Genomic DNA, 574,744 nt, shown 5'->3' on the forward strand with positions numbered 1-574,744 from the left:
CTCCGGGGAGTGTTTCAATATGAACTTGGTTAACTCGGAGCCACATGAAGCATTCATCACGAGCTGCCATGCAGGAGTGAGGTGCTCACCGCAAGCTAGGCAGCATTTTATCTAGAAAGGCACCTAGGGAACATCTTCGCAGCGGTAGCGACTACCTATTTGCTGCTATTTTTGAGGCTTCATATCAAAAAATCTCCAAGACTCACTCAAATCAAAGCACCAGCGACACGACTTCAGGTTGCTCATCAAGATTCAAGAGTCTTAAGGACAGAAGGTGTTGCATGTTGGGCTTGTTTCCATGCGAGACATTTGCAATTTGATTTTGAATTAACTTTAGATAAGCAATAATGTAAATACAGTAATAATGATTTAATGACTTTTTACATGTTCAATAGTGTGACTTACAGATGAGACTTTTTGAAAATCAGCATTATGTCATTCTGATCCATTTACTGCTGAAACCTAAACCAACAAGAGACATAAATGCAATAGGTTGTGATGAAGAAAATAGCACACCTTTTGCTCCAAGGGTCACGTGCCTTCCCCTTTCATTCCATTTCCCATGGTTATCCAGAATTCTTTTATCTTGTTTGTTACTGTCTGTCAACCTTTTGTTGTTGCACCTTTGCTATTTGCATCTGTGTGCCAGTCCTCGTGATTCAGCCACCTTTTATTCTTTGTTGTATTACCCTCTGTTACTGATTAGCAACCATACAGAAGTTAACCAATATTCACCCTTGTATTTACATACAGCCCTCTCCCTGCCCTCTGACCCACTTTCTGACCATCCCTATAAAATGTGGACTCTCCAGATGCTATTGGTCGACTGACCTTCACAAACTCATGCTCTGTGTTGGTAAGCCCACCGTAGGCCGGAATACCAATAAACTGGTGGGAGAACAGGAGCTCCTAGCAGCAGAAATTTAGAAATACAGGCATAGTATAGAGTATAAAGCCACACACGTTTCCAGGCGTCTCATTTCCGCTCGTCACGTCCATGCGGAAAACATCACCCAGCCTTAAGGTGAGCCATTCAGAAACAGCAGTCCAGCAAGTTTGTTTGTTTTTTTTCAGTGCACACCAAATGTTCTGTTGTTGACTGCAAGAGTGAGCACGAGTCTTCATGCACTCCTAGCATGTGAGCATCTGAAGTTCCAGGGGAATACTTTTATTTTGATGACAGTGTCACTGCAACAGCAAGGAAATCCTTTGTGCCAGCTATTAGTTTTGATCATATTCCCAGTGACTAGAGCTCTGTGGAAGGCTGCAGGAAAAGCAAAAAACTTTGAGACCCAGTTGACACCGATAAGCAAGGTCGAGGTGTGTTACTGCATTTTCATGCCACCTTTTGTGCTTCAGTGAAACCTAAACTCAGCCAGTGTTTACAATCCTGTGCTTTATTCCTTTCTGTGCTCACATTTACTGCACTGATACCACTGAATTCCCAATAAAGCTGTTCTCATTCACATATGCTTCTGTTTCTGTTGAAAGAAAACAGAATCAGTCTGAAAAAGCAACTGAAGCGCAACCCATTAGGACTATATGTTGACCAATAGCCACTTTGAAACTGCAGCTCAGCACCACTAAAATACTGAATTTATAACTTGGACGCCATTTGACAAACTTGCTGTATGTATATGTTAAAAATAAAAACTGTGCTGAGAATTATGCATTATTATGTTTCAGTTCCGGTGCAGTCAAGTGTTCTGAGCTGTCAATCACAGATGCAGAGAGAGTCTTCTTTCTGAAGGGGGGGGGGGGGGACAGCTGCAGCTCCGTGGGATTTAAAGCTACAGACACTGAAACAGGGTACCAGCAGTATTTTCTGGTGAAAAACTGAAAGGTGCACTCTGGGAACACTGTGAGGATTTCAGTAATTGGCTCAAATAGGACAGAATATGGAACCCTTCTCAGCAAATTCTTACTTTTCTTTACTGTCTTCCAAGTGTCTATCTCCACTGTGACATCTTAAATTTCTCCCTTCCCTCCATCTCCACTCTCCTCATCCCTTTATTTGCTCTCTGGAAGTCTCAACACTTCCAAACTTCCACTTTAAAACTCTGGCAGCACACCAAGCAATACTTGCATAGTGTTAATTACAGTAGCTGTGGATATCATGGGAGCACGGTTACTAGCTGTGGAGTTGCTTTTAAACACCAGCAACACAGATAAAGTCAAAGATAAAGTTCAGAGTGACTACTTACTTGTTTGCCTTCCGTGTGACAGTAAATAAATATAAAAAATCAGTAATTCAGCACTCTATCAGGGACATATTGTGGTGTTCTGCCAAACAGAAACAGAATCTTTCACCTTGGTTTGTGCACATGGGAACTGAGTCCTCATCACTGACAGCTATAAGAGAACATTTTATTGGCAAAATGAGCATCGTTACTGCAAAAAGCATAGCATTTGGTGTCACCGTAAAAGCCAAGTGTGCTTTTTTCTATTCCTCCTCATCAGGATATTCAGTGTGGGATTGCTCACTCCTTCTCCTGTCATACCTCCGTTCCTTCCCCTCCTCTCGAAACAAATGAGGGATTAAAACAGAGTCGTCTGGAACAGAAGACTGCGATGGGAGAGGAGTAAGAAGATGACAGCAGCTCGCTGAAATCCACAGGATATGTATTTCTTTTGTCTCAGGGCTAAGAAAGTACAACACCCACTCAGTAGCTCAGCTTGATCTCTCTCTTTTTTATTATTTGCCATTTTCTTTTATGCTGTGTGCTGTAATGTTAAAATACTGGACAGCAGGGACATTTTTCATACATTAAATAATAATCACAGCAGATGGATGTTAATGTGCCGTTTCTTCATACATTGATGTAGGCAGGGATACATATCTTTGACGGCTATTATCACTAATGCCCTTCTTGTGCCAAAGTCAAAACCCAAATTAAAATGCAGATAAAAGAGGGATACATGATTAGAAAGGTGCAGTTATAATGGGAAAATCTGAGAATCTCTCCAAAGACTGACAAAAATTGGAAGATAGAAAGAAATGAAGTCATACCCAAACCAAAATTTGATGCCAAATAGTGGTTAAATATAAAATATTTTATCAACATTAAGAGTTTAAGTCTGTCAAAACATCACCCACTGTAAATCATACAGCAGGGGAACCACCTAAGTGACAAAATAATGTTACCACACAAAGATAAAAACTGGATTTCATATTGACTTTTTTTTTCCAAATAGCTTTAATGTGCCAATCCAGCATCCATGCATGTGATTTTGTGATGGGCTGTATGAAGCTGTCTGTGTAGTCCTAATCTATCCATTACAGGAGGTCCTCGATTTACGACATCCTTGACTTACATCGTTTCGCTATTACATAGGAACTGATTACAGGTCAACGTACAGCGTTTCATCATTAAGTCAGAACCGATTCAGTGGAACTAGTCAGTGAGCAGAGCGGATGAATACTGTATGTACAGTAGTCACACAGCGCTATAAGAAGGCTTCACAACTTTGTAACTTCCTCCCAATACAAAAATAATTGTGGGTAGCTGATATTATGGACTGTGACTGGTGCTTCAGTTGGTGATTCGATGTCTAAAAGATTTGATTGAATTCATTTTAGCAAATGTCTGTACTTAAATTTTGTCAAGTCTTACATGTGGTTTTTCCAAGTGGCAGAATTCACATATCAGATGACTTGTATCACATGACTGCTTATTGAATTTTAAATGCAACACGTTTCCTATTGCACTTCACTCCCCTCATAAAACCTCTCTGAGTTGATACCCGTTGGTTTATCCATGTATTAGTAAAGGATTTTTACATTTAAAATCAGAGTGCCTCGGACTCTCTATGGACTGCTGACCAATACTAAGGACTTCCATTAACAGGAAGTGGGACAGTTTATAATTTATTCATCGTTACAAGCTCCAGAACCTCATTTATCCCCCTGGATCTACCCTCCTAACTAACTAAATTTAGCACCTGGTTCATCAAGGTCAAGGCTTCTTCCAAAAGTTCACACGAAATGTTTGTCATGAGTCACATCAGTCTGGCTGTAACCCTTTTTTTTTGGTGGTGGGAGTTTGGATTGCATGATAGGAGCACGAAAATAGCCCAACTGGAAAGAAGTAATGTAGCGGTACCAAAAATGGATTGTTTTATCCTTTGTTGGTGTATCACACTTTATGATAACTGATATGGCATCTGGGGCGTCTTGCAACGTCCCAATAAAGAGACTTAGAATTAGTGGACTTGATAATGACAGTAAGGGTATACACAGATAAACTGAAAAAAACAGATATTTAGTGCAAGTATGAAAGCATTTATTGTGAATGCAATTTTGTAACACTCATCCCTAGAAGGACTTTTATGAGCGTAAGAGTTTGAAACAATGGGATGAAAGGAAACTAAACTGAGCACAGCAAGATACTACGAAACTAAATAAAATGAATGTAGCAGGATACAAAACGACACCCATGTAAACACTTTAAATTTAGAAACTACACTTCACTCCAGGTCCATTGCTGCATTAACTAGGATTTCTAGGGTTTCTCTCTTGAAACGTTCAGACAGCGAGATCCACAGAAAAAAAGCTCCCTGAGCAAAAGATGTTTTCCAGAATGGAGCCATGACATTGACCAATGGGAGCCCATAATGTCCTCTTTGTATGACCAAAGAATGGGTCACCTTTTGTGTCTTTGTCAGGCTTTTCGGAACACTAGAGAGACGCTATCAGTCATACTATTGTTTCTGTACATTCCTGTTTCCATTAGTTGGTCTCTTGCCGATGAAATCACATAGGATGTGAAAAAGATCAAACTGCGGTTAGTATTTTATGGTAAGAAATTCCGATTGAATAATTGCCTGCTTTGATACAGCGACTATCTTGTCAGATAGAAATACTGTGTAGATTTTGATTTTAGTTGAGTGGTGATAGTTACGACTGTAATCCATTTGGTGTTTGCTTTGTAAGTGGTCCACACTTACAGTAAGTAGCAACTTATAACATTGCCAAGGTTCTACAATGCTGTTTTTCTCATTCCCCCATTCACACACCAGCGGCAGTAGAACAAGATGCCCACCTGCCACCCACCAGACACTTCAGCAAGAGGAAGGGTTGGGGATCGAATAGCTCCATCAAGTGAGCCAAGACCACCCATTTTGACTGATTGCCTTCATAGTACAGCAATCTGTTGATAGTTTGTGTGATGTATTGAGAGATTTGTGTTTAAATAGAATAAATTCAGCACCTATACATCCAGATGTACCACTTGTGTAGATCCATGTGATATTTGTCTAAAATATGTAAATAGATAGAGCTGGAATTATGACTTAATTCATTTGTCAAACATGCTTTGGTTCAGTAGTCTGCAATGTCACGATTTGCTGCGTTGCCTTTGATTTGTTTCATTGTAAATTTACTATCTTTATGGTTTCAGGGAGATTTATTGTGTGATCAATTCATCAAGAAAATAATTCACAGATTAAGAGATGATGGAAATGAGGATGGCAGTTTTCACCCAAGAAAATAAATTAAAAAAAAAAAAAAAAAAAGTTCTCTTTTGGCATCTTGTTGGTAACGGTGGTATTGATGTAGTTTGGTTTTAATCTGCCCAGCACACAGAGAACACTCACAGTGCTACTTAATGCAACAAACATCAAAAGAAATGAACAAAAGAAACAGGGCAAAAAAAAATAATATAACAGCATTTACCCTCACTGTTGGCTTTTCCCAAAAACTCCAGAGTTCTGTGAGTCTGTATCTTTGAGCCTCGGGCAAATCATAGTTCCACCCGGAGGCTCTCATCGCAAAGACCCCCGAAGCCACCTTTGCAGTCTGCGGGCTGCTAAGTATTTTCAGTCGCTTTCAACTGTGAAAACTTTGCCTCTGAAACACAGACTCAGATGACATAATATATAATAATACAACTTTCTATACATTCCTATTCAAAATATTCTATTATTTACTGAACCAAACTTGTAGTCTTGCTCCAATCGTCCTTGTAACTGAACATGCTTACAGAGTGTGAACATCACTAATGTTGGCGTCTGTGTGTTTGACAACATGCATAAAACAATGAGGCTGCTCTGAGCATTAAGTCAAAGATCAAGTTCAGTCAAAGTTTACAGCAATTGTCTCAAAGGTCATAAATCAGATAGTTAGTTTTCCACATGACGCAGCAAATGTAAATTCCTGCTTTAGCGTAAAAGCCGCCTATTCACTTCCATTGTCAATCACCCAGAAGTAATTATTCATGACAGTTTTATACTAAACTTCCCCTTTTGCTGCTCTGTTTTACCAGCTAATGTTACATGGCAATAATTTAATCTCTCTGCCTCCAGCTTTTTCAAATTTTCCAGTAAATCAGTAAATATATGTCAAGTTATATTTGGACTTTTACAGTTTATAAACTTAGATAAATAATATGAGAATGGGCAGTCGGGGCCAAATGGTGTAGATAAGAATTTATAGCTTTACTGGTGGAAAGAATAAGAAGGCAGCATGGGCGATTATCATGTGTATGAAAGAAACCGACAGTTAAGTAAGTAAATACGCAATCAGGTTGAGAGCAAAAGTTAACAAACTGCCATTACTGCAGTGGTATCTTTATAAGACTATGATGCACTTTACCTCAGCTTTATCCATCAAATCTGACTGAATATCCTGTAGAACCTGTTGAAAATATCTTCACCGATAGGTTGTAAAATTTACTTCTGGGAAGGACAATATTTGGTATGTAAGTAAAGGTGTTTTGGTAAAGGAAAAATATCTAATTATATTATTATCATCCATTTATTTTTACATTTTTATACATCAACTTTTACTTTGGCGATTTCTGTATTTCTGCAGTTCTTCATTTCATTTTTCTGCATTGATCATCTAACTTAGCCAGACTAGAATCCAATCAAATCCAGATGAGCTCTGCTAAACACATATTAATACAGAAATATATAAATAAATGAAGAAATGTAGAAATAAATAGAACACATTCGGTACATACAGTACAATTTTAGCAATATACAAATAAGGAAAAAAATAAATGTAGAAATATTGAAGGAACCTACATTAAAGTCATTATAGGGAAGTGTAGAAATAAATTCAAAGCATACTGGAAGTGTTGAATTATGCATTTATGCATTTACTGATTTACAATAAATCTTTTTAATCTTAAATAAGTCTTTTCCATTTTTCTCATCAGAAAAAATAACACGTATATTACCAATTTCTTACTTTTTTTGTTCAGTCTGGCTCCATCAGGTGCCATTAAAGGCATCACCACATCCATTTACATCCTTTTAAGATGTACTTGAGCATCTACACATGTATGAGTGCCCACAAGAGGAGTTCATATGCATTAAAAATACATTAACACATATCTGATTACAAGTCAATTTTAGCGAGTTACAAACCACACAGTAAATGATTATTCTGCTAAAGAGGAAGAAGAAAGTGTTTATTGTGGTCACTGTGGACACCACATAGTTATCGTAAATAGGCTATGTATGACACTGGTCTTAAAACTGACAGTTTTACAGAAGGAAACTCTCATATTTATTGACTTACAGAAGCAATCTGTTCCCAGTAGCTTCCTCGGGATCTCCTCAAGTGCAGTTTCGTTATCTCAAATTGAGTGAGGCAACTATTCCATTAATCTAATCTGTGCTACTGACTTCAGCGCCATCACTTCATTTCCTGCCATTGTTTAGACTGGGTATGGGCTAATATTTTATTAATTCAGATTTGTAGGCTCAACTGAAAAGTAGTGTTCCATTAATGTAGCAGAGCTGACTACAGCCGCTTGCATCATATACTCGTCTGACAGGGAGAAAAAAAAAAGAAGACAGAACAGGCAAGAGGAACTGGCTCCAGGCCGGATGAACAGCAGAGATGATGTCCATTTCCTTTGTGATATCGCTGACTATCAAAAAAATAGCAATTGTTTTGAGAGACAAGATGCTTCCGTCTCGTGAAACAGGAGTGCACACAAATTCTCCTGGCTTCTATAATGAACGTGTTGAGCGGCTGTAATGCCTCGTTTTAACTCCATCCTCTGTGGGCTCCTTTCTGAGTGTCAACACATTACAAGTGTGATTCCACCACAGTGAATACTCTGTAAAGGGACTGAAGTCATTTCCTCTCTAATTACACCAGAAATAGAACATGATGGAGTACCTGTTTTGGTTTTTTTGTTTGTTTTGGTGGGGGGGTCTCTTTGTGTTCCCTCCTCACTGTGAATGCAGCAGTTAGTAATGAACTGAAAGACCAGGAGAAAAAAGGATGGAAAATATTTGCTCCAAAAAAGAGAAGATTTAATTTCAAATATTCCAAAATGTAAAGGTCTGTTTAAAGGTTTAGGTACTTTAGATGTTCAGATGCTTATAAATTATGCAATTTTATCATGGTGGCATTTGAGTAATGCTGTGTGACCACTAGATGTGTTTTTAAAGGCGCTGCATCTGAAACTCGGCCGCTTGGTGGGCATGTACTTGAGGCCAGTTGCCGGTGTTCAACTCCTGCCGACCTTCTTCTCCAACTATCCTGCCTGCCCCTGATTGGACAAACGCATCGACTCAGGAGCTGTCTGTTCCTGGATCTCAAGCTGGACCAACATGGCAGCCCGGTCGCAAACTTTCTCTTTTATTATGAAAACAGTTCAGCAAAAAATATTTCTAAAAGCAGTTCAGGTGAGAAATAAGCTGTGCAGTAGCTGAATGTGTCCTCGTTTTAGTTCACCGACGGCTAGTTTAGATGTTTGATGAAGGTTTCGTTTTGTGAGGCGTCGGACCTTGGCACGCCGCATCGAATTTGCATAAAGTAGAAGTCGAGTCTACTCTATGCAAATGACGTGCTGGGGAGACACGCCGAATCGCAGCTCGAAACGCACCACAACTGGATCAGCATGCAACATGGTGCATTTCACATAGACAATGAATGGGATGCAGTACATTGCCAGATATAGTGAACATGTACCTTAAGTGTTTCCAAATACCTGCACCCAACAGCAACAATAAAAACAGGATGAACACACATCTTTTACTTTGTAAAAGTCTTAGTGTTCTAATTATTGAAGGGAAGCTGTAAACATCTTTAGAGGTGCAGATGAATGCCAAAGGAAAAACATGAATTCTTGACCCCTACAGTGAGGGGATCCAATGGTTTTGTTTTGGTGGGCATTTTGCTGCCATGATTTGGATCCATTTGTCGCATTAGAGGGAAGGGTCACTGGCAGTTTACATGGAGTTCTTCTAAATGATCACTTTTATCTTATGATAATGCATTTCCACCTTCATGGGAGCGGTCTCTCCCAGGATTACAATGCACCTTGCAGAGAGTACATAGGGAAAAATGAAAGACTTGATGAAAATGATGTGAATCATATGCCACGGCCTTTACAGTCACCAGATCCCAACCCAACTGAATACCTATGGGAGATTTTGGATGCCGTCCCCACCATCAGAACCCTAAATGAGGAACCATCTTCAGACAAATCCTTGGAGTCTCTGGACCTCATTCTTCCAAAACTATAACCACAAACCATGCCTGTAAAATGCTCTTCCCCATACAGAACAACAGAGCTACTGGTTCCCAGTGACCATTGAGATCTGTAGTATCTTTCATCTGCCAATATCAGTTGTTTCCACATCTCTGTGGACCAGTGCATATGGTTTCTGCACCGCTGAGCTTTTTGCATATCCATTCATCTTTCTAATGAGGGGTTTACGCACTGCAACCCGAATGTAATATCCCTCTCTATGTAATTCTCAATGGGCTATCTTTGTTAACAGTATGATCCCGTTCTGCACTGACATTCACCTGAAGAGGAGCTGCTTTTTGATGTTTTCTTTCAAATTGCACCAATGCATGAGCTTCATAGTCCTTAAATGTGTGCTGTTGACCCCAATTTTAATAGTATTTAAAACTCTGGCTCACACAATATTACATTCCTATACAGTTACACTGCATCCTCAGTTATGTTTTGAAAGAAATGCATTGCCTCAAGGAAATGGTATGATGTAGTGGGACACATTTCTACTTTTAAACAACCACAAAGTCCAAATTAGGAGGTTGAAGGGGTAGTGAAGGCATGGGTTAGTCATATGGATTTTTACCCAGGAGACTGGAGTTTGTTTCCTATTTCGAACCAATATGAAAAGACAGAAGTTTCGTTTTCACTTCACAGGTTATACACCAAAATTACTTGGTTCAGTTTGGGAAAATATCATAATTTTGGTTGAACTACAACCCTGTCACATTATATTTGAAACTTGATTGATATTAGAAAGTTTTTGTCTGAGGCCATGGTTCTCTGTCGGAAACCAGTGGATTGCTCCCTCCCGGTTGGGTAAGAGTTGCTTCCCCAAGCAAAGGAGTTCAAGTATCTCGGGATCAAGTTCACGAGTGATGAGAAAATGGAGCGAGACATAGGCAGGTGCATTGGTGCGGCAGTAGCAGTAATGCGGGCGTTGTACCGAACTGTCGTGGTGAAGAGGGAGCTGAGCCGCAAGAAGAAGCTCTCAATTTACCAGTCCATCTACGTTCCAACCCTCACCTATGGTCATGAGCTCTGGGTAGTGACCAAAAGAACAAGATTGCGGATACAAGTGGCTGAAATGAGCCTCCTCCATAGGGTGGCTGGGATCAGCCTTTGAGATAGGGTGAGAAACTCAGACATCTGGAGGGAACTCGGAGTAGAGCCGCTGTTCCATTGCGTCAAAAGGAGCCAGTTGTGGTGGTTTGGACGTCTAATTCAGATCCCTCCAAGGAGACTTCCTTTGGAGATTTTCCGAACACGTTCGCCTGGGAAGAGACCCTAGAGCAAACAAAGAACCCGCTGGAGGGATTATATATCTCGTCTGGCCTGGGAACGTCTCGGGATCCTCCAGGAAGAGCTGGAAAGCGTTGCAGGAGGGAGGGATGTCTGGAATGACCTGCTTCGCCTGCGGCCTCTGCGACCCTACCCTGGATAAGTGGAAGACAATGGATGGATGGATGGATGGATGGATGGGTGGATGGATGGATGGATGGATGGATGGATGGATGGATGGATGGATGGATGGAAGTTTTTGTGATATGTCACAAACAAATGTAATCTGTGAGAAAATAAGTTTCTCTCAAAGTGTAGCTGAGAATGCAGTTTAGTTATATAGGAATGTAATATTCATTTATGTTTTCCCATTGAACTCAATGTCATTCTAGTCACTGTTTCTATTAAATCCAGCTGAGCACTCTTTGTGTCTGAAGCTCCTGCCATCCATCCCCCATCAACAATCCCACTTTTAGAGTCACTTCGATCTTTTCCCCTTTCCGTTTTTATACAAAATCCTAATCAGATGTCCCCTGCCACGGAGCATGATTGGATAATAATTGCTTTATTGTAGCATGCACTGCACCTGTGTGGAACCAGTTTCATTAGTTGTGTTTCTCAACTCATCTACTCAATTTGTCACCCGTCTGTACTTACATTACAATGTCACAGATATGCAAAACATGATCTAGCAACATCTAACACCATTCAGCCTGGCTTCATCTGCAGCCCGCTGACAATAGTCGGCAGCACTGAGCTAATTAGTAAAGTAGCTTAACACACCGGAGCTATTTCTCATTAGCAAACTTTTACATCGTGCAAAATTCACTCATTAGTTTTTGGTGCCATTTATTAGTCCAAGTGCTTTCTTTAGATCAGGTTGGATGTTGCTGTTTCTGCTGCACACCATCAAACCGCTCTTGGCATAAATTTGAAAATGCTCCCTGAACACTAACAAAAGCACAGGATGTGTAATTTACTGAGATATGTATACTGTAGCACAGACATTGTGAAATTTAATGGCACAAATTGAACGGCTTATAATGCAGATTTCAAAGCAAAACATGGAAAATTTGTGAAAATATCTTCATGCTCTTCTCTGATTTCTGAGCTGTTCAAACCTTTCAGTTTTGTTTTTGTGCAATTTGTTGATTTTCTGTCAAGTCTGGTTAATGAAAATTTTGTTAAATTTAAATCCATTTCTGAGCTAAATTCAATCTGACTGTGTGTAACGCTGTCTTCCACTCTGTCCTCCTTTACTTTAGCTCTCTTTTTTTTCCCTATCCGCCTCTCACACTAAACTCTGGCTGCCTCAATGTCACGGCAGCAAGGCAAAGACAATTAAGGTGTATAAATATGTAAATATGGTCACGGCAGCTCAGCGGGAGGAACGGCGTAATGACATTTTCTGCCCTCGTTTGGCTAATCCCCAAGACACCTCCGAATTAGAAACCTTAATGACAACCAATAACGCACAGATGGTCAAACTCTGGGGGCACACCGGCCCTTCTGATGCTGCCTGGGCTCCTTGCGGCATTGCTCTTCATGCCAACAATATGCACACATACACACACACACAGGGAACAGGGACGCAGAGATAAACACATGCAAACAGGCTAGCCAAGCGCTAGCATGCAGGGAAGCAGGCACATGATGCCGAACACACACAAGCACACACACACACATGCACATCACCTCGCCAGATGCCACCCGTGCCCATGGGGGTGATCATGGTCGTAACTAGAAGGTCAGGTCTTGGCAGGCCGTTTAAGGCCCGGCAAGGCTCTGCTTCCGTGTGTTTTTCATGCATGTGTGTGTGCGAGTGTGTGCGTTAGTGTGTGGAGGTTATTGTTTGGTGTCTCAGGTAATATGTCCGGCGAGGCTGGGTGGCAGATGTCGACCATCCGTCTTGCAAAGCTGACATATAGAAACACTCCCCGCAGTTGCATCTCCAGAGAGAGCATGAGTCAATGCAAGGAAAGCGTGTGTGTGGGATAAATGTGTGAGTGTGAGATACAAAAGAGAGCGAGAGAACAGGAGTACAGACAGAGAGCGAGATGTTTTGGCTGGTTTCCTACAGTAATTAGTTCAACCTGGCTATTTGTTCTTCCTACCTCTATTAGATGGGAAAATGTTTCTTTGGGGAGTAAGCAAGTTTTTGCAGAGGGCAAAAGGAAAGATTTCTGAGAGTTGGCACTAAAGTAAAAGTGCACAATATGTCACTCAGCAGATAAATGATATATCAAGGAATAACTGCTCTGAGAGTATAATCTATCTGATTTGTTACACTAGTTTGATGTATGACAAATTAATTGCTTGCGAGTGCAGTTTGTCTGTCCAAAATAGGTTAAATATGTCACCCTAACAATGGATGGATGAGATAAAAGCAATAACTGTCAAGCTCAGAAGGCACATTTTCCCCGTTTATCACTAAATGTTTTCTATGCAGTCAGTGTCTGATTTCCGCATACTCTACTTTGCTGCTAGTTGTTCGATTGAGATCTGCAGGAAACCTTTCAGAAGCAGAGCGCCTCTGAGTCATGTCTCCTTCTGCTGCAACTATTTTATTTAGTTGTGGGTTTGCTGGCATATTCAAAAACATCCTTGCAACTCATTTATGGTCTGTGTGGGAACAAGTACTTTGTTCCTGTGCTACGCAACATGATGTCTTATTTATTTTCTATTTCTTTAAAAGTTAGGCCATAGGAAAAGGGAAAGCCATAGCATTTTTTTCAGATGCTTCAGCTGGCTGAGAGGTGAAATAAACAAACCATACAACGCTATATTTGCTACATGTATGTCAAAATACAATCAATAGACAAGTTATTATTTGTTAAATACTGATTTCTGATCAGAGATTTTAAATAGACACATATTCCTATGCAAGCACAAGTGAATTTTGTGCTTTTGAGATGTCAGCTAGTTGGTCGAAAACACACTGTGGCCCGTTTACATAGTAGACTGACAAGAGGAAACTCTGGTAATGCACCTTGTGTCTACGGCAATAGTAAAAGGGCAGCATCTAGCAGAAACCATCAGAGTTGAAAAATGAAGCCAAGGGGGGGGGGGGAGGGGTTAATTAACTCATTGTTTCAATTATTTTAAGGCCTATGTCTAATTAATGACATGGCCACTTATACTGACAGATGTGTACCACCACAGGACACTCCATGGTCCAGGAACATTTTCATGATCATGTTTTAATTAATGGGGAGTGAGAAGGAGTCAGCTACTGTTAGGATAGTGACAGTTAGAACCACCATACCAAGCTTCAAAACCACCATTAAGAAAACCTACAGATGCTGTCATGCAGTTTTCATCCATTTTTATTTACAGTTTTTACATTGGTACATTGGTACATTTACAAGAAAGAATTGAAAGATCTACCGAATAATTAAACACATTGTGCAAAGAAAAATGTAGTAGCAAGGTGTTTCCGCAACTGGCTCCCTCATGACCCATAGATTTTAGATAGCAAAAATCCTATTTAAAAAAAAAAAAACAACAACAGCATATTCTTGTAAATGCTGTGGAGTTTTGTTTTGTTTTTTTTTTTTTTTTTACAAATATGAAACCTTGATGGATTAAAAATTCTATTAGAAAGAGTAAGTTTTAGCAAATACGTTATCGACAGCTTTTACTGTTGCGGTCGATAGGCAAAATGCATTCTTTTTTGTGTACTGCAAGTGACCTCAGAATGTGGCCATTTAATATAGATGTATCCACAAACAAAATGACCTTGTGCTAAGCACAGGCATGTATACGTTATGTACGGATACCGAATCGCGTCACCTATTTATGTAGCGGGCGGCGGGAATTGATGGGACTCGGAAACACCCCCATAATTTAATCAATTGTTCCTTGTATGATTTCCAACATACAACTCTTGATAAGTCCACAGCAGTCAATTTATCGGAAGATCGCAATCATGTGATCGTCAGCAGGCAGTTGACGTAGTGTTCACTTGTAGTCATAGTTACAGTGACGCCATGCTGCTATCTTGCAATGATACAGAAATCTTTAACAAATCCATGGATCCAGACTATAAGCTGTATCACTGCTAATCTAATCACTTGGTCCTTGTGTCATTTCTGACCTTCCCTGAAAATTTCATCCAAATCTGTTAGTATGTTTTTGAGTAATGTTGCCAACAGACAGACAAACCAACGGTGATCATCACATAACTTGTTCTTTGGCGAAGTAATAAACACAAATAGTAGGTACACTATACTATAGCATTGGATAACACGTTACATAAAAAAAAAACACAAAAAACAATGTAGATCTGGTGGTTCTCAAGATTTATTTGAACTCTGGAACTAAATCTAATCCACAGATGCAGATTTGTCAAGAGGCTAATTACAGCCACATCTCTCCAGCAATCACCATCCATCTCACGGGAGTCTCCAGGTGCCTCATTTCCTGTCCTTGCACTTCATTTTGCATCGTCAAGTTGAAAAAGACTTGACAAGAGTTCAAGTGTATCTCTAACCTTGTAATGTGTTCATTGTCGGGGAGGATGAGGGGGGTATATAGGGGACAGTGCCGCCACCATTCAGCCCTCGGGTGCTCACATTACCCATCTATCTTCCCTTTCACACAAAACCTTCACACACCGCGATGATATAATATTATTCTGGACGAGGAAGCCTCATTATACACATGTCGATAAATTATTAACGCACTTAACAAATCATCCGTCACCAGAATTTGTTTAAAAATTCATCAACTGCCAAATCACACAACGTGGTGGATCATATCTGCTCATTACAGAGCAACAAAGCTCTGATTTCAATAGGTGACTCTTTGAACAGATATGCTTGTCGATAGCTGGACAGTGGGGAAATAGTTGCACCTACTGTAATGTGCACTGTAGATATCTGTAATGGAAACAAAGCACATTTAATTGGTCTGTGAGATCAAAGCTTTCTAACTAATACCACTTACCAGAGAGCAGGATTACCGACTGTATGTTTACGCAACAGTCACTGGTTTTAGGAGTGTAAATCAAATTAGCACTGTATAGGGAGCGTACTGTGTCCAAGGAGAATTCCTTTTCATCTGTTTCGTCATTTATCCTGATTAAAGTCTTTTGTCCTTTAATATTTAAATCCTCTTTAATAAGTGAAACAGCGGGAGTCATACATTTGCAGAAACACACAAAGTTTGCAGAAATTGGAGGCCTTGTCGACACTACAAAGAGGCTTCATGAAAGGCGGCAGTCAGAAACAGACTTATACTAGATGGATTCAGGGTGCGTAGTATGGTTCAGGACTGAATGTGTGAATAAACATCAATATATCAAAATCAAATTATCTTAAAAACAAGGTTGCCAAACAAGAAATAAGTTTTTTTGTGAAAGTAAGCATGTTATTGTGACTATGTGTAAATGGCACCACTTCCTCTTACCATGGCAGCAACAGTCAGCACAGATTTTCAACTCAAATATCATTCAAACAACCTGAGAGTATTCAGAAGGTCAAACAATCTGAATCTAACTTTTTTGTTTTTATGTCTACCTGAAGAAAACTTTCAGATCAAGACAGTGTAACATCCCTAATATTGGTTTCTTTCTTGGAAAAACAGAAATGTGAGCTTTAGTTTCATATGTTTTCACATTACTGAAAAAAAAGAAAGTTTCATGTGGGAAACAGAAGCAACAATTACAGTGAAAGAGAGGAAGCAAGCCTGAAAGGCTTATTCAGAGACATACCCTATTTATACAAATATAGAAAGACATTATTACTCATCAAACGCCTGCCAGGAAACACTGTGCTCATTTAATACATAAGACAATACCCCAGTTTAACTTGACAATGCCTCTAGTAATTTCAGCTCAGACAATATCTTCTTTTGTTTTCGACGGTTTATGCTGGGTTTGAATCTTGGTGGAAACAGGACAAGAGAATTACCCCAAAATGTCATTCTCCCTAGACATGTCCTGCTGATCCTTTCAAAGGTGTTTCTGTAGTACCCTGTAACTCCATCTCTAACTCAGGGCCTTTTCCCAAATGAACGTAATTGGGATACTTCAACAGTGAGGTGTCTTGGGGGGCATCCTAATCAGATGTCTGACCCACTCTAAGTGGTTTCTGTTAATGCAAGAGGCCATGACCAGAGTGACATGTACTGTGTGAAGAAGCCCTACTTTATATTAATATGAGCTCCAATCTGACACAAGGGAAAAGGGTCAAAAACAAAGATCACCAGGTCCTTCTTGAGCATATTTCATCAAATCAGTAGTACCTGAACCAACATATCTTTAATCAGAGTGCTTTTTAATGGTCTAAACTCAAAGTAAGGGGGAGTCCTTTGACACTAGAAACAAAACTTTGATTGCTTCTATCGACATCTTGTATCTATTTTTACCTTTATCCAAAGCTCCCAACCAAAGCTCAGGGGTCGGAATCAAGCAGCAACCTCTATGGCTGAGAAATGAACCCTGACTCTGACGCCGTAACGCTTAAGTGCCATAAACTGCAGCTCCACCAATGACCACTTGAGGCTGACTCCAAAAGCAGGCTAATCCCCATAGAATTCAATGTTAAAATGGCCAACTTTGCAGCAGAAAGAAACATGTTTACAGCCTGATACAGAACATACCTTTGGTTTCTATAGCTGATATTTCTGCTCATGATACCTATATGGGGAGTGATTTTTTATACAAGTCCTGAGAGTGTGGCTGTTTTGAGTGACAGGTGGGTACCGTCACAAGACAATGCATTGCTCAGAAACGCTTCCATTGCTGACCTCTGCTCCACTCACGCTCCAGCTCTTTGCTCACCAAGTCAAATTTCTCGTATGTGAAATCGTACTTGGCAATAAATCCAATTCTGATTCTGCAAGGAGGGTGACGACCAGCGCCACCACACTGATCTTCAAAGCAGCTATTTAGGCAGATACATTCAACATGTGCCAAGTAGAGAACAAACAACCTTCTGACAGCAAGAGGAAGTTTTGCATTTGACTGAACAAGAAAAAATGTGAGAGCATTTTCCTGCACAAAACAGTCAGCACACTTGTAGATACAGTGTAGAATGATGAAATGGAAATGGAAGTTACATCACGTAAACATCTTAATAAACGATCTGTCATACAGAGATTATGATTCAGTCAGCTTTGTATTAAATCTTCAACCTGTTCCTGACTTCAAAATCAGTCTCTGTCAGAAATGAACATATTGTCAGTAAATCTCTCTACATTTAAATTTGGTAAATTTGGCTGCAGACTAAATTTATACGCTATTATGTACTTTTATCTGCTATTTGGTTCCCCTGGTAAGATTACATTCTAAGAGGGAATTTTGCGTTGGCGTTCACAAAAAACCCCAAAATGACATTTTATTTTTACTGCAGGTACAAAGTGCTATTAAAACTGCTGCTGGACCTCCTCCCTCATCATGTCTTCATCAAAGTCTGGTTCCGCGAGGATAAACACAAGCAGAGGAGCTGGTAGCATCACTATAGCTGCCCCCACATGGATGCATGAGTTAGGATGACAGCGGGACCCTGGAGCTGATCCATGCTGCGTGACAGAGGAAGGAACCTGAACACTTGATAAGTTTACAGGCCCTGGCAGATGCCTTGGACGGTTTGCAGCCTTGCCGTCCTTCGCATTGTTTCCCCAGTTCTGGATCCAGCATGAAACGACTTCTTTGTTCTCTGCTGCACTCCAACACAGAACCTCGTCCTTCCTTTCCACAGCGCTCTGGTTCTTCTTCCGTTCAGGCCACGCACTCATGTCATCTCCATTAATCTCTCTAACAGCCCTGTTTTGCCATGCTTTAGGCATTTCTCACAGCTCTGTGTCCTTCATGACAAATTCTTTGCATGTAAGGCATCTTCCTTTTAAATGTGGGATTACATTTTTTGTTTTTTTTTTCCTGAGTGACCTTTTCACATTTCAGCCAGATGTTTCCTGCAAAGAGCAAATGGCATTTTGGGGTTCTAAAGCTCTAGTGGATACATTTTTCCTTTGTGTTGTAAGTCAGATCATTATCAGTGATACTGAACCGTAGCACATACACCATCATGCTGACATCTGGTCGCTGTACCGGGGTTGGCCTTTGTGTACGAAATGATGATCAGTGCTTTGATTAAGGGAGCAGCACAACTGCAGGCCGCTATGAAAAGAAATCCCTTCAAACAATGGACAGAAAATGAGAAAACATTAATGTACGCATTTCAAAAACCAACAATGGGATGAAATGATAAGATTTCTTTGAACTAGCTTACTTTTTTATGAGTTTAAATGTTTTCCATTCTTTTTTGCAAATAGAAGACTATTGTATAAGGCTATGACCTCTTTCTCTCTCCTGTCACATCTGTTCTGCTTTCATGCTGTTATGTGTGTGCAAATAAAAATGAAACCAAATCAAATGTGAATTTCAAGCCACTACAATACAGTATATAACCCTAAACCCAAGCAAAATCAATATAATAAGGTGACTTTAAAAGGCCGGAAATTGAGGATAAAACTTGCTTTAGATTGAGTACCTGTTTCGGATGTTATAACCTTATTAAATGAATGGTATCCTGGATTATTTTCATACACACGGGCTGGTAGAAATCTCCTCCACCTTCTAGTAGGTTCAGTAGACTGTCAACCCCTATAATGGTGCTTTGCTGTCACCTCATTTAATGATAATGGAGTTACAATTTTACGCTGACAAAGAGGAAAAGAAGGCCACTTTTGAAGCTTAGGTGGATGGAATGGTTTGGGTTTCGATCCAAGGCACTTGAGTTTAAGTCCTTCCTCAGACCATAAATACAGTTTTATTTTTTCCATTGAAGCCCATTTTTGACTTCCATTTTAGTTTGTGTTTTTTGTTGGCATTTGGTTAATAAACCTGTCCAGGGTTTGTCCTTTTACCCAAGGGTCAGCTGGGATAAGCTCTGGCTTAGATCGAAGTTTGATAATCTGTATTTTGTCCAATTATTACATGCAAGTGTGGCTACTTGTTAAAATAGCTTTTCAGTGGCTTTTTGGACTTAATTTAAGTGACAGAAAACTTTAAAGGTTAGAGGGAAAGACTGACATAAAAGAAAGTGAAGGTCTTTACCACTCGGTCACCAGATCTACATCACATTCACGTGTAACGACTAACATCTACTAGCTTTTACTCCACAGTGGTTTACAAAGACAAACAAAAGATGTACATCATGCAAGAACACCTATTATCATATCAATTAAATGTGCTCCCTTGAAAAACATAAAGCTGCTGCAAAACAAAGAATGAATGAATAAAACAACACAAAGAGGAGAGCGCTCTGCCTCTTAAACGCTTCTATTTGATACACCTTCATTGTGCAACCAGAGTATAACTGTGCTACACATATGATATCTGATATGTCAGAAGGTTGTTCTAATTCTTTAAAAAATAATAAAAAAAAGAAAAGCGACCAAAATTGTATTTTTTTTAAAATTTGCAACAACAGCCTGATCCACCCTGATTGCAAATACTTGTTTCTTATCAGTTTGAGCTTGAAAATAGATTTAAATAATAACACCAGCTACACTGAGATACTGCAAACTCAGAGAAAAACAACATCTTTCCACAAAGATTAGAGAGATTTACACACAAAGATGAATAAATTGTTGTTTTTGCACTAAGTCAGGCTGTCACATTGCGAGTGAGAGCGCAGTCAGTTTACTTTAATCTTTCTTTAATCCCATAATGCAGAGGTCCAAGCTTGGCGTGGCTAATCAAAATGTACTTGTGCATGATAAAGCATCTGCTGCTACACATCAGCGGTTCACCTTTCAGGCTCATTTTCCTCCAGACTCGCTCAGTGCAGTGCTGCTGTTATAATAAAGAAATCATGACGGAGGAGGCTTCGACAGCAGCGGCGGTGCTGAGGTTGCAAGTGCTTTTCTGCATGAATACTTCAAGTGTCTCATTGTGAGAGAAAAGCTCTCCAAATATTTCCCTAGCCAGGGGTTTACACAGTATCTGTTTCTTATGGTAATTTCTCTAGTCAACCAGTCCCCGGTTACCATGGCAATCGCTCACTCTGCACGCATTTGGTTGGTTACAGAAGTTGAGCTAAGACTGATCAGCTGTGTCTGACTTACAGCCCATGTGGACAAAGAAAGGAGTAAAATAAGGTGATGTGATGAAGCAAAAATGCAAAAAATGTTGCGCTTGTTTTCAAGAATTAAAGTCAATAATCAAAACCTTTGATTTTTCAGCCATCAGTTGGCTTTTGAAGATAATGTGTGAATGGTTTCTTGGTGCACAAAATGCTGACCTGACCTTGTTAGCGCTGTTAAAACTTGTTGCTTTAGACTGAGCACCTGTTTTGGATGTTCTAACCTTTTTAAATGAATGGTATTGTGGATTATTTATGCCAATGGGCTGCTTGGAATCTCCTCCACCTTCTAGTAGGTTCAGTAGCCTGCCATCCCATATAATGGTGCTTTGCTATCACCTCATTTAATGATAATGGAGTTATGCTTTTACACTGACATAAAGGAATGGAATGCCACTTTTGAAGCTTAGGTGGATGGAATGGATTTGGGCTCCAATAGTGTCTCAGATCATAAATACAATTTTATTTTTTCATTTAAGCCCCTTTTTGAGTTCCATTTTTGTCTATTTAGTTTATTTGTGTTTTTCATTGACATTCGGTTAAGTTTAGACACCAACACTAGTTAGTTTGTTTAAGAAAAGTTATCAAAACCTTTGATTTTTCAGTAATCAGTTGGCTTTTGAAGATAATGTGTGAATGGTTTCTTGGTGCACAAAAATGCTCACCTGACCTTGTTAGCACTGTTAATGACTGACATCTATTCAGCCAAGCACAAGAACAGCACAAGCCTGTGTCTTGTGTCAAACCAGCACCACTGATTCAGTGTTTTTACAAAACTGCACTCCGCAGCAATAACTTACTCATCTGCAGTATCACGTTTAAACCCAATTTTGAAAGATCTGCTGACTAAAGCCTAATTCCAAAAGCTCTGGTTCCATGTCAAGAAAAAAAAGCTGGCAGTTTTATTTTGGGTTCATTTTTTTAGTGTGCAGGATTTTTATTTTTTTTATTTTTTTATTTTTTTTTGCAGAAAAGCTAACTCTGCTTTTAACTGAAAGGAATGAGAGCAGTAATGTAGCAGTGGATAATGATGGGGATGTTGCTCAGCAGCGAAAGCTCTACTCTGAAGAGGAGGAAGCTCATAGTGTTCTAAAGAAGATGTTGCATGTTATATGTCTGTCTTTTCACATGACAAAAAAAATAGACAAACACAAGCGAGACATAAAGGAAACACAAAATGACAAAAACGAGAAAAAACAACAAAAACATGAGACAAACGACAAAAGTCACACAAAAAAGGCAAAAAATTAAAAAAGACAAGACAAAATATTACAAAAATGGGACACAAAATGGCAAAAGAACAATGAGCAATCCAGTATTTTACATTATGATCAAATCATCTTGTCATGGTAAAGGTGTCATGGGAAGAGGTGGCGCATTCCATCCAGTTCCCTGGAACTGCAATAATTGCAAAATTACACTGCATTCACACTGCAAAATGAAAATATTTGACAAAGAAATGTGTTTTATGCTCCACAACAATGCAGACGTCTGCCTCAACTAAAAGTTTAATGTGTAAAAGTTCACAACAGCCAACTTTTTTGGGAACTATTCCTGCATACTGGAGCATCCTATACATAAGATATTGGGCTTTACCTTCTGCAACTTCCTGACCTTGGAATCTGGCTTGGGCCAAATGCACATCATGCAGTGCATACGTGGGAGGAGAGGCATGAACAGGTGAGAGGTTCCTTCAAATGAGGCAGCTCCAAGTAAGTTGTTGCTATTTTAGTACAAAACATGTCTTTGACACTGAGAACAGATGTTTCCTATCGGTTGCTTCTTGAAAACGTTCAAATGGCATTTTTAGTTAAAAAATACCAAAAAAAAAAAAATTCCATTACTTGCTTAGTCTATTCAGTTTTGTTATATTTAATGGCATGTTGTGATCATTTATGAAATGACATGCAGTATAATGATACTGAGCTTTATTTGAAAAGCACTTTTCAAAAAAAAAAAAACCAAGTGAGAAGAATACTTTATGTGATAACATTCAGATAAAAATATTCAGCACAATTGAATAAGTCAGTCAGGCCACTAAGAGTACAGAGAATAAATTAAACCAAATTAAGATAAAATGGGTGAAATCATCAATTAGAGAAGTTAAAACATTTTGGGAAGCAAAATCAAACAAGCAATGACATCAGTTAAATAGATCAATAAGTAAAGAGCCCATGTTGTGCTTTTGTGTTTTTTCTTTTTCATTCATTGTGTTATATTTATTTGTGCATATAAAAGGGCCCAAAGTAACAAAGACTTTGTACCTGTTACTTATCTACATCACTATGCAACACTTTGCATAATGCCTGGCTAATGGATAATTTGCTCTCAAACAAAGAATGAGCATCTTTCTTGCGGTCTGCCATTTTTTTTTTTTGTTTTTGCAAGATCTGCTTTTGCTAGATGTAGCTGTTGCTTTTGCAAAGATGTCTGCTACTCAGACATCTTTGAGTATTTAACCATTGTTACCTCACTTCTATTAGGTCATCTGACCAAGAGAGATTTCCAGAAATGAGGGGGCTGAGCTGGGCTTTAATGGCAGTCAGTAGAGCCCTGCCTGAGGCTCTGAGGCTGTGCTCTGGCTACTAGGACTGTATCAAATCAGCAATATACAGTAGCGTGGAGTCAAGTCATGAGGTGCTAAAAACGTGACCAGCAAAATCAATTCTGAAACTGACTGGTAAGCAGTGGAGGAAGGCTAAACAGGCCTTATGTGCTCTTGTCTGCTTTAGTTCTTTTGGAGCCTTGCTACATTTGAACGTCAAGCCGTGATGACAGGAATGAATTGTCTAACCTTCTCTACAGCAATGCAATACTGATTCTTGAATTTCTGCTCATGTGGAGGAACAATGACTGGACAACATATGTGACTTGTTCACCAAAACTGTAGCAAAAGGTCTGGTATTTTCTTCATCAGCTATGTGGGCGCCCCTGTAGAGACTATTTGACTTATTTCAGAATTGTTTTCATTTAGCTGGGGAAAGTTTGGAGACAGTTATGTCTATCTTCATTGTACAAGGTAAATAAAACCCAACACCATCTGTGTCTGGTTGCAGATATGAGCACAGTTCAGACAAGATAATGTCCATTTGTTTGCTGCTGTTGTCGTGTTGCTGTAATTGGCACAGCTGCTTCAAGACCAGCAATGTGACTGCCTAAGATTGAATGTATTCACCACCAGAACTTCTTGATCTTAGCTATGCTGCACCTATGTAGCAAAATAGCAGGTGTGACTCCTGCAGTGCTGGTGCAACAAAGAACTACTTTGCACATGCTGTGCCTATGCAGTGAAAATTGAACCCAGAGCGTTTAGATGCTAAAGACAACTTTGAGTTATTGCCTCCGATTGCAGAGGTACATACTGTAAGCACAGATGATTGCAGAGGATTGTGAGGAGGCTGAACAACACACACATGGATGCACGCATACACATGCATGCACAAAATCATGCAACCAACGATTTTCAGGGTCTTTAAAATCCTCGAGCGGTGGGGTAAAAGGCTCTGCATAATCCGGCCCCGGTTTGCTGTGCCACATTCATATCAAACAGCGAGCATTTGAAGACGCTGTAACTGTAGCTGCTGCAGGATGATTTGAGCCAGTTGTTGAAGCCTCAACGGCACGATGACAAAGGCCTCTTCTAGACTGTAATCAACTTTGCATCCCACACAGAGGCAGAGAGGCGAGCGAGCTGAAAAGATGAATCTGTTCGCTTCTGATCACAGAAGCAAGCCATGCAGCGGGCCAAAGCCTTGCCAGTTTGGGAAGAGTCTCAAGATGAAACAGTGAGATCTTTCTCTTGATCAGACCCTTGGCCTGCCCTCCCCGCCAACCCTGCACCTGCTAGTCACAGCCCCTGATGTATGTGTTCTCTTCTTCCCTTCCTAGTCTGACTCCCCCTTCTATCTGCTTCTCCCCCACAACCCTTTTTACTGCTTTTGATTCTCGGCAGCGACCTAGAACTCGTGCGAGCAAATCTATCGGAATTTCATCTCTGCCTCCCTTGCAATCACTTTCACGTGTGCACACTCTCACAGTCTCGTTGCCCATACGTTCATTCTCCGGTGTCCTTCTCGTTCTTTCTGCGCACACACACACGCACGCACGCACGCGCGCACACACACACACACACACACACACACACACACACACACACACACACACACACACACACACACACACACACACACACACACACACACACACACACACACACACACACACACACACACACACACACACACACACACACACACACACACACAGGAGCCCATTTTGTTATTTTTTCCCGCTACACTTTAATCACAGACACCGGAACTGTGCATAATCCAGACTAGACTCAAGCTGCTCACTCATTTTCTCTGTTTATCACTGTATGATAAACGAGAGAGACGCTTTTCCAATTCCGCAGCAGAAGCCGGCGTCGCAATCTTTCTCAGCGAATTAAGGAAGTTTCAGGTGAGTTGCCGAAAGCAGCCTGCAGACTAAATGAGTGCTAAATGCCTCTAAAGTAATTGGAGAGAAAGAGAATGGTATTTTATGGATTACTATGGCGAAACTGTCTGCAGCTAACAGAAAGATCAGAGGTGTAGAACGGTTAACCATCAAGGACACTGCAGAGGGGTAGCTGCTTGGTGGCACTGCAGCGTGAACCATAATCCTCGGGTTAAAGGGCAGTTTGTCCAAAAAATAAATCCTATTACCAGTTATAAATATAAAGATAAAAGGACAAGGTTTACATAATTCTCATCAACAAATTCCATTGAAAGACCAAACCCCAAAAACTGCAGTACTCCCCTTCTCAATGCTTTCCTTGTCCTTTTTTTTCTCCTACTAAAGACAGAAAAGGAGGATTCTTTAAGTGCCAAATGCCAAGGTCATTTAAAATTCTCTCTTTCTGTCTGTGTATGGCAGCTATAACATGGTTCGAATTGTGTAAAATCGTAGTTATATCAAAATTATACCAGTGCTGAAAAACACTTCAGGAAGAACGAGGAAATACTATGCAAAGCAAATGTTAAAGTTCCTCTCTGGTTGTTGATTTAACCCTTAAAAACTCATTTCTGCATATGAAACTCACATGTTTAGAAGGTTTCTTTCCATGTGTAAGAGGCAGCCAGATTCATCAACCCTCCACACTCAGGTCACAGCACCATAATTGCAGCCCGAGCACACCAGCTCACCTACGACTCTACTCAAACAGTGTAAACCTGCTCTATGCTATACAATGGCAGGTTGTAATGTTGGAGGAATTCAGCCATACATATTGAAACCAGAAACCGATTTTGAAGAAAATAATGATACCGGAAGCCCCACCCAGTGAGCTGATATGATTGGTTCCTTAGGTTTGTTACATATGAAACCCCAAATGTCTGAATTTGTGCTTTTGAGACTGAAATGGAAACACTGCTGCAATGGAAAACCAGTGAGTGAACGAACTAAAATGCAGACACCGACAATGGGTGTGAAATGAACAAAAAGCGCTCTTCAATCCAACATATGTGCAACAACCAAACCACAATCGAGGTAAAACAAAAGAACTTAGATCAGGTAAAAGTAATTTAAAAATCCAAAACAGAACAGAAGCATGGAGTAAATACAGGCAAATAATAAAGAAACACAGAAGACTTACTAACCTGCCAGTCAGGTAACACAGGGAAGATGGCACTGAGAAAACGGCTGGTTGATGGTAGAAGATGAACTGGAAAAGAACAAGAGGGAAATGGATGAGTATATGTATATATGGAAGGCAGGTAAGACCAGGAAGAGTAAAGACACCAAAGACAACGGGTGAGTACAAACACATGACAGGAAATATCAAAATAAAACAGGAAATAAATGAACTTATTGGCTGCTCCTTTTAGGCAGTTTGTCCTTCCCTTGGTTTGAAGAAACAAGTCAGAGTGGTTTCTTATGCTATAGCAGAATGATAATGAGGTGCAGCCAGACCAGTTTGTTCTACAGAATGGCAAGACATTGGGTTCAAATTTAGTCCATAGTAGCATTGTTATGAGATGTGCTCATGCTTCGAGTAATGGAGGGGCGTTTCCACAAAGCGCATATTGAGGCCTGCTTCATTTAGGGGAGGAGCCAAAAATGATGACATCCAATGCCTCGCTGGCTGGCTGGTCCACGTAACTGCTTCAGGAAGTGGTTCAGATTTTGCCGCAAGGTTTGACAGCAATATAAACCTCTCAGGCTCCCTTCAAAATGTGGGTTTTTGATAGAGAGTTGCAGTCAGTTGAGAGTTTGGATAGTTTGGATAGAGTTTTGATAGTTTGGAGAGTTTCGAGAGAGAATGAGAAATAGTTTGGAGATTTAGGAGTGAGGAGAAAAGGGTAGATGATAGAATGGAGCCAGCTAAGAAGAGGAGGATTTCCCGTGTGGGAAAACTTCAGTTTGACAACTCCTAATAAGGTAAGCTAAATCTAACGTTATTACTGATGCATTAGGCTTGCTGATCAAGAACTGTATTTTTCACTGTTTCCTATTTTATTTAAAGGTGAGGTGTTTATTGTGTGTGTGTGTGTGTGTGTGTGTGTGTGTGTGTGTGTGTGTGTGTGTGTGTGTGTGTGTGTAAGTGTGTGTCAAAAATGGAATCATTTAAAACCAAAACTGCTGACAAACTGTTATTTCTGAGTAAAAAGGAATAAAACCTCCTGTCCTGTACATATATATTGTCCAAATTACACAAGCACATTCAGTGCGATCTTCCTAGTTCCACAAGCACTTTGACTTTCCTCTGCCTACTTAAGCCCATGCCACTTTCCTAAAGTGACAGAAAAAACATTATTAACACCCTACCATATCATATGATACTATCATTTTGGGAAGATTTACATACATAGAATACATTCCAAAAATATTTCATTATATACATGTGATAATTTATATACAGAAATGATTTGGTCATACATTTCCTGAAATTCAGTCATTTCCAACAGTCATAACAGACAAAAAAAATCAATGCGTCACACATTATGTGGTTGAGATAGACCTGCCTGTGATTAGACACTTGGCCAGTAGGTGGTTTCGTGCTCATGAAGCTTCAAGAAATGAACCCTTTCTCGAACCAACTGGCTCAAGTGGTTCGATGCCTCATGAGGCTCCGTCTCACCATCACTAGCCCATAGCCACTCAAGAAATGTCACATTTTGGCTGCACAGCCTCACCTTTCTCTTGAGGGAGCAAAATATCTGCCTCTTATATACGGTGCTCAGTTCACACCTTCAGCACTTCAGCCCTACCATCAAACAGCATAGTGACCTAGTCTGTAAACAAACAACACCATAAACAACATCACTGTACACACTAGAAACTTGTCTGCATTTCTAAACGTCTGCTTTAGTGCTAAATATTTGAGGTCACAACTGAATGACACCTTTTGATGCAAAAGAAACATTCAACAAAAAGGCAAAATTCCTCCACTTGGTTAGGCCCAGTGATGTCACTCTGGCATCACCAATAGCATAACGTAACTATAAACAAAGGGGCGAACAATTAAACCACATTTGACCTGTAACTTAATGGAGGATAACTAAAATTAATTATTGTGTCTTGCTGTAATCCCCCCCATATGATGGATGTAAACTGTAACACAATGTTAACACAAACAAGCCTGGGACAACATGTCCTCCAATGTTACACTAGCATGATTAAATTAAAGCAAAATACACTTTAAAAATGGTATTGTGTAATATGTAGACCTAAAAGATGTCAAGGGACAAGTGGTGAGGAAAAATGAGAGTTCTCACCCATTTTGTCACAGGCTTTTACACATGCTTGTCATTTCACATGCTCCTAACATCTTTAGTTTTGACTGCTGCGTCTGCTTCTTATCAGAGATCAGTTCCACAATTAGCTTCTGCCGATGCCCACCTGGGGCCAGAACTACAAAGACCATAAATGCATTGCTGAGTCTATTCTTGTAGTTTATAAGACAATTTTAGCCTTATTCTTTCAGCTGCAAGCCTAATAGTGTCAAAGGGGCTTGAAAGAACAAATATGGAAGCATAATTCAAACCGGTACATAAGCTTACAGCAAATCATGTAAGGTCAACAAGTACAAAGCTTTAGTGCTTTAATCAGGGTCTGTTTTAAGATTATATCGCCATACAAAGGCCCACAGAACAATAAAATTGCTTTGAAATTGCTTGAAGTAAACAGGAAAAAGGCTCCACAGTGAGTCTATATCTGTCTTATAGGCTCGTCAGGGGAAAAAACTCTCTAAAAACTTCCTAAGAGACACTCTGTGCAGTCTCTGTGCACCGAAGCTCTTGCAGGAATAGTGACGCCGTTTTCCCAGAGTATTATTTGGTCAGTTGGTGTTGCTTTTAGCTGTTATTTCAAATATAGTTATGGATTAGTTACTCACACAGTTGCCTCACTAACCCCTGATCCGGCTTTATATTACCGTCCTCTGGTGTTCAGCCTCCACATGAGCTCTGCACCTGCTGTACATACCTCCAAGACATGATCAGATTTCACACTCCATCTCTATTCTGCCTCTGGATGAGAGCAGCAGAAACATTTCCACATGAAAATACCTTCCCAAATGTAGTCAGTAACCGCTGCACAACCTAGTTTCCATGCCATCATTCATTATTTATTCTTTCCTATGGGAACCACCATGATCCCTCCTGTGTTTGCAAAACACCACCTTCATTTTTTTAATTTATTTTTTGTCTGGACCAGAATTTGGCTTAAGAACACAGAAAATGTATATAATATAATATAATATAATATAATATAATATAATATAATATAATATAATATAATATAATATAATATAATATAATATAATATAATATAATATAATATAATATAATATAATATAACATAACATAACATAACATAACATAACATAACATAACATAACATAATATAATATAATATAATATATAGTGTTCCATAGTAAAATTTTTTAATAGTAAAATCACCCCTGCAAAAAGTCTTGATTTACATGTAATAATGCCCACATCAAAAATCTATATTTTTATAAATAATCATTTTTTTTGACAGTTCAACTTTGGACTGTCAAATTACACTATTTTCACAATATTTAAACTTAAATCTGCATTATTTTTTTTCTTCTTTTACAGGTATTTGCTGTTATTTGGAAGAAAATGTATCAATTAAGGATTGTCAAATGGTAAATAACCTTTTTAACTGTAATTGTGCAGATTATCACTATTTTTGTGTAACTGAAATTTGTTCTTTTACAAAGTGTGACTGTTAAATTAATTTTTTACTCAAAATAGGTTTTAAAAAATCCTGTAAAAAAACTGTACAAATATTTACATTTTTTTTGCTGTTTTTAAAAATATGACAGAAGTCCATAATATTTCACTGCATTGTTTTCTGCTGCTTGATTTTAAATTTTCTTTCTACTGATATTTTTGTTATGTTTTTTTGTTAAATACTGAACCTGTTCTACTAATTCTCAAATGCAACATTAGTAAATTTAACACAACAGTATGCATAGTGCACAGTAGCATTAAATGGTGGCGGATTGTATTTTAAAGTCTGATCCCAGTGCAGGAATCTCAGCATGCAAAGGATTAAACCCATCCTTTAAAACTTACAATTGCTTACTCTTCATTCCCTAAAAATCATCTCTCAGCACAAAGTAGCACTGAACACAGTGTCATTTGTTGAGTGTTATTGGATGCACTCGCACTTTTGGATGACATCTAGGTCCTCTTGTAGTCTTTTTGGGTAAAAAAAAAAATAGCTGGTCACTGCACTTTGAAGCAAATGTTTCTACAGTGGGGATAAACTGTATTTGTTGGGCCTTTTCTCATTTGCAGTTTTGAGAGATTTGCTTTCATTACTTTCGTGACTTTTGCAGCAGTGACAGTGAACGTTAGCTGACTCAAAATTAACTGCAGTGTGTCTGTGTGTGTTCATATTAAAGGAACATGTCACCCAGTGAAACAGATTGGCTCACCGATGTGTTTTTCTAAAATAGTTTTTGGCCAAAAATGATGGTTTCATGATATTTGTTAACATTAAAAAATACTGAAAATTGCCTGACTTTTCCTTCACAGAAAACTGGCAATTTATTTAATGCTGACACAGTAAAGTCTTCAAATATTCAAAGTTATACTTGGGCCCCAAGGAAATGAGGCAAAATGTACCTCTTTTGTTGATGTCACATAGTTCTTCTGTTCTGATTAACAGCAGAAAGGCCGACAACTATTTTTTACAGGCAAATACATATACAATAAATACTTGATTGTGTTTGAATACTGCTATATTTTCTTTATACAATATAAAAAAAAACCTCCACTCATCATCATTAATGAATCTACCACTGCCTGATTCAGTCCAATTATTCTCTTCAATCACTGTATATTTGTTTTGTTTCACTTTGGGTGGCTGAAGCCAAGTCGCTGCTTTTTTTTTTTTCTTCATTTTTAGCTTTGATCCCAAACGTTGCCCCATTTTGGACTTTAAAACAGCTTTTTGATGAGAACAGAAAGAGACAGAGAGAAATGGCGGTTAATGCGAGGACCACAGAGCTGCTTAAACATTAAATGGAAGGACAGCGGTGACACAAAAAAAACACAATCTTCTTTTCTTACGGCTTTGCATCTAAATCCAAATGGCAATTGTGTGGTCAACAAAACACTCAGGGGATTTAGAGTCGGAAAGCCCTCTGCAAGTTCTAGTCCCACTGCAATTTCAGTGGAGCTCTTCTCTGTGTTTGCTCATTGTTAGTTGAGGTCGTAAGATTTATTAAATTGTGAAATCAATGAATTTGGTGATATTTCTACCCGGAAAGGCAAACATTTAATTAAAGGCCTTAAAGCGTTATTGATTTATGTGCAATATAAACAGAAAACTCACAAATTTTGTAGTTACACATTATTCTGAGGAGGATTTTTATGCATTTTTAAGCTGATTCATTTGGTTTTCTGGCCCACAAATAACAGCCAGATTTGGTCCTGCCAATTATTCACAAGAAAATATCTGGCACATTGTTTTAGGCCTTAAGAATACCAACAGTATGTCCGGTTGAGAAACATTAAATATAAACAGAAATTTGCTCTAATGACATAAAAACAAATGGCAAAAAAAGAATAAAAAGAAAACACCACAAGGGATCTTCAAATTATTTTCTAGTGTCACAAGAGAAAACTGAACAGTTTGGTTGCCATTGAATGAAATTTCTGTTTATTTTAATCCAAATATGTAAAATTTGTTCTATGCTAATCACAAATTTCTCACTCTCTGTCATAGTTAAAGAACAAAATCACATTTTACTCCACCAGCCGTTCTTAAAAGCCATAAATAAGACATTGGACTGTGAGATTTATTGCCATGTATGCAAAATACTCTCCCGTTGGTGACATCGCATTTGAGAAATGGTTGTATAATGCAAAAGCTCCAAGGTCATGATTAGCATTTACAATTTAAAAGCTGACAGGAAGTTGGAAGTTACCATCCTTCCATATATGACATCGTACATGATCTCAGCTGTGGGTGTTACTGGCAGGCATTTAAATGCTCAAAGTAATCGCAACATGTGTAATGACGAGGATGCAGGGAGCCATAAGGTGGCTAGTAAACAATGCTGCAGAACTCAGACTCATATTTCCAGCTATGTGACTTCCATCATCCAATGCCACTCCATGCAGCTCTTCTTTAATACAGTGTGGATGACTGCGGATGAAGAAACCTACTAGCTTTGATAGATACCCATTTTTAACACCAATCTGCACAGCTGTGATGCATGAGTGCTTAAACCAGTGCATACTGGGTACTTCATCCACTGTGGCAGTTCAGAGCAGTGAAGTTTATCTCTGTATCCTGTCACTTATCATTTACATGAATGAATTTGGCAAATATGAACATATCACATCATGACAATAACAGCTATTGCAATGATCCAATTACATCCCTGCTGCTACTGAGATCATCTTTTTTTCCTCATGTATTAAAGTGGTTTTTACTAGAACCGACATTTTACAGTAGAGAGAGTTTAAAGAAAGAGAAAAGAAAATGCAGATTAATAGAATTTAACCACTATTAAATAAGAAAGAAATGGATCAAAATGGTCCAAAAATCTGCCAGCAGGTATAAAATACATGTTGTCTTTAAAAAAAAAAAATCAAAAATAATGCCATTTATCATTGCACTAAACTGTAAAAACAATGACCACCATCTGATTTTCATCTTATGTATAAGGTTCCATCAGAAAAATGAACCAAATCTAAGCTTAAAATTGCTCTGTTTATTCAAATCCCTTCTTTCTGCCTATCTTATTTAAAAATCTGGCAAAAAAAATCAGCAGTTTACACTTTCCCCCCAGTATTGGTAACAAATGTGTTTATGGAAAAAATGTTGTATGTATTGATTCCAGGTCTTATTGATCTTTTGTCAAATATTTTATTAAACTATTAATGACATTTTTGTTCCTTTTTATGATATATGACATTCTGAATGTGTCCTACTGCCCAGTAATATTATACTTAGGGTCCGAGCACCAGCTGGGACAACCACCCTATTGAAATCCATGGGTTCTTTCATTATTTTTTGCCCGGAAAACAATCTCAAAATTCAAGGCCTCAAAATACTAAAAAAAATGCATGAAAATTTGCACACATCAGGACTGGCCAAAAATGTGATATTTTGTGGGATTTGCATAGGTGTGAATGGTTCAATAGCGCCACCTGGAAAATTTCAAACAGGAACTATGGCCAATACGTGTCACCTAGAGCTAAGAAATTTGGTAGGCAAATGTAACTCCTCAAGACGCACAAAAATGGAATTGACAACCATGCCTAAAACACAACAAGAAATCAGCCATTTTAAATTATATGTCATATTTTCCACGATTTTGTGTCATTTTTGGACATTTTCAAGAGCTATAAACTCAAACAGAGTAACCCGGAGAGAACTCAGACTTGGCCAGGATGTACAGCAGGCACTGGTGATCAAAAGTTAGCAAAATGCTTCACAAAAGTCTGAGGGCGTGGAAATGTTGACCATCGGAATGCGGCCATTTTCAAATATGATTCATATTTTGGACGATTTTGTGTCATTTTTGGACATTTTCAAGAGCTATAAACTCAAACAGAGTAACCCCAAGAGCGCTGAAATACACTCTCAGTCACAGCGCCACCTGGTGGACATGCTTGGATTCACTGAACAGCAAGGATGCGAGGACCTAATCATCACTGCTCGCAGCTTGAATTTTGTATTGTACTTTTTGCCATAGTTGTGCTGTTTCAATCAAGGTGAAAGACTTTGTACTGCAATTAAAAATGAGCCCACAAGGAGTAGAAATGTGGTTGTACTGCTTTTACTTGAGAGAATTTAAGAAAAGCAATTAACTTGTGAGACAAATTTAAACTGAGATCATTGCACTTTGTTATCTCTGCCCATAACATGGACTTTTAAAGGTGTTTCCTTAACAATCAGTGCGTACAGGTGAGAATTATGTTATCAGACTGGAGCCGTTTCTGTTTCTTCTCTTGTTGTTTTTGCACTTGTTTGTTCAGTTTACTATATTTGCAGTATGGTTCATTTTGTTCCAACTTTTGCAATATTTCTTACGTTATGGGGTTCATTTGTGTTCTTTAAGGTTGTTGGACTGTGGTGTGAGTTAGTGTTTTTGGAGTAATTACGAATGTTGTGGAAGCAAGGATGAAACCGAAGTGTGGGAAATATGATTGTGTCAAGTACTTGCATGCATGTTAGTGGATGGTTTGAATCTAATCCCTTGCCTTTTTCAATATCTCCTTTAAAGTTTTCCATTGCCAATAACACATTATCTCCTGCCCTCTATATCTGGGGCATCACACACACTGACAGAGAGTTTTAACAGTCAGCTTATGCATCTGCACCATCAATTAGGCAATTATGCATGCACCCAGTCAAGTGTCCATCCAATCAGAGAGGTCAGGCAGCCTACTGAATCCTCTCAGTGCTGTGGCTTGGAGAAGATATGCAAATTTGCATGAGGGTAAATATACAATTAAATTAGGAAATGATGGTGCTTTTGGTGATGGGGGACCCTCAGGGCAATGTGCATCATGTTGGTAAAAAAAAAAAAATCCATGTTTAGCCATTACTGAGCCACTTTGCCAATCAATTACAGTAAAGGGGGCCAACAGCCTTAAAACACAACCACACAGTCAGTGTTTTTAAAAAACAAGAGGCGCTTGTTTCCGACACGGTGAGAGCCCGTCGGTGCACCCCGCCCCCCTCTCCACCACCACCACCAGCAGCAGCAGCAGACTCACTCACTGCTGCTCTTCCCTCATCCGCCGGGCTGCTGAGAGAGGAAACCGGAGATGGCGAGCATCAACATGGGGCCGAGAGCGCTGCCGCTGCTGCTACCGGGGCTCGCCTGGCTCCTTCTGGGCTTCTACGCGGCCGACGTCCGCGGTCTGAACGGCGACGAGGACCAGGGCCAGGACACCGAGTGCAAGATGAAGAGCGTCACCGTGTCGGCGCTGCCTTTTCTGAGGGAAAACGACCTGAGCATCATGCACAGTCCGTCGGCCTCCGAGCCCAAGCTGCTGTTCTCCGTCAGGAACGATTTTCCCGGAGACGTCGTGGTGGTGGACGACCTGGAAAACACCGAGCTGCCCTTCTTCGTCTTGGGTGAGTTTTTGCGGGGAGACGACGGCGCTTCATTAGCCGCTAATTGAACGCGTTAAAGCCGCGTTTTATTTGTTTATTATCACACCGGAGCATCTGTGTATTAGCTTAGGCCCAGCTACATGGGCATGTTTTCACTGTTTTTGAACATACTATGAGCCATTTAGCAGCAAAAATTAAAAGCTAACACATGTAGCTGCATATATATTTCACCATGAGTCGAGCATGGGTTGATAATTAGCTCAGCGGCTGTTATTGATTACACCCAGGTGCGCTCAATCAGCAATTAGCACTTCTTGTCGCTCTGAGGCCGTGTAGCGTCCTAATGCTACACCAAAATGATTTATGTTTATTAAATTATTGCCCGTGAGAGATGCATTTCTAAGAATTGCGTGTTTTTCTTGCATTTAATGTGAATTCTGGAGTATTTTCTCCCAGACTTTACACACGTGGTTCGGTTCATGTGGAGGAAACTAGGCTGCTTGCTAGTTTACACACTTAGCAAAACACGCAGCCAAACTCCTCTCACTTTAGCACAACTTTTACGTTCATGTGTTTCCATTGTTGTGGCTTCACTTAATGCGGTCCAACCTACTATATATCGCAGAAGTGATTAAAACACAACAACCTCGCACCTTCGTGAAAGTTTTACGGCACGGCTAAGTGAGATTTATCCGTGTTAAGAGCAAAACGAGTGCACATGAAGTGCACTTCAAAGCTGCGTGTAAATGCCAGTGAGTCTGGCAGAGAGGGGGGAAGTTTGCAGTGTGGAAGTTTTGCTGGCCTCTGTCCATGGTGCTGAATCCACTCTGTCACCTTCCAGCTGCTCCGAGGAGCCAGGAGACTCCATTCTGCTACCCAGAGCACTGAGTCACTCAGGGGGGCTTTATGAGGCTTCCATTGTCACACTCGTGCAGCCATTAACGGTTTTTAACGTGTTTTTAGTGGTGTTGTTACTCAGTTGCAGAGGAAAAAGCACACCTCATATGCAAGTTAGTGTTTTGGCTGTTTCATGTGTGTTTGTTGTTAGTTTTTGGAACAGTTTCCTACTTGAATTGCCCATAGTAGCTTCTTTTTTTTTTTTTTTTTACAGTGTTATTTTTCCATATGTAGTGTGCATCTGAAGTGACTTATAGTATTGGCAAAATTGCAAAATGGCTGTGTCCAATATCCAAATTGCAAATATTGTGATGCCCTGGACTACAAATCAGATTCTCCAGACACACTTGAACATGCTAGTTTGGTACAGACTGCAGCAAAAAAAAATCACATAAACATATATAGAATTTTTTTTCTCAGTAGAAACTAAATGGGAAACAATGGCTAATTATGTTAAAATTGTGGCTCATATCACAATATCAGTCAAAAATAAATCCAGCATGTTGTTTTGTTTTGGGTTTTTTTTTTGCACATCATTCAGCGGTAACATGCAGTGGCCGAATTTAATCAGTGTTTGAAAGTTATCACGCATTTTTCATGTAAAAAATTCAACAGAAATGCAATAATGCTACATTTTTGTTTATGTAGGGCTTTGGAAAGAAATTCAAGCTAAATGTAATTGTCAGCATCATTTTTGGGTGGTCTGTGGGTTATAAAGAGTTGTGAAGATTGCACAGATAATCTGCGACTTTCTTATAAATAAGCTGTTTGTAGAGTTCATAGATAAATGTGCAAATTGACATGGAAAGATGAAAGAATAACTTGCTTGTAAAGGACTGAAACTTTATACGTGTCCAGCATCTTAAATCCACAGACCACCAGGAATCTCCACCATGGAAATTCGAGTTTTTTTGCAACATGCAGTTTTCCCATAAGTATTGAGAAGAGCTCATATCTAATTCGCTTTGCCTCGAAACAGCAGCATTTAGGGTTTTATCCTCTCAGTTCTAACAACGCATGATGCAATGATCAAACTGCAGTATAACTTCAATGTATACACTCTATGGCGTCATACTGGGTTTCCAAAGAAATGCTCTTCAAGGAGAATTAGTTATGAGCAGTCAGTGGAGCTAGTTGTGGTTGATGGGTCAGCGGGTCTTGAAAGGCAACATTTATAGACATCTGAAAATGATTCTGAAGTAACACTTCTCAGCTAATCCAGGGCAAGCCATGTAAAGCCAAAGCCATACTGGCTTATTCTATGGGGGGTCGCAAAAAGCAATAAGGGTGGCAAAATAGTTTCTCTACCCCCATGAGACCTCTGTAAACTAGGAACCATCTAAAAGGGTTTAGCTTCAATGACACTATGATATCTGAGTTTATACCAAAAGCAAAGTTTGGGGAATTAGAGGATATTTTCTTTGCCAGTTTAGCTTTAAAAGTATCTGATCAAAGAATAAATGAATACACCTAAGAGGGACCAAGCATTCTCTGTACAGACACTAACTAACCAACGATTGTTTTCACCATCACTTATTCTCTTTATTTTTCCACAAACCCACTGATCTCTTAGTCTCTAACATGTCAGACAATAATGAAATGTGGAACACTAGAATTTCTCAGATCACAGGATGTGGTTTTCAACATGCTTCTTTTATTACAAACCAAGCTTTAAAGGTAGGCTTTTTATAATGATGTCGACAGAGAAAAGCAACAATGCAAGAATGCAATGTAAGATTCAGTAACTAGAAGATGTTTGGCTTTTTGTATGATAGATGGGACAGCAAGTGATGTTTATTTACTTATCGATTAATCTGACTATTAAATTGTCGCTAAAAATGTTGATTAATTTATTAATCATTTAGTCTATAAAATGTTAGAAATTTGTGAAAAATGTGCATCACACATCCCTTAACCTATTCAGTTTACTATCATATTAAACAGAAAAAAGTAGCAAATCCTCATGACTCAGATCCTAGAACCTGAGAATATTTTATATCTCTTCGCTTGAGCAGACAATTGCTAGTTGGATTACTCATCCTCCATCAGATAATCACTAAATTAACAATTACTAACTCATAATTGTCTCTTAGAACGGTACCTGTCAAAAGTTTTGGATTTCCTTTGAGAACACCTTTGCCTACTCTTTATTTTCACAACCAGATTTAAGAGTTATCTACTGCAGGTTTTCCAACAGTCTTGAAGAACATTTGCTGAGCACTTGTTGGCTGATTTTCTTTCACTCTTCAGTCCAACTCATCTCAACTCATATCCGTTAGTTTTAGGTCAGATGATTGTGGAGGCCAGATCATCTTTTTTTTTTTTTTTTTTTTTTTTTTTTTTGGCCTTTTTTGTCAGCTTTATTTGATAGGCGCAGTGAGAGAGAGAGACAGGAAACAGGGGAGAAGAGTCGGGGGAAGACATGCAGGAAAGGGCCGTGAGCGGGAATCGAACCCGGGCCAGCTGCATCGGGGACCAGCCCCTGTACATGGGTCGCCTGCTCAACGTGTTGAGCTATACGGGCGCGTTGATGCATCATTGCATCAACGCACCTTACAGAGCCTGAAGGTGTGTTTTGGCTCTTTGTCATGTTGTAAAAACAAATGATGGTCTCACTATGAACCAAACAGGATAGTGTGTAACTTTAGAACATTGGGATTGCCATGTTGGTTAAGCGTGATCTTGAATTCTGAATAAATCTCAGAAGTGCCAACAGTGAGAGTGCTTCATAGAACCACCATTCGTTCATCATCTCTGCGTCTCCCAAAGATATGGTGGTTGCAAACAAAATCTCACATCTGGACTGGTGTAATGGTTATTCCTTGTGATTTTTTGATCCAAGCAGTTCTCCATTGCTTCTTCTTGGTCTACCTCAGTAGTATTTTTTGTATCAGTTCCACCATGAAGGCCTGATTCACACAGTGTGTCTGCTACTTGAACTCTGGGAAACTTTGATGGCCGCCTCATGAGAGCCGGTTTCATCACAACGTTTGATTTGTTTCTGCGACTGAACTTGGAGAAACTTTCGAAGTTCTTGATATTTTCTGGACTGACTGACCCCGATCTCTTAAAACAATGATGAACTGTTGTTCCTCTTTACAAGAACGGGTTTTACAATTTCTTTTAGATTAATTGAAAAGAGCCTGTTTGCTGTGTACTAACACAACCTCTCAAACGCATTTTTGGAAGGCAAGGAAAGACTGCCAATGTTTTTGAGGCTCAGCTGTTAAATGAAATAATTCAATCATGAAACAGCTGGTTTAGTCACTGCCACACTGTATAACGTGTATTTGAGCTGTAGTTGAAGTAAAACTAAATAAGTCTTACTTACCTTTTTGCGATGGCCAGTACACTTTGCTAAAATAATTTAAGTATATTTAAACCAGTGGCATTCATTTTACTTGTTAGCTTAATTTGGATAAACTTAATTGTGTGTTAATAAATTAAAGCAATTCATTTAAGTTGGTCCAACAATTCCTTTTTTGTTTCAGTGCAACAATGTGCAGAGCTGTTAGGGCAAAGAGTGGCTATTTGGTTAGAATTAGACATCAATGTGTGTATATATATATATATATATATATATATATATATATATATATATATATATATATATATATATATATAAAAAAGAAATTAATCTTTTCTTTCAATTTCACCTAGCAATCGTGGTGTGGTGCTTTGGAGTCAGTTGTTTTTTATCAGTATGTTGGAAAGCACTTTAGCATCTAGAATACGGTTCCTGTGTCTGTTTTAATTAACAGACATACGGATGTTAGGGAAAGTCTTCTGAAGCTCCCTAATGATGTTTGCAGTATTATTGAATGTTTACACCATGAGGCTGCGATGAATAGGTTGAATAGTTCATTTCAAGGCCTAATTTAGACCACAGTTAATTCATTATAGGGGGAGGGAAATAAGTTAAGACAAATGCACAGCACAACAGATTCCTCTGGACTGGTGCTGCATATTAATGAGTCTGAATGTGTGTCTGACATTTCCGTATGTAGTGTTTTGCTTCAGGACACAAAACTTTTAATGAAAATTCACACCAGGGAGCCCAACACAATTCCACATTCGTGGTGCAAGTAGCATCCCCGCTACCCAAATATAAACACTGGAGCAGCTGCAGTCCCTTATTTATTAATTTATTTGTTTGTTCATTCATTTTTCTTTTTTGTCTGTTTGTTGCTTGATTTCCTTTGCTGTTTAACAAAAACTCCTTTGTGAAATAACGGCTGCCCAATTTGAATTGCAAACTAGAATGTTCACTCGTGGTATATATGTCTTCTCAGGAAGCAAAAGCAATTTAGGCTAACATTGTGTGACTATACTGATAAAAAGCAGTAACTACATTTAAAGCAGCGTGATAAGATGCCTGCTAAATGCTGTTGGACTGGAAGCACTAAACTCTCTCCAGCTGCAGTTTGGGATCCAGTTGTCGCACATTAGCCTTCTTTTTTTTATTGTTGAGTCTGCCACAACCTCATCATGATTAATGTGCTACATGGCTCCTCTCAGCATATTTTTATGTCCCTTCACTAGTATACATGGTGTGTGGGATGCTATGCCAGGTGCTGGCATCTGCAAGGCTGTCTGGGGGTAAATATATACAGTAGGCCAACTTGGACAACAGTAATGAGAAAATATTTGCAAAAGTCTATACAGAAGCTTGCGTTACTTTGAGGATTGGATGGGAATTTACCAGGTTCGGTAAAGACAAATAAAAGTAAAATCTCTATCCAATCACTAGTTTACCAATCAAGGAGGTAGTGGTTGCTAGGAGCAGCTAAAACCATTTTTCGTAATGATTGAAAACCTGTGATGTTTGTTGATTGATAGACTTCACATCTATTACACAATGAAATGTCAATAGAAGTAAAACTTTGCCATGATAAAGACAGACATGCAGGTCAGATTAATAAGTCAAAAATAAATGCAATCCAAGTTTTGACAGAATGTCAGCAGGAGCTGCAAATTCAGTTTCAGTTCCCTGGATCCATATGAGGGTCAATATGTAATTTCGGGACTTTTTTGTGACATAGTTGACAGGTATCACAGTTGACATTTTTCAGTTTCCAGGCCTAAAATCAACATGGCCGCCTATAACCAAACACCACATGGTATTTTTACAGAAAGATTCTTCTAAAATATTAGATGTACAATTGAGCAATATTGAAATTAAAAGTTATTTATAAAGATATTGTAGTAAACCTGTTGACATGTGATAAATCCACTAGTTTATATTAAATAACTCAGAAAGCCTTGGAGTCTTGCCAGTCTGTTCTTCAGGAGGAAATGACATCATGTGGAGCAGGTCATGTGATCTGGAATTAACACACTTCCTTGAGAGGTGTTTTTGTAATGGATAACTTAGTTGACAGTGATTTCTCGGACACAGATACAATTTGCTATTTTCCATATAAAATTTGATATATTGCCAAAAAAAAAATATCTGTCATGATTATCTCAACTTAATAAAAAGAACACAATCAAAGCAATTTTTGAATAAGCTCATTTTTTCATTGTTCAGCTAATTAGAAGGTGGTTGTTATTAAATTTGGATAATTATTTCGTTGACATTTTAGTGATATCCAGTATTTTTTTTTTTTAATCAATGTGATTGTTTCCATAACAAATAATTGTGGAATTTGTAAAGACATGATCATAATGAACACAAAAAAACTGTATTTTTTTTTACCTTTAATAAAAATGTATGCAAGATATATCCCATGTACTTCAAAAGTCCCTCAAATATATATATTGACCCATGAGCTTCTCCAAAGTGAAAGAGTTGTATCCATTTATGCACACAGCACAACAGTGCTGAATTCATTAACTACATGATTATAAATTTTCCCTGACATGGAGACAGGATGCAACGGCACGTCACACTTAATATTTTGTTTCACTTCAGACAGATGAGCTGTCACACTCAGAATCACAGTTTATAAGTTACAATAAATCATTAATAATTTGTATGCAGCGACCATCCTCAGGTTAAGTCCTGAGCTCCATCACAGCTGTGTGGGTTTTATTATTTTTTGCTGTTGATATAGTAGATTATCATTACATTATTATTGGATTACATGGACTGAATTGTCAATGTTTAGAAATTCATAGGTAAACTAGGCTATTAGTTATTGTGACAGCTGGATAGCTGTTTGTTTAGATAAAGTCTTTTCTTTTTTTTTAGTGCTTTAATATGTGTTATACGTTACTTGATGCATGGCAGTCTTGTGTGTGTGACAATATCACGCATATATTATAGCTCTCTCCGTCACAGTTGTGTGTTTGTCTGAATAAAACCATGAAGGACATTACTGTAAAAGTGATCTGTGTCTGAAAGACAGAATGTTTGCATTTTAACAAATTAATGAAGCAAGCAGTGTTGCATATCCCATGTCTGAAAAGGGCTTAATATGCTGCCATCTTTCTTGATTACATTTCGGTTATAAAAGTTAAAAGGAAAACAAGGTGTCAGAGCACTGCAGAATAATTCACTTCTTTGTCCAGCCGTAGGCTTACTAAACGTTTTTCTAAATATACATAATAAATACACTGTTTCCTACTTTACTTTTAAGTAGTGTAGGATCACAGACTGGCAAACAATGTCAGTTTGAAGCATATGGTATGGAGTGTATGTATTGAAAGTGGTGGAGTAGACGGTATTTTCGGTTTGGTGTCAGAACTTTCCTCTGCTATGGAAATGTGCCACAATAGCATCGCACTTTAACCGACATAAATTCTGCCTTTTTCGTGGCAAATGTTTGATGGTAAAAGAGGCTGAGCATCACTTTAAATGCAAGACACTTGCAGGTTTTGACTTAAGACCCTGACCACTTCAATCAGTTTAATATACAGTTCTGTAGCTTATCATGCAGTGCTTCTCTCAGCAGCAGCAGCGAGTCCTGCTGGCAACTGCAGTCCTCCATCCTCTTCCATGTCTCATCAGGACACCTTACACTCAGCTAATCCCCAGTAATTATTTGAGCTTTTGAAGACCCCAGAGACACATAGATTAGAGCATTTTTTAAGGAATGCTCTCAATGTTCTAGTTAAAGGTGAAAACGTAAAGTGGTAAGCCTTACTTTGGGAAGAAAAACAAAGAATGTCGCTATTAAGCATGCTGAGATGATTTTATTTTCATTAGCCAAACAGCCTCTTTGAAGTAACATCAATTAAAAAGCATTTCTCGTATTAAATACATATTTGTGTGCATGTGTGTGTGTGTGTGAGATGGTGACGGTGGTGGGTGCAATTTGAATCCAACACTTTTTCCCACCTTTTACAGTGGCTCACATTTTTCTCACCATATTGCTTCTCTGTGAAGCCTGTAAGAAGCAATTTGAAAAGAGGGGATTCTGTGACTGACAGTAAATTCTAGCTGCAGGACTGCAGCCACTCGTTAGTGTCAGAGAAGCCTGGCTACGTTATTAGAAATTTACCCTTTTGGTGTTGTGTCATAAATTGTTCGGGAGGTGAGGTAATAAAGTTGCCCCACGGGAGAGACTCGAGCTGTATTTGTTCTGGCAGTGATTTGCACGTCTGCGCCGCCGGAAGGCTTCGGGGGAAGTCAGCTAATAACTGCCTCCCATTCATATAAGCTTACTGGAACAATAATTTGGCTGGTACGATTCAGGTCCAGGCTATAGTTTTATACTGGTGGGAATTAAACTCCAGCGGTACTTGTTTGTGTCATGTCACCTTTGAGTTCTTGAGTGCAGTGCACTCTTTTTTAAAACATACATTTTCTTTCACAATTTAAAGTAACAGCAAAGCTGACTGGGCATCGAGACCTGCAAGTTGTTTCACCTTGTTATTGCCAGTGTGCAGTAAAAGCCCATTCACCTTTACTGTAATGTCAATACAAATATCTGCTTTTCCTCAAGTAATAAAACTGGACAGCATTGCTATTGTCATTTAGGTGAAATCGGACAAACACAACCACACCTTACATTTATCTGTATTGATGATTTTATAATTTACTAAACCAGTTTCACATTATAATGTGAAAAGTTTGTTACAACAAGATGTTTTTCCACAATATTACAAGGTATATTCTAGGGCTGTCAAAATTAACATATTAATGCTGCTAAATCCATCATCCTGATTAATCTGATGAAAAATTTTAATGCAGTTAACCCATCTGCCGTGCAGAATGACTCAAAATACCTGAAATGTCTCTGGCAACACATTTCGGGCAATTTGTGTAAGTAGACTTACCGTCCCACATTCACAAATAGGTAGTTGATCCAGCAGTGGCCGAACCAACCAACTCAAAATGGAAGATGCTAAAAATAGATTAAAAATGAATGATATTTAATCATGATGAATCAAAATTAATCCACAGCAACCCTTCGATTAATATGATTAAAAATTGTGATCGTTTGATAGCACTACTATATTCATTTTCACCTCATTACAACATTTAGAAAGATAGAAAATATGCTATTTATGTTGTAATATTATGAATGTTTCACATAACAATGTGGTACCTTCTATTGTAAAAGAGATGTTTGAATATAAACAGATGTAGCTACTGCAATTCACAAACAAATATGATAGTATGTTAGGATGTGAACATTGTGGAAAAATTGTTAACGGAAAGTTTAAACAACTGAAACTCTCGAAACTTGAGTTCTTTGTGCTGGATCAGACGATTGCTTAGTTTGAGGTGTTTCCTCCATTTGTTCCAAATGTTGTGTAACACTGTTTGCATTCTGCCTTTTGGTCATTTATAGCTTGTCATTGATTATTGATTCAAAAATCTACAGCATCTATGGTACCTTTGGCACTTTCATGACCACAGCAGGTATCCTCACATTTTCTGAATTTGACATTGACATAACAGCAAATTACTGGTATCCCTACTTCAGAATGCTTGTTTTCTTTCCTTAACCAGCCACAGCCCATTCTTTTTCATGACTCTTATTACTAACACAGCTATCACCCCTGCCCTTAAGAAGTTGAAATCCTTGGATTTGTTCTTTTTTTCTTATTTTTTTTGTTTTTTTTTTTTGCAATTATAGAACTGATGCTAATGATTTCTGCTCTGAACATAGGAACCTTTTTTTGATTGCAAACTATGGACGGCAGCGCAACCTCAGAAAAGTTGAAATGAGTAGCAGATGCCCTCTGGCCTTTGGCTGAAGTGAAAGCCACTTTCATTCTGCTTTTTAATCCTTGTCCAGTTGTGTGTATCGCCTTGAATTACCAAAAGATGAATTCAGGGCCTTTTCTTACAAATAACATGAGCTCACTAGCTGTAATCCAAGCCAGGGTTATTTGTCACACTTACTGTAACACTCTTAAGCCCTAGGCCAGTTTTTGAAAGCCTCCCCACATTCAGCCAGTGACATCTACACAGCTGTAAGACCAAGGAGTGGGTAGATTGAACTGCAACTGGATTCTGTGTCCACTTTAACAGGCCAGACTGAGATCTTGCAAAAATCAATGCTTTGACTTCCACCTAATCAAATCAAGGGTAAATAAAAGCCAGTAAACACTGATCTTAATGAATTTGCTCTAGATATTCGAAGTTTGATGATGGTCAACATATAATTGAGAGACTTATGAAGTCCATGGGATATATCTTGCATACATTTTTTTTATGTTCATTATGATCATGTCTTTACAAATTCCATAATTATTTATTATGGAAACAATCACTTATTAATTAAAAATAACTGGATATCACTAAAATGTTAACTACATAACTGTCTGAATTTAATAATAACCACCTTCTAATTAGCTAAACAATACTAAAATGAGCTTATTCAGAAATAGTTTTGATTGTGTTCTTTTTATGAAGTTGAGATAATCACGACAGATATTTCTTTTTTGGCAATATATTAAATTTTATATGGAAAATAACAAATTGTATCTGTGTTCGAGAAATCACTTTCAACTAAGTTGCCCATTACAAAAACACCTCTCAAGGAAGTGAGTCGATTCCAGATCACATGACCTGCTCCACATGATGTCATTTCCTCCTGAAGAAAAGCCTGACAAGACTCCAAGGCTTTCTGAGTTATTTAATATAAAGTAATGTGTGAGTGAAGTGTGGATTTATGGCATGTCAACAGGTTTACTACAATATTTTTATAAATAACTTTCAATTTTAATCAATTACATATATATAATATTTTAGAAGAATCTTTCTGTAAAAATGCCATGTGGTGTTTGGTTATAGGCGGTCATGTTAATTTTAGGCCTGAAAACAGCACAAATGTCAACTGTGACACCTGTCAACTATGCTACAAAAAATCCCGCAATTGTATATTGACCCAGAGAATTCAGCACAACAATACTGTTATCTGTTTTAATTTCATCATTACTAGGCTGCTGCTTCTTTTTAAAGCCATGCTCTACAAATCATAACATATACAGTCTGGTCCTGGCACAGATATTCAGCATGGATCAGGTTAACTTACCTTCTGTCCCCCTTTGTACTACTGTATGCACATAGCAGCTGTGTGGATTTAAATATTGAAGACAGACTTTATGCTGCTGTGCTGCCTTTACAAAAGAAACTGGTTGGAAAATCATCTTAATCATCAATAACTGCTGCAAGGAGCTCCGCAACACTGCTATATAACAGTAGCTTCTATTATTGAGAAGAAATTTCAGCACAGTATGAGGCCCTAGTGTGATACAATGCATTAGAACTGCGTCCCCCAGAGCAATTAAAACTGCTTTCATATAGTCCCGTCATAATGAATATGTTACAGAGACATCTAATTACTGTACATGTAGAGTGTCAGCGACACTTTGCTGAACTTAGTGAGCACACAGCTCATTTATTAACTGGATTTTCATGCTGAGCATAGTGCTTCTTTTCAATGCGTAGGTGAGTTAGATAATCTACCTATGCCTGACTAGAACTGAGGCCGGGCGCTGCTCGGAGGAAAGTTTTACATTTTGAGCCATTGTGTTTCTTTTGGCACTCATTCTTAGCAGGTGGAACTAACTTTTACCGTAAAAGTTGCTTGCTGAGGTCAAGAGGTGTGGAAAAAAGTATGAAAATGGATGAATACACAAGTTGTAATAAGATAGTTCTTCCAGAACAGAAATGATTAGTTACTGTAATTCCTGGAAGCATTTTAAGTAAAAATTACTGTTGCATTTATTTATTGATCAGGATACTTGACCTTTTAGGATTCCTGTGAAGTCTTGTGCTTATTGTGACAAAATATTAATTGTAAAGGTTTGTATTACTTCCTGACATTTAATTTTTTTTTATTATTCTGCTCACTGCAGCCCTCATGCAGACTACGTTCACCGTGGAAGAAGACTAAGGATTAAGTCAGTGATTTTAATTAGTTTTTAGGGAACATCTTATACAGCATCCACTTTTCAGAATGATTGCAAAAACATAATCCAAGCTAAACTCTTATTATAAAGCCTGGAGCTCAGTATGCAAAAGGAAAAATGGGACTTGAGATTTCACTGTTATTTTTCCTCAGAAAAACGCTTTTTTCTGAACTTTCCTGCTTCAAACAGTTGTCTTACTATGAGACACTGAAGGCTGTGTGAGGCAACAGTTGTAGACTCACTGGTCTGCTTGGTGTTTTGTTCATGGCTCAGCAGGTGTAGCTATACCCAGCATCTCCACACATAAACCTTTATGTTTGCTGTCATCTCCTCTTTTGAGATGGGCTAAATTTAAGTAAAGGCCTCTACACACTGTGCAATTTTAACAATCTTCTAAGTTCACAGCTTGCTACACTGTGAAACATGAATCTAATAATCTTTGGGCATGAGTAGATCTTACATTTCTGTTGACTTTGGACGCATTGTAGAATTGCAACATCTAATCAATATTACGGTCCAAGATAATCTTTCTATAGTTCTACATACAGTCCAATATATGGGATTGTTCTGCACACAGAGGAAAGTCAGAAGAAATAGACTGGAACACCTTAGCCAAAATGAGCTATTCTACACAGTTTACAGGTTTCTGTAATGACCAGTAAATCATGACATAAAAAACAGATGATAACGTCCTGGGGGATACACTGGTGAGGTAGAATACATAACTCCAAACAAGACCTTCACAACATTTAAAGTTTCTCTTCCTGGACCATATCCCAGAACTCCCAGAGGACTGCACATCCTCAGTTTTCACTCAGTGTTCTCATCCAGAAACGCCAGCAGGATTACAAATGGTCTGAGTCTTTCCTGGTACAATCGTGCAAAGTTTACTGACAGTTTCTTTTAAAACACATATAGTCAAGCAGTTGTACCAGAGGTTGGTAGGTCATGTTGATCATATTGAGTTCTGGTGAAATTCATGTTTTTAATCCTGAAGGTTGAAATTTTACAGCAGTTTAACCCTTTGAACCTCAAAAAATGCCTAAATTACACTGTTTAACATAGAGAAAAACTGTAAAAGCATACAGGAACTTCCTAAGAACTTCAGTAGAAGGTAACTGGAATTATGTTTTCTCGCTCTTGGTGCCATTTCACATCTCATGCAAGATGTTTCTTCAGTTCATGATTATCTGAAAAATCATCCAAATCTAAGCTTAAAATTGTAATCGTTCATCAAAATCATTTAATTTTAAACATATATCATTAAAAATTAGGCAAAATTAAACCCTTTGCCAAACTCTTGATTCTGTAACAAAACAAGACAAAACAATTCTGCGTACCTGTGATGGCATTAGTTACTGAGCTGCATATGAACAATCAAATCTCAAAAATTCAAAAACTGTTTTCCTGATCTAGGCTGGACTGCAGGCTGTGCACATTTAAAGTATGTAGAGCCACCACAGTTTTTTCTAGAATTGGTATCACCTATGAGCGCTTAGAAAAATGTAGCAAGTGTTGATTCCAAGCTTTTTTTTTTTTTGTACTGTATATTCAACTCTATTTTTCCGCTTATTTTTTTTTTATGATTTATGGCATTATGACTTGATTAATGAAGTTTTTGTACTTCTAATCATGGTTGTACTGTTTCTGACGAGGTGTAGGACTCTACTGCAGTGAAAGAAATGTGAGAAGAGCAGGGCAAGAGTACACTTTTCCATCTTGAATGTAAATGAACACGTAGTCCTCTCTAAACCTGAGGACTGCATGTATTTAGATAAATCTGAAATATGCATAAATATGTCTGGACATGATACAGGGAAGGTAAATTTATAAACTTACACCATAGCTTATGTCTGGATTTTTGTGAGACTCGTCCGTTTATGGTCCAGCTACATTAATATCTTTGTGGCTGCATAGAAGCGGTATGTACAACTCTTTCAAGATTACATTTCTGAATACGGGATGAAATCCCCTAATTTGATTGGTCACAACTGATATCAGCTCCAGTTATCTCTTCCATCTTTCTGTTCTTTCAGAACTGTGCCTCCTTTGTGGTTCAGATCTTACCAAAAATGTACCGGTCATGCCTAACATGCTTGTGGCGAATCTGCATATGTGCCGTGAATCCCCACAGCCGAATCCTCACTCTCTTTACCGCCCCCTTGGTGCCTTTGTTGCGGATAAATCTGCGATTAACACCAAGCGGAGATCAAGGATTGTTTTGGTGTTTTTCGCAACGCAAGGAATGGGAACTGTGGAGGAGAGCACAAGAGGAGGAATTAAGATGGGAGGAGAGCGAGGAGATAAAGATAGAGCGAGAAAGGGGCAGAAAAAGAGAGAGATTGTCAGGCATATAGCTGCTGGTGAATGGTTGCCATGGCAACATGATCGGGTGCTTAGACAGTAGTTCCAAAGAAAGGTGGCGTTTTTTATCACCACAGCAGGAGAAGACAGGAAGGAAGGAAGGAAGGAAGGAAGGAAGGAAGGAAGGAAGGAAGGAAGTAAAGATGTTTGAGGTGGCACCTTTAGCTCTGCACTGCAACTATCTGAATAATGAAGATCATAGAAAAACATCAAGGTATCAAACATCACATCATCACATACTGTTCAGCTCAGGGACGACTTACTCGCAGTTACAGCTTTTCACCTTCCTTCCTCTTCCGTTGTTCCTTTCACTTCTGTCTCCTAAAGAAACATGTCGCCTGTACATCAGAAGTAAAGCGACAGAAGAGAACAGTACCTCTGCCTTAAAGCCTTTTGATTGTCGGTTATATTTCTGTTCAGGCAAGAATTACTGCTGGAATGCTTTGGTGTACTATTACACATTTATTAAACATGAATGATAGTTGGAAGCCTTATATTGAAAAAGAAAAAAGTGTGTTCTTTAATTCTCAAATACAGGGTTTTTTCTCTTTTATTTCTTGTTTTTACATGGTTAGGGCTTGAGAACATATGTCTCAAAAGTGCTATTGAGAATAAAATATTGGCAATGAAAATATGGTTAGTTTGTAGTCTTGCTTACTTGTACTGATTGTTTTGGCACAGTTGTATGGAATCAGGACAGATTTTTAAGACTTAAGTACTGTTAAAGAATTTGGCAATGAAACGCCGGCATTGTAAAGAGATTCGTCACCAATGACTATTTTTCTGTTAATTAATCTAAAGACTATTTTACCAAATCATAGCTAATTAATAGTAGTGATTAGTAACAATAATCCAAAAAAGCAAAGTGAACATTTCATTTAAATGTATTTTATTTTTATACTGTATAATGCAGCACAGTGCATAATGTATACAGTTTACATATTGATGAACAAAGATAAGGCTGAAACTGGAAACTCCAGCACGAAAAAAAATACATTCATCAAAAGAAGGCTTATGATTTAAGTCAGGAGTGCAACTGAAAAAAGAAATCCAAGTTTATCTTAAATCCAGTAACAGTAACTGTTTATGCAGTTGTTGTTGTTGTTGTTTTTTAAGTCAAAGTCCATCAGTTTTCAACATATTCTTTCGAGAGAAACCAGGAAACATTGGAATTTGAGAAACTGGTGAAGACACTGGTAGTTTGAAGCAATGGATATTTTTTGCAGTTCTAACCTCACGCTATGAAACAAACAGCTCAGGGGTCTGTAGTCACATTTTGGCAGATGAACCACAATATAAAAGTTGTATAAGCAGCATAACATATTAGTTGTTGATTAAAGTTCCCTATAGAGTTTTCTTTTAAACCAGCAAGAGTTATGTTTACATTCAGTGTTGCTCATCAAAATGTAAACAAACATGGCATATGCGCTTCCTACCACACACACTGTTTAAATATTTTCAATCCAACATTAGACACATCCATGTATCTGTGTACTACCAGTCTTCTTCCCTGCTTCTTCTTCCTCACATATCTCAGCATGCCAAATGCAGATAAGTGGAATGGTGCGACACCAGTGCTACAACTGTGTGTTGTGTCAAGTGTGCGTCTTCTTTTTGCACGCAGAACATCAACAAAGCGGGGACACACTCATAGAAAAACAGCTCCATAGCACTGCAGGAGGACAAAACCTCTACAGGTGATTTAAATGTGTCAGACGCAGTGGAATAACAGTGTTGCTTGGTTAATTTTACACCTTATTGTTCGCAAGCATCTTGTTCCAAACAATGAATGTACGTGTGTAGATCTATTAAGTTATTACACTGAAATTATTGATATAACACGCATGAAAGTGGAATTGACAGATTCACCTGAAAAGAAAACAAAAACATCACCACCCTGCTGTTTTTTATTGAAAAATCTCACAAGTGTGCTTTGACTCTAGAGTCCAGATGCTGTTTTCAATAGAGCGTGTCAATAAGCAACAATCCAAAGCTCGATTATAGCCATTATGGTGTTAATATCTGCAAGCTTGTGACCTTTTAACCGGCAAAAGGGAAAGTCAATACCGTTTAAAAATGAGAGGCTGGCCACACAAAAACCTTCCAAAGCTACAATTAATGAATAGGAAGGAGTGATTAAAGGTCATATTAATGATTTGTTAGCAGATTTGGGTACATGAACGAAGACAGTTCAATTGTTCTTGCAGATCTTAGCACTGCAACAGTGATGGAATACAGAAAAATTTCTAATATTAAACTCATTCCCAAGTAAGTCCATTTTTTGGGAAAAGGAAGAGGTAAACAAATAAATCAGCAAACAGCAACAACAGAAAGGTGCACTCAAATACATAGTCGCATTCGCCAGATCCCTCGCAGCTTGTTGATACAGTTTTCAAAAAGTGTACTGCTGCCCATATGTGTTTTATTACACTGTCAGAGCAGGAGAGATCAGGGAAGAAAGAAGCTAATCTGTATGGAGGCTCACAGAGGCCAGTGGGAGAGGGTTAGATGCTGGGCAAACAGTCAGACGCTGGCTCGAAATATTTTTCACCCTTGTTTTAAGATTAGAGGGGAGTAATTTATGGCACCCCATGAACACGGCGGCTTCAAGAGTTCTTAAAGCAAATAAATGGAAAGATTGAGGAATCTTGTCATTTTGTGCACAGAAAGGCAGCTACATATAAAAAAAGAAACAGCTCCTCTGAGGTTTTCAGATTAGCTTCTGTTAAAGGAAACATGCGGAGATGTTCTCGCGTTAAGGGCAGCAGACTAGTTTCTTGGTTTCCCCTTCTGATGTCCTGATTTCATCACCCCAGTAAAAGCAATACATCTTAATTTGCTACTGTCATCACAGGCTGGCCTCGATCTGTCAGTTTCTCAACCTCGGGGAGAGGTGTTACATACAAAAAGGACACCGGTTCAAAGGCAATACGACATTCTAGCAGTCTTTTTTTCCCCCATTTTTTTAAAGAGGGATGGTTACTTTCAGGTTTGATTGAGCTCTGCAGACTTGCTTTCAAATCTCTTGATGTATAGGAATGTTTTTGTGGTAACAATACTAGTTGTCTGCTTGGACTGAACTTTGATGTTAGAAATGCATCAATAACCACTTCTTAGCTGACTTTGATCATCAGTTCAGTCAGCAAAATCATTCAAAAAGGCAACATGCAATCTCTTATTTTTCTTGAGATATATGCACACTGCCAGGGCCCCCCAAAAAAGTTGCACACTCTAATATTTTGTTGGGCTGCCTTTAGCTTTGAATATGGCACTCATTCGCTGTGGCATTGTTTCAATAAGCTTCTGCAATGTCACAGCATTTATTTCTGTCCAGAGATGCATTAATTTTTCATCAAGATCTTATAATGATGATGGGAGAGTCGGACCGCTGCACAAGTCTTCTCCAGAACATCCCAAAGATTCAGAGGTCTGGACTCTGTGGAGGACAATCCATGTGTGAAAATAATGTCTCATGCTCCCTGATCCACTCATTCACAATGTGACCCCATGAATCCTGGCATCATCATCTTGGAACATGTCCATGTCATCAGGGAAGAATAATTCCATTGATGGAAAGACCTGGTCATTCAGTATATTCAGGTAGTCAGCTGACCTCATTCTTTGGGAACATAATGTTGCTGAACCTGACCAACCCCAGATTATAACTCTAACCTCCACAGGCTGGTAGATACTAGCCATGATGAGGGCATCACTTCATCTGCCTCTCTTCTTACCCTGATGCCCCCATCACTCTGGAACAGGGTAAATCTGGACTCATTCAGACCACATGACCGACCACATTTGTTCCTCAAAGATGATGGGTCACCTCTGTCCTTCAGGCTTTAATTATGCATTAGACAGTTCTTAAAATGATTTTAGTAGTTTCAGAATTTTCCTTAGTCGTTTTCTTTGCTTGATGCAGGTCAATAATTTGACCCTTCTGAGACAGATTAACATAATTTACCACAGGATATGTCTTCCAACATGGTTGTTTAAGAAATGAGAAGCTCCTCACTGCATCAGCTAGAATTAAATAAGTTGTTGCAACTGAAACATATTCAACATTGCAGTAATTATCCAATGGAAGGCTCTTACCTATTTGTATAGTTTAATCCAGCTAGTTAAAGTTAAATCATTTTTTTGGCCATGCAGTGTATATAATATACCTGTATGTGATATCTATCTAAAACTGAATATCGTTATTAGCTTAGATGTCAGTGTAATACTACAGAATATAAATTATTGCACTTATAGTATAGTTAATTACGTTACACAGAAATATTAGTTGTGTTTTGTACTGGCTCCTGACAGAGTACCTGTTTCAACTCAACATCCTTTCTTTAGTCAAAATAGTTCCATGTAACTCGCCAGGGTCATACATTTATTGCCAAAATGATAATTATGATTATTTTGATCAGTATATAGATCCTATATCCTTATTCACTGTTTTTGTAGACAATGTTTTTATTTTTTGGCATTTTCACATGTAAATTTACAGAGCACTGCTTTTGCTTTCATGTTTTGCTATTTTGCTGCTAATGTACAATTATGTATCAGAATGAGACTTTAAATAAGACCCTTCTCCACCTGAATTCAGACCATCTTTTAGATGCAAAATATGAATAAAATTTAATCCAAGAACCTGTAAATTATGTTCTGTCAGACAGACTTTTCTTGTACATTAGACATGGAAAAAACTCTTCAGAAATAAATGGTAAAAAAAAAAAAAAAAAAAAAAAAAAAAAACATTCACCATTTTACAGACAGTTCTTTTCTAACAACTGTGTATGAAAAAAAAACATTTTGGACAATCTTGCTTCGAAAGTGGAAATTGTAGTACCATGGTTTCTGAGATCAAGCTTTGCACATATTTAAATAATTGATTTTCCCCTAATTTCCTTTCCATAATGACTTGTCCATGCTAGTCCAGAGCAGTGACCTGGTCCAGGCTATGCACATATAACATAGGCAATCGCCAGAACGTCGCTCAGTTGAAAACACTGGCTGTTGAAGACATTGAGCGCTAACATTTTCAGCTTGCTGCACCATTGAAGCAAACTTACTCATAAAACCATGTAATATTAAACTTCCATATAGTGCATACTGCTGTAACAGTACCTCAAACAATTTACCTGTCAAGCTAACACTATAAAGGTTAGATAACTTTTGCTACTTAAAGCACTGTGCCAGAGATTGTCTTCATCTTCAGGTACATACTGTGAAAGAGAAGCGAGGTCAGTATGAGCAAGGGTGCCAAGAAGGAAGAAGGATTTTTATTGGGAGGAGACCGACGACAAGTACAAACTGTTCTCAAGACCTAGAGCGGAAGAACATTATTCGTATTATACACACATTTTACCCCCACAGTCACACTCTATATCAAAGTCAGACTCCACAATGTAAAGCTCAACTTGGGTATCTTATATTATGGGTTACACAAGTAGTCTGACATTTTTGAGTTCATTTTTTGTGGGTAGTTTACTTGCTTGATATTTGTAGCTACCTACTGGCATATCTCAGTCTCCCTTTGGCATTTCCTGACCTTGTTATGTCAGTCTCTCAGTCTGAACCGAGGGAAATATGGTTGCTTAAGATCAATCAGTCAGAACCCAAAATAGGACACACACTTTATTTCCTCTCTGCTCTCAACACAGTTATCTAAAAGTAAAAATATGTTCATTGGAGCTCAGGTCAGAGGTGAAAGACAAAAATTTTCATGTGTTCCACTCGGTTGTGGCCTTGATATGTCAAGTGAAGCATGTTCTTTCCAACTAAAGTGGACACTGTGGTGGTTTATCTGTTCATTGGCCTCGTTAGTTTATGTATATGTATATATATTTCAAAAATATTTTATATTTGACCTATTTCAGTTTCTGATAAAGCTGTGTGGCAATGTTTTGTCACATTCTGCCACTGCCAACAGCTCATTTTACTAAATGGCTTGAGGACTGATACGTTGCACATTATCATTCCTGTAATGCAGCATTGATTGGGACTGCAGCCTAATTGTCAACTAAATGACACAGATTATGACGGGCATCACGTTATCATACACGTTCATTGTTAATAAATTACCACATTATCAGCCACGCATGAGAAACGTCCTGATAAAGAGCTGTCTCCCTTCTGTGCCCAGATAGCACGATTGAATGCTTGCTGCTGAGCAGAGACCACAGCTGATTGGCTGGATAGTAAAACATGTTTAGCTTCCTGACAAGTTGTTCATAAAAACATAGTTTTAAGAGACTGTACTGCAACAGTGTTGCCATTCAAATCTGTCATTTTAAACTGCCTTGCAGTAAAGAAATTACTGTCCTAATTAGGCCCCTGAAGTTTAGGACTAAATGTATCACCTCTTAAAATTTGATGGAAAAGTTTGCAGCACAGAAAAAAAAAAAGTTGTGAAATGTTCTTGGAGGACTCAACCTTAATGTGCAAAACCAAAGAGGTGACTTCATTTCTGCTCCCATCCTTCCTCCCACTTTGATACTGCACAAGATATCAGACAGACAGAGCTGTATTACTTTCCACAGGGTGCCTCGTTCTCCTAGTTTCTATCCATTTTAGCTACTGCGAGGAGCAAACAAAAGAAATGTGCAGTAGTGAAATGTCTCATATTTCTTTCTAACTTTTTTATTTTTTTTTTTATTTCACTGAGCACAGCACCGCTACATTTCCAGTGAGATGTCTCATAAAGTCACCTGGCCGACCGTGTCAAAGGCGGATATAGCATCTGGAAGTTTAAACCAAGTGGATTAATGGGAAATTTACTTTTTTACACAATGTCAAGACTGGCCAGAGGCTGGTCGTCGGGCTGTGCCAGACGGCTGTGAATGTGGTGTGCATGCTAGCTGCCCTAAGTTGATGAAATATTTACATGGTCATGAATTTTCAATTTATCAGGGATTGCTCCCTTGGGGAGCTTATCACCTATAAACCATGCAGGTGGTAAAAATAGTCTAAAAAGACTCTCTTTATTATAAAACTGACAATGGCACAGGGTGTGGAGGATTAAAAGGGTCAAAAGTTTAACAAGACCTTGTTGAAGAGCAAGTGCCAGGCTAAAATTTTAACTACTTTTCTAGTGAATTTCTGTAATATTTTACAAGAATACTTATTATTGCATTACTGTATAAGTGAGCAGGAACTGATCACATCTCACTATGGCCAAGTGTGAAACTTTTGTGAGTTTCAATACTAAATCAAAGGAAATGGATTATCTTCCAAAATAAAACTGCTGAGCAGGACACTGTTGCTGTTTAGAACATAGATTTTGCCATTATCTCTTTCTTAAGATCAAATACTTAAAAGGTTTCTTCTAAACAGATATCCTATCTTTGCTGTGAACAGAAAACAGAAGTAATGTTTAATTAAAGATGCCCTGTGGAGTTTAAAGTAAGGTTCATGTTTAGAGCATTGTGTGCATCCTTGGAGCTTGAATGTGCTGAATGACTGGGTTTTCTCACGAAATGTGTGCAGCGGTGTTTTTTTACAAACATTTAGCATTTTTATAGCCACGTTTTCTTGCTAGTAATCCCTTACTTGGCTTTTGTGGGTACACCACTTCACTTCTTTGTCTGTCATAGCCTACATCTGTCAATCAGTGAATTAGTGTAAAAGAAGAAAATAGGGATAAACTTTTCAAAACAGCACTCCATAGACGGTCCCAATCATTTGCCACCATGGCAACAACAGTGCTAAATACTTACTTAAAACTTTAGACAGATATTTTTCTGTGTAACTGAGTTTGCTGAATCAGTTTTCTACCTTTGTAAATATTGTCAGATTGTGCCACAATCTTTCAACAAGTCAGAAAAATATAAATATAAACAGCTAATACTGCCAAGACTAGTTGTGGGCAAAAGTATATCATAATGTTTTATGCGTTTTTTGCAGTAACCATGTACACCAGTTTGTCACAACATTAAAAATGTGTTGCCAAAACAGCACTGATCTGACAGGGCATATACACAGGACCTCTGAGATTGTCCTGTGGTACGATGGCACTGAGATGTGGCGCTGATGACACTTCAAAGTTTAGTTCACACAGATTAAAATATAGTTCAAATTCTTTGTTGACAATTTTGAAGTTAAGTTTCCTAAAATGAAAAACACAGATGAGTAGTTCACAGAGTAGTTTGACTCAATGGATTGGCAACTTCTGTCCTCAGCTGATTTTTTTCATTTGCCAAAGTGACATATTGTAGAAGTGCGTCATGGTCAAAAATACATGAAAATGGGCGCCCCTGTAGCTCAACAAGTTGAGCGGGTAACCCATAAACAAGGGCTATAGTCCCAACGCAGCAGTCATGGGTTAGTATCTGACCCATGGCCATTTCCTGCATGTCTTCTCCCCACCTTTCTTGTCTCTCTCTCCACTGTGCACCATAATAAAGGCAAAAAAATAACTTAAAACATGAAAATGAGTGAATGGGTAAACAAATCCTTTACTGCCAATGATTCCCCTGCATATCAACGATTGCATTTCGAGCTGCGATCCGGTGCGTCTCCCCAAAGCGGGCAGCAGCTCATTTGCATAAACTAGACTGGACTTCTAATTCATGCAAATTTAATGCGGCAGGCTGCCGTCCGACGCATTGCGAAACTTTCGTCACGCGCCTAAACTGGCCGTCGCTGAACTAAAACAAGGACAGATTCAGCTATTGTGCAGGTTATTTCTCACCTCAGATGCTTTCAGAAAAACTTTTCGCTGAAGCGTTTTCAAAATAAAAGAGAAAGTTTGCGGCTGCGCTGCCACATTAGTCCTACGCGTCTGCTGGACTCTCAAGCTGAAAGCGCTGTCATGTGACCCCCCTAGTGGCCGCTCCACTGTTATCACCGTTCCTTCTATCTGTCAGCCTCTCTGCTAACTAGTCCCAGAGCTGCCTACCTCTGCTGTCTCAAAGCATCAGCTTCACATTTGTCTGTCACTCATCCTCACCCAAGTCATCATGGCAGCTCTAGTGGCTGTGTACTCAGATATATTTATCACATACCATATCAAGCGTATAACCATTGTGAGATAACATATGAAAACAGAGCTCAGCAGACTGAATGTGGGAGGGCTCCATCCTCTCAAGTTGCTTACTACTTGCAAAAAAACGTACGACAGACGAAGAGGCTGGCAAATGTGAGGTCGCTAACCAGAGGGGATGTGATGTGGCTGCATGTGTGTGTGTGTGTGTGTGTTTCAAGCATTCTTTAAATAGGGTGTGACATTAAGCTGATGATTAAACCCCTTGAGGGTGACAGGTGAAGGAAGCAGGAGACAATGTTGCGAAGTAGTGAAAGACAGCTGACGTGAGGGGAAGCAGAAAAGATGCCAGAGAAAGGCGAAAGAGGACAAAGAAAAAGAGAAAAAAAAGTGAAGAGAGGGCAGTACGAGCAAGGATGGCAAGTTAGAGAAGGAGGAAAGATTTTCATGGGGAGGAGATTGAAAGACAAACGGATAGAGCGAGAGATGAGCCAGTCGATCTGTTAGATAAGTGGCAGTAATTGTCAAGGAGTCTGGGCCCAGGAGCTGCTGCTGATGAAGCTTGGCTTTGTTTGGACTGTGGTAATGTAATTAGCTTTAAGATGCAGTCATTCTCAGTATACAAATACTGAAGCATTTCTTATTTACTGCCGCCGTGTGCATGAGCAGAAACGCCAAACCAAAGCATTAAGCAGCTGTCTTGTGGTGAAATGTGTACATCGAGGCCTCTGCACTCTTGCACTTACTAGTCCAATTGATTGCACCACACATGCACTATTTTGTTCCTCAAGACTATGCTGACCTAAAAATACACCATAGAAGTGCCACATTTAATCATCCTGTATTAGACGTTTTTGCCTTATAGTGCTCAGAAAGCTGAAAAATACGTTTTTCACCACATGTACCAGGAGCTTGGTTTGTAAAAAGTCAAAGGCATGATATATTTCTCTAGCTGTCAGAGGCTTGGGAGACTTCAGAGCTTTGTGGTGGAACTGGATACATTTCTATTTTCTTCTTAGGGAAGCAGCTCCTCCTCTAATGGTTTCTGTGGACACCTCCTGGGTTTCTTTGTCTTTGGACTTGTTCTCACTGGGCATTCGCTGGCTGACCAAGAGCACGCAGCTTCCCTTTGAGACGGCAAGTTTGCACTGGCCACCAGCAATGTGCTGATACACTTGTGGCTCCAATTCTTTTTTTTTTTTTTCTCACTCACAATTAGGGCTGCAACTAACGATTATTTTAATAATTGATTAATCAGTCGATTATTTTTTTTCGATTAATTGATGAATCGGATAAAAAAAACAACACATTTTTAATTTCCGCTGCTTTATTCAGAAAGAGAAGATTTGGACTGACAGAGCAAATAAGATCATTGTAGCGAAGCCTTCGTCTTCAACCGTCGACACAGGCCTCATGTCAGTGACCATCATGTTGACGATGCTCTCAGTCAGGACAGATGCTTGCTGTGGTGGACATGATGTTTTGCTCATCATGAAGCCTGTCATTGTTTGCTGTTCATGAAATGATAAAGATAGTATGAGTATGTATTACAGCACAATTTACAACAACTCAGTAATTATCTTGTTTTATTTGCAGTATTAGGTTAAGGCATGTAAGTAGTCCAAAGAGCAAAACACAAAGTACGCATGCATGCACACACACACACACACACACACACACACACACACACACACACACACACACACACACACACACACACACACACACATACACACATATAGATAGATAGATAGATAGATAGAAAAAATAGATAGGACAAGCACCATAAAAAATACTAAATAAGTTACTTTAACTCCGGTCTAAATGCAGTTCATCCTGCCTCACTCCAACACAGACCAGTGTCTTCACTCAGACTTTGTGAGAAAATTAAAACTTGAAGCTTAATCTTTAAATTATTATCACCATTGTGGGCATGTTACTTTTATTTATAAATCATATTCAAACCCTGCTTAAGCTGATTAAAGTGAAATAAAAAGTTTCACACGCGCGCACACACACACACACACACACACACACACACACACACACACACACACACACACACACACACACACACACACACACACACACGTGTCCTGTCACTGTCATTAATCAGCTAACAAACGCTAGCATCAGGAGAGCTACCAGAGAGACTAACGTTACGTTTCCTCACTGTAAAACAGAACAAACGTAGGATAATGTAGTGACTTACCTGCTGTTGAGCTCCTTCATCCTCATCGGCGACTCCAACGTGTTTCCGTTTCAGGTGCTGCATCATCATCGTGGTGCTCCCGTACATCATATCACTTTTGTAAAGCTTGCATGTTACGCGTGTTTTTTGTTTTGTGAAGCGTGAAATGCTGCCACACTTTTGAGGATTTCGGTCTGACTGTTTTCTCCGTGTCGGTCATGTTTCACTTGTTGAATTTACTTTTCCTTTGAAAATACCGCCTCCACTCTGCATCCACCTCGCTCTGCAGGTGGAATTTTAGTTTTTTTTTTTTTTAACAAAACTTTATTTCCATCAGCCAGCATTGACAAAGCTCTGCAGGTGAAGTAGACGCTCCGCGACATGGAGAGTGACGCATGAATCGCGCGACACAAAGAATCGATAATGAAATTCGTTGCCAGTGCTTTTAATAATCGATTTTTATTGATTTTTTCCATTCGTTGTTACAGCCCTACTCACAATATTTGAACAACATCACTCCCCTTGTGGCGTTATCCAGAGAAAGTTAGGACGAGTGAACAAACTCGTTCAACCTCAGTGTTGTGTCTTAAACAGAGATGTGACTGTTTAATTCGATAAGACTTGGGGAGACTTTGAGACTTTGAGAGCTCGGAGACAAATATCTCAAAATCTGTCCCACTAGATATGTCTGTTGGTGTAATTTGGCTGAAACAATCTCTTAACCAAATACGAGAAATTGGTTTTAGCTTTCCTTGAGCTATCAGGATGCTCAGATGTGTAAATGGTTTTTTGAATCCACCATCTACACTTCGGGAGCAGTGAGCTCAGTCCGCAGCGAACCTAATGCAGTGTGCATGTCACCTTCACACATTTGCCTTACAACTGATTGAGCTCTGTAATGTGTTTTAGCTGCAGCCCCACCATGTGAAATAGCAGATTATGCCGTCCAATTGAGCTGACAGTGGAGTGTTTCACGATGCATCCATTTTTTTTTATTATTTTGCACATATTTGCACAGAGAGACCACACTTGATGTTAAATACACTGCTAGAGTCATTCATTCAAATCCAGCAAAGGAACTTAATGGAATTTATGAAATAATGGACATACATATGAGTGGGCTGCATGTTGGGGGAAAACCTGAAAAATGGTCCCAATTTACCCCCATTTTTGTACAAAAGTATATTTAAATCATCTTCAAAGAGTGATTTTAGTCCTGTTTTTCTGTTATACAGTTTCCAGCCTGAATAAATGACACCACATATTACAGGCTTAATTTCCAGAAACCGAGAGAAACCTGTAATAATTGAATTTGTGTGAACGGTAATGTCATAAATTCATAGTATGTTGAGTTGGAATATAATGTTCTATGTATCACATAGCTTCATTGAAGAGCTAAGGCAGTGTGAAATTAGATATTGCCGACCTTAAACCAACTTACAGGGCAATTTAGAGGAAGTAAGATTGTAATTTTGTGAAGTATAAACACTTTCTTGGATATAATTCAGTTTTAACAAGATGTAGGAGGATTATAGATGTAGGAGGATTATTCAGTAATTAGATTTCCAATACATGCAGAGGTTTGATGGTGTACTGTATCTGTGCACTGGCATACACTTTAATTTTTCAAGATGGGATATTTGTATATATACAACGCTTTAAATCATAATTAAGTTGAGGGATAGTGTCAAGATTAGTGACTCTAATTAGTGACATGCTCTGTTTGCTGTGTGACAACCTTCAAGTCTGGACATTGTAGATTTTCCTATTTCAATCTCTCCTCTGAACTCAGTAGTAAATTTAAAAAGTTAAACACTGTTGGTAGCATAATGTAAAGCACAATGTAAACACAATATATAACCCCAAACAAATGATTTTTTGAATATCCATTCATCCATCCATTTTCTGATGTTTTTCCGGAGTGGAGTCTCGTTGGCAACGAGTTAAGCTGGAGTTTGCGTTTGAGTTGTTCCTCTTGAACCTGAGGCTCGACAGTAGGTCAAAGCCTGAATATCTGTTTTGCCCTACCAATAACAATCCTAAAGAGAAATCAAAAACAAGCATTCTTATTAAATTTAGTTGCACAAGAACTAGTTTAGATGCCCAATCGTAGAAAGCCCGTGTCTTTCAGAAACAGGTACATGAAGCTGTATGCAGCCATACAGTGCTTTTCCTCTGAGCACAATATAAGCCAGTATTTTCAGTATTCTCAAGTGGGAAAAGATCATTTATGTCATTTAAAAAAAAAAAAAAAAGCAAAACAACACCAAAAAAAACACAACCCCAAGATTATTAGTCAACATTATTATTATTATTATAGCAACACAAAAATCCTCTACTACATCATGCACAAGCAGACATCCCACAAATTGTCTGCTCGGAAATAAAACTCATATTCACATTACAGGTTTAAAAATAACAAGATTATATTACCAAAGGAGCTTCACTTTTCTTTTAGCTTCCGCTGTCTTTTCACTCAAGCTTTCTTTCTCTCACTACCTCTTTACATATTGTCTCCCTTGATTCCCAGTTCTGGGATGAATTAAAGGTAAATCAGGCTGAACTTCCTGTAATCCAAACTCAGCCTAACAGATAATGCTACTGTTCTTATTTCTGTCTATATTACTGTTCATGGGACTTGAAACTGAGCAGCCTTTGCAACAATCTGCACTGCTGGACTGCTCCTTTTGTTTTTCGAGTACTGAAATTAACTCAGTGCCGTTAACTGCATCATCATTTTACATGACCTTTATTGTGCTGGTCCTCAAAATTACATTAGAAAAACCACAAGGATGCTGTTAGGAGTAGAATTATGGATGCACAGTAGCTTCTACAGAAACAGTGATGTGAGATCTTGGAGTGCACAGTGGTCTCTGGAAATTAACCATAGCCTCTGGGGATGAACAGTAATCCCCCGTCTGGAGATGCATGGTGTGTTCAAGGGGTGCACACAATATTCACAACCATTTAACATTTTTTTTTAATGATTGACAGCAGCCTATTTGAAACAATGGAAGGCTAAATGCCCAGTAAATCTGCAATACAATAGACAATGGAAGCTTCTGAGTTCACTGGACTGTTTTCAATGGCCTTTTGAGTGCTATTCCTAATATAGCACTGGAAAAAACACAAGAGTGCAGTTAAAGATGGTATTGGTATTGGTATTGGGAATGCATAGTACTGTCTAAGGATGCACGAGGATCAGGGATTTGGGGATTCACAGCTGTCTCTTTGGCTGCACAGTAGTGTGGGGTATAGGGAAGCACAGTGGTCTCGGGGAACGCATGATGACTGGGGTTGTGAGGATGCAGAGTATCTAGAAGCTAGGGAAATGCTGTGTTTTCTAGAGATGCACAATAACCTGGGGCCTTTATAGTCTGTAGCGGTTTTTAGTAATGGTTTCTGGGATTGCACAATGATCACTGGGAATTCCCAGTGGTCAGTATTCTCTACATTTTTTTAAAACTCACATTTATTGCAGTAAATTATTTGTGAAAATCACATTACAAAATGATGGTAATGCTTCTTAAAAAGTAGAATGCGGATTCACAATAATCTCTGGAGACACAATTGTCTGTGGGTGCAGGATGGTTGCTTGGGATGCTTAGTGATGTAAGATTTTGCCATTCATACTAACTTCTAATCAGTCCACTTTACATTTTCTTATAATATAGAACAGGTCAAGTGATGGATTGCAGCCATCAGTGTAACAGTATGCCTCTGACAACCATCTGTCTGCAGCAAAATGAAGCAAATCTGCAATAAAATGGAGAGTAAGAGCTTCAAAATGTTAGATAAGTCGGGTACAATATGAACAAACTAAAACTGCCTTAAAGAGAGAGAAGTGCACTCTCATGCAGTACTTGTGCTTTATTCAAAGACAGCTGTTTTGCTTTTATGGATGTGGTTCATATAGCAGAGGTAATGCGGTGGGAGAGCTGATATTAAAGAGTTATAATGAATTTTCTAAATATTTCCTTTGCTGTGCCTTTGCCCTTTTGTAAGATATGCCTAAACAGTGTGGTGGGTTTAAGATGCGTCCCTGAACATGAGGTATTTGGCTGTGATGGACTTTCCTGTGAATCTGTGGCTCCTCGGTAGAAGGTTAAGTGAGCATCTGCTGGTCTCAGAACATATGGCCATTAGGCTGTGTGAATGCCAGAGCAGGGTGGCAGGTGGAGGCCATTACTATTTATCAAACGGGACCTCATAACATATCCTGTCCGCAGAATTTATAAAAAGGCCTGGAAGGAGCGGTCCTGATTGAATCAAGTCTCAGACAGACAAGTCATTGCTGTTTCCATATTGATTGGTTTTGGGGTCCCTGTGTATCTACCTTGTGATTCTAATCTAGCCTTAATTTATAGATTCAGGTACATGACTTCCTCACATGAATGTCTTGTCAAACAGGAAGGAACGGCATCTTTAATTCAATAGGACTTATTATCTGATGTCTGACAGGCAGCTTTTAGAGAGGACATCCATGTTCACAGGAGAGCCAAGCAGTAGTCAGACAGATGTGAGTGCATTTACAGAGGTGCATCTATCATACATACATGCATACATGTATCCACAGTGACAGCTCAAAAGACATATAGACCTGTGTCTAATCAACATATGATTTTTGTCCTCCATTCACCATCCTCATTGTCATTGTTTCTGTTAGATTTACAAACCTACTCTTTTCTGATGTGCCATATGTGCTAACAGATGTTATCGTCTTGGCCCAGAGGAGGAAGACAGACGACCTGTCTTCACAACTGAAGCTGAGAAATTGTTTTTTTTTTTTTTTTTCCCCGTTTTGGTAGTGGAGCGGCTCTCACATTTGCATTCTGCACCACACTTTTCACTCCAGCTGCCTGCACCGTAACAATGGCTTACTCTCCCCCGACTGTCAGGAGGCTTGTTTTTAGGGAGGGAAAACATTTCAAGTTTTTTGAGGTAAGCTGACTGTTGGCTGAAGGTCTTTACTGAAGAGATACGCCTTCATTTCTGAAGTCTACAGAAAGCGGAGCTCGCTACACATTGTCAACTCGAATATTGCTCCAGGCAGCTTTGACAGAATTATTTTTATGGATCAAATTATCAACAAACATAAGAAAGCACTTCTCCGAGTCCCTACGGAGCTGTATTAATATGCCACAATCTCCCAGCATTCTTTCCGGACACTATGCCAAGATTGCAATTAAACCACAGCTTGCTTTATTTACAAGACCATCACGTTTAATTAATGTGCCTACAATTCAACAGCCCAAGCACCCCTCAAGAAAAGAAGTGGCGCTTTGCTTAATTACTGCAGAAATGAAATTTTAATAAAGCTAACAGAAGAACTCGACACGCAATCAGGAAGCCATTAAGTAGATGAAGGTAATCCTGCAGGACTGAAGTAAATTTAGAAATCAGCTGTGGAAAAGTGAGGGAACAACAAGACCAAGCACTCTGAAATTGACATTTGATTAAAGCTCGTCAAGAAGCACTGAACTCGACACTTAAAGTTTTCTGTTTCATCAATGACGTCGATATTTCAAGGAAGATTTCAAACAAGAGGAACATAAAATCATCCACAAAAGAGAAGGTCCAGGCACTCATCGTTTGCAAATATGAGGATTTTTAATGGAGGGCCAGGAACATTAAAAAGCACACCAACGCGTGTCGGCTTACGCCTTCATCAGGATGTGAATCCTCATATTTGCAAACGATGAGTGCCTGGACCTTCTCTTTTGTGGACTATTACTATTGCCGTTTCCCATGAGCACCTTCGTATTGCAGGATACCAGAAGCTCCCTGTTATTTCTTTTCGAACATAAAATCATCTTCATATTTAGATCTAACAGCTATATCTTGAGCCCCTTTTTTCCTTTAACAAAGCATGACAATAATGTGATCACAGTATATGTTATCTTTTCCTATTTTTTCTCTGCTTTTTTGTAAATGTAGCAGATCACAACTAAGGAACAAAGCATCATCTGCTATGATACGATATCTTGCTAGAAATGGCTATGGCAGTGCTGCTTGCTGCTGCCAACATGTATGTGGCGATTAGGACTGAACACTTGTCAGGCCTTAGACAAATGAGAATGCATATGTACGATATGACAATTAGCAGACATAACTGAGATGGATGAGGAGTGAGCTGTCACCGTAAAACCTGCTTTCTCACATAGGACAAAGCAGATGTGAAGCACGGTAATCATAATCTTGTATACAAGTCTGCTGCTTTAGTCCTCAAGATGACATTTCTGTAAAAGTTGAGCTTTGAGGGGCCCTAATTAACCTGGTCCACCATGATCCAAAAAACAGGATAAATGCATATTTTTCTCATCATGAAGTGCATGTAGCTTGTTAGAAACCTGAATGAAAATGAGACTGATTGCTGAAGGCACCATGCCACTGTTGTCTCTTAGCTCTGCCAGAACCGCACTCAGTCATTACATATGAATGTATGAATATAATGACTGTTGAGGCTTAGTCATTGTTACACAGACAAAGTAACTTATTCTGACTTGTCACGTTTTCTACAGTGCTTAACAGAGATGTCAGCAATAAGACATCTCAATTAAAGGACTGAATGCCATTTAACAGGGTTACACATTAATTGCATGTTGCTTTTGCCATTAATGCGATCACCATGGTGTCCAACTTGTTGTAATAATGAATGCCATCTGTATTGCTTGAAATAATTTAAATAATTTTTCTCAATTTTTTTAGTTATTATAGTTTTTATTCTATCATTCAACAAGTACATCTAATTATCCAGCAAGATGGGAAAAGTGTGTAATTTTATGTATGTTAGCTGGCTATAATGGTCACAGTATATGAGGCTCAGGTCTGAAGTGGGATGTTTATTTCCATTTTCACTGCTTTGCATAACAGACACATGTATACATGATATATATATATATATATATATATATATATATATATATATATATATATATATATATATATGTAGCCTCATAGCTGTATATGTGGAAGCAGGTAACCAGCTTTAGCTCGGCTTTCCTTTGTATTGAAACCAAAATTAATAAATGAGAAAAAATCTTGCTCTAAGTCAAAAATTTTCTTTAGAATGAAGCAGCTGATGTTGACTGCATGTGTTTGTTTCCCCCTAATGAGCAAAGATGCCAGCAGGCTGTCTGAATTCAAATTATTTATCAACCTATTAGTCATACTAATCCTGTTTGGAACAATTGTAATTTCCTAAAATAATGACATTTTAAGGATCTCAGTATGGCTGGAGCTGCTTGCTTGATATGGACACTAAAACATTTGAGGAGTGTTGAGGAGAGTGACTGGGAATTCTTGAGGGATAAACAAATCCAACCAGAGTGTACATTAGAGAAAAGCTAATGTAAAATGATTGTTTACAGTGCTTGAATAAGTGTTCAGATCTTTCACTGAAGATAAAAAAGCGAGGTCACAATGTAATAGTACTTTCAAGAGTAAAGTGCAAGAAGGAAAAGTGCAAAAGTTCTGTTAAAAAGTTAAATTACTTATTTGACAAGCTAACCGTTCTCTAAAGAAATCTCTTTATCCTATGCTTTATTGGCGATTTTACTGTAATGTGACCAACATTTACAAAATGAACAAGTGAAGTGATTGAGATTGTAAACTGCTGAAAACACTGTTTACTGAGATAAAAGAAGTCCATGGACCATGAACAGCAATGACTTTATACTTGTTCTTCAGGAGGTGGTTGCTGCTATTAGTCCCAAATTGGTAAACTTTATTTTCACAACTGCTGCACTAGGTTGCATGTTTTCCATTATAGTGAATAAGGAAGCATTTAATATCTAAATAAGCTCTTCACTGCGCATATTATTGTCATAATTGACTCTTTTAAAGTGTGCGATAACAGCTAATACTGATATGATAATGACGTGCTACAATTCAATTAACAATAAATAATAAACAAAAAAGCTCAGTGAATCAGACTGAATGGGGAGGTCCATGTCAGTATGTGTGTAAATTAGCTCAAGTCATTAGTGTGTTTACTAATTAGGCAGATTGAAATGCGTAGATTATGTTTGACTGATGCCGAGGAACTCAATGTTGCTGATGCTGAAACTATTCCCACTGCATTCTCGAAAAAAAAAAAAATCTCTTGGTAAAGAAATGCAGGCGTCCCAGTGCTGGGCCTAAGCTCTACTGAAAAAGTCTTGCAAATGAACGTTTGACATACAGAATCAACACAGTAACTGTTTACCTTGTTGGTTCTGTCTAATGCAGATAAACATGTCTCTGTTAAAAAGCCTTGCTGTTAGAAAGCAGCTAAACCCCACAGGTGTGATGAGGAACACAAACCTGCATGGCTCAAAAGGAGGAAGTGGAAAAATGTGGCAGTGCGGTCATGGACTTGAATTCTAATCTCACTCTTTGGTGCTCAAGTTGAATAGAAATTAGATTCTGGACCTTATCAATATAAAAGAAAGAAAAGGTTTGCAGTAGGACTTGAGGTGGTTTTTGACTCGTAGCTGTTCTCTGCTGTGAGATCTCCCTATTTTACTATTTCTAAACTGTATGTATGGATACTTTAATGAAAAAAAGTGGCGGTTTTGGTTTGCCACCTGTCACAAGCAACGTATTAGATGATTTTGAATGATTCATTCATGCATGTAATGGAAGTCACTTGATAGGTTTAGTCGCCGATGACAATTAATTACTGCTGGTGTTTGGATTTAGTCCCGTTATCTACATCAGTAAAGTTCTCTGCTGAGAAACTTTGTCATATATAATGTGGGCCTAATGTAATTAACAAGGGGCATAGATGGTAACTCAAGTGGGAGGAAAGCTTTTTCTTCACGTTTTTCTAAAGCTGTGGGGAAGGTTTTGAAAATATTGTCCAGTCCTTCTGTTCAGTCAGAGTTTCTTAATTAATTGCAGCTGATTCTGCTTTAATGTTTTGTAACTATTGTTAAGCTTTTGGCAGCAAAACAGAATTTAAAGCCAACTTTGAAGCTGTTTGCATTAACAGTAGCTCAAGGTATGTTTAAAAAAGAAAAATTGTTTTGGTATTAACATAGTTTAACTTTTGACACACTATATATTGTCAAGATCAACCATAAAATCTCAAAAGAACAGAACAGCAGCTGTCAAAGCTGTTCTAATTTTAAAGAAATAGTTTAATTCTTTTCAAAATCACGGTTAATGAGCCTCTTTCTTCAGCATGTAATAGATTTTTGTAATCATGTAAAAAATCTACTCCTAACTTGCCTGAAATGCCTCATTTGGAGGCATTCCAGGCTTTTCTTCTGTTGTTTATTTACATCATGTAACACAAATGCAGAATGCCCACCTAGCATCTGTTTTCACACGTCCTCAACCAATATCGAGTAGTTTCCTTGCTTTCATTTCCTGCTGAGAGCATTGTACCGATGCATATAGGTCTGAATTTACATTATGTAGCCAATGTTGTCTGACTTTTGTCACATGAGCTGACCAATCAGAGCAGACTTGGCTTTTTGGGAGACATGAGCTATAATGGAGTGTTTCAGACAGAACCAGAGAAGAGATGCTACAGCAATGTACACAGGAATAATAACATCATTTTTTTAGCTTTTGTTTTGACTTGACTTTGTGTCATTTTTTTTATGTTTCTTATCTGGATTTTTGTCTGTTACTATGTTATTTCATGTTGTTATTTTTCATTACAGAGTTGGGAGCGAGCTGAGGTTTATTGAACCCATGTCATTATTGTTTGCTCCCACATCTGCTGTATCACAGCTGTTCATAACTGAGATTAAAGGAGGTTACAACTTTCTGCTCTTGCTGCAATATTAATTTTAACTACAGCACTGCTGCTATTGACTTTGTTCTTGAAGTCTGTCACTGTTTTTCACTATGTATGAGTCCTAGAGACATGAAAACAAAGGTTGTATGCATTTCTGCTGTAAAAATGGGATGGTAACTGATTAGGAACAAGGTAGCCTCACAAATCACATGATAATCATGGTAACATCCCCTTCAAGTCAAAAGCTGTCAAACGTTTGGGGATATAAAGACAGAGCTGTTAAGACTGAAAACAGCAAAACTCATTAAACACTTTATTAGGAACACCTGTCCAATCAGCCAATCAAGTGGAGGTAGCCTAGTCAATAAAATAACACAAATATAGGTCAGGAGCTTCAGTTAATGGTCACATAAAACAGAGTGGAAAAAATAGATAAAATTTCTTTTTAGTGACTTTGACCATGGCATTATTTTAAGTAAGCGTTTTTGAAGCTGCTTACCTCTGGACTTGAAATGTCAGTGATTAATTTTTAATTAATTAATTTAAGTTAATAAATACATAGATTTAAAGAATATAATAACCAATAAGATAGAAGTCAAAGGACAAGAAATATATTGAAGAATTACTGTAGTACTTGGTTGCGCCAACAAATAAAGGCTATTGTTTAATGGAATGGAGTTCCAGGTGTGTTTGGTGACTGTTTGTGGGGGTCGCATAAAATGAGCACACCTCCCTGCTGTGTCTGGTTTAGCTCGCTATCTGATGCACTAAACTATGGCTTTCAAACTTTAACACAGGCCAGGAGCTGAGTGTCTGTCAACAGAGAACAGCTGCATCTGCTAATGATGCTAACATTCAGGAGTAGCAGAACTTCAGACTAACGTGATGAAGTGTATTGGCAGTGAGTGTAGATGCATTGTAGAGCTGGCAGTAAATACTGACAGATTTTGTGAACTGAAAAAAATAATGTGATAGTCTTGATGAACATCTGTTCCAGGTGTGCAGCTGGTTGCAGCAGCTTGACTAAAGTTAACTACTGAGAACAAATCACTCCATCATGTAGATCAGGTATTATTTTTATTATTATATCAAACACCTGTGAAGACATTAATCATATTACAGGTCATTTACTGTGGAAGACCGCAGCTGGTTTGCTGTGTTTAATATTTTGAATTTTGTTTGGCCAACCATAAAACAGCAATTTAATAGGAAGCCATTGTCATCTGATATTTAATTTAGAATTCAGCGACCTTGTGTTTATGTTATCTGTTCTTCAAAATCCAGCTGATTTTGTGGTGAATAAATGTTAATACCTAAAAACAGTTTTGTGAGCATGTGGGAAAATATCCACCATGATTTACTGATTTTCAAAATCCAATCGTCAAAGTTTGCATACTACTCTAGAGTTTACTAATAAAAAAGACATCCAGTGAGCAGCAGTTCTGCAGATGTAAACACCTGCAATGAGAGAAGTCTGAGGAGAACGGTCAGACCAGTTGATGTTGACAAAGAGGCTCTAGTAGAGCAGATAACCACGCTTACGCAGAATGAACAACACTTCTAACTTTGAGGTGGATAGACTACAGCAGCATGAGAACATGGTGGGTTCCAGTCCTGTCAACCAAGAACATAAATGTGAGACTGTAACAGGACAGTTGAAGATGGAAAAACAGACTGTGATTTGGTGAATCTTCATTTATGCTAGGGGTGCAGATGGTACCTTAGTTTGGCATCAACAGCATGAATGAATAGAGGCAACCAGTCTTGTGTCACGCGTTGAGGATTGTGGTTATGTAATGATATGTACCTTCAGTCATACTCTGAATGCTACAGTGTGTCAGTCTATTGTGACTGAACATGTGCACCTCTTGTGGCTTCAGATTACCAACTCCTAGTTTGTGCTTCCAGAACGATAATGCACCATGTTACAAAACAGAAGTAGTCTCAAACTGTTTTAATCAATATGACAGTGACTTCTTTAGGCTTCAGTGACCTCCTCAGTCACCAGTTCTGAATACAGTATAGTTCCCTTGGGATGTGATGGAACACTACAGTGGCAGCATGAATGTGCAGCTCACAAATTTGCGGAAAAGATGCAACACAATTGTGAATCTCAAAGCAACAGCTTATAATATCCCTGCCGCCATTAACTGACTGTACTGGGAGAAAAGTGGCACCATAGCCACTGTTAGTATTCTGTTCCTAATAAAGATCTGATGGAGGTGTGAAATTTTTAAGGATTCCAGTGCAATAGTTTAATGACTGATTTTCATTGAGTTTTTAAACATGTCAGATGGTCTCCTGAATATTTTTGCAAGTCTCATTTTGGTTGAATAGACTTAATAAGTGTTATTACTCTTTGTAACATTACCTTTCTCCTTGACTCACTTTTAGCACCCTGATTCTAATTGTTCTCTAATAGTCTACTTTTTTCCCCTCTTGTCTGTGACAGAAAGCAGTTGCACATCATGTCGATGCAGAGAGAGCGAGTAGACAGACATAAGCTAGCGCCTCCCGAGAGTCACAGCCAGTAAATATTAGGTTAATTGCTCAAGCACATTAGCACTTGTTCCTCATGGTCGTCATTGACTCCCATTAGCATCAATTAAGATTAGCTTTCCTTTAATTCAACAAGACGAGGGGAGACTGGGCTATGTTGCTGAGAGGAATCAAGCTTGGCTTCCTGTCACTCAACGGCGGGAAGGGCACGTGAACTGGGGAGGCAGCTGGAAAAAAAAATAAATTCAAGGACACACAATGTGGAATCATGACACTCTCAACAGTAGCTCTCGATGCTATTTAGTAATATGACTTCATTATATATGACATCCCAAATTGCACTCTTGTACATTGCTATCACTCCTAATGGCCGGCTAATTGTTAGTGAATGGAGAGGTATGGAACTGTGAGGTGCTTTGCAGAAATCCGCTGAACATGTTGGCATGTTTTGACATTGAAGTATTTGCTGTATTCCTAAGTATTTCTTGGTTTCAGTGTGGTAGGAGGAAGGTAGCTACATGAAAACTCCATGTGAATGTACGAGACAGTGCATTGCAAGGTGTCATTTGGGTAAAAGTTGAAACTTGATTTTTAGTGTCTGAGTACAACTGAAGTCTGCAGATTTTCAAGAGTATGAAAAGGTGGTGACATCTGAAAATCACTTCTCTGCAGAGAAGCATGTTGGCTCCATGCTTTTTTAAATCACAGTGGAGACCTTTGGCATTAATGAAGAACTGAATTTATCATGTTTCTTCTAAGTTAATCAGCTGGACAGATACTTACAAACTGTTCTTCTGTTCTATCTCTTAAAAGATGGTCTTCCTTTGATATAAAAGAATGGATGGGTTTGTCAGGTTTCCTCTGCATTGCCACCTTTGACAGATGTTTGTTTTGTACCTGCATCTCTGTAGCTTTAAGACAGCTATGTTTTCCTTTGTTTCTAACATGAAGTTGGGGGTGTAGCACTTGGACACAATTTATGGCTCCTCCCACCTTAGGATCTACCATCTAATAGTATTGAAATTACTTTTCAACACCAATTATCCAGTGACAATTGTACACCTGGTTTAGGTTGACTATAGGTGTTTTCCTTGTGGCTTTGTCCACTTTGATTCTTATGAAGCCACAGTAGTGTTGCAATGTTTGTCTGTTGCACTGTAAAAGCCTGTCCACTAAGCAGTGTGCTCCAAGCTGAGAAGCACCTGTGTGTGAAGATCCAAGTTCAACCAACAACGTCTGCGTTTAATACAGCTGTTAGTTCCAGTTAGTGCTAAGTCAATTGTGCAACAACAGTATCCAAGCATAGTTTTAATATCGTTTCAGTTTCAATATTGCGCCAATGTTCTGGGGACTCAGTTGCAGTGTTTTACATTGAGAAACAATGCTGTGGTTACTGAGTTACTGTGAGATGAAAGAGGTGCTCCTGATTTTTCCACTGGTGCCACCAGCTTTCTCATGTCGGCACATAATTTGGACACAGCGACTAATTTTTATCAACCTTGCATGTTTGCAGAATTTTTTCTTTGCATACCGTTTTGCATTGATAGTCAAAGAAAAGATTGGCAATGACTTGATGTTTGATATTTGCGAAATGTCATACGTCAAGTCACTGTTATTTATACAGAACATTTATGTGCCAAAGTTTATCCAGTAGAACAATAAAATTTGCATTATGAATCAACCTAACAAGTTAAAATATTGAGTTTAAGACCCTCCAATGGTATTTACACACTATGATTACTTGAGTAATTTAAATATTAGGGATTTAAACCTACAAAAGATTATATAAACTACAGTGCATCTGCTTATTGATACATGCTACATGCGCACTTTTTCTTCTTCACTGGTTAAGTTAGTAACTCGCTGCCTGCACCTGCACTCAGTTTGTTTTAGAACGATTACTCATAGACTGCTTTATCTTTGGAACATGGTAACAGCTAAATGGACATTTATTAGACAGAGAGAGACTGAAAAAGTCCTACTTTTACCCAAAATGCCTTGTGCAGAGGCTACCCATGCGGGCCAGAGGGGCATGAAAACAGCCTGATGATCATTATGTGGTTACATACAATTCTACCATTTTGTTGCAATCTTCAATTATTTGCAGATTATTTTGCATTTAAATGTCTTCCAGTGTTCCCTGTGTTAAGATGTAAGGCAGGGCTATTCAATTAAAAATTGACTCGGGCCGGATTTTCAGACTAAGAACATGAGCTGGGCCGGACGTTTTTAGCAGAAAGTGAGCAAAGTTAACCATTTAAAATAAACAAACAGATAACAAAGACACTGGATGTTTATAAACGTATTGCCACATCCAAAAGGACATAAACACAATAGAAGAGCAGTACTTAAACTAAACCTGTGCTGAAATACTGCTTCTTTAAATTTTACATTTCAAACACACAACTTCAACACATTTTGATAGGTAAATATAAGCACATGTTAAGGTGCATATGAACATAAAAACTAAGTGCAGATTAGAAACACCATCTTTTGTTTTGGTCACATCTCAAAGTGCATTAAAAAGTAACTTGCTTAACAGTAACTTTTCAGAACTTGAGACATTTTCCTTCTTTTGAAATAACAAAAAACAGAGTTTGTCCCTGTCCATATTTGGTCTCATCTGAGACAGTCACATCTTCAGTGCATATAATCAAAAAAATAAACAATGGGCACAGTGATAGTTACTATCCCTTTGAAATGAAATAAAGCTGACATCAAAGTGCATAATAAAGTGCAACTAAGTGAAATAACTGTCAAAACAAAATGTGTTTCTTAAATATTAAACTTCTAATAAGTGAACATAAAATAATCACATAAATACATAAAACTATCTTTAGTGTCTGCTACAGTACGCTGCTTTGTTGCACTTACCATGTCTCGAAGACATCTGTGGCCAGAATGTTTGACGTGTCAGACCTGTTTGACAGCAGATGTCACAATCGTCTTAACTTTATCGTCCGTTAAAACTTCATCCACGACAGCCAACATGCAGTCCTTCACAGTTTCTGAGTCTGTGAATGGCCTCTTTTTCGTGGCCCTTTCCTGAGCTGTGCAGGTCCGCTTCATTGTAGTACAGCTCCAGTTGTAAGATGCAGTCAAACTCTGAATTATAGCCGCTGTCTCATGACATCCCTCGGGAAAGTTTGTCTGAAACACGGCATGTTTTTTCAATGTAGTGTCTTCGGACATGATAATCTTTCAGCGTTGCAAAGCACTCATTGCAGAGTAAACGCATTGGTTTGGCGTTCGGACTTGGTGGTAAATAAATAAATACTTGTCAGTCCACGCAGGATTAAACTGACAGTTTTCCTCACCAATTTGTCGTTTCAGGATAGAAAAAGACATGCTGCTATTTTCGCCTGTATAGAACTGCTAATGTTAACTTTTCAAACGCGTCTCCTCAACACAATGCATTGTGGGTTAGTTGCTAGGTTACGGTAAGTGTTGCATTCAATGTTTGCAATAATGTTGGAATTTTTGTAAGAACTTGTCAGTGTTACTGAAAGATGTTTTTCTCGGACCCAAGTCCCAATCACTTGGCAGTTGCTTTAGGGCCACTCGAGGGTTGCTTTCGGGCCGCATGTGGCCCGCGGGCCACTTATTGAATAGGACTGCTGTAAGGGATCTGCAGGAAGCTAGTTTTACTGATATTAGTTTTACATAGATTAGAAAATATCAGAAATAGTTCAGCTAAAAAGAGAAACTGGAGCTGTGGAAAAATACATTTTTCTAAATGATATGCTGTCAGGTAGACTACAGATAATTCTACTTCCCATAGTGTTTCTTTTACACAGCCTATATTACTGACTTGCAGCCTTTCATTTAGCTTTCATTCAAAGCTTTAGCCACCAGTGAAGACATAAAGAATAACCCCAATAATGTCTCCAGGATGTAGAATTTTTACTTTCCTTCTACAATGGCACATTATCATGACTTTCTAAGGCTGTTTCTTGGATTTTTGAGTGGCAGTAATCTTAAATTTCATTGTCTTTCAGCCACTACAATCAAATGAATAAAAAGGATTATGAATTTTTCTACCTGAATTGCACACTTGGCCTTGCAGAGACTTTGACAAGGCACTTAAGCAGACAAATAATTTGAGACATTTTTTGTTTTGCAGCGGAACATTTCTTGGGAAATGATTGGCTTTGACCTGGGGGAATTTGGCCTTGTCTGTTTATAAGTCCTGACTACCGCCTTGTCTTTGTATGGACTTTATTTATTTATAGAAAGTAGCTTTGCTGATGACTGACAATGGTTCATAGACTGCAACACTTCTTTATTATGAAAAGTGCAGATATGTAGCTAGGTTCTCAGCAGGCAGGATGACTCATACAGGAAAAATAATAACATGTCGCTTTCAGGATGACTTGTTAAATTGCCAGTTAATTTATAAAGTTCATATCTGACAGGCTCTTAATTATCATCCTCTGACACCACACACTTTTTTTCCAATCAAGTGTCTACCTTTCACCATCTGCATCTTACTTAAAGGTGTCATCCAGCGAACTAATCATGTATTAAAAGAGGGAAGGACAGAGGGCTGTTGGCACTGTGACTAACACATATACATGTTATACATGAAGCCAATATATCTCCCTGGGTTCAAAGTAATTCCACTCACTTGTAGGATATTTTATAGTGCTTTTACAAATGAGGGCTATTAATAGGAATCAGATAATTGCATTCTATCAGTGAAGAAAAACATTTTGAATCAAGAAGTAGTCCCACACACACTGCTTGAAGAAGTGAAAGATACTAAATTTTATGAAAGACGATGATGAGTCATGGCGCCTTTGTCATAAGCATAATTGGTCTTGACATTTCATCACCCTGAGGGTTATTATTTCGTCTTCTGCCTGCAGTTGAAAACAGAAAAATAAATTAGGGTTCTGGGCTTTGACATCGGGGGAATCGGTTATGTACATGTGTGACTCTTTCTCAATAAGAAATTTCAAACAATTTTAGATGGCGAACGGCGTTCTGATCTGGAATAACTCCAAGGTCTGCCATGTCAGGAATACATAAATGCCTGTTGGCCTTATTTTATTTTCTAATTTTTCCTACACAACCTTTAAATTTTAGATGTAGGGTTGAAGTCTCAACCCCTTCAGCCTGAGTTTTTATTTTCTTTACTTTTCAAATTTACATCTAATAAAATGTCCCCATATTCAACTAGCAACAGTTCCACAACTCTACGGCCAAAATTAATAACTTTGGATGAGAAATTGGGAGAATTAAATGCTGAAATGACTGAAAAGCAATGTCTCTGTCACCAGGATCTGAGTAAAATTTTAAAAAATTCCAGGAAAAATGAGGTATTTTATCGTTTGCTCACTCAGAGCTCTAAATTATAGAGTAAGCAACTACCTCCTAACAACTGTAGACTGCAACTCTACCACATAGCATAGCATCACATCTTTTTAAGTTGACTTCTTTACTCAATTTGTCACTTTTTGCAACCTTTAAAATGTCTTCTTGTTGCATTTTAGAAATGGATAAAGCCTGATCCCGATACGAAAACCTTTTAGGGTGAAAGGGTTAAAGACTTGAGTACATTCCATGCTCACAATGTTTCATACAGATTGGCTAAAAACTGTGTGTTTTTATGTTTTTAAATAGAAACTTGAGTGATACCTCATCCACCATTATCGGTTCTTAGGCCAATGGTTCCCAACCTGGGGATCAGGGCCACTTGGGGGTTAGCAAGATAAATGTTCACAAAGATCACAAAGCAAAAGAAAAATATTCTAGTTTGTTACACTTTTTTTTTTAAACTTACCTTGAACTCATAAAATACTGGATGACTTTTCCTCACAAGGCCTTCAAAAGTATTCACATGAACAATCAAAAAAGGAAGAATGGCTTGGTGTCACCACTGCCAAAAATGCAGACTACAAATAGACATGCATTGTTTGAGATGAATCTTGACAAAAAAAAAGGATAGAAGCTACCATTTCATTTTATTTTTGTCTTTTATGAAGCATGCTTTTCGCTTGTGGGAAGCCTCGTTCCTCAATGGTAAAACTTGCAGCACAAAAATCAGCAAAACACTGGTTCCTCAACTCCATTTTACCTTGCAATAATAATAATACCTCCCAGATTCAATGTGAAAAATTCATGTTCAGCACTGTTTTGATATAGTTTCTTAGTATCAAGGCGCCACAATCTCAAAAACTGAATTATGTTGCTTAACTGAACAATTTAGGTTAAAACTGAAGAATCTGAAAACTCTTTCTGCTGCTGTAAGAGTTAAAAACACCCATGCCTGATTAAATAAACTAGATTTGAATGCACTATTTCAGTCGGAATACTCCCCCTTATTAGAATCACAGTCATCTTCTGTTTTGTTTACCATAATGGCTTTTCTGATTAGCAGTGTTAACCAATCTGCAATTAACATCTGCAGATGTATCTTCATTGAACGTGTGCATCCATGAAATTACCTTTGCAGTACCTTTTAGTTTCGAACACTCGGAGCACAATGCATAGTTTGTTTGCAGATCAGAATTCAAGGATCACTTAGCATCTGGTATATTCTGTCTCCTCTTCACTCATGTCTTTACTCACACTGTGGTCTTTATTAAGAATACATAAACACACTTATGAACTTAACCCACTGTGCATTTCTCAAATTACAGCTGACTCATAAAGTGATCATGCAGTTCTCTACTTTCATAGTTATAATTGTAGTTTCAATTGCAAGGAAGAGCGATGAAACATATCCATTTACTGGTCAGCTGTAGTAGTTTAAAATTCACTTCTTTGAATTTCTAGTGATCACTGGGTTTCCTCAGATGCCGTGAGACGGTGTTGAGCTTTAGATTTACAGCCATGGGTCAGGTGGTGGAGCAAGTTGTTTGATCTCCAGCCCCTCCACGTGCCAAGGCGTGTCTGGGCAAGACGTTAATTCCCAAGTCGCTCCCAGTGGCAGCCTAGTGCTTTGCCTGGCAGCTCTGCAGACCGTGAACCAGGGACATGGGTTTTGGCGAGTGTGATTTGTGGCAACTCCAACATGCACCCTACAGGTTTTCAAAGATCTGCAGCCAGTTACAACAGGACACCTCTGAGGTCTTTTGGAGTCAATGTATTGGCAGATCAGAGTTGTTTAGTTGTCAGCCAGACACCAACAGTATATTCAGCAGGGCTGGCCATAACTGTAAATTCAAATCAAGTTAGGAGGGGAGTGAATTGTCACCTATAGCCAGGATGCACTGACTTGGATACTTGTAATCTGTTGTGGTTTTTCTCAAACTAAGTTGGACAGTTACAGTTTCCTGAGTGCATACATTTTAGTTTGGGTGGCCTAAGTGAGAAGTCAGCCTCTAACAAAAGCAGTGCTGTTGCAGCAAGGTGCTTCAGTGTTTCACTTTTATTACTCGCTCCTCTTTGATGACTCTCCTCCAGCAGAGTGTCAGCATCCTCTCGGGGAACAGATGAGGATTTACTGTCATGATGCAGATTGCACAGATCCTCTCCCTCAGCTGCTTGTAACATCTTCAAACCAGGCTTACCACATCAGCTTCCAAATCTGGGTGCAAGAGTAAAAAAAAAAAAAAATCGCTAGAAGCAGGGATGTTGTTACTTATTTTGCTTTAGCTGTATCTGCCTTTTTTTCTTTGCACACAGATGAAAACTTCAAGAAAGTACATTTTAAGAAAAGTTCAGGTGAGACAAGGCAGAAGTTCAGCTTATGTCCAAGTATCAATTACAATACAGCGTTACAATATAGAATTTATACGAGACACATGGAAAAATATGCCATCACACAAAAACAAAACAAAAAAAATCAATTGTTCTTACCAAGGGTTTGTTTAAGAAGCAGTCAAATATGCCTATAACATTTATAGTCAAGAACTGGATGAGAAGGTTAGTGTGTGGTTGGTTATATTTAAACAATCAGACTTGATTTCCCCGTTTTCATTTTTCATGTTAAGGTGTGCTTACTTGCTGCTGGCAGTTGCTTCATGTTTAGTGAAAAGTAGTTTCAATCTTCTTGTTTAACTTATTGCAAAGAATGGAATAAGTGTATTTCCCAAGGGTTGGAATATACTCCTTTTTAGAAGGGCCTAATCTGTGACATTGGAACTCTTAAAATCCTAACTCAAGTAATCTGAAATTGAAGGCTTCTCTTTGACACAGTCACAGGAACTTGAAGTAAATGTTCATGCCAGAACAGCAGTATTCTCAGAATGATGGTAGTATAATGCTTGTGTTTAGCAGATATTACATTCACCATGTTCTTAGCATTAGCATGCTAGCATTTTGGACTCGGCACCTAACACGAGGGCTGCAGGTAGCACCAATTTTGAATAATCTCCATTCATTAATAAAACAAATAGCTATTTGGATTTTGAGTTGCACAGTTACTAGTGTGCTTATGTAAATTGCTGCAACAGTAATTCCCCACATCCAGCTTGTTTATATAACGTTGAAAAGTTGTTAAACCTTTTGACTGGGTCTGCACACATCACCCTCTTCTGTCGCCTGAAATAACAGGCACATAGTGGTAAAAAGATAGTTGGAGCTGGTCAACATGTAATGGATTTTTTGATGGCTCACCAGTCCACCAATGCAGCGGCAGCAGACTACAACACTGTGGGCGAGTGTCTTTTTTTTAGACTAGGGGTCAGAGAAGGCCAACAGCAGACTGATGGCAGCATTAAAGTAGGCTTCAATAGTTTCTGTGATAACTCACCAGGGGCACTGTGTTCCCTGTTTGCGCTCTATCAATCCGAGGCTAAGCTAGTGCTGTTGACTTGGTGAAGCTGTGAATGTTGGATGTTTCTAATAAGTTTTTTAGACATTATATCTTGTTGAAGAAATTTCACTCTTAGTTGTTCGAAGTTTGCTGTAGTGGGGTGTTTATTGGTATTCAGGCATACGTTGGACTTACCAACACAGAGCATGAGTCTGTGAAGGTAAGCCGAGCCAGAGCATTTGCAGAGGACACAATTTATAGGAATGGTCAGAAGGTAGGGAGGGGGGTGTATGTAAATACAAGGCAGAAGAGTGGTTAATTTCCATATGGTTGCTAATCAGTAACAGAGGGTAGTACAACAAAGAACAAAATTTAATTGAATCAAGAATTCTGGCAGACACCAAGAGGTAAGAGAGGGTCTGACAGACAGTAACAAATCACAAAAGATAGAAGAATTGGTGATAACTGAGAAATGAAATGAAAGAGTGACACTAGAAGTTAACTATAGCAACAGGTGTGCTATTTTCTTCATCAATCTGTTTCCACACATACTGCCCCACTATAGCTTTATTTTGAAATACTTCTTCGTCTATGCTTCCTCGATGGTAGTCACAATAAATTGGCAGACTCTACGGTTATATTATTGGCTTGTCCAGTGTTTCTCCTCTGCTTAGATCAGCAGTGAACTTGCTTAGTATGTCTCCAGTCCACCCTTTTCTAAAAAAAAAAACAAAACAAAACATCACATCAGACAGAAACTCACATCAAGTAGGTGCACATTTTTCTTCAGTAAGCTGTATGTCAGAGAATTCAGATTCAGCCCGAAAACCAAATTTGATGAAGTCACCAACTAATTGGCATTTAAAAAAAAATATTTTGGCAACCAATTTGGCCATTGATTTTTGCCGGCAGCATTGATTATCCGTTGCACCCCTACTAAACAAGAGTACAGCTGAGGATGAGGGAAATGTCAGTAGCTTGAAGGCCATTTTGAGGGCATTTGATCGTAAGTCAAAGTACTGGCCATGTTAAAATTTTGACCATGTAATGGGTTTTGAGATGCTTCACTCTGAACCAAAGAGTTGGGTCAAATCATCAACACCCATGCTGCTCCAAGGATAAAAATCTAATGAGTTGTTGAGGTTCTAGTGCCATTAATGACCTATTTTTGGAAAGCGGGACCTCTCTTAATAAACTGTATTTAATAGTCACCCTAGATTAGAAAAATCAAAAACATATAAAGAATTGGATTAAAAAAAAATCAAATTTCTGTCAGCAAAAATGCACCAGTCATAACTGTCATAATCAAAGGTTGTGCTCTCTAGTATGAGTAAGTGCCAGGAGTCACGTGGTGATTCCTAAAGCAGTTTATGCTTATGCAAAGTAAGCTGGCTTTTCCTTAATTAATACAACCTCTGAACTTGAAAGTCAATTTGCTCTCATAATAATTAACATTCACCTTGGCCCCATGGTGAGGTTTTGGCCCCGTGCAGATGACCCTGACATTTAGTTCAAAGGGATATTAATGTTGGGGCGGTATAAAGCACAGGCTCACTACAACAAATAGATGTCAGCGTGCATGTAGCTGATCAGAAAACTGACTCAGGATGAAAAGGTGACAAATTAGATTCTCCTCAGGGGTCCTAGATGAAACCTCTTTCTGTTGGCTGCTTTTTGAAAGGTCTTCTCCTCTGTGATCATGCACAGATATTTTGGGAAGCAGAGACGGATTGGAAATAAATAGCTTTACTCCAGTGCTTCATATTTTTTGGTGGGGAAGAGTGATGTAGGGTGCCAAAGAAACAACTTTAAGTCTGGCAGCTATGCCATACCTAAAAATGAACTCCTCAGATTGACATTTATTTTAAAGTGACAAAAACCAATAAATGCCAAGGCCAAATATGAATTTTTAGAATTTCTAAAAACAGACACAACCATGTTTCTCAGAGGAGAAATCTGAACACAAGAGACTGTAGGAGAAATTAAGGCCATTTCCTGGAATTGTTTCTGTGAATTCAGGGTGTTTAAGATTTTCAGAGGAGTTTAGGAAAATATATTATGTTCATAGTGAACTTTTAATACTGCACAACTCATGGGGAGGTGATTAAGGCAGATGGTAAGTATTCATGGAGCACGACATTGACATTGCAAGCCTGAAGCATACTGTAAGAAAAGTTTAGGCAATAAAAGCTTTTTGACTGAATAAACATTAGTTTGGAAATGATTTGTGCTAGAAAAAATGAGCATCAAGTCAGCTCTGACTTTTCAAATACTTAGTCATACCACAACTTTCTCCAAACTTTAATAACTTGGCTTAAATATAACTAGAAAAGACAAATTATGTGGTTTTTTTTTTTGCCACAAACAGATCCTGTCGGGGAACAGGGGAAATATGTTGCCAGTCATGACTCTAGCAGACATTTTCTGTGTAAACATTTTGTAAATAGGCAATAAAAGGTCAATAATATTTCAAATAAATAAAGTAGTACTGTGTTTTCTGTATTACATAAATCTAGTGGACAAGCATAATATAGGAAAAAAACCAAAGCTCTCTGGAGGCTACTCAAACATTGGCTTAATAGGGTAGAAATTCTGAACCTCTGATCTTAGGACGTAGCTCTAGTGGCTCAATGTCTGTCTTTTGCCACTATTAATCACGTTGATATTAAATTGCTTTTTATATCCACAATACCCTTTTAAATTCCGTATCTCCACTCACTGCTTCTGTAAATGTTGCCTGCTTCATTTAATTGAGTCTAAATACATTTGTCATATCATCTTGAATCACATTTCCTGTTCATATAGAAAAAGCACATTGCAGGGCCCAAGTCACTGGTGACTATACACCATCTTGTCTCCTACAAAAGCCCATTGAATGCATCACAGTTCTTTTTTTCATCAGCATGTGACCATCGTTGTCATCTGAAGATGCATCTTACGTTGTGGTGACAGTGGCATTTTCCTCAGAGATTCATTTGTGCGGAAACAGATGTAGTATTTGCATAATTCATCAGCGGCTTGTTTTGTGGATGGATTAAGGTAATCATTGGTTACAAGTAAACCTGTCTACCTGTAAACGGTAAACAGTGAGATAATTTGCATAAGAAAACCAGTTTTGTCAAACCACATCCAAGAATGAAATCTGAATACAGAAAGCGGGAATCTTTCTCCTGCATATCAACTGTGTATGCACATCCAACCACATAAACATAATGGAAGGCAAAAAAGACATAATACTGTTGCAATTTATTAATGGACTTTTGTAAATTTAGGAGACTCTTCAGATAAATCAAAGCAGCAGAGAGTGGGAACATTGACCTACTACTGCATGCATACTGACACTGACATAGTAATTAAAGACCAACTCTGGAGGAAATCAAGTTTTTTACCTTGTCAGCATGTCTATATAGTGTTTTCTTTTCATATGCTGAAAGACAAATCATGCACAGAATAGAAAAGTAATCAACACCATGACTAAGCATTTCACTTTGAAACTGCACAATCTTCAAAACATAACTTCTGGGATTTCATATGTCACAAACCTAAGGAGCCAACCCAGTCAACTTGCACAGTGGTTTATCGCATTGTTCTTATTCAGAATCGGTTTAAGGTTTAAACATTTATGGCTGAATATTTCCACTATAACAACTTGCCATTCTATAGCAGAGAGTAGTTTTGCAGTATTTGAGTCAAAGATGAGCTGGTGTGCTACAGCTGCAGTGAATGGGAATGGGTCAACAGGAAAAGAGATGCAGGGACTCCTCTCGCTGCAGAAGAAATAAGAAAACTACCCTATTTCTCATGAGTTTATGGTGTCAGTTTCTAGTTTAAAGACTTTTTTTTAATTCAACATGATGTTTACTTTGTATATTCTGATCTCATTTAGAGTAAAACAAACGATGAAGTGGAATAGACATTAGGGAGGGGCTACCTTGTGACTGAAAGGTCACTATGCCTTGTAAAATTAATAGAGGGACTTGTTTACACATGGAGAGTTCCATAAACTGCAACAAAACCAAGTAAAAGTCAATATATTTGTATGATCCAATTCATTTTGTTGAGTAAAGGCGATGTTTTGCAGGTCTCTGGAGCAAACAACGAGCTTTTCCTTTGCATCCTAATCACGGCTAAGCATGTTGAGTGTGTGACTTTGACACAGTGGGTGGTATCGGTGCACAAAGTATTACAGTTGCAATATCCCACCACGCAGCCTTTGTTACCGCTATGCTTCTGGCCAACACCATTTGAGCAAAACAGAAGGCAAACACCAAATACAAGCTTGTTGGCAATTTGTCGCGGGATGGAGCTTTGCATGTGATTTAGTTTGTTTGCTTAATATGTTTAGACATGGTGGGTCCATACTGAATGTGGGCCATAGTACAGATTATTATGAGGCCGCTGATTAGTTCTGATTGAATTACTCATACGTTTGATTTAGATTAGGCACCGGCATGGCTTTAGAGGTAGGAGACAGAGTCGGAGAGTTAGATGATGATGTTGGAGCCAAAATGTTTGTCCGCCCTCAATTTCTGATGGAGCCAGGATTGTCTCAGAGCCAAGATTGTTTAGCTGTGGTGTCATTTTGGGAGATTTATTGGGAAATCTCTGTACTGCTTGGCGTACAGCAGTTTGCTCCATGTCAGTCGATCTGCAGGGGAACAAGAAACACTATTTTCTGGAGAAAAAAATACAGTTTTTAGTATCTCAAAGGCTTCATTCACTCTAGCAGCTCATGCAAGTATTTATCTTTGCTTTGACTTTCTACTTCATTGAAAAAACATGACATATAAGTCATCTTTGAATGTTGAGATATGGACTGGTATGCTCAGCAAAACTGCGATGCCTTGATGAAGACATTTGTCTGACAGCCCATAATCACAGGTTTGCCACAAAGCATTTTCCAGTCATCTATAGGTAGATACTCTTAGGAAGTAATGATGCTTGTGAAACAGCAGATATTGGAAAACATTTCAAGATTTGTCTCAAAAATGTTTGTATTATACATGTCATCCTTTTATTTACAGCTACTGTATGTATTCAGAGCCCTGTAGCCCTCTCTCACAGAGCTGCATTGTTTTCCAAAAACACATAGCGTGTTATTAAAATAACACATAATATGAGCCACACCTTTGCACTGAGTGGCATGTTATGTAACAACTATGATCAGACCACAGTTTATTTTAACCTTTCACCTTTTGTGCTTATTAGAGCACCAAATGTGTTTTAGACTACAGCTGAAAATATCCCTTTTTCATTCTGGTTGAGTAACAATTGCTAAAAGCTACAGTGTCCAGCTGTTCTGAGGAATCAGTGAACCCTGTTGGGACAATGGGAAGTCAAAAAGTGTTCAGGCATGGACTGCTGACCTTTGGATTTTGCTCTTTTCATGGAATTTGTTGTCTTTAGCTACTTTTATTTTTTATTCTACGTGTGCCCTGTTGCCCTCACATTTTCCTGATAGGTGTTATTCTGCAAAACCGTCAATTTAGGTATAACAAAATTTTTATAAGAGCATTTTGTTGGTGTGAAATCTATATACAGTTGTCTTCGGGTCATGCTTGCATTAGCATCCACTGCTTCAAAACAAATCCCTCAAGTTTTTCAGTGCGACTACTACCAGACTAATAACTTCCAGTCATATTTATGAGCTCATCGCTGTGTGTCTCTGTAACTCCCCACCTCTCAACCTTTGCTTTTTGTGGTTTTTGTTATTATGACTGGAGATAAGATTAACTGTTTATTATGTGGTTGTTCAGGACGATGAGTTCTTCCAGCAGAATCCTTATTACTTGTTTTCTCATAAAGAGTAGAGCCTCTTATGCCAAATCCAATTGTATATCATTTGCAGTAAATTCCTTGACGGAAGCTTCTCTTACTGAAATTAGAACTCCTGCTATTTTATTTGGGAATAAATTATAAGAAACTGCTCAAAACCAACCTGGCAAAGGGAGGAAATTGGAATTTACTACCACATGTGTTGCCAAAACTTATGTATGGAAAAAGATTGCAATCAATATCAATTTCTTCTTGTCATCTGCATCACTGAGTAGCCCAATCACAAGCACAACTTCAGATAAACTACCCATGTGTTGTACATGAGTGGTGCATGCATAGTGCACTGCCAGTCAGAGCAAATATCAATAGGGCATTTAAAAAAATAATTAAATAAAAGGACCAAAGTGGCATTTGTCATACAATATTACACTGTCAGATTTGCATGATAAGAAGTCATGCTGAACAGCCACCATGATAAGCATGGCAGAGTCATGAGTGGAACCTTGTCTCGTCTATGCATTTAGGCTGTCAGCCTGATAGCAAGTGCTTAGTCTTCATTCTCTCTCTGCCATCTTGCCTGCTCCACTCTCCTCCACGACTCCTGCCTGTATCCTTGCATAATAAGGTTACATTTGAGAATGAGTAATGTTAGATGATAGTCTTGTGTTGCAAATATGCACAATAATGATGTATGTGTAAATGAGATAAACATGAAGTTAATTACTGTGATTCTGTTTGATTATAGAAATGCTCTAAGGCTATGAGTGGATACTTCTTCCTACTTATGGAAATGTAAGAATTATGGACATGCATCTGTATGTAATGTTACATGTTAAATCACCTAGTATCAACATTGCCATATAGTAAACGCCATTAATCTTGCATATTTGAAACCAGAAGGTACTCTGTCCCTTCAAAACTTAAGAAGGTATTTTACATATAAATGAACATATGTTTCACTCAAGCCACTACATACAATAGTCTCCAACGCTGGTTAAACCTGTTTGTGCTAGGTACATTTCTCTGTAACTCAAAGTATATCAGAGTTTTAATTTTGCTTTCTGTGGTGACATTTGTGCACAGGTACACTAGTACCAATCCTTTATGTCAGTCAGTGATGATTTCTTCACCAGAACTGAACAAGGAAGAAACAAGTAATCATGGAGTAGGCTATAGGTTTTGCTACAGAATGGGTAGATACAACAGCAACATAGAGCAGCAACCCTGGAAGCGTTGGCAGTGTTTATATAAAAACTGTCAAACAAAAGTTCTGCATCGCAATTTTTAGCTCTTAGATCTTACACATCAGCATGTGGCTTCTTTCTCTTCTTGGGGAAATGTTTTGACAAACAGCTTAAAATTCTCTCAAGTATGTTAGTATAATGTATATAGTGCAATCAGTGCACTTGTAGTGTGGACAGTCTGTGTTGACAATCATGGTTTTGGGTGGATGATATTGGAGGATGAAATTTACATCACTTTTGTCAACTGTATTTTCCAAACATTGATTGATGTAATGTTTTATGGTTTCCACAGTTTTCTGATGTTAATGTAGCTGGATAAAAAAAACAATCTCTCTCTATTCTCTTTTTGTCTTGTGAGGTGTTGCTTCCCGCCTCTACTTCCTTTATCCGTTGATTCTCATTAAAAAGGTGTCTGCAGAGTCATGTAATTGCAACTTCATTGCATTTCATAAAATTCTGTAGCAGCAGTTGCTCATTTTTCAAAATGTATATGTCAGACACACTGTAGGAGTTGGTGAGAGGTAAAAATCTTTTTCCTTGCCTCCACTATTTCACAAGGTTCATATTTAATCTGCTTTTGAAAGCAAAGAGGACGGGTGTCATAAAACTTGTATCGGAACACATTTCACACATGCATCGCCATATCCGTCATGTCCTGGCAGGTAAAAATGCTCTTCAAGCACGCAGCGTAAACCAAGCTATGATCCACTTGAAACACAATGAACATCAGATCGTCTCTTTTATTACAGCCTGTCAGCTGGAGAGGAAGACTCTGATCCGCCTATTTCTGCTCGTCAGCGCAGTTATTGAAAATCACCTTCAATTTGCTGCAGATATCGAGATTGCGAGGGGCAAGTCACTGTGTTCCATTTGATGTGACGATCACTCCGATCCTTCCTCTAGACAGGACGCAGGGAGTTGAGCCTGATGGAATCACAATCAGTCAGCGGGAAAGTACAAAAGATTCTGATAATAATCTTTAAAAATGGAACAGGACTGGGGATATATGTATGCAAGCACGCATGCCATGCATCAAACTGGAGTTGCTCCCTTAGCATAATTGATTGTAGAAGCGCAGACTGAGAGGGTAGAGACTATTTTGTGCCAAAAACTCGCATCCCATCAAGCTTCAAAGGCTCTGATGTGTCTCATATACAGCCTGAATGATTCCTCTGTACTCTCTGCCGTGGCCGTGAAATATCTAATATCAGTGACAGTAACTGTGTCAGAGCATAATGTGTCTTTCTGGGTATTAAGGTAACCCTCCCGCTTTGTTATTCTGCGCACAAAATCACATTGCATGCTTTAGAAATTGCCTGTATGGGGATTGTGCTTCTTCATTTTCGCTCTGACACCTCATCTTTGTTGCTGCTTTCAAAGCTTCACAGCCGGCAAATAGACTGAGAATCATCTTTGTTTGTATTAGAGTTTTGTCCCAAAAAGAGATTTCTTTTTCCCCTTGACCCACACTACAGCCCTCCTACTAAAACTTTTATGTATTCTTGTGGCACTGTAACTGATTCAGCAACAAAGAAAAGAGAAGGAATAGAAAAGCCCTGCTGCAGGCTTGTGCAGAGCTTCAATCAAAATCCTGGAAGCTAGTTGACATGCAGGGTGTGGAGGTCCCTGCAAAGTTATTGAACTTCTTTCTCCCGTTTTTTTTTTTTTTCACCAGCAGCTTTTTCATATTACCTGGCATAGCTTCTCTGTCTTTTTCCCCCCACCTTTTCTCTGTCCAAAGCTGAAGCCTGCAGTTTGAAAGGCTCACTGTCCCTAGATTAGGTTCTGCTGGTGTGTATGATCAGTGAACCGGAGCCGGCTTGCGGTCAGAGACGTGCGGCGGGGTTGCAGCTACATCCCGCCAAGTGGCTGGATGGTGATAAGTTCATTGTTGTGCCTCCTGCATGCCCCAGATAAGCCCCCGCACGTCGGGAGTTCGCTGCAGCAGCCACAACAGCGACAGCGGCAGCCCCAGTGTAAGCCGGTTACGGCTGGTCAGACTGCAGCATTCTGACAGATTGTCATTCCCACCTCTCAGGGTGCTTAGGGCTAATTTACCAGCCTGATTACACATGCAAACAAGTTTGCCGCATTTAACACACGGCGTTTGGATTCTCAAAAGACGTTGAGAACACACTGTATTTATGCACCAATATACAAGTCACACAAGTTGTGTTTACACACCCTAAAAAACAACTCTATGCAACCAGTAAACTGGCAGTTGGAACTCTGGAGCCGATGGGGAAAATCAGTGTAGGGAAGAGAAATCCTGCCCCCTCTTAAGCAAGGCACTTAAAAGGCCACTCCACAGATTGCAATTGTCATGGTTAGTATTACTCAGCCTGTGACAACTGCCACACAATATCTTGTGTGGCTGTGGAGAAGCCTTCTAAAATGAAAATAACATCTGTTATCTAGCTTAATGTTGAGGATTATGCAGCTGCATTCTGGGAAATGTAGGATCCACCTCTTTGGGGCATAATCATATCAGAGAGAGACTGGGTTGCGTTTACATCTAGTATTAAAGGTATAATTTAGTACTGTTGAACAATGTTTTAATTTTTTTCTGTTATGCAGTATAATTCGACTACAATTAACAATTATTTTTAATTTAATCTGTCTAATTGACTTTTCTTTGGATATACTAAAGTGTCTAAAAAATGTAATGTGTTGGAAACATTGCCTTAAAGCTAAAGCTGGTGTGTTCACTGTTTGTTTTGTATGAAGCTACTTGATCAACTGTCACTGCAGGCAAAGAAATCCAAAAAAATCCTAACATTTGCTAAAATAATTTGTGTGTCATTTTTGTGTGAAAAATAGCTCAAATTATGAATAGAGCTACTGATTTATATTTATGTTGACCCACCGCTAGAGCTATAATGATTAATGGATTTAGTTTTTAACTATTAAATTAATGGGCGACAATTTTGATAATCGATTAATCCCTTTGAGTAAGAAGCTTCTTAAATGTGAAAATGTTCCGCTTTCTTTACTCTGTGGACAAACAAGATAGTAGAAAATGCCATTATGGGCTTTGGGAAACATCAGTTGACATTTTGTCACTATTTTCTGGCATTTAATTGTGCAAACAACTAATTGAGTAATTGAGAAAATAATCAACACATTAATCGACAGTGATGGCAATTGTTAGTTGCAGCCCGATCGGCTAAACAATTAATCCATTTATTGATGCAGCTGTTAAGGATTCTGTCAATGATTCCACACTATTCTACTGATGCAGAGGTGCTGATAATGTGCAAATGTGTAAAGAAGAACTTTCGCAAGAATAACCAAATAAACCACCAACCTTGTGATTAGTGGATGACCTTCTTTTAATGCTTTTCCCAACTCAGGATGTGATCACAATGCAAGCCCAGACCTCCTCCAGCAGCTCACTGTCAGATCTAATGAGACTGGGATCCCAGCACATTCCACATGCATTTGCACCTTAAACATGTGTTTACATACGCTTTGCATGTAATGACGTGTACTCAAGGTCTGTAAAATACATCAGCTTCAGCCTGCATTGATTTTGACCGTTCTTTTAAAAAGCATCTCTCCAAATTTTCGCAAATGCTACACTTTATCACCGGAGAAGCTCTCCAACCAGCTTTTCAAAGAAGAAATATGCAGTATATGTGGAACAGTTTATCACCAGGAAGGAGCACAGGGCAAAGTCATCTTTACCTGAATGGGAAAAAAAAGAAAAAGGTTAGAATTTCTGTGAGAAAGGAGCAAGCTTTGACTCTAAAAGCAATACACTTCCACTTTGTTTTATATAATCCAATCAATATGTCCTAAAGCCTGCATTTCTTTTTTTTCTTTTTATTGGAATTAGGAATATTGGGCTTTTTGTTTTTGAGTGTAGCCTGCCACACTCAGCAGCTGCTTACATTGTTATTCAATCCATGCAGCATTGATGTTTTGTCTAAAGCCAGCCTTCCAGTGGATGGCCATGCCTAACTGCAGTGAGGGGGCTCAACTGACTCCAGAGTCATGGATTATACAAATCGCAATGCTTTCCGTATATCTTTGCTTTTCACTGCAGTGGGATAACACAAAGTGGAGAAACCGTAGCGTGGATGGATAGTACAAGGGTTAGAGATTCTGTTCTGTCCATAGCTAGAGCATGGCATTATCTTCTCCTTTGCCAGACGGCCATCTCCTTCTGCACATGAATAGGTAGTACGTGCGGAGTACATCATATATATTGTCTGTCTTATGTAGTTCACAAATTAACAGAGAAAATTTTAACTTAGAAGACAAAGTTAACGGAAATACATCACGTCATAGCTACATCTGATTATACACTAGTGAAACTGTAATTGTGAATATCATGCTCCTTTTCTGCCAACAGATCCTCCTAAACCAGTCCTTTAAGTCCCATAGAAGCTCCAAAGAAGGACAGGACAAGTATTTTAAGGCACTTCATTGCACTGAATATCAGTCTTACAACTTCATTGTGTTTCAGATGCAGTCTTAGTAATTGTGCGATACTGATTCCAACCACACTGCACAGCCCGAGAGTAAAAGCAACATTTCTTTCCAGGTTTATCCAACTCTTCAAGCACTATACTGCATCTTCTAATCTCAGAGGGTGCAGCAGATATTACTGGAGAGTGTCTTTCTGCTCTGTTGGAAGTCAGACAAACTTTCCCCTTTTGCTCTATTGCTCCAAGGGTTGCCATTAGCTTGAACTGCTGGTTGTTTGTGTGCATCACTCAGCCTCAACTCTCAAACTTGGGTCCTCATTTTATCATGTCTGTCGTTTAGAACAAGTTTTATTGTACAGGTTGTGCATTATTACAATAACTTGTACATGAATCAATGTGAATCCGTGGCTAATGATAGCTGCAATATGTTTAGCAGGTCAAAGACTGAACTAAATATTGCAAAGGAGCGCAGTATTTGACATTTGGTGTAGTAATCTGAATGGATTATATTCTGAATGAAGAATGGGATTAGTTAAGAGTCAATATTTTGTTCTACTTTTCCTGCAGTGGATGATATAGCAGCTCTTACAGTGGGTTTATGAAACATTTACATAAAAATAAATGGTAATCAGTTCAGGAGATGTCGGAGACAAAATAGTGTCACTAAACTGTTCATTGGTGATTTATTTCTATGCAATACCATTCAGAAGTTTGGACACACCTTCTCATTTAGTGGTTTTTATTTAATTATTTCATACATTGCAGATTAATACTGAAGACATCAAAACTATAAAATAATACATATGGAATTATGATGTAAACAAAAAAGTATTAATCTTCAGCATTAACCTTCAATGTAGAAAATAATACAAATAAATAACAAGCACTGAATGAGAAGGTGTGTCCAAACTTTTGACTGGTAGTGTATGTACATTTAATTTATTAGGCATTTTAGTTGTTTCATAATCCTAAAGACCTGCTTGACTCCATAAAGGTTAAAGATTTAAATGGAAAGAATTAAGAATAATTTCTCCATCAAAGGAACGACTGCTTGCCCTGTCAAAACCGTCGTATAATGCGCTTTGTGGCTCTAGAACCTTTTTTAGGTCTACGTTTTCAGCAGAATACCACCGCTCTAACAAATCACTGTTATTGCTAATATTATCAGAAGTTTAGGATCCGTTGTTTTTCAAATTTGGCCCATAATCACGACCTCAGGGGCTCCAATTTTCACCATTTTCTAAATCCATCTCTTGTGAGGTGCTTAAATGTACAGAAATGTGATACCAACTTCCTGGAGCACTCCCTTAAATGATGAAACTTAACTAATCACCAGCGGAGATGTGTCAGTCAAATTCTGCACTTTTACATCGCTGCCACAGCAGAATAGCATTATGTCATGTCAGGAAAACAAATCCAACTTTATTGTTCTGCAAAATTTGGTATAGCTACATAAAGCAGCGCTGGCAAGAGATGAAGTGGGTGGGATGTTTATAGTATTGAGTCAGATCAAGGAATTATGTAAGTTATTAATAACTGTCATTAATTCTAAGACTGTACAGAGCCATAGTTCTGCCACTTTATTTGCTCCTTGCTATCACCTCCATTAACCACCTACCTGCATCAGCACTAAGTGTGAATCAACACCCACGTTGGAAGTAACTAAAATGCCTTTAAACCAGAGCAGTCTTTCATCTCTTTCATTCCTTTGCTTGTTTTGTATTTTCCCCACGCTGTTTTGCTTTTTCTGTCACACACCTTCATCAGAACACTCGAACAAAGTGCTTATTTTTCATGCCAGGAGAAAAACATCCCGATCAAAGCATCATGCAGGAGATGAAAAGAGAAAGGAGCGGCTTGCACTTATTTCATAGCTGCACACCTCTGCACCTCGCATGTTGCTCGGGGTCACAGTGTATCAGCTACACACTGGCTCCATTCTCCCTGAGCAATCAACCATTATGTTTACTGTACTAATCAATATATGGCATAAACAACAGTTTATGGCCCAAACTGCAGAGGGTAAGTTGGTGTTGGATTGTCAGATTCTGATAAACAGACATTAGCGTTAAGAGAAAAAAAATCTTGTAAGTTTGTTTTTGTACTCAAGTCTCTTGATCTCAGTGAGGCTCCCTAATTAAAAGAAAAATTAAAAGAAACTGAGACGTGTTTGTGTCTCAGATGAAGAAAAAGATTTGAGCAACATCCCATGGCTGTTCTTTTCTCTTTAAGTCTGAAATTCTTCTGGCTGCAGATGTCACCCAGACACCCTTTCATTTTGCCGTTGTGGTTGGTTTAGATTGCGTTCTCCCCACCGAGGCCATTTCATTCTGTTCTTCAGACCGACTTTAGGGTAGCTTGAAAAAACACAGTCGCTCAATTTGACTGGAGTCTGTTCGCCGAAGCGGTAGCTCTGCCGAGGCAGGAGACTCTGCAAAACAGTGCAGGGTCATCCAGGGATAAAGGTGAACCTGGCGCAACACATTGTGTTTTCCAATCGAATGCCTTCAAGGCCACATTGCTGTCAGAATATTTACTGAAGCCAATGTCATATTTCTGCTGTTCACATTGAAAATTTTGTGGCAAAAGACAAAATATTTGCAGCTGTGATAACATTCCATGAATGTACAATTCTGTCTGTGTGGATTGCAAACAGTTATTCAGAGTTTTGTCTTCTTGAGTTCCTTCTAAAGTCCTTTAAAGAGCATCTTGTAGGTTGGTCACCCCTATGAATTAATGTGTAGAAAAATTTAAGTAAAGAGGTGTAAAATCTACATTCGTACACGTGTCGGAATACAGATTTATAATTATATGCCTGCTTGGTGTCACAAAGACCAGGAACAGTCGATGATTAATGGAAATAACAATTATCAGTGAGAAACTAATTAGTGGTGTGAGGAAAACAAGTGGAGAACAGAGAAGGTGTCTTGATGAGTGACTGACATTTAATAACATTAGCTAATGTTGTTACACCATGATAATATAATATTTGCCATCACCTACTAAACACAACTGTTTGCTATTTGAAGCCCTGTTTGCACGGGATTAGTATTATCCTGGGACCAGTGGTGATTTGTAATAATTACGGAGGATGTCTGTGATCTTAATCCCGCACAAAATCCCATGTCTGTGATTTGTAAAGTAAAAATTCCTCTGCAAATTACCTACATATTTCACCTAACACCATTGTCCTGTGATAATACTAGTCCTGTGCAAATCTGCATCTCAGTGATTGGGGGGTATTTTATTATTATTATCAGTTTATTTAAAAAGGGACCATGTACAATATTAAACATAAATGTTTCCATTTGATGTATTGCACCAGAGTTAGCTTTAAGCTAATTTCCATCTGCAGTCCCTTGGCAGGTCACAATAAAAACATCAAAACATTAAAATGTTTCAAAAAAGTACATGACACAGAGAAACAAGACATTATACACACACACACACACACACACACACACTCTTAAAAGCACACATGTACACACACTCACACACACACACACACACACACACACACACACACTCTTAAAAGCACACATGTACACACACTCACACACAAATGCCAATTAAAAGAACATTAATGGTTGCAGTTCTGAGTGTTTTTAAGCAAGTTTTTCTTTGTTGATAGAAGTATTAGGTTTTTTTAGGTTTTTTTTTTTGCGCGCGCCTTTTTGTACCTCTTTCCCGGTTGAATTATGGAGTCTGCTGTGGAAATTATTGACAGCATTTTTGGTTCAAATTCAGGGATCTCTGGTAATTCACAAATCACCACAGATCCCCAGGTAATACTAATCCTGTACGAATAGTACTTAATACAGATTCTTGGTACTTACCATAATAGAAACTGATGCACACTAGTTTAGAAGTTTGCAAACTTACTACAAGACTTAGAGCGCACAAGTTGCATTTTGATCGAGTTGAATCTCTGAGAGATCTGAAGATCATCACCTCGAAGCTGGTTTGCTGATGGTGGAGCTGAAGCTGCTGTGTGCACTAAAGGAACCAAATCTACCATTAGTCTCACATGTCCAGCCTCCGACATCCCATCCGGAATTCAATCCTGTCCCCGTAAACATAATCCTACTTTCTATGATAAGCACATCACACAACTGCATTTTTTTTAACAGATGCATGAGTGAATCCACCTCTCCTCACCTCCACAAAATGAATCCTGGCACAAAACCAGCTCTGTTAGGCCAAGTGTGGACTCTATGTCCTAATACGCTGGAGTCTGATGAACATGATGAAAAACCTGTGAAATGCAAAATGATTAGCAGAAAGAAAAAAAAGATCAACTTCCTAAATCACAGCTGCTCAGTCTCACTACCTCCCATGACTAGACTACAGAGGAAGAGTTGACTCCCTCGTGTGACACGATGTGGAAGGAAAATTAGCAGTTTCAAGAGTGTTGCTCAAAAATGCTTTCTTTTTCATCTAAATTTCTACCTTTAATATGTCATAAACCATATAAAACCACGCATTAAGTTTCCAAAAAAATGATTTATAAGAAACATTATGTAGAAATTCAACCTGCAAGTTGCATATTAAACAACATTCTGCCACCAATGCAGTGCCCTCCTCTGTTTTATCACAGAGCTGTTTTCAGTCCCGGTTAAAAAAAAAAATAAAATAAAAAATACAATTCAGCTCACTTGGAAGAAGTCAAACACTTTCAGGTCAAATCTCTGCTCTTTGCTTTTATAACTTCACTGTTGAAACAGGATTGGAAAGCTGAAAAACCACATATCCACAGTGCGCAAAGAATTGGAAAACAATGCGTGGACTGTGTGTATTATACACAGCTTTTATTCAGTTGTTTACTGGCAAAGCTGCCCACATCATTGAATCATGAGCTTCTTTCTTTAGCAACATGAAGAGGAACAACTAGTTATTCAGGCAATGCTGAGGTACCTGGGCTACTTGGCAGGCATGCTAAATTGCCTTTTGGGAGAGCAAAGCAATCCCCACGGAACACTATGTTTAAGTATTCAAGGTGACTTGAGTAGCAGGGTCACTTTAACTGTTTTCTCTCAGCCATTAAACTTTTTTCTTCTCAAGTTGGACTATAGGGCACTTGTAGTTTGACCTGATGGGAACTGGGCAGGTAAATTGGCAGAATAAGCCCCCGGAAAATATCATGTGTCCTTTAAGAAGAAGAGTGGTTTAGAATTCTGGCAGCCAAAAAAAAATCCTGCAGTCACTCATTTAGAATACAAAGAATGGACTTGATTTTACACTGAAATATATGATGAAAAAAATGGCACATCTTCTGCTACAGATTCTAGTGTCATTCCTTCATTCCATTTCCCATGGTTATCGACAAGTCTTTCATCTTTTGTGATTTGTTACTGTCTGTCAGACCTCCCTCTGTTACTGATTAGCACCCATACACAAATTAACCACTGTTCATCCTTGTATATACATCCCTACTCTCTGACCATCTCTATAAAATGTGGACTCTGCAAATGTTCTTGGTCTGCTTACCTTCACAGACTCATGCCCTGTGTTGGTAAGCCCACCGTATGCCAGAATACCAATAAACACCCCACTACAGCAGACTTCGAAAGACTAAGAGTGAAATTTTTTCAACATATATTTTACATCTGATTATCAAATTTAAAAAGATTAGCACACTTGCTAAACATGATGACACAATGCACAAAAGTAAGAACATATGAAAGCTGATCGTTCCAGGATGTGAGTGAAATGGGGAATTGGGGAAGATCTTTTCCACCATCAACATATGTTTCTTCATCTCTCACACATGGAGATTAAGCTGTTTTCCATATCCGTGGCTCTGCAGAAGAACAAATGGGTTAACCAATGAGACATAACGGAAATTGTAATTGCTATTCGTCTCAGAATGGCAAATGGCTTTGGTGTTTGTTTGGTTCATTGCACAGTGCGTGCCTTCTCAGCGAGGGCTGACGTGCGTGTTGAATTAAGTCAACATCGAGATGAGACGGCTGCATTACAGGAGAGCGGCGGTCCTGTGTGAATGTCTGCTTCGTTAATCTCATTCTACATGGAGGCTACGATTGAATTTTGCGCTACAGGTTGACGCAGGGGTTTCTTTGTAGAATACAAAGGCATATTTTCAATTCATGGTGTAGAAAATCTTCATTTTTGAGTACATAATGCGGCAGAGTTGTCCTATGGAGGGAATGTGTGTGCATGAGAGAATGTGTTTCCCTTTTGTCCTGGTGACTGAACAGGTTGATTCAGCTGTTTTATTTATGTCTCAGAGATCCGTCCCTTCAATTTAACACAATGGAGGCAAGTGAAATTGTGTTTATGGTGTTCACAGGATTGTAAATAATTGCATTTATGAAACTCCTGTCACTCTGTATATTCCACAAGCAGCCCACATAGTTTTACATTTGTTTACGGTATGTTAAAAGGTTAAAAAGTATGAAACAAAAGTTAATGCATCTTTATCTCTGCATGAAACATAATGACCGGGTTTAGCTACTATTCATATCTCCCCACACAGTGACGCTATATAGGCTGGTACAGAAATCAAATGTATTGTTAGACAGAACAAGACTTCACAGTGAGAAATAAATTAATTGCACCAAATTTACAAATATTTTTTGAATCCACATGCACACTTTCTCTGATTATATTGTTCTGCTAAAACCATTAGCTAATGGTCAAATGTAATGTTATGTGGTTGGTGGTGTTAAATATTCCAAGTTTTTCAGTTCAAGTTTAATCAAAAATGTCTTTATTTACAAAAAGAGCAAGGTAAATTGTTATAATTATGAACATATTTAGCCTTTAACAAGCCTTTTAAAGACATAAAAATGTGTTGATGGAAGTTACCACATGGACATCTTGGTCCTCGGTTATTATCCTGCTTTTCTAATCTGGAAAAGCAGGATAATAACTAAGCCGGAGTCTATTTGAAAGACTTTCATACATGAGCAGTAGGTGATATATATTTATTACATGCATGTATACTACTGCCAAGCATGTGCAGTCCTGCCCTTTTGTATTTGTCATGTTTGCCCCAGTTGTGCACAGGGGTTACAAAATACATTTTGCACAGCCTCTAGTAGACTCTTGGATGTGTAAAGTATTATACCGGCCTTAGACCGTCATTGCTTATCGGGACATTTATAGAACAGAGACACTGTTAAAGCAGAGGTATCCGGTAATTTTCGGCACCATTGGGCAAAAGTACCATAAAAACTTTCCAGTGTATTGTAATTCAAGCGGTTTGAGAGGAACCCAGACTTCTTCACCTCCTCTAGACTCTGTTTTCAGGCTTTAGAATTGTACTCAATCACACATCTTTTCACAACAGAACAGGTGAAGTAGTATAGAGGGCAACAAAACCCATGTCAACCGTAAGACAGAGTGGCAGAGAATGGGGTTTTTCCATCCCATGTGAAGCTTAAAATGAACCTTGGCTTCTGGCTCCACTGTTTTTGTGCATTTAAGCTCATGCATATAACTGTATTTGTCTGGGTAGGGTTAGGGTTTGGAGTAGAGAGTTGCAGCAGGAGGGATGTAATTCAAAATGCTGGCATTCTTTTTCCTTCTCCATAAATCTACATATTGCAGCTTTAGTGTTAATGGTATTAGTAACACTTGTGTTTTCTACCTTGACAAGTCGTTGTATCTGCTGTGAAGAAGGTCTGTTAGATCTTGAAACAAAACAAAGTGGACACATGCCGTGCTCATTGGTGTCTTTTATTCAAAGAAAATGTTCTTCCTAAAAGCATCAATTGTTAGAAATGACTGAGAACAGATGGGTTATATCAGCTGGTCTCCTCAAAGCAAGCATCTGTAACTCCACCTGTACACATCAGTGCATTCTGGATCTTCGCAGCGGTACGTAGTTACTTATTCCATTCTGTAGGTTCAGCTTAAAAGAACCAAACAAAGGTTCTTTTTGTAGCTGCAGTGTTAGCGGTCCCAGCTTTATTTATTTTGCCTCGGCATACAGTAATCCATTACGCCTCGACGTATTTCATTTAAACAGCTTAGCAACCTGTCGAATCCGCTTTTGAGGCTTCCAATCTTGGCAACAATGCGATCCATCTGCTCCGCCTCGCTTTTAATGGGAATGATCACATTCGCAGAAACTCTGCAGGGTGTATGACTTTCCACGAGTGGAATTTCTAATCACAGCCAACCGGGGTCAGTCTTGTTGAATCTCATCAAACCGAGCGCTCAATGTATTTTACAGCAGCTGCTTGTAGAACCTCCTGTGATCTCAGCTCACCTTGAAGTGGACCATTCTCCCTGTCCTCTACGCTTCGTGTCCCATACATAATCATCCAACATGAAATTTTAAAGGAAGAACTTCTCAAGCTGCCACAAATTACCATTTGCCGGCTGTCTTGGTTAATATGTGGAGTCCTGTGTTGGGTAGCTTGTTAGGAAATGGACCGACTTTGATTGATTGCTCTGTTTCCTGTTCTCATTCATGTAGAAAATTGGCAAGGCCGAACAACGCACACCTTAAAATGAGGCCAGAAGTGTTCCCCAGGGACATGGGAGAGTTTATGTCTGTGAATGACTTCTACAGCTTTTGTTCTCTTCATACCTTTTGTTTTCAACTTTCTTTTCACTCAGTGCTCGGGGGTTCTGAGATGTTGAAACAAAAGATGAATGATCCGACCAATGCCAAGACAAGACAAATATGAGAAGAAGCACCTGTTTACTCTTTTAAACCTTTCTTCGGGCTTTTTTTTTTCTTTGTGTTTCGCTCAGTACAGTGTTTTATTTATAAACCTCAGGATCATTTTCCCACCAACATCAAGGTTTTCTCTCCAATCATGCTGTTTACTCTCTGGAGCCATCGTGCTGATGAAACTGCTACAGAAGTTTTTTCCACATGCGCTCGGAGCGTTGCATATCGGCAGCACCGGCTTTGCTGACTGTTGTGGGTGGTGGTGCTGATGGTGGTGGTGGGGATGTCTTTGATAAGGATTCGAAACCTATTTGGACTGTTGCTTATACATGCCTGTGTAGTTCACAGTTTGGGAACCTGTGCACAGAGAGGCTGGAGGGGTTGAAGCAGCGGTACTGGGTTCATACCCTGAAGTCTGAATTTAGATTAGACCTTCTATCAAAAGCTCAACTCTTTATCTTCCTCATGTTTTCTATCTCTTTGCCTCTTCATTCCATTCCACCTCTACTCCACCGCTCTCGCTCTACTCTTCCCATTACACCAGCTTCGATTTTAATGCTCCCCCGCCTCTTTTTACTGTCTTTCCTTCCCTCCCTGCGATGACTGTGAGAGAAGAAGTAAGAGAGGGCAGCTTTTCCCCTGACACCGCATGAGGATGTGAGCGGAATAGCTTCAAGTATCACCACCTCTCGCCACCGCACACACACACCGCACTGTGGTGCCGTTAAATCCCAGTACAAACACACAGCTTTCGCCGCCATATGGCCCCGTCCCTCCCTCTTCCCTCTCCCACTGGGTAAACAGGCCTCAGAAAACAGCATTCCTCTCAGACCGTTGTTTACCTCCTGATCTCCTTTAATCAGATCTTTTTGCCTGTCTCATTAGTTCTGAATGCCTCTGTCGATACCTTCACATTAAACTCTCAACTGCTTGGGCATGCTAAAATTTAAAACAGACGTGGGCCTTATAGTCTTTACCCCTTGTGTTTGCTGTCACCACGCATGGTATATTGCCTTAATAAGACACAGGGCCTGCATGCTGAACACAGAAAACAATTTTATGTCGAAATACAAGGCATCCCCTTTAGCTCAGATGCTTGAATTGTATTCTGGTGAGGTACTGGCACTTATCCACAAATAGAGAATTAGAAATTGAAACAGAAGAGCAAAAACAGCAGTGACTGAGCATCCCAGAATATTTATATGAAATGGACTTGACATAATCAGCCTCTTATTCAGAATTTCTTCAAGGTTTTAGAGTATATTTTTCTTCCTTAGACAAACCTGAAACCAGAAATCAATACATTCTACTATTAAGTGTATAGATGTTTACTGGTGCCCAAAATATGCAAAAAATACATGACTGACGTGTCCTTTCTCTCTCTTTAAACATACATACACACTGTTCTGCACCTCTGAATAGTCACAGAATGAGTGTAAATTCAGAATTATTTTGAAAATGATTAAAAACTACAAAGCCCAGCTGTTTAAGCAAGCCACTTCTGAACATTTAACTATATATTTGTGACCCATTTTTGCATATTTGCATACTTAGTTTGCTTGGGGCTGAGTGCCACAGACACTGACAGATGGACACAGTTGCTGCTTTTTTGTCCTTTTTAAATAATAGCTGGCAATAAAAGAAGGAATAATTTCTTTTAAGTCTGCACTTCATTTTTAAGCTGCTTTTAAGTGAGGTTGAGGGAAATTTGCTGATCTGTTGCCAACTAAAAATTAAAGAATGTGGATAACTGCACAAACATTGTGCAACAGTAGCACAAATATAGGATTATGTAGTTTCAGTTTGTTATTCCTTCTGTTAATGTGACACTGAAGTTTATAACCGAAGGTTTCAGCTGCTATTCTGAACTTCATAGTTGCCAGAATACACAAACAGCTATATTTACGTCCCAGCTATGATTGATAGAGCCACTTCCCAGAGTTGGATGTGCTAAAAAGCTTTAGATTCAAATCATTACATGCTTAGACCTTCTGCAAGAAGCCTATCCAAAGAGAATATACAGAAAATATCACACAGATCAACCATTTGTTGATTAGATGCCCTAAAAACAGCAAAATGTACTGTATAATGAGGAACTAAAGCAAATTAGAACTGATGTCTACATAGACTGTTTCTATATGTAACTCAAAGAAATGAGAAAGTTTCAGATTTAAAATGAAGAGCTTGTGTTGTGATTTTTGAAGAAGTTATACTCATGTGCCCTCTAAAATTTACAACCATTCTGTTTGCTTTCTGAAATGACTGTTTACAAAGCTGAACAGGAGTCAGCTGTGCTTTGAACGAATGAAAAATAAAACAGGTGTCCCGGCGTAAAACAGGACTAAAATCGTGATTAAGGTTTGTTGTTTTGCAGTAGAGAGCTTTGTTCCAAATGTTCCCAGCACTGTGCAGTTCATACACATATTGACATTTTCTGCAATACAGGAAATACAAGAAGTGCTTGGCAGTAACAAAAGCAAGAAGAAGCAAGGGACAACATTTGGCCTTGTTCTTCATTGTCTCCTCTTAAGCTACTCTGAGGTTCATTTCTAAGTTTATTTCTTTATTTTTAAGTGGTCTGTAAAAGTCACAACTTTACTAGTTAATCGACATGTTTTCTCTTGAAAAACCTTTTTTAGAAAGTTGTTTATCTGTTTAGTTTATCTTTTTGAGAGCAGCAGAGCAGACTGCATGCAGATTACCAATGGAGCAAAATTAAAATTCACATCACAGTGCGTTATGGCCCCGACCAGCATGTTGTCACACTGGGGAAAACAGTTTTTTTGTGCTGGGGTGAGTAATGACTCAGCATAAGATAAAACACCTTGAGCCATATAAATCACTGCATGCATCTGCCCTCTGCAGGCTGAGAATCAGCACATGCTGAAATATATTGTAAGGCGTTAACGACTTGATCATAAAAACTTCCCAAAATACTTAATGTTTTTCATGTATTGTGCTTTGATCTCATGCTGCACTGTAGTTTTATGTAGGTTTTAGAAATATTCATAGCAATATAGTTGCAAAATTAAACACCCCTCTGGTGAAAATCATATTTTTGACAATACATATCTGCAGAGTATTTTTATGTGCCCCAAGACATATCGTGCAAAATATGGTCCCAGACCTTATTACAGGCTGAGTTGCATTCACTATTTTACAGAAGCAATAAGCCATTTAGAGATTAAACATTTAGAACATTGTTTCATGTTTGGGTTTTTTTATGCTAATGGCAGAGATAACAAAAATATGAAGCTCATGGCGACAAAATTATGTGAAAATAAAAGAAATGCATTCTGGCTTCTCAGCATGTAGCATGCAAGGTATTGATAAATATAGGAGGTAGAAAACTTGGGTTCAGACTTGCTGTTTTTGTCATAACAAACATAAGGAACCAGTTCTATGGCTGAATTGCTCAATTACTGCAAGAGCAGAGTTGAAGGTGAGCTGGTGTGCTGGAGCTGCTGAAAGAGGGAAGGGGTGCATAAAGAAAGAGAGAACGTTCTCTTCATAGAGAATGTTCTCTCTTTCTTCATCTACGTTGTTGACTTCATAGATTTGCACATTTTAGATGGAAGCAACAGTGTAATGTCTAAGCTAATTTAAGGCATGAAGGGATTATAAAAAACTGCTACAATCTAAATATGTATTTTGATACGCATTATTTTTTAGGGATTTAATCAATGACAGAGAGGAACTTTAAGGTCACAGTTTCCTTTTTTGCTTCTTTACGAGCAACAGCAGAACGTGCGATTTTCATGTCAAAGACTGTCAAGTTAAATTCTTATATAGTAACTCAGTGCGATCTTATCATAACCTGTATAAACCTGTAAATACATGACATATCTTGATAAAGAATGAGCAGACAGGAAGAGAGATGCACCATAACTGATAAACAGTGACTTTTTTCACATTCATCCTCCTGAACTTTCGACCGTTTCTCCCTGCTTCCTGTTCTGATGCTAAGCTAGTATAGCCACGTCTTGACTCCAGCTTTGCACTATATCAATGTCACACTTATGAGATGAGAGTGATATTGATCTTATGTAACTCGGGGAGCACTGCATGCAATATATCGTCTTTTAACTTCCTGTCTTCACTGGAGTTGGGAAAGTGTTGCTTTGCTATCTGCATTTTTGCAAATATTTAACCAATGGTGTTATAGTATATCATTGTAGCAGGAGGAAAATGAACCTTGGCCACAGTGACTGCCGTGTTGGTACTTTCCTCTAATGAAAATGTAATACAACAGAAGTTGTGGGAGGGTTCCCTTCAAAACAGATCCTAATGCAATGCATATGCATCTAAAATACAGGATGCACAGTGGAGATTGATGCTATTTTTAAATGGACTGATAGTATGTACTCAGTACTTACAGGTAGAAATTGAGCAGTATGGCCTGCAACGGGTCAATATTAATGAATAGCAATAATAATGTTCAGTTACTTATGGGTCAGTATATAATTGCGTGACTTTTCGTAACATAGTTGACAGGTATCATAGTTGACATTTTTGCTGTTTTCAGGCCTAAAATCAACATGGCCGCCTATAAACAAACACCACATGACATTTCTAGAAGAAAACTTTTCTAAATATTATATATACAATTGAGTGAAACTGAAAGTTATTTATAAAGATATTGTAGTAAACCTATTGACTACTTTATATTAAATAACTCAGAAAGCCTTGGAGTCTGGCCAGTCTTTTCTTTAGGAGGAAATGACATCATGTGGAGCAGGTCATGTGATCTGGAATTAACACACTTCCTTGAGAGGTGTTTTTGTAATGGGGAACTTAGTGGAAAGTGATTTCTCGGACACAGATACAATTAGTTATTTTCCATATAGAATTTGATATATTGCCAAAGAAGAAATATATGTCATGATTATCTCAACTTAATAAAAACTTAATAAAAAGAACACAAAACAATTCTTGAATAAGCTCATTTTATTATTGTTTAGATAATTAGGCGGTGGCTGTTCGAATAGTTATTTAGTTGACATTTTAGTGATGTCCAGTCATTTTTTATTAATAGGTGATTGTTTCCATAATAAGTAATTCTGGAATTTGTAAAGACATGATCATAATGAACATAAAAAACAGTTTTTCTACTTTTAATAAAAATGTATGCAAGATATATACCATGGACTTCAAAAGTCCCTCAATTATATATTGACCCTTATAACTAAAATTTTGAATAACACAAACCCAACACAAAACTTAATTAAACTGTATTTATTTGGTTCATTTCCTACTTTTTTTAAATTCAAAGAAACTCCTCAACCTGTATCCTTCACTGCTGATTGGCTATTGCTCATGACCCGTAACCAATCAGACATCGGGACATCGCTCACAACCACAGTGTGTTGACTACAAGTGGAGAGAGCTGACTGCATCAAAAATCAAAGTTCCACATTTTTTAGATTAATTTATTTAGTTGGGTATTTGTTTTTAAAAAATGCTGAATATTGTGTCTAATAATCAGTTAAATCCTAATTTAATATACCAGTCGGGCCTTTCATATGGACTCCCTTAACTTACTCATATGTGATGTGGACATGTATCCCCAGCTTTTGATAGAAGTAGCTTCATTTGACAATTACTGGAAATGCATCGGATGAAGAAACATGCAGTTTGTATTCTGTTACAATGCTTTAGGAAGATCTACAAGAAGTGTTGTATTTTCTGTAAATATCCATGTGTTTCTTTCCATTGGCAGCACATTTCCAAAATAGCTGTGCACATACTGTATATCTGTTACTACTTATTATACAGTAACACAAAATATGTTTACAAATTTAGCTCTAACTAACTTCAAATACATATAAATCAATATATAGCATACACTAGTTCAGCCTCAGTTTACCTGCCCATCATCCTTCCTGTAATACTGAAAAAAAGCTCTTTTCCTTTTATGAGTCTCTACATTATCATAATCTGAATAATCTCATATCCTGTTCAGCAGAATCTCAAATATTAAAGCCGATATGTGCTGATACTCATATTAGGGCCTTTATTTTTGAGTCATTTCTATGGTATCCATCATCATTCTGTCAATGCCAGACAAGCAAAGAGACACATGCGGGAAAAGGACAGAGGCTTCAAATAGACGGTGCATCACAAAAGTAAGACCTGGGTCATATTTGAGCTTCTGTGAAACCCCCCTGCCAGCAGTGTTTACTTCAACAGCCTCAGGGAATTTTAGTATGACTTGCAGATTATATAAGACTCAAGAACACATTGTTCAAAGGTCACCACCAAACATATTCAGATAGCATCACATGCATGAAAGATGTAAAATTTAAAGTTTTATGTCAAAGTCGCTTCCTAACCCTCAGTCGCTAAAAAACTCTGAGAAGTGGGTACTTCACAGCCCCCTCAGAAATCAGCCCCACTTTCGTGTAGATAGAGGACGGACTTGAAGGACGACCTCCATGTGGTCACATTGGAATAGTAATCTGGAAATTAGCACCCTTCTTCCCGTCATGCTCGTCCCCTCTCAGCCGCCGGGCTCTCGGCTCGAGGATGTCGTGTTCTCTTTAATAGTCGGTTATTACGGCGAAGTTTGGGGAATTCAGAATCAACAGCTCCAGAGTAATTTCTGCTTATCGCCATGCCCTCCGGTGACCGCGCAATGTGACGATTGTTATCACCGTCTCCATGGAACACAGTTTAGAGAGAGAGAATACACTTGTGGCATTATAACCTCTGGGAGAGTCAACGCAGACGCAAGCTGCATTTTGCAAGGAGTTCTGGGCTTTAGAAGATTTTTTGTTTCTGAATATCGAGCATGTGGGTGTAATTTATAGATTTATTTTCATTTTGATCAGTGCTGATTTATTCGTTTATTTTGTATTTCTCTGATATAAAGAAAGAGTCATGATAAAGATAACTTTTATACATTTTAATTCACATTTTTACAAGTTATTCAGATTTTTTTTGTGCTATTATTCCTCCATTTCAAAGAGCAGGATGGCTTTGAAAACAGGTTAGAATCAATCACAAATAAAACATTTCATTTCCAAGGAGCACCGTGATGAAATTCAACAGACACAAAAGCCTTGAGGCACAAGAGACAGTTCTAAATACTGTATGGACTGACTATGCTGTGCAAACAAACTACATATGAGAAACTCTCAATGAACCTTTCAAGAAGAACATAAGCTATGACTAATTAAATATATTTTAACATATTTATATATTTAATAAATCTAATAAATGCATTTATTGATAGACATAGAGATCTTTCTGTAAACCATTTACCTGATGACAGTAAGGACTGTGGTTTTATCCAAAGTAACAACAGGTTTGCTGCTGAATTTTTAAAACATAAACTTGTATTTTGAGAGCAAATCTGCGGCTTCAGTTCTGTTGCAATAGTAAGAAAACCTCGGTCTCAATCTTTTGTCTTTCATAATGCATGCACGCTGTTGTTGATAGATATTTTCATTTATTACATTATGAAAACACAATTGTTAAAATTTTAGAATGTTAGAGTTTTAACTACAGCGCCCATATCATGTAAAACATAATTTGATGTTTTGGAATAATATTACTTTTCAACCAACAACTAAGTGAGGAAAAGATGGTTTTTACCTTGCTGACATGTTTCAACCACATCTGCAGTCTTCCTCAGAGCATCATCTGACGTGTGATGACGTGTCGTTTTTATCAGGTGACCGGCCACCCATCATGTCAGACAGAATGTGAAAATGAAACAGCTGGACGACTCACAAGAACACAAAAAGACAAAATTGAACAAGAAAACTTAAAATCAGCCATCATGGACCACTGCAAAAGAAACAACTACATTATGGACTGGGACAAGGGGAGGATCATAGCATCGGAGGCTAATAAATACAAATGATGGATTAAAGAGGCCATAGAGATCAGGAAGCGGGCGAGAAGTTCCATGAAATGGGACAAGAGGGCCTACACCTTCTCGCATACCTGTGATTCCATCTTCCAGAGACCACTGGGCGGTGAGGGGCGTGGCCGGTCTGACAGATTCTGAGAGATCTGTCAGACAGATCACCTGATTAAAAAAAAAAAAGGACACGTCATCACATTTCAGATGATGCTGTGAGGAAGACTGCAGACGTGGTTGAAACATGTAAAGATAAAAACCATCTTTTCCTTACTTGGTTGTTGGTTAAAAAGTAACACTATTCTAAAGTAAGAAACAACAAAATGAACATAATCCACATATTTTGATGGACTAACAGAGATGTAGACTTACATGACATGAACCAGACTTGCATCATAACTCAAATCTGATTCCGATTTTAGCCCTGAGTCTGACTTTGATTGGCTTGATATCCTAATCAAAACTAACGGTTAAGGAATGTTGACATAACATGTGTTAAGCGAATCAACTCTTCTTTTTCATAGCAATGGATGTAAAAATGCATTTAGAAGATCTCTGATTATCACATATGAAAGTAAGATGTTTGTTGTGTAGCACTACGCTACTGAATTAATCATTTGTCAAGTTTGAATAACAGGTGTTGTAGTAAAGGTGCAAAATATTTAACAAAGAACTCAAAATGGATTTCACAATATAACAGAAACTGATTTTAAAAGCATCCAATGCTGCAGCTTGCGGAACAGAGCCTGGAGACAATATTGGAACTTTATTTTATTGTATTGGGCAGAAAGCTCAGAGACAGAAACTCCATAATCTCAACAAATAAACTATGTGCATAGTTAGATACGAAGAGAAGTAAATCAAACGCTTTTGCAGCGAGGATGAACTGACCAGTTAATGCGTTATTGTCACAGCAGCAGTCACAAAGACAGGCTGGAGATATTGTTAGCAGCAGCTCCAGTCTGAAAGCTCCCAGAGGGCCTGTATGAATCTGTTGCAGCTGCAGTTTAGCACTCGGTCCCTCGCCTTATCCAGGAGCATTCTCCAATAAGATGAACGATTTTATTCCACCACTGACACTTCACTGGGATGTTATTGCCTGGAACAGAACAAAACCTCCCTGCTGGGTGCTAAAAAACTGACAGTGTTATATTGCCGAACTCTCCCAAAAATTGTTTTCACACACGTCCCTTAAACTGCATCAAACAGACTGCTTTACTGTAATTTCTACGCTTCCGTCATGTTGCATAAATCTCGCCACGGTAGAGTATTAAATTGTAGTTCTTGAATACCGTGAGAATTTTCTAATTATATCAGTTATGCTTGAATGAGCTGTGGACTTTGAGATTCATGACTTGGAAGACGGATATTTTACTGAATTTAATGCGGTACAGTCGACCTGCTAATAAGATAAACGTAGAAAAGCTGCAAGAGCCATGACACACACTCTGTCAATCACTCAGGGAATGTCCAAAAGCTGTGTTGCAATACGCTGTAGTGGTGCTATCCATTTATTTATTCTTGGATTAAAGGTTGGGCTTTTAAAGTGCTGAGGACAGGCGCTACTTCAACTGAATTCTAAAGGAACTCCTTTAAGCTAAATAGTTCAGGGAATCTGCATTCAGAGGAGGTAAACTAATAACGCGGCGTAATCAGATTATTTTGATTCACTTTAATGCTGGTAGGTGGCCACTTTCCCTTTTCCTTCTCTCCTTCTCCACCACTCCCCTCATCTCCTCTGCAGTTTTCTCTCAACCTTCCTCCCCTTTCTTATTTTTTTCCTTTCTTTTCTTTTCCTTTCTTTCTTTTTCCTTTTGTTCTCCCGTTGCTTCCCTGCTGGGTGGCACTGTATACGGTACGGTGCAGAACGGCGGCGGTCTCATTAATCCAGCTCTCATGGCAAACTAGTCTCCGGGGAGAGAGCGCACACTTTTTAAAAAGTGCCCTGTCACACTCTGGCACGTGATTTGCATTTAGGTTAAACCAGTCAGGACTCTTAAATCTTATTTATGGGCAAAGGGAAGTCCCTCTTCACTGCGGCATGAGGGCATCAGTTATTGTCAGGCCAAACCTTGTTATGCTCTCACAGTTACACACACACACACACACACACACACACACACACACACACACACACACACACACACACACACACACACACACATACACTGCTGTGTCACAGTAAAAGCATTAAGTGTTTCGGTTTGTAAACACATTATAATCTATATTAGGGTTATGGCTATTATCCAGCATGCAAGCGCTTCCTCGTCCAGTAATAAGCGTAATGGACTGTCTGACAAAAGACGGCGTACGCTCTCAGCACAAGGTGAAGCGCTGTATTGTAATCTTATGCATGTACAGGTTGTGCACAAAATATTAATGGTGTCTGGGCTTGCCATGAATAGTTTAAGCCAGGTAAGTGCTTCCATAGATGGCGCACAGGGTAGGAGTTTTCATTTACATATGGAAGCTTTTAGTCCGCTACTTAAAGAAGGCATGAGAGATTAAACGATAACGAGTTTAAAGCTCCATGAGCAGCTCTTGGAAGGCACACTTGCTTTGAACTAAATGCTAATTGTTGCATGCTAGAAAACGTATATTGACAATGCTAACATACAGTGTTTGATGCATTAGGTTGAGCATTTGTTTCTTAGTGCAACTTCGTGCGAAACACTATAGTACAATTCAAGGCTGATTGAAATGTCATTAGTTTTCCCAGGTATTCGCTTACAAATCAACATGTCTGACAACAAACGACAGCAGCAGCTTTGAAAAGTAAATTATCTTGAAAATCTGGCAAAATTGCAACATTTATTACATTACATTTATTATTATTATTAATCAGAATCACTTTAGGGGGTCTTTGATTTATGTTGGAGTTCCGTTCCTACGGTGTGACGTAAATCGATTTTCGTCGTAAGTCGGAACTCTGGTGAAAATGCAACCAAAGCCATTATGTGCATCACGATATCGATCAGTTTACAGTATTTGTACAACTACAGTAATGAAAACAGTCATTCGCTCACACTGAAACACAACTCCGTAGGAAAATGCTGGCGAAAATGTAAACTTTAAGTTTGACTTACGCTTGGGAGCCATAATGAGGTTAGCAAATGTAGCATAATCCAATGTGGCAGCAAATTTAAACAAAACCGTCTAGCGCAGCGTGAGTACTGTACATACAGTATTCATCCACTCCGCTCGTCAACTAGTTCCACTGAACCAGTTCTGACGTAACGCTGAAACGCTGTACGTTAAACCGAGGACCGGCCCGTAATCAGTTCCAACGTAATGGCGAACCCAGGACTTCGTAAACCGAGGACCTTCTGTATTCTACAAAAAATAAAATAGATAAATTGGGCAGAATTTAAACAGTTTTCACCAGATAATGTAAAACAAATTTAAAAAAGGTCTGTGTTCCATGGCGCATCCAAAAAGCCATGAGTGACTCAACTCCAACCAGGAGTCACATGAAAAAGAATAAAGAGAATATTCAAATGAACTGGACTGAACTGCAGGCTATGCTTACACAGAGCAGACAGGAGAACAGACAACATGAAAACAAATTAAAATATTCATAGTAAAACACCTTAAGTATGTAGAGTCACAATTTCTGATATTGATGACACCTGTGGGCACTTGGAAAAATATTGTACATGATGATTGCAGGTGTTTTTCTGTTTCTTGGAAAGAAAATAATCACAAGAAGTTCAACTTTATTTTTTTTTCTCGTTTTGTGACATTTGACAATGTCAAACTTCATTTTTAGGCACAAGAGCATTTTAGAGTTTTCCCTACTTCTTGTCCTACTGTTTCCATAGAGGTGTGATAGAAAACTTAGTCCTGAAATGACAATGAGCCTATAGTGAGTAAAAATAAGACAGAACCAAATAAATGCCCAGAAGTTGTTTGGGGTTCAGAGAGTTAATGGTGATGCCTGATGAATGTCAGGGCAACACGTACATTAATTATTTCATCGTAAGGTGACCATTAGTGCACTATTTTTGTCAGGCTATTCCACTCTTGACCAATAAAGTCATCCTTGTAGTTGGGACAGATGACAAGTCAGGGGGTCACCAAAGTCAACACCGGGGATTGCAACATCTAGTCCTTTTAAAGAAAATATTGGCACTCAAAATCACAAGAGTACCTGCATCATCATGCCATTAACACATTTTACTTCAGTCCATCCAATAGCTGTAAGCATTTGGAGTTTAGTCTTGCCATAGGCATCCCTAAAGCCAGACCACACCTTTGAATGATTGGGCAAAACACTTGTCTTCTCTTCTGTTTGCCTTAAAGTCAGTAACTAGTACTACTTATTATTACCAGAAAGTGCATTTAGATGAATTCTATGATAGATTTTCTTCTTTTTTTTTGGCCTTGAATGTATATCGGACAGATTTTTTTAGTTTTTTTCTGTCCTTGTAGATGGTGCCTCTGGAACTAAATGTTTAAATACTCAAGGAATACTCTTCATTACAGTAGAGGCACTTTCTGGATGCAGATTAGGAAAATGTGCTTAAAATCGATATCCTGACAAGCTCCAAGAACACTGGTTTTTTATTTCCCACAGTGCAATAAAGTTTTTACTGTGTGAGACTTCCCCTTCCTGGTTAACACTCCTGCCATGCTCCCAATTTGTAATCTTAATGTTAATTATGTTATCTGAAAGGCTAAGCAGAGATAACCTCGATGACCTCATCTAGGTAATTTTTTTTCCCAGACTTGAAAAAACTGCTCCAGAGCCACAGAAAACATTCTAGTTATAGAATTTTTTTCTTTTTCTATGTCTTTAGCACCCCCAATGACTAGTTGATGTTAATGTGCAAAACTGATTCCTTTAACTAAGTATGCATCCACAAACAAATAACCCTTAGTTCTCAGTGATTTGCACCATTATGTTATATGTTGTTGTGCGGATAGAAGTGGCTGGCAAGCCTTATTTGGCTCATACTGCCATCACGATAATGCTACTGCCAATGTCACCACTTACTGACCTATTGATTGCTTTGATTGTAGTCTTATTGACGCAAGTTTATTATTGTTCACGCATTATACTTTGCATTTGTAGGGAGACATTTAAATTCACAGCTGTATTTCATTTCCTGTTTTGTATTGTGGTTAACTCTTCTTGCACACACTCCTGTGTGGGTGAAGGGCATGTTTTTCTCTATATATACAGACTGTCTGAACTCAGAAGAGAGAGTTTTTTGTTTAGTGTGACCATTCTTGGGTTCACAGATTGATGTGAAGAACCATAGCCTGGGCAGATTCTGCTTAATTTTGTATTCCACTTTTATTCCTCTACAAAACACTGTATTGATCCAGTCCAAGTGAGGAGCTGAAAAGACATAATACCTCTGTCTTATTTCGAGTCCTCACACTAAATAACCTGCCCTCCTTCCTCTGGTCTCCATCGCACCAGTAAGAGCCCTGAGACCCTCACTAAGGGGTACTCAGAGAGGTCTAATTTAAAGCCACACCTCAGACTGCACACAAAAGAGTAACTGTAGAGATAAGATAATCCTCAAAGCCGTGAATCAAACACGACCTACACCGTGCTTATTAATGCAAGTGCCTTAACTGCAGTCACTCAGTTCTGGGCTTTTTCTTTTGATCAGACCTAATCCTCATTATTATTTACGGACCGTGATTTTTTTTTTTAGCTTTTTTTCCAACCATCGCTGCTCTGCCACACGAAGAAACCAGCACATCATACAGACTTTGATCAATTATAAACTATTCTCTAATGGACTGTGTCCCTTCAGTGCACCATCCTTCCCACCACTCCTCCCTGCTCTGCATTGTGCTGCTCTGTTAAGTTCGTTGTAGCATCTATGTAAAACGAGCTTTAAATTATTTCTTAGCTTGTGTGCCAGTAGAGCTAGCATAATATATTTGGATAATATATTTATGTACTGCACTGGGTTATGCTAGCAATTAGTGTAATAGTCTATTTCTTTGGCTGCGGTTTCCAAAGTAATCCATAAGCAGTATAAGGATGCACGCTGTGTATCATATTTTAAATGGTGACATTAAAGATGCCTCAAAGAGAGCATTCCTCATTGAAATTTTAAACAGGAAAGAAGCCCCAACCAGCCATAATGAAAGCTATAAACCAGTGTTTATAGAATACACATACACTGGAAAGAAACATTAAATACTAAAATAAATGCCACTAGCTGTTCATGATTTACAACTGACATGTTTTTAGCTTTCAGACGATGCATTTTGTAAGTAGTCCAATGGGTTTCAAACAGTTTATTCACATTAAAATCACAAGATATACTGAAAATAATTTGAAACCAAACTGTTCACGATATCTTCTTATTTCTTTTGCCTGCAGTCTGGCAGAACTGTAAAGTGGCATTTCCCTTCATTTTCTACGTTGATTAGAAGAGAAATAAAACCCTAAATTTCATGTTCACAGCTGACTATCTCTTTGAACAGATGCTTTGGAATGAGTCTGAAGCAGGGGGTTAGACAGTCTAATTTTAGTGCATTAAATCAGAGAGAAAAATACAAAGCTGTCCACTCACTCTTCACAATGTACGAGGAAGAAATAATTATTCTGATAAATGCGGTGCTCTATGATCCAGTACATTTTGTAGTAGGGGAAGAAGAGGTGAAATGCACGAGCACATATCCCCAGCGTCCAGACAGGAAACCTGGTGGGTGAATGTCTGAATGTGGTGTGTATGTGCTACATGTATGATTCATCTTTTCACATCACAAACTGTATATTTCAAATCATATGAACATATAAGTTTTATGTTTTAGAAGGACGCTAAACAGGATATTTCTGAGAGTCGGAACATGTAGCCGTTTAAATAAGCTCCCGCAGTCAATCAGTATAAAGCAAATGATCCTTGTTCCGTGTCAAACAGGCTCAACTTAGTCGCTGAATGAATGAAAGAAAATAGGAGAAATACTTGCTGTTGCCCACATTGAAAAACTGTTTTGTCAATTAGATTTAGGGACTAAGAAAATATGGTGCAAGTTAAAACTGCTAATCCACAGACAGCATGGCCTTAGACAAAAGAGTTCACCATATACACATACACAAGTTCAGAACCCTGTAAGGAATGAGTTCAGAAATCTTGGAGACATCTAGGTTGAAAAGTTGCATATGATTACTCTACTACGGTGATAGATGAGGGACCACTGTATATGGTATATATGCAGACCTTCATCAAATCATTGCTTTAGCTGGTGTTATTGTACCTCAGACATACAGTACACTTTGTTCAACTCCAGCAGTTATCTTCCCCCTTAGTATAGTAGCAGAGTTCGATATAGGATTAAGTTTGGAGTCCCAGTTGCACTCTCCATGATCTCTGAGTCGATTTGCGTCTTCCAGTACTTCTCATATCATACAAGCCCGGCGCATCTTTGCTACTCTTCACACTTACGTAACAGAAAATCACCCATAAAGCTCTGTTATGCATTTATGATGTTTTCCATTTCTGCACTCTCTGTATGTTTTGGCGCACACTAATATTTCAAACAGCTAGGAGTGGAATGTATTATCTAGGGAACTGAAATATGACACGAAGCACAGTGTTTCTCATGCTCTGCTGCTTCCATAAAATCACTGTTTGCTCATCTTTAGTGCTTGAATTTTATCTGTATTTGTTTTTTTTGTGTGTTTATTTTTTGGTGTCTAGAAACGTTAGCACTTGAGGGAGTGGTTTCAGGCATAGGCAGGGAGGCCAAACACCCTAAGAATCAGAGAAGTGAAATGGATGCTTGTGTTTTTTTCATCTTTTTACATTCACTGATCAGCCACAACAATAAAACTAGTGAAGGGTGAAGTGTAGTGTAGTGTTTAACATTGAGCATCTCATTTCATTGCAATGTTCTGCCAGGAAACCTTGACCTCCGGCACTGATGACTTTAACATGCACGACCCATAGCAACAGCACTCCCAGATGGTGGCAGCAGCAGCCTCCCCCACCAGGAAACAATACCCCCTGCCACACAGCAAAATCTGCTCCTAATCAGCTCGAAGAACATGACCAAGAGCCCAAAGTGTTGACTTGACTGAGAATTTATGAGAGCCTAACCCAAAGAGGCCACACCTAACAACCCACAGGGTCTAAAGCAACTGTTTTACCATCAAGAAGAAGACAAACAAGATTTTTGGCCGGCAGTTTTCATGTTTTCTTCTTGATCACTGTCGATGAAAACACAGTTTGAATGAATTATTTACAGTAATGGGAAATGTCAGTGTCAAAACTGTCGATGGACCTCTCAGGTTGTGAATGCCCTGGAAGAAAATATGCTCATTGGGTTCTACCTGTCTGGGTGGATAATACCAATTAAATCTGTTGAGCCTACAAACTGGAAGCAATAGTCCACAGCTATGGAAGGGCCTTTGTCAGGCTGTACTAAGTGATAGTGACATTTACATTCAGTAAATGCTGACTGTAACATCAAAGTGAATTCTGCTCTGTTATATTTAGTTTTTGTGTTTTGTAATGGTCTGTTCAACCAATATATTTGTCCCCGAGATCTCATTTCATTGATTTAGTGAACATAGTGCTTTATTTTTGAGAAGATTTTTGTTGATCTCCTTGAAGGACCCAGTTGTTTTGATAGTCAATTGTTGTCATTTATTTAATTTTTTATTTATATATTTTTAGCAAGTTTGGTATGAATAAAACCCCCCTTTTTTGATACTTAAACCTGTGCTTATTCGTCCTTTTGCTGCTGAGCTCTTAAGAATGCATCATGTTTAACAACCTATTTAGTGAATCTCCACTCAAAACATAAGGTGTCCCCTTTTTCTGTTAAATAGCTCAGATTTTAGTGGATCTCTTCTGAGGAATTGGCAATGTTTGCTAAAAATTCTGTCCTGCAACAACAGAAAGCTTATCATTTAGTCGTCTTTGTTTGTCTTTTGTGTTTGGCAGAGATCTCTGGGAACTCGGAGGACATCCCTCTGGTACGCTGGCGGCAGCAGTGGCTGGAGAATGGCACTCTGCTCTTCCACATCCACCACCAGGACGGCAGCCTGAACCTGCCAGAGCCGACCGAAGACCCAGCCAACGATTCTACGAAAGAGGAGCTCCGCATCCTGCACATCTCTGTGATGGTAAAACTTTCTGTTCTGGGCCTGTGTGTTCACAAAGGAGCTAAAATGGAAACTGTTATGATGTTTAATAGTGCAGTTTCCTTTCTTTGACACACAGTCAAAACAACTTTTTAATTGGCCAAAATCTTTCTTCTGCAGAATGAAAATGGTAAACGGAGGAAATGGCTTTATTTTTCCTTTTCATTAGGATTCATCAGATATGTAAAATTCTTTTAGTGGGGTTGAGTTATTTACTCTGAAGCTGAAACATTCTTAGAGACATCGTCTTTGACATGAAAAAATGTGTTTGGATTCCAAACAAAACAGCTGACTGCACAGATTTTTCTATGATTTTTTTTTCTTTTTAGTAAAAGGTTTAGGGAGTAGATAAATCCTGCAGATGCATGTCATGTCACAGTGGCTGAGTTAGAGGCAAAAAGTGTTTCATTTACAAAGCATCTCTGTGTTAGAACGACTCTTCTGTGTCCCAATATACATGCTATCTCAGTCTGAACTTATAAAAATATCTCTGCCGCTGTCGCTCGGCTGCCAGATATAATTATATTGAACACATATTGAGTGCATGGCATCCACTCTCGGCTGCTGTTCTGCTGCCACAGGGCACAGACATTAGACACAAACTACGGCTGCATTGCAACTGTAAAGACATGGAGGGAGTCAGAGTGGACTCAAACAGTGGGTTTTTGAGTGATAAAAATGTAAAAATAGACACTTCCACTCTTTTATTTGAATGCATGCATTCTACAAACTACAGCAACAAGACATACATTTATAAAGTTGTTGTTTCAGTTGCAGAATGTAGATTTTTGCATGCCTGCACTGTATCAAACCTTATCTGCTATGTCGGCAGAGTAGGAAATGAAGCCTTAGATCTTGCAGCTTCCTCCTCTTGCCCGAGGAAATGTATATTTATTAGATCTTAGATATGCCACACCTACTCCCAGTGCCCTTTTCCAGCCCAAAGACATTACAACCATGCTTTGATGGATGATATGTATTTTCAGACATTGAAAGCACATTATGGCTGCATACACAAATGATTAGTCAGCTTGGGAAGACATTTGCCAGCAGCTACGTCTGTCGAACGGAGGCAGCGAGCCGCGCTTCAACCCACGATGAATGTCAATGACCTTCAGCCCTTGATATAATGACAAATAACTGACCTTGACTGTCCTCAGCATGTTTTGCATGCGTTAGCAAACATCGAGTCGATGGACCGAGCGCACAGGCTTGAGTGGTGACAACACTTTTATGTGGAAACGAGACAGCCGAGGCTGCAAGTTCTGCTTCTTCCCGCTTGCATTTTCCACTAATCTCACATTTTTACTCCCTGCTCGATCTGCATTTCACATCTCATCAACCTCAGGTCCGTGTCTTTGTGCTCCCTGCTCTACTAATTTCTCATCCTGAAAGTGCTGCCACCGGGGTGTTTTCACGAAGGTGTGGGTAGAGAAGGATTAACATGCAGATATGAGCAGACCGTGACAACAGATGGAGGCGGTGTTGCCACTACGCTGCCCAGGCCCCACTGCAGCTTGCCACCCGGCTGGAGGCCCCGACCTATAAATCCAAAGCCGTGTCACTTGTTCAGCTCCTTGCGGATACAGAAAAGGTCCTGTGAAGGCTGCTTTATGGGCTTTTTAGCTTGAGCACACACCTGTAACTGGACCTTTCCACTGTATGTCACAGGGGGCTGCAGAACAGCTGCAGTCAGCACAGAAAGATACAGCAGCGAGATCCGAGTTCGAATGTCTCAGTTACATTAGTTCTCAGCAAAATCTTAAGAATACCTTTTGGTATATAGTTATGCATTAAGCGGCAGCAAAAAAAACATTATCACACATGGATCGCTTTGGATTTGTTCAACTTAAATGCTATTTGCTTGCTCGTGGTTTCTATCAGCAATATTAGCATTTTACTTACCAAAGTAATTGCTGAAATTGGGCAACATTAATGCAAGTTGTCCTTGTATCTTACTTGTCAGAGTGTGGGATTAATGCACAATTAATTGTCACTCAATGAAGTAAAAAGAAAAATCCATCTTAGAGCTGAGGCACTTAATCAGAAATCGTCATCCATCTGTGCTGAACTTATATATTTTTATCATGCGAGTATGTGTGTGCATGGCTGTGGCTCAGGTGATAAAGCAGGCTGACCCTTATTGAATGGTTGCTGGTTCAAGCCCCTCAGGTGTCCTTGTACAAGACACTGAACCCACACTTGCTACAAAAGACATGGAAGCACCTTGAATGGAGGCTAAGCCATCGAGTGAATGAAAAATTATAAAATGCGTTGAGTGCTTACTATTTCTATTTCTCACATTTATGCAAAATTGTACTTCTGAAATGTTATGCTGGCCTATGTACTCTGAGTCATTTCATGTCATGCTATGATTTGTTGGTTTCTAGACAAGGGTGGTGGTTGCAGTCACACTGGTATTGAAGTGGTTTGTTCATTGTTCCTTGGACATATATCTCAGCATGAGTCTGGACACCACATTTCTCTTATTTACTGCTGACTTCTTTTTTCTCAGACAGACCATAATTGGATCTCCTTTTAGGCAATCAAACGCAATTGTAAACAAACCACAGTCTGGCCAGATAATCTAAACATTTAATTTCAGAATGTCAGGAATAACCCATCATTGCACAGAAACAGAATGTAAATGTGCAGCTATGGCAAGTACTATATTGAATCAAGACAAAAATTTTGTCTTCAAAGCCTTATAAACTCAAATTTGACACCCAGACCAGACACAAAGCTCAAAGCTATATTCTTGCCTAATTTACTCCATTCCTGACTGTTAGTTTGCCATTGAAATGCTAGAGGGACCTATTATCTACACTCCAAAGTTTTGTGCAACGAAGTGGCTACCAGTAATAACAATGAATACTTTGTTAGGAGTTTTTGTGTTCAGATCGGACAGCAGAACTCTCACTGCCAGATATCAACAGTGAACTTGAGTATAGTCCTCCATAGAAATGATGGTTAAACATAATTATTTCACATAAATCTATCTTCAAGATGTACTGCACGTACTAATGGAACGACAACTAAATATTCTCAGTTGTTTGTTCCATGAAAATCCACAAATAGTGCAGGAATTCCCATTACAGATTGCCTGTGGTAACATATATATATATATATATATATATGTCTTGTTTTGTCTGACCATATGTCCAGTACCCAAATGTATAAAGTTGGCAATGATATAGAACTGAAACAAACAGCAAAGCTAGAAGCTAGAAAAAGAATAGGACATTTTTGCTTGAATAATTACTTAAACAATTAGTTATTGAAGTGACTGTTGGTTATTTTGCCATTCAATACCTAATCAATGAAGTGACCTATTGTCTCAGCTCTAGACATGTATGTCGATAGACTAATACAAGTATGCTGAATGTCACCAGTCTAGTGTTTAAGGGAAATCATTTCTTTGCTTAATATCTGTCTCAAGGGCTGTGTTTTACACTGCTACAGTCTTTTTTTTTTTTTTTAAACAAGCGCACAATATGGGCTTTAACTGGTCCCAGGTCTCCATGACCAAGCCAGGTCAGCTTAGTGAGGAACATCTAATCTGCCACAGTTCACTGCCTGGCCGCCGTGCCCACCATGAGACTGTTTACGCCTAATGGATGAGTTGGGACTCCAGAATGTTTCGACTTGAAGACAAGCCAAACTTGTTATGGGCCTGATCCTAAAGGGGAATCAGGTTCAATGGACTGCACCAAAACTTGAGATCTGTCGCCAGAAAAGCACTGCAACCAGGCTGCAATCTTACCTGAGCATTTGTGTTATTTTTTTAAAAATACAAAATTAAATGAACAGAATTGAAGAAGTATAATTTCCATTGGTTTAGTCGAGTTATTTCTGAAGAGCTGTGTTCTAAAGTTGGAGATTTCCTCATGCAGGGTTCAAAGCTTCTCCCCATGCATTCACATGCAGCAAGGTGACTGTGGTGTCCTCCACTGGCTGTAGCTGGTCATTCATAATAGATGACTAACCTTGTGTATGTCTGTACCAACACCAGGTGAGACACTGGCAGTTCAAAGACACGTCCTCAACTTCAGCTTGAACCCTACAGGCACAGACAGTTACAAAGTAAATCCCAACACTCTTGCCGAATGCGGACAAATAAAAGCACTATATATTTAAAACGGCATCATATTTTCAATGGAGCATGACTGGTTTATCTGTTGAGACTCTTAAGCTCTAGTGTGTCATTTCTATACACATTTCTGCCTTTTTAATTTCCAACTTTTAATCAGCTGCTGTTTTGCCACAGGGCCTCGATGGATCAATCCAATCATCGCATATAGTACGGAGGCATCCAAAACAAACTGAGTCAATTACATTATATGAAAACCTAATGTATTCAAGCTTACGCATTAGATTTGATGTCTTTCCCCGTGTGAATCTCTTCTAGCTCTATGGTCTTTCCTCAGAGGCCGTAAAACAACTTTGTAATTTGGGCAAGCATCATAGTAAAAACCCAAACAAAAAAATTACAAATCCAATGAGAAAAAGTGAAAGCTGCAATTTTTTGGGGGGGAAGAGTTAGTCGATAACAATGTTTCAGCATACTGTAATTCAAATGGTCTGAGTGGAAACTAATCTTTTTGTGCCTCCTCTTAGCTCTATTAGCAGGCTTTAGAATATCTAGCTAATCACTTTGGATAATGACAGGTCTTTTCAGAGATGGGGTGTTCCCTCACATGTTGGAAAGCCAGATTCAATGACAGAAAGTCATTACTGGTTACTGCATCTAGCAATGTTACTAAATCTGGATTGTGTTCACATATAAAGCATGTTTTTATACTCCTGCTCGTTTGTTGGGTTGGTTACGTGTAATGTCACAGCTCTGTTAAAATACAGAAAGTTGAGGCTCACTGAAACTGAACGTTTGGCTTAAAGGTGCACACAGTTAGGATGATATGGCCAGATTTGGTTCATCACACTGTGCCGAAGCCCTTGAGGCACAAGTTTGCTGTGGCTCAGTACTGTGAAAAAAAAAAAAAAACTCTCACTGTGCCCACTCAACCCAAAAGGTGAGGAGCAGTCGAGTCTGTCAGAGCCGTATGGTGTCTGATGTTAACGTCGGCACATAGTGCCAGGCTGCACCTTTTGTTCTTGTCTGCTATGGGCTGGCTGAAATAGAAACCTCTACAGACACACCACAAGTTTAAAGGTTCATGTTTTAGCACAAGCACTTTTGTGGTTAGTTATGTCTCAAAAAAACAAAATCCATTTCTTAATTTTCAAAAAATACCAAATGTGATGACAACATAATGATGCATAGTGAGGATACAGAGGTCATGTTTTCAGCATTGTTCTTGGCATTTGTGAATTAGCCCTGACAACCCCCAACACATCACACTTAAGCAATGAAAATGATCTCATCTAATGTTAAGCAGCCTTTGGAAAATTGCATCATGTCCAGAATTTAGGCTCAGATAAAACACCTTAAATGTGAAATTCATGAGATTTGTTTTGTCTTCCCAGAAAGAGATGGTGTTTTGAAAGACTGCCATCTCACCGTAAATTTTCTATTGTGGAACTATAGCATTTAGTTAAAACCTCTCTCATTTGCCTAACAGCACAACAAAGATGGGACTTGTTGTCACCCCTGGACAAATCCAACTGAAGCTTTAATGGCAGATGGGGATAAATGAAAGTCAGAAGTCAGATAGGCTATAGGACAGGGGAAATAAACGTACCTTGAACATGACAGGAACCAAGAGGGTGACATGATTCCTCTGGGTGTTGCAAATCTGTGTATTGATCTGAATAGCAAATGTGTGTGTGTGTGTGTGTGTGTGTGTGTGTGTGTGTGTGTATATGTATGTATATGTGTATATATATGTGTGTGTGTGTATGTATTGAGAAAACAATCTTTCTCTGTTTTATATCATGTGTCACTGCAAACCACTGTTATTTTTCCTGAGAGTTTCGGTTTGAGATCCTTCATTTCTCTCATTAGTGTCCAACCATCACTGCAGTGGCACTTTATGTTGTACCACAATTCATTCCATAGTCTCGTGATTACATCTGTTTTTAAAAGAACTTTTAGTAGTTGATATTAAAGGAGAACACAAAATACTCACATACAAACAAACATTACCTGACAGTTTATAGGAAGGAATGATCTTTGTGGCACAGCTCAGCTTGTAGGATATTGACATTCATGAGGTGACCCTCCTAAAACCTGCGTTGATAACATTGATCGTATAAACCTTAAATCAATGTGGCCCTGACCACTTGTAAAGCAGTAGCCTCGCTTGAATCCCATCCTCCAGAGCTGCTCTCTGAGCATCACAGCATGGCGTGGTTTTGAAAAGCCTGCCTGAGCGAGACAAACCAATCCATAGCTTCCCTATGGGCAGTGAAGAAGGTACACAGCCCAAAAGCCTGGCCTGTTTGTAGCGCTGCTGAATCTCTGATGCAGACAACAGAGCACCACGGGTTGGTTTTACAACAAAAACAAAGCCACAAAGTGAAATTCACCATTTCAGTTAAAAAAGACAGGCTTTCTTACATTAAAGCCACACTAGTTTATATATCTGTAGTAACAATGGATAGAAAGCGTGCGTGCTATGGGAAAGTTGCTTGTACTAGAAGTTTCACTTTGACCAAGGCTTCATTAGTGGTTGATGAAAAGTGTCACCAACTTCAAGAGTTGTTGTTTTTTGCAAGTGGACTTAGAATTGGGTCTGACTTTTGTGGCCATTTTTCTGTCACTTCTTTTAATGTCAGTGGCTAAGCTAATTAAATAGACAGAGAGATGATAACTTTCCCTGCAAAAGTGTGCTTTTTTCACTGTTCTCATTATAGTTTATAATAGGGTGCAACACAAGACCAGTCTAAATCACTGCACACGTGATCTGTGCAGGTTTGAAAGTTATAGTGACGAATCCACACACTTTTCATTAAAACCTACAGTTTCTGTCTATGATATCAGTTTTACCCTTTTATTACTCTCATTACCCTTGGTTGTAAAGGGATAGTTCAGTGTGTTTTAAGTGGGGCTGTATGAGGTACCTATCAATCATCAGTCTATCACATACAGTAGAGTAGTTGGGAGGAGCAGAAAGAAGAACTTGCGCTCAAGCCAAGTGATGTACTACTGTGAACTTCAGCAGTCAGCATCGAAATCTATGTTTACCACCTAAAAAGGCCCTCTTAAAAATATAGCTCTGTGGAAATGCATCATATGTTTAGAATATTTGCACTAATTTACCTTTCCGATGGGGAACTGAGGCTTTTATATTGCTTTATGCTCTCTTCAAAGCCAACAGAGTCTAGTAACTTACCTTGTGGAATATGGAAGTTGCTGGTGTACCGCTGTTCGTCTTTGGTATTTTTACAGTTTAGTTTGGATCTGCACTAATATCTAAAACACCAAAGTCATGCAATAACACAAACAGTCTAATTGATCATGGAAGTATACTATTTTATCCACAGCAAAATGACTGTTTATGTCAGTGGAAGCTGGTGGCTTTGAAGAAAGTAATATAATTGTTTTAGTTCCCCATTGGAAACAGCTTTGTAAACAGTAAGGCAAGGAGCTGGAAATATTCTAAATATATTGTATGCTAAAGCTTAGATAAATTCTTTTAGCTGGCTAATATATATATATATATATATATATATATATATATATATATATATATATATATATATATATATATATATATATCCCATTCACAGCTGTTCTTTGTGTTACTTCTTTGGAGGTACCCTTGGTGTCCAAACTGGGGCTACCATCTTCTGTTGGTAATGCATGAATTATTGATGAATACCTCATACAGCCCCACTTCAAACACTCCAAACTATTCATCTAAGAAGTTGTTTCCATCAGAAAATAACTCTGACATCAGCAGACAGACAAAGCTACCAACTAGCTGTACATAGTGGAACATCTAGCCGCTGAAGAAATAATATTCCCAGCAGTGAACGGACACCCAAACAGAGCCAAAATGGGAATCACAGTCAAACACAAATCCAAATGTATGCTAATATCTCTCCTTGCTTGTTTCATCTGTAAATGTGTTTGCTGCTAACATGTTCGCCCTAACAACTTTAATGTCGTTTGAAGCTCCCAAGTGGCCAATTAATATAACTTTAAACTTGATGATTTAACTGTAAATGTGAGCATTCTCAGCTTGGATGCTCCTCTTTACTTTTCTTCCACTGATCAAGCATCGAAGCTTTCATGTAAGCTGAGTCGTCCTCACAGCGCTCCCATCTTTCATTTCCATTCTATTTGCAGTAATAGAGCACAAATTACACAGAACCCAACTAGCAAGCCATTAAGCCCGTGATGGTACAGTATAATCTTTCTGCTCCTGTATCCTTAAGCTACATCTCAGTGAGCACACAGGAAAAGTCAGTCAGACTTCATATGGCATCAGTATCAAATCATTTCCTCTCTCTGTGGGGATTTCAGCCAGGGCCAGTGTCTTATAAAGCAGACAGCATGCTTTTAATAAATCGGACTTGCATAGAGCTGAAACGTTACATGCTGCTTGGCTGGTTTATTGTCCCCTTGCAAATGTAGGACACCACATCGGCTTTATACTAAAAGAAGATGAGCCGTGGACTTTTAGCCCCAATTTAATTTCCTATACAGACAAGCCTGACTGAGAGAGAGGACATGGAAAAAACACTACTGAGGTAGCTGTGTCAGTACCAATGTCGTCTATCAGTTTTTTTTTCTTCTTCAAGCTGCTGCCATGCCTCTCTCCTAATATTTTGCTTCATTGCCAGTCACACCACAGAAGAACAAGAGGGATATCTTTCTATTGCCACATTTGATTTAATCCTCAAACAAGGTTATGAAAGAGACACGCTGTGACCTTTTAAAATAATGCAAATGCATGTTTGCATCAGACCTCGATGCATATTTATTAGCGGTATAGTTGTAAACATTATACAAATTTAATTAACAGATTAAAAGCATCGACCTTGCTCATATTATTTTGCAGTTGCATTCTAGATAGTATAACTGGCATGTCAACGTCCTGTATAGTTGATCTATAAAACAAAATATGAGCTGCAGTTTCTTCAATGTTGGGATTTACATATTTTAAAAAAAAACTTGGAGCTGATAAAAGTGTCTAAATGTACGTGGAAAAAAGTTCCCTCCAACTGAGAGAAAATATTCTGTATTTAAACTGTGACTACGTGCTGCATTTGGATGACATTCTATTCCCAGGGACAAGACATTCTGTCTTATCTCAGCTCGGTAATCATCTTACTTCCCCACACTAATAGTAATTGAATATCATAAGGTTTTATGCAGAACACATAAGCTATTATTTTCCTTGCGTTCTACCGTACACTTCTAATTTTCAGAGTATTTGTAGAATATTTGTGAAAACTGCTAGCACTCATTCACTGCCACCAAATGAATTAGTCACACATGAGCAAGTGCAAAAATTAGTTTTGGATTTTTGCAGATGGAACTTTGGGAATGATAGTCCCTTGAACATTTTTTGCCAAGAGACATTCAGAATATGAATACATATACATCAGAAACCCCGCTAAATGTGGAGTTTAGCGTGTCAAGATGCTGTGCATTCAGCAAGATTAAAGGAATGTTTAATGTCAGAGAAAATATAAAGCCAATGTTTTTTGAGAAACTGGAAAAAATGTAGAAAAACAGGAAGATATTTTCTAAATCACATGTGAATGCCATAGTGTGCCAGTCGTGATGGCTTATAATATAAATTGGGAGAAAACGATGCTATTTCACATAACAACTAATGATTATATTGCTTTTCTAGCTGCTCTTTGGTGCTCTGTCTTTCCCTTTAAAATGGCTTTAAGGTCCTCTATTGGATTCAAGCGCAGCAACATACTTGGTCAGGTCATACTGTGAACTTTTTCAGCCTTAAGAAACTTTTGCCTGATATTGACAGTATGATTCTAAGTGTCATCATGGTGGAATATTTCTTTTCTTTCTAGCATCTGCAGACTGGGAGTCTAGTATTTTGGTATATCCACAGATATTCATGGTGCCATCTGTAAATGTCATCTCCCGAACACCTTTTTTCACTAGCATGACCCCATATTGTCATGCTTTTTTTAAGAAAAAAAAATCATCTAGCAGTATTTCACCAAAGAGCAAACAAATACTGTTTCTTTGATGCTGTCCACAGAGGGTGATGTTATGCACTGTTCTTCTCGGTGTCTGGGCATCAGTGACACTCAGATTTTCACTGATACCCACTATGCCAAATTTGAAGCACGTGCCAGTGTTTTTCAGAGCTAGATGAATGCAAATGAGATTAATTCAGGAGAATCACCACTGCAGCTCTGATTAGCGGTACTATGGCTTATTCTATTCCTCGTTTCCTGCTGCAACCGTGTTTTTTTTAGTTTGTCATCGATCATCTTCTATCTTTTTTCATCTCTGTGAAGTTTCACAGTTGTTTTTTTTTTTCAGTTTCACAATGCAGACATGCAAATTAACATAGCCCATAGATCAAAAGATAAAGTTCTGGGTTTCGCAGGTCATTTATAACCATGTTTATGCAGTTAGGATATATAGAAATCACAGGTGTATCATTGTCAGTAATTACAAGTGTATTAGCTTTTGTTAATGCACTTGGGATCTGCATTTGCAACATGCTCTTTCTAAAGAGATTTTTTCTGTTGTTAATAGGGAGAAATAATCAAACTTAGAAATAACGCAGTCATCGAGTGATGATAAATTGGGGATCATTTGACAGTGAAGTGATATTGTATGTCTGCTGCATGTCAGCAAGAAAAAGCAGCATGGGGTCCTTACAACATATTGAATCACAGTACGATGTTATCTGAGCAAAACACTGACAGTGTGAATAGCACAGTAATTTTTCAGACAGCAGATGCATATATGATGCAAGTCCAGGGATGCATGTTCAACCCGCTTTCGATTTCAAGAGGAGCGTTGTCAAGGAGGGTTGGGTGTTCTTGGTAGATTTATGTGTTGACTCCGAACATGGCTGTAATCTGTGTTATTGTGTTGGTCTGAATTAGATATTACTCGCCAAGAAAACCTATAACTTTAAAAAAAAATCCACATTTTGAAAGGGCATGTTACCATTAGTATTTTATTCATGCAGGAGAGGCAGTCTTCATCTCATCCGAAACCTCCTGGCACAACAAATCAATACAAACAGAACAGAACACTATACGAAATATTATGGGAAGCCATCTGGAAACTTTATGCTGCTCCACAGGTGACTGGGACACAAAAGGAGGAGTAATGCAACAGACAAAAAGGCCTTTCAACAACACATATATACCTCAGTCGTCTGAATGAGGGTGTGTGCTGCAGCGTACCCTTTTCTCCCTTTTCTCCAGTGATTTAAGTCAAGCTTTATTTGCTTCTAGTGCAGAACAAATAGGAATTTTTGTTTGTTTGTTTTAATGGTCAATGCAAGCATAAGGCTATAAATAGTGAACACAATACATTTGTTGGGCACATCTATGTAAAATTATGTTAGTATCACAGTTTACTTTGTTCCAGTGGGTATTGATGCCCTGGAGAAAAATAAAAACTGTCGTCACTTCTGAATGCAAATTTCTTCTATATGTTTTACACATGTAATCATCAGAACAAAGTAAACTCCTAGGTCTGCTAGACATATATTAACATCCAATTTTCCTGTCAGCTAAATCATTAAGCACCTAAGCGCAAGTCCCACTATTACAGCAGGGTTTCTTTTCCTATAGAGGTAACCTTTTCTTGCCTGGTTTAAGAAGGAAAAACTAGCAGTTTGGCTGCCAAGCAGTTCTGCCTGTGGATACAGTGACATGGGTTAACAGGAATATTCTGTAGCTGGTTTATTCATTACAGCTGGGATACTATATCTCATTGTGTCAGAGGGTTACATCCAGAATTTAACCCCAGTAAAACCTTAATGGCATAGTTGGGTCATTCTGTGCATGTAAATCCTGTCAGTGTTGCTTTCTCATACTGGCTTTTGAACAAGCATGATCCTGAGCAGCAGCTGTACTATAGACTATTGGGTCAATATATAATTGTGGGACTTTTTGTAGCATAGTTGACAGGTATCATAGTTGACATTTTTGCTGTTTTCAGGCCTAAAATCAACATGGCTACCTATAACCAAACACCACATGGCAGTTTTACAGAAAGATTCTCCTAAAATATTACATATACAATTGAATAAAATTAAAATTTATAAAATAATATTGTAGTAAACCTTTTGACATGTGATAAATCCACATAAGATATATCCCATGGACTTCAAAAGTCCCTCAATTATATATTGACCCTAGTATGTGCAGAATTTCCAGCTTGCAATATCAAAAAAGATATGATGGTAGAGAAAAATGCACACTGATTCCTCACTTTCCACCCACAACAAATTCAACCAGAGGAAGCAATCATAGAAACAATACTTTTCTGTCTTTTTTTTCTCACCCAACATTGTGATGTGCTGCTCTGATTTATTACTGCAAAGTGAGTTTTACTTCAATCACTGTGTCAAACAATCAACTGCTGTGCTGAATCAGACAGATTTCATGTTATAAGTCTAGTTATTATGTTACATTTTAGTTGTTTTTTTTATAGTAATACAGCAACAACAGTGCAGTTTACAGTAGCTTTGTTGTTACATTGTTGTGTTATGGTAAAACAGCTTTACAGCCAGTATAACACCACTGTGTCTAGGAGATGCTTTCACAGCTGTCATTGGGTTTTAGTGTATCATACTGCCATTGGATTTTGTGCTATATCTGCTCTACTGTAGCTGTGTTGATCAGTACAGCTGCTTTATCATTTTCTTCCAGCAGCATAAATATTCATATTGTGGCATATTACTGCATATTAATGTATTCATGCATTTTACAGTGAAGGCTATGAATCTTGGATTTACATCCTGCAGGACTAAATGCTAAATATTGTCATCAGTATGCTAACATGCTCACAGTTGCACTATGCTGCTGTGTGGCCGATAATGTTTCTAGTTCTTGTCTTAGCTTAGCATTGTAGCACCATCAATTAGCACTTACCATGAAGTACAAAGGGCTTATTGTGTCTTTGTTACTTTTGCATACACGGTATTTGGTCATAAACTACACTGTTTGGACAATTTACAGTTTCGATTCAGCTGACTGAAAAGTCATCAAATTTATTAAAATTCCTCCAAAAGAAAATCACAAATGTCGACATCAAATATCATTCAATGTGTGCTGCTAACTTTTATTTAAAACCACAAATGTCAAACGGGAGAATACACACTCTAAAGTCAGTAGAAAAAATTAAAAAAACATAAAATAAAAAAAACATAGACAATGACTAGCCAAATTTCCAACTTATCGAGATATTTCAAAGTGGTGAACTGACTGACGTTCACGTACCTCTGTGTCACGCAAACAGACGTATTATTGTCTTTGAATGATAGCTGTACATGCTGGAAGTTCTTTCCAGCTTTGAGATGAATTGGCTGAACCCATTTTTTTTTTGCCATCAAAATAATAAGAAAGATGCTACCTCATAATCTGATAAAAACTGTCCACACTGTGGATTTCAAGACAGTGCAACATGAGTTATTTTTTAAAGTCTTTTCTAAATCAAACATATATCAGTCATTTCCAACTTTTACAATTACAACTGCGTTTACAGCCATAATAGAATTCACATTAATACCCCATCAACACACGGAGTCAAACTATCATGGCTTCATGCTATATTAGCTTTTATGAAATACACCAAATTGAATCAAATGATAAAATCCAGTTCTGTCATTAATTCTCATTTCCAGTGGAGAAGCCCTGGCGTGGTGTGTGAAATGGGGTTGTGACTTTCACATTTCTCAATGTCAGAATCAGCACCGGATCATAAAACCTATTGCCAAGAAATCCTCATGATTCAATTTTAATTTCTTTCCATTTCCTTTCATTGTCTGCATTAAATATTATACTTTGACAAAGTTAACCCTGGATTCAGGAGTTGGCATATAACGAATACATGAAAGGATTCAGTGTTTAAGAACTGTAAGTCTCCACTGTTAATATTGTAATAGGATGCCAAATTCAATTATTGGCCCTTTGGCAAAGATAAAGTTTATTATATTGAAAGCAAGAAACTTCTTTTTGCTATCTTGTAGCTGTCAGAGAGCCCGGATCTTTCTGCCTTCCTGCATCTTAATGCCTCACATCCCGAGACTAAGTGACAGATTGATAGCTCAGCTCGAATACCATGTCTACTCTGTCAGCCTGAGAAAGGCCATGTCTCCCCCCCGACATTCAGGACTTACATGACAGGAGTGTAAGTCATAAGGAGCGCTGGTGCCATTAGAACATCATCCTCATCCGTTAGTAAGTGGATTACGGGGCTGGAGCGCTTCCATGCTTTGATGTGTGGTTTGGTTTTATTGGCTCTATAAGAGAACACAGTCCACTTAGTCCCCACTTTGATTCCAAGTAATGCCTGGCGTTAAACAGTGTTTCTCCATATAGCCTGTATTAGCCCCGTCTACGCATGGGCGCTAATGCAGGTTGATGGGTTTGAATTACATTTGTCACCGAGGTACGTTCGTTTGAGAGCCATTTGAAGTACTTCACATCTTGTTCTAGTTTACTCGGGGATGAATGACACAATAGGATGCTTAACATGGAATTCTTGCTTTAATACTTAGATATTTATGCACTCACTTGAATTAGAACATTCCTCAACTCTGCTCTCCATGTTCATAGCAGCAAAAAGAAAATTGAACTCTTATGCCGCTATTAAAATGGTTTTATATGATTTAAAGACTAATTGGAAATATGGCATTATCTCAAGCAAATGTGAGTGTTAACGGCAAGTCATACTTGTTTTAGAGATACATTAAAGAGCAACTTAGCAGGACTTAAAAGGACAAATCTATATGTAGATCAGACATATTTTGCATGTCTCAATAGGAGGCCTGTTGGCTAGTTAACTTCTGCAACACTATGCAGGTGTTTTTGGCACGAAAAGTAAAGTGAGGCAGTATTCAAAATAATTTCATGAGAGCTTTTTTAAAAAATGTATTTCATGACTTCATACAGTGTGTGTTAAGCAGAATAAAGCATAAGCCTGTTGGAGAACTTTGTATTGCTCCGTCTCTTCATGTAGTCCCAGACTGACTCCATGATGTTGAGATCAGGGCTTGATGGGGGGCATACCGTCTGTTGCAGGACCCCTTGGTGTTCCTGTCATTCTTTATGACTCTGGCAGCATATGGGGTGGGTGAAGAGGGAGGTGGGTGGTTAAGAAACAGGCATGTGTAAACAAAAATAAAAAAATGTGATATACGGGAATGAGTTTGTAGAGGTTTAAAAGTCTGACCTTTTCAGCAGTATATTCAATGTCACATTCAGACAGTGTGTCTTTCAGTTTTTCACCTCAAAATACTCCAAAATTGATTAATTTCACTATGAGTGTAAAACCGTCTTCGAAATGGGCTGTTTCAGTGTCTGAAGCTCTGAAAACCACAAACCTGCTGCTGTCTAGCCTCCTTACTGGAAAAAACTTTCATTACATCTTTGACATCAAGGAGGAGAACAACTGACCTCATGGCAGACGACACCAGGACTTTCTATTGCGTCTAACTTTCTCTCTTAGCAGTCATTTCACATTTAAATACTGCAGTTCTTAAACTGGCAGTTTAGCAGTGCAGGTTGGTTATCTTCGTTTTAGGTTTTAGTAACCTGTGTTTCAGCAGAATATTTGGTGTGTTTTGCTGATGGCTGAGACATTTTACAGTTAGCTGAAGCAGATCTGAAAGGTAAACAAACCTGGCGGACTGTGAGGCAGCTGCTCATTCTGAATGGTTCACCTTACAGCAGTGGGCAGTGAGGGGGCAGGATTAAGTTTCCAGCTATTGGTTGGTTAGGTGTCAGGCAGCACGTGGATCCAACTGGACTGGCTTGTAAAGCTGGGACTCTATGTAGTTGTTGGGGAACTTGAGGGATCGCACAAGTAAAGGTCTATAACTTAACAACCTTTAGTTTACACACCTGCGTTTAATCTTGTAAAACCCAAATATCAAAAAAAATAGCAAAAAATAAAAATAAATAACTATAATAAAATAATAATTAGCGAAATAAAAAATACTGATGTATTTTTGTACCATTGGGTTTTACAGGGTTAAAGACTTGTTTTTATTTTCCTTTAAGGACTTAATTTTTCAATATTTTCGAGGCTGAGATATGTCACATTTGCACGTTGCCTTTTAAATTACGTAGAAACAACTTATCTTTTCATGTGTAATCAACTTGAAAATGTGTTTTTGATTAAATTTTTCAGTCATATTTGTCTCGAGTCATTCAGATCCAGTGTTCAGGCCTGACATATGTCAAACTTGTACATTTCTTTTTAAATTGTGTAGAAATTCTAGTACAAACAACTAATTTTTTTTATGTATAATCAACTTCAAAACTTGTTTTTTAAATTTTTTCTTTAAAGATTTATTTTTTTCTGTGTTTTTGGGGCTGAGATACATCACATTTGCACATTTCTTTTTAAATTGCGTCAAAAATATTACTAGAAACAACCTATTTATTGATGTATAATTGATGTTAAAGAACTTCAAAATCAAATCAAAAAATCTGAGTGATTTTTGATCAAAGGGATTTTAAACTTATGAGACCTTTAGCCAAATTACACAAAAGACAATAGAACTGAAGCATCATTAGATTTAAAGCTGAATCAACTTGTTGCACAATGAAGTTTTGAGTTATTTGTATATACTGTAAATTTACTGAATTTTTCCAGTTGGCCTGAAAACATGAACATTCAAACAGGTTTTTCTTGCTGTTCTTTCCTCTTGCTCATACTTGACATTCAAAGATCCTCTCCTGATGCAAGCAGAGGGAGACAAAATTCAGAAGTTAACAAGGCTTCAGTTGTCTGAGCTGGACAAATCCACTGGGTGTTTTCCAAAGTCACAGGCACATTAGTGCAAAATTGACTCTTTTTTTTTGTTACTGTTCTTCCAATGCGGCTCAACAGGGAATCACTGTCCAAGGACACACACAGAGGAAAAATTATACTGAAAACACAGTGAAAGGCTTCCAATTGATACGTCCAAGTCAGTCTACTGAAACCTCATATTAGCTCCACATAAAATCATCACTTAAATTGAAAAAGCTTTGGGGAATCACCCTTTAAAGGCAAGCATGAATAGGAAGAAATATTCTAGCATGCAACTAGTGTTTTCCACTCATGTCCACTCCATCTCCTTCTCGCTTGGACAAACATATCTGGCTGTTTGACTATTAAATGTTCCAAAATGATCAGAAGGTTCTGGCTAACATTGTCTGTCGTGCCAAGCGGGTACTGTACAGCAAGCTTATCAGAGCTTTTTTTTGTTGTTGTTGCTGAAAACAGCTTGTGTCTGGAGATTTTATTGATTGGAACAGTGATGCTTAAAGTGAAGGCATAGATAAGGAGCACACAATATAGAAATAGGCTATAGCCTGTAGAGGGAGGAAAACTGGAGAGTTAGATGATTCTTTCCTGCAGCTTTGTCTATGAATGACCGCTTTTAAAATACACTAAGTAATTTGACAATTTTTCAATGTAAAAGTATTGATCAGTGCAGCTTTAAGTACCCCACTTTTGATTAACTCGAAAATACAAAGCTTCATATTACCTGATAACATATCAAGGCACACTCCACTCATTGGAGAGAAAAGACAGTTTCTCTGTTTCCTATTTAGGTGAAAGGAACTATTGCATTTCGAGTACAACCATTGTCTGATTAAGGCTTCATCAGTGACTTTCAAAGTAATCATGACAAACCACATGACTCAGGCCTTCTCTCTGACCACTGTGCAATGCAGATTTACTGCAACAAGTGGCCCATATCATGGTGTCATTTGTTAATGTCCTTGACTGTGCAGATTAAGCAAACAATTTCTGCAAATAGGCCTCTACTGTTGCCAATTTAAATGAATACGAGCAGCTGAAATCCCATTTATATTCAGCCTCAGAATCCCTAATATGTTTGAAAGGGATGTTTTATGTAAATCACTGATTAAAATCCATTTTTCATTTCAACATTTTTGCTTATCTCTCCATAACTCTACTTGTTTGACTGAACTGACACACAGTTTAGTTCTAATTGATTTTTTTTCTTTTCGCTTCCGTTCTTTTTGAATTGGTTTCACTCAACCCTTGTTAATATAGTGTTTTATTCAAAGTATTACTTGTTTCAACTTGAATTCTGATTGCATGTAATAAGTTGGATGGTAGAAACGAACAGATCTGTGCACAACCTGCTGGGAGGAGAACTTATCCAGTTTGTTGTTGTAGCTGGTTCAATATATAATTGAGGGACTTTTGACGTCCATGGGATATATCCTGCATTCATTTTTATTAAAAGTAAAAAAAAAAAAAAAAAAAAAAAATGTATGTTCAGTATGATCATGTCTTCTGTAATTATTTATTATGGAAACAATTGCTTATTTATAAAAAATGACTGGATATCACTAAAATGTCAATTAAATAACCGTCCATATTTAATAGCAACCGCCTTCTAATTAGCTAAACAATAATAAAATGAACTGATTCAAATATAATTTTGATTGTATTCTTTTTATTGAGATAATCATGACAGATATTTGTTTTTTGGCAACATATCAAATTTTATATGGTAAATAACAGATTGTATCAGATTTTTACCCATTACAAAAACACTTCTCAAGGAAGTGTGTTAATTCCAGATCACATGACCTGCTCCACATGATTTCATTTCCTCCTGAAGAAAAGACTGACAAGACTCCAAGGCTTTCTTAGTTATTTGATATAAAGTAGTGTGTCAATCAAGTGTGGATTTATCCCAGTCAAATAACTTTCAATTTCAGTTTTACTGAATTGTATATATAATGTTTTAGAAGAATCTTTCTGTAAAAATGCCATGTGGTGTTTGGTTATAGGCGGCCATGTTGATTTTAGGCCTAAAAACAGCAAAAATATCAACTATGTTAAAAAAAGTTCCGCAATTATATATTGACCCAGTTGTAAAATTTTCCGACCGGGAAGGATTCGCTCTTATTTTTTAAAATCCATCTCCGTGGGCAGATTGCTGCGGTCTGTCTCTCTCCATGCTGTCACCTTGACATTTTCCTAAGCTTGTTTGACATGTTTCAAATTGCACATGTATCTGATTTTGATGTATTTGATTGAGCTCTGCTGACTAGCATCAGATTAGACACAAGGAAGTGCTACATACTGCACATGTGACATTTTGTCTCTACTGCCGTGCCTGCATGCTATCTCATCTTTCTTTTCTTTTATTTCTACATAATCATTTCAGCAACCTCAAAAATGAAAATAATGACATTAGATAAAGAATAAAACTGCCAAGAAACTCTCATCGCCTTTCTTCACGGAGGATATATGGGCTCAGATTCAAACTGACAATCAATCTCTCACTCTCCTGTGTTTTCACCGGCTGTGTGCTTTTGACTTGCCTTTGACTTTGATCCATATCCTGCTTCTTGGCAGGATTTTCCTGCTCGCCTCTCGCCTTTTCTGCTCTCTCTCTTTGACTCTCCCCCCTACTCGCTCCCAATTCTGTCTCTGTCCACCCTGCTAACCTGTCCTCAGGGCAGCCTCGTCGCCCTTCATCTGTCCATCTTGCGCCTTCTCATGGACCTCTGCGGGGGTAGATGCCACAGCATCCCTTTTACCCCTGTCCACTGTCTCATGAGTCATTAAAATCAAAGAGAAAGAGCAGAATGAAAGCAGTCACATGACCTGACCCAGTCATACGGTATCAGCGCTTCATGGAGAACATCTATGGGCTTTAAATCAAAGTCATGGTCGACTTCTATTTTTCTCTGAGCAGAGCTTATTCTCTTCTGACTTTTGCTACATTGTAGGATTGTCATGCAAAATGGCCCCATACTGATCACACTACTGCTTAAAGCTTCAAACTCAGAAGAGGACAACACTATAAATAACCCATAAATGGGTCAATATATAATTGAGGGACTTTTGAAGTCCATTGGATATATTTTGCTTCCATTTTTATAAAAGAAAAAACAAAACAAAAAACAAACAACTAATGTTTTTTTGTTCATTATGTTGTTTGACCACTTAAATCTGCACCAGAATGACTTTTCCAGTGTTTTGCCACCTTTTTTTCCCCTGCTTTTTCTTTTTAAAAGATGTCCAGATGCACTGTCCTCTACAATTTCAGTTAGTTATTCACATCTGGTTAACATTCCTGTATTTTAAAACTTTGCAATATATAGGACTGGTACTTTAACGCATTCATTTTGATTAATTAATTACAGTAAAAATAACGCATTTAATCGCACATTTTTCAGTTCCCTAACTTCTGGCACAATTTCTGGTAACACTGATGCACACTTCAGCCCAGTAGGGGGCAGTAATGAGCCTAAAATGTGTTTGCCAGCCGTGAAGAAGATGTACAGGATGAACTGAGTGATGTCTGCATAACTTTATAATCATTGCACAGAGCACAAGTACTGAGGCAACAAAATGCAGTTTAGTGTCAGACCAGAGGTGTAAAAACAGCAGTAAAGTGCATTTTAACCCTTTGATGCACAACATGGGTCAAAAGTGACCCAAATCCAATGGAAAATGGGTATCTCCTGACCCACGCTGTGCATCAAAGGGTTAAACAGTACAGGTGTTACAGTATATGAACGGAGAGTTATGCACACACTAAGCATATGAATAGTTGAAATGCACATCCAACTCCCCTAGACTTCATCTCAACTGACCTCTCCATGCGGTAGAACTGTGTAATTTTGTGTTCTGGGTGATTATGAGGTATCAAATCATGCTTGCAAGATGGTTTGTCCAGTTGTTTATGCAATGCACTTCCATACAAAAATCACACAGCAAGAATGTTGCCAAAAAAATCCAGACAATTATGAGTAATCATTAGTATTAACAACAACATTCTTCTCACTAAGTTCATATCTTGAAATGAGGCAGTTCTGCTATAAAAAAAAACAAATACAACAAGAAGCCAGATGGGAAAACAAAAAGCAGCCAGTAGTGAAAGATGTACTCTGATCCGAAGCCATCAGTGTGAGGTTTCTAGGAAGATGCTGCACCTGGCCAAGAATAGTTTGGCACATGTCCCCCATAAAACCACAGCTTCTAATTTTTAGACTTTCATATGCATTTAACAAATGAGATGTAACATTTTTATACATGAGATAAATTCTTGCACAGAGCCAGGGTAGCAGTCTCCCTTATTTCCTCTCTTGCAGCATATTTGAGACATTCAAATGTGGAGACACAAGCACAGTATTAATCATCTCATCTAGCTGTCAGTGGCAAAATGAATACGTGTATTTCCCAAGTTGTTAAGCCCCTTGTCCCCCTCTTGCCGTTTGTCAACCAGTTAGGTAAACCACTGCTTCATCCTCAGGGCTCTTACCTGAGTGCTTTAAGTGAGGATACTGTTTATAACTGCTGACACTTTCCACCTGGCCTTACATTAGTAGAAATCAGTCAGGAGCCATATTCTGAACTTTCCTATATATTAGTCTGAAGGTGAAATGGTTGCACGGTAGCATGAGAGCTGCTGTTATTTAAAAACACTGTAGGCGCTATTCGCTAAATCGTAGCTACAGCCTTTTTCAAAATGTGCTGTCAGCATCACGACTTTGACTTTGATCCACGTTCTACTTGGCAAGATTCTGTGACTCTGTTCTCGCCTTTGACTCTCTGCTGTCTTTCTCTCTCCCCTCTTCTCTTTTTTTTGTCTTTTCCTCTGCTCTAAATGCCACCCTCCTCCCCTCAGGGCGGGATGATCGCCCTTCTGCTGTCCATCCTGTGCTTGGTCCTGATCCTCTACACTCGCAGGCGCTGGTGTAAACGCCGCCGCATTCCTCAGCCCCAGAAGAGCGCCAGCGCCGAGGCGGCTAATGAGATCCACTACATCCCGTCGGTGCTGATGGGAGGCCAGGCTCGGGAGAGCTTAAGGAACTCCCGGGGTCAGGGGCCGAACTCCAGCGGTACCCTCAGCATCCGGGAGACACCGATACTGGATGGGTACAAGCAGGTTTTGGGTGGATGGGGGTGATGGTTGTGGGGTATTGTATTCTGAAACACTTAAACCCTGAAAACAGTTGAATGCCAGCAACCAGTTTGTGTTACTGAGAGGAACAGTTAGTGTGTGGCGATTGTTTTTCGAAATTTTGTGCAATTTAGAAAGTGGCTGTTACAGTTGCAAGCTCCAGCATTTAATAAGTTTTTCAGCTTAAGCTTCTGAAACTTTCTACCTTATCAGTACCTTCTGTCACACTTGGAAATCTTGACTCCTCCGTCTAACACAGTAGCGGCTTGTGACATTTATCTTAATTCAGAGAAGTCAAGATAATGTGATGCTAATTGATTTCAACCTCATCCCCAGGTATGAGTACGACATTACCGACCTGCGTCACCATCTGCAGCGGGAGTGTATGAATGGTGGGGAGGAATTTGCCAGCCAAGTCACCCGTACCCTGGACTCCCTCCAGGGCTGTAATGACAAGAATAATATGGACCTCGCACCTGGTAAGTTGACTGATGCACAAACAGCCAGGTCAGTAAAGACAGAGTGGATAATAAACATCCACAAACTTAAAGCTGCACTAAACTCTGTTTCTCATAGCAGCGTTGAACCACATGGACTTGACATAATGTGCAAGAAGTCACTTGTGGTCATAAACTCATAGATGATTTTTTTGTAAACTGTTTTTGCCCTGTGTAGGATTTGTAAATCTTTTTTTCCTTTACTTTCAGTATGTCCTCAGGGAGAACATTTACTATCCAACAGCTATTTTCAGCACAGAGCGCTTCGACAAATTAACTTTATGCTACATAAGGGCAGACGGATGCTAATGCTGCTCTTCTTTTTCATGATGCATTCTTAGGTATTAGCTTGCAGCTCTCTCAGGCAGTATGTTTGGATGCCTGTCAGCCTATTGTGCAGTTTTCTTGCCCCCAAGTGGCCAAAAGTAAACAACTAATGCAGCTTTAACTCTAAAGCTAACAGTGAGTGTTTTTTTCCTTTGCGTGTTAACACGTTTGTAGTTTTAACACATGGATTTCCTGTTTATAGAGCAGATGGCATGAAGTTTCCAATTGTTTAGATTAGTTTGTGCAATGCTAGAAAAGACAGACACAGAAAATCATCACCTGAAGTTCCATTCAGCTCTGAGCAGCGCTTTTGTTACTTCATTATTTAGTTTGGTTCCCTGCACCTTCACTGTTTTGGTCAAGTCCCACTTTATTGTTGACCTTATTTCTAGCCAGACCCAGTAGTGCAGCCATAGTAGTTTAGTGGGATGGCCAGTCTGAGACCAAAACTTTATAGGGTTATTCAAAAAGAAAGAACCGATTTCATTATGCAATATTTTAATAAGGAAAAGCAATAGAAAACTCCAGCCATATCACAAGGATTCTACTCACAATCAGCTTTTATTTCCTGTCTTACAAGTGTTCAATGTGGCCACCACCTGCAGCACAATGGGCAACATCAATGCGATAGGAGAATTCCTCCCAGATGCGTATCAGCATATTTCGATCCACTGAGGTGATCGCTGTTGTTATTCGATGTCATTTGATGACCTTAAACATCAAATAAAAATTGATTGTGAGTAGAATACTTGACTTTGCTGGAATTTTCTATCGCTTTTCGTTATCAAAATACTGTGTAAGGAAATCGGTTCATTCTTTTTGAATAACTCTGTATAATAAGCTTTTTTTTCATCTAATTATCATTTGATTAAAACCTTTGGTAAGTTTGGTAAGTTATGTTTTTCTTAAGAGTCAGTAAAGCTGATAAGATAATTACATGACATAGGTATATGTGGCGCAGTTGTGTTGTAAGTGTCCTTGTTCTGCTCAGAACACCCACATAGCTGAGACATCACATTACGTCCATCCTTTAGTTTCTCTCCTTTGGGTGCAGGTTTTGGGTCAGTCTTGCTTCGTTCAGCGTTTTGTACCACTTGTTTCCAGAGCTCTTCAAAATAGGTTTCATCCCTACAGTCCTTAGGAGTCTGAACAAGAGATTCAAGTAAATCCACAGCTGAACCCAAGACATACACACGTTATCTGATTTAAAAGAAAAACACATTCTTTATCTACATATAAAACAGATGCATTTTCATACTTTCCACTGACAATAATACAACATCTTGGCCCATGTGTGGCCCATTAACAGGCTTTATTACTGGTTGTGTGGGGTCTTCCCTTGACTTCACTTTTGGCCAAAACAGGATGCTGTTGTAAGTGAAGAAAATCTATACTTCCTTAATATGCTATAGCACCGGATGACCAAAAACATGACTCACAATCACTGCTAATGTGTGTCTCTTTGGGTTGTGTAGCTAGGAAACTGTTAGCTAATATGTTTGCAACAACTTCACCTAACTGACATTATTCTGCTGCTGTCAAGTGGCTGAAAATCAGTTATCTCTGGCTTAACTCTTTAAACTACACAGCGTTTACCACAAGAAATTGTTTTACCCAAGTATGAATGATTAAATCTGAGATATGCTGTCATACCAGAATGGTTAAATAATGCACCAGCATAACATTTGTTAATGTGCTTGTAGTGTTCTGTGTTGTTAATGTGCTTGTCGTGTTGTGTGTTGTTAATGTGCTTGTAGTGTTCTGTGTTGTTAATGTGCTTGTCGTGTTGTGTATTGTTAATGTGCTTGTAGTGTTCTGTGTTTGCTGTGTTGGGATAGCGGGTGAGCAAAGCGCTCCTTGTGAGTATGAACCTTTTCTGATCATTTAAAACAATAACTAGGGCAAAAGCTTTTACTTATTTAGAAATGAAACAATTGCTCCTCCTCATCAGTCCTGCACTTTTAATTTAAAACAAGTCATAAAACGGTCACATTTGCTCAGGGTGCAGGACAGTAAAATTACATTAAAACAGCTGGTGTAATTGCAGTGTGAAACAAAGTGAAATAAATTAGATTTCTAATTAAATAACGCATTTAATTATCTCTTACAAGTGAGTAGAAATCGTCAAAATGAATGTAGAGCAAAAGTAGAAGACACAAATGTGATTTTCACAAACATGGAGTCTGTAAATGCTTTGCCAGTGTCAAAACAGGACATAATATAACTATATATAAGGCGTCCAAATGGGCACCCTATTTACTTGATTTTATAGTTATTGTAAAAACTAACTGATAGTACGTTGGATATAAATATCAGAATTGCAGGTATCCTTTCAAAGAGTTTATTCTTAATACTTGAAATTATCCAAAAGCCTGTGTACCTGCCAAGAATTATTTTTCATAATCAGTGGACGTTGCAGTTGAGCAACACTCCTTTGGGAATTTTTGCATGAAGCGGCGCCGTTTTTGATGCAGGTATACCTTCTGAATTTCAATTAACGGAAGATTCACTGCTTGGATTCATCAAGAGATCGTTTATGGTGACAGTGCTCTGACACAGTGTTCCTATAAAATCTAAACAGCCCAACCCCTGAGCTGATGGAAGTGGAGTAATCCTGTGCATTATGCATTTGGGATGGGTAATGCAATGAACTAGAGAAATAGAAAATGCAGGCATCAGGCCCTGCACGGAATACTGAACAATATAAACACCGGAGAGGTCACTCAGAAAATGGCATTTGAATTTGGACTAAAATAACACAGATATTTTTTAGCTGCTATGACCTTTCTTTTTAGAATATTTTAGTAATATGCATATATAAACAAGTTAAAAAATATTGCTAGTATTATCTTGTGGTTGTCACTGATAAAATCTATAGTGCTTCGCTGTAATAATATTATGGAGTATACTTACTAGCATGGGTATTTTGCTGCTGGATCAAATCATTTAAATTTAACAATATAAACACTGACCAACCATAATGTTAACACCACTGACAGAGTGAATAACATTAATCATGTTGTTACAATGGCACCTATCAAGGGGTGAGAACAGTAAGTTTTTGGAATTGGTATGTTAGAAACTGGAATAATAGACAACTGTAAGGATCCAAGTGAATAAAAGGAAGTCTTGTGGGGTTAGAACCTACAAAAACGGCCAAGGAAGGACAACAGGTAAGCTGATGACAAGGTCAAGGGTGCCAAAGGCTCATTGATGCACATTTGGAGCAATGACTGGATCGTGTGGTTCGATCCCACTAATTGCTAAAAGACCCTAACACTAGCTATGATAGTAAGATGTCAGAGCACATAGTGCATCACAGCTTGCTGAATATGGAGCTGTGTAGCTGCAGACCAGTAATAGTGATATTATAATAGTTTATAATATAATAATATATAATAATAATATATTATAATAGTAATATATTTCCTGTTGGCAGTGGTCTATTTCAGCAAAATAATACGCTCTGTGTTGCTGTTCAGGAATGGTTTGAGAAACATGGCATAAACTTCAAGGTTTTGACTTGGCGTCCAAATTCCCCAAAATGTCAATCTGATTGCCTATCTGTAGAACATGATGGAAAAAGAAGTTTGATCTATGGAGGCCCAGCTTGGCAACTTCCAAGACTTGAAGAATCTGCTGCTAACATCTTAGTGCCTGATACCACAGGACACCTTCAGAGATTTGTGAAATCCATATCTCAGTGTACCAGAGCTGTTTTGGTAGTAAAAGAGGGACCTACACAATGCTGGGCACGATGTGGCTGATCAGTACAGATTTAGCTTCTGCCCAATGAAAGCCAAAATTGCTCATGTACTTACTTGCAGTGTGTATAGCTGAAAAAAAAGTTTCCATAGTCTTCAATTCAGATATATGTATTAAATATGTATTTATCATATTTTATTGGTTTTATCATTACATTTATGTGCTCCATAAGTAGTATTTGAGTCACTGATAAATAAACTGACATGAATCTGAGAATATACAACTGCCGCTATGACATCTTTATGTTAATTTGTTAAGGTTATCATAATTCTTAATTATTATTGGCTCCATTCTCTCCTAGGATTGTGCAATCACACTTATTCAGTAATCAAAGAGACAAAAGGCCAAGTGCAGACACTCATAATAGTTTCCATCATGTAGTTTTATGTGCATTTGTGCATTTTGAAGAATTGCGTCAAATAAAATCTGTCTATCTATCTGCCTGTCTATCTATTGCGGCAATTTAAAAAAAAAAAAAAAAAAAAATATATATATATATATATTTATTTATATATATATATATATATATATATATATATATATATATATATATATATATATATATATATATATATATATATTTATATATATATATATATATATATATATATATATATATATATATATATATATATAGGATCATTAATGAAATTTTATAACATACATACATATATACCAGCCTAGACCAAAGTGGAGGACAGGCTGACATTGCCATCACTAAAGTAATCCTGCTAACATGGAGGAAAATGCTTGAGGTGTGACTTACTGACAAAAAAAGAAATCCTATTTTTTGAGGTGAAGTATTCCTGCAAGGATGTCATCCAGAAATCGTGTGCTATGAGACTATGGGTTAAATTGTTTCCTTGGAACATCTTCTCATACTTACAGAAATAGATCATTTCATCCTCCAAGACTTAAATGTGCTCCGTTTATTCGCTTTATAAGTTTTAATTTCATGCCAGCTTTTCTGACTCTTTAATTTTGGCTGTTTGACTTCTCCCCCAGTAAACAACATGCTGGATGTGTTTTCTTAGCATTACTATACTTTGCGCTTGCTGGTTTTAAAGCACCCTACATCCAGCCAAAAGCAGCACATTTTTTTTTTCAAAATGGGTTCCATTTCTCTGCATTTATAATCGTATCCTTCTTGTCCACAGTGAGTGACAACACCAAGTTGGCCCTGATGAATAAGTACAAGGACAACATTATCGCTACGAGTCCCATTGACAGCAACCACCAGCAGAACACACTGCTTCCACACAACACCTCCACCAGCCAACGCAAACGTCTCTCCAGCAACACCCGTGGTGAGTCACTCTCTCCCATAGATTTGACACGAAAAAGAAGAAAGTAGATCACATTTAACGCCGCAGCTCTATTAGTCCTTCCCTACACCAGCAGCAACAAGCAGATCATTTCATACAGTAGATACACTGTTGTATCTTTACATGTATACATCCTGATCAGCTGTGATTTTAAAGGGGTCATTCAAATAATTCTAAACTGTTTTCTTATGGCACCGGTGACATAATGGAGATTACACTGAAATATTTCTCACTATTTATGGAAGGGAGCTACTGTGCATTTTCAAATTTCTGTGAAAAAAATTAAGTATCTTGACATTTTGTTGGAAAAAAAATATGTTTTGAGTTTCTGAGTGGGCATTCCAAATGGCATCTGTTGACTTAAAGCTGGTGTTGCTAGGAAGTGTGTTATCAACTTCATTTTTTCAACGTCAGACTGTACAGCCTGCAGATGCTATTACAAGATGTTTCTTTTCCTTTTTTTTTGTGATTTCACATAACATTGACTGTCATCTCTGATGTAAGTTGTGTTTTGTCCTCACAGCCATTCATCAATAAGCTAGATCATAGCTGTTTTTACACTAAAAGGTCCTGACATGACAATGCTGTTTCACCTGACGCAAGTGGTCAAAAAATGAGTTATTGTGGGTTTAAAGCTGCAGTACGATTAGGATGCAGACTAAGAGTACACTACTAGTCAAAAGTTTGGACACACCTGTGGAGTAGTGAGAGTGCCAAATTACAAAAATAAATCTATAAAAGAAGAAGCAAAAAAAAAAAAAAAAGTGGAAATATAAATATTAATCAATAAAATAAAAAAATCAATAATGTTGCTATGTAAAGAAATATGAATCAAAAAATGAATCAAACAAAAATGCTAACAAAATAGAAATATAAAGAAAAATAAAAATATGTTCTTTTCCTTTGCGTTTATAGCGACATTTAATGTTGCTTTTAAAGCAAAGGAAATATGCGTAGAAATATAGGAATGTCATTGTGTGCAGCTGCAGAAGGAATTCAGATCAAGGAGAAACATATTGACAAGAGAATTTATAAGACTTGCCTAAGTTACAGAACAAAATGAATACGATGGAGGATATGTTCTGTCATAATTACGGGTCGAACGGATTCACAATTGAATGTCTTTTTATTCATGACTTTTGCTGCACTTCTGCTGTAAGAGAGATTTGTATCCGAAACGTAAGAGTTTCTGTTCCCTGAACTCAGGCTCACAGGCTCGTTTGACACTCTCACTACTCCATACACACCTTCTCATTCAGTGTTTTTTATTTCATTATTTTGTACATTGTAGATTAATACTGAAGACATCAAAACTATAAAAGACTACATATGGAATTATGCTGTCAACAAAAAAGTGTTAATCTTCGGTATTAATCTACAATGTAAAAAAATAATACAAATAAATAAAAAGCATTGAATAAGAAGGTGTGTCCAAACTTTTGACTGGTAGTGTATGTGGGTGGGCCTTTAGTTATGAAAAGGAAATAACATAAAATCCTTTTTATGTCACTTGACATGACATCTAAAGGATTTACTGGTGAAATCTAAAGGATTTTGATGTCACTTGAAATGACTAGTATTTTTCTGAAGTAGAGGTGGCTGCAGTTTCAGGACCACATTTCTAGGACCCTTGTTTTTCATGACACTGCCACTTACTGACTTACACGATTGCCAAAGTCTGCCGCTTACATTTTTAAAGGTTTATTCTGCCCAAGATTCTCTTTCTCATGGACTTGAACTTTGTTGCTGAAAGTTGCATGTTTGGAAAATTGTTTTGAAATCAGGTAAAACAAAGATGGAATCGTATGCTACGGCCACTAGATTTCAAACACATTTAAAACATTGGAGAGTGACAAGACACAAGCTTGTCTCTCTGTGGGCACAAAATCTAACTATTTTATCATCCATGAATCAGATTTCATCACAAGTAGTGCTGAATATTCGTCCCTGCTTAAAAACAAAAAATACATTGTCTTAGTAGAAATTTAACCTCACAAATTCACAAAACAAACACTAAAAAGTTAAATTTTAGATAAAAACATGATGTTTTTTTTTTTTTAAACAAGCATTGCAGGTTGACTTTTAGGTGCAAATGGCTGCTGCTCATCTCTAATTGCCACTTGCAGCTTTTATCCATGCAGAGTTCATGATACACCTGAATGTGAATTGTTGAAAAAGTGAAAATTGATATTTTTCTGTAGAAATGTGGCCTGATATGGAGGTGTTATGTGTTCAACTCGTTGCAGCATTGTGATCAATGCCCAGCTGTGCACGTCCTTTATCTCTAAATGTTTATCTGTCTATACCGAACAACAAGTCACAGTGGGTCGCTGAATGCCACCGCAGGTTTAATCGCTGACAACATCATGAATGCCCTTTGAAAAACTCCCAAGGACCCCGGGACATTTTCAACCTGTTGTACAAAAGTTATCAATAACACAGTGAAGAATATAAGGCAATGTTATAAAAAGTTAAATCAAGATACATGAGGCCTTTGCGGGAGGCTGAGGATAAACTTGGTGATATATATCCATATTATCTTGAGAGATGAATACCTTTGAACAAGAAATAACAATGCTTGGTGTGAATGTGATATGAATGTGAAACCTCGACATCTTTTTGTTCGTTGTGGTCTTTTAATGAGCATAAGTGTAGCCGTTTTTCTCCTCATATTCCCATTCATGTCACTCTACATGTGTTTTGTGCTTCATTCATTTGCACTCATGCTGTCATCATCACAAACACCTTGTCTCTTTTCATGTCACCTCTGCCTGCACTAGCTGTGATAGTATAGGAGTTGTGCTGTATGGCAGGAGATTCACGAACACAGGAAATGGAGGGGGAGAGAAAGAGAGAGAGGTTACAGTTGATGAAATGAGAGACATTATCCCATTATGATAAACACGAGAAAAAGAAGGCAGCGACATTTTCAAAATGTCATTTTGGAAATTTTCAGTTGACCTCAGACCATAATTCACTTTCCTCCACACTTGGCTGTGCAGATGCTTTATTCTCTGCCCAATTAAAAACAATTCTGCCGTGCTAGTCGCTTCAGAGAAACTCTAGAAATAAACTTATTTTACAGCAAAAGAAAGAGTGCGTGGTGCACAGTGATTCAGAGGTCTTGTCCAAACTACTAGGAAAAAAATGGAATTATAAAGCTGCACTACACGAACCGAAGTACAAGTTTTTGCATTTTATTACAGGCAGCTCCCATGTATTTGTTCCACCAGTCATTTTCATTCATTCGTGATGATTGGAAACCCAACATGACTCTTGGGATAATTCTTGTTTTGTTTTTAAAATATAGCAAAATTCTTTCATTCTCTCTGTTTGTCTTTGTTTGACCTTGACTGTTTCAGCTCTTTCCTGCAGCCACTATAGCTTTTTCTGAACAGCAACTAGAGCTGGAATCAGAGAAACACAGTTGAGGAAAACAACATCCACGGAAACTCTCTTATCAATAATAGAGGGTGAGAACAAAAAGTGAAAGCCCCCAAACACCCAACAGAAAGCGGCACGCTAGGCACCACTAGCAGATCCAAATGGTGGTGTTGGAGTATTAAAAACTCGGCCCCTGGAAACCCTCTATCATAGTTGCAGTGCACTGCAAACGACAGAGTAATGTTTAGTTTCCCAGCTTGTCGATGAGGCTGCATGACAAAATAATGAAAGAGTCAAAAGGTTCAAAGCCATGTTCAGACTGGCATAAGTGCTGGTCAAAAATACTTCCTAATTCAGTTTTAATATTATTAGGGTCCGAGCACCAAGGATGCGTAGGACCCTATTGAAATGCAAGAGTTTCTTCTTATTCTTTTTTTTTTTTTTTTTTTTTTTTTTTTTTTTTACCAGCTTTTGAATCGCAAATTTGAAGGCCTAAAACTACTCAAAAACACGTGAAAATTTGCACACACATCAGGATGGTGAATTTTTTTTTTTTTTTTTTTTTTTTTTTTTAGGTGAATTGCACACGTGTGTGCCAAAATGGCTCAATATCGCCACCTGGAAAATTTCAAACAGGAACTATGGCCAGTACGTGTCACCTAGAGCAATGAAATTTAGTACACGTATGTAACACACAAAAACGTCTATGGCAACCGTGCCCAAAACCCAACAGTTGGGTTTTGGGCACAGCAGTAAGTTGTTTGAATTTGAATAGTTTGACTTGTGTCACATTTTGGATGATTTGGGGTAATTTCTGGACATTTTCAAAAGCTATAAACTCAAACAGGGTAACTTGTAATGGTAATTTGTCCAGGATGTACACCAGGCATGGGCGATCAAAAGTTATCAAAAATGCTACACAAAAGTCTGAAGGTGTTTAAAATGGCAGCCAGTGGAATTTCAACATTTCTCCATGAAACAGGAAATACTGTATAACTGGCCTGTACACGCTTCAGTCTGCCTCAGACATTACATGTGTGATCAAAACCCTGCCCCGATGACATTCACAGGCCAAAATACAGTCACAGTCATAGCGCCACCTGATGGATGGACAGGAAGTGCTGTCTAAATAGTCTTCTCCAATCTACCTGACACTTTACATGTGTGATCAGAGTCCGGCCTTCACCAGATACATAGGCCGAAATACACTCTCAGTGGGAGTACCACCTGGTAGACATGCTTGGATTCGCTGACCAGCAAGGATGCGAGGACCCATTCAACGCTGCTTTCAGCTTTAATATTATATTGATATTTTAAGACAGCAGTTTTTGGCAACTGCTAAACCTTGAAACTTGTGAATATTAATATAGAGTGGCTAAATTTGCTAAGCGACCACTGAAATGTAATTTAAGCAAACCAGAAGGGTCCTTGCATATTACAAACCAGCTACTGGCAGTGTAGTAAAAAGTGGATTTGACACGTTGAGAAACTAAGCTAGCAAGGTACCTCATTGAGAGAAGTATTTTGATTGGCTTTTCTCATCAGACACACTGGACAGTAATTTAGCGCCTAGCCTGCCAGCTACAGCAGTTTACCAGCTACCCCTGAGAATTACCATGTCATCCAGTTTGAAGCAAGAATTATCATACATGCAAGATGCCTGCCTGGATATTTATGTTTTAATGGTATGTTGACTCAGTCTGAAACATTTGGTTTAGCATTAGAGCTATGCTATTGCCTAATGCAAGGTTCAGACTGTGTCATGTTTTATTTATTTTTTGTTTTGTTTTTGTTTACAGAGTCATATGTTCTTGCTGTGACTTGCTGTAACACATGACCAGTCATAGTTGGTCATCCTTCATAATCTGCATCATGTCATTTGGAAGAAGGTGCCAGAGACCAATTACTGCAAACAAGGCTTGATACTGTGTCGTATGAACCAATGAAACTGGCACCACAAATGGGATTTTGGATGTAAATCGTGGTCTGTAGGGTTAGAGTGCCTTGTACACCCCACATCCACGCAAACTCACTGTTGTTGAAACATAGGCATTTATTAATTTAGCAAAACAAATTGTTTGCCTGCATACAAACATAATTAACAGCAGACAATGTTAAAATAACAGGCTAAACTATTAGAAAGCCATAGAATTCAAATGCTCTCTCATGGAGAACTAAGATATAGTGCTCCCACTTGATAAATTTTATGGTACTCATACTCTGCATTTTCACCAAATAACACTAAAGAGCCACTCTTTTGACATCTAGCGGCAACTTGAAAACATTTCTGTGCCTGCAGGGTGATCTAGGGGCTCTGGGTCTTTGTTGTTTTCCTCAAATAGTCCTTCTCTTTTCTTGGCCTCTTTCACTTTTTTGTGACAGCTTCAGTGAGAGTTCGGACAAGCTCTCGGTCTGCTTTGTTCCCTCTGAGCCAGCCAACCTAGTGACACCGCAGCTCAGACAAACTAAGGGAAACTCTCCTAATTAATTTTGTTACATTTTTATTTATTGCGACTGCAAGAACACAGAACATGCAGGCAGAAAGTAACGACGGGGGGAAAAAATCCCTGTGCATTCATTATAGCTGTTGTATCAGCTTGGTGTATGAAAATAGAAGGACTTGCTTCTGAATTCTCTGAACACACACTCACACATGCACACACCACTTTTGAAATTTCAGTGCTTCCAGGTACAGATTAGTATTCTCCCAACCCAGCTGCATAGGAATGAGGCTGTCTAAGCAGGCAATTAGATCTGCTTCATGCAGTTTTGAGTTGCTGTTGTTGGTGTTTCCAGTCAACTATTTTCATCTTTGTCATAAATATGCACAGACAGAGCTATTGTTGCCCTTGCAGACAACTTCTGTGCATATGTGAGGCGGACTCAGGTAAGGTAATGACTCTTCCCCTTTTTGCTGAAGATGCCCCAGTGCCTCTCTTCACTGCATATGTCAGCACATTTAATGGACTCCAGGGCTACTTCCAAAGCAACTAGAAGTACCAAAGTTGCCAAATGGGAGAAAGCAATGTCAGAGTGAGGGAAGAGAGCCTGGCCCAGGCCTGCAGACCTCCCCCATCAGTAGTTCATGATTATTATCACTGAGTGGGTGCATAATTTATTCCTAATTAGTGGCGGACCATGCAGAATAATTAAGGTAATGTTGTCTAAATTGGTGGACTCTGTTAATGCCACAGTAGAATTATTGTACTTTTCCGTACATAACGAGGCTTGCCATGATTACTGCTATTCATGAAAGAGATAAAAACAGTAGTGTGGGGCTAATAACAGACAGAAACCAAATGCCTTTGATAAAAAGGTAATTATAAACGCTCTCACATGGTGTATTCAAAACTGTCCTGTTTTAGTAAATGGTCTTTCTGAGCTCTTGTCATAGATTCTGCCCCGAAGTGACAGTTTCTCAATACTTGGTGATTTTTAATATCCAAGTTTGCTCCGCTGACATTTTTGTCTTAGTGTTCTTTAGCTCAGTTAATTCCTTGAACTTAGTCTGTTGTTTGTACTTTCATTGATCACAGCCAGTCTAAAGGACACACTCTTATATCATCTGTGTCCCAATTCAGACCTGCCTTTTTGAAGTTTGCCCTGTACTGACGTCTAATTCAAAGGTGAGCCTGTGTCCCAGTCAACAAACTCTGTTTGCCAGTGGTTTTCAGGTTTTGTAAACTCATGTATTGCTATGTTTGCTGGAGCTTGGTCTGCTTTTTACCATTTCGCTGGTCGTATTAGGTCATTTTTTGCTCATGGTATGCTTGGAACCTTTCAGCCTTCCGAGCTGATGAAATCACTGTGTTATTTCCTCTTCTTACAGAGTGTCACATTTGCAGAAGAGCAGTAAGTTTGATACACAAGCTAGATGTCCTTGGCCACATCTTTCCAGGCTTTTGAGGCTCCTTGGTATTGAATTACTCTTGCACATAACATTGTTGTCATATGGCATAGCAACAATACTCAGCACACAGTTCCCTCTCTGGCTCAGAAAGACTAATGTACGGACCATATATTGTATAAGTGCATGTATTCATGCCTTACAGCAAAGTGCAGACTCTCTGAAAGGCCTTATTTCTTATTTTTGTGTGGGTAGTATCAGAATGGATTCTTGATAAATGAATTCTCTGTATCTGTATCATGTCAGTTGTGCTCCTGAAATATGCTCTACATAATGTCACGTAGTTCAGATATTGAAATTCTGCTTCATTTGGATTTGAAGTAAGTGGCTTACGTTTCCATCACGCACTAAAATGATTCAAACCCCACTGTTCAGTGGAGATGTCCACTTCATTATTGAGTTTCTCACCAGATATCAGTGATTTATTTCAGCAGTTATCTGCAGATCTTATTGTCTGCTACAACTAAGACATGTTTTGACAGTGAATGTACAGTGTTCATTTTTGAACATTGCTATTGACACAGCACGTATGGACTTGAATGTCAGATGCTTTTTCCATCACTTTGGTCCAGACTGAATCTTTTTTTTTTTTTTTTTTTTTTGAACAACTGTTGGACAAAGTTTTTTTTACAGGCATTCATGGTCGCCTGAACACCTCTGGCTCTCGGCCAGCAGACTGAGTCACAACAAAATTTAGTACAGATGTTCACGTTCCCAAAACATATTCTGATAACTTTGCCTATTACTTTGATTTTTGAACACAAGATCCTGCAGTAGGTTTCATACAGTTTACCAGTAAATTTAACCCTTAGATGTACTTCCCAGATGTATTGTATGTCATCAGGCCTTCTTAAGCCTAAATTATACTCCCTTGTGGATGCGCACGCATCCAGCTGTGGACACCATGGATGTGTTGTTGTTGTTGTTACTTTCTCATCTGTTTGGACTCCACTGGGAGGACTCCGTTCCATACATGTGCAGTAGTTTGGCATTTATGCTTTCCACACAGGCACACTAGTCTCTTGCAAAGTTGGGCTGATGACAAAATTTACATTACGTACATTGTTCAATCTCTAAATGTGAGATTATTTGCTTTCATCTACTCACTATGAGTGATGCAGTGAGCAGAAGGTCTGCAGTGGATATGGCTTTGGCTCAGTGGCCTCTCCGTATCAGCAACGCACATCTAGCACTTTTCAGCTTCCTTATAATGTTGTTCTAAATATTATATGTGGCGTTTTCTTTCATTTCTATTGGCATCAGAAACAAACAGCCCAAGCTGACCAATCACAGTTCTCAAGTCTCCACCAAAGCCTTGATATGTGATTGCATTTATGATGAGGCATATATTACATTTGGTGCAGCCTGTGAGGTAACTTTCTTGCTTTTTTTACCTTGTCAACATGTCTGTATGGCGATCTTCAGATGTTAGATGACACATTGTGAGCGATATAAGTAATTAAAGCCATGGATGAGCATTTATACCTTGAAACTGCACTGTATAGATTCAGACTTCTGGAGTTTTATCCAAAACAAACCTAAGGAACTAATGCAGCCAGCTTGCAGGGAGAGACTTTTCTGTCATTGTTCTACAAGTTTTAACCTGTGTGCATGAATTGCTCCAATATTACAATTCGTCATTGTGTTGTGTAGTAGTTTAACAGGATTGTTGGTTGGTTTAGCTCGTGAGGTCAAGCCCATTTGGTTTTCTTGCAATCATTATTTCTATTAGTGGTCGTGGTCAAGTAACATTCAGAGCAGAACCACATACTGGCCTGAGAAATTTAGGCAGCAATGTAGCAATAAAAAATTAAACAATTAAAAAATAGAAGTCTTTTCAGAGGAATACAAGTCATTTGAAATTTGACAAATTGAGACTAGTGTAACAAAACATCCCTATTTTGTTTGATTTAATGCTTTGTGTCACATATAATCAAAGTGAGTGCATGCAAGATAGATTTTTGAATAGTGTCTAGTCGTTCGTTAATATTTTGTAGTCATCAGGGCGTATTTTCTGTACGTGAAAGTACCTTCTACTTCATTTGTCTTCACTGCATAGTTTTAGCAGCACATAGAATAATGTTCCAGAGGACTTTGTTCCCTGCCAGCAAACATATCTGGGGGGGGGGGGGGGGGGTGCAGTGAAAATTGCTTTATTATTAAATCAGTCGTGCAAAACTGCTGCTGAAACAACGGTGTCATCAAAACAGGCCTCCTACTTGTGAAGTAAAGCAGCGGCAACATCTGTGCTGTCAGATAGTCATGGCTGCCAATAATATTTACGCAGCGCATTCATATCTTCGGCGCATATTGTTCTAGAACCAACAATACGAAAAGCTGATGAAGCTGCTGTCATAAAAAAGTCCTTCTCAGTTTGTCACATTGACATTGCTGCCAAATGTGTTTTCATTCCCCCATTGTTTCTGAGGGATTGTCTCCAGTTTAATCAAATGCTGCCTCTTGGTTGGGGATTTTTAAAGCTCTTGTCACGGAGAAACGTTAGCATGAATTTTATTTCAATTCACATATATCCCGCTGAGGCAGCAAATCTTGGCTGCTTTGATGGATTTTCCCCCTCACTTTGTGATTCGCAATCCGCTAACACTTGTAAGACAAGCTTCAATACATGCCCTCTAAATACAGCTAATGCCTCAGCGAAAACACAGATGAAATGCATTATGTGCACATTGTATTGTAAGAGCAGTTTGTTTATCAAAGTGTTTGTACCTACTGTACGCATCTCATTTTTTAGATCATACAGTAGCTTTGAACGACAAACCAGTTAGGCTTCATTCATTGGTAACATTTATTACTGAATAGTAGGGGGATTATCCTCTCAAATAGAGATTTGCATTCTCATCTTCTTTTTTTTTTTTTACATTTATCTTTTACCCTTCTTTTTCTGTGGGATGGCAAGACTTGTGTATTGTCATTTACGGGAATAAAAGAAAAGCAAAAATAGCCCACAAAAACAGGAGTCATGTTGGTATTGTCCAGCAAAAGTCCACATCCAATTATGTGTTTATCTGTTCATTTAGTTTGCATGTTTTCCATCTCACATGTTGTCTCACATTCCATCTGTTTTCAATCCAAATGTAACCAAGCAACTAAATATCAAATCACAATTAGTGCCACCTATTTTACACGCAGAACTTTATAAAGATTTCACAGATGGCTCTAAGTATTCTCATTATCATCCGACACAAATCCATCAGGTATGAGATTTATGAAAAAAAACAAAAAAAAAAACACAACACTGATGGTTAGTTGGTTCCACCCTTTTAAATGTGACAGTGTTCATATATTCTCTTCAGAAAGATTTAGAGGATTAATCTCAGCAAGAGAAGGTTGTCCACCAACCGCAAAGTTGGCGGTTCAATCCCATGTCAGAGTATTTGGTATTTGAGTGAGCATTTTGCATGGCTGTTCTGCCACAACTGGTGTGAATGTGTTTGAATAGGTGAAAAGGAAGCTGTGTAAAAGGTGCTGTATTGCTTATAATGCTTATCATTTACAGCACTCCTGTTTGTAGCTGATACCATGTTTGTAGGTATATTAAGGGTCAATATATACTTGCGGAACCTTTTGTAACATAGTAGACAGGTATCATAGTTGACATTTTTACTGTTTTCAGGTCTAAAATCAACATGGCCGCCTATAACCAAACGTCACATGGCATTTTTACAGAAAGATTCTTCTGAAATATTTTATATACAATTGAGTAAAATTGAAATTGAAAGTTATTCATAAAGATATTGTAGTAAACCTGTTGACATGCGATAAATCCACACTTGACTCTCACACTACTTTATATTAAATAACTCAGAAAGCCTTGGAGTCTGGCCAGTCTTTTCTTCAGGAGGAAATGACATCATGTGGAGCAGGTCATGTGATCTGGAATTAACACACTTCCTTGAGAGGTGTTTTTGTAATGGTGAACTTAGTTGAAAGTCATTTCTGAGACAGATACAATTTGTTATTTTTCATATAAAATTTGATATATTGCCAAAAAAAGAAATATCTGTCATGTTTATCTCAACTTATTAAAAAGAACACAATCAAAATAATTCATGAATAAGCTCATTTTATTATGGTTTAGCTAATTAGAAGGTGTTTATTAAATTGTGATGGTTATTTAGTTGACATTTTAGTAATTTCCAGTCATTTTTTAATTAATAAATGATTGTTTCCATAATACATAATTATAGAATATGTAAAGACATGATTACAATTAACATAAAAACCTGATTTTTTTTTACTTTTAATAAAATGTAAGCAAGACATATCCCATGAACTTCAAAAGTCCCTCAATTATATATTGACCCTTAAACTTTATAAAATCTCACCTCTTCAGAAAATTTTCATTGATTAAATATTTACTAAGAGCTGTTAAATAATAATTAAATTAAAATTAAAAATAAGAATAAGAGTAATTAAATACTGAACATTATGTTTGCACTAAAAGTTTGCTCATACTTGTGTGAGATTTGTTTTCAGCAAGGAAAAGACTGTGCTGTTTTGCATTTCTGTGGTGTTTGAAATAGGTGGCAATAAATCAATTTGAAAGTAAAGAATTAAATTTAAATTTATACAAATGCAGTTTAAAGTGCTTTCCAAGTGCCTGACAAAATATAGGATGATGACAGAATAACGCACACCAAAACAATGGAATAATACAAAATATTTGATGGGTAGTTAAAATGAAATGAAAAAATATAGTTTAAAGGCAGTACAATTTTCAAAAAAACAAACAAAAAAATGCTAAAAAGTAAAATTATAAAATATTACCTGAATTAAATGGATCATATTAAAACAGTACAATGTTAATTAAATAAAAATGGAACGTAATTTGTAATAATTATTTAAAAAATAAATAAATAATGGGTTAAAGCATAGAAATGCGTAATATTAAAAACACAATTCATGGGTGAAATATTGGTTCTTCTAATAGTTGTTTATATTCCAAGGCTAAGTCAGTGGCCTGAATTTGGACTCATCAAGTGAATTAAAGTTAAACTTTATATGAAAGGCAGTGCAAATTTACTTTACTGTCACAATATAATTCTTTTAAATCTCGCAATTCTGATTCCTGAAATGTGTTCATATAAATGCTGGTGTGACCGTGTCTGTAGCCGTAGTTTGCTGTTAAAAATCTCTAAAGCTGCTGAAACTGCAGTGTAGCACCATCCTAAATTTCTAAAGAGGAAGTACAATAAATACTCGAGTTTTGTGCTGTTACTCAAAAGTCCACCATTCATTTATTCAGCAGCAAAAGCATTCTGCAGTCAAACATGCAGTGTACAGCACATGGAATGAATTCTCACTCTTTTATTGTGCCTCTGTTAAAATGGAAAAAAGTTTAAAATTTGTTCAAATTCATAGGTCCAACTGGATTCTCCACATTGTCATCTCAGCTCTTTTCAGTGGGAATTTTCACAGTCGACATTTTAACTTTTGTCAGTAAAAGCATAGGTACGTAATACAGGTGACATTAACTGTAGTTCATTTCCATCAAGCTGTCAAAGCATGCACAAAACTGGAACCAGCACAACTAAATTGAATATAGTAGTATTTAGTTTCCTGCTAGGTCAAGCCAATTTGTTAACAAAATGTATTTTAAATATCCACAGGAAAAGGTTTAGGCTATAAGGCAAACTTTGCATGGTTTTATTCCACAACCAGAGAGAGAGACAGAGACAGACAGACAGAGAGAGAGAGAAGTATTCAGCAGCTTATATACAACAACAAAAAGACAAAACAGGCTGTACAATACTATAAAATTAAAAACCATCTCCTAATTTTAAATTCTATAGATAGACTAAATGTATTAAAAGTCAGTATACAAAATATACATATTTTGCGACACAGTGATTTAAGGTGAGGACTGTTTCAGCAGATGACCATGCATTTTAAAAACTTGTCAGCTTTTTGTAGCAATTCTGCACCCAAATCTGCAAGTTTCGTCTCTCAAAAGTGATGTGACGTTTGATCGCTTAATGAAATGACTAAATCTAAACTTGTCAGCAATAAAAAACAATATGCTCAAGAAGAAGAAGAAGAAAAAAAAGAAAACAGATTTTTGTAGCCTTTAATACATGCTGCATTCAGTTTCAGCTTGGCTTCAGTCCCCATTAGCCTACATTTCAATTATTGACGAAGGCAAGTTTTATGCTCTGATCTGGTTCCATGCTGAATCTAGCAGCGGGTTCATTTCAAGTTCTGGGTGCCCTTTCCCTGCCGTCTCTGCGAGGCTAACTCGAGGAAAAAATTCCTCACCATTGGTCCAGAACTTCCCTTTTCTTTTTTCACTGGAGGTGTATTTTTGTGTGAATCCAACAGCGGGTTCAACTTTCTTGAACCCAGACGGGGACTCTGGGACGGAGGCAGACAGCGAGCCTCAGCTGGCCTTTTACACCGACCCAAACCGCAGTCGCCGCCGGAGTCGAGGTATGAGAAATGGTAACGCCAACAGCGCGTGGGGCTCAGGGGGTAAGGAGGACTCATACACCTACAGACAGTTTTATCGCCGTCTGATGGTATTACCATCGCCACGACGCATGACAAGTAAACTTTATGATGCGTATAGCAGATGGATGGTTCTGGTGTTGTGTATGCTCGTGGTTTTGACTCTGAATAAAGAAGAACTGGTGCATATGCTGGATAGGTGTGTGTACAGTGGTTGTGAGCATGTAAAGCTGATCTCAGTGCATCTGCATAAAAAATCTTGTTGATTGAAATCCAACAAGATGACGAGATCAGAGGTTTTCAGCGTAGAATATTTAGATATTAGTTGCATCTTACGACATGACACCATATTTTGAAATAATATTACACGCAAATATTATTTCTGAGGAGGATCCTGTGCAAATATTGTCAAAGTGAAGTGGTGCAGCACGCTTTAACTGTCAGCATGCCATGTCCTTGCAGCTTTGATGTTCAGTAATGGGGTGTTGAAAAGAGACGGTGGAGGAGAAAAAAACAACATACAAATAAAAAGAGACAATGCCCTCAAAATAATAGTCGTTGTCAGAAGGCATTACGAGCCTTTATGATGCCTCCAAGCCAATTATTCCCCCGTCATGTGCACAGGTGTCACAAACACGGCAAGGCCTCCAGAAGCGTAGCCAACACCTTTAATTAGAGCGATGGTTAAGAATAGAATAGAGTGCTTGCAACAGTGCCCTAACTAGACTGTTTAGATCCAGAGGAAAGGATGATTCATGAGACATGACAAAAATATTTCTTCATGTCTGAGGAATGACCAGAGAAGGAGGAGAATATTGATTTCTTTTTTCTTTTTTTTTAACTACATAATAACCAAATGTCTGCTGGAGATAACTTTTGTAACATTCAGAAAAATTCCGAAATATGTACTTTTAAAAAGAAGTCAAAAAGGTGAAATTATGCCCCACATCCAGTCTCAGGGTAAGTTACATGATTAAATAAGCTAGCTTTATACATAATACGATAGGTCAGCTTTCTACTTTGGCTTTTGTTTAAAGGATCGCCTTGGGCAGCTTTTGAATGAGAAAGTTCTGCCAGAGTAATTTAAAAGTGACAATGTAATCTGGAATTCTTCTGCTCGTGAAAAAATAGCCACTTTAAACAAAGCGTGAGTGGTTATATTCAAGGTCACGGTGATTCGTGTGTGTGCGTGTATGCATGGCCCTGTGGGTACGAGGTCACATTTAACACTTTCTGTGTTGCACTCTGGCGTAAAAGAGATAAGGGGAGGCGTTGGAGCAGAGAAGGAGAGCCAAGGAAAAAGGGAAGGTTGAAAAACAACCTCTGAACTGTTTTTATTTAGCACCATGTCTCTCTTTTCCCCACACATCCCTGCGTGGATGTTAATACCCTTCAAAGGTAAAACCTTATTTCTGTGCCACCGAGCCATGCCTAGTCTAAACCTCCCAAAGGCTTGAGGTTTTTGATCCAAAGGTCCTTTTCATGGGCGCTAAGCACATTTTTTGGCTTGTTTGTAAAATGACTCCCTGTGTAGGCAGTGTGTGTTTGTGTGGCTGTGTGCATGCATGTTTATGGTGCGAGGGGTTATGGGGGGAATAAAGGGCGACCACTGCTTCACATATCTCTACCATTTGTTGTTCCTTCCTTCCCCCACTCCCTCCCTGTGCATTTGTTTCCAACAGCAGGTTCCCCACGGAGCCCCATCAATAAGACCACCCTGACTCTGATCAGTGTCATCAGCTGTGTGATCGGCCTGGTTTACTCCTCTCACCTCGCCTGCAGCCTCTCGGTCCGAGTGATTCTCCATGTGCCGGAGCATCTCATCGCCGACGGTAAGACTTCACACCGGCCTCAAATTGTGGACGCAGTTTTTCCAAACACACTCCAGTGGACGCCTCGAAGCCCCAGGGGTCTGATCTGGCATTTTTCTTCCGCTCTCCAGAGAGTTGAGCTCACTATATCTCTCAAACCAAGTGCCTGCACTTTGCAGTCCAGCTGCTGATTTGCTTTGCTCTGTCAAAGACAAAGGTAAATGCCAGGTCGACCACCCCCTCCCTGGGCTTCCCGTGTCACGCCATACAACAGATGTGCCCTCAAAGCATCAGAGCACATTGAGGCTAGGTCCCAGTGACCACCCGCAGCAAACCCTCCATCACTCTTCCCCTTGTACTTTCTGATATGTTGAACTACATCGCTAATGAATTTCAATGTAGCACCTGCAGAAAAAAAAACGCACCATGGGGGCCAAGTGCTGGCTCCTGTTGGCTCATTGGCATTTTTCAGCTGTCACTGGAGTGAGCTGGCAGTCCAGATATATTATAGACTGTGACTGGGCTCACTCATCTATCATCTGGAGGTCTGATTTGATTCGAAGCGCTGCTGCTTTCCGGTGGTATACGCTGGCCTGCTAGGGAGACATTAAAATTCCAGGGAGGCATCCAGGGAGGGAACTTTGAAAGGAGAGATGAAAGATGACGAATTCGCCTGTTGAATTACAAAACTGGGATCGATTTAGAATGTTTCCATAAATGTCTCCACAATCTCATCAGACTTGATTTGATGTCATGGTGAATCAGATGAAAATCTGGATTCTACCACTGGGGAAAGAAGCTATTAATGCCAACAGCTGCGCATGTGTCTGCTTTCAAATACTGTGAAGAAAAGTACAGAAATGTAGAGTCACACCTTTCTCCTTGCCTTTCACATCAGGGAAAGTAATCATCTGGAGATGTTTGCGTGCTTATTCAAGGCAACAACAAATACTGCTGTTCAAGATACACAATAAAGGACAGGACAAACATTTCTTTGTGATTAACTTGCAGAGTCTGAAATAGAAATGTGACCGAGGTTTATCATCTTCGATTGTGTTCGGTGGGAGTAGGTTTAATATTACAATCTGTATCTTGTTTGAGAGATGTAAAAATAACATCTGATAATATTTCCGGGAGCGTCACGGTGGCCTGTGGTTGGGCATAGCATGCTAATACTGTTAGTGACTGGAGATCTCGGGACCTCCGTTGCATGTCATCCTTAATCTGCCAGAACCTGGACAATTCAGACAGACGCATAAAATTTAAAAAACACTCACTTCAAGGGAGGTCGGTTTTTTTTCTTTATTAGTGATTAGGAAGGAGAAATCCATGAAGCTTGTGCAAAGTGACAAACAAGCCAAGAGTTTAGAGATAAATGCTAACACAAGTGTGCAAAAATGCTTAGAGTGCTAACAGTGCTGATGTTTTTTTTGTAGTTTATCCCATTAGCCTGCTAGCATTTGTTAACTAGCACTATAAATGAATCAGATGCTGAGGAAAATACCCCTAATTTGGATTTCAACTATTTTCTGCTGTATTACTTGGCACTCGCCTACGTGCGTTTTTCTTTTTTTGTTTCTTAAACTGGTGAGTTGTGCAGAAGACTGGCGTGTTCATTTCGCTCGTGATCATTATTTAGTTTTTGCCATGATGAAAATGTGTATTAAATTTAGTCATTTATTTTTATTAGTTTTAGTTTTGTTTTAGTCAACAAAAACTTCAAGCTAGTTTTCTTCAGTAGCATTTAGTCTGGTTTTTGCATTTTTAAAGTTTATAACCTGTAAACACTTTGAGGCCACAGCAATCTGCATCTCTGTTTACGGTTACCATGGTTAAAGGTGTTATTTTCATTTGTCACAAAGTTCTTGGAAAAGTGTCAGCGTCCTTGTCCTTCCACTCAACAGTGACAACAGACAAAAGCTGCTCAGAAAATCAAGTTGTCAACACTGTTTCTCGTCTGGATTCAGGCCAATAAACAACAACACAGTTCTCCAACATGAAGACTATTTCTTTCGTGAACATCTGGAAGAAACTTTAGATGTCATTAATTGAAGCGTTTGGGAACAGAGTGGTCTAAGCCACTCTCTGTACTTTTTGAGAAAAATAGGTTCAACGTGTTGTGTTTTTAAGATTGGTCTAACATTCGAAGCGCCACTGTAATGCTGTATTTGGGTTGTGGGTTAGACCACTGAAGTCTAGACCATAAAATATAACAAAATTACATCAAACTCAGTTTGGTTTTTTTGTGGGTTAGACCCCTCTGCTTCTAACCCCCACAACTATGGAACTGACTCATTCTGATACCAACGTAAAAGATGTCCGACTAAGAGCAGTTAACGTTACATTACCCTTTTGAAAAGTTTGACTGCTGTCTGCTATATTTTCATCAATCAGACATCTGTTAGTACGTTTCTAAATGTATACTATATTTGAAGCATTTATGTTTAATATTAAAATCCATTCCATAAGGCAAAAACAGACATATTATGTACTTGTGGTTACCAGACATCAAATACAACATGGACAGTGCATCAATTAAAACTGAAGCACCGCTGGTGTTGTATGTGTGAAAGTTTTTACAGGCAGTTTTATGACTCTCCCTAATTAAGCAAACATGTCCAGCTATTTGCAGTGTGCGTTCTAGTTCTAAAGAAATCATCAAAAGGGATGGCACTCACTGGGGCACACAGAGGCTGCCAAAAAGTCATTAAATATGCTTGAGTTAGCAAATGCCTAGTGCATCCCATGTTTGATAATGGATGTGGGCTGTGGTCAATGAGTGTAGCTGCTAATGTGCAGAGATCACGGCAGATAGCTGTAGTGATCTCTGCAATCAGTAGGATTTCAGAATCTTGTGGGGTTTTTTTTTCCAGGCAGTCACAAACTGAGAAGGAAACATTTCACAAATCACCCCGTTTTCAACTGACTCCCCTTAGTTAACAGCGTTTGAGCTGTAAACCCTGTGAGTCCGCAGCCTGTGAGTGTATTCGGTGTAGCTAATTGATTACACCTTTTAAAGGAAAGTTCTGTGTTGCACCTTTCAACAACAGGGCAATTAAAGCATAAGTAGATGGGTTTGAAATGAAACAGAAACACTAACACATGCATTCCCTTCCTCATTATCCTCCATTACGGAAACAGAATGTTACTGGTGCTCAACACTTTTCTTCGGCTGATCAGATGCTCAAACTTTGAAATTTACATAGGAAACAAACAGCTCCACAGTGCATTAGTGCTGTCAAAATTAGTACTCACTGATGGTTGTATTCTTTCATTTTTACCCTTTTTCTGTACCAAAAGCTGGCTAATGATAATGCCAACAAACACGTAGCTGCGGTAATTTGCCATACATTTATTAGCACAGACAAAGTGTTTATCTGGTGCTGAAATTTAACACAGATTCTCTCATGCTGCTTTATTTATGTAACAATCACCGCTAATAAGACACGTGCGAAGATCAAGGCATAGAATTGCAGTTGGGGTGCAGATTCCTGGGGAGTTTAGGAGAAAACAGCTCTACATATGAAAATACTCACTGTCGGAGGGAGTTTCCACAGTTAGTAAATGGGCTAGAGTGTGTTGTGACGTTGTAGTCATCTAAACAGTATCATAGCTAGAAGAATAAGTTTCCTTGCAGGACTTTAACCAAGTTACTTTCCAGTTAATGTTCGAAGGCCATGTAGCACCATCATTCTAGCAATCGTGTCTCCAAAAATTTCCTTCAGAACATATTCAGAACATTGTTCTCATGCATAAATTTCAATTTCAGCTCTTGTTTGGTTTGGTTTAGGCACCAAAACTACATGGTTAGGTCTAGGAAAATACCTAAGTTTGGGTAAAAAATACAACCCTTTTGCAACATGATTGAAGTTTATCCTCAAATCCTAACTTTTGAGTCATCTAATATATGGCTGTATGGCTAGTGACAAACATATGTTGATTTGAAACACCTTAGTGATACAAAAGTACAGTGTAATTGTGTAGGGCTAATTTTCAGGAGGCAAGGTTCCATCTTATTTGTAGCTAAATTACATACATGCTGATTGTAAACTCATTAGCTCAGCATGAAATACATGAAAATACTGTTTCCCACAGCACCAATCAGAAGGAAATGAAGATTTCCTCAGTGAATCTGTCACCAAACAAATATACACCTACATTCATCAGTCCAAACTACACTATCATGTGCTGTTAATCTACCAAATACTGTGCGGATCACCATTTTTATCCATCATCACATATTTATCCAGACACCATGGATGATGTGCTGTAAATTCAAACCTCTGTTTTCTTCGCTCCTGTTGCATCAGTTTGGCTTCAGTGCAACAAAGCAGTTGCCTCGACTAAATGCCTGTGGTTACCGATAATAACAACCTACATGAATATTAGTCTCACTATTATTTCTTTCAGTTCATTTAAATGTTTCTTACGGTTTGCACATTTTTATCTTTCAGTTTTGTAGCTGCTGTCATCTTGGCTGCACTCCAGCTCCTGTTTTAATGCTACAAAATAATAATAATTACCTGACGCGAATAGTGCCATTGGTGTTGTTTCCACCTTATCAGTCTGTCTGTCAATGTGTGTGTTGGTGTCATCGTGGCAAAATTCCAGAGGTGGTTTGGAGTACTTTTTGTGTTTTATGTCTGTGAGTGAACAGATGTTGTCTGTGTAATACAGTTGTGAAACTTTACAGCTGTGTAGTTGGGATCAGAATGAAAGTCAGGTTTGAAGATGGATGGAGTCCAACCAATGAGTTCTGAGTAGTCTTGTAATAATGCAGGTGAGGGAATGACGCAGTAGTAATGTTGTAGCACTGACTACTGAGCACTCATAGTGGCTGGTGTGATCCCACTGCAAGATAGGCTCTCGTTCTTCTAATAAAACTGGGGAAGGCAGTATTTTTTAGGTGTCACTGGTCCAAAATATGTCCTTAAAGCTTCAGCATATTCCTATTCAAGGAGTCTGAGAGGACTAACCTCTTCTTGACTGCATTTTCATATTGAAAGACTGGATTGACTATAAATAGCAAACCAATGTCGACGCATGATAAGCTTCTCACCTTATTTTACGGTGCTAAAATAACACACAAAATGGTAGAGGTAGGGTTAAGGTCTGGGCTTCATTTTTTTTTGTGACTACGTGGTGTGCAATGACACTCCATGTGTGTTTTTAAAAATATATTTCTGCCAAGTGCAGCTTAAATATCACAGTAGGATCTAGAAAAAAGGCGGCTTCAGGTTTACAATGTTTTTTGTTTTTTTTTCCACGGTCAGGTTTGTTTAATCAGAATTTTTTTTTTCTTAACTATTTCATTTTGAAGGTCCCCTAACAAGGTTTACTTTCCTCCGAAGTGGCTCACTGTTCATTTCAGTTTAGAGCAATTCAATTTGGTGCATGCTATATTATATATTTCACTGAAGGTATTTTTTTAGCTTTGTTTTTGGAGCAGATTTTTTTGCTGTCTTGTTTTGTCTTACAGTTTTTTTCTATTCCTTCTCTCCTGCTTTTTCACCCTCTTCCCACCTGCCATCTTTTCATTGCCCCTCCATGTCTCTTGTCCTTCTATTTAACCCTACATCCAACTCTCACTCCTTCCCTCTTCCCTTGAATTCTGTGCTTTTCCCTCCTTCTGTCCTCCTTAGGATCAAGGTTCATTTTGCTGCAGGGGAGCCAGTTGGATGCCTCAGACTGGCTCAACCCGGCTCAGATCTTGTTGTACTACCAGCAGAATGCCAGCGGGCCCTGGGTCAGCGAGCTGTGTGGACGACGTCTCCTGGATCCCTGCGAGCACCAGTGTGACCCTGAAACAGGTGAGCTGAGAACGGTTCTGCACAGTACCAGGAGCAACGAATTATTAGTTGAAATGAAAAAGGTCTCAGTTCACTGATTTGACTGGTCTCCATCAGGATTTCAATGGAGAATACAGTGAAGTTACATTGATAAAAAGGTCCTAAAGACTATTAAAAAAAGAAAACTTATTATTTAAAGATCCCCTCTGGTAAAACTTTGAAAGTGCTTGGCCTTTTAAACATATTCATGTATTCTTTATATCCTAGAGGACCAGGGATGTCCCAATCAAGTTTCTTTTATTTTTCTTTTTTCAGCCTGATCTGATCTGAGTCGTTTAATATTTAGTGTCTGCCAGTTTCTACCATTTTCCGAGATAACACATACTTCAAATACAATAACGTTATTAAAATCCCACACATATACTTGTCAGTCAAATGCATCCGACGGAATCGGTGGCACGAATAAAGTTCTTCATCCAGCTCCCTCTGTTCAGCATTACAGTCAAAAGTTCTTTGCCTTCCAGACCAGTAGTCCTCTAACATGGTGCCATTTCTGTTTGTTGACTGGTGATACAAGAATTTTCCGCTAATGTTAGCATTGATGTCTCCTCCAACTAAGAGCACTGCAAGCGGTGGTGTTGCTTAGACTGTATCACTCAACTGTTGGTAAAACTCCTCTACTTCTCCTACTGGGAGGTTTTTGTGTGGAGAGTAGCAGGAGATGATGGCTGTTTAAGGCTTTCCCTTATACACTGTCGTGACAATGTGCTTACTATCTCTCATAACATTTGTAAGAAGGGGAAGGAGATGACAGGAGTTTTGGATGACACTACCAACACCAGCAACTGATGCTCCGGCTTCATTTTTCCAGGCAGATGCAGTAAAAAAATGTGTTTGAGCCAAGGTCATGGGTAATTATATCAGTTTCTTCATGTATGCGTCGGTGTTCTTGAATGCACCCAGATGAGATGTTATAAGTGTTGATGTGCTTGTTGAGCTCCTCGCTTGAGAATTGTGATGAGAGAGTGCGACAATTTAGAGTACCAATGAAATTGAGTCTCTTTGGTCGGGAGAGTCCCTTCATGGTTCTGACATCAGAAGATACCTGCCTGGAAGGATTTGGAGCGTCTTCTTCATTAGAAGTTGTTGGGACTTAATCACAACCATGTAGGGACTGAATAGCACGGGCTTCAACCGTGGAGCTGGAATCTGGAAACTTCATCATGAATTTCTAGTAGCAGAAATACTGTGGAGACTTGCCAAGACTATCACAGGAGCAGTTCCCCACTGAAGGGGGCAGAGTGTCCTAACCATTGACTTTTGACAGTTCGTCCGCTTAACAAACAGCTCTCTATCGATGTTCACCCACCAGTGCTATCACCATTCCTGCTTCCTGAATGGCTCTTGGAATAACCCTGCATGAGTGGCAGGTGGGTGCTATGCCTTGCCAAACGACAGTCCTTGATTTGGTCCGGGACTGCTATTCGCAGCTAACCCTCATATCTGAGGGCCATTCCTCTATCTGTCACCTGAGGATCCGGTGGATGGGAGTTGCCATCTCCACAGCACTTGTATATGCTTGACAACTGAATAACTCTGCAGTCCATGAAGAAAAAAATGGCATTTCTGCATCCAAGCTGTCCCTTAATGTTACATAAATGATCACAGACCTTGTTGCTAAGCTCCATGAAGGTACTGTCGAGCAGGTAGAGTTAACTGTGGCTCCACAAGCTCTAAAATCTGATAAAAACCTTCATTCTCTACATGCATGTCAAAACATGCATTGTACATTAGCTGTAGTACATGGTTGCATCACCAGGGAAATTTCTTATTGTTTACTTACCAAACCCACTAACAATAATCACATAGCTTAACTCCATTTCAGTGTCTTTTATCCACTGAGGCCAAATTGCTTTGAAATTCTATGACAAACTGGAAGCTCCACACACTACATTTTACAAAACAGTGAGTGGGCAGGTTTAGAAAGCTGTAGAACTCCAGCAACGTAAAGTGCATCTGGGAACTTGCAGTGTTCGACCCACTGTAGGCTCTTCACTGGTGACTTTTGTTTGGATGGCCACCAGTCACAGTCTCCTGCCAGCAACCTCTTGAATTGTTTACCTGTGTGACAATGACTGTATTCCATGCAGCTGCAAATGGAAATAGATTAGCCTAGAGTGTTCGACCTGATTTTCTTTAGGGGAGCTGCAGAGATGATCAGTTAGTTTGCATGACTCCACTGTCAACGTCAAGGAATGTCTTCACATATTGGTTGTCCCGTCTAATTTAAAGTAGGTTTTATGAGCAAAATCTGTGTATACATAAACTATGTTTGAAATTAAAAGCCATATTTATGGTGCATTTGTTTGCAGTCACTGGAGGAAAACATTTCAGAGTTTGCAAAAGTTAAGGAGTCATTTGCCAAAATGTGAAGCTGCTTGTCAGAGCATTGTCATTTAGTCACCTGGTGTGATTGTTCTGCCTGAACAGATTCAGATTTGAAGCATAGCCATCACATTGTTTACCCTGTTTCTGCATTATATTCCTCGGGAGAAAACAAAACAACTATGAAGTTCAAGTTCGACAGTAAAAACAAGAAAAGTATTAAAGCTAAATATGTAGCAACAATAAACAACTGAAAATTAACTTATGTCTCTGTAACTGCTAAGCAACCACAGATAATCGGTAGCTTATATTACCTGTCAGCAATTGAAACAGCAAATATCACCAATGCTGTTTGTGTAAACAGAAACTGATGCAAAAGGATGAATATGTATTACAGTAATGCCTAAACAGCACAACCACAGTTAAGGTATTCACATCACTTAAGGCAGCAGGACTAAATTGAAAGTTTCAATATTATGCTGTTAATTGTTCTGTTTTTATTCCCTGGTGTCTTGTTAGTGTTTAATTCAATTTATATTTAATTTACAATAATTTGATAGAGCATTTCCAGACGTGTTTTACTTTGAGAACTAAAGTATGATGAATCTTAAAGCAGCCTCAGCTCTGCATCATCGAGTGTATTTTCTACATTCCTCCACCTCTGCACACCCAACACGGCTCCTCTTGCACAAGCTGTTAATCAGCTGAGAAGGCACAACAGCCAACTAGACATGATGAATGTGATGTTAAATCGGTTCCAGCCACTTCTTGTTGATTTTTAGTCTAATTAATTAATTGTGACACTGTGGTACTGTCGTAGATTTGATGTAAATCTACTTTGTACACTGGGGGAATAAGTTTGTGTTAAAGATGTGCTTAAATTCAACCTTTCAACTGCTTTCCAGGTTGGATAAACTAATGCTTATAATAAAAATAAGAATATTTTTTAGGAGTTAATTTGTTTTGTTTAGCAGAAGTACACTGCCTGAAAAAAAAAAAAAAACACTGCCAAAAAAAGTCGCCACCTGGTTTTAGCTAAGCAAATAGGTAAGAGCCTTCCATTGGATAATTACTGCAGTAATGAATACGTTTCAGCTGCAACAACTTATTTAACTCTAGCTGATGCAGTGAGGAGCTTCTCATTTCTTAAACAACCATGTTGGAAGACATATCCTGTGGTCATGGAAAGGATGTTAATCAGTTTCAGAAGTGTTAAATTATTGGCCTGCATCAAGCAAAGAAAACAACTAAGGAGATGAAACTACTAAAATCAATTTTAAAACCGTCCAACACATTGTTTAAACCTGGAACAATAGTGATGAACTGTTATCTTCAAGGAACAAATGTGGTTGGTCATGTGGTCTGATGAGTCCAGATTTACCCTGTTCCAGACTGATGGGGGCATCAGGGTAAGAAGAGAGGCAGATGAAGTGATGAACTCATCATGGCTAGTGCCTACCAGCCTGTGGGGGTTAGAGTTATGATCTGGGGTTGGTCAGGTTCAGCAACATTATGTTCCCAAAGAATGAGGTCAGCTGACTACCTGAATATACTGAAGGATCAGGTCTTTCCATCAGTGGAGTTTTTCTTTCCTGATGACATGGACATGTTCCAAGATGACGATGCCTGGATTCATGGGGCTCACATTGTGAATGAGTGGATCAGGGAGCATGAGATGGATCAGCCTCCACAGAGTCCAGACCTCAGCCCCACTGAGAATCTTTGGGATGCTCTGGAGAAGACTTTGTGCAGCGGTCCGACTCTCCCATCATCAGTGTGACATGTTGGTGAAAAATTAATGTATCTCTGGACAGAAATAAATGCTGTGACACTGTAGAAGCTTATCAAAATGATGCCAAAGAGAATGAGAGCCGTACTCAAAGCTAAAGGCCGTCCAACAAAATATTAAAGTGAGCATTTTTTTTTTTTTTTTTGGCCTGGCAGTCTATATTAAGTCCTTTTCAGATATAGGATATGTTACATTGCTGCTTCCTCTAACTGTGATGAAATTCTGTTATTTAGGCATAGATTACGTTTACATTAATATTTGTCATAGTTTCATTTAGACATACTCACCACAGTAACAGGGAGCCACAGCATGTGGGTTGGACAGTACATCATGTGATGCATATTAATACAGTGATAAATAAAATACAAAGACTTAATCAAATAATAGCAGCTTGTCCAGTTAACTAATAGCCTTATTTATTTCCGATTTCCTAAATGCTGAAAATGGTGTCCTTTAGTGATTATCATCTAACTACTACTTCACCAACACAAGATTTAACTGCAGCTGATAGACTGTGACTTTGTGTGACTGTCTAATGAAAACAGCGAGATTTTTAGTTAGATCTTGATTGATGCTGTCTCCATGTTGGGGATTGGAAGAATTGTAGCGGTTGTTCCATGCGTGTAAATGTGTGCAACTTTCTCTTTGAAAGCACTTCTGTGTATTTTGCTGCTGTCTGACATCGCAGGTATTTAGTAAACTTAGAAAAAAGACTCCCACAAACAGCTGGAAATAATCTTTAGTCGAAACATGGATTACATTCATTATTAGTGAATGTCATTCATTTGAGCTATTAGTCTCTCTTTCCATCATGTGAAGTTTTATTTTTAGAGCTATCTCAGCTTGACCAATACTTTTGCCATTTTGGAAGAGGTATGGTAATGGTATTATGTCTGACCTAATAGGTTTGACTTTATAGAAACTTGACCAGGGTGCTTATTCTAATATGAACCTGACATTTTCAGCTGGTGTCAGAATAATATCGAGATAGAAGTGCATGACTGCAAGGGGCTTTATATGCAAGATACCAATTACAATGGTCTTAAGAGCTCAGTGCACTGCAGCTTGAGACATAAGAATCAAATACACAAAGCACAAGCAAATTAAGGAAACATCTTCACAGATTTCACAACACATATCACACACATCAAAAAACTAAAAAATCATACACACAGCTTATTCAGAAAATACGATCAAATAACAGAAATGCACTGCGAATAAAAAAATGAGCTGCAATTATGAGAAGCTAAATAAAAAAAGCTAAATATTGAAATGAGCTGTGAAATGCACAGGCTGCAATGGAAATGTTTCCAGTGGGCACTTATGGGTGATGAACTCAGCTGCAAAACACTCTGACTCAAGTAGTTGTTTTGTAAGCAGTGTTGGAAAAAAAAAACATGCAAGTTATTTTTGTCTTTTGTTTTTTTTATTTCGCTTTCATGTCATGGATTTAATTTAATTAGTTCATGACTCATGAAGTAAATGTAAATAAAGGACAGGAATAAAGGACAAACAGTCAACTTAAGTAGCTCCATGGGTCTTGATTTATTGCAACAACAAACCTTGGAGCAGTGTTTTCAAATCCTTAGTGCCCTCTGAAAACATTTCTGTTGTAATCTATGCTATTGGCATCATGCCTGTATTTGTTTTTTGTTTTTTGTTTTTTTTAAAGAAAAATGTGCATGTTGGTTCTGCATGTGCAGCATATTTTACCTCTAAATGCTACACCTGTGAAGTCAAATGTTCAAATGCGCGTCCTTAATTTACTTATGTATTTTCTCTGCAGTTGCAGTGCACACAGCTCCTAACCTATACACTGTAGCTGGATAACGGAATAATGAGTTTGAGTGATAGAAGAAGATGAAAGTAAGGCTGAAACAACATGATAAATTACACTTGAGTCATGCAGAGGAAAAGCAGAAAGTCAATAAGTTATGATTGATGGGACAATATATGAATCTTTGTGACAAAACAATGGAAAAATTGGAAAAGTAAACACTAGCCGAGCACAATATCACTGTATTCTTTCAGGCAAGCTTTACTGTGCTGTACTCGTATTGAGCATAGACTACACACGTAATAGCTGCATACATGTGTAGCAAATGAGTTTCCAATTTTAGCTGTTGATAAAGCTGCATGGAGAGGGCCATCGTTTTTAATTAATGCACAGCTTATGACTGCAGTCTGTCATTTCCTCCCTCTGACTTGAAATGAGGGCCTCGTGCAGCTACTGTACATTATGTTTTATTCAAGCCACAGATCACATTCAGATTCCAAATGATGAGAACATTGTGCTGATAAAACAGAATAGTAGAACATTTTGTTGTTTAACAAGCTCTTTATCGCTCTCTCTGCCTCTGAATACATTTTTGATCTTTCCAGCCTCCAAATTCACTCAGAAGAAAGTGGGAGCATGTAAAACAGAATGATATAATCCATCTTGTTATGATAGCAAGTTAAAAGCAATTTAATCTCAATCAATTTAAATGCAAAATTCTCACTCCATAGATGATCTGGACCATGCTGTGATTCTGCTTAATTTTTCTTTTAGTGGTGTTTAAGAGACAAGTGCATTTTTCTAATGTATATGGAAGATACAAATAAGCTCATTGAAATGATTGTGTACCATACATGAGTAGCCTTTTAATTTATTATTTTTTTTAACTGTTTTATCAGAAAACAGTTTCAAAGCAAGGTAATAAACAGGACGTGTTCTCTGTCCCTGTGGAGGTGTTGATGGTAGACTTGTGGCTTGGCAACAAACATTTCCAATCATATCACGTACAAAAATAGCCCTGGCTTGGAGTAAAAAATAAAGCTGTATAGTTGGTAGCAAACACTAAAAAACAATGAAAAAGTAAATGAGTTTCTTTATGAAAAATGCTTCAACTTTCAGATAAGATTAAAGTGAGATTGGGCTGATATGTTTGCTTAAAGTAATAATCGGTTTCAATTTTATAAACAGCACATAGATGCCACGTTGTGTTTTTTGTCGGAACTTATACTGATAATGTTGTGCAAAGGTTATATCTGTACCTGTTAATTACACTGAGAATAGTCTGACTCACTGGCTATAGACTCCAACTATGAGGGTGTTGCTTCTACCATGCATTTCTTGCAGCTTTCTCTTCCCCTTCTACTATATATTACTATTTTCAAAATCCCCTCCACAGCAGGAAACAGCAACAGCCACCTCTTAACAGCAACCTGCATGCTGAAAATGACAGGTTTTGTCAAAAATACGGATGTTCCTCTGTGCAAATGTACCACCAAAACAAATCCTGTGACACTGTTTTGCAGTGTCACAGCAGAATTCTTAATAATGAGGTCCAACCAGACCATTCTCCAGAGCTCACAAAGCACTGTGGATGTAGGTCTGGCTATGCAAGACTACACTAAAAATCTTTTATTTTTTCTGCTGCACTTGTATTTTTGCGACATAGTTGAACCATTTATCTAAATTCATGAAATGGTATAACTCAAATTTGTATTTAAACCTCTCCTCCAAAATGTCTGAGCTGTGTCTAAATATAAACTATTACTGTATAGTGTAAATAGCTCTTCAGTTTCCCCTATGTCAAGTTGCGTAACATGCCAGATATTAACATCTGAGCAAATTTCAAGCTGTAGAAAAGCTAAACAGTCCCTCCAGGATTTTGCAGGCTTTTTTCAAGATTGTTGCGACCTAAAATGCCAAAATTGCGGAAAAGTTACAGTGATTGGACAAAATTGCAAGGTCGCAATTCACGAGATTGGTTAAATTTGTGTTAATTGTTGCGATCGCAATATCACAAATTTCTGGAGGGACTGGCTGAAGAAAAGTTACTGAGGATGAACTTCATTGAATGTGAGAATACGGAACTAGCCTGAAGTCTCTTCTTTTTATGAACAGTTCATGGACGGTTATGCTGCGTATTGACAACAGTCAGCTGTGTGATACTATGGTAGAAGCTATCATACGATCTGAAGTTGTTCTATTAAATCACATCTTTTTTCTTTGACTTCTAAAGGATTTCCTTCCCTCCTGTGTTTGTAGTCACCATGTGTTGCTCAAAGGTCATTTGTCGGTTTCTCATGATAATATTGTAAGATCTTGACCTTAACATTTAAAATAGTTTGTAATCTATATTTTAACTTCAAATGGAAAGCACGTTGGGTCAAATGCAATTGTTTTAAATGTGCTATTTAAATAAGGGAGACTTGACTTGAAGCAACATCCCAAATCTTTCCGCTGCTGTAGTGTGGGTGATGCTGATTGCAAATGATTGTGTGCGATGTCTGTGCATTTTAATTGAAGCTGACTGTAGAAGTGGTGACATGACATGTGGGAGGGGGGCAACAGCACTGCCAAAATCAGATGCTGTTTACTCCAAGTACATCTGTTCATATCTCAAAAAAAAAATAAAAATGTTTACATCCCCAATGAGGACAGAATGAAACATTTTAATTTCACCTGCTGTCTTGGAAAGCCTCCGCCTTGTGTCTTGCTCATATTATGGTTGCAGCAAAAAATCTCAAATTCAAAGTGGAGGAAGTGTCTTCCTTGTTTTGCATCCATTATTCAGCAGTCTAACTCTCCCCTGGGCAATGCAGAGTAAGTTGTGAGACCTTTAAATGAATCAAAAAGCTGGTCTAGTGTGTCTCATGCCTGCACTTTTTGAAATAATTTCTGAGACTCTCCTACACACTCAAACCTCTGCTCTGCCCAATCCTTAGAATGATATATGGACCAGCAGCGAGGCGGCTTCAGCCATTGTATTGTATTTTTCCTCCTGATTCATTCGTAATGAAACCGTTGTGCATATGTGTGATTATGTGTGGGTCTCTGAGCAGGACACTGTGCGCAATGGCGTGGGTGAAAGTGTGTGTGGGCTGCGAGGAGATTTTCGAGGTGCTATAGATGACCTAAATCCAATCCTCTTTTCTACTGGAGGAGATACTGATGAAAACTGAGATGGGCTGCGACAATATCTGTGCTGCTGCTGCAAAAAGAGACATTAAAAGAAGCGGTGGATGCTTTAACGCGAGGTGCTTCCCTTCCTGCAGAGCTCTGAACCTGAGTGTCGAGGATGCTGATGTTTACAGGCTGTTTACAGCACCTTCTTTCCCTCCTCTCTGGAGGGCGTGTGGGACTTTTATGAAACACAAAGGGACATTTAACGCCTCTGGAGAAGCACATTCCCACATCATAACACACTGGCTTGATTAATGTGACTGCATAATAGATCAGGGTGTGGATATCTGCCCGACGAGACAAATCATTTTGTGACACAACAGAAGAAAAACATACTTGCGGTGTAGTTGTTGCTGCCCACACAACAGATCAAGAATGCCAGGCTATTTAAGGGTGATATATATACTTTTTTATTTTTTTGTATTGTTTTTTTCTCCACCCCAGTCGACCTAAATACAGTTCGGTTCTACAGTATGTGTTTTTAAAGGTGAGAAATAACAGAATAAAATGCATCAAAAATAAAGTGTGAAGCTTAGAATCTGGCTCGGGAGTGCAATTAGGGAATATAACACCTTGGAAGTGTAAAACAAGTTTGAGCCGAGTACCGTGACCCACGCAATGAAACAGCAATTAAAAGCAAGACGAGGCGTTGAGAGTTACTCCGCAGCTGCACAACAAATCTCCTCGCCCGCTCCGGCATTATTTATTTACTTTTTGGACATCGTTTAAACCGTCATTCAACATGTTAAATGAGCTTTCTACTGTCAGATATTTCAGCCCTTCATTACTCATTTAACAAAGCAGCAAAGCAGCAATTATGTTCCGAGTATTTACATGTTGGGAGAGCTGCCAAGGGAAAGTGTTGGAAAAGCAGCCATGTGATAGTAGAGAGTATATGAAAAGGCTTTTTCTCATTCAGGTGATGGTTCCAGGAAACGTTATGCGTTTTACAAGAATAATTACACAAGGTTGGGAGAGCAGAGCATGTACTTGCATAATGCAGCTAAGCAACTGTATAACTTAATGAGCTCTTTCACCCTGACCTCATTACTAAGAAGATCCTTAAACTTTGATTATTAAATAATTGTGATCAAGCTTTGTATTATGCAGCCAGAAAACTGTTTACAGACCAACCTCCTGATTCAGCACTAACCTGCCATAATATCTAACCAAATGTGTTTTCTTTCAGTTTTACCTTCAGATAAATTGGTGTAGGTCTGGGGTTCTCTGTCTTTTTGGCTAGTAAATCATGACCAGTCTTGCAGAGCAGCACTGTAACTACATCTTTACTCAGAAAAGACTGATAATGTAAGATAAAGTTCCTTTAATTCAATTAAAAAGTATAGTGTCCCTATAGTTAACTGTCAGGAAAATTCTTCAGTGGAGTACTAACTTCTCCAAATTAACACTCGGAGTCATCTCTCAAGTCAAAGCAAAGTTTTACTTGTGGCAAGGAGTCAACATGAACAGAACACAGGCTGAACAAGTGACTGACAAAGGTGGGAAACAGCAGAGCTTTATACAGGCGCAAGTTGTACAAACAGTGCAGCATATTGTAGCGACCCTCTGTGACGAATGAGTGAGACTTTATTCTGCTCTCTGGTTGTTTATTGAACCAACACACAGGCTACTGTGGGCCATAGCCAACACCAAAATAATTATGAAAAACCTTTAACTTAGCTCCAGAATTAGACGCCGTTCCGTTCGGCATGGAGCAACACACACACACACTACTGCTGACTCTCAGCCAATCCGAGGTGAGCTAACCAAACATGGCATGTTCACTGACATTAGGTAAATCTGAAACTGAACAAAAAACATTGAAACCTGAACATCAACAACAATACCAGTTTGTTACAATATTATCTTATCTTCTTGTAAAATGACTCATGCATGCATGGAAGTCGTTGGTAGTCATGACTTTTCTGCAGAACTGATCGATACCGTGATGCACATAGCGACTTTGTTTACATTTTCATCGGAGTTGTGTCTTACGGTGAAAATTGACTTGCGTTGATCAGTAGGAACAGAACTCCAACATAAGTCAAGGACTTCCTGTAATCATATGGGCTTGTATCAGGTTAGAAGTGGAGCTTCTACAGTCTCTGAGAAGCGCTATTTACTGGCAAAGGCACAAAGTTTTTGCTATCTCTATTTTTGTCTTGAGTAGAATTCAATAAATGACACTGAGATCCTTACTGGACCTGGTCTTAGAATTGACTCAACTCAAGAGACTCTCCTGAATACAAATATGATATCAAATATAAGCATACTTAAAAGGACAAAGTGCCTGAGTCATTTCTTTTTTATTCAGCTACCATGAGCAGGAAAATCGGTGAATACGATTTCCTTTAGCCTGCCAGGTACTGACAGTTGACCTTTTCCATTAACAGTGGCGTATACAAGCCCAGGGCCTGCGCTCCTCACTTGCCTCCTATTGAGCATGAGGGAAACATGCTGTACATGTTACCCCTGAGTAACCCTCTAAACCAAAGGTGAGGCCCCATCAATCATACTGAACAAAGTCAAGGCCGACATCTCTCCCGGGAGCTGACAGCAGAACAAAAAGCTGATGCTTCACTGTTCTTTGTTAACAGGCTTCACTTATCAGGATGATGGCAACACAGAGCATGCACATTGTTCTAGTCCCACTGGTGAGACATTGAGCATTTTAGAGATTCTCTATTTTTTTTGTTAAAACCAAATGTCTCTTGATCTCCCCTCAAAGAGTGACCCTGTCTGCATATCAAACAGTCCCACCGGGGTCCCGATCCTGAGGTTTAGAGACAGTTTTAGATGATCACAGTGCTTCAGTCTGTAGTACAGATGAGCAGTGCTGCATGCAATCCCATTTGCCCCAAAATGTTGCCTTAGGCCTGAAGACTAAGTGGATTTTGGGAAAATCACGACCCCTGACAAGCTTTGCTTCAGTAAATAATGATAGTGCCAAGTGTCTGTTCATTAGACTAATCGTTGATCTAATCACTTCTCATTTAGGCAGTGGATGTGACTCAGTCATTGGGGCCAGTCAGATATAAGTGTGAAAAACACCAAAATAAACTGAGTCTATTAGGTTCGACATTTGGAGTAATGATTCAAGGTTAACTTCAATGTAGTGCTTTGAGGGTGTCTGACTGTCTGCTCTGCTGTGCACATGAGCTCCAGGAACTAAAAAAAGTCCACTTTTGGGGAATGTAACAATTAGGCAACAGTAACTACAGAATTAGATTTTTACGATCCACTGCTACATGTGGAATAACATCTTGTAATTCCAAAAGATGCTGATGGCATGACAGAGCTGACTCATTAATCTCAACTTCAACCAGTTCTCTTACCCGTTAGAGATGGAGAATTGCCACCCTTTTTAAAGGCAGAGCATCTGTCTTCATCAATATCTTTTTCTTGATTTAATGGTTATTTCCTCCCCCTGGCAAACTAACCAGTATCACTGTAGCTAGCCCTGAACGTACTAGTGCTAATCAGCCAGAACAAATTAACTGACTTGCTAAACTGGTAATTAGCAAAGGAATTTGATAGTCAGATTGGACAAATTTGCAAGGCAAAAACCGATACTTCAATCTCAGTCTCAACTGCAAGTACCAATTACGGTTGTTACTCTGAGATAAGAAAAAAAAAAGCTGTTTTTAGATACAAAAAGTGATGTTCACCATAGCAGCTTTTGGCTGCAAGCAATCAGAGAACAGGCTCTAAATGTCTTCAGAATTCGCATTTCTGCTTTGTATGTTTTTTTCTGTGTATTCATGGAGTCAGATTACACAAAATAACTCCAAATTTTCACTTAACAGTTGCATTGCTGCATTTCCATTGCTTTGCAGAGAACATACATACTGTGTATATATATATATATATATATATATATATATGTGTGTGTATATATATATATATATATATGTGTGTGTGTGTGTGTGTGTGTGTGTGTGTATATTTAATGAGTACAAACTGCTGCCCTTCCTCGATTGCTTATTTCTCAGTTTCTTCTTTTTCATTCCTAATGAAAAGAAGATTGACATCATTATGTTTGGTAGAGCCGACCTTTTGGATGACCCTGACCACGTTCTTTGCCCTTTGCCTTCAAACAATCGATGTTCTGTGAAAAATCTTGCAGTGATATTTGACAGCTTCTTTAATTCCAATAGACAGATCACATCAGTAGTCAAAACTAGGTTTTTCTGAGTTAAAACTTTTAACTAAGGTGAAGGCCTGTCTCTTTCTCAAAGAATTTGAAAAAAGTAATTCATACTTTCATTTCTCTTCAGTTTGACTGTTGCATTTTTTATTTTTTTTATTTTTTGTATGTGGGTGTTCAGCAGTCGTCTCTTGAGAATCTGCAGCTGGAACAAAATGTGATTATAAATCTTTAAGAACAGGAAAAAAAGCTCGCATAACATTAGTACTAGCCTCCCACTACTTCCTTCCTGTCCATATCAGGATTGATTTTAAGATTCTATGGTTAGTTTTTAAGGCGTTAAATGGGTTTTAGCCACCTTATTAACAGAACTCTTACATCCTCACACCTTAGCTTAGACACTAGGATCAACCAACCGGATGTTCTTGGATGTTGCCTGGTATAAAAAATGTAGGTAAAAATGGGACCTTTGATGAGCTAGAACTTCTTTTGAACAGCCACCTGTCCCACATGGCAATATGACCCTTGAAAGTTTACTTTACTTCACGCTGAACAGAACCAAGATTTTGTGTTTAGATTGTGATACCTGGATTGGATGTAAAATCAATTTGGTTAAAGTTATTAATAGAGCTCAAATCTGTTTGTTAGCCTTGAGTTTCATGTTGCTGTCTTCTGTGGTTAAGAAGTTATGAGGGCTCAAATATTCTATGAAAGTTAATGTGAATTAAACAGGGCTTCATATGTACTTTGAGGGCCTGTAACTCAAAAGAAAACAATCATAAAATGACGATACAATTTTGCATAACTTCATTCAATCTACTAAAGTTAGTGTTCCAAACAAAGGGGGGGACGGGTTTGAGGCAATTATTGATTTTATTTACATATTTATTTATTTATTTTTTGAAGCTATCAGATAAATGACAATAGTTTTCCACTGCAGCAGGTGTGAGGTAGCATGAACATTTACAGGAACAGCTCCATAATTGACCCTTTCAGCCTTTTTCTGTTTTCTGTTATGGTGAAGGATCTGACAGCTTCGACTTCTGTTAACTCAGAGTGACCAACAACAAATAGTACTCACTAGATGTAAATCTATTGCTGTATAAGTACACAGAGAATAGAACAATAGAGGGTTGGTTATTTTAGCTCATTTTATGTTTATATTAAGTTTACAGTATTTATGGCAAGGTTTGAGAGAACACTGGTACTCTGGATAATGAGGGAGCAGAACATTGGTGCTTGTTGTCCTCTTCCAGTTTAACCAATCAGCATTGAGCCCCACCAGCATTTTTTCAGGACCAGGGACAGGTACTTGATTTCTTTCCACAAAACGGCCCTGTTAGAAGTTCTATTATGGTGGTTCTTGGAGTCAGAACATACACAAAAGGTTCCTACGGTGGAAAACAATCCAATAAAACAGCTTGTCCGCTTTTTGTTTCATTAATTTTGTGTCTATTAAGACTGCACTGACACGTGAACACCGTGTTTCAAATTGTCTTGTGTTGTCATTCAAAGAACTTCTTATGTAATGAGCTTTTACTGACTTGAGTTTGCATAAGCATTTACTAAAGGAACTCATCCATTTGTCTCGTTGCAAAGCAAAAATTCCAGACACTGCCAAGCAAATAAATTATTTTCAGCATAATCACACACGTCAAGAAAAAAAACTAAAATAAATACAGTCTTTCAGCAAGGTTTCAGTGTGATAACAGTGTCGCACTGAGCCAGTCTTTCACACACTGTGTCCTAATCAAAATCTCCGAGAGTCTTCCATTGGCATGATGCACACTGAGCAGCGCCATCGCTTTCATTAGTCGCCATTGGCCATTTTTAGAGCAGCTGCATTGTGCTGAAAGAACTGATTAAACATGCTCCTGCTGGAAATCTTTGTGAGCTTTTTTGGTGGAATTTGAACAACAATATGGCTCCAATAGCAAAATAAAAAAAAAAAAAACTCTTATGGAGTAAAACAGAAGGAGAGCCACCAAGAGGGGAATTTTCTAATTTAAAAAAAAAAAAAAAAGTTGGCAATAATGAACACATGTTTAAATCACTGCCTTTTATCCTTTGCAGGAGAATGCCTTTGCCTCGACGGCTATATGAAGGACCCGGTGCACAAGCATCTCTGCATCCGCAGTGAGTGGGGACCCAATCAGGGGTAAGTTATGATAATCACCTCAAGATAGTTAGTGATTGCTCATTGTCATGATAAAATGAAATGGAGGAACAGCCAAAGAGTCGCCCTCCACAAGAAACCAAAAGTTTAGAAGATGCATGGGTCAATCAGAAAGAATTGTGTTGGTGCCAGCATCAATTAATGTTTTGAATCAGATAAAATTGTGTGAGCACGTAAAGTACATAGAGCCTTCACTACATAGAATGTGGGTTATACAAGATTTAAGACATATAATGGAGCATTACCACATGAGATACTGTCAAAAACTTGACTGCCACACAAGGGGGAGGACATGGATTTGTAAAAACACCGACACATGCGTTTAAACCCTAAGTCTGATATGTTGTGTAACTTATATCCTAAATCCCAGCCTTTCAGAGTTACTCTGCATTGTTTCAAATTAGGATTTTATTTTACCCTGATCAGGAAAATGTCCAAAATTAATATTTCAGTTAAACAGTGATTACTTTTAAAGGACTAGTGCATAGAATTTAGGGGAAATTATTAGCAGAAAAAAAAACACACTTTTCATAATTATGTTTCCATTAGTGTATAATCTCCTGTAGCTACAAAATAATGGATTTTCTTTAGCTTCGCGTTAACCTCCATGCAACCCATTGAATTGCGCTGCCATGTTTTCACAGTAGCCTAGAATGGACAAACTAAACACTGTCTCTAGAGATGGGGATCTTTCACATTTTTACTCTAAAATGGCAGCCCCTGTAAGCTGATCGTAATCTGCAACCTCACCTGTAGATGTTTCTAAATCCTACATACTGGTACTTTAGTAGAATGTTGTGGACATATTTAAAAACATACACGTAAGAGTATAGGTATTGTGCATTCAGAGCACATCAGAATGGTACTTGATCACTCTTTTTTTCTAATAATAATAGACTAACAAGTAATTTCCATGAAGAGTATTTTGACATTTGTGTTCCAGTTCATTGGATGCCAGTGAACTAAAAATACTTTCATTTCTAGGTGTGAAACCACAGTTGCACGATGTTTAACAACTACTGACGGAATTCCCTTTGGGCCCGTGGTGAATTGAAACCCTTCTGCGTGTTTTGTCAGATTTTTTTGTCTCTTCATGTCTTTGGACACAAGGGCACTTTTCAGTAATGATTCAAAGTGATGTCTTGATATCTTTTGGCTTTAAAAAAACGCTGTTGCAGGCCCTTTTCCCGGGAAGTCATATAAACACCTAATTGGGGTCACATCTGCTTGCTTTAAAAGTCCTTGACATTTGGCTAACACCGCTGCCACGGTGCCAACCCCTGGGTGACCAATCAGGCTGCAGGTATCAGGGTGCTCCTTTCCCAGAAAATACATCAGAGAAGACAGTGTTGACCTACAGGACAAATCCCTCTGTAACAGTGGTATCAGTGTGGTACTCCAATGTGCACCAGTGTAAGACGATAACGTAATACTGCTAATACCATGCTGTTTCAAATGTATTGGACCATCATGATCAGTGTTGCAAATCAATGAGCAGGCCTGCCTTACAGCAGCATTGACTTTATATGTGATTTGTGATTAATGTAATGAAGTATTGATTGGTTAAGTGTATCATTCATTGGATTAAATATCATCCACTGGCTTTTCCAGAATTACCATTCTGAAGTAGTTAGTTTAGAAACTGTTTTTCCAGTTGATTTTATTGTGTTGTGCTGCTTTTTAAAAAGCTATTGTTTTCTATTTTCAATAGCAAGTAATTTGTAGGATCCTACAGTGTGCACACAGGAATACTATACAAGAAATGTAGGCTCTGATTGGTCTTAACAAGCATACAATTACAGCAGCCACAGCTGACTAATCAGAGCTCCTGTCCTGACTTCACTCAGTTTATAGATGGCACGCTGCTCTATAAATTAAATTGCTTTACATTAAAGAAATCACAAAATGGGAAAACATCAAGGCAATGAACTAATGAAATGTGGGTTGTGTGTAATTGACAGAAACTGACAGAAAATGATTGACTGTTTCATTCAAATCCAGATTTAATTAATTTTTTTAAGCTTTCTCAAGTTGAATTGATGATTCATATTTAGATGTATTGTCCAGTTGCACACTTACCTTTATAGATTTTTTTTTCTCCCAGTATGATGTTGTAAGAAGTGTTTCTACTTTGAACAAGTCAAAAATACATGCATTAGGAAGTTCAAAACACGACTGTCACCCAGGAGACATAAAGATCCCATGTATTATTTTTCGACTGAAGTTCTGTTTTTATTTGCTGATTACCTTTGTTTTTACCCACTGTTTGATGAAGTTTAGGCACCAATGCTACTTGGGTTTTGGGGAACATCGACCTTTCCACGACATGTTTGAAGCTTTTCCTATTTCCCCCCTTCTTATGTGGCTGGTTGAAAACAAGCAACAGTTGAATTGAAATACAAGAAACACTATAGATTCATTTTCTCTCACTGGTTAGGTTTAGGACATGTTTTAAACTTCTAATCCATTTTCTTGGTTTCCAGTGTAGCAAGTCTCACCACATCTAATATATAATCGGTTGGCAGAAAAAGAGCACCAATTAGAATGCAATATAATAAGTAAAGATGCGGAGAAAATAATTCTAAATGTATTTCAAAATGCAATTCAGTTGTGTAAGAACATTATTTTTGGAAGACAAGATTGTTGCTTGTACTCAGGTGCTGGAATTAGTGATATCCTGTGGAGTCGTCTTCAAAGCAATTCTAGTTTCACCGTTGATTTTTTACTGTGTTTATCCACCAGATCGGAGAAAAAAAAGTGTTAAAGGCATTTCTATTCTTCTAAAAAGCCATTTGCAATGACCACAGGGATGCAACATAAAGAGAAGACCTTCTTGTAAAGCTGCAAACTCCGCAGGGTACCTTTTTTATGAAATGTTAAGAACAAATAAATAGCCCACTCTGATGTTTTTTTTTCCATGTGTTGCGGACTGGCACTGAGTTCTACTAGCACTTAAAACCTTTTTACCACACAGTGAGAGTGAATGTGATAAAAGGCGAGAAGAAGTCGTGCTAAATTCTTAACCTGAATTGTCCCCAGCTATCAGAAGTAGACAGACCATGTCATTTTCTCTTCATTTTGACTGTGTCCTCTGCTAACCTCGGTGAAGAATTTTTTATTTATTTTTTTTACATTTTGAGACATCAGAATTTTTCCCCGCAACCCACCCGACTGTGCACCTCTGGATCTCGTTCCCTGGTACTCTTCGCCTGTCAGTGTGTAACAGAGTGGGCATCCTGGGGTGACTTAAATGTTTAATGATCACGGCTCGTAGAGTGGAAGCCGCTCTCCTCATCTCTTTTTGCTTACAGTAGTGCAGGACTTTGCTCAGAATGACATCGGGCCGTTGTCGCTTCTCCTTCCTTACACTCGCTTTCCAGACTGTTTAGTCCCCGAGCTGCCACTTCCCATTTATCTCCATCATTCTTCCTCTCTCACTTCTGCCTCTTGGCATCTGTTTCGTCCTCCTCAATGTTCGTCTCGCTCTGTGTTCCTCTTTTTTTTCATCTTCTGCTCTCTCCATCACCTTCCCTGCTTCCCTGTGTGTCTTTTTCCCATCCTGTCACCCCCTCCTTATCCCCCCTTCTGCTGGTAAATAATATGAGCCAAAGTCACATTGCATGTCACCTGCCAGGGAACACATTTTTCAATCAACATGTTTACACACAGCACACATTGTAATGCTGCCTGTGATTTGTGGGGCTGTGGAAGGCGGGGAACTGCAGAAACATAGCTTGTGATTTTAGGGGGTTTAGATTAAGAGGATGGGTACACTGAAAAATTTAACGCTTCTCTCTCTTTGATTTTAACACAGAGTTTTATTCTCTCCTGTCTTTTTTCCTCTGTTCCTCTGATCTATTCTTTTTTCATGCCAGTCCCTGGCCTTACACCATCTTCCAGCGTGGTTTTGATCTTGTGATGGGAGAACAACCCTCTGATCGCATTTTCAGGTAAGGAGAACTTCACAAAACTTTGTTTTATCCGACTGCATTTTCCGTGGTGCCGCAGTCAAATATCTTGTTAGAATTCTGATACGCCAGCTTTGATTGTCTTTCTCCCTCGTGATAATGGGAGAATTGTGAGCTGTGGCTGCAAAACGCCTTGTGTAGCTGTCAGTTTTTAAAGGTGCTCTGTAATGGAGTGAGAGGTGCAATTTTCAATTGGAAGAAGCAGAGCTGCTTCATTTTCCATCAGGCCATATAATCAGTCTGTTCTGACAGTGGGAATCAATTCTGAAAGCAATTTTTACTCGACATGTCTGTGAAATTGATTGGGAGAGATAATTCAGTTGGACATGGTAGGCAGCAATTAATAGTGAGCAATAATTACTTCTGTGAAAATACGATCACATGAGTGGGTGTCATTGTCCTTTGCAGTATTATGAAGATTAAGAAAAAATACATGTTTTTTTTTTTCTTTTTGTTAAAAATTCCATTAAAAGAAGACCAAAGCATGCAATATGTTCCTTGTTGGCTTACTTTTCCATCAGTCAAAGCACAGTGATTTCTTTTAAAATGTGAATCTTCCCAGTAGCTACAAGTGATATTTTTATAATAACAGTTGCTCTGTAACAGGTGTATGTGTTGCCAGCAAGTTTGCCATATTGCATTTGAAGGTGCTGATATATCAGTGTTATGTTTAATCCTAACTAGCATTTAGTAAATATTTAAAGCCAGATTTAATCTTTTTGCCACCAAGGGGCATTAAAACAAGATGTAATCACCACATTGATTTATGGTCACTTAATAAAGCTTCCCTAATGGAATCTGTGTTAATAACACTCGGCTCAAATCAAGCAGTCAAATGGCTACATTTTTGTCTCCATTTGGTGAAAGTGAACTATGACACAAAAATGACACAGGCTTCTGCCAAAAGATAACATGACAATGTACAAGAATATCATCGTGGAAAAAAAAAATCTCACCTTTTAGTTACATTTGAAGAGTGACATGTCCAAAATGGCTAAGGGTATGAATAATTTCAGGCTTGACTATATGTATGAGTTCAGCCATCCCACGGGACGCTGCTCGGCCAATGAAGTCTCTGCATTGCAGACTCTAAACATCGCAGCTCTGTGTTCAGAAAACAGTTGAGAGGTGAGGGACAGATGAGAGGAGGAAAGACAAAATCAAGTTAGACATTGTGATGTTCCAGACCTTTGCTTTAATGCATTTTCTTTGACTGGACCTCTTTGAATTTTAATTGAATACCCCTGGCCTAAATGTTTGCAACAGAGATGATTTTTTATGGGTTTAAGCATTGCATGAACAGGAACTCTAAGCAATGCCAACTCTACTTTTAGATCATTTTTACTCTCCACTAGGTAACTATATCTTAGCACATTTCTGTTAAGCACATATTTTGCTTCATTTCTAAGTCATACATATAATCCCAACACTATGCTTCTGATACAACCCCCACTACGCAATTAAAAAAAGATATTTCTTCCAGCCTTTTATGCTGAGATACATGTAATACAAAATATTAATTTTCCTTTTCAAATTACTGGATAGCCTGAAAAAGAAGAAAGTGAAAATACCCTGGAAACAGCCTGGGGTTTATCCTTTTTTTAAGGATAAAAATAAAATACGTCAAGATATGTTTTAATGTTCTACATCCTCAGTAGCCTTTACCCGTGTTTTATCACAGTAAATCTGACTTTGATTCCTCTAAGTATGCCTTAAATAGCACATATATCTTGGCAGAATCTCACTGTGACATGTTCACTTTCACAACAACTCATATAGCGACCAGTTGTCTGTGACAGAGGTACACAGTACTTTTCATAGCTGCTTTTCTCCTCACGTTCCCTGACAAGAGAAAGCGCAGATCTAACAGAGGATGTGCCACTGCCTTCATTACCAGACTCTAACTCCGTGCGTGACAGTACAGCAGCAGAAACAACAAAGGGTTGTTTGTGCTGCTGCTTGAAATACAAACGAAGCCCGTACAGTTCGTGCGGACCCCTCATGTGGCTGTTAACATCGTCTAAATGTCAGGAACAGACCGAGGAGGCTGAGATCACACTAACATCTCCAGGAATACTTTAATCCATTCCCTCTTCTCATTTCTCAGTCTGTACATCCGGCCTCTGATTCCTTTTCCCCTCACGTCTTCCACCAGAGATGTGAAGGGAGGAGGTGAAACAAGAGAAGAGTCGATACAGCAGACATTTAACAAAATAAAACATCATTGCTTCGAAGCTGTTCATTAAATGGGACACGTGGCACAGCTGCGTTATCTGTCCACAGCCCACCACTGATTTCCTCACAGTCCTAACAGTTGTCTTGTCAGCTTAGAGTATGTAGTACAATACAAATTAAAGTGACATATACTAAGGTTAAGTGATATATGCACACTTTTTTTAGCCTTGCTCCTGACATAGTTTGTATATATCAGCTCCATGTTGCACCTCTTACATACATTATAGGTGTCAAAAAAACCAAGTTCTAATTAGCTAAACAATCTTTCTGTAAAAATACCATGTGGTGTTTGGTTATAGGTGGCCATGTTGATTTTAGGCCTGAAAACAACAGCAATGTCAACTATGATACCTGTCTACTATGTTACAAAAAGTCCCACGACTATATATTGACCCAACTCATCCACCAACCTTCCTCTTTCCTGGATCCTATTCCCTTTTCCTGCATTTTAGAAATTGAGACATCCTTTGTGAAGCAAAATCAATTGTAAGCTCTAAGGTTATGTTTCAAACATGTTGTATGCCTGTTAATTAGCTTTTTCTAATTAGTTGCTTCTATGTGTATTTATTTTCAGAAAAACTAATTGTTTGCATATTTCCAGGTTAGGTTAGCCAATGTTAGAGTAATGAAAAACTCAAGAATGAGAAATAGGGACCTCAGACCTTCTCATATATGGACTTTTACTATAAAGAGTATCCTTGATCAACTTAAGGAATGTTAAAACATTTCTTAAATGTTTCGAAACAATCCATTGGGAAAATAGTTTGCATTCACTGTAGTGTTCTGATAAAGCTGCCATTCTTGTTTTTCTCCTGGTAAAAGAGGGATGTTGGACAAATTGGCTCTCCACTTAGCAATAGAGAATCTGGACAAACTATTATACGCCACACTGCATAAAATAACAAATAACAAATGACTGAGCAAAGTGTTTGGTTATTATTGAAGGTAATAAGAATTCTGACAGTATTTTCACGACAGTTTCAAGACTGGCACTCTGAGATCAATTCCTGGGTCACAGGCAGAATGATAGAGGACAGAGGAGGTTCAAACTAGAGAAATGACATTAAACTGTTGCCTTCCATGTTTGCACATTTCTTCCAGTAGCCTTTTTTCTTTGCTCCAATTGTATAATTATGAAGGGTTAAGGTAAATGTGGGGAGAGAGAGAGCAGGGGAATGACGTGTTAAGGGTCCAGACTAGTTGGGATTCAAACTGGGCACTAACTGGTGACAGTATTTGCATCCATGTGGTGTGCACCTTAACCACTCATTATACGATTTGGCCATCCTAATTTAAGCGTTTCAGTCTCTATCTAGGACCCTATCTGCTCAGGATACTGAAATAAGATGTTGAATTTCAGCAAGCGCAGACAAAAGCCATACAGACATCATCTTGTTTCCTTAAGCAAATATTACTATTAAACACCAAAGTGGATGAGGTCGTTAAAACTGCGGTATTATTGTGAATAAAATGAGACTAAAGATATGTTCAAAATTCTCCTTTATTGGAGATAAATGCTAAGAGTCAGCATTCAAGCATACAGCCACGCATAGTATTAACCACAGGAGTTCCTCACAAGGATTGCAAAGACGTTTTCCACTCAACAACTGTTTCCTCATGGGGGGGTCTTAGTGTTTTCCAAACCCAGTTTCTCTTTGGGTGAACCAAATAAGTCACACAGCAGCACACAAGTCCCTAGTTGTCCATTATAAAAACAGTGCTCATTAAGTAGCTGCTAATTTGTCCTGTGGTCACCCATATACGTCATACTGCATCGCAGGGATTTTCAGCACTCCTGCTGTACACAGTCCCACAAGAGCAGGTGAAGTGAGAGCTGGCAGCAGCTTCCTGGAAAAATACTATGAAAATATTACCATTTTAACGAACTCCCACCTTGTAGTAACTTCCCCAGAACCCAGTGTTTTACAGTGAATTGAAGACCAGCTGCACTTTGATCCACTCAAAAGTGTGACTTTGAAACAAAGGGAGTAATTGGGTGGATATAATTAAGCGTTCAATTTCTGTGGGGGTTTTAATCATTCTCTTCTTAAAGGGGCTGGTAATACACGCGGTCCCCACCATTCGCTGCCCTTTTCTTATGCTAAGTTAGCATTTTATTAAATGCAAATTGAACAATTGTAAATGAGGAAATATGTTTAGTCTGCATAAAAATGGTTGTTAACTATTTAATCAACAAGTTCCCCTCTTTTGCATTACAAGTACGCATGCATAATTCATCAGCACTAATAATGCATTTGATGTTAAACAGCATGCACTGTTTAACTTAAAGTTGGAAGTATTACATTTCATCTGCAGAGTGTTTAAAGATTGATGACGTTCAGTGACTCACAAATAAAGAATTGTTTTAAAGCCCTTGTTCCAGACATCTGTTGTTTACAGATTTATAGCCATGTTTTGTCTCAGGGGAATCTGTTATTGGCCCTTTTTTTTTGCCAGGGTTTCTCATTTGGTATGCATTGCGTCCATTAACACACAGTGTCCTTCTGCTCAAGAAAGAGTTATGGAAAAAGGATAACTTTGCTGAAAGGTAAAATAAACAACCTTTGACCAACTTGATGCCGTTACTCTGAATCACTGATGCAGCAAAAAGCATTCGTCTTTAAAGAATAGCCATTTTGATGCAACATGGTAGTTGTTTTTAGATGCTAAGAAGTCTACCCAGAGGTGGTTAAAATTCTAAATGGCATCTCTTCTTTGTTCAGCCTATATTTCTCCCAGACATAACTGAACTCATTTTGAAATCAATCTGAGATTTTGATCATTTTCTCACTCTGGGTAAATTCAGCCCCTGAGAAATGGCCCTCTTTTTGTCTCAGCACGATCCAATTTAAAATCTTAAAATGCTCTTTTTCTTCCCTCTCACTGCACTGATCTTTAATTGTCTGAAATAATCAACTCCTGAACCAACAAGAAGATCCAAAAGAAAGCATGATTGCCTTATGAATGAGACGGCAGAATATCTGAAATTTGTCCGTGATTAAGTTCAGGTCTCAGCTCTGTGTGTTTTATCAGTGTTGTCTCTCTTCTAAAATCTACACATTAATTTCAGTTTCTCATTGGTTTGTGTTAAATCTCACTAAAAAATAAGGGAGTGTGTGTGTCTGAATTCTTGACAACTGTACAGCCAAACTACTGTGGTCATTTTTTGAAACATGTGCCATCAGTTACAGACTGCACTGCACTTGTTTGGTTGATTTTCTATGTAACTTTGAGAGACAAAACGATTTATTTCTGATATGAAGAGGAAAAAACTATTGTGAGCAGCAAACGTTTCCACTGGGTAAACACTTGTGGCTTTATCTGAAGGTATAAATATCCCTGATGATGCCCTGAAGGTCATCTTGATCTGGCTTAAAGACTTTGAGAAAGAGTGCGCTGTAAACTTTGGATGTGGAGTTTGAAATACTTGGGTATTTATCAGACAGTCAGGGTCGACTGACAGATGCTTTCACGTTGCATTATGAGCTTGAATCATACACTAAAGTTCTAAATGTCTGGCTGTCTGAGGCTTAACTACTTCAATTTTGACCATTATTTCTCCCATGTGTCACTTACAAGTCCCTCAGCTTGACAGCAGGGCAATACTAAATCACCACAATACCCCTTCAATCCAAGTTCTTGAACAATGTTCATTTTTTCAGCATTTCTTCAATTTTTGGTGTCTTTTAGTCTTAAAATTAAAGCTCTGTTGAGTCAACTTAATATTTAAATATTTAGTCAAACTTTCAGCAACAAAAGCTCCCCACAGGTCTGCAGTTTTTACAATATATAATGGAAATAATAGTCCTTTTCAGCTTCTTCTTTCTGGTTTAACACTCTTCACTTTTAAAGTTTCACTGTAGAACAAAAAACTAAAGCTTCGACAAGTTCAGCTCCACAAAAAAATCTAATGGAAAGTTTTGTTTGTCGCTCAACAATGACAAAGTGTCGGTAATCTGAATATGAAAACACAAAACCACTCGATAAACTGAACAATGAGCAAGCAAACAGTGTGAAGTTTTTAAATATTCCACGTGTCCTCAAACAGCTGGAACATTAAAATGTGTCGACCACAAATACATGTAATGGAGCAATTCGTTATTAGTTCGATAAAAGAAAATCAAATGAACCACAGTACTGACTCCTGAACTAAAAAATGTACAGCCCATTTCCATCCTTTTGATGTGTAATTTTCCAAAAAAAAAAAAACGTAAAAATACCATCAAGCATACATGTCGAAGTCAATTTTATTGTCTTCAAAAGGTGAAAATTGTCACAAATCAGCGGGATTCCTGCAAAAACCCAGTCATAAATATGAAGCTACATGCAAGCAAATTAATCACAAAAAAACACCATTCACTGTATTAAAAAAATCAAACCATACATTCCCTATAAGCATTCTTACTGCTCATTATGCAATGCCAAATATTTTACTGCAATATTCCTGTGCTATCCAACACTTCATAGAAGTCAAGAGGTCACTTTCTGCATTTAGAGTACCTGCTTTCATTCACAAATCAAAGATGATGTTCACACAGACTCAAAATCCATTTTTTGCCAAAAGAAATGAAGATACAAAAAAAAACAATAAAAGCAGAACTGGTGATATTCTGAAGAGATGGCACGTTACCATGCATAATGAACACCTTTTAAGCTATGAGTTTGTGATTTTTAGTTTCCTGAGTATTTGTGTTAATGCCTCCATACTATAGACAACTGAGATTCAATGAATTGTATTGGCTTGTTTTCTGTCAGTCCATCCATCTGTCTCATTAACAGTTTTTTTCTTAAATGTCTGTAGACATTTCCACACAAATGATACTCGGACTTAAATGTGAACTGATGGTCAAAAAGCACCGCGACCTTACAAAACGTGCAAGACTTCATGCACTAATTATGACAAAAATTCACCCAAATATCTCATTGGGAAACAATGCAGTGATGACATTTAATGTGCAGAAATTCATTCAGTGAAGTCTGGACAGACATTAATGCAAACTGATACTTGACTGGTTAGTGGAGGCAAGCAACTGCAAGATGACAACTCTAGTCATTACCAAAACTAAAGTCCCTCTCTAATACACTAATAAACTAATCCAATTCCCAATGGTAATGTTTTATCTGTAATTCATCTCTTCTCCCTAATGTGTCCACATGCATTCCACTGACTTCTCCTTGTTTTTCTGTCATTCTTCTATATTTGAAACATGCACCAATAACTTTTCATGTCTCATGTACCTTTCTTGTCCTTCTGCAGATTTACATACACCTTAGGAGAGGGAATGTGGCTGCCATTGAGTAAAAGCTTTGTCATCCCTCCTGCTGAGCTTGCCATCAACCCCTCAGCCAAGTGCAAGACAGACATGACAGTCATGGAGGACGCGGTGGATGTAAGGTGAGAGATATTTATTGGTACCATTTTTCCCTCAATGTTCCTTTCCGAGGCATGACAATAGAAGCTCCAACTTAAGAAATAAAAGCTTTTGTCAGGCGGTGAAGCAGAATAAGATTTTGCTGACCGATGCACCAAACTGAGCAGAACCTGAGGAAGTTTCTTTTCAGTGCTGCACTCAAGTATTACTTGGACATTTTTGTTAAAGCCTGAAACAAAAAAAGACTCTCCCATGACAATCTTCTTCCTTTGCTGTCCCCTGTTGACTGGTCATTATTCTCACTTAATCAGCATTTGTTTAGGTTTTTTTTTTTTATTTACCACTGCAGGTCCTTTCATGCCTCCATTGGTGTGTTTTTATGAAAAGGTGAATGAGTGACACATTATGAAATGCTTTGGAGAACCTTAAAAGATGCTATAAACAGTAACTGTGGTCCACATACCATTTTACATCCTCTTGTTGGGGCACTAGCTCTGCGATAGACTGGCGACCTCTCCTGGGTGTCCCCGACTTTGGCCTAAGTCAGACTCCCCCGCGACCCTAATGAGGATTAAGCAGTGTATTGATGGATGGATGGATGGATGGATGGATGGATGGATGGATGGATGGATGGATGTTGGGGCCCCATTCCTTCCATTTCAGAATGTCCATCTGACTAAGCTCTTGACTTACAGGTTAACTTTAATTTGAATTCAACAGTCAATGTACGTCAAAGTATGTCCTTTTAAAATCACGAACATCAGTTTTCATAAACAGGCTACAACATTTAAGCATTGTGCTGTAAGAGAGTGACAACAGTCAGGTGGCTGATCCACTTGGAGTGTGTTACTAGTGGATAACCAAAACTACATACAAAATAGACCAATTTCTCCAGCATTAAAACACCAAAAGCACAGCAAATCTTTCATAATATCACCTCAAATGAGCAGATAAAGTCCCACTCCACTAGCCACTCATGTAGCTGGAGGCCGACACCAGCTGCACTACTTAAAAGATAACCTGACAGGTCGGCTCCATAAAATAAAACAATATAAACACTGTGAAATCAGTGGCAACCAGCACATGTTTATGGACTTAGCACACAGCTTAATATTAAAGAGACAATCTCTGAATAGACAGGGTGCTTCCACTTAATATGAGCATGGAACACCGTGTCAGTTATGTCCCACTTAATTAACTGTAATTAAACAAGATGGCTTCTTCCTCTTGACCCCACTCACCGCCCCTCCTCAAACTGCAAATCAATTCACAACAATGTGACAGAAATTTGTCTCAATTCTAAAAATAAGTCAGGGCAACAACCAATTCAAGGACAATACAGAACAGAATCCTCACAGCTCGTACTCAGCTTTGAGTATGTTCACAAAATAATGCATGACAAAAAAAAGAGTCTAAAAAAATCTTTTTTTAAGTGTGCTTAATGGATGCTATTCTCCCACTCTGCAATCCAAAAAGACATTGACAGTTTTGCACAGCTGGAAGAAATTAAAATTAATGGACGGTTGTGAAAGTGTTCCAGGAACAAAAATGAAAAACAAGCAAAAGAAAAAACCCATTAAGACACAAAACTGTTCCTACAGATACATTCTACTGTTTTATGGTTATTAAAAAGTGTATTTTACAGCAGCATTGTGAACATGCAGTTTGGTTTACAGCACACCTGTTGCATCATTTCATGTTTGGAAATGGATGTGTGTTTATTTTTAACTGTACTATACAGTTCTTATGCAGAATACAAGGTTTAAAATCAATATGTAGTGTGGTATTTGGTTAACAGAATTAGTCTTAGTTTTATGCAACAGTTCCTAAGCTGTGGAACACACAGAGGGGATGTATGACTAAGTGAAAAAATGTAGTGAAACTAAATTTAACTGCCTCTGTCTTAGGTGATGGAAAGTACGATAGATGTGTTTTTGATAAGTGTAAAGTCAAAGCAAGTCAAACTCATCAAGCGAGCATGTCTATCTACTCTAGAAAACAGTCTGTCTTGCTGCTGGGTTCACTGTGCATGAAAAAGTTAATCTTGCATCACGATGATCTCACTTCAGTGAAATTCCATTCAGACTGACTTTAATCTTATTGTAGAGGTAGATAGATGATGGATGGATGCATGGATGGATGGATGGATGCATGAATGGATAGATGGATAGATGGATAGATAGATAGTTTATTGATCCCGCAATGGGGAAATATATGGATATTCTATATGAGTGTAATAGAAACAACAAACAGAAAAAGTTATTTTCATCCATTTAGCTTCCACAGTAAGTACCACTGTAAGAGTAGATTTTTATACCATAAAGGCTATGAAAGGAACAGCATACAAACTGAAACATCTGAGCTCTTTAACCATTTTGCCTTGCTAGCAGAGGGGGCGGGGCTTAAGGAAGGCGACATTGCTTAGACCAGGACAAGACCTGTGCATAGGAAGAAAGCCAGGTTTTAAATTATTAATTAAAATGTTTGCTCAAATATGTATGTAAATAATAATAATTTGGACAGTGGGATCTACTGAGGGCTGCACAGTGGCGTAGTGGTTAGCACTTTCGCCTTGCAGCGAGAAGATCCCTGGTTCGCGTCCCGGCTTTCCCGGGATCTTTCTGCATGGAGTTTGCATGTTCTCCCTGTGCATGCGTGGGTTTTCTCCGGGTACTCCGGCTTCCTCCCACAGTCCAAAAATATGCTGAGGTTAATTGATTACTCTAAATTGCCCGTAGGTGTGAATGTGTGAGTGCTTGTTTGTCTTTGTATGTAGCCCTGCGACAGACTGGCGACCTGTCTAGGGTGTCCCCTGCCTTCACCTGAGTCAGCTGGGATAAGCTCCAGCCCCCCCGCGACCCTAGTGAGGATTAAGTGGTGTATAGATGATGGATGGATGGATGGGATCTACTGAGTCCATTTTTTGCTCACAATATCTGATTGCATAACTCTACCCACCAGTGTAGAGTTATGCAATCAGATATTGTGAGAAAAAAATGTTGAAACTTAATACAAAAAAAATTGAATCCACTTGTGATTACACAGGTTTTCTAATGTCTACATCAGTGAGTACACCTGTGATTTCCATTTAGTCCTGTTGCATAGACCTGATTTTAAATTACCTGCAAATACCAAAGCGTTCTGTGTTAGACATGCGGGCTGCATCTTATCTGCATCATAGCTCCATATGGAAAACAATTGCCAGAGGAACTGAGGTTGTGAGACTTTACAACAATAATAATAATTTTTTAAAATTGCAAAATATCAGTCAAAGCATAGTAGCAGCAGCAATCAGAAGGCATAAAACAACTCATAGTAACACTAGACTTAGCAGTTGAAGGTAATGCAATTACTGCAATTTAGAATAATTTGACATTTAAGAGATATTTCACACTTTTATCTGTATTTTATTTTTGGTAAAGTAATCAAATCAGTCAGACCATTTAGGAAATAGTTAAATATCAGGTAAATGTTATTCTCTTTACAAAAAAGTTAAAGAATCAAAGTAAATATTTACCAGCACTGTGTTTATAAAAGGCCAAACCCTGCAGTGAAGAGCCCAGCATTATCATATCAGATTCTCTGTAAATGTCATCTCCGTAGACCTGAGGCATAAACATGGCAGCTAGTATCAACTCACAACCACTGAAGGACAGACAATTTCTTTGTTGCTGGAACCTGAACTTTGCTCATTTGGTCGGCAGCGTTGTGAATCACCAGGGGAGTTAACATGACCCCAGCAGGTCTGGCAGCATTATTGTTGCTGAATAAAGTCTGAGAATAGGATTAGTCTGCAGCGAAGAGGTAGGTCCATGTAATTAGTTGGGAGAACTGCCTTTCAGTGGATGCTGGAACATAGTCTGTCAACAATTTAGCGTGCACAACAGGGCTGGTTACTGCTCTCATTTGCCAGTGTTTTTTTGCCCTGTGAAAATTATGTCAGGTACAATTAGTCGCGCTCAAATGAATATTCTCATCATTTCTTCTCATTAGCAACTAGGGAGTCAAGGACGGTTCTCTTCTATTTTTTTCCCAGCCAGTGGTTCCTTTCAGACCTTGATGGCTGAAATATGAAGTCGTCCTACACAAAGTACTGTAAAATGAAACTGATTAAAAGAAAGGATTTAATGTGCTTGTCAGCATCTCAATACCCACACTAAACTTTGTACTCTATGTTTTCATACTAATTATCCAAAGGGGTGTCAGGTTTCCCACACTGTGGGCATAATATCATTGTTAGCTTCTTATTTTGGTGCATTGAGTTTGCAGTGAGTTTAAGCTCATATATCTAATGTAGTCGCCATGTTTTGCAGAAATATACCATGTGTGAGATAATTTTGTCTAATCACTTAACACTACAGCCGAGTTTACTCAAGTCCTAAATCGAGCATGACACACTTTCCATTATAGTGCCTTGCGCCTTTTTAATGTCATGATGAATTGGCAGCGTTTCCACCACTGTCATTCTCTATTCCTTGGTCTTTTCTTCAGCTGAGTTGGGAGTTTTAAATTCTGTGTTTAAATTATGCAGGACCAGTGAAGGTTTAAATCCACTAAAAGAGACTTGAACTCCATTAAAATGCAACATTATGTTGCTATTTGGTCATAAAAACCAATGGATGACATTGGGACAGAACATTTCTTACATGGATTTTTTGCAAAGATCTGACATAGGAAATAAGTGATGCTAGCTTTATGTCTTGTTTATACCGCATGTAACAGAACTGATATAAACGTGTGTCTCGTTACATTTCTATGTATCATAGCTTTGGGGTGAATTTGCTTTTGTCTCTATGACACAGCTATTGTTTATGGATGAGGAGCAGTGAGTTCATTTGTGCCTATAAATAAAATGGAAGGGGGGGGGTGCACCTGGGATGACAGGATTCATGGGTCAGCCCTTCGGTGATGTAGTTGTCTGAAATAATAGGCTTAAATCAATGAAGCATCCATGAAGGCAGTTGCCCACCTGATGACCCATACTGTATGAAGCATCTGCCATCTCCAATAGTCATGGAGTCATTTCACCAAAAGTCATAATAATATCAATCTCATCGTGGCACCAGAGAAAAATCCTATTTTGGATGCTATTATCCTATTTAACAGTGCTCCGTTAGCACTTCATTTAATAGTTATTGAGCTGCAATTTTGGACTAACAAAGAAGATCACTTCCCACATGGTTGGAGGAGTTGATACTGTAGGTGATCAGACTTTTAACATGGAGGCTGGAGTTTGAATCCTCTCTCAGACCACTATTGCAGTAATATTTCTTGACTTAAGTCCTATTTTGACTTTTGCTTTCACTCATGGTTTTTCACTTGGTGTTTGGTTAAATTTAGACACCAAAGCTACTTTGTTGGTGTGCGTTAAAAGACAAACTGTTACTACGTTTACCACATTTTAAAGCTCCATTTTGTGTATTTCCAGGGTTATGACTTCAGTTTTTACATGCACTTGCTCTTAATTAATGAAGAGAATGGACCTTTTGGCCATCAATAAGGTGGATGATGGGCCAATGACATTCAAAATGGGTGGCCAGAAGATGTCAGGAGGTTTCATGCTCTGGGGACCATGAAAAATTCCATTGCAATCCAACAGAATTTGATATATTTTAGTCCAGAGCAAAGTGGTCAAGCAACAGACTGTTTAGTTGGTAAATAGCTACTGCTACACAACTGTACCATGACTAAAAGGAAGAAGTAAAGTATGTGACATTACTAAGTACTAGCTTAAAGGCTTGTTGTTTTTATGGTAGATATATGTATGTTTCGGTAGATTTAGAACTGCATATCTAACAAATAGCAACTGAGGAACAACTGTTGTTGACCTAAGATCACATAATATCTTCAACAGTAAGTTTAGCCTGTAGTGATTCACCATGAAATCTAATAAAAATTTGCAACTCCACTGTCATTCCTTTTACCAAGAAGTATGATTTAAAGCAGCACCGCAGGGACGACCATTTGTCACTGAAGCTGAGTTGCTGGTGATGGCAGAGCGACTGATACCATCTCAGTAATGTACATCAGTCTTTCACACCATCAGGATGAACAGTTTTGGTGTCATCCACACCAATATTTTTAACCATTTGTCATATAATGTATAATCAGTCTGCAGTAGTTTGCTGTAATTTGTTTTCCAGCCTCCGTCCAAACCCCCAATTATCTTTGAGTTTTTCATCTGTGAGTGCACACGCAATCATTGATTAAACTGATCAATACAAAACTACAGATCTTTGTGACAATTACCTCATTATTAATTATATCCTCCTGATGCTGATTCTTCTAATCCTGTTGAGTAGAAGCATAAAGATGATCAGTACAGTTGACAGTTTGCTGACCTGCTATTTTTTAGAAGCAAAATACATACTTGTGCAGTATGTCATGTATAATTAAATGCATTTTAACAACATACATCTTGATAAACTAAAGAGGCATGAAACATATTTTTTCTTTTTTTTAATAATTGATGCTCAGTTTGCAGAGGAATTGTTGTACATGGGGATGAGTGTATATAGTAAGATGTTCTTTGAGCGGCACCAAAAAACATTCAACTGTATATCTTAACCGAGTTGTGTTTCAGTGTGAGCTAATTGCTGTTTTCGTTACTGTAGTTGTACAAATATGTAAAAAGATCAATATCATGATGCACATTACGGCTTTGTTTACATATTCACCAGAGCTCTGATTTACAGCAAAAGTCGACTTACATCACACCATAGGAACAGAACTCTGACGTAAGTCGAGGACCCCCGGTACCTAATCCTTTTCTGCAATGATAAGCCAAAATGCCAGCTGTGAATGAGACCTAAAAGAGCAAATATTTAAAAAATTTATTCATTTTCCAAACACTTGTAATGAATTTTTGTTAACATCAGGAAAAACTGGAGACAAAAATACTTTTTCTGCTTTCAGTCGCCTAAATAAAGAAGCCTGGAGATGTGAGTAATTAGTATTTTACAAGAAAAGAGCAAAATTATAGAAAAGTCAGAAAAAAAAGTCAACGGAATTTTGGCTAACTTTCTAATTTCTTTAATCATCCTGTGGCTCCTCAAATTTGTCTCAGAATCAGTTGGAGGCTCAGGGTGTCAAAAACACTGGTGTACAGAAAATGTCTCTGCTATTACTGAAATTTTAATTGCGCATAAACTAAAGTTAGAAAATAGGAAAGGAAAGAAAGTTTAAAGTGCAGCTTGACACTAGTCCCACAGTGCAAGTTATGGAGAAACTGAAGAGGAGACAGGCAAACTTTACATTTTTATCAGATATTGTTGAATCACTTCTGTCTTTCTTTGTTGCACACTGTTCTATGTTCACGCATCCCATTTACCGTGAATGTATTCCGTTTTTAAACATGTTTTTTGCATTTTTCTACCCTCTTACTCTGTGTTTGCACACTTCAATTCCACCTCCCTTTTTCAACGTTTCGTTTTCATTTGGCAGCTTTCTTCAAAACGCTGTGTAAATACCTGACTTCCCTCTGATCTATGATCTGATGAACACTCTTCAGCTTTCCCCAGGGGCCACAAGGAAACGGTGTTAACACCTTCAGGAGGCTGTTGATTTACTCTTCTTTTGAGCTGCGCTCCCTCATGTTTGATAATCATTTGTCACTCTGTCTCTGTGGCAGACAGATGAATAGCGTTGCGTCCCGATGTTCTTTCTTTGATTAACTAGCTTCATGGTAGTTCAAATGAGTGGATGACAAATCAGCAGAGGTTTTTATTTTCCTAAAGACTTATTCTGATGGAAATCAAGTTTTGAACCAACGTTAGCATGTCCTAATGATGTTGTTTTATATGCTGGGAAGACAGTTTAACACAGATTCAGTCACAGCTTCATACAAACGTAAGGAACTGATCCCATTAGATTGTGCAGCATGGCCATAGAAGTGGAGAAGGAGACGTGTCCAGTTTTCAGTTGCTGAAGAAGAAAGTGTGAGATTATACCTCACATGAGCAACAAATTGTTACCTTTTAACAGAATCAAGCTGAAGGGTTGTATCATTGTTAACTGTATTATCATTATGGTTATGGGACCAAAGTTATAGAGAGCAACACTTGACATACATTAGCCTTCTGACACCTGTAGGCCACCACATACAATTATTTCTTCTCCTCCATCTCCTCCTTCTTCCTCTTCCTCTCCTTCTTCATATTCCTCTCTTTTTATTCTTCCTCTTCTTCCTCCTCTCTTCTTCTTCTCATTCTCCTCCTCCTTCATCTTTCTCTTCTCTTGTCGTTTTTCATTTCTTCCCATTCTTCGTCATCTTCTTTTTTTTCTTTTTCTTCTTCTCGTCCCGATTCTTCTTTGTTTTCCTCTTCTTCTGTGTTCTTCTTCTTGTCCTGCTTCTTTTTCTTCTTCTTGACCTGGTCTGTCTTCTTCTTCTTCTTCTTCCTCTTCCTCTTCTCCTTCACCATCTTTTTCTCCACCTCCTCCTCATCCTCTTCCTTATTCTTCTGTCTTCTTATTTCTTCCTCTTCTTGTCCTTCCTGTCTTTCTTCTTCTTTACCTTCTTCATCTTCTTGTCCTCCTTCTCCTCTCTCCTTCTCCTTCTTCCCTTATTTGTCTTCTTCTTGTTATTCTTTCTGCAATTTGACAACTTGCCATTGTGTAGAGCAGATGTGGTTTTATGGTGTTTGAGAGGAGTCAAAGGTGAGCGAGGAGCTCAAGTTGCGAGCAAAGGACAGATTTGCAAAAGTGTGCAGCTACATCTAAGCCACTTTATGGCATAAAGACATTACCTTCATTGAGGGGAAAAGTGTAGATGTGTAAGCTTCATGAACAGATGAGTTTTTAAGGGTTTAATCAATGTCAGGAGACGACAGACAGTGTTTTATTAGTGCTGCATTGTATGAAACCCTTGAGATGATATTCAAAAGACAATTTTAGTTGCTAAAACCTGTTTTTTTTGTGTGTGTGAATGTTATTACAAAACAAACATTTTTGAGCTATAATTTGAATATCAAACATTTCCAGCAGTTATTTTCAAAACATATGCAGTATTTATAGTTCATGGTTGCTTTCTCTCTCTCTCTGTCTGTCCAGACTGAATAACTAACAAAAGCAAACCAACCGCAGGGTGTAAGTTGACATTTAAACCTTTGGTGGTACTTTGCAGTGCTGAAGGGGCTGAATGAAAGGTCTTCTGCATTGCTTGTTTTGCTGTTCATTTAACTCTAACCCTTCCATTGTTTAGCCCTGTGAATGCTGCTTGTAATTGAGGCTTACAGTAATTTCCCTTTTCAACTGCAGTTTCTGGTCAAAATGTTAAATACAGGTAGTGCTCATTGGCCATTCATTTTATGATTGCCATATACATACAGATCAAAATGTTAGTGCCACTTCTTTTTCCATTTCAAATCAAAAGTTTTGCAGAGCCGCTTTTTTGCAGATGATTATCACAAACTTCACGAAGGCAGGGTAATTAACTGCATTTTACTATTTTAGATACATGTTTGCTTTGATTGTCTGATTGGAATTTTACTTTGTAGAAAGGTTAATTGAAGTGGCTCATTTTATTGACTTAATAAAGTCGCAGTGTCCTCCTGATACTGATTGTAACAACAGTAAAGTCAGATTATTATTTTTTTCGTCTGGCATGTTAATTAAATATGTGCATGTGGAATGCAGTGTCATTGCCAGTTAAAGGTTTTTAATGAGAATTCTCTGATTTGTCAAAGCGGAAACCAAAAAGAGCAGAACAGCAGAAAGTTTTGAAAGTTTTTGCCTTTCTAACAACACTTTGTTGCAAGGTGTAATGTACTGATCCACATGTTCTTCAGAGAATGGTCCTGTTATTATGTCAAAATGGGCAAGATACTTAAACATGATTAACATGTTGCATAGCAGCTCCAGCACCAAAATTACACAGCAGTGGTGTGTGAAGGGGTGATTGAGAGACATTGTAAAGAGCTTTGATCACTGCTAGAAAAGTGCAGTTTAGTGCAGCCCATTTACCATTAAGTGGTGGTCACCCTCTGAGCTTAATGTGCTCTTAATACAACCCAAATGCTTTGTATTAGGAAACATTTTTGCTGTCTGGATTACGATTGATTTCAAGCATAGTGCAAAAGTAGTGTTCCCTTTGTCAAGGTGCATGGTGGGTCTGTGAAGCTGAGATGTGAAGCTGAGATGTGAATGGGACTTGCATCCTCTGTCCCATCTGAGGTTAGATTTAGGCTTTAAAAGCACTTTAATGAAGGCTTTGAGAGGCTGCCACTTCAACACACTAGTGACTTGGTTTGTCTATTACTTAGCAACACTGGTTGCCAGGTTGTTTAAAATAATCTAACAATCCAGGTGGCATTGCATTTTTGCTAAAAATTTGTAGAATTTAAACGCTACTTGTCTGAGACAGAGCGGCTAGAATTCTATTAGATTGACCACATCCCATTTGAATCTGCTCTGGCTCTCCTTGACGCTAAGTTTCAGCCAAAGTTAAGGCAGTCTTTACAGTCTGGCTGCACTGCCAAGGCAAAATCTTCCCTTCAAATTGAAGGTGTTGAAGAAATTCACTCTCAGTTCTCATGCAAAGTTTACTGCATTTAGCTATTTTATTGGTATCCCGGCATATGACGGACCTGCCAACACACAGCATGAGTCTGCAAGGTTTGCAGAGTACACCAGTTTACACAGATGGATAATGGTTGTGGAGGGGATGGCAAATAAATACCAAAGTGAACAGTGGTTGGTTTGTATGTAGTTGGTAATCAGTGACAAAGGGTGATGGAATCAAAAGGTGTGGTAGGCAGCAAAGGGTAAGAAAGTTATCAATGACAAAGGCAATGGAATAAAAGAGTGTCACTAGGGGGGTGTTTCTAGACATTTCCTGTTCATTAGAATTGCATGTAGCAACATGATGTGACATTTTCTTCAGCAACTTCTTCAGCAAAAGGGTTATCTAATTTGTTCGTACGCAAGAAATATCTGACCCTGAAAGAAATCACCCTTCAAATTTCAGACACTTGCATGCTTTTCTGTTGTGCCAAGCTCAGCTCACATGTCAGTTTTGGAAAACTGCCATGAAATATGCCTGGTCCAAGGGAGTAAAGCATTTCAGGTGTTCCTGACCCCTTGGTGTTTTCTTTAGTACCACCCTCAGGACAAACATAAAATATTTTGGCAAAGCTCTAAGGACAGCAAAATGGCTGCTATGATAATCAGTCTTTCCTCCACTTTGATATTTTTGGATGTAATGGATGTTGTAGCAGCCTCAACAGCACCAAGCAGGGCTTTGAATCTTCTTTTTTTTCTTGTGTGATATTTGATGGTGAGTTGTGTTGCACACAGTCTGTGGATGTGTTCTGTCTATAATTAGAGTTGTGAAATAATTTAGCATTCACACTTGCTGTGAGTTTCATCATCTGCTCAGGCTCTGTTCAATAGGTCCCCACTGAATAAATGACAACAAAGCAATGGGCAATTATAATAGAAAAATTGGTTTGGATGATAACATCAAGTTGACTGTGAAAGGGAGGGAAACTCACTGCCTTTTTTTCACAGGAAAAGTGAAAGAGGAATGGGGGAGGTTGGATTGCACGGAGTTTGGAATAAAATTTCTTTTTGCGTTTGCGACAGAGGTGATCATTTGCTTTACCAAGGTAAAGCTCATGGCAACGCTATTACACAAGTTCTTGTTTATCATCAGCAGCACTACTCCGGTGCAAAAATAGCTGTGTGATTTAGATTCTGTGAGGGAACACTGAGGTCGGCTCTGCTTTGTTCCTCACCAATCTCAAGTATTTACACCATTGTCCTTCTGTTGGATGATCTGCTTATTGACCTTGCACGGAGTTTATGAGGAACTGAAAAAAAAAAATCGCAGTAACGTGAAACCACTGCTCAGAGCGAGGTCAGAACGATGAACCCAAGGTGTATTTCATCTCATAAGCCTACTACTTTGCATAGCAATTGTGCTGTGAAAAGTTGTAGCTTTCCTCACGATAATTACACAGAATGAATTAAACATGCAGGTATTTGCAATTCATGGAAATAGATAACTCTTCATCAAGTTAAATAGAAACCAGGTTGTCACAGGGTGTCTTGAAAAGTAGAATGTCAAAGTGCCGCTTTGACATCTCCTAGATTTTTTCTCCCCTCAGAAAAATTGAAACATGATCCAAAGAAATGTGATATCCTAATCAGATTTAATGAGAGCAAACTGCTTACTCCTGAAAGCAAGGCATTCCCAGCGGAATGCTGAAGTTCATTTACAATCATTAGCTTGTCTGAAGGTGATATTGCACAAATAAATCTTTGAAACAAAAATGATTAAAAACTTCACTGACATGGAGGGAAAATAAGTGAATCAACAGTTGAATGGATTGTTAACTGCACACAAATGGAAATTATGTGTGATTTAAAGTGACAGGAATCAAACATTGACTTGGTAGCGTCAGACCTTTCTGCCTTTTGGACCATCAGAATTTTATTTAAAGTCCCTCTTCACTTGCTGGTGTGTATCAAAGTTACATATTTAGAACTTTTTTTCTTTGAAAATGAGATGAAGCAGATTTAAATCTGCGCCACTGCTTCCTTGACAATGTTTAGATTTGGTTTGTATTTCCCTCCACTCACCTTTATCCACCTCACTGCACCTCGAGCACACCAGCTCACCATCTACTATGCATTCACACTGCAAAACTACAGTGAAGTTGCAATTTTAGTATAATTCAGCCATGCATGCGACTTTTATTGGTACAAAGAAGTTTGAAGGTGATGATTTGTCATCTAGCAAACAAGAATAATTAAAAAAACACGATATGGACAGTATAGTATAGTAGGTTAATTGGATATCACAGGTGTAACCCTAACCCCGTAGCTTGTCAATGAGCGCAAGGAATTACTTTTGCTGCATCAAGTTTCAGTTTCTCAGCTTCTGTTTTCAATATAGGTTTTCTAAAGTATCTGGTTTGATTCAGATAGTCAAGATGAATCATTAATCTTCATGGAAAAAAATCCTGCTGAGATTTATTTTTCTTCTTTTTAATGCATCTTCCACCAAACATTTTTTGCTCTGAAATTAAAATAAGTTCTTGTTTGAGTGCAATTTTATCAGTGTAGTTTTAGGTGTAAAAGAGCACACTTCTAGCACCACCCAACCACTACAGTCTGCTAAACTAGGTTTCAAAATCTTTCTCTTGAGATGACAGTGAAACATCGCTTTTAGCCTGATGTTAAGTCACCGTTTGAAGTCTTAGTGGGAAGACAGTTTTCATTTACCCTGCCAGAATCAATAAATGGTGTGCTGTATGTTACCAAACTGAAATTTCTCCTTCGCAGTGATAAAACACAGCCACAAATGCACATGACTAAATACAAATATTCTTTGTCACTGATTTCTGTCTTTGCAGAGAGGAATTGATGATCAGTTCATCCTTCGACTCTTTGGAGGTTCTCCTGGATTCTTTTGGACCCGTCAGAGACTGCACCAAAGACAACGGAGGCTGCAGCCGCAACTTCCGCTGCATATCTGACCGAAAGCTCGATTCCACCGGCTGTGTGGTGAGTCATCTTTCTTTTGTAAAACTCCACCTGGAAGCTGCCGTACGTCTGCTACAGTGGCAGAAAAATGACCTTTCCCTTAGATTTCTGTATAAATCAAATTCAAAGTATTACTGTCTGCACATACTTTTATGACTGATGCAATATGAGTGCTTTTACCTCCAGCAGATCCAACTATGGGGGATTTTGATCTTATGCCCACATACAGTCCACGGCCACTTTGCTGCTAGATAATATTCAAATGTTTTATGAATATCCTGTTGTGGTAATCTGTGTTTAAGTTTGTTTCACTGTATAAATATTCATGGATGTGTCTGCAGGCCACAATGACCCGCATCAAGGCCAAGCAGCAGCCCTGATCTCTCTAATTTTTCTGAGTAGACAGTTTAACTTTGAGTCTTGTCTTGCATGCCGCTTAGGCCGACAACACATTCATTACCTCCAGGTGGTGCTTAGCAACCAGGAAATGTAGCGGCCAGGTTTGTTTTCTTCTCCATCTGTTGGGGACTCCAGCAATATCGTTGTTATTTGCAGTATCTTAGCGCCGTCTGCTAGTGTTTTGCTTCTCCTAAATCCGCTCTTCTTTTGATAAGCTGTCAGGCATCATCCCCTCACTCGCCCCAACAGTTTAATTTCTTTTCAAGTACTTTGATGCACTTGAGTAGAGCCTTTCAGGTGGGTTGGGAAGATGCTATTTATACGATCCAGTATACTTATTTCTTGTAATGCATCTCAAGGAGAAGGGAACAGTTTGAGAGATTTGAAATTTGTTCTAATGGAAAGAAGCTTTAGAGTGTCGACATGCATTTCCAAGCAATTATATACAGTGTGTGGGTGGTATCATAAGCATTTGCACAGAGGAGTAAATATTACCTTGGGCAGCACGGAGAAGAAATCATGCTGCAGTTCATTTACTGATGACTGTCTTGCTTGGTAATCACCAAGTGTAAAACTCGAAGCCTAAAATGAGTAAGTTTGAGAGAATCCAAAAGGAAGACAGATAATGATTTCTGTCTCATATTTTTTCCAGTTATGTATACTATAATTTGCTGTGGTAACATGTAATATAAATTGAGGACATTCATTTCCAAGGATGGTGCCCTTCTTAAATATGTCTACACTAATTGTGTTTCCTTTAGGCAGATGTAGAATCATGCAAACTTTAATTTGAGAATGTAAATTTGTATAAGTGCAGGAATACTATATAAAAACTATTGGGTGTAGGTGCGAAATTTTTTTGTCCTCAAATGGAGGCCTAACAGAAAAAGCCTGAGAGCCACTGATCTACTGGAACGTTCATCGCCACACTACAAGGCAATCCATTGTTCCAGCAGTTTCGGAGATACTGTATTTCTCTCAAGTGGCAACAGTGAGCTCAGTCATCATCGCCTTTCCATACCTCAAGAGTGGTTAAAGATGTAGGTACATATTTTACAGTATTGAGCCATTCAGTTGCTACTTCAGTGAACCTTGAACTGCCGCGGTACAAAGAAGAATCGGCAACATCCACCTTTAGTGCTTAGTACCTTTCGTACGAATGCAATGAAGCTTTTTCAAGGCTCGGTTGTGTCATTCTTTAAAAAAAAATGTTTCTATGTAATAACTGAGATTCTTTGAATGACATTTTCTGAGCTGCAGCCCTTCACTTGCAATCAATAGCAAATACTCAAAGCTTCAGTAAATTGACAAACTCTTATACCCACAGCAATTAACTACAGCATCTGCCATATCTGTCTTTTTTTTTCTTCGTTTCAGTTTTTGGAACTGTTAGTTTTTAATGTGATTGAAAATATCGGTGGCTACAATGTCTGGGGATATATGACCAAGTTATTATTCGACTGTATTATTACACTGGGCTGCTCTTGTTAGTCCCGGATTCCCACAGTGCTCCCTATATTATATTTTAACCACTAGGCTCAGTTATTATAGCAGATAGCAGCAGATTTATCAAAATGACTTCACAACAGACATTCGCTAAGTGACATTTGCAAACCCTCACCAAACAATAGCCTGCTCCTTACAGCATTCATGTGAGTTTGTATGATTGTTGTGCTGCTCTGGTAGGTCAGTTTCAACCTGGATGTCTGATGCACTGCCTTCCTCTTTTCATTGCTCAGTGTGAAGTGTTCCTACACAGGTTAGGTCTTTAGGCATTTTGTCTTCCTTTTACCTGCCAAGATGAAGTGAAGCATGACTCCGCTGTGTGAGATATTAGGGATCCCAGCAGAGATGCACAGTATATAACTCCACATTATAACAGTGCAAATAAAAACTACTCATATAGTACAAGAATGGCATCACAAAATGTATTTGCCTTTATTGATAACTGAAATTTTGGAGAAAAAAACCCAAACAAAATTAAAGCTGCAAGTAGCATTGGTCAAGTCCTTGCATCCTTGCAGCTTGGCTGTCGCATGCGTTTCCACCAGCTGGCACTGCAACTGAGAGTGTACACTGACCTATGGATGTGATTATGGCTGGACTCTGATCACACATGTAAAGTTTGAGGCAGATTGGAGCACGTAGATGGTAGTTAGACAACACTTACTGTTTGATGGCGATGCATCCAAAATGGCCGCATTCCGTGGGTTGCATTTTCCACACCTCCAGACTTTTGCAGAGCATTTTGATATCTTTTGATCACCCATGTCTTGTGTACATCCTGGCCAAATTTGAGCTCTCTCTGGGTTACCCTGTTTGAGTTTATAGCTTTTGAAAATGTGCAACAATTGGTCCAAAATCGTCTAAAATATGACACAAAATTCAAAATAGCTGACTTCCTGTTGTGTTTTGGGCATAGGTGTCAATTACAATTTTTGTGTCTTGATGAATTGCACATGTGTACCAAATTTCAGAAGTCTAGGTCAAACATACTTGTCATAGTAAATGTTTGAAATTTTCCAGGGGGTGCTATTGAGCCATTTTGGCACAAACGTGTGCCATCCCCCTAGAATATCAAATTTATAATACATTTCCTAAAACTACCTATGCAGTGAGCCAATATCCGAATATTTGATTATTCGGACAGAGCTCTAAAAATCACCTTCTTTATTTCCCGTCGGCTGGTAAATGTCACAAATCCTGCTACTCAGGAAGAGTAAATCTCCTGGCTGAACTATTAGATACCATCGTGAATGTATTACTGCCCCAGCACTGTGCATTCTCATCACATCAAGGTGTGGTTCGGGCCTCTGTGATTCACTTGAGTCTATCACACATATCTAACTTGTTAGCATAAGTTGTTAGAAGATAGCAGTTGGATCCTGTGTGGAACATTCACTATCTGAAATTGCTTTAAAATTGTGAAAGGAGTCGTGTAAGTTGCAACAAAATTGCACTGGAATGTCGCGGAGCCATCCATGCAATTTCAATCTCGTACCAAGAGATGACAAAGAGGATGTTTTGAGCCAGTGCTTTGAAGTCTTGTGGGCATTTGGTTTTATTTTCACTTAGTTAAGACATTCATTGTTTTTATGCTCTTCCCTGGAGTGGAAAAGCACTAGATATTTTGTTGTGATATCCTTCCTTTTATACATAATTACTAGATGATTTTTAACAACAGCTTGTATTCACCAGTATCCAGAAGACTGCTTCTTTATGTTGCAGTGTGTTGCAAATCCTTGCCAAAAGCATCAGAGAAAAAAAATCCAATTCATTCTCCCTGAAATTAGTCTCACATGGATCCAAAAAGAAACAGTGAAAAGATGTCTTTCCAATGCTTTGAGCTGTCATGAGACTCTTCTTTTGTATTCAATTAATTATTTATTGTCCTATTTTATTTTTCTTCCCTGTGAGCGTGTTGTACTGTAATATTTTTTCGAACCGCTGTGAAAAAACAACAAAAGTGAATGCCTACTTACTGCTGTGCTTAATGTTTCTGTTTTCCCGTTTCTTAATGTTCACTAAGCACCAGTGTAACCGCAAATGGAACAGAAATTCATCCAAGGAATTAATCTATGATTTCACACTTCAGCAGAGTCATGTTGAGAAGGAGCTGGGCAGCATGTAAGATAAGAAGGAAAAAGTGATTATGAGGAGGGTCCGTGAAGGATCTGAAAACACTTACCAGAAGAGATATTTTGTTGCTGCTATTATACACGTTTTATTTGGAACAAGAAAGCTTGAAAATGTGCACAAGGCTGTACATTCTCTGTTATGTTTTTTTTTTTTTTCATGATTTCTTCCTGGCAAACATCCAATTCATGAGAAGTTCAGTGTCCAGTGGTGTAAATAAGAATCTATCATTCTGTCTCCAACACTCTGTCCAATTTGAATTCTACTCGGTGTGAAGAAGCACAACAGGGCATGACTTGTACTTCAGAACTGTGCATTTGTAATGTGCACTGTCACTCTGATCTATACACTGATCAGCCACTAACAGGTGAACTGAACGACACTGATCATCTCATTACACTGCAATGTTCTGCTGGGAAACCTTGAGTCTTGGCATTCTTGTGGAAATTTTTTTGAAACAAAACAACCACCCTAGCATTGTTCTGAACCAAGTGCACTCCTTCAAGGCCTCAACACTCCTGTATGAGTGCAGTGCACCCCACCACAACACAAAAACTGCTCAGGAATTGCTTGAGGAACATGACCAAGGGTGTGAGGCATTGCCTTGCCCTCTAAAATCCCTAGATAAAGCTCCAGAACACAAAGATCTCACCCTACAACCCAAATGATCTGCCGCTAACATCCTAATGTCCAGCGCTACAAGAGATCAGCATCCATGCCCCAACATGTCAGACCTGTTCTGCTGGTACAAGGGGGACCCTATACAATATTGCAGGTGATTTCAGTGTTGTGACTGACTCTTTCTCCTGCTCATGTTGCCATATCTAACCTAAAGAGAGTTGGAAGACTGCACGCAAACTCAATGTTTACAAGTACAACTAATTTCTATGAGAGAGGCTTGCAAAGGCTGGGAGAAGACATGAGTCTAGTTTGTACATCCTGCTAAATTTGATCATCTCAGAATACTGTAACAAGAGACCTCTGATAAATTAATTAGCCAGAATTAAAGGAATAAAAAAAGCAGAACAAACCGACTGACACAATATGTGACTGTATTTTCTACCACTGTTCAGGGAGGACAGGAGTTGAAGTTTTGTTCTCAGTGGCTCATTATTCTTCATGTTATGAACTGCAAACAGGCAGGTTGCTTTTATTTTGAAAGAAATCCATGAACATTAGTTATATTTACCTTTATATTCCAGTGAGGTATCAATCAAACCATCTCATCCACGTTAAGCTACTGGGTCTGCTGCTCTCTCCTAGTTTGTTTTTTAACCAATATATCTGCTTTTCTTCTTCTTTTTAATAGTTTTTTAAAAAAAGATTTTTTTGTTATGTTTGTGACTAAATGAACGGTCCTATAAGATTTATTGCAATTTACTGAGTAAAATACAGTATTTCACAGGTGGAGTTGAACTGTGGCTGACTCGTAAATGCATTGGAATTTTACTATGACCTCATTTAACATTTCTACATAGCAACTCTTCGCTTTTTGTTTTTTTTTCTTTTGCTGAATCTGCCTGAAAGTCAGTCCCAAGCGCTGCTGCTGCTGCCGCCTTACTAAATCAGATCCTAATTACACACAGATTGTGAGCATAAATTGAATGAAAGAGGCATCACAAATCTGCCCTGCACTTTTATTTATGCAAATCTGTCCCCAAATGTACACAATTATCAATCACAAAGAAGAGAAGAAGATGCAGGTGAAGGTTTTGTTGGGTTTTTTTTGTGATGTGGATGTAGCTTAATTTGAAAATCTTCCCACAGATGTTAAAGATTTGTTGATTTGGCTGATTTTCATTTCAGGTGCTACAAGACCAGTTCATCACAGTGAACCTGAATTGATTTGCATTCTCTTTGAAAAAGGCATGTCATTATTATGCCTTTTTTTTTTTTTTTTTTTACAACCACCTATTAACATCATTGCAAGTTAGCAAAGCCATTGATCTTCTCACACACACACACACACACACACACACACACACACACACACACACACACACACACACACACACACACACACACACACACACACACACACACACACACACACACACACACACACACACACACACACACACACACACACATCCCACTCCTGTCCATCACCAAGCAGCGCCGCACTCAGCTGCCATTGCATATATTACTGTGTGTTTTAGTAATTATCTCATGACCGTCGAGCTTATAAATGAGCCTCTCATCCATCTAATCAGGGTGGTAAACTGGCTCGGTCCCAGCGCTCTGATTCCACCCTAATCAATTAACACCTTGTCTGAATCCGCACTGCCAGTAGCTGTCCTGTCTGCGTTTAATATCTTTCCTTGTGTGAGAGAGTCCTGATGCCGTCGGTCTGCGCTGACCGAGCCGCTCCGTCTTCGCTGATATATTGCACTCCTGGGGAGAGGCAGCGAGCGGCGCCTGTGGAAGTGAGAGTGTAATAATCACAGGATGATTGTGAGATTAATTAGCTTCGTCTTGTCACTTGTCTACCCTGCAAAATGGTGGAAAACAAGGATGTTGTTGACGGAACAGATTGCCACAAAGATGGAATGATGTGAATAGCTGGGTGCCGTCCAAGCACCTAGTTGTGTTTGTATGTGTGTAGCTTGATAAATACAGTTGTTTGGATATTGCTCATTGATGCTGTTTTAGTGTGTTTTACAGGTATGTGTTGTTCACCTTCTAGCAGTATGCTTTGGAGAGGAAGTGTAAAAGTGATGGTGACAGTAGGACAAAGCTTATGTCGAGGATATGAACAAAGCATATTATTCATTTATTTTAAAAAAAAGCACATGGAAAACAAAAGAAAGTCAAATAAAAGTTCACTAAAAGTATGAAAATAAGCCACAAATTTATTTTAAAAAATACAATCGAAAAGAAAAACACATTTTAATAAGAGGTTTTAAAGTGCGCTTCAAAAGAAGCAAAAAATAAATACTGAAAATATTCAGATAAATTGAAGAGTAGAACAAGATGGAAAACAGCATCATTATATCTAATTATTGGAAGAGAAAAACAAAACCAGTGGCACATGGAGAGTTAAGAGTAAAAACAACTGACAAATTATTGGACTCATTTAGAAGTGATGGACATAACAGCCTCTTGAAGCAAGAGGTCAAAAGTGAGGTGATTTCATTTAGTCAATTCTTTGTCCGATCAGGCTCTGACAGTGCTCAAGAAATCCCTGGCAAAAGTACCAATGTACATTAATTTCAGGACCAAATCAAATCAAGATTATTTGTATAGCTAGTCATAGTTACAGTGAAGCCGTGCTGCTATCTCGCAGTGATGAAGAAATCTTTAACAAATCCATGGATCCAGACTATAAGCCGCATCACTGCCAAAATCTAATCAGTTGGTCCTTGTGTCATTTTTGACCTTCCGTGAAAATTTTATTCAAATCCTTTAGTATGTTTTTGGGTAATGTTGCTAAGAGATAAACAGACAGACAAACCAATGCCGATCGTCACATAACTCCGCCGTATTCCTTGGCAGAATAATTATGATCTTATAGTATGCATTATTTTGAAATGGACTGTTGTGCATAATTAGTACTTTTACTTTTGGTATTGTAGCAGAAATACTCGCTTGCGAGGATGGTTTATGCTCACTTGTACTGCTTTCTGCTCTTGAGGTTTTGAAATTGATTTAACGGCACAGTTGTACCTTGATTTGTTAGAAAGGAAAGGGGCCTTCCCAAAAGAAGGTTCCACTGCAGTGAAGTTTGTTTGTCCATGTGTCATATCTTTGGCCAGAGAATTACACAGGGCTGAAAAGTGTGATGGTATTGTTTTGTATCACTTTCAGCTTCTAAAGGTCAGAGTCAAACCGCGTGTTATACTTTTGGCAGTCGATGAAACCAACTCAGCTCACTGGCAAGAGATGGAAAATGTTTTACTATACTTTCCTTGAAAGTGTTCAGATTTTCAGACAAGAAGGCTGTTCTTATATTCAGAGGCTGATTTAAGCAGACCTTAAATCTCAGTTTAAGGGCTGAATGCTTCTCCTTTCTTTGATCTTGTGTCCACACAACTCCATTTTCCTCTCATCCGAGCACAAAGCTGACCATCACAACCTTTCTGCTCTGTCCAGGTGAGCTTTTTCAAGGGCTGGGTGAGCTATTGTGAGCCTCTCTCCGAGAAGTAGACCAGTCTCGGTCAATGTCTGTTATGAGATGTTGGTACCAGAATTGCTCAGATTAATTTGGAAGTGATCCTTGCGTTCTTCTCCCATTCTTGACAGTGCAGGGAGTCGCCTTTGACTTCCTACCATGATCTTTGATACCTTTCAAAGTGTGGAACTCCTTGTACTTTTTGATTATGCTTTGCACTGTGACCACTGGCACTTGAAAACACCTGAAAATGTTTTTATAGCTTTTCTCCATCTCATGAGCAACCACAAAACCTCAACTCTTTCACATTGGTGGACCGTAATTACTAAGCTTTTCATTATTACCTTTGCAGATACTGTTCTTACTATGTAGTGTAGAACAATGCTCTAGAATATAATATGGTTGAAATTAGCAGGACCATTTAGAATAGTATAGAAGGTGCATTTTTTCAGAATTTTGTGACAAGAAGGTGTTTTTCACAAAAATGTAAAAAAAAAAACAAAACAACAAAAAAAACTATTCAAATGAAGCAAAAATTCCCACGCTGCAAATTGAGGAGACTGGGTTTTTAGATTTGTTACATATGAAACCCTGCAAGTGAATCCTTTTTTTTGAGACGATTATTGGTACACATTTGAAGTTTCAAGGTGGAGCTGCTAAGGCATGCTGTTTACTTCATATTTAACTCATGATATGTCTTCTGGCATATGAAGAACACCATATGGACATGCTAACAAGGATTTTCACTGAAGGGGGTCAGCTCTAATCCACAGCCAGCCATCTCCTGCAATATTAAATAGGATTATTGCTGAAATTTCATAGTTGAAGTTGTGCATCCCTAATTATATTTATATAATGTCTATGACAAAAACAGAACATCTTTCCACTACGGTATGTCACCTGCTTTATTTATTAAATCTGATGTGACTTCAGTGACACAAACAATAAGATGACATGTACTAAATGATGGGATGTCATACTGAAACACCACTCGCCACTGTTCATACTATTCAGTTTAAATGCGATATGAAAAGTTTGGAAATCAAAAGGTGAAACGGGTCAACTGAAGCGAGAAAGACCCTGAACATGTGGCATCTGAAGCATAAAACTGTGATATAATGTAATCTGTCAATAAAGTCCCTCTAACTCAGTAACTGTTGGGACAGTTATCCACTGAGATTACATCCTAAAGAGTCACACATTCTATAGACAAATACGGAGCATAATGGCACATCATGGTCTTCATGTCAAGGACAGAGAAGATGCTCTTGTTGGTGCTTTTCACTAAACTGAAAACAATAATCCTTACTCATGAACCAAATTAAGTTTGCATATGAAATCACACAATTTAAGGATGGACGCCAGATTTAAAAAAAAAAAAAATAATAATAATAATAAAAATGCCCCATGAGAAGTTTGCATCTGAACTGCAAACAAAAAGATAGCAAACGACAGACCTGTAGCTTAAACGCAAAGCCAACTCCAAAGACAAAACTGATTAAGAGGACACTGTAAACAAAAGGACATATTAACAATTACTAGTTTACACAATTGCATTTATTTTTTTGTGTCATGTTTCATTTTTCTTGTTAAATTGTTCAATATTTCAGAGGTTTTGTTTGAGTATATAGACTCAAATCTGATTCCATTAAGTGCACACTATATAAAGCTCAACACTGCATAATAACAACAGAATATACCACCTACAGTTCCATCTAAGACCTTTCTGACCAGCCAGGTGCTTTTTAATAATAATTCTTAACAGCAACATGCTGCTGGCTAAAGCACTTCTTTTCTGCACTTTGTATTGGTGTAGTTCCTCTTAGGCAGCAAAAACCAATCTTGACTGGGATCACGCTCTGGGACACTAAGCAGTGTTGAGTGGAGTCAATACCTGGCAGAGATATAGCTCAGACCTCAGCCCTAAAGAGGAATAGGAGCACATTAGATTGTCACTACTGATGTTTTCTCTCCTCGGGTCATTGGATTTATGTGAGGTCCTGTGTTTATTCTTGGAAGGTTGGTAAAACCATCTGCTAAAGAGCTGGTACTGTAGAGGTCCAAAGTTATTGGGAGATCACTGAAGATACTTTTTCTAGAGGAGTTTTCCACCTTAGATAACAGTTTATTGTCTGTTTGGCTGAATGAGGAAGAAGGAGTGCTCTCTTTTAAATGCCATCAAGATGAAGTGAACAACTGAGGGCAACTGAACTGTTTCTCCAGTGAATAAAGGTCACCTACAGGATCTATTTATTATTTATTGTTACTGCTTTGGAAATAACTCAGATCTTTATTAAAAAAAAAAAAAAAAAAAAAACACTTGATCTGAATTAATTGCATTACTGAATACATTTTGTACAGAATGCCTCATTTGCTGAACATCTGCTTAGCAACAGACACTGCAATTTACAGGTTCACCCTGAACGCCTCACATGCAGGTTATAGAAAGAACGAGTGGATGTCTGTGCACAGAGATGCATCTAATCTCCACTCAGTTACTGCTGCACATCGCGGAGGTGGTGTGAAAAAAAATCAATCAATCATAGTTTATTTGTAGCCCTTTGCAACAGCCCAAAGGGTGACAAAAGTGCTTCTCGGTAAAAAACAAGAAAATAACTTAAAAACAATACAATAACTTAAAACAGGACAAACAATCACACTCACACTCACACTTATGGGCAAATTTAGAATAATTAATTAACTTCAACCTGTTTTTGAACTGTGGGAGGACACTGTAGTACCTGGAGAAAACCCACGCATGCACAGGGAGAACATGCAAACTCCATGCAGAAAGACCCCGGAAAGGCTGGGACGCAAACCAGGGATCTTCTAGCTGCAAGGCGAAAGTGCTAACCACTACACCACTGTGCAGCCTGTAAAATACACAACAAAGTAGCAAAATAAACAACAATAAAACAGCACTGAAATATAACATCTAAAAGAAATCAAAGTAATAAAATGTCACTGTGCTGCTAGGTATGAAACCCAAACATGACTTTGAACAGAGTGGAATAAAATAAAAGACAGTCTAAAGTTAGAAGCATTTAAGTTGAAACTCTGTGAATTTAGCTGAATTAATTTAAACATCAATATTTCAGTCAGTTTAGGAAGCCAAAATACTGACTGTGATTATCATTTGATTAATTGGGCAGCCCCTTTTTTACCACTTGTTTCTTACTTATTTTGCTGTGCACACATGAAGTCTGCATGTCCAAATAAGTCAAAGCATACAGTTTAGGTTATTTACTCTACCTCCCATTGCATTTCCTGCAATGTGAGTTATGTCAGAGTTCTATTCCTATGGTGTGATGTAAGTCAATTTTCGCCGTAAGTCAGAACTCCGGTGAAAATGTAAACCAAGCCGTTACGTGCATCACAATATCAATCAGTTTACTTGTACAACAACAGTAATGACAAACAGTTATTAGCTCACACTGAAACACAACTCGGTAGGAAAATACTGGCGAAAATGTAAACCAAGCCGTTATTGCATCACGATATTAATCGGTTTACATATTTGTACTGTACAACTACAGTAACGAAAACAGTCATTAGCTCACACTGAAACAGAACTTGGTAGGAAAATATAGCATAAAACTTTTAGCAACTCTGACTTTCAATGACTTTAATGCATGTATAAGTTCTTTCCTTTTCTTCGAAGCATCAGAAGAGTCTGACTTGTGCTTGGGAGCCATAATGAAGTTAGCGAATGTAGCATAATCTAATGTGGCGGCAAATGTAAACAAATCTGTCTTATAGTGCCACATGACTACTGTACCTACAGTATTCATCCACTCCACTCGACGACGTATTGGTCCGCTCTGCTCGCCAAGTAGTTCCACTGAACCAGTTCTGACGTAACGACAAAATGCCGTATGTTAAACCAAGGACTGGCCCGTAATCAATTCCAACGTAACAGTGAAACAATGTAAGTCAAGGACGTCGTAAACCGAGGACTTCCATACTGTCAGTGCTAAAATAATGCATGATGCAGCCCTAGTATACTCTGTTAAAGACACTAAAAATGACAGTTATTTACTCTACTGAGTATTTTGAAACACATCCTGCTCACTTTTCAAAATCCTTTTCTTTTGTGTGCCTCTCCAGCAGTCTGATTGAATATTCACAGCCCCACTAAGCAGGGAAACTCCAGTAGTAAAGAAAATAAAATATCGTTTGTCATGCAGTATAAAGTCTCTTGTCTCGTGTGTATAAATGTGCATGGATTTTGGAATATCATTCCCCCCGCATCTTTATTTTACCTCAACTTTTGTACTCCTGTGTACTAAAATGCTGTAAATGTGCGGTAGTAAAGTAGCAAAAAAATTGTAAAAATGAAAGGGAAGATTCTGCAATTGAGGAATTCTGCTCAGTTAAACATGCTGTCCTTAATACTAAATTTAACAAGGTTGAAGCTTCCTCTTCTAAACTGAACTGAAAATAGTCTTTGATCAATCATTTAGTGAACTGTAAAATTGTGGAATTGACAGCACACGGCAGTGTGGCAGTTCCGTCAATAAACAAATCCAAAAAAACTGCATATTCACTGCTCTGAGGTTTCTTTGCTTGTTGTTCTGTGCACACAAGTGCCATTATCCGTCTATTGTAACAGTTTGTGACCTGTATTTGACTTAACGTAACATGAAATAATTCTGTCGAAAAATCTGCCTCCTCAAAGACCAAAGAGTGTCTGAAAACAGCAGAAAAAAGCACCACCATCTCATTAGTTCAAGAAACTCCAAACTTAGTCAGATTTCAGCCAACGCTTTCTGCACAGTATAAATAATGCTCGTCTATTCAGGAGTAATTCATATGTGGCTTCCTTTTGTTAGGAATTGTGCTCGCAGTAACAAGGTCCTTTTTAAGTTTGCAAAGAAAGTTTCTACCACTAATTTACCAAGTGGGAACCTTTTTTTTCATGAAAAACTAACACTTTCCTTAAGTCCCTAAAGTTTAACTTGTATTTCTTGTAATGTTTTTCCAGCAGCAGTTGACTACAGCTGAACACAACACAACTCTTTAATTATTACAGTTAAAAAAGGAAAGGAGGAAAAATGTCAATTTTTAGTGATGCTCTGCTCCACCAGCCAGTAAATCAAAACACGAAGGGTCAGAAAAAGCTGATCTTTCTCTTTAAGAAAGCTCTTCAGCTGCAGTGTGTCAAGCTGACCTGAGACTCCCTCCATATTGTGCTTTTTGCACTTTGCTGTGAAGGAGGTGAGAGGGGTTACTAAACGTCCAAGTTTTTCTTTACTCAGCTTCCGCTCTATAACATCCACAGGAGGTTGGAATGAAGAGCAAAGTGCTCTGGGAAGAGCTAACCTCTGACACCCGCTGCTTATCTAATCAGGCGCTATGAATAAACTCTCTCAAGACAACTTTCTCCATTAAGAAACATGAAAGGAAAGCTAAATGTTGGAATAATATTTCAGGCTATAAAATGATGTCTTTAACAGGACCTCTTCAGAATAGATAAGTTTCTGTGTGAACACTTCTGTGGGCTTCTTTCTCTGCAGTGCTGGAAAAGCCTTTTAAGTTTCTACCAAATACATCATCTCAGTTCTCTATTTGATGTATCAGTCAATACGCGTTTTTAATTCTATACATATAACAGGCTGTTTCATTGTGGAATTGAAGTTATGCATGACCTCAGGATACATGGTTGTACAAGTGGGTCTCTGAAGAAATACTGTACTCAGCCAGAAATAAATACAGCTTTTTGAAAATGCGTCAATCGTCCTGTCAGAAGGGGAAAAAGAAAAGCCTCTGGACTTAAAGCTGTCTTTGTTAGTCTAGTTTTGATACCACAAAACCAGCATGCATGATAAACAACATTTATCTTACACAACATTTTGAGCATAGAATGAGTAGATTTATACACTGTGTTCATCAGCCCTTATGTACTTCTTGCTGCATAAACAAGTCCTCCAAAATAAAGCACAATATGATTTGTCATTGTCTTGTGCATTGACTTCAATGAGCATTCAAAATCATTACAAATGAGTCACAAAAAAATTCTGAATGTGTGGAAAAGGGAGATATTTCATTTAATTAAACTATATTGCTATATTGCAATATTGCAGTTGCGGTTGAAAGAAGCCACCAGCCTGCATCACTTGCTAGAACTTTTTCAACTAACAAAAACAAACAAAACATCTGGCAAGGATGATCATGATACATATTCATTTTTTCAGAGCAGACAGGAAGTGCAGTTTCAACTTTTCTCTCACACTCAACTGTGTGTGATTTTCTGTGTGAGCGCCAAAGTTGCCGTCAAGAAAATATTTAAACATGTGCGTCATTTCAGTGATTAAAGTGTTGACTATCACTTTTGCTCTCAGTGTGCCCATGTGGAAACATCTGTACCTTCTCCAGCAGGACAACCTACATGCTGGATGTTGTTTTCTTTTCAGAACAAACTACGCTATTCAGATCTTCCAACATATGATATAATAACACTTATGGATAGTTTATGTTAGCCTTAGGGCAGATTGGCTGTAATTTGACATTATCAGAACCATATGGTGGGATACTATGAGCTAGAAATTGGATAAAATATGTGCTTGGTGCAAATCAGAACCTCCCTCCTCATTTCCCCAAAGAAGAATTACAAATGCAACAGCTTTTATAGTGAACACAAACTATTTTTCTATTGGCTTGTCATGAATAGGTTATACATTTAATCCTTATGGTACAGTTTTCTATGCCATGTAAGAGATGTTGAGTCCATCTTTCCAAAGACGAAAACATTTATCTGGTTGGTTTCAAACCCTTAGATAACTTTTCCATCTGAGCTACATGATAGTTATTTTGCAAACATGAAAATTATTCTCCAACAGCAAAGATACATGTACATAAAACGAACAGAAGGTACATGTTGCTGTGATTGCACTGCTTCGATATGCATAGATGGTAGCTGTTTGCATGTTGTAACTATGGTTAAATTCCATCAACACTGGAAGAAAAAGTTCCAACTGTGCAGTTTCATCTGATATGTGCTACACATCGCTCCAACAAAGAACACTTCATCCAAGAAAAATAAATGTGAATTTGAAGCGTGTCCACTGGATTCCAAGGGTTAAAATCCTCAGTGTGCTTCAAGTCAAGTGCTTCCAAATTGTCCTGGAGTGTGAATGTTTAAAAGTAGGATTCTTCTGCCTTTTTTTCCTTCACACATGCTCTTCTGTCTGTTTAAACTGATTGCAACACCATTATTGCCTTAATAGAGAGACTGTCTGAAAATGTGCACTGTAGCAACCTTTTGTACTATTCGGCTTGTTGAAACTATAAAAATGTGAAGGACGAGTGGTGAAGCAAGAAGACATTAAATGGCAGGCTTTCATAAAAGCCTTCAAGTGTGGTCAGTCTGGACATACTTTTTTCTTTTTCTTTTGCCTTTAGATGTTGCTGGAAGACAAATTGTAACCAAGATCACTTGAAACATGCATTAAGAATGCCAAATTGCTTCCCATACAGTCATTAATTGTATATTCGCCAGAGATCGGTGTAAACATTGGTCTCTTTGGGCGTTCAAACAGACAACCTATGCTGTTCTTTACTCCCTTAAATATCTAGTTTAAAGACAGGCAGAGACTGTTTCATACAGCAGATATGTCACCATAAACAACATCTAGAATTACTGACAGCACCAAATATGTATAAATTTTCCAAAAAGGAGAGAAATTGTTGGAAAATATCGGCTACTTATTTACTTGTTACTGCAAGACCACAGCAGTTTAGTCATCAGAGTCTTTACATGATGCAGATTATTCACATTGAGATACAACAACATGCACAAAAGTGGACTAAACCAAGTTTATTAAATTTTCCACAATGGCAGTTAAACAAATCAAGACCTTTTATAACTTGTTGATTAAAGACCCCTAAAGAATTATAAATGCTTGTCCAATGAATACATTACTTTGCTGTTTAAGTCCTCAGTCATTGTGCTTCTGCACTGATTTGCCTATCAGACAAATTTGAAAAGTGCTTAGCTTATCCAACTCCTCTTGCAGGGATTTGTTGCTGTTTGCCAATAGCACAGTGCTGATTCCCTTAAGCCTCAAAAGCACTGCACGAATTTATCTCCATTAAGAAACAGGATTAAAAGGCATGGTGGTTCAAGGGGTTTTCCAGAGCAGACTTTGTACCGCTAGCTTCTTCTACAGCAGGGCAGACAGCACGCTCACTCAATGTCTGGTTATTAAATGGTCTAAGATAAATGGTGATTACTTTGCCTTCCAAGACCCTTTTGTTAGTGTCAGTAGATGGTCATTATCCAGTGACCTGTGCATCATTTGGAGAAGAAATATGCCTTTCAAGTTGGGTGCAGATATGTAATATAAAATGCCACACACAATAACCAAGTACATTATTGCAGCCACTTATTTTCATTGAATCTTTTGTCATTTATTATGTCTACCTATCTGTTGTTTAGCCTTACCTGCTTTATCTTGGGGTTATCCATCACAGGACCAACAGACAACACAGCCAAAATTAGAATCAGCAATTAACCTAGCATACATTTTTGTGCTCATACAGTTCGAATTGATACCCTGGACCTTCCATGAGACACCCTTTGTTTATCTAGTAACGGATATTTGTTAGGTCACTATCCTGCTTTTATCCAGAGTCCACATCTCTACCCTCGACCTACCAAACATTGTTCAACAAGAACGGAGTGCATCAATTTTATCCACCCTAAAAAATAAGCCCCTCTTTTGCCATCTTACATTTGAGAATATTCTTAGTCACTCAAAGGCTTTATAGAGTGAATATCTGATCTGAGATTCTGAGGTTGGAATTCCACACTTGAGCTCGATGAAGGTCCTTGCTGATCTTGGAAACTGTTCAGCCGTCTGAAAGCACTTCTCTACAGCAATACTTGAAGGCCTTTTGAATAATGCTACATAACATTTGACCTACAGCGAGCAACAATACAGATGCTTGCCAGTTTGAAAAGATGCTGATGGAGCCACGATTGAACCCTCAGTGACCGGCACTTTATGTACCTTTATTCATAGGCTTTTTCTCAAGATGATTCTGCTTTTCAGAGCTCACTGAGGGTTTGAACTCTAAATAAATAAAAAGAAGACAACAAATGTTAAAAGATGAGAAATGGGGAGGCAGAATTTAAAAGTTCATCTTTTTATTAACCTGTAAAGATTTAATCACAGTAAAGTCCATAGCGCAGTCTTCAACCTTTTCAAATGCTGTAAAATGTTGTTGGACATCAAATTCCAAGTGAAATGTAATTACCCTTTGCTCAGAAATGTTATATAATTTTAGATGACATGAGATAGGATAATTGCAACACAAAAACAGCATTCTTCTGTGTGAATAAACTACCTACAAGTAAAACATTTTTAAAAAACACCACATTTCCTGCACTAAGACTTTTGTTAGAACTATTAATCTGGATTATTTAGTTAAAATGCCACTCATGCTGAGTCATTAAAAGTATTCCGCCTTTCATGGCTATGAGCCCGATCCAAACAAAATAACCAAGAGAAGTTATTAATGTGATAAAATTTCTAAGGATTTGGGGACTGTTCACATGGGGAGTGGTTTTATATAGAGGATTATCAATGATTTACCCAGGATTATAGAGCAGATTTGTGGAAATCTCAAGTGATAACAATCCACAGACAAAGACTCCAGCAGGCACAAATTCTTAATGATTATTATCCTACAGATAGCTGGACAATAGCCCAGAGTTATCGCTATCCCGGCATGTCGGAAGCCTATTATGACAGTCAATAACCAGGGCTATCTGTGGTTGGCAAGCTGCAGTGCAGCAACTCATCAATACAAATTCCTCTCAGCCTGCACCACATATCCACAAATCCATTGACTGCAGTGAGTTCCAGTGATTTAGAGACTCTGTGCCACAGATGTGTTCGGACATTCAGTGTTTCATGTGCTCTTTGCATTACGAGTAATACATCATTTGTCACAATGGTCCCAAAATCAATATCAGTTTATTGAGGGAGCAAGACCAGGGCCCACTTTTTCAGCATGGGGCCCCATTCTGTACAGGTAGTACTACAAATGCATAACAGCAAATATATGTCAATCACGTCGTTAGGCTGTAAAAAATAAAACAATCAATTATTTAACGACTTAAAGGTTTAAACGTCATGATGTTAAACATGTTGCATTGATTGCAGCATTTCAGTTATGCATTTTTCCTTGCAATACTGAAATATTTTAAATCAAAAATAATATTAATATATTATTTAACTATCGAGAAGACAGGAAGAATTCATACCCTCTGAGAGAGCGTTTGTTTGTGTGGGATGTCCTACTACTCACTCTGCAAAGTAGCGATTTTGCCACCGCGTACATACTGTTTGTCGCAGTCAGGTGAGCTGGAAGCGGCAAAAAGTCTTAGCAATCAATAAATAGATGTGTTCCCATTTCTTGACACCATCACTTACTAAGCCGAGGTATGCCAGTTTGATTGTGTTCAAGCTTCTCACTATAGAATACTCTAATCAGCCCCACTGTCAACCCAGTTAACATGCTGACACGGAACACGGCGTCATTCCGTTCCGTACTCCACTTCTCCAGCAGATGCCACAACATCCACCTGCTCCACATTTTGTCATTCAGTCCCCAAAGATATGTATTTGAACCGACTTTCAAGCTCCAGAACCTAACAAAGTCATTTGTGTGGCTTCCCTGTGTTCCAGTTACTCCTGCCTGTGCAATTTGCGATTTGGTTGCTTTCTTGGAAGCAATCAGCTTCTCTAGAGGTTAGGGGAAGTATTTAGTCATAATAATAACTTATGCCAGTGTTCACAAACAACCATTTACTGTACATTTTAAATCAACAATTAAAATTGTACTGTTATCACTTAATCCAAGTTCAGCCACCCACAATAACAATATTATAAACTGTACTCTAGCTTGGTGAAATTCCAAAATAGAGACCATGACTTCCTAATACCAGTGTTACACAAGACGCAATTTCTTCAGCATGACTGTCAGCAAAGAAAAGGAGCAGTCAGATTACATTCATGCTCCATAAAATCGCCCTGCACCTAGAACCTAATATGGCCAATGAGTAAACATTTATCAGAGTGATCACACACTGACGATAATGCACGAGAGCAGCAACAGCCATACCATGAAAAAATAACTTTCAATTCAAAACAGCTTTCACTAGTTTCTACGGTCTGACCAAGAATATTCACTCAGCTGAAGTTATAAAAAAAGACCTGGATATCAGCTGTAATTGTCTGGAGATCATACTAAAAGATGGAAGCATGGTGTGACCATACTATACCAGTGATAAATGTCAGGTTGTAATAACCATGCTTTATACAGCCATCTAGCACATTATCATGCTATGCATTAAATGTTGCATTGCACACATTTCCTACACATATAAGCCAGTATGGACATCATCCACCTTTTTACTAGGTTCAGGAGACCATTAACACCCCATGTAATGGTTCACTGTCATCGCCTCAGTTAATGGCAGTGGAGCTGCCTTTTTTCACTTACAATAAAGAACAAAGCCTGAATTATTTTTGGACATTTGAATGAATATGATTGGATGTTACTATTCAGTTGGTAGACAAACAGCTGATGAATGAGTCATGTGATTGGCATCTCCTGCAAGGTCTGATCTGATTAGACCAGCCCAGTGGCAGTGTGTAAAACAATCAGCTGAGGACAATACATTATTTCTGTAGGGCATTCTCAAGTGTCAGCTATCTGCTCTGTAAAGATAGAGTGAAGTAGTGGTGTGCTAATCAGAAAAAGAAAACACTCCATCTATCTGTGCTGTAGTCTGAGCCTCTCTGTTCTATGTCTTCCTAGCCTGTTCAGCTATGTGTCCACGTTAGTGCATATGAATCCCTCCCATTGAAACTGTTGGCCCGTCCTGCACCATAAACAGACTCAGAGTGACCTGCTATGTTTTGTAAGAGTTAGAGTCCAGTCCTGACCATTAAGCTGATGTCCCCCCCCAAAAAAATCAACAAAAAAGAAGACTTTTAAAGTGTTTCGTTTGTGTTACACACCTAATTTGTGTGCACCTGTTTTATTTCAGTTTAACGTGAGGATCAGAAGAGACAGGACAAGTGAAGTTACATTATTTTATTACTATTTAAAGTATTTTACAAAGTTAGAGTGAGCTAATGGCTGTGACAGAATTATGATTTGTTTGTTTCACACAGCATTAATGCATGTAAATGAAACACAAATGGGAGAGGGAGGCGTGATTGATGCACTATTTTGTTTTGGTGCTGCTCTAATATGACATCCAGTGCTTCTGAATGTCATTTGCAGTATCTTTGATAAATATATAGAAAGAGATTCATTTATTATTATTTTTATTATTATTTTTATTCATTTCTACAATATTAGAATGTACAGACAATAATGACATAGATAGGTAAGGCTCAAGCTAACTTGCACTAGCAAAGGTGTCATTTGAGTTGCTCTGATATGCATCTCAGACCACCTTATGGATTTTAAACAGAGAACCCAACTATCCAAAGTTCCCTCTGGATTCCCCATGAGCAAGCAGTCGGCAACAGTGGGAAGGAACCAAAACAACACACACACACACACACACACACACACACACACACACACACACACACACACACACACACACACACACACACACACACACACACACACACACACACACACACACACACACACACACACTTCTGACAGAACCAGGTTCAGGGAAGGAGATCAGTATTAAATTGCTCTTGAATAAAAATAAATAAAATGACATGTATGTCTTTTTCCAGCACAGTCAGACCAATTTACATTCAGTTATGAAACAAATGAGGTCTCTGTATGAGATTCTGACCAATTTCTCCCCCTACCTTCCCATCCATCTATTCATCTGTGGTGTCTGACAGGCAAAAGAGGAGATTGATCTGTAAGATGACTTTTATGGAAACCCACTGACAGTATGAAAGGAAACCCTGTACAACATCCAATATTAGTGGGATTATTTGTAAATCTAGACTTACTGAGCTTAATGGTAAGAGTGAAAACATTTTAGTCATTGTTTGAATGATTATTACTGAGAAATATACAGTGGATGTAGGGTTGAGTGTCCCCCAATGACACTGAAGAGTGAATGTGCCAAGGCTGAGTCCTGGAAAGCCCCAGCCTGATTTAACCCCTGGGCATGTGTGCTTCATTAGCCAAATGAGCCACCTGGACTCTGTAATGAATATAGTAGGTCTACATAATAAAATAAGTCGATCCTCATTCCTCCGTGCTTAGAGGATACCAAATTGCAGAGTCACTGTTGTGAAGGCAGAGGTGCCTTGTTAAAATGCACTCCATCAAAGTTTCCTTTGAAGTAATAGCTGACAGAAAACATAATGTGAGTTCAACTTGACAGATCTCTGAAAAAAAAAAAAAAACTAAAAAAAACTTTGGAAATGCTGAACGAGCCTGTGGAAGAGAAGGGAACGGGGTGAAGTAAGGTCTCACAGCTCTTCAGTAAATTCACTCCGGTGCAGAGTGCATTTCAATTAAGGAGTTGTCTTGAAATTTATCTGCTAAACTAAAGGATTTCATTTCACTCATCAAATATGAAGACAGTCCTGTCTTGAATGTTTGCAAATTTAAACCTGCAGTATTGCCTCATCACTCTCACCAGAACAAGAAACTTTTTAAAAGGGTTTCATTTGAGTTGATACTGGTTGTCTGAAATTTCATCACTGTTCTTGTTATTTCCTCTGCAACAGTAAATGATTAAATGGGAATGCTATGCAAGGCTTGTCTTTGCAATGTATACAAGATAAAACTTTTACACTCCCTTTTTGAAAACTGGGCTGTTGAATGTCAAATGACTTCCCCCAGGAACCAATGTACTATTCTTTCATTAAGACACAACAGTTCCCATTGCTTTGACTAAAACAGATTATTTAAAGATTTTCTGACACAAATTTCTTCCTTGGTGAGTAATAGACTACTTGTATTTGTATTTGAACTTGTTTAATTTTTACCCACAATAGTAGCAAAGTTCAAGAGATAACAAAGGAAAAGTTGATGTACCACTTTAGTCCACACCTTGATACAACATTTATGGTTGCTAGAGGATCAATTGGAGATGTTTTTTTATCTCTCTCTCTCTCACTGTTAAGTAACTAACCTACTAGTTTACTGTATTTTTGCATTTTTTTTCATTGCATTTGTAAGTTAAGCTGCCAACACTGGCCCTGAGTGGGAATCAATAATTAAAACAGAATGTAAAAGAAAAATAAAAGTCAAAACTGCACTTGAAATGATTTTCCCTGAAATAAGTTGGTTTGACGTAAAGTGTATGGAAGACGAGATGAATATGTTGTGACGTGAAGCCCTTCTTAAAAAAAAAAAAAACAACAAAAAACTAATTGAGTCTCCTTCAGCATTAAATTGTGCACACACTTGACAGAGAAAATCCATGTAGAACTGAGAAAGGCAAACAAAATTCTAACTAACTCTCAGTATTATGGGGAAAAAAGCTCAGATGTTCTATTCAGATCACATTTTGGGTGCACATTACAATAATGTATTCATATTCTTTTACATCCCTACTAAGTACCTGTAAAATCTGCTGGGAAATTTGATGGGTGGTATTTGAAATTGCAGCCTCTCTTCCAACTAATGTGATGCAACCTTAGACCTTGTCCCTGAATTTGTAAGTGTGACTCCTGGATGTTCCTGTTTGTTCTTTATGAGCTTGTTTTTCATCTTGATTGGTCTGAGAGAACAGGTTTGATTCACTTTCAACCGCAGTGTCACCCATGCAATGCATCGTCTGCGATTAAGCCGGTGATTGTTCTTCCTTCCAGGCATCTTCTCCGGTGGCCAGCCCAGTTTCTTATAAATGTGTCCATATACTTCATGTTTATTAGGTTTTATAGGTGAGGAGGTATTTGGCACTGCTCAAGTGTTTTCCAGTGTTTTTCACAGTTCCAAAACTAATAAACATAGTAAACCTTGAGGGACTCTGTTAGTGTGACTGTACTTAATTACCTCCCCGTACTTCATCAGTGGCTAATAACGAGTCAGATCTCCCACTTGGCTGTTAGCCTCCAATCTGTTCCTACACATGCCTTCATATAACAAACTAAGAAGATGACAGCACTCTGTAACACACTGCTGATGTCCTTCTAATACAAGTCCAGCTTTCTATGATAAGCACACTGCGGGAGAGTTAGACACAAATTGTATTTTCATTATTGATTAAATCCCTTTTGTATTATTGGAAAAATGAATTCTTTGTTGAGTTTACAAAATACACACACACACACACAAAAAAAAACATAATATCAAATTACAGCTTTCTAAACCCAATTATTTACACAGAAAACCAGAAAATCCTCACATTTGAGAAGTAGTGAATAGATCACACTAATTGCTAATTTAATATCCAGTTCTTCATGCTGTTTGTGATTTACTATATCACTCGTTAGGTTTCAGACAGTTTTCACTTCCTGTGTACTTTGTTTCACCTGAATGCATCGCTCCTTCTGTTTGCAGTCTCGTACTGTTCTGTAGGCTGCTAATATGATCGTTTTCAGCGCTGCATCCGGCCTTGTGCAGCTTTACACACTAAGCTCAGTGCTCACACAGGCTGCACTAATGGGAACAGAAATCTGACTGTTTGCATTCTGTGGCACAGATGTTACGGGGTCTGTTTACCTGTCCCATCTGGGATTAGTGTTAACATGGCAGCTCCTCGCGGCTTAGGCAGTTCTAAGAAAGTGTCCCTAAATGAAGTAAAAATGTGTAATTACCCAGCATCCATCATTTAAGAACACCGCTTTTCTCCCACAGTGCCCTCCAGGGCTGAGTCCGATGAAGGATGGGACCGGGTGCTACGACCACCACATTGGCATCGACTGCTCCGATGGCTTCAATGGAGGCTGCGAGCAGCTGTGTCTCCAGCAGCTGGCTCCTCTAGAGGATGACCCGACGCTCTACAACATCCAGATGTTCTGTGGGTAAGGACAAGCACAATCAGTGGGTTTTTTTCTTTAATTATTATAATTATTATGTTACATAACCCTACCATATAGAGCATTTTCATCGTTTACATGCAATATGGTCAGAGAAGGTAAGACCAAGCTTCGTCAACCTCTACCGTATGTTGTTGTTATCTCAGTCATTATGGACTAACCAGTGGATTACGCCAGTGAAGTGACCACAGAACACTTTTACAATCCATTTGGTGTTTTGTAGTTGTGGCAAAATATTCCCACTACAACCATTAACATGAGAGTTGGGCTGCTAATCTGCTAATGCCTGGTTTCCAAAACAAATATGAATTTAGCTGGAACAATTATTGGCAAAGGTAAGAATTAGTGCTGGGAGATGAAAAACATATTACAATAAAACATTTTGATTTCATTCAATTTTGACAATCAGAGATGGATGTTGATTTTAAAATACCGAACTTAAAGACCTTATTAAGGTATCATTAAACTAAAATCTGGGATCTGGGGCCATATTGACTAATTTAATGTTCTCAGAGGCAGATGCATTTAACATTCCACATCCATTCAGCTCTTCTGTAACCTCATCTATTCATTTTATAGTTAATTTCAAATGGTTCTTTGCGACTTTAAGGAATCATATTCCCCAAGTATTTAAATTGTACCCATTTAAAGTCATAGTTTCTTGAACACTCTTATTCATCCTGTCCTTCTGTTGTCATTGCCTCTGTTTTTTAAGTATTTCTTTTGTAACCTGACAATTAGTTGTGTTTCCTTCATCAACAATGATCGTCTTACAAAAGTAAGAGGGATACCATTACATCATCTACATAAAATGTCATTGGATGTTCTTCGTCTCTGTTTATTTTCCAAGTTATATTTTTTCGACAACTTTCAAACTTGTATTGCATAATACAGTATTAGTGATGGGAGAGAATCACCTTGTCTTGTACCTCCCATTGGAATGAATCTTTCAGATAATATCCTGTTAATTTTTACTCCTGTGGTTGCTTGATTGTACCTCTTTTATAAACATATTATGGAAGTCAAAACCCTTACATTAATCAAATATAAATAACCATAATAAACCTTTTCAGTGTCAAAATTTAACATTAACATTTGTTCTTTAGATTTTACTGAAAAATCCAACAAACCCAAAGTACGTGAAATATTACTTGACAGTGAAATGGCATGTCTAAGACCAGTTTGATCTAAATTTGCGAAATAATAGGGGGCTTTTGATAATTTATTAGCTGTGAGTGTGGTAAACGCTTTATGATCTCAATCTGACAAGGAAATTGGTCTGTTTGAGCTGCGCTCTATGTGGTTCTTGCCTAAATAGAAGAATTTCATGTTTCAAGTCATTCTTTTGTTTTGTTTTCATAAGCAAAATTTTCATTAAAGTTTCATAGAACTCATTTGCTTATCCACATCTTCCCACACCTTTACCTTTTCTACTTTTATGTAGAACTCATAACATTTGTTTTTAACTAATATTGGTTCTGTTGTTATTAGGTTTTGGTCATCCTTCACTTTCGATAAATTTAGTATGTTCAAGTCTTGTTTACTTCCATTGTTATTATTTTCTGCTTCCTTATAAAGTTTTTGATAATATCTAAAAAATTGCTCAGATTTTTCACTGTTTTCTGTAGATTTGGATATATTCTTGAATCCCCGATGATTCTCAACACTATGCATTAAAAGCAATCATTTCAATTGGTACTTCTACCCATAATGAATCACAATCATTCATGAATCCATTTGAAATAAATTTTACCACCACCTGATACTTCGGTGCCATTCATGGGAGACTCTGTATATACTGTGGAGCTAGATTTTTTCTTTACTCACTAAATTCCTCATAAATCAGTCAAATTAATTTGCTTGGTTGGAGCCGAGCAAACTGAAGCTGACCTGAAACTAAACCACCAAATAAATAATACGTCTGCATCATGCTGCTTAGGAGAAAGCAAGTATTGGTAGTGTTTTTGGAGAAATTCATCAGCTGTTAGTGTTCTCGGTTGTATACTGACGGGGCTTGGAGGAAAGTTTTTGGGGCAGATGAGTGGGTGTGAAGGACCAGCTGTATTCCTTTGACTGAAAAAGTTCCATCATGGGGGATAGCTGACAGTCAGACAGTCGCTCTGCAGTGTGGGCAACAAACTGTGCTTTGTCTCTCAGATTACCAGGATGTGGAAGAGAATATGATGGTGATGGAGGATGCCGTCAGAGTGGATTTAGTTGTAAATGGGTTTGGACCTGTTGGCGTGCTGCTGCTGAAGTTTCTTTTCAATTGAATGAAGCTTTTGCTGTCACAAGTGTGTATACTTGAACTAAAGTTTATATTTTTCAAACTTGACCTTGATACTTCTCAATAGTCTTTGCTTCTGCAGCCTTGAAATTGACAATAGTGACCACTGGATGTTTGAAATGTTTTCCGCAGAAGCTTTACCAGCTTTACTTGCTGTAATTTTCCACATTTTCCAACCACAGGAATATCAGTGAAACATTTGTTTGACCCTGCACACCTGAAGGTTATTTATGTTGGTTAAGTGTTTTACACTTTTCCAATGTTTACACCATTGCAACGCACAATGTCTGAAGGTTAATATTTTGTTTTGTTTTCTATTTTCTGCCAACATGGCTGAGTGCAATGAGCAAACTCACTCTCTGACACGCTTAGTGTCTGAATACTATCTATTCTTAACCCTTAGAGTATGACTTAGGCATTTGTGTCCAAAGTCAAATCCCTTCTTTTGGGGTGAATTGTTCTGTAGACTGCAAGACCTGATGTTTCCAAGTGCTCATCATTTTTGTCTGTGACGAACTATCAGCAAGAAAAAAATATTTTAGATCTATATTGAATTTAGTTATAGTTACAATCTGCATACAGCTGTTTGCAGATTGTGGTCTGAATTAATCGGGACCTTGTCATGGCATAGGCATGTTTCTTTTCTGTGCAGTACAACCATAACATATCTGCAATGATATGTTGATATTCTCACACTCACTGACAAAATCTACATTGTTTTATAATGTATAATATAAACTGCAGAACTTAGTCTTTTCGGTGATACTAGGTGTTTTTCTGTGCAACAAAGAATAATCTGGTCTTGAAATTACAGCACGTGCACACAGTTGGCACATTCACCAGATTGGCCACCTTTGCAAGTAAGCTGCTGTATGTGAACATGAACGCAAATATTTTTACCCATATCTAAATCATACTGTATCTTGCTATAGCGATTGTGACGTTACCAGATTCCTGACAATCTCTCTTACACAGTTATATAAAAATATCTCTTCTATTAGTATTTTATGAGAAGATACATGTTAGAGATAGAAGTGAAGAAACAATTTCATTAGACAAAATGTTGCTTGCTTCTATATATCGGCTAATATTGTAAATAAAAAAAAGTGTAAAATATTGATCTTGACCGTTTTGAAACAAACAAAATACAAGATTTATGGCTGGCCCTTAAAAGTAAAGGTTGTGAAATTTTCCTGAAAATAGCCTCAGGCTCATAGGGTTAAAGCTGGAGTCTTTCTATTTAATTTTTAATGTTTTTTTAGCTGTATTGGGCTGGTGTGAGCTTTGGGAGACAAATGCTACATTAATTAGTTTTAAGGTAAATTCTTTTACAGCTAAGTTCAATTGTAAAGCCCAAACAACAGTGAGTATGCAAAGCTTTAATCTAAAGGCGATCTGAAGGGAAGAAGGTATTCTTATGTTTTGCAGCTCATTAGCTGTACAACAGTCACTAACGCGCTTGTGAACTGCGTGAATGTGCAACGTGTTTCATAACGCATATAATTAAACAAGAAAAAGATTTTTGATGATCTCCACTGTGAAGCATCACCATTCCCCATAAACAACAGCCTTCTAATTGAAAACAACAGGCTGTTGTCATCTTTACAGCAAACATCATGTTGCAGGCGCAGCTTTTCATGTCAAATTTACATAAGCGGGTGATACAAACTGCTGCTTCATTTAATTCTCAGCAACAGCATTTTGTTGTCTCTTCACGTAGTGCAGATGTGGCTAATCCTCCACTGTTCCCAGCGGAGACTGGCATTCGCTTTGCGACATTTGGCATCCAGGAGAGAAGCCTCTCCGAGTGTAAATCCCTGACAGATGATCTTTCTCTCTTTGCTTCACCCCATCCCCCATTTTTCTCCTTTTACTTTGTCAGCCTTTGATTCATCTCACAGAGTATATTATACGCCGAGATGTCAAAACACCATCAATATGAAAGAGCCTTAAGAGGACTCTCACTGTTTGGATTCAAACTCTTTTTTTTTTTTTTCAATGGAGGATTTTGTGTCAGTTGAGTAGAATTGATTTAGACGATTCTACTGTGAGTTGTGAGGCTTGACTTGTACATGTTTTGAATACAGCAAGCATGTAGTGGATGATATCTCTTAATAACCATCCAATTACATATTTCTGGCAGTTTGCTTGTGATCATGTCTGTGCTGTCTATTGATCCAGCACTTAAAGTTCTATGATTATGACCTTGAGAACATGAATCAATAGCACAAACACAACACTGGCATTATCTCTTGACAAGAAACTTTGTCAAAGATATATATTTTCCTTGACGCAAATCTTGACCAAAAGTACATGCAAAGACCAAAACAACCTCTACAAACATAAGCTGCTGTGTTAAAATTCACATCAGTGCAGTCCAGTAGTCAGATCAGAGGCCGGGCCCCAAAAAAATCTGTCCATTCAGATCAGAAATGGTATTTTATGGATTATGTATCTGCTATGTGATCCTCCATAATCACTTTAAAGTTCTTAAGTAAGAGAAAAATAATGAAAAGCAGATTTTTTTTTTTTTTTTTTTTTTTTTACCATTTTAGGGAGTATTTTAACTCTTCTGTGTTATTGTGATATTGATGTATGGAGATTTTAGGAGTTGTCGGGGTTTTTCAATGCCAGGAGGTTTTAAATAGAGACAGAATTATAAACTAAATTGACTTTAACCTCAACATATTCGGGCTCTCTGTATACCAGTTATTTTCATTCCTAAATAACAATGAGAATTCAGACCGGAAAAGAATCCTGGAAGGCATGGATAAAATAATGAATCGATCAGTTGGTTAAATTACCAAAACCTCTTGTCACTCCAGCTGCATCGAGGACTACAAGCGAGGTCCAGATGGGAGATCGTGCCTGCCACTGTCTGAGGCCTGCACTGAGGGCATCGACTGCGGGGAATCAGCAGACATCCCCGCCAACCAGACTGTGTTTGGAGACCTTTTCTACGGATACAACAACCACACCAAAGAGAGCACCCCTGGACAGATCCTCAAGGCCACGTTCAGGTGAGCGCACAAGGTGTTGGTGAAGTGGAGCGTGACCGACATTGTTCTGCCATTTGTATCTCAGCAGGGAAACAGCTGGGGAGGGTTCGGGCGCTTGGCTCCCACAGCGCTGATCGCGATAGAGCTATTTCAGTCAACATATTTCAGAGTGCTTTAAATAAGATATCCTGAAGTCGCTGCTGTTTAAGGTACTGTGTACTACATCAATCAAAAATGGGATAAGGATTTGGAGTGGCAGATGAGCTAAAACCTATGTCTGAATGTCTGATCTAGTTAAGCGGGAAAAAGTGGGGATTCAAGCAAGTTTTTTGTTTTCTTTTTGTACCATTTTAGGAAATATTTTCATGGAAAAAAAACCATTTCTTTATATGTGGTTTTAATAAATAGTAATAAGTTTTAAGGGTTTAATCAATGCCAGGTGGCTAAGTATAAATACTATAGTACAGATGCTGCTCTGTTTAATCAGTTGGTTGTTCAACAAAATATTGGTTTGATTTAGTGCTCTCAAACGACTAAAATTTTTCATCAGATTAATCACAGGGTTGCTGTGGATGAATGTTGATTAATCATGATTAAATATCATTCATTTTTAATCTATATTAATCACCTTTCATGAGCAAACAGACTCAAGAAAGAAGGGAATATGTAGTAAAATGGAAGACGTTTAACAGCACGTTGGCCATCATGTTGGGAAATGTGAATTTTATTTTTATATATATATATATATATATATATATATATATATATATATATATATATATATATATATATATATATATATATATATATATATATATATAAATAAAATTCACATTTCCCAACATGACGGCCAACGTGCTGTTAAACGTCTTCCATTTCAAATTGGTTGCTTCTGCCACTGACGGATCAACTGCCCATTTGCACACATGCGGCAGCATGCGCAATGGTAAGTCTACTTGGACAAACTGCCCAGAATGCATTGCCAGAGACATTTCAGGGATTTTGAGTCATTATGCACTGCAGATAGGTTAATTGTGTTAAAATTTTTAAATCAGATTAATCATGATGATGGATTAATCCGCATCAACTCGTTAATTTTGACAGCCCTAGTTTAACTATTTTAATCATTGATTTACACTTTGAAAGTCAAGCAAGCATGTCTTCTTTGTAATTTCTCCAATGTCATTTTTTCTCTCTTTTTTATTACTGTAAGTACAAAAATAAGTTAATTTTCAATTCAATTTAATACAGTGCCATTCAATTTGTTTTATTCATACAGTGTCAGTTCTTACCATAACATCTCAAGGCACTTACAATATTATATACAGTGAAACTCAACAAATCCAAAGTTTCCTTTGAATTGCATTCAAACTTGGCAACAGTGGGAAGAAAAATATCCGAACAAAACATGAGAGAACAATAAGCACTATGTCGGTCTGCAAGGCCAATGACTACAAATCAGAACACTGCAGAACAGAAACGTGTAGCTCTGCAGGTAGAGATACCTGACAAGAGGACAAAACAACAACCACAGAGAGAGAAGATGCAAAGTTAGTGACGTGCAAGGGTGGCATATAAACATATGGAGAGAGAAAGAGGAGGGGAGAGGTGCTCAGTGCATCATGGGAAGTCTCCCAGCTGTCCAGACCTATAGCAACATAACCCAGCAATGGTTTAGGGTCACCTGGGCCAGTTTGTGACTATGATTATTAAGTCTAATCTTAAAGTAGAGAATGTGTCTGCCTCTAGAGTGCTGTTTCTATGCTATAGTGTTTCCAAATCCTGAATGAAACTCTTCACACAAACCATTTCTGTGCAGATAGTCACATGGTTGATTTGAAACAGAGTAAAGTTGTTTGAGTCTCTTCAAAACAGCAAGCACAAATATGTGTCTGAAACACAAGAAGAAGTGTTTTAGATTCATACTACATTCTACTATTAGCCGATGTGAGAAGAGGAACAACAGAAACACAATGAGAGAGAAAAAAGACTGGGAGCAGGAGTAGACACTAGCATTACCCCATCGAACAATAATGAGGCACTGAACATCCCAAACAAAAGAGGATGCCAACCAGGGCAGAGTGTAGATGCTTCATTGAATGGGACATCCTACAGACTCTACTGAAGGAGGTTCAGAAAGGGAGGATGAACTTCCACGCATTACATTCACCAGCAAGACTTTAATCATTCTGTGCAAAATACAGAGACACTGAAGCACAGGATCCAAAGAGAAAACATGGATATTTATCTGATTCAGACATTTTAAGGCTAATTCTGTGCAAGTTTAAAAGGTTAAGTGACAAAAGTTATGTCACTGAACATGTATCGTGAGCTCTGCCCAACAAGAAAAACTCTTCAGATCCGGGGTAAACTGGTTAAGACATTGAGTCCTGCACAGAATTTATGCAGTCAAGTCCGTAAAGGTTGATTACATATGAAACTGAATGCAGGAGGTCCTCATGTTTGCAGGTCCAAGGACAGGGCCAGTAAAGAAACAAACAGGTTTGGAAAAAACTTTCAGAATGTTTTGACCCAGCCCACCGATGAAGTGGCCCACCTGGATTTGTGATTGCTGTAACTAGTCTGTCCAGCTGTTTCTCATCTACTGTACACATATTATTTATGATGACGAAACATGCCACCCACTGCAACAATGTGGCTCACTTGTGTGTTTGCCATAGTTTTTGAACAAAAGACGAATAAGCTAAATCAGATTTTGGATACACAGGCAATACTTGTTAGAGGGATGCATCTATTGTTGTTTTGCTCTTTGGAGGATTTGTAGCTTTCAGTCAAATTAAAGAAAATTACTGGTTTTATCCTTTTTAAGTGTATTTTCAGAATGTGCCTGTTCTAACACTCCCTCACAGCCAAAAGGCTTTATTTTATTTTAGGATTGAATGCCAAGAATTTAGATCCCAGTACAGTATTTAGTGGGAGCGCTGACTGAGACAGATTCCATATTCGTGGGAAACATGCCTGCAGAGTTTTCTATCTGGAAAGGAAAGTCACTCAGTCAGACACAGATACCCGTTGAGACAGTGCATCAAACAGGTGAGTTGTTGCAACATTACTACCAGAGATCTAATATCTCTGAGTGAAACCACAAAAATAACAGATTTGGCCTTGCTGAGGTGTCCTACAGGTATTACCTCTGATCAGAACAGTGAAGGTGCTCATGAGGTCTAAGAAAGTAACACCTATACAACAAAAAAGGGGAAACAGACAACAAAGTGGACAGTTTTTGTTCTTTTGTTCTTAAAAAGGGGAAATATTCCATTGAAAATTACCACATAATCGAACAAATGCGAATAAATATCCGATAAATAAACCTGAAAAGCAGTTTTTAGCTCCCTCTTTGTCTAGAAAATATTGTATTATCTCAATAACTGAAAAACCAGCATTCAGCCCAACCCTCCTCTATATATTGAGCCGCATAGAACTATCTAATAACCTTTTATATATAGCACTTATGAGCACTTTCAGGAGTCTCTTCTGAAGAATACAAATTATTATAGTAGCGCTCCCTACATTCTATAATAACTAAATGAGACAGTACAAATATGACAAAATGGGAGGCACAAAGAAATAAAAAACACCACGTCTGCATCTTATACTTGTTGAAAAGCCAGTTCACAGGCATTTAGGTGTTTAGTCAGATGTCTTCCACAAGGAGAGCTGCTTTCTCATGTTTAATTTCACCTTCATTCAGACAGATAATAGTAGCGTGCATTGTACTCAAACCATTTATAGAACTCTACTGATAGTGGTGTTAGCTTTCTAAGTGCTATGGATCAACATTTCAGAATCTCTCAGGGTGGAAGTCACATCGGCAGAATGGAAGCGTTGCATACATAATCAGGAGGTAAATGTGTCTGTTCAGGTTTTAAAAGCATATACGATTGTATCAGTACCTCTAAAGGTTATTCTATGATAGGGCAAAGATTTTCTGGTGGATTTTATAACAGTGTCCATCCTATAAAATAGAGAATAGGGATAGTAAAGCTCGCCACTGTCAGGGATTGTCCTCTATAAAACACAAGACATTTCTCCTAATCTCAGGGAAATGCTCAGAGGAAAAGAAGTGCGAAAAAAAATCCTATCACCTCTTCTGAGGGCTTATATATTAAGCTGCACAGGTCCAAAGAGATGCCGTGTCCCCTTCATAATTTGTCCAGGGTTTGATGTGGATTGTCGAGTACTTTGAAGGTGGTTAATTATCACTGTCCGCATGCTGTAATCATTCCCACTGAACTCAGGAAGCCAGAAGGTCAGCAAAGTCATCTGCAGCCCAGGAATTTAATTTGGGCCGTGCATGGATTCCGCTGCCCGGAGGCAACTCACCCACTTAGGAATCCACCGCTGGAGTCGCAGAAAGGGAGGGACGGGCGAGGCAGCGAAGTTAATATAATCAAGAATCTAAATCTCAAATGCTCTGATCTCATTTGGAAGTGGTTGTGAATGGAGAGCGGGGTCTAAAGCGGACTTTGAAGAGCACCAAATGCTTCCTGTGCAGATGAGGTGCTGGAAGAGGAAGGATGACTCTATTGGGAGGCATGGTTAATGCAAAGCCTAATTATAAGAGATAGCAGCAAATTAATTAAAACTGACCAGGAGGCAGTGTGCCGAAATTGAATTGAATTGCGCCAGACGAACTCTTGAATGTAAAATAAGCAGAAATTAGGGGAAAAGAGCATCACAACTATACACTCAAGATCTGTTGGGGTTTGGTTTGATATCAGTGACGAACTCAAAATGAAATAAAACTATGGGAACAGTCTGTTGCTTGTGAAAGTCAGCCTGTGGCAATACATGCCCATCATGAGCCAGTAAATCTGTCCCCAAGGAAACTAAATGTCAAATTTAATGTGGTACTGCAAGAACGACTTGCTGCTGGTCAGTATCAAATAGGGCTGTGTGAAAAATGTTGTTAAAATTGTGCCGCTGTATTTTAAAGATGTATCACATTAGACTCTCCAATAAAGTGCAATGATGCAGGAAATCCTTCATGTTAAATGGAGTTACTGTTAAAGGGGCACTCCACCAACTGTAATGCTCAACTTACCAGTCAAAAGCAGGACTGCCTTCCCCGGGAGAACAGTTAGACATCTCCCAAGGCTCTGGGGGGATCTCAGTCATTTAAGTGACTTCAATTAGGTAGCCTTAAGTGAGCTCAGAAACTAGACATGACTGTTTGAAAAATTAGAAAGACTGGTCTTGACAGACACGGACATTTACCAGGTAATGGGGTCAAAAGATTCTGCTGAACTACATTTTAGGTAGGAAGTGACAGCACTTTATCAGATGTGAAGCCAGTACTTATTTTATTCAGATCCTTTTATATTCCATCAAAAATCTATTTCCTGTAGCTTTGCTTCAGCAGTTCAAACAAAAGAGATCATATAGAAGTAGAGAACAAAAGTTTAATGCAGAAACATGGTACTGGATGCCAGATCAAAGTGTTTTGCATTTCTGAGATGCCCTGGACATCCGGAATGAGGAGGAGATGAGGAGAAGTAGGGATACACAATCAGCAGTGTGGAAGGAAGAGTGACATATTTACAATAAATATAAAGACTAGGATCAGAGTATGTGGACAGATGGATCATTACACAAGAATAGTAGCATTTAAATTTGAACAAAGTGGGGAAAATCAAAGTGATGAAGAGAATACAGTGGCAGGAGTAGCTCATATTCCCCAAAGGAATGGACACGGAATGAGAGTTTTAAACTTAATTTGCAAGTAGAACTCACATGATTTGTCGATTATTTATCTATTTATTGACAGAAAATGAATCAGTACCTCCAAATCCATTCATTCTCCCATTCAAAGTTCACAGGTGTAAACATTCAGGAGTTTTGGGACTGCTGTTCACAGAGAGAAAACAAGCACGATATTACACAAAGATCTAGGTCTAGATTGAGACATTTAAACAGTTTTCTGATGCTTTAAAGCCAAAACGGTTTGGAATAATTCTCAGATTAAGATAATTGGTTGCATCCCTGTTTGTAAGCTACTAAAAGTTTGGAGAAAATAAAATTTAAAATTCCTTTTCACATCTTTAATCACCTCTCCATTGGCTGTGAAGTCAGTGTCATTGCCTGTTCCAATGATAACCTTATCAATCACAACCTGAAAGTGAAATGAGCAGTGTAACATATAAAATATTAATTGAATTTATCTGACACATTAACAAGTGTCTACCGAAAGCATATTGATGGATAAGCATAAAAGTAGCTTTGAATTTCTGACTGAGGTAACTGATAAGATGCTGCCAGCTACAGCTTCAGTTGGGACTCATTATGGACTACAGCAACTTTAACAGTCATTAAGGTTTTTTTTTTTCTCTCATCTTTCCTCTCAAAATAAAGTAAAAATAAAAATAAAAAAATAAATCTTTGGCCAATACAGGTGCCAGCATGCAGAGAGCGAATTACTCAGACAACAAAATGGTATTCATGTTAATTAGAGTCTATACAATCTGTAGCCAGCTGTGTTTGTCATTTTAAATGGTAAAAGCATCAGCAAGCCACTAGTATAAATGTTTTGTACATTGCTATTTACTATAAACAAGGGAAAGAGAGTTGAAAGATTTGGTAAGAGATTTATTGACACCAAAGCAAATCATGTGTTTTACAAAATATATATATATATCGGATCCCAAATGGAACCAGCCATCAGAACTCTACCTAATTATGAGAAACAAAGAAACCTTTTTAAACTGCTTACTTATGTTGATGAGCCACAGCATTTCAAAATATGAAAAATAAATCACCCTATTTGTCTGTCAATCCAGTTATTCATGAAAGCCCTCAAAAGTAGTACCTTTAATCAAAACCACCGGTGCATCTCCGGTACACTTTGTGTCATTCAAGCAGCAGACAGCGAAAGGGAGAGAGTGTGCGCCGGCCACAGGACTTCTCATTATTAGCATCTAGTTTTTAGCCAGTGAACAACAACAGACTTGAAAGCTATGGAGCATTTTCAAAAACAAAAAAAAAAAAAAATGATGAAGGCAACGAGGCGTAGGCGAAGCTTGAGGAGGTGGACAAAGAGTTTCCTGTTGCTGTAGTCAGGACTACCTCGTACACAAGCTTGAAGAGGATACTTTAGAGAGTGTCACTCTAGAACTATGCCTTAAAACATGATTAGAGCTACAGTATTTGAATCATCATAAATAAGACTTATTGAGAACAAATGGTCTAACTAGCATACATTCATATTAATTTGGAACAAGCATGTGAAGAAAGTGACATGACCTCACTTTGCTTTTGTAGAGTCCAGTTAATAAATCTTCAAGCCATAATTAAATATAAGAAATTAATAATAATGCATTCAATTTGTAATAAACTTTTCATTTAGGCTACATTTCAGATATAAAACAGATAAAAAAAACTAAACCATCATGTAATAAAAACAGAGCAATCAGATAAAATAACAAAAAAAAATAGAAACATTCAATTAATCAGTTAATAACAGTGCTTTTAGTCATTCCATGTTTTCTTTTCTGTCTGTTTTAGTCACATGATCCACACAGGAGTTAGTACTGATTCATCACCATTGTTTCTGATGACTACATCCATGCATCTTGGATGCTCTCCACCACTTTCTGACATTGTTCTGCTGTCACAGCAGCCCATTCCTGTTGCACAAATTCAAAGAAATTTGCTTTGCTTTTGGGCTTGTGGTTCTCCATTTGTGTTTGATGATTTTCCACAAGTTTTCAATTGGATTTAGATCTGGTGATTGAGCAGCCAAGGCATGGTTCCAATGTTCTGGTTCTCCATCCAGGCTTTAACTGACCTTGCAGTGTGGTAAGGGGCATTGTCTTGTTGGAAAATCCAGTCACTGGAGGCAGGAAAGAGTTTTCCAGCTGACGGAAGAAGACTGTTTTCAAGAGTAGCCCTGTACATCATCTGGTTTATTCGCCCTGATGGTGATTCCTGACACAGGAACGGATTAGTGTACGGTCATCTCATGGAGTAGAAAGACGACCAGCTAGCAATTTGGTAGAACCATGTTGGGCTTGTTTTTTCATGGTGCAATGAACGGCTGTCTTGGAGATCTTCAGTTTTTTCTGCTACCTGTCTCTCATTCATACCAATTTCCATCAGTGCCAAGATGGCTGCCTTTTCGATTTCACATAATTCTTTTATTTTAGGCATTATGTGAGAGCTGACAACTTGTGAGTTGTGCTACGGCTTGAATGTAAGCAGGAAAGCACTCTAGGCCTTTCCATGTGCAGTGCTGCTGATGACGTGAAATGGCCTCTTATATTCTCTGGTAACACAATTAAGCTTAAACATGTCAAATAGGACATAAAGTGTTATGTAATCAGCTGCATTTTTTGGTCATGTTTATTGTATTTTTCAGGTAGTGTACCTTTAGTGGCACCAGGCATTGAAATGGACAAGAAATTGAAGAAAACAGGGGTGGTCTAATCATTTTTTTCCATGACTGTATTTGTGTAATTATCAGGTATAAACCTAAAGACTTCTCCAGCTGTGTTAAGTCCCCCAATGTCACCAGACTTCAACAACACCTCTAATCATCACTGAATGCAAACGAACCAACACTGTGACCCGTGTCCTCGCATATTCTTATTGGTGGCACTGTTTGCCCTTGAGGAAAAGCAAGCAGAAGAGACAGAGGGAGGGAGAGCGAGGAAACCTTTATGTGATGTTCACTGGCACTCCTTCAAAAGCCTCTGCCCCGCTGCTCTGGAGTGGCACAAAGCATCTGTCTCCATCATTCAGTCAAAAGGAGTAGTCAAAGTTTAATGTTGCTTCACAATTAGCGGGGATTTCTTTATTTCAGGTTTTCTCTAACTCCAAACATACATCGTTATCCTCACCTTTTATGTTTTACTTCATCCTTGTGCAGTAGCATCATTATCTATTTTTCCTTCCTCTCCCCCAGTCAGATATACACTTCTTTACTTTCTTTTTTATTCCCACCACCTACTACCTCACACAAAATCCATCCTTTCATCTGCAGAAATACGAAAAAATTGTGAACACTCCCTCCAAGTCAACATTTTGGCTGCTAATGTTTTATTTATTTGGGGGGGGAATGGATCCCTGCAAGGTTTTTCTGTTTAGACTGTCTGGAGCAGTAATAGAAAGTAGCGGGAATAAAAGGGACGAAGCGAGTGGTGTGAGCAGGTGGTTGCTAACATAACACACATATGCACTCACCGATACACAGAATAGCCAGGGTGCTCAGGTATGTATGTAAATGCATGCTCACACACACACACACACACACACACACACACACACACACACACACACAGCCACAGTCCTTTCAGCGTCGTCTCCTGAGAGCATCAACACACACACACACCGAGCTGGTTTGATTCTCTCCACCCAGCATGACTCCCTCGTGGACCATCTTTTAAGCTCACCAGCCCTGAAACGCTTCTCATGTTTTTTGGAAAGAGAAATCCACCCGCAACCCTCCCCGTGCAGGAAGGCTGTTATTATCATTTCAAAAACACAAGGTTTATTTATTTGATTTCCTACTAGGCAAAATCCCTTCGAATCACCGTCATTGGCAACACACCGGGTAGAAACAGGGTGAAGCAACACGAGATATGTGCCTGAGTCCAGGAAGGAGGTCGTATCGCGGTGGCTTTTCGGGAGCACCGGGCCCCGATATGATCTGGGTTCAAATTACAGAGCTCGGTGACAGGGTCTCTACCTTGCCGTCTCTGTGGGAGCCGGTGGACTCCAGTAATGAGATGTTAAAAAGCTAACCTCCTCTCATTACTCCTAACACTGCCCACCACCCCGCCACCCTCCTCTTCCTCGCTCTATTCCTCTCTCACACGACAAGCTCAGAGCAGGTTTTAATGAATATTTTAGTGCCCTTTGTTCTCACTCTGCTGCCTGCTAGGGATCAATGATTAAGACCACACTCCCACCTGACAACCCCACGCTTCCCTATCCCAACTACTTTGCACAGGCATCTTTTTTTTATCCTCCTAGTCTCTTTTACTTTTTTGGCTGATTTCAGCTTGCTGTACCACACCCCTCAACATGACACCCTCCAGAGGAATACCTTCATCGACTCAGTTAATTAAAATATGAAATGTGTTTGCTGCAGACTAATGGAGACAGTGAGGTGGGAATGGTTTGCTGGTGGCCCCTGATTGTCTCTTCTTGAAAGCTGTGAGTTCATTGAGCCACATCGTCAGGGGGATCATTGCGAGGGAAGCGGGAAAAAAAAAAGAAAGAAATGAAAGGATTGTTGTTGTAAATCAAAGGTGTCCTAGTGTTTTGTCACATTGCACATTTCAATAATTCATCAAACAGGTGGCTGCCTCACTACATCTCCTGTTGGGGGAGGGGGGGGGCTTTCAGAAGTTTTGGCAGTTTAACAAAAGTTCCTTGAACTTCAAGACAGAAAATGAGTGCCAGATGGCTGTTAAATGTTACATGTCATTCTATAACGAAATTAACAGTGGAAATTGTCAGACATAAATGCAGTGATAGGAACCAGGCACATATCCCACTTAGCATGCAACTGACAGAGAAAAAAAAAAAATCAGTCCTCAGCAAAACAACTGAGATGCAGTCATTACATTCCCAATTTGTGGGCTTTGTTAAACTGACAGCTGAAATCATGCATAATTACATTCAGCAGGAAATGACAGATGTTTGACTCCAGTGTCAATAAAATCCCAACCAACCTTGTTTGTTATTGCTTTGAGTCACAAATATAGCAACACACAAAAAGCATTGCTTCAGTACAAACTGATGATCCATACAGTACTCTAAATCATTTGTCTTAATCAGTTAACTCCATGCAAAATGAAATAAAATGACAAACTTAGTAAGTTTCTTGGTGGATTTAATTCTTCTCTGAATTTTAGGCTTTTTTAGTTGCTTCTCTGTAAGATGTTAAGTTCAAGGTTCTATTCAGAGCCATACAGGATTTGTCAAACTGTTCACTTTTTTACAAAAGCATGGAAGTTAGTGCACTTGCACAGTTTAGGGCATTAAACATTTTCAGTAATGGAACCATTGCAAACCAATTAATATATGTGGCCTCATATCTCTTGAAAGAAAGTGATTGGCTTGGGTTGGAAAAAACCCAAGTGTTTAAAGATTATTGTGGTCAATTCTTCCCCAAGCAGCCTGGTCCATCCTTGAACTCCCAAGTTGTGACTACATGAAAAGCTGCCGTAAGCAATGCAAAAGCCAAAGCAGCCTTCTAATGTGGCGGGAACTGTGAAGAATGGGTTCAGCAATGACATGGGTATTTTTGAAGTAAACAATCGCTGCATGGTCATTTAATAGACTAGAAATCTGTCAGAGGATTTCAGATACTGTAAATTCCTTCTTATTATGTATTTGAACTGACCTTTACCTATACACCTGCACTGGATGTGGAATGAAATGAAACCAAAAAATTGCTTTACATTTGAAAGGAATAAAAATGCAATAAAACAAAACTTTTAGATCCGTCTAATGGGTGCTCTCATCTGGTGTTAGCACTTGTGCTGTCGTCGTGTGAAGGCCAGATAGGAGAGCATTACAACAATCAATCTGGCATGTAATTAAAGCATGTATCAGTGTCTCTGTATTACCTTGAGAGAGGACTGGTCACAATCTGGCAAAGTTTTCAAATGATAAAATACCATTCAGCCTTTTTTTTTATGTGGGGCTCATTGACCATCAAAACGTATGAGCAGACATAATTTTTTCATTGGTTCGGGTTAAAATCATATAATTTGGCTAAGGCGGATCCTAAAACGGCCACCATACGGCATTTCTGTGATGGTTCTATTCCTAAAAATCTTTAGCGCCAAGCTATTTAGGTACTGGGTTCCATACTTTTGTCAAAAAAACAAAACAAACAAAAAAAAAAAACGCTTAGCACAAATCACCTGGATTAATAGTTCTTTATGATTTTACATTTGGAACTAATCAGACACTTCCTTAAGGATACTGTGTATACAATTAGTGGATATACATATTCCTTTTCTTTTTTGTGCACTACAGTACATCATTATTCCAATCAAGAGGTTGTAGTTGCCTAGTTTAGCATCTTACCACCCTGCTTCACATCATCAGCAGCTAATTTTACATTGTATTTATGAGCCTGATTTCCTTCTAATTACTGCTGCACCCCTGGCCACACCGTGACCACACAAATAAAATGACATTTAAATGCTGCTATTTGACGCAACCACTGTGGTGCTGTTTCTGCTTCAGCCAGTGGCTTCTGTTGCTCTTAAGCTGTGACTTTCCCAAAGGCAACAGTCTGTGATTTATAAATATTTGCGCTTCCTTTTTTTATTTTCAAAGCCCAGGCCCAGAATACTGCATGAATCAAAGCACACATTATGCAAAGCGTATATTAACAGAAAAGCTGTCACTGCTGTGAACCATGAGAACCTTTCATGCATTTTTAATGGCCACTGCTATGCGTGTTTTAAAGGCAGAATGCTCATCCTTAATTATTAGATGATCATTTGCTTCATTTAGCAACTGGTGTCAAATATGGTTAATTTGCGGGAAATATTCTCAGTGTACAGGAAGTGGTAAATTGGAATCTGAGAGCAAGATTAACAGCTGCAAATCAGCCATTAATCCGGAGATGTGTAGAACCTTAAGTGTTTTGCTCCTTTCGTCCCATGATATCAATTTATTTTGTTTCATAGACCAGTCATGTTGGATAGCCTGTCTGTGCTGTTATGGTAAAGAGTATTTCTAATTCGTCACCTGCTGGGTCATAAGTTTGCAGGACTGTTACTATTAAAACAAGCCTTCAGGTTATCCAAACTGTACTGGAAGAGAAAATGAAGGTAAACAGTAAAATTATTAATAAAACTGTCACACAAATAAATAAACCAAGGAAGATAAAACAACCCTGTTTTTGTTCAGAAGTCACTCCTGTCCCTACCTTTAAAGTGTTTGGCAGAATATAGGTAAAGTATCGGTTTGGTTGCAAAATGTAGCTCAAGTGGATATGTGAAAGAGATCACAAATGCCAAAACCACAAAAATATATATCATCAAATTTTTTCCTTTAAGCTTTACAAAGTGAGTGACTTTCACCTCATGGTTTTGGTTTTAAAACTTGATGTGTGGGAAGGAAAATACTTCTACTTGATGAGGTCACTGAAAGGGCAGAAAATTGTCTTCTGTTGTCTTTCCCGAGTTCAACAAATCAATATTTGTCTTCTCCAAGTTTAATCAATCAGCGTCAAGACCCATGTATTAGTTTCTAAGAGCCTTTCAGAGGTACTTTACCTGTAGAAGGTACTTTTTTCTCCTTTGAAAATGGCCCCAAAAGACCTTCTGCAAGAGCAGAGGTGTGGCCAAAGGTGGCCCATTTACATGCTAAAAGTCAGGGGTCCATGTTTGCTGGATTCATAAAAAGGCCTTTTTTTTGCTTACATTTTTGCCATATCACTTTTTTAAGGCCTTCAAATATCAACCACTTGGGATTTTGAAGCAGCTTTTCTGAAAGTGTCAAAAGAAGAAGCTAATTGATGCAGTTTTAAGTGACTGTATTCAATAAAATAATTACTTCTGGCTGCCTAAGGCAACTGCTAATGTACAAGGTTGCTGAACACATTTTTGAATTATGGGTCTGCAGTCAAAATCATCATGAATATGGATTTCTACAGGAGTAAAAAAAAAAAAAAAAAGATATTTTCTCATCAGCTTTGGTCTCGAGACACCTGAATGACTGAAGTTCCTGATTTATTGAAGCCATTCTGTTGTGGAACCTTGTTGTGATCCTAACTGGCATTGGGACAAGGGATGATGGAGTGGACAAAATGAGCAAGTTCAACCAAGAGTCACTCGCCGCATAAAACAAATGAGGACATCAGCTCTCAGACTGAGTATGAGTGACTTTGCAGCAGAATCAACATAATGAAATATGACGTGCTTAATGTGACACTTTGTCCCCTCAATACACGGCACATTCCTGCATAATTATGAGCATGTATTGATTTTGCCTTCAATGATCTGCCAGAAGGTAATTCGGGTATTTCAATCTGCCATTTCCTTTTATTTATCTGTGATCTATTCTTCCTGTCTGTCTCCTCGTCTCCTGGCTTCATCCTCTTTTGACTCCCTTATCTTTGTCTGTTACTGGTAATGCTGCAAGGTTTTAATTTAACAGTACCTTTTAAAGGGCCAATGGGAGTGGATCAATACAAAACTTCACAATAAAAAATTATGAATTTCATCTCTCAAACTGAGCAAATATGAAATAAAGCCTTTACAGCCAAGGTAAATAAAGTGCCTGGTCACTATTTGGGGAAATACAGTAAATGTCAGTTTCCATGGAGCTTGGTGAGTTTGTTCAAGCCATTTGGCTGTGGATAAACTCACATCCCTTCTCATCTGTTTGCATACAAGTTTCTCAGCCTTCTTCAGCATTTTGAGGCCATCAGTGAAAAAATACACCAAGTACCATCATCACACATATCCAAGGCTCTCCAGAAAAGCCACAGCCGCCTTCCTTACGCACAGCCATTAAGCGCGACTGTGGCTATTTATAGGATCTCCAGTGTCAATTATTCATCACATGCAACTGCGAACCCTCTGGCAATGATATCTTAATCATCATCATCAAACTTCAGAAAGGTAATTAGTGATTCAGTTAGAGCATTCACAGTGCGCCCTGTCGAAACATGATTCACACTAAAGGCGAGTATAAAAGTTTAAGCACAATCAAATAACATTAGATGTCTAAGTGACTACAATAGGAAATTTACTAGACAAGAGTGAATAAAATATTTTTTTCACTTATTATAGATTACTGTTTAGACCTCAGAACCATGTAAACTACACAGTCAGTGGCTGATGGCCAAAACAAGTAATTTATTCATTCAGGTGTTTTGTGACTAATTTACATTCTATCTGTCAACCTGTTTTTGAAGTTTCCTGGGGTGCACACTTTTTCACTGCCCATTTATTCAAATGAGATATCTCCATTTTTGGGCCATTGGCTTGATGTTGCAACAGACAGAAGTAATCATCATGTCACAAGTAATGGATTTGCCTTTAAGTGGTTATAAAACAGTTTTTCAATGGGAGTTGCTGCGTTTACTAGTCACCCTCAACATCAAAACCACCTTTCTAATTTTTAGCATCCTGTGTTGTCTAGTTGGGCCTCACTGAATCGGATATGTTCTGGTGTGTTTGTTGATTAGAATGGGATCTGGGAAGTTCAGAGGTTGAGTCAACACTTTGGACTATTGGTCTTGTTTCTCAAGTTGTTTCTGGACAGCTTTTGGGGTTTGGCGAGGCACTTTGTCTTGTATATGTCAGCACACATTCCAGAATTTTCCAAACTTTTAAAGTTTCTTTTCCCCACCATTTACTCCCTGTGCACCACTATATGTCCTTGTTTTCTTCAATGTCCCTTTTTTTCTAGCATTATTTTCTGTCAGAGTCCCCTTTTACCCCCATGTTGGACCACTGAGAGCACTCATATTTCTAAACAGGGCCCCTTCTTTCATTTCTCTGTTAACACCAGGCAGAAGAACTTTGCCCGAGGCATCGAACAGCAGCTCCCAGATGGCATGGTGGTGGCATCGGTGCCAACAGAGGTTCAGTGCCATGAGGAGCTGTCAGACCCTGTGCCCGACCCAGAATACCTCACAGGTATGAAATCATATTTCATAGTTCAGTCTGCTAGCTCACAGCTGTGTGCTAGTACTTCATTACTGGCTTGTCAGAAATCCTCATTACTAGAAAAAATCGACTTCTCGGGGCTTGATAATCAACATGGGATGCTATTTGAGATGCATATGGTGTTTGCATATGCATCCTGACATGTTCAGTGTTACTAATAATACAATATTTGGGCACTTTGCTGCATAGTGAGGGGTAAGAGTATAAAGATACCCAACATCAGAAATGTATAGGTCCCTGTGTAGCAGTCTATATCAGCCACTCAGTTTCCAGTCACTGAGATGCCACCCCAGATCTGTTTTGGGCAAGGAATAAATCAGACAATGTTATTGCCAGATAAGGTCGTAGATACAGAATCAGTAAACCTATTTTTTATTTCTATTTCTAGCAATGTATACCAACTTTACAGCCATCTATAGATAATGTTAAAGGTTAGGATATGATATTTACAGTTTGATCCCATGAGCCCATCTCCCCTTTTGATCTACATATCCTTACAGGAAACACTATTTCATGCATTAGCATTGAGCTTCAGCCTTGGTTGTCAATTGTGTTGTGTGGATTCGCCCAATGAATAATTCCTATGGGACACCAGACTGAATTATATTCAGGATAAAAGCCTCTGCGTGGAGTTCTGTCGCTGTAGGTCTGGCAGCTGTGTGTTAAAGTGTCCAGTACCTAAGTGGATCCAACGGACTCAAGAGAAACTGTGATCATTGGGCGTTACACTCATCACAACAGAAACCAGAGGCAAGGTTACTTGTTTAGTTCCAGTTCCCTTTGGACTGGGTCTCTTTTTAAGAATATTGTAAGTCATATGTTCCACTGATTTAATTTAGTAGAGGTTCCCAGTGGATACTTCGCTTGATGGATCATCATACATTTTGCAGGGATTTTTTTTTAGATGCGATTCAACTCAACTTTCTTTCTACTGTCATTGTGCGGAGTGTCGGTACAAAGCCAGTGAAATGCAGTTGTACAGTATAATCAGTATTACAAAAAGTAGTGTTATTTACAGACACATACAGGTATAAGTAACTATGACTGCATACATTATGCTATAGCTGATAGATAGATAGATAGATAGATAGATAGATAGATAGATAGATAGATAGATAGATAGATAGATAGATAGATAGATAGATAGATAGATAGATAGAATGTATACATATGTTTTCGATGGACAAAGACAGAGATGGAAAGAGATGTACATATGAGGGTTCTTCAGGATAGAAAAAAAATTGTACAGTTGGTGTTGTAGGTATAATATAAGTAATGCAGCAGCAATCTAAACAATATGAGACAAACAAACAAACCAAAAAATTCAATCCAAGGGTAGGGTGATGAAATCCTTATTGATTTCATAGAAATTCCAGTTTGTATAATTAAGTTATGTCAGGATACTCTGAAACTTGGCAGCATGTTTTATAAAATTAGACTAATACAAATGTACAGTTTGACTTTTCTTTTGGTCTTTTAGGCCTTTAGGTATTGGTTGTTTGCCATATTGTCTTGTCAGCTTCATATGGGGCCAATAGTAATAAAACTGAGGAAAGCAGAGTAAAATTCATGCTTGAGATTTGGACCGAGTTCAGATATTTAACATTCAGAGTTGGACCTTTGACCCATATTGGAGATTTGCAGATGCCAAACATAGTCTGTGCTTTATTGCATGTTGCCATCTGTATGCTGGATATCATTTATCAAGAAATATATTATCAAAAATGTCAAGACAGCTTGTTGCCCTTTAAGCATCAATATGGACATCAGGAATCATTTACATGTTTATCTTCTCTGCTGTATTATGAATATTTGTTTCTCTCATGTTGCAGTGATGGCCAACATACGGTAAAAAAAGCCACACAGAATTGTCATCCATGTACGGAATCTTTTTTCTGGCTGCGTCTCTTTTCCACAGGGAGCTCAGAACCTTCAACTCACACTCCAAGCCAGTAATAGACCTGAGGGGAAAATAGGTAGAGCATTAGCAAAATAATTTTTCTTCGGGGAAGCGAGTGTGTGTTGGCGGGGGGAGGTGGTGGGTGGGTTGTGCCACCGCTGTCGGGATTCATTAGTCAGTGGTATCAGAAGCCATCTCGCTCTTCTCTTCATTACCAGCTCAACACATGGCAGTGATGTTTGAGTAGCCGACCAATGTGAAACTGCTCCCGTTAACATGGAGAAAAAAAGGAATGAAAAAAAAACCCTGGCTTGCTGTAAATCAAGCAATTCTAGAAGCCCAAAAATGTGTGACATCCATCTGGACGCCTCATTATCTACAAAGTTTGACCTCACTCTTTTTTTTCTGATTTAGTTTTACAGTTTTATGCTCTGAATGTTTGAAATCATACTGAGCAGTCATAGACAATAGTGTTTGATTGGCTAACTGACAGAAAATAATGCCACTTTGACAGAAAAGTTGTCTGAAAATACAACTGTTTTACCAGAAGCTGAGAATAGTATTTATTCTCATTTCTCAGTGCTGACATTTAAGTTGCAGAACACACAGGAATTTTACAACAAAAGCAGACATCTGTAATGGAGGGGATATTCCTCCCCCCTGCGCTGCTTGCATAACTAATAATTTCCTTTTCATGTTTTCCTACAATAGAGAGCGTAAAATTAATAATTATATATCAGCATATTTCCCATGAATGCTTCATTCAGACAGCCTGCTGGCTAAGCTCATTCCAGGCACCTGTGTAACTGCCTCTGAATTGCCTCCCAGTATAGAAAGCAGCAGATTGCAGGATGGGTTTATTGTTTGTTGTTGATATAACAGTGGAGATACAAGGCCGGTCAGGGCAGCAATTCAAAATCGCATCATCCAAAGGCTATGTGCGCGGTGATGGACAATCAAATGACGACGATGCAGCCGTGGTTCCAACTGCTGTTTATTGGAAACTTCAGAGGATATTAAAACCGTCTAATCTAAATGGATCTTCTGCTGTCATGTTGCAAAAGCCCCAGCTCCCCTCCCCTACGACCCCTCCTCTGCCGGCACAGCTCAAACCTTTTTATCCCTACATTGCCCCTGGGTTGGCAGTGCACACGGCCCAGAATAGAGCCCAGCGCAGCAGCATTCCTCCTCTCGGGCCTCTGTGTTGGGCCCTGGCTGCAGCAGCCATGGGATTTATTGCAGAGTAATATCATGAATTGAGAGATCATTTCAAAGCATCCTGCGGAACGCCACAGCGGCACACACAGTACTCTGGGACACAGTGGTTTCCACTTTTGTCCCCACCAATGAGAGGAAGTGAATTAATGCTTGATACTGGAGGGTGCATGGAAAGTACAATGTGGTGGTCCAAAGAACGGAACATAGAAAGAAGTGAAAATCCATCTTCCAGAGAATTGAAGCCCTGACATCACACATGGATTAACTTGTGTTCAACTTGTTCCACGAGTTCTTTTCATAGATAGATAGATTTGTTTCTAAGAGACCTATAGTAAATCTATGAAAGGACCAAAATGCGTATTTGTTTTTGTAAGACACGTTTCAATGGTTCCATCATTGAAAATTCACAGTTACAGGAGTCACAGGAGTCATTGGAAACCCAAGACGGCCATGATTGACATGGTCTTTACAACTGTATGAAAACATATCTTCATGGCTCTATAATAGTACTTGCAACAGCTTTATGATTTTAATTTAAAGGTCTTATTTGTCAGCTATACACAGAAGCTCAGAAACAGTTCAGATTGTTCTTGTGGTCTTGCTGAAAGTTAGTGATAGCCTTCACTTGTTTATAGTCTCAATAAGAAGCTACACAAGGCTAAAAGCAAGAGAGCCAGCCCGACTCTGTTCAGAGTTTTTAAATCCCTCATAAATGTCACTGTTGTACAAAACAGTCATTTTCCTCTTGTCCAATAGAGTCAATAGCAGAAAATATTGATTATTTCCACTTTTGTTTTTCTTTTTTTTTAACTTGGTTCTTTTTACATGTCCCTTTTGGTTTGATTTATTATTTGGAAGTGAAGATTTTAAACCCCCACATCATATTAATAATATAACTGTCTGCAAACGTTACCACTTCTTAGGTCACTATTTAAACATTTTCTTTATCTTATCTTCATTTTTTTGAAGCTGTACAATTTTTATAGTGACATAAAATTTAAACAGATTGATTGTCACTTGAGAAGGAAAATAACATTTTAATCATTTCTCAACATCTTCCAGAAAATACACGTTTTGCTGACTTTTCAGGAGAGAACAATTTTACAACATCAACAATTTTCACTGAGGGAAGCTGTGAAATACAGTAAAAGATCTGGATCCTGCATTTAACTGTCAACAATTAAGTTTCATGCTCATATTTAAGGCTGCTTTCCTGAAACAGTTCTACCTTAAAAACTGTTTCAGCGATTCTACTTCATAATGAATAGATCCAATGTGTCTACCAACGTAAATAAAGGATCCCGTGTCTGACTGCAGTGACATAACACGGTGTTCTTGCTACTGTGTTGGATGGCACGAGGAAACAGGGAACAACCCTCGAGCTCTTTCATATTTAAGATGTTTTTCAATAAAGTGACACACTGTTCCATCGCCTTGTCAGAATTGATGCAAGTATCATATAAATGCCTCATGAAAGCTGACAAGCAATCACTCATGGTCCATAAATGCACCCCGTGGAGCTTGAAGCAGAACAAATGTGTTTCAGAGCAGAGTTCATATTTTGGTTGTAAACTTATTTTTACACAAGGGGTAAATATAAAAAAAAAAAAAACAAGAAACAGAAACAACTCATAATAATATGCAGTAGCTCTGGATTACCTCTTACTGTACCTGTCATGTTTCAGACACTGTTGAGTGATGTCATAACTATAATCTTTGCATCCACTGTACTCTTTTTTTGTCTTTCAGCGCTGCGTCATTATTTTCTTTTTTTATTATTTTCCTTTGTCATATTACATAAATCTACCCTTTATGTTCCTGAAACTAGACTAATATTGACTTAGTTACCTTCACATGCATTGGCATTACCCAAAACTCTGTAATAAATTGATATGTTATGTAGATTGCAGATGTAATTTTATCATACAATTTTTAGATTCTCGTCTTAGCACCTCCCCATCTCCACCCATGCTTTTCCGTGACTTAGCAGTGGGCTCCAGCTCAGCTTCCACATCATCCCACTTCTCGGCTGTGATCACAGTAGACTCCGCACTCAGTGTCAGTTCCTTTTCTTCCCTAATGCACAAACTCTCATGCAAGCATTGGTCTAAAGTCATCTATGTCATTGTTACTCATTATATGTCAGGCTGACCTTCGAAATCCATTAACCACCTCCATGTACAGAGAATACCACAGCTAGTGTTCTTACCATAACTGAAGTAAGAGCGCGTTTATCATCTTCTCGCCTCATTTCACTGGTTACCAGTGGCTTTCAAAATTGATTTTTAAGTTTTACTGCTCTAAATCAAACAGCAGCCATGCCTCGACTATTGTGGACCAACTGCTCCACTGAGAATAAATCAAACTTTCTGCGTCCTCTTTTAAAGCTGTTTTTAAAACTTTTTATTACAGCTCATCATTTTTTTTATCTATGCGTATGTGTCTTGATTGCATTGTTTATTTTTTAGTTTTGTGTCTGTGACGCACTTTGTAACATAGTTGTTTGTTTTTTTTAAGTGCTATAAAACAAAATTTATTGTCATGATTATTGCAGACTCATGGTGAAAATTCATTTTACTATGACTCACATTTACTTGGCTAATATGATTTACAAGGGGATGGCAAATTAACATTAAACCCAAATTACACTGATTTAAAAAAATGAACAAGTGAGTAACATTACATATTAAAATCACCAAAACATTCACAGCAGAGTGAAAAATAATCAGAAACTGTTCTTCAACACAACACAGCCTGCAGCTGAATCACCACAAAGCCTCAGCAAAATGTAAATTACATACGTATCGCATTCCTGAGTTCTGGAGTGGTGATGATTTTGTTTAATATGCATATAACAGACTTTCAAATAATTCTGCATTTTTTTTAAAATAATATAGTCTCCATCTTTTAATGTGCCATTTCTACATGTACAAGTACCTGTAATTCTGCGCCTGTACTGCCCGTGGCAGTCCAAATACCACAGGAAAGGACCGTACACACTCAATTTCCACTTCACTATAACTGCCCTCTGGGTGCAGATACAGGACACTGAGATGTAGAAGGACTCCCTTTGGCAAAAGCTTAAAACCCACTGACATAGCTGCTTTTAACAAGACCATTGAGGGAACCATACATCTTGTTTTATGTTGCTCTTTCTGTCATTGTTGTGTGCTGTTGTCACACATTGCAAATTGTTGCTGTTGTGTGACAGTGTCTATATAGGGACCTATGGTGCTGTACAAAAAAAGCTCTCCTGAGGTCGGCAAAGTCAACAGTGGATCAGCCGGTTATGTGTGAGTGACTGTGCTCATTCATAAGCCACAGAATTATCACCTAACTGTACAAATTCCACCAGCATGAGGGAGCATTTTATTGCCTCTTAACTCATTGATTTGAGTTGATGGGTGGCAAATCTGGCCAAAAAGCCACTTTACTACTGCTACATGTGCCGCACCAAACAACAGACCAGCAGACAGACCGTGTGGCCAACTGGTGAACATGGTGTAGCATTGAGCAGCTAAAACATCAGATTTTTATTTTTTTTTTCTCAAGCACTAGTTGATGCCATTGCAGTGCTAAAGAGAGATGATAATTTAATTTATAATCACTGCTAGTGTTGCTCTGGATCTGGAGCTGACAGTAAGAACGTTCTGGGGTTGAACCTGCTGATTTGCGGGGAATGGGAAGTTTACATGTTCTAGCGACATAAGATATGTTTTGGATAAATCGGATGACATCCACAGCTTTATAAGCAGAATCAGGTGTGTTCAACCCATCAGCTTGTCACTGTTAGTTATCCAGATATGAGCAGTGCAAGGGGAGATGCCAAATGTTTGTAATCGCACATTTCCAACTAGGCAATATACACTGCCTGGCCAAAAAAAAGTCACCACCTGGATTTAACTAAGCAAATAGGTAAGAGCCTTCCATTGGATATTTACTGCAGTGATGAATACATTTCAGCTGCAACAACTTATTTAATCCTTGATGATGCAGTGAGGAGCTTCTCATTTCTTAAACAACCATGTTGGAAGACATGTCCTGTGGTCATGGAAAGGATGTTAATCTGCCTCAGAAGGGTCAAATTATTGACCTGCATCAAGCAAAGAAAACAACTAAGGAGATGAAACTACTAAAATCAGGTTAAGAACCGTCCAACGCATCATTAAAACATGAAGGATAGTGGAGAACCAACATCTTTGAGGAACAAATGTGGTCAGTCATGTGGTCTGATGAGTCCAGATTTACCCTGTTCCAGAGTGATGGGGGCATCAGGGTAAGAAGAGAGGCAGATGAAGTGATGCCCTCATCATGGCTAGTGTCTACCAGCCTGTGGGGGTTAATGTTATGATCTGGGGTTGGTCAGGTTCAGCAACATTATGTTCCCAAAGAATGAGGTCAGCTGACTACCTGAATATACTGAATGACCAGGTCTTTCCATCAATGGAATTATTCTTCCCTGATGACATGGACATGTTCCAAGATGATGATGCCAGGATTCATGGGGTCACATTGTGAATGAGTGGATCAGGGAGCATGAGATGTCATTTTCAGACATGGATTGTCCTCCACAGAGTCCAGACCTCAGCCCCATTGAGAATCTTTGAGATGTGCAGGAGAAGACTTTATGCAGTGGTCTGACTCTCCCATCATCAATATAAGATCTTGGTGAAAAATGAATGCATCTCTGGATAGAAATATATACTGTGACATTGCATAAGCTTATCGAAACAATGCCACAGCAAATGAGTGCCATACTCAAAGCTAAAGGCAGCCCAACAAAATATTAGTGTGTGACTTTTTTTTTTTGGCCTTGCAGTGAATGAAGTACATATCATCCACAGTGGATGAAGCAATGATCGTCACTCTAGCTAAGCATACAGTAAGATGAGCAACAAAAATTCAAGGCAGCTGAACTGACTAAGTTTGAACCACAGGAAATGTTGTGTGCCAGAATTCCCATCTGTGCTCTTGCCCATCTGCATGTAGAGGATTATCACAGTAGTAGTAATTTTGATACCTGAATTAGAAAGAAGCAAGTTTTCATTCCAAGCAGTTCAGGACACAAAGTTTCTCAAAGCCGTTGATTCACCAGCTGGCGACATAATCACTGAATCATCTGATCAACAATCTTGTCACCCCCCACGTGGACATATTACGGTCATTATGTTCTATGGGGCAATAACAATCTTACTTACTGGCCCTTTAAAACAGATGGCCTGTCATACGCTCATTGAATTGTTTCTTATAAACATTTGCTACCTCTCAGCTGTATGACAGCAAGTTGTGTGAAAGGCAGAGGAAGAACTTGTTTCAGCTTAGAAATCTTGGCCTGGAAAGTGGTGACACCATCCACATGAAGTCACCTGGGGCATCTTCTCACCTTACTGCACCTGTTTCTTTTGGCCTCCACATTTCCACTGAGTGCACAAACACAAGCGTCCAACTCAGTGCTCTCCAGCCCCAGCTAGCTGGCTGGCCGCCACTTCCACTCATCTCCTGGCAGGCTGTCAGCATTATCGCTGTGCCTGCAGTTAATTGCGAGGCTCAGGTAATTGTCCATGGGGTAGACAGACGTGCAGAGGCGGCATCGGCGAGAAGAACGTCTGTTGAGCTGCGATGAGCGCATGCCACCCCTCTGTCCCTTGCTGATTCGGCCAGGTTTGGTTGCTATGGTCAGTGTATTTGTCACAATGTCAGCACTCCTTGTTCCAGCCCTCTCCGGCCCTCACAGGGGTGAAATCATTCATCTTCCTATTCATCTCCTGGCTTGGAAGCCATTCATCATGAGGCCAGAGACCTCCATCAATTATTCCGATGGGAGAAAGCGTGAGGAAAGAGAGGCTTTTGAAAGGCAAATACATCTTGATTTAATTGGAAAGCAAGTATGCTCAAGGCTGCTAAGCAGATTTCCCCCAAGATGGAGCTTGTGAGATAACAGATGAGAAGAAAGACGATAGACAAAGAAAACTGAAGAGAAAAAGAGACAGAGGGGTAAGAAAGATGGAAGGTGAGGCCGTGGAAATTTTAGAAGATGAAAGACAGAAAGCAAAGAACAAAAACCTGAAAGAGGACCCAACAAGTGAATGAATGACAGCCATTTTTCTTTGCAGTCACCAGGCAGGGGGAGAGCAGAGCCAGGACAAAAGGGATCCATTGGTGAGGGTTAGAAGGGCAGCAAGGGGGGCTTGACCCGTTCTCCTCCTCTGCTATCAGCCATATATAATGACACCGGCCTGCTATCTGCAACACACACATCACATCTGTCTCTGCATGGGTGTCTGTCTATGCTCAGGAAGATGTAATGCAACAGAGATCGCCAAAGGTGAAATCTTCACCGCTGCCAGTCGCCACAGCTCTGTAGCCGATCCCCTGTCACTTGTCATCAAAGCTGCGGATTTATGCTGATAGGTTTGCAGAAATGGCTGACAAAAGAGGTTAGATACTTAGAAGGGAAGTTTCAAAAGAGAGAGACAAGATTGGAGAGTGCAGCTGAGGATGGTTTTTAGAAGTTCATGCGTTTTAGGGAGGACATTTTTTTCATGTAAGAAGTTACAGAGTAAGGTGAAGGTAAAAGTTAAATTAATTCCAGCAAAGGAGGGGAATTGTCCAACCCCCAAGCCTCAGACACCTTGAAGGCCACAGAGTTGGTAATTTTAGTGCTAGTTTCTTTGGTATTTGTTCAATTAAACCAAAAAAAGGCAAGATAAGAAAAATAATAACATTTTTCTTTTATGTTTTATAGAGGAATCCTCTAAAAAAATTTTAAAAAAGAGGTTTTCCTTCCATTTGCTGTACCTATGTATAGTTTTATGTCATGCAGGGTTGGGGCTGTAGCCTATCCATAGACTGTGTATTACAAACCCAGCTGTTTACAGTGAACTGGGAAGGAACATAAACAGGAGATGGATGCTGTTAAGCCAAAGTGAACAGAGATTGACTTATTAATAGGCACATATTTTAACAATACATAAAAATAAGGAACTAAGGATGAAAGTTTAGATTTGGTTAGAAAGATTCAATAAAGTAAATAAATACAACCAAAAGACGACTTCTTGTTAAAGCGTAGGTATATCTAACCTAATTAATGACAAAAAATGTCTACAAAACCAAAACTTAACAACACTAACCAAACTGAAAATACATGGGAAGTAGCACCCCTATCTACAAGCTAACAATGATTCACTAACCAAAAGGTTTCAACACTCAGATTGTCCAAAACTATGTCCTTGAACCTCAAACAAAATAAGTGTCGCAACTAGATCCTTAACAAGATAACAACTCAAGAGACACATGGCCGAGTTTAACACCACACAAAAGCTGCCATGAAATGCTGAGATGACACGTCTTATTAAGTCAGATGCGGGGTTTTATTGGACGCCGGGAGTCCAGACTGGTCCAATCAGCTGTCAGCTCTGGTGGGGTAGGTAGGACGACATGGACGGGACAACATAGTGGCCAAAAAAGGCCCTGAAACAAGTGAGTCCATGAACTCATTAGGAAAATGTTTCAAATCAAAGGAAAAGTAGGGTTATTTCCTCATAGGCTTCTATAGAATCTGACTTCTTTTCGCAGCTACAAGACTCGTGCTCTGCTGACTGTTGGAAAGAATGCAGGTTTAAGTCACTTCACATTGGCTTCACTTTTCAGACCCAGATGCTACGTCCATCTTTGCTAGACAGTCTGTGACTCTATCTCAGCTGACGTTTGGTAAAGATAGGTTACAACCTCAACAGGTCATCAGTCAGTCAGAGGGCTGACACAAAGACAGACAACCATCCACCCTCCCATTCAGGACCAAAGTTAAATCAGCAAGGCAGGCCAGAACCAAGAAACTTATTGCTTTGAGATGACAGTCCTAGCTTCCACACAGTGTAGTGTCTGTGTATGTGCTTTAGCTGAATAACAGTAATTTAATGCTGCTTATTCTTCTTTTAATTTATGCCCCAGCTTCCTTCGTGGATTCATTTAGCTATACATCTACCACTATAAACAACCCTGTATTCTAGAAATTACTTTCATATTAATTCCCTTCTCGCAACACTGCAGTTTCTTTGCACAAAGTAACAATTTTTCTTAATTCAGTTGAACATATTCTGTTTTTTTTTTTGCAGAATCGTCCAAAGTACACATTCTTGTATGGTTGCTATAAAATGAAAGAACAGACAGGCAGTGAGTAACTTTTCACTGGCAAAGTAATTACACTTGGAGATGTTTGCTGTGTATTCTGTATCTGTTCAGCACCATCGCCTTGTTTTCAGTCGTATCACAATCTTGACAGCTTTCAGTTTTGCAGTGTATTGTTGATGCATATAGGATTTGAAATGATAAGGGGCCTTTTGTACCCCAAACGTTACCCCAATTCCACATGGAACCCCACACAAGATTAAATTTTTATAACACCTCATACATGATTAAAACCACCAGACAACATCCTGTTCCTTGTAAGGAAAGTTCTTTTTATTGACAAGATTTATCTTCTCGCCCTCATGCTGATTACATCACTTGAGCAACCTGTCACATGCACATTTTTTTCCCTGCGGTTCGCAGTGTTTGAAATGCACTTTGTGTGTGTGTGTGTGTGTGTGTGTGTGTGTGTGTGTGTGTGTGTGTGTGTGTGTGTGTGTGTGTGTGTGTGTGTGTGTGTGTGTGTGTGTGTGTGTGTGTGTGTGTGTGTGTGTGTGTGTGTGTGTGTGTATAGAGATGGATGGATAGATGGATAGATATGTGAAATCTCACCACCAATGTTTGTAAATCTCATCTGTGATCGTCTTTCATGCTGCATTTCAGGGTTTGAATATATATGTGCTTAAAAAAAAAGACGCTTGAGCTAAAATGTGTGAAATCACTGTTGGGTGAACTTCAAACTTTTTCTATTAGAATTTGACTTGACATTTATGCTGAAAGGTTAGGACACAAAGTTAAATGCCAATTGTTCCAAACTCGGCTCCTATCCATTAATAATACATGGTTATTGGTCCAGATTGCAGTTTAGGCTAATGAATATCATTGTAATCAGTGTATTTTAATATTTAGAGCCTTGATTAGATTTGAATTGATCACACAGTCCTCGGAAGTGAGACTTTTTATTTATTTATTTATTTATTGCTCTTCTTAGCTGGAGCACGCTTTGCTTTTGCTTTACCAAGGTCATCCTTTTGTGTTACTGTATTCCCTTCATCTTGTCATGTTCAACCTGGCCTCCCCTCGGGTTCTGCCCGAGGCCTCTGCGCACACTCCCCATGCTACCAGGGTTTAGATATGTCAGCAAAGAGATGGCACATAATCTATATTTTATAAGGCCTTGATATAATTGGTGGCAGTGAGGGAAGGTCGTGCCTTCAGGGGCCGTCGTCTTTCCCCCAATGGTTTACGAGACGAAATTCTCAAACAACAGCCCTCTAGTCAAGAATGTGGAATGGACACAATGAGGCAGTGAGTACGGTGTCACTATTTTAAGGGGAGCAGGGATGCAGAGTGCGCTGGAGTGCAGCAATTATTCAGCATGTATTTACTTTGAAAAACATGCGTGGGTTATAATTTATTCAACACAGACAGATTCTGGAGTGAATCCTTAAGTGCTACGACAGTCGTGGCAAATGCGACTGATGGTTTGTGTCAAAACTTGGAAAATAACTTGTTTTTTTGTAAAATATAAGTTCTTAAAAGTTTTAGTCAGTTAAAATAATGAAAAATCACTGTTTTTTACTCAGAAGTGTCAAATGATGACACTTTGCAAACTTGTTAGTTTACTATTGTATCTGCCTGGCAATAATTGCTAAGCAGCAGACATAGATCTTTTTAATTGTTTGTGTTTTGCATGGTGTATAAAGGACGTGCTGACTGCAACAGTTCAGCTTTCACAGCTTTCTTGTTCAATTGGAAACTCCAGCTTTAGCATCTGTCCTTCGCCTCCCTTTATTGTAAAGCAGCTTTAATGAAATTTATTGACATGGATCTTATGAAACAATGTTTCTAAAGCCAGTTTCTAAAGCCTTGGGATATAATAAAATTGTTTAATTTAAAGCAAAAGAAATGGATCATTTTAGTTTACAACAGGGAAGTTATATTGAGTGACCACTATCGCGCTCTGTCTTTCTTTTCTTCAGTCTTGATGCCAGTTTGCAGTTAGCTCTTCTTTCATCCCATTATCATTGCAAATTTGAAATTTCTTCGTATAATAGCATCAAATCAATAGACTGTAATAAGCCATTTATATGCAGCGGTATTTAAAAATTAAGCTGGTGCTCATTAACAGCTTATTGTTGCATATTAATTAAAGTGGAACAATGATGTATCCTGATGTTGCAAAAATAAAACGAAGATCGTAAAATGAACAGATAAAATGAACAGAGCCTGAACACGCAGGCAGTAAAATTTTCAGTTAAGAATAAGTTCCAGTCAACTTCTTCTTCATTTTTATTTTTTCAATACATATCGCAGCTAGCACAGAGAATACGAGACAAAGAAACAAAAAATATGAAAGATTTGCAAAGTTATACTTGTTTGAGAAAAAAAAGACTGACAGTTCATTCAGATCATTTGTTGAGGTTGGTTGTAGACAAATACAGGCTTGGCTAATATCAAAATTGTATGAAGACGTATGAGATGGTATGTTTAATGGCACAATCCCATCTAGGGTCCAAAGTGCCAATATGTATATACATTGTTGGGTAATTGTTAATTTGTATTTTGCATCATCTCGGAACATAAATTAAAATGCCACAGTAGGACAGTGTCTTTATAGGTTTAGTTATCTTTTCAATGTATCTGATATTAAATTGTTTTTTTCCCTTTCTTTTTGGTTATGAAAGGCTTAAAAATGAAAAGGATGAAATGTAGATTTTATATATTTTATTTCAGAATAGAATAGAGTAGAAGAGGTCATTATTGTCACTGCTTACAAAAAACAATGAAAGTCAGTTTAGCACTGTCCGTATAGCCACAGTAACAATAAACTATATAAGGCAGTATTAAAACACACTACAAATATATACAACTGGAATATAAGTGCAAAAATATAGAGTATGCAAACAGTTTGTGGTTAAGACCTGCTCTGTTCATGATAATTGCACATACTATGAATTGCACTTAAACATGAATATTGCACTTGTTGGCATAGTTGGATTTGGTTGATGGTTGGATCCCATAGCTTTGCAGTACTTTAATAGATTAACATTGTGTGAGACCTTATTTTGATGCAGTCTCGCCTATTAAAAAAAAAAAAAAGAAATAGTAACACAGTGTTGGATCACAGCAGAGCCGACTGACACTGACCCAGACAACACAAGACCCGCTCTCTCTGAATACCAACCCACATTACCTCCCTCGCTAAAGTCTCTCCTTCTTATCTAACTTAGAGAAAAGAAGACATTTCTTAACATCACATCCTGCTCTTCAGATTCTTGAACAAGCCATCAAACTCTACTAATGTCAGCTGGCAGGTTAAAAAGCTAATTAGTCTCTCCGCTTGCATTAAATAGCCTATAACCGCACCTTTAAAAAAGTTTTAAAAAATAAAAATCCTTTCATTGTGTTTAGATGCCGGTGTGGTCCTCACTCTTCTGTTGTTAACGCTGTCAGCCCGTGACATGTAGGCTACAGCAAGTTTGTTTACTGTGTCTCTTGTTCTCCTGCTGGAGCTCAGCCTGCCAGCTACTGTCAGTCAAACCAACACCACCACAACCCTCCAACTGCAGAGGCAAAAAGAAGCATTTCTGAGACCTTTTGCTTCCTTTTGAGACTCTTAACTGTGCATTTAAATACCATCTAGACAAAGAGAAGAAACTCAAGAAGCATCACTGTCTGATTCATATGCATTAATTGTAATTATAGAGACATTAAAGTGCATTATTGCAGGTGAGGGTAGGTGAGGTTAATTTTAACATCTGTATATTGCTGGGTAGCTTATTTCATACTAATGCATCATGATATATTGATTATATTTAGTATGAGCTGCCAGATGAATGAATATAGTGCAGTAAAAAGTGCAATATTTGAGTGGTGTAAGTAACATTTGGGCATTTCTTCAAGGAATTACTGTCCGGTTGACACACATATTAATGTAGCCAAAGTTTTATGTTCCTGTTGCATACTGTTGTAACAGCAAACTTCCTCCTGGCAGTTAATATCAGTGATCCGAGCGCTTCAATGGCACCGGCTCTACTAATTCAGGGCAGATGGAGGATAAACGATGAAATACTTTTATGATCCTGCGCAGAACAAGTCTCTTTATCAGCTGCTCCTGGTTGGAGTTGTTCATCTTCAGAGGTTGGTGAAGGGCATCTGCGGCCCATCATTTCACCAGCGTTGTCATCACCTCCCCTCCCCTCCACTCCCCTCCACTCCCCTCCACTCCACTCCCTCCGCCGGTTAATGCTGACATGGGAGCTTCTGTACTCTCAGTCGTCATCATCTTCCATCAGCTTCTCCGGCGTACCGTATAGTGCGACACAAATGCACCACCTTTGTTTTCACACACATGCACCCATGCAAAAATCACAACAAACTGTAGCGATCGCACCTCGACTGTGCTGCGCGTTGACCCAGCGATGTTCCTTCACTTTAGCTGCACTTCCCCCGCGAAGGGGATTTGCAACCATGTGACACTTCCTGTCACTTCACTCCCTGCACTGGTCTAGTTTTCTGCTTTGTCAGTCTCCGTGGATCTCTTTCCCTAAGTGCTTCCTCCCCCTCTTTCTCTGTCAGCCCCTGTTAAAGTTTCTCAGCGTGTTGACATTCAACCAAGTTCATTATAACTAGATGCTCATGAATGCACAGAGCACATGAAACTTTAATTCAGTGTATGAAGAAGAAGGATTTCACTGAATGTTTCAGGGAAAAGGCAGTTGTCTGGTCTTGGATAGTTAATATGTTCCTGTGTGTCAAAGTTGCATTGTTTTTCTTGATTTATTGATTGTTCTGTTTCGAAACAGATGTAGCTAAATCATTTTAAATGACTTGTAAAGCTACTAAATCAATCAAGATTTTGATTTAGATTTTAATAGAAAATATTTGCTTAACACATGTTCAATTAATTATTCACATACATTCCAAGGGAATTTAAGCCTCTTTTCTAATCACATCTTTCTCAGAGCTATGGAGCCGTCAAGTAACAGAGCTGGGGCATAAAACTCACATTTAGGCAACTAAATGTTTTATTTCTTCAGTGAAGAAAAAAAAGAACTTCACAAACACTTAAAAGTAAAGCTGCAGTATCAGGACATTTTAAATATGTAAAGCTACAAAGTAGGAACTGACAATGTTTGCTAATACGCATATATCGCTTATTGTTGAGCGCTTTTATTTATCAACTGTAATTATCCTAAGTTTCTTTTAAATGTGGAGCATCAGGAACTTTTCTTGTCTCCCAGGTTTCTCTTCCGTACTCTTAAATGCTGTCGCCTACTCCATCTCCATCACTACGGTTGTTTCAGTCATAACAAACACCTGGACACACAGAAATCAGATTTAAATCTCTGGTACATTGTTGAGCTCAGCGAGATTTACCTGGCATCGATAGGCCTAATCAACACCATGTGAATTTAACAGATGTTAATTTATATGCAAAGGCTTTAACCAAACTACCAATTTCTTTTTAGTGTTTGTTTCTTGAAAGACTGATTACAAAATAAAATGTAAGGAAATGTAAAAATGCAGAGCAGACATGCATAGGTGAAGCTGAATCAGTCTGTCTTTAGCACTGCACACTCTGCTCATGTCTCCAGACACTTAAACCAAACCTGGAATGTTTCTGTGGCAAGAAACAGTCAATGAGGAACTATTTCGACCCTGTTTTCAAAAATGATTCCTACATATTCCAGGAATTGTCCTCTGACCTCAAGCAAACTAAATTCATAAAGTGTTAATTAAGTTGTGTTGCATTTAAATGCCCATCAGCCCCATTGTTCCATTAATGTCTCAACAGTTCTTAATTCCAAATGTTGATTTCACTCTTTTACATGCTCTTTGTTCGTGCCCATGATGCCCTTTATAATATTTGCCCTTTATAACTTAATTGCATTTTCTATTTGTTACTTCAGCACATCTGAATTTGGTCTCTTATCTGCATCACGAGGCCTTTTCATTCAATTAGAAATAGCTTGCAGTGTCAATACATGAGCCGTTCGTACATCCTCCTGTTTTCAACCTATAAGTCAAATATAGCATTTGAAGCGCCATTAACATTTCATTTTGAACACAGACCCTCAATGGTAATCAGGGTTAGGACAGGGTTTTAATTTATTCCGCATTACTGATTAATTGCATGGAATTGCTCCAACCATTTCCTGTGTTAAACGTCAGTTAATTAGCTGACAACATTGTGATGGGATAATTAATACAGCTGGGGGTCGCAGCATGTTGCCGGAGAGGGGAGCTCAGGCTGGGGGTCCCAGTGACACAGACCTGCCTGCCTTGTAGCCACCTGCAGTCGCTGCGAGCAGGAGGCTTGTTTTAGATGTAATGGGACTTTGAGATCTGAGTCCAAATGTTCCTCTTCAGGCCCGGGTTTTAATATGTGAAATAGAATTAGACAGCAGTGACCAACCACGCGACAGTGGGACAGTGCTGGGTGGATAAATAATGACCGCTTTGATCTATTGCGGAGCAAACCTCTCTATCAAGGGCTTTGGAGTTTGAGTTGTTTGTCTTTATAGGTAGGTGAAGGGCATCTGGAGCCCATCACTTTTTCTAGTTTGGCCTTTATTCCCCATCATGCCAAACTACACCCTCATCTGCACACACATACAACACTAGAACCTTGACTCTCAGCATGAAGCTGATGGAGAGAGGCCTGATTTCTCTGGAATGATGCATCTACAGTGCATGTCTTCATTTTTTCAGGTCATCAAGCCAGTTTTACTCTATATTTCTTTTTTCCGTAAGCATGTAAACTAGCGCGATTGTATGTTATGAGCACAGACTTGGCACTTTATATTTCTTGAATGAATTTCCTGGAACCACAGACTCAGTTGCCTTTGGATCATATGTATAAAACTGCAATGTTTCTATATTGCCACTCTTCAGGAACTAGTCTATACCCGATTCTAGATCTCAGAATCAACACAATCACTGATGGAAAACTGAATTTAAAATGACATGGAAATTTTCTGTCATTATTATGTGATTCAGAACTGACCCAGTCACTGAGTTGGCATATTTTGACAGTTATGTTTCTGCTCAAGTGCAGGCATTATTTTTATACCCTCATTATTCTTTAAATATATTTGGACTCACAGACACGGTCCCATGGGGTTGGCTCACTTTGGTTTGGCTGTGTGTGCACAACCGGCATGCACTTTCTTTCATTTAGTCATGCCAGTAAACATTTTATATATTTAGATTTTAATTAGGCCCAGAAAAAAAGAAAAAAAAATGTAAATGAAAGCAAACTATGTTGTCAGCTGTCTTTTTAACGTGTGCATCAGGCCACGGTTTATTTATAGAAAGGGGGGAGACCTGTGTGGGCAGTGTTTAAATCCAGTAGAACAGGGCTTTTGAGGCAGGCAGTGGCAGTGATTCATAGTTCACCCAGAGTCCCTCTCTCCCCAAGTCCCTCATAATTAAAGTCGCAGCATATGGCCTTGTGACCACGCGAGCACAGAGGTATCTGCTGAACTTTTCTGCTGTCTTATTTTGAATCACTGGCAATGGCAGCCCATCAGCCTTTCCTTCAGCGCAGCGGAAATGAAAAGCGTGTCACCTTGAGATGTCACAAGCCACACCTGCCAGCCTAATTACCGCATCTTTTAGGCTTATTGATCATTTGTTTGGCATTGTGCTTTGTTAGAGGTTAGCTGAATTTTGTCAGAAAAAAAAAAACTCCACTTTTTGAATTGGCTTCAAAATTTGAGCGTCAGATTTTAACGTCTTGCCAGAGTTTTGATGTCACTATGAATCCCCGTATCAAATATTTAACACAGACCAGAACATGTGCAGCAAGCAGCTATTTAAAATTTTGAATTATGAATTAGTGATGGTTCAGTTCTAGTTAAGGCACCACTATGCATACTGTAATTTAAGTATAGAAGTGTTGCATGCTCGTTATGTCAACATTCTGATGCTCCTTTATCATCATTTTAGCATGTTCACCATCTTAATTTACGGTAGCAATGTTGAACACTAAGATTTGCTACAGAAATGTATGCTAACATTAAATATGTAGTAGGGCAGACATTGATGCTAATGTCATTAGCTTTGCAGATCTTTGATCATACAGCCTAAGCAGTGACCTAAAGTTAAAGAATAACCAAAATGATTCCATTTCATCCATTGTGAATCATGACATTGCATCTAAACTGTGTGCACAGTCATTAAGCCATGGACTATTCTGACCTAATCATTATTCATATGTGCATTTAGTGTTACTTATTTGTTCCACTTACACGTTTGAAATGTAGAATTAACAAATATGCCTGGAATAATTCTTCACATGTATTCCTTCCTCCTAGTTTTGCTGCAAAAATCCCTTTTTCTCTGTTAAACATTCAGGTTTGAGGTCTAATAAGTCTTTGAATTGACTGGGAACTTGGCATTTCTTCAACAATACAATGAATCCGGAGGAAATAATTTATCAAATAACTGTGCACACAGTGTAGTAGCTGTCAGGGCCTTTTATTTTAAACCAGAAGTGCCAACTTGCCGGAGGTACTACATTTAGATAGATAGCCGATTTTTTTGCCATTATGTCAAGGAGATGTTGAGGCTTGTAACTGATAAAGTGTCTGTATTTTAAGTTTCGGTCTCAACCAAAGTCTGTGAGCCATTAAAGAAAGCATCGTCATCCCTCCAGCCACATTTCTAGCATGACCAGAAGACCATATTATACATGTTAAAGCACGAGAGATACATTTTGGCAGTGCTGTGTTTAGTTCCATTATTACATAAATCCTTTATGGCAGAATTGCAGAAAAAAATGGTTGCAGAACAGAATCGAGGAAGAGTCACAGGGACCACACCGCCTGGAGGCATAAGTGGATTCACACAACATGGCTGAAACATTCTTTTTTTTAAGGCCACAGCAGGTCAGAGCAACACTAATGTTACCTTTGGACATGGTCTGGATGTTACTTCAGAGGCCACCAAGGACATTCTCTGGTTGAGCACGGTCCACATGAGCATTTATGTTAGGATTACTGTAAGCATTTTTTAGAGACTCTATGCCTGAAAGAAGCACAAGTGGTGTTGGCCTGAATTATGATAATTCTTCACAGTAATCTATTTTTTTTCCCTTGAATTATGGAAAGTGTTTGGCCTAGGCTCTAACCTAACCCTCCCCCGTGGTGTCTGCTCATCCTTTTTTGAGGGCCCATGTTTTTTTTTTCTCCCATTTTTTATTTCTTATCAGGATTGTCAGGGGAAGAAATCAGGGTTGTGGTGTATTACATTTAGTTTCCTATTAGATTAGAGAATGGCCTGCTGGATAAGTCCCGCTGTTCAACCCTCACTTTTTTTTTAACTTCTTCCCCCTCTTTCTCCCCTTCCCTTCCCCACTAAATCATTCATTCCCAGACTTATCCGAGAGTGAAATGGAGCACAGGCCAGGCTAGTTAATGGGGTTCTATGAGCCATAAGATTACTTTCCTACCTGAGCTCATTCCTATGAATCTTCCTTAGAGAAGCGACTAAAATAACAAACCACTTCCCACCATGAGCTAACGCTAGAGAGGGGACTGTTTAGACAGGCTGTGATTTCCATCAGCTCTGTGCTCTCAGTGTCGAGCATCGGTAAGTCCCACGCTTGTCTGATATTCTCTGCCCCGCTTTCCGATGGGACAGAATCACAAATGTTAACAAGAGAACTCAATTTACATTCCCCAAGCACTCTAATTGGAACGGGAACAAAGACGTCTGGATTTTTTCCCCTCTCCTCATTTTCCTTTTCCTCAGTGGAAATCACAAGTGATATTGACTTTTCTTTTTTATTCTGACATGTTTTTTTCCCCCTCAATTGGTTTATAACCCGCAACTCCAGTACTCAAACTGTGCAGTGTGCAGTTTGGGATTTATGAGTCTTATTACCTGTGCTTCTCATGTGATTTGACTTATTTAGCCGCTCCCTGAAAATTGACTTGTCTGCTTTTTTGAAGTCATAATGCAATTGTGCTGTGACTATTTCTTTATGACCCTGTTGTTGTTGGATAACACCACTAGGACCCAACAGACCAATGACAACTCATCATCCATGACAGGCTTACTGTCATAATGAGTAGCATGTTCACATGGATGTAGTGTAATAGGTTTGTCCCATTTATTTTAACCAGTGTGTGTGTGGTGACTGTTTAGGATATTTTATACTATTCATGTTTAGTACGTTATTTTTTAGCTATTTCTTTAAAATCTAGTGTTGAAAAATTTAATAAGTCCTACAAAAAATGGATGAATGAATCAAATTTTTTCACTAAAATGGTTATTATTTCTTAAAATTCAATTCACTTCTCCATATATGGACAGACTTATTTTGCTCATGTGTTAAAAGTGGGAGAATTCTTACATTTTAAAACAGATGTAGTAACTGTGTATTAAAGCTGTCTGCTCTAAAGTTCTGTTGACAAAAAAAACAAACCCTTCATTGAGACCTTTTTTTTTCTTAAAATGCTTGTTTGAAATGGCAACAAAGCAATGTCTATCCTATTGTGAAGAATTCACTGAAATCTTTGAGAAAGTTTAAGTTAAGACGTTTTCTCCACTGAAACTCCACGATGAAGAATAAAATGTTTGGTTTGGGTTTTGTTAAAATTAAAGTGCTATGTTTGGTTGTAGTTGATGATGCCAAAGGTACAAAGTTTTGTCTCAGTAAAGCTGGACTTCACTCACCATGAACAGTTGAGTTTTGTCATATAAAGTGACCTATTTAGCAGCTCCCTGAAAAGTGACTTGTCTGCTTTTTTGAAGCTGGTGCTGCAGCTACTTCTTTATGACCATGTTATTGCTGGATAAAGCCACTTGGGCCCAAAGAGACCAATGACAACTCATCATCCATGACATGTTCAGTGCTAGGTAATGGGTTTGTCCAGTTTAATTTAACTCTTGGGTGTGGGTGACTATTCAAGACCTTTTCAGTTATTCATTAACTCTATACTTTGAAACTTGTGTTAACAAGATCGAATGAACCCATCAAATGGAGTCCTCTTCCCCATATTTAGAATGGCTAATGTCGTTAATATCTTTAAAAATGGGAGGATTCTTCATGTTTAAATGTCTACAGATGTAGTTAAAGCTGTTCACTAATTATTACATCTAGTTCTGATGACATAAAATCTTTGTTAAAACTTTTTTTTGAAGGAGGGATGAAGGAACTTCTATCTTGTGGTGAACATCATGAGATTTCACTGAAAGTTTTGAGAAAAAGTGAGACTTTACAACTTTTCTGTAAAAGTAATATCCCTGCAATCAAGAAATTAATGTTGTCAAGTTAAAAGTCCAGTGGTAGCAACTGGTGATTATGCCAATTTGGAAAAAAAAAAAAAAGTTTTACCACATTGTAATTGGACTTGGCTCACCATGGAAGGTTGAGTGTGGTTGTGTGGTAAAGTATTCTGACTGTTTTTAATAATTCACACACAGACACACATGTTTTCAACATTTTTTTAAATGATTTAGCAGATGCCAGAGAAAAACTACAGTCTGTGCCACCAGAATGCTGTTTGTCTTTTACAGCGTAAATATAAAATCAGGCAAAAGAACTTCTATGTTGAAAACACAGTTTTTTGGACTATCAAACAAGTAGAGTGCTAAAAGAAAACCCAGACCCCATCTGCCTCCACAGTATTAAAGATCAAATCCCAATTTTACACAACAACAGCTTGGGTTCATGTAGTCTTTTGTTCATTTCACACTCAAATGAAAAATGTGTTTGAAACTTTCAGTATCCATTAGTTTTGTTTACTTCACCAATGGACAATTGTCTCTCAGTTTAACTGGGTCATGTTTGGGTTGTTGTTTCAAAAACTGATTTTTGTTGAAAAAAAAAAAGACTCAATATTGTAATTTTTCATTTCTGTGTTTTGCACTGGTGGTTGGATGAGATCCAGTCGCATAATTGTTTTATATATTATGTAATGCATGTGGCCATACAATAATTTATCAGTTATCCAATTGTAGGAGGATTTGGAGACGTGAACAATTACTCATACACTGGAGCCAGAGACCAATGTTGTTGTTGTTGTTGTTCAGATTTAATAGAGTAACAGCCTTCAAGTATATTTCTGAGTGATTCACCCCACCCAACTATCAAATGCCAGTTTGCCTCTGTAATAGTGATGGACTATTCTGCAGTAAGAGTTCTTCCACTGCTGTATTACAGAGTCCTTCAAATTGAACCAAAGCTGTCGGAATTGACTGTACATTTATTCTGAATGAGCAGTAAAATCAAATTTGTTAGGTTCGTATGCAATTTTGTGGAAGGACCTCGTCTGTAGTTGCAAAACAAAGTCATTTAGGGTGAAAAAATGCTGGAGGATTTAAAATATCAGCTAGAGAATGAAGGAATCTTTGGTATTTGATCTTTCTGTTTGACAATGGAAAAGCTGACAGAAAAACAAAGATGGATAACGCAGCGAAAACTCCCATAGTTAGGAATTGAACCCTTGTTCCTCATTGGAGATTTATCTCCCAGTGTATTACAACACACAGTCCCTCTTAGAGCTGCAGTATTGATTTGATTTGATTTTGATTTATGTAACCGCGATGCTCCCAAAGCCCAACGCTGTCCCGCCTTTATGAGTTTAAAATATAAAGCTCCACGACAGAAACCTTTATTATTGAAGCTTCCGGATTTCTTGTTGCAATCATTTATTTTTTTGTCACCTCAGGACACTAATAATTATTGATTCACTCCGCCTGGTGTCCGCTAGTCTAAAAAATGCAGCCATGCGTGATCCACGTTTTCATTTATGTTCCAATAATTCTCACAAACGACTTCACTGCTGCGGTGTGATTTTCCTGACAGCTGGGTCATCATATGATAGAAGATGTTACTGCTTCTATCATATATATAGAATATAACCTATGACTCCATTAAAACTGTAATATAAGCTGTATTTTTTATTCAATCTTGCACTTCATGTTACTTTTTCCAGCTTTAAATATTCTTCCCACCTGCACAGTAGCAACAAGAGACATGGCAAGTGCTTCCCACACACACCTGCCTACCTCCTGTTAACTAATAAGAGCTGTTCAGCCATTGTAAGGACTTCTTTTTTGTATTAAGAAGTGTAGCTCAGCAATAATTTGAGCCATAATTTCTAATTTTAGTCTCCTCTGACCCACCTTAAAATCCTTATCGAGACTTTACAACTAGCGTTTTTGTTTCTGGTTTCTACACCAGCCATTTTTTGCTGTTCTAATTCGTTCTATTTCTGTTCCACCATCGTTGGTGTGAAACTACAGCTCTGTCTCACAACTCTCCTGAAAGTTGCTGGGCTTCCTTTATTTTCCTTTTATCGCTCAGGTCACCTGTTTTCGTGTTACTTTATGTCTTAACGACTTCTCCATCACTGACTCTTAATTCTGGATTAGTACACTCATTGGAGTGAATAAAAACGCATTTAAATTCCATTTTCTACTCATGTTTAACATAAAGTTCTGTGTCCTTCATGAGTTTTAGGTTTAATGTCACCATTTGTCATACAGTTAGCCCTAATGGCGCTTTTACCACCATGCATTTAGTCTACATTAGTATAAATGTGACCATGATAGCCCATTCTTTATAAGGTTCTACACCTGAAAGGCGCAAAACTATCTTTTTTTTTCTTTCACAGACACCAAACGGTGCCATTTACTTTTTAGCTGGTTTTAACAAGTAAAAAAATTCAAAATATGTAAGGAGTGGTGCCCAGATAGCTCAACTGGTTGAGCTGGTGACCCATAGAAGTGTTCATTATCAGAACTGTTCATTATCAGAACTGTTCATCATTCAATTTCCCATTTCAACACATCGTCTCACTAAGAGGCAGTTAAAGGGTATTCATTATAGGCTCTATGTACCTACACAAATATACTATAAACTGTGCTTATCTTTGACCTATTAAACTCTTGCTTTTACTATATGACCACCATATAAACCCTGATGGCAGAAACGTCGTCCCTGTTCCATGAGAGAAGTATTACTATACATTCAGAAATGCACGTGCCCAACTAAAGTCTACAGTCAAATAAAGTTAAAAACAAAAGGTTACTGATAACGCTAGATCATAAATCTGCAACACCTATAGCTATTCTTCACATTTATAAGCCTTGCATAACAGAAAATAATTGATCTGATAAAACAAGTTTGTGCAGTGGCAGAAAGGAGGTGGTAGACATCACCTGGGCCAAAATGAATTTAAAAAAAAAAAACTACCAAATGAGATGGCTTAAAGTAAAATGAGCCTGTCAAATAAAGGCATAAAAAAGCCCAAAAAATGAACTTTAAAAAAGATGTAAAAGGGAACCACTTATTCCCATTGTAGATGAACAGCGGTACACTCATACTACGGAAATGTATGCACCATAAAAAGCTGGTTGCTACTGTCAGGTAAAAGAAAAATAATCCTGACATGACTTTGAGGTTTGACGAATCACACAAGCTGAAGATGAAAGAATTAGAAAACAAGGACAAGCCTAATGACTCGGTCAGGTCAGTCAGTAATGAGGGAGTTGATCAATAGTGGAAAATGTGTTCAAATTATCTATTGAACAAAAGTGGCTAGACCACAATACAAAGAGGCTGCTTAAGCATTCCTAAGCCTCAGTAAAAATGTTTTCAACTTCAGAAATGACTCATTCTGACAGATGGTTGAAGGCACAAAAGGTTGCTCCAACATTAACAGTCAAAACAGAGGATCGCATTAAAGCTGCTACTTTCACACTTTTTCACACACAAATTGACAGCTTCTTTGTATGTCGACAGAGGAGCTATAGACAGAATAGAGCTGCATCTGCTGTTTTCTAATGATGTTTTAAAGAAATCAGGAATGTTTGCAGCTGCAACAGTCAGACAGATCTATATTTTCAGTTATCATCTTACATACACAAAATGTCTCATGTCCCATTTTTCCCCCAAAATATTTTTCTATACGTTTACACTGCATTCTTGGTTGTATTTTAAAAGAAACTTAATTTTACTTTGAAACAAGCATTCATTCTTACTGACAGGTAAGGCAGTGGCGTGGTAGGAAATGGTTCCAGTTGAAAGCAGTCTGTTTAATGAAGTAAAAGAAGCAACGCTCAAGCAGTAGAATAAATGCCCAAGTTGTGTTGATTTGCAACATATTTGTGATACATGACAAACACACATAATCTGCCAGAAAATCTGCTTCTTTCAAATGTAATTGAGATTGCCTTTGTTGTGTAGGGATGTAATCTTTGGGAGACGACAGTTTGTCAGAGAAGTTTTTAATCAAATCTGTGTTAATTTTTTGTTGCCTCGTATTGCATTATATTATAAAGTGCTTCATACATCCTGCTATGTAAATATAGTGTACAAAACATTTAGCACATTAGAAATACGATTAAATATTATTCAGACAAATACAGCATGGAATGGCTAAATGACTCAATATACAAACAACTAAATGATTTAACTAAACAAGGTTGTATGCACTGTAGGACTTTGTCATACATGTGTTTCTATGCTTGTGGTCAGTCAGTGCATATTAATTATGCAGATTTTCTAAGTATTTAACATAGTGTTGGCTGGCCTGAAGGATGACTAAACACTGAATATGAATGAGTACATTTGCATGCCTTTATTGTATTTTCTATTCATCCCTTCTGTAGTTGTTTTTCAAAAGCCACAGAAAAATCTGATGTTCCCCAGTACATTTAGCTGTAAGGTAATATATGTAGTTTACAGTGCTGATTAGTGTCTGAATGCAGTTTTGAATCTAAAGGGACGTGTTTCAAGTGAAACTGTTTGTAAAGGCACTCTTTAAAGTCAGGCAATTCATTATGATTTAGTGCATGTTGCCAGTGTTGAAATGTAATCTGCATAAGTTGCAACTGCAGCAGTCTTTCCATTGGGAATGTGGCGCCGCGAAAACACAGTATGTCCCACAGTATCGAAAATACTCAGTTCGAGTGCCGCAGAGCATATTAGTTCCAGTAGTAGATGCATTCAGTTAGCTTCCTCCTCTGATCCCCACTCTGCCCTCAGCTGAAGGTATAGTTCTCCTAAACCAGAGCTGTGCAGAAATACATTTGGAGCCGTAACAACGTTATATGACAGACATATTTGCTTCAGCATCTGCTCAACTGCTTTAAAGCGAGTAATGCTTATTTCTGTGGGGCCATCTTTTTTTTTTTTTTTTTTTTTTTTTTTGCAGCGTGGTATTGACGAGAGCCATTTTTATGTCTTGTATTTCTACAAAGGGAATCAGTTGTCGTACACAGCGCAGCCCTGACCGAGCAGCTTCTCTGAAAAGGCTCTGGCACCAGCTGCATGAAGAGAGTCTGTGAACTTGGGATGTTTGCAAAGTGAAGTTCAGTCAAATTAATCATTCTGTCAGACAATGAGAGCAGAGCACCCCAGGGCTAAAAGGGAGACAAGGCCTTTCAGCAAGAAGAAGAATACGCTGCGCTACTGTATATGTTTTGGGCTTGTTATTCATTTTCACTAAGAGAAGGTGGGGGGGATGGGGATGGGGAGGTTATGCAGCGGTGTGCGCTTCGCTCTCTTGGTGCCGGGGAATATATCTATCGTTCCGGGGAGCCATTTCCCATAAGAGGGGATAAATGGATGCAGCTGAAGGTGAGGACAATGCAGGAACATCACATTTAGAGGCTTATTCATCAAGTTCATAGGTGGTGTCAGGCCCCTGCCAAATGTTGCATTTTCACAGCACCCTTGTACAGGAACTGTTACTGGCCTTGTACACATCCCCAGCACTCATCATATTTCATATCTAATTTGTGTTTCCATATTTATGCTCCAAACAGACAACCCCGGTCGCATTTGCTCCTCAGCTTCAGTGTTATTTTTGTACCAACCTCCTCCGACTCCATTTAAGCCTTATCTTAACTGCCCAACCTGATTTTTTTAACTCTTTCCAAAGTCCAGATTTAAGACTTGAGGGTCGTAAATAACCTCTTCCTACTTATGAGCTCATCCAGCTGACTCACTTGTTTGTTGAATGTTTTTTTAAGGTCTTAGTCACAATGTTGTATGTCTTGTCTTAAGCCCTTTCAGACATGCACATTGTTACATAAATGTTATACAAATTTAAGGTGACTGCCACATGCTTGAATAAGCATCCCAGTTACTTATACAGAAAAGACACAAGACTGATTTTAAGCAGAAAAGTCTGTCCTGAATTTTAAAATGATTTTTAAAATGAATTTTTTTTCCCATGCAAATTGTATGAAAGCTTAAAAATCTGCATAATGAAGAGTGTGTTTAAGAAATGATCATTTGAAGAGAGCAGTTAATAGGATATATGGCTTGATTTGACATGTGTGAAGTTCAGAATCCTTTTAGTTAACTGAGTCAGCAAACAGTGACACACAAAAGATTTCAAATTTAGAAATAATATTGTTATCCTATAGCAGTGCTGTTGTAACACAGAAAATAACTTTTTAAACTCCTTCTAATGTTTCATAAATTTTACAACATGCAAGGTGCAGATTGTCTTCTCTTATTGTAAATTTGTTAATGTTAACTCATTTGAAGAAACATTATACTTGACACCCATGACCTTGGGGCAGGACAGCAGAACTGGAGAATGTATCTGCCATTTACTAGTGACATTTGTTTGTGTTACAGGTTTGTATTTGTGATCTCTGTGCTAGTAGCATTTGTAAATCACTTCTGTGAAACACACCCCTAGTGCATAATAACCACAAGTACTGAATGTCTTTACACAATAGTCCAGTCATGTTGGAGCAAAGCAATTGCAGTAACAGACACCTTTAAATGCCAAAAAGTCAAAACTGTAACAATGGCAAGCAATGCCATGCCGACAAAAACACTGTAGAGTTGTTAGTCTCCAGCTTCTTTAATTACTGTAATCATGACAAAATGTTCCCTAACTCCAAAGTAGTAATTTTATGCCAGGTTCAGCCTGCATGGCATCAGCATGAAAATAGTCCAACCTGACTGAAAATGGCCATCAGGCAAAACAGTTCCATCATTTTATCCCACTGAGTGAATCTCAGTAGATAACTGATGCCATGATTGTCAGAATGGAACGGAATCCAGAATCATTTCATTTATCTTTACTAGGCTTTTTTAGAAGGAAAACCGCCACTATCGTGCATTCACACTTGATTTTGGAACTAGGTTGCTGTCTTTCATTTGTCTTAGCCAAGCCACTGCAAAGATAATCCCCTAATCTGACACAGTGACCGTTTATCAGACACAAATATTGTGTAGTCTGAATCTGGCATTTGAACAAACTGCAGTGGCCACAAGATGCTACTGTGCCTCTGGTGTATTATCCCCTCATCACGAGGTTGGAGATTTGACTCCTGGCCACTCCGTGTGCTTCAGAGTCCTTAGGCAAGACACTGAATCTTAACTTCCCCCCAATGGCAGGCCAGCACTTTGCATATTCATTGTACAAGACAGCTCAGAGGAACAACATTTATTCTGGAGCGCTTTCTTTTTCCCTTAGTTTTTGCTTTGCAAGTTCTGCACAGTTTACTGAACTACATTTTCAATACCTCACCAGTTTCTATTCATTTGTCTCTTTGCAGTCACAGTTCAAATGATGAGATTACCTCCTGATTTCTGACAGCTTTTCATGACGTTAAATAGCAGGTTTATCCTCAGCGCGAGGCAGCTGCAGGCATCCCCTCATTAAACAGTTGCACAGCTCACACACACACTTCCAAATACATACCTGCATTAACTCAGTTTAGGTTCAGCAGCTATTCTGCTAAAGATTTAATTGGCATATTAGCTACATTTATTTTCATTAGTTGTTTTGTTGGCCATGTTTCATTCTAGTTTTCGATCACTTTCTTTATGAGGTAATTTCCTGCAACCCGCATTGTCATGGAGGAACGTGTTAACAAGAGCCTGGTGGTTTCAATCAGGCTCATTGGAGCAAACCAAGTGAACTGAGGAGAGAGGGAGGGCTGGGAATGAGTTGTTCTGTTTGATTTGTTGCTTATTTTAAGTAGGATAAAGTCGCCCAAGTGGGTAGCAGCTATTAATACGTTCTTTGGGACAATTGTGTAAAGGCAACTTTGCCATGGGAGACTACAAAATGTGTATTTTTTTCCCTTTACCCTGCTTCTAGACACCACCCATTTCTGTATAGATAATGGTAGAGGATGGTGCATTTATATACCTGGGCATTAGTGTGCATTTTGTCCTGGTTGTGGACAAAACAGGAGGAGCCTTTGTCACTCAGTGCTGTAAGCTGTTTCAAAGGTGATAATTCAGTAAAAGACAGAAGCTCTGCCAAAATTTAGATGGTGTGCTTCACTTTCCTGGTCATATATCTCAGTTGCCGCTGCCATCGCCGCTTAAAGGCGAGCCATCATCGAAATCTTACACTCTGATGATAGACTGACAGCGTCCCAACCAATCTGGATTCCATATATGTGTCACAAATTATTCACATTGGTTACTGATGCATCTTCATTTCCGTGGCATGCGTGCAAATTGCCACCCTTCACCAGAGATGACAGACATCTTTTTCTTTATCCATCATCCATCGCTTCCCTCTCAACTTTTCATATAGGTGCACCTTTGCTGCCCTCTTCTTTTCATTGTTTCTCATGTCTCAATTTATCTCTCTCATACACACCCAGTCAAATCTCCCATGTGCGCACACACACACACACACACACACACGCACACACACACACACACACACACACACACACACACACACACACAGTTCTTCCTTTTGCTTCGTCCCTCCATCTCATTTCACCTCCTTCCTCTCTTCCATGTCTGTGGTTGCAGGATACGTGTCTCAGTCGCCGGCATTATCCAGATACCTTGTGCTTGTGAACATGGTGGGAGCAGTCACAGTGATGTATGGCTGTAATCCCACCGCTGCAGCATGACACGCCTGTCAGTTGCCATGGGAGACTACATGATTTATATTCTGCAGCTCCTGTTTATGGTCTGATATAAGTGATGTTAAAGGCCCCATCCTGCACCCGTATGCAGAAATGAAGAGGTCCTGCCACTGATTAGACTGGTGCTGTATTCACAGGGGTTAAAAAAATGTTTGCCGTAATAAAATCATTCCATATTTGCACCAATCCCCGAAGGGTTAGAGAATTTTATTATTTATTCACTTCATGTCATGTTCACTGACAATCTGCACTGCATCACTTCATGCCGTATCTATAATTAATCTGTTAAAAAAAGGAACTTATTGGTTCTTTAGCATTTGCTTGTCTAAGACTGGCGAGGTCGCTCCCCTTGTGCTGAGTGATGGATGGTTCCTCCTTCTTGTTGCAGCTTCATCTACATGTCCGTGTGTTGTGCTTTATCTGCTGCTGACTATTTGTTGCCATGGATAAAAGGTAGCAGGTCAGAGGAGCGCCAAGCATTCGTGCCGTTTCATAGACCGTGCAGTGCCTCAAAATGAAAAACATTCGTACATGGGTGACTTCTTCAGGCAAAAGAAGATGGGCGTTATTGATTTCAGCAGGGAAGGGATTGCTAAATGAGACAAAATCAATACAGATGATATACTGCGATGTGCAATGGAACGCTGTGCAAAGGCAACAAGAAAAATACGGTGGCACTATTGATACATGGCTTCACAGAAGTCTTGAAGCAGCATGCTACATCTCACACAAAGCTTACAGTAGATCTGCGGTGACTGAGAAACATGCACATCAAATACTGATTTGTAGTAAAAAAAAAGCAGTTTTCCTTTATTAATTGGGGCAATATATAATTGCAGTACCTTTTATAACATAGCTGACAGGTAACATAGTTAACATTTTTGCTGTTTTCAGACCTAAAATCTACATGGCTGCCTATAACCAAACACCACATGACATGTTTAGAGAAAGAGTCTTCTAAAATATTATATATACAATTGAGTAAAATTGGAATTGAAAGTTATTTATAAAGATATTGTAGTAAACCAGTTGACATGCGATAAATCCACACTTGACTCACACACTATATTAAATAACTCAGAAAGCCTTTCTTCAGGAGGAAATGACATCATGTGGAGCAGGTCATGTGATCTGGAATTAACACACTTCCTGGAGAGGTGTTTTTGTAATGGGGAACTTAGTTGAAAGTGATTTCTCAGACACAGATAGAATTTGTTATTTTCCATATAAAATTTGATATATTGCCAAAAAAGAAATATCTGTCATGATTATTTCAACTTAATAAAAAGAACACAATCAAAGCAGTTTTTGAATAAGCTCATTTTATTATTGTTTAGCTAAACAGAAGGTGGTTGTTATTAAATTCGAATAGTTATTTAGTTGACATTTTAGTGATATCCAGTCATTTTTAATTAAAAAAATCATTGTTTCCATAATAATTATCAAATTTGTAAAGACATGATGTTAATGAGCATAAAAAATCATTAGTTATGTTGCCATTCAGTATGCAGTTATTGGAAAAATGTGAATTATAGCTGGTTTAAATACAATTCTTGACTAAAGTTTTAATCACAAGAGATGAAGACATTTTTATAATATCATGATTAGTTTCTGTTCATCAGTTAATGTCATATAGAATGCAGTAAACAAAAACAACCGTTTCTGAGAACTCCTCCATTTCAAAACAGTGTTCCAAGTAATATCATCTAAACACAAGAAAAGCATTTGCACAATATTGCCTGTTTATCCGACTCATAATAATGACTCATTTCTTCACAACATATTTTTCACAAGCCGCCAGCCCAAAAACATGGAGGTCCAAATTATTATTATTTTTTTTTTACAGTTAATATGCTGAAATTATTATATGATATGCAGGAACATAAACTGGAAAACTCCAGCTCTTGGCCTCTTGAACACTGTTATGCACCTTAACTGTTCACTCTTACTGCTCTGTTGGTCTTGTTCCTAAAAATCTTAGATATTAGATAATTGATGTATTGTTTTTTTTTTAAAGCTGGAACTTAATCTATTTAATGGAAAGTCAGTTGAAATTTGGGCTGTATGTTACTCTCTTTTGACTATGTGAGACGTGGACTGTTAGTATCGTAGAAGCCACTCAACTGAAATAATAATTAGATGCTACCTTATTACCTTTTTAGCCAAGAAGAACACAGATTTTTGTTGTGTTTAAGTGTCAGACGTGACAGTTTAATCGCTCCTAATTATGCATGAATCATGTCAAACTGTCAAAGTGGGAAATTTTACAGGTCATAAAAATTGAATACCCTGCATTAAAATGTTGTGCAAGGTTAATTAAGAATCATTATGAAATTTTATCTGTTTCCCTTGTTGATCATTAAATAATTCGGAGTTAATATAAAAGTTGGAAAATAACAAAATCAGGTTATTTGGCATCACCAATACATTTCTTTTGTTGGGATTGTTTTTTGATAAGCCTCAATGAGGTGTTAGAAAACACATTTTCTACAATATTTTGTCAGTTTTATCCATCATCTGAGTTTGATCATTTTAAAATGGAACTTTCAGCTATAAATAGTCTGAAAGTTTCAGAAAATGACAAAAATGCATTTTGAGTTCGGCACGAAGATGGAAAAGTCGGCTGCATCTTTAGCGTGCGATTGATATGAAAATACTCATGTTTAATATAAATGCTGTATATTCAAGTGAGATGTTGATTTTCACTTTCATCTAACACTGAACACCTGCTACCTTCTGCTGTTTCACCATGTCTGAATAGATTTTACGTTAATGCTGCGATTTCCTGGGGTTTTTTTGCGGAGTTTTGAGCTGCAGATCAGGCTCCTCTTTGATCTAACGGTGAAGACTTTGCTTGCTTCTCTCTCCTGTCATTTAATATAGTATTAATATTTATTAAAGTTTCTCCTTGATTCTTCAGGTAAACAAGAATGAAATGTAGGGCTACCCTTTGATCTGAAGACTGCAATCTCCTTCACTATGGAGGAGTAAATAATCATTAATATTATAGTTTCTCTATATATTTGTGCAGGTGCAGGGGTGAACTTCCTTGAAATAAGCTGTAACATAAAACCAGGGGCTGCTTCTATGTGAATAAATGTGTTTTTTTCTGTGATATTGCAGGGATGGTGAACTACAGCGAGGTGTCTGGCTACCCCCTCGTTCAGCACTGGAGTCTGCGCTCGGTGCTCTACCACGTCAAACTCAATCAGTGGGTCCTCTCTCAAGGTAAATCACATTGTGCTCATTAATTATATACATATAATTTGCTATTACTGATTGTTTATTTATGCTGAAGGAAGCCTTGCTCGGGTCTCCATAGAGGAAAAACAGCACCATCAGCTGTCAATTATTTATCACATTGTAATTAATATGACACATCAAGGTTAGCCGCTCATCATAACAGCGTGAGTACTTTAATTTTAATTTTTGATCAGCTTTGTGATTAACTGGCAGACTGCCATCTTTTGATCAGACTTTGAAAATACGATCATCATTGATGCCTAAACGTGTTTTAAACATTACAGCCTGCATACCTTTATCTTTAGCAACTGAGCCACTATGCAAACCAAGCTGTATATTGCTTGTTCACTCCCACCCTCAATAACTTTGTATAGACATATATACATGTTTTTAATATGTATAGACAGTTTTTTATCTTAATATGTGAATATGCAAGTCTGTGTTATTTTATCTGATTCCATTTTGTAATTTTTCACAAAAAAAAATCACGAATGTCAAACTTATTTTAGTTCAGGAGTCACATTCACCCCAATTTGATCTCAAGTGGGCCACACCAGTAAAATCAGAGCATAATAACCTATAAAAAACCGCAACTCCAACTTTTTTAAAATTTGTTTTAGTTAAAAAATATAAATATATATTCTGAAAATATTCACATTTAATGAACTTTTTTTTTTTTTTTTTTTTTTACAAATCATTATGAACATCCTCTATTTTTGGAAGAAAAATAAGTTTAATTTCAACAATATCTTGCCTCAGTTTATCATTCACACGTACATTGCAACTGACAGATCACAGTTTACCTACAAAGTCGCAAAACATTCAGTCACAGGTATCTGGAACTGAACAACATAGTATTTTACTTTCTGACCAAAACAACTTGTCAAAGTCTAGAAATTATTTAAAATATACAGTTTTACAAATTTACAGTTTACTGTTAATATCTTCTCTGTAATTTTTACATTATGAAATGGACCATCTGGCCGGCCGGTTTTGGCCCGCGGGCCGTATGTTTGACACCCCTGGTAAAAAAATCGGAGTATATGAGCCGAAGTGGTGATGTCATGAAGTACGCTGGTGTTCCAATTGCACATTAACGATGTGTCTCCCATATTGGGAGTCTGTAATTCCAAGTCCGTATGTTTGCTTGTACTTGCCAATTACACAAATATGGACTTGCTTGTGTACTTGGTATTGAGAAATGGCCAGAGTATTGTTGTGTGCAGCGAAAAACAGGCCGACATTAAAACAATAGTTCAACCAATTAGTTCCGTGTAGATGTACCTTTTCCTCCCAGTTGCTCACGCCCCACCTGTCATGCCTCTCTGGTTTATTTCGGGAGAAGCTAAAGACTTTTAGTGCATCAATCAGCTTTTGGAGGTCCAACATGTATTTCCTTTTTTTTACAGGACTAGCTACAGCAGATACAAAGTTTATATGATCATTTGACTTCCCAAGTTAGAAACCTGGAAAACTAGTTGTGCATTTGTAGTATTAGGTCGTGATGGAATATTTTACATTTTTTAACTTCTCCTGGTTCCCTTCTTGGATTGTATATTATCCCCAGCTCTCTTTTTTTATGATATGATTCAAAATAAGCTAAATAAACAATCTCACCATCAATAGAATCAGTTACAGTACTGCTCTGTCCTGAACGTGGCGCTCAGGCGCTGCAGCAGAACTGTGACAGAAGGCTAATAGACACAAACTTGACAGTGAGACAGTATTTCTACCATGATGTAAAACTGCAACAAGACATTACCTGCTATCACTTGCACATAGCATAATGGAACTAAAACACACCTACATGCCTTTAACCAGACACAACAGATGGTTCATTACAGAAAACCATCTTAAAAGTTGAAATTGGAACCTGTTTAGAAAAGGGCAAATCCTATAAAAAGATTTGCTGCTAATTGGATTAACAATTGAAAGATCATCATCTACTACAGGATCAGCTCAATGAATCATAGATTCACTATAGACCGTGTTCATACCTAAAACATGACGAAAGCTGCCGGTAGTTAGACAGTGATTGGTTCAACAAAGTGTAGCTCTACCACAAGCAAATAACTGGCAAGAATCCAGTTCCCATTCAGTGTAAATGTATATCAGGTAATTAGTAAACTATTTAGAGAACAATATGTTTCTCATTTTTGACATTTTGACACCAAAGCCACCAGGTTGTGTGCTTAGTGATTGAAATGAATGAAGCATACAGGGCGTGATTTAGCCCCTGGCCGCTAAAGACCCGAGATTAAAGAGGCTGTATGATATCTTAGTTTTAATCGTTAAATGCCAGTCCTGTTTTAAAAAGTGTTGATATACCGTTCATATACAATGTTTAGAGTACAGTATAATGTGTAAATTGCCTGCAGAAAAATGCAGATTTCTTGTTCATTTTTATGGTAATAAAAATCTTGAACATATGTACAGTATTGCATTTACGATCACCACGGGGCACATTGCAGGCAATTTTGTAATGTGGTGTAAAGAGTTCCAGTTGGGTCTATTATATGAAATTAAAGCCTTGTTGAAACAGTTAATTATGGACTGATTGTGGTTGTGCTGTTCAGCTGCAGCGCTTAGAGAAAGCTCTGAAAGCCAGTAAATGGGTGAGGGTCAGGGTCCTTTAAATTACAAATTAGGTAAGTGTCACTTTGAAAGAGCACAAACTAGAAAGCGGCTAAACAAGAGGGAAACAAAACAACAACTGAATACTGTAATTACAACCTCAACTCTTTAGTTAAACCATAATAACATATCCAATATCCAATAGTATCCAGGGGCACATGTTCAAACAAAATGGCAACAGAACAGCATGCACATGTTGTTAAAGTATAGAATAAGGCTGTTGAAACAGAGCAGATGAAGGCACAAGCAGGTAATGTCTGAAGGAATAAATTATTTAGACAGTTTACAGTTAAACTTGTATAATACAGAAGGCATGCAGAAATGTCAGAGTGATAATTAAAGTCTAATAGGAGATGCATGTTGCCATCACGTTATGTTACATTAAAGCCAATTCCCCCAACACCCAGCTGTATATTTATCACAAACAAGTTATCAAGGTTCTATATCCAGCTAGCCTGCCTTTGTATACTTTCAGCAACAAACACAAATACATCAAAGAAGCCACATATATTAAGTCGGAGGGATTCAGAGACTACAAGTCATTACTTATAGTTGGTGGAATTGGCTGATTGTGACACCAGTGACTTCAGTAACGGGTATACAGCAAATAATTAGAGAGCATCCGAGATGAGGCGTCATTTTCTCACATAACTGTCATAGTAAAATCCATGTGTTTCTGAATTTACAGGAGAATTTCACTTCGATATTATAGGACTAAGTGAAACTTGGATCTCACATGCAAATATGATGTTGAGGGATAGATTGATGGAAAGCTAGAAATGATTTCAGCATACAGAAATACTCATTTCATTTTATTTTCCATCTGTTTTTCTCTGTATCTCTGATGGCCTGTCGTATCACATAGCTTTGCATCAATACTAAGATCCAGGCATCCTGACAGCACCTACCATGGAAACTTCTCAGAATAAGATAACTGTGAATATGTATTTAGTCAAGCAATGCTGCTAGTGAAGGCTGCTCTCGGCTTCTGACACATCAGGGATTACCCTGAATATCTTCTGATGGGTTTCTCACTAGTAAATGTACAATTCTATAAAGTATTTCTATCCTTTTTTACTTTTTATTTGACATCACTTGGGTTGTTGGCAGTGTTAAGGCTAAAGTCAGATCTGCTGAAATATTGCATGCATTCATTCAATCATTTTTGCTTGGCTAGGAGAAGTGTCATTTAGTAATTTGAATTTTTGTCATGTTTTAAGTGCATGCATTATTCATAAATCCATCATAAATAGTTCCCATTCTGAGGAGTGCAGGCACCCCACTGTAAATACAGCCATGACACCTCTAATGCATTTCCAATGGCGTTGCTGCTGCTGCTGTGGTTTGAAAGTGGCTGCCACTTCTGCTGAGGATACAGTTTCTATTTTCTCTTCACTCAGAAGCGACTCAACAGCCTCCGTCTTTTTTACTCCCATTTCCCACTTTAGCTCATCATATTTCAACAGCCACTGGAGGGGCGAGGCTACTGATTTTTACATCTGATAGCAAAGCCCCCATCGCTCATCCTCACTGCGCTCTCTGTCTCTCACTTCAGCAGCCTCCTAATTTAATTTTAGAGGAGAAGTAAGAGCGAGCAGAGCATGAGTGCTGAGATATTAATACTGCTTCTCCTGGAAATCATAATGATAAACGGCTATTGCGCTTTTGCTTTCCAATATTTGCTGAGAGAGAATCCCAGCGAGCACACGGTCATTTCGTTATAGTGTGCTCAATGTATCATATCAAACATGCTTTCTCGTGCATTTTAGTTCCTTGTTCTGCCCACTCATTGAATTCACTGAAATTAAAAAAAACATTAGGGGACATGACTGTCTTTTTTTCTTTTTTATTTCATTTTTCTTTTTTCTTTATTTTCTTTTTTATTAGCATAAAATGTGCTATCACCCTACCCCCCTGGAAAATCCACAGTCATCTTGACACAGCTATTTAGGAGAAAATCCTTTAGCACCATTACTGTGGGTAAAACCTGTCATTTCGGTTTAGGTACCTCCAAGGACACATCGTCCTTCAGGGAGATTCGCTGTCTAAATTAGTGATAAAAAGAACTCTTAACCCGGAGGCTTTTACCGCCACTCATCCCAGTCTAAATAAAGAGAGAAACACTACCTTTGTGTTGGCTGAATGTTTTCCTGAAACACAGTGAGATATATTAATACATCTTTTCAGAAATCGGGCTACATTCGACACAAGGAGTCTGTGTTGCCAATATTTATCATCTAAAAATGTGAACATGGAAATTTAAACACCTTTTTAATTTTCACAAATTTCTTCTCATAATACATAAACACTGAAAAACACTACATTTCATCATTAGTCGCTGAAAGCAGTTCAAATAATAGTTCACCTTTTTTCATTTTTTTCCAAATTTATGTAATATGGATTTGGAAATCTCATGTTTTGTTATCCATAATCAGGTAATCCTGAAAAACTGCCACTAAAATAGTGTCAGTTTATCATAGCAGCATTGGGTCCTGTCATGGTGCTCAAGATACAAGCTTCTCAGTGTTACTAAATTCAGATTACCAGTGATCTAAATGAGATTTCATATCACACTATGGGCTACTAGCTATGTAAAGACCAACAGAAATGCCAGCATGGCATCACTTTAAGTGTATTTAAAGCATCCTCTTCAACCTTAAATTTCTTTTAATAGCCTCATCTGGGCCACAACAAATATATACAAACAAACAAATATTCATTATTCATAAATACATTCTGAACATTTTGAACATGTGCTTAAAATCATGAAAAAGGTAAATGTCTAGTAGTTAAAATAAAAGTAGTTAGTAGTTAAAAAAGTAAAAATCAGTCAGATGCTTTACTTTTAATGATTGTGGTAATATAATTAACATACATTAAAGAAAGACAATCAACATTGAATGGATAGTTTTCTTTACTGTGTGAAAGGCTTAATAGGTCACCTAATATCTACTTTATTTAATTCAGCATTGTAAATATTAAGCGAATGAAATAGAAAATTTAAAGCGACTAATTTATACTCTAGGATATCTGGTCTTTTACTTTGACCGCTTTTTTTGGATTGCAGGTTTCCCACAACTAAAAAGTTTTGAACAACACATACTGAAGGTTTCGTTAAGATCAAAACCAAGACTGGACTATGTGATCGAATTCAACTTTAAACTCTCATTTTTTTTCTTTCCTTTTCAGCAATGTGTCATTGTGTGATTAATTAATTGTGTGATAGCAGTAATTTTCAGTTTTGGGTCTAACAATTCATTCTTGACCTTGAAGACAACAGTGGACAAATCATTTCAACTCAGTCTGCTTATTTGCTTGTTCTGACAGTTTTAACCACTCTGAAGGAAAGAGTGTTGCGATTTAAGTTTTAGGATGTTTCTTTTAAATGTAAAAGTTGAGCTTGACTGTTCATTCTTGTCCTTGGAAACAGTTGCTGGTAAAACAATTTAAATTCAAGTTCCACTTAAGTGCTTGTCCCTCTGATTTTAGCTATTGCAGACACTCCTTCATTCTACTGACAAGGACTGTGTGATCTGATATCAAAATCTCCAGAATAAGAACGTTATCTGACTTTGTGATTGGGTTATCAGTTTAATATGTGTTCAGATACACACACGGAACATGCATTAAGGTCTTCAAATTTCAGAATTTGTCTATGATGCATATTAAAATTAAATATTTTAAAAAATACTATTCTGTTAAAAGTGTGGCATATAAAACACCATTGCTCAATTCAGTGCTCAGTGGGTATTACCCACTGGGTAATACCCTTCAGACAGGCATTGTTCAGTCAGGTCACTGACTTTATGGTTATATTTTAACATTTAACATTATAGTTACCACAGTCGGGGCTCACTGCCAGGAAAAAAATATGCTGACAAGGAAATAAAGTCAGAATTGCTGTACAAAGAGGCAAACTGTAAACATGAAAGTCCCTGTATTCTGTTTGAAAGTGTAGCTGTTCAAAGCTTAAAGAAAAGTGTACTGTATTGCACGTCTTCCATGCTGCATTATTCATTGTTTCTCACTAAATTAGCTCCTCTGATTCTGATTCTTCATCAGATTTCATGAAAGAGCCTTGGAATGATATGCACCAGCTGCTTCATGTGCAATGCTCCCCTAAAAGCTTTAACATCAACAACATTGTTCTTCATGGTAGCCCATGCCTGTTCATGTCCATGTGTGGACACTGTTGATAATCTGCGCTGTTTGGTTGAAAGGGTTCATGAATAGTAAGCAGCTGGCTCAGATGTCCACTAAACCCGTTTAAGACACTTGGTGCCAGACACGTGACAGAAACTCCCACTTCACCCACTGTAATTTGAACTTTGTTTAACCTTTGTTTAAACCTTTGTGTAGTTAATAAAGTGAGACACACCTGGATTAGAAGGGGCAACAGGGGTCTTTAATACAGGATTACAGTAACAGGAAACTAATAGAGTTTGCTGCTGCAAGAAGTCATTTTGCCGACATGTCACCGAGGACACACTTTTGGAATATCCGTTAACTACTTGGTCAGTGAAATGAAATATTCTATCAAGGTAAAAAGTAAATAAGATTTAAATCATCATGTTATACTGACATATGATTCTGTTGTAGCTCCAAACTATTTACAAAGACAATTTTACACCACAGACACAGAGCACTGTTGTGCCTAAACACAGCCTTGAGATGGGATTATACTCACTTGCAGACTCGCACATGGACAACTGCTGTGGACTAGGATGTGGCTCTATTCATGCCACAATAAGCACATGTCAGTCTGCAACACAGATGGATGGTTTCTGGCTGTGATTTTGCACTTTTTGCAAGATCTTGTAGCTGATTATAGATTGGGCTATAGGACCGTGTCAATGTGATTATTACTGAGGTGTCTCAAACACAATGTGGGGAATAGCAGTAGACTTCTGGATGATTCAGAACACTGTTGATGAATTATAAAGCTGTGGATAACATAGAATCTCCTCACACAGCATGTCCCTATAACAAGCATTTGTTGTGAGCACCATGTGTTTCCTGGCACATGTGCAGTTGGCATGCTTGTAGTACGGAGAGTCTGTGCTGGGCTCCAGCTGACATTCCCGGTCTTGGTTAGATGATGAAATTCATGCAGACCCTTGCAGCCACATGGATGTGGAAAGCATGAATTGGCTTAATATAACCTCCTAATCCACTTGGAGGGCTGTGTTTCATACATGCGCAGTAGATCAGCGACTCCATATTCCTTGAATGCACACTGCCCTGTAGCGCTGTTACTTTATGGACTGTAGACACAGGTTTTGGGCTATATGTGGATGGTGGTCTGATTAGAGCTGTTACCATGGTATTAGACTCCTAGAGGAAGTCTTGTTCTAACACTGGAAGACTGCTGAAAATAACAATGTAAATCCATTGGTTGCTCAACTATTACCATCACATAAGCATTAAAAATCCCACTACTATCCCCCTCAACTATCACCTTCTGCTTGCCTGACGATGTAGAAGGTCAGTTAAATTACAATAAAGTAGGAATATAAGATTTTTTTAATTCGTGTGAATATGGAATGGGTATCTAAAAGCCAAAAGCCATGAGAACAGCTGTGACTTTCAATCTACACATCAAGTGATTTGTGGCTATTAAATACTGAGCCTGGCCTGGCTCATATACAGCATGTATTTGTGGAGAATATGCACAATGGGAATATGTAGTAAGACCTACCAAGGTGAATATTCTGGGTGTAGAAGAAGATACTGAGCAACATTCCTGTATTATTTCCTCTATAATCCCAGACCCCACTTAGGTTTTTGTTTTAACAAACACCATTCGCTTCAATAGTTTTTTTGTGTGTTCTTTTTTCTTTATCTTCTCAGCCTTCAGCTCGGCCATCCATTCTCTGGACGGGGCGACGCAGCGGAGCGACTTTGTGTCCATCCTCAGGGAGTTTGGGAACCATTACGTGCAGGAGGCGGTCTACGGCTTCCAGGAGTCCTGCACCATCTGGTACCCCAACAAACAGGTCCAGAGACAGCTGTGGATGGAGTACCAGGACATCAGCAAAGGTAGGGGACAAAGACTCGCCCACTGTGATGCATTTGTTGTTCTAGGAAAAGCTACATCAACATGGATAATAAACGGTAGTTATTGGTGTGAGCATCAAAGGTATGGCGAACATGCGTGTTTGTGACTGCGTGGGATGTTTGAGGAACACAGTTTAATTCCTGCGGTTATTTATAGATCCATCGATCCCAGAGCTTCATAAATTGTCACCCCTCACAAAATGCACTGACGCTTGTAATGTCGTATGTGTGCGTTAGAGTGGACTGGTTTATTATGTTACAAATGTAGAAGTGACAGGACTCTTGATCATGCCTCAGCTGCACATTAAATTCTTGCCAGGAGAAGCACTTAAACCTCACACGGGACCTTTTTTTAACAAAACACTACACCCTGTTTTTGGCTGTACCAGTTATAAAGAGCTGTAAGACTTCCAGAATAAGGAATACTACCTATTGGCTTTTTTAGTGTACCTTTTATGGATTTTGGTTTGTTGCATGGGTCCATAAGCCATACAAACACACATAAACAAACACCTTTATTCAAGCTTGGTATTGAACCTCATGAACACTGAAATGTGTCTCTAGCACCACATATCTGAAGCTCTCCTTTAAATGAATTGGTTCAATCTTTTTTTCAGTTGATATTCTGTTTCATTGATCAGATTTTTAGCAATTGTGGATTTTATTTTTCGACAACTGTAGCTTTATCAACACATTTCAGTGGTTCTTTTTCAAACATGCTCATAGTGATTTTCCTTTTCATACTCCACAAATATGACATGGCCTACACCCATATAGTTATTTGAATGAAAACACATACAACATGTGTAAAGGAACATATTAGCAGACTATATAGTTATCATTATTTCAGAAAAGTCAGCAGTGCTTACTGATTTATCTAAAACAAGGTATGTAGTGCAAACAAAAGGTTCTGGGACTGTAATTGTGTACGTGCACAGAGCATGTTCTGATGTGGTGCATACAACATGTAAAAGCGGTAAAACCCAGGAGAGCATTATGCACTGCACCATCAACAGTGTGACCTGTGGTCCACACATTTTTGTGACAATGGTCGGTTGTCCATTTGCGATTTCTTCATGGACCTCAAACTGTGTGAGTCAGCAGCCGAGAGTAAGCCAACCTTCAACAGTCATCACTTGTGACTCAAGGTGGGTCTACAGTCAGCATTAAGAGAAGAAACAATAGTTTTTACAGTGGAAGAGCCCACAGTTTCCAAGACTGGACAAGGTGCATCAGATCCACAGCACAGCACAGCAAGAACATGCTTGTTGTTTTCTTCAACATCCACGTGGTTATACAACAGGAATTCTTCCTCCAGGGTCAGAGTGTCAAGGCAGACATCCTGAGGTGTCTGAAAACCATTCGGAGCCAACAACCTAAACTGTGGCACGGTAGCATGTTGGTGCTCCAAACTGACTATGTGCTGCTCACAGCATGAAGATTATGCACATTTTTTTTTGACCACAACAACACCGCTGTCACTTTCCACCCACTCTGCTCACTACATTTAGCTCCCTTACTTCGTCAAGTTGAAGGATCACTTTTTTTGACACAGTTTAAGACTTCCAGGGAGTCTTACAAGCATTGCAGAGGCGCTGCCTTGTTGCCCAAGAAGATTGCTTTGACAAGGATGGCAGCTAAATTAAAATCAAGTTTAGTTTTGGAACTTTTGATCATACCTTGTATGTTGCTACAAGTTTTTCAGATAAAACATATACTTACAATTAAGATTTTAAAAGTATGATTTTAATTTAATTTAGTTTAATTCAAATGTTTCAAAATTTAAACATAACTTTGTTGACCATTTTCAAATCTCCATGGGGACTGCTGGTTTAATCAAACTGTATTTGCAGCTCTTTGTTAAATTTATCAGTGTAAAAAATATATTGAAGAACTAAGTTATTGTATAAACACTAAAAGTTTGTGAAAACTTCTGCATTTGTACACAAGACACTTGACTTTGTCACACACTTTTTATTGGAACGGTCATGGAATTTATTTTGCACACCAAGTTGTTACATACAAAAACTATGTTAGAACATCCATCCATTATCTATACACCGCTTAATCCTCACTAGGGTCATGGGGGGGGCTGGAGCCTATCCCAGCTGACTCGGGCGAAGGCAGGGGACACCCTAGACAGGTCACCAGTCTGTTGCAGGGCCACATACAAAGACGAACAAGCACTCTCACATTCACACCTACGGGCAATTTAGAATGATCAATTAACCTCAGCATATTTTTGGACTGTGGGAGGAAGCCGGAGTACCCGGAGAAAACCCACGCATGCACAGGGAGAACATGCAAACTCCATGCAGAAAGATCCCGGGAAAGCCGGGACGTGAACCAGGGACCTTCTTGCTGCAAGGCGAAAGTGCTAACCACTACACCACTGTGCAGCCCTTATGTTAGAACAGTCTGAACCATATATACAATTTACATGACAGTAATGAAAGCAGTTAAAAGTAATTGCACTACCACCGGTAACATAATTAAAAAGATGTTTACACATTCAGATAATAGTAGGCTTAAAAATCTAACAATATAGATTTTTTTTCTGCAACGAGAATTCTGTCTTTGATACTTGTGGTACATTTTGTAGTTGAAGTTTCTGTATGTTGTTTAACTAAGATTTCAAATACAGGCATTTCACTTACACTGTAGCGTATCCATTTTTTTTTTTTTTTGTAAAGACTGTCAAAACTTTAGTACTTGTAAATACTGCAGCACATAGTAGCTCCTATTTGTTGTACATCTTAAAGATTTCAAATACAGTCCAGGCTGCTGGTCACAGTCTTGCTAGCCGAGCAGATGACAGCTATTGTACATGTTTTCTGCAGCTGCTTTATGCTCTTTGTTGTCGCCACTATGTATGTGTCCAGCATTACAAAAAATATGTCACGATGCGCTTGTATTTGTTTGAGTCCTGCATGGAAGAAAAGAGTCTTGTCGATCACATTCCGGCATTACATCATGATCAGCATTGTTCTGTCTCAGACAGTTAGAATGAGCTGTGTCTCTTGAGAAGTACTTGAAGCGCTGCTGCTTCACCATCAGACAATCATAAAACTAATGTCTTTGCTTTTCGCTTTATTACTCAAAATGCCAGCGTACGTCAGTCATCCATCTCTTTGTTACCTGTGCTTGTTTTCTCCCTAAGTCACATCAGAGAGTCTAAGTCGTCACCCCTCGGTTTCACCTCAGTGCCGTCAAACTGTCTGCAGTCGTTTCCTTTGTTTGTCCTGGCCACTTTTCATCCTTTCCTTTACTTTGTCCAAGGACAGCCCTGCTGTGCTTCGCCATTGCCTCTGCGCAGATAGATGGCATCAGATGACTGAGTTTCCCATCCTTACTAAAAGTGCATTACTCTTCATTTCCAGCTGCCTCTGACACGCCGGTTGCAGACACTCCTAAATGATTCAACATGATCTCAAAAATCCTATACTGCTTCTTTTTTAGCCTCTTCTTTGTAAACTGTGACATTAAAGACTTCCCCCAAATCACACAAGATAAAGAAGATTTTCTCTGGATTGATGTTAGTGAAGCTGTGCTTTGCATCATTTTTTTCTGCAGACCTCAAGGTCACATATAAGCTTATTTAGTGTGTGTAGTTACTGAACAAAGCATCTGTATGACTGATATCACAATTCCATGACTTTAGATCTGATCAGTTTCACACTGGACCTTTTTCTGTTCATTACATGATAATAGATAATTTATTGCTTTGATTGCATTGTGTAGCAAGTTTATATATGAGTATAGTCATGAACATAAACGTTTCATTTCACGTGCACTTGTAGGTTCCAATCATTTTCTGATATGTACATGGAATTTGGGAATATTCAAGAAAAGAGAGAGTGATTAGTACACTTACAAATAATTAACTTTAATGAATTGCTGATGTGTGCTATGCAATTAGTGTGTAGGCAAGCATGTAAATTACATTTACTGAAAAACAAGATTCCAATAATACAAAATGAATTTATTTATGAATAAATAATTAAGTGGCATTTAGTGGGATTTAAGCAAATGAGTTTTTTTTTTAAAGAAGATTCCTTAAGAACAACTGCTCAAGAAACCATTCAAGTAAACTTTAATGTTATTGTATAGAACTTTACAAGAAAATGTCATGGAAATTAAATTACATGTAATGCAATGAATCTTTCCATGTCTTATAAATGATATCCCCATGATAATAGCTATAAAATAACACTGTTAATCATAAAAAAAAGAAATACTTGTTAACATTTCTAAATATAAATTACTTTCTTCCAGCTACCACCACTACTTTTCCTGTGGTCCCCATGTTAAAGCAACAACAAAAACATCTGATTTAGTCCATGTGGCAAAGAAAATCTGATTGTCTGCACTTGTGCAAAATCCATCCAGAATCTATTTTTCCTGTCGAACGGGAGCACAGTGATTACGTCGGGCTGTGAGGATCTGAAATGATTCAATTTAAGTGGGTAACTGTTTCAGCCTGGCCCAAGACCATCCGTTTTGAGCAAAAGAAATGGATTCCATTGGCAAAAACTTGAAATCAGAGTCATCTTTCTTAATCTCTTCCTGGCTTCTTGGAAACGTCCTGGCCTTTTGGAGGGAGTAATGAGCTCACAGGAGAGTTTGATGATCCATGTCCTCACCCTTTGCTCCAAATACAAGATGTGCCCGTCTGCAGCCTCCCTCCATATTCAGCAAGAAGCCAGGCTCATCATTTTCTGCGTTTTAGCCGTCTGAGTTTCATCTGTTAATGGGTTAGTTACGCATGTGGTTAATAACTGCATGACATACAAACACATGAAAGAAATTTAGTTTTTTTTTCCGTCAGTACTCAGATTTTTCTTCCGATACTTGCATTACTGAAGAAACAGTGTTCCTTGTTGCAGCAAAGTGCTTTGCATCACCTTCATCTGTAGCAGCGTAGCTTTGAGCACCTCATCTCTATGAACTGCAGTTACCTGGTTTGTATAATTTCTTATTTATTGAGGAAAAAATCTCATTTTTCTCGCATAATCAAATACTGCGTTGGCTGTTTGAAAAATAATGGGAAAAGCTTTTTTCAGAAGTCGCGCTGTTACCCAAAACAGCCATTCCTCCGGTGTGAATTTTCACTCTAATACAAAATCAATAAAGCGTCCCCAGAACTCTGATATTTTGTGGCAATTGTGCATCAGCTGTGAATTATAGCTCAACAGACCGGAGTTCAGCGGGTGAAAGAAACGCACGGAGCACCACGGTCTGTAAAGTTAATTGAAGACTGCCACCAGTTGTTTCCTAATGACCCAGTAACCTGAAAACAACACACACACATAGAGGCACACACTGCTAAAGTATCATTGCTGTATCAGTCATGTTTGTGGAGACACTGCCATAGCTCATTAACCGTGGTCAGTCAGTGTGTGTGTGTCCACGTATGTGTGTGTTTGGCCATGATGCCTTGTCATCATGATTAATAGCACTTTCTTCCTTGCACTAGGTTGCGATGTGAGTTTCTTTTTGTCAGACACATGACCTCAATTACCACGCCAGAGATCGCACATGAACAGCACGAATGCCTCCGCCGCTCGGTTCATGTTGCAACTGTTTATTCCACAGAGAAAACGCATTTGATTGGAAAGTTAAGGAACTTTTAGAGCCAGCGAGAAGCAGTTATTTGTGCACATTCAGTAAATGTGGAGGTGGTTGATTAAGAAAGCACTTCTTTTCACAGAGTTTAACCTTCAAACCTGCTGACTACCTAAATGAAGATGTAGCTTTGTAAAGCATTTAAAGTTGCAGGAATAAATATTTCTACTTTAGCACTGAATTAACCCTTTAAATCCCAAAACCTCCTGGTGGGTTATCTTTAAAACAAATGCTTAAATTACAAATTAAATTATTAGTGCCAAAAACTGTAAAAAACTGAAAGAATCATTGGATTATCTGTTTACAGAAGGACTTTAAATGTGTCTGTTGGGAAAATTAACCAAATTCAAGCTGTAAATTATAATATTTCATCTAAATGACTTCATTCTTGATGTCTCATTATATAATTCACTGAAAATTAACTGGATTCCATAAAAAAGTTAAAATTCTGAGATTGTGGCCGCAAACAGGAAGCCAGTAGTGACTCAGCTGCACCCAACAATCACTTGACAAAAATTCCTAGACTATTTGACTGAACTGCAGGTTGTGTTTACACAGAGCAGAGATTTATTAATTGTTTATTTCCAGTATTGGTTTTATCTGTGGACATGTGTTGAATCCAGGTTTTTCCAGTCTTTGTGTAAATAATCAAGGAAATTTAACTTTTCCTTTTTTGTGATTTTTAACATTATAACTTTGTTGTACTAAACAACACGTTTTAGTTCTCCAGTCTTCTTGCTACAGTTGTGCTGTTTCCTTAGAAAAAATGAGCCAGCAGTCAGTAACAGAAGCAAAAAAAACAAAAAAACAAAACAATGGCTTGAAGTTCACATAGGTAAATGACCCTGTGTAATTTGGGAGTTTCTCTTACCTTTGTGGAGCATTTTGGACTCTTTTAGGTGACTTCTTTTATATGTCAAGCTGTTTTGGTTCACTCTTGCAGCTCTTATTGGTATTGTTTACAGTGACAGGCAGCAGTATCACCAGAAAAGCCTTGATGCAGTTGTTTTCGTCAGTTTACACACCTTTTAAGAGATCTACCCTAGGTGTCTGATGTAGATATCTATTCAGGATGATTTCAGTTGCTTGCAGTCCTGTTTGAACGTTAACAGCATATAGATAAGGTTACACATTCAAGGATAAATATAACACATGCAGATGTATGAATACAGAATCAGAATCTGATTCTGATTCTGATTCTGTATTCAAACAGTTGGTTTCATGCATCTGAGAACAGTTTTTTAATCGCACTTATTTATTTTGTATTATATGTTCACACTGTCAGGGACTGAAGTTATTTGAAAGCTTTACTTTATAACTAATGATGGCTCCATACTGGCCTCTCAAGGCTATATGCTTCCATACTAAAGAAAAAAAATCTCATTCATGTCATCAACTATTGCATGGGCTGCTCCAAAATATTTCAAGAAGTGTCTCCAAACTTCTTTTAAACACTTCTGAAAATGAGGACAGCACCAAGGCTGTATCGGAGTGCCTTCACAAAACACCAAATGGATGTGAATAGGATCAGCCTTATTTAGTTTGCCTCGTCTCTTGTTCGCTGAGTGACCTGTCACAAGCAGAATTTGTGGAGACCAGTTTGCTTGCAAACACCTTCAAAATAATTAGATGCTTTGGAGTCCTGTCAAAACACTCCAGCAGCAATTAAAAATTGAATATGCTTCAAAAACACCTAAAGGTGACATTATAGGGCTTGTTAAATTGTTAAATGTCAGATTAAAATAAAAATAGCAACTACTAATGGAAATTTCAGACATGAGCGAAGGTGTCTGCAGTAAACAGTGACACCCAGAATTACAGCTCCTCATATATATATATGTATTTTTTTGTACATCTGCCTTTTCGCCATCTTCTTATCTTACCTCTCCCTTTTCTTCCTGGCACTGTGTGCTCAACATCTCCTCCTTACTTTCTCTCTCAATTAAATCACCATGACCTCCTTCCTCAACCTGAGCGCCTTCCCCCCACCAAGTCAGGTGTCACCTCCTTACCAACCTCCAGTGCAGCGTTGCGTGCTGGTGTGTGTGTAAGTGTGATCACCCTGCCAGGAGCCAGGTAAAAATAGGGCCCTTATTTATTCTATTAGGGCCTGTCATTTTAACAAAGAAGCAGCCGAGAAAGTCTCGCTCCGGGGCGGGATACAGGAGCAGAGGGGAGGAGAGCGGTGAGGAAGAGCAGAAAAGACACGGAAAAAATTATTCTGGACCGGCCCCGACCTCGATGACCCCAAGACAACACACACACCTCAGATTAGCAGCACCTGCAGTACCTGGTTACCAGCTCTGAATTACACAACACTCACTGTTGATTCCTGACACCAGTTTCTCCAAATATATCCTCTAGACTTCATTTTCTTCTTTTTAGCAGTAATTATTTTGAAACTATCAGCAATCTCTATAGTAGTAAAAAGCAGTGATTAAACTGTACAGAAAGGTGTACGACATAAAAGTACAGACCAAAAAATAAATAAAAATGGTGTCCATATGAACAGAACTGTGCTAGGCCTGTGTTATGATGTTGCAATCTATAGTTCTGGCACTTTTATACATCTTGGCGTTGAGAAATAGTTGCTTTGCAATTCAGGACACATACTGCATGATTGTGACAAATAAAAACTCTTAAATCTTCCGTCAAGCTGTTGATAAGATGGTTAAAAACTGTGGCAAAATTAGATCACATACTGGTATACCTTTGTTTTAATTTTTTAGTGAAATCTAATGAATACGTGATGTACACAGGCTGATACAGGTGCTGTTAACATCTTGGTTAATAGGGTGACCACTGTTCAAAGTAGTCCAGGAGAAGAGATTCTGGTGTATTTGATGTTACGACGTTCACCCATAAGTATATCATTCATAGTTTATTTAATTTCTGTCCATGTGTGATAATAATTTATCAAACTGCAGCAACTTATAAATATGTTTACATCGTCACTGTTGCCATGTTGTGGTAATTAACTTACCGATTGGAGAGACCATGGTTTTAATGCACAATGTTGTCATCGCTGTAAATAGAAAGACATAATACGAGGGATAAAAATTTTAACTACAGTAAGCAGATCAGACTTTGACAGCGGAATAAAATCCAGCTGTGATGGAGGTCAGGATCCAGCTGTGGAACAAATCATTTAACTGTAATGTTTTAGCTTGGTTGTAAATTGTGCATGGCAGCTCAAGAAGGTGAAGAAAAGTACAGTGAGTCATTTACTGTTCGATCGTTTGTATTTCTTTAAACCAGTTACAATCATCTTTGGAGGAAATGAAGGATACAGCTTGGATGTTTTGATGGAACATTTGCACTCAGCAAGACAAGCATTGAGATTAAAATGGGTAATTCACGAAAAAGAAACAGAAACTAGGAGGTCGCCCCTAAAGCAAGATCTAAATCCTCAACAAACTTGAAATTTTTAGTGTTGTTATCATTGTTTTGCGTAGCAAAGTCAATTTTGAAATGGTTACCTGCACATAAGGCAGCACAAAGCCAGCTGAAATGAGCAGTCAATTGCAGGCTTATACCCACAAACTATATTATGCCTAAATTCACACACCTCTACCACTTAGGAGATGCTCATATTCAATTTCAGTTCAATTCAAAACACATTATGTGTCTCCTGGGGACACTTTAAGCAATCTCATGTGGGTTCCGCGGCTGTCTGATGCTGCAAGTATTTTATAAAGTCAGAGGAAAGACTCCTACAAACAGCTGGAAGCAACACACATACTTTAGCTCATGTTAAGTTTTGAGGTCTCTGTTTCCCCCTCATGACCTAATTACATACAAATTGTGTCTTACACTCTCTCTGGACTGTCTGCACAATGACTGTTGTCCCACATGACTCATCTAATGGTGGGTCAATATATAACTGAGGGAATTTTGAAGTCCATGGGATATATATTGCACACATTTTAATTAAAAGTGGAAAAAAAAAGTTTTTATCTTCATTATGATCATGTCTTTACAAATTCTATAATTATTTATTGTGGAAACAATCACTTACTAATAAAAAATGACTGGATATCACTTAAATGTCAACTAAATAACTGTCCGAATTCAACAACAACCACCTTCTAATTAGCTAAACAATAATAAAATGAGCTTATTCAAAAACAGTTTTGATTGTGTTCTTTTTATTAAGTTGACATAATCATGACAGATATTTCTTTTTTGGCAATATATCAAGTTTTATATGGAAAATAACAAACTGTATCTGTGTCTAAGAAATCACTTTCAACTAAGTTCCCCATTACAAAAACACCTCTCCAGGAAGTGTGTTAATTCCAGATCACATGACCTGCTCCACATGATGTCATTTCCTCCTGAAGAAAAGTCTGGCAAGACTCCAAGGCTTTCTGAGTTATTTAATATAAAGTAATGTGTGAGTCAAGTGTGGATTTATGGCATGTCAGCAGGTTTACTACAATATCTTTATAAATAACTTTCAATTTCAATTTCAATTTCCCTCAATTGTATATATAATATTTTAGAAGAATCTTTCTTTAAAAATGCCATGTGGTGTTTGGTTATAGGTGGCCATGTTGATTTTAGGCCTGAAAATACCAAAAATGTCAACTATGATACCTGTCAATTGTGTTACAAAAAGTCCTGCCATTATATATTGACCCTGTTAATTTTACTCGCACTTGGCCTCTGTGTTTGCATTCAGAGACCCTCGAACATCAGAATTTTAATGAATTTACCTGACTGACCAGATGTGGGGTGGTGGCAAGGGTGGCCAATGAGATTTCTGTTGAGGCCATGTGCCCCCTGATCCCCTGTTGGAGGTGCCTCTGGCCTGCAGTAGAAATAATACATGGCAAAAAAAATGCTCAAGTCGATATTTGTGATAAGGGAATAAAAATAGAATTAGAACAGTTACTTCATTAGTCAGCTCACGACAGGGATATTTTGCATGGCAGCAACAGAAGTAATTGCTTGGAGCAATAAATTCAGTGTTGACTGAACAAGTCGATGTAAAAGTTTTACAAAAAGTTTGTAATTCCGCTATTTTTGCCCTCCTTTTTTATTTTTCAGTTTTTCTGATGTTGACACAGGAAGTTGACATCCACATCTTTTATCCAGCCTACACAGCTCTGATTGGGTTGTTTATCCAACTGGAGGAACAGCCTTTAGTGAGTGTTCGGGCATTTAGAACCGTACTAAAGCATCTCGACAGACTGGATTATTAATAATGGCATTAATTAAAATGTGCTGTGAAATTAAAGTTAAGTTTTAAGAGATTCAGTGTACTGGTAATTTAATAAATTGGACAGAATTCATATCTGTGCTGCTTTTGACAGATAACTACTTTTGAATACAGCACGAGGGATTATTTAAGGCAACAATAGCAGTTAAGTTCCCGAATAATTTCAAGAGGACACACATTAGCAGGCCGTCTTTGCCACCCTGCTGTGATAACAACAACACTATCCCAGCAGTGTATAACCTCATGGGGAGCAGTCCTTTGACTATCAAACAGCCATTTCATCAGATACAGTACATTCATCAGCAGTCGAGTGTGTTCCTCTGTTTGCAGACTGCTCTTCAAGTGCTCACTCTGTTGCCATGTCGAGTCAGAAATAACAGTCTGAAAATGTGAAATGTGTTGCTAGTGAAATGTCATCTAGCGGCCCTTTAGCCTCGGGCTATAAAGTCTCCTATAAATATTCTATGTGCTCAGCTCTAGGTTTAGGTCTCCAAAGGTCCTGCACTTTTCTGCTAAGCCCATACTGCTCTAATATTTCAGTTCTGGTATTTTTGCGCGAGGTCTCAAAAATCATTATTATAAGTTTTTTGACAGAATATTTGTGCATCTGCAACATGGCTCTCTGAAGACATTAGCACCAAAAAAAGGGCAGTTTTTCTCTACAGTTGTACATCAAATAAACAACAACAAAAGAAAATCAGCTGAGATTACTGGTCTATTGTGATTTGACTTGCGGTAATCAGACATGTAGCAGCTCCTCCAGCATGGAGATATTAATAGACATCCGAAAAACGTACCCGGTACATGCAGCTTCAACAAGAAATGAGTCATTTGTGTAGGCTTCTAAGTTGAAATAAGGGATATCTCTCTAATGCATTCCTAACACTCCATGTTCTTAAAGGGTAACTCATGTTTAATATAGAGCAAAGAATTGTAGTTCCAAAGTAATTGTGATTAGAACTCATGTCAAATCCAAGAAAGTGACCTATACAGTATGTATCACACATTTCAGAGCAGACAGCTGCCGAAATTTGGCAGCACAAAGAGGATGAAACCACCACAGCCAACTGCACTAATTTAATGTTTGTGTTCAAACTTTAGCTGCTGGTGTAACTTTCTAAAGCTAATAACTGCAGAGTTGTTTCATCTGATAATGAGTGTTTCTTTGACATGAGTCAGCTGGTCACATTTATGTGGGCAGCGGGATCGCTCGCCAGTTTCAGTCGGGTGGGAGTCGACTGTCTGCGGAGTTTGTTCAGAAGCGAGTCACTTTGTCCAGAAATACGCTGTGCTATCCCATCAATTTGCCAGATTTTCCACAGTATTAGCCGTGGGGGTTTCTTTCAGCGTTGTTAGAGATAGCTCATTTAGTATTTTATTTGTCCAGTGTAGTTACAGTCCAGAGATTGTGGCCATAACGACAACACTAATGAGCTGATTAGTGGATTGTTAAATGTAAGGAAAAAATTGCAACAAGGTTAAACAAATTAACGAATGTTCAAATATTGATAGATGTCCTGTTAAGTTCTAACCAGTCCAATACAAGTACAAACTTATAATGAGTTCTCTGTACCAATCCCTATAAGATGGAGCAAAATAGATCATTTTTCATAACACAAAAGAACATTTCCATATTGAGTGCAATAACCACAGTACAGACACAAGGTGAGTCATCTGGAGATGCAATATTTTCTGGAGTATTTCTTAGGTATCATGACTGCAGACCTGCTAAATTACAATACATAAAACACCCTCCTTAAACTAGAAAAACCTGTTAGATACAGTGGGCTTGAGTTCTATGAGACTTAACGGTAGAAACTTTACCAAGTCTTTGGGCAACACTTTGGTCGTTCCCCACATATATCTTACAGCTGACAAAATTTAATCAAAGTGACACAGATTAAGTTAATCACAGTTAGCAAGACACATCCATTATTATACACCTGTTAAGAGGAAGATGAAAGAGAACAATTCAGTAGTAGATTCAATATACTATTCATGTTGCACTTTCCATCCATTGATCCATATATGCTTTACCCTGTGGAGCAGGAGATCCCGATCTTTTTAATTGCACAGCCAGACAGTAGCTATCAGACAGGAAGACAGAATGCAACCTAAAGCACAGTACTCCATGTTCAACGACCATGTGAGTCTGCTTTCCAACAAAATGATCGTAGCAGAAGGTTATGTGTGTGACTGATAAGCACAGTGTGTTTCGAACGTCAAGGCCTTCAAGTGTAATTTTGATGACTTTGTAGCCTTGTTTGTAGCTTCTCACAGGGACACAGATAATTATCAGTAGCAGCAGCAATGAAATCAAATTTTATGTAGCTGTCAGTTGAATTTCGCTTTATTTATCTTCATGGCTTTATTATCCTTGCTGTCCAGGAGCCTTTTTTCACTTTTTGCCTACACATGACCTTAACCCTGTGATGTGCAACATGGCCCAGGCTGCGCATCAAAGGGTTAAGAGTAAAATGTGTTCATTGTCATATTTAAACTTTAATTTAACCAAAAATCCGTTTTAAGATATGTAATGAATGTTAGACCTTTCCATGAAAATTCAGTGGGTATGTAGCAGTTGCTTACATCCCCTTGTGTGCTTCTGGGTTTTTATGGCAAAGAGCAGCTGGATGGTTGACAGCTACAACTATAGTGGGTCATAGGGGGTTGGAGCCTCGTCCAGCTGGGTGAGAGGTGGGATACGCCCTAGATAAGACACCAACAGCCAGTTTAGAATCAGTTAACCTGCCATGCATGTCTTCAGACTGCTGGAGGAAAAACCGGAGAACCTGGAGAAACCTCATGAAGACACGGGTACATGTTCCAAACAGAAAAGTCCAAACTGACCAGCAAGTTCGAACCCAGAAGTGCTAGCCACTGCACCACCAAGGTGTACTTTTATTGTGAAATTCACATCTATTTAAATAAAATCCCTCATTGTCTTTTCCACCAAGAGTTGGATTTTTCACGCGGTAATTAAGTTAGTTTCTCTCTCGTAATATAGTTTCATACCATATGTACTGTGTTACAACTTCACACAAGGATTGATAGTGACTTGCCACATTAGCTGCACAGTGTTGTATTATGGCAGTATATTGTGCTATTATGCTGTCTCAATGCCAGTTTTATGGTCTTGTTTGGTCATGCTCAGTTGCACATTTTTTAATAATGAGCTTTTACATTCAATCAATCATTGTCAGGGTCGTAGATCTCTTCCTGAACTGAACTGAACTGATAAATGAAGGAAACTTGAGGAAGCCAGGCTGCTGGGCTCATTTACTGTATAATGTGGACAAATCCCAGTTGTGAAGTCAATTATTTGGTTTAGCAAACTATTGTATGAAAAATAAGATCGATTTGATGATGATAAAGGAATTTAGCACCAGTTATTTTAGGTAACTGGGCTGGAAGATAATCAGTCACTGGTAAGATAAATGGCTTGTCAGAAAAGGACAGAGATTAAGTGAGTTACTGTGTAGCTGGGGTTGAAATTGCAGCGTATATATTTATACATATGATGAGGTTTTCTTTCATGAAGGAGGCCTGGCTACATTAGAGAAGAAACAGACATCATAAAATGTGTGTACTTAAGCAATAACTCATCTGTTAAACTGCACAAAATAACCAATATTTGTTCAAATTACTATATAGTCAGAGGACAGATAGCAGTAGCACACATTTTCATCAATATCCCCTCTTATGTTTAGTGACTTATACAGAATTTACAACAAATTTAATAAAATGCATCATAGGACAAAGTAATAATTGTTTCATCTTTTTTTCTCTCTCTGTCCTGATAAACCTAACAAAGTTATGAGAAACATGTGAGGTCAAAGCATGATACAAAAGCATGAGGCCAGTCCAGCCTCCAGAGGAATAAAAAAAATGAGAAGAGAGTAGGAAGGGCAGAGAAGAGGTGAGAAAGATGTTGGAGTCATCGGACAGAGCCAGATGAAGAAAATACAGGCTTCCCAAAAAAGGGAGAAGTAGGAGGATGGTGAGAAGAAAATAAAGAAAAGGCTACAGGACAGAGAGTAAGAGATGATAAAGAGTTAAGAATGGGTATGACATGGAGGAGGACAAATGTAGAGGATGATGGGGAGAGGAGGTGAGCAGCTGTGATGTAGAGGCAGCTGAGAAGATTGGCGGAGGTGTGGGTGGAGGTGTTGGAGGAGATATCATCTCCGTCTCCGAGGAGGAGGCAGGGTGATAAATGTCTCCTTCTTGTTCAGTTATCAGACAATTACTGACAGACTCATAGCAGATGTCTGTTAACTCAAAAACGTCTTTTCTGCAAGTGTCGTATCCGCGTGCATTTTTAAATATCTCGGCTTTGACGTGTTTAAATCTGTTTCCTTGAGTATTTGTTTATGCATGCATCTATTGAAAGCACAAGCGTGTGTTTTTGCTTATGCGAGCACTTGTAAATGTGTGTCCAAATGTGTGTGTTTGTTTGAAAAAGAGAGAGAACAGCAACTCAGCAGCAGAAGGACAGAAAAAGAGTTTATTCCAACTCGTCAAGTCTAACGAAGTGGAACTGCTCCAGCAGCTAAAGTTGAAGTCGAAGATGAGAAACAGATTGTCCGGCTGCTCTGCCACAAAACTGGTTGATATTAAGCTTTGTCAGCACAATTGCAGACAACTTGCCTCAACAGAAAAGAACAGTGCTGAGGGTACATTAGTTTGCATAAAACGTGATCACACAAATCACATTAGCACAGGATTATCTGAAAGTAAAGACAGACAGAAACATGCTACTGGTAGTGAGAAGGTAATGATCCAATTGCAGATATTTTTAGAGATGATGTCAAATAATGCAGCATGCAACTGTTAAGAAGTACAGTGATGGAGAAAAGTTTTCAGACACCCCATACATTCGCATTTGTATTGCATTAAGAATCACTCTTAGGTCTTGAAGTGCAAGTTCTTTTAGTACGATCACAGCCATAATACCAAACAAATCTTTAAAAAGCTGTTGAAAACTTAAAATTGATTGGTTCCATAAAAATAAGAAATTTTGAGTATTGGTTCATTTTGTTAGAATTTAGTTTTGTTAGTTTTTCTTGTAAACAATTAACAAAAAATATATATAATTCGTATTTGTTTGTGTCTGTCTAATGCAGCCACACCTTTTCAAACACAAAAAAAGATTTTTCCACAAATATTTCATGATAATATTTGAGGAATTTTAAGGGTGTCCAAAAAAAAAATTTTCCACCACTGTATATCTTATTTCTCAGTCTTACGTTGGAAAGGAAAAGTCTGATCAGTATTGCATGCTTCCAACGTTAAATAATGAGCTGATTTTATTGACAACTTTACAATTGTTTGGCTATAAAATCTATAAAATCTTACTTTACTAGTTCTACATGTGTCACTCTCCTACATATGCATCAAAGACAATGGGGTGGAGCATGGCTGTGCAAAGTAAACTTCTTCATGGGTTTACTACTGTGAACCATAGACTGTATATAAAGTTATATACAATCTATGTTGTGAACCCATGGAAAACCTTACCCAAGCCTGACATGCACACATTTAACCAACCCAATCTCCACAAAATTTAATTCCAAGGCAACTGAACTATATTCTTAACAACAATGTTTTACCAAAACTAAACAATGATGAAAAACAAAACTTAATTCTGAGACTGATGGTGTCTGATGGCAAACACTGGTCTTGTGGTTGAAAATCTGAATGTTTTTTTTTTTGCTGCAAAGCAATTAAAACTCCACCTGACCCATTAAACAGAGTGGGTACCAGGTTGGGTCTTGGATTCTCAGAACAGGTCTACAATTCTTAGTTGTAATCCATATTTACATGTGATGTGAAGTATTTTTGAACTGTGGTCGTGACTATTTTGGGTAAGTAGTGGAACAGAGCAGCCCAAATGTGAAAAAACTGAATTGATCCACAGTGGAAAATTTATTATTTCCACAGTAAAAAAAAAAAAAAAAGGCTATAAAATTATGTGGTATTTAGATGTTCAAGAGCTGTTAAAGGGGCAGGATATTGGTGGTTAGCATTAGCATGGGTGGATTTTAACCCAGACCACGAGCTTTACCTAAACTTAAACATGTCATTTTGGTGGCTTAACTTAACCTTGTATCTCGATAGCATAAACAAAATATCTGCTTTTGTTTTGTGGTGGTTCTATTATCTGAAATACAAAAACTACTCAGTAGTGTACTCTATTTACTGCACACTAATTTCATTTTTAATGTATTTGGTATTCAGATTGTGAGTGTGAAATCCATGAATTATAAAAGTGCCCTGAAAATGAAATGCATAAAACAGTGTCCCTTGCATTTGCATCACTTTCTGCCAACTATTCAATCATTAATGAGCTTTTTCAGTGTATGTGTCTTACCCGAGTATTGCATTCAAATGATTATGTGTCAACATGTAATACATGCACAGTCTTTGTCAGTCGTTTAATTTGCACATATTCCTCTCAATTTCTGCTGAGACAAACCCGTATAAGTAGAGGTTTCCTGAAATATACATGAATATGCCTCAAACTCTAAAGCAGGGAAAAGCTGAGCATTAGGAGCATAAATATACATTGTATCACTGCAGGGTGAATACAGTGCAAAACAAATGAGAAGAAGAAAATAATTAATTGTGTTTTCTTTGGTAATTGACTCTCCTGCCTCAAGTGTGAATGCATGTTAAACATGTTATGTTGCTGAACAACTGAGTGTGTGACGGCCTTTAAACTGAGTGCTCTACAGTGCCAGAAATGTGCCTTCATAGAGGAAAAACACAATCCTTCAAGCAGAATTTTGTCTTTATTTATGTTGATTCATATATACATATATATATGATGTATTATTTTTATATTTGAAATTTTAACCATAGCCTGGAAGTAGGACATTATTTTTTTAAAGAGTACAAGAAGCTTCAGATTAATGTCTTGAGTCAAACTCTTAAAATTAAAAGGAAATGTTACATTCAGTTTGTGAAATCAGCATAGGGCAGATGTGATATTCATACATATATACATATCAAATATATATAACAGGGAAAGAAGGGAAAAAGCAGGGCAGGCAGCCTTAAATCTGCTATCCACATGACAGCTGTGAGACATTTTCCTTGCTCAGCAAAATAGCCGTTTTAGACAGGTTTATTGCATCAAAAGTGAGAGTCTAAAAGATATCATAGGGAATGAATAGTCTGTCTGAGTCAGCTTAGTGTTTGATAACTTGGGGCATTTTAAGTTTTGTGAGAGTGGGTAGGGTGGGTGGGGAGCTGCTTGCAGCTATAAATGCAGCCTTTTAGGGTCAGAAATGTACTTTTCACAGCTCTCTATAAACTCTAATAGAGTCTTTGTAAATATTCATATATTTTTACATTAAAGCCTGTTAATATAATCTACCTTTACTACATACCATACTAGATGCCATACAAATGCATATTTATAGATCAACACCATAAATGGGTTGTAATATGTACAGATTTCCAGCTATGTTCAGCGCAACAGGCCAGAAGTTCAAATATTATATTGCTTTTCGTTCATGGGTCATTAAAATTTAGGTGCTCAAACGTATATTGTAACAATATTTGGTAGAAGAGCAGAGAACTTGAAGACGAGTTATTTTCTATTCGTTGCATTTTAAATTATTCAGTCTGAGGCCAGTTTTATATGCAAGGCAGTGCATGAACATGATGAAGAAATGCCAAAATGATGATGCTAATGCTACCTGTCAATAAAATGTTTAAGTATGATTTTTATTCTGGCAATCACTCGTAGTGATTGAAGCATGATCAAACACTCTTAGTGTTGTGTTTTGGCACTGACAGCACTTCAGTGTAGAAAACATGTGGTCTCAGTTGAATATCGACAAACTCGAAAGCGAGCATGAACCACAACATGTTTACTTTATTACTGAATAGCTTAATTCACAATCCCTCACCCCTGTCAACTAAAATCAGTATCAGTATATAGTAGGAAAAGCACCCCACTGTGTCTCAAATTACTATATACTAGTACACATAATTGCTGTTAATTTGTGTTTTTATGGCACAATGAATTATTTAAGCCTTATTTAAGACTACCTAAAACTTATAGACTGGACAACCTGACCTCATTGGAAAGGCAACGGTACTGATTGATTATTGAAGGGGGTTAAAACAACCAACATTTCCATCAAAAATTTCCTTGCAGAGATGTGAATACATGCATTCAGAATCCCCAAGCTGTTTACAGTGGTGGGGGTGTTGCCGCTGTCACTTCTTTTAGGTGGAGCAAGACTGATCAACCTAGTAACCAAAAATGGGGCAGGAGGTTGTTGCAAATGTGGATGGATTCTATTTTAAAATATATAATTGATTCCCGAACCTAACCAAGTAGTGTTGGTGCCTAAACCTAACCACACCACTGAACGCAAAAGTAATATTCAAGCTAAATAATAATCCAGCTACCTCTAAAAACAGTGGTTTTAGATGACCCCATTCTCCAGGGTGTGAGTTCTGTAACAAAATAATACCACCACTTTATCACTTTATTCTAAGTCATTTGTCATGTACTTCATATGTGTCATTTTAGGAGTCATTTGCAACTACATTTTGTTGAGGACAAATACACACATTATTATATTTCGACCAACTTGCACAGATTTTTTGGTCTTTGACAGTTAAGATTGAGTATAAGCCCGATAACTGAGTATATAAACCAGACAGCATACAGAATCACTGGTCAGTAATGACTAAGTTCTGGCAGTAGAGAATCCAATAAGTCCCATGAGAATCCAAATTTTTGCATGTTCTTGTTGCAGACCAAACATGGATGGACATTTGCACTGTTTAAATGCAGTGACATTTGTGCTAAAAAGGCCAAAAAAGAAGGAGAAAGTGCAAGGTTTGACTGACGGAATTAGAACTGAGAGAAGTTGACTTGAAACTAACTTTAGGCAGAGCTGTTTGTTTTTATTAGGATGTTTCTCTTGGATCCTCTACTGATGCGAGTGGAAAACATCAAAAACTATTTAAGAACAGCAAATCGATCTGAAGACTTAATATGAGTCTTAAACTATATGATTTTATCTGTCAAGACCAGCCGACCTAGAGTGCAAAAGGTCTGGTCATAGGAGTCGTTTCTCCGAAATCATAATCGGTCCAGCAGTCATGATGTCCTCACCAGTGGGGTGGCTTGCATCATTTTTGTAGTATGAAAGCTCACACAGACCCACACATTTTTCTTAAACACAAGCAAATTACCCATTGAGACCCTGACATGCCTTCACCTTCACCTCTTATCTGAAATACGCCGCTCACTGAAGTACAGACGGCAAGCCAGTTGTGATCCATTATGTATTGTAGGCCTCCCAGTGTTATTCAGTATTTTCTAATCATGTCTGACATGATCGGTTTCAGTCTAGCTACTCCAGCATCCACTCTTCTCCACAGAAATTTAATTCCGCTCTTGGCCGGTCAAGGTCGTCCAAAGATGAAATTTAAACATTTTATTCTCCTCGGTGAGAACACGTGGAAGAGGTGGAGGGGCATCTTCATCGCTCTCTCTTCTTTTCATCACTTTCTCTCCCTCTCTCTTATTATTCCTGGTTTCACTCTTGCCAGAAAAAATGAGCATTACTTTCTTTTCTTCTCTTAGAAGGGAGCAGTTTATTTCTTTTTTGTTTTGCTTCTTTGTCTTATTTTTCTCATTTTTCTTTTCCTCCCTCCCACTTTAGGGAATTCTCTGTTAAATGCTGTCTGTTGTGCATTCTTCACACTCCTGCATTTTTCTCTCATGTTTTTTGTGCCTGTTCCAGCCTTTATTTTCTGTCTTTTCATTGGCCATGACAGATTAGACAGCAGATACGCAGCAAAAGCTCCTTGCATTCAGTCCTGAATTGTGTTTGTACATTTTTTAGGGTGGTGTTCTGAAATTCCTGTGAAACATTTGTGGTAAATTGGATTGTTTCAAAACCACATTTTAAAAATTGTACTGTGTGAGCCTTTGTGATGTTGCTGTTTATCAGAACATGATGTACAGGGTTGGCCTACATCAATTGCGGATTTAAATAAGATTCCATCGGCCTTATCTGATAAGATGATGATGATGATGAGAAAACAGCACTACAAATGAAATGCCCTGCATGACTGCTGTCTTGAGTTATTCTGGTTTGTAGAACCTGGGTTGGGCTAAAGGGAAAATTGTATGAGGTCACTGAACTCCTAGTACCAGTAAAAATGATTAAGGTGTAAGCTGTCCCAAGAGATTGAGGAAGATATCAATCAAACACTGTCACACGCCCACAGAGAGCTGAGAGGAGGTAAAAAGGCAGAATCATGGGTCTTTGGAGATGAAAATCTTTCAGGGTTCCTATGAAGTCCTGTGCAAGACTTCCATGTTCAGTTTGACACCTCATGAACCTTCTGCAAGTTTGGAGACTGTCCAAGCACCAGAAAAATATATCGTACTCCCCATCTTTGGTCCTTGTTAAATGCTTGCACACACTGTTAAAGGTGGTCAGTCAGTTACAGAAACTCCTCTTCTTGCTGTCCGTATGTTGCTAATGTGTTTTCTATTTTGCATTTGGTTTGATGTCCATCAACTCCAAACAAAATCATCTAGTCTAATCTGCTAAATGTTGAATGTTTTCACCAGCTAAATGCCAAACTAATCTTTTTACCATATGCAGTGCTTTTATCAGAACCTGTTTCCTGAGTTTAACTGTCTGTGGCTGGAAATGAGGTAGGTCAGAGGAATGAAAAATAGTCAGGTATCAAATGCCATAACAGTTAAGTAAAAGAGACTAATTCTAAGGTTATAATTTCCATTGGGTTTGCCAGTTCAAGTGCAGCCATCCCAATTATCATAAACAATAGTGGGGTTTTTAGAGTCGCGGAAATCTTTATTTCTGTGCTGCCTCTGTGACTAAATAAACAAGAAATTTTCAAAATGCAGCCTTTCACTCACTGGGATAATGAAATAAATGTAATAGCAGAGCAGGTGGTAAGCAGTATAGTCTGCACACATACCCACATGACTAAAAATGATCACAAATCTTATTCGTAAGTGTTACATCACTGAATCTTAAGCATTTAGTCCCTGGTGTGTGAACTTCAATGCTGAATTAAACTCTTTGTCTGTTGTTCTTCCACACCCTATCCTATAAGTTAACCCAATTTCCTCAATCAGCAGCTTCCTCCAGGACATTCCAGTTTGAAGAGCGAGTGGGCCATTTTTCCTGTACTACTCTCCCCTCTGCTGCTCTGAGCTCCAAACCGCAGTATTTATGACTCCTTTTCCCATTTATAAACCTCCCCCTCTCTGACTTTCAGTGCGTAGTTGAGTATATTTACAGCAGAAAATCCTGTGTTTCTATAATGAGCAGAGGAAAACAAATCCATGGTGTTTTCCCTGGTTTATTGGTACGATCGCAGCCAGAAACAGGTCATTCCAACCTCAGCAGCGGTTTATTGAGTCTTTCATGCAGAATCAGAAATCCTTCATCATTATAAATCCTGGCTTTACTGTGTTTTTTCTCGTATTATTGAAAACTATATCTGATCAAAGTATATTGATGAGAAGTACCAGTCTTATTGTGGAATTGGCATTTTCTATAAATAGCATCCATTTCACAGTGGATTTGTACAGACTGGCAAACTGCAAGAGTTTGTTGGACCCAGCCTTCTTCTTTTCATTAACTATGGATTAGGCAAACCCTGTCTGTGTACTGTGCCGGGTTGTCCGCTTGTTCATTGACAATAGTGTGTGTGTATGTGTGCTTTGAAGGCATTTTCTCAACTTACAAAGTCTAGCTGGTGTATGATTTAATGAGGACGTGTGACAGAAATATCTTTTCCACAGAGAGGCAGAAAGCAGGAAGGAAAGAGTAAAAGGGGAAGAGAGAAAGATATCAAGGACAGTTGGAGAAATGTCTGTACAGTCAGCTGGGACGTCTTAGCGGTAAATCCACGACCGTCCCCAAGTGTCTTCAAAAATGTCTAAAAGCAGCAGCTTTGCCAGCTTTGTAATCTGCTGCCTAACTTGGGTCCATTTTAATTTCCATTCAAGGCACATTACTGAGCTGTGTGTGTGTGTTTTGATGCTGTAAAATCCATCTTTCTGCATGGGATTTGTGCATAAGTACTATCACCTCGGTGGTATCGTCGCCTCTTTTATTTGTCATTGTCATGGTAATCCCACTATCAAATGTCAACTCACACCACAAATACACACAGGCGCATACTCTTCTCTTCTCAAGACATAAGGGCTGGGACAGTAACTGTAAGTTATAAAAGAATATCAAGACATTCTACATGTTACAAATGGAAAGGTCAATCCATGAGCAGTAAGTATGGTCTCTAGGCTCACAAAGCACTTTTGTGTTACTGTTTGCTGACTTCATGACTTTTCTCTAATTACTACTGCTAAAATACATTTAGTTTGAGGATTTGCAATCGTCCTGTAATTGTCAATTGGACACTGCTCAGCAAAACGTGCGGAGCTGTTCTCTGCAACCTTCAGATGTAAACTGTAGAGTACATATGAGGTGCTTTCCTTTGAAAAAAACTTACAACCCATTTTTTATTCCTTCTTTTGATGATGATGATGTCATTTGTCTGTAAATAAAGTACTCTGCATGCAGTTGATTCCCTGTCACTGTGGAAAAGTAATGTCCTTTTTTATCAGTCAGTTTGTTTGCATGACTATGAAAAGTCACGCATTTGGTGAGACGTTTTGAACCCCAAAAAACACCTCATAGCAACAGCAACCCAAATTGATATTAAGCATTCTAGCACTTTAGTTGTTTCACTTTTGTAGTACCTGAACATTAAACAGCAACGACGTTAGCTTTTGAGCTGATTTGCTAATGCAGTAACTAGCAAGACTTTAGCTTTCTACATAAAGGGACTTTCTGTGTCATCAGTTTTCTTTTCTTCCTTTACTTTTCTCAGAATCGGTTTCTGGTTCTTAAGTGTTTGACTGAAAGCTTCAACTTGCAGAATGTTTTTCGTTTTTGAACAGTTATAGGCGAGCTGATGTGCTTGAGATGCAGTTGTGAAGAGAGAGCTGGAGACTCCATAGATCCAGGCATATCAGAGGATCAATAGTATGGATTACATCTAAGTCATTTCAAGGTAGGAAGAGATTATTTTCATTGGAGAACTTCCAACTATGATATTTTCATACACAGAGATGAGTTTTTAGGGGTTAAATCAATGACCAAAGAGTGACTTTAATGAACTTTAAAGTCAGTTGTCAGACTCCTTTCCTGCATTGTCCAGTGATTCAGCTAAAACAGACAAATATTTGTGACTACAGATCGCCTCATACAGTTCAAAGCTGTATGATACTGTTGTTGTGACAAATAACTTGCAAGTGATTCCACAAAGCAAGCAGGCAGAAAGCTGCCGAAGACTGAGATGGCAGTTTAGTTTCACTTTCACTGCAAACAGGAGATAAAGTGTGATGTGTGCAATTCAAAGGGAAGTGGACTGAATGTATGCACAGCAAACAGTGATGAAGTGATGATGTTTACTTGTGCAGTACATTCTCAAAAACTCTGAACATTCCGTTTCTCCACTGTCAAAGGTACGATAAAAATTTCATGAGCGTAATACAGACAAACAAAAGTGAGATGACACAATTTTTAAGAGGTAAGCTTGAAGTCCCTGCTGGCATCTGACAGGTGAAGCTTTTCTGTAGAATATACGGAAAAATATAACCTTACCTTGAGCAATGTAACAAGCTTAACAAACAACCCACTGTTACAGACATTAATACAGCACACAGAGCATGTGAAATCCCTTTACATTATATTATGCTCAAACATCCGCAGATGGAAGCACACCAGAGAATAAGAGGACTTCTCAAACACTTTGATACTAAGATTCATTGAAAAGATAAAAAGAAAAGCCGGATAAACATGTAGCTCGTTATTTATTATTGAACAGTATTTGGCAATGAACTTTACATTGCAGATTGAAATGTCTCAATGCCACAACAAGCCATACAGTGTGGTTCATTGATTTAAAACTGCCACATACTGCCAATACACATTTCTAAACAGTGTTGTTGACAGCTGTATTTGTACTTAGAATGAACCTATTGAACTGCAGACAGAGGCTTTTGCCGCAGCTTCCAGTGGTTCATTGAGACACACTCCAGAATTTGCATGTGGAATGAGGCTGCAGTTAACCAGTATTAGTATTCAGGGTTCTCTTCCCTCCTGCCGGCACGCAGCATGTATGAGGAACTTGACCTGCTGTTCGACATATTCCTCACTTTATGCTTCAAATCCCGCAGTGATTAGGCAGAACACTTCACATACGTGCTGAAACGCAGACAAAATTGGCAAGGGGAAGTAATTAGACTGTGTTGCACATCCTGCACGTGGACTGGAGGAATCGCTTGGCGGATAAGTTGCCAGGAGAAGCTCTCCTCTGTCTGGGTTGAAATCTGTGGACTGTGTGTGTGTGTGTGTGTGTGTGTGTGTGTGTGTGTGTGTGTGTAAAAACAGGGCTTTCAAAATGTGTTTGAACAAGGTGATTAACCAATGGAAGCTGCAGGAGAGAGGACTTCTGGGAAGCAAATAGAAGAAACTATACCTCGTACAGTTGGAGAAACATTTCTTTTGGAACTGTTGCATAAACGTACATTGCCTTGGCTGATTCATCAACTGTCACACTTTAAATGTATTACATCACTTCACAGCCTTTTCAATCTATTTTGCATAATATAATTAGATTTCGCAGTCCTTTTCATAATCAGCATACTTGCTGTGTTTCATAGTTGAATATATTGCCAAGTCAGGCCTCTGTGTGTGCAGTCTTGCCATCCAGTACATCTAGTCTGGCAGTGTGCTTAAACTCCAATCTTTCATCTTATTTCAACACAGTTGAAAAATAAAGTTAGTTAGCGGCACCCTTTAAGTGTCAGACTAACACCTTGCAGTTTATCATTTTGGATACTGTTTTTGTAGTTGGCATCAGAGGTATTGCCAGTATTGGACCTCATTTAGGTCAGGTGAAAGCTTTGACCAAGTGTTTGCCACTTTCACTGAATCTAAAAATGATGTAAGCATATTGATCAAAGACATTGATTCTTACGTTTTCTGAAGCACAGCCCGGTATTTCAGCCAATTTCTGTGCCCACATTCTTTATTTTTATGTGTCCTCCATTTCAAAAAGGATTCCACAAATAGTGAGAGTAAACAGAAGACAACATGAAGAGTGCGGTTAGCTTCAAGGATGATGGGTTTCTGAAGGTTGCTCTTGTGTTTCTCACACTTGACAAACAGATACACATGGGTACAGAAAAGTAAAGCTGTGGTGGCCAAGAAAAAATGTAATTATCATGTTTTCATAGAAACATAATTGATGGAGGTCTGCTGTGCTGCATGAGTTCACAGCAAAAAGATGGCCCTATCTGGATTTGTGGTCATTAAACTGGAACATCAGCTTGATGTTTACGGAATTCCTAATGATCATTCTGTGTATTTCTTTTTTACATTTCATGTTGACGTGTAAGCTGAAACACCATTTAATGACTGCTTTCCTTTTAAAGTATTTCAGACTGCTATTTGACTTAATGAGTATTTTTATTAGCCATGCTGCAGCTGTTGATCTAAATTTGTATTATCTCCTGAATATTTATAGTTTTAATATAATTACAGCTATCATCAGGTCTAATTTTCAGTTTATTCAACACTAAAATTAGGTGTTAAGTAAAAGATACCGGACTGAATTTCTAGATCACTTTTATCCACAGCACAATTTGTCATTTAAACACAATGTTGCACTATAATTGGACTAATTTTAGCACAAATTAAAATGGTGAAAATGGTGTCAGCTGCAAAGCATTAACACTGATATTGAGAACATAAATGACATAAATTTTAATACCAGTTACATCCTTTTAAAAACGCACTGCATCATAACGGAATTAAAAACTAATTTGCTATCTAAAAAATGTTATCACTATGGTTTAATTTTTTATTTTTTTTTCAATTTTGGAGAGACATACAGGACATATTGGGAAACAGAGCAGCGAAATGACTGAATGAAAAGGGTCTCCCCGGTTGGAAATCAAACTGCGCTTATGGCATTTACACCTATGTGGTATGTGCGCTACTGCTTGGCTATCATGGACACCCATTGCCTTACAGTTCTCACCATTTATCTATCATATTCTGCTTCTCTTGCCACCTCCTTCTGCAATAGTGAACTCAGATTCCTCCCATACATTCATATTTTTTTATTAATAACTAAAAATGTGCAAGCTTTTCTTTGCATTAGTCTTTTGGCATGGCGTTCCTGCATTCCTCCTGTCCTCCACAACTCTGCTGCTGCTCAGTTCTTTTAATTTTCCCCATATTAGCAGACTCCTGACAGCACCTGAATAGATTGAAAAGTTATGTTGAACTGTCAAAACTTCCTCCTGGAGCCCCGCTAATTAAACTCAGAAAGAAAGCGTTTTTTTTTTTCTTTTTTCTGTCCCAGGTTTTAAGTAAGCGTGGGACCGCAGAGTGGCTCTTTAAGTATTTTAATTACCGCTCATATGGCAAAGGCTTCACGCCCCAGCAGCCTTTTTGTTGCTCAAGATTGAGATGGTCACGGATGAAAAATTGCTGAAGTTATAGAACACAGTATAATGGATGAGTCACACGGAAATATGATGAGATAGTAGATTATGATGATGTGTGTGTGTTTGCGGCTGTGTGTGTGTGTGTGTGCTCCTCTTTCTGTATGTATGTATCAGTGGTACATTAAGCTGGTTCTGGCGGTCCTCAGAGTGAATGAAGAGTGATGACAAAGCTGCTCAGGAGGTTCGGGTGTGCATATGTGTGGCTGCTTCAAGCCTCCGAACACTTTTCCGAGTCTTGCTCTTCACTCACAGGTCTCTCCTCCTACATTGTTCAAAGCTGCAGCCAGAAGAAGTCTTTATTTAAGCTTGCCCTGAGTCTAATTGTTCGGTTCCTTTTTGCCACTGATGCAAGTCGATAGTTTCCTGTTTCCACAAAATGAGGGACAAAATCTCTCTCTGCCTCCTGCATTATTAAATAAAGTGGAAGAATTAGTTTTCTGCCCTGGGGACTGTGTGATTTTGTGTGTGTGTGTGTGTGTGTGTGTGTGTGTGTGTGTGTGTGTGTGTGTGTGTGTGTGTGTGTGTGTGTGTGTGTGTGTGTGTGTGTGTGTGTGTGTGTGTGTGTGTGTGTGTGTGTGTGTGTGTGTGTGTGTGTGTGTGTGTGTGTGTGTGTGTGTGTGTGTGTCTGGCAGGAAGTAAAATCTCAGGCAGCTCATGTGTCTGCATGGCTGTGACAGTTGGGAGATTTCACATGTTTCCCTGCACACATATGCACTCGAACATACCGCCGGTTTTATCCCCCTCCCATTGAAGGATAAGCTTCAGATGAGGGTGTCAGGTGTGTACTTATATACCAGATGGAGCTGAGAAGGTAACCCCTCATATTAAACACATGCACACATTCGGCTAATGTATGTAAATGTATTCATAATGTAAACCCAAATCTCGCTGCAATTTTGTTTGTGGAGAAATAACATCTGTCCAACAGCGAGGAATCTAAACACGCAGAACTCGTCCTCGCTTTGTATAATCAACAGATAATACATGTTGGCATTTTCACTATCATCCATCAAAGAAAGTGTGTGATCATACAGCATAAACAATGGAGCTGAACATCGTCATCCTGTGACAGTTAAATCAGGTCAAATCTGTGGGTTTTAGTGCCACTGTGGCTGCCCAGAAGCTACTGAGTGAAAACAGGAAGAGGGTAACACGGCCAAGCGTGTGACAATGAGAGGGTTTTATAAGCAAAACAGTTTTTCAGGCTTTATGATCAGCACATTCTTGCTCCTCGTAAAGTGTCAATCTGAGAGTTACTCATAAAGGAGGGGGATGATTGGGGGAAATTAATGACATTTTTTTCATTATTCAGAAGCAGATGTAAGTCAGAGGTTCACAGATGGATACGTTTTCTTCTCATGCTCCTTTTATGACTGACAAATACTTTTACTTTACTTTTTATTTCATTTTGAAAGTTCTCTGAGTTTTTGACCTAAGCTGAATGTGTGGCAGATATTTCACAATAAGGGACATAAATTTCGACAAGTTACCAAGAACCAAATGAGGGACGAATGAGGAACTAACTGGAAATTTAACTATTAGTTAAGAAGTAACTTCCAATTAAATTAACAGAGCAGCTAATGATTATTAGCTAATAATGAATCTGGAATGACTTGACATTTTATTAACTATTTCAATTAAAAAATCTATCTAATGGGGACTAAATAGTAGATTAAGGTGAGTCACTAGAGAACAGACTGGGAGATATTAAGTCGTGGAATCATTAGGTGATGATGAGTTCATGAATATCTGTGAATCCATTATACTGACCCTTTTCATCACAAATGCTTGCTGATTAACTCCCAACCAGCCAGTGAACAGCACAAAACTAGTCAAGACTCATCCGCTGATTATTACTTTAGTTACATTAGTTACTGTTGTTGCGCACAACTGGGAGTGATCCTATAATACTATTGAACCCCTCATTGTTTCCTTATAACCTTACGATGAATTACCCTTTTTGTGTCCCCTCAAGAGTTATATGATGCCCCCAATTCAATATACGGCACCCATTTACTTAAAGGTAATAAAGGAGGGTCAGTGTGATCAGTTCACAGATATCTGTGAACTTATGGTTTATTGACACGTTACATCTCCCTCCCTGCTCTCTAGTGTTTCATCATTACTATATAATCTTCCAGTAGGAGAACGATTCATTAACAATTCATCCATGATCAGTTCTTTCTTCACTTATTTCCTCATTAACTGATTGTCAACTGCTACTGGTTAATTAGCAGTCAGTCCCTTATTCATTCCTCATTTGTTCCTTCAAATAAACTGTATCTCTTGTTGTAAAGTTTTACTTCACTGAAAAATGGAGTTGTGACACGTAATCTACGCTTCTAAATTGATTCCTCTCGGAGACTGTGGTTATCTTTTACTACTTACAGAAGCCACCTAGTATTAATGTTATTGCTTCTACTAACTTCCATTTCTAACTGGAGTGAAATGCAAAACACATGAGTCATGTCCTCCTTTAGCCCAATGAAAAAGTAACATTATATGCAGTATATCCAATGTGTTTTATCCACTATGGATACTGGTTGGTAATAGTCACACAACAGGGTGAAAAAAACAGTTCTTGTTTTCTAATGACTAAAATGAGTTTCGAAGTATCCTGGGCGCTTCTTTGCATTTTGCAATCTCCGTCTAAACTGCTATTTTCCAGGAGACGATCCAGACTTTCACAAAGCAGAAAAACAGATTTAAGAGCTTATTTTTGCTCCTTAAAAGACCTAACAGCAAACTCACTATGCACCAAAGGTCAGAAATCATAAAATACGGATGATTTTCACGGAGTCATGGCTGAACAAACTCACTCCGGACTCACTTTTAACTCTGGACGGATTCCATCTGGTCAGAGCGGACCGGAACGCGAGGGAGAGTGGTAAGAGAAAGGGTGGGGGCCTCGCGATGTATGTGAATGAGAGATGGTGTAATGCTGGGCACATTAGCGTTAAAGAGCAGCTCTGCACTAAGGATGTAGAATTACTGGCGGTCAGTCTGCGTCCGTTCTATCTGCCCCGGGAGTATTCACATGTAATAGCCATTACTGTGTACATCCCTCCCTCGGCTGATGCGGCTGCAGCCTGTGAACTCATCCACAGTGTAGTGTCCCAGCTGCAAACATCTCACCCTCAGTCTCTTATTATCATCTCAGGAGACTTTAATCATGCATCGCTCTCTGCCACTCTCCCCACGTTCACCCAGTACGTGACCTGCCATACCAGAGACAATAAAACCCTGGACCTGCTGTATGCAAACATCAAGGATGCATACAGCTCCTCACCCCTCCCCCCACTGGGCCACTCAGATCACAACCTGGTGAGACTGCAGCCCATTTACATACCTATGGTGAAGAAACAACCCCCCACCACCAGGTATGTGAAGAAGTGGTCTGACGAGGCCACTGAGGCGCTGCAGGACTGCTTTGAGACCACAGACTGGGATGTGCTGTGTGGTCCACACGGGGAGGACATTGATGCACTGACAGACACTGTTACGGACTATATCAACTTCTGTGCAGAGAACATCGTACCGACCAGGAAAGTACGGTGTTTCTCTAACAGCAAACCCTGGGTGTCCCTGGAACTGAAGGCCCTGCTGAAGGAGAAGAGGAGGGTCTTTGGATCTGGGGACAAAGAGGAGCTGAGGAGGGTGCAGAAGGAGATAAAGAAGAAGATCAAGGCGGACAAGGCCAGCTACAGGACCAAGATGGAATCTCACCTGCAGGACAATAACACAAGGGAGGTCTGGAGAGACCTGAGATCCATCTCTGGTTACAGCAGAGGCCATGAGAGGGGAGCTGCAGCAGGAGGCCAGGAGTGGGCCAATGAGCTGAATCTGTTCTTTAACAGATTCGACTCTGCTCCCACTCCTCCCCCCTCTCATCAAAGCACCGACCAGCCAGCTCCTTCTTCACACCTCAGCTCTCTACCACCACCACCACCAACAGCACCCCTCCTCCCATCCCCGTCTTCTACCACCTCCGGACTCCGCATACAGCCCCATCACCCCTCCTCGTCTCACCCCCCACCACCACCATCACCCCTCCTCCTGCCACCCTCCCCCTGCCTCTCCATAACAGCTGATCAGGTGAGAAGTGAACTTAAAAAGATCAAGACCAGGAAAGCTGCAGGTCCTGATGGAATCAGCTCCAGACTCCTTAGAGACTGTGCAGACCAGCTCTGTCAGGTGCTGCTGCACATCTTTAACCTGAGCCTGAGTCTGGAGAGGGTTCCTCTGTTATGGAAGACTTCCTGCCTGGTTCCTGTCTCTAAGACCAGGAACCCCAGGGAGCCTAACCACTTCAGACCTGTGGCCCTCACTTCTCACCTGATGAAGACCATGGAGAGGATCGTCCTCAAGAACCTCCGTCCCCAGGTGAGCCAGTATCTGGATCCACTGCAGTTCGCCTACCAACCGAACATTGGAGTGGATGATGCAGTGGTCTACCTGCTGCACAGATCACTGACTCACCTGGAGAAACCCAGCAGCACTGTGAGGGTCATGTTCTTTGACTTCTCCAGTGCTTTCAACACCATCCAGCCTTCTCTGCTTAGGGTGAAGCTTGAAGGAGCGGGAGTAGACTGTCACCTGGCTGCTTGGACCATCGACTACCTCACCAATAGACCACAGTACGTGAGGCTTCAGGACTGTGTGTCTGATGTGGTAGTCAGCAGCATGGGGGCCCCACAGGGGACAGTGCTCTCCCCCTTTCTCTTCGCCCTGTACACATCGGACTTCCATTATAACTCTGGGAGCTGTCACCTCCAGAAGTTCTCCGATGATACAGCCATTGTTGGGTGCGTATCTGAAGGGGACGAGCGGGAGTACAGGATGGTCATCTCTGACTTTGTGGACTGGTGTGAGCGAAACCATCTGCAGCTCAACGCCAGTAAGACGAAGGAGATGATCGTGGACTTCCGCAGGAGGAGGACACCCCGGACTGCACCGGTGAACATCCAGGGTTTGGACATTGACATGGTGGACACATACAAATACCTGGGTGTTCACCTCAACAACAAACTGGACTGGACACACAATACAGAGGTCCTGTACAAGAAGGGCCAAAGTCGTCTCCACCTGCTGAGGAGACCGAGGTCCTTTGGAGTGTGCAGGACTCTGCTCAGGACATTTTATGACTCTGTGGTAGCGTCTGCTATTTTCTATGCAGTGGTCTGCTGGGGAGCAGGGAGCACTGAAAGGGACAGAAAGAGACTAAACAGACTGGTCAGGAGGGCTGGTTCTGTCCTGGACTGTTCCCTGGACTCCATAGAGGAGGTGGGTGAGAGGAGGATGTTGTCAAAGCTCACATCCATCATGGACAATCCCTCTCACCCACTGCATGACACTGTGGGGTCTTTAAGCAGCTCCTTCAGCAGCAGACTGAGACATCCACCCTGCAAGAAAGAGCGCTATCGCAGGTCCTTCATCCCATCTGCTATAAGACTTTACAACATCAGCATCACTGGCTGATGTTAACATAAACTGGACTATATCATTACCACCCCAAACCATAAAATTTGCACAGACATTCTTGCACTGCACATCTTTGCACTTTTAAACTTTATTTTTATTTTTATTTTTTCTGTTAAAAATTTTGCCACCCTTGTATATATTGTAAATAAAACTGCTGTAACAATGTAAATTTCCCCTGGAGTGGGGAGAAATAAAGAACTTTATCTTTATCTTTATCTTTATTTTTAACCCTTAGAGCCCTACAGACACACTTTCCAAATTCACATCCTTTTCCCAGTTGAGCTGTTTATTGCAGCGAGGTGTTGCACGCTATGACCTGCAAACCATCTATACATTCATTACTCTGGTTTGAATTACTCATGAACTCATCATTGCATTGGTATGCTAATATCTAGATATATGAATATATATGCAATTCAATCAAACAATAGCTTGCTTTGCCAGTTCTGCAAGTACGCTGCTGTATGTGAATGTTTAAATGCATACAACAATGACAGTTATTTCACATATCTTTAATACAGTCTCCCACCATCGTAGTTCTGATATTACTATATTGCAAACAGCATTCCCTACATGATCATGAGATTTTATCTCTCCTGTCAGTGAAATTTCGGTAAAAATATACCATTTCATAACAAGATTTTTTCTTTGGCAGAAATAAAACTTTTATCAAATGATCTAAGATCTGGACAGCTTCCACAGTTCTGATAAAGCATGCATGCCTTGCCCTTTTAATGACTAAGATTGGTGCTGATACGTAAAGGGAGTGAAATTACCCTACATATAGCCAAGGGCTCGCCAGGTTAATAATGTACATATACTCTGATGTATTTTTACTTATACTGAAATGATTACATGCTGCGTCAGCTGTCCCAGGTCTGGCATTGTGTGGTTCAAAGCAAATTAGCAAGTAATTACAATCAGTCTATGATTATTCTGTGGCATGTAAGTTGAATTTTCTCAGTAGTAGAGAATGAAAACACAGAGTTCTTTTACTGTTTGAGCAAGCAGCCAGTGTTGCTATAGTACTTTTTTTTTTTATAGCTGTCAGAATCACAGTTACTAAATCCTGTCAGTGCTGGAATATGTTGATGAAACATCATGGTATTTATTGCTTTATAAACATACTTGAATTGCCTGAAAATTCAAAAACGTGGCTGTTGTGACAGTTCCTTCTGTTTGCTGTTAAGTCATGACAAATCATTCAGCACCATATGAGTGGCACAGCTTGCCACTTTTCATAAGTTGTCAAGTGGCAAAAACTGTGAGGTTTGTGGACGAGCTGGAGAGGGAAATTATCTGCAAGGTATAAAGCGATGCAGGCGAAAGATAATGGTAAGGAAACGAGATAGCTGTGCTGAAACCGGCACAAAAAATCATTTCTCTCCACTCTCACTTATCAGCGCACTGCGGAGGGTAGCTAATTCAGCTGGCATGTAGAAGCAAAAGCATCTTGATTATCATATCTTTGCAAATTCAAGGTCCTGCGCCGAGGCTTCGTTTTCTAGGTAACGTGTATACATAATTCTGTTAGTTCATCTTTAGCACACATAGGAATGCAAGAAAAAAAAAACTCCCAAAGCTCCGCAGTGAGCGTGATGATAAAATCTGTTTGACTAGTTACATTTTATCATTGCTTCTTTGTTCCTGCAGCTGCGCCAGCGTTGCCATTGAGATGCTGCACTCCCTTACAGTAACTCTCAGCCATATTTCTATTTCATCAAAGCAAACGCATCCCTAACTGAGCCCTGAATTCCATTGCACGGGGTTACATGTGTGTGATTAGGATGTAGGCCACTTAGTTTTTCACGGGCCTTTCAATTAAAACACTAAATAAAACCACCACCACTAATCCTCGCCACGTTGCCACATTGAAAAGAAAAAGACTTAGTCATGCACACACACACACAAACACACACACACACACACACAATGGTAAATTAACTTTCACTTCCAAACGTAAATTGAGGCAGCAATTAATTTGTTGATGAAAAACCATTCATTTTTAATTATTTCTTGTTAGGTAGGATGTATCAACCTCCTCTCGCTAAATTGCAGTTCAGCATCTGGATTTTGCAGGAAATCAGCTTAAACTGGATTGATTTTGAATTAAGCACAGAAGCTACCAAACACCACACACACACTGATGACACACACACACACAACAATCCCTTTAGTGCAAGCAATGTCACGCTACTAAATTGCCCCCTACAGGCCAAAAGGACCATAACATCTTGTGGGAAAGACAAGTGTGACTCCCTGCAGTCGGAGTGAATGTACTGTAACAAAGCTGTTTCAATGGAATTATGAATATTAAATATTGTAGCAGCCTGAAACCTCCCTGTACTCTCCCTCCCTCCCTTTTATTTGTTAACTGAGCTGTATCATTCCTGCTAGTTTATTCTCATGTCTAATTATCTCTGAAGAATGCAATAAGAGTGGAAGACTCTCCGTTCTATTCTTTTGTTTAATTACGTTAAGACGAGGAGGGGGGGCCACTCGTCTAATGAAGAGGCCTTTTTACTTCCCAAGGCTTTCCAGTTCATATGCAGCACACTGTCTGAAAAAAACAGGGTGATTCTTTTGTTCTTTGTTTTTCTTTTCTGAATCCATTGTTGTGTAATAAATAATGTCAGCATCCTGCAGGAACCTAAAGTATCGGAAATTATGCCGGTGGGCTTTAAGGACATGAGAAAATCCAGAACTAACTGGTTCTGGTCTGCCTTCACAAGAGTGTAGTGGAAGTGGAAAAGCACTCAAAGTAAATTTACACACCTTTTTACTTGTGAAATAGAGCGATTTCATCATTTTGGACTGGCATAAATGTTTCTGACAGTAATTCACACTACAGCATATGCTAGTTAGATCAAGCTGGGGGGGAAAATACTTTTTTCTATTTTGTTGCAGAAGCTTGGCCTTTTTTTGACATAGACATCAGAGAAGTGAAAAGAAGCAATGGGAGAGAGACAAGGGATGACAGATTAAAGGTCCCATTAAACCCCAAATCCACCAGGATATCCTGATAATTAGGCACTTTAGTGGGGAAAACGTAGACTCTTTTGAAAATTTGATTTGTTGGGTTTCGGAATACACTGTGAACAATGACTTTCAACTTCACATACAGTTAAGTCCAAAGTTATTCATAGCCATGCCATATTTTGATATTGAGAATTTATACTTGATCAGTAAGTTTCTTGTGACTGGAAATGAAATGAACAATTGACAAAGCACAGTGAGACGGTGCATTAGAGATGCCATTGCTTAATTTCATGATTTATATATTGGTTACATTATCATTATGTAATTATGCAAAAATGCTGCATTCAAAATGATTCATACAATATAAAAATTGTCACAGATTTTCAGGAAAATGCAGCTTCTGTTTGATTCAAAGTGATCTTTGTAATTTGTACCATGTTCTAAAGTGTTCCAACTCACCATAAACTGACAACTCCTGATGCAGCAGTAGGCAATGACTTGTGCAAATCATGACTAAAACCAATGAGTTTAGTGAGCTTGTTGTTAGGCTACATCACTGACTGAGAGTTGTGCATTGTGGCTGTTCACAAATCAGAAAAGACTATAACCCCATATCCAAGTCTTTTCAAGTGCAAAGCATAATCAAATAATACAAGGAGTTTCACACAGAAAAATCTCAAAAGGCGAGGTTGGACGTCACAAGTAATGCAAGAGGCTAAGAGGAATCCAAGGATAAACACCAAAACCATCCTGAAAAATTTAAGCAGTACCAGTATCTCAAGACAGAAACTCCAGAGACACTGAACAAAGCTTGTCTCCATAGATGCCAACCAAAAAGAAATACTTTACTTCTCTAAGACAGGTTCACAAAACCTCACCTGGCTTTTGTAAAATCATACCCAGACAACGAGAAAAGCTTCTGGTCATCAGCTCTGGGATCAGATAAGATGAAAAAGGAGTTGTTTAGAAAGGAGAAACATTCAACCTAAGGAACACCATCCCTAAAGCCAAGTATGGCGGTGGTGGGAATGTAAAGCTTTGGGGATGTTTTCCAACCAATGGTCCAGGCAACCCAAAATAAACAACATCAGGAGAAAAGAGGATTGCATTAAGATTCAGGAGGAAAATATCAGGCAGTGTGCAGAGAAACTGGCGCTTGGGCTGCATTTGACTTTCCAACAAGACAATAATCTGAAATATACAGACGCAGTGGTCAAGAAATTGTCAAAAGAAAATATCAACAGACTTAAGTTTCATCAAGAGTCTGTGGAGAGAACTGAAGACCAGAGTGACGTCAAAGAAGCCTTGAGATGATCACAAAAGTCCCAGTGGAGACATGCAAAGAGCTTGTTAGCAACTACAAGACATGTTATTTCTGTGGTGGCACATAAAGGCTTTGACATTAATTAATGGGAAATGGTATGAATAATTTTAGACTTGACAGTTAAAGTAAAAATATAGAAAAACAGAAATAGTTCAAATTCAGTAGTACCATCTCTAAAACAATGTCCAACCATCCTCTGTCATTTGTTTGTGTAATTTCCAGCTAGAATAAACCTTTTGGTGAAGTATATATATATATATATATATATATATATATATATATATATATATATATATATATATATATATTATATATATATATATATATATATATATATATATATATATATATATATATACACACACAATAGGTTGTTATCTCCGGTTGCTAATCAAAGCACAGAGTACAAAGTACAGCCGTGTGCACTGAGGGAAACTTTTGTGGCTGGAGGTGGTGCTTCCCAGTAGAATTAGTCAGAATTCATTATCATACATTATCATTGGGTGATATGGAGAGTAGTACACTATTGTGACCAATCAAATGACTCCCTTTTTAAAGCACTGCCCTCCCCACCAATGTGACTTACAATGAGTTTTCAGAGGGTGTTAAGCTGACACAAATTTTAGTGCTGCTGATTGGTGGTGACTCTCCCAGTCGCTGCAGAGCACATTGAGTCACCAAATACACACAAGTGAGGAAAGACTCAAGGAACTGATGTATGCAATAGAACATTTCCTTAGGCCTGCAAACATTTAATGGTATCCAAGAGTACCCAACAGTTTCAGTATATGAATGAGACACAGCCACCTTTTACATGAAAATGAATTAGATCTCCATAATAACATATTGAATATGCAATGCAATGCTTTCGATTCCATTTTCCATCCTTCTCCTCTTCTCTTGCACTAAACCTCCTGACAGTGATCTTTCAGAGATTGTCACAGGATGTCACAGAATGTCCAACCACCCATTTCCTCCAGACATTCTTGTAATTTTTATTCCTTTCTTTTTGCACATTTGCTGAAATGTGCCATTGACTCGTCAATACAAACAGACAGGCACAATACAGTCAATAAACATGACACAATAAGAATCAGTGCCATCCCATCATGTGTCCATTAACACTGCTCCACCCCTTTCTACCCACTTTATGAACATAACTCCTGCTCCCTGCATTGACTCTAAATTTTGCCACTAACCATAAAGTGCTCATGCAAAAAAAAAGTTGCATGTTAACAGTTTTTAAATATTTGTCTAGTCAGCTGAAGCAGTAGGGCTCCCTGCTGGCCTGGTGCCTCAAACAGCCAGTATAAGATGCTTTGCTTCTTACCGACACCCACTACTTTTAGTTTGTGACTGTGTTCTACCTTCAACCCCACTTATACTCTTACTTCATGCATATTACAGAGTTTGAGTATCTTGCGTTATTGAGATGAAATGCAGAATTCTTATGAAATCAAATCCAGAGGACATTGTTGGGAGAGTAAAGAGGAAGAATACATTTTATTGCAAGTCTAAATGATATCATGAGGAATTTGTATAAAAATGAATGGGATTTCTTTCTTACTCCTTATTTTATGCTCCCAGACGGTGAAATCTATCCATGGATTTCTTCAAATGTGCCACATTATCCGATGTGCCGAGTACTGTAGAGAACATTTTCAAGCAGAATAACAAACTTTTGAGAGGAACAGTGGCGTTGTGGTTCTGTGGCCATCCTCTGACAGCAAGCTTCTGTTTTAAAAGCCAGTGTGAATCCATTTCAAGAGGAAAGACAACCATCTGTTAGACACAAATCACTGACACTGCGCTTTGCCCTGTCTGGTATGCTTGATGTCTGTCTGAAGAAAGCAATGTCCCCGTTATATTGAGCATAATGCGGTAATGATCTCAGGAAATTGTCGCAATTCACCACTTTATAAATGTGCAGTAGACACACTGAGAATAGATCTTCACCACATGCTGTCGCAAAAAGGCTTCTTGAAAACAGGACCTGATGCAAGGTTTGCTTCAGCGAGGAATACAAACACACAGGTACGAAACGCACACTCAAGCATAGTTGTTATTTCACTGAAAATTGGCTTTGAACATCACAGAAACTGAATGTTCAGCTCAAAGTTCACCCATGGCAGATACCATTTATTTTCACATTCAAAATTCTCTCCAACAACTGAAGGGCATTTTATATGAGATGGGTAATATATCTAGAATGTGCTCTTAGTAAATAAAGATATAGGGAAGCTGTTGGTAACTGTAATCTTTTCTGCATTGGATATTGACATTGTCAATTTGACAGAAGTGCAGCAACATCTTGAGGCTGTTGGGCTTCATAATCCAAAATGCTCAAAAATTGCACAAACTCGTAAATGCTGATACATTGCATGTAGAAATGCACCGTAGTTCAGGTGTAGAAATAAAATGTAATTGGATGTTTTTGTATGGTTTTCCTAGTGATAAATAACATGACCTAGTTTATGCGGCACCTTGTGTATGTCAGACCATGTGACTTATGACAATCTAAAATGTCTTCTGCCCTCGCCAAGGTGTCTATCAGCATGCTTTCAATCTCTTTTAGATAAGAGTTCCTGTACTGAATCCCAACAAGCCGTCTGGCCTTGGACAGAATATCTAACTCTGAGTGCCACGATGGCGGCTGAGATGTGTGTTTATGCGTCTGCTGTTATATGCGTGTTTGGGGTTGAGAGGAGAGGAAGTGTGAGTTGTGTTTTGATTAAGATTGAAGTTTGTCATTGACTCAAACTTGTGCGTTGGTACTTCCACTTCCATCCTGTGGCAGTGATCGGAATAATCAAAAGAAAGAGAGAGACGAAGCCTCTGCTCGCAGCTGTCTGAACAGAGAGCTGGATTTTGCCAGAACCAAACTCATACAAAAGAATGTTGTTTTCCCACAGGAGATGGAGGAGATAATTTGATGTAACAAGCCAAAGACAGTAATAAGAAAGTAGATTTTTCTCTAAATCAAGCTGTGGAGTATCACTTTTTTTCTTAATACCAACCTTCAATATGAGGAACAACGATGACAAATAGGTCTGTGGTTTTACTGTGATTAAAGAAACACCTGTATTGACAAACTCTAATTCCTCCTGTCAGCTTTATTGTGTGTGCTGTTGTAAGAAAATGCACATTCATCAAAGGCTTTTACACATTGATTTTTGTATTTTTCTGAAACTTCTTTAATCTAAGCTGCAAAAGTTTTATTATATCTTTTAATGAAGCCAAACATGGAGCTGTTTCTGTTAAGCTCTTTCCAGACATAAGATACACCTCATTGCTGATTTTATCAATCTGTTCTAAGTTAAGGTGCAAGAAAGATATTTTGGTAGATGTGAGATTGGACAGTACATGATGTGGCATAATAGACTAGAACAGTGCATAGACTAGAGAGCACAGTACTCTGCCAAGGCTGCTCAGTCATATCATTTCCAACGGCTGAAATCTTGAAAAAAAAAAAAAAAATCATGGATCCAGACTATAAGCTGCATCACTGCCAAAATCTAATCACTTGGTCCTTATGTCATTTCTGACCTTCCCTGAAAAGTTCATCCAAATCTGTTGATCCATTTTTGAATAATGTTGCTAACAGACAGACAAACCAGCGGCGATCGTCACATAACTCTGCCACCGTAGTGATAATGCTCTAATGAACCCATAGCTTATAAACCGTGATGCTGTGTGTAACAGCTCACCTGCCTGATGTGAAGAAATGGACACAATGTGACTTTCCATTTGATCCTTTGTCAAAACCTTGACCACCTCTATTGTTGAGTTGTCTTTATAATCTGACCTGTTCTGTCTTCATCACAATAACTTGTTTTTCTATGACAGTTTCTGTTTGTAGTAGGTGTGATATTGGGGGGCAAAGTGAATGAGAAAGGTGTTTTGTGATTTTGGCATTTAAACTGAGTCTTTGGTGCTCTCTGGGGTGTTTTGGGACCAACACTGATACTCAGATGTGAAAAGCTTCTTCCACAAGTTGCATTTCATTTATGTGATGAATGTGATACAGAAATATTACTAGGTTACAGGAGTACATGTCTGAAGGGGTCTTTAGATGGCCTCATGATCTGGATGGAAAAAGATATGTTTTCGTGCAGGACTCAAGTCCTTCCTCAGGGGTTCAAACCTTGTTTTCTTGACCGATTTTTGTTTGTTTCTTCTTTCTAGCAATGATTTGGAAGAAACTTCTAATAACAACTTGGATGCTTTTTGGTGAGAACATCCAGGCAAATATACAAGGTTCTCATGTAATGTTTTCTGCATTTTTCAAAACTGTAGTAGTCAGCATATCAATATTCCCTTAGTACTTTTTTTTTAACTTTTCACTAAGCGCTGGCAAATTTTCCATTTTTGCCTTTATTTATATATTTTTAAATGATTGATTTTTTTTTTAATCTGAAAAACAAACTAAATACAGAAGAGCCTACATCAACAGTCATACCAGCAACTTACTGTATGACATTCCTAAAAGGCAAAGTGCAATCCAGGCCTGTTGTATTTAATTAAAAATTGTAGTCATATTAATCTTCTGAACTGTAAGCATTTTCTAAGTGTTCTTTAGTAAAGTAGTTTAGATTATCAGACAAGTTTAGGCTTAGATTTCATTGAGGTTCCCAACATAACTAGAAGTCACATATGGACTGTTGGAAAGTTTAAATTCTGACTATTTTTATGTGTTTTTGATAATAACAGGTTATTCAAACCGGCAGTTTTAGGCTTCACAGGGTTAAACGAATCAGAGAGATACCATAAGACAATTCATAAGAGTTAAAATAAATATGCATGATGTATATAGTAACAAGTGACCCATTTAGGTTTGCTTGCAGTAAAAGCAACACAATTTAAAATATGTACATGGTTGAACAGGAGTCTGCGCAGGTTCCAGGTGAAGTTAACACCCTTTACAGTGCACACATGCAGCAGTGAAGTACCTACCTCCAAAAATATAGATTTCCATATCACTACACTGATTTGTTTGACAGTAGGACTCTGACTGATATTTCTCAGGATTTCTGTGAAACATCAACAACTGAGGCATACATATTTCATGCTTTCCTCCACACCATTGGAATTGTGATGAGGGGTGAAAGTCCACAGGGTTCAGCTACACTTTAAAGATCAAATCTCTCCATGTCTGTGCAGAAACTCTTAGACATGCGGGCCTCACTGGAATGGCGGGATCTTGCAAAGCAACATGACCTGGCCTCACCAATTCTATCTGTTGATTTAGAGCATTGATGCCCATTAACAGTAAATGTATCGTTGCCACGGATGCAGAGAGTTATGCTGTGGGCTGCAATCAACTTTCTTGGATTTTGTGACGTTGTGGATAATGATCATCTGTCCGCAATTGCCACTTGCAATGGTACCATGTATGGTCAGAAAGTGATGACTGAATTTTGTGTTCTCTCACTATATCAGGTGTCTTTTTCTTATGATTTGTGAAAATTTGTATAATGGAGATAATCATCAGGAAGTGTAAGTAGGTAAGTAGATAGATCACTTTGTTACAGTAGCTACAATCACAGTCAAAACCCCACACTGAAAATAAAACATTTCTGGCACAAAAACTATTCACAGAAGAATTCAACTGACGACTTAGAGCAAGGTAATAAAAATAGTTGCAATATGTTATGTGCAAAATATGCAATGTTGAAAATCTATATTGTCTATATAAATACACGGGACCATCTTGCAATATGTGTAACACCTGTATAGACACATTTGCACCTGGGCATTACACAGCTGTTTCCTGTACATGGAGTACAGCAGGGCTGGTTCTTATTTCGTCCCATTAAACAGTCTGATGGCAGCTAATAGAAATGACTTCCAGTAGCACTGAGTCCTGCACCTCGGTGGACTCTGCCTGTGACTGAATCACCCCGAGAGTGTGAGATTTCTCCTAACCGATTTTAGTTTTGAGAGCTTCCTCACCTCTGTCACTGTCTGAATGGTGTCTGTTTCAGTACCAATGATGGAGCTGGGCTTCCTGATCTGTTTATTAATCCTGTTCTTGTCAGCTATCCCAGTACCATCTCCCCAGCACACCATGCCAAGAAACATAGCATTGGCCACTACAGTCGGATAGAAGGTGGACAAAAGGCTTAGAGGTGTTAAAATACATCAGGCTTCTTTTAAAAAATAAAAAAGGGTGGTCCTGTCCAGTTTGTTGTCCAGCTGTGCTCCTAGTTATCTGTAGCTGGGGATAAATTCCACCTCAGTACCTTGGATACTAACTGGAGCTGGTTTGAGCATCTTCCTCTTGAAATTCACAACCATCTCCTTAGTCTTAATGGTGTAAAGTTGTAAATTGTTGCAGTATGATATGAGCAACAGACAACAGGTAGAGTGGTGGAGCACTTTGAAATATGCAAAAAAAAAAAAAAAAAACAGATTCAGTTCATCAGCCAGGTCCTGATCTCTATTAGACAGCGGTTCACCTTTCTGCTGTAGACCAGTGATCTTCTTCATGCTGGTCCATATCTCCTTTCTCCTCCATAATCTTCACCTTCAGTTTTCTTTGCAGTGTCTTTGTTTTTTCACTGTCACCTTCCCTAAAAGCCTGATTGTTCTTGTTTAACAGGGCTTTCAGGTTACTGGTAACAGACTTTTCAAATTAATTTTTGAGTATTTTGTACTGCTGCTGATTGCTGTGAGTTAGCACACAAGTTCCGTTATATTTTTTCTCTGCTGTGTATGTTTTATCAACACAGAAACTGATATAGTCCCTCATTCAGTATCATCCCCATATGATTCACAGAAAGACTCCCAGTCTGTTGTTTCCAGGCAGCACTACAGAGACTGCTTTGCCTTCTGCGACCAGCATTTCCGTTAACAACTGAGGTGTAGGTGGGACAGAGATGAACCAGATTCTGATCTGATTTCCCCAGTGGTTGTAGTACAGTGGATGTATATGCATGTTTTACAGTAAAGATAAGGTAAAAGTGTGTCGCCTATCTTGCAGAGGTGTATTTTAACCCAAACTGTGATTCCTTCTGAAACATCACCCAGCATTTTTTGTGCTGAAGTCTAAACGGGTAGTTTTGTGGCCTTAACTAAAGAAATCAACACCCGAAAACAAAAGAAAGCATTGACTGACAAATCTAACAAAGTGTAAAAGTGATAAGAAAAATGATGGCATCACATGAGACTTGAAGTCCATTCTTCTGTGTGTTTGATTAATGCCACTAGCACCACTTTAGCCTCCTCATGCAGGCTTTGTTGTTCTTTTTGTGTGCAAAATGAAAGAAACTTGCGAGTCACTCGACATGGATTCAGGCCACTGCAAAAGAAAAGGCCACAGAAATGTTGGCATCACACAGTTTTACCACCTTTGTTGTGAAACTAACACATTTTGCATTGTGGACGAACAGACATATAACACATTTTGGAGTGAGGCTGCACTGATATAAACCGTTGTAATTAGTCATTGTCCAGCCATGTGTTGTGCAATGAGATGTGTTTAAATGACTATTACAGATAGTCATTTTTTTATTGTTGTGTTCGAAGTGGGCAGCAGAGTGCTGCAGTGCTGCCTGACAGAAGCAACGTTCTGGGTTTGAACCTTCTACTTGTTGCTAGCTTCTGTGTTGAGTTTGCATGTCCTCCATGTGTCTGCATGGGTTGTATCCGAGTGCTTCCTCCTACGGTCCAAAGGCATAAATAGTAGGTAAACTGGTGATTCTAAATTGGATGATTGTGAGCATAGATGGTCTTCTAGTTCTTTGTGTTTCCCCTGTGATGGACTGGTGACCTGTCATGGCTGTACTACGGCTGTCGGCAGATCAATCCAATGTCTTACTGCTTCCTCTCCAACTTCCTTTTAGCTTAAATAGCTCATGTTTTATATTTTACAATATTCTCACCGCATGAAGCCTCTTTTTATTTGTTTTCGCCATGCATCATTGTGCAGCTGTTTCAGAGAAGCGAGATCACGACTGGCTAAGAGTGAAATTCTCAATCACTGCACCCTCTAATTCATCTTCAACTTCAGCCAGTGTTTTGGCACATTGCACTGCTGTGCCTACATGAACGAAAAGCCCAGATTTGCTTGGTGGGACCCACACCAACTCGAGCCTACCACTTTGAACTTGTTCGTTAATAGGACACAGTGTGTTCAGATTTGATTTAGTTACAATTTTGAGGAGTGTGATTTTTGATATAACTTGCAGAAATCAAACATAATGGAGTTTTCAAGTTCTTTAATTGCCTGCATGTGCATCATAGTGTCTGCTACAGATTTTAAATGGGGTAGTACTTGTTAGGGGTTTTTGGCACAAGTTCATTGCTGTCTTCTGTGTCCAGGTATGTGCATTTTACGATCATTTGGTGTACATCAATCAAAAGGTTTTTAAAAAATGTAAACTGTATTTCACCAGAGCATCCAGATGGTGTACATGTAAGAGTTTGAATCATTAGAAACAGAGGAAGAAAGAAAGCTGCGCCAGTTGCAGTCTTGCACAGCGGTGGATGCCACTCAGCACAACTGAGTCTACTCAAGACTTTGTTGTGTCGCCAGTCGGTCACGCAACAGAAAACATGACAACTGCAGCAAGCAGTTCCTATTGCCTTGATCTGAATCCCAAGCATGTGGCAAGTACTGTGTATGAATGCAGTAGTATTTAACATGCCAAGCTCTCACAAATGGACATTGGCATCCAAACCCTTGGTGAAAATTTGTGAAGGTCTATTATTCAGAATTCAAAATCACTGTCCACATCAGTTTTTTTTCTTCAACATTTGAAACGATCTGATTATATGCATATTGTTGATTATTTCACAAATCGGACACGCAAACAGGCCAATCAGGGGTTTTTAAGAAACAGAAAACCTGCTACAAAAATGACAAATACGGACAACCTATAGAAAAACTCTTTCACTAATATATTCCTTTAAATAAGATGATGATTTGAAAAATTGCTGCATGTCAGTCATTGCTAACTGGTTAGGGCAAAAGGACAAATGCTTCATTAGAACAGAACATGAACACGATGTCAGACTGAAGAGTGAAAACAAAAAGGCGCTGTAGTCAAGATAACAGGTTACTTCGATCAAGTTTTCAAAATCTTGGACTTCAGTACGTTCATAACTCCGTCGTTCAGTGCATCCTTTTTTTCTTTGCCTCTGCTGTAGTGTATGACCCGATCTCTCGATCACTTTGAATGAATGTTCTGAACTCTTTGACACTTTTTTGTTAATCCGGTTGTGTATTTCTTTGTCAGCTTTGCCCTTGTGGCTCTTTGTAGTGTTCATGATCAATGGCAGCTCAGTAGGGGGGCTCTTTTCGGTTGCACATACTGCATGCTGTACCATGTCAGGTGGGTCAACACAAGACACCCCTGCACTTTATTTTTTATTCATAGTTATTTATTTATTTACACTGTCAAGTTTCGCTGTGCATCTCACACTTTATGCTCTCTGCACTTTTGCCAAGATCTCAAAGTGAACGTTAAGTAAAAGGTGCTGCATGTGATCTAAACTGGTGAGTGGGCTGCTAACTGCATTTCTGTTTGGGGAGAAAATGATATAATTGTAATGACAGCAGACCTTTTTGTATCATAATATGTTAGGCCTAAGGTAAGATGTGTTTTCACTGATATTAGCCTTTTAAACATCTATTGAGCTTTGTGAAGATCATCAAGTCATCCTTTCTGATTTATTATACATGTAGAGTGGATATATGGAAGCAAAAGGATATGCAGTCCATTGTTTTAAACATTGTCATAATAAAATCTAAACCAACTAGAAGAAAGAGGTTGAAAGCTATTTTGTTCATCCATTCTGACTTAAGCCTTGAAGAAACTTCCTTAAAACTAGACGAAATAAGCCTGCATTAGCATGCTTTAATGTAAAAAACATTCAGACGTCCCTTTAGCAGTAGCATATAGGACTCGGTTTCATTAAAGGAGGTTGTGTTTGACAAAACTCCCATGAATCTCGAGTAGGCGTACAGTGGACTTTGAAGCTGTGGTTGCTGTCAATCCCTTCACCCCGAATCGACCTCTGAGAGGCACCACGCTCCTTTTTATAGGGAAACTGTCTGAAAAACTTAACAGCATGCTTGTTGCTCTGGCTAAGTTGTCACTGTTTATTACTCCAAAAGTAATCTTTCCAGAGAACACCTGCTCCTAGACAAATGCGGCTTCGCTGATTTTTCCATCTTTGTTTTAATAAAACATTTGTGAATGTGTTACTCCATTTTTTTTGACTGAAACAAGAACAACAAGCTCAACATCATCAAGAAATGTGGGTGTAAGTGAATGAAACATGTCTCAAGTGGCTGTTCTTTGGAGAATAAAATCAGCAACATGACTTCATAGATGCAAATCTGATCCCCTGCACAAGGCACTAAATCAAACCCTTGAATTATCTAATCGTCTGTCGGTACAACATGGAGACCTACACCTTGTGCTCGTCTACCACATCTCGCCTATTAACTAGTGTGATTAATTGCCTTCTCACACTAACGTGCCAGCTTCCAAAGCAGATCACAGCTACAGGGCCACAGATTGGACAAATGCTGGAAGAGGATAGGTGGGAATGTTAATGAGCACAGCGCCCGCCAGCCTTGCTACCTACCTACTGATGAGGGGAATGAAAATGAGACGGAGGGTAGTAAAAATAAAGACAACATCAACAGAGCGGCGATATACATATTCTGCTGTGGTTTTGTAAATATGTGCTTGAGTGGGGGGGGGTTGCCTGGTAGCTTGGTGCATAGAGATAAGATCATGCTTTATTCAGTACGTGAACAGAGTTATTTTTCCCCCTAAATTAGAAAAAATCCTGCTTTCCTCTCACTTTCCCTATATATACACACACACTGCATCTATGGCATTCTATCCTGCTCTGCCTCAATATTTATCTTGGTTTCTGTTTGAGTTTTTTATTAAAACACGCAAGACTGGCATCATATCTTCAAATTCTAGCAGAAGTTCCTATATTAACCTTCATTTCTGCCTTTCTTCTTGCCTGGCGCAGTGTGATATTAAACTATGTGCATTGTGATACGATTTGCATGAATAAACAGTCGTAGAGCTAGCTGTAGGCAACATAGTCTGCAGTGAGGGATGCAGGAAGTCGGAGGGCACTGGATGTTGAATAATTAAGCTAAATTATCAGGTATGTATGAGGGGAGATAAATCTTTAATTTATCTCCATATGATGCATGTACGAAGACTAATGAATATAACTATGGGTCTTTACGAGGTCGGCAAATAGCCTTTTGATCCACTTGTCTCCTTGAATATTTGATTCCAAAGGTGCCACAGATTCCTATCTATCATTTATGTCTGTGCATGACAATAGATTTTTAAGCCCATACACAGAACAAGCCACTTATTAAATTGTCAGTGTTAAAATATTATACGGTTACAGTTAGTCCATAAAAATAACACCTTTCTTTCTTGAATACTATCTCAGACTGAATCAGCATTCATGAACAAGTTCAGCTGTTTAGTTATTTCACCCTAAAGCATCTGAAAACTTCAAATATGTCTCTGCGATATTAAATATTAATGACTCAATAAAAGACAATCAAAGTTTTACTTTAGGGGAGAAAAAATCCATAATTTGCCTTATTTATTTATTCGCTTATGTGCTATGTCGGTGTTGATTCCTGCGATTTGATTGACAGCGGTCTGGCAATTAGCAATCATTTAGTGTGTTTATCAGTCACATACTCACACTTTTTTTGCAATGTGCTTGGAATGTTTGGATTTTTTCACACTGCTTAATGTCTCATTTTTGCCACATTGCAGATCATTTCGTTCCAGTTTGTTTCTGCAGTAAACATGATGAGAGACGTGCTTGATTAATTTCCTTTAGGGTGCACAAAACTAGTCTCACATATTACTTTAAACCAGTTAAATTTGTCTTGGCTGATGCTAAGCCCAGGATACAGTGATGGTGCCCCCGCAAAATAGCATTGGTGAATTGTTTTAGTGGACCGTTTTAAAAAAAGAATTGAGCAGTGTCATTAAAATGGCTTGTTCAATAAAAGAGCCAAGCATGACCCAAATCTTTTGCAAAACGTGACATTTTCGGCATGGATGTTGCTGCTCTGAGGTTGTTGTTTCCATTCATAAAAAGGGATTTTGAAAATGGTAACGCACTGATAGCAGAAGGTAAGGAAAAAGTTGCATGAAATGTGTTATAGAAATAGCAGCTGTATACCCATAGTCTACATCAAGTAAGTTAGACTGCATTTAGCTGGCTAAATGAATGTTTATATTTTCTTCTGTCCACCTTTTTAATGGTGCCAGCAAGGTGTTGTAGTCATCCCCATTGCCTGACGATCACTTTAAGTAGTAACTCAAAATTGCTCAAAGGAACCAATGGTTAAGTTATTGAAATATGGCATTAGCCCTGTGATGAACTGCCAATGATACCTTACTTCTTTCCCAAAGTGAACTGGGATAGACTGAGACCCCTATAACCCTTATGAGCTAGATAAAAAAAAAAAAAACAACAACATGGAATTAAAGCATATAAAAAGTGTTAAAAGACGTATATTCCGGTCTGTACTGCCCTTGCAACATCACATTAGACATTAGTCCAGAACAGTTTCAAAATATGTCATCATTCTACTTACAGAAACCTACAAAAAAGTGCCAACATTTAGACACTTTTTCTCAAAACAAGCTATCGGCTAGACTGTTATGCGAATGATATTGTGATGCTTAAAAGCGTTTTAATGCAACCTGCCATGGTTTAAAAATTAGTTTTTGCCACCATGATTGAATTTTATGCACAGTCCTCCCCTATTTTATTTACTTATTCCTTATTACTTATAATTCATATTAGCTTTAGTATTTTAAAGCCATTTTATTCTCATTTTCCTCACAGCACAGGTGGAAATAAGTAACAATCTAGAATTTATGTCACGCTCAAAGAACCACCCTCCCAAACAGATGCTATCTCAGTACACTCCAAACCTCAAATACATAAGTTGACATTCTGGATTTTATTTTTAACATTCTGCCTCTTCACATTCTGGGTAGAGGTACTCCTACACTTTCACTTGAAAAAGTGCTGGTAGCTATTATTGCTGTCACATTCAGAAAACTGGTTGGTGATGCTTCCCTGCAAGTTTATTAGAACGCTTCCACACGCCAGACTATTAAATGGTTTCGTTAATCCCATGTTTCCCTCCTTTGCATTTTTTCCTCACCCTGTCCATCCCCTTTCCCTCCAACCTTCCTTAACCATCTCCATTTGCATATCCTCCTCCTGCTGACCCCATGAAGAGCCATAAGAATCTGTTTCAACTGTGGATCTCCCACAGAGTTTTTTCTTGCAGCATACAACTCAGTGCATTCGATTCCCTCCAAGGCTTTAATCCCTTATTCCCTCTTCTTTTCTCCAACTCACATCCTTCCTCCTCTCGATCAGCCCCATCCAACCTCCTTCCCTCTTGTGTCTGCATTTGCATATCCCAGGTGTGTTGGCTCATTTGATAGCTGCACTTCCTCCCTAATGCTATATGTCCAGTGTTGCTGTCTCCGGGACTCCTGTCAACTGTTAATGTTTCAGGAGCACGCCCTGCAAATGACATTCCTTCCTTCCTTCCCCTGGAGGTTTTTTAACCTTTGTCTTGTCCTCTCTGTCTTTGTTGCCTCCTTTCTGAATTCCTTCACTGCCTCTGTTCCTCACTTTCTCCCCTCTGGTATTCATCATCCAAATGCTGCTATTTTCCCAAGTGACCGTATCTCGGGGCCTTTCGAGCCCGGAAGAGTTGATGAGATGCTACTAGCGGTTTCTACGCACCATGGAAAGAAAAAAAAAAACTAACCCACATCACTGATTTACACCGAGGGCATTACTCCCATATCCTCTCGCCCTCCTTCCTTTCTTCATTCCACTGAAACTCCCATTGAAGCTTTCAGAGTTGCTCTGACCTCCACACAGTCGCCCTGTACTCCCACCTGCTCCTGTCCACTGAGTGATTACATCTGTATGCCACAGGCATGAGAGGGAGACAGAGAGTGTGTGAGAAAGGTAGAGGATTATGTCTTTGTTCACCTGTGTGTGTTGTGTGTGTGTGTTTGTGTGTGTGTTTGGGATGCAAGTTCACAGGAGGAGGAGAGAATGGATTGTGCAAAAAAAAAAGAGGGGTACAAATGTAGCGATGTGAAGAAAGAAGAGAAGATAAAGTGAGGGGAGGAGCACAGAAGGTGGTAAACAAGAAATGAAAGGACAGGGTGAGAATGGTGAGAATAAAAAAGGAGGTGAAGGAGAAACGAGGAGCTGTAGACCAGAAAAAGGAGATGATGAAGATGAGGGAGGAAACATGTGGATGGAAAATAGGAAAGATAGGAGATAAGCAAAATGGAAGCAGAGAAGATGAAGGATAAGAAAAGATAAACAAATGAAAGTTGAGGAGGAGGTGAAAGGAAAGGAAAGGAAAGGAAAGGACTAGAAAGACAGGAAAGATGAGGAGTGAAAAGGAAAGGAAAGGGACTGAAAGATGAGGAAAGAAAAGATGAAAAAGGAAAATGAAGAAAGGAAAGGACAGGACAGGACAGGACCAGAGGAGACAAACTGAGGAGTTGAGAGTAAGGAAGCAGTGGCTCTGAAACTATAAGTAGGCCAGTGGAAATTTCAGATAAATTGATTAGCATTCAAACAGACACAGTGGGCTGCGGGGGGTGGAGGGGGTGGATGAATATTTATCAGAAAATGCCTTCCAATGGCTGGCACACAGACACGCCCAAAGGCTGTGGGAAGGGAGTGATAGACAGAGACTGAAACAGCAGGACAGAGCTTCAGAAACACAAAGAGACGGAGACACCGAGAGGAAAAAGACAAGTGTTAGAGACAGACAGAGGAGAAGGGGGCAAAACGGAGTGACAGACTCCGAGTGAAGGGTAGCGCCCAGGGTTGGGTTCTGTTAACACATCCACAGGCTGGACCCTGCAACTCTCACACCACTAGTTGAACAGATATCTGCTGTAACCGGCTTCACCGCACACAATGTCTCACAGCACTGCTCGCACGCACAGCTGATGCGTGTGTGTGTGTGTGTGTGTGTGTGTGTGTGTGTGTGTGTGTGTGTGTTTATTACTTTCACCTTGCCCACGGATGTTTTGTTGTATTTTTCCTCAGCGGCATCCCTCGGGTGTGTCCTTGCATTAATTAGTCGGATTCAGCTGCACATGGCTAGATGGCAACAACCACAGCACACAAACTAGTTCTCTGCTCTACACACACACACACACACACACACACACACACACACACACACACACACACACACACACACACACACACACACACACACACACACACACACACACACACATATATATATATATATATATATATGTACACATTTGAAAAATAATAACCTTTTCTCTTGTACTGACATGATATGTGTGTCTTGGTTAGATACACAAAACAAATTCTCCAGCTCCAGTTCAAGATGAGCAAATTTATCTCAGCTTAGGCCGATATTTGTGTAAAATCCAACACTCAGTAACCAGGGGTGTTTGCCTTTTTTTTTTAAATCACCAGAAAATGCAGCATCTTTTTCTTGCTGGTTATTATTTTGCAATGAAATTGGTTTATCTTGGCTTTTGATCCCCTACAATCTTGTTATCCAATCCCACTCTCCAACACCTGTGCAGTTCCCAGCACCCAGAACGGCTCTGTCACTTGAGAAAAAGTTCTCATTCGTATCCTGCAAACTCTGTGGAAGAAATTTCTTCTAATTTATCACAGAGAAGCAGACCTGTATAGCAAATCCAGCATTTTCGAAAAAATGAAAAACGTGAATGTTGAGAATGAATATTTCTCAGTTACAATGACATCTATGTTATCATATAGTGCTACTTTTACTGAACTAAATCTAAAATCTGTCATGCAAACAAAGAGCTACTACTGTTTCCTTTATTGGCAAAAAAAAAAAAAATTTAAACTATTCTAATTACAATGATTAAATAAATAATTATAATTCTATTAATATGTATTTGTAAATACTTGAGGAAGTGTGCATGTTTATTTTTTTAATGTACTGTCAGTAGTTGTGATTCATGGCAAGGAAAATGTGTTGGGAAAACTAGAATTACATGACGCACTACGGCGATTCAGTAAAAGACAAGATCTTGGGCAACCCTGGTACACTACACATTTGTAGTTGTCCACTGATTCATTCCATAAGGCTTATAAAAATTTTAGTAACTTTAGATATTTAGATTCTTATCCATTATGCAGCACCATCAGGGAGGTATCTGCCAGGTCCCATGTTCATTCTACAACACGACTGCAGCCAGAGTCATAAAAATTGACAAGAAGTACAAGAAATGTGTAACAGCTGTGTCAAGTTCTCCAAGTTGCTTTGGACAACCTCCATACCCAAAAAAAACCCCCAAAAAAACAATATGCTGAGGAGAATTGGTGTCAAAAAAACAGAAGGTGGTTACACCAAACACATGGAGGACATAACTGCTGAAGTCTCAGAGTCACAAATTGATGTGTTTTATGATATATTTCATATGTGATAGACATTTGCTTGTGCCATTGCACACCTCATGCTGTCAATCACAGTAGCAGGCAGTGAATTCTTCCTTAAAGGGGTGAGAACAGCAGCATTTCATTGGTTTTCAGGGCAAAAACAGCCCATTTACAACAGCCTTAAAACTACAGGTTCTATATTCACTGTGAAGTGAACCATCTTTGCAGTACTTTACGTTGAAAAAATGAAAGACACACTGCAGGGACATTTGAGACTTTGATTAATTTGCTGAAAGGGGCACAATCTGGGACCTTTAAAGCTCAGTTTACTCTCGTCTACTTTAAGAACCTCTCTTCAGACATTTTTCTTTCTTTGATGCTCTTTTATCAGACATGCTTTTTCTTTTTCATTAATGTTTCTTTTAGAACTTAAATTAAATTCACATTTTCATGTGGACTAGGAAAGCTAAGAGCTGTTTTATAAATCCAACATTCACCAACTTGGCCACAATGATTTGCAGCTGTGCAGTCTTTTCTCACAGAGGGTAATTGTTTTTAAAATGGCGCTTGCTTTCATATATCAGAAGAAGCAACCTGTTGGTTGAGGGGGTCGAGTTTTATGGAACAGTATGTCAATTAATCCCACCATGAGACAAAAGGAGATGTAGCAGGTGCTAAAGAAACCTGAATAAAGCAGGTAATTCATGATGGGTACCACTGTTGTATCACTGATGCTGAGTCATGTACTGTAAAGTGAAAAAGAAACTGAGGCCTGTGAGACTTAGTAAAGACCTGAGACTAAGAGTCTGCTGGAGTGCATCACAAAAGAAACTACTTGTAAAAAACTACAAGTTTAATTCACACATTCTTTGCATCTGCGCTTGTCCTTTCACTAACCCCACTGAATTCAGTTTATTGCATTGTCCAGAGTGATACTGTGGTTATAAGAACCAAAGTTACCATCTGCTGGTGGCTCATTTCAGAATATTTAGTGTGCGTTTGGCAGTGGATGTGTATGCATGTGGATGATGGAATGTGCCAAAGTCCAGTGTTTCACTGTGTCACTGTCTTGTGTGCTTTCATTTTCCAAAAGTCCAGATACTCTACTGCATTGGTGGAACATGTGTGTTCAACACTGTCCAATAAACCTCGAAGTAAATCTGGGAAATTGTGTTGCAGATATTGTAGAAATTTGTAAAAAGTAAAGTTTTAAATAGTTGGGATTCAGTGTTAGAGCCTACAGCCATTAGTATCTGCGAATGCTGACATCAAAATGTTCGCATCTACACAACATATGGTACTGTTTGTCATAATTATCACTTCAGAGATTTCATGAAAGTGTTGATTTCATCAGCAAAAGTTAATATAAAAAGAGCCTCATCTCCCAAAAATCACCTCCCTGTCCAACTAAACTGCACTCGCAGTGACACTTCAAGGGAAATGTCTTTTCTCTCAGATTTTATTTGTTCATGACTTTTCAGAAAGACGATTCCAGTCAACATGTCTTTACCACTGATTATTTTACTACTGTCCTTTGCAGTCAATCAGTCATATATTAGATGATTTAAACCCAAACTAATTAGTCTTTGTGCCTAAACATAACAGCAAAGGTGTTGTGACTCAGTCTGTCTGCTAAGGGCCAGTGATGATCAGGCAGCTTTGTCAGACATATAGTCAAAAATCAATTCTGGGTCAAAACTTGGGGTCTTCAAATAAGTTTTCAAGAACGAGTCTTCAATCAGTCTTCAGAGTCTGATGTGAATAATTTGTATTCAATACAGAGGTTGTAAAGAACAAACATGAGCACAATCTCGAGATTTTAACTGACTACACGAAGCATTACATCTTCTTTTATACCTATGCAAATTCCTTCTAAACACTCATCTTCCGATCTGGAAAGCCACAACCAATCATCTTAAGACCCAATCAGGATGCACATGAAGTGATCGTATCAAAAGTTAGACCACCTCCTCTTTTTTTTTTTTTAAATTCCTGATAGGTTGGCGTTATTTCTGCTCATCAGTGTGACTAGGTTTCAGCTCACGAGTGCAGATGAGTATGTGCTCCATAGACTTCCGTTGGGTTGCCGATTTCCACAGGATTATTTAGTGTATTCATAATGTCAGCTGACACGTTAGGGCTCTCAATCTTATCTTTGTTAGCTCTTACATTTGATTCACGCATCCCATTTGTCTAATTCTATCATTTGTTCAATCTTAAAATGCCACAACAAAGAAAAGAAAACAAGTTAAAACAAAACTTGCATGTAAAAATAATGTTTCCACGTGTGACCCAAGACCATAGTGGATGTCCTGCGATGAACACTAATAAAAAATGTTGAGCTCACCTTAATCTAGCACTGCTAATAGCCACCCGTAGAGAGACAGAACTTAAATATGCTGAGGTTTCAGACAATCATCCAGCATTCTGTGTCTCAAGGTTGCTCTCACCAAACAGGCTTTTTAAAGCCACTTCAAAGCTGTTTATTTTGTTTTTTTCTGACATAATAGCCCTTTGTTTCATTTATCCACAGAATGCTGACAGAGCATACAGAAATTGTAGACAAGGTATCACAGACCTTGTGGCTTTTTTTTTTCCTCTACAGGTTTCAGAGTTCCTTCCTCTAATCAAAAATCCCAGTTCTCTAATCCTTAGGCTGCTGCTGGCTTACTTAGCTTGTCAATCCTAAAAGCTACTCATAAGCTGAAATAAATGATCATGTCAAGGCTTTTACTGTCTGGAGATTCTCTTCTGTGGCAGTCTTTACAGTCCGTCCTCACACAAACTGACAATATCGTATATTCCATGCAGTAAAATGGGCTTTTTACATTCAGCGATAGCAGTCTAGATGGTTTTGTCCTTTCAAATCATTATCATTGAGAGGAGGAAACATTGGGTCCCTCATCATATGGAATTGGCTCTCTGATTAAATGAGCTTTCATCTTCTCCTCCTCTCGTCTTCGTCAGTGTGTGTGTGTGTGCGTGTGTGTGTGTGTGTGTGTGTGTGTGTGTGTGTGTGTGTGTGTGTGTGTGTGTGTGTGTGTGTGTGTGTGTGTGTGTGTGTGTGTGTGTGTCTGCAGTCAGATCATCTTCCTTATGAAGTCATCCGGTAATGATGCGAATCACATTAGATGAATGGATAGGCTGACTAATCGCATAAAGCCTGTTAATTGGATGCATATTGTCATGGCTAACTGTTATAGCATCATAAAGTATTCGAGCTGAAGAGGGTGGCGCTGCTCTGAGGTTGCATAAGCAGCACTAACATGGGGGCAAATAGGCATGACAAATAAGACGGAGGAACCTTCAGGCTTTATGTCGAGACCCATCTCTGCCTGTCACCTCTCTCTCACACATCAGTTCCCAATAATCATTTTTAATTCCAGGCTTGAAAGCGCTTCCTTCCTGCCACTTCTCCACCACTACCCACCTGGGGCAATTTCATCAGCCTTTTCTGCTTAATTACCTCAAAGACACTGTCAGTCTCACCTAATTATAACTCAATTCTCAACATTCTGTCTCAGAAGGGCGGGCTCTGAGTTGAATCCAGCTTATTTCCATGACCTCTGGAACTTCTCCCACATAATCAGAACAGATGTCAAAAATTAGCTTTTATTCTGACCCTGAATGCTGATATTGTTATACACTACCAGTCGGAAGTTTTAGAACACCCCCATTTGTCCATATTTTTAATTGAAATTCAAGTAGTTCCAGTCCAATAAATAGCTTGAAATGATACAAAGATAAGTGGTGAACTTCCAGATTTGAAAAAAAAAGAAAAAAAAAAGGTAAGGTTACCCAAAACTGAAAAATAATGTTAATTTCAAAATTGTACAAAAAGGGAACAAGATATGGATTAACAACTTAAAGCTGTTCTGCAGCAATGGTGGCTGATCAAGTCTTGAAAGTTGGTGCTACCAAATTCTACAAGTGTCCCAGGTTTTCTTGACTACTTCCAACCCCCTCTGTCTACACCAAAGTACACACCGTCTATACTCTCGACACCATTATTTGAACAGTATTGTACTCCAGAAAGTAGGGTGTTGCTCTAAAAATGGCGAAAAAAGGCAAATAACAATAGAAGAAAGACAGGCCATCATAAAAATGTAGGTCTTTCCTACAGAGAAATCGTGAAGAAAGTCAAGGTGTGAGTGAGTACCGTGTTCTTCACCATCAGAAGGCACTCAGAAATTGGGGGAAACTCTGACAGGAAGAGTTCTGGAAGACCCAAAGCCACAACAGCATCAGAAGACAAGTTCCTGAGAGTCAACAGCTTGGTGATAGGTGACTCACAGGACAACAACTTCAAGCACAACCTAATAGTGTTTGTAGTGAGAAATCACAACAGCAACATTAGAGCTCAGTGCAATGACACACACAAAATATAGAATAAATTGGTTTTGGCGGGGGTTTTTTTGTTTGTTTTTTTTTTAGATTTGTTGACATATGCAAAATATGGAATTTCACTAGCTTTGACACTTTTATTTATTTAGAATGTACAAGTCGAATACTGATCAGAATTCAATAGTTCATTTCTTTGCAAGCAGTTTGAAATGGAAAAAAATAAAGATTGGTAGCAAGTAGAGAAGCAACTGTTCAGCCTGTACCATAGGCTGTACAGACACAAAAGTTTGAAATGTACTGTGAAAACCCTACAGTTACTCAGCTATATTTGCATATACATAACGTACTTGCCATTCTCAAGCAGAACATCAGAAAATTGTGACTTCTGCTATTTTCTTCAGTGCAGGTTAATGAAATATCTACCAACCAAGGTGTCAGCCTGATCTCATGAGAAATTCAAGGCTGATTTTGTGTCAGTAATGTTCCCGAATTGTATGTATTATAGTAAAATTGTACAATAATGTTGTTCATTACAGTAAGTAGCAAAACATTTTTACTACCATATATAACATACTGTTTCCAAATCACTGGTATAGTCACCTGTTTTAATCCCATCATGAAAATCATTAACATTCTATTTGATTCAACTAATCCATAAGATCCTTTGATGGGAGCTTATATCATTGCAAATACTGAGATTTGTCTCCTAGCTACCAAACTTGGATAATTAATCTTATTAGCCTTTTCACTACAGTGTTTTCTGATCATCTTATTCCTGATCAAGTGCCTCTTAACATCACTGGTGAGAACATATAAGTATAGTTCTAACCTCAGGAGATATTTGAGCAGGACTTTTGGGAAAGAAGAACACCACCTTTACAACTTTTCAGCTTGTTCCTACATCATATCTGCAGGAAGTCAGCCTCACTGTACACAATAAATACCATTTAAGTATGACCTTACACCCCTGGACAAGTTCCTCAGTATTATTCCACATGCTTCCATCATGCATCTGCAAATGAGCTAAACGTCTCTATAGTAACCAAGTATCACAGCTTGTATCAGCAGGAAAGAAGAGCTGGGTTGATCATGCAAATTACAGTCTTTCTATTAACCACAGTTGCTAGCAAAGACATCAGCACCGCAGAGTTCTAAAAATAAATTAGATTAGTTGGTTCTGAGCAGCCTGATATTTATTAGGAACTCTATTAGATAATTTATCTTCCTATCAGTCATTATAGGATAAACCAATTTCATGATATCAGAGCATCACATCTGGTGTGTTTTGAAGGCAGAGATGGAGGCTCAGAAAGGGAGGGAGGACCTGTTTGGAACCAGAGAAGCAAAAACACAGCTAGAATCATTCAAATGAGGATTTTTGTCCAAAGGATTATTATAGGAAAGTTTGCCAGAAGACTCACTGATGTGGTACAAAATGTCCTGTATAAAATATATAAATGCAAATGCAGGCTCTCAGCAATTTACATTTACAATTTAAGTTCTTTCACCAACTTTAGCATATGTGAGGGCCTATAGTCATATCAAATTAGTATTTCACTGACAAAGTGAGAAGTATTTATCCTTGTTTACTGATGCTGTCAGTGATTCTGACTAAGTGTTACTCGTGTTCATGATATTTCAACACCTGCTAAGTCATTCGTAGCTCCTACACAGTTGGTGTGGCCTATTGTAGAAAACAGAGTGTGTGTCCAGTGTTAGTCATCGTTCTTTCATGGGCTTGGATGTGGTGAATGCAAATAGACCTTCATAGACTGGTCACAGTGGGAATTGGACCAGTATAAATAATGCAATTATTGATGGGTGAATTCTATTTAGGAGCTCCGGTTTCAAGATCTTGCTATGCTATGGTCCTCACGGACAAAGCACATCATATGAAAGTGAAAGCATGCTATCTGTCATGGGGATTCATATTCAACACATGAATGCACATACTAATAAGAAAAGCACATGCAGGAAGGAAAGTACCACTAGTCATATTTTAGCTACACCAAGCTAACAGGGAAGGTATTGTGGCTAAATGCAAACATTAGGCTTACTGAAATTCTGTTTGAGTCTTGTTAGTGTAGCTCCTTGATCACAAACACAGTAGAACTGTATGTCTGGATGTGTTTATCATTTCAGCAGACACTCCAAAAGTCCAAGAAAGTGAGTTTAGGAGCCGAGACAGCAGCAGGTGAATCAGCTGACAGTCCCAGCTGTCGATCAATGGCAGCGAAACAGACATGAAAGCCTTCTGTAATCCTTCAAGTCTTCTTCATGCAGCTATGATTTCCAAAATGACCACCAGTACACTTAGTAGAGAGCTTGGATTTAGTGATCAAGACCATAATGAGGAATTGGAAATAATTATTTACTCAGTATTTCTTAGGGAAAGTTGAAAAGCATCTAGCGGGTGTCTCTGGCTTCAAACCCTGGCAGCTGCGATTGGTTTAATATCGTGTTTCCTGATGCAATATGTTGGCACCTATGGTTACCAGGCTCCAGTGACATGTCTCCGACATCTCAAATACATGAAATGCCTAATCAAACAACAAAACAGATCACAGTGATCTAGGATTAGTATCTGTTGCTGGAAGGATAACAGATGCCGCTCAGCAAAGAGAGAAACTTCAGTGAGCGGCGGTTCCTCTGCTCTTCTTTTCACGGTACCACAGAGACCCAGAGAATACCATGCGAGATGAAATCTGAAACAAAAAATAGACAGTAGCAGAGAGTGCTCTGTTTGTTTTGCTGTCTTTCTATTAGTAATCATTAGTAAAATACTGGCATATTTTCAAATTTTAAAAGAGACTGGAGAAGCCACGCAGAGCAACATCTTGCAAAACATAGACCATTTGCTTTATTTGCACACACACACACTCGTGCACATTCCATTGGGGGGTTTAATTTGTTAGAAACAGCGTGATTCTCAGAGGGAGACACAAACAAACACAAACAAACCTGATTAGCACACCATGATTAATGATTTTGACAGCCAGTTTTGAAAGTCGCGTGAAAACCGTCAGTCTGCGTGTGTCGACAGACAGGCTCACGCATTCATTGATCAGCTGTTTGTTCCTACTCACATCTGTGACATTACACTCAAGTTTACATTTCCATGAGTGATCATCTTAATTTAAAATCTGCCAAGGGACTGGAAGAAGACTGGGAGGTTTGATTTATGTTTGTGCAGGTGCAGACGTGTACAGTATGCATACATATCATTGAAAATACAGTGCGGTGCATCGAGAAATGTATTACAGGTAATTACACCACACATACTGGCCATATTGATTTAACTATTTAGGAGTGTAATTGGCATGAAATACAAAATAATACAAACGTGATACTAGCAAACTAGTCATAGCACCAACTGCAAACAGCTAATAGCTACATTTTTACCTTGTTCAAACTTTTTTCTTTGGACATTTTTTACCTTAAAGTTAAGAGACAAGTGCTGCAGGGAGCACAAGAGGTGATCACTTTCAAAAAGAGCTGCACACAATGGTTTTGTGGCACTGAAAAGTTGGGAGACTAGTTTAAATTCTCAGAGAAGTTCAGAGTGACATGAAGAACTTTTCTTCTCGGTTGTCAAATCATGATGAAAGAGAGTCTGTTTCACACCTCCTAATAGGATGACCATTCATAACAGTACCAGCAAAGAGAGAGAAATAGAGAAAAGATTGATAGTTGTTATACAGGAATAACATCTATCCATTCTTTTGCTTACCTGGAGTTGTGGTGGGAACAGGCCAAGCAGGTCATTCTAGATATACCTCTGCCTAATAATGGCCAGATGTGATATGTAAACCCTCCAGTGAGTTCGGGGCCTACCTGAGGGTCTCCTCCCAGTTGGACTTGATCAAAAAACTTCCATTTTAAATGTCTGAATTGTTTAATCTGGCTCCTTTTGACATGAAGGGACACTGACCCGATTCCAAGCTCCTCTCCCTATATCTAAAGGTAAGCCCAGCCACTTTATGGAGGAAACTCATTTTGGCTGCTTGTATGCACAATCTTGTTCTTTCGTTCATTACCCAGAGCTCATGATCATAGGTGTGGGTTGGGATGGAGATCGACTGTCAAAATGCGAAAATACGACTCAGTAAATTCATAAGAGAAATAAGCAGTTACTGTCCATGGCTGAGCATTTCCACTTTAAAACTGTAGTGCACAGCAACAGCCTAACAAACATGGACAGTAAGTAACTCTTACGGACAGTAAGAATTTTACATGAAACAAACCTGAAGAGTCTATCCTGCCACGTTGCAGGGCGGGACTTTCTGTACCATTATTTTTCTTCAGAATCAGCTTTCAGTTCAAGCATGTCTGGACGAATTACTCCAGTATTATGCCTTGCCATTGGGCAGCATGGAGTAATTTTGCATTGTTTGAGTAGATTTGTAGTTGAAGCTGGTGTGCTTGAGTTGCAGTGAGTCTGCATTGTGAGAACCTATAGGTTTTGTGCTTCAGAACAATAATCTTTTGCATGTTCACAGTGTTGTTTATCGTGTTACTTTTACTTACAACTAAGCTAAATATTTCATCCACAACTGGGACGGTCAAAATAAACATACACCCTCCAAAGACAAGAGTTGTGCAATAAGAGCCATCAGTGGGATATAATGCACTTTTCTTGTAATACATTTACAGTTGTTGCTGTCCTGAGCCAGTCCTAAGACCTGCACTTGGTCCCGTCTGGGCATATGGGAGAAAAAGTACGAGTACGTGGAAAAAATAGTGTCTAAGCATGACATTTATTTGTGCACACCACTATGACACACCCTTGAGTTCTGACCCAGATTGGAAAAACAGACTCTTTCTCATTAGAATAAAACAACATTAAAATGGAAAACCAGGTGATGTGCTGTCACTATTTAATGATAATCCCATGAATAACTTGACAACAGGCCAAAGTTAAACCTGGTTGTTGTCAGTTTTGCGTCTCTGTCATCTGTTGTCTATACTAAGCCTTTAGTGAAGGAAGAACACCCACTCTGGAACAACTGTGCACCACAAACGGACCTGGTTTCTGCTGTTTTGACAGTTCAGACAAAGTGATACCTCGTCTCTCGGGCAGATCACATCGGTTTTAGACGTTGCATCGTCCAGTTTAGATATGAACTTGGACTCTGGCTTGGATTTTTTTTTAAAAACTATTTTTTTGGATTCTATTGTAAAGTCTCTATATTGTGTTGAAACAGATTACCAGATAAACAAAAAAGAAACATTTGCTCATTACAATGGAGCAGACCAACAAACAGAATGTGGCCCAGATAATCATATTGCAGAAGATGTTATACTGTAGAACAATACAGCATCTACCACTATACTGGAGGCCGTATCAGAATTGGTATTGTAGCTCAAAATTATATCTGAAGCTTCTTTGTGTCTCCAGAGAATAGGCCTCATTGTGCTGTGGTAACACCACTGATATGAACACGGCTTACAATTCATATTGCACGCAGCCCTATCTTTCATTTTTTGTGTCACTTGCTGGGAACAAACTAATGCAAGCTGATCAAAACAAAATAAAATTTCTAGTCTTATTGAAATAAATAAATAAAAAACTCCACCAAAGAGATACTCACGCTGTCTCAAACCCTGCAGAGCCACATTACGGTCTTTCTCGCCAGCTGTGTAGTGATCTGTGCAAGTATTAAATATTGATAATGGTGTTGTGCACATGAATACAGTATGCTTATCACCAAGAGGGGTGCTTGGAGATTCTGGAGGCGGGAGATATGAATCTGGGCGAATAAACAGTATGAGTTCTTTTTTATTATTAATTCATTTACTCTGAAAACAAGCCCTCGTACTAAGCCCAACATAACAATAACTCAGCAGCTCTCATCTAAGACTTTTATTCAAGAAGAAATCATAATGGTCACTTTGTTCTATCAGTAGTACATAATAGGATCAACTGCTGCTTCAATCTGAATCTTCGAAAATGACTCAGCAGATGAATCTCAAGGTGAAAGATTCTTCCTCCACTTTCCTACTTCAGTCTTGAAGGAGACATGTAGATGATCAGGAAGAAAAGGTGAATTAAGACATGTATATGGGCGTCCATGACACAAAGCAGAGGTGGACTGTGCAAAATGGACAGGAACTCGGTTCTAGGAAGTTTATCCCAATATGTTCTTCATGAAATGATTTTTAAACAACATTAAAACCTTAAAATTTGTTTACAGTCGGTTAATACTCACCTTCCATATCATCATCATGTACACCCAACTAGTCAAGGTGCAATAAATTCTAACTTTATGAAGGTTTTAATGTTCAGGATATAATGTTCAAGACATGTTGGTTCAAATCTTTGGCCATTTCAGTGACTGCAGCTTGAAGTGGAGTATTATTTTTTTCTCACCTCATCAACACTCATCATAAATCAATGAGAGTAGAATAAGTAACAGAAACACTTTATAATGGAGTACAATGAGCTTTAATTCAATAATAAAACCTCAAATTATCAGCAGCTGAGAAGCAAATAAAAATATTTTGACAGGAAGGAAAAATAATGTTGTGTATAACCTTGAGCTGATCAGAACTATTGAGAACTCAAGTGCAGGACCAGTGCAACAGCATTCAGGGTCACTAAATAGTAAATAAACTGGATTTCTATTGTCTCTTTCAACCTTTGAGGTTTACAAAGTGCTTTAGAGTCGCTGATTCTCATTCACCAGTTCACATTTAGCACAGTTTCCATTTAAAGTGCTTGCTTGCCATTGAGAACAACGTGGGGTTCATTAATTCAGCAACCAGGGACTAAACCACCAATCTGGCTCTGTGACCACAGTCACAGCTGCATTTAGTTGTGCTAACACATTTTGCTTTCTGTTTTAAAACAAAGTATTATGAAGTGAAAAGAAATACTGTGGTCTGTCTTTGAGTTAGTTTTCTTTCTTGCCTTGGTCAGTATTTGTTGTAGGTGTGTTTCCTGACTGACAGATGACATACATCAGAGTTATTTATCACAAAAGCATCCTCATGCATTTCATGAAACCAGTGTTTCTGTGCAGCAACGTGTGCTGTCAGCTCGATATTCATCCCAAATATTGTATGTTCAGGCACTGACGACAGGTTAAATATCTTGCAGCATTGTAGTAGTTCTACCTTACAAGCATTTTGACTGAAAGGACAAACTGTGCAGTATCTTGGTGTCTAACAGGTCTTCATAGAAGGCTGCTTTTCACTGACTCCACTAGAAACATGTTGTCTTTTTTTGGTGGTGTCATTGTCCGTCTCTGTGTCCAGGCTTACACCCAAGCTCTGTATTTGCTCCACACCTGTCCTTTCACTCCCTTTGATCAGCAACCATTTTGTAGTGGACATTTTAAATCTCTTTTTTGTAAGTACTTCAAACAGGCAGAAGTGTGGAGCACGCAGCCCTGTCATGTCTTTTGATTTTGGGGGTATTGTATGCTAAGTAAGTATTTTCAAGTTAAGTCAGGTATGATGGAATTCAGCAACTCAGTAGGATACTGAGAGTGTGTGCATGCTTGTCATTCTCTCTTTCTTTAATGTTTCTTTGATGTTTGAATAAAAACAGGGCCCAGCCTTGAGCATCCCAGTCCCACTGCTGCATTCCTGTGCACTTCCTCAGTATGATGATTATTCTTGAAACCTTTTTGAAACAAGCAGGTTTACTTGCTTGCACATGCTTTAATGTTTGTTTGAAAGCAGGAAGATAAGCAACATATGGGCCATTTGGCAGATGCCTGCGGTTTAATTGCGATTAATTTAATTGAGATTTTGTCTTTGACTGACTTCCACTCCCATCCCTTTTTCTTCCTACAGCTTCAAAATAGACAACATCTCCCGTCTTTATTTCTAATACAGATATGGGCTGAAATAAAACAAATATTCAATTTACGGTATTCCTCCCCTAAAGGGAAGAAGCAGTAGTTGATGCAAACCCAGTGAAGCTGTTTTTGTCATGTTACTGTCCTCTCCGGACGCTGCCTAAAACTATCTTGGTTTACCTTTTTTTTTGTGTGTGTGTGTGTGTGTGTGTGTGTGTGTGTGTGTGTGTGTGTGTGTGTGTGTGTGTGTGTGTGTGTGTGTGTGTGTGTGTGTGTGTGTGTGTGTGTGTTGTATGGCTGCACTTTTGTGGTCTTGCATATGCAGCCTCATTTGAGAAGTAAATACAGAGGAAGGTGACACTAAAACTGTGTCTCACAAATGGACATCCTATGCAACTAAACTGCATCAACTTTTTGAAAAAAAAAACTCAGTTTGAAACAAATGTATCTTCTCCCTGAAAGGTAAGACTGTGACATAGTAGGAAAGGCTTCCTTTTTAAAAGACCCACAATGTCAGAGTAAGGAGGTGGGAGGGGACGATGGAAGCATGACTCAGCAACACAACCCATGTTGCTGACTCATGCTGAACACCTCCCATGTAGGACCATTATTCTTAGACTTGGGTTTTGTTTCCACTCATACTTTACTTTCTGTTTTCCCTTGCTGTTGGTTTTTTTGGACTTAGGCACCAAATCTACATGGTTAAGTTTAGAAAAATATCACACGCTTGTTAACATTTTCACAAGAATAACTAGATGTCAGAAATTTGGCTAAGTTTAGGCATAAAAGCTGCATGGTTGGGACTGGGGAAAATAGCATTGTTTGTGTCAGAATACAACCCTTGCACAGGATGTTTGAAGCTTCTTGTTGATTTTCTTGGTTAACACATTGCTGAGTCGCACTATATCCAATATATTATTCTTTGGCTGAAAATGAGAGTGACAGCACAGCAATAAAATAATGCGATACTTCACAAACAAATGTTATCCATCAGAAAATGCAATTTAGTTGTATAGGAATGTAGCAGAGAAACAAGGCTGGACATCCAACTTTGACTCCGGAGATTCACAGTTCTCACCTTGTCTTCAACTCTAACTAAAATCATTCCCAATCTTACCTGTTTTTTACCAAACCTGAACTATTGAGGTCATAGTCTAGTAGCATCAGAGTCAGGGCAACAAAAAATCTCCCATCCTTCACTTAATATGTGTCTCTTTTTAATCAGCATTACTATTATTTCTGGGTTTGACATTTGTTGTATTGTGTTTGCACCATTCATATATTTCACCTGAGATTATTTGAGTTAAATTAGGAGCCAGTATGGTTAGATCACAGGGAGTATGGTGTGTAGGTTTGCTAGTACGCACCTTCTCTAAGAAGCTATTGAAGTGAAGGATGTTGCAAAATCCTAGAAGTTTCTTTTATGTGCATGGCCGCCATTTTGTAAAGCCTCACTTTTTACTATTTCTAAACATGGCAACATGGCTTTGGTTAAAGTTTACACCATGGCTATGGCAAATAAACTTGGATTGAGGTTTGGTTATAGTTAGGGAGCTTCTGTTTTCTGCCTAAAATCCTCAACAATTCTCTCTTAAAATGATCAGAATGGCCATCCACCACTCCATACTTTACTTTCCACCTCAACGTGAAGTGCAGCTGCATAAGGTGAAGAATCATCTAATATTGACAGAATTACCAGGAACGTTGGGTTGTATAATCCTCAGCTCTGCATGTTCTGGACTTGATAAAATGGCACACTGACATTAAACCCCGTATTATCTGCCAGGAGGAGAGAATACACAATTAGCATAGCTATATCTTTCCAGATTTTAATGATAATTATTGTCATCTCATTCACCACATATCCTTTATCTGCCATGAGCTTGCTATCAGGCGTGTTCACATCATACACGCAGTTGTTCGATTTACATGAAGAGATAAGATAGGCAGTGAAAGTGGCATTTAAGCAGGTTTCGATTCTGCTCTGTTCCATCTTGTTCCAGCAAACACTAAAAGACACACACACACACACACACACACACACACACACACACACACACACACACACACACACACACACACACACACACACACTGTGTAGTGGCCGACACCAGGATAGCCACCTGCTGAGAACACACATAATTTATTAGCAGGAATCTAATCACAGCCCCAAATGAGCTCCAATGGAACTCATTAAGAAGGCTGATGAAGATGGGCCCAGACAATAACAGAGCAGATAGATAGATAGATAGATAGATAGATAGATAGACAGACAGACAGACAGACAGACAGACAGACAGACAGACAGACAGACAGACAGACAGACAGACAGACAGACAGACAGACAGACAGACAGACAGACAGACAGACAGACAGACAGATAGCAAACAGCTCTTGCTTATTCAGCTTGTCCTCCTCCATCCTGGTGTGTTATTTGTGTAAAACATCACACAGGCCAAGAGATGTGAAGGATTCATTTTAATGTCTGTTCTTCCCACTCGTGGTTTTTCATGTTTCCACAGAGGCGTGTCAGGTGGTGCACAGAATGAGTCGCATTGTGTTCAACTCTGTTGAAATTCTGCTCTCTGCTCTGTAATCCAACTTGAGAACTGTCAGGAAATGGCTGCCTTTTTGTCTCTAAACTTCCCCAGATTTCCTCCTTTTAATGTGCAATCGGAGGGAATTCGTTGAGTAACACGCTGAGCAAGAGTCTGTTTGATTTTCTTTCAACTGCAGAAAGTATTGGTCCAAGTGTGTGTGTGACCTGGAGACTCTGCAGGAAGTCGAATTTTCAAGTGTTCTCTGTGGACTGATGTCATAAAACAAATCTAAAATCACATTTTAGGTTTCTGACACTGCAACACAACCGCTGCCCATACAGTGTCAGCTGCTTTGAAAAAAAAGAAAGAAAAGTAGACAAGTGTGAAGTCCTCCAGGAGGTGTTATTTTCCAAGTCATCTAAGGATAAAATGATTGCAAAACAACATTTGTAGCATCTACTGTAGGCAATAAAGTTATTTCCTCACAACCATCTGCACCTGGAGGCAGCTGAGTGTTATTATGCCCACACCAGACCAGCAGGGAGTCCACCTCATCTCGCAGTTCGCCCTCCGACTCTCCTCCTCCTCCTCCTCCACTTCCACCAACTGCACTGTAAATTGAGGGACGCTGTAATCAGCGGTGTGACTGGGTTGGTAAGTGACGGCATCGATCGTCTGGGATTGAAGAGTCAGTCTTAATAAAGCCTGGTTGCAGGAGTGGAGTAGTATCGAGGCGTGGGACGCCGAGGAGGCAAGAGGGATTTTTGTAACGAGGATGGATGGACAAGACGGACGGAGGGAAAACTGGTCTCCGCTCTCATTTGGAAACAACCCGCTTCAATCAAAAGACGCCATGGTTTAGAGACTTGTGATTTAACTGTTCAATCCCTAGCCGAGGCTTGAATTAAGGTTTGAAAAGTGGTGTACATTTACAATGGAACTGCGCTCAAAGGTTTCCAGAGTGTTGTGCCCTTGAGGGAGCCAAGTAGTTTTCCAATTCTGGGGTTATAAAATACAAAACAAATCTAATGCAGTGCCTCATTTCAGAGACAAAGTAAGATGAAGTGTGAGACGCCGTGGACCTTAATTTCTAAATGTGCATGAAGATAAAGACACAGACAAAGAAAGAATTGAATGTCAAATACTCCCCTTTCTAAAGTGGCTGCTGTGCATGAGTTTTGAAAAAGAACACAATAGAAAGCAGTTTTTCTTTAATCCTTTTAAAAGCATGCTTCAATCTGTAGTCACTGAATTGAGGTTTATTGGATTACCCAGTATTTATGAAGTGGCAGTGGCAGCCAAAATGGAATTAGCACCAAATGTGGACGGTAATCTCTCATCCGCAGTGGTGTTTAATCATCAGGAGAGAGCATGTGACAAGCATGATGTGGCCTAAAATATATGGACATCTGAACGTTGCACAAAAATCCAGCTGCATGAAATGAATCTCACTGTTCTGGTTTCACTCAAACACCAGATTTTCTAACCTGGCTGCAGGAATGTGCACCCATTCAGTCACAACAGTGGTAGTGAAGTCCACACTGATGCTGTTCTAACACGCCTGGCTCACAGGTGCAGTTCCAGCTCATCCCAAATGTGTTGCAGTGGGGTTTTAGGTCAGGACTCTGTGCGGGTCATTCAGGGTCCTCTATACCAAACTGGAAACATCTTTTCTTTGTGTTCCTTTGTACACATTATTGTCTAAAATAGTATTGTAGGCTGTAAAATGTATGCTTAATTAGAAGGAAACAGCTTTGCCGAAAGCATGAAAAGCTCCCGCAGACACAGAACTTAATACTGACGTTCACCACACAACAGTCCCCCAGTAGACCTTATCTTTATTAGGAATATTAGATTCAGTTTTTAGGTTAGCGTTTTATATTTTTCTGATAACTTTGTAAAGATTATGAAGGATGTTTTTACCTTTACATGTTTGGACTGTCTTCCTCAGAAGTGCCATCTGACACGTTGATGACATTTCTTTTATCAGGTGACCGGCCTGACAGATCTGTCAGAAGAATCTATCAGACTGATTTTTTTTTTTTTTTTTTGGTTGTATAAACATTCTAAAAACATTCTGCAAAGTTGTAGTAATGTTTTCAGTTGGAAGTTTTCTATTAGTTTCCCGAATGTTCCTGTTAAAGCCACAATAATGTCCTCTAAAAACACAGTGAAAAGGTTCTGAAAACATTATCCAAATGTTGCACTTCCTTTCCTCGCATTCAACATTTGGTGACTGTTTTATAAAAAACATTTTCAGCAGCAACATCCTCAGAACATTGCAGGTAAAATATTCCACCTTTGCGAATATATCGAATGACACAAATGTTGTATAAGAACATATTCTCTGTCTTCTAAGACCGCAAACATTTTTTGAATGTTGTTTTGTGATTGTTCTTTAGTTATCATGTATCATAATCCCACAACATTCCCCAAACACCCTTTAAATGTTAAAATGTTCTGTTTTAGTTAACTTATAACCTCATGGGAATGATGAATATTATTTGAAATGACAAATATCCTTGAATCGTTCTTTGAACATTAGTTTCAAATCTTTTCTTTCAAACATTGTTAGAACTTGTAGGTAATACAAGCCAATGTGGGAACATTTCCTGCATGCTGGGAATTGTGTTTGTGAACAGGTGCTCTTTGATACTTAGCCTTCATTGTGTATTTCACAGTTTTTTGTTTAAAAAAAGAAGAAACTTTCTAACTCTTCAACAAGTTGTTAAATCTGTTTTTGTCGATGCACCTGAAAACTTCTCCATGTTCACAAGTATCAGGATGCCGAGCTGCATTCAGCCATTTCACACTTCACAAGTCTCCTGTTGGCTGGTTGGGTGGTGAAGGAGGTAACACACCTCCCACACACACACACACACACACACACACACACACACACACACACAGTGCATACACACCAAGGAGAACCTGAGATTCTATCCTAAATGCCTCAACAAACTGGGATTTTGCTGTCCAAGCAGGGTGTCAACCACACCATAATTATCATGTTGGGCCTTTGCCAGGTTTTTTCAATTCTAAAAAAAAAACAAAAAAACAACCCATCCGTCAGCACACATAAAGAAATGTTAGTACTATTGTTTTTTCTGTTCCTCATTGGCCACTTTATTGTAGCTAATAGTCTGGGTTGAGATAAACAGCTGCGTGTTGATACTATCTTACACATTTTGGCCAAATTATCATCATTTTGAAGTTAGCTTCATCTAAGGAATCCATCCATCCATCCATTATCTATACACCGCTTAATCCTCACTAGGGTCATGGGGGGGGCTGGAGTCTATCCCAGCTGACTCGGGCGAAGGCAGGGGACACCCTAGACAGGTCACCAGTCTGTCACAGGGCTACATACAAAGACAAACAAGCACTCACACATTCACACCTACGGGCAATTTAGAATAATCAATTAACCTCAGCATATTTTTGGACTGTGGGAGGAAGCCGGAGTACCCGGAGAAAACCCACGCATGCACAGGGAGAACATGCAAACTCCATGCAGAAAGATCCTGGGAAAGCCGGGACGTGAACCAGGGATCTTCTCGCTGCAAGGCGAAAGTGCTAACCACTACACCACTGTGCAGCCCTCTAAGGAATCCAAGAAATTTCATACCCTACAATCTTAAAACTTCCTGAAAGTGTTACGTTGGTAATAGCAAAAACCAACAGCCTCCAAAAGTCAAATAAAAACTGCATGAATTCTTTGAGAAGTGCCATCTCCAGCTTCAGATCTGAGACACAGATTCAACCTGAAAATAGCTACCTGTCGTGCACCGCAGCTAGGCTTTAATATAAGTTGGCTAATTTGTTTGTTTCTTCCAGCAAGGTGGAAAAGAGTTCAGGCGGCGCCTCAAAGCCTTTCATGCCTGAGTGCCTAATTTAGAAGAGATCCATTTTATTTATAGAGCCTCGTTTAGTGTAAATGTTAGATGTGCTCGGTTTGATTGGGTTTAATTAAAATGCAGACGATTGTTCTAGAGGAGTACGTTTGGAGTGGATGAAGGGATGGGAGCTGCTTCCTCAGGTTGTACAGTGAAATTATAATCTGGGGCGGCAGCTGTGAGGTATTTGTGTCACCGTTTTGTGCTTCGCTGTACTTCCTCTCTACAGCACTGTGGTTGCGAGGCGCTTTTAGTTTTAGTAAAAAGAAGTGGGTCTTTTAATTTTCTGTGCAAGACTTTATCAAGGTAAAAGTTCATTTCCAGATTGTCGAAAAAGTCATTCGCTCTGACAGCAGACATTGCTAGAGGCCAGAGATAAATCCGAACGGAGAAGAAAGCGTTTGCACTCTCAGCTGAGCGCAAGCATCCTTATTAAACAAGCCTGAGCCAACCAGGTCAGTTTATCCAAATCAATTCTGTATTCAGCTGAGCTGTAGGTAGCTGATAAAAAGAAGTACAGTTTGCTTTAAAAAAAAAAACATCCAACAACTGCTTGAATTACCATTTAGACAGTAATTTTACTTCCCCATGTTTATATGTAAATTACTTTCAGCATTATTTTAACATCAATCTGACACTTCAGTCTTTAAAGGAACCATATACATTTTTTTGTTTTCTGTTGCTATTAACTTACAGGTTAATATTACACACACATTTACATGTAAACTTTGAGCCACGAATGGCTTTATACCTCTTTTCTTTTTAGTTAGTCCCCAATGAGTGGAAACTTCTTGATTTTAAAAAACTGTCTTTTTCTTTTAATTGAATTGCAGTAAAAAAATTCAGAATACTGGCAGGGCAAGCTGCAGCTCAGTTCTCCCATTAAGCAGCAAGATATAAGGAGAGTGATATAAGACAGGGAAAAAAATGTAAAAGTGTTCAATTGTTTAAATATTTTCAGATTTAGGTATTGTTAAAGATGTATATAAGTTGGTTCAGGTTGTTCAGTCATTATTTTTTCCAGTTCTGCACTTTATTTTAAGATGTACAGTTAAATCCAAAGTTTTTTATTAATAAATGTTGTCAATATGTTTTTGATCCATACTGAATTTATTTGATTTGACAGTCAGTTATTGATTACATGCAGACGCTAATAAAACTACTAGGTTACATCAGCATGTATCACACTAATTCAGGTTAGACATTATGATGTTCTGGACCTTTGTTTTAAAAACAGATCAGATCACATTTTCTCTGACTGGACCTCTTTGAATTTTAATTGAATACCCCTGGTCTACTTGATTGATAATAATCACAAATAAATCCTTTCAGTCGACATCTTGTATGGTACGATGCTGTATACCTCAGGAATGTAGGCCAGCAGTTCATTTGTCAACAATTGCATAAGCTAAGCATCTTCACACGTCTGCATCCTGCCCAGAAGAGCAGCTGATCATGTGTGCAGCCTGACAGCTGAGATCACATTCAATAATGTGCTAATGCTTTGGTCTGTGTTTCATCACTGTGAAACGCTGCACGGGGCTGTACACAATCTGTACATGTTATCTATCACTCACAATCACGATCTTTGTCTTTGTTTCTGTCAATTTCTGTCGCACACTCCCTCATGTTCCCGCTCCTCTCTCTCTCTCTGTCTCTGTACTGTAATGGAAAAAGTGATTAGCACACTTAAATGGCATGAGAGACACCCGGGGCCTTTGGGTGAATTGTTCCGCCATAATTTCTTTGTTAATTGCTTCTCTGGGGATGCATGAGAGTAAAGGAAGCCCGGGGGTAACTAAGTCTGCCACACTTACACACTGGCCTGCTTTTGGGAGACACTCGCTTCCCCTCCCTTTCTTCTCCCTCCTAGTGCTTTCCTCCTCCTCCTCCTCCCTCTGCCTATTAACGTCTGGCTTCCTCCTCATCTCTGTTCCATTTTGGAAACCTGCCTGTGATTCCCATTTTACCCCTTCCACCCCTTTTTTCTATTTTCACCTATCCTCACGTGCATGTTGTACGTCTGTTTCACACTTTTCCTCTTAACCTTCCTTCAAATCCTCTCCTCTCTCATTTTTTTTACACAGTGATGATTTTTCACCTCCTACCCTGTCCCACTCTCTCTCTCTTCATGCTCTCTTTCACCTTCCCCCCTACTTTGTTATTCTAGCCGTCTTCCCCTCTGTACTTCTCATCCCACCTTGACAGCAACATGTACATTAAAGCGCTGCCAGATCCTCGCATCTGTGATTCATAGCACTTGATAGATAAAGTATCTTTAGGCACGCAAGACAGCCATCAGGAAGGGAATGAAATGCCGTGGGGTGGCAGTCTTCATTTCTGCCTTTGCCCTGCAGTGAATTATGCACCTTGTTGCCCAGATTGAGGGAGAATGGAAGTTTGAAACATGAAGAGCCTTTGCTTTATCTGACCTCACTTTGAAGTGTCTACTAAAAGGCTTTGCAGCCTTTTAGCCTAAAGCACAGCACTCGGACATGTAAATCACTTGCACTAAGCTCTAAACTATATGACAATAATTTGTCTATCTCCAGTTACAAACATGTTCTTGCACCAAACCTCATCAGTCGCCGTGTTTCTTACTCTTTACCCAACAGCTCTGGGATTTGGAACTAAGTACTTCTTTCTTGAAGTGGTATTTCAGCAACAACACATTTGAAACCAGATTTAAAGACGAAGACTGAAGTCTGTTGCCTCTTTGTTGAGCTTTTATGCTGTTGCCTCTGTTATTGCTTTATTTTACAAAAGTCTGTGACCATCATGAAATTATTATAATGGGGCTTTTTTTCCTGACCATTGCACTTAATCATTTTGATTGCATATATTTTCATATTGCAATCTTACTGCTCAAACGTTATCAGTAATCCTGGCTAGGGGCATTATATGAATAAGAGTCACAGCCAGTCACCCACACATTTCTTAGATGGAATATTTGACAAGAATGTGTCTCAAACTACCTGCCTGGGGTTTGAATACTTTTCAAATGCATTTCCATTTGGCTTTCATAATTCCCAAGATGCCTGAAGTGACTAAGTGAAGTGGATTGTAAGGAGGAGGGTTGATGGATGGGTCAAAAAAGTGTTTGACTTCAGCAGATCAGATCGCCATTTGAATCGCATTTTCCACTGACAGAGTTATTTTCTTTTAACATGTCCACAATCTGTGATAAAAATGTCAAAAATTAAGGTTCGGCTTGCATGCCTTTCCGAAACCTTACAAATGAAATATCCCAGTTGCCATGGAAACTTGTGCATTTTTGAAGACGATGACAATTTTCTCCTTTTTGTACTCAGTTTAGGGAACTTTTAAGTGATGGATACAAGGTTTGTGTTTTATACATGTTGTAAATGTGCAGTCAGGTTGAAATGAAAGACAAATCATTCTGTTTGGGAACTCTCCTGCTGTGTGGCGGCTGGACTAACTAAACGAGCTGAAATCTGGAAGACACCGAGGACTTTTCCCGTTTGCTAATACCATTTGGACAGATCAGTGGGTCAGACCTCTCCTCTTTTCATTGGAGAACCTACACTGGTTCTTTTTTCAAAAGGATTTAAATGTACTGAGGCAAATGAGACACTTGGACTGTGAATGAAAGCTGTTAGAAAAGCTACCTGTCACCATATAATGTATATTCTGCGACTTATTCTGAAGTCATGTGATTACTACAACTTTCAAGTTCCGTAATTCACTGTTCAGGTGCTGCATGTTCCGGATGTCATTTCGTAGGTTGATATGGCCTGATGTCAGTGGGGAAAATTGCTTCCTTGAGATCTTGAGAAGCTTTAAAATGGTTACAGTAGTTAGAGAATGGGGGATGAATTGGAAATTGTAGAACTGCTAAAATGACCTTCTCTTTGGAAACACTGCTGGTGCACCTTTCAGTGAGGCAATTACCTTCCAGTGCCTTTGTCCAATGACAGAGGATGGGTGGCTGTAATTGTGAGCTCCCACCTGTGAATAAGTGTGAATAGAGGGGCTGCTGGAGAACAGCAAGGGTCGCTCAGTCCAACTTCCCCAGGCAGATGAAAGGTTAAATCGCAAGTGTTTTCCCAGAGTGTCCTGTCTGTTCAGAGTTTAGTACATGAGTGGGCGGCGTGGGTCTATTCTTTTTGACACCGCTGGGCGTTTGTCAATTTTCACACTTTAAAAGGTCTGGAACAAAGAGCGCGAACAGCGGGGTTAAAGGAGACCAGCTCACTCACACTGGATGGAAATGCCCCAGAATAAGTTGTCAGAAGCATTAGCCCTGGCATTTACAAAGAATGCATGTATGCTAAATGACGTGGTTGCTGTAGCGATAACCTTACATGGCTTCTTCTATCCCAAAGTAAATTCTAATAGGTTCAAATCAGGAACCCTTCTTAATTATGCAGTTATGTACACAACAAATAGGTGACCTTTGGTGAGCGTAACTGTTGTTTAGTTAGATGGCAGTGACCTTTAGTGGTTACAGAGGCGGAGGGATTGTATGTATGAATGCTGTGGGGGAAGAGAGAGCACATTCACATGTGTTTAGTGCTTATTACTGACATTTTATTTAATGAACCTTTTCACAAAAGGGCTGAGTGGAAAACACTCATGTCTACAGTGATTTATTTACTCACAAGGACACCCAAAGCCAAGCCATCTTCATTTATTAAGTCAAATTGTATGTCCTTAACATGCGCAGTAACACATACTACATCCACACAATAACTCAGTTTGTAGCATAATAAATATAATTTCCCCTACTCTCATTATTAATATTTTCATTAATGATTAAACTACCATTCTGTTGGATTACCAATCAATTAAATATTTACTTTATGTGCTCTATATGACTATTTACTGGTGCTGTTTCATCCCAGTTTCTATACACAGTAACAGATTTACCAGTTTACCAATTTTCAATTCACATCTCGCTCACCGTCGGCTATAATGGAAAAGTACCCTGGCTTATTTGTATTTCTTTAAACCAATCACAGTCATCTTTGTTGGAGCTAAGCAAAGGATGTGGCATCTGTGTTCCCTTTAAAATGGTGATGCATAGAATTGTTTTGTTTGCATGCAGGGAGGTGAGTACTGTTTTTGAAATGGATAATCTACTGAAATAAACTAGCAGGATTGCTTTACTGCGTGATCCAAATTCTGAAAAAATTGGAAATTTTCAGTGTGGTAGGTTGCTGCTTGAAGGTTGTTTGCTGTAGCGAGCTGGATTTTAAAAACATGCACATAGTGGAAGGAGAGGAGAATGCAAACCAAAATGAGAAGCCAGTGGCAGGTTTATAACCGCAGTCTATATCCGGTAAGTCAGACTGTTAGTGGATTGGATATTCTGACAAATATTTAAATAAGAGTCAGGTTCGCATGACCTGGAAATATATTGAAAGTAGATTCTTCTTTAAAAGTACAGAGCACATAAAACTTTTACTCTTAACGTTATTTGGCTGACTTCTTGTCCTCATTCCTCGTGATTAACCTGACCAAAGATAAGCATGAAATCTTCAGCTTATTCACTTCTGTACAGTGCCAAAATGAATAGTACATCCAGGGGTTAAATTGGGCAGGGGCTCATCCATGTCACAATTGCTCTTGACTGCAATTGAAGAAAACTCAAACTCAGTAAAATAGATCTTCAGCAGTGTATATTTTATTACAATTCTTGGTAATAATTCAGACTATGACTAAAACGTGTGTTCGTTCACACCACTGTAATATTAAGTTGACTGAGTGTTTCACAGGATTTCCTTCCATTCTGTCAGTGATTTTGCCCTTCTTGTGTCAATCAGATGCTGCAGGTGGAATGGATAGATGGATGACAAGGTAGGGTGTGAAACAGATCACAAACTGACACCTCTTTTTGTTTGATAACTGAATACAAATTGGCCTGACATTCTGCTTAAACAACATACGTGTCCATTTTTATTAAGTGCTGCTTAACAAGACGTAGGTCTTCCTGAGATGACCTATTTAACCATTCCATTAAGATAAATGGCAAGTTCAAGTCAAACTGCCGAGGTAGCAGGTGTAGTTGGAGCACAATACCATAACAACTCAAACACACCTTGGCTAGACATTGCAAGCTAGTTTAAAGATTTCCTAGCAGTGACATTATAAATGGGTCAATATATAATTGAGGGACTTTTGAAGTCCATGGGACGTATCTTGCATACATTTTTATTAAAAGTTTAAAAAAAAATAATCTTTTCTATGTTCATTATGATGATGTATTTACAAATTACATAATTATTTATTATGTAAACAATCACTTGTTAAGAAAAAATTACTGGATATCACTAAAATGTCAACTAAATAACCGTCCAGATTTAATAACAACCACCTTCTAATTAGCTAAGCAATAATAAAATGAGCTGATTCAAAAACTGTTTTGATTGTGTTCTCTTTATTAAGATATTTCATTTTTGGCAATATATCAAATTTTATATGGAGAAAAACAAATTGTATCTGTGTCCAAGAAAGTTATCCATTACAAAAACACCTCTCAAGGAGGTGTGTTAATTCCAGATCACATGACCTGCTCCACATGATGTCATTTCCTCCTGAAGAAAAGACTGGCCAGACTCCAAGGCTTTCTGAGTTATTTAATATAAAGTAGTGTGTGAGTCAAGTGTAGATTTCTCACATGGCAACAGGTTTACTAGAATATCTTTATAAATGACTTTGAATTTCAATTTTACTCAATTAAATATATAATATTTTAGAAGAATCTTTGTGTAAAAATGCCATGTGGTGTTTGGTTATAGGTGGCCATGTTGATTTTAGGCCTGAAAACAGCAAAAATGTCAACTATAATACCTGTCAGCTATGTTACAAAAAGTCCCGCAATTATATATCGACCCAAATGTCTGCATATGTGTTAATATTATAGAATGTCCAGGAATTCATTTTAAGGTAATTTTTCAAAATAATGCATATTAATACTCATATTTATAGTCTCTTCTCTTTTAGTGGAAGGCTACTTGATACTGATGCACTGCCATATTCAGAGCAGAACAGTTTTATGTAGAATCTGTCAAATTACATCAACTATAGGCCTGGTCTTTGACATATTTAATTCCTGTGCACAATCCCACAAATAGTCAGCATGCTGTGGGCCACGTGGGCTTTTCTGATGGAAGCACAATATATGGTGCAGTGTGAAAACATCAGGGGTGAGAATCACAACTTTTTCCTACTTGGTGTAAATATGCAGGGCAATGATGCCACTTTTGATGGAATAAACATATAAAACTGTTATCATAAAGACATGTTGAGCAATAAAATCATCACTCACGATGATGGATTTGTGTAAAAAGTTGCCCCCCACTGACCCTCTGTCGTGACACACCCTGTTAAAACTTGTGCCATCCTTGAGCTCTCCGGATGGCGGCACTTTGGTGGTTGGTGCCGTCATGGGAAAAACTGCCTAAACCCTTTAACTTTAAAACTGAGTTTGCTTTCATAGCACCCTCCCTGCATGGCCCAAATACCAAGGCTTTTACCACCCTCCTGGTTAACCTTTGAGGCTGACGATCTCTCATACACCCAGAACCTTATCTGTGAGTCCCAGAGGTGCAGTCTGCTACCGACTGCCACTGAGATGTCATTACCGTTGGCGCAAACTATAAAACATAAACGTCGCCTAATCACTCTGAGGCAAAGGTTTGTAGCAAACATGAATCAACACCTTGCTGCAGGTTCATTCAATAACCATTGCTATTTTTAAATATGACACCCCAGCAAGCATCAAAACAGTGCTGTGGTAGTTTTTTTTTTTTTTTTCTCTTTTTAATGAAGCAAACTTCTCTGCCTATTCTAGATGTTCCCATTACAGTGTTTCAAAATGGAAAACGATTTTGTAGAGAACTTTGACTTCCAAACACATTTACCCTACAGCCGATACCTTTAGAACTCGGCAACTCTCACCAAACACTTTAGATGGACTAATAGGGCTTAAAGTAAGAGGAGAAAGATGCAATGTTGATATATGTGGAATGTATTTACAGATTTTTGCTGGTCCAATTCATTGTAATTGGTGTAAAGTGAAAAAGATTTGTGGAACTATCAGTAGCCATTCATCACACGCCTGTGGATTTAAGTAAGCTTAATGCTGATGTTTTGCTTTATTTACTCCTTTGTTTATTGAGCATTTTTTGAGTTCAGTTAACTTTGCCTTTCTCAAGCTAGTGTTTATATGTTGTTATTTTAGCATAGAATTCTACGTTGATTCAACAAGAAAATATGTCTTTGTCAAGGGTAGAAATACACAGCATGTAAGCAAGAAGTTCATTGTTAGCCTAACACAGATGTCAACATTAGGTAAACAAGAAGATTCAAGTGGGCAGAACTTGAATATTATCATCACATGAACAAGAATATCCAAGTTGGTAGAACTGGAATATTGTCATTAGGTGAACAAGAATATCCAAGTTGGTAGAACTGGAATATTGTCATTAGGTGAACAAGAATATCCAAGTTGGTAGAACTTTTGTCTAAACAGTATACCACAGTAAGGTCAACAATAGTTGACAAAACTTGAGAAAACTCATCATGTTGCCTCAATATTTTCAGTTTTCTCAATATTTTCTTTTTAACAGTGAAATGTGGCAGGTATTTTCCTAAAAAGTGAGGCAACCAAATACACCAATTGCCACAATAACTAAATGGCTATTGAGAGGCTTGTGTTTGTAATGTTTGAGTTGATAGAAGCAATAATGTTTCATGGGACAAGGCCAAAGAATCAAAGCTGCACCTCAAATTTGGTCTTTATATTCACCTGCAGATTTGACCCTACACTTTTGACTTTTTACAATTTAAGCTTCTTCAAAACAAAGACATTTGTTCCAAGTGTTCCAACCCTTCCTTAATTGGGGCTATTTTGAACTTTAAATTTTAAAAAGTAAGTTTCGATTAAGTTGTCTTGATGCAAAAGCAGACCTTCAGGTTAGGAATTGAGGATTAAGGATGTGTGAAAGCTTCCTCTTCAAACACATAATCAAAAATGCAAGTATGTTTGTGAATGTCTGGGTGCACATCTGTGGCCGTGTCTTCTTCCTGTTCTTTGGTCTGTGGCGTATCAGTGAAAAGAAAGAAATCAACCGTTAAAGCAACCGCAGTTTATTTCATCACTCTGCACCCCACCTGTCTGACAGCGAGAGAAATGATGACGTGTCAACACCTTGTCAGATGCACAGGATGTTCACCTTTCATCCTTTGTCCTTGACACACGCTGATGCAAAGACATGTAATCAAAAAAGAAAAGCAGCATCCTTTAAGAGCAAAAACATGCATACCAAACATGTTGACGCCACACTAACTTGTTTTGCATCTCCAGGATTTTACTTTTTCTTTTCTTTCTCCCTCATACACATTCGCACACAGACACACACACACACACACACACACACACACACACACACACACACACACACACACACACACATACACTCAAATCACGCACAGAAATCCATTTCTCATCTTCAAATATACCCATAGACGCACACACATATGCTCAGTACCTCTGGGACTGTGGAGAGTGAATCAGTGAGTGAATTTTCAGTGAGTGATGGTGACAGCATAGACAGGATAGATAGATTATGGGAAGGAGAAGAAGATGAGAACTGGAAATGGATTTCTGAAGTCCACACATGTACACAACCTTGTGGTCTCTGTCTTCTCTGTGTGTGCATGTGTTCCAGGTATGTGTGTGCAAAGCAGAGCTGCAGGCATGATGGAACAGTATTGTGCAGGAAAGCATTGGCGAGTGTGTCAAGCTGCATGCACACATATGCATATACTGTCTGATGCATGTGTGAGACGATATAGAAAGATTTATATCGAATTCACAAGCGTGGATAGAGTCTGTTTCTGCAACTCTTTTTCACTTTTCTCCTTCCTTCCTCACTCACACACATAGCAGCTGCAGGTGTCGGAGAGCTCAGCCACTTCCAGCAGGGCTCTGAAGAGTGTCTGTCAAACCGGCAGAGCTCTTCTCCTTCCACAGATAACCAGAATGACAGCTGCATCATTACTACTATGGGAGGTGTATGGGTGTGTGTCTGGGCTTGAAGATGTTCTTTCGTGTGCCCAATTGTCAGCGTGTGCGTTTCGATGTGTGCAGTCATTACCATGCCAGTGTCCATCTGCTTCGCCTTGACAAAGTGGAAAGTTTCTGACCAACTCCTCCAGATATATTATAGATCTCCGTCTTCCAGGCTTTCAGGGCAGCACATATGTGTGCGTGAGAGACTGAGAGAGAGAGAGACTGTTTGTTGATTGCGGAGGAGGAGGAGAAATGGAAGAGGAGATGGACAGTGGGGAGAGATGGAAAAGGAAGATTATAAAACAATCAAGAAAAAAGGGGGCGACAGAGGCGAGGAAGCGAAGTGAACAGAATGAAAGAGAGTCCAGACAAAACAGGCAAAAGACTGTGGTTTGGCACAGTGTGAGACAAGACACAGGATGTCTTACGTTATTGCCGAGAGGGCAGGCTGATGGATCACTTGATAGACTTTTCAAAGGACAGATAGGGGTTTTTTGGCTCTTATGAAAGTGGTCCCCTAAAAATGGACATACAGTTTCATCAGCACTAGAGGCTTCAGACGGTTCTGTGCAGAGATGAGCGTTTGCAGCTTCAACCTTCACCACAGATGACAGTTAAGTCTGAGGAGTGCTGAAGGGGTTTGTTGCATAATTTACGACACTTTGTAGGCTTATTGCCGTATAATCAAGTCGGTTTCATGTATTTAGCCTAAAATCACAGTGTTATCATGGAGGGTTTTACAATATGAACAAAATATGACAATTTTTATTATTAGACACTCAAATATGACACAGAACAGCTGCCATAAAATATGCAATAGATGGTGAAAGAAGTGCGTTAATTCCAACAAATGTGCATTATTGGGATGAAAAAATTCCAATTTGCTGTGTTCTTTTCATTGTGATTTTATCATTTTACAGTTATTTCAGTCTAATACACATGTCCTGCCATTAAGTTTCCTGTTTTACTTTTACACGTTTTTTGAACAAAGTCATTGAATTGCTAATTAAATTGTATGGTTAAGCATCAAGGTCATAGTCAGTGGTTATGTAGTTGTGGACTGCAATAGTGTTTCTAATATTCTAAAATACATCACCTTTCACTATGGCCTCCATAATAAATATATCATCAGCACATTTCTGACAGTTTTAACAAATAGTGAACATTACTAAGGTAGAGTATATGGCTGAGCTGTTGTATTTGTGCAATGAACTGTACAGGTTTACAGAGCTACTATTGACCAGTGAGTGTGAAATCAAAAAGTATTTATCAAGCTAACACAGCAATCAAGCCAAAGCTGCTGTGAAACTGATAAATAAACAGGACAGTACAGCTGCCGAACTGAACTATATAAACTGAAATTTTCAACCAGCCACTTTGATTGGAGCCTCGAACCTCAATACGAAGCCAGAAATGTCTCAGTGTGGAGCGACACTTCGGGCAGTCAATCACACGAGTGGACGCTGCAAAGTTACAATAGCAGTAGAGGACATGTGAGGTAGGAGCTGACTGTGGTCCAAGAATCGTAAAACTTTCTGGGAGGTTGCTGCAGATCTGAGTCAGTACCCTTCCTGTGTCCGTCCTCTCCTGTCTCACAACTTGTCCACACCAGTTATGTCTGTTGGCTTAAGATGGAAGTTCATTCATTTGTAATGAATCCCATGTGTCCTCATCCACTGTGCCAGCTGCAGCGCATTTAGGAAGTATGCATTAAAGTTATACGAAGCTTTGACCACATTCTGTGCGTGCACTTGGACAGATGTGTCTTCACGTGGTCCACCTCCTAATATTTGTTGTGTAAGCTATTAGATTAAGCAATTTTCTACATATGACAAACACGTAAAATATGTACTGCTGCAAGCTTTTCTTTTCATATCTCACCACCTCATGTTTTATTGTATTTACCATACATGTCAGACTGACCATAGGCTTTCTCTCCATTTCCTTTTATTAGTGTTGTGTCACACAAAAGTCATCACAGTATTTCATCATTTATTTTCAATATGAACTGTAGATGCCCTGACAAAATGCATGCTGTTGCATACACTTTGCATACAATTGCAATATGCTACTTTGTCATAGTACTGCTCCTTAGGCTTTGTCCGTATTGCTCATATATCTGTTGCATTCTTTTGCGAGAAATGAGTTGTCATCTGTTGGCAGCTCCAACTTGATTATACTGGTGCAAGATACTATGATGTATTTTCCACTGTGCAAAGGATTGTGGGTCAGGACGGCCAGAAAAAGCATGCTGGGTGAATGTAGAAAAAACATCTGGGTTGTTTGTTTTTTTTTTTTTTTGGCATACTGCATTTGACATACTATGGATTGGAGTGTATTTTTCCTGAATACTTTATAGTATGGTAATATAGGATTTGGTATGAAACCTTTTGGCAAAAGTTTGATTTTCGTAACTTCTGGATAATGCAGTATTTGAAAATTGTGACTAGAATGTCATTTTTATGTGATTTTTGTCTTATAATTCAACATTTAGCAGCATTCAGTAGATTCATGTTATAATATACTCAGCAAAAATATCTCTTCTTTTGGTCACTTTTGTCTGTAAATCAAAATTTCTATTGAAAACAAGCTAAAATTAGTATCATCCTCTCATAGAAATTACTTACATGTAATATGGAGGGGTTTTGTATCGTCCTAACATCAGATAAGTCGGTAAATATATGATTGTTGATATGAAAACAAATATTACTTTAAAAATAGACTTTAAGGGATTTGTTTTAAAGTGTCCAAGGCTTATGTGCTACTCACACTCCTTTTAAAAATTGACTCAGCTGCTTTTCTTGAACATATAAACACAAAACCTTCAAAGAAAGTGTACGCAAATGATGCTGGCAAATTCAAATGGCATCTGTGCCTTGTTTTTGTTCCGTAAAAAAGCAGTTAGAGACTCAGCGCTTGCCTAAATGACTTGTTAATCTGGATGTTGTGACAGACAGTTTCATGGCTTGTCAGTGAGCATCGGGTCAGTGGCCAATTTCCTGACATAGAGCAGCTTAATACAGACAGGTCATCATCTCTCCAGTTCTGTCTGCTTGCTCTCTATCTGCTCCTCTATCACCCACATCAGTCTATTTCCTTTCATTTGTCGTGGCTCTCTCCTTTTCCCTCCATCACGGCACATCTAAATGGCTGGAGTCTGCCTCTCACCCCTCTCCTTTACAATTTCTCGCCCTCCGCCTTCGTTCCATCCGTCTCTCTTTGGTAATGCATGGAAACTGACTGACTCTTCCCCCCTCTCTCTCTCTCGCTCTCTCTCTCTCTGCTATCCATCTGTCCAGACTAGTGTATCTAAAAGGCTTGGGGTTGTGTGCTGTGCCAAGCCGAGTGCACAGATTTGGATAACCGCTGTCTGGAGATATGTCTGCGATAACAGCTATAGTCACTCACTCCTGGTTTGGCTGTCAACCATGTGTGTGTAAATGTGCGTGTGTGTGCTCAAGATAACCCCAGAGGCTCTTGCTCCTGTCCCAGCCAACAGTGGTTTACAGCTGATAGCGACAGCTAGGAAATTTCACGCATCACAAAAGTGGACACCTTGAAAAATAGATATACTGCAGAGGGGAAAACATACGGAATTTGATAAAAGTTTGACAACTAGTCAAGGGAAATATAGAAAATAAATACAGATTACAGTATGTGATGAAAAATGAAAGCATGGAGACTGCACACACACACTTGTTCAATGCTGAGTTCCATCTTGTTTTGCTAGCAGAGCAGAATTCAACAGCCTTCCACAGGGATGTCGGTTCATGTTTATTCAGGTGCTTTCCACTTTTCCAACCAGCTTGGCTTTTAGTGCATCTGTACTCGGCATACCTCTTTTCTCTCTCTCATCTCTCAAATGCTTAGTTGGATTCATGTCATGTGAATGGAGAGGCAGCGGAAATAGCTGATTTGACTGCTGTGATCATAGAAGCATTCATGGGCATCCCCCAGTCAGGTGGAAAAGGACATTCGAAACTTTCAAGAGTCAACTGAACTGAGTCACCGCAATGTTTCCTCTGGTTTTCTTCAGGAGGCCCGAGTTTGTGCCAATAGAACCCAGCGTTCACTTCCACTATCCAGCTGTGTTTACAAAGTGGCATGATGGATGCAGGTACTGCGGAAGTACACAGGTGATTATCAAACCAAGCGTTGCAGAGCATGCATGCTCAATAAACTTCTGCCAGACCCCAACATCCCCTCATCAGCAGCTGTCATTACAACCCTCAGCGTCGCTATGATGGCCTCTGAGCAGCTCCACTGGGGAACAGTCTGGGTTAAAGACCATGGCGAAGGGCAGAGTTTCATTCCTTCACAAATAACCCCCAAACATCTTTTATGAGGGCATTGGCTGGCATGCTTTGTTGTTGTTGATGTGTAAATTTCATGGCTCTGCGGACTTTTATTATTAGTTTTTGGGGCCGTTTTCTGGGCTCTAGGCCAGATTACAATCCAGCATCACATAAATATCTCTTCTGGACTGAGAACTTTAGAAGCCCAAAGCTTGTGTTGCACAAATTTTGTGTGGGAACATATCTCCAAAGTGCTGCAGAAATACTGCAGAAAAAGACTTTAATAGGGGTTCAGCAGGGCAGTTTTACCCAGGAGACTCTCAGTATGTTAATCTGATGTTTGCTTTGTCTTCAGATCTGTTTGCTCACAATTATGTTTGTGAAGCATTTAGCACCACGTATTAAACATGATGACAGTGCAGCAGATGACTTATGCCAGGTTTAATGTGACAGGTCAAAACTTCACATATGAAACTTCAAGTAAAGCTTTCCAGAGAAGCTGGATTTTCCATATTCAGAAAAATCCACATGTAGGAAAAACCAAAAACTTGAAATGCGAACAAAATCCACAGAAGCTTTATTACATGAGGTTAAATTTAACTGAGTATGGGTGAACTTGTGCATAGTACGGTTCCTCAAGCATACTGCAGGGTTAGGTCCAGTTCTGGCCTCTCATATCACTGTCCAAATCTCTTGTCATGAATAGTACATCAGTATGCAAATGGTGCCATTAGAATCAATGAGTAATTTACCATGAGGAGATTAACAGTTCTTTATTTATGTCTTCTTCTCCCACTGCATACCAGACATATCTGGAGCATTTGGTTGGCACGAGGACAACTTAAATCTATAAGTCTCACATAAGCCTGGAAGAACTAAGCCATCACTTCTGTCTGTATGTGGTGGATAAGGAACGCTATTATGGGCTTTACCTTTGAAAACTTTCCACAGCTTATAATGTTACCTAAGCCTAATTTCTATTTTGCCATATGCACATGAGGATGGTTTGTCTTTATACAAATTAATCAGAAACAACTTTCTTTCTTGAGCCTGACCAGTTTGGGTGTATTGATTTCATGTGGCCTCTACTGGGCACTTTTTTGATCCAGTATTTTATTAATTTGTCCATCTTTCAGGTGGGCAGCAAAGGACAACCCATATCCATGGGTAGTACAGTTTCGATGTGAGTTATGTGCAAGATTTCACAGCAGCATGGGCTTTCGGAGGAGGCTTATATCACACTTTCCTCCATGTTTTCTCACACAGATAATGTATTCCTTATTTACTTCACTTGGGTGACAATCAGTGTTTTCACAGTTCACAGCCATTTAGCTGGTTATAAGTCGTTACAGTCACCGTTTGTATGTATGTAAACTCTAGACTCCAGGAAGATTTTCTTGTAAATATCTGCATGTTCGTTCATTTCTCGTGATCTTTGCCCTCTGGGTAGTTATTTTGAGTCTATTTTTCATTTATTCAACATGTTTTGTGCGTTTTCCTTTTCCATCATTACTTCTGTTGTTGCTACTCGTGCTTCTGTTTGTGTCACCCATGCAGATTCGCTTGTAGAACTGTGACTGGGCTGTCCAATTTGTGGCTGACTCTCTCTGTCAGACTGACTCTGTTGTCGCATGCATCTCACTGGCGAGGAAGATTTCGAGATTCATTTGGCTTACGAGGCTATTTGAAAACTTTATTCTGCAAACTACATATAAAAAATAAACAGCTGAAAACTGAGCTTTAAATTTTTCAAATGATTAGACTGTTGTGAGTCAGTTTTGATGTTTAAACTGAGAAGAAACAGTAACTGAGTCACGGAGCTCAGTTAATTGCTTGGCATTGCACACGCTGAAGCGCTGTTCTGGTAATGTGAGAATAGAGATGTTGACCAAATGACCATTTAGACTGATTATTGTCTTGTCCTCTGCATGAGTGTAATGTCATCATTCAGCAGAGCAAATAGACCATGTAATAGGGTAGAAGTAAAAGCTGAACATGAAATTGTGGATATTAGGGATCAGTCATGGTCCTTTTACTTGAATGTGGAACTCTGGTACAACAGAGCTAAGGTGCAAACGAGGCCTCAGTTTAAAGTAGGGATAGATCGATTATTGGCCTGGCTGATTATCATGGACCAAATGTGGCATTTTCCTATTAATGTATCAGTATCAGCCACAGATTACTCTGAAACAGAATCTGGAAAACAATAATAAATCATAGTTTAAGATATGACCCTTACTGGGCAATAGAATTGATACAACAGTAAAAGTTTAAGAATACAGAGAACAACACATAACTGCAGGAGACAAACTGATCAAGCTCAGTCGATCTCACAAACAGAAGAGAACATCCTAATTTAATCACTCCTGTTTCTATTTTCAGTCATAGATAAGATAAGATAAGATAAAGTTCTTTATTTCTCCCCACTCCAGGGGAAATTTACATTGTTACAGCAGTTTTATTTACAATATATACAAGGGTGGCAAAATTTTTAACAGAAAAAATAAAAATAAAAATAAAGTTTAAAAGTGCAAAGATGTGCAGTGCAAGAATGTCTGTGCAAATTTTATGGTTTGGGGTGGTAATGATATAGTCCAGTTTATGTTAACATCAGCCAGTGATGCTGATGTTGTAAAGTCTTATAGCAGATGGGATGAAGGACCTGCGATAGCGCTCTTTCTTGCAGGGTGGATGTCTCAGTCTGCTGCTGAAGGAGCTGCTTAAAGACCCCACAGTGTCATGCAGTGGGTGAGAGGGATTGTCCATGATGGATGTGAGCTTTGCCAACATCCTCCTCTCACCCACCTCCTCTATGGAGTCACTCTTATCAGTGAAGAAGCCTTATTATGAATGACAGGTTCTCTGCTATCACATGCTGTTGAAACATTACATTTAATGTATATTGGTTCCAAATATCAGCTAGCGGCCTTACTTGATTACCACTAATAAAAATAAAATAATTTTTGAAAAAAACATATCATTAGATCCCCTGTTTGAAGCAGTGGCAAGTTTTTGAAACTTGAAAAGCTGTTTATCCCTCATTACTCCACTTTACATCATAATTACCCCGCCAATGATCACAGCGGAGTTATGTGATGATCGATGTACATTTGTCTGTCTGTTAGTTTGTTAATCTGTCTTTCTGTGCACAACATTACTCAAAAATGAAATGACAGATTTGGATGAAATTTTTAGGGAAGGTCAGAAATAACACATGGACCACCAGATTAGATTTTGGCAGTGATGCAGCTTATAGTCTGGATCCACGGATTTGTTAAAGATTCCTGTATCATTGCAAGATACAGTGGCATGGCGTCACTGTAACTATGACAACAAGTGAACACTACGTCAGCTGCCTGCTGACAATCATGATTGCGATCCTATTACAAATCCACCACTGCGGATTGATCAGGACTTATCTGTCGGAAATCATACAAAGACTGAGCAGCCTTGACAGAGTGCTGCGCTCTCTGAGTGCTTTTCTTGTTCATTTTGAAGTAATCACCAATTCCTGCTGTATCATTGTGGAAGCTGTTCAAACAACTTGCAGTGTCTGTGAGTGGGAAGCTGGTGAGGGATCACGTCCTTGTTGCTGCCCGAATGACGTCTGCACAGTAAGGGGAGAAACCAAAGCCCCCATCACTTTTAATCAGAACATTTTCAACAAGCAAATCTGACATTGCTATGTAAACTTTTTAAAATCAGAAGATCAGAAAAACAAGTTGATTTCACAAGAACTTACTTGATATTTCCTTAATGCAGTGGAGGTAAACATTGTAAGTCCTTTACATATTTTAGTGTCAGAAAAAAAATCCATTTTGACTGCAGTAAATGGAGCTATCCAATAACTACAGGAAAAACTGCCATAATTCAAGTCAAATATAATCATTTCAGGATAATTATTCTTAAATAACATTTTGGCATTTGTATTTATTTATACAGCAAAATGAGAGAAGAGTATTTGTGAGTCTGCAAGATGAAAGCATTTTTACTTTAAGCGTCAGCCTCCTTTCACATGAGTCTTGGATGAAAAGGTGTGATTAGGGATCTTTTAAAAAAAATGTAAAAGCAGTGCATTGACGCATTAATAGTTAACACACCTTCTCTGTGTGATAGCTGCTAATGATGTGCCTGAAAATATGCAGGCTGCATACATTCACATATAAAATGAACACAGGGGAAAAGAAAGCTGCAGAAAGATGAAAATTAAATCTACAATTAGACAGAGGTTTTTTGTGATATTTTCATAATAAATTCCAGCATCTATTTTCATTCGCTTTCACACAGTGATGCATCCCAAGCATTTACTTTAATTATGGCACCACTGACATCGCGATGAATATGTTTGCCAACAAGCTGTGCTTTTAAAAGTTGAAAACTGATTAACACTTTCAACTGCATCTCTGATATCTTCCAGATGTGGCCTGCCACTTTTAACTTAAATCTTAATTTTGATTTAATCTAAAGGCATCATCCCATGGACTCACTTCAGACTCTATAAACTTCCCATTAATGAGATGTTTTTGAACTTAGAAGTGAAAGCAGCTCTTAAGCCATTCCAACTGAATTTATAGAGGTAATATGTTAAAAAAAAAATAAAATAAAATCACATCTAACCTGCAGACTTTAGGACTGTGACTTGAGTAATATAGAACAAATCTGCATTCTACTACTGGATTTGAGCAATTTAAGTTTAACAACTAAATGAATAAATACATTTCTGGTTGAGAGGCAAAGGAAATATTTTTTTTGAGAAAAATCCAAATAATTGAAACACATTCTTCCTTTTGTTTCTTGGTCATAACTTTCTGAGATTTGTGGGATTTGTTGTGGAGTCCAGTATTTCTCAAAGGCCTTGCCAGCATCTTGAGTTAGCCAAATCACATGGACATTATCCAAAATTTTGTGTTTTTGGTATGAAAGATCCACTTTTGGTTGATACCCTTCCACTGTGGCTCAGCAATGCAAAACTGGCAAAGCACAGAAGTAGCTAATTTATTTTAAGGAATTATAAAGCTACAAATAATTCCTACTGGTTGGAATTAAAACATAAATACAGATCCTGTGAAATAACTGAAACCAAAAGTTTTCTTGTGTTTTTACTGCACTTATTGTGATTTACCGTCATTTGTGTACTGTTGCCATCAGTCGATGTTTTGCATAGTAAAAATTCCCAAACTTTTAAAGCTGAAGCTCCAGCCTGCTTTGAAAGCCTCGTTTCAAATGTTACCTCTACCTCCCCTTCAGAGTGACATCAGATGGTTGGCACTTGCCCACAAACGTCCGTCTGTTCTGGAGCCTTTGTTTGGTGAGGATGTTCAGAGAGCTGCTGGCATTGTCCACTCACATTTTTTAGATTGGCTTTGGGCTTAAATGTATACAGATATATTTAACATTGACATTTTGAGCAAAGAACTCAAGTCAGTGATTCTGTATGGTCAATCAGAACAGAGTGGTTTCATTTTAGGAGGACCTTGAGAGAGGTGAACTGCATAAAGGGCCAGTAAGTTAAATTAGTGGAGCATTTTTAACTGTAGATAATGCAAAGATGGACCTTGAATGAAAATATAAACTTGGAAATGTCTTCATGTCTCCTTTGAAGGACATCGTCTTTTAACAGCTCTAAATCTTGTCTTGTGAGGATAGTTTTAAATTTCACTTTTAAACCTTCCTAAATGTCTTCAGCCATTATAGCAAAGCTGTATAATTACAGTCACACAGTGTCACTGATGGTTTCCCAGTAGCATACAGATGTTCATGTGTTTGGCAGCAACCAGTAGATCAATACGATCCCCTGGTTGCTGCCCGGGCAGACACCCTCTGCATATTATCAATATGTGCATTATCACAGAGAAATGAGTTGTGTAAACAAGCAAAGAGACAGGCTCAGTGTGGAAAGTGCGTATGGGTGCGCATGTATTTTGTCAGTACATTTGTATGCCGGGCACCGCAGCAATGTTTACTTGCAAAATATTTGAGACGTGTCATCTGAGCTTTGGAAGCTTTGTTTGCTTCTTGTTGCAGTCGCCGTACGTACCGCTTGACAAAATGCTGCAACACAGAAGAATCGGCAGCTGTTCACAGTGACCAAGAGTCAAAACCACAGCGAGATCTTCTCTCCTATAAATAAACATCATGACATAGTCTGGCTCTGCAAACACAAATGAGAAATCGACCAATCTGTCCAACATTTCACTCCAAGAAACCTTCTAATTCTAAACAGGAATCAATGTTAAGCTAGGAACACTAAGCACAAATGATCATACAAACTTGATTCATTCTGTTGCCCTTATTGTAAGTCATTGTAGATAAGGCTTGAGTAAAGCACAGAATACATCTTCAGATGGTTGTGTCAGCCATTGCAGGCCTTTGGATTTCTTGGAAGACTGCATTTCACACTTTTAAAAATGATCACCCTCCAACATTAATGCTGTGGATGTCTCAGCACTCTTGGCAATAGCGTTTGCTGTCCACTGCAGTCTGCAAGAAAAGCAGAAGACTCTTAAAAACAGGAAGATGTGGTTCTCAAACTTCTATTCTGCGCTGTGCAACATGAGCTGGCACTTTTACTTTTCGAAAAAGTTGTTAAAATTCATTTTCTGTTCATTTTATTTACTTAAAAAAGAACCATGTCAAGGAAATCAAAACTGGAGCTATATTCCTTAAAAATCACGTATCAGATTAGTTTGTCCTCTGCATGATGCCTTGTACATGTGTAATATTTTAACATATTTATAGCTTGCTCTCTATTAATGAAGAAACCCCTCATCCTCATTAAAACACTTGGTTTGCAGACAATTAGCACAACAGAGGAAAAATAAATGCCCTTTCTTGTCTTCTGTACATGGATTTTTTTTTTCATCTTTGATCCATTGGTTTTTTTAAAAATTAGGCTGTTTTTAGAAGGAAGAAAACTTTCAAAATAAAAGGGGCATAATCAAAGCTGCTTCTTGAAAGAACACCAAACAAAAACTAAAATGTCACCAACCTCAATTTCTGCCAAGTTTTGCTGGACTTTAATTTCAACACCTGTTTATCATTTTGCTCTCCCTATTTGCATTTTCTTGGAAAACTTTAGAAGACCTAATCAGTGGCCACTGAACAAGTACTGTGCCTTAATTATTCCCAACTGACTTTGTTTTAATAGTGTTTTTTTTTTTTTCAAACCTGGAATAAATATTATCCTCCTTTTTCAACTGAGTGTCTGAGCTCCACAGTGGAACTGACAGTGGCTGTCATTAAGTGGCAGTTAAACTCAAGCTGCGCAGGGTTTGTCAGAATCTGTATGGTTTGTAAACACTGGAGTAAAAATAGTTTTGAGTTTGATGGTTTCGAGCAAACAGTGAATTTCCCGAGAACATTTTCCCACACACAGACCCTGACATTCAGTCAGTCAAGTAATTTCAACGTGCTATTATTTTTACTTTGGCTCAGCTCTCACATCAAAGTCAGCAGCAACGCACTGTATATTACAGCCCTACTTTTATTCTGAAATGAAAAAGTCTTAATTAGTTAAACTGACTGAGGTACTACTTTACGTGGGCTTCTGGGTTGATAATAGAGCTGTCATCTGGAGTCAACAGCTGTGCACTCTGTATATGGAGAACTTGGAAGTAAAAGGGTAAAAAGCAGAAGCCATTTTTTGCATTGTTTGTCCCTGTGACCTCTTATCAGGCTTATCCAGCCATGAAAACAACCAGCAGGTCCTTCAGACTAAACAAGATAAAGTATTTGTCACAGCCTGCCAAAACATGCATGCATCTTTTCACACTACTTCGTGTATCAACTCTCGACAGATGTTTCACCATGCTGAATGTATCCTCCCACAGCTTTCTGGCAACTTGCTCCTCTGTACACTGTTTCTGAGCCATGCTGCATTCATATCAGTGTGTTTCATTTTCTTCTCAATCTCCCTTGTCGTCTTGTGTGCCACACTGCCTGCAGTTCAACCAAAAAAATCTGAATTTTTTGTACTGGGACTGGAGCAAATGTTTTGTTTTTATCAATTTTTAAGAGAGATGCATAGAGAAGGTGATTTTCGTGAAAAAAAACAATCATAAGCTTTAAATAAGGTAATTTCCCTGGTGGAACCGTATGTTAGACATGACTGCTTCAAGACCTGTGGGACCGCTGAGAATCCAGTGACCCTTTTTGATTTTTTTTTTTTTATCATTGTCATCATATTTTGGTGATTTGTTTTAAAGAACATGCCTTTCAAACCGAATATTTTTAAATACTGGGTCTGTCTCTTAAATCCACTGTATACGTAGTAGCTCATGGTAATAAAGGTACAAACAGGGTTGGTTTTTGCCAGTTTTGCAGTAAGGCTGTTTTTTTCTTTCAATCTCATAAAAAAGTTTCCGTTTTGAGGAATGTGCTAACCACTGGACACTGGCATCTCACTATGCGCTGGCCACCGGGCACAGATTCCTCTACATCCATCATCGCTATGAAGAAAGCTTGTTACTTCCCATCACCCACTGTATTCGCCATCACAAACAGATCTGTTATCTCTGAGGATTGTTTTTATTCAATTATGTAAAGTTCTATTTTCAGTTGATGACAGAGAGGCAACAGAATTAGAGGATGAGGATGATGTGTGACTGAGGTCACCAGCAGTGTGGATATAAATCGACTCTTTTGCTGTTGCCAGCTCTCACACCTCTCCTAATGAAGCCAGCAATCCCCACTAACAAGCTTAACGAATGTCTCAGATATCAGGCAGTAATTGCGAGGAGACTGTGCTCGGCGCCTAATTACTGATATTTCTTGCCGCAGCGATTGGACCTGCAGCTCGCGGGGAAGGTGGAGGAGAAGGAAGGGGGCCGTGGCGGTGACGGGGAGGGGGTTATTATATTCCATTTGCTGGGACAGCTCCTGCGGCAAAAGCTGCACTCTGAAATGTCTTCCATAGGTTATTTATAATCACTGGGATGAGGTAGAGAGAGGCTGAGGTGGAGTGGGAGAGAGAGAGAGAGAAAGAGAATTTGTTGAACAGAGAGAGGAGAGAACCAGAAATAGAGAACAGAGCGACTGTACAGAACAGTGTCAGTGCTTGAGAGCAGTGCTGGAGCTTTCAGTGTGTGAGTAAAAGTGCGAAAAGGAACTTTAGTTTCCTTTACGTCAAGTCAGTGTGTTGCCAGTACTTATTTACTGTTTTATTTTTTCATCTCTTTTTTTTTGTCTTCCTCAAACCTTCTCCAATAATCACATTTATGCTTCATTCTATTACTGTGGTCATGTTAACCAGTTTCAGTTTTTTCAGTTTTACTTTGTGCGCTGAATTATACGTTTAGTTATCCCGCTGACATCTTTTTCAATCAACACGAAAGCTAGCATTGTAGTATTTCAAGCAATTTTAACATTTAACAGCCAGATCAGATATATATGCCAGATATTCAGTTCTTCCCAGTCAAAACGAACAGTTCAGATATCCACACTGTCATTCTTCCCAGGACAAATGACATTGCTTTAATTATTCATGTCTATGAGCTTTCCTCATTACAGTTATGTGCAGTTCACCTGTATTATGACTGGTATCAATTCCAGTTTTAGACATTTACAGTTTATTTCTGACACGTCATAGTTGTAGTTCGAGATATTTTTAATCCCCCTCTATTCAAAATACCTACAAATAATAAAGTATTTCAGCACCATCTTGGATCACAAACTGAGTTTTTAGGCCAACACGGACTATATCTGCAAAAAAGCCAACCAGAGATTGCCCTTTTTAAGGAAACTGAGGGACTTCAATGTTGACAGTTTGCTTTTAAAAATGTTTGTTCATCCTTTATTGAGTCAGTCCTAACTTTTGCAGTGATTTGCTGGTACAGGAACCTTAGCATCACTAGTAAAAATCATCTGGAGAGCATTGTCGAACTTTGCCAAAATATCACAGGCACTAGCCGGCACAGCAGGTTGATAATGTTCAACAAGCAAGAGCCATCCAGATGGCAAAGGTCATCTTAGCTGACCTACATCACCCTCTGTTTGCCGAGTTTTGACTTTTGCTGTCTGGAGAGAGGTATACCTTCCCTAAGAGGGCCAAATCAAACAGATTGCTCAGATCATTTGTTCTCTCAGCTGTAGGGTTTCTAAATAAGCTTTAGGCCTGTCACTGTAGGCTACATGCACAGTCATGACAACTCACCTGATGATATTTATTATTTATATCTATGTTTCTATGTATTGTACTGTTTTATGGTATGAATTTCGTTGTCGACTGCTGTTGCAAATCAAATAACCCAAATTGGAACAATAAAGACTTTCTAATCTAATCTAATACCTACATTGTCCTTCACAGATATCTTAAATTAAGTTTAAACAAGTCGTACTGACAAAGATGTCTTGAACTACAATGAAGGCTAGTCAAATTACTTTTTACTGGTCAGAATAGCATCAAAGACGCCTAGAATAAAGGTTCTGACTAGTCACATGACCTTGTGATTATCTATAATTTTAAGTTTTAGTATCCAGACTCAGATAAATGGTAAAATGACTTGTGATCTCCAGCTGCCCTTTTACTTCCATTTTGTTATTGTTCTCATAATTATGACTTAGTATCACATATTCATAACATACTGTGTCATAATTACAGCAGTGTTTCTCATACCAAAATAAAATCCTAAGCTACAGTCATGAGACAAATATTTTCTAAGATTAAAACAAAATTTGCATCCTTTTCAAATCTCTTCCTTTCATTAGTACATTTTTTCTTTTTAGTCCATTTATTTGTCTTTCCTTTCATGCCTTTATTATTTCTTATTTATTTGTTCATGTCAAGTATGAAATATGCTCCCATGAAAGCAGCCCGTGTGTCATGATTATGTATGTGTCACAGCACATAGGCTTCTACTGTACATGGTAATTATTGCCAGGAGTCTGACTGTTGCAGAGCCACGAACACATTCAAAATGACCAAAGACAGAATTTTAATTTCATTTGATGTGTTTGATTCATGTGTAGGATTCATTACAGCTTCAGTCATGTGCATACAGTGTATTAGTAGGCTTTCTAGGGCTCTGCAGGAGGGATAAAAGAAAAAAAAGAAACAACCTTCCAAAAGTTTGGGTGATGGTTGTGAGAAGAGCTGTCTGCCTTAAAATCTCCTGCTGGTGTTCAGTTGGATTTAGATTGGCTGAGAAGTGGCTGTGAAGGCATGATATATATATGATTTGTAACATTTTTGGAGACCTGCACTCTCCTTGTGATGTTTCACATCTCATGTATTTGGGTGAATCTAAAATTCAGATTTCAAACACACCAAAGCTGGATTTAGGATAAATACAACATATTTGTTAGTGTCTTGACACTGATTGTGAGTGTCTTCTATTAAACATTAAAGTCTGTGTGGAGCAGTAAAAAAACATCTGTCACACCACAGAAAACTGTTTTAGTAGCAACACAGCTATCACTGATTTGAAAAAAAAAATCTCCAAATTAGGCTACAAAACTACAAAAAAATAAACAGTGTTCTCTGCTCTGATATTTTATTAGTGTATCTGCTAAAATCATTAATTCACAGCTTTCATATCAGCCCAAATGAACCGTAATAAATGCATAAATAGACCTGAGTTTAACTCAACCAGACAGGCCGGAGGCAAAATCAGAAATGCGCATGTAAATACAGAAAATTTCTTGTCACTTTACAGCTGTGGACTAGGCTACCTACTATAATAAACTACAAGGCTCCTTCTGCTCATTGTTGGGCTTGTGTTGCTGCTGCTGATGGCTCCAGATGACAGCAGGATGGAGGGATGGAGGCTGGGGAGGGAGATAGTTGATCCGGCTCCATTCACTAGGATTATCTGTGAATCCCTGTTGTCTTGGATGAAAGTTTCCAACACCACTCTGTTGTAAATGGTCACTGCAGTGGTGGGTGTTGGTGATGATCCTCAGCTCTCCAGCAATGTCCAACAAATCAACCCACCTCTTCTTCATCTCATCTTTTTTTTTTTTTTTTTTTTTTTTAGGAAATCTAGATGAGGAGATTGATCTGTTGTGCAAAATCTGACATCCAGGGACGATGCATTTGCATGAGTTGCTGGCAAACTGTATGCTTTCATGCATAGTAAAGCTATCAGTCAAGCAGGAGAACCACTGATAATAATGCAAAGTAGTTTTTCTATAAGTTTATAGCTCCACTGTGTCATCAATTTATGATTTTTGGCCAGTCCAAAAACAATAAATATAAAAAAAAAAAACTCCAGACAAACTGGTGAAAAACAATTTGAACTACATAATTCTGAGTTTTCTGCATTTTTTCCTGACATTTATGATGTTTTTAGTAACAAATCTCTGAATTTCCTTGACATGAATTTGCACATGTACTAATCCGTCTTATTTTCCAGCCAAATTGCCAGTGTGTGGGATCAATAGCTGAAGTTAAACTGCAATGAATAGCTTTTCAAGTGCACTCACACACTGGACCACAGCTTCCTCATGAGAGGTCTCACACAAAATAGATAATTATAGAAACACTAATAAGATATGCAGAAAAAAAAAGCTAAACTAGAATTTTGTAAAATCTTACCTGGCCATTACTACATTCACTAGAACTGTAGAAAAAGACAGTCTGTTGCATACATTATTAGTCCTATAGTCAAACCCATAAATTACATCTGACATCAAACTTTAATAATTGATTTGACTCACTGCACAACAGCTTTTGCGCAAATTAACAGTGACAGACAGTGAATCCATTATTCTAAATTTGTACAATATGTGAGGCGACAGGAGCTGCTGGAGGATAACTGCTGGAGAAGCGGGCTCTCCGGGGAGGTGTGTTTTCTCGTTGCTTTGATTCTACCTGCACAGCAAGAGAATTATGTTAAAACCTATAGCTTGTCAACAGCCTTCAGCAAGCCTCTGCTTCTGAGCCTCCGTAATGAAAAGTGATTGAAACACACCCTGGATAAAAAGCGATTCTCCTCTCTCACTGCTGTGAACTTTGCACAAGTTTTCTCTGTGTAAGCCGGGAGATAAAACACTGAATAACTCTATATTTATAGCCATAGCCCCCGTTCAAGCTATACTGCAAAAATGACCGATCAAATTTAAGTGATTGCATTTTAGATATGAGAACTATTTATTCTTGGAAAAAGTCAAATTGGACACGGTGTTGTGATCCTTACATGAGCAGATTTTATTAAGTCAAGAGGACAGATAATAAAAATAGATCAAAATGGCCGATTTCACACAATTCTTGTTTATCATAATGATATAATTACAAACCAGTTAACACCAGTTGTAGAGGACTAAATTCATGACTATCTAGACTCAAATATCTCATCAGTTATGGGATGGATATGAAATTTTGTGTAGACATTTATGGTCACCAGAGGACTTTCCAGTGACTATTGAGCCCTGTTTCAGCCCCAACAAGTCACCTACTTTGGCTGGACTCTTAGTGTTGCATTTAAACATAATGGGAAGCCTTTAGCATCATTTTAAAATGTGCAGGACAGTTTGAATGAAAATCCATGAACAACAGAAATAGAACCCACAAGTCTCAGCTAGTGTTGTCACTGTTGCTACTTTATAGAATTTGCTTTGTAGCTTGTATTTAATATTGTAAAAGGAAGTAGTTTTGGTGCCTAAACTTACCCAAATCACAAGCAAAAATCAGGATTCAGTCACAAAATACAACAAAATTATGTCAAAATGGTTAAGAGACGGGACACAAGCTTCAGTCTCTTGGGTGAAAATCCTGTGCCTTGCACCACCTCCATCCCCTCCAACCTCCTTCCGAGGCTCTTTTAAACTGTAAAAACTCCTAAACGTCTGTCGGCAGCACATATTAATGTAGATGGCACAGATAGTGAAGGACAGCTTGTGCATATTTTTGAGGCTGCAGAGACATTGACAAAACGGCAGTAATTGATGCCCTGGGATTGAGAACAAGTTGGACTTTCCCTCCAGTACCATTACAGAGAATTTTCCCTTGTTCAGTGAAAATCTCAATATCTGCAAGAGTTAGAGACTAAATTTATGGTCCCCAGAGGACTCAGTAACTTTATTGTTCTCCTGACATTTCACCAACAGCGTCATCAATCTTAATTTATCTCAATGTACCACTGTGCTCAAGTACAGGTTCACAGAGATGCTAGTACGCCTGTAGAGTCCTGGTCTGGTTTATCAACAGTGGGCAGTGCAGTGGGCAGTGTGGAAATATCCACCATGGTGACAGTTCTGATCAATAATGATAGAGATCTTTCAAATTGAGTGCTTTTTTTAAGATGTCTGCGCTCTCATCTGTTAGTTGTATAACTGAGAGACGTGTCAACCATCTGAAGCATTATAGATGTCAATGTGCTGTGACGGGTTGACAGGATGAACTTATGCGGAAACAACAGACTACAGCTGAAATTAGATCTGAAGAACACGTTGAGAATATACCTTCATGCGGGTCAAAAGACTAAACCTTGAAATGCGATGTTTTGTTGCCTCTAAGCTTCAGAGCTTTAAAGAACTGTTAAAGCACACTGACCCTTGTATCTCAGCAAACACATCCCCAAATGAGATAAAGCTGCTAATTAAGACAAGGCAAATGATTTTTTACTTCAATTATGTCAAACACCCACCCGCACAAGCACACACTGTCTGATCCATAATCAAAGTGAGCCAGGCTGCGTTTTAAAACAAACTGTAGGCTTATCACGCTTATTTAGAAATCTATTTTTTGCAGTGCACCAGAAGTTTGACATTTGAGCGAGCTCCGTCTCAGAACAACGGGGTCTTGATATACCCACAACGGCATTGACGTTGCAGAAGTTTCAGATGCCTTTCACACAACTTTTATTCTCCGTTTTCAATTTGTGCCTTGGCTTGTTTGGACGGGGTGAGAGTTTAGTGGTTGGAGCAGTGTGAGACCCTGTTGTGAAGGTCAGCGCCGTGTCCGATAAAAGTACCGCGAAGAAAAACTTTCCCTCCCCGGCCCCCTCTGTAATCTCTGTGTGAAGAAAATGCCAGCAGCCAGTCTCATTTGAAGAGATAAGGGCCCAACCCGCTCAAATGCACCTGCCTGGCCACCCACAGCAGAAGAACAGCGGGAGAATAAATATGTAGATGATAAAAAAAAAATGGAGGAAAAGTTTAAAATAGCAGCACACACAGCTCCACACTGGCAGAAAAAGTCCAGGATGCTATAAACTGTTTTATTATATTGCGTGTGCATGTGTGTGTGCACGTGTGCTAGCTGTCGAGTCTTCATTGTAACTCCCAGTTGGCAGGGTAAAATGGATGGCCTCTGCTATAGATTTTTGGCAGACAAGTCCCCCAACAACTGTCTTATATCTTATTACCAACAGCCTCAGACGCTCAAATTGAGCTTTATCGGTGTGAAAATAAAAAAAAGAAATTCCCCACGGCATAGTCGACCTTTATGGCGTTCACCTTTCATTGGTGATTGTTTTTTTTCTCCCATGGGTGTTTTGTGTGTGTGTCCCATGCAAGTGGAAAGTGTAGAAGACACACCAACAAGCCTGATGGAGAGGACTACTCACAGTCATAAGCATGTCCAGGGTTGTGCCCCAAAGTTGCACTTAGATAGGAAGAGGAATGAGACTTTTTTTTTATCGAAAATCCAGCCAATAGGTTGGGCTGCTGCTGCATGGAGCTAATCTGCCGCCTACAAACTGCCACTAACATAAATAAGTTGTCACTGCCACGGGCTTTTTTGTGGCTTAAAGAGAAGAAACTGTGCTTCTGTTGACAGTGAAATTATTTTGGGGGAACGGTGATGAGTGGGAGAGACATTTCTTTCTCCAGCTGGCAGTTATTCAGCGCTGACAGATCACCTCGACAAGAACTCCCAACTTTGTCTGTCATTTTCATGAAACGCAGGAAGGTGCTGAAGCAGTGAACGCTACTGAACACAAAATACTGTGGCTTCGTTTGCTGTTTTTTTTTTGCAGGAATTGTGTTTTTTTGTAGTTTTTTTACTAATTATTTAAAGTTTGAAAAAGTAAGGATTCTTACTGTTCATTCACCTCATCATACAATCAATACATTAAAGTACAGCCATTTTGCATTATACATCATGATTTTGTAGTGTAATATTTTCTGGGTGTGATGTGCTAAAAGTAAAAGATGATATAATTATGGCAAATGCTATTAGACTGAAGACCAGAGTTAAAACATATGTATAAAATACACAATGATGAATATTCTAGTAATGACTGATGTTTGATGGTGTGTTGTGTGTCTGTGGAGGACACACACACGTACAGCTGGAAGATCACAAAGTATTACCTGTAACTTTGGTGCGAAGATACATTTTCAGAAAATAATATATGGATAACTCAAAGCATAATGGTGTAAACCTAAAGCAATATAACTCTTAAAAGAGGCCTCTGTAAAGTGAGATCTAGGGATGAAATGTGATAACCTGACGTCATGTTCCGACCTATGGATTTAGAAAAGTATAATGGTGTCAAAATTGTGGAAAAATGACCAACTCTCACTGCATAAAAGACAATCCACAGCTCAGTAGCTTCACCACTCTGAGCATTAGGTACAAGTGGCATTTTCTCCAGTTTGTTCTGTCTTTCTTCACATTCTTGCTGCCAAAGGCGCCATATAACAGTCTGGCAAACAGTGCCTTGTTAGAGCCGTGTGCTTGTGTGAAGAATGCAACACTGAAGTTGTGTTTGATAGAAAGGTGTTCATGGTACTAATGAAGGCAGACTGGAGACTTCCTGAGGTAATTTAAATGTAAATGCAGAGCCACTGACAGCAGGGCTTGAAAATGGCTTTCCATCAATGCAGATCTCTTGGGGTTTTTTTATTTGTTTTTTTTTGTTTTTCTCTCTTTTAACATGTTGTGTTGTCAAACAGCATTATGATAAAATATCGAAGAAATAGATGCTGATTTCCAAACTAGCTCGGAGAAAAGGTTTAATTTCATCTAAAGCTGTAAATGTCAGAACTTTTATTATCCACCGTGTGTCAAACAAAAACAAATCTAATACTTGTCTCATATGAAAGGCGTTTCTACTTGAACCACTGCATTAAATCAGACCTGACTGTGAAATTTCTGATGTATACTGGCATTTTTACATCACCTCAACCCCTATTTTAGCAGTCACTTTTCACAACAATAGCTCCGTGACCTTTCATGTGTTGGCAGATTGTTAATGATAAGTGGGAGCAAATGAAAATCTATGCTCGTCAAAAGGGGTTTTAATCAGTGCTGTGGAACGCCATAATAACACATTAACACAATCCCACTTTAGTGCATTTAAAAAGAAAATTAGTTGTTTAGTGCCTTTAATTTCATTCCCTTGAAGTCTTCCGTTCACATATGTATGCTATCTCACTTTTGTGTCAATATAAATATATAATATAGGCAACAGTTTGTTCAGCTTATAATGGCCATTAAATGTAGCAATACTTGTTTGCAAGTACAACTGAAATTGAGTCAAGTACATTCATTGTGACTGAAAATTTATATTTAACTACTTTAATACTAGTTTGTTGCTTCAAAGGGGATTCAAGTCCAAACACGTTTGGCACACTTTTGTGTTGCAGAGTGAATTCTAATTTTAAAAATGTTTTGTTTGTTTTTTTTTTTTATTTACAAGTAAAACTGAAATCTCTTATTTACAAAAGCATTCACAACCTTAAGTGAGTACTTCATAGAACCTTTTTGATAAGTCTGTACAAGCTTTACACATCTGGATTTGGGCAGTTTATCTCAACCGTCTTCACTGTAATTTTTAAATCTCTCCACGGATCTTCAATGGTGTTTAAATTTGTGCTTTGGCTGTAACACTCAAGGACAGTCAGAGTGTGTTTCCACTGCTCTCGTATTGGTTTTCTTCAAGGGCCTCTCTGTGTTTGGCTGCATTGATTCTCTTTTTAGTTCTGACTGGTCTCCATGTTTCACTTCAGGGATGGTATTAGCCAGGTGAGGAGTGGTGCCTGGTGTTTGATAGAACTAGTATGTGGGGTTTTACCTAAATAGTTTAGTTGCCGCCTCATCAGAAAATCGTTTTCCTTTTGCTCTCAGAGTCATTTAAAGGCTGTAATGTCTTCTATCCAGCTCCAAAAGCTTGATGGAGTGCTGATGATGTAGTTCTTCTGGCAGGTTCTCCATCTCTGCAGAGAAGCGTTGTTACTCGACCAGGAGTCCTGGTGATTCCCAGCTTCTTCTGTTTCACAGCTGTTGAGGCCACTGTGCTCCTGGGAACAGTCTTACCCTGATCACAGTTTTATAGTGGGGGTCTATAGAGAGCTCCTTCAACTTCATGGCTTGTTTTTTGTCCTGACATACATAGTGGGGTGCAGGTGTGTGAATTTCTAAACTGTGTGATCAATTCAGTTTGCCACAGTTGGACTCTGGTGGAGTTCCGGCTACATCTTAAGGGTAATTAAAGCAATCAGGATCCCAATCACAGCCTTGAGTGCCACAGCAAAGGGTCTGAATACTTTTCTAATGGAGAGATTTTAGTTTTTGATTTTTAATAAATTTACGAAAGTTTCCAGAAACACATTTTCATGTAGTCATTATGTCATACTGGCTGCAGACTGAATTTATTCATTTAAAATAACTCTACAACGCAATAATATGTACAGAATAGTGCCAGGATCTGACTACTTTCTGATGTGACTGTATGAAAACCAGGGCATGCCTAGGTAGCACGTTCAATTCGCATTTCACAATTATGACTTTTTGGGGGGAAATGCTGGTTTATTCACCGGATTCATCTCAAATTAAAGATAAAAGTCTGTCTTTGGAGAAGTATATGTGGATTGCATAAAGTGCTGTAAGACAGAATAGAACATGCAGATTCTTGAACCACATATACACAGAGTCTGAAGTTTCTATTCCTGTATGTAAAAGAAGGTGCAAAGAAAAGGTCATCAGTCAAAGAAGAGTTTCTTTTAAAGCCGGCGACGGATATTCAGGCCTGTAAGGTCTTCGGCAGCGCTGCTTCACTAATGCAAACCTGGCCTTTTCTAGTCATGCTTTGTGTTATTTCTCCACCACCAGCAGTTTTTAACATCATTACACCTTATTCAGTTGTCTCTCACCCGGATCTGGGGTTCATTAAAGCCTCCTAGAGCTTCTCCCACACAGAGATGCAACAGAACCAGACAAGAGACCACCATGAGCTAAGAAACATTTTTGCTACACTACATTACTCTAGTCTTTAGTTGCGAGCGAGCTCACACCGCTCAGAATTATAACCCCCAACAATTCACAGATCTATGAGAAAAAAGAGCCGGCGGTGTATTGTTTGACAGCGTAGCATGCAGGAGGAGGAAGGAATAAATCGCTCTTGGCTCCCGACATCTCTCAGCAAACCCACAGTGCTGTAGGCTGAACAGCAGATGGGGTGGATAAGGAGAGGTACTGGAGACAAAGACAAAGAAGCAAAAGGAATGAGGTTAAAAAAGGAAACAGGAGCTAGAAATTAAAAACCAGCCAAAGTGGTGACATTTACACACCCCAGTCTGGTGGCTTATAATCATCTATGCATTTATACTGTCTGTAACTTCAGTTTCAGATATCCATTTGCAACGAAGAATCTCAGAGAAGTGAAGCAGCAGAGGCCTGGATGTGCAGTCAACCGACTTTTAAGCCAAAGATTGATGTTCATGATTTACCCAGCATGCAACGCACACCAACAATGTTAGCAGCAGGAAATGGACCAATCTAAGAGACATGTGCCTCTGATGAAGGAACAACTTCTCTTAAGAGTTGACAAGTAACATATTTGGGAAACAGGACAGTGTTTATTTTTCATGCCTACATTATGTATTAGAAACAAATGTGCTGATTAATGACAAAATGTCTTTTGTAGGTAAAATGTAAGATGCACAGTAAGCAGATATCAACGTTAACATGTTCAGTGGTAACTGAAACACCATATTCTTGCGTCACAGCTCTTGGTGAAGCCAGATTAGTGAACTGAAGAACCGTCTCTGGGCACAAACGGAATGCAGGAGACTGAGATATTTAAGGCTGTATTCATGCACAGCAGACCTTGACGGGAAAAATACTCTGGAGACAATAATGTGTGAAAAGGAGAGAGCAGGCAGAGTAAGTGAGAGGTTACGAAAGTGAAGCTGATGAACATGTACAGGGAACATGTAGAGAAGCGCACTGACAGACAGACAGGATTACTGGGCCCTTCAGCGTCCGTGAGGCGGATGTCACTAATGGGCCTGTCAGACCGCGGTCAGCAGGCCTAATCAGCACTTAGACAAACAGCATCTGCTAACAGCACTCCATGCGCCATATCCCGCTTTAAACATAAAGCTTCCATCCAGGCTTAGTGAGCCTTGTCAGATACTGCTGTAAATAACTTCTGCGTGCGTGTTGGCATGTCTGGTTATGTACAATAGGTGGCTTGGATGAGCAGGACAGAGCAGGCTGAAGGGCCTCGACCAGCTAGGCTCGACTGTGAACCAATGTAAAGGTAAAAAGGGTACAGGGGCAACGAAACACTGCATATGTATTGTCACATTAAAGCGATATTGAACTTTAACAGAACTTTACTTTGTGTGGATTCCTGGCTATGATGTAAGACCAGATATTTTCCATCTTCTTTATCCGTTGATCCATGTCTGGGCATGGGGAATGGATTTTTTTTCTGCGATCTGTTCACTCATGCATGGCAGAACGGCTCTCACGATCTCACGCTTAGCATTTATTTGAAAAATCTGTTCCATCGGTTTTTATCGCATCTTCTTTTATAGATATGCCAACCTCTCCACCTACGTCAAGCGAAAAAGTATAGTTGTGATATATTCTCTGCAACATTCATCATTTTTGTTTATTTTTTAAACATAGTATTGAAATAGGCATAATAGCAGGTGGGTGGAAAAGTCTCATGGCCAGAGAGCAATACAATCTAATTTATTCTACTCTTCCACCATGTAGAATTTTTTTTCTGCCGACAGCGTGCATCACTTAGAAAATAGGACAACGCTTGTCTTGTGATGACAGAATCACTGAACATTCTTCCTACCTTGTCTTACAGTGTGTGAATAAAAAGCTAAGATCTGAGAGGGATTTTGAATCCATGTCTGTCTGAGAACCATATTAACGAGAACATTTATGGTTTGTTCTGTCCTTTGATGCCGTACCTGATAGAGAATCTCTATGTTCAAAACCATAATCAGAGCAACCAAGGTGAAATATGGGATGTGGAGATGAATGAAGGACCCGTTTTTGCAGTTGCTTGCCAACCTTAACCCTCTAAACCCCAAGTAGTTTCTGGGTGTTTTTGCTCCTGTGACATTTTTACTCATTGTGACCCCATTTATCTCTCTAACATAAAATCCTGAACCTGTATGGAAACAGCACAACCATGGGAGGAGATAGAAAACTCAAAAATGTCTTTTGAGCAGTATAATAAAAATATCAAGCTATAAAACACACAAAAAAGTAGAATTTCTTCGTTTCAAATTTACAAAAATTGCAAAAAAAACCCCAAAAAACCTAAATAGGAAAAGCACTCAGAGAGCGCTGTACTCCACATTCTCATGGGGGCATTTTCGTCTTGCCCCATGTATGATGACAATAAAGCCATTCTATTCTATTCTATTCAAGGCTGCTCAGTCTGTGTATCTGTTCTGACTTATGAAATGTTTAACAAAAAATGACTTTGCGCCGAGCATAGGCGTGTGCTATGCATACATACATTATGTATGGATCGCGTGACCTTAATATGTGACAGGAATTGATGGGACTTGGAAACTTTAAATTTACAAAACTTAAAATTAATCACTTGTTCTTTGTATCATTTCTGACAGATAAGTCCTGGTGAATCTGTAGTAGGATCGCAGTTGTGATCGTAAGCAGGCAGTGGACGTAGCGTTCACTTGTTGTCATGGTTACAGTGATGCCATGCTGCTATATCTCGCAATGATACACAAATCCGTGGATCCAGACTATAAGCCGCATCACTACCAAAATCTTCTGACCTTCCCTGAAAATTTCATCCAGATTCGTTAGTCTGTTTTTGAGTAATGTTGCTAACAGACAGACAGATTCACAGACAGAAGGACAAACATATGCCGATCATCACATAACTCCGTCGCTTCCTTGGCGGAGTAAAAATGGAATCAAAATGTACAACATTGTGGTGTTAGAAATACTGGAATAAAGTTATGGCTGTTATCTACTCAGTGTCGACACGGCCTGTAGCTCAACCAAAAAGTCCCTGAATTTTTATCACATGAAGATTGCTCACAGCCAAGTCACTCATCGCTTCTCATTTGAGCTGAGAGGCACAGAACGTTTTAGCTTGAAAAAAATCAGTATCGTGTAAACAATTCATTGTTGGTAAATGAAACCTAGAATAAGGGGATTTTGATGGAATTTCCACAATTTTAAGCTTATATGTGGTTGAGTTTCTGTCTGTCATAAATGTTGTAAATAAATGCTGTAACTGTGACAAACCTGCTTGCACGGTTCAGAAGGTTTTACATCAACATGCAGCAATGGTCCTGCAGGAATTAAACCAAGGATGTTATGGTTAAATGGTTTGCTTCACACCACTGGGTTACAAGGACACTTCGTAGTTTGATCAGATTTGATTGACAGTATCTTGTAAACAAAGACAAACAACCCCACCACTGTTATCTCACTGTATACAGTTCAGTTTCCCAACTGAGCTATGTCAAAGATCCCAGTGAAAGAGGTCTTTTATGTGAAATATCTCAAATGGTTCCAATTCTGGCAGAAAATTGGAAAATGTAGGGTGTTGATGATGATGATGTTGATGATGCTTTCAGGGTCTTTAAGTGTCTCAGTCAGATTTTATGGCTGGTTTTATTTGTGTGTGCGGCACAAACCGGAGCTGCCAAATGCCTTCATTCCTCACTTGGTATATGTGCACTACCGGTTCAGGTGGCACAGCACTGAGCTCAGAAGATCATTTAGCATATCTGGCCTGCAGCAAACACGTTGGACCTCCTGATGGTGTGCAACGCATCAGTCACCACCGTTCACACATAAAACCTCTGCCAAGTTCAGCGCATCCTTGCAAGCAGCCCTGATGGAAACCATTGAAAACACTCAACAGCTGAACAAGGAGTGTAACACTGCAGCACGCCTGGAGCTGAATAATCTTTCTACTTGTCGGAACATTAAAACATCCCCGGGTTTAATTCTTCTTTTTTTTTCTGATGTATTTTATTCATTAAAAGGAATGAATCTGGGAACTTATTCATTTACAAGCCATCGGTTTTAATAATCAGCCCTATATGACTCCTGACAGCCTGGTTTTGGAATAATAAACAATCCAAGATGTGCAGACTGCTGAATTATTAAACTGGTATGCAAAGTATCCATTCTTCAGTAGTAAACAGATTAGTAATTACCAGTAAATGATCAAGCAAATTACTATAATCCATTTCCGCAGCTTCATTCTTTCTCCATTACTGAGTCCTTAATGTGAGGTTAGTGATAAATTCCAGGTTAATGAGCTGTTACCATGGTAAATTAGCGATTTGTAAATTGATAAGACAAGGGAATGTGTTTTGCCCTCTGGTTGAGGTTCTGCTCGGCCAGTTAGCAGCGGGTTTCGGTGTCTTGCTCAGGGATAGCTGCAGCCACACAGGGATCAAACTCAGGCCCTCAGGTTAATAATGACCTGCCTAGTCGCCAAACCATGCAAGCTGCTTTCTCTCTACAGATATCATCGCTCCAAGAGGTGAATTTGAAAGGTGAAAATCTAGGTAGTTGCATACGTTTGTTCATAGATATGTGCATAATGTCTTTAGCTTCCTGGTTGTTGATTGTCGTGGTGAAGTGGCTGATTGTGCTGCTGACACAGGGGAGCTCAAGTGTTGTTACACTGCAGAGAGCACGCACGATAATGCATATCCACCCACACTGCACGCACACATGCACACAGATTCCTCTCTGTGTCAGTCATTTCGACTTATCACTTGCACAAAAACATCCACATTCACACTGCCACCACCCCTCCCTCCCTCTAGTGCATCACATTGACAAACAAACGTCCTCCCAATGCCTCCCCCCATTATTTTTCACTCATATCCTCAATGCAGAAACAATCCCGCCACATCTTACCGTGGCCCTGCAGCCGAGAGAAAGTTGCACACTTCTTATTTACAGTTTGCTTTAGCTGGATAGCTGGATAGCAGCTCGGCGTCGCCCTGCTGCCGTGAGTTATCAGGTATAAGCTGCGTGTGGGTGCCCAGGCAGGTGTGTGTTGTGCACGCACATATACACGTATGCAGAGAAACACTGCACAGCACATCTGAGAAGATTTGCCTGTCACACAGATTTGTTTAAGCGCTCTGATGTATTCCATTTCGCAGGGTTGGAGTTTAGAATGTATTGCACACGCCGACACACAGCATACCCACAGCATTGTTTATCTGTTTCTCATTCAGTTTCCTCTTTGCTGCCCCTAATTCTGTTTATCATTTCTCTTCTCTACATACAATAGCCGTGATCCCTCCCAAACTCCCCCTTTTTTTTAATGCAGTTTTCCATCTCAGTGCTTTCCCATTTACTAAGCTACTGCCTGCTTTAATTTCCGACATTCTCAGATCAGCGGGAGCTCATGATTACGTTCCATAACCATGTAATGTTCATCTCGGCCAAGCACATTTAAAAGGTTAGGTATGATTTGCCCTCTTTTTGTCTGCTGAACAATGGAGCATGCACAGTCGTGTCTCTGGTTTCCATGAGCTTGCCGCCATGTGAGCGATCCACCAGCATCATCTAGTGGCTTACAGGAGGTACTTTCCCATTGAAGTCAGTGAAGGAACAGTAGACGGTATCATTGCACACACAGATGGGTTCAGGCTGGGAAACGCCGGAGCCACAGAGGTGTCAAGTCAGGCATTTAGTTTAAAAGCCTCTGTTAAAAATGCGGCTGATGGTGTCAGGGGCTAAAATCGCGGCTCTTTGATCAGGAAGATGAATGGTGATTTAATGAGTTATCGTTTCACAAAGAGGTCTGATGAAAGGCAATATAATGGGAGAGGATCTGCAGCCCTGAGGCAGGAAATGAAGGCTTTCACTCCAAAATGCTATAGTATATTAGCACAAATAACGTCTGAAGATTACATTCTCAAATATCTCTTTATCTCTGCCACGCTTTGTGCGTCTCTTTCTTCTCGCCTGTCTCATAACTGTAAACATGTATAGACTTGGAAGTATACTTCTGTAAACAGGAGGACTGATTTGAGTCTGTCACTGGTAGATGAGCAGGACTTATATCTCACCAGCAAGTGTGGGAGGATGGGGTGATGGAGAGGTATTATATGAATCTGAATAGCTTTGAGCTCCATCTGTTGTGTACTACAGAGATGATGAGTCATTCTGCCTGGTACAGCATGGGTCAGAGCAGCCCCAAATCCCCAGCTTCATACCAATACACACACAAATCGACAACTAAACACATATACTAATACGTGCTCGTGCTGCGAGTTCGCCATCATGCATCTGTCTCTACAGTTTAGTGAAGTTCACTAAGTCTCAGCTGGTATCAAAGATTGGTTTTCAAGCCATGTGTAAATATTCTGCTGGGACAAATGACTCAAAATGTCAGAGTGACAAGTACAGTTTTACAGTCACTGTAGTGCTAAAAGTGTGCTGCCGATATAGCTCTGAACTCTCTCCACTGCAAGAACTCGGGGAAGGCGCCAAGTAGCATGAATGTTTCCATGAATGGTCCCATAATTGGACCTTTTAGCCTTTCAGTTTCCATTGTGGAAACAGCCTTGACTGTGTTATTAACTCAGAATGTGTCACAGTGACTACAGGTAGTAGTTACTGAACTTAACTCCAATTCCATGAGCATGTAGGAACTAGATCAATGGAGGTTTATTATGTTGAATTGTATGTTGTTGATTGTGATATAAGAAAGACGAATGCCACTACTGGACCTAGATGTTGGAAAGGCAAAAAATGTTCTCTGAATCATCATTTGTCCTCCCAAGCTTAATCAGTCAGCATTGAGAAGCATACAGCTGCTTGTTTAAGGTTGTTTAGAAGTGTCTGCTGTGGAATAGTTACTGTTTTTGTTCCAGGAAATGATTTTGAAAGAGGTACAGGACGTATTCTTTCAGTTGGAACACACACAAAGGTTTGCACCACCCTAAAATGGCCTACAAGTTCCTATAGTGGAAAAACAGCATATTGTCTGATTTATGATAGGCAAAATAATGTAGCAGGGGTCCCCAAGACCAGATTTTTATGAGTGACATTGGTAAAGATCCTTTTGTATGGTTACAAAACTAATCATCATTTCTTACTTCTAATTTTGACTTTAAACCAAATCCTGAGTCCCCATTAAACACAATTAGGATTAGCGTTTGAGCATTAATGTTGAAAAAACACTCATAACGTGATGCTCAAAACACATACCTCTGATATGTTGCCTTAGAAAGTTGTTAAGACTGAGATCAGTCATCTACTTAATGTACACATCTAGCAGACGCAGAACAACTTTAGCAACCACTTGGGACTGTGTGTTTGGTAGCCTGACAAATGGAAGGCCAACACTAACTCTGCTTGTAGCTCTGTTTTCGTTTCAACCAGCTTCTGAGGGAAATATCAGGCTTTTTCCTACTCAGTGCTGGGCTATCAATAGCAGTTATTTACTAGCTTCTTCTTCTGCCTGCTGTTTGAAGCTGGGCAGTAAGATTATTGTAAAAGAGCTTTTAAGTGTTTACAAAATCCATTTCTAAAAGCAGAATGAGCCAAAGTACAATTAAAAAAAAGCTCCAAAGTCTGAGGAGCTACAAAATTGATTCATCATTTTACATCATATAAGCAATTACTAATATGCAAATAATGATTAATGGAGTGTTAGTCATTAAGCTGACTGCAACGCTAAACCAAATATCCCAACGGAAATTAAACCCATTGAAGAAGTAAGGACAGGCTTAAATCAATTCAGCACTTCTGAAACTGAAATGTGTTTACACAAGCATAAATGTATCTCACAGTCACACATACACACACAGAGACTCACAAAGCTCAACCCCTGTGGTCAGAAATAGATCAAATTAGGTAGTGTCCTGCAAAGCTTGGATCCAAAATTGTATTTCTGGAAGGACGAAGCCGAGGAGGAGGATATGAACATGCTTTTTCTAGTCATCACTTTCCTTTGTGGGACATCTGACTCTGTCAAACACAGATTACTTTTAATGAGCTTTGTGTGTGTGTGTGTGTGTGTGTGTGTGTGTGTGTGTGTGTGTGTGTGTGTGTGTGTGTGTGTGTGGGTGTCTGTACTTTTGCATTTTTGTGTGTGTGCATGCATTTTCCTCAAGATTTATCCCCTTCAAAGCAGTATACCGCTCATCTAAAGCCAACAGCATATGTGTGTTTGTGTGTGTGGGTGGAAGTTGACAGCAGTTTAGATGCGCAGATAAGTGTGTGAATGCACCTTTTAGACTTTATAAGAGCTGGGAAAAAAGAGGAGGAAATGAAAATGTGAGCAAACGAGTTGCAAGAGAGTGGTAGTGCTGTAGGAGTGCACAAGCAGAGAGAGTGCAGCAACATATCAGGGAAATATAATTCATTTTCTGGTTTTAGTTGGAAGATTCAAAGCAAAAAATATATTACAGGAATACAATACTTACAGCTTCCCCTCTCACACTTGTATTTGCATTGTGGAAAGAAAAAGAGATGTGATTGTGACATTTTGTTGAATAAGAGAATAAGTGAAAGGGGAAACTATGAAGATGAGGCAAAACGAGACACAGACGTTAAGACGTTAAGCAAAGTTCAAAGATGAGCACGGCGCCGTCTTGTTTGCTTTCGTGTGACAAAAAAATACATCATGAATATCAAAAGGATTATCATTCATTCCTCCCAGCTACAACCCTTAGCTCACCTTGAGAAGACGAGTAATTCAAATGGAGGCATCCGTACAAAGGAAACAATATTTCCCCTTACCATCATGCACCAGGGCACCTCATCCTATCAAGCCTAGCCTTACACTTTCATGTACAATAAGATTTATGCAAATCCGTCCCCTAAACATGCACATCTAAAGGTCAGGCATTCCATTTCTTCTATTAATTAGCTTCACATAGTAGCATTTGTGATACTAGGTGATTCTTGAGAGCAAGTTAATTTAGTGCACAAAGGCCATTTATCAGGTAATACATCTGTGCCATGCATCACAACAGACAAGCTTCATCACACAAATTAAAAGTCATTAGACAGTAACGCAGCCTGTCAGGGAATAACTCAGTGCTGATTCTCCACCAGCGCTCTACCAGAGGAGCCGGGTGGGTGAGTGGGTTGATGTGTGTCAGTATATAGCCGAGCGAGGCTTTTCACAGTATGTCCTCGAGTGCCGTTGTGTGTCTGTGTTGAATGGGAAAACACGTTTTATGTGCAAGACAACAGCAGTTGCGTCCAATTACGAGAGATATAGCAACATAAGTAGTAACTTCTGTGGCAATAGTGGATGCTGTTAATGAGTCACAATGGAGCAGTGATATCCTACTTCTGCAGCGTTTTCTTGCTCTTCTGAAATGCTAGCACATAATGTCACATTATTCTTCTGGGAAAAAAATGCAAATGACAGACATTTTTAGACACATTCAAGGCACCATCAGGCATTCTGTGAGAAACCTGATGCTGTCCTGACAAAAAGTTAAGGGATCTCTTCAGGGCTGTTATTCTCCAGGTCAGCTGGTCAGTTGGTTGGTCGATATCATCTGATCTGACCAAATTCTAATCAGACAATCAGCGATGTTACTTTCATAAGTAGGAGAGTGATACATCAAAAGCCTTCCAGGATTAATTCAATAATTTTGGCATTTCAAAAATAGTGTGTTTTCAAAGCACACCAACATAATGGAGACTGCAAGGTCTGCTATAAACTAATGGACACCATATCAAAGAAGTCGTCATTGTGGATGCATCTTGTTCAAACAGAAGGCAAAAAAAGTCAAGCATATTCTTTGCAAATAGGAGTTTATACATCATGGCTCAATAGCCCACATGGAACTATCTATTAACATCAGGCTGACTTGTGTCTGTTATTTTCCTCATTCAGCAGTTGATATGGTTCCATTTTTTTAGAAATAATATGAATATGCTCAGGTCCACGTAGGTCGGCTCCAAGTATGTTGGTGTCATTTCAGTTAAAAAAAACAAGGTTAAAATGATTTCATATGCTGCTATGTGCTAGCTTTTTCTGTTAATTTATAAATCATAAGGCTAACAGGTAGAGTTCACTCAGTGTGCTGTGGCCAATAGAGTTCATCTGGAGAAAAAGCACTTTTCTTTTTCCAACTAGTCAATTGGTTGAAGAGTTGGTACAATATTAGTTGACTAACATTTGTTTTGGTTGAAAACAGCCCTAGATCACTTAAAACTATTCAGACGGTGGCAAACATGAATGTCCAAAATCCATGCCAATCCATATGATGTTTGTTTACCAGTCCAGTGAGAATCACAGATGCTAGATTTATGGCACTAGACCTAGGGATTGCCCAAGTCAATAGGACTCATCCCTGGAAAGAATGAATATCTATACCAACATTCATATATAAGTGTTCTTGAAATATCTGAGCAAAAATGAAGAATTTCAACTTGACAATGGTGCCAACAAAAAAGTCTGAGAGCCACCAAAATCTATGACCTTTAACATCTGGGTATCATGAATATGGTTCATGGTTATGTTGCCATCTCCCATGAATTTATTAAGAAAGTCTTGTTCCATCATTCTGACATACGGCATTTGCGACGTTAAAATTACAGCAAAAATCGAGTTACGCTGCACCGTAGGAATGGAAATCCAACATAAGTTGAGGACCGCCTGTACAACTTTTTATTTGTAACAGAGATAATTCTTTCTGAAAGCAAGTTACAGTCTTTCTTTAAATACATACCATACATTCTACACATACTAGATCCATGCTATAGACTGAGTTCCTTAATTTGTACGTGTGAGATAAGGTGCAGAGGACTTAGTTTGATAATCTACCACGTATGTTCTGCCATCAGGTGTCTTAAGGCCAGACTGCTTGTCCATTTTAATATCCCCTTGTGGTCTCCGCTGATAGTGAACGCCGTGAACTAAACCAAAACTAAACTGACCTAATCATTGCCAATCTTCTTTGCCTTAAAAGGCACCCGGCTGGCCTAATATAACTGCCACATTTAATTTCCATCTGCCAGGAGGTGGCAAGTGAAGATAGAATGATGAGAGCCGATTAGTGGGAAATGAGCCAGTTTGACAGGGATAGATTAAAGTTTGGCTGATCAAGGGTGCAAGGACACCGACATCCTTGGCAACATTTGGATACACAAGTCTCTGAATGCAAATATGTAGTAAACAAGCTCACACAACAGTGTTCTGGATTTCACTTTTCTTCAAACTGCTGGCTGTTTTTTCTATATATATCTCTATATATCATTGATTTTCTTCCACCTACCCACTTCCACACACTACAAACAAATGCCTAATCTTCTTCTATGCTGCCTTTGATTAATCAGATGAACTCAAGGCTTGCAGAGTGCCTTGACTTTTTACTTTCACACGCATACCAAGCACACATGCCTGTCAGGTCAGGTGTGAATGTCCCAAGTTCGATTCTGTTCTCCCCTGATGCCACTTGGTCCTCGATCAGACCTCATTTACTCACACATTCTTCTGGCTGGTGGGGGCTGATCTGTCAACCTGCCTCGGTGACCTTGTCGCAAGGCCTCAAAGCTGAATGCTAAATTCGTAAAGGACAGCAACTTCCAAGATACACACACACACACACACACACACACACACACACACACACACATACACATGAACACAGACCCAGACAGATTTATGCTTGGAAGAGAACCACAGATATCATTAGAATCTGGATGCAGTGAAAGAAGATTTTAATTCAGTATAAATGTCGGTTCCAATGTTGGAAGTCATTTGTCTTTGGCTGGCATATTAGGCATTTGTTGGTTGTTAATGTGCTCCCACTGCAACAGCGTCATTGGCTTTATTTTGCTTGTCCTTTTCTTCACTCGTGTGTGGTTTGGTGTTAGGTTTCTAAGGTGCCCAGGTGCACCATGGTCTCTGATGTGACCAAGTGATTGTCTTGGCTTCAGTTTCATCTTCTGTTTAACCTTTTGGTGGTTTTATACAGACTGTTTGGTTGTACCAATATCTGCTTTACTTGTGGTTTTTCTGTTATTTTAGTTGGGTGTGGTGAGCTTATTTTTTCCACATTAAACTTGACAGTAACTTTTCATATTGTAATACGGCAAACTTGTGAGCTAACACTTGCATATTTTCCATTTATATTGTATATTAAAGATGGATATAACCACTGTAACATTACCCATTGCTTTGTAGACTGCTATTCTGAAGCCACAGGTTTGGAATTTAGTAGTTGCCCTCTAGGTCTTTTAAAAGCAGACATAACAACCAAGGGCTGAATTTGGCACTTTGCATGGTGATATGGTAGCAACTTGTCAATCACAAGGCAGCCATACCCTAAAGCATACCCTGCTTTGTTGTCTATTTTCCTCTAAATAGGTCCGTAATTTACAAAGTGGACAATCATGCTGGTGAAACTAGTATTTAAGAGCATTAACTCATTCAGAAAATGTTTACAGCTGAGAAGTAAGATGATTTTCTCATAGATTTGTATACAATCTGACTTCTTTTTGTAGCCAGAGGAGTCACAGTCTGGCTGCAGGTTTAAGGTACTTTTACATATTCCAGAACCTGAGGCTGCATCCATCCAGTCTATGTTATTTATACATTCCACATTTATGGAGTAACATTATTCAATGAGCTTGTATATCTGCCCCCTGGCAATGTAAGTCCAATATTTACTCAGTTTTAGCCATGTTTTTGCCCTCTGATAACTGCTGAGGGACTGATCTGACTCTTTGTAGCTTCTAAATCCTCCACTATGTTCGAGCTCTAGAAGCTAATTTTGTCCATCTGCAAGCAGGTGAGGTTTCTGTGCTTTTCCACTGAGCCTGTTGTGGCTGAAGGCAGTGCTATTACAGCAGAAGCCAAAGCAGTAATTTTGCAGGCCAGTACCCACATTGTCACACTGTTTTTGTAATTTCCTTTGATACATTGTTCAAATATTGGTTATAGCCACTTTAAAGCTTTTATGAGTAGAATGTGGAAAACAGACATATTTAACCTCCAGGGTAGCATCAAATATAAAAAGTTTTTGTGATTTTTTGAATTGTATTAGGTTAACCTTGAGGAGTTTCATTGCCTTTTTTTCGACAAAACCACGGCTAAGGGAGAAGATAAAAACATCCTTTGTACTGTCTAGCAAAATTGTAGAAAACTTTAATTAGTTATGTGCAACAGTTTTATACGTGTCCTCAGGTCTCACCAACACTGAAAGAAAAATGTTGGTTCTTCATGTAACACATATTTTACTGCTTGTTTTACTTTGTTTCTGTACTCATGTTCCTCCGCTCTGTTTAAGCACAGCCTGTTGTTCTGCCCAATGAACCAGAATTTTTGTCATGTAATTGTTGGTGGCACCTAAGTCAGTCATGGTTTACCATTTTTCCCATTAAGTGCAGAATTTATTGTTTTTTTATAGAAATTGTTCCGTACAAAGGGATTATTTTCAGTGAATTTTTAAATGAGACGTAGAAAAAAGTGATTCTGATGAAATAATGCAATTTTGAGCTTTATGAACACATTAGTATTTCAAGAATTGCCAGAAAGCTGAGAATCCGTAGATTTTTTTTCTACTTTTGCAGTTTCTTGTTCTGATAAAAGGTATCTTTTGGTGATTTTTTTTTTTTTTTTTTAAATCTAAAATACATTTCAAAACCACTGGCAGATTTTGGTGTTCAGAGGGTTAACATTTACAAAGAAAGAAATACTTTAGAATCTTTCTTAGTTTCTTTGTATTTTCTTGGGTTTATCCATCTTGAGTCTGCAGATACTTTATTAACCTTTATTCAGCTAAATTAGCATTAATGAGACATGCCCATCATTGCATTACTTGGAAACTGGTGAAACTTAATGACTCACATGGTGTAAAAAAAAAAAAAAAAAAACTAAGTGTGGATATATTTCAGAGAAGCGTAGGAGAAGATGTGTGATTAACAACGTGATATTTGTCAACACACCCACACAGCAGCAATACACTGAATACTATTATTGTAGCACGCACATTCTCAATTTGTTTAACATGACAAATGACCCATGTTTAGGTCCACACGCACATAAACGTGTATATGCATACAAATTCAAACACAGACATTGTGATTTTGTATCAGCGACTTCTCCATATAACTGCCTAAGTTGTATTGTTACCATCTAAGGCAGAGACATGTTGTCGGTATATCATTTTAAAGGAATGGTGAAATACAAATGAAACGCTGATGCAGAGGAAATATTCATATTATACACTCAGAAAGTCTCTTTGCCTTCATCCGTGCGCATGTGCGTTGCTCCCTGAGCTTACATGCACACTTTTTCCCATCGTGCCATGGCTCGTAAAATGAGTTGTGTTCCATCAGAGCAGACTCACACAACAAGCCTATTCCCTAATTGGTGCTTGAGCTTTTAAATTGCCTGTGTTCGCTCACATCCAGATAGTCTCCTCGCTCATTGCTCTCTTGCTTCCTTTGAAAGTGAAATCCCACTCCGTCTGAGACAAAATATTATTTAATGGGGAGTAATTGATTCACATATTTGCATAGCATGAAATTTAAATTCAACAAACTCTGCAGTAATGTGTGAAAACATCCTTTTTTTTCAAAATTTTAAAAAATAATACAGTTTTAATATATTACCACAGTCATTTTTTGGACAGTGTGGTGTTTGTGCTTGTCATTAGTAAGTAATAAGTATGTATTATTCATCCACTGCAATAAATAAAGCATAAAAGCAATGAAAACATCCTCCCTTAAATCTAAAATCGGCAAATTTTCACCTAAAGGCAATACATTAGTTGGCCTCACTTTTAATCATGTCCATGTGCCCCCACAACTGTCTCTCAGACTGACAAGCTGTTTATCTCATGATATGTAGCTGGAGGCTGATTTAACAGGTATCCAGATGGCACCAACTTCTTGTTTTTTTTGGGGTTTTTTTTGCTATTACATAATTTTATCATAGTACCACAAGCTTTCGACAATATTCTATGGATCCTATTGTTCTGTTAGTGAACAATGACGGTACTAGCTTGTTTTTTTTACTGTCAGATCGCTTTTCTGGTGTCCCACAAGATTTTATCCTAGGTCCTAATGTTTGTTTTATTTCTGAAGTTAACAACACAAGTTTGTTTCCCTAAAAAGATGAATAGCAGCATTAAGGACTGTCTTAGGGGCTGAAGTTGCCAGTGGTACATTTTTGACCTGCTTAGTAACAACAAAAATTGCTCTTCAATCTGACATATTAGTCTGTACAGTTACAGAATCATACTCAGCATTGTCAGGACGTGGTATTGCAAGGCTTTCAGAAAATATCATAATAAAGAGCTTGTCTCTGAATTTCACTCAGTTATAAGATTGTGTAATTTGCTTTAGGAGACCAAAATATGCAGATGTGCGTTAAGTTTGAGACTGCGGTTGACAGTCTGTTTTTTGGGTGGTTTTTTGTCAGTGTGCTCACTGGGGAAACTGTTGGAAAACTTTAGGACGACGGCATTTTGTGCATCCATTAAAGGCAAATGTGACAAAGACAATAAACAGCATTAAAGGAAAACATTAGATTAGTGGAGAGTGATGAGAAGACTGTAAACTTTCTCTGATAAATAGATGAAACAAGCACAAATGTAATATTTCCGTCATCCATTCCACATCATTCTATCATTTGTGGTTCGACTAGAGCTCTTTTGCGTCATGTTGTTGTATCCTCGTCTTCTCTTTTGAAGAATTAGCAAATCCAGCTCTATCTCAATACAGTTTGGAAAATAATCATTATTTCACAGTTTTTTTGCCTATTTTCTGGATATTTGCTGAGCCTTTGCACTATATTTGGATGCAAATGTGTTATGTTGTAGTCAGGCATCAAATACCTGATCCTTCACAAAACTATTGTATCTCAAGCAGCCTCTGTGCAGATTGTGTGCTGGAGTTTGATATTTCCTTTTATATGATTTATTGTCTTTCTACAAATGTAAGTGTTGTAGAGGAACAGTGTTCCATTCTAAATTTGTGTTACACTGTATTGATTTTGTGAGACAAAGTAAAAGCAGACCCAGGTTTTATCTTGCCTTACTTGTTTGTACTGTATCTTTCTCTGTTTATATTGTTTGAGAAGTTTTGTCAGACTCAATAACCTGAGCTGAGCAAAAAAAAAAGTCAATAAAACCTATAACAGCAACAGTCACATTAATACGATGTAAACATTTCATTGTTCAGCACAGATGTAATCAGTCTTGCTGGAGGAAACGTAGAGCTCCTGTAGCTGTGGCCCAAATATTTACTCTCCTTCATGTATTCTGCCTGTGATGCAGAAAAGCTATAAAGTCTCCAGAAGGGAGATATGGGAATGTGGGAGCACTTAATGCTTTGTAGTTTTGTTGTGCTGCTACAGGAGAAAAAATATTCTCTCATTTCAGCTTTTTTCAGCCCCTTATCTCACTGCGAGAAACATTTGACCTCAACATCTATCTAATAAGAGTATATATATATATATGATTATGTTCAATAAAAGTAGGAATAAAATAAGATCCTTTGTGATCGCATAGTGTGTTTAGAGTTTCACCAGTCAAGTAGTGGTTAAGCATTTCTCCAATTCCTTCCTGTTTCATTCAGGTAATTCGCCTTCAGAGGAGTCCGAGGAGCGCGACAAGGAGCCCAGGACGCTGACTTTCCCCGCATACATCGCCAGCCTTCTGGACACTGGTGCTAAACGCATGGCGGCCGGCGTTCGCATGGACTGCACGAGCCAGGGCCAGTGTCCTCGCTCCTGCCACCTCTGCCACATGAGCCCGAGGGCGGCACAAGGCCGGCAGCAGTCTGAGCCCGTCCTGCTGCAGATCACCAAGGCTGCACCCATCTACGAACTGGTATCCAACAACGAGACCTACCAGGTACGTACGCTGGGCTTTTTGTGTTTGTCCTTATGTCTGAAAACACCAATTTCTTGCAGCACCCATTATATCATTTTTCCATTATACCCTCTAAATTGGTTGTCGCATCCTCTCTCATCTTCCTGAAATGGATCATCACACTTAGTCTTCCTGTGTATGATTAAAGAGCACGTTTATTGTCCGGTGCCCTTGTCATCCTTTGTTCAGTAAAATAAAAGTAATTTCACTTTGATGTGGAAAAACTCTTCCACCATTTTTAGATCCACGCTGCATGAGGACAGCAGCTAATAATAATAAGCTGAATCCAGGCATGGCTGTGTGATCATCAAAACACAGTCAGTCTGTTAGCTGGCATCCTACAATGAAGCCTTCAGTGTATTTGTGACAGTGTGTAGATGATTCATCAGGCCTGACAGCCTCGTGGCCTCATTATGAAACAGGGTCACAGAAGCAGAGAACTTTATAAGGGAAATCTTTCTCTTGTAGGCTATCACTCCTTCCTCTGCCACAAAGTGCCGTACTGAGCTGCAACTTGTCTGACTCCATCGATACTGGATCTCAATTCCGCTTCTACTCCTCCAGCAGGAAGAAAGGGGTCGATACAGTGCTGTCCACCCTCCTGGGGTGTCAGTCTTTCATCCTCAAGCTCAATCAGATGCAGCTGCTGTTATTGACAGCGGTTGCTTGGAGGTTGCCTGTGCAGTCACTCATGCAGGCCTTGCACTCACCAGTATCACTGCTACTACCTACTGTACAATGACATATCCACCCCTGCTAATTTGATATGTATCTACTGTAAATATATGACATAATACAGATGCATTTATCAAGATTTGATACTACGCAATAATGCAAATTTCACTAAGATACAGCTTAACCTTAATTCCACTGACTGGATTATCCAGAGACCCCAGATATATTCTTTTGAATGTAACAGTTTTTGAGGCTACACAGGAAGGAGGTGAGAAAGCAGAAGGATTTCAGGAGGTTTTACCTGTTTATCAGAACTCCAAGATGTCTTTGGCAGTTACAAGTTATAGTGTATACTGTATAGTGTAGCTCTAAATGATATCAGCGTCAGCAATGGAAAACAGATTAAATTTGGCTCGATTTGACATTCCTAAACGACCTATAGAAATTGAATGTGATGGGAAAAGAATGTTTACTTGAAATTCCTGAGAACAAAATAATACCAGAATCAACAGATGATAAATTAGTACAAATATGGATTGCACTTGGAAATATCTATTTCCAGTTTACATAATATTCAACTTAACTCTAAATTGTAATATTTTTGCATCATTTTTACCCATAACTGTTGTTGCCTTGTGAGGAAATAAGTTCACATTTGATATGATGGTCGTTTCTTACAGTAGTTACAGTCAGTATCTGTTTTCACTTTGGATCTTTAGTGTCACTATCTGATTTTGGCCTTAGCCAGAACTCTCTTAAAGCCTTCCCCTCACTGATCTATATAGTTTTCTTTTTTTGTAAAATGAAAACTTTCAAATGCAATAGCAAATAAAAAACTGTAAAATGCTACTCTGATGGGTTAAGGTGCAACAACTAAAGCCAAATATTTCCATCTGATGAGTCAGCTTTGTCGTTGTTCATTCACCATCTCTCTCCCTGGATTGCATGTCATTCTACACTTTCATCTGTCTAATAAACATAAAAATGCTAGGCTCACCCAAACTGAAAACTGTACTGAGAATAGTCCATGTGAGGACTTAATTAAAAATTGCAGGTTTTAATATTTGCTTTTTTCCTGTCCTCTCATCTTTCCTCGTAGGCTCTTCAGGAGGCGATGATGAGCATGCTGTGGTGCTCAGGCAAAGGTGATGTTATCGATGACTGGTGTCGATGTGATTCCAGCGCTTTTGGCACAGACGGACTGCCCACCTGCGCCCCACTCCCTCAGCCTATGTCAGTAAAATAATATTACCTTCTCTCAGTTCAGCCCCCTCAGATGGATTACTGCAAATACCATCCATCATTTTACTGGCACAGATCTATCTCCTGTTACAATGGCCCAGTAATACACTATCAGGATCCATGTGTACGCTGCATTTTATTGCAACGCTACAGCACTCAATGGCTTATTTCTGCTGTCCAGTTTGGGTGTGCTAATCAATTAAATGAGCTGCTGTATATTGATCAGTAGGCATAAAAACCTCTGTACACAGGCTCCTCAGTGCTACATAGCCGGAGAGTCGGTCAGACATTGCGGGATAAATGACCGTGTTTTCTGTCAACAGAAGTGTTTGTGGCTTTGCAGAATATGATTTCATTGGATTGCAGTTTTGCGGAACACGGAGGATAATGTTAGCTGTCAATTACAGTAATGAGCCCAGGTTGCTGACAGCATCTTTCACACAGCGCTGTGGTTTTACATCTCTTTCACTCTGTTGTCAGGCTGAAACTGTCTTACACCTATGAGCCCAGCAGCTCATTGGTCATCATGGAGTGGAACCACACCGAGCCGCCAATCGGTGTCAGGATTGTTGATTATCTCATCAGCCAGGAGAAGGTGACAGAGAGGACCGACCACTCTAAAGTTGAGACAGGTACGTCAGTCCGGAGCTGTTTGCATCAAGAGTTTGGTCTCAGATAATAAACACAGCCAAACAGCTGGGAAATAGTGGAATACAATATTAATGTTGCCAGGCAACCAGTAATAGTAAAAACCTTCAGGCATCATGAAGATATTTATCCTTGCATCCCCCAATATGCTCTTATAGACACAAGGTTTTACCATCCACCTGCTGGCACTCACAGGTGGATTAGTGTATTTCACTCCTTTCAAATACAACTTAAAGCTTGTTTTTTCAATAGTTACTGAAGCACCAAGAGGCTCTGGTAATATTTTGGACATGAACCACTTTGAGATGGATGATGAGTAAGTCAGTTGGCCTTGGTTTGCATGGGCAGCTGTGGGCCAGTGTTCATTATTTTTGCTGGCTCAAAGCATAAGTGCACCACTTTGTCAGCACCATGTGGCTAAAACAACCTAATTGGTTTTATGGTGTCCACCACCTGGAGGAAATCTCAGTCCAGAGGTGTAAAATAGGGGATTTCATCAAACTGTACAGACCTTTCCAAAAATGGGTTATAAAACTGTTAAAGTGATGACATTCTGTCATTCAGACATTGATCATTTTTACATTAATGTTCATCTACAGCATACCCTCAAAAGGGATGATATTTCTCATTCACATGAATTGCACAGTACATAAAGTGATGAATAATTCATGAATGAACAGAAAACTATTTATAAACTAATAGCAAGTTACTGTCACCATATCTGGGAGCATTTATAAATATAACTAAATAATGAAGTCACCACTGTTTTTCCATATGCAGTCCTTCTTCTTTAGAGATGCTCATACAGATCGTGCTGCTGTTTGATGCAACAGATACTTAGTAAAGGAAAGACTCCTACAAACAGCTGGAAGCAACAAACTAAATGTGTTACCCTGTTAGTGTTTTGTCAAAATCTGGTTTACATTCATTATTGTTGAGTGCCATTAATCTGACCTTTTACAGTCTGTTTTCATTTCAATACACTTTTATCTTTATGGAGGTTTCAGTGTCAAATTGTCCTGTAAAGTAAACGACTAAGATGTTTTGTGATTTTAGCAAGCAGCTGTGATGTTTTTAATATTGCTGAAATGTGGAAGAAGTGACATGACATTTGTCCGTTAAAGCCACGGCGTGCCATGTTAGAAATGTTTCTACATCCCACTGAGGGCTGTCATGACTTTTACAGAAAAGTAACCAGGATGCTCACTTAGACATGAAACTGACATGTTCAGATGTCGTCAGATTAACAAAAAGGGGGGCACATCAGACAGGGGCTTAAATGTACACTTTACACCAAAATGCAATATAGTGTCAACTCATGATGTTACTGTTGTCCTTGGAAAAGCTTGAAAGTATATAAAATTTGTGAAATTTTATCATTTAAAATAAGAATATCATCTACAGCAACAACAAAAAATGTAGTAATAAATACTAAATTACACACAAATACTTGAATCAAACGTTCTAAGTTCTGTAAATGTTAATAATCCATAGATACATTGTCCTATGGAGCCCTCTGTCTACACCCAGGTTTAAACTACTCACTTGTTTGACTTGGACCACATCATGTTGTAATTTTTAAGGCCACCACTAGATGTCATACAACGGTAATAATAATGGACATCTTCAGCATTTCTGAACAGTTGGTTGATTAGTCTGATTCCATGACATTCTCCAGTTCATACATAGTGATCTATTAAAAACGACTGTAATGGCTTTCATCGTGGCACAAAAAGGTCTTGAGATTCATTATAATAATGACAACAAATTAGCCAGACAGCATGACATGCAAATATTAGATAAAAACATGTTTAAAACCTTACAGTTTAAGTAATTTGCCTTCTTGTGCAGCAGCTTTTTCAGTTCTTTAACAGGTTTCTGTTTTTCCCCAGTTTCATCCGTACAGATTCAGTGATTTAACTGTTTTCCCTCATGTTTTCACTAAAAGGAGGAAGTGATATCAGCAGCCACAGGAGCAGCAGGAGAGTGTGTATCTCTGTTGTCAGTGACAGAGAGCCCAGCTTATTTGGCTGCTCCTCTATGAGTACAAGCTGGCGAAAGAGGGGCAGTTTATTTTAGCAGTAATGACCCAATCCATAACGGCGACTGTTACAGTTCCCTGTAAGTAGCAAAGTTGGTTGTAGCTTAATGAGAGAATAAACTGTATTTGTCAGAACGGTAAGGATCATTAATCAATACAGTGGGTTCAGGAGGGAGAGCAGAGCATTTTCTTTATTAGTCGTATTACAGCACACAGGAGCTATAGGTTCAGCACTAATGGTTCATCTAAGAGAATATATTTACTTCTAAAAAAGTTGTACCATAACTTATTCCATTTATTTACGTTAGTCAGTATTTCAAGTCTTCCGCTGCAGACTGAAAAACATTTTCCACCCATTTATCTCCATTAGGAAGGACTAAATATACAACAACATCAGCCAAGTTTGCACACTCTCGATACATTCTAATTACAGGAGGGAGAGATGCTTGTTTCTCACTCTCCTGCTCTTTGTATTGCGAGTACACATTGCAGGATATTGTCCAAGATTCTTCAATCATTATGATCAGGAGTTTTTTCTGTGCTTCTTCATGGTGCAGCTGCATTAAGCTTCGACGTTTAAGATCCCGCCTGGATCAATCAACAATGTTTATGACTATAGCTACCAGAATTTGCTGCATTAATTGCATGGTATGGATATTTCTCTATTGTATGTTAAACTACGACCTGCACAACACTAAAAATGAGATTAGATTAGGAGAATGGCAGCACTTCTGTGTCTCTGGGGTAGCTAGCAGTTATAGTGTTTCACAAAACATGAATGTCAATGAGAAAAAAAGGCGTCGCTACATACTCTAGATATTTTACTACTTCCTTTTTTACGACCTCTCCGAGCTAGCTTTTTCACCCTAGTCTGTACATCAACTCAAGGCGCATATTTCAAGCAGAAGAATATATCTTAATGACAACTTTTTCCGCTGTATAACAGTTTGATGCAATGCTGAATTTATTTTAATTGCTCAAATGTGTTTTTTTCCTTTTCATTGGTCTACGTTGCTTCAATACTTGTCTCCTCACTGCTTTGTGTAAACACAGCCTGCAGTTCAGCTGAATTGTCCCTTTAATTTTGGTCCTACTTGAGTTCTATGTATCTTCTAAGTTGCACTAAGGAGTGGAGATTTTAACAGAATCTGTTAATCCAATACTTCTTTGTTTTTAGAGATTTGGCCCTGATATTTTGTATAGTTTTGGTTATTTTTACAAGTATTATGCCTTTCAGAGCTGGTGGCAGGTTAAGGAGTTCAGAGCGTCAGTGCAATCTAACGTGAACCATATTAATGTACCCTGACCTTAACTGTACCAAGCAGTTTGTGGGCAGAAGTGCTTCATGCAGATATATATGAAATGCAGCGCCACCAGTGTGGTACGAGCACAACAAAAGGACATTTTTAGTGCTGTAACTGTATGGTCAAAAATATGTGGAACCTCTGTCCACATATTCAACTGTTGCGCACACTGGTTGCTTCAAAATGTTGTAAAAAGCCTTCCTGGAATGGAGTCTGTTGTAGCCAGATGTTAATGCCTAAAGTAATAGAATGAGCTCAGTGAGAAGAGGCTTAATGTTTGCTTCTGTGTCAAGATATTTTACCCAAAGTTTGTATTCATACAGGCAGACACAGCCTAATGGACAGAAAATAATGTGTTAAGTAAGATGGTTGCGTTACAGGTGTGAAAGAATGTTATCTTTTAAAAATGACCAAAATGACAAACTGAAACCATTCGAATCTAAGCTTAAAATCATGATACTTCATCAAAATCACTTTATTCGACAAGGCAAGGCAAGTTTATTTGTATAGCACCATTCATACACAAGGCAAATCAAGGAGCTTTACAGAGGCATAGAGATGCATTTAGAAAGGAACACTGAAATTACATTAAAATCCCAGAATAAACGCAAGATATTAAGACATTAAAGTTGAAGCATTACATTAACACACATGTTAAAACCATTGAAATAAAATGGGATTTAAAGCCAGTAAAAGTACATTTTAATATACAAGAATGGATAATTAGGAACTAGGAATATGAATCAGAGAAAGCCCTAGTAATTTTTTTTTTCAGGCCTGGTTTAAATGAGTTGACTGCTTCAGCAGACCTCACATATTCAGAAAGTTTGTTCCATAGATGAGGTGAATAATAACTGAGCGCTGCTTCCTTTTGTTTGGTTTTGATTCTGGAGACACACAGTAAATCAAGTCCAGTTTTTAAAAATCCCTCCTCAATAAACATTTGCTCTATCCAGAGTCTGTAAATGACAAAATGTTCTTTGCTGAGAAGCCATGAGTGACTCAGCTGCATTCCAAAAAGTGCCAAAAATACAGGGACTTTTCAGCTCAATTTCAGTTTGTGTTTACACTGAGCAAAGAGGAGACAGCTACAGAAAGAAAAATATTGGGAGATTGAGAGGAAAATAAAACAAATGCAGTGTGATTTTAGAAATGGTGTGCAGAAAAGCAAATTGACAGCAAGTTATTGAAAGATACATTCAGACCTGTGAGTTATCTTTGTAGAGCTGATGTGCAGAGTAGTGTGAAAAAGTCCTGGTTTGCAAAGGTTATAAAAAATCTAAGCTGTGAAATAACTCCAGTATGCAGAGACATTTTTATTTCCTGTATTGGTAACACCTTTCTGAATCAAAATGGATAACTTGTTTATTCCTGGTTATTGGAACGTCTGTCCGCATATTAGACTGCTTTAAAAAATTTAAAAAATAAAGGTTCCTGCATTGTAGCCAAGTTAAAACATGTTGTGAAAAGCCTTCCCAGAAGAGTGGATGTTGTTGTGGTGTTGTGGCAGCATATTAGTATCCATGGCAACAGAATGAGATCAGTAAAATAAGGCACGATCTTTGTTTCTGAGTCAACATACTTTCATCCAAAACTCATCTTCATACTAGCAGGCATAATCCAATGGACAGGTAGTAATAAGGAATATGTGAGGTAGATAGATTACACAGTCTTTTATAGAGCATTTATCTCTTGAGTTAACTTAGACAATGTTCCAAAGCCTGTATTATGGAGTAGCTTTGCTGAAGCACTTGAAGCCATACCTTTGTTATTAACAGCAGGACTCTCCTCAGGGCTTGGTCTCAGGACCTTATTTTTTAAAGCAAAACCCACCTGCATTCACAAATCATGCCGCATGATATTGTGCTTTAGTGGCAGACATTTCTATATTTCCAAATAAAGTTACATTTACAACAAAGCAAACATCACATGACAAATTGCCAGGTCAATAATCCAGTTTCACTGTCAGAAAAACTATAGACAGGTGACAAATTAATGGAAAAACCTGAATACTTGACCCCTATACAGTGAAGATATCCCGTGGCTGGTATGATGTGGGGGATATTTTACTGGAACTGACTGGGACCACTTGTCATCTTAGAAGAAAAAGTCACTGCAAATAAGTACAAAGGTGTTCTGAGTGAGCATCTTTGTCCTTTGATGAAACATTTCTATCACGATCACAATGGTGTCTTCCAAGATGAAAATCCATAGGGAAGGAGGTGTCACTGAATGGTTTTATAATACAGGGTTATTCAAAGAGAGTGAACCGATTTTATTAAGAAAAAGCAATAGAAAACTCCAGCCAAGTCACAAGTATTCTACTCACAATCAACTTTTATTTCCTGTCTTACAAGTGTTCAGTGTGGCCACCACCTGCAGCACAATGGGCAACATCAATGCGATAAGAGAATTCCTCCCAGACGCGTATCAGCATATTACGATCCACTGAGGTGATCGCTGTTGTTATTCAGTGTCATCTGATGACCTTAAACATCAAATACAAGTTGATTGTGAGGTAGAATACTTGTGTCTTGGCTGGAGTTTTCTATCACTTTTCCTTATTAAAATATTGCGTAATGAAATTGGTTCATTCTTTTTGAATAACCCTGTATAAAAATGATGTGAATCATATGGCATGGCCTTCACAGTCACCAGATCTCAACCCAACTTGTTCTCAAACGGAATATATTTTGGATTAAAATGGTTCCGTCCTTCCAGTAAAGTCTCAACCACTTACAGAATCCACACCAAGGTGTTTCCAAGCTGTTCTGGTAACCCAACTCCTTACAAAAACATTGTATGTTGGTTTTTCCTTTAATTTCTCACGCATTTGTATGTTTTGCTTCTGTTCTTTTATTTTGTTGACGAGTAAATAATGCACTGACAGTAGAGCATTTGTGCTAATTAATTCTGACTGCAGGACCACCATTGAAGCTCGAATGCAGGAGAGCATTTTGACGAGCAACAATGAAATATTACTTTATGGCAAATGTGACCTTTCTGCTTTGGAATTTTGGAGCATAATTTCTTCCTGTGCCCTTTGAATAAATCGTGTGTGTCAGCTCACCATTACCGCTGTGTTCCATAGCCTTACAAAGCAACTGTTTGTCCCATCCCCTAATCTGTGCTGTCAGAGCGATAAACATACAAGATGAAAGCAGTGGATGCTTGAGTATCCGGCATGACTTTCTGTGGTTGAGGGAACATTCTCGAGCTGTAGTGGCTTGATATGATGTTTACTTAGACTTAAGGTTCAAACAAACTTCATATCGGAGCCACAAATTTGATCATTCAAGCATCAGAATAGGACTTTGGTACCACATCAAAGTTCGGAGTTGGAAAGAGTTAATCGTGATCAGGCCTATTGAAAGAAACATCATTTCTTTGTGACACGACAGCAAGTGCTGCAATTTTGGGTATAGATTCAGTCATTCCTGCTAAAATAACTTGCTGAAGCCTCTTAATTGTTATCAGTCAGTGGTTGATATATTGCAGAGACATCGATATTCCAATCAGATAAGCAGTCTTACACCATATGGTCTTATATCTACCAACATACTGGATCTACTATGGAACTGGTGGCAATGTTTTTTTCATGGAAAGTAGCACTGGTGCTGGGAAAGAAACGCAAACTGTGGCACAGGAATATTCCACTCATGATTGGATTGCTACGGTCATGCTGAGATTTACCAGTTTACTGTTTCTGGTGCACTGTCTAAACAAGACAATGCGTGTTTCCATGCTGTAATGTCAGACATCCTCATTAAACTAATAGAGATTGCTTTCTTACACAAGAAAATTTGCTATCCGTTCAGCTCCACACAGGGATAATTTCTTAACGTTTTTTCCTGCCAGTTCCATTGCTAATCACTTGCCTTGCTAGACCATTAAATGGTGGCAAAGATATAATGTTCTCATTGCAACAACAGACTCCAGTATCTTCATTAAGTGCTTCAAAACAAACTCCATTTGCCCAAGAGGTACAATCTATCACTGCAAATTTAAAGCAGAAAATGAATTTATCAGACTTTACTTGTTTGTTGCCTGGAGCCCAATTTTGTTGTCTCCCTGCTTCAAGAAATGCAAGACATTGCACAAATAAAATAGCTGAGTTTACAACTACTCTTCTTATACTACTTGAGCAGTCTTTGAGGATACTTTTTATGTGTAATGTGAACTTTTATGTCTGCCTTAGAATGCTTGCTGCTAATTTTTAGCCCTGTAATTGTTATTTTCTGGTCAGCAGTTATGTGAAAATGTGTCATTTTTAGGAATGCTGGACCTTAATTGTGATAATAAATTATGTAATTTTATCTATATGAAAGTAAATGCATGCATCATGTCTTTTAATATATGGGTATATGTAAAAAATCTACAAGTTTTAGTTTTGTGTGACTCAAAAGTTAGTGCCTGTTGGAGTAAATACTTCAGTGCAGTTTTTCCTCCAGCAAAAACAGATTTAGATAAAACAGGTGAGTATGTTATAAAGTCATGTTGGACACAGTCATCCTCCACTAGTTTACAATGCTGGACCATCCTTTGAGTCCATTTTTCTAATGAAGTTCGAACTAGTATGTAAGAGATGAGCATCAAGACAAATCAACTGTATCTTTGTAGTGCAACACAGTGATGCTGGCCATGAATCACATCTACTCTGCACTGCTGCTAAGTTCAGGATTGCTTAAAGTGCCGGGCTGCTGTTTTGACCTTGTGACTAATCAGGGATGTTTGTTGTTATGCTACTGGTTGCAGTGTAGGGAGAATCTTGGTTTACCCAAACCAACATCAACTGTTACAGGAGACTGTGTGAAACAGGCCTTCACTGGTGGCATTGCTGCAAAGAAACCATTAATGAGAGAGACCAGATAGAGGAAAAGAAGTGCTTACACTAACAAGCACAAGGAATGGACATTAAAGCAGTCGAAGTCTGGACCTGTGACTCTGTTAGCAATATTTTCAATGCTCTATGCGGGTTATTTGATGAAGAAGTGTGATGGCATGCTGCATGAGATAATCTGGTCTTAAACCTGAACCCAACTGAGATGTTTTAGGTTGAGATGAAGTGCCGAGTGAAGGAAAGCAGCCAGCAAGTGCTCAGCATATGTGGTAATTTCTTTAAGACTGTTGGAAAAGGTCCAGATGACAACCTTGTGAAGGTGGTTGAGGGAATAAACAGTGTTCAAAAGTGGTCACCCTGAAAAACCAACTATATTTATGATATTTTGCTTTGTTACTCTTTGTTTACTACCTAAATCCAAATGTCATTTCATAGTTTTGATCTCCCAAGCATTGGTGTACGCTGCAGAGCATAAAGAAAAACCAATGAATCACGAGGTGTTTCCAGACATTTGATTGGCACTGTATAATCTACATCATGGGATATCATGGTCTTTATAAACTTTGTGGACTCGGGTTTTGGGCACAAATAGTTTCAGTACATATATTCAGCAGCCCCTCAGCACTTTCTTTGGTGTAGAGGTAGCAGTTTGTCAACCAATTGGGATTATAGATGTCAGAATGTAGTTTGTATGAGAGCTGGTGTCACAAACTTGCCCATCAGGCTTAGCATAGAACAAACACAGTTGTACGTATGGCAAGCAGAATGAAGGGAAAGCATGTCAATCACCACCTGTGCTGCTTAAAGCAGACTATACTTTGTCACAGGACTGAAATAATCTTGTACAGAGTTTACAGCAGCCACTTTAAACTACTAAGTGGCAGGAGAAAACCACCAGATCAGCTGGTAGAAACCGATAGAAACCTCAGGAGATTTTACATGTCAAATGTGCTGGAAGAACACACTGTATTCATAACATATGAGACTTTACAACCAGTGGCTAACCAACAAGTAAATCACACCAGTGTTAGCTGTTACTAGCAGTTTAGTTATGAATCAGAGTGCCTGGGTTGCAAACAGAAAAGATTAAGATATATGCACCCTGTTTGATGCAAATAAAAGTTTGCTGTGAGCGATCCAAACATCTCCACCCACTGCTGAAACTCAAGAGCCAAACACAGAGCAACAGAATAATCTGTCCAGAAAAAAGCTCCACTCTCTAATATACATGAACCCCATCACCTTCTTCACACCTGTCACGCTCCAAGCAGATAACATATAGGTCCGAGGATTATACAGTTTACCGAGGTCCCATTCCATAACTCTTGGGTGTTGAAGTTGTCAAAACTTTTAACAGCTCCCCCTCGCTGCCATTTGGACTCTCCGACGTGTGAAATTGCCCAGCGCAGCTCTAATTACGCTGAGTGAAAGCGATCCAGCTCTGGTTGGTGTGGCCCAGCTGTGTTAAGAAAGGACAGAAAAACACAATGCAGCAGAGTTTTATCACAGCTTCGGCGCTTATGCATCTCGTCTTTAGCGGATGATTGATTACTTGGGAGAACAGACCCTGATGGGAACACATTGGCGAAGGCGGCTGGGTATAGATGTTGTGTTGAGTCACGGGAGAGAAGAGAGGAAAAAAAGACCACCAAGGAGAGCAGAGGAAAGGTGGGGGGGGGGGGGGGGGGGGGGGGGGGGACTGAAAGACAGGAGTGGGGCTGAAAAAGATGGAAAGATCTAGAAGAGCCCACTTGTACAGTGTGGTTTTGATTTCAGCTGTCAGTCTTCTGTCATCTCAGAGAATCAGTCTCACATGAGCTGATGTTCAGTTCTCTACAGATCTCTCCTTGGCTGCCTCTCCTCTCTTTCGCTTTTCCTTCACCACTCCCTCATCTTTCCTCTCATCTCCTGTTCCTCCTCTTCCATGACATTTCTCTCCCTGAAATTCTTATCACTTCTCTTTTAATCTTTTCTTTAACCACCTCCTTTTTTTCTTCTCCTTCCCTCTTTTGCTAGGCTCTTTTCATAGACAAGCCCCTTCTTTGGCCTCCTCCGTCTTCTCTTTTTTACCACATGTTCCGTCGTTCCCTCATTTTTCTTGTTTTTGTTTTCTCTTTATCGTTTCTTCTTTTTTCTAAAAGGCATCAGGGTAAAACACAGGTCAAACTGAATTTGTTGGATGAAACATCTACAAAATATACAGTCAGCGTACAATCAAAACATTTTAGACAAACCATATCTTGATTAAATCATACTATATAGTGCGTGGTAAGAGCGCTAAGGTCATTAAAGTAGTTTTTCATCACAATGTCGTATGACAAAGGAATGGTAGAAACCACAGCTCCCTGGGTGCAGGCGAAATTTACTGCAATAGGTTTTACAGCATAATAAATGAGGAGTTATGATGGATGCATTGCAGTGGCTTTTCGCCATCTTTAATGATGCTTTAACAAGCAGAGATGTAAGTGTATAATGTGCTTATATAGATCAAATGGAATCCACGTTCTAGATAAGTGACAAGAGAAATCAATCAACGAGAATATACAGACTTGTTTTCTACAGTTGTGGACATATATCAGCAGAAGATGTTTCTGGTTTGGATGGTTTTGCTGAATGTCATGAGCTGGGAGATTTTAATGCTGTCTGCATTTATCAGCTTTCCTCAGACTGATGAATCTGCTATGCTTCGGTGGTTCGTTAATTCTGCCATTTTTAGTGTCTTCTTTGACTCACTCCCAGGTTTTCAAGTTTTGATTTCTAACTTTGTCTCTTAAAAGTCAGACAGTCAAAAGAGCATAATGGTGTAAACTCAGGGCCAAATGTGGGATTATGAAAATGCCATCGACACGGAGATAACAATTATATTACATCCAAGGATAGTTTCTGTTTTTCTAATGTTTTTTTTCTCTTACCTCTGTCTGTCTTTCCCCAACCCCTCCGCACCCACATCATCTTTTATGGAGGAATAGGTAAAGTAAGAGTAAATTTCTGTATAGTACAAAACAGAGGCTGAATCTTTTATAAAGCATTAATCAATAGTTGACACGGGGATTTACATGTTATCATTGATGTTAATCATTTGTTTTTACACTGGCACTACTGCTCTTAGAGGCCGTTTGATGCTACTTCAGTATCTGAAATATTGTTTCTTCCCTGAAGTTAATCCCCAAATGGTTTGCATGATAAATTCCAGAAGAACGATAAAAACAGAGCATCCATTTACGGGAAAAAGATCTGAACAGACACGGCTGATCATCTGTGTAAGAAACAGAAAAAAATAAACAAATGAAATAAATAAAAGACCAAATATCTTCCCTTTACTTTCTCTTGAGGCTCATCAGAAACAGATGCTTACTACAAAACATCCTTAAAAGTCTGTTGTTTATACACCGAGCGTACACTCATTGACAGCTGCACGGTTGCATTTGTGTGTTTTTCTTCCTCGCTCGTGGTTATGTAATGTTAGATAAGTCTACATACAGTACATACAGCTGATGATCAACGGACTCAGAGCTCGGCGAGATCTGGAGCTAACAACAGCTTGTTTGTGCAGTAATCTTTCCCTTAACAAGCTTCAGGCACACAAGGTGAGATCATAGTGGAATCGCTCACATACGCTCACGCATTTGCAGGGTCCCCAGCAGATGTGTGCACGCCTCACAAAATAGGAAGTCTGCTTTAAGTCAGGGCACCACTAGGCTGGACCAGTTCTCACTGTGAAAACAAACATCCCCTGAGCTGAGAGTGATCCAGTGATGTAACAGCTTTGATCACCCGGCTAGGGCAAGGTTTGCTCAAGGGTCAGTGGAACTCGGAATCCAATCAATAAACACATTACTCACCTATTTACATCACACACATACACATGCATACATACCAACAATGGGGGAGACCAGAACACGTGCTTTGCCCCAAATCTAAACCAGGCTGAGTTTCCTCTTAGCACCAGTCGCTTCCTCTGAGCTGCCACCGCTTGACCTTTCCCACCTGCTTTCTCTTTATTCCACTGAGTGCAAGCCCTGTGTCATCCTGAGCAATTTCTGTTTGGCTGTTTGGAAAGTAAATGCTGTTAGTGTGGATATGTTAAGTGTAATACTCCATTCATGGGGAAAATATTCTCCACACCAGCCACCTGGTTGCAAAGATAGCAGCAGCCCATTTGTACCTTTTACTACTCAGATTCTACGTCTACCTGCCAAATCCAGGGGCATTTTCTGGTCAGAGAAGATATAAAACCCCTCATGCATGATCTAGTGGGTTTGCCTTCAGGTTTCCGCCTAGTTGCATTCGGAACAATTCCACCTGAAAGTATATAGAACTCAGATTCAGAAGCCTTAACCAATGAAACTTTCAGTGACTTTTAAGACTAGTTCAGCCACACTCTGCTTGTGACCATAAAGAAAGAACATAGTGCTCTCCAGCACAACTTCATACAACATCTGCAGGAAAAGTTTCCATCAAGGAAAAACTCAATCATCTTCCGAAAAGGGGCCCAGTTTGCCCCCACTGCGCAGTGAGTTTTATCAGATCTAGCAGTTTGCTGAATCATTTGATCCAGCTAACTGCAGGTGGTCATCAGTGGCCCGTTCTGCATTTCTCTGTACTCCAGGCTCCAAAATAAAGGCTTCAGGTTTGATATAAACTACAAAGTTCATCATCAGTCTTTGTCCGGGAGCTGTGCTACCACGTACATTTTTATGAAATATCTCACAGTTGATCATGGACTTGGTTAGTCTATGGCACGCATTCCAGTAACAAAATACCCATTGGTTTTCAGATCAAGGTCACCCCAGGATTTTTTTTCATCTTTGCGAACTTAAACATTGATGTCTCTGTCTGTACCAAGTCTTATAACGTTCCAACTTGAGCCCAACCCAAGGATTCCAAAAAGGCTGGTTCCAGTGAACTGATGTTTAGCACATAAACAGATGGGTGTTGGAGGCATCACTGGAGGAAGCCTATTAAAAATCTATTAATTCTAATTCTTCTCACCCTGGATAAAATGATGAAAGGAAAGATCCCAATTCCTATCAGGAAGAAGAAGAATAGGAAGTCCGAACCGCAGATGCACCAAACTTTCATCAATGTCCACCTTCAAGTGTGTTTACCAATAATAATAACAATAGCTCAGCCACTTCACTTGCTCAGGAGCTTAGAAAACCAATATGGCTGTATTCTGCATTCTTCACCAACCAGCTGGGATCTTAATTAAACAACCTAATTTGTGCAGTCTTTTATTTCTATCTTGCTTCCCTGATGCCATTTGTAGAAAGGACTAAACCCCAAAAAGCTGATTTGATAATTAGCAGCAGTCCAGGCTAAACTTCTGTACTTGATGGTGTATGAAACCATGCAACCTTATCATGGCTGCAATTTAAGATTCAAGAAGCAAACCCTGTAAACTGTATCCTTGTGATTATTTCTGTTCCTGTGCTCAGTGTCTCCTTGTGGTGAAAGAGACAATACCTCATCTCTGAGAAATGTTTTCCCACCAGCATCTCATTTGTCTGCTTGGTATCTGGAAGGAGAAACAATCTAAGACACGTGTATACCCTCCTTTTTGTGCTAATGTCTTTCTTCTTCTGATCATTAACAATGTTGGGCTGTTCAGGTTCACGCTGCCCTCCTGTTTTTAACATCATCTACTGTAATCAAGAGAGGGCAATCCTAAAAAGAGTTCATTACATATCCTGGTCACAAAGGCCTACTTTTGCTAAAACTTCCTTTAAAAAGCAGACAGGCCTTTTTAGGCAGCATCATAAAAAAGATAATAATTTTAGATGTCAGAGGCTAAACACTGTGCTGGTAAATCAGTCTCTCTGGCATGTATTCATGGAATAAATGAAAAACACTTTGGTAATAGTATCCAGGTGCTGTCTGGTTCATCTCCATTTGTGCTTGTATCATTCTCCATGTGGATTTGTTATTCTTCTTGTAAGTACCATGCACAACCTTCTCTGTCATTTCATGCAAACATCGCTTACAGTACATGCAGATGAACAGCAGAGAGCACTGCGCTTGTATTCTAGGAAAAGTGAGTCCTTCCACTGCATTTGTCTTGAATGTTGTTTGCCACAGTCTGAATGGATTCTGAGCCCTGACTGTTGCATATTTAAGCGTCAAGCATCGTCCAGTCCTGGTCTCCACAGCAGTATGACATTACAATGTATTCTTTCTGTATTAAAGCAGACTGAAGTTGCTTGAGTGATTAAAATGATGCACTTTTCACTGTGGACAGTGCTGCAGTTGTGCTCGCAGTGTGTGAGAATGGTGAGCTGTTGCTTCGCACCCTTTTTGTTGCTGGATTTAATTTAGTGTTTTTTGTTTTGTTTTTTTACTGAGAATTTAAGCAAAGTTTGAAACTTTGCTGGATTTGTCAATTTTACTTAAAAATTCAAAATTCAAAATTCATAGGACTATAAAAAAGTAAATTGCAAATGTTTTGAGCCCAAATTGGATTTTTCTTATAGCATATGAGTGATAAAGGGATACAATGTTAAAATGATTACCAGTGACTTAAAAATGTTTGTGTTTTTAGCAATGGTTGTGTCATGGCTCATGGGATGCAACGGTCAGTCAAGCAAGTACAAAATCTTTTCAAAGAATTTTTTTTTCCTATGATGGATTGCAATTTAGTGATCCTTTGACTTTTTATCTATGGCCAGATCAGCACTTCCATTTGCACATACTTTCATGTTTATCAAGTGCAGATCAGTGGATATTCCTATCAGTGTCAAGGTCCACCAACAGCTACCAGTCCCTTGCAGAGGTTAGGATGCCTGATGTTCTATTGAAAGGTGGTGGATATTCCCCAGCTCTGACAAGGTCTGCTTGGAGGGTTGGAGCCACCTTGCCCACTAGTTAAGATTAAATCAGAAGAAGATGCAATGTATCTGTGATGTTTCACATCAGAAAATAATACAGAGATGTAGAAATGAGCTTCTCCTTAACAACCTAGTACGGTTGTTGTTGTGATGTTATCGGTTGTAAAAAGAAAGAATAATGTATATTTACTAAAGAAGCAAACTGACCACCATGCTGACTGTCTCCACGGACCTCACTGCCCTTTTCTCAGCACAGCTTCTTTGGTGCTGAATGAACAGCGGCTGGTCTTCACCATGATCTTCACTAATCAGAGAAATAACACCTGAAGTATCAGTCAGGTCAAAATACAAAAATTGTTTTTACAGGCAGAAACTGGTCATTGTTTTTGAGGTCATACTGATATGAAAAGGTTCACTGGGAAGCTCTGGGCCTTGATGGATCATTGCAAATTTATTCCCCAAGTTCATAGAAAAGTGAGAAGTTTGCGTGATTTGAAAGGCACGCTATCTGGATCACTGAGCACGCAAGGAAGTGAAACATTTGAGGCAAGTCGGCGTGAACTGACACATTTGTAGACGTACAATTATATTTGTTGCGTGAGACGAACACCTGATGGACAGCCTGAACACTCCAGAAGCACTTAAAATGTTGTCAGTGTGAATTGTCCATAAGAGCTGGGCGTTCATTTGAAACAAATTGGGAAGGGGAAGACGCATTTAAAAAGAAAGTGATTTGGAGAAAGAAAGTAAGACAGATGAAAGTAAGCAGAGAGACTGAGACAAGCCAAAAATCCTCACATAAACCACATTTAAAGCACTGATATGTGCACATGAAAGTTTTCGTTTTGTAACTATGTAGTTGTTTACAAGGTATGACAGGCATGCAGCCGTTACTCAGGCACTGCTGATGTATTATTGCTCGTTGCATCCGCCTTTGCCCAAGGTGTTTCATTCTTTTATTGACGTATTTGGCTAAATTTACACTTGCCGTGCAAAGCTTTCTCACGATAACTGCTCTCAATGTAGTCAGGCGCATTTCTATCAAATTATAAAACAATTTATCGCCCCTCTGAAGATACGAATTGCACCGCCGTGACGCAAATGCAGCTACGCAGCGTACATATCAAACACAAATTGAAGGAAAGCGCACAGAGATTGAAGGGCTGTTTCTCTGAAGGAAGCCTTCAGGCTATCAAAGTCTGTTCATCATCATCTTCCTCCTATTCAACAATTACCCCTTCACATCCAGTGGGACATTTTTCTCCAGAAGTTACGAGCAGTCCCGTCCATGCGACCAATCATTAGGGTCTGGTAGTGATTGAGGAAGAAGTGCCAAGAAACAACAGTGAAGGGTTTGTCGGTGATCTGATGTTGTTGTGGTGCTGGTCTCTTTTCCTTTTATCCAGTGGAAAGGTAGACGACCACGTCCAGATGTTATTTGTTAGGGCTTCTGTTGCCAATTTTGTGCGTGTATGTGTATGTGTGTGTGTAGCTGCCAATTACAGCTAGTTACAAGGAAGCTGTCTGCTTTAACAGAAGTGGATGAATTCCCAGGCAGCCCGTCGTGAAACCTGTTATAGGACGGAGTAAGGAGATCATTTAAACTGAAGTGTTTACCTTTATCTAGGTAGGATCTGGGAGTTTGTGCGTGCGTGTGTGTATGTGTACGTGTGTGTGTGTGTGTGGCAGCACTGTAAACTTCCCATTTGCACTCTCCCTCTCTTTGCCCTCCTCTTATTTTCCTCCCACCCCTCTCCTCTCAGTTCATCAGGTTCAGGATATGGGCCTCTCTGAAGCCTGACTTCTGTTTCAGTGCATGACTGCTTTCACTGTCAGGGAAGGAGGAAAAAAATGAAAAAAAATAAAATCATTAAGCTGCATTTTGCCTTCATTTTCAGGAAATACTCAGTATGTCAGTGTTTCAGTGTGGCACTGACATCTATCAGTGCTATGACTGCATTAGGCTCCATTAGTTATTAGCTTGGTGCACCAATAAACTGCTCAATGATCGTATTTCTTTTAGCGTTTTGAATGTAGTTAAAGCTGATGGAAATTGCTTCCACGCTTCCATACTAACATGCCGTACAAATCACACAACCTGTTTTGACTTGTGAATGAAGCCTCCTGCCTCAGAGGCTGAAAGTGGAAAATTATGTAGTTTGTCTAAAGAACCAGCTTTATGGGAAATGCACTTATTTGCTATTTTCTAAGAGTGAATTGAGCAGATTGACTGTCGTGGATGTGCCTGAAGGGAATTAATATAATCTCTGGAACGAATGTCAGGATGTGGTTTGCCCAGCTTTGCCTAAAGACTGGAGAGTGTTGAAACAATGAGCCTTGGTTTGTTCAAAAACTTCTACTAACTCCTCAAGTTGGTGGGTTTGGTACCAGTGTGGCAGTTCAAAACAAATAAAAAAACAAATTTCTTTATGAACAGATTAAATCAACAAGATACAGCACTTTAATTGATTGACTTTAGATTGCTGTTTTCACTTTGGATGGAGCCAGATTAACTGGGTCTACCTGTCCACAGTCTCATTGCTAAGTTAAGCTAATCACGCTACATTAAACTGAAGTCAGCCCTCTCATCTTATGAGGAAGGAATCAAATTAGTGTGAAAATTTTCAGAAATCATCTCAATAGGTGGCTTTCCATTGCAGGAACCTGGGGCACGTGGCACAAACCTTTGCAGTAATCGTCCCATAATTGATCCTTTTTGCCTTTTTGTGTCGGATCCAGAAGCTTTAACCACGATGTTACCTCAGAGTGCACCAGAACAGCAACAAATGGTAGTTATTGGACACAGCACCAGTTCTCGAACAATGGAGGGTTCGTTATGTTAACTCATTTGCCGATATCAGGGAGAACATCGAGAGGATGGAAAAAATGGTGCATGTTGTTGTTGTCCTCTCACAGTTTAACCAGTCAGCTTTTTTTTCCAGCACCTCTACTTTTTCCTCCCCCGTGATTGGTCCAGAAAGAGGTTCCCATTGTGGAGTGTGTTTAGACATTCGTGCCACACTGAAAAAGTCCACAAATTCTGTTGAAAGTGGCCTACTGTTTTTGAGGAACACTATGTTACCATTGTTAGTATGCATTTGTGTTTTGAATTAGGTATTGGTTGTACATCAAAATCATAAGCGGTGTTTTTATTTTGTAGGTGATGTGGCCTCTTTTGCGGGCTATAAAGTCGCCTGGCATGGTACAGCCAGCCCTCATGAATCAAAACACCAATGAAAAGTGACACCACTATTTGTGACCTTTTATTTATTTCCATATACAACAACCTGATGTCTGATGGGCATTTAGATTCCGCAGTAAAAACATTATCATCTTTAACGCACCTGTCCTTTCCATTAAGAAGCAGAGAAAAACAGCAGTGAATTAGCTGAAAGGGTCCACACACACACACACACACACACACACACACACACACACACACACACACACACACACACAAAGGGTCCAGGCCTGCACAACTGAACTGATGACAGCAGGCAGTACTTCAAAAGGTGAGACATCCCATAACTCACATCAGTCTCCTGGCAATCCTTGATTTTTCCAACCAATCATACTTTAAGAATGCTGAGGGTAAACAACTCCAGCTGAATGACAAGTTCCCCAGAGCTGTGGCGCTCGATCCCCTCGAAAACCGGACCTCTACAATATGTGTGTGTTCCGTGCTCTGCATTAAACATGACTCTCCGTTGTAGATAAGATCCAGCTTTACTTAACCTCATACAAATCCTTTGTTGTAGACTGGATCAATTTGGAGTTGTCTGCAATTATGTTCGGCATTCTGCCCTCTGTGTTCAGAATGAACGAGTGCATTTCCACAGAAATGTCTTTCTGTGTGATTTCAGTTTGCACCTGAGTACAAATTCCAATACTGCAAACTCATAAAAGCCTCAAAATATGAGAAACAAAGTTTCTATTTAAAGATCCAAACATACAAGTAACAGAATGATCAAATAATGGCTCAGTTGATTAGTAGTAAATTTTGACTGCAGCTCTTATTTGTATATAGTATCCATACAGTCCACTGCGTTTGCAAGAAATGTACGGAGACACTACCATATTTTATTCCATTGTGGGGTTTTTGAGGACATTATATGTTAAATAACACATGAATATCAGCCATTCAAATAAAATAGCAGGCAGTAAATACAGTGCAAGGAATGTGGTAATACTATGAGGAGGGATTTTGGACATGGCCAAATTACTATATTTATCTTTTTAAACTAATTTGAACTGCTCTGGAGCCTCCAGCCTCAGAGGTCTTTATATCCAAAGTATAAGTAGTTTCCAATATACATTTCCTTGGCATGTGGAGAAATCCAAAGCTTGACAAATATACGATGTCTACATCCAGTTGCTAAGCTGTAGCTATCAGCTGCTTTTCGATTTGCTGAACTTAGACTATATTAACAGTAGTAATTGATCACTCATTATCATCCACAGCCAATCAGAGCTAAAACAAACCGAATAGCTGCCAACCAATAAAAGCACAAAATTCTGAAATTGAAATCTGATTTTGGCATGCAAAAAGTTCAAACTTATTCTCTGATCTTATCCTTATATGGTTCAGTGTGGACAACAAGTCCAGCTGTGCCTATGGCTGTAAATTTTAAATATAGCATAATGAAACATTCCGTTACAGTATTCATTTATAATATGTGCTTCAGCATTCACAGCGTCTCCCATAGTAGCTGCTTGAAATCTTTGCTGTCCGCTCAGGAACTATCAGGCTAGAATTTCCTGTCTCAGGCAGATTTACTGATTTTGCTAAATGGACAGATTTACAACACTTCCCAACTGAACCTTTAACAGTCTACCAATGTCGTCTTAGGATAAGCCGGCTGGCCTGCGCTCCAGAAATGAAATGCAGGATCATGTTCCTCAGATGGTGGGAATTGCACAGCAACTGAGCGAAAATACATTTCAATATGTTGTGAAAAATGTGATTTCATCAAAATGCGCCCCGTTTTCTTGCCAGCAGTTCATTTTTCTGCGTCTGTCATGGCATAAATCATTCAACCTCCATTTTCCTTTTCTGAATTGAAGTGTCACTCAGCCGCAAAAGTTTTTTTTCCCACTATATTGAAGTCATATTTCTCTTTCATTTCATCTTCATCTCACCAGACAATGCAGGGTAACGATTTTTGATTGGCCGTGCATTGGGAAGTGTTACACAGAAAGTGACCATGATAAAATGCCTCAGGAGCTTGGAGATGCAATTATCAGGTGATATTCATATGTAGAATTGCAAACGGGTCCAAACTCTTGCTGTGTTGTTTGGGTTTTTCAAGTTCGTGGTAAGCATCTCAAGCTGGCTAAGTCAGCAGCTGTCAGGGGCAAAGTATTGCTCTGATTTACTTCCAGGATCAATCTCTTTTTTTTTTTCATCTGTCTGTCAGCAATCAACACACTAGAGAAACATTTTATTTCTTTGTACATTTTTATTCTCCTTGTGTTGAGTCATGTCCATAAATGCCATGGCAGCACACAGTGTTCACAATGTTACAGGTCTCCCTTGACTGAGCTATTTGTTACCGTCAAATTAGGTGCACTTTCTGTTCTTTTGGCCAGCAGGCCACCCACATCAAGCATTCCTCTCGTCATGACAGCATACAGCGGGGTTCCTCAAACTGTTTTAAATGGGCTGTCTAATACACTTCTGCTGCTTCAGGTGGTTTACAGAGAAGACTGGCAGGGAAGATGGCATTGACAGGAGAGATTGGACAGATAAAGTGTAGATGGCAGTACTTGAACCCACCGTATAATAATGTTCACCACAGCCAAATGTGTTTCAGCGTTTTTGTTTTTCATATTTTCAGACATTCATATCTAAACCAACACAGTTTTTTTTAATGAGCTCATGACTTTTGTTTGAGCAAAGGCTTGTTAAAGTATTCATGACCATTTGGTCTGGAGCCAGCTGCCTCCTCCTCCTCCTGCACAGCTTTACAACATGTGAGAGAGGCAGTTTGGGATTGAGAGCAGACAGGGATGTGAGTATTTGAGAATGGATCATCCATCTGCGCTTGGCTAACAATTTTCCAATCACAGTCCATTTGACACAGCCAAAGGCAAAATACATACCTTGAGATGTGGGATTGAGGTGAGGCCAAATATGCAAAAAGGTTCAAGAGAGCAATATAATGGATTTTCTACACAGACGAGCATAATTCCTTCTTATCACAACCTAGGGTCTTATGTTTGTAGATTTGGTCATACCTTTTGTTGACTTTGCACTCAGCAAAAGAGCATAAAACCTGAGCAGTCGGATGATCAGACAGGAAGAAAACAAGCCATGCCTTTACATAATACATCTAAACTTAATATTTGGAGGGGGAAAATGCAACAAATGTGTCTGAAATATTGGTAATAATCCCAGATTGTAGAGGAAACCTTGTGTGCATACAACTACAGCAGGTTTACAACCATCTTATCACAACCTTTCCTTAGCGTTAGTTATCTGACATTAGAGAATGGCTTCAGATGATTGTATCTATTTTGTTTTACTTTTTTTTTTATCTTAAGGTAAACCTCACATGCAATAAATACATTGAGGTGTACTGTTTTGGTACGGCGCTAGTCAAACTGTATGTATTTTATTCAGTATCTTTTAGAGTCAACAGGCTGTCATTAACTGTGAACCTCCAAACAACATTTTAGTGTCTCAAGACTTAAAAATTATAATCTGAAATAACTATATGCAGATGTCCTCTGGTCAACAGTATCTCCATTCAACATGGCTTTAATGACTTTAGTTTAAAAAAATGATACACAAAAAGTCAAAAAAACAGTAGCAACAGCTGAAGATGATTACCCTATCAGAGCTTTCGATGTAAACTATTTGTTTAGCATCTAGAATTCCGGTTATGGTTGGAAAAAAAGCATTAATTCTAGGCTGGAAATGGAACAGTCCATTCAGTCACTGTTTTATTGAACCATCCATCAACCCCAGCCTTCTCTTTATCCAAACTTTAGCGCATGTAAATAATCTCCCCTGATGTTCTTGGGTGAAGTTATCAAAAGCTGTTCTTCTTCTTTGGAGGACTAGTTCATTTGAGTAATTTTGGATTGCTATACTGTCATTCTGTTGGAGAACTCAAGGGATTCAGCACATACAATCCATATAGTATCGTGTAGCTAGTTCAGAAAGTGCCATTCAAAAAAGAAACTGTACTGCTGCAGTGACCTGGAATTGACTTACATGAAGATTTGACAGATAAACCAAGAACAGGAAATTGTTTAACCTCCACTATCATTTTTTGCTAAAAGAGAAAGTAAATAGTAGTTTCCCTGCTGTTTTCTCCTGATTTTCCATCTATAAAAAAGACTGAATTTGTGCCATGAATGTTTAAAGATGAGAGTCACATCTTGACGGTTTTATTAGAGTTTAAAGTATATTTCAGTTAGCCTTGTAAAGGTCTACAGCAAGAGGCAGTTGAGGTAAACACAGCCAGTGCAAAACACAGAATCTCAACTGAAGTCACAAATGTTGCAATGTTTGGACAGACTGGAACGATATGGTGATTGATGTTGGGCACCATTTACCATTTGGAGCTCTGTTGTGCTGTGCTTGAGGGGGGAACCCAAATACAGGACGCGATTTCAGAGTTGGAAAGAAAAACTTTATTGTCTGCTCTCAGGGAGCGAAAGTGAATCGAGGTCAGGATTATATAGCAGGCGAATGCAAGGGGCTGAGGGAAGCTGTTGGCTGGTGAGCACGCAGAGCAGGAATGAAGGCAGGGTTGTGGCTGGAAGACTGATCGGCACGCAGGGAGTCAAACGGGAAAACAGGCAGGTATGCGTGGGGTCAAAGCCGAGAATGCACTGTCCTAAGTGACCTGAGAACCACCACACCAGCTGAAACAACAACAGTGAGGTGATGAGTGGGTGAAGAGTCGAGGTTGATATACTGCCAAGGGGATAAGTACATGGATAGCAGGTGTGTGAGGCTGATCAGCAACCAGAGAGCCAGGAGACTGAGAGGAGCAGCACTCCCTTTAAAACAGACCCAGTAGGGAAAGACAGGGCAGCAGAGGAGGCATAGGGGGAAAGGGAAATACTAGGAATAAACTTGACGCATGTTGAGAGAATTGCTCAACATATTTCCAACCAGCCTTCTCCAGTGAGGGTTTAAACAGTTTCCTTTTTATATGCCTCCTTACACACGAGACAGATATTCCAACCGGTTTTGCAATTAATATGCTAAGTGGTGCAAAGCCTCACAATGTCACTTTTCATTTACATCTCCAGCGGTGTTTATGTCTTTCACTTGTGTGTCAGTCTCTGCGCCGTGTAAACACCTCTCTCTGACAGCTGTTACACACCTTTTTTTTTTTTTTACCCTCTCCGTGCTCTCTCAGCTGTTACCAGCCGGTGGCATGTAGGGAGGTTGACAGGGAAGACAGAGGTGACCACCTCTGAGCAGCCATCACTCACACATACACATATTTACAGACACACAGAAGGAGAGCTCCTGTGTAGGGAAGCCACAGGTGACCACCTCAGGGTGGCCATCACTTCGCACGCGCACACACATTGTGTAAATACGCACAGACAGGCAGTGCTTGTGCAGAGGAGGGTCACAGATGACCACCTCAGAGCAGCCATCACTTCACACACCTTCAAACACACAGACAGACTTTGGCTTTTCCAAGCAGAGGTTTTTTTTTTCCTCTTAGCGAAACACACACACACACACTGATGGCCAACTGCCCTTTCGACGTACGCCCTGCCAGCTGGGAAAACATAGCTAGCTGCATGTGTCACCACCGACCTGGGCAGCAGGAAAGGAGCCTTGAAGAGGAGGTGATGGAAGAGGAGGAGATGGGGGGGTCACAGGGTTGCTTCTCTTTCATCTGAGAGGCTCAGGTGAATACAGGTGTTATATCTGATTCAGACTAACTAAAAGTAAAAAGTCTTAACAACTTTGAATTACATTATTGCACATGATATTATCATGCACAACTTATTTGGATTATAATTGGGTCAATATGTAATTGCGGGACTTTTTGTAGCATAGTTGACATTTTGCAGTTTTCAGGCCTAAAATCAACATGGCCGCCTATAACCAAACACCACATGATATTTTTAGAGAATGACTCTTCTAAATATTATATATACAATTGAGTAAAATTGAAATTAAAAGTTATTTATAAAGATATTGTAGTAAACCTATTGACATGCCATAAATCCACACTTGACTCACACACTACTTTATATTAAATAAGTCAGAAAGCCTTGGAGTCTTGCCAGTCTATTCTTCAGGAGGAAATGACATCATGTGGAGCAGATCATGTGATCTGGAATTAACACACTTCCTTGAGAGGTGTTTTTGTAATGGGTAACTTAGTGGAAAGTGATTTCTCAGACACAGATACAATTTGTTCTTTTCAATATAAAATTTGATATAATGCCAGAAAATAATATCTGTCATGAATATCTCAATTTAATAAAAAGAACACAATCAAAACTATTTTTGAATAAGCTCATTTTATTATTGCTTAGCTAATTAGAAGGTGGTGATTATTACATTTATTTATTTAGTTGACATTTTAGTAATATCCAGTCATTTTTTATTAATAAGTGATTGTTTCCATAATAAATAATTATGGAATTTGTAAAGACATGATCATAATGAACATAAAAAAAATAGTTTTTTTTACTTTTAATAAAAATGTATGCAAGATATATCCCATGGACTTCAAAAGTTCCTCAGTTATATATTGACCCAATTAATGACTTCTGCAACGAGCATTTTAATGTTGTAGCTTGGCAGTTGGCACTCTGAAAGACCATTTCTGATTAAAATTATATATTTTTTTACCTTGTTAACATGTCCAAATTGTGTTTTCTATTTGCATAAGGGTATATAATAAGTCAAAATGAGTATGAAAGTCTCAAAAACATGAATGCAAATAGCCAGTGTTTCACATGTAACAATCATAAGGAACTAATCCTGTACAATCACAGGGTGGAGCATTCTGTATCATTATTTTTCTTCACAATCGATTTCAGATTCAAACATGTTTGGCTGAAATACTCCAATAGTGCATCTTGCCATTAAGTAGCATCGCTTTACATTGTTGCTGCAGGGTCATAGGTAGGTGAGCCAGTGTGCTCATGCTCCAGTAAGCAGTGGAGGGGTGGATAGAGAAAGAGGCAGGGACTTTGCACGTTCTGGAGGAAGCAATAGTGTAGACTTACATCTAAACCATTTTAAAGGACAAAGGGATTATTTCATTTGGAAAAAAAAATTGAAATATACAATTTTGTTACTGGGGATGAGTTGTTGAGGGTTTGATCAATGACTGGAGAGGAACTCTGGGCTCTGTCCGGATGCTCAAGCTGCTCATCCTATCTCCAGCTGCCCTGCAGAGGAAATACATTTCAGCCTTTTCTATTCATGATCTCATTCCTTCAGTCACAGCCCAGTGCTTGTGCCTGTAGTTGAGGGTAAGAATGTAGATTGACTGGTAAATCAAGAGAAAAAACATTACGTATACCTCCAAATTTTGCATTTTCTTCCATTTTTAAAGGAAAGTGGGATAGAATGAAGCTTAAGAGTGTACTTTGATATGTTCAGAAGAGAGGACTGACTTAAAGGTGAAAGTCTTAACGCTGCACAAAGAATAAAACATGATGCATTCTTGTTGTACAAGATGGGCAGTGATGCACATCTGTGCCTAACGTCACCTAAGTATACCCAGTTATAGTCATGTAGTAAGAGATCATTCCACAGTACTTGTTCTTTTTTGACTTATTTGCACAGATAAACCTTTGACCCTGTTTGATACAGTGCCTACAGATAAAGAGGATACTTGAACACTACAAGGCAAATGTACATTTTCAATCATTTTAAGTAGAGTAGTGGTAAGTAGAGCTTTGGCTTCAGAAACTGGTGTTATCCCCTTCCGCAGAAATAACTTCTTGTAGGTGTTTTGTACAATTGTCCACGAGTTTCAGTCAAAATATGAGCAACAAAGCCAAGTACTTACTTTCTCATGTCTGTAAGCATTAATACTCCTCTACCCTGACAGTATCTGTTAAAACTACCCCAGCATTTTCTTTCTTTTTTTTTTGGTTAATATTGTCCAAAAATAGCATTCTTATTCAATTACATTTATTTTGTTAATCTGGAAGACAGTAAAACAAATTCCTATTTCAGTCATGTTACACATATTGTCTAAAACAGCATATGGAAATTCACTTTTTTAAATTGTTTTTGTAATGTTTTGACTCTTACTTCATGTGAATGATCATGTGTGGAGAACAAGTCAAGACTTTTCTTGTAAGGCATCAACACAGGGTACTCAAGGATTATACAAAAAGTCGGGGAGCTAAACCTGGAGGTGGGAGAAACCTTTCATTTGAAAAACTTGGTGCTTCAAATCTACAGAGGAAAAGTGAGTGTACAGTGAGTGAATAACGCTCTCCTCTCTCAGCTTCATTGTCAAGGTGCCCTCAAACATCCATCTGCAACAGCATAGTTGAAAGCTGTAAATGGGCTGCATGTGTAGAAGTGTATCAGTGTGATACAGAACACCTTGTTCTTTTTCTCTCAGCAGGTGTGATCCAAAACCTGACCACTGCTGTCAAATGTATCTGACCATGTCTGCATCTTATCATTCAGTCAGTAAAATCTCAGTGCCACACGTTTGCTATCTGTTTGAAGGAAGAGTGTTTTTTAAAAGACTTTTTTAGCACTTAAAACAGAAATAAAAGTCAATTCAATTTTATTTTTCTGTACTGTGGATCTCTTAAACAATACCCAACCTTTCACAAATAGGCACAACAGATACATGTTGTAGTGTTTGTTGTGGTACAGCAAGGCAATGTTCATCTGATTTGTGCTTTGTGAAGAACACCGAGCTAATGTCAAGTAGCTTTATCTGATCTTTTAAATGCAGAATAACACGTGTATTCATCACAAGGTCCCTCTTCTTACCTCAAAGCAGTTTAAAGGTGCACATTTGAATTCACTAATTTGTGCACAATTTATGGCCCGATTGCTAACCGAGACTATCCTGCCATAAAAAGAAATACTTGAGAAGCTCATTATGTGGAAGCAGCTTATTCCAATGTGACTCATAGTTAGGCTTCTTGGTTATAACATTCCCTTGAGGCAGAAGCAAAGGAGAACTTGAGGGGACATTCTTATAAAGACACAAACTCTGCATAGGGAGGAGATTGGGGTTGAGAAACGGGTTGACATAACATTGGATCTTAACAAAGAGGAATGGTGTTTGTTTCATGTTTCAAACTGAAAGTTAGCATTCAGTTTCACCATGGTGACGAGTGTCTTCCATTTTAAGCCAAACCCCGATGTGTCTCTAAATCCAGCCAAGTTGTTTTTGTGTTATATTTCCTTTCACTGGTTGTGGCACTAATTGAAGAAACACTCATATTGGTCATGTTCATAAGGTAGAGACAAACAACTCATTTGGGAGTTGGGGTTGGACAAGAAGAACTTACTTAAACTATATGAAGCACTGGGGGCAGAATAAAACTCTCTTAACAGGAATGCTCCATTGTCTTTTTGTTGTAGAAACCCTTCTGAGCTTTGTGGATGACATCTTGTCTGGGGCCAGGTCTCCATGTGTGATGCTCGGTGACATCCCTAACCTGCTGTCCTCCTCCATCAGCATGATAATCCGCTGCCTGGAGCCTGACACCACATACATGTGAGTATATGCTCTCTTTTTTTTCTCAACACATCAAGTATATAAACATACTTTTACCTTGACCTCTGTTCAAATGAGCAAATCTGTGCCTGATGAGCACAGCCCCACAACTTTACATGCAAAAAAAGATAAGATTGTTTTGTAGTTGGCAATGTTTTTAATTTTTTAGTGTTTGCAGTTTTTGTTGTTAATACATGTGTTGGACAATTGAAATTCTATACAAAGAAGGTTTACACATCATGACGTAGCTATAGGCAAAATCGATACTAATCATCTTTGTAACTCATCTTTTTCCACAATGATGTCTCTTGTACATCATCTTATTACCTTTTGGGAAACACCTGTGTCATTTCCAATCAAAACAAAACAACTTGCTGGTTGAATAAAAATAACTTTAAGTCTAAATTTGCTAGGGGTATGAATAATTTCCGATATCTATCTATCTGTCTATCTGTCTATCTGTCTATCTATCTGTCTATCTGTCTATCTGTCTATCTGTCTATCTGTCTATCTGTCTATCTATCTATCTATCTATCTATCTATCTATCTATATATATATATATATATATATATATATATATATATGCATAAAATATTTAGGTAATTATAGGAACTTTCAAGGTTTGATCGCATGCAGATGCAGCATCCATTATTTCCTACATAGTGAGCACCAAAGCTGAAAATAGCTGAAATCATACAATAGCACCTTTTATGTACTTACTTGTCTAAGTTCAGTTGTGTAAACATGAACACTCGAGGCAGGGTTTATCCAATCAACTGTGTTCCCTTAGTTATGCTACGTAATTAAATATTCTTCATGAGTGACTGTAAAATGCAGGCTAGGTTATGTTAGGTCTGAGCCTGAAAAAAGGCATCTTTAATAAACATGAAAAGACAATAGAATAATTATGCTTCGTTCCTTGAGAAATTCAAATAGTTCAATGGTCTTTCTGCATTTGCCTGCAGAGAAAAGAGGCTTAACAATGTGATTCCGTGACCAAGATGTAGGTCCTTCTCTGAGCTCACACACACCGGATGCTCGGATGCTCTCATGTGCATGCTCACACTTATCTCACAGACAGCTTGCCAGAAGGGAAGCCACACACACATATACACACTGCAGAGAGGTGGATAGACAGAGTGGGAAAGAAGGGACAAAAAACACGAGCAACAAAACAGAGGAAATGCTTGGGATTGAGAAAGAAAAGAACAAAATGAATGAGAAAAAGATCAAGAGCAAGGAGGAGAACGGGGAATGAGCAAAACAAAAGAGAATTTTAAAAAAGGGGGCAAGAGGCCCACGGACGGAGCCCCTTCAGCTTTGATATATGTGGGCTGAGTGAGCAGCTACACATGCCCTTTTAATCCCAGCATCAGTGAGACTCCTGCTCTCTCTATCCTGTCTGACAGCTCATTCATCTCCTCCAAGCCCAGGCCTTGTCTCTCCCTTCAGGGCGCTGCACACTCCTTATATTTTCTATACAGACAGAACCCGTACTAAAGCCTGAAATTGGCGCCTTGTAGGGGAAAATATATTGTGTGGCGAAAAGTATGTACATGCTGTTTTGAAAGTATGATAGAGAAAACATACCCTGCAGCTGCATCAATAGCAAAAGTTCAGTCATTGGGGATACTTTGGATTCAAATGTTTAAAGTCTCACTGAGGTATGCAGACCTGTAGGTTCTTTAATCTGCAACTGCTCAGTTGAGTAAAACAAGATCTGAGCTGGTAATAAAAGTGCTTTTTTCCCCTTGGCCTGCTGCTCTTAATGTTTGTGTGGCTACCTCATATTTTGTTCCTGCAGGTGGCTGCAAGTTGCATTTTGGCCACTAGGTGGAGATATTCATTCAGTGAAATCACAGCTGATTAGCTCTGCAGAGAAGTGCAAATTGTCAGTTTGGCGCAAGAGAAAAGTCTGTATTGATAATGCAGGCCCAACACAGGGAGACTTTTAGTTGCATTAACATCTGCAGGAAGTGCATCAGTTGTCATATGTTCGCTGCTGCTGATATGATGCTGGTGAAGCAGACTCATCAGATGGCATTGCAGGAAATTCAAGAAAACAGTTTACAATCAACAGCAGTTTTACTTTTTTCAAAATCTTTGTTGTTATTTATGTTTGTCTTTGTGCTTTTGTGTCTATCGGTACAGGTTCCGGCTGTGGGCAGTAGACAACACAGGGCGCCGTTCCAGCCCAAGTGAGGTCACCATCAAAACTCCGTGTCCAACTGTGGATGACGTCAAAGCACAAGGTGAGAAAAGAGACACAGACGAAAGTCAATTCCAATCACAGGTGGCTCACACAGTGTCGCTCTTCATTACTGAGGTAAACTGTGGTCTGGAAAAACTTGTGTGTTCAGATATATTTGTTAGAAGGAATATATTTTGTTAGAATATGATAATCTAGCCAGTCAGAGATCTTTTTTTAAAGAAGAAACCATGAAATTTGTTGGATTTAGTTTTCTTAATGTTGTCAGGAGAGCTAATTTCCAGGAGAGACTTTTGCTCTTTCTGTTAGCAGCTATGTTTCAAGACTTCACAAAACAGATGTTAGATGAGTTCATAGAGCGAGTCATAAAGTCAGAGGGAGATAGTGTTCCTCTCTGGAGTAGGACTGTTTATAGACACTGTACGCTACGATCCCGCGAGGATATTGGCTATAAAGATGTGTTATTCCATGTCAAAAATTAAAGACTTGAAATCATTTGTCGCCCTCTACACCAGTGAGAGCTTCACAAAAAAAATGTTATTGCAAATTCTGCTGCTGATTCGAACCAGCTTTTGTAAAAAATGCACGATCCAGTGAAGTGTGATACTACTGGGCTTATACTGTTGATTTTAATACCTGGAAATGCATAAATGGTGTGAAATGCAATACTTCCAGTGCACTGGCTCTGTTTTGAACTGACTTTGTTGGCGTTATCATCAAGGAGAGGGGGGATGAGTTCCTAGCCTGACGATCCCATAAAAAGATGATTAACATTTCCCAGTTGAAGTAAAATCCCCAACCACTTTGTTGGCAATGATTAATTCATTTTAAAATGGTACTGATACCAAGAAATGCATGTAAAATTACATCTGTCTTCATAATCTAAAAGTGAGACGGCAGCAGAAAAAGGAAAGAGCATCACATCTCTATAATGAAAGCCTATATAATGTTCCCTGGCCTGATGCCTGGGGAATAAAAGGCTGCAATATGTGAAAAGTCATTGTGACTATTGAGGAAGGTTTTCATTTAAAATTCCTGGCATTTAAAATGTCACCAGTCCTGAGGGGATTCCACTCAGACACATTACCTCTGAAACTCTGAGAAATAGGGTTATTGAGTGTGCTGCAATAACCCTTACATTTGAGTGGATGAAGTGTAGGCCTGTTTATATTCAGTTCCATTTTCTCCTGCTTATCTGGGGCTGGGTCATGGTGGCAGCAGTCTAAGCATGGCATTCCAGACATTTTTCTCCCCAGCAACATTTTGTAGCTCTTTCTAGAGGATCCCAAGGTGTTTCCAGGCCAGATGAGATATGTAATCCATCCATGCAAGATTTTTAAACTCCTTTGCTTGGGTCAGCACCCGCATCTAAAAGCAATCCATCCGTTTATGATGCAAAACACCCCACTGCACACTAAAGATCAGGGCTTAAAGAAGCCGATAGAAGCGCATCGTCTGCAAAACAAACTGAGATGTGGCTGAAGTGTTGTCAAACTGAACACCCTTCTCACCCGGACCACACCTTCAGTTATTTTCCATGAATATCACAAACAGAGTCGGAGACAATGGGCAATCCTGGCAGAGTCCATCATCAATCGGAAACATGTTTGACTTTGGGCCAAGCATATGAACACAGCTCTCACATTGGTTGTACAAGAACCAGATGCCTCGTAACAACGACCCTGGTACCCCATGCTTCCACAGTACCCTCCACAGGGTTCCCCGTGGGACATCCAAGTCCGCAAAACACATGTCGACTGGATGGTAAAAGTCCTCCATGACCCCACAGCAACTCTGCTAAGGTAAAGGCTGGTCCTGAGGCAGGAACGAAATTGTTCTTTCTTTATCCAAGTTTCAAGGTTTTATACTTTACTTCTGCCAGTCTTTGTCATCTGAGATGGTTCTGTTTTTCTTCCTGCAAGCGTCGCAAGCTTTTCATTTGGTTACTCATAGTAACGCTAATTCAAAAATAAAAACAGACTGATTTATTAATCTGGGCAGCATGGTGAAACAGTGGTTAGCGCTGTCGCCTCACAGCTAGAAGGTCCTGTGTTTGAATATCAGCCTTTCTTTGTGGAGTTTGCATGTTCTCCCTGCATGTATTCTCTTTGGGTTCTCTGGCCTTCTCCCACCATCCTAAGGCATACTGAGGTCAATTGTTGATTCTAAATTGTCTGTAGGTGTGAACATGAGTGTGCTTGGTTGTTTGTCTCTATGTGTAGCCCTGCGATAGACGGGTGACCTGTCCAGAGTGAAACCTGCCTTCACCCTGAGTCAGCTGGGAGAGGCTCCTTTTCTCTCACTATGGGGTGTATTTATTCTATTTGCCCACAACAATTCTGATCAAGGGTGCATATTGGTAATGATGTATCCAAAACACCAGCAATTAGCTTTCTTCCCAAAGAAAGCTGAGTCACCAGCATTAGATCTTCTTCTGTTCTTCTGCCTCAAAGACCATTTGATATCAAATAGCACCAATCAGTGTGTTTGGTAAACATTAGTAAGCATTGTGCTGATCACTGAAGCTCCCATTATTGCAAAATGAAGTTGAACATATTTTATGCACTTTGCAACTACAAAGCTGTGGGAGTATCTGCTGACCTCTGATTGTATGTGTCCTTTCAGAAATTGCAGATAAGATCTACAACCTGTTTAATGGTTACACCAGTGGGAAGGAGCAGCAGACAGCATACAACACTCTGATGGACCTGGGCGCCCCTACTCTGCACCGAGTGCTTTACCACTACAACCAGCGCTACGAGAGCTTTGGAGAATTCACCTGGAGGTGCGAGGATGAGCTAGGACCCAGGTACAATTATCAATTACCTTTTATTTTCTTGCTTTTCTTGGCTTAAAAATAAAATGCCAGTCTCCTGGAGAAACGTACAAAAGATATCTTAGTTTTAGAAAAATGCTTATGGGTTACACATTTGTTTTAATATTGCTGTAGATAAAAAAGGAAAATGACAAAAACAGAGACTGTTAAAAAAAAAAAAAAAACTCAGTTTGTGTTTCAGAAATGCCCACATCTCTGATGTGTAACCTCAGATCAGAAATATGCATTCCTTCCAGCAAATTGATCATCAACTTTAGCTTGATCGCCAATTTATCAGGAGAACCCAACAATATACAAAGCCCTGTAGGTCTGTCCTGAGTCAGACTAGTACAGAATACCAAAACACTGAGCCATCTTAATAATGTGTAGACTGGGCTCACTGTAATCAGTCTCTGAAATCGCAGATATGTGTGTGCGTGTGTGTGCATACTCCATTCATGAGTTGCCCTCCCACCAACAAAGTGCAATCTGTCATACTGAACTTGTGCAATTGACACTGACATCTTCGAACAATAACAGTGCAGTCTGGCTGCAAGATTGAAGAAAAGTGGCAACTAGACAAAAATCTGGGTTGGATCACAGTATGGTGTGAACGCCACTTTAAAGAGCAATTTTAGCAGATGGTCCTTTCTAAAATGAAAATGTCACCGACAATCTCTGCAGTGCTGTGAAACCTACACACTGATTTAGCTGTTTGCAGTTCCTAAAAATTAAACAGATGACAGATTTGGACTGGATCAAAATTACAGATATGCTCCATTAGTGATTACTTTACCCCCTGCTGCAAATGGGGAACTCTTCCCATCATAACAGTGATTCATTGACCTCACGCACAATCCAACTACTTGCAGGAGATTATAAAGTGTGCTGATCAAATCATAACTCCTGTCACAGACTCAAAGTTCTTATTATTCTAATTTTAAACAAATCCCATGAAAACACAAACACCAGCAGTAAATTTCTTCTGCTAACAGGTTCTATGTGTGTATCCAAACACTGATAAATCTTAAACATATGTGGCACCGTATTTCAAAACTAAACACCAACTTGTCGCCAGGAATCCTCCTGAAAGCATCAAATCTGCTGCTGAATATAGTCCCAAATAAAATGATAGTGTCCAACTATCTTAATATTAATGTAGCCATTTTTAAAATTCTGCATTTGCAAAGTATTTTTAAAAATCTAACTCTTCAGTAAAAGGACCACATGGCAAAAATCACCCAATTTAGACATTTCCAGCCCAATAAATGGCCATAATTAGGGCACATCGTTCTCATTACACATGAGCCTGTAGGGACATTTTCCACCATCTAGTAAGCCAGAAGTTGCGTCATCATTCATTCTGATCATTGATAAACAGAAATTTACCCCGAAAAGAAAGGCAATCTCTTGTGGTAATGTGCATGAGTGCATGTAAAATTGCTAGTAGATCCGTCACCTTCCAAGTTTCCATTTTAACCTAAAATGATTTAGGTTCAAATGGTTCAGGTTAAACCTAAACTTAACCAAATGGAGGCTGAAAACACAAGTAAACTCAAGCAAGTTCAAGAATAGTACTGTAATGATCAAATTCAAGCTTCCTGGCTGCAAGTCCCTCCACTTCCACCACTCCAACCTCCAAATGTGGACTTTAGTTCCTCATCATAAGCAAAAAAAATCACCTCTGCTGCCATGAAATGGTGATAACAGCCTACTGAGCCTACTGCAAGGTAGAGGAGGTTACAACTGGCCCATTTGTACACGAATAATGCACAGCAATAAAACTTACTGAATGATACAACATCCAAAACAGGTGACAATTCTGAATGTCAGTAGCCTTATCCTTCAGCGCTACATGTAATGAGTTGGCATCTTTTGACACCACGGGCTCCGGAAAAACAAAAGGTCATCCAGAAAAAACTTTTCTACATTTATATGTTCTGTTGTCTTTTTCATCACACTTAGGTTTGCTGGCCTGAATTTAAACCAGTATAACTTCTTGCTTTTATTTTAGCACAGTGCCACTCAGTGTGAATACGTACATTCGTTGTGTCTCGTCTTGGTGTGCAACTCAAAGAAAACCATGCTTTTTGAATTAAAAGCAAGTCCTAAACAAAACCAAAACAAAGGAAATCCTATCTAAGGCAAAGCGTTTCCTTTGCACAATTTTTCAAAGTGAGCAGTAATTTGTTCCAGCGTTATTACAAACACATCCTACAGTGGCCAGATCTCCGTGATATCAGTTCATTCAGAGCTTAGCAGTGTCCTGCTCTTGTTTTGATTCTCAAAGGTGGGCAGATGTTCCGCTCCAAGCTTCCAAAGTGCTGTCTTTGATTGTAGGGCGGTTGTTTGTGTGAATTAAAGTTACGGGGCGAATTCATTCGAACTGACTTGGGAAGTCGAATGAGCTTAACCCCTGTGACATCACCGGTGCCATTTAGCAACTTGCAACCATGTAGGGCCCCACATTCCCTCCTCCAGAACTAAGGATAAGTACCCATAATGTAAAATTGTAGCTTAATGTTTTATAAACAGAGCCATGTGTCTGATATAAAATATACTTATAAACAGCAGTCTGTGGTACATGCTTTCACTTTGGCAGGTGAAACTGATTAGCCAAGGCTCCCTTAATTCTGTGTGTTTCTGTCTGCGTCTGTGGGTTCCCCCGCCCTAAATGAAAGGTCGTTTTTAATAGGGACCATGCTGGAAAGAGTTGATGTAATTGAGGGAGTTGCTTCTGAAGTGTTCCATTAAAATACACTTAGATTAACAGCCCCTGAATTTAGTTAAAGGGAGGGGTGATTAATGTTAATAAAGGCACCTCTGAGCTGGAAAAGCAGCAGAGAAGTGCATTCAAGGTGAGGCCTGGCAACAGAGGGAATGAAGTATAAACATGTTTGGTTTAGCTAAGTCATCAAATGAACACTAGACTTTCCTATGTATCTCCAGTAGTTTGGTGTGAGTGAAGACTCTGTGCTGAAGCTGAGTTGTATGCTGTCTATGGTTAGCGAGTGAGCATGCAGGCAGAGAGGTTAATGGGCTTCCAGCTCCTACAACTTCCCCACGGCGTCAGGCAGTTTGTTTCTCTGACGTTATTTGACCCGTTGGGAAAAACAAATGCAGCAGATAAATGCTTGTACCTATGCCAGGACAAAAATACTACTGATATCATTTTTAGCAAACCAAAATAATAGTCATGCATGGTTTCTGGCTTCTCAAGCATCCAGTATTGATGTTGGCCTGGTCCTGCAAAAAGCACCTCAGATCATCTTGATCATTGTCATTCAGCTGAGTGAGGGCTGACTCTGAGCGTGGGGGAAGTGCAAATCGAATCCAGACTCACTCATTATGGATATATTAGGATAAAGATTACATTTCTGTTTTAATCCAATCAGAAATATCAATCAGGCGCCTTATACACATTTCTTAAGCCAATGGTTTGTTGGGATAAAGTATCACAGTGTAGTCACGCTGGTAAACACCAGGGATGAGTGGAGTTTCTACTATTTGTTTGACCCTACAGACAGTTTGTTGTTCTTCTTCTTTTTCCAGTTCTTCTTTTTCTTTCCAAGAAGTATTTCAATCACAGAAAACATAAAATTCAGGAATAGTCAACATGGATTGGAATCTTCACTCCCTGTGCTCTTATTGTAGTCAATACCACTCAAGTACTGTATTATGTGTATATTATTACTATACTTGCCATAATTGCCTAACCACTAGGGCCTGTGTGACATGAATTTTGTCATCTCACCATGTCCATATGCACCCCTCTGCACATGGCTGCTTGCAGGCCAGAACTGGTGTCAAACAATCCACACAGCAACAATGCTACAAGGACAATAGCGGGAATGCTCAGTAGTAATGAACATGCATGGAATATGTTAATACAACCTACTGTGCATATGTGTAACAGAAAGTGGACTCCTGGAGTCTACAAAATTAGCATAGTCACAACAGTTACACATCTGGGGATGTCCACAGCTGTCAGTGTGTACCACTGGACTTTTCAAGACTTTGAATGATCTATGAACAAAGCGTATTTTAAATTTAGGCCTCTTGCCAGGTCCCAGTAGTGTTGATTCAGATTTAAAAGAGCAGTGTTTAGGATTTAGTAGCATCAAGTCAAAGTCAAATTAACTTTATTGTCAAGCAGTGAAGTGATTGCCACAACTCACCTAACCCTTCCCATCCAAGCATGTAAGACAGCTCCCCAAGATTGCCCGCCAAGAATCCCTATAAACTAGAAAGGTTCTCTCTACAGGAACTATTTGTCCAATCTGAGCTACTGGTCAAACATTGTCTTTGCAAGAGGACTCGGTCTTAGAGAACCCACTATCGATGTATCTTTTCCTGTACATTTTCAGGTTATAAGGCTTGCCTGATAGATTTTCTGGATCAAAATCCAAAACATAGTTGGTTGTCACTGTTTAAAAGGCTTTTTTGTGAAGAAATATTTGTAATGTAGAGGGAAACCAGGGGATTAGAATGTGGCATGTGGCTCAGTAGGTGACTGACTGACTGTTTTGAGATTGAACACATGAACTCAGTGACTTGCAGGCTGAAATTTTCTTCGTGGAAACAAACAGGCAAGGGCAAGAAGACAACCAGAGGAGACTGGAACCCGAGGAACATAGAGGTTACAGAGGACAAAACCCTGGGAACCAAATACTACTATGAGAGTTTGGCCAACAATACAACCGCAGGCAGAACAATCTGGTGAGCCAAGATTTAGATACTGCATACTGCAGGTGAGAAGTGAATGATTCTCAGGTGAGTCAGGTAATTGTCCATGAAAAGGACACACAGAGAGGACAAACAGAGAGAAACAAGTGGCAAAAGAGAGAGAAGGAACCAGTAAGAATAAACAGGAACAGAAATAATGGAACTACGGCAGATAATATACTAATAAAGACATAATTCTAGATATTACATTGCATTTCTGCCTATAGAACCCTCTAATTCCTATATACTAGTTCTTTAATATAAAACAAAGTTTACCTGAATATAACCTCTGGAGTTAAAATGATAACTATAAACTATAAATCAACATGGCCACCTATAACCAAACACCACATGGCATTTTTAGAGGAAGATTCTTCTAATATTATATATACAATTGAGTAAAATTGAAATTGAGAGTTTTTTATAAAGATATTGTAGTAAACCTGCTGACGTGCAATAAATCCACACTTGACTCACACACTACTTTATATTAAATAACTCAGAAAGCCTTGGAGTCTTGCCAGTCTGTTCTTCAGGAGGAAATGACATCATGTGGAGCAGGTCATGTGATCTGGAATTAACACACTTTCTTGAAAGGTGTTTTTTTAATGGCTAACTTAGTTGAAAGCGATTTCTTTGACACAGATACAATTTGTTAGTTGCTAGTAGTTTGTTGCTAATTAGAAGGTGGTTGTTATTAAATTGCGACGGTTATTTGGTAGACATTTTAGTGATATCCAGTCATTTTTTATTAATAAGTGATTGTTTCCTTAATAAATAATTATGGAATTTGTGAAGACATGATCGTACTGAACATAAAACATTAGTTTTTTTTACTTTTAATAAAAATGTATGCAAGATATATCACATGGACTTCAAAAGTCCCTCAACTATATATTGATCCACAAATACTGTAAAGCTGGTCAGCCTTTCTGGGACATATTATAGTAATTTAGTTTTTGTTCTTCAAAATGGACCCTTCTTTAAGTGTCTTTTGTTTTGTTTGTTCTTAAATCAAATTTTTTTGGCCATTTGCATGCAAATGTACCTCTTCCATCTAAACAACACAGATCTGTGGTCCTGCCGACAGTAAACAGGAGAACACACACAAACTCACTTTCATACTGTGCATGTGCTGACCACAAATGCGCACACACAGACTTTCATCAGATCAGCCAAACTTGTTATGAAGAGAGTCTCGCTGTCACAAACAATGAGAGCAGAATAAACTAGATTTTCATTAGCCAGTCAAAATAGAGATAACAAGAGTCCTGCTCCGGCTCTGACTCAGTGTAAACTCTCAGCCAAGTAAGCAATATCTGGAAACAAATGAATGAACAACTGTGGCTTTATCTTTCTTGTGGCAGCAGATACTCGGATCTGCTGTTTTTAGAAATGTATCGGATCTCACTGACGAGACCGTTTGGAATCCTTCGAAGGACATTTTTATTTCCTTTTTCATGCAACATCGCGTGACGTTTTAACTCAAACCATAAACTCACCGAAAGGCCGTCTCTCCAAGGCCTGACACTTCTCCTCCCGAGGGCCAGACCTTGTCATCGCCTGGGGAGTACCCATCATTTAAGGCATGCTGCTCGCCTGTTGACTTAGAAATGCTAGATGTTTTGACTGGGCTGAAAGAAAATCCTCGATCCTGGCCGTCTCGGCCCAAACCGTGTCCTTGGTTGGACTCTGTACCCTTTGATGAACTGAAAAATATTTGATACCTTTTTTTGATTTTCTTTCTGTTTTCACTTGACAGTCTCTCTAATCAGAGGAGTGCTTGCGATAATAAGTATTGTTATGGTTGGGATTTCAGGAAATCATAATCACAGCAAACTGTTTACTTTGCTCTCTGACTTTTTATAGTTGAGGGAAGGACAAAAATACACACAGCCTTTTAGCTGTTGGTCTAGCCGTGATTTATTGGTTTCTGTGATACCAAAGAGTGAACAGAAACATATAAATATTGACATACTCTGATATAAACTTCTAATACAAATATCCCATTTCCAATATCAATACACATTGTTATGAGTTTACTTAGCAATTAAAACTACCTCATCTGCGCCACCAGGAGAGATGCAGGGTGCCATTTTGACTGCTTCCCTTTAGATGTAATAAACAGTTGTTTCAGAATGGATGGGGTATTTTTAAGCGGTTTACAACTATGTAGTTTGTCAAGTGTTTTATTTTTCTCTCAGAACCTGCTTTTACAATGTATTTGCACTCAAGATTAAAAGTATCGACATTGTTTAAAAAGTAGAAATTTCAGTTACAGATCATTAAAATTCAAAATAATTAATGCTCTTTAACGAAATGTGAAAGAAGGAGAAACAATACTGATTTTCTTCAGCATAAATAAAGAGAAGCCACAACATTTGTGATAGATCAATGGAAAATTCCAAGAAATCTTGATCTGTCTTACTTTTTTCCATGAGCTTTCTTCATATGAGTCCTCTTATTCAGGAACACCAAACCACTCAAAGAACCCATGTTATTCACATTTACAAGTTAATAATTGTAATATGGGGGTTCTACTAGAATGTGTTTACAGGCTTCACTGATCAAAAAATACATTATTTTTCACATATTGTGAATTGCCTCTTCTCGCCATCTGTCCAAACTCTTAATTCTAGTGCCTGTCTCTTTAAGGCCCACCCCCTGAGAAGCCCAGTTTAGTGATTGGTCGACCGGCCAGAAGAAAACAAGTTCACATTAGTTATGTATCGTAACTCCAGATCATTGATAGATAGTTTTGGCAGTCGTGCCATACTGGCTGCAAGGCAGGTGTTATGCAAATGTGTTACGTAATGACATCACTAAGTAACAGAAGAAAAGCCTGGACTGTCAGGCTGGTAAGGAGTGGCTTTGTTGTGGACTTTGGGCTTTTTTCAGTTTGCAGACATTTTACATTCACTAAAAGCAGTTTTATAACACACTGAATATAATGAAAAACCACAAACATAACATGAGCTCTTTAAGATGCACAATCTTGTCTATTTTCAAACTGATAAAAACTGTTTATAGGTAAGTGGTGCAAGTGAGTCCCTGTTCCAGAGAGAGTTTCTATCTGCGGAGTCTGAAGTTTTGCTGTTGGAAAATTGAGCATAATTAGAGTTGTTATGGGGCCGAGGTCAGAGGTCAAATGCAATGTGACATAAATAAAGTCATGAAAAATGTCTAATTAGACCATAAAAACCTAGCACTAAAATGGGAATATGTCATGTGACCGTCACAAAGATGATAGTAAGAATATCGTCCTTTATAGTAGATTTTATAAGTTGTCATGCCATAAAATAAATGAATAAACTCTGTTGAACTTCTCTGTATGGCAACACATTGAACAGAAAATGACTTTTACATCTGCGCCCAGTGTCGGCTGTTCTGTTCTTAAATTAGATATTTTGTAGTGAATGACCTCACAAATTTACTCAATTGCCAGTAACTGAGACTCGTTGCTCGTCTTGTGTTTGTGCGTCAATTTGTCTAACCCCTGAGTGGATGTGAGTGCAAATACACGGTGCATCATAATCATCATGTAATCATCCCCTTGTGTTTTGATCCTACATGGAGAGCTTTGTGTGTTTGTGCTCATTAAGTGGTAGTACATCATGTCACTGTTGGTGTTCTCCTTCTAGCTGGGAGTGTTTGGAACAAGTTTAATTATAATCAGGTCTGTTTCGGTTAAGTCTGTCCTCAGGTGGCCCATGAAGATCTCCAGTGTTTGTTCACTGGTTAAAGATGTTTTTCTTTGTTTGTTTGATAGATTTTTTTCTGCTCCTGTTCAATTTGCTGTTCCAACATCTTATGGCTACACAGCCTGCATGTTTCTGGGTCATTTAATATAAATAAATCAACCCACTCAGTCCGTTGAAGGAAAATGATGTAATTCAACATTAAATAACTTTTTTTTTTTAATTTTAAATTTTCTATGTGGTAATTTGACAGTATTAAAACTCCATGTGTATGTCTGTCTGTATTCTTTTCTGTACACACTTTCTCATTCAAATGGATGAGAAAGTGTGTCCAGACTTTTGACTTGTAGACACATGTGCATGCATATGACTATGCACATGTGTCTACATGTCTGCTTCTGTGTGCGGAGTCAAAACCACGCAAACATTTGAGGTTTGTGTCCTTTTCTGACGAACTCACGTTGTATATTGGAGACCATTTTCCACCCCTATACATACACAGGGATTTATGGTGACAACTGTTGCTATTTGGAACCTGCGAAACGTTCCTCAGCTTTCCTGAAAAATGAAAGCATACAAACCACATTTTTTTTCTTCATTTAAAGTAAATAAATATCACGATTTCCTCAGACCGCTGAAATCTGTGGCAAAATATTGGGAACATAAAGAGGTTTCAGAAAAATGATATGAATGACAGTATGGCAGCAGACTACCAGGACAACACAAGGGTTCTTTTCTGCCGACAAGCTGTCCAACAAGACTGACATCATTAAATTGACTCTCTGCAGTTTCCAGGGATGAAAACATAACCAAGGCTGTTAAAGTTGTTGTTATGGCTCTGTCAGCATGCATTTGCAGAAGGGATGTTGTCCTGCTGGGTGTCCATATGTTCATGTGACATTAAAAATACAGCATGATTCCAAAAACAATTCAATAATATATGCAAAGTACTTATATTATCCAGACAACTGCATAGAGGATGTCGCTTCTCATGTATCTCCGATTTGCAAATTAGGCAGGAATGCCAACAATAACGCAGAAATATGTTTGACTGAAGTTGTTTTGCCTGTTTGAAGGGAACTGTGGTGTAAAGAGTGTGCTCATTTTCCAGAAATAACACAAACGCATACTAGGAAATATGGTGATGTGCTATATGTTTACAGAGCGGCACTTAATGTGGTGTCAGACAGGAGATGAAATGTAGTAGAATCCGCAGGCCACAGTGTCTGTATTATTACAGCGTGTTAGTCAGTTCAAAAATTGCAGCTTATCAGCAAAATCAAAAGTGGAAAAAAAAAAGACTTGTGGCTTATCATTTGAACAGCAATCTGACAAGCGGATATTAGTTTGCCACAGAGACTGGAACACACAAGGTACAAATATAAAACATCTTTCCTTGCTTACGTCTAATGGCTGGTTTCATCCCAGGCCAAAGTTCGGATCCAGATCAAACTGTACATCGATCCAAACTGGACCATGTGCCACTTACTGAATTATGAGCTGCTGCTTTTTCTGTTATTGCTTTTCTATGGTCTTCACTATCTCCTTTTAACATATACACTGTTTAAGATCAGCAAGGTGGTGTAGCACAGCCAGATGCTTGTATAGGTTTATGAAGAACTGCGGCAAGATTGAGAGAAAGAGAAAAAAAAACAATAATTGTCAGCAGATATAATGTATATACTGCATATTGATATGTTTTCTTGCCTGTATAACTCAGTGCATGTGCATACTTACATATTTGTTCATGCACGTGTGTGTGTGTCTGCAGGTCTAGCATCAGTATTCTCTGTGTGTTTACTCTGGTTCAGCCACAAGAAGTGCACTCAGCGACATGCAGATGTTATCGCACATGCTTTAGAAAAATATTGTTCACAAATGCAGTGAAGAACAGTTAAGTTGGTGAAAGGAACATAAACAGTGATAGAAAGTGATACATTCTGATGCTGTCCAACTGGAGCTAAACTGTAAGACTTAGTTAATTTAGTTCTATTACATGACTGGCTGTTGAATGATTCTAGGTTTTGTTCTATTACGGACAACCGTTGAATTTTGTTTATCTTGGTGCAGACTTTGTTTTGGAAGCTTGACAGAATCTAAAATTAATATTTTTACCTCCAAAGTGAAACCAAAGAATGATCAGTATGATCAGTAGCTCCTGATGGTGGAAATTCGATCTGCCCAGCGGTACAACTGACATTAAAAAGTATGTTTGCTCTATAACTCTTGTCTGCTTCTGTTACGGTTACACAACATTTTACTGTTACTCTGGAATTATCACATATTGCTACAGAGGCTGTGGTTGAGCAGAAGAACCCCTGGCATGGACCGCTGTTTGTTTGCTAAATAGGAGTTCATATAAAAAGTGTTTACAGTGAGGTCTGTGGGTTATCTAAACTGACAGTGGCAATAAAGTGGAATTTTTTTCAGTTTTTTGTGCACAAAAAACTAAATTCAATTTGCCTCCATAATGCTAAGATTGACGCAGACAGAAAGCTCAGATCTCCATAAACACCATCTAAAAGAGGTGAAGTTCAAATATACACTGATCGACCACAACATTAAAACCACAGCTCCTGTGGTGAGTAGTAGTTAGTATGCAGCAGGTTTATCAGCATATAGAGCTTCCTCAGTTGTCATTGCAGAAAGAGATGCACTTTTAGAACTGAGAGCTTGAGGTCCAAGTTCATTCTTGATCTTGACTGCAGCCTGTGAGGAAACGGTCTCCAATAAGGTTCAAGTCGCGGCTGTTCTGGAACTTTTGATCTTATCTGCTTCTTTGAGTCCAAGAATGAATTTAGACACCAGCCTTTTTGTGTGTTTTGATGAACTAGCATCACCACCTTTTCCTTTATCTTCAGCCATTGTTCTTGTCACCACTAACGAGCATCAGCTCCATTATTTTCTCCACCATCATCTCCCTTTTATTTCAGTGTCGTCTTTGTTATCATCATTTTTATTTTTCCATCCTCATCTATCCCTGCATGCATGACATCATCATCATCAGCATCATGATCATCATCACAGCAGCAACACATCTTCTCCACAACAACGAGGTGAGTGATGATTAGTAGAAAATGTGTTTTTGCGTTCATCTGCACAGTTTGAAAAGACAGTTGGAGCTACGGACATGTAAAAACATTTAGAAGTGAACTGATGCTCTTTGCTCATTCCGTCAGTGTGATCATTAATTTCATTGAACTGATACATAGTGACTGTGTAGTCTGGGTGCTCAGATGTGTCATCAGTTCATCAGCATAGTGCTGTGGCTCTGGTGACTGTGATGCATCCAGCAGACTTGTGGCTTGGCAGAATGGGGACACCGTGCTGTAGAAGTGCTGATTTGGCTGAAGAATGAGGAGAAACTGTGTCTGGAATGAATGAAATCTTCTCCCACTGCCATTTTCTGACTTTAGACAAACACTTGACAAGATTTCACTACAAGGGCCAAACAGGCTGCATCAGGCTTAATAGTAATTTATTGCACTCAGTGTCACTATGAGATGTGTTTATGTGCATCGTGTTACTAATGGAGATGATTTTTCAGATGGCCTGGTTTGGCCAAACGAAAGGTTTGATCATTTCACAGTCTCTCCTCTGTCTCTCCAAGCCATCAGAACTGTCCATTAGCCCATTTTTCTGCCATAGGACCATCTTTTCACTTGCCATGGCCATTCATTTCTTAGTTCATTCATTTTTCCACTGTTTCACTGTCATCATTCCTACCCAGACCTTCAGCAGCCACTTGTGTGCTTTGGGTTGAAGTTGGAATGTGTCAGTAACTGTGCACCTTACCCTGCGAGCTGCTTCAGACAAGAGGAAGCAATGGATAGGATGGTTTTAGGTTCTGTCACTCTGCAGTGTCACTCTAAAGCAACAGCAGAGGCACAGTGTGATTAATGGACTGCAGACAGTCAAATGAGTCTTGTGGCTATTGTGCATCAACACTGTATTCTCACATAGTCTCTCTAATGCTGGCACAGTGGTGTGTAGAACCTTTAGCTGTTCAGAAGCAAGTGTTTCCCACAGTTTACTGCCATGTCTAGCTGCTAACTGGAAAATTACAGTTGACTAGATATGTACCTCCTGTACTCAGATCCATCTGAATATCTTTTACATCCTTTGTGCCTTTTTGTGTTTGGTTTTGCTTGCTCCAACAAGTTATAGATGTTATCAAGATGTCGAGGTCATACAAAAACACACTTCAATCCTCTACCTCATTTGTTCCAACAGGAAGGCCGGCCTCATCCTCTCCCAGCTTGAGGAACTGTCTCCGTGGTGTAAGGGTCTCCTTCAGGAGCCAAAGATCGGCCTTCGCAGGATGTCCCTCAAGTTCCTGTCCTGCCGTTACACCGACACCAAGGCCTTTGGGCTGAACTGGTCAGACATGGGGCAAGACGTACACAAGGCCTGCGACGAGCAGACGCTCGCTGTCATGTATAACGACTACGGTGAGCCCAAGGAGCTCTAAAGGTTTAGATTTCAGTTTGGATGTGCACAGGAGTGTGAGAGATTTATCGGATCAAACAAATAACATAATAAAATGCAGGTTTTACACGTATTTCTCCAACTTAAATGCATTTATGATCTCATACACAAATGCCACACATTATTCGAAATGACATTTACTTTTTTTAGCTTTACTGGCACCAGAAGCAAATATATTTTATGTTCTGTGGCACCTGGTGGTCTCTGAAGCCTTGATGTCCGTTAGACTGGAGCTGTGTTCATTCAAACCTCTTTGCTGAGCTTTGTCTGAGCAGTGAAGTCCATTCCTCTCTGGCAATGATGAGTTAAAATGAACACAATCTTGATAGGTACACAAGGATGCTTGATATAAGCTTCACAGTAAAAAATGTCTTTCCTTCATGACATTGATCAGGTCTCGCTGCTCATTCCTGTATAAGGCTGCTATAAATATATCTAAATATTTCTTTGATGTAAATCAGAATCTTATGGACCAAAGCTGTAGTACATGAAGCAGCTGCAGGCATGAGACAAAACTGTTTACTTTGCATTCAAGACTAAGTTTTCATTCGATTAAAGGCTGATGTGTCTAAATTTTAATATTATGAATCTGTGTTTCGTGTGAAATATTGCAGGCAGGAATGCATGGGCCTCTATAGTTAGGAATCCCAACATAGATACAAAATCAGCATTAGTCAGTGGTATCTGGGTACATTTTTAAAAACTCTAAACACCACTTGGAACACATCTCTGACCCTCAAGACAATATGATCCCGACTTTATGCTAATTCTATGACTTTGTTAATCAATTCAAAAATGAAAAATAACATGATTGGGGGAAAAACAAATAAATGCTTTTACATTGTTTTGTTTTGTCTTCACTAATGACATGAACATGGAACTAAACATGTAATTAATTTTACTATTTTGTTGTATCTTGACAATCTCTATTTTACATTTATTTTACCTTTAGTCACAAAATTTGAATCTACATTGCATCCAGACAGGAAAAGCTGATTTCATTTGGGTTTGACATTTTCAGTCAGATATTGAAAGGTCAGATGTCAGACACAAATGTCAAACATCAGCTCCTTTGTGCCTGTTTAAATCCAAACTTAGTCATATCTTCAGAAGTTTTGGTCAGATGTGACATAAGGCACCTCCTGATGTGGAACAACAGGCTAAAGAGTAGCCGGTGATGGTGGCTGTAGGCAGCCTGGATGCAGTTAGTTGTTTTTTAGGCCTGATTTACAACCTAAAGTCAGTTTCTTGTAAAGTTTACATGAGAAATGGACTCAGGAGATTCTGCATCCTATAAAGACTTTCCAGTTAAAACTCATTGTAGCTTCGGTTTCACTGGCACATTCCAGCCACTGCTATATATAAATATTTTACTGGTTCATTGCTTCGACGCTTGCCGCATTTATTATGAATAACTTCAGCACACCCAGCAGGTGAGCACTTGGGCTCGACATCAAATATCTGTGAACAGTCCTGGCGTTGCTTGCTTCGTTGCTTTTTCATCGAGACATTTGGCTTTTAACTGACTTCTCCTTGTACATATTTTGAATGAAGGGTGCCTCATAATCAAGTAGTTAGAGACCTGGTTTTTCTTATGTCATTCGAACATGTTGAGAAGTTAATGCAGAGCAACATACTGAAGGAATTGTCATGTAGCGACACTGGAGAAGAAAAAAAAGCCAGTATTTTGTAAAGTTCTATGTGTTTCTATAGAAAAGAAGAGGTAGCATGTAAGCAGATGGAGCTTTACTAGAAAAGCAAAATAAAGAAAGGTAGAACTATGTAGACGACAGGGTGGTCTGATGAGAATTAATTTAGTTTAGATGTTCAAATGGAAACCTGTACATAGCATTATCATAAGGTTTTAGTGATTAACCTGCTGAATGTAGTGTTGATTGCATATAGATATGAAGCTGTTCTAATGGAGTTGTACTAAATAACCTGCCAAAAACAGTATTTTTTAAATCATTTTAAAGTTCTCATCTGATTCAAAACATCAAATCTAACTAATGAATGCTTTAAAGGTGATAATTCTGTATTGAAATTGTAATTTAACTCAGTGTTTTCAGCTGCATCTCTGTATGTTGATAGAATTACGTCTTTAAAAAGATCATTTTGAAAATGTCCACTAATCCAGTGTGTTTACTGTGAACGTATTTTTACTTTGATTCAACTTAATTTGTTTTAATATTATATGTTCTTTTAGCCGTGTGCAGTGGCCATGTTGGAGATTGATGTCAAAGAAATGCAGATGTATATTAGCTGTTAATTTTTAACAAATCTCATATGTGAATACTAAAATGGACGCTTGTAGATTTTTGTATAGGCAGCAAAGTATTTCATAAATGCATCACATTAGAGCACAGCATAGTGTGTTACTTCTGTATATAAATGTACAACAGGTGATATTTTACAGCATTTATGTGTGCTTTAGTAGATACAATATTGTACTGTACTATCTGCTGTGTATCTTAGTCTTTGCAGATGAATGCACTGATTCCAGAAGGTTTGACTTTGATCTGATTTTGATCTAAAGATGCTACACACTGTTAACTGGAATTTGACTTAACTTTTGTCGTGAAATTAACTCGAAGATTAAAAAAAAAAAAGAACAAGCCAACAAGATAGAGACCCATTTGATCTTTGAGAAATATGAAATACTATCTGCATGATATACTGTCTCTGCTGTATGTGGCATCATAAACTCAACTTTTTTCACTTTGATCTTTGCTACTTCCAAGAACAATAAAGAATATATTATAAAGTGTGGCTGTACAGACAGACATTTTTCGGGGTGTACTAAAGAGGCTTTTAAGTCTGATGATTGTTGAAAATGTGGACTGTTTTGGGATTTTGAAAAAGAGGGTTCACGTAGACGTCAGCCAACTGAACGGACAGATCTAATGTCTATGTCTGTGACAAGGATATAGACAATTTTGCACTTAGTCTGAGTAGAGAAGGAAAATGTTGTCTGGGATAAATGCTGGCCTGGCATTTCACACATGAAGCCAAACCATGTCAAGCAAAATACTGCAGCAGATTCTGGTGTCTGTAGCCCTCAGAGCTATAATGAAATGGAAAGAGCCTGAAAGAGCCGAAATTTTGGATAAGTGCAATGTTCCCTGTAATTTTTCATGAGTGTGAGCAAACACACAAACTCCCTGAGCGTTCCTTGGACCACTGTGAGCAACATCAGACGTGTGCACTGTGGTCACACCAGCATCACATCCATTCAAGTTACATGGTTCATTAAAAGAATCACATTACAGCATTTACATTTCTGTTAAAACACTTTGTCAACAGGAGCCAGTTGAAGGCTGCAGTGATTTTAGTGACACTACAATGTATAAGAGTGAAGTTATTGAATATTTGTCTCTCTTTACTGTTGCAGCGGTTTTGCAAATTGCAGAAGGACCCTGTTCACTCCATAGACACCAATGTTATTCCTGTAGCTTGAAAGACAGCTACTTTTGATAAAACTGGGCTTGTAGCACATTGTCTGCCTTGCAACAATGGGAAAGAGGCACCGTTTATGTTTTGACAACCTATATCTAACGAGTTATTGATGCTGGAAGTCTGAATCTGTGAATATCTTTCCAACTTTACTGAACTTGGGGCCACTACCACCTAAGGAGTGATATATTTAATTTTGAAAAAAGCATTTAGCCATACTTAAAGCTTTAAGTGCTTTATTAACACGGAACTAAAAATTTTGTATTGTTTTATGATCACAGGTTCTGTCTGAAAAGAGGTGGCATCATTTTAAACAGTGAAATCAAACTAATAAAATGTAATGACCAACCAGTGAGCAATACTGGATTCTGCAAAAACATAAACAACTTTTTAAAAAAATCTAAATCTTAACACAGTTAATGTATTAACTTATTTATGTGTGTATGCATGTATTTATTGATTTATTTAGTACTGTTAACATATCAGAGTTCTGAGTGAATTTTTCTATAGATAGACAAAGGCCATTTATTGATTACATATAGGCTGTTAAATGTTTATTAAAAACTGAAAAGCATTTAAAAAAAAAAAAACAACTTAGGCATTTATTGATTCACTAAAATACTGTAGAGTACAGACCACATCAGCATGATTATAAGCATCCTCTGGTAAATTAACAACCAGATACTGATGTCTCTCACCATATGGACTTCAGGAGATGACTGGGGGATGATAAACTGTGACCTACTGGTTGGATTCTCTCTGTTCTCATGTTTCTTACATGTTTGTCCCCTGACAGCCGGGTCCTAATGTTTTTTGAGCAACACACCATACTATGACGTTTTTACAATGATGGTTCTACTATGGAACCAGTTTGACATGTTCAGGTGTTCTTTGTGTGAAAACTCAGAGATTTCAGGTATCAGAAGGTGGTTTTCAACTTTCTTTGTTAACTTTCTGCTTCAACTTTAAACTAAATTTCCTTCACTAACCCAACCCTCTGGACTTCCAGGAAGCTGTGTTCCTATTGGCTGTCCAGGTGGCTGCTTGGTGTTATCAGGAACAGCTGAGCAGCTTGGTATTATCAGGAACACCTGAGCAGCTCACTGTCTTCCTGCTTTGTTTAGCTGCAGACAAACATTTCCTCTGTTTCTCTTCACCAGTGAACCGGATTTGGCTCCATTGCTTTACTTTGTTCTTTAGGCATTGGCTTGCAGCTTCCAGCAGTAAAATCGTCTTTAATGTGTTTCTTGGTGTGTTTTAGGGCTTTGTACTGGATAGTTGTCTTGGTAAAGGTGGTTCTTTAGCCACAGTTAGCACATGGTGCTAATGTGTGCAGTGATTAGTGGATTTGGTGCAGCTGAGTTGTGTCTGTATCTTGGCTGTAGTGAGTCTTTAGAGGTTTTGGTCAGACACATTCTGTATTCTTGTTTGAGAACCAGCGTTGGTTGTCCAGAAGGTAAGAGTTCCTGTCCTGATTCTCTGTTCTCAGAGGTTCTCTGGTAGGCTGCAGGAGACTTTAGTGTTTGGGTTGTGCTAGTTTGGTTTTTGTATGGTTTCATTTGGACGACTATCTTGAGGCCCCTCCATGTGGTTTAGTGAGGTTTTCTGCAACAGTTCTACAAAGCAACCTGCAGCAGAAGAGACTTTGAGAGTTTTTAGGAAGTTCTGGAGACCAGACTTTAGAGCAGCAGAAACATTTGTCAGCAGTTTGAGCAGGAGAAGGTGAGCTTCAGAGTAGAAATGAGACAGAAACCTTCTTGACCCGTGTGGTGAGGTCCTGTACCAAGAGTTTGAGCAGGTTGTGAAGAGTCTGTAGTTCTTTGGTCTGAAAGCACAAGAAGAGTCGACTCATTAAAGGAGAAAACAGGAGATATTGTTGGTTCTTCTGTCGTTCTGCAGTTTCCTTAGACTGAATATCAAGTTTATATTTTAAATGATTTCCCATGTGAGCCCAAGAAGACTTAAACTCCCTCCATCCACTGGACAAAACATATTTTATTACCATGTTAAATCTTTTTTTTTTCCATTGTTTTTGTGTTTTAATCATAGTTTTAGCATAGTTTTTCTCTTTGCTTGTTTAGTTTTGTCATCTGTGTAAAAGGTGCTAAACAAATAAAGTTGAATTGATAAACTGAATAACTGACTAACTCATGATTGTGACAACAGAAGTATTTTCATTGTGATTTAAGGGTTTATTTCATTTTTAAGGTTGGGGTCAAAATCTTGACAGAAAAAGAAGATTAAAGAAATAAACTACATAACAAAAAGCAATTAAATCAAAGGGGGAAAAAAATACAATAAAACTTTTAAAAAGGTTTATTATTAAAAAGTATTTTTTGAATGTTTAATTATCGAAAATATTTTATCTGTAATTTTGAATATTTGTATTTGAAAAATTTTGTTTAGTTTTATAATTACATGTATTGTATCCTGTTTAATTATCTAATTCAATATTTTGTCTGTTTAATATAGTTAAACATTAAATACAATTAAATTCTATTAAACACACAAAATATTGAATTAGATAATTAAACAAGATACAATACATGTAATTATGAAATTAAACAAAATTTTTCATATACAAATATTCAAAATTACAGATAAAATATTTTCGATAATTAAACATTCAAAAAATACAATTAAACAAGAATATTAAACATTTTAAAAATACAAAACATTTAATTAGATTATTAAACCTTTAAAAATACAAAATATTTAATTAAAAAAATTAATGTTTAATTCGAAAATTACATCTTAAAGACAATAAAACTTTAAATAGAAATTAAACAGAAAATACAGTGAAGCATTTAAAAAGAAAATTAAACATTAAAAGGTGGTAAAAAAATTTAAAAAGAAAAACCTTCAAGATTTAATCGAAAAATTAAATATTGGGAAAGAAAAAAACATTCAAACAAGCCGATAAAACATTTGAAAAACAATTAAACATTAAAAAGACAAAACATTTGGAAATCAGACATTAGAAAAGAACAAAAGGTGAGAAAAGAGCAAAACTAAAAATGTAAGAAGAATCAAACTAAAGACAAAACATTTGAAAAAACACTAGTTAAACTTTAGAAGATCAAATTAAACAGAAGCGACAATAAAACGATCAACAGAGCTAAAACAGATAAAGGTCTTACAGCGTTTTCTAGTCTGAAATGAAAACATCAAGTTGTTTCTTCAAACGTTTCCTCTTTCTATGTTCTTGATTTGATTGTGGACAGATTTACTAAGAACTCATTTCAGAAAACTGCTTTCCAGATAAAGTCTACTAGTAGTTGAAGGCATTGATCAAACTAATGTTACCTTCTGATCTCCACAAACTTTACTGTTCAGTGAAGTGAATCAAAGTTTGTTGAGGATTTCTAAAAAACCCACAGGTGAAGGTCTGAGAAGAACTCAGATGGATGGTCTAAATGTGAAATCAAGACTCATGGTCACAAGTTTTAAGGCTTCTGTTAACCAGAAAGTTCAAACTAACAGAGAAGTACTGAGAATCTTTTAAAATTTCAGTCCTCAGACTGTCTGAAGGTTCAAACTAACAGAGAAGTACTCAGGAACTTAGAAGATATCGGTCCTTGGACTGTCTGAAGGTTCAATCTAACAGAGAACTACTGTGGGACTTAGAAAATTTCAGCCCTCAGACTGTCTGAAAGCTCAGGTCCTGAGGACTCGGAGGGTCTGGAGGCTTTGGAAAGTCTTGGAACTGAGGGTTCCACCCTCCAGCACAAAGGCTGAAGTCCAACCTCCTGAGAAAAACGGTCGAGTCGAGACTCAGGTGAAAAAAAAACTCGAAAACAACAAAAAATAGATGATAAATGCGCAAAAAAAAGAAGAATTAGTATCTGAGCGAGTAGCTCAGGGGGTTAAGAGGATAGACTACCAACTGGAAGGTTGCAGGTTCAAGACCCACCACCGGCACTTTTCTTTCTTTGTCTTTGTCAGGATTTTGAGAAAATTTAAGAAGTGTCTGGTCTTGAACCAGCGACCTGCAGCTCCATAGGCAAATCCTTAACTCACTGAGCTACAGATCAGATGAAAAGAAATGATTTCGTCGTCCCTTTGGCATCGTAGTTCCTCAAGTGACCACATGGGTGGAGCCAAGGCGGAGTCTGGGTGGAGTCAGGGCGGAGAGTAGGCGGGGAGGTGGGTGGCGGCCTCCCCCCTCTACTCCCCCACCTCCCCCCACCACCCACCACACCTTCCCCCGCCCGACGAGTTCTTCGAGTCTCGACGGGTTTTCCCGAGTTTCTGGAGTTTCCACCAGGGCTGAGGCAGAAGAAGTTGTCATGAAGGGATGTTGAAGTCAGCCAGGATGGACTGACAGCGACTTGAAGGAAGATGACTAGAAGAGCAGGTCTTCAACCACCATCCATAAAATCCATGGAGTCGCTCCAGAGAAATGAAGGAAGGTCAACTTTTATCAACCTCCATCCACATGTTCAACTTCATATCTTTACTTTGACATTTTTAGCACCACAAACCTTTAGCATCACTCTTTATTATCATTTATTAGGACTTTAATGGAATCCATCAGCACATTTAGTTTTTGTTGAGAAACTTTATTCTTGTCGTCGTGGGACTGCAGTATTTAAAACTGTTCCTTCTATTTGACCTCATGTTTAGTAGTTCTAGTGGAGAAAGTTATTTTAATTGTCGATTAGTCTCTTAAAAACCAAACAATAATTTGGATCAGTCAAGAGGTTTAAATTTCTTACTTTGTCATATTTTAAATATGACAAAAAATATAAAAATAAAGTGTCTTGAGACAATTTGACCTGTAATTGGCATTATATAAATAAAATTGAATTAAAATTCTATGTATCTTGTAATGGAGTAATTCAGCCATATATGTTGGAAAACACATTTTCTTTGACCATTAATCTGTTGATTGTTTTCTCCAGTAATTCATTTCTTGTTTTGGTTTATAAAATGTCAAACCCAAATATATTCAGTTTACTCATAAAAACCAAAAAGATTTACATTCATGATGCAGGAATCAGGCAGTTTTTCACTTTTTATCTTAGTTTAGTCAGAAAGATAGTTGATAATGTGTGAATTGTTGCAGCTTGTGAGCCGTAGAAGGTTTTAATCTTTGGGGCCAAGTGTCAGAAAACATTTAGAAACAAACATCAACAAAACACTAAACAAAGATTTGAACATCATTAAAGGGAAATCCAACTTTTGCATGACAGTGTCTAATTAAGGCACATTTATATCCAATGTAAATGTGTGATATTCATCCTCTGGAGCTTTCTCTTCACATCGTCTTCTACCTGGACTGGTCTGGTTGGAAGCATGTGCAAGAAACATTTGAAAAACTGCACTTTAACATAAATGAATGACACTGAAGTTTAATCTCTACATAAATGAGACTGAGTCTGGATGTGCTGCTCTGTCATTAACTCCTAAGTTTAGGGAAAGTTAAAACAAAAGAAGACAGTTCAGATAAGACGTGAGAATGAGCTTATTTTGAACAAACATCTCAGACTTTCTGAGCTTCAGCACCTACAGCAAGATAATTTAACAAGCAACTCAAGAGATCCAGAAGTTGGAGAGAGTTAGCTTTAGCTGAGCCAAAGAACATGTGGGATGCTAACCTAGCAAACATTTCAGACTTTTCTCTGTGAATTCTGAGAAATAATTTACTATTTAATGACAGAGCTACACATCTTAACTCAGTCTCATTAAAACAGACTCTAATTCAGTGTCATCCATCCATATTAAAGTGCAGTTACCCAAAATGTTTGTTGCATGAGCTCCAACAAAACCTGTCCAGGTAGAAGGCCACTTTGACAAACAGGAAGTGGAAGATTCCAAGCAGATTTATAGAAGGGGGAACCACACTGTACTAAGTGTGGTGGAGTATAGAGGGGTGTTTTGTGGGGTTTTAAGGCTGATAATGATTATTAATGAGACATTTGGAGTAGATATTCATTTGCAGTAAATGAAAGTATTTAAAATCTTGGAGTTAAACTTAGAAGAACACAAACTCTAACAGAAAACTTTGTTGATACGTTTTTGTTTTGTTTACAGATGTTAAGTTAAAGGAGTTTTATTCGTTACATATAACCAATCAAATCACTCCAGAAGACAGAGCGACCACAGGTAGATAAAGGTTCAGAGCCAAAGTAGCGCCATTTTTAAATGTATTTATTACAGTAAATCAGTAAAAAATAAAATACTGATAATCAGTAAATCAGTCAGCCCACAATTACTACAATTCTACAATGTATGTCTCTTTCCTTTGACTTGTTATTTGTACAATATACGATGTATATGATGGTGTTTTTTCATACCGAAGGCTATACTGGGCTGCTTCACTCCTCCTCTGTTGTTTTGTGGATTGTACTCAGCTGCATGCCTTCATCCATCCGGCCTCCGTTGACTCGTCCCGCCTGCCGTCTCTGGAGCTGAAGCTGGATTGGAACAGACCAAAGTACAGTCCAATCACGATGCCAGCTGCCTCTCAAAAGGCTCCTTCATCTGGCAGGTGGTGGCACTTCTTCTGAGGGGAAGCTGAGCTGGTCCAGCAGAACTTTGGAGATGTGTTCCAGTGGTTGGTGGATGTGTAGGGAGATAGAGAGGGACCTTTGAATTGTTCACAAAGGAAAACAGGGAACCCATTGGTAGTTTTAGTTTAGGGTGTTTTTGGCCTTGAAGAGGTAAACAGGAAGAGGTTTTGTTTTCGTATTGATTATCTTTTACTTTGTTCCTGGTTGGAATGCCCATCAATGTCAACATGAAGTTCACTTTTAGTTCTGTTTATTTTTATTTTACTAACACCCATTTGTTTTTAACCCCCTCACATGTTGTGTTGTTGTAAACTTACTCTTTCAAATAAATTCTCGTCTAACCCTCTGGAAACCAGCGTTTGGACTGTTTTTGTGTTGCTCCTCACCTACTGACAGCTGTGGACTAAAGGCTATACTGTGACGTTTTTAGAGCGACATGCTATACTATGATGTTTGTTGGGCGACACTCTATACTATAGACTTTTTGAATTGACATATTACTGTGACCTTTTTTTTGTTTTAGTTTTTTTGTTTTTTTTAGCAACATATAAGAATACGAACAGTTTTAAAAGTTACTACACTTTTACTTGTGCAATGAAATTATTATTCTATGGCATTTTTTAGATGACATATTATACTCTGTTTTCTTGAGTTACATACTATTTTGACAATATACTGCACTATGACATTTTTTGAACCACATATCATACATGACAATTTTAGGCAACATCCTATCATTTTGTGCTTTTTGAACCACATAATAATCTATGTTTTGTTTTTTTTTCTTGCCAACATGCTGTACTATGAACTACAGGCCATACTATGTTATTCTTCAGTAAAGCATACTATACGTTGACATTTTCTGAACTACATCCTATACTATGGCGTTATACACAGAGTGCTTTGGTTACATGTTGATTTATAATCTAGATTTTTTTCTGTTTTGTTTTTTGATGGGATTACCACAGACCTGACCGTGAACACCGTTGACACCCACCTCAGGGAGACGCTGCCTAAGATCTCAAGGCTGCTTGGTCGTGGTCTTTCTGGCACGTACTCTTCCAAGATGAGCCGGGAAGTTTAACACTGATGGAATGACACCAGGTCTAAGCCGACAAACTTCCAGTTCCTCCTCAACCCATAGTCTCTGGGAAACCTACATGGAGTAAGAAAAGTAGACAGAGAAGTAATTAAGTCTGTACACAATATATTAAAAAGAAATCATGCTAATAAATTAAGTACAAAGAACTGAATTCGCCAATATACTGGAGACCAGAGCTATTTAATTTGGTAAGTATAACCTTGTTTAGTAACATTTCAATTATTTGAGAGCAGTCCTAAAGAACTGCCTGTAATCCCAATCATAAAATGGGTTTGGAGGAAGAACATAGATGGTAATCTGGATATACATGAGTTAGGCTTTATAACTACTACTGGTAGTATTGGTGGTAGTAATAGCAATGTGAGTACTACTAGTAATACTGGTAGAACATTAACTGCTGCTGATACTGGCACTGCTACTAGAACTTGTAATACTATTACAAATGCTGATACTACTTCTATGACTCTAACAGCTGTTTATACTACTACTGCTGCTTGTACTTTTAGTATTACTACTACTGATTGTACAAATATACTACAGCTACTATTAATCGTCTGGTATTTGGTTGTCAAGCTGCTAGCTCGCCTTAGCGTTTTGCTAGTGGCTAACTAGTTAGCTCTCATAGACTGGAAGCTCTCAACAAGATTTCATAATGAAAAAAGAGCCAAAAACTATTCTTACCTATGAAAAGTCATTCCAAGTTTCCTTGTCTCAATCGTACGACGTAGTGTGTAACTGTATGCAGCACAGTGAGCCGGCATACTTGTTGTTTCCGTTTTCACGCTGTCTACATCAACAGAATGCACTGAAACTTTGCCCCCACTAGCTTAGCCTCGCTGTAGCACGCAGCTCAAAGGGGCGTGTCCTATCTACTCATTCATATCTATGAGAACAACGGTAGCTGCACATAAGGACGCCTGACGTTGATTAGCTGCGTAAATACCATTATATACAGTCTATGGTAAATACGTATGTGAATCGCATCATTGGCTGCAGCAGCCAGTCACCGGTCACTCACTGACTCACATTGAAAAATAGCACAGAATGAATTGTTACGTGTTTATTTTATTTATAATTTAGTTTGGATTTTTTGTGCAGTGCAGATTTTCTGTGCGCGGAGACCGTGTCAGCAGTGCGCAATTGCGCACGCGTGCAGCTTAGAGGGAACAGTGGATAAGTGTGAAGCAAGTTCAACATATCCTGGATATCTTTTCATTATCTGGCATCACCTAGCCCAACAACCACAGTCACACTAAGTGGTGACATGACAGTAGCTATCAGCTTATAATGGGAAACCAGTGAACACCTAATAGGATTTCAGTGTCGATTTCTAGTTGAAAACTGGGCGATACTCGTCATCTTTTCAATCAACTTTGTGTCACAGAACACAAATTTCTCTGATCATTGTGAGACTTTGTTCAGTTGTAGGTTGACAGACGGAACTGATTAGTGCTAAAGTCATGTTGCACTGTTAGGCAAAATGCGGTCTGTACAAAGATAGAATTTTTACATGTTTAATATTTCATATAAGATGTCCAAGACCCTACTGCTCCCTCAGTCAACATTCTTCTATTGAATTTATGGTTCCAGTTACTAGTTTTACATCTATCCCAACAGAGCATGATGTTAATGTTATAATTTATAGTCCCATTTAGAGGAAAACAGGCGATAAAGCACAGTATGTTTTAATACAATGTCAGATCCACCATTCGTTTGTTATGATAGTTTGTCCAAGTCCAAGACGGCACATTAAGTCCTTTGGAGTTACAGCTTCGTCTGTTTTCAAGGTAGTAAACACATGCTGCACTTCCAGCATGAGCAATGTAAGTTTGTAGTGTCTTTCTTCTTTGCAACAGCTGGTTTGTTAGGTCAGAAACTCAAGGGGTATCAATAAAGCAGTGTGGGGATCATTGTTTTTCGGATTGCTCCCTATTGCTCACAGAACATGTTTGTTAGGTAGCTTCCAAAATCACAATATGCTACTATTTTCAGACTAGCAGAGGCCATTGTAAATCATGGCGATATACACTACCCTTCAAAAGTTCGGAGTCACTTAACAATGTCCTTATTTTTGAAAGAAAAGCCGCTTTTTTCAAATAATATCACAGTAAATTAATCAGAAATACAGTCTAGACATTGTTAATGTGGTAAATGACTATTCTAGCTGGAAACAGCTGATTTTTAATGGAATATCTCCATAGGGGTACAGAGGAACATTTCCAGCAATCATCACTCCTGTGTTCTAATGCTACATTGTGTTAGCTAATGGTGTTGAAAGGCTAACTGATGATTAGAAAACCCTTGTGCAGTTATGTTAGCACATGAATAAAAGTGTGAGTTTTCATGGAAAACATGAAATTGTCTGGGTGACCCCAAACTTTTGAACGGTAGTGTGTGTCTAAATATGAATGTTCATTCAACGTCTTCTGTCAATGAAAAAAATGAAACTTTTCTTTGCACTTGTGACCACAGTTGTTTTCTGAACATGTTTTCAACTCAAAAATGCTCAAGAACAGATTCAGAGGGTATCTGAAAGTAGCTAGAGTATGATTGCGTTCACATAACTGGGTTGTGTTGGCACCAAATGACCATTCACGAATGTGGACAGGTCTTGAGCCGCACATTTCTCACTAACAGAACAAGCTATAATCTTAAACCAGTATTCATCCATTGCAGTATCTATTGGCTGTACCCACTTTACTCTACAGTGTGTGAATGTGTGCATATATCGAGCAATAATTACAATTGTGAATTTTACTGAATGAATTTGCTTTTATATAATAGTATAGTATTAGTATATTAGTACAGTCTTACTCCAAATCACACATGGTCAACATGTACAAGGCTTTAGCCCTTTCATCGTCTGTTTTTTGATTATACCACAATGCAGAAAGCTGTAAGACAATAAAATGCCTTTGAAATTGCTTGCAGCTCTGTAAATGCTGCCTCATTCAGACACCTCCGAGCTGTCAGAGCTCCATGGGTAATCTTCCAGGAAAGATCTTCCAAGAGTATCGAATGGTCTGTAGGTGGTGTTTTCACATGTCTTGATCTGTCATTTCCCTCACAATTTTCTCCAGAGCAGGTCAGGTGTGCAGCATAAGTTTCCATGGTCATGTACCGTGATAAAACCACCATCAGGACTCTGAAAGCCTAGAGTTAAAGCCTAAGTTATCTCACTAACTTGAATTCCTGCTTCAGAGGACAGACCTTGTGTGATGGGATTTGAAGGAACATATCTTCCTGTCTCCACTTATTCTGACATTTCATATATAAAGCTGTGAAAGGTTGATCCCTGTATGTTATGACATACAAATATCTATTTGACACTATGACAGACAGTGATTTTACTTTCTTATTTAGCAAATGAGTCCGTCATGAAACCAGGAAATACAACAAATGCTTGCATGTGTGTCATTGTGGAGACATAAATCTGTGTGTAGAGTAGGAACTGTAACACTGTAGGAACTCAACTTCCTTTTGGGGGAAAAAAAAGGAAACATAAATCATTTCCTTGTAAGGAGAAGACTTAGTTTAAGTTTAGTTTAAGTGTAGATTTAGGCAAACATTCGAATAAGTCTCCAGAAAATAAATATGAGTCAATGTAATGTGCTCTGAGCTGATAAAAACAACATCCGCATTTGCATTTGTGTGCGTGTTTGTGTGTGTGTGCCTGTACTGATTTATTTCAGATACAATTTACACGCAAAGAAACCCACAAAAGACACGTCTGCTGTGAATGAACATAAATCAAATCAACAGGCACAATATTAGGGTCGATATAAAGTTGCTATTTATTTCATAGAGTATAAAGTACTGTAAAATATCACAAAGAACATGATTATACTTTTATAGATACAATATTGTGATGGGGTACTTCATCATTTCTGGTTAATGAACTCCAGAACCTTGCTCACGTACACGCATGCAAGCAGGAGTCTGTGTAAAGTGAAATATATGCCAGGGTTTCCCAAAAGTGTTACCATTCTTCCCCCCAAGCTTTATGTGCAGATTTGTTTCAGTGGAATTGTTTTAGATATAATTTATGACACCCATTCTGATCCAGTACTCACACTGTACATTCAATATTTGACCTTCCATTTAGATTTAGGTGTAATTATTTATAATACTTTCGTGTTTTCTGTGCTGCTTTTTTGGGAAACCCTTTGCATATGCTGTATGGTACAAATACATGTTGGTACTACTTGGTTTGTGATATTGACCTGTGTGACTAATAAGTGATCTAGTAGATATGTTAGGTGATCCAAACATATTATCTATACATGTTAGTCTTTACAGATATGTATCCTCTTACATTTCTAACAGCTACATGTCAGACACAACTGCTTGTAGAAGGATGAAGATTTTAATTTATGTCAATCTTTGGGAGGATTTGTTTGGTCTGCCATAACAATAGAGGAGATTAGTTAGTTTTATTTCTTTTGAGGTCATGTGTCTTTGCCTTTGTTCACCTGACCTTGACTGAGGTTGACTAGTAATTATTTGGTTTTGAACAGTCAAGTGACTTTAAAAAACGTATTTAACATCCATTATGAGACAGAGAAACATTAGCCATTGTGTGCCTCGCTATTATCTAAATATGGTAGTGCTAATATTTTTCCTCAGTAGCTCTTCGCGTGAGGATTTCTCATGCACTGGACAGTTTTCAGGCACAGCCAGTTCTTTTGGTTTCTCTGTCCCGAGACTAATCAAGTCCAGAAAAGTACTAGAGTCCATTTACAATCGTGATTTGATCCAATTACGATGCCTTGATTTCCAGACAAGAGGATAAACGGTTTAACCCCACTTGAACTACACCTCAACTGTTTCGCAGTTGGGCTCCAATTTTCTAAATATAATTTTCGGTCCAACAGTGAAGATAACCTTTAACTTCTTAACAAGGAAACAAAACATTATATCCATGTGTGGATCCTATTTGGCTGGATTCGAGGCAAGGATTAAAGTTTTAAACTGATATGACTCATATTTGATGCAATTTAACAGTGAAATCTCTTATGATGAAATAAAAGTGGCTTTTATTTTATGAAGTCTGACTTCAATCGCATTCTTTGCATTACAAAATGTTGAAAATCTGATATTTTTAGTTTGTTTGTTGTGGTGTATATTCTGTGGTTCAGTTTCTTTCATCCCTCCATCTTACTGCATTCCTCCTCCAGCACCTCCTCCTCCTCCTCCTGAGTGTTTGGCTTTGCTCTTGTTCTCCTCGGCGTCCGGATCACGGCAAGTGCACTCATCCTGATTGCAGTCTGCCCCAAACTGAATGACCTGTCAGTAAATAAACACAACATTCAGTGCTTGGCTACCCAGACCCACTATAGATCTTTCAATCTGTGGCTGGATTCAAAGAAAAGAGCAAGATGTGACTTTTCAGGCCTGTGTGGTGCGGATGTCATTTTTGATGGATGACTAAACCAAGAAAACACACATTCCATTAGTTTGGTTTTCTTGTTTGAGACCGGTTGTTCATGAAATTAGATTAAATCTTAAGCCTTTTCCATTGCAAGTCAGTGGAACCAAAGCATTGAACAGAATTATGAAAAGCAGTGGGATAAAAAGGAGACATTACATGGAGACTTTCAGCGAAAAGCCGAGTCGGTAAGAAGGCTTCCCAACAGGGCTGTTACATTTCAACTATAGCAGAGAGCACGACTTTGAATGGCAAAAACAGACAATAAAAAATAAATTTGCTTGAACTGACCTAGCGGCATTGTGTTTGTGCTGAAAGCTAAATACTCCCCGCATTTCCTCACAATCTCTCAAACGGCCCCCCCAGGAGGCCAATAAAGCGCATGTCAAATGGTTCAACGTGGCCTTTGAATGGCGAGAAAAACCTTCAGGGTCTTCAGGGGGGGAAAAGGGAGGGAGGAACGCACCGCCGTGGAGGTGAACGGATGAACACATGTTAGGAATCAACAACAAGAGGCTGCCAGCTCTTGTCTAGGAAGCGAGCCATCACCACAGGTTGCAAAATAAACTCTGGTGCCCCGCGAAGCAGTCTGTTGCAAGAAATGTAAACATTCGCTTCTGGAGAGAAGGAGTGAGAGGAAGATTGAGAGAAAGAAAAAGGGGAGAGGGAGAAAGCGGAGTGGGAGGCAGAGAAAGAAAATAAGGATGACGGCAAGCAAGGCGAGAAGGAGAGTGGGAGGTAGCAGCTCGTCGGCCTTCACTGCTGATTGCACCCGCTTTTGGAGGGAGACGGTGCTGATGGCAGGGTAATGGTTTCACTGAGGGTTCCCAATGAGCTGCTGAAGGCCCAGCTCCTTCTGAAAATGCCAGCAGTCCCATTTAAGATGAATTGGCGCGGCCATTAAATGCTTCCCTAACAGCTTCATCTTGATTCATTGATGCAGGCAGAGCAGCCCGAGGAATACTCCACATCTGATGCCTTCTAACAACCGTTGGAAGGAGAGAACAGGCTTGTTTTTTTGCTTCATCCACAGGAACAAAAGCCAGGTCCTCTGGCTGTTTCTGACTGTTTGAGAGTTGGCTCCCAATGTTTACTGCAACAATTCAGAATTCAAGTGACGAACAAGTTTCAACATGATGAATTCAATCACAAGAAGTCTGGCTTCTTTGTCTTCCCCTCTGTTGTGTCTTTGCTGCTTTTACACTTTGGCCCCATTGTCAGACTACAACACAGACTCCAGTTAAAAAATCAAAGGGAGATTGTGTGTTTCCATAGATGGTGCATCAGCACAGAACTCTTCTTCTGGAGCTTTTCCCTGTTGGCCAATGATTGAATCCCACCTGAATCATCTTTCGTGTATCCCTCCCACCTTGTCATCGCTGCAGCTACCCCTGTAAATAAAACCAATACTGCCTGAGCTCCATAAAAAGGAGGCAGCTGGCCCCATCAGACCGATCCAGACACTAATAGATATGAATATGGATTCAAATATTTGATGTAGTTCAGATGCGGGTGAGTTATCCTGCTGGATCTGTGAAGTCATGGCCATGTTAGGCGCAGAAGAAGGTAAAACTTCGGCTCACCTCATCATCATCTGTGTGTGTTTACGATTAATAAATACTGGAACTGAGGCAAACTGGCATGAGACATTACGGCTTTTTCTTGTGTGGCAGCAGAGAAAATATGTGATGTGGGTCACGCCGTGTTAAAAACCTGTAATTTCCTACACCTGCACAAGTCGAGCCGTGCAGAAACAGAGAGTTCTGTAAACAAACCCACTAATCATTCATTATACCCCCTCCATGGCCCTGCTGGAGCCACGGTGGCAGTCAGGATGCTGACTCTCACGGCGGTTTAGTTCACTTCCTCCGAACGACCCCCGCTCGCCGTGGCTGCTGTTTTACAGTGGCCGAGCGAACCGCAGGCCATCAGACACCTCGCTGCTCCCACACTTATACCCTTCACCTTCCCCCTTCCCCCGTAAAAGAGCAGTTAGTGGCAGTCTGGCAGCTCATTTATTATGACGGCAGCTACAGACTCGCTGAACTCCTTCTCTATTTAGGAAGGAGCTGCCAGTGAGTCATGGCGTGCTGCGGACATGAAGGAGACAGCGGAGGCTCAGCCAACTGTAGGCCATTGGAATTAATAGGCAGGGCCCCCTGAATGAGTGTCATGAATATGTGGCTGTACAGTAGCCAAATAGGGTATATTGCAAAGAAGGGAGGGATGAAAGGGGGGGCAGGAGGCGACTTCCCAAATGTCTACATGGGAGAGAAGTTCGCATGAAAGCACAGAAAAATAGGAAAAAAGATGTGTTTATATAGAAGCAGTTGAGGGGATGAGTGGCCGGGTTTCCACCACTGGCTGACCCGGGTTTGCTCATTATTATTCATACCATTTGTCTTAGCCACCCAATATATACAGCAATCATTTAGAGCAATTAGTGTAATGCGATACGTTTGCATCTTGTAGCGAGCATGAACAAGCTGTCACCGTGGAGAGCAGGTTAAGATGGATAAACACAAAGACATCCAACATGTTCCTCCAGTTGATTCGGCTTGAGTGTAAAGCTGAAAAACAAAAATGTTTTTCAATGCTTTCAATTAAGATTCCATATAGGGACACCACCAAAGTAATACAGTGGGATTTTAATGCACATCTGCTGTATTATGTCGGGCTCTGATGTCCCAAACTGCAGTGGAGCAACAGCAAAATATGAAGGTGAGAAAGTGCACGGCAGCATCGGGTGATGAAAACCTGCTTATTTACAATCTGAGTGGAAAAGTTAGAGGGCACAAGTCTCCTCTGTTGTTTCAAGTACAGATGAGGGAGACTAAATAGGTGCAGCCGTTAACAGGAGAGAGGGGAAAGTAGTAGGGATCAGTGTTTGTTTGCTTAGCAGAAGTCTCCTGCTTAGTGGCACAGCGCTCATGCCAAAAGAGACAGATTTCTACTACTGTAAACCGGAAGAATCTGGCTTTGAATCCAGGTTCAGCGTCTGAGCTCAAAGCTTGATTGCGAGATGTCAGCCAAATAACACTTTGCCACTTTTTCAATGAAGTGGACTGAAATTGTAAGTTGGTTTTATTTGAACTGAGAATCTAGTTTTATTGTTTAAAAAAGAAAAAAAAACAAGAACAAAACCAACCGGATGGTATAAAAGCAATGGAAATCAGTCTTTCTTTTTGAGTGTAAATAGGGCAGACGGGAAGTATAGCGTTGGAACTGTCTGTTTGTGTACCTTTCTGGTGGAGAGTGTGGACGGGCAGCAGTCTCCTCCGTCATACTGGCAGTAGGCCCTGTTGTTGATGGTGTCGCACCAGCCGTCCGCTCCAAAAGGCTAGTTTACAAAACAAGACACAGGTTTACGGTTCAGGAAAGTAATCCTTCCCCCAAATGATAATGTTAGCTCACACAGCATGAAAGGCCGGGAAGGGCAGAAAAAAAATGACTCAACATCTTCCCAGAAAACAGATTTTCAGTATGGGACCCGTATTGTCACGCAATTAAGTTGTTTGGAACAACATGTCAGTAAAACAAATCAAAATAAACACTCATGTGGAATAATCCAAGTCAAATTGTATATTCAGTCTTACCAAAAATCTGTTGTTAGGTCTCTAACAAAGCTTACGAAACAGGGTGGCCAATGAGAGGGATCAACTTCTGCCCATTGTACAAGCTGGTGGCTGTAACACTGATCATTGATGGAGAACATAAAGAAAAGCAATCAGAAGATCAGCATAGCTTCCCATTTTACCTGTGGTTACCACATAATGGTACAGAACAGAGTTTTTCTGTCCATACAGTAGGTTACATCCCATAGGCACATAGGATACCAGGACTTCATGTAGTATGTTGCCCGTTTGTAGTTCAGGTATAATGTGACAAAAGAGAAAACAGCTTCTGTTTTAAACATGTTCCTTATTTCTTTCACAATCTCTTTCTAGAATGGGAGAATTAAAGGGCGAGACCAAATGTTGTATATGAAAATGGTTTGTCGTTGATTTACCACTGTCTCCTACATTCATCCTGTCTCTGAAAACCAGGATGTTTCAAGTTCAGTATCGTTCTTCCAGCAGAACTCTCACAAGGCTCTTGATTTGGTAGTCTTAGCCTTTCCAAATATCATCCCAATCCCAATCATCCTCAGGTCCATTTCTGCTTGACATTGGTAGTGAATAAAAGACTCTAAACCTTTACTGTTGCTCTTTTTAGCTCAATATCTTGACCACATGGTTTAAACTTGGGATCATATGCCCGCTATTTCAGTGTTTTTGCATGTTTCTCAAGGTGAGACCATTTGTGTACCATAGGAGGTACCTTGATGCATTTGCTTGACTTATCCAGATCAGGATCTTGGTGTGGATGAATAGATGGTAGAGGTATTTTGAACTGCATTCATTTCTGGTTCAGGAGTATTAACTGTACCAGCACATCAGTAGTTCAGTTTTGTGGGATTAAATACTTTGCTCATCTGTAGATAGTCGTGAAGTCTTGTATTTTTATCTGGGGACTCCTGCTGTTCCACACAACTCTTGAGGTCTTCGTATTCCATTCACTGAGGTTTTTTATGGGGAACTGCCACACAAAGTGACTAAAATGTATACAGGAACTGGGATGTAAATTAATTTTTTACCGTTCCAGTCTTGTTGGACATCTAGTGGTAATACGGTCTATCGGTAAAGATCTGCTTTATCTGTCTCAGTATTACAACTACTGTTATTTTCATATATTTTGGAGAGAATTTATGCAATCTAAACTTCCACACATTTTTTACCAAATCATTAAAAGTGAACTCTGTGAATCAGCAGTTGGTGTGAAGTTATATCAAGCTTATTGGCTTTCATAGAATGAGCAAAATGTCATTCACAAATAGCCTTGTCTCATCTTCAATTAAAATCCATTATTCTGGAGATTATCCATTATCAACTGACCCAAATTTACTTTGAAGAGTGTAAAAAGGGCAAGGCTAAGGGATTAACCTTGGCAACACCCTATCTCTACCTTCATGGGTCGTGATATCGAGTCATTATTAGTAGATAAAGGTTGTGTAAACATCAGTGGACATGTTGGTCTCCTATTGAGTGAAGATGCAGAAATTTCAAGAACTGATCAGTTAATGGAGTGTTACCTTTAACAGTTGGGTGTACTGGTCTATATAATAGTCTGAATCTTTTCTGAGGTGTGGCCTAACATCACATAACATGTATTAGAGTCTGGTAGGGCCAGTAATGACTGTGAGGCCTGATGTTTGCAATGGCAATCACTTTGGAAGGTGTAATGTAATTTGTTTTAAGTCTGAATAACGTTATGACACAGGTGATTGAAACATTATATCCAGCACACTGATTAATAGCCCGAGACTTGCTACACAAGTAAGGATGAATTCCACTTTTGGAGACTTTCGGTATTCCAGGTGGTCAACGTGACAAATACACGCATTCATTCATAAAGTGTTAAATAAATGTAATTCAGTAATAGAGCTTTATGTTTACATTCTCATTCATCTGACTTTCTACTTAAACAAGAGTAGACAGGCAGATGTCATGCGATAACTGTTCAGGTATTCTTCATGTTGCTTACAATACTTGTTAATGACAATTCCTCAAAGATTTCGCAATGCCTTGGCCGGCGTGGGAGTCCTCCTGGAGAAACTCTGGAGTGGCATGCAAATGCGTGGAATTCAAGTTACATAGATTCTCAAATGCATCATGATGAAAGCCTTTTTAATGTTTTCCACTAAACCTTGAGGGCTTCCCTGAAGTGCCAACAATATGAAAATAAGTGCAGAGCGCCAAAGATACTTTTGGCTTTCTCCAATGAGCTGATGGAGACATTTCAAAGACCCAGGCTTTTACCTATCCTGTGCAGGGGGAGAGAGCAGCTGCAGAGAAGATTTCTGCAGTTCTCTCTTCACTTCAAAGGACTCCCTACTTGACGAATCCCCTTGCCTTTCCCAGCTAAATGGCTGTGGCATAAATAAATCTATTTAATCGTTCTGTTTCTGAGTAAATACTCTAACAGGTATTGCACCAGATGCTTCACTCAAATCGCTACTTGTATGTAAATCTTTGAATTACCTTCATAAGGCACTCATGCACAACACAGACTTGCTAAGCCTGCAGGCAAGTTTCATTTGAAATGTAAAGATTTACATTTTTTGCTGGGTTTTATCTTCATTTCACACACTTGTCTTTCCTCACTGAACACTGTTAAATTTAGCAGACCCCATATTTTGCCTGCATGAGGTTAATTTTAGGGCCAGGGCTCATGTTGAGGTTAATTAGTATTTACGTTCCCCTCCAGGCAGCATTTAGCTTACCCACAGAAGAAAATGCACAGAGCCATGAAGAGTACTAAAGCAGCAAGAGTTGGCTGCACACCTTGGTCCCCCATGGGTAATTAAAAGGTCAGCTGGTTTGTGTATTATCTTTATGCAGCAACTCCTTTCAAATCAGTGTAAAAGAGACAGATGCTCAAAGTGGCAGCAGCCAACCCCACACCTTGCAAACATAAATATTTCACCTCTCAGCACTGGCCATTTCAAGAGGAGCATGCGCTGTCATCGGCACCTGCCAAGCTCTTCATCAGAACATTATAAAACACAGATATAAATTCTAGTGAGCACTCTCCTGTTGTGCAGCAATATATTCCGTTTCTACTTCCTACCAAGTACCTGTATCATTCTTTTAATAGCAGACATTTTATCAAGTCACCCCCCTCTTCCTGTCTTGGCCCTGATAACCCCTCATGTCTGGATCTCACTTTGAAAACAGTTTTTCGGAGAATGTGATGTTTGCCCCCTTTTTTTGGTAAGACAGTTTGCAGCGTTCTGGGGAAGCATATGTGTGTGTATTGATGTTGTATGTAGCTTTGGTGTGGGGATTGTAAAACATTGTGTGCCAGGCATTATGGGAAATGAGTCATAGCTGCTGAATCACTGACATGCACATTTTTTTAAAAATATTTTGGGATTAGGTAAAAGCAAAACTGTACTGTGTCTACACTGCCTACAAAAAGTATAGAAGTACAGATGACTCTAAAAGCTCATACATGCAGTCAGTCTGTACAGAGAATCAATACTGGCATATTTTAAGTTTGATATAAGTTAATGTGAAGTAGACTCAAGTTCAGTACTGGGTTTATATCATCCACAGACAAGTAAAAAATAAAAAACTAAAAAATGTCTGTTTAACCACGCACATGGCCAACCAATCAGGTTTCACCAATCTAGCTCAGTTACATGTGTTACTCTTAATCCCTTAGCCTTCAAAGTGAACCCCGGTTTCTTGTTTACATGTTTTAAAAATGATGTTAAAATCTGTGAATAAACAGATGACTCAGATGTACATAAACACATGGTTGAAGTTCAATGCCTGCACTTTAAAAGGTCTCTCACTGCCAGCCGACTGACAACTTTAGCTGCTTGTACGTCCATGTTTAAACATGATGTGTCACCTGGCCACCTGTAAAAGCCATCTTTTCATGGAAAAAGTCTTTGTCATAAGGACTGTATGTTCTTATATAATGTCAGGACAGGGTTCTCAAACATAGTTCTCAAATGCGGGCATCTAATTTTCATTCGAAGGCCAAACATTTGGCAATAACAAAATAATATTTTATCAACACGCATTCAAGTTCAAGACCGTTAAGATAGTTAAAATACATTTGAGTCTAGTGGGGAAAATGACACTGTGTGACCCCTGATACCAAATTCCAGCACCAAACATCTCTGCTCAAAACTGAAGATGGACACAACTTATATAGTTAGTCCATATTGATCTCTGACTCAGACAAATTCATCTTACAGTGACATAAAATGTGACACATTTGATTTAAGAGCTGATAGCAGATTCTGTGGCGCAACGTTGACGCATGAACTCGGCAGGAAAAACAAACAACTGTCTCTCAGCAGTTAACGTCACCATGACAACAATGTCAGCGACAGGAAAATGAGCCACATTAAAACCACATTCATCTGAGGGTAGGATTGCTGTGATTAATCTTCATTGAGGCTGTTTATTTAACATCACTAACAATTTATTGATGGATACGGTAGAAAATGTATTCAGAATGGAAAACGTTCTTCATCATGATGTATATGTTCGGTCCGGATTAGAGGACTGCATTGGGATTAGGATCCCGCTGGTTAAGCAAGAAATCAACCAAACATGCTCTTGCAGGAGCAGGCAGTCAAAAAGACAATTCAGGATTTACTGCTAAACAGAAAGATAGAGTCAACAAAATTAAGTTCAAAAGAAGAGTAAAGAGGGTTTTTACTATAGAAAAACCAAGAAAGTCAAGCCCAACATTTGGACAAATTCCCCAGCTGTTACTGACAAAGATGAAATCTAAAAAAAAAGGAAAAAAAAGTGTACCAACGTTGATTAACTGTAATTTAATGAAAGTAAACGGAACTTCACTACATTAAGTTACATTTGCCTGCAGGATAGCAGAAGACACTAAATCAGCGTAGAATTAATTGTACAGGCACTAATGATCAGGAATCTATGTTTCACATTGTGCTCCGTGTCTGCCATGAATGCCATCCAGATCCAGAGGTCTGGGCTTTGGCCCCTGGTTCAGTGAGGTGCAGGCAGCTTATATGAGTTGTTGGTTCTGAGCTGCAAAGCATTCAGAATCCTCATTAACATTAACTGCTGCAAAGACCCCAAAAAGCTGCTCCAAGAAGGAGAGCATGTCCTAAGGGATCTCGGGCTTTCTCTCTCTGCAGTTTCACCAATCCATAAACAGCAACCAGAGAGCCCCTTACATCTTGGAAGTAGGCAGGAAACTTTTTGTTGTTGTTGTTGTTGTGGCATGAATTCATCCGCAATGCCCACAGACATGAAGCAAATTTCCAAAAAGATCATAAATGAAGCAAACAGGAGAAGTTAAGAGTAGAGCTGGTAGAAGTACTGAGTAGAGGTGTTCCAGGCACTTACAACTGGAAGATGAAGGATGAGGAGAAGCCGCAGGAAACACCAGAACATGCTGGAAGGATACTATTCACTGAATAACCTGCAAAAACAGCTAATTTCCTGGAAGAACTAGAGTATACAGCTGGGGCAAAGCACATTGGCCTACTCTTCTTAGTCTATTGCCACTGAAAATTACACCATGATCAGTTATTAAGAATAGGTGGAAATAAATTTGAACTACTTCAGTTCTGCTTACTATAAATTTACCCCAGAAAAATCTGGAAATATCCTGCTGTCCAGTTCTCCATCCTCTAAACTCACAACTTTGTTTTTACTGGCTGATGTTGTCCAAGGGATGCTTTTGTTTAATTTGCTTTTGCAGTGTTTTTCTTCCAATAATCTACAGTTTGTTTCAGAATAAATTACAAACAGAAGTGTTTCTTTAGCAAAAAAAAAACCCCTAAATAAATAAAAAATCCTTCTCGAACTATAATCTTGAGGTATTCTAACTGCATTCACAGCAGGTGTTGACAGACAAAATAGCAGTCAGTCTGCCAGAACTTGAGTGAGTGATAGAGTTTAGAATCAGTTCTGTTCTAAATACAGCCTCGTGTACAGCTACTGTCAAATAAACACAACAATTCGTCATGCTCAGTGAACTTCTATTAAATACTCCTTGTTTCAAGTTGCTATACAGCATTTTGTGATGACTGCCTGCTTCATGAAGTGACCCATAGGTCAATGCATTTAATTGGCTTGCTGTTACATGCCTATTATATTATTTAGTCTTCTTAACCCACCAAATACTTTATTCATGCATTGAAGAAACTTCTAAGAAGACACAGCAGGTATTGTGTTTGTGATGCAACTATTTTGTAAAAATTAGATAACAGTGCAGTCATGCAGGCAATGATAAGACGTCCATGCTGACTTTTAAACCGTCTTATAAAGTGGTTTTAAGCACGAATAAAAGCAGAGAGAAAGAGAAAGTGCAATGGCATCTGGACAAGATCTGGCGTAGAGTATATGCAGCACATGTGGTCCAGTATAATTTAGTGTTGTCATGGAGGAGTAGGTTATAAGCAACTGTTTTGCCTAGCAACATTCACGGGAAGGTGGAAGGGGAAAATGTAGTGCTGGCAGGTAGGAAGAATATTTTAATACCGTGAGACATCAACAGTTTATGTGTTCCATCGGTAGTTCCAGCCTTTTCTGAACCCAGCGGATGAACGCCAAATAAGAACTATCTGGGTTTATGATTTTAGATGATTTACTGTCACTGCTAAAATTTTACTGAGCTGAGATAGATGTTCAATTGCAGATTAAACTAATTTCCATTTATGATACACACTGCAGGGCACACAATATATTATATGAGCCCACAAGTGTTCAGTCGTGCTACAGTGGCCCCTAGAGGCCCTGGAGCATGTTGCGGTATAATGTTACAGCATAATGTTTATTATCCCACAAGAACCACAGTCTGTTAAAAAGTGCTGATCAGAGTAACTGAGAGTTGGCTTTAAAGGTGACAGTACAAGGAATACCATGAGAGCATGATTTAAATTGTAGTTGTTAAAGAACGGAATTTCAAGGAAACGGGGTTTAATGTCCTTTTCTCTTAAGGAGAAACCATGTGAGGACTACAAAAACTGTGAGGTCAACTTAGGCTGCTTGAAGTTTCCTCCTACAAGTTTTCAATACAGGTAGGTTGTGTTTAGAATGAAGTCAACAAGAAGATCTTTGAGAAAAAGCAATGTAGTCTTCTCTTTAGTGGCAATCTGTACCAGACTAAAATCATTTTTACTATTTTGATGAGTTTAATTTCATTTTTTACTACAAATGCAAAGTCCAAATCTATTTATACCCTTTAAAATTGTTGCACATTTCTGAAAAAATGCAACTTCTTTTTCATTACAAATGGTCCTGGTAATTTCGACCATTTCTGAAGGCATTCTCATACCCTATAAATTTAGAACAACTCATGCAGTAGTTATTTAGTCACTAAATGATCCATTGCAAGTCATGACTAAAACTAATTAGCTCAGTGAGCTTGATATTAGGGTCATCAGGTCATTCAGTGACAAAGAGCTGCACATTGTAGCGACTCACGAGACGGTTAAAGGCTACAAACCACAGCCGAGAGTTTTCAAGTGTCAGTGGCCACAGCGTAAAACATAATCAAAATGCGTGTGTGTGTGTTCACTTTTTAAATAAAAGTGAACTCTGATTCACAGAGTTCACTTTTATTTAAAGTGAACTCTGTGAATCAGCAGTTGGTGTGAAGTTATATCAAGCTTATTGGCTTTCATAGAATGAGCAAAATGTCATTCACAAATAGCCTTGTCTCATCTTCAATTAAAATCCATTATTCTGGAGATTATCCATTATCAACTGACCCAAATTTACTTTGAAGAGTGTAAAAAAGGCAAGGCTAAGGGATTAACCTTGGCAACACCCTATCTCTACCTTCATGGGTCGTGATATCGAGTCATTATTAGTAGATAAAGGTTGTGTAAACATCAGTGGACATGTTGGTCTCCTATTGAGTGAAGATGCAGAAATTTCAAGAACTGATCAGTTAATGGAGTGTTAGCTTTAACAGTTGGGTGTACTGGTCTATATAATAGTCTGAATCTTTTCTGAGGTGTGGCCTAACATCACATAACATGTATTAGAGTCTGGTAGGGCCAATAATGACTGTGAGGCCTGATGTTTGCAATGGCAATCACTTTGGAAGGTGTAATGTAATTTGTTTTAAGTCTGAATAGCGTTATGACACAGGTGATTGAAACATTATATCCAGCACACTGATTAATAGCCCGAGACTTGCTACACAAGTAAGGATGAATTCCACTTTTGGAGACTTTCGGTATTCCAGGTGGTCAACGTGACAAATACACGCATTCATTCATAAAGTGTTAAATAAATGTAATTCAGTAATAGAGCTTTATGTTTACATTCTCATTCATCTGACTTTCTACTTAAACAAGAGTAGACAGGCAGATGTCATGCGATAACTGTTCAGGTATTCTTCATGTTGCTTACAATACTTGTTAATGACAATTCCTCAAAGAACGATCATCGAAAAATCTTAAAGGGCACGATTAGGAGCCAGAAGTGATCTAGAGGTCAAGAAAAGTTGAGGTGAAGGATCACCACATAGACCATCCTTATGAATCTGAGCAGTTCTAGTACCTAAATCTCAAGTCAGACTCTGCACAAGACTTGTCTCCATGGACGCGAATCAAAAAGGACTCTTTTCTGAGACAGGCAAATAAAGGCTCGCCTCAGGACAAAGAAGAAAGCTTCTGATCATCAATTCTGTCATCAGATGAGTCAGAAATGGAATTGTTTGGTGAATGATGGAAAAGCATTCGATGCCAAGAACACCATCCCCACAGTCAAGCATGGTGATGGGAACGTAATGCTTTGGGGGAGTTTTTCAACCAGTGGGCCAGGCAACCTCATCAAAGTGAATTGCATCATGAGAAAAGACGATTGCATTAAGATTCTGGCGAAAAACATCAGGCAGTTCTGCAGAAAAACTTGGCCTTACACAGCATTGGACCTTCCAACAAGACAATGATCTAAAACATGTAGCCAGTGGTGAAGAAATGGTTAACAGAAAACAATATCAACATTTCAAAGCGGGTCAGCCAGTGTCCAGATCTGAATCACATCGAGAAGGAACTGAAGACCAGAGTGATGGCAAGGAAGCCTTCCAACCTCAAAGACCTCGAGATTGTCACAAAGAGGAGCAGTCAAAAATCCCAGTGGAGACATGTAGAAAGCTTGTTTGTAACTGCAGGAACTGTTTGATTGATGTGGTAGCAAATAAAGGTTCTGACATGATTCAGTAACCAATGGGAAGGGTATGAATAATGTTGGACATGGCATTTTTAGTATAAATGTACAAAAAACATAGAAATGGTATATATTGATCAATAACGTCTCTAACACAATGTCTTAATATTTTTCTTTTGATCATATTTTGTCACTTGTTTATGTCATTGCCAGTCAAAAGAACCCACTGGTCAAATAATAATTAACTGTAAATCTAAATTTGGCATTGATATAGACAATCTGTGTCTTAACTGTAGCCTGAATACAAAATACAACTATCTAGCTCAGAATGAACGGCAAGTTATAGCAATCTGGGGCCTAATTCAGTATGCTAAAAGTCATAACTCACAGTCAATTTTGGTGCACTGTAGCTGCAATTTCTGTGTATTAATGACAATTTATTGAAACAGACTGGTCACCTGTTAACCGATCTCTGTAGACATAGTAAGGTCATTCATAAAACATGATGTTATCCAGAGCAACACGGTCAATCATACCCCTTCTCTTTGCAGTCTTTGGGTTTTCTCCTGTACTTCCTTGCTTTGTTTATTTGTGCCTTACTGAACAACATCTGATGAGGAAAAAAATATTGGATTTTGAATAGCACTAATACCTAAACCTACTGAAGGTATGCAGCTATTGTTGCCTAGAAAAAGAAAATATACTTTCCTTGCAAATAAACACAAAACTGACATTATTACCTTGTAACTATAAAGGAAACTATCTGCTCCCTTTGTAAAGCATTAAAATCACACACTAGGTAGACTGTTGTTGAACTTGAAAGATTTAAAAGCATTGTGTCAGCCTAAATAATTAATCTATATCTACGATAATCCAGTGATTAATTTATTTTCCTTTATCAGATAATCCATTAGACTTGAGGAATAACACCATTTGGCAATGCCAGGATTCCTGGAAAAAAAAAAGTTTCTTTGGACAGATTTGAAAGGGATTCTTGTGAAGTGTTAGAATATCAGTTTCTGCCTGAGATTTGTCATCATGAAATGTGAAGCACATTGCACACTGGCGCTGATATCTTGAGCAGTGATGACAACAGGGATATAACATGTTTTGCTTCATGTTTAATATTACTGGAAATGTCTGGCTGAAACAATAAATTTAATATGGTTATTAGGAGAAATGGTGTAATTGTTTTAAGGGGTAAGTATTCCCTATCTCAATGTTGATACAATGTAAAAGTCAAACTGAGAACCTTCTGACCCTTTCATAACACCCTAAAGCACATATCAGACATGTTATGTAAGAAAAGAATTACTCTTAAACCGACACTGTGCATCATAAAAATCGCGTGCGCTACGTAAGGTGAATGCAGTTATGTTGACAAGAGTCGTTTACTTCTTTGAACTTTTGTCCTCTCACTGTACTAAAAACGCCGTCTCCTGTAAATAACTTTGGAATCCTTCACCAAATAATGCATCTGTCATACCTAAAATAGATAGTCAGTCGACAGTTTCATAGACCTGTGTGAGACTGATATCTGGACAGATCAGTCTTTTCCTCCTGTCCTGGCCTTCATGGGCAGATGAACAGGCTTAAGGAAAAATAAAATAGTACCTTGAAATTCCTGTTTTGACTCTTACCTCACATGACTGGATGCAATGGATGTGTTGTGGGTCAGGGTACCACTTCATCATCCCTGTGCAAACTATGCTCTGGGAAACAAAGCACATAAGGATAGCAGTTAGGTAATGCAGCCACAGGAAATGGATAACCGCTGTGTCTGCCATAGAAAACAATATTACACTCAGTCACAAAAACATTTTCATAGGAGTTTTTGGAAGCTTGAGACTCCAAAATAGGAGCAGCAGAGGTAGAACCATTGGTTTAAACATCCATAGATGTAGCCATAGATGGAGCCATAGATGGAGATGGAGTATCTGAATTAACATTGGAATATCAAACCATCAATCAAATCATTTTTCTGTCTGTTCAAAAAGTACTGCTCTACTATGGGTGTTGACTAGCAGAAGGGAGAACATATATTTGTTCCCTTTTTGTGAAATATGAATCAACAGATTATTAATGTTTTTGAGGTGACTTAACTGTACCTCTTGAAAATGGAATTGTAAGAATTTTAAGTCGTGCATAATTTGGAGGGGTAATTAATAATGTACACATTTAAATTACATGTTTTTAAATAAACATGTTTTTTAAGTTACAAAATTTGAGTTCACAATTTTTTTTAAAATATCCCGTAGTAATCTGAAATGGACGATATGATGAAATAGTTTTTTGGGGTTTTTTTTTTTTTGTTTTTTTTTACAAATTCTGGATTCCTATGTGAAAAAAACTTTTGATCTCAACTTCTAAGGCCAATGTTGTACTGTCGTGCTGCCACGAACATGTAAAAGATAATCAGGGTCCATTTGAGATGAATTTAGTCATCTTCAGCCCTAAATTTTTGTTTATCCAACTATGCGACATGGACAGTAGTACACATGTTGACAGTGGTGTGCATGCGCAGAACAAGTAGATATGACCTACACATAATGTATGGAAAGGAGACCTTCAAGTGAACTCCTGCAGACTACAAAAGTAGTTGAATAGCAACAACTACATGTCCACAGCTGTCCACGTGTGTCCGCATGGGAGTATAATCAAGGCTTTCTACAACAAAAGTTGTTGAACAGCTGCTAAAGACCAAATTCATGCTTTCCAGGTTAGCACATTGGCAAAGTTACGCAAGGTGCATGCCGACTGCGCATGGCAGGAAAACAAATGGTGTTTCTAACGAATGATTGTTATGAGATGAGGCTGTAAGAGGACATTCTTCATTATCCACACCTTTATTGTTTAAAAGAGTTGTAATTGAAGTAGTTCTGCTGCACTTTGGAGGTGTTTGATTTGTATGTGCTTTCCATTGATGGTGCCCAAACACAGTAGGAAGTTTTAGGTTCTCCTGTGCTATGTCCGCCCACTGTGCTTAGCATACCTCAGAAATAATCACATTCACATGGCGCTGCAGCCCAATCTGTAACCAGCTGCTACATCCTGTATGAGGTGTAAAGTCACAGCCTTTCAGAAACATCCACAGGATGTTTTTCTGTGTGCGGTATGAGGCGCAATTCACACATCCGTGAAGTAGTTATTATATGAACAGAAAAACAAAATTTTTTTAACCAAATACACCTCAGTGTTGGGAAACCCCCAAAACTGTGGGGTTTCCTTGTAAAAATGCATATGATCTTGAGTTGTTTTCTTGTAAGACTTTTGGAGTTAGTTTCAGGGCTGTTGATGACTGTCAGCAAATACTGTCCATTAGCGGTACTACCTGGTTGTGCCAGCAGGTGGAGCCTCTTACTGTTTATTGAGGTGGAAGACTGCTGCTCATCTGTTGTGTTTAATACTGTAGGGACCATAGGAGTCCATCCGTCAGACTACATGTTGGTAACACAAACAACCATAGGACTTTGATTGTTCAATTCCAAATTGTTGAGTGAGTACTTCAATGGTTACTCTTTTGGTTGTGCTGTTTTTGAGTTTTGATTGTTGGTGTTGGTAAGAGCATTGGAGGGGTTTAGCTAGCAACAGGCCACCATGACAGAGAATTGTATTGCAGTTAATGGCGTCCATCCAGTGCTTACATGCGGAGAATGAGGCAAACATCACCTGCAAGTTGTGTTGGCAAGTTAAACAGTTTAATATTTTGAATGAACTTAATATTTCAAGATAAAAGTTCATTTGAGTTCCTTAAATTTCTTTCAGCCCATTTTTTATTATGTTTGCAAAATAACTATTTCTAATTAATACAACAAGATCTTTAGTTCAAACAACAGTTATTTTTGTGTTTTCACAACCCATGAAGTCAATAGCAGTTTGTTAGTTTTACTAGTCATTTTTGTGTTGTATACATTTTTGCATACAACATGAAAGGTCTTGTTATCATTAAACAAACTGTTGATTAAACCTAAAGTATACAGTTGGTGTGGTTAGTTTGTTAGCTTCACTACTTAGGATTTTGATGCAGCCAGGTTAAAAATTATACTGAGTCAAACAAGCTTGTTAATTTTTTTTTTTACAGTGTATGCTTACAAATTAGTATTTAAATTATAAAAAATGGAGCTAGAGAAATTACAAAAGCAGTTGGCCTCTATCCCTTGTCGTGACCTGTTAGAAATGAATAAAACTACATCATTCATTCTTTTTGAAGCTGTAGACTTCCTCTTGTTTTTGTGGACATGTGCAGCACATTACAATTCATTGCCTTTTTGATGTGTTTTTGGTTATGCAAGAAAACTTTGCGATGAAAGAAAAGTTTTATAACTTAAGCAGATGCAAAACTCATAATTTTGTAGTGAAATCTGGGTGAGGCTGTGGTCTCCTGTCATTTATTTGACCCCGGGAATTTACAAGGTGGCTAGTAGACAGCTGATTGACTAACAAATATAGACAGAGAAAGTGGATCCTCCCCTGTGATTTCCTGTGCAGCCTGACCCAGAGACGGAGGCTTGACTCTAAAGTATTTGAGATAACACAATGCCTTGAAATCACAAGGCAGTGTCAGAGATATGGCGTAAGTAACCAGACCTCAGTCCAACTATTTGACCTTGTAAAGGGCGGATTAACTGACTGGCTGGCGGACTGACCACCCAAAACTCAGGCGAAAGTGGAGCAGTGTTTGCAACAGCATTAACGTAGAAGCGATTCCTCAGATACGATATTGAGTAACATGACCCACCTTTAAAGCAAAACAACAGCACTGTTACTCAGACCCAAGATCTGACATTCCTACAGGTTTTTTTTTTCACGGTGACTTGTATACACCGTGTGTGTGAGAGATGTGTGTAATTCCTAAAAGGCTTGACGTCAACTGGAACCTTTACTCTCGCTATCTGCCTGTGGTTTCCAGTAACACAAAAACATTTGAATGATAACGAACACGCACTCACATACACATGATGTGGATTTTGTTGTGTGATTGGCTGGTGCAGCTGGGAATAAAAACGTTTTTCTGGAAAAATTCTACAAGATACTGTCTTGCCAATGATTCAATCAAATATTTGATATGAAACACATTTGCACATAATATGATAAATTCACACAAAAAAAAAATCTCAGCTTCAGTTTGACCGAGGGATTAATTTTTAGGGATTCTCTGTCTACACTCAGATACTTCGGAGTGCTTGAAATAATTCCTGTTGAAAACTAAGATGTTATTTGTGTGTTTTCTTTCCTGACCAAACTCGCAGAAAAATCTATTAATTTATCTCATGCTGAAATATAAAATGACTACCTAAATCCAAAGCTTTTATTTATTTATTTTTTTTAAATGCCCATGATAACTTTTATACACTGTTGATACGATGTGGCATTTCACTTCAGTGATCAGCAAAAAACTACATTTAAATCCAGAATGCTTGATGTTGACACTCAGGTTAATGAAGACACAAGAGATCAGATATAAATAATTAGTAAGTCACAAAGTGAGGAGATGTGACCTTTGCTGCATATATGGCAGCAAGAAGCCTTTTTTGTGTGTGTCAACTGTCCCACATGTTAAGTCTCTAACTGTGAATGAACATAGATTTGTGTTTATCAGTAAAGGTGTGTCTGTCTGGATCAGTAGCTCTGTCTGCTCCATGCTGTTGTTCCAGGCACCAGATGTTTGGATGCATTATTCATTCTGAAGGGTGTTTTTGTGTAAAAAATCTCAGCGCTGTTTGTCAATGGATTGGCTTTCACAGTACCCTGGACTCCGCAGTAAGTGAGCAAAACAACAACTGTTTTGTAATACCTGCCAAGTGTTTCCAAATGGTAGGAATATAATCCCAGCCATCGCTCAGTTGTGGTTATTTGAACCAATCAAACTAATTTTTACCACATCATGCAACATGAAACTGCATAGAAAAAAGGTGTAACACAATGGTTATGCCAGAAAGCCAAAATTATAGCTGAAAAATGGGGTGCATCTTCCAGTAAAATGCAACTGAATCAGGTCCTTAGAAGAATTTGATGTTTCTTCAGATATTACATGCCATTTAAGACAATGGCACTAATGCAAGTTAGAATTGAAGGGGCTACTACACTGGTTTTGTTGGTAAAAGTCAACTTATTAATTCCATGTACATCTGCTAAACCTGTGAAAAAAAACGAAAGCAGTTGCAGTATAAAAAGTCTCTTGGGTCTGACAAAATTACTCAAGAGAGATCACAGCTAATCTCACACGAGGCATGGTCACAACAAACAGAAAACCAAAACATGCATTATGGAAATGGAAAGATGTCTGCATTTGCCAGGAAACAAGGCGGTGAAAGACATTTTTGAGGTTGCATGATGGGAAGGCCCCAGCGCTTTGCAGTTTTGAGGCATTCCACGTCATAAAACCTTGGCATCTGCAGCTTCAGCTTGTTTTCAAAGATTTTTTTTTGTACATTTTGCCTTTATTGGATAGTTGAAGTGAAGAGGCAGACAGGAAATATGTAGTGAAAGTGAGGGGTATGACATGCAACCAAGCACAAACCTCCGGGGTTGAAAAGTGAAGCCAACAGAGAAGTGCATAAAACTGTAGTACCTAAAATGGCCACTTGAGGCTGGCTCCAAAAGTGAGTCACACCACATAGATCCCAATGTTAAAATGTGTAATTTTCCAGCAGAAACAAACATGTTTACAGGCAGTATAAAAAATTTTCCTGTTCATAATTTCCCCTTTCCATTCGTGGCCCAGAGAAATTTGCGTGGCTCTTCTTAGCTCTACTTACACTCCACCTCTTTGTTCATTTTAAAGTTAGCTGGGAGGTAGGAGGAGTCAGGCATTGCCAAAATGGCACTGGCTAAAGCCACCAAAATGAGCTTCAAAACCACTCATCAACAAACAAGTGGGTCATGTCACAAAGGATGCATCCATCGTTATGTGCAATCAATGCATGCAAATCAGCTCTTGTAATCGAACTAGGGACCCTTCAGTCATTTGGCATGCAGTGTAACCATTTGGCTGCCAGCCTGCTCCTGCAACTTCAAATTTGACCATTCATTTTTCAACCACCTTGAAAAAAATTCAAGGCACACAATTCAATGAAACAGCAACAATAACCCATTAGTACTAAAAGAAAACATCCATCCATTATCTGTACACTGCTTAATCCTCATTAGGGTCGCGGGGGGGATGGAGTCTATCCCAGCTGATAAAGGGTGAAGGCATGGGACACTCTGGACAGGTTGCCAGGCTATCGTAGGGCTACACACAGAGACAAAGAAGCACACTCACATTCACAGCTATGGACAATTTAGAATCACCAATTAACCTCAGCACATTTTTGGACTGTGGGAGGAAGCCAGAGTACCCGGAGAAAACCCACGCATGCACAGGGAGAACATGCAAACTCCATGCAGAAAGATCCCAGGCCCATGCCGGGACGTGAACCAGGGATCTTCGAGCTGTAAGGCGACAGTGCTAACCTAAGAGAAAACAGTGGTTGTCTAGTACAGTATGGTAGGAGGATATAAAAATATATTAGTGTAGTTTGGAAAATAGTGAACAGCGACATAAAGTCCTTAAAACATCAGTATAAAACTTTCATGCAGAGTGGAGCAGTTTTCATACAATTTTTTTAGGAACTGACAGTTTTAAGCAGCTGCTATAAAAGGACAAAACTTTTTTGTTGTATCCGCCAACCATCACTCAGCAGAGAAATTTCAGAGTGGAAAAGAGGAGACCAGAGGATTTGTTGCTAAAGTACGTGTCTGACCATGTTTATGTATGTGCGGCAACATTACTTGTGTAACAGTAATTGAAAGCATTCCCCTTTGTGCTGCCATTTTTCAGTTAGTAGAGTGGCAATGTGTTGTTTGTATTTAGTTCTGTTTATTGCATTAAAGTTAACTGAAGAGTGTATATATACATAGACTATCTTAATTAGGCATCTTATAGAGAAAACACACACTATTGGTTTTGAGTTATTTGAGAAAATGAACTGAAACGTCCTTGAGTGAACTCAGAAAGAATCCCGGGAGAAAATATCAAACTCATGAGTCTTGACTCGTCTCTTGAAGCGTCTCACCTCGACTTTGGTTGGCAGCATCCAGTGCTTCAAAGAGTCAGCTGTGGTGCTGTTGGGCAGAACCACTGGGTCACGCAGATCCATGTCCAGAGTCACAATGCATGTTGGGTAGCACTGGGCACCTGCAAGTAAAAGGAAAAAAAAAAACACAAATCAAATAACACTTACCTCTGAACCTATTTAACATCTGTTGAATTTATTCATGTGCAAACAGCGAATGAGAGAAAAGCAGACCACATAACTTCGGACCTCGCCATCATCTGTCATCTGTGGTTCAGATACTTGGCAACCATCACAGTGTGAGGGGATCTACTGTTGGTGTGTATGTGTGTGTTTGTAAGTGCATTTGCTGTCTTTCGGTAAGCTGAAGTTCCTACAAATCTCTGTTTGGTTTTTAATGACAAACATTTCTACAATAATGCGTTGGTGTATTTCAACACTAACTCGACAGACTGTATCAGTTAATAATTTAACAGTGAAATTGCTTTTGCCTGCTAGCTAGCATGTCATGTTTGACTAGCCAACCTACTACAGCATATAATGTCTTCTAACTTGATATTTTAACAAAAGAGTCTTGTATTTCTATTTGGATTTGAATCTGCCTCAAAATACACACTATACAAAGTCAGAGGATAAATAAGGTGGAATAACACTGATGTAATTGTATACATCTATTTGTTTACAAGCATCATTGTATGCATTCATACCACATATTTACTATATTTAATGTATTCTCTTCAATTTGTTCATGCTGTTATTGGCTAAGTAAATGAGACTATTAGAGCTACTACCAGAGCAATAAATAAAGTTTACTTTTAAAGATCAGATTGTATCATATGTGGTCAAGATGGTCATACAAATGATAATGTAATATTTTTCACAAGTTGCTTCTGTTTGTCAATTACAATGGTCCTCTTTTACGACATTTCTTTCATTTTTTTTATCAACTGTCTGTATCTGAATCTGAATGTTAGGGCACTCTGAGAGCACATCCTCCACCGAGATCAATGTCTTTTTTTTTGTCATTTTATAGAGGAGTGGTCTGCAACTGCACCTAAATTTAACAGGTTCTTCCAATGCCTATTCTTCTTGTCTCCACTTAGTTTCATGAAATACTGCCTGATAGTTTCTGCATAATCTTGCACATAGAAGCCCTGCCTCCTTAGTGGAGATAATCAGAGATCACCATCGTTTTGACAAAAAAAAAAAAAAAAAAATGCTTTATGTTTAACAACAATAAGCCAAAGATCAGGAGGCAACTCTTTATGGCTTTTATTTTGCTTGATAGAAGAAGGAGATTTTAACAAGGACTGTTTATTTGATGGTTTACACTTGCATCCCCAGAGGGAGGTTACACTCACCTACATCCATCCCCTGGTCACAGCTGTATTCCACAGAGTTGAGATCTGGAGGAGTCGAACAAGAACCCTGCAGCTTGGAGCACATGGTGAACTCTGCTGTCCATTGACCATCCTTAGTGCAGCGAATTTCACTCTGGACACAAACACAGATTCTAAAATTCATTATGCAACATCTATCTTCCCACAACTTAAAGGGAAGAAAAACTAATGTTCAACATGGTTGGAAAATTGCATGTGCGTGGATAAACTTGAAGCTCTACGCCAACTGAAGTCACTTGTGAAATGAATGAATTACTAACTTAACGGATACAAATGACATATCAAAAACACTTGAAATGCTTCTGTCTCATAATTTTTTAACACGCAAATGTGGTTTCAATAAAAACAATGGCGCCCAGACATTCAAAGCATCATTCTCTGGGGACTGTGTAAAAATGATTATATTGTAGAACTAGTTTGACCATGATGTTGTCCTCATTTTTATACATTTACAGTGACAGGCGTTTTTAAAGCTTCTTCTCGCTTCATTTACCCTACATGAATACTGCTGGATTATACCAAAAGTGACCCCTTGAAATGCTATTGTTTTTGACCGCTGCTATTGTGCAAACTTTAAAGCCTGACGTCAAGCAATATTTGATTAATTTCTTTTTAACAACACCAACCATGACCATGACTAATAGAATCCAATATTGAACTTGAGTGAATCTCCCTAACCAGCTGATCTAAACTTGACTTGATAGCCACAGACTATGTTGATAGCATTACACTATGACTTGAACAACTTTGACCTGGGAGAGTAATGGAGCGTCTTTTGAAATCTTACATTTTCTGTTGTGTCCGGGCACCGCAGGCTGCAGAGGGTATCATAGTACAAGCCGTTGGTGCAGGTGTACATCCCCTGGAATACGTCCGGTAGTGCTGGGCAGGATATTGGCTCACAGCCCAATTCCTCCCACTGCCCTCCCTCCAGGCACTCTAACCTGAAATACTTCCTAGAGACAACAAGAGTAAGTGCTTAATTTTCTAATTCATACAAGGTTTTCAAAAGTTTAAATTAGATTTGAGGATTCAGTTAGAAAGTTTTACAAATATGAAGTAAATATGCAGTATTTGATGGCTACATCAGTATTGTGTTGCGTCTTTTGTTCAATATAGACTACTTAAATGGGCATTTATTCATCAAAAAATGTTTGGATGTATTATAACAAACTTTAGACACACACTCCGTACCCCTGCTCACCTTCACTATTGTTAACTTCACTATACTTTTACAGTTTCGGTAACAAAAAGCACACTTAGCAGAGAGGACTGCTCATTCAACAGTAAAAAAGATCTCCTGTGTGGTGCACGTAGTGTGTAAATGCAACAGTATGTGTTATAATATATATTTATGTGGGTACATGTGTCAAAGGTAAGAGTAAAAAGCCTGTTTAAAGCTCTTTAATAGCTTCTGCTGTTCACTTTCACATGTTGGACTAATAAAGCATCAGAGGTTATTAAAATGTTTACACATATGTTTGAGAAAGCGTAACTCATAAAGACACCCAGCTGCAAATGGATCTTTAAATTTCCATCCAATAAGGTGAAATACTATTTGTTTAATGTAATGTAATTCCATAAAATGTAGATTTTTACTGGCTTTATGTGATGGTAAATGTCGGCTTGTTAGGTATTTGTTAAACTGTACCATAATTCAGTTCAAGACAGGAAAATAAAGCATTACGATGTACAGTCTACTGTACATGAACTCAACAATACAGACTGAAAAGTGTGAAGCGAGGGAGCTGACTATATAAACTCACCCCAGAGGCTGTGTCTCCTATTAGGAAAGCTCCATCTCATTACAAACATGGGAACTGTGTTCAGTAATGAGCATTTACTCAGTGAATACAACTGGCAAGTAATGATGAGGCCCAGTTAGCAGCAGTACATATTTTATTGGACCCTACTGTGAGTTTGTTACAAAACTGAATATAGTTATGCAGATGATGGGCCTAAAAATACCTCTTAAAACTACCCATCAATATTTAAAACGTTGCCCTTTGGGGATTCATGTGATCCGTTGCTATACTGCTGCATAAAGTACCTAAATCAAAGATCCTAATTTTATTAAGCAGTGCGTAATGGGAATCTTGTAAAATAAAGGAAAAGAAGGAATTTCCTCCATTACGCAGAGAGGCATGTGTAATTAAACACTGCATTTACTTTGGTCTGCTGTCTATTCAGACTAGCATTTCAAGGCATTGCGTAACCCACTTGTGCATAAAAAGGATTAAAGGCCTAAAAAACTGATTTTCTCATTGATAACTTAAGGTGTCAATTAGAACACATAACATAATGAAAAGAAACAACAGCAGAAATGCAGTATTTGCTCCATTATGAAGGATTCTAGGCGCCCCTTAACCACCAGCAGCAATAGTGTTTGTCTACATACGCCAACAGTCCCACTACACATACCTCAGTGTCTTCTTTTTGAGGCTTCCTAAGACATAAAAGCCTGGGTTGCATTTGTACCGACACACAGAGCCGACGTCGTGCCCTGAAGCGAGACAGTCCGCTGTTAGCAGCTTGGCATCGGATATGTTTGGAACCTCTGGACACTCGATCTTGCAGTAGGCCTCTGGGAAAGACCACAGCCCGTCCTCCAAACACACCAGCCTGTCACTGTCACCTGAGGAGGACAGAGTAGAGAGAGAAAGGAAGAGTGAGGAAGGACAGTTTCATTTCAACAGGGTTTCAAGAGAATTATGAAGTACAGTTAACCAGAGAAAGAACAAAACAGCTAAATGAGCAGTGCAGATGAATGTACTTTCCAGGGTTTGACTGGGCTCAGAAAAGGACTTGGGAACCAAGTACGCATAGCGGCAAGCACGGTCGGCTGCTTACAGAAAAAGCAATGAGTCTTTATTGCCTTATTTGACCAGAAATCACTGCATTTTCCCAATTAACAAACCTGGTTTGAAAAAATCTATATTGCTTTTACATTCTCAGTTGTAGTGATTTTGCTTTACCAAACCTCTTCTGGGGGTGTCAGCATTTCCTGTATGCAGGAAAAACCAGAGTTTCAATGTTTTCTTCCTGTCTCTCTCACTCTGAATCTACATGTAGCTCACTATGCTGTGTTTTTAATGCTTACTATATTGCTATGATTCCACAGCCTCCGTAAAATGAGGGTGTTAATCACTCGAAGTCAGAAAAAAGCAACTTCAGGCATTTACAGTTATAAAATGTTTATCTATGAAAAGCTAAAAAAAAGCGTACTAACAGTATAAAGTGGAGAAGACTCGCAACCTCAGCAAGGTGTCTCAGTAAAGTCAGAAAAAAGTATCTATCTTAGCTTAAAAAAACATTAGTCTCTAAGCACAAAACTGTACAGGTATATAAAATATTCTTTACTATATATTAAACACAAAAAAAGTTCATGGAAGAAGCACAAGTAGGTGAAACTCGTGGATTTATTTCTATCCCCCCGAACATTCTGCTTTGTTTCATTGCTCTGTCCTGTACAGTTATGGGGAGGATCTGGCTTCAGCGTTGCCCAAAGCTAATATTTTCATGCCTGTATGCCCCCACATGAAGCATGACTGTTGTTCTATATAGAGAATCATAACACCCTAAAACTTTCACATTTTTTATTGGGTCGGTAAAATGCAACGAATCCTTAACATGGCATCATATATTTTTTATGAGCTATTTAAACATTGTTCTGGTGTTGGGATTATCAAAATCCATTACAGACATATTTTCTGTGAACTGCAGAATGTGCTTTTTTACTGCTGAGTGACGCATGATGGCCTTCAAATATATTTCGCTGAACCAAAAGCCACAAATAGAATTATTTCTGCACAATCTGTATTTGGATCAGGAATACATGCCGACTCTACTATGACATTTCGCTGTGGCTTTCCAACCGAGAACACGAGTGTGTGGATATCACACTCGGCCCGTTCAATCATGCGAGAAGCTTCTATTGTACTGCGGAACTTGAATTACTAAAGAGGGCTTTTTTAAGTTTTGTGTGTATCTATGTATTGTCGTGTATGTGTGGTGATGGTGGTATTCTTAATTATGGGTGCCACAGGCTGTATTTGTTCTTCATGGTTACGATGCAAGAGGCCTGTTTAAAAACACTTCGGACATCTGAGTAGCTGTCTGTGTATGTAAAAGGGACAAGAAAATGTCAAGTAGATGCTTCGATTAGAGTTCATCCTGATTGTTAATAACGGTGACATTGTGAAGGCCATAAAACTGCTGAGAGAAGCAATATGAGAGGTAATAGTTGTGAGGTTAAGACAAAGTTATGATTTTGGGAATGAATTTTCCAATGTGATTTAAATTTAACACTGTGGAATAGTTACCCTGTCACTAACTAGAACAGGAGGCACCCTGTCGTTGTTTAAACTCATGGTGTGATGTTCATTTTCATTTCATTGGCTGTAGCTGGTGGAAGCATCTTGCTTTAGTTTGTAGACTCGGCTCTAACTTGTGAAGGTGGGTCATAAAGCAGCTGCAAATAATACTAGGTATCAGTTCAAAAGTGTATTTTTCTACGAAATCGATAAAATATGAAGAATGTTTCATCTTGCTATTGCAATTGGGAACGGAATAACTTTGCACACCAAATTTGAAGCCTCCAGAGACGTTTATTGTTTTATTTGGCAACTGAAAGAAATGGATGAGCCCAAAAGGAATGCCAAAATTAATTTATAATTTGGATATTTTTTTAGTGAGACTTCTCCTTCAATCCCAAACTCTCTCAGTCAGTAACAGTGAGCAAATCTAAGAGTTTTTTATTTGTTCATTTTTTTATCAAATAATAATCTTCAAATTAATATTGGCTCAGTCAGTTTAATTGTAAAAATCAATAACATGTCTGAGAATGTTTCCGCCTATTTGATTTCGCGTAAAAGTTTAAAGTCAATGTTAAATGCGAAGGAATTAAGCTGCAAATCCTGATGGATTGCATTTAGGCTCTTTGTGTTTTACAGCCAAATCTTTAATGTCATAATTTGGAAGCAGGGAGGCAAATTTGGGGAGAAATTTTAAAGACCCCATCTGGTGAAAATAAAATTTTTAAATGTTATTAATGTGTTCATGAGGTCTTTTTTTAATATATGCTAGAGGACGAGTGAAAAAACAGTCAACGCCATGACTGAGCATTTCTACCTTGAAACTGCAGCGTAGCAACGACGAGCTCCAAAACATGAGGCTCATTATTTATCCTCCGAATTGGTTTCCAGCTCAAACATGTTCATCTGAATTCATGCAATATTACAACATTGTGTAGCGTACAGGAGTGTTATCATGCTTGCACCAAACTATAGGTGCACTGGTAAGCTCTGGCTGCAGTGTAGATTCAGATCAAAGACATTTTATGGCATGAAGGGACTATTTTCACACACAGAAAACCCAACTTCTACATATGTAAGTTTGAGAAACAGAAATTGGGTTTTAGGGGTTAAATCATTGATTGCTTTCCTAGCATGGTTAGCCTAGTGGTGTTATGAAAACATCATCATCCACTGTGATTTAACAAAGACTACAGTCAAAACTAGAATTGACCGGAATCAACACATCCATAAGTTACCTTGTAATATTGCTGGCGATCCACAGGTAAAGGAACATTGTTTGCCAAAGGTGGTTCCCCAGGGGCAACTGAATATGGCGTGGTAGACGTGAGACTGATCGGGAAGACCACAGTCTACAGGCTGACAGCTAACTGCACGATCCCATGAACCGTGAAAACACTCCAGCTCGGTCTTTCTCTGGAAGGAGAATGAATAAGAAAGAATAAGACAAGAGTCAAAGCTGTGTTTCTGCTTTATTTTTGCTGGATGAAAAGGAAAGGATGAAATATAAAATGCAGCAGATGCTGGGTAACGTTATTAAATGCTCAGATTTGAAAAAAAGAATGTTTTTGTCAAAAATTCAAGAAACGGTGATAAAATAGGAAGTTATAAACTTGTTTTGTTGAATCTCTTCATGTAAAAAAATCTTCTTGAAAAATAGGAATGCAAAAACCCTTTTCAGTAAAATGTCGTTCTGGTCTGATAAACAGACACTCTGCCTGCCTTTCAGTGTTACTAATAATCACAAATAGTAGCAGTCATCCTTTCTCCATCCTTAACTACTATAAAAAAACCATAAATTACAACAAATTCTCAAATTGAATTGATATATTCAATATTTCTTATATCCCAACAAAGCCTTGGGGAGTCCATGCTGCTTCTCTGCCTCTGTGTCAGCTCATGGAAAAGTTACTTTGGTGGTTTGTCTTCTCTTACACATCTGGGTTTATACCATCACAAATATCATTCCTAAAATTCTGTGTTTGACTTATGAAGACACTTTCTTCGACTGTGACATGCAAAGTCATATGTGAAAACGAGCGCAGTAGATATAAAATCTGTTTGGTTTCTCTCATCATTCACAGTAGATGTAATTTGGTTGTCCGAGTTTCTTGGAGGCAAAACAGGATGTGACCACAATTGTTGGGAGACAAAAAAAAGAAGAAAATGTCACAAAGAGGCCGGGGTCTTACTGTTCAGGGCATTAGCGCCCATGTGGTATGTAGCCTAACTGCTCAACAATCGGGTCGCCCCATGGAACAAACTATTGTAGTACTACAATACTGCAAGCTTCACTGCTGTCAATGTCTTTCTCATGAAACCAAACTTCTGCCCTTCTTACATCTCTGGTAACCCTCAATGACTGTAAATGAATGTCTGCAAAGATTTAGATTGATATATCAAGATTTTTTTTTTTCCAATGAATCAATACATTTGATTTGAAATTAAACCTGTACACATTGTGTAATACATAATTAATTTTAAAAAATGTAATTAAATTTCACATTACACACCAACCCACTTTCAACAGTTTTTTCCACATTGAAATTGGAGGCTATGTTTGGATTACAATTTCTCAGGAACTATTCAAGATAAAAGCCTGCAATTTTCAATGTTATTTCTCATTATGTCAGAAAATTCAGAACCATTTTAAAAGTTCAACTTGGTTAAGCTATCTAGAAATATTTTTGTGGTACAACTTTTCATGCCAGTTATTTTGAAATCCGAAAGTTGTATGACAATCACTTATTTTTTATTATTTTAGTGACCATATATTGAAAATGACTGATGCTCTGTTTATTATTGCTGTGACATGCATCTACATGTGGTCCAGGAAATATCACTAGTTGAATACTGCATTGTTCCTTTTTTTGTTAATGTGAGCTCAAAGATGGGATTTTTCATGACAGTTTACATTTTTTTTCAGATTTTCACTCACCCACAATCAGAATGTATTTGATCTGCTTATCTAATATTGCAGATTCTGAATCAATCACATGATGAGAATTGGCTGTCAAAATGTCAGACTTTAACTTTAATAATTCTTAAGATACTGTCATTGAAACATTTCAGTGTCCAAAAATAAGTGTTGAAAGTCAGTCAATGTGCAAACCCTTTTAAAATATATCTCGGAAAGTATTCAACGTATCAAACCAAAATTTCACAGATATCTTTACAAATATACATATTTTATGCTATAAAAGTTACAGAAAAATAAGAGATTGTTGAGCAGATATTGTCAACCCACTCATGTATCACTGGTACATAGATAAATGAAAAAGTTAGCATTTAAAGGACATTGGGTGCATTTTGGTGCAGTGTACCTGGTGGGCCAGGGTCTCTTTGCCGTTGAGCACAGTGATGCTGAAGCCACGGTGACACTGAACAGAGCAGCGAGAAGCCTCCCCTCCTCCTGTACACCTACAGAGACACACTGATATATAGATCGTTCTTTTGCTTGTTGTTTCAGCTCTCTAATCGGCCAGCGTTTCATTCCAAAGGGCTCACCTGACCGACGCATGCTCTAACTGAAGAGGACTGCAGCTGTCCATCTGACACGGCTGCCGCAAACAGCTATTGCAGAGGTGGAGGGAAAGGAAAAGAGAGATAAACAGAAGGATGAGAGCCAGGGAGAGACCAGGAAATAACTGGGAAGCCTAAAATGATGACGATTATAGCTTTAGCGAATCCAATTAATTGAATTGGAGGTTGTCATTTTGGAACTTTGAGGTGTGCCATTGTGTAGTTATTATGACTTTCAGTAGTCTCATTTTACTGTAGGTAAGGGATGCCATATTTTGACAAATAAGAAGATGGCATGAATAACATTGATTTTGATCACTTTCAACTGTTCATCCTGATCCATGAACACTATAGTTGCATAATTCTAAATCAGTGGAGTATTTCTTGAAAGAAATAGCACGCAAGTCAATTTTCCCAAAGGTACACAGTTTGCGGTAACATTTTTCCAACCAAACTCCCACTTGACATATTCCTTTTATAAGTATTGTGATCTTTTATCTTACATTCATGTGTTTTCTTTACTTAAATGAGAGCAGTAATTATTTGGGTCAATACATAATCACAAGACTTTTTGTAACATAGTTGACATTTTTGCTGTTTTCAGGCCTATAATCAACATGGCTGCCTATAACCAAACACCACATGGCATTTTTAGAGAAAGATTCCTCTAAATACTTTATATACAATTGAGTAAAATTGAAATTGAAAGTTATTTATAAAGATATTGTAGTAAACCTGTTGACATGCCATAAATCCACACTTGACTCACACACTACTTTATATTAAATAACTCAGAAAGCCTTGGAGTCTCTCCAGTCTTTTCTTCAGGAGGAAATGACATCATATGGAGCAGGTCATGTGATCTGGAATTAAAACAATTCCTTGAGAGGTGTTTTTGTAATGGGGAACTTAATTGAAAGTGATTCTTGGACACATACAATTTGTAAATTTCCACATAAAATTTGATATATCGCCAAAAAGAAATATCTGTCATGATTATCTCAACTTAAAGAACACAGATCAAAACAATTTTTGAATAAGCTCATTTTATTATTGTTTAGCTAATAAAAGGTGGTTGTTATTAAATTTGGATGGTTATTTAGTTGACATTTTAGTGATATCCAGACATTTTTTATTAATAAGTGATTGTTTCCATTGTAAACAATTATGGAATTTGTAAAGACAAGATCAAAATGAACATAAAAAACATCAGTTTTTTACTTTTAATAAAAATGTATGCAAGATATATCCCATGGACTTCAAAAGTCCCTCAATTATATATTGACCCATTTGTGTTCCTTTTTCCAAGCATCATATGAAACTGTTGAGTGTGTGTTAAGTAGGTAGTTGTGGGAGAGCCCACCCTCTGATGCGCACCCGGTCAGGGCGAAGGTGCTGAAGTGGCAGGAGGTCCTCAGAGCCACACCTGCCACTGCCACAGAGGAGGAGGAGAAGAGGAGGATGACTGAGGACGTGAGGAAGAAGGGCTGAGAGAGGTCATGGGTAACATTCACCACCAACGGGTTCCGATGACAGGAGAGGTCATGTGTGCCTGGGTAGATGGAAGGGTTTCAGATAGCTTTTAAGCTACAAATCTTAACAACTTGTTATTTTCTGACTTTACAAATACAAAGCAGGACAAATGAAAAGTACCGAGTGAGTGGTTCTTGCCAGTGGTATCAGATAGAAAGATGGTGACCGTCCTCCGACACTGCTCCCCAGACCACGACCCATCAGAGGCCAAGTACACCATCACAGAGGCTGCCACCCCAGAATGAGCAAATCCCACCTGTTTCAAAGGGTATAGTGGTATCAACTGTGAAAAAGGTAAAAACATAAATCTGAAGCTATGCGTACACTGTGATTTGGTATAGAAATACAAGTATTAAATATACGCTAAATTACGTGATGACACAGCCGATGAAAGCAAATATTATTAATTACAGCTATCTTTGTGAGTAAATGTCCCCTGTGAAGCCCACAGCTGCAAACTTTTTGCTATCCTAAAAAAAAAATAAAAAATCTGCAAATGTGTTTGTTAAAGACAGACAATCTTCAACTTTATTCAAGTGCCGTAAATATTTTTTGTAAGCATTCTTCTTTTTTTTGTAATTTCCACAATATGTAATTATTTAGGTATTTTGTAATGCATTCAAATTAGATTTTGATCTTGTTCTATTTGTGTTGCAGTTCTACATGTCTGGGTTAGCTTAGTCAAAATAGCATGTGCACCACACACTGAATTAGATGTCTGACATGTTCATAGATGAAAAAATAGAAATAAAAATCTAATGTTTTCTCAGTTTTCAGTTTAGACAAGAATTGATGAAAATAATCCGTTTTTTTCTGGTTCCTGCACTTAAAAGTCTTTCTGTCGAAGTTTTCGAACCTACATCTCTCTTAGGGACTATAATTGCAAATCAACACAACTGAACACCGGGACTAAGACAGAATTGTCCCTTCATAAAAATATAACTGCTTTGCAATAACTATTGATGATATGTGCTGTTATGGGACAACATAAGCAATTCAACCCTGCAAATGAACCCTTGGTTGTTGTTTATATTTGTTCTGGAAAGCATGGAATGATTAGAAACCCAGTCATTTCTGCATCAGAGGCTTCCAACAGCCATGTCTGAGAGGTAAAAAAAATGTTTTATATTTGGGCTTTACAGGTTTACACACGAGGACTGATAAGGCGTGGATGTGCTTATATTTCAGGGAAAGAACTGTTTCGATTGTTCTGACCTTAAAGACAGAAGAGTAGAGAATTGAGCTGCAGAAATAATATCAAATGTTCCATTTTACCAGCGAAATAAAATGCAGTTGCTGTGAATCTAAGCTGACATTGGTGTTTGGTCCTCTTCGTTAGAACTGCAAACTTTTTACAGCCACCTGTCAAGCCTACAGGCTGAGGGTGTTTCATACTTAAAAGATAGATTTTAGATAAAGTATCCCTTTAAAGAAAGTGTTAAAAGTCTTGTAGAAATGAGAAAAGGCTTCCAAATGAAGATGTTAAATGAGAGAGGCTTTTCACAGAGCTTGCAGAGGTGGATGTGATGATGAGGATGGCTGAGGATCGCTCTTCACATCGAGCGAGACTAGATAATTAAGAAGAGGGGAGTCTTTTAGAGACAGAAAGAACACTTGAAGGAAAAAGAGATGTTTCAGGGAGAGCTGACATATATGGGTGTTATAATGAAGGCTTTCAGACAGTGAAAGAGTCTCGGGAGAAGGCAGCCTTCCAGAGAGGCTGTAGAGATGTGGCTGATAAAGAGGGCATCCATAAAAGAAACAGGGGATGGAAAGATGAGTCATTCAACAAAGAAGTGGAAATGATGAGACGGAGAGAAAGAAAACGACTACGTGTGAGCAGGGAAAGGAAAGAGGCGAACTCATGACTGCAAAGGACCCTATAATCCAGAGAATGAGAGACAAGGTTGTGAAGCTATCAGTCAAATCAACAGCTAGCCTACGCTTAGTCTGGACCCGCAGAGTTGATTGAGGGAACCGTGGCTGTGGAAAGATTAAATAACAGAAAAAAAAGGCAAAATATGAGAACCAGACACAGGTCAGGAGTGGAACAGCCAGGTCCAAATAGAGTTCTGTACACAAACCAGGACATTTACGTGAAGCGCTGTTGGCTCGAGAGCGATGCAGCTACAAAGATAAGCAGGACGAACCAATTTAACTTCACATGAATCAATTTCTCCGTCATTTTCTTTGAACACAGCGATGTCTTTATTTTGAAATGTTTCATCCTAACTACAAATAAACAATTAGTTAATGATACATAATGATTGTGAATAGAAGGTACTTATTGTTTTTTCCCTCTTGATCCACATGTTATGGAAGCATAATAAACTATAATTAGAAATTATGCATCCATGATGACTAACATCTATTTATGATATTAGAAAATTATTATTATTCCTTCAGATGCCAGTATTTTAAAAACTTATGAACCTTTTAAGTATCTAATTATGAATGATGAGTTAATTATATAACACTTGGTCTTCCACTATTAATACACTGGTAATGGACTCTACTGAATGGGTAAAAAATGAAATCATCAAATACAAATAAACAATAAGTAGGAGGTTAGTCATGATTTGCTAATCATCTACACATCATTAGAACTCCTAATTCACAGTTGACCTGGAAAATAGGTAATTATAGGTACCAGTGCAACGTATGAATCATATAATTGTTCGAAAGTTAGAAATATGTGCGTGTGAAGAGGTTCAAGCCAGCAGTCTGCTTTAGAAGCCCTTCAACCCCATTTAAAGGAGTATTGGAAAGTGCTGGAAGCTGTTAGAGACAGAGTAGCCACCCACAGTCATTCAGTGGAGGAGAAAACACACACACACACACACGCGCGCACACGCGCGCACGCACGCACGCACGCACGCACGCACGCACGCACGCACGCACACACACACACACACACATACCTTTAGCCAGAGTGAATGTTCCAGGTCATTGTTTGTGTCAGACTGGGCTGTGCATGGGAACCAGGCATCAGTGGGCGATTTCTCACTCACCTCCAGGTGCTGGTACCTGCAGAGCTTCACACAGAAGAATAGAAGTACTGCAGCAATTAACATGAAATTAAATTACTTCTCAGGAAAATATGTGTTTCGTGCTTGTCAAGTCAGAGCAATTAGAAATAAATAACAAAAACAGACATTTTTTCAACCTTTCTTCTAGTGTTTCATCTTCACAAGTGTGGATTTACTTTTTTTTTATCAATCCATGACCAAATCCTCACCTTTATCCTCATTAACCTGATCTTACAGAATCTACCGTCAGAAAACCCGCACACAATCAAATCTGCTGACATGTCACATTCTGATTTGCAGTATGTTGGAAGAAAGGGTTCATTGAGTCTCACTTACAAAGTTTGTCCCTTTAGTGAATTGAAAGGAGCTGAAAATCCTCTGTTAAGTGAAGCATTACATGGGTCATGCTGACTTTATTCAAGACACTTTGATTTGTTTTGTTTATTGCACCTTGCCTTATTCAGACACTGTAGGATAAAAATGTCCCAGAAGGTTTGCCAGTTCTGAGATGCAGGAACCGGCGTGTCTGACGCAGGCAATCCTCCCTCGATAAAAGTGGATTAAATCATGTTTCTTGCCCTGTTCAACAGAACTTACTAAACTCTGCGTCTTTTCTCCTGCTTGTTCTTTATTTTGTGGGTGACCTTTTGTCTAGAGGAACTATGTGGATGTGAGAACACTTGTAAAACTGTAACATAATTTGGCTCATCAGTAATGATGGACCTAAGAGGCCTCATGAGATTGTAGACATTTTATGGGAGATGTCAGAGTTGGAAATGATTGATGCATTTTGCACTGAAGTTGTAAAAAGAATAAAGGGAGCTATGATGCGTTCAAAGTTGTTGTGTTGCCATTGAAAGTTCTGCCAAAATGTCCTCCAGAGTTTTGCGCAAAGCTCCTCTTCATCAGGTTTTACCTCAGCAGTTGCTGCTCAGCTGTGATTTTTAGTCATCCACATTAACCAATGATGCGGTGGCTCATTACAGGCTTTCAATTCACCTCTTTGGTCTTTCAAAGTGTGACATGAAGAGGTTTCTTTGACACTTATTAAATTTTTTTATATCTTTTATGGGAGTAGATGGGGCTTTTTTCACCGAATCCATAACTCGGTAGAAACAATTAATAGCAACCATTAATTGTTTCTATTGTAATAAAGTGTTTGTATAAGCATAGGCTGAGAGAAATACTGACTGTACTGTATTGTATGTACTGTATAGTATATGAAAACATTTTTGCTTCAGTCAGCAAATGAGGAGGAAATTCAGTTTTATTTTGATTTTACATGGGTTATCTTGATTTGAATGGATGTTACTGTATCTGCACTGGGGCTGTCACTGCCATGACATTTCAGTTGGTGTTCAAGCATTCAATTTACTGTGATTAATGATGGAATTGTCTTTTTGTCAGTTAATTTCTGCCTCTATTAGTTGTAGATTAGTCATTAGCACCTTTGAAAGCAACCTTTTGCTGCAAATCCAACAAACTGCCTACTCCAAATTGCTGGATTTTCCTTTTTCATTTAGCTTAAACCCAAAATACAGTGCTGCTGTGGTGTTTGACTTTGCAGCTAAATCATGGCATTAAGGTTGGTCCAATATTAAAAGTTAAGCAACTCCAGATAAACAGTTTGTGCCTTTAAACCACAGCAGCAGAAGGAGATGATGTCAAAATAGTGACTGAAACATGACATTTCTGTTGGTTTCATCCAGATGTCTTTGCAGGTAAATTATTCAAAATGATTGTGGTCGGTTCAGTAATTAGAATCAGGCCATTATATAATAATTTTGACGCTTTATAAATACATAAAAATAATGTGAAGTCTTCAATACGGACGCACCACAAGATCAGCTCATGTTTGGTGGGTTTGGTTTATGACATTTGCATTCGTATAAAATTAAGCAGAATGTAAAAAGAGCCAATTTAACCGTCCTCTTCAACAAAAATAGCACAGAAATTAAAAGTGCTAAGAAAACAAATTTGTTTAGAAATACAGCCGGCTGAGCTGAGGATTTCCACAATAGCCTTCATGCTGCGTTTATTGTCATCTGGAAGTCTTTTATGTGCCCTGTGGTTCATAGTTCGTACCTTGGTAAGGGACGGCTCCCTGGTGGCAGCGTGGGCGGGGCAGCGGTTGGGGTCCTGGTGAGAAGCCGTGGCAGAGGATGCCCACTGATCTGTGTAGCCCAAAGGTGTAAAGTAACCGCAATCCTGAACGCTGGAGCCCCTCTCAAACTCCTCGCACACACCGTCGCCGTCAAACACATAACACTGGCTGGGCTCACCTTGGGAGATAGTGAAGAGAATGAGAGGAGGATTTATGAAAGAATAGAAAGCCTGGTTTCTTAATCTGGCAGGGTACAAACTTATCCCCCACTGTTAACACTCCCATCCAAATCTATTTGTCAGTGGACCAAATTTGAGCAAATGCATTCTGTATTTTTGTTGGCCACTTTTAATGTCAGCCACATCAGCTTGACCATATCTGACTCTGTGCTTTCAACAGACTGTGAATTATGCTAAGGAGTGAACTTTGACTCTAATTAATTATTCAAGATTACAATATGTTTTTGATATTAATAAGGAGAAACCTGATATGTGACTTGGCTAGTTAGTTGGATCCCAAAAGTGCTTAAGTGGGCCAACATTATGAGTTACAAAGAACTGTCAAAACAACGTTAAAGCCTTTTTCCAAGAAAATAAAAAATAAAAACCGGTAGATGATGCTTTTTCTTTTGTCGCATCTCCTAATAAATTTAGAATTTAGTTTTTTTATGAACTCAACTTCAGTCAGTTCTCAGTAATTTCATAACAACATGTAAAGAGAAATTAAACTGTAACTGAAGGCTGAAAATAGCAACTTTTCATCATTATTTTCATACCATCATTCCTGAACAGTTAACAATAGAGTGACTGGAAACTCAGGCTGTTTCTTACTCAATTAGGTAACCGACTGATTCTTAAGCTCTCGGTGGACAAATATGTTCTGGCAGATATTTCTATTAGAGAATATCAGAGAAAGCATTTATCAAAGGTTCAAGTGAATTACATGATTTCTAACAGGCCGTGTCGACACTATTCATTCACTTTAAGGCTGTCTGTGATCTATGAAGATATATTAAGTTCACTTCAAAACAGCTCTAAAGTAGTTTAGCAAAAACAAGTTAATTCAAGGTCCCTCTACTGGCATTTCCAGAGCTTTCAGTCAAATCTCGTGGTCTCATGGCAGTTCAGCAAGATGAGAAATGAGGCTGAAAGTTCCTTTAAACACTAGTCAGTGGACATTCAGATCATTTTCAAGTCAAGAATGAACTGTGACCTTCTTTTGGCTTACTTCTATTTCATTTAGTTGAAGCTATCAAGCAGCAAGGTTCTCAGTCGCAGTCTTCAGTGATGTGCCATGGAACAAGCTCAAAGATGCTTTAGCATTTTGATGAAAAAGTAAAGATAATGTATGTTTTTAACAATTAGACTGAAATCATACTGTGATTACTCTTAATTTCCCCAAAGATTAAATAAATATGCTCCTTGGCGAACAGGTCCTGCAGTGTTTCCGAGGAAAAGTGTATAGGAATCTTACATTTTACTGCAGACATCATTGTTAATAAGCTATTTAACTTCCTACAGCTCAGTTGATGATGAGTAATGAACATGTGCAGCAGAGTAAAGGTAGTGACATAATGCGCTATGGCAGTGTACCACAAAAAGAGTGGGAAGTGTGAGCTGAACAACAGCTTCTAACGCAACAGTTATTCATAAAAAAACAGGGCGGTAAACATCAGACGTTTGAGAAGTTTGGCCTCATTAACATCTGGACAGCTGCAGAGGTTAGACAGACAGTCAGTCAGTGCTGCACAATTGGCTTGAATTAGCCAGCGGAAACATGTTTCTGATAAAAAGCAAATTAAGCCTAGACAATTCAACGCCATATTGTCTTCATTTGGCAACGCTGCACATCGTGAACTCAACAAACACCCACCCCTGCTTTGACAACACCTGGGAAAATGATTAACTCATTTTCATTCCAAGTCTTGTATTTATCTAGCGTCACAAAAAAGGACTGATTGACAGGCTTTGAATTAGCTATTGAGACCATCAGTTTTTGATTTAAGGTCTGCATGCTGTAACCATATTGTGCAATTGAACGTTTATCTAATGAGGCAGCTGAATAATTACATTAAAATTCTAAGAAATAAAAACTATTAAAAACCTGGGAGCAGTATGTGCTAACAAACATAACAAACACATCTCGTTCATAGCTGATCTGTGATGAGATGACTATAAAAGGTTACGGTAAGTTGCATAAAGAAAACAAAGCAGAGCATAGTGGGAGCTAACTGGGTCGAGCAAATGTGGCAAGAAAACCCCAACAAATATTCTGTCTATGACTAAGAAGTACAACTGAATAATTGGTTTTAAGTGTTGCAATTTGTGAAAACCTGTTTTTGCCAAATTGTTTTCCTTCCTAGTCATGATGTCTTTTATTGTAAAACAAGGGATGTAATAGCTTCAGTCACGGCATGGCGAGCCCTGGTGGGAGACAAGGAGGGAGGATAGGGGAGGAGGGAGGGTTGGTCTCCGCTTGTTTCCCCTTGACAAATAAATTGACTGGATGATGGAAATTTTAGCCTTGTAACAAGCTCTCGTAACACAAACTCTTACACCACACATGAATAACTACCATCCAGCTGCCAGTGGAAACAACACACGGAACGAAAAGAAAGCAACTATCACACTGTGTCATCTCAGCTGATCTGTCACACCTTCGTGGCACTACTGCGGGATTTTTTTTTTAATGATACCACCACAAAGTTGAAGATTACTTTTTCGATTTTGCTTCAGGCGACTGAATAGCGTTTTGGGCGAACATTCCATTATATGGAGGATGAATTTTAAGGCTGTGGAGGAACACCACATACCACAACAGTAGAGCTGATTTCTTGTGTCACTGAGGCTAATGCCTGCTCTCATACAAACCGAGTCGCTCAATGAGAAACAGAGACACATGAACGTGTTAAACGTGACAGGCCTGTAATGTGTAAGAGGGCCTCTTAGGGAAGGCATCACAATATAACATAATCATTGTGTGCCAGCGAATGTATGACAACTATGTAATGAAATCATGCATGGGGGTTACGTTGTCGTGACTGGTTTTACTTCCTCGTCTTTTGAATGTGTTTACCTAATATCAAGACCAAAAAACATATGTTGACAGAGACGAGTCTTCAGCCCTCTGCTTACAATGGAGTGTTTTGGGTAAACTCCCTTCCATGTTGTGTTGAGAGGCTTCTGTTGTGGCCTGTCTGCGTGCTTCAGACTGGGCAGGGTGCAGACACAAAGTGTTGTTGTCCTGTGGTGGAATCACAAACGATAGGGGCACTCTCTGTGGCTTCTTTGTTTGTCTTTTGTCATGTTATGCTGCATGTTTATGGTACTTTTTACTGCTTTTTAACCACCTGGCCCCGGGTTAAATGAGCAACCATTGGCCCCAGTATGTGAAAACTTTACACCGAACAGCCACAGGATTAAAACCACCTCCTGAATACTGTGTCGGCCCCTTTCGGGTCACCAAAATAGCTTTGAGCCATGTTGTGGACTTCCCAAGAACTCTGAAGGTGTCCTGTGGTATCAGGAACCAAGGCCAAGAGCAGCAGATCATTTCAGTTCTGGAAGGTCCCAGATTTTGTTTTTCCAGCACATCCCACAGGTTGAGATTGGGGAATTTGTTGGCCAAGTCAATGCCTTGATCTCTTTGTCACGTTTCTGGAACCATTTTTTAACATTTTTTGGAGTGTGGCAGGAAGAGTAATCCTGCTAAACAAGACCACTGCCATCAGGGAATGCCATTGCCATGAAGGGGTATACATGGTTTGGAACAGTTTTTAGGTGGTACATGTCAAAATAACGCCCACTTTTCAATTCTATTCTGTTCTCTGTTCTATAAAAGAAACCATGATTCATCAGAGCAGGCCACCTTCTTCCATGGCCATGTGTTCCAGTTCTGATATTCACATACCCGTTGTTGTCACTTTCAGCAGTGGACAGGAGTCAGCATGGGCACTATCTATGGATTGCAGCCTCACAGAAAGCTGGGATGCCTTATGTGTTATGATACCTTTCTATCATAGACTCCATTGGGGCTTTCAGCGGTTTGTCAAACAGTAGCTTTTCCGTGGAAACCACTCCTGTTATTGGTATACCAAACTGTGCGTCCTTGGACCACTTTTGGTAGGTACTAACCACTGCATACTGGGAACACTGCAACAGTTTGGAGTTGCTCCAAGCCAGACATCTTGAAATGACAGCTGCAGGTCACACATAGTTCTGGAAATTTTAAGCTCCAAATAACAAATTTAATTCTCTTTTAAAGCCTTGAAGCTTAAAACTGAATTAAATTATTTATTTGGAACCGAACAGTGTAAGGAACTTTTTTTGACCTGTTGTTTTTCGTCCCGCACCTGAGAAAATTTTGGTTGGATGTGCATTTGGCATGTCTTTTTGGCAAATTTGCCAGTTTTTCATGCTTCAAAAATATCAACTTCAAAAACCAACTGTTGATTTGCTGTCTAGTAGTGCCAGGTGCCACTCTAACGAGATGCTCAGTGTTGTCAGTGAATTTAATGTTGTGGTAGTTCAGTGTAGATGGAATTCCTATGACAATAAGTTTTTTTTTTCTTTTTGATGTTCTGAAAAAAATGAAGACAAGGCTGGTCTTTCGATTCAGTTTCGATTCTGTTATTCAGTGTAAAAAATGGGAAAAGTGGAAAGTCATTGCTAACTTAAATGAAAGCTGAATTTCACAATGTGAAAGTTTGAAAGGCTGAACAGGTGAATCTGTATGAGTAAGTAGTTCTTGAACATTCACCAAGTTGTTTTCTGGCAGCCACATGACTCACTGAGCCACAGTTTAACTGTTTCTGAAGGTTTCATCTTACCATAAATCTTTGGCTGTTTATTCTAAGAACAAATCTCACATTTTTCTCTAAACCTCACCAAAGGTTAACCTGCCCTAAACCCTAACCACAGTGGCTCGTTCCTCATACTAAGCGTCCTGTTAAAAAACAAAAAAACATTGCCAAGAAAGGATGAGAAATCATAAACCCCCACTCCTCAGCCCTTTACAGGATTTCCTTGTGGTGGACAGAACTACAAGGTGGCCTTAAATCACTTAACTATGGGGTCACTGTACAACAAATGTCAGCAGCAAAGACTTCTAAAGTGGTTATCGTATTTTACAGTGCTTGCCAACTGTAGCAGATGTGACTTGATAATAAAGGTATTACTTACATTTGACAAAAGATATCAAATCAAATGAAAAATGGCAATAATGTCCAAAACACAGCTGTTATTATGAGCTGATTTTTGCAGGTCTCCAATCCAAAACCACAACATGATCTTTGATAACAATCAATAAACAAAATGTATCAAACTCCTCAAGCCTTAAATCTTACAAAGGCCAAAACCAAATTAATAAAGTAGCATGTCTGACACGTTTTGAGACTGAAAAGTGTACTTTACCGTGAAAGTGTTTTTCTGGTGTTTCGTTGCCAGCCTAATGTCAAAACACTTTTCTTTAGAAAGACTTGTGACTTAGCAAACCAAAACCTTACTTTTTACGCTTCAGCTCATCTGTTTTCTCTTATGTTGCTGTGATGTTACATTAATGGTTTGTGGAATCCATTCAAGCCAGAAGCTTTTATGTCTTATAAATTAAATTTGATTGGCTTGAGTTCTTTTCCTTTATGCTGCTGCGTGCACAAATGAGAGATTTCTAGCCATTTAGTGACTGCTCTTTTACACCAAAAGTTTATATGGTATTCATGTTTTTCAAGTAAGACAGAGGCCAGAGTTGGCGGGTTTGATGTATGGCAATAAAAAAGTGTTGCCATTGTTTTGAAAGAACCCCCTCTGTTTGACGTGCTTTCAGCATTAAAACTGAGGGTAAACTCAACATGGACCAGAGACTTGTTTCTTTCTGCAGTGGAATGAATGAGACTCACCTTTACAATTGAAGCCCACCTCCTTGTGGCATTTCTTCGAGCAGCCATCACCATCCAGCAGATTACTATCATCACACTCTTCTGTCCTGCAGAGAGAAGACCATCGTCATCACCCATAGTTCCCTTACACATTCCATTATCAGTCTGTAAGTAGTCACACCATGTGTATATACAGTAAACTGCACAGACCCCTGTATGAGACCATCCCCACAGTAGGTCTGTCCATGTGTATAGAGGAGAGGTGGGGATGGATCGCTGAGGACACCTTCTGCTTCCACCTGGACTGTATACTGGTACTTGACTCCATGTGTAACAGAGCTGAAGGGGATCAGAACAGATATAGTATTCACTTGTTTTGGCATAATAAATTTGTGTGCGTTTGTTATGCTCTTCAGAGGAGCAGTAAACAAGATCTTTTATGCTCTTGGGTATGAACTGATTATATAATTTTATAGGCTTCTTGACTAATACCAGTGACTCATTCAGTGTTTGAAAAAACAAGAATATTGTGAGTATTTGTTCCAGTTTGGTGCACACTCACCTAATTTTCTTGAATCTTTTATTGCTTTGTTTGTATTGTATAGGAGGTAGTCTGACTCACCAAATGTGGACTGCTGGTAAAAGCCTGTCATTTCCATGCGGCTGTCTAGTCCTGTTGCGCTACTTGTATATAGTACCATTTCAAAATCTCTTTCACAATGGGAAACAACAATATTTGAGCAGAAGCATATTAGCTGAAAATGGAAAGTTTTGATGAAGATTTGGATTGTGTGCAATAGGGCAGACCTGTCTGGTACTTTGTAACGACAGAACAGGACAGGACAAGACAAAACAAGACTTTGTTGATCCTGAAGAAAATTATTAGAAGATCTACAAAGGATATGTTTATGAAATTTACAGTCTAACAGGGACATTCTTGCCTGCTGGCTACGACAAAGTCAAAGAGGGCCAATTGTATGCAGCATGCTAGTAACAGTGGACAAAGACAGAGTATGAAAATGCCATGGTTTTGGTAGCCAATATGGAGGACCAGGTGAAAACCCAGTCATCAAGGGAGGCAGTTGTCGCAAATGCTGGGCAAAATTTTTCCCACTGTTTCCTCAAAGAAAATTCTCAGGTACTATTTTGCATTTGTACTATTGTTGTTTTCTGCCCAAGACATTTGCGGCTGAGGGGCATCTGGCTATGTGAGACTATGTAGGAAGTAAGTGTTGTATTCATTGTGACTCCCAACTAATTCATTCTGCATTTATCCTGAGGGAGTCTCCAAACAGGGGCGCCATGGTATTGCAGAAACAAAAGCGGATATTACTCACAGTGGCTTCTATCTGTAACCTTTCAGTGTCCAGCGACCTTAAAGCCCCAGAGCAGGAAGTTTGTGCAACAATACCGTGGCTCCAGTATCAGGATTATTGATCTGTGTTGGTGGGCTGTGTCTATAAAAAGAACCTCCTCCCTCTTTTCCTGGCGCAAGTCCTACTGCTCCTATATCCGCCTCTTGTGAAAGTTAACCAGGGGAAGCACACCACCATGGTATCGAAGGTGTGTCTGATTTCTCCAGACCCTAGAAATTTCCTTTATTAATTATGGATCAGAGAGGAAATGAAGAATATGACAAACTCCCTGATTCCTTGTTTGTCTGTACTGTATCTATATTTGGCGATATCCTCCTCCATTCTGTCACAAATGATTCTCTCTCTTCCTCTCTGCTGTCAGGGAAGCTTGAAGAGACATTCCAATCTGCATACTTTCTCTCTATAAATCTAGTTAATATTGCATGAAATTGGCAGGATTGTCAATTCTTGAAAAAAAAAAGGTCAAATGCAGTTCACTCATTCAAATGTTAGAACATTGTGGACACAGATGCCGTTTGACCATTTGACAAGCACTTGTTGGATTTTTGAATAGCTTCCCTATAATTCACACCCCCTTTGATTGAACAGCTGGGCGGAGGTGAAAAGGAGACAGAATTTGAACCTCTCTCTCAATTTTTTTTTATTGTTTGGGCGTCAGTTAGTTTATAGTTTTAGACAAAAGATTATTGGTTGGGATTAGGGTAAGGCTGGAGTCAGGTTAAAGGTATGCAAGATGCAATATGAAAGATTTTGAACATAAATATAGCATTAATATGGCAGCAAATCTGCTATATAAAGATATAGTGCTGTAATGGTATCCCTAGCAGAGTCTTGCTTTCTGCATGTTTAAATTCCAGCTCCTCTTTTCTGTTTGCATGTTAGTGCATATGAGTCCCTCCCTTTGAAACTGCTGGCAATTACTGCACTTATGAACAGACAAAAAGTGACCTCCCACACCACATAGGACAAGGCAAAGTGCAGTCCAGTGTTCAGCTATTGCCCAAAAAATCTAAATATTTTAAAAACAAAGTATTTGAGTATGTTTTTTCCCAGTTTAAGTGCATTCACTTTCTTTGACTCACCATGAGAGTCTACTGCTGTTTTGAGGCTTTCCTCTCCTGTACCTTCTTGGCTTGTGCCTGTTTCACTCTTGGCTTGTTGCGTCTGTTTCCACACAACAGATCTGCTCCAGCCTGCCCAAAACCATTAGTTGTGGCTTGATTTTATTTATTTGCATATGGCTCTCATGTTGGTGATCTACCGGCATCCAGCCTGTAAATACACAGAACCTTGAAGCACTACAAAAGCCGACTAGCTGGAGTAAGACTTAAGCTTCGGTTTAGGTTAAGGTAAAGAGAAACACATATCAGTAAGGAAACAGACCTAAACACATATTGTTTGGAACAGATAAAAAGACTTTTGATTTCCGGTTTGGTGAAACAACACACCTTATGTACGACAACAGATCTGATAGAACATAAACTGACACCAAAACATTCTCACTGAAGCCAAAATGATCCTTTTTCTCAGATTTGTGTTGTTTCCTATAATGAACAAGTCCATAAATTTGTAGTCTCAAGCATCACATTGGATATTAGCATTGTGGTTTGAAGTTGTTGTTTTTTTGATTAACTGAGCTCTTGTCCTCTGCACTCCTTCACTCTGTGTTTTTTATCAGGCAGCTTGTGTTGACCATGATGCAAGTTCAGCAGGAGGAAATGGTTAAGGACCTGATCCAAGCAGTCACTGGTGTTTATGGCCTCTGTTGCTCACATTTGGTACATATTCAAAAAATGGAAAATACTTTGCTTCACCTCTGCTGTGCTGTTGTCTCCCTCTGCCCCCTTACCAACAGTGTCCTCCACTTTAGGTTTCAGTCCTTTTGCTGAAACCTCTATGCTATCGACACCTCTCTTTTGTGTCTCTGTATTCCTCTATTTCTTTTCCAATAGCCGTTGTCTCTTCTGCTCTCTCCGCTTCTTTTTCATCTTCTCTAATCTCCAGTATCCCACCCTCCCTCGATCCCTCTTTTCCAAACTCACTGCTCTCAAACGCTTTCGTCTTCTCACATCAACCCCTCTCTGCCCTCCTCAGTCTCACATAACTCAATTCCCACTGGTTCTTACATCTTTTTGCACTTAGTCACAGCTTGTGTAACATAGGAGACGTGTTCCCTGAAAAATAAACTGTTTTTGAAGCTGTGTCCACCTAACATCCCCCCCGCTCTGTAAAACAGCAACAGCTTTTCAGAAAGTCAAAGTGTCCCTTCTTGAAAAAAGCCCAAAATGATCTGCAATCATGTGACTCAACTGTCACATCCTGGCAGGTTCTTATCAGCGTTTTTGTGTTTAGGAAAAGCATCAGAGTAGAGACATTATGGATATTTCAGGGGGGGCTGCTGTTAGTTGGTCAGATCCATCCATCCATCATCTATACACCGCTTAATCCTCACTAGGGTCGCGGGGGGGGCTGGAGTCTATCCCAGCTGACTCGGGCGAAGGCAGGGGACACCCTGGACAGGTCACCAGTCTGTCGCAGGGCCACATACAAAGACAAACAATCACTCTCACATTCACACCTACGGGCAATTTAGAATAATCAATTAACCTCAGCATATTTTTGGACTGTGGGAGGAAGCCGGAGTACCCGGAGAAAACCCACGCATGCACAGGGAGAACATGCAAACTCCATGCAGAAAGATCCCGGGAAAGCCGGGACGTTAACCAGGGACCTTCTTGCTGCAAGGCGAAAGTGCTAACCACTACACCACTGTGCAGCCCTTAGTTGGTCAGATGAAAAAAAAAAAAAAAAAGAGTGGCTTGCAGCTATACATTTGGATTCCAGTAATCATTTGGATACCAGGATACAAACTGATTCAACCTAGCCCTGAAACCTCAGCAAGCTTTGATTAAGTATATGGTTGTTGAAACAGATTTGGATCAGTAGCCACATTCGGCATCCCCATGTTGGAAACATTTGTGTTCTGAGCTTTTCAAACAGAACCAGACCCAAACACTTTTAAGAGACAGATATCTGTGGATTAGTAGATCTGAGGACACACACACACAGAGGTATCCTGTGGAATCTGTACTCCATGCTGTCCTGAAATAACTTTTTTTTGTTACCTCTGATTTTTTTCTGAGTTGCTGATATCTGACAGTGCAGTGTGTGTATTAGAAGTTGGCTTTGCATCTAATAATATAGATACTAGTCTATAAGTGAGAGAAAAACAAACTCACAAACTCACTTCAAGCCAGTATTTTGGGTGGTTTCAGCAGAAAAACAATACACATTTAAATTCTCATTACACGCTGTCCTAACTGTATCTCTTTTATAGCAAGTCCTTGCATGATGTGTTAATGATGAATGGCTGTCGTAATTCTCCTGTTAACGTCATTAATGAACTACTTCTACTGTGACCTTTCAGGGTCAATAGTAAAATAACACTGAAAATGCTGTAAAATTGTAGATTTTGTAAATTTAACTGAAGTAAATGTTATTTTACATATCAGTGCCTCCACAAATACCTGACAACATTTAGCTTTTACCTGTCTGTGAACGTCTGATGGGTCTGAGGCGCCGGGGGTTTACTGGCGAAAGGCGGCTGACGTTGAATCCGGTACAGCAGAGGTTGGCAGCCGGAGCACAGAGGGCTGCCGGGTCCTGACGACAGCATGGCCGCATCAATCTCCATTTTCTCATCAAAGGTGCAGAGCTTTATGGCGGCGATGGCAACGTTGTGGGTGTCAAGGCGCATAGTGAGGGGCATGTCACAGAAGACATGCTGCGGTCCGAGGTTAATGCTTTTCCCCGTGTCTGTAATCAGTTCAATGTTGGCTATGGCTGGGTTGTCTGGGACAGGGTGAGGAAAGATTAGATAAATGTGTTATCGATTAATTCTGTAGCTCTTTGAAAGATTATTTGAATTTGCAATCACTTTTGTATAATCGAGCAAGATCAACTGCAGCCTTGTTTTATGTGAAATTGCAGAGCTAATGTATACTTGCTGGCAAGGAAACTCAAAGCATACACTTATTAAGAGACAATAAAACATGGCTGGCTCTTCATGTCTGCATGTCTCTGTAGGTCTTGACTGATTATCATTGACCACTCACCATCAGTGCATTTCTTAGTAACCCTCACTACACATTGTTTAACAGTTCAGATCTCTCAGCAATTCACACAAACATTTTTTTTTTGTTTTGCCCAACTGCATAATATCTCCAAACACATTTCCCTTTTCTCTTGCACATATTTCTATTCCTACAGAATTAGTCGGTCAGATAAACCTCCTAATGTAATGAGGTTTCCTTTAAGTAATTTCTAAGGTGATGGACCAAATGTTTCTCCTTGTATTTTTGCTGGATGTCTCAAGCCTAATGCTTCACCTGCTCAGGTTCATTTCTGCCTACATTGTGCACACCTATATCGCTCTTTCTCGTACCTGTACTATTAACATATTTTACCATACAAATACGTTTGTTTTGAAGTGAGGCTTACTCAAAGACACATATGTGACCCAGAGGGTGAGTGCATGTGGAACGATGGGATGCAGGAATTTCAGCGTGAGGGTGCAGCCCTCGGTGTCGGGACACGGTGACGTCACATTAGTATCATAAAGGCTGAGCTCAGGACTCCAAGCCTGGAGACTAGGATCGCAGGGCTGCTCCACATCAGGTGGTCCTGGGGTAAACAACAACAGCAGACACACACACATGTTCTGGCTGTTAATAACTGTGTCCATTCCCTAACACAGAAGCTGTAGGAGACCACACATACCCCAACTGCAATGATTCAAAACAGTGTAAAGACCCTACAGCAGACTCTGAAAAATAGAAAAGCCAGTTACTGATTGAACCTCACATTAGCCTGATATTTCTCCCTTTCACCGCATAAAGACCTAGGAATAGCATTGGAAGTATCCATTTTCTAATAACAAACATATTTATGTGTATTTATAGGCTACTTGCTTAGTCTGAAGCAGTGTCTGTCCTTTGTACTTTGTGTGCATGTTTTTCCACAGGAATTGCAGGGATTGACACAAGGTAAACTGAAGCAGGTGAAACTGAACAAATCAGCTGCAACAAAGAAACGTTCTGTGTGTTTAAGTGTTGAACTGTCTGTCTTTAATTTGTGGATCAGATGTGGACAATGACTCATGGATAATTTAGAATTACGATGAATTGGTCGTAATTTTATTAAAGAACCTGAAAATGTATTTTTTTCACTGAGCATCGCACGATGAACAGTGGATTTCTACATGAATACCCAATGTTCAGCCAAAGTTGGAACAATTTTGGTCATTTTTAGTTTAGATTGGGAAATTTCACAATTCAGGATGTCTTGGGCAGTAGTGATGTACAGATGGGAATAGATAACATGTATTTCTGGGCTTCTTCAAACTCTAGCATTACTTGAATAAGATGGCAGTTGTGGGGATGTTTCCTTTTGTTGCCAGGGTGATGGAACTGTCAATCAAGTCAATATGTCATGATGAACCAGGTTCATTTATTCCAGGTGAATAATAGCGACAGTGTGAATATATTTTCTGAATTTTGTTTTTGTGGATTCCAGTCTTTCCCTACCGTGTCCTGTTCGCTCCTATTTAGTGCTGACTGTAAATACATTTCCCAGGATTACTTTTACCAACTACCAGCAAACTCATTTGTAACAAAGAGCTGAATTTTCCAGTCTTGAAAGTTACGAGTCATTCCTCCCCTTAACGAAACGTGGCTCTCGTTCAAAAACTCAGTAGCAACATCATTACAGCAGGCAAAATGAGTTGCTAATTGTTACAGTGTAGGTGATTAGCACAATGGAATAACATTACGGTAGAGTTATTATCAGCTGTGTCCCAGGTGAAAGCCAAATAAAATCAGCATGTTAACGAGGTGTTACATATTTCACACCCACTGTGATCAGCCATGTGTGGAAGCACAATGTATCGCCGAACTGTCAGACAGACAAAGAACAGCTGATAAACAATGTGAAGATTGGCCTCTAAATAAGCGTATAAATGAACTATATGCTGTAAATTGCCATTTAAAGGACACCACATTTTCGCATTTTACTTAAGTACTAGATACACTGTAAAAGGTGTGTTTGAGCTGTAGTTGAAGTAAAGATTCTCATTTGCTTTCTGGTGATGTTTCTTTCTGATGGCAATTTAGCTTTCTGGATTCTGTCAACTTGAAATTACACTCTGTCCCTTTGAATCGGTATTCTAATTTTACTAAACGTGCGAAAATAAAGTTTACTCATTTAGCATTTTTTTTCTGCTGTAACTAAACCACTATTTTCTTTGAGGGTGATTACAGAGTTAAGAAAAGGACAGACGGGTTGAAGTGTAATGACAAAATAATGTTGTACATTTTTTGTTTGAGTAAAGCAAAGTTGAAAAATTGTAAACTTCAGGTTGACCTTCCTGAAAATTATGTTTATTTCAGAGGAATTTAATGACTTAAGTAGATCTAATTTAAACTAGTGGCATTAAAATTACTTGTTAACTTAATTTGGATGGACATAATTCAACTGTGTGTCACCAATTGAAGTAATTAATTCAAGTTGGTCCAACAGTTGTGTATCAGTAAAATCTATAATTTTTGATTTAAGGCTAAATCTTCATTTTAACTTCAATTACTAGCTGGAAGACTAGCATATTCAAAATGCCAATGCTGCAAGAGAACTGAAGTGACTGTGCAACAGGTGGATTTACTGTGGAGTCGGTCTGCCAGCTTATGGCAGGATTTGGCACCGCTAACACAGCAAGCAGTCAAGATCTGAAAACACCTTTCTGGCACAGGATAAGCTCATTCTGCCACAACTGTTGAGGGTGCACCGCAGTAAATCACTAAAGAAAAAGAAATAAGTAAACAGGGCAGGAACGAAATACCTCTGAAATATGTTTCAGTCGTGCACACCTGCTAAACCTCTCAGATCACTGCAGAGAAATCTGCTGGTGATACCTGATGCCAGAACTGAACATAGTGAAGCAGCTCTAGAACCAACCTGATGACATCAAAGGTGCTGCAAATGAAGCCAGTTTCTAATCTAGACCGAAAATCCAACAGTTCTCATGTGCTTTTCTTAACTGATCTACTTTGTTTTCCAGTGTTCTTTGATCTTTGATCGCATTTTTCCTTTTTAATCTTTTGCTTTCTGTGTCCATGTACTTGTTTCAATGCACTTTACCTTATTTGAATCTCCTACTTTTCTGTGTTCTCTTTCCACTCTACTGCATGTCACTAACTTTGTGTCATTTGTCCTTCTCTGTCCTGTCTTTTTATGCACCTTTCAGCAGGTATCACTCTGTCCAAATCTGCATGTTTTTCTGCACTGTGGTTACTGTCCTCACCCGCCTTTGCAGTGTTTATTGTTTGTAGTTTCAGTTTTTAAAGTTTCATTGAGATTTCTTCCTGCTAAAAGGATTTTTTCCCCCTCCACACTGTCCCAAAGAGTTTTCTCACAGGTAAATGATTATTATTCCTCTCTATAATTCTGTGAGGTCTTGATCTTACAAGGTGATGTTTTATAAGAATTAATAAAATTAAATCTACTCCTTTGTAAAGTACTCTGAATTAGCAATGTTCATGAATTGTGCAATTGAAATAAACCTGTCTTGCCTTGCAAGATGGGCTGTTGAATAAGCTCATAGCTTGTTAATTTCATCCTTGTAAATCCACAAAAAGATACTTTTATGATGCAGTTAACATACCAAATGTCTGTGAAAATCACACATCCATGTGAATACATTATATATAAAGCTGCACTAATTGATATTTTAAAAGAAATAAGGAATCAAATAAGTGTAAAATGTGAAAGGTGTCATTTTTATTGGTGAACCCAAGGAGAATAAAAACCCAACTCTTGCAGTTCCACATGGCACTTTGGACTATTTTGGCTTGTTATTTTTGTTTTCCTTCCCACAGTTGCACAAGCACAACTTTGGTGGGACGATGATGATGCTCTGTGTCAGCTGGTTATGTAAGTATGCAACTGTTTGTGGATATGTTATGTTTGTTAGGGAGTGATTTGTTAACATTATGGAAATTACTGATGTAGCTTTCAAGATTTCAGTGGATGATTAAGTAAAGCGTTGATTGTTTCTATTTTTACATTTTGAGGTTACACAGTCATACTAGAGAATATTGATATTGTACCTTGCATACACCAGATATACGTATACAGTGCAAATCAACAATACTAAAAAAATGTTCGATTCTGTATGCAAGTTGTCTGTGTGCAGTTTAATGACCTAAAATAACAGTTTGCAAAAGGTGAAACACATAAAATAGAAAATCTTAACATATTTGCTTATATAGCCACTTGAAGAAAGTGAAGTAAAAATGCACTCACTTTGCATTATTGTTTTATTATGATAAACCTTTCCTTATGTTCTGACATGTTCTTCAGCTGTATTCATTACAGATGCTTACTGTTATTTGGTTTCAATACTACTTTACCTACAGGTATGGACTGCTAGCCTTTCATCCTTCTAACAACATGATGCTAAAGCTTAGTGTAAACTTTCCTCATTTTGAAACAGAACCCTCTTTAAAACCTGATGCAGCACATAAAAAAATATGCAATCCCTCACAACAGGAGTGCAGGCTACAAAACAGCTTGGTGTTTTTCCTCAGCCTGAAAACCAGTCAATACTGGCACAGGCAACAATTTGAGGAGATGGACATTTTTTCCAACTATTCCAGCCAACAGCGTTTTGCCTTCAAACTTATGTTTTTAGGTTGCCAGCTATGATATCCACATTCAATTTGTCCAATTTCCCCATCTCCCTTTCCCTGCTGAAGGCGATACTGCCCGTCTCCGCTGGCTGACGAAGTGGCCCACGCATCATCGTCTTTAGGAGTGGGACAGAGTGAAAAGGGAGCCGGGGAAGCCAGCAGACTGGCTGTCTCCTCAGCTATGTGCATACCACTGTTTAGAGGAAGACTGTAATTGACTCTTTATCATCATTATGATCCCGCAGCGAAAGAGGGAGCCGTAATCCCCCTGTTCCTCCTCGCCGCATGTTTTCAAAGCATAAATTCCAGCAGAGGATTTCCACATATTTGGGTCGAGTTTCCACGGCAGAGAGGGAAAGTGTTATTGTATTCGTACATTCAATCTTATATCTTTTCTTCTCTCTTTCCCATCTTGTTTGCTTCCTTGTGTTCCTTTTTTTCTTTCTTGTTTCTTTCTCTTCACTCTATATGTCATGTCAAAGGAAACTGCGCTCCTCCAGAAAATTATGATTTAAATAACCAGGACCATGTGCTGACATGACGCGTAATGTTTCAAAGTACAGTGCTACAGGATACACTCTTTTTTGGTTTATGATAGAGGTTCAATGTTTGAACAGCACCCAAACATTACCCAAAGTCGACGCTTACCCTAATAATCCTTGTTCTCGCTTTGGCTAAAACAAGACAGACACAGAGAGAGGTCTGTAGATGAGGGCAATTATCATTTAATGATTTTCTGCTTTTTCCTTTTCCAGGAGCCATTAGCCTTGCACGCACCTAAAAGTTACAGGGAAGAGACACGTGTGTGTTTCTGTGTGTGTGTGTTTGGAGGGTTGATCTGCTCGGTGGAAACGAGACAGACCTACAACTCAAACCTGAAACCACCATATTCCTCACTCTCAATACTTATTGACAAAGGAAAAGGTATCAAGGGAGGCACTAAACTTAACCAACTGTAGATGCATACAAGATGCATAAAAACAACATTACCATGACCAAATTTCAGGTCAAAGTTCACGTTATTTATATGAATAAATGTCATTAATGGGAAAATAATCCATCGATCACTAAAAACTATCACTAAGAACTCGCTTTCATTATGAAAAACTTAAAATCTTGCTCATTTAGTTGTTGCTTCGTGCAAAACTTCAACAAACTTTCACATCCGGTTCCGTTCATATCTCCAATGATGTAAAGCAGATGTGTTACCAGTAGAGCATCTCATTCAATATGTAATTCTTCCAAGAAGTAAAAGGCTGTGGTTATGAAAATACTATACTAATATTTTTTTCTCTTTTAAACATCCACATGCTTAATATTTTTTGATTTACCAATTGCCTCCTCAGGTGTCCAGTAGCCTGACGTATCACAGATCCGAGGTGAGGTGGCCTCATAGGCGTACTGGTGGAAGACGCCATCTTTCTCACAGTCTCCACAATTGATACCAGACCGGTGGAATGAGGTGCTACGACACAAGGAAACAGAGCTTCTGATTAAGGCAATATGTATTTTCCAGAGCAGAGCTAAACAATGTCGGACTTACTTGCTTTTTTTTTTTTTTTTTACTCTTGTTGGACAAAGAAAAAAAACTGAGTTGCAGTTGATGGTGAAAAACTGACCCTCAGTTTGCTGGCTTGTGTAAGGAGGTTATTTCAGGCTATAGTCACAACAATAACTAAATGCATTACAGTAAGCCAACAAGGCCTGTGTCATTTTTAAACTCTCCAAATAAGGATACAAAATGCAGTGTTTTGTCCAAATTGGGAAATAAAATCTGTTTTATATGTTGAGAATTTCATAACCCATTGGCTAGTTGTTTATATCATTTATTTACACAAGTAATCTTTGTCAGGAAGTATGAGATGATTGCATATTTTTAACCAGTGTTTGTGATCAGATGGCCATGATTCACCGGTAAATACAAAAAAATAAATAGTTTTTGTAAGGTAAAATACGATTTTAGCTCTGCTGACTGCTCTTGGTAGCAGGCTGGATATGTTTTAATCACCAGTCATGACACGTAAATTGGTCATTACACTATTTGTCAAGTGTCCATCATGTGTTTTCTACATTGCATGTATAAACAGGAAGTTTATAACTGCTACACTATTTTTTAGTCCAGTTTGAACATGGTGACACATCCATGTTTGCCAAGTTCAAGTCTCTGAAAAACTAATTTACAAAAATCTTGGACCTGAGTTATGTTCCATGATGCCATTCTGAAGGTACAGAGGCAACAAAGCAACACAATATCACTCATGACAACTACAATCATGTGTCAGTAGTGCACTGCAGGATTCTAATAGTTTCTATGCCACTTATCCTCATGTAACCCATGGTGTAAATTCTTTGTCAACTGAGAGGAACAAAATTCTAAAAGACAAATGCAGACAACAGACAAAACTCAATCTGGTGTCACCCTTAAAGAGATAAATAGGTAACGTTAAGAACCCATGCCGATGTACCTCTGATAAAGTGCTCCCCTTATAGGTGGGAGCCAGTAGATCGAGACAGAATCTGTGCTCTGGTCAGTCACTATGGGGGCCAGAGGGATCGGAGCTGGTTGAAGGTCCATCATCCACTTCTGGTAGACCAAGTCCAGGTAACAGTGCATCCTGGCCACTTGGTTTGGAGTGAAATGGTTGGTGCAGTTGTCATCTGATGTGGTGCAATTAGAGAAAAGTCCAGTTAATCCTTGTGGATTGCGTTCAAACGCCCGGCTTCACATAGCTGCAGTGCTAATGCCCACAGTTGGAATTAATTAAATGTACCGCAGGCATCTGCTGAGAAGGTGTTAAAAAAAACATGCATAAACTCAATGTCCTTAATGAACTTTAAGAGAACCTAAATCTGAGTATATCAGGCAAGATTCAGTTGTAATAGCTAGTTACTTTGGATGGAAATGACTAAAACAATGTTTAGACTGTCTTAATCAAAAGCTTTTGGTCCGCCATTAACCATAAAACGTTGTTTAACGACCAAAACATTACACTTACTATTAAGAATATCGTTTTTTTATGGCAAGCACATTATAACACTGAAATGCTGTGACTAAAAATAGCAAAGACTGAACTTCTCAATGACTTTAAAAAGAGATTTAAGTATTGCGATTATTATCCAAGGTCCTCCATGTGTGGCTGTGTAGAACAATTGTCTTATACAAAATGCGATGTTTCTAATTACAGAGTAGCTCATTATGGAGTGTATCTATTACATGTACCATTTTTGTTCTGCTATGCAGTGTGTTTTGTTTGTTTTGTGAGTCATTAATTCTTTCCAACACCAAGACAAGAGGAGAATGTCCATCCACTGTACCTGTGTAACTCATGTAATTGCTATATGGGGTGTCCTGGTAGGTGGTGACTCCACATGTATCATTGACAGCTCCGGGGTCGTGGCAGGCTTTGGATTTGGGTGTTGGTGCAGTGTCAGCGCACAGATCTCCAGTCTCCATGGACGGGGTAGTCTCCTGTGAATGCGCATGACAAAGACGCATGAGTGTATTAAACACCACATGAACACGGTGGAGTAAAAATCCCCATATCGGTACAAACGTTGCCCAGAAAACCATGACTTATTTCTTATTGAACATGCGCAATATTGAAGGAATTGAAAATATCAACTGGTAGTAAATACAGTTTCATGGAGGATTTCCAATTCAGGAATAACTCCACATTAGACATCATCTCAAAAAGCAGCTTTACCTGACATGGATCATCACAGGAGTCCCGCTCGCTCACCCCTTTAAAGACATGGTACAGTCCAAATATGTGCCCCATCTCATGGATCATTGTGTTGTGGTGGCCAATCGTCCCAAAGTAGGCCGGGTTCAGGACCATCCCACCTGAGAACAGCAGGTAAAACTCACAGTATTGGTTATAGTATTCTTACAATCTAGATATTTGTGTATTTTGAAAAAGCAGTCAGTACCAATATACCTCTAGAGACAAAGTAAAAAGTAAGAAAAGTCTTTGTGACGATGAGGATGATGATGATGAAGATTGCGCTCCCTTTTAAGGCTGCCACACCTCATTTTACAAATGTGATGAGATTTAATAATTCATGATTTTGACATGGGAGCCGGTGCCCTTTGGCAAGACAATAAATATAATTAACCGCCGACTAGAATCAGGGCTTGATTCTGAGTCTGAGTTCTGTATCTAAAAACATGAGCTCATGATCGATCATCAGTGGAAGACTGTTTTAGATTTGATTCCAGGAGCACTAAACAAATCAACTTATCATAAAACATTAAAAAAATATGGCTCTGTGGTGAAAGTCCAGATTCTAACTACCAGCTATGTTTTCATGCTCCAACTCGGCTGCAGGCTGGCATTTTCAGAACTAAAAGAGATGAGTAACAATCGATCACAGTGAAAAAGACTGAGCATAATAATGTTCAGAATTATTTAGGAATTATTTAAAACTCAATACAGGATTCAGTAAGGTGGCTATGGATAGATAAATACTTTTAAATGTCAGTGTGCTTAGTCTTTTTCACTGTGGTAGACTGTTTCTAATCTCCTTCTGCTTTTGGAAAAACAGGAGGTCATTCATCAGGGGAAAAAAGCTTTTTTAAGTGGAAACATGGATGGGATGTTTTCACAGCAGATAATACATTTTTGGGAATTTTTGATAATGTACCTCCTAGAATGACAAAAGAAGCACTGTATGCCACTATGTGAATTTTAATGCGGATTCAGATGTGTATTTAAAGAGGTAAAACAAAACAGTTTATACTATTAAAACAATAAGGGTTGAAAAACGGGGCAAAATAAAAATCTAAATCCATAAGAAAGTATGCAAAAACTAGTCCTTTTAAAATTAGCTTTGGTATGGGGGTCTATGAGGAAAATGGCCTCTAAGTGGGGACACAGGTTTTTTACAGCACGCAGATAATCGTGACAGACAAGAGTTACTGGTTTTCTAATCAGAAACAGTATGTTCAGTGGTGAAGCAAACTGAGCAATGAAGACATTAAATACGTAGACACTAAACAACAGGGCCTCCGGAGACAAGTTGTCATCCACTAACTTGTTTTTAAACAGGGACAGATGCTGTGCAACTGAAATAAATGTCATGTGCAGGACATTTAGTAGAAAACTGAGTTCAAGTGTTTAACACAAAACTATAACATCAACTCAGACACTTAATAGCTACCTCAATCCTACAAATCTACACAAAAATAACACAGAAAATGATACAATCAGCTGTTTTTGTTTCTGAAGCAACAACAACAACAGATGTTAAAGAGCAGAAGCTAGAACATGTCCCTCTGCTAGATACAATAAAACCAGTTCAAACAAATAAAACCAATTTTAATGCATAGACTTTATACATCCTGTCCCCATAAGGAGCTGTTAAGGGTTCAAATACATTTAAATACACGGTTTTAAATAGATACGGTTTAGCAAAGAGCTGCTCCACCCCTTAAAAAATCCTTTAAATGATCACATCTGCATAGAAATTCAAAACACAAACAGGGAAAGGTCAGTACAAACAGTCTCCTCTGTGTCCACTCTTCAGAATCAGTTCTGACAACAATTATTCATCTGCTAAATGCTGGTGAGAATACTAACTTTTTGCTCAACAGCACAGTTGTTGTTTTTCTATTATTGTGCTGTGTTAGCAGTTCTTTGGGAGACAGATGAAATTATTTGTGTCAGCCAATTTGATTGTGTGGTGGACATCAAACTTGAGCAGCGTTTTGCCTAAAGGGCAACAGTTATTTTTATTGAATCAACAAGTTCTGTTTCAGATTTCTCAATTTCTGAATAACAAATGTCCCGCAGAAGTTACCAGAGCTGAAAGTGATATTAAAATGAAAACATATAATTGTGTACTTATTCTGATCAACAGCCAAAAAATGTAATTATGTGAATAAGTATGATTAATAATGAGTAATGGCAGCTATTAGTCCAAATTTATTAACAGCCACTTCATTCATTTTTTTCATCACTAACTTGTGTTTTGTAATCAGACTTCCATTATTGGACGCATTCTCTCTTTGACATGCTCAGTATTCACTTTATCGATACTGACCTGGTAGTAAGTAAGTAAGGAGATATTTTGAGGTATAGATACCGATACTACTATGTAAAAAGAATGTTCAAAGGCTTAATGTCTGTGCTGGCAGTATAATGTATATAAAAGATGGACTGAAAAGTGAGGCCAGTGCGGAAGTGCTTTAAACCCGCATTCTTCAGCCAGCAGGGGGTGACTCATCTGGTTGTAATAATAAATCAGATTGGATAGAAGTCTATGAGAAAATGACATTAATTCTCCTTTGATCTGTTACTTCAGTTTCCTAATGAATTTATGGTGACAGTCCCTCGGTTCAAGACTTTTGGAACAAGGCATGATCTTCATTTTCTAAATTATGGTCCCATTTAGAGGAAAACAGACAATAAAGCAGGGTATGTTTTAAAATTCTTAAAATGATCCACTCCTCCCTTGTTATGTCCACTTTAAAGAGACCAACATGGCAGCGGCCAAATTGCAAACTCAAGGCTTCAACAAACTGGGTAATGTCCCAGTTACTACATCCACCCATTTTGTACAGTCTCTGATGCTGGCACAGAATAATGCTGATAATTGCCAAATCAAGATCAGAATTAATGCTATGGACCTTCTGTCTAACCAGATCTTTAAATATGTTGAGATGTAGAGAGTAAAGAGCAATCACTGCTAATGTTTGGTCTTCAAAATGTCTTGCTTGGACTAATGTCAACTTGATGCTGTTGCAACAAAACTTAACCAATCAGTTTTCCTCTCCTTAATTTTAAGAATTGCAACCGACATTCTGACCCATGAGTCACTGGTTCGACCACATCCATCTTTTAATTCAAACATAAATTTGATCTCAACTACACACCTGTAAAGGCTTATGACTGTATTTTGCACAGTCTGATGCTACTGTGTTGAGAAAATCTGTCAGAAGACATCCAGACCCGTCAAAGTATTCCAAACAGCCTTTGTGGTAGTTCCTACTACAGTAGGTATCTTTAGGACCAAATTTTGCCATGATGACACACAAACACACAGCCTCATGAGGTACAAGCAATTATGCATAGCAAAGAACCATTGTGAATTACTTTTCCCACAATTTAATTAAGCTATCCATCTCATTGTGAAAAACACAGGGCCTCTTAAGTAACAGCATTTCACACATTTTAAGCATGCACACTATAACAGGAAAACCTTTTCTTTAAAAGATAGATGCTTCCTCTAGAGATATATCTACTCCATATGTCTCCTTCTTTTATGTCCACTTACTAATTTGTACATAAAGTATAAAAGAACATGAATAAGTACAGAACTGATTGCAAGTGGGCATGGGTGGGTGGCAACATTGGTACAATGCCCACAATGCTGGTTGTTTGTTTGGTTGTTGTTGGGTTAATTATCATTTTCCAGTGGAAAGGGGCCTAATGATTGAAGGAGCAAAGAGGCAATGTGCTGGGAAAATCTTCGCCAGCATCAGTTGCTCTCCTCATCATTTGGATACGGTTAAAGCAGACAACGAAGGATAGGGGTAAAGAAAAAGATGAGACGATAGCTAAAAAGGAAAACAGATACCGAGTAAAGTGGAAGTAAAAACTGCAAAATTAAAAACTGAGGAGAATAAGAGAAAGAAAGAAAACTGGAGAAATTGTATCAGGACTGTAAAAGATAGGAAAGAGAAACATAGACAAATAATATACGCAATATATCTTGAGTGTGAATCAGCTCACCTTGGTGTGTGAGAGCCTCCTTTGCCCATGGCCAGGTTGCAGCTCCTGCCAGTTCTTCACGCACTGAGTTGCTGGCAAAGAAAACATTGAGTGTGTCTGTGCCACTCAGTTGAAGTTCCTCTTTTAGCTCTTTCACACTCATATAAGCCCTGCAGAAACAGAAAAAAGAGAAACATGGAAAATTATGTAGTATATAAACCCAGATTTCATCGACTTAACAGCTGAATGGTAATGCAGTGTGCAAATCATGTATGCCATGAGCATCCATGAAAGTAAGTGGATCTGAAAGAAGAAAAATTAAAAAGTGAAAGAAAGAAAGTATTATTAGTAAGTCAGTACACTCAAGTCAAAGCAGTTAGCTTATCCTCAGACAAAAATAAGTGTGACTACAATATCAAATTAAACGCCTCACACAGCTATGGCCCACCTACACAGGTGTTTTCACTTATATTGCTTAATTAGTGTTCTTCATTGGAGTGGCTGCTCCTTGGTTGTTGGGCCTCTTACAACTTTTAGTAGCAGGTATATAGAATTTATTTAAAGTTTGGCCCAGATCTCAGATTTAATTTATTTGTACTATAAGTTTAATAATGTTAAAATAGCCTGCTATATTTCAATATAACAGCATTACACATAAACTAGCATTAACCTGGCTAACTAGCAAGGAGAAACCATTAATTGTAAATAAAATAGAAAAACCCTGATACCATCTACAGATATCCAAAACAGTGGTTTTGAAGCTCAGTGTGGTGGCTCCGGCTGCTGGACTCCACGTAATTTCAGACTAATTCAAATATAAGCACAGACCTGGAACAAGAGGGGAGCCAGCTTCAAGTGGTCATTGAAGGAACTGCAGTTGATCATTGCCAGTGGTTAACCCATATGTTTTTTTTAAAATACCGACACTAGGGCTGCAACAACGAATCGATAAAATCGATAATAATCGTTTATTAAAAGTGTTGGCAACGAATTTCATTATCGATTCGTTGTGTCGTGCGATTCGTGCGTCACTCTCCATGTCGCGGAGCGTCTACTTCACCTGCAGAGCTTTGTCAATGCTGGCTGACTGAAATAAAGTTTTTTTAAATAACTCCACCTGTAGAGCGAGTTGAACAGAGCGAGGTGGCGGCAAAGCAAAAGTAAATTCAGAGTAATTTCAACCAAACATGACCGACACGGAGAAAACAGTCAGACCGAAATCCTCAAAAGTGTGGCAGCATTTCACGCTTCACAAAACAAAAAACACGCGTAACATGCAAGCTTTACAAAAGTGATATGATGTACGGGAGCACCACGATGATGATGCAGCACCTGAAACGGAAACACGTTGGAGTCGCCGATGAGGATGAAGGAGCTCAACAGCAGGTAAGTCACTACATTATCCTACGTTTGTTCTGTTTTACAGTGAGGAAACGTAACGTTAGTCTCTCTGGTAGCTCTCCTGATGCTAGCGTTTGTTTGTTAGCTGATTAATGACAGTGACAGGACACGTGTGTGTGTGCACGCGCGTGAAACTTTTTATTTCACTTTAATCAGCTTAAGCAGGGTTTGAATATGATTTATAAATAAACGTAACATGCCCACAATGGTGATAGTAATTTAAAGATTAAGCCTCAAGTTTTAATTTTCTCACAAAGTCTGAGTGAAGACACTGGTCTGTGTTGGAGTGAGGCAGGATGAACTGCATTTAGACCGGAGTTAAAGTAACTTATTTAGTATTTTTTTTATGGTGCTTGTTCTATCTATCTATCTATCTATCTATCTATCTATCTATCTATCTATCTATCTATCTATCTATCTATCTATACGTGTGTGTGTGTGTGTGTGTGTGTGTGTGTGTGTGTGTGTGTGTGTGTGTGTGTGTGTGTGTGTGTGTGTGTGTGTGTGTGTGTGCGTGTCCTTTGTGTTTTGTTCTTTGGACTACTTACATGCCTTAGCCTAATACTGCAAATAAAACAAGATAATTACTGAGTTGTTGTAAATTGTGCTGTAATACATACTCATACTATCTTTCTCATTTCATGAACAGCAAACAATGACAGGCTTCATGATGAGCAAAACATCATGTCCACCACAGCAAGCATCTGTCCTGACTGAGAGCATCGTCAACATGATGGTCACTGACATGAGGCCTGTGTCGACGGTTGAAGACGAAGGCTTCGCTACAATGATCTTATTTGCTCTGTCAGTCCAAATCTTCTCTTTCTGAATAAAGCAGCAGAAATTAAAAATGTGTTGTTTTTTTTATCTGATTCATCGAAAAAAATAATCAGCCGATTAATCGATTATTAAAATAATCGTTAGTTGCAGCCCTAACCGACACCAATGGTGACAATTCAAGGAGACTTATAATCAGTATTTAGGACCAATATGTTTTCAGTAAAAAGAAAATTCTTTGTGCCTAAATTCAGAATATCCCATACTCCAACACAAAACCTCATTAAAATGCCTTTGTTTATGTTGTATGTATATTTAATTAAAAGGAGCTTTTATTCTTCCGTGTTGATAGGCTATTACTCATGACATAAAACCATTCAGGTAATGCAGTGGGCAGGACCTTGCTCAAGATCACAGTGTAACTACAGACAAATTAATTGATTTTATTATCTGTCTTTAAATCTGAAAAATTATGAATATTGGATCCAATAATCGGCCAGGCCAAGATCTGTCTACCCCTAATCCTTTCTGCTTGAAGTATATAATTAGCAAATTAGTCTTGTTAGAGTAGGTTTAGGAACTTTTGTTGCTCAGTGCAGGGCATCTCTTCAGCATACAACAGTTTGCTTCAATCCATCAACATCCATTTCTGCCCTGAAAACTTCAAATCATAATTGTTTGAATTGGTCAGGGTACTTCAAACCACTGCGCCCCCACAGCTCACCATTCCCACATCGTTCCCTCTCTGCCTGTGATAAATTACCCCAGAGGCACTTTGATGTGTGAAGCCGAGTTTGTTTTTCCTCGGCTGTGGTGATGTCACATGTCATTTTTCTCCTTTGCTTTCATAGCTGGAAACCTTTTGCACCTATCACCATTAGGCCCTACTGGGTCTCAGAGCTGTGCAGTGGGGTCTCACCAACTGTTCAACGCCTGCGAGCCAGACAGTTTAGGCTTTTAGCTGAGTCTCCTACGGTTTTCTGTGGCGTCACAAGTGCTTGAGAAAAAAAATAAAACAAAAATCTGGCTGTGTGGGACTGTGCATCTTTGTGTATGCTTCTCCCACCTGTGTGTAAGTACAGCATTAGGTCAGATTACTTCATATTTCTAAAAATGCATTCTTGTAAATGTATGAATCATGCATAACATTGTTGGTGAAGTCTTGTTTTCTTTCATCTCATACAGGCAACGCTTTGGATTTAAGTGTTTTTTGATTATCATAACGTAATGGATTATTGTTTCATGTTGTATTTCTTGAGCAGGGAGTTAAGCTTTTATGTGATTCATCAATTTCAGCTGTGGCATTAACTTTGTTAAAATTACTGAGACAATTTAATATTTACCTCAGTCAAGAAGTTAAGGTTGAGTTTGATCAAGCTCAGCTGTGGAGCTATGTTTATTAATATTACTTAATCATGCTTAAATGTTAAAAGGTTTGAAAGCACAGACATATTGTTTATGCAATTGCTCATTACAAATGCAATTCGGGTTTGGCTCAGTGCTGCCTACACTGTTCCAACGGCCTGGGGGATAGACAGGTGAGCTTGTGGCCGTAAGACGTCGGCTTTCAGCTTGGAAAAATCTGGATGGATGAAAAAAGAAGGCACTAATCCCCATCGTCCCATACACCACTCTGAATGTATCAATAAATGAGGCACTTCACCTCTAAATTGGTCCAGAGGTGTTGCTCAGCAGCCAAGAGCCCCACATGCGGGTAATCCTCCCCCTAATGCGATCCCTCCCCCAGTGCATGTGTTGTACTGTAAATAAGAAGATGTTTTCTCAGGCACATTGCCTGACTAAATAAGGTTTAAGATTTAAAATGCTTCAGGGAAACCCTGCTCTCACTACATTACTGAAGCTGAGTTCAGCCGAGGCTGTGTGCAGTATCCATCACCCGACGCTGTGCAATTACAAGTGACAGAAAGTTGACCACTAAAGAGTTGGCTCTTCGACTTCTAAGACTCAGAGGATGCCTCAATATAAGACTACAGCCAACCTGGCAAAAAATAAATGGCTCTACATGACTGAAGTGAAAACCCTGGTTATGAATTAACCAAGTTTGCAGGCAAGAAGAACACTGTGTGAATCAACAGCAGCATCAGCACTAGCAGCGTCACGATGTAAAACCGTGGACACGCATCCATTTTCAATATTATTGTTGACAAGCCAGTTACTTTGAACCCACTAATGTTTTTTGAACAATGTTACATGTTGAAAAAAAGAAAATACAAATCATCTACAACCAAAACACTTGTTCAGGTTTCGATGGCTGCAGTGCTAAGAGCAGATACCAGCACTCACAGAAGTCAGTTTAATTGCTTTGGAGCACATTGGTGCTGGAGCATACTAGGACCAACTGAGAACCAGTCACCCACAACAAACCACAAGTAGATGTATTTGCATGCAACAAGAATGTTTCACGTTTGGAGAGGCATGCATCTGCTGGTTCAGTACCTAGGCTGCGCTGACTATTTGAACAGCCCATTGAACAGTTCCTCAAATGGCCACTTCAGGCTGTCTGCAAAAGCGAGTCAATCAACACAACTGCCACGTTAAAGTGTGCAGAAATAAAAGCAGAAATAAAAATGTTTTCAGCCTGGTATAAAATCAGTTTTGATCTCAATAGCTAATTTCCTCATTCATGACAACTGCACAGGTAGTGAATTTTTATATTTTTTACCCAGTTAAATTGTATTAAGGCTTACAATTAGGCATAATTGAGGGCATGGATGCTTTAAGTGACAGGCAGGTTCATCAACCTTTATGTGCAGTTATTAGTAAGAGCAACACTCAGTAACTGGAGAGTCTTTTTTTAAAACCCTCTTAAATGTTTAAGTTAGTAAGAGATCTTTTCAGACGGCAAAATCACCAGTCATGAAGAAGCTGCTTTTGTCTACCACTGCTGAAAATCAAGCAACCACTGATTCAAAAACCACTAAGAAGTTGTATAAATTTGCCACGAGGATCCTTGCAAACTGCATAGGCCTAGTGCTGTGCAGGAATGGAAGGCTTGACTGGTGAAGCAATAGAAAGTAAGGGCTTAGCAAATGGGTAAGTATGCCGTGGCACATGTTCAAAAGTACAGAATGCATAAGGCAGGCATAAGGTTGGCAACATCAGTAGATCATTGTGAGACAGATTTAAATCAGCTTCATTCAGATGTAGATCTACGTTGACTGTTCTGGGAAACATTGCTGCTAAGCTTTTATTGGTGAATAAAACATGAACACAATAAAACTTGATCTAAAATAACAACATCATGCATGAGATTTGCATGCACATGCTGCATTAAGCATCAAACAAGGCTGGAACGGAATAGTTCTTTCAGGGAGTTGCCTGGAGCTCTTTGCACACAAGTGTACTGTCCAGGATTTACTAACCAAAAACTGTTAGCAAATCCTGGACATGTGTCTGAGGATAAATGGACATGATGTCCCCCTGCACCCCATCACTCCCTCTCCACACTTGCCTTTCTCTCTCCCTCTCCATCTTCCCCCTTCCCGCTCCCTTTTCTTTATCGTGATGCCAGAATCTGCAGTGTACCTGGCCATTGCTCGAGAACTGGCTCTCAACAACAAATTTGTGTCGTGACAGCAGCTGGCTTCAGAAACCTCTGGCCCCATACTGGCCAGCAGCAGCAGCAGCTGCACACATATAGGGTCCCACAATCTGGATACCTGGCCAAGAGCTGGGAGAGACGGGGGAAGGGGGAATATCAAAAACCCAGATCCCAAACATAAAAATGCTTCAGTGCTCCACAAATGCCAGCGAAATGTCATCCTCACATTAATTCTCTCTCTTCCTGAGAACGCTGCGAGTTGGGATCCAGGTACGCAGATGCACACATGCATGCCGGCATGTCAAAGCACTCACACACACACACAAGCATTTTCAACATGCCGAGGTCAGGACCTTTCCAGAAGACCTACACTACTGTTAGTCCGCTGGGCCCAGTTTTTACGACACTAAAATCTCCTGTGTATTGACTGTTCATGTTGTTTTTAGTGGAGGGTCAGGAGCTTATAGACAGGAACTCTGGCAAGATTCAGTCAGGAGTTACATCTCTGCACTGAAGTAGACACATGCTGTGACTTTTGTTTTCAATATCTGAACAGCAGAAGTCTTTATTTATGTAAGTCTCATGCAAAAGAAATAAATAAAAATGAGCACAAAAGCAGATCAAATCCAGAGCCGTGCTTTATAAAAGCATGTTCACATCAAAGTCAACAACTTATACTGATCTCTCCAATTCTTAGTCATATATCAAATGATAACAGATTCCAGTTATTACCCAAAGTTAAGTGGAGTGGACACTTTTTTCATTTTGTCTGTGGAATATTCTTTGCAATAACCATCAGATTAAATCTCGAATAAATCAAAGAGCAATTTATGTAACTGAAGCCAAGGAACAGACCCCTGAATAACAGTGTATTTGTGCAAAACAACAGAGCAGAGTGCTGTCTGCCATCCAACTTTTTTCATTAGTGTCCATCTCCTCTCTGCAGGGTAGAGAACTCTCTCTGCAGGGTGGAGAGCTCAGGCTGAGATAGGGAACATCTGACCATAACAACTACCAGCCACATTTTTTCCTGTCTGTCTCCCTGTGTCTATCCCACCAAGCTTATGACAGGACAACATAAATTAACATTTACTTATGACACACCTGAAGGACTTCCTGCATATGGTCAAGCAATGAGACCACACACATACTTTTTTTTCACTTCTACGTAGCATTAACCTGCGTCTTCCAGGGAAAGTAAACCAAGCACTGTGTTCTTTTCCAGCAACAGCCTGTTTCACATTCGTACAGCTGCACAAATTCACACCTGGGAGCTGCACAGTACAGCCACAGTCTCCATCTGTTGGCCATTGGGCGCTGTCCAGTTAAACTTGTCTTCCTCTGCTGGTCACTGCAACACTGTTGCTTGCTCAAGAGCACCTAGTGCTTCAGGTAGAGAAAGTCAAGATTCTCCAGGTTACTAAAGACTTCCAGCTGGTGTTCTACTCAAAAGCAAAGCTACTGATACCACCTGAGCACAAAGAAGAAACATCTTTTAGGGATTACAAATGCTGGGAATTAGAGATGATTCAAGTCCCTATTACAGCTTCATGCAGCAATGCAGGGTTTGGTAAAGTGACCATGCTACTTAGTGTAAAAGAGAAGTTGCTAGTGGAAATTTTATATAATTTTGACTACAGCTAAGCTACCCAGACATTACTGGAAAATGCTGTCAAATCGGTATGGTTGCTCCACTGTACTGCAACAAGATAGCAAAACAGTTTTTCTGCTTGTTCAAATTCACATTACAGTCACTAATTTGGACATAGGGATTATAACCAAGAACTAATCCCAGTCTGGGGCCAGATCTGATCGGCCATAACGAAAAGATCAATAAGATTCCATTTTAGTAAACAGCAAACAAGTTAAACTACATGCAAAGAGACAGGAGAACACACTCGCTTCATTCCTTAAGTAGATCAAAGATCTTCAAAACTTAAAGAATGAGAAAAAAATACATAATTTATAAAGCTTGTGGGTACAGGTTATTTGGACTCACGAAGCATTTGATATTTTATTCAGTCAACACAAGGCATTTTCCTCCTACAAAATAAACCTTTCACTATGCTCACATATTCTCTATGTCACTCTCCCGAGCAAGATTTCTACGTCTTCTTGGAGAATCAAAGACCAGAGGAGATGTATAGTCCCTCCAACAACTTCTGGGTCTACCAAGGGGTGTCCTTCCAATAGGACATGACTGGAAAACCTCCAAAGGAAGGTGCAATGGAAGCATCCTAATCAGATGCCTGAACCACCTCAGCAGGAGCAGCTACTCTGCTCTAGCTCCCTCTGGTTGTCCAAATTCCTAACCTTTTCTTTATGCCTATATCTGTATCTATCTATACCTTAACTCATTTCAGCAACTTGTATCTGTGATCTTGTTCTGTTGGTCACTACCAACAGTTCATGACCATAGATGAGAGTTGGAATGTAGATCGAGTGGTAAATCGAGCACATTGCCTTCTGCTTCAGTGCCCTCTTCTTTACCACAATGGTCTGTTACAGCACCTGCATTACTGCTGATTTAGAACCAAGTCATCTGTCCATCTCACACCCAAGGCACTTAAACTTCTTTGCTTGGGGCAGTAACTCACCCCGGCCCAGCAAGAGCAATCCACTCTTTTCCATCATGGCCTCAGACTTAAAAGTGCAGACTCTTGTCCTGGTTACTTCACATGTGGCTGCAAACCTTCCCAGTATGCGTTGAAGTTCATGGTCTGATGAACCTAACAGAACTACGTCATCTGCAAAAAGCAGAGCCACAACTCGAAGGTTCCAAAACCAGACAACCTCCTCTCTCCCGCTGTGTATTGAAATCCTGTCCATGAATATCACAAACAGGATCAGAGACACCAGGAAACCTCAGCAGAGTCTAAAGACCATTGGAAACGTCTTTGACAGCGTGCTGGGACACAAAATCTCAGCAGAAAGTCAAATGTGATGATGTGAACAGGAAATATTTAGCACAAAGGTTTACATTAAAGAAGTACTAACAGGGCATCTGTTACCACTGAGGACAGTGAGGTTTTTTGTGGAAATTTGGGTTATATTCTACTACATAAAAGACCAAACCTACAGTGGTTATTTTATGGAATGACTGAACTTATACTTGTATCAGTAATAATTTTTACAGTGAAATATATTCCTAGCAGTGTGATTTTGAATGCTTTAAAACAACATTTAGATTGTTGTGTTGGGGAAAACATAGATAAAATTGATTTAGCAGTTTTTGAAAAAGTAAAATTTGACAAATCAGAAAGATTTAAATATTTTGCAGATATCTCTGTGGTATTTGGAAATTTCTGGTTGCAGCATTGCCTCTGTAATTTTTCCATATGTTTTACATAAATATGTAGTTTATTCTTAAGAACAGCATTATTAATATAACAATTAAGTCTCTACATGATATGGAGGTGGAAACGTTGCTTTAGTTATCTAGCCTCTATATTTGTAAAGAGAAGTCCACCAAAATGAAAATGGCTAAAAAAAAATCTATTTTTTACCGCAGTAAGAAAACATTAATTCATTCCTCTGTTAAGCTGTCACACTCTGTCAACTCCAGCCATCAAATGCAAACTCTGTCAGTTCAAAAAACAACTTCAGCTCCCATGTTCTGTTTCCCAGTGGTGCAGTGTAATGCTTGTGGTCACAATTTGGACAAAGCATCAAGTCTTTAAGAACCTGGGCCGACGGCCTCATGGCGAGACTTCATGCAAGCTATTTGGAACTCTGCATGAGCCTGTCTGTCAGACCAAATGGTAGGCAGTGGGCTGCCGCTCAAGTTGTTTAGTAAAAATAAGTGTGTACTTTGGCCTCTTAACCCATCATCCCCACTTCACAGAGCTCTCTCTAAAACCACTGGGGAAAGTGAGAGTACCAATTTGTACATGTAGCATGTTGAGCTGTTCATTGCACAGCTCTGCTGAAGCACTGCAGTATGCTGATGTAGATTCTTTGTAGAGCCCATTTATGCCCAAAGAATTCTTCTCTGGAAAAATATTTTGTCCTTCCCGACTTAAAGCCTAATCCTGGTGGTTCTCTCTCTACTGTGTCTCTGCAACAATGTACCCTTTATAGACTTTTAGATGTCTCTGCTACTACCTTCCTAGAATTTTTTCTCCAACTGATGAATACAGACTCAGCTGTTATATTGATCAATTCATATTAAAATACATTCCACATCATTGCTTCTATCAACACAGCACCACAGTAATGTCATACTCACTGCTCTGTTGCTCAGAGCAACTCTTCTAAAACTGTTTTTATTGACTAAACATTTCCATTTGCTTCTACTTCACAGTTTCTTGGGTCACTGTAAAACTGAACTCAACACCTCCTAAATGTTTCACATTAAAAATCCTCCAGTAGCTCAATTTAACCTCTTTAGTGGTAGCGTTTAAAAGTGAGAAATGCACATAAAGTGGGAGGTTTCATTCACGGTAGCTCAGCAGCGATCCATCATCGGAAGCAGTTGATATCAATTAGTGCAAAAATCTTGCATCGTTGCTGAAGAGGAAAGAGAAATTCAGAACAGTAATGGAGAAAACGATAAGACATTTATTCATTAACCTCACCTGTCAGGAGATTCAGGGTCGAAGCAGGTCTTGAGGACGTCTGTGATTTCCGGATCACAGCAGTCTCCATCATCATAGTCATAGTGTATGCTGTTGCACTCCATGTTACAAACCCCATCCTGCCTCTTCCAGTTGTAGCAGGGCCCCAGCCTGAGGCAGTCCCCTCCATCGTGGCCCGTCCTTGGATGGTCACACTCAGGGTCACAGTGGCGGTTCCCAATCTTACCGATACGACAGTTACTGAGGATAAACCTCTGTCGGAGGCTGGAGTTTCTGACGGTGTAGAGACTCAGATCCAGGGTAATGTTGTAAGGTCGGAAGGCTTCAGTCAGAGTCCGGTGCTGGAGCTGGATCTGTGCATTCGTCACAGTAGGGTTTCCGCCGTCATCATTTGAGAGGTTGACAATCCGGTAGCGAACTCGCTTGGTGGTACGGAGCTGCCAGTGATCGTTGTAGCCGAAGATGATGTCTGTGTTGTCGCAGGGCGTCAGGCCGCAGGGTGGTGGCAAGAAGGCAGAGACACGTTCTTGTTCAGGAACAGGAGTGGTGATGATGGTCGGATGGAGGCCAGCTTTATATGGCATCCATAGCTGTTCCACCTTAAAGCAAGCAGAGGCATTGCTTTAAATATCTTTAATACTACTTCCAATTCAATTCTAATAGAATGCATATAACAATACAAACATCAAGCAGAAAACCAAAATAAAATCTACCAAATGTAAATTTTTTTGCCGAATTTGATGACAGGTAAAACAACTCATGTCTAAAATGGCTCAACAACTGACAGTGTAGAAGTGAAATCTAGTCAGTTACATTCGTGAAGTCAGCCCACATCGCCAGGACCGGCTCGCTCTTGTCAATTTGAAGTGGCCGTTTCAACAAGTCCTCATGGGAGCGGGCATATCCCCACAAGACCACTCCTCCCATGTGGCCCCTGAAGCTGTGTCCCTGGTCAGACTGATTACTGCCGAGGAAAAGGGTTCTGCAGGTCTTCATGAAGGGACTGTAGAGATTCCCCGACTGGAGACTGCTTTCTCCCACCTGAGAGGAATAAAGAAGGGAAACAAGAAACATGAACTCCTTTCTCTTCATTTCATTATGTTGTGAGCAGAAAAAAAGATTAATGGTCTCATGATTATTGTTAAAAAGAACTTATTACCATAAAGCGTCCCAGGTTTTACAGCATCGTAGTATTGCGATAATTCGATTTTTGAGAAGCTTTGCATCTGGTTGTCAACAAGTTAAGATATGTATTATGTTTATGCTGCTCCGCGAATGCTCTGATTGACTGACATTACAATAATCTACACATAACCAAAAAACATCCAAAAGGCTTAAATGCCTTGCCAACATTCTATATAAAAGGCAGATAAATGTCAAAAAAGCAGGTAGGTAGAAGTAAATAAAATATGGCATTTATTAAAAATACTAATGAAACAGAGACAAATATGAACCCCAGGAAAATCAACAAAAACAATGAAGCAAAAAGAAAAAAACTAATGGCACCTGCTCCAGTGAAAGGCCTGTTACATTCACTGCCTCACCTAATAGCAACCTGAAGCTATGAACGAAGTAAACCAAAAAATGAGCACAAATAAGTTATTTTTTTCTGTAGTGGACTGATGACAATCTCAAAAACACGCATTCAGACATCCAGGCTTTCTTTACTATCGCTTTCCGATTTGAACATGTCACCTGAATTATTCTAATATTGCAGCATACCATTGTGTAGCAGGGGGTAGTTTTACAGTGTTTTAACAAGGTGAGCTGGTGTGCTTGAGCTGCAGCAACTGATGCAAAACTGTTTTCAGTATCCCTGACTGAGGAGCTGCAAAAATTTAACAACCTCAACTAAAAACCATAACATGCACTACAGGGTGGACACCCTTCCACAGATTCATGCCATGAAACTTCAATTAAAACAACTTGGACTGTAACTGACCATGTAGCACATAGCTGGGGTGCAAGGCCTATTGAAAAGGGAGAGGAGCAACTATTGCACATTTGCATAAATTCGAACACAGATCTAGTTTGCGGTAATTAAATTCTGGATAATCTCAGGAGGAGGAGGGGCTGCACAGTGGCTTGGTGGTTAGCACTTTCGCCTTGCAGCTAGAAGATCCCTGGTTCGCATCCCGGCCTTCCTGGGGTCCTTGTCCATTGAGTTTGCATGTTCTCCCTGTGCATGTGTAGGTTTTCTCCGGGTACTCCGGCTTCCCCCCACAGTCCAAAAATATGCTGAGGTTAATTGGGAACTCTACATTGTCTGTAGGTGTGAATGTGAGTGTGATTGTTTGTATATGTAGCCCTCTGATAGACTGGTGACATGTCCAGGGTGTCCCCTGCCTTCGCCCCAAGGCAGTTGGGATAAACTCCACCCCCCCGTGACCCTAATGAGGATTAAGCGGTGCATAGATAATGGATCGATGGCTGGATAATCTCAGGAGGAGGAGGGGGCTGCACAGAGGCTTGGTGGTTAGCACTTTCGCCTCGCAGATAGAAGATCCCTGGTTCGCGTCCCTGCCTTCCCGGGATCTTTCTACATGGAGTTTGCATGTTCTCCCTGTGGATTAAGCGGTGTATAGATAATGGATGGATAATCTAAGGAGGTTCCAGGGGCAAGCTTCTCACCCTGTCCTACAAACTATTCTGCAGGTGGGATGAACAAAACTTGATTGTGAAGAGAAGAAGGAGCAGCACTGACCTTGGAAAATGACAAATGAATCCAAATTCAAGGTCAACAGATTTGTTTTTCATGAGTCTTTAGCTGCATTGCACAGTTTTTTTCAGACTTTGGTTACAGTCAGTTAGTCAAAAAAGTTGAATTCTGTGTGTTTTGTATTGGAAAACACCATTAAGCCCAAGAAAAACATGAAGGGGAATTCACGAGGACATAGGAAATACAACTGTAGTGAGATTCTGACTGCAGTTGCACTGGGCTAAAAAATCATGCAACAGTGGATTTTATTGACAAAAGTCTGTCATGGATCCTGCATTGCTTTGAATGTAGTTGCTGCAAGGAGCAGCAAGGACGGCATTATCTCCTTTCTTTTTGAAAAGCAAGGATCAGTGTATCCTTTGCTGAAGGACATTTTCATAATGATTCATTCATGCTCTCATTCTTAGCCTCTAAGTTGATTTTGTTCAGTTTTCATAATGACATCAGTCGCTGTTATATCATCCATAGTTTCATTCTTGTAAACCTAAAGCTCACACATGAAAGCCTATTCTTGACCTGAGAAATAAATGGATATTAAACTGATCTGGGTAAAAAAAAATGAAAATGTTAGTGAGTAGAACTTAACTTGGGTTTGTTTTTGTCATATTATGATCATTGTCTTTGAGGGATTCTGAAGTCGATTGCAAGACAGAAGTAAATAACCAAACTGAACCATAGTTCATCCATGCACCAAAACCACACACCTTGGCTCCATCGACATACAGGGTCATGTTGTGGCCGTTGTAAGTGGCCATCAGGTGAGTCCAGACATTGGCTCTGTACCGCTGATGGCTGTAGATGGTGGTGGATTTCACAGCTCGGTCTGTGCGAAGCGTCAAGTAGAAACGTGCGTCTTTGGTGCCTGCAGGTTCCACAGTGCGAATGCCCACAGACCAGCCCTTCTCACTTAGTGAATGGGAACAGTTGTCGAATACACCTGGGGCACAGAGCAAAGAACACAAAGCAAACATTTATTATTTGGAAGCAAGACTAGTGGTAAAAATGAGAAGAAACAAAAGAATATTCTCCCTCTAGGAAAGCATGTTTACAAAAGGTCAAGAAAATAAAGAAATAAAGACACAAACAAGCAAGTGATTATCCACTTGTGGTTACAGGAGGGAGATAGAGGCTGAGACCCAGACAGAGAGTTAGACGGAGATAGAGAGAATAAACAGAGCCAAAGACACCGGGAATGAACAGAGACGAAGGGGAAGGAGGTATTTCACTAAGCCAAGGCAAGGCCCTGATGTTTCCATCTGCTGTTGCAACAGACACACACAGACCCACATCTGCTCCCCAGATGTCAAACACTGGGACAGCAAAGGGTCAGGGAACCCCTTCACCCTCCTCAGTGCTGTATGTGTGTGTGTATGTGTATACGCTTACATGTGTATGTGTGTGTAAAGTGGGCAGCTGTAGCAAAATATCCCCTTGGAGGTGAGCCAGTTTTGTGGTTAAGCATTTAATTCAGTTAAAGAAAGTGATAGATTTGCCAATCGATTTCAGTTACGCTGTATGTAGTCCTGCTGTACTGACAAATGTAACTGCACAAACACATCAGTATCAGTCAATGCTTGTGTAACAATTCAAACTGTCAAGCACTTTTGAGACAATCTGCCTTCACGCTGCACTACCAAACATGTACCAAAGTCTCTTCTTGGAAAATCTGCTGTTTACATTACACTGTGGGTACATTATTTAATGGTAACAACAGGAAAAGGGTGTTGTTTTTCAGCGTTTCATGCAACGGCAGATGACAACATTTTGCTTGAAAAACAATGAGGTTCATGACAAATGTGGTCTTTATTTTGTGATGCATTTTGCACCACCACATATTAGTTCAAGGCTACCATTCATCTTCACTGTGGTCTTGTCTGTTTAACACGATTATTGTTGAATTAAATGAGATGCTGATGTTTTAAAGCTGTATTTGTTTGGCCACTCGGTGGCGGCAGAACCAGCCGAAATCTTCACATTAACATAACATGACCTTGAATGTAACCCTGTCTCGAGAAAATGATGTTCTTTTACAGCTAAATTGCGTTCTACACTTTGAAAGGAGCTTATTTTCCCCCAATAAGGTAACAAAATGGCATGGTGGGAAACATTTTCACTTTCTAATATCCATGAAGTTAGATGGCTGGAGGGTTGGGGGTGTCTTTAGTCTGAAGCAGAACCTTCTCCATGTCCCTTGTGGGAGCATTATTTTTACACTTAAATTTAGAAAACACTCACTATTTGGTTAGGTTAGAGCACCAAGACTTTTTGGAAAATTTCACAGTTTGGGATTGAAATACGACTCTTTCACGGCATCTTTAATGTTTCTTCCCCATTTTCTAATATGTGAGTAGTTGGCTGAAGAGGAGCAGACAGGAACAACCTTTCAACCTTTCAACCTGGACTGAATAAGCGATGGGTGGATCTAACTGAGAACAAATAGAGAAATCGAGCACACTGGCAAAAAAGTAGTGATCTGTCAATCCCAAGATAGCCCTGTTCTAAAGCATACTCCACTTTATTGTCTATTTTCCTTTAAATGGGACCATAATTTGCAAAATAAACATCATGCTGTCTTCAGAAAGTCTTGGGGCTTGCGATTGAGACTACAAACTCACAGGGAAAGTGCTCACTGAGGAAATAAGACTAAGAAAAAAGTAGGTCCATTTTCTCATAGACTTCTATGCAATTACTTTTTGCAACGAAGTAAGTCGCCCCCTGCTGGTTGTTAGAAAGAATGCAGGTTTAGGATAGTTGAAGACTGGCTTCAGTTTCAGATCCGGAGGCTACATTTATCTTTTATAAACAGTCTGTGGTCACAGTCTACATTTTTTAGAACCTGAGAATGGATCCAAGAGGAGGTGCAGAAGTCTATTTAAGTTACAATATTGTGATGATGCTAAGAAACTACTTAACCCTTCTTTAAATGATGTAACTATCAGAATTTCTGGGAAAATAAGTAATAGAATCTAAATATAATCAATTTTGTGAGTGTTATTCTTATTCTCATAGACTGTATTGCTTTACAGTACAATATAACAATAAAATAAAGACATTGAGATTTTTGTCAAACCTGAACAAATCTCTTATTTTTACAAAACACATGAATGCATTAGAATTTTTCATGAGGAAAACCATGAAGTGGTCACTCAATGCACTTTTCTTGAATTTGACAGTGCTGAGCCATTAAGTACTGGTCGTTATGATCAGAAAACATTATGATGTTATAATCCAAAATCCAGCAAAATAACTACAATAAAGAATTGCAAAACAATGCAGCACTTATGAAAATGTATAAACAGTATCATGATTACATTGTTTTGTCCAGCAGTCCAGTCTGGACTGTACTGTTTACAGCATTCTGTGACTGTGACACATACAGCATCACAGCAATAAAGGGTGAAATGTACAAACAAATAGATTTATAAGATCATCAGTAACCATTAGAAGTCAAACCAATGTCAATGTCATGTCTAGCAGAAACAATAGGAGTTTGTTTTTCACTGTATTTGTCAAATTCCTTTAGGACACTACAAAGAGAAAGGCCCATGCCACAAAATGCCGCCCTGCACATAAGGAAGCAATGAGGGGAAAAGAGTTGAGTAATGGAGTCGGATCTTTGATCAGAGTAAATGTGAGCGGACGTAACAGTTTGCGGTCTCCCTCACTATCTGGACAGCTGTGGTGCTGCACCATAGCGCTTTTATCCTCTTCAATTTGTTTGATGTATGTGTTGTTCTGTCAAGTGTGCAGCGTTTCAAATGCAACATTCTTGATGTTGGAAAAACAGTGATGTTTGTCTTCATGTGAGGAGCCGGCAAAAATGAAGGTTTCATTGGATCAATGTGTCTGCAGCCACCGCGCCGTATCAATGGGAAGCCACGGGCGAGCTAACTCAGAGGCGCGAGGTTCAATGAAACACACCCTGGGAATTTTCACGGTTATGTAACCACGTGCTTGTAGATGTAGAGGCTGTGTTTTGAATGAAAATGCCATTTGGTTTGTTTCGATGAAAAATGCCACAAAAACAATGCTTTTGACATGAGATAACTCATTAGAAATTATTGGGAATGTTTAGTGACGACACTTTTGCGACTGAAGTTACCTGATTTACCACCTGTCTCTAGGTTTAATGGTCATATGATGAACATAGCTCTGGTTTTTAAAGATAGTAGGTCTTTTCTGAGCTGAAAATGAAGCAATAAACATTAAGGGATCCTGCCATTGTGACCAGCCAGTATTCCTATCATTATCAATACCAGCCCTCAGCACCAGAAGTTATCATTGTCATTATAATCACATTATCACTGTCAGTAACATTATCCGACCACACTCATCATAACTGCGTCATCATTGTCACTGTCATTATCCAATTATAGTCATTATAATTATCATTGTCGTCAGCAAGGGTGTAACCAGACCCTAAAAATTGCCAAGGTCAAGAGGTGACACCGGTTTGCAGTAGGGGTGTGCATTTAGGCCAAGGTGCCCTTTTTTATGATTACGTTGGGATATTTAGTGTCTTTAATTTGGTATTTTGATTGCATTTCCATTTTTTTTGGTTGTGATAAATGTGCATATTAGTGAACGACTAGGCCTAAATTACAGGAAAACGCCATTCATTGTGATTCGTGAGTGGAAAAACAGGAAGAATTATACAAACTCGGAGAGGGGCGACACAAAAATATGACAAGCTGGCATGTCTTGACAAATAAGCCTCAATCAAAGTGGCAGAAGAATGCCATTCTCCTCCTTTTATAGCGAATAAACAATCATCACAATGCGTGCAGCAGATGTATCATCTAGGGATGTCCGATATTGGCTCTTTTTGCCAATAACCGATATGCCAGTATTGTCCAACTCTCAATTTCCGATTGCGATACCAACCGATATCGATATATGTGGGCTATTTAACTAATTTTTGGTAACATCACATATCTCCTGGAATTAACACATCATGCCTAATTTTGTTGTGATTCCCCATTGGATACTTCTCAAATGCAACAAGGCTTTCAAATGTGAACATGGTCTGTGCAAAATAAGAAAAGCTACTTCAACTTAAGTTATGGAAAAAATGCCATATTTATCTTTTTTTAATTGTCTCAAACAACAGTTCACACTCTCCCTCTCTCCCTCCCTCTATGAATCCGGTAAATGCCAGCCAAATCCAGGCATCATTTTATTGGTTTTCATGATAGGCAAAGAAACCACAACGATATTGACCAACATTACATTTTTATACCAGTATCGGACATACATCCCTAGAATTAACTTATGTAGCCACACTGAAATGTTTGTTTATTTTTTGAGCTCATAAGTGCATATTTAGATGAAGATGCTGTTACTTCAGCAGCACTTTTACTCAATGGTAAAACAGTGGTACTGGAATTTGTTGATAATGTTTGTTTTTTTTTCCAAAAAGCCTAATAAATCAGTCATAATAATCATCCCTTAGATTATTTTGTGCACATTTCACACACAAAAAAAAAGTTACGGACAAACTTTGACATGATGACAGCTTTTCTAAATGATCTCTAGCCTCTTTCTGTAATACAATTTATTATTTTTCACCATACAAAAATCTGAATACATCTGCAATGAGCTGATATAATATAAGCCTATATCATCAGTCGAGCCCCTTTCAGGCTCTAGCAATACTTGGAAGTGCACCCATCTTGCATTTGATATTCCAACGTGACCTCCGTGCCATCAGTTGTAGCCGCCAATCTTATACAAATCAAACAATATGGACTACAAATATAAACTGAGACAATTCAGAGAGTGGTTTCTAGTGCTGCTGGACTCAAATGGGTAATTCAATATCAAATTTCTGTCAGCTGATTAATCATCTAATTGTTTCATCGTCCAAATATTCCTATTAATCACTAGGATTTCAGTCATCACTGTCACCACGTCTGCACTAAACAGACTAAACCCCAGTTGACCGTTGTGTGAAAACCAGTCTCCTGGGGCCAGTTTCTTTTTCTTAGAAACCATTTAACAAAAGAATTTCACACAGCACATGAGACTGTTGTTGAAAAGGGTAAACCCCAAATGTTGTTAGGATTACTGGACACAAGCTGCAGGAGACCACAAGCCATTATGTGTCAGAATTTCAGAGCAGTTTAGCTGTAAACAGGCAGGTTTAGAGGGAATGAGGCTGAAATCTGATGAAATTACAGGAAGAGATATAATTTTGGTGTAAATATACAAATGCACAGACACAAGTCTGGAGTTTGATGCTCTAAAAATCACTTCACATCTCCAGACTGGAGCAATATGAGTGGAAACAATCTGTCTAAGCATGAGGACATGAGACTGCAGGTCCAGATCTCAAGATGAACACTTATGTGACATGCAGGAAATTAATTTGACACTCATCAGTGCTTCTGATGCAGGAATCGCCCGTTTACACCCACCTGCAATCACCGCAGGGTTGCTCTGCCCGCCCTCCGGCTTCACCCACAGCTCCAGGCTGAACGTGGCCCTCGGCAGCTCCACTCCTGCTGCCAGCTTCACCTTCAGCTGCTCCCGACGCCCGTTGAAGTACAGGGCGGTCATCCAGGAAGGGGGCACCCTCGGCACGGGGCTCCCCCAGCTGCCTCCGGGTGAGCTCCCCGGAGGATCCTCCAGCTCCCCGGAGTAGTCCTCCGTCACCTCCTCCGGGGCAACCGTGGAGGACTGGGGGTCTCCATCTCCCTGCTTCAGCCTCTGGAGGACCTGGAGCCCCCTGGAATCTGTGGAGCTGTCAGATGATGAAACTTTCTCCCAGGTGGAGTTGCCCGAGTCGTCGTCGTCGTCGTAAGGAGACGTCGTATCGAGGCTGCGGGAGAACCTGGAGCGGGAGTTTGGCTCCGTGCGCGCCACGGAGGAGGCACTCTGTCCGTCGTCTTTAGGGAGCGACTTCCCGGTCTGCCGCGCGGCGTCTTTACGCACATAATCTGGGTCTCTGGAGCGTTTCGCGTTGAACCGTCCGGGCGACGTAACGTATCCATCCCCAGCTCCCGGTGTCACATCCTCGGTGTTTCCCCAGCCGAACTTCTCCTCCCCCGCCGGAGCGACCCGCTGCGCCCCGGCGTCGAACCTGCAGCCTCCTGCACAAACGGCAGCAGTGCTCTTGACAGTGTACAGCTCTCTCCGGCTCGTGTGCGTCCTCGGACGGGCCGCTGGAGGGCGATGTTGGGACGGGGAGAGGGAACGGGGCTGCCGCCGGGACCTCCAGGCGCCGGAGACGGTGCAGGGTTCACCTGCTAGCCTGGAGAGCTCACTGTCTGCCCGCCGAGCCAAGGCACGTTTGTACCGGCTGAGTGCATCGGAGCGAACCGGGTTCAGCAGCCACGTGTTAGTGATGAGAACGAGGAAGATGGCCAGTAGTCTGATCAACAACATTTTCTCACGTCAGGGAAGGTATTTGGCGGGGATTTGTTGAGAATAAAGGAGGAAAAAAAAGATTTTAGTCTTTTTTTCCAGGTCAGCAGCAAGATCTCGCACACCAGACTGTGTTTGTGTTAGGTTTATATGCGCATATTTCCCCAGCAAAAAAAAGAAACTGCTGTTTAGTTTGTCTTTTTTTGGTATTTAAAATTAATTTATTTCAGTAAACAAATTAGGAAAACAGCCTAATCAAATAGGCAATAAACCATCAGTGCATTCCAAAGAGGTCAAATTAAAAAAAAACAAAAAACGTATCCAAAGTTCTCACTTACTGCAAATTGAGGTTCTTGGTAAAAAGTAAAATTTTTGAAGAGTTACAGCAAACATAAATCTCCGGCTAAGTTCACCTAAATCCTTTCTTGGATGTGCAGTGGGTCTCTATACTGCACTTTGCGCGAAAATTCAGAGGCGACGCTTTGCCTCCTTTCCATTCATGTTTACAGTCTGCAAAAATATCTCTGACACTTTATTTCTCTCCACAGGTAGAAAAAAAACTACTTCTACCAGCCTTTCGGTGAGCCCACGGGGTAAAGAAACACTTTTCGAGCGTTTACGCACGGATTTAGACTGTTACTTTGAGCATAAACACGAGAATTTTATTAATGGATGCAAAGACAAATTTTTTTTGAAATTTCAATTAATAAATCATTCAAAGTCTGATTTCACTCCATTCTGACTTTGCACAAGATCTCCTGTATGTTTTTACCTGACAACTGTGGCAACATTTAGTGCGTCCTGATCCAAACAAATATGACTGCAAGGTGAATCAGAGTACCAACTCCAAAGGCAAAAAAATAAAAATTAAAAAATGTAAATGAAGCGCAGTGCAAAGTGTCAGAGCTAAAATTAAAAAAGCTACCCTACTTGTTGAGCAGAAGCTGTCCTATAACTTCTGAGAGAGGACGAAAAAATATTAGTCCACTAAATGCAGAGTTGCGCGTCCGCTCCTCTTATTGGTTTTTGTTGTGCGTCTCTGTGCGCCTCAGACTTGCAGCTGCTGCTGTTGCTGCTCCTGTGCATCGGTCCATGCAGTAGTAGTAATATGCTATCCTCCTCCATTCACCTCTCTCTCTCTCTCTCTCTCTCTCTCTCTCTCTCTCTCTCTCTCTCTCTCTGTCTCTCTCTCTCTCTCTCTCATTCTCCCGAGTCCAAAGGTTTTTATCAGGGAGCCCCTGCCCGTCCTGACATCACCGGTAGGGGCAGTGTGGTTGAGGAGGAGGAGGAGGAGGAGGAGGAGGAGGAGGAGGAGGACGACGATGAGGAGGAGGAGGAGGAGGAGGAGGAGGCGTCCTACCCCTTGCCTCACACTTGAGTTTTACAAGGGAAATCCTCTTCTCCCCCCCCTTCTCTCTCTCTCTCTCTTTCTCTCCCCTGCCCAGTCCCGCGTTGTGCATCCCTCTGATCCAGCGTGGAGACAGGAAAAGGGTTGTAAAGTATATTTATGTATTTATTATTCTTTTCCTGACCTCATCCATCCACCCATCCATCCATCACCAGCAGTGGAAGAAGTACCCAGATTCTTCACTTAAGTAAACATGGCAATACAAGAGTGTAAGAATGTTCACTTTGCAAATCTGCTGTGCATTCAAAAACTGTATTAACAGCACACAAAAAAATAAATCAAAAAGCAGTGATGGAATGTGACCGAGTGCATCCCAGGAAGTTTCAGAACATTTGTGTTCAAGAAGTGTGTTTTTAGTTAATTGTAATACACTGCGTTTCAGATTTCACATCTTTTCTTACCTGTTGCTTTGCAGATTTCGACTTACATGCAGCTTGCAAAATATACGATCTATTATGAAATAGACCAACAACAGAATAGCCAGACTAGAACTACATTATCCAACTAACCGTGAAATATCACCTGAAAAATGATTTACTGTGCTACTTTTTTGCTTCTTAAAGGGTGTTTTCATATCTTGTAGTACTACTTTTTCTTGAGTAACACATCTGAACACTTCTTACACCTCCTTACACCAAGTATAATATTAATATAAGCACCATGAGTGAACATTATTATGCAGAAAATGGCCCCTAGTACCTGCAATCTGTGTGAGCAGCATTTGGCTGCTGGTGTATCCATTCCTATGCATCATTTTTGTGTGTGTTCATACTGATTTCATGTGAAAAGTCTTGATTTACAAGGTAAACTGTCTTCAAATGGAGAAAAATAATATAATTTCTCAAATACAGGCAAGTATAAATTGGAATGCAGTGACTGTAACTCAACAAAAGTACAGTGCATGAGTAAATATATTTACTTTCCCCTACTGTCCACATCTTCTTAATGGGAGGCTGTACTGTCAACCTGGCAGTGGATGAATGATGGTGGATGAGGCTGTGATATGGGTGGAGGGGTGATTGCTCCTGCTACAGTAACAAAGTTGTGTTTGATCTCTCCCTTGCTACCCCTCACTCTCTTTCTTCCTCTCCCTCACACACACACACACACACACACACACACACACACACACACACACACACACACACACACACACTCACACCCACTCTCCCCCAAGTGAATGAGGTGAGGTCTGAGTAACCCTCTCTACCCTTTCTCTTCCTTTTACCCTCCCTCCTCTCCCTCCTTCCCTCCCTGCCCTATTCTCTTGATCTATCCATCTCACTCACTCATGCTCTGGCTCTCTTCAGTTGTACAACACAGACAGGCACAACATCTGTCTTGCACATGAAAAGGGTTTTTTTGCAGGTTTTTTATCATCCAAATATGCTACCTGCTTTGTGCCGAACTCTCTTGTGCTTGCGTGGGCCAAGCCGGGGCTGAAAAAAAAAAAGGTTGAACAGGGAGAGGAAACATCGAGTGAGAGGGAGGAATAAAAGCAAGAGAGATTTCAGGAGAAATGAGGCACAAATGAAAATGAAAATACAACAGAATTCAGTTCTATTTAATTGACTTGGCCATGTAGAGAAATATAAATCGCTATAGTGAGGAAATTACAGAAAAAAATCCAGTATTTTGTATATGCATCTGCATACATGCATGCACATATAAGCACAATTTATGCTTGTCAATAGGTACGATAATTATAGCATTATCTTTACTTTGTGCTGCAAAAAAATTGCCCAAGGTCAACTTACTTGCATATGAGAGAGAGGAAACTCCATCCTCTAAGGAAAACTGAGCAATGTGACTGACATCTCTCAAAAAAATGTATGAGGACCTTTTATTTTGGTTAAATTAAACGTTTTCTATGTGCAAAAGTGCATATGTGTTTGTGTGTTTTCATACATGCAGGGAAACGTTACATTTACATCAAGAACTGAGGTTACTAATTTTTCCAGATAGTGCCTTTTACCATTAAACAGTGAAGAAATACTGATATTTTTTAATATTGTTCCTGCTTAAGCAGCAGAAGAGGTGACTGCCGAGCTCAGTGCAAGTAATACCTCACACTCAGTTTTGCAAAGATTCCAATATAAGATATGCATTCAGTTTTGCAGAACACTCTAATATACTAATATCTTATTTTAATCTCTGCAGGCCAACGGCAGCTGATCATATATGCATGACTGTTTTTTGTAATGAGAAATACCTTGAAAATGGAAAAAAAAATGTTGCTTTTGGCAACTTGTGCAGCCCCTCTAACTCAAGAGACAGGTGTACTTACTGTGCTGTTTCCAGACCCTGCAAGCAAAATCTATACTGATTCTGACAATGCAATAAACCTTTGTAACTACATTATACTGTCAGCTGCTTGTAGACTTTTACCACTTGATCATTTCGAAGCTTCCACACTTGTGATTTGCGTGGCAGTTTTTATGATTTAGAGACGTGGCCGAGTTCATGCGCTCACTCATTATTCACTCCCTAAGTGGTAATTAAATTTTAAAGAACTGGCTACTGCAGGCGGCTGTTGTTCCACACCTTCTGAAATGTTGCCCCTTCTTCTTCTTCCCCCTGCCAGACCCCGCTATTTTTTTGTCAGGCTCAATTTGCAAACAGGACCCTTGCTCAAGGCTGAAGATGGAGATGGAGGAGGAGGCCACTGGCAGTTATGGCAGGGGCCCCCGAAGGGGCAAAAAACGGTTCCTAAAGAGTGGGAGGCAGGAATTCCACAATCCCAGCCTGCCTGACTGAGGGATCTGCCTGCTAAACATTCAGTTTTTTCTGCTGGCGAAGTGCCCTTTGAAATCCAGCTGCAACTGTGTTTGGGGGGGAAAAAGAAGAAGAAAGAAACAAGAGAAATAGGAGGAGGGGAGGTGGGGGGGTTGTTTCAGAGTTGCAACAAAAACGGGATAGAAAGAGAGGATGACGGAGAAGAGACAGAAGAGAAAGAGAGGAAGAGGGCAATAGAAGGGTGTGCGGTGTCTGCTAGAGAGTGTGAGAGCGTCTGAATGGGCGTGCACCACCAGGGCCTCACCCCCCACTGGAAGGGACCTCCACAGATTATCCTTCATCTGAGCTTGTCCGTCTTGACCCCAGCGACCCTGAGGCCCGCTCCATGTCTTCCCCTCCATGTCTTCCCCTCTCTCTCCCTTACTCTTTACCTCACTCGCCCATTTTTTCATTGTTATTTTTCCTCACTTACGCTTTCTTTCTTTCCTTCTTACTTTCTTACTTTACTTCCTTCCTTCCTTACTTACTTAATTACTTACTTACTTGCTTGCTTGCTTACTTTCTTTCTTACTTACTTGCTTACTTGCTTTCTTTCTTTCTTTCTTTCTTTATTTCTAACTTACTTCCTTACTTTGTTACTTATTTAGTTTCTTTCTTTCTTTCTTGCTTTCTTTCTTTCTTGCTTTCCTTCCTTCCTTCCTCACTTATTTTCTTTCATACCTACCTATCTGCCTTCTTTTTCTTTCTTTCTTTCTTTCTTTTGTTGTTTCTTTCTTTCATTCTTTCTTTTTTACCTCTCACCAGCATCCAACACACCATCATCTGCTGACCCTCCAGCTCCACCCCGCCGACACCACACACATTCCCCAAACACACACACACACACACACACACACACACACACACACACACACACACACACACACACACACACACACACACACACACACACACACACACACACACACACACACACACACACACAACCTGGATCCTCATGCAAAAGAGGGGGACCCAGTAGGAGAAAATCCAGGCTGATGTGCAAGACAAATGAGGAGGGGAGGAAAGAAGAAAAGGGGAGAAAGAAAGAAGGCAAGCTTTTCAGCACCACTGGTATAAAATAGAAAGGGGGGAGAAGGTGGAGGGTGTGGGGGACAAATGCACCATGGTGCATATACAGTACTGCAGGTGTATTCACATGAATATTTAAGATGCTCCGCAACAATGATGAGTTCACACTGATATTTGTGGCCGGCAATAGGTGTAATTTCCAACATTTGTTTATCATCTTTTTAATAAATTCTCATCCCTCCTTGATCTCTGCACTGGAAAACTCATATTTGAAGATTTAAAAAGCATCATCAAAATGTGAAAACAGTACATATATATCTCAATTTATGTTCATATTGCAGTAAACACACTGACTTCCCTTACCTTCTTTCTTTTGGGCCCACTGTGATTGACCCGTGCAGCACAGAGGAAGACCTTTTTACATGGAGGTCCCTTCCAGTGAAATTAATTGACTCTCCGATGTATCCAGTAACTTTCCTCTTGCTGAAAACCTTATTTCACACCCTTACTGAGCTTCATAATGATACATATAAACTCCTTCCGCAAACAAAAACATGGGAAAATCCACGTTGTGCGTGCCGATGGGGAGGACCCCCTTTATTTGCCCACGTGGGGGTAAAAATGGAAAAGCAAGTAGCAGGCTGGATAAACTGTGAGCGCCAATATGTTATTGCTCCTTAAGTTTTATTTGCGAAGCTGCAGGTGGATGCCTGAATGACATGACACTGTTTTTCTTGGCCTCGGCCGCTGACTGCACTTTGTGGATGTGACCTACCTGCAATATCAACTGGAAAAAAATGAGGAGACAGTCTATATTTTGTAAAGTAGGCTGAAATCCTTTGAATATTCTTAGAATATTGAAAAAGGAACAGTATGTCTGTGGTGCTCAGTGAGGTAAATTTGGATATAAAGATAGAATTAATCTTAATTAGTTCTCTAAAAGTGCATTAAAACTCATTTTAAGTTAATATTTGTACATCACCCTATTAAATCTTTGTGTTTTCAGAGACCTGATGTTCTGCTCTCTTATTAGTTGAGTTCTTTATTATGTATTGTATAGAACTGCATGTGTTTTTATAGGTAAACCTAAAGTAACTGTGGTGTTTGTGTGTCATTGTTTATCTCAAGTTTAAAATGAAAATGCCAATGTTCTGTGAGGGAGTCATTTAGCATACGCCACACACAGAAATTGTTATTATACATGTTTCTTGTTGGTTTATTTTGTCAGTTCATTAAGTTCAAATCTAGGCATGTCTTTGTAATTCGCATCTGTCTTGAAATGAGGTTCCAAATAAGACTTGTTCGCATGGCTGTTTGTTATTAGAGAAAAATGATTGGACTTATCCTTTAAGTTAAAGAAAAAAAACACTACTGTATCCCTTTAAGACCGAAAGCAGGAGATGCATTGGAGACAGAAAGCTACTTGTATGATCAGTGCACTTTTTCAATATGAAAATATGAAAAATAGAAGAGAGGACATAGCTTTGCCCTGCCCATTCTTTAGGAAAACTGTTCGATGACAACAAAAACAAGACAGAAATCACTAAAGCAAGACAGAAATCACTAAAACAAGACATAAAATGGCAAAAACGAGACATAAAATGACAGAATCGAGACACAAAATGACAAAAACGACACAAAATGACAAAAAACAGGACATAAAATGACAAAAACAAGACATAAAATGACAAAAACAAGACAGGAATGAATAAATAAATACTGCAAAAAGGAAGATGTGAGTGTTTAACAAAACATACAGCCAGATTAAAAGCTGAATGGATACAAATGTGGTTTCATTCCAGGACTACAGTGCTAGTCTTTACACTGAACTACCAGCAATGTAAAGCGCCTTTATATATGCTTCACTTACTGAAATGCTTTTGTTGGTTTGTGCTTTTACTCACTTTGATGGGGACTGAATAATTAAAAAAAAAAAATTACCAGCTATTTCTAAGCTTTTCACAGCATCACTGGCTGATGTGGTTTTAAAAACATGCAGTTATTGTTCCTTCAGGTTGAAATTATTTTGCCACACATCCTGCTTCCGAGGTTAAAAACAATAATAATAATAATAATAATAATAATAATAATAATAATAAATTTTATTTATAAAGCGCTTTTCCAAAAACTCAAAGACGCTGTACATAAAATACAATAAGATAAAACAAAACTGTTAATTAAAATCAATAGATAGTAAAACAAGTTCAAGATAAAATACAGAATCACTTAAGGAAAGCAGATCTAAAAAGGTGAGTCTTTAAAAGGGATTTAAATGTGGTGAGGTTGGTGCAGTCACGGAGGGCATGGGGGAGTGAGTTCCAGAGTGTGGGGGCGGCAATGGCGAAGGCTCTGTCCCCCCAATGTCGCCGGCTGGTCCTGTGCGGGATGGAAAGGAGGTTTGTGTGGGAGGAGCGGAGATTCCTGGGGGGGGTGTAGGGGAGGAGCAAATCGGTAAGGTAAGAGGGGGCAAGATTATGGATGGACTTGAAGGTGAAGAGAAGCAGTTTGTACTGGATGCGGTGTGAAATGGGGAGCCAATGGAGGTTCTGCAGGACGGGGGTGATATGGTCGTGAGAACAGGTTCGGGTGAGGAGTCGGGCAGCAGAGTTTTGAATGAGTTGAAGTTTATTGAGAACTTTGGAGGTGGAGCCGAAGAGAATGCTATTGCAGTAGTCAAGGCGGGAAGTGACGAAGGCATGAATGAGGGTTTCAGCGGCTGAGAAGGAGAGGAAGGGGCGGAGACGGGCGATGTTGCGGAGATGGAAATAGGCAGTTTTGGTGATCTGATTAATGTGGGGTTCAAAAGTGAGGTTGCTGTCAAATATCACACCGAGGTTGCGGATGTGAGCAGAAGGAGATAGGGTGGTGTTATCAATGGTAATGGGGGGGTGGGGAAATGGTGTGAGTGATTTAGGTCCAATAAAGATGAGATCAGTCTTGTCGCAGTTTAGCAGGAGAAAATTTTTCCTCATCCAGGATTTAATGTCGGCCAAGCAGCTGGAGAGAGAGGGGAGGGTGGTGGTGGCGGTGGTGTTGGTGGAGATGTAGAGTTGGATATCGTCGGCGTAGCAATGGAAGTGTAGGTTGTGGCGGCGGATGATGTTGCCGAGGGGGAGGAGGTACAGGATAAAGAGGAGGGGGCCAAGGACCGATCCTTGAGGGACACCATGGGACAGGGGGGCGGTGGCGGATGTGCAGTTGTTGACCTTGATGAATTGTTGTCGATTTGTGAGATATGATGTGAACCAGGTGAGGGCGGTGCCGGTGATGTTAATGGAGGATTGAAGGCGGGACAGGAGGATGGAGTGATTGATTGTGTCAAATGCTGCAGAGAGGTCGAGAAGAATGAGGATGGTGACTTGTCCAGAGTCTGAGGAGAGGAGGAGATCGTTGGTGACCTTGAGGAGAGCAGTTTCAGTGCTGTGATGAGAGCGGAATCCGGATTGAAAGGTTTCATACAGGTTGTTGGAGGTGAGATGAGTTTTCAACTGGGCAGCGACGACACGTTCTAATGTTTTGGATAAGAAGGGGAGGTTGGAGATGGGCCGGAAGTTGTGAGGGGAGGTTGGATCCAAACCAGGTTTTTTGAGGATGGGGGAGACAGAGGCGAGCTTGAGGGGTGAGGGGACACAGCCAGTACTGAGGGAAGTGTTGATGATGTTAGAGATGAGGGGGGAGATAACAGGGAGGCAGTTTTTGAGGAGGTCAGTGGGGATGGGGTCCAGGCAGGATGTGGAGTTTTTAGTTCCAGTGATGAATTTGGGCAGGTCCAGGGGGGAAACGGGCGAAAAACAATGAGGTGGAAGAAGAAGAAGATTGTCCACTGTCCAGTTTACTTTTTAATAAATGCAAGAGGCAATACTTTTCTGTCCAATGAAGTGGGGGAAAAGCACCAAAACAGCACAAAGTATGATAGAATGTAGTAAAAACCTCTCTGGTGCAGAGTTATTTACCAAAGACAGGGTTTATTACAGGACTGTTGCATCTGATTGCATTGCAATTAGATAGATAGATAGATAGATAGATAGATAGATAGATAGATAGATAGATAGATAGATAGATAGATAGATAGATAGATAGATAGATAGATAGATAGATAGATAGATAGATAGATAGATAGATAGATAGATAGACAGATAGATAGATAGATAGATAGATAGATAGATAGATAGATAGATAGATAGATAGATAGATAAATAGATAGATAGATAGATAATAGAACAGCTTACATACAA

General features: G+C 38.9%; 2 protein-coding genes across 7 annotated transcripts; one reads left to right on the plus strand and one right to left on the minus strand.

The window, feature by feature from the left end:
• The first annotated feature begins 35,066 nt into the window (after positions 1 to 35,066).
• Positions 35,067 to 470,775, plus strand: astn1 (astrotactin 1). Of its 6 annotated transcripts, none has more exons than XM_023261620.3 (24): positions 35,067 to 35,473; positions 119,009 to 119,190; positions 140,964 to 141,214; positions 141,576 to 141,718; positions 146,986 to 147,135; positions 160,784 to 160,933; positions 162,592 to 162,741; positions 168,363 to 168,530; positions 183,858 to 183,942; positions 187,836 to 187,910; positions 195,421 to 195,558; positions 208,891 to 209,041; positions 232,977 to 233,143; positions 238,271 to 238,465; positions 253,952 to 254,079; positions 288,365 to 288,469; positions 296,969 to 297,157; positions 419,508 to 419,785; positions 421,578 to 421,711; positions 422,201 to 422,352; positions 449,940 to 450,075; positions 452,228 to 452,328; positions 454,911 to 455,094; positions 467,757 to 470,775. In XM_023261620.3, exons 1-24 carry the CDS (start codon positions 35,161 to 35,163, stop codon positions 467,992 to 467,994), a joined length of 3,963 nt encoding a protein of 1,320 aa, XP_023117388.1. In that variant the 5' UTR covers positions 35,067 to 35,160; the 3' UTR covers positions 467,995 to 470,775. The 6 variants fall into 6 exon arrangements, with proteins under 6 accessions (XP_023117388.1, XP_023117389.1, XP_023117390.1 ...); XM_023261621.3 differs by having other exon boundaries at positions 162,595 to 162,741; XM_023261622.3 differs by having other exon boundaries at positions 160,784 to 160,891.
• Positions 470,776 to 482,851: 12,076 nt separating this feature from the next.
• On the minus strand, positions 482,852 to 566,432 carry pappa2 (pappalysin 2). Its single transcript, XM_023261626.3, has 27 exons — positions 564,346 to 566,432; positions 558,634 to 558,866; positions 556,024 to 556,251; positions 555,211 to 555,809; positions 544,915 to 545,063; positions 540,886 to 541,025; positions 540,497 to 540,650; positions 539,647 to 539,839; positions 538,513 to 538,646; positions 532,941 to 533,123; positions 531,989 to 532,292; positions 527,275 to 527,403; positions 527,086 to 527,171; positions 521,174 to 521,370; positions 518,981 to 519,094; positions 516,180 to 516,315; positions 515,904 to 516,078; positions 514,512 to 514,577; positions 514,328 to 514,424; positions 512,243 to 512,420; positions 509,113 to 509,326; positions 507,479 to 507,647; positions 506,653 to 506,785; positions 505,292 to 505,413; positions 498,875 to 498,946; positions 487,751 to 487,849; positions 482,852 to 484,367 (listed from the first exon to the last, which is right to left on the minus strand). The coding sequence occupies exons 1-27, from the start codon at positions 565,313 to 565,315 to the stop codon at positions 484,239 to 484,241; spliced, it is 5,403 nt and encodes a 1,800-aa protein (XP_023117394.2). The 5' UTR covers positions 565,316 to 566,432; the 3' UTR covers positions 482,852 to 484,238.
• Between the last annotated feature and the right edge of the window lie 8,312 nt (positions 566,433 to 574,744).

Source organism: Amphiprion ocellaris, chromosome 10 (assembly GCF_022539595.1).
Source record: "Amphiprion ocellaris isolate individual 3 ecotype Okinawa chromosome 10, ASM2253959v1, whole genome shotgun sequence".
NCBI classification, from domain to species: Eukaryota; Metazoa; Chordata; class Actinopteri; family Pomacentridae; genus Amphiprion; species Amphiprion ocellaris.

What these genes read in the sequence shown, in the direction of transcription:
- pappa2 (XM_023261626.3), bottom strand. Translation starts at nt 565,315, where the DNA reads ATGTTGTTGATCAGACTACTGGCCATCTTCCTCGTTCTCATCACTAAC. An exon ending in CAACCCTGCGGTGATTGCAG is followed by an intron (nt 558,867 to 564,345) that starts GTGGGTGTAAAC and finishes TCTGTGCCCCAG; the next exon opens with GTGTATTCGACAACTGTTCC. An exon ending in GCCCGGACACAACAGAAAAT is followed by an intron (nt 506,786 to 507,478) that starts GTAAGATTTCAA and finishes GTTTGTGTCCAG; the next exon opens with AGTGAAATTCGCTGCACTAA.
- astn1 (XM_023261620.3), top strand. Translation starts at nt 35,161, where the DNA reads ATGGCGAGCATCAACATGGGGCCGAGAGCGCTGCCGCTGCTGCTACCG. An exon ending in GGAGCATCTCATCGCCGACG is followed by an intron (nt 162,742 to 168,362) that starts GTAAGACTTCAC and finishes TGTCCTCCTTAG; the next exon opens with GATCAAGGTTCATTTTGCTG. An exon ending in AACATCCAGATGTTCTGTGG is followed by an intron (nt 233,144 to 238,270) that starts GTAAGGACAAGC and finishes TTGTCACTCCAG; the next exon opens with CTGCATCGAGGACTACAAGC.